General features: G+C 32.1%; 10 protein-coding genes and 1 long non-coding RNA gene across 22 annotated transcripts in view; 4 read left to right on the forward strand and 7 right to left on the reverse strand.

Annotated features, from left to right (window-relative positions):
* The window catches only part of LOC130892564 (perlucin-like), a 2,306-nt gene extending 2,066 nt beyond the window's left edge, over positions 1–240 (reverse strand). Inside the window, exon 1 of the mRNA XM_057798030.1 lies at positions 113–240. Within this exon, the coding sequence (XP_057654013.1) occupies positions 113–188 (76 nt within the window). The 5' untranslated portion in view covers positions 189–240. The remainder of the gene's footprint in view (positions 1–112) is intronic.
* A 27,390-nt stretch (positions 241–27,630) lies between these two features.
* Positions 27,631–382,503, forward strand: LOC130892203 (protein bric-a-brac 1-like). 4 transcript variants are annotated; one of them, XM_057797431.1, is made up of 9 exons: positions 27,631–27,775; positions 34,825–35,631; positions 337,683–337,772; positions 352,072–352,129; positions 377,368–377,634; positions 377,909–378,060; positions 378,152–378,418; positions 378,525–378,711; positions 378,819–382,503. In XM_057797431.1, the coding sequence occupies exons 2-9, from the start codon at positions 34,831–34,833 to the stop codon at positions 378,992–378,994; spliced, it is 1,998 nt and encodes a 665-aa protein (XP_057653414.1). In that variant the 5' UTR covers positions 27,631–27,775; positions 34,825–34,830; the 3' UTR covers positions 378,995–382,503. The 4 variants fall into 4 exon arrangements, with proteins under 4 accessions (XP_057653414.1, XP_057653417.1, XP_057653418.1 ...); XM_057797434.1 differs by lacking the exon at positions 337,683–337,772; XM_057797432.1 differs by lacking the exon at positions 27,631–27,775 and having other exon boundaries at positions 34,638–35,631; positions 377,371–377,634.
* A 6,807-nt stretch (positions 382,504–389,310) lies between these two features.
* Positions 389,311–401,071, forward strand: LOC130892758 (MAGUK p55 subfamily member 7). Of its 7 annotated transcripts, none has more exons than XM_057798344.1 (11): positions 389,311–389,499; positions 389,743–389,792; positions 390,039–390,319; positions 390,387–390,518; positions 391,102–391,131; positions 392,243–392,410; positions 394,019–394,215; positions 394,435–394,553; positions 395,860–396,150; positions 396,785–397,128; positions 397,601–401,071. In XM_057798344.1, exons 2-11 carry the CDS (start codon positions 389,759–389,761, stop codon positions 397,775–397,777), a joined length of 1,773 nt encoding a protein of 590 aa, XP_057654327.1. In that variant the 5' UTR covers positions 389,311–389,499; positions 389,743–389,758; the 3' UTR covers positions 397,778–401,071. The 7 variants fall into 7 exon arrangements, with proteins under 7 accessions (XP_057654327.1, XP_057654332.1, XP_057654333.1 ...); XM_057798349.1 differs by having other exon boundaries at positions 395,971–396,150; XM_057798345.1 differs by having other exon boundaries at positions 389,356–389,499; positions 395,884–396,150.
* On the reverse strand, positions 394,509–404,627 carry LOC130892759 (uncharacterized). Its single transcript, XR_009059096.1, has 3 exons — positions 404,500–404,627; positions 395,900–395,946; positions 394,509–394,617 (listed from the first exon to the last, which is right to left on the reverse strand). It is a non-coding gene; the product is annotated as an uncharacterized LOC130892759 (long non-coding RNA).
* Positions 404,628–411,221: 6,594 nt separating this feature from the next.
* On the forward strand, positions 411,222–431,528 carry LOC130892380 (uncharacterized). Its single transcript, XM_057797782.1, has 9 exons — positions 411,222–411,279; positions 417,631–417,813; positions 418,605–418,882; positions 422,448–422,799; positions 428,868–428,997; positions 429,052–429,195; positions 430,399–430,620; positions 430,676–430,823; positions 430,884–431,528. Exons 1-9 carry the CDS (start codon positions 411,253–411,255, stop codon positions 431,074–431,076), a joined length of 1,677 nt encoding a protein of 558 aa, XP_057653765.1. The 5' UTR covers positions 411,222–411,252; the 3' UTR covers positions 431,077–431,528.
* A 1,669-nt stretch (positions 431,529–433,197) lies between these two features.
* Positions 433,198–439,642, reverse strand: LOC130892382 (dnaJ homolog subfamily C member 22). Its single transcript, XM_057797786.1, has 5 exons — positions 438,990–439,642; positions 437,542–438,165; positions 435,616–435,766; positions 433,660–434,068; positions 433,198–433,581 (listed from the first exon to the last, which is right to left on the reverse strand). The coding sequence occupies exons 2-5, from the start codon at positions 437,881–437,883 to the stop codon at positions 433,305–433,307; spliced, it is 1,179 nt and encodes a 392-aa protein (XP_057653769.1). The 5' UTR covers positions 437,884–438,165; positions 438,990–439,642; the 3' UTR covers positions 433,198–433,304.
* Positions 439,619–444,751, forward strand: LOC130892381 (coiled-coil domain-containing protein 102A). Of its 3 annotated transcripts, XR_009059030.1 has the most exons (8): positions 439,637–439,864; positions 440,022–440,668; positions 441,079–441,304; positions 441,366–441,572; positions 441,634–441,908; positions 442,753–442,807; positions 443,675–443,778; positions 444,513–444,751. XR_009059030.1 is itself a non-coding variant. In XM_057797785.1 (7 exons), the coding sequence occupies exons 1-7, from the start codon at positions 439,748–439,750 to the stop codon at positions 444,519–444,521; spliced, it is 1,536 nt and encodes a 511-aa protein (XP_057653768.1). In that variant the 5' UTR covers positions 439,619–439,747; the 3' UTR covers positions 444,522–444,751. The 3 variants fall into 3 exon arrangements, 2 of the variants coding, with proteins under 2 accessions (XP_057653768.1, XP_057653766.1); XM_057797785.1 differs by lacking the exon at positions 443,675–443,778 and having other exon boundaries at positions 439,619–439,864; XM_057797783.1 differs by lacking the exons at positions 442,753–442,807; positions 443,675–443,778.
* Positions 444,752–445,099: 348 nt separating this feature from the next.
* LOC130892383 (hornerin) lies at positions 445,100–454,513 on the reverse strand. Its single transcript, XM_057797787.1, has 5 exons — positions 454,329–454,513; positions 449,569–449,643; positions 449,192–449,344; positions 448,839–449,106; positions 445,100–448,779 (listed from the first exon to the last, which is right to left on the reverse strand). Exons 1-5 carry the CDS (start codon positions 454,401–454,403, stop codon positions 445,184–445,186), a joined length of 4,167 nt encoding a protein of 1,388 aa, XP_057653770.1. The 5' UTR covers positions 454,404–454,513; the 3' UTR covers positions 445,100–445,183.
* Positions 454,514–455,908: 1,395 nt separating this feature from the next.
* Positions 455,909–467,110, reverse strand: LOC130893072 (zinc finger protein SNAI2-like). Its single transcript, XM_057798848.1, has 5 exons — positions 466,864–467,110; positions 462,553–462,806; positions 461,439–461,826; positions 460,948–461,272; positions 455,909–460,558 (listed from the first exon to the last, which is right to left on the reverse strand). Exons 1-5 carry the CDS (start codon positions 466,922–466,924, stop codon positions 460,351–460,353), a joined length of 1,236 nt encoding a protein of 411 aa, XP_057654831.1. The 5' UTR covers positions 466,925–467,110; the 3' UTR covers positions 455,909–460,350.
* A 19,135-nt stretch (positions 467,111–486,245) lies between these two features.
* On the reverse strand, positions 486,246–490,165 carry LOC130892486 (uncharacterized). Its single transcript, XM_057797924.1, has 5 exons — positions 489,828–490,165; positions 488,905–489,074; positions 488,028–488,300; positions 487,653–487,978; positions 486,246–486,503 (listed from the first exon to the last, which is right to left on the reverse strand). The coding sequence occupies exons 1-5, from the start codon at positions 489,955–489,957 to the stop codon at positions 486,395–486,397; spliced, it is 1,008 nt and encodes a 335-aa protein (XP_057653907.1). The 5' UTR covers positions 489,958–490,165; the 3' UTR covers positions 486,246–486,394.
* Positions 490,166–497,711: 7,546 nt separating this feature from the next.
* LOC130892536 (uncharacterized) lies at positions 497,712–506,755 on the reverse strand. Its single transcript, XM_057797991.1, has 4 exons — positions 506,262–506,755; positions 501,050–506,032; positions 498,104–498,270; positions 497,712–497,988 (listed from the first exon to the last, which is right to left on the reverse strand). The coding sequence occupies exons 2-4, from the start codon at positions 501,147–501,149 to the stop codon at positions 497,812–497,814; spliced, it is 444 nt and encodes a 147-aa protein (XP_057653974.1). The 5' UTR covers positions 501,150–506,032; positions 506,262–506,755; the 3' UTR covers positions 497,712–497,811.
* Positions 506,756–571,948: the final 65,193 nt, after the last annotated feature.

Raw genomic sequence — 571,948 nt, forward strand, 5'->3', positions numbered from 1 at the left:
TTTGAAAGAATATATAATATGGGAATCGCCTCCGCAGATAACGTGTTAACTCGATCAGTTATCAATTTATTTGTTTATGAAAAAGAATTTGAGTGAGAGAAGCTTTACATACCCATAGATACGACTTCGTCTTGTCCATAAACTATCACAAAAATTGTGCAGAATATTGCTAAAAATTTGACAAACATATTCAAATTTTATAGAAAACTGTCGTCCAGATCGGAAGTAACTGAAATAAATTTATGATTTCTAAAAGTTTTAGTGGTATTCCCAGCTGATATCATTATTCCACCCACTCAGTATATCATAAAATTTCAGATAATACAAAATTAGATTCAATAATAAGTATTATGTAGAAAATAAAAAAAATAGAAACTTTATCATTCACGTAGTGAAGTTAATTAAATCAAATTTATTTTGTTCTATAACATCCGTAATTATTGTGTTAAAACAATTAAATATATCTCAAGTAATAAAGCAGGATAATTAGATATATTTGCTCTACACAATATTAAATTAGATCAGACTAGCTAAGACGTGAAATCCGATGTACTTCGGACTGTTACCTATCTTAGGACTTTGCGGCCATTTCTTCTTGTTGTTGATGCTCTTCAATTGGTAATTCACCGAAGACTTTCCATCTAGCATATCAGTAATCCTCCTTAGCTCATATTTGCTCAATGAAAGAATTTTCTGTTTCCAGTTAGTAGAAAAATGAAGAAATCTCTTCGAACGTTTCAAACCTTGGGTATACTACATGTTTCTGATGTTCTTTTGATTTATTACTTTCTATGATCATGGTTTGATGACTTCTTGGTAAACCCATGAAAGGTTGTAGTCCTTATCTTCGCAAAATAATCAGCTTGATCATTCTCATACAGTTCGTAGTAGCTATACAAACTTTAACTGCTTGGAGATTTGCTTAGCTATCTGATAGAACGAATATGTTTGAATGACGTTTGTATGGAAGGTTTAGATCCCATTGGTAGAAAAAAATTAGTTGTCGGCCCATATAAGCATTATATTTACTGTCTGCTATATCATTTATGACTATTATTTTTTACTTGGATTGAGTTTCTTTGTGTTTATCTAAATATTAATTGAACAAAAAATATTTTTAAATCTTCAGAAGATGCTTTCAATAATCCTGTTATTTTATAAAAAATATACGATAGATAGTTGGAATCTTATTAATATAGTTGTCGGCGTCCTCCAACAAGAATCTGTTCAATAAATCTAATTCTGACTAGCACACAGCGCATATATTATTTATCAATGTTGGCGTTGGACAATTGGAGTTGACAAACACCGATACGGCCATTATTTGAATATAACATGATGATCCACCTATCGGCTGTATTATTAATTGATACAAAATACACAACATAGATGTCTGTGCCGCATAATTGCAACTAAATTTGTGGCACTTTCATAAATTAGCTAGATATTGATATTCGCTTATATTTTGTTTAAATTATCAAGCACAAATTCATTTTATGTTATATATTCTTCGAATTAATCAACTGCAAACATTTTTGATAACGGTTAATACATACGAACAAATTAAATGGTTTTAAACAAAGGAAATAATTTGGTTTATTAAATAATTATACAAAAAGAAAGTCTTTATATTCGAAATGTAGCCAATCGTATTCTTTGGTTTCAACCCAACCTTCTGATACCTTAGTAAAACCTTTGATACAAAAAATTGGGGTTGGAGTTCAATACCATACAGTTCTTCCATTTTATTCCGCGACGGGTTCCGATAATTGTGCTCTAACCACTAAGTTTCCATTTGCCATGGATTGTTTAGATAAATCGATGTTGAAAGCTGGAATGATGGAGTATGCGATGGTTGAAATTGAGCCTCTAAATGTTGTTCGCAATCTGGTAGATATTTGGCATGAGCTGATTCGCAGAATTGAAGCTAAATTGTCGTCATTCAGTCGATTTCTAAAGCTTCATAGTTGAAAACATCTGTAGGAAAATGCATCAGCTTTGGGAATTTGTAATTTTAGGAAATTATTTTCAATTCTGGTTTGACTGATTCTCATTAAAAGGCATTCTAACAATATCCAGGTGGTATTCGATAATTTAGAAGTTTTTGAATCTTCGTTCAAATTCTACATGAAGACATTTGACGTTTTTCTAATTGCTCTTAAATTTTTCATCGGTGCTTTCCTTCATTTCTCATCCTCTCTGTACCTACTAGTCGGCAAAATAATCGTGAACGGCAACCAGGCATTGTTTTTTTGAAGGTTTATTCAAAACCCTGTGCTGCGGGCCGAATTAGACTGGCCCGAGGGCCACATTTGGCCTATATTCCTTTGTATATTACTATTTTTAAATTTCTTTCGGGTACTACATACTAGAAAACATTACACCGATCGATTTATGGGTGTAGTATTCTAGAAATTCCAATTTGAATTATCATATACAGTAATTCTTGAAAAACTTTTCTAACACAGTGACAACTATGTTATTCTAGAATAAATGTGAAACTTTTATGTTACTTTTCGAACATTTTAAGTTTCGATTAGATGAGAAATAATTCAAGACTTCATTATTTTTAAATGATGACATTTTAAAACAAGCACTACTCCAATGTTGACGTCAATTTCTATTCGTTAAGTTAGGTGGTTCGTGTGTCGTCACTATAAATAAATAACGATTCACAAAAGCAAACTTTCTAGATAATAGGATTCATTTTATTCTTCCATTTCTTTGATGTTTGAACATTGTGAATTTTTTAACGCTCAATTTTCTTTTATTTATAAGTCTATTAGACAAATAAAAAGCCCTAATTACAACGAAACTCCATTTCATTCGACATATATAGTCTCAGTAAAACATCGAGTAACAGTAATTAATTAGACGTTGTCAAATCTACAATATGACAAGGCACTAATTAGACACATCGTCTTATGACGCCAGTATCGCAAATAACTATTGTATAGTAGTATAGTACATTCTTGTAAACGGCTACTAACGAAATTTCAGTTGAAACTGACTCGTTATCTTATTTTGAAACCTAACGTCACAAAAATCCACGATGTCGTATTGGTAGACCGCTAATTAAAGGTAGACGAGATAGTTGAAATAATAGGTATTTCGAAAAATTGCATAAGTCATATCCTGTATGAAATTTTAGGCATGCAGCGCAATTGAAAGAAGTTTCTGCTTCGTCGGATCTATTGACACCAGAGATCCAGATATAGTCGAAACAGTTGCCGAATGTGTTGCAACAAAGACGAAGACTACTCTAAGGAAAATTGAAAGGATGTTGGTAATCGTTTTCTAGGTTTAACTAGGCTTCTGAACTAACTGGAGAAGGGCAAAACGGTTACAGAGCTGTACTAAGGCGAGTTAATGTTCCGGTTTCGAAGAAAAGGTGTTTTACCACCATGATAACGAACGCCACGGCCGATTTGGTCGAATTCGTCTACGAATTGCTGTCATGTTCACCGTATTCTCCAGATTTGACTTTCTTTTCTTTATCACACATGAAAAAGACACTCAGCGGAAAAAAATTTGAATCGAATGTCGAGGTTACCACCAACATTATATTCTCTTTCGTAAACCTTTAAGAAACTCAATTTCAATATAGTTTGAAGAAGTTGGATCATCATTGGATCAAGTGTATCATACTAAAAATAAGCTATAGTGACATTTTCCAAACTATAGGGTAAGTTAGACACTTTTCGAGTGAAGAAGTTTCAAATTTCAATCCATTTATGCTTTTTTCTCTTTTCTTTTTCTATTCTCTTTCGGAACCACCAAGAAGGTCAAGAAATTTCAAATGAGGAGTCCCATTCAAAGCTTTTTATTTACGACAACTTATTTTTTTGTAGAGGTATAACATTCTGGCTGATATACCTGCAAAAGATATGAATTTGCGACATAAAACAGTTAATTTGAAAACAATTTGGGACTAAATAATACTTTCTGTAACTGAAATTCTGGAGAACCGTAATTTACGCTGTATTTGGGGAAAATATGGCTACAAAATGGAATTAATTAGCAAAAAAATTAACAAACGAAAAAAATACGTAGTTTAATACATTTCGCTTATCAAAAATTAATCGATTCAGACAGGGGTAGAAAATGTAATTATCCGTTTCACTCGTATATTCCTCAACAAAAGAATTCGAAAGCTCACACAAATTCAATTACGCCCTTATGCATAATTCTCTCGATGTTATTATACAGAGACATAAAATCTATAAAATATTACAAAATGAAGACCGAGCCTAACAAAAAATTACCGAGTTTAATATTAAATAATTAATTTTAATACAGTGCGCACTGCCTATAAATTTCTGATGGAGATGTGAATATTTCAGAAGGTAAGACTCTAGCTCTGTTTGTTGCTGATACTAAGAATTTCTCAAGTCTCTCATAGGTAATAACACTTCATTTTGTTTGCAAATCATTTGCAATCAAATGCAAGATAACGTCTAACAGTTAATCAATCGTTGATTAACTATTGACAAGCTATTTCTAAAAATCGCAATATTTCTAAAGGTAAATGGTATTTTCCAAAATAGGGACAGAAAGGGCCTACGTTCTATAATTTTTAAAACATTAGATACATTTTTACACGAGAAAATAAGAGTCAGTTTTGTTTTTGAAAAAATTAAAATTAAAAATCCTCTTCCTTCAATCGTTAAACACTTCTGGTAGGCCCCTGTGCCCACTAGAAACTATCAAATACCCATGAACTTTGAAAAGCCGATCAGACGTTTTGACTTGAATCTTTTGACATCACTAGGTAAGTTGTGAGGCTTAATCAGGTGTTTCAAGCGTGCCTATAAGAATATTGGGCCATCATAGATCACGTGGTCTGCAGTTTCTTCCTCCTCTATGCAGTAGGGATGCTGGCATCTAGGAGGCTAGCGGGGCATTAAATCAAATGGGAGCGATTAGACTAGGGATGCTAAAACAGCCACCCGGTGGCTCGATTTTGTGCATCCCGTCTGGGATGCTGAAATGCGAGCAGCCGGTCGCTTTTTGCATCCCGGGATGCACAACATCGGTTGTGGGGCATTATACTAGGCTGCTAGCATCCGAGCAGGCGTTCTATTTGACATATGCGCGCCCACACAGTTTGATCAGAGTTATGACTAGTTTCTCTTCGGGTGAAATTGGTCTGAGAGATCTTGTATTGCACTATTGCACAGTTCATCAAACAATGTAAAATACAGGCTTTTAACACGACGGACAGCTAAAAAAAGGTCTACACTGAACTTCCTTTTTGCGTGACGCCTTCTTTTCTCGATTACTAACATCAGCAACAACATCTCTGCATTCGTTGGGGCCATATTGACGACTGGCAAGTTACGAGGACTTATTTTCACAGTGGATACCGAAAGGGTACCGAGAATGTCGGAGAGTCACGTTGCTGTTCTGCCCTGATAAGTTAAAAAGCCCTAACTCCAACTTTTTTCTAAATACACCTTTTTATGACATTAGAAAGATCTGAATCCATTACAGTGATGAGTTATATTGAAATTTATATTGGCGCTAACTCCAGTTTGAGGTTCTTTTCAAGAAAAGAAGGCCCTATGTAACAAACAAATACTAAAAACACCCTAAATCCACAAAGAGTTGTACTTTGTGCCTTTACTCTTCAAGTTAACAGTGCTACTATGGAATTAGGGCCATCTTTCGTAAGACACAGTAGTTAGGGCCTTCTTTCATCAAAGATGTCAATGTGACTGACTGTTTTTACCACAACCTAGCGGCTGAGTCATCAAACAATTCCATTGTTTCTCTATATTGTACACACTAAGCGTAGCTGCAGCAGTTCAGTTCTATTTTGTTAAGTGTGTTCAACAATCAAACTCAGGAAAAGTAAACACCAAAGAACTTTGTGTTGGGGATCTTTTTGCATGGAAGGACTTCACATCAAAACCAAAAACTTAAGTGTCGAGATGACGTTGTCTCCATACCGTATCTCACAGATCTTGTTAAAGTATTTGCTAAAAGAGGAGATACAAGTCTTTTGTATTCTACCAAATATGAAGAATCTACTTCAAAAGTGTAGAACTTTTTGCAAGCTTGGCAAAGTACGAGGATTCAATGAAGCAAAGAAAAAAGAAATAGTTGAAAAACTGTGGCCCCTTATGCCATCTAACCGGCGTGGATTTTGGTTGAGCATCCAAGAGTCAGAAGTATTTGGTAAACGCTGACTCATGAAAGACTGAAAAGCACGATCTTCATATATGTAAACTGCAATAAAATTATTGCAAATCTTTTAACGTGTGTTCTTTTTATTTCATGGTATTATACGGTTTTTAAACGTTGTTTTATGTAAATCTATTATTTATTTTAGTGTTTGTAAACATTATAATTATGATCATAAAAGGCCCCAACTCCCATATGGGGAGTTAAGGCTTTTTGAGACTGTTTATTACTAGCAGCAAACTTTCATATAAAAAGCCCTAAATCCAGTTTTTCTTAATAACTTTTACACATCAAAACCCTTTTAAAGTATCCAAACTTTGATGCAGGTGAAGAGATTGGTTTTCCTTTTTTCCTGCAAAAATTTTGTTCTTCGGAGATAGGGCTTTCTTTCTTATCGGGGCAGTGTTCATGTTTGAACTTTTCTAAGAACTAAGAATTTGGCCAGGCGATATTTTTTTTCCACTGAAGGTCACGGTGCGGTCGTCACGTTCCGTCACGGCACGGATATGTGTGTATCAACCTTAACTTGGTTATCGAAAAGCGCGTCAGACAGTGTAATTCTGAGTGTTGGTGTAAACAATGTGTTCAGTATAAATATTACCAGAAATTCAAACTTAAATTTTTAGTTGTTTTATGAAACAATTTTTCTATGAAAAGACACCTAAAATCAAAACAATTCAGTAAGAGAAACATATAAAAAGGTCTAATGAGACAAAATTTGGAGATGATTTGATTCTATTTCTATTTTCTTCCTCTCCATAAAAAAATATAGAGTATATTATGAAAATAAATCTTGTTAGAGGAGAAACATTGAAAACATCAAAGGTTTCACAATCGTTTTCTCTTGTTGAAAATTCTCAATTTTGAAAATCGCATTTACTTATAATTCTATAACATAGAAATGCTGGACATATGTGGCTTTATAATTCGACAGAGCTCAAAGAACACAGAATAAATTGCCGTAAAAGCAAATAAAAGCTGGTACGTGTTAGTACGTGCGCAATTATACAAAAATTTTTCCCTCTTACTTAAAACAAAAAAGAAAGATTTAAAAACCAATCAAAAAAATGAGTATGAGTATGAATCTTAAATTTAGACAGTTATTCCTCGTTCAGCAACAAAAGGAAAAGGCAAACATTAATTAGGACCAACGTCAACCAATAAGGAATCGTTTTTTCAATAAGAATAAAATAATTTCTTTTTTCTTCTAAAACAATTAAAATTGATCTCAATTCTTGTAGAAGAATCGAAAAATGAAAGTATTGAAGATAATTTTCGATATATTAAGAATCATTAGAAACATTTGAAAGATCGTTTTAACTTTAGTTATTTTAGATACTTTGTCGCTTTATTTTTTTGTAACTTCTCAATTATTCAGTTCTAACACTACAAAAGCACATGATTAATACAATACATCAATACAATGATTGGTAATTTCGCTAAAATATATAATATAATCAAATTTCTTTTTAATGACGACGAGATAATAAAATTGTTTGAGTAATTTTATAACTTGTACCTGTGATAATAGGCTACAAGTATCTTTTTCAGATATTATTTCACTAGGGAGCCTTACTATATCTATTTTTTTAGTATTCTCAAAGAACTACAATTCTAATTCATCAGAAATCTTTTCAGTAAAAAACTATGCTTGTGACAATACTTAAAGTTGTTTCAGGCAAATTTTTTAGATACAAATAACGAAAACCAAAAAATTTATTTTATATTCAAAAATTTCACAGAGTTCTTGTTTTAGTACCACGACCAATCATGGTTAAAAAGTCTTGAGTCCAGTATAAATGAGCCATAATTAAATTCAATACGAGCACAAATATTATACTGACATCTTTTAGTAACTTTAAACATCTAAATGACAGCAGCCTTCTAGATTCCGACGTCTTTTGATAACTTTAAACAAACATCTAAATGACTTAATTTTCTCAGTTATGAATACACCAAATTTGAAAAGCTTCATATTGCTGAACAGAGGACTAAAATCCCTTTCCAACAAGGTGCCACAAGACTTGAATTTATTCCATACATATGAACGGCATTGGATAATATTAAAACAGCTTACGGACTAACCTAACCTAACCTAACCTAACCTAATCTAACCTAACCATACATATGAACCGCATTGGATAATATTAAATCAGCTTACGGACTATACGTACGTGGACCACATCCGAGAGTGTAAATATATAAAGAACTTAATATTTTATGCTCACATTTTTTTTTATTTACGAGAATAACTCGACTCAAAAGAGTTAACAAGAGTAAAATTCGTCTGTTTTTAATTGTATAAAATTTCTGTAATTCTTAAATTGACCATAGAAAATCATAATTGTGCCTATGGAAAATGATATAATACATACTAGATTATCTTTAGAGAGGGATTAAAGAGAATATTCGAAAATATGACGAGAACTTCTAAATAAACATTGAAAAAATGGAGCTTATATAGAAAGAAAGATACTTTTCCTTGGTTAGTGCAAGGTTACTAGAATACAGGGCCTGTGCACTGGAATAGAAGAAGTTCAGGACGATTTTCAACGCCATCTTTGTTACTGGCTCACATCTAAAAGCTTACTTTTTGGTGTTATTAATTTTTGAGTGTTTGTCAATCTGAATTCTGAAATTAGGTTGCAATCTGCATCGAGAAACAACCAAGATTATTGAATATTGAATATTATTTGTTGCGAATTATGCTGTCGTGTAATATTTACTATTTATCAACATAAAAATATTTAAATTGAAAACAAGTTCATATCTATACGAGAATAAGTCTTTTCTTCCCAACTTCATTAATTTGTATTTAAGAAATAATTTTGTTGAATGATTTTATCCTTATTCCACTTCATTCCATTCCTACGAATGAAGACGTTTGCAGAATTTGGTTGCAAAGAATAAATAACCCCAAGTTATTAATAATATCACATAGAATATGTGATATTCATTTTGAACCAATTTGTAGAAACCCCAATGGCAGACAAAAAAACTTTCAGTGCCAACTCTACATTTACCTGGTAAGTACTTATATTTATTGTGACAATAAACCTCTTATGAATCCTAGTGAAAAGTTATGCAAAGGAAAAGAATTGCTATTTCATCCAATAGTCAATGTCCCAATTTATAAACCATTCAATAGAAGCTTAAAATATACAGGATTAGATCTTTGTCACTCCTTATGTGGCAAGTTCAGTAGCGAATAAATTATTTGAAAGTCTCAAATGCCACTTGTGTAAAAATATAATATTGTCAAACGAATTAATTAAGGCAAATGCATTAATATATTCTATATTCATAAAAAAATGTTTTATAAAATTCTGTGATATTTTTAAAAGTTTTTCTGATAAAATTTCGTCCCAGTTAATCAATTTGTTAGGCATAAAGAAACAAATATTTCGTTTGGAGGATTTGACAGACATTTCCTCAATATTTTGTTCAAATCATAAAAATGATGTAAATATGTTTGTAAATATATTAGTTTTAACATATGTATCTTTCATTACATAGGTATTATTAATAAAATTTTGAAGGGCAAAGATCAACAATATAAAGACTATAATGTTGTGACGAATATGGCATATGTTAAATATAGGGAAAGCTGCAAGAAAGACAACGGTAATCATTAATTAACCATGGTTATAAAACCAGTTTTTTATATACCATTGTATGTACCGTGTACAAACAAAAACATTTTTTAAACACGCCAACATCTCACTGTTGACAGACCTATTAAACCTGCTAAAGTGTGGAGTCAAATTTTTTGTTTCTGGATATAGTTATAAAATGTCAAAAACAAAATAAAAATTATAATAACCATCATGTGTTTCAATATTCCATCTACCTATATCTTATATAAACCATTTAATTGTGTAATTTAGATGGTCGGACCTGGTTGTCACTTAAATTGTAAATGAAACCAAAATATTTTACAAAATACTCCATTTAAACAGCATTTTAATTTCAGGTATTTATATTTTATTGTAAACAACAATATTTGAATTTGAAATGTTAGCAAAATGAAAGTATTTTGCATAATCCTTTTATTTCATTCACAATTTGTTGAGACAACTACTCAAGTTATTTTCAAATTTCCCGCGATATTAGCATGGATATGAACCTTGGATCAAATCTCTGATTATAGAAATTTTTCTTGGTACACAGCCAGTCGGAGAGATGTCGCTAGGATCAAACTTTGTCGTCAAATTTTTATACAGAGTGGCAGATCTATCGAGTATATAATCTTTGCTAGAATAACGGAAGGTTTGTAACAATAACAAGATGCGCAGTAGACAAGTGACGTCACCGGTTCTTCACAGCTGTGAATTCGTTAGTTAGAAATATATTCGTTTGTATAGCCAGATCAGCAAGAGATAACACACATCCTCATAACTCGAACATAATGTTAGTGAGGTTCTGTTTGACATAAAAATAAAGGATCCGTCATGAGAAACGGACGTTTTTTGAGTTGGTATTACGCATCCGGTAGGAGTTTGAGAGGGGAACCGAGGCCAGCACGTTACTCGTCTGACCTTGCAATTTATAGTTGTTCATCGCAAAATGGTATTTCGGCTCGGTACGTCTCCATGCCGAGGAACGATAAACCTTCGCGATGCTCTACGTTCCACAAAGGCATGATGGCAACTGAAAAATAAACAAGCATAAATTGCAAGGTCAGACGAGTGACGTGCTGGCCTCGGCTCCCCTCCCCAACTCCTACCGGATGCGTAATACCAACTCAAAAAACGTCCGTTTCCCGTGACGGATCCTTTATTTTTATGTCAAACAGAACCTCACTAACATTACGTTCGAGTTATGAGGATGTGTGTTACCTCTTGCTGATCTGGCTATATTAACGAATATATTTCTAACTAACGAATTTACAGCTGTGAAGAATCGATGACGGCACTTGTCTACTGCGCATCTTGTTATTGTCACAAACCTTCCATTATTCTATAGTAACCTTGGATTAGTGTACATATTCGTGGTACTTGTAATAACCATTTATTGGGCAAAGCAAAGCGTACACTAGCTGTACACTAGGCGTAGCTAGTGCTGGTTTGAATCTAACAGCGTTTGTTGTTGTTTACAAATATTGTGGAACACTGAAGTCTTCCATTATTAATTTCGCAACATGAACCATTTTATTCATTGCTTCCTGGCGATTAAACCGAATAAAGAAATTTTATAGCAAAATTCCAAAATACGGTTGGTGGTCATGGATGATTTAATCCGAAATTTGGTTTGGTTTGGTTTCGTACTAAACATCTCTCGAAACACAAACCAAATTAAAACCGTGCAACTGAACTGATCCATCAAACTAGCAGCCAAATATTTGGAAACATTTAAAAAAATATATGATTCGAAAGGATTTTCAACGCTTGTTCTGAAAATCCATTCCACGGAGACTTTGCGATTTATCAAGTTCTGCGGATGCGTACAGCCAACTCACAGGGCTGTGCGTAAAAATTAGTTAATTTTTTTTTCAGGTTTCCCTGATACTTTAGACAAAAAGGAAAATATTTTTGAAAAGAGAAAATTAGAAGCATTTGATAGGTATTTTTATTTTTCCCAGAGGAAACTTTGAGCCGGAAATAAAAAATATTTTCTAATCTGAATTTGCAACTACGGTTTTAATTAATATCTTTTTATCGAATCAACGAGAAAATTCGGGGTTTGGATTTTCAGAGCGAGCATTGAAAATCCTTTCGAATCATATATTTTTTTATAATTTTTCCAAATATTTGGCTGCTGGCTTGATGGAGCTCAACGGAACCCGTTTGGCGATGAGTAAATTGATGGACATTGTGATTCACGCGACGATACTCAAAAGAAAATTCAAAGGTGAGGAAATTACTCATTCCGAGGATCTCGATGATCGCAATCGATGTGCCGTTTGAGTTTAAATTACTTCAATTTCCGAATTTGTTTTATTCACTGAAACGGCCCTGAATGTCATTTCATACACAAACTATTTGCACGTGTTCGAATGTTGTATTAGTATTTACGTTAGAATGTGCATCGTTGTACGTCGTCATCTGGAAACTATGTTTTGTTTAATTATAATGGTTAAACAGCATCGCTGTACTAGCCGTAAACGTAAACTGCATCGTCGCTACTTTGTCTATTTCTATTGTTACCAGTATTTATCGATCAAAACAATTATTGTACATTGTATTCATGCGATACAGTACCAGTTTTCTTACATCCATTTGTTCACCAAATCGAGTTATGCAATATTTTATATCATTTATTTGAGGTTCATGACTCCAAATAAATCATCGAAGGATTATCATCACTTTTGGCCCGAATTATAGCCTACGATCCTCAAGAGCAATGACCAGTATAAAGAGTTGCCTACCTCTATCCAAAGTATACGTTTCCTGGCCTCATTGTAGGCTTTTTCTCGCTAGAGAGGAAAAGTACAAGTGACGTCATTGTATAGCATCTATGAAATAATTACGATTTAAGCGATGTTTCGCTCAATCCTTTTCAAAATATCACCATTAAAGAGTTTTTATTTATAACAATAATAAATAATAGTGTATTAATTTATATATTTGAATAAATATCTACAACACAAGAAATTTTCTTAATAAAATTAGTGTGAATTGATTGGGTCTTGTGCTGTGAGTCACTATATATCACAGTTCAATCAATTGAAATTTGTTTAGTTTTTTTTTTCGTCGTTGAAACTCGCCACAACACAAATTGGTAATAATCTAGAAACATTTTTGAAATGGTCTTTGAAACAAAAAAGTTTGGAAGCCAATGGCCTAGTATATCCTCGAAATTTCAAAATCGTTGTATAAAAATGACAATGAAAGGCTGGAAAAGCGTTGAAAATTGTCTTAATTGATGTCAATGCAATTTGACAACTTAGAACTTTCAACTATTAGACCGAGGACATATTGATCGATGCGTTATTTATCTTAATTGAAACGAACTGGTTTTGTAACAGAACGTAATTTACAAATAACGACAGGAATCCTCGTTTGAACATTTTCACACTTCACCAGTCATGCGTAGATGACGGTTTACAGTATTAAATTCTATCTAAATAAATATGTAAATAGGGTTGGTTACTTCAGCCGTTGTAGATGTATACAATAACTTTAAAAGCTATTTTATTACTTTATTACTATTCTAATTTCGAATTTAAATACCTCTTCTATGTAAATTTCAATAACTCGAGATATATTTCTCGAAATGGTGTACATAAAATGTAACTATTATACCGGGAAAATACAACAATCTAGAGCTATTTGTATCTAATCTGATTATAATTCCATTGTCTGGAATATCACTGTTTTAAATAATAAACTCAGTACTAGAATTTCTGAATATTTACTCGAGAAAATTAGTTCTTTGTATAATATTTTACATTCGATGAATGAAATAGAACTACAGATAGTTATAATAAGGAGAATGATGATACAATATTTTTTTTATGTTATTTAAGTGACTTAAAACATGAGCTTGTGAAAAAAATTTACAATAAGACAGTGGGTTGAGGAGAATATCGAATTTAGAGAACGAAATTGGTGAATAAACACAAGAAAACCAACAGAAAATAACAATCGATGCTTCTAATCAGTCTCAAGAGATAATCGATTTAAATCACTAGATCTCAGATACTTGATGATACCACCTCATGGGACATGACTATACCATCTGAAAGGTTAGAAATTGTTCATAAAAATTTGCCACCATTAGACAAATTATACCCCGAGAAAAGCTATAAAGAAAGCGAAGGACCATCTGTTCCTAACTTATGCAGGGCTCCCTTTGAACCAGGTTTATTACGCTTAAAGAAACTAGATGAAGAGCAACTTCATTTCATGAGCTTAATTGATGACAATAGTGGGCGCAAACAAGTTTAGTTTAATTAATAAATATGAGTGATAAAGATTCATTGTTCATCTTCTTGAAAATCGTATTTTTAAATCAACTTAAAATCAATATTGGGTTAATTATTTCAACGTTTATGGGTAAAATAGCATCGACATCAAACTATAACGTAAATAATTTATCACACTGAGGTTTCAAGTTTACTTAAGAAATGGTGCAACCAACTATCCATGAAAAAGTAATACCACTAATCCCGTTCAGCGTCTCTTAGTACTCATTATATATTAATATATCGACGTAATAACAATTGTACTTTTATCCTTATACTAAATTTTGAACACAGTGTCGTTTCTTTATTAAATTGTTGAAAATAAAACATAGTAAACAAATCCCGAAAGAATTCTTTCAATGCTTTTTCTTGAACTTCGAATTCTGAGACGCAGGGTCTAAATACTCTAAATGATGATAGGTACTAAATCAACCGTCTGGTTCTCGAACTTTATTAATTGGGTGAGTACCACTCTCAGTTTCCTTTCCAATTGAACACTACTAAAATAAAATAAAATGGAACGCGCCTTAGACTTATAATATGGTTGATTGAATCGACTCTATGTCGATGACTGTCGTGGTTGAATCGATTATTAAAATCGAGATATTCCAGCTCTTCCAACAACGTGAAATTATCACAAAAATCTACGAAATAGTTTAGAGAACGTAAATAAAGCAAATAGTAGTTTACAAAATGATTATTCGGTTGATTCAAATCTCAATTAGGATGTTTTTCACACACTTATATCTATAAAAATCGATTCTAGTGTATTTTAAAGTACAAGTACAAAGTTGTCCAATTATATGCATATTTTTTATACAGTCAATAAATATTTAACCCCTACAGAATATAAAAATATAAGTGCAATGTCCTGTCGTTTCACAGTTTTATTTTTAGTTCGTCTGTAGACATTTTATTTATATATTTAAATAATTTACGATGGTGTATCGTTTTGGTGCAGCTTGTAATCCACATTCAATATAGTCGGTAAATATATTTTATAAGAATCTCTTTTAAACTGACTTTTGAATGTACATACAATATGAACCATGAAACAAGCACCATAATCAATTCATGAAGTACTAAAAGATCGAATTAAGTTGATGTTTAATACCTAATTGTGTATTGTAACAGGTTTTTGAAGATTGGTACGATCCTGACTGGTAAATGCTAAATTTTTAATGGCTTAAAACTGGTTAAAAAGATTTCTTTTTGAAGGAGATTGATTTTTAACGTATTTAAATTTCATTTGAGTAGTTGTTGAGCAGGTCAAAAGATTTACTTATCTTGACATGAACACAAGAAGAAAGATATAAATGGAGAAAAAATCAGGAATAAGATTGCAGTAGATAAAACAGAAGAGACAGAATATGGTAGAATCGAAATAGCAGTGGAAAAGGGAGCCAACAAACCTTAGATACACCTGAAATATTAGGATGGGATCAGTATTAACTAAAAATTCAAGCATCCAGGTAACCGGTATCTTCCAGACGCGCAATTATGTCGTTTGCTTATTCAAGGATTGGAATTTCATATAACAAAAATGTAGGAGCTTGATACACAGATGTTTCTATTTTTAAACTAACTGACCCGGCGAATTTAGTACCGCCCAACAGTAAATTCTTTACTTTTTTAGTTTTTTCAATACTTATTCTGTTATTCGAGACGCTGGGTCTGCTAGTAAAATGAAATCTGAAACACAATCCATTGGCTTCATTTTTATATTTCAATGCCTTTTAATATTGACAAACTGAGTTCATAGGTCCAATATCAACAGATTTGTAGGCACTGTAATCAATTGACATATCGTTATAGAAAACAGCTCGATTCAATCTTGCACCATGACGCGATTCACGGGTCTGTTTCCTCGAAATCTTTTATAGTTCTTCCAAAATCAATTGCATAAATACGCACGGCACTCATACCAAATTAAGAAATGAAAAATAATGTTTAAACGTTTTAAAAGTATTTATAGAAAAAATAGATTTATAAAATGAGGTATCTACGTCTATGGTAGATCAAACCAAATTGTCGGCAAGGGTTTTTACAATCTGCGATTGATAATGGAAGAACTATTGTGAGGATTATAACATATGACTAGGACCTAATTAGTCAGTTTCCGAACACCAATGAACGTGATGCGGGTTAGGTTCAGAAAAGTTGTATGGCGAAAAAATTTTCCGTTATAAACCCGAGGTTTATTGGAAAAGTTAACACGCCCTCGTATTTCTCAGTTTTTCCGTAATATTCCAATATATAAAGTGTCACGAAATCACTATGAATATGAGTTGTATAAATTCCTTACAACTTTTAAAAATTACTTGTACACAAATGTTGCATGTCCTTCAATTTAATGTCAGTAATTTTCAAAGCATTAATAAAAGTTTCAGTAGATTTTTTTTAAAAATTGTTCGTACAACCTCATATTTGTATGGCAGAAAAATCCTCTTGTCAGTTTATACGTTTACGATTTCATTAAAAATTCATAAACCTTTAACATTTCGATTTTTCCAACTACTAAAATATTATTTATTTATTACGTATAATCAATATTATGTAGATGAAACAATATCAGTTTCTTTAGTTACTTATTTCTCAGACCCTTTTATATGTTTTCATTGCTAAATTGTCTTGATTTTAGGTATCTTCTCGTGAAGAGAAAAACAAAAACATGAATGGTCATATATGGAATGAAAAACTAGTAAAAATAATCATAAATGTCAAAGTTGCCGTCCAATAATATTAATTATGACAGATCTACTTAAATTATATCCTTACACATCAATAAAAAACGGTCATTGAATAAAACTTATGAGTCTAGATTTTCCCGATAACAGATTTTGCGTGGCTTCCTCAAACTTTTTATTTGTCTGCAATTACGAACTCGGTAATTTTATACTTTCGCAGTCCCCTAATTTTTTTGCTGTAGAAAATTGAAAAATCATCCGATTTCGATGATTTTTTTTTTAAGGCGGATTTATGAAAAAAAAATATTAAGATTTCATAGTTTTATGATTTTAAATGTGATAATAAACGCAGTTCTTCGCACATAATCGTTCATAACTTTTTTACAAAGCATCAAACGCAGTTCATATATTTTTTTTGTTAAAATACACAAAAAAAATTGAGAAATGTTTGTTTATTCATTTTTTATCTCTAACAGTCAACCTTAGTGAGATACCATTTTCTTAATGGTAAAAATTTTACTATAAAAAAATGTACAAAAGATTAAATGTGAGAAACGGTCAATTTTTAGAAAAATTGTTATTATTTTTTTATTGTTAAACCATGATAAATCACCATTTTTTTATAATTCTTTTTCCAATTTGTTCGTTTTTTTGTGGAGATTATGAAAAAAAATATAACAACTTCCTTTGAATATTTGGAAAAATGTTATCAACAATTATACGTGAATTAGTGCATTTTCATGAACATTTAAAGCCCCGAAACCAATATAACTCTTCATTTTTTTTTATTCCTATATTTTTTTTCGTAAATCCGCCATAAAAAACGAAGATTTAAAAAAAAATTCGTCGAAATCAAAAGATTTTTCGATTTTCTAGAGCCAAAAAAAACGAGGGGATCGCGAAATCTGTTTCATTTTTAATTTTACTTGTACACACACTTCAATATTCATCTTCTTAATAACGTAAACGTAGATAATAATAATGTAAAGGTAATTAAAACTTCGGTAAATCAAAATGAATTTATTTGTAAATAGAAATTTAGAAAATTGCCTTAAAAAATCTAAAAATAACATTTTTCTATTTTCTATAATAGAAAAAAGTATTAGTATCAATGTCAATGTCAATGTCAATGTCAATGTCAATGTCAATGTCAATGTCAATGTCAATGTCAATGTCAATGTCAATGTCAATGTCAATGTCAATGTCAATGTCAATGTCAATGTCAATGTCAATGTCAATGTCGATGTCAATGTCGATGTCAATGTCAATGTCAATGTCAATGTCAATGTCAATGTCAATGTCAATGTCAATGTCAATGTCAATGTCAATGTCAATGTCAATGTCAATGTCAATGTCAATGTCAATGTCAATGTCAATGTCAATGTCAATGTCAATGTCAATGTCAATGTCAATGTCAATGTCAATGTCAATGTCAATGTCAATGTCAATGTCAATGTCAATGTCAATGTCAATGTCAATGTCAATGTCAATGTCAATGTCAATGTCAATGTCAATGTCAATGTCAATGTCAATGTCAATGTCAATGTCAATGTCAATGTCAATGTCAATGTCAATGTCAATGTCAATGTCAATGTCAATGTCAATGTCAATGTCAATGTCAATGTCAATGTCAATGTCAATGTCAATGTCAATGTCAATGTCAATGTCAATGTCAATATTTATACGATGATGTCATTAGTCAAACACGACAATTATTGTCTGTGGTAAAATGTCACTTGAAATGTAAACGACTTTTTGAAGTGCATCAATGATATTACTAAATTTGAAAACCACAAATTTCTATAAAATTAAAAAAGTGTGTTTGTGACTCATTTATACTCGACGTGTCTCCTATAAGGCGGCGGACAAATTTTAGGTAGAAGAATGCAACGAATCAAATTAATTATCAATCTAATCGTACCGCCCAGGAACGTGAAGATCGCAATGCACGTATATGAATTGCAAATTATAAAAACTTATGTAAAAACCCTTGCCGACAATTTTGATTGATCTACCATAGGCGTAGCTACTTCATTTTATAAATTTATTATTTTCAAAAATACTTTTAAAAATGTTTTATATCTTATATAATATCATAATTTTAGCTGAATTCTTTGTGCCAATCAAATACTTGCGTTCGATTTCTCAATATTTTCGTTGGAAACAAAAAAATTGAAACAAACTCGCTGCTCTACTTTGTTTTTCCCAAACAGCTGACAATCATACGATAGTTGAGATATTATGGCCTTCAAACTTTACGCGGGAGATCAAAAAAGTACCAATTTAAGAAACAAATGTTACCGATGCCGATTATGTGCACAATTTGAATGTAACAACCCGAAACAACCGGGATCAAATTGGATTATATAGTCTCCTTTAACCTCTATATACTTTTTCCAACCTTTCCCCATCTCTTAGTCCCATTTAAAAAATAAAAGCTTACGAGGTTTTTGTTTGTGTGTGTTGATTTTATTGTTGAATTTAAAGTCGACAATTTCTACAAACAACTGTCAATTTAAATGATTATGTTATAGAAAATATAAAAACTGATAATTCCGTCTGTCTAATATCACTGTTAACAAGAAATTTGTAATGTTATCGATCTTAGAAGAAAATAAATAATTTTCCGCTGTTCCTGAACCGTTATATTATCGAAAATCTTATATTCTCTAATTTAAATACGGATACTGAAAAAATAATAAGAGCCGTTGTAAAGATCCATAGGACGATATAAAATTAGCGTCTTTAGAGTGTACTTTGAGGAGCTGTGTTAATATTAAACAATACATTCAAGGCACCATTTCTCAGGCCATTCTCAAACAATTGAATTATTTACTGAACGGATTGGCATAGAAGAGCGAACTCTATTCAAATTGCATCTTTAATATTGCATAAATGAAGTGAAATAATTCATAAGTTTGTAGTCTGCGCGTTTAGGGTTATTTACAATGCACAAGGAAATATTTATAGGTCTCTATCTTCTTGAGGAAGTATTGCCCAGTTGTCTTATTCAAGAAATTTGATTCGCCTGTTTAAATTTTAGAAACAGATCCGAACAATTACTTGTTAATTGAAAGGATTCGCAATAGTCGGGAAATGAATTATTTTTTTTTTTAAATCTGGTGTTCGCCGGTTGACAGTGTTGACAGTTCATATGTGGCAGTCGTGAGGTAGAGACGTGGAAAAATAATCGGTAAACCGACGTGTTTTAATCGTTAAAACATTTTATCAAAATCAATCATCGATTACTGTGACGATAAGAAAGTTTTACGCTATTTAGTGTTCGAAACAATCCATCAACCTCAATTCGAGACGCCGTGCTCAGGAGCTTGGTCTTCAAAGAACAACTTTGGCCAAAATTTTGGACAATGTTTCCATTTAAGATTCAGTTGACACAAGAACTTCTTTCAGAAGCTGCCGTACAAATGCCAATGATACAGCTCGCCCATGACAACCCCGATTTTCATTAAAAAAATCATATCATGAGGGAATAGGCACATTTTCATTTGAATGGATATGTGAATAAACAGAATAGTCGGTTCTGGGCAATGGAAAACCCTCAAATTTATTCGCCAGTCACCTTTGCGTCCATTAAAAGTGACAATCTGGTGTGCAATTTGGTCAGGAGGAATCATTGGACCTTACTTCTTTAAAACTGAACGGTAACTGTCAATGGGGAGCGATATCGTGATTTGATTGAAAACTTTTTAACGCCACGACTAAATGCTTTGAGCTTGATTAACATGTGGTATTAATAAGACGGTGCCACATCGTATACAACCAGGATTACAACGGAATTACTGCGAGACCTCTTCCCACAACAACTTATTTCAAGAAATGATGTCGATTGGCTTCACGGTCGCCTGATTTTACTGCTCCGGACTTCTTTTTGTGGCGATATCTGGGAAGCAAAGTTTATGCAAACAAACCAGAAACGCTGGAGCAACTCAAACAAAATATTCGTGATGAAATTAATGAAATATCGCAGGAAATGTGTGAAAATGTAACGAAAAATGTGCTCAAATGGACTCGTATTTGTGAGGTTAACGGAGGCGGAATTTTTATCTGATATTGTATTCCATACTTAATAGCCGACGTTAAATAAAACATTTATCAATATAAAATCCATTTTCTTTCATTTAATCAAAAATTATAAACAAACATTATTATAAACCATCAGATTTCTTGGTTAGGATGTAATTCAGGAACCACACTTATTACAATTTTTTTTCTGTAGTGCAATCTACCTAAATCCAGCTAAGGGAGCGTTCCAAGTATTACTTAACGCAATTTTTCAAGATTTTCGATTATATATACGTTACTTGTGTAAAATAACTAAGCATCGTTGCTTACTTCTTCGTGCACTTCACCTTCAACTCTTGTATAACCTCGTTTATATGTTCAACAAACTTTTCTTTGTTTTTTAGTTGTTCTTTAGCCTTTTTCCAAATTTCGTTGCAATTTTTTTGACACAATTGAGCTGGCAAGTTAGTATAACAACTTTTATATGCCAAGAACTAATCAATTGTTTTCGAGGACATTACAATATTCATTTACCATTTAACAACACTGAGAACAGTACTTCTATGTAAAGTTTAATGAATACTGACATCGATCGTCGATAATAAAATGAAAATTACGTACACACAGTCGAGGGATTCCCCGAAAAATAAACGAAAGCGTCACCAACTCAAAAAATATAAGTAACATATAATACAATCCAGGGATTTTCCGTAAAACATATACGAAAAGGGTTACCAATTTCCGAGGATTCTACCTGCCTAATTTTTTATTAAAATAAAAAAATGTTACGAAATTGCATTACGTAATGCTTGAACGCTCCTTAAAACTCTCTTGAGGACATACCTTAAGCGTATTGAATTACGTTAGGTGAACCACCAGGACGTTCGAGTACTTTTATTCTTCTGAATTATGACAAATGGCAAAGTCATGTTTAATGAAAAAGTCGTACAATCTATATGAAAGAATTCAGCAAGAAAATCCGTTTTATTCAATCGTCAATAGTACAAATTTTCCATCCAATTGAGCTACTCATTCAAAATCCCTTCAAAGGTCTATGCTTCTCTTTTTTAGGTTTAGATTGCTACATGTTATTAAAATCTTATCAGTTCATGGAGTTGTCTTCCATTGGAGTTTTATTTTCTTTATCGAGAGTTTCGAAATGTTGGGAACATTTGATTTTCCCACACCATTTGTCATAGCATCTTTAACAGTCATAAAAGCGTTGAAAGCAATTGTTAAAGCACGCTTCTTAAGAAGATGATCCTTGAGCAAGCTAAAGGAATACCAGCTACATGGAAACCAATATACAAATGAACAAATGACAATTCTGCACACACCTCTGGGCAGATATAACCGGTTAGGGACTTCACCAGCAATCGCATTATAATACGAAATTTTTGATCGATAGAATAATAGAATTACCTTCAAAAATTATTTATTAATGGTAAAGTGAATCATTTTGTTTTGAATGTTGGATATTATAATTTTCGTAACTACGCTATATATACTTTAACCAAAAAGTGGATAATTTAGGACTTTCTGGAAAGGAAGAAATTAGTTGTAATTTACACCCAGAAAAATCAAAATGTCTAACATTCAACACTGTGGGCAGCAATAAAAAAGAAAGTTTCCGTGCTAATGGCGAATGTAGCCCCATTCTTTATAACCCATCATAAATTTTATAGTTTAATATTGTAAGAAACGCAACGCCGTTTGTTATTGTTTCGAGTATTCGCAAGTGATGTATATTTTAATTTTGAAACTAATGGCCGGCTGAATACGTACGAGGTATAGATAAAAATTTGTCTCTTGATATCGAAATACTGAATATTGGTGCACAATTATGATTAATTATTAAATGACATAACTAAATGCAATAAAAAATATGTTGCTTTCTTTAAAATAAATTTGAATATATGCTACACCGCAATTATTAAATAATTAACTCCTAGACGATGAAGTATTGGAAAGCCCGGAAATATATTAGAGTTAGTACACTTGTTGTTTAATTTTGCCACAATCTCACTACGAAAACGCTCATAATCTAGTGAATGGGAAATAAATTTTTATTTAGAACACCCTTTGTAGAAAAGAATGTTTACTTCCTTTCTGTACTTATTTCGATACCTTGATTTTGAGAGAAATTACAGAGCTCTATATGGTTTAGTTCTTTTTCCATCTTTCCATGCTTACAAACTATTGGTTGTATCACTATAAATAATGGAATAAAATTTTTTGTTTATCGAACATTCTCTTTTCAATTCCCCGTACGTAATTTCGATCCTAATAGCCAGCCGCTCTAAGATAAATAAAAACTGAAAATGCCCTGGTTTCACTAAATGCTAAATTACAAATGCAATAACTCAGATATGTATTTCTCTCGGTCTCTTATTCTGTTTCAGTCTAATTTTGAAGGGCCCTTGCCAAATGAGAACCAGTCGGAAAATGCAACCTCATTATTTATAGCTTATCGGAAATCAGAAAATACTGCAGTGAATGTAATTTGTTAGTTAGTTTGAAAAACGGATTTTAGTTTAGTTTCTCATCTTTTTTAGTCTCGTAATTTGGCAAATTTTCCTTACACAGTGTCCCAAAGAGAATTTCTTTAAAAATTAGTGAATTGAGTTGATTCTCATATCAAGAGGGGCATTTCTGTGTTGATACATTTTTGATTATTTTTGAATTGTAATAAATTGTAATCAAATTCAAAAACGAAACACTGGGAAGAATAGAATATACATATAAACTATATAAAAGAGGTAATGAAGATATTTGCAGAAATAGGAAGAATTAATCAACAAGACTGTACTACACAAGACAACAAAACCACCTATGGACATAAAGATATTTACTTAGAAGTGAAGTAATTTGATTCATTTCAACGCAGAAAAGACCCAGGCTGCTATTGTTGCAAAGAAGATTGGAACTGTAATTGCCAATTTGGTACATCATCGCAAATTAGCTGAGGCAGCTTCACTAAAACTTCAAGAAACATCAAGAAACTCTAATGCTCTACATAGCCCAGATTCGTTCATCTTTGGAGTATTGCTCGCACATCTTGGTTCTCAAACATATCCTGAGGATGCTGGACTCTATAGAGCTGACTTCATCCGAATCCTCCATAGCTTAGGACATAGAAAAAATGTTCCTGAGTTGACTCTGTTTTATCTACACTACCACGTCAGATGTTTATCTAAGTTATCCAACATAATCCCGATGAGAACAAAAATCCTTCTTTTGGAGGAGTGCAAGCTTGTGGAATCAGATACCAAAGAACTTCTACAGAAATTCAAGATCAACAGCCATCCTTTTATTGCAAACACCTCTCGAGCAACTCGAATGTAATAGGGTTTAACCTGTTATTCTCGATCTTTAGATAAAATTGGACATTGAGGAAGAAGGAGGAGGCCAAATGAAACAAAATTGAAATGGAATGAAAGGAAATGATATGGACCAATCTTCAGAGAGGAATTAGACTTAAATAAATATAGAAATAAGCAAATAGGGGATGAAAAGATATGCAGGAATATAGTAAAAAATTGAAACATTGGATACAGAAGGTAGAAGGGACAAGAAAAATCCTCGTTCGAAATTATTTGTAGAAGACTGTTAATAATGAAATAAAATTCTTCACGTGATCGATTGACCTTAAAAATCATCAGATTTGCCCCCAAGTTGTATAAAATTTCAAAGGAGTTGCAAATCTTCACGAATTAACTTTTTAATTGAATTAGAGCTTAATAATTGGATTATTTTTGACATGTCTTGTCACGTATAATCATTTTTGTGCAATGAATTATTGTTTAAAAAATGATCTTGTTTCTATACTGATCGAATCGATCTTAATAAGTACTAAGGTGGTCAAAGGGTGAAGTGGCAATCCAGTTAAGTATAGTATAATTTATCTCTATGGTTTGTGAGGCTCATACATAAATTAAGACAATTATTTGTACATGAAATAATTATATGTATGATCAAGTGTTTTTAATTAGAATCAAAAAGTCAACATCTTCGGTTAAAATATTAAATTTTGATACAGATGCTTATACCAAAGGAGTTTCCTAATTTTTTACGTGACGGCAAATATTTACCTGAAAAATCATGAAAAATACTGAAACATTACATTTTGTAACACTCCCCCGTGTCGTTCTTAAAACTTTATGATGAAACATAATATCAATGTAGTATGAAATAGGGAAAGTAGGTCTCTTTCATAAAATTGAAATAAGGAAAGTTTTTAAGATTATAATAAAAGTTTGCGAAACAAATTAGACGATGAAGTATCGTCAGTAAAATTGTTCAATAACGACATTTCTCTAAATAATACACAAGTAAAAATAATTCGAGCTTTAAGGTTATGTCATTCCCATATTAATACTCAAAATAAGACATGGGATTCTTTATACCGTGGAGTGACTTGATCTTATGATCTTAAAATCAGAATATAAACATTTTCACCAGCAAAATTTTCATATTCATCATCTTTTCGATCTTTTTCCTATCGCCGCTATTTATTTTCCTTTAATCAGTAAATTCTACTCACCAGTTCTGATTTCCTTCTAGCATTATACTCTTTTTTTGACACTAACTCAAAGGATTTCTTCTTACTAAGTCGTTGTTGTTCTGGAGCTGAATATCTTCAACATCCACATGACTTTTTCCTCATTTGGTAACATTCTGTTCATTTTTTAACCTCGCTGAATGTCTGCAGTGGCAACGTTAGGTTCGCGACTACCGATGAACGGTAGTTCGTCAAAAACATGGCCTAGTCTAGGTTTTTCTAGAGAAAAACGCACTCGAAAAACCTTGCTCACAGTTCCAGTCAGTACAGTTTCCACTGAAAGAAGCTTCTCAAAGTTAAAACAGATTGAACCCTTCTTGAAATACACAATGAGTCAACACAAATAATCTGCACTAAGCGTTCTCTCAGTTGAAGATGACCAATCATGAAATAAATCAGTGAGGCTACAAGTTTGTCATTTTGAGTGTTTTTTACTGGGAAATAAAAGAGGTTTCACAAACTAGATATCGCTGACGTCCACGTGTAGTGCCGCCACTGAGGATCGTTGAATATATTCATTAATACTTTGCTCTGAAGTCTGTATTATGAGTAAGTTACTTTGACCCGGCGCATCCCCAAAGCTAAATACCATATGTCCATGTTGGTTTCAAGATTTGCTGACATAACAGTATTACGTTGTATATCGACAAGATAGAATTTCTTACAAGCGGTCAATAATTTTTTTTTATTCTAACGGGATTCTAAATTTTCAAATAAAATATTTTAATGTGATGTTAATAATAAAAACAATGAAAGTTTATTGAAAATAATAAGTTTAAATTGAGGCACAGGAACTTTTACATATGAGACACATTGTGTATTTTAAATTTTCCAGCTAGATTTTGAATAAAAAAACATATTTTCTTATCAATAATTTTGGATACGAAACAAGTTTGGTGCCACGTATTTCCAATACTGCGGCATCTACCAAAGTCCCGAATTTTTTCCAGGTACATCTGACCTTTACAAACATCTATCTAGAAATTCAGCTCAATGCTCCTATAAATTTGGCGTGGCTGATTTTGTAACCATTCATATGTTTTTCATCAATATTTGAGCAAGTTTGGTGCCACGTATTTCCAATACTGTGGCATCTAGCAAAGTCCCGAATTTTTTCTAGATACCTCTCACCTTCACAAACATCTATCTAGAAATTCAGTTCAATGCTCCTATAATTAAGGCGTGGGCGATTTTATAAACATACATACGTTTTTCATCAATATTTGAGCAAGTTTGGTGCCACGTATTTCCAATAATGTGGGATCCAGCAAAGTCCGAAGACCTACCAACGTCCTATTCTTTTTCTCCATTCATCTAATTTCTGCATTATTATTTACTATTCTTTCGTATCTAAGACATCATACCTATAATGTTGAATTTCTAAGTCGTTATATTATGAATATATTAATATGTAGTTCAAGTGATACAGGAAGTACATAATTAATAAATTTTTGAAACTCATATTATGAAATACGTCTCATACTTGAATCAATCAAAGAACTACGCTGAGCCAAATACAACAAAGAAGACGCCTTAGCATGAACGACCACTTGTTGTCGACGATCGCTGTCGAGACGCTTCGGGCGTACCGACGAGCAAGATTCCGACGGGTGCAGCGTTGCCTAGTTTTCTATTATATACTCAACTTGACTGCATTGAATTATCACCAATATTTTCAATTTACAGAATCAGTAAAATCTTTATATTTTGTCACGTGATACTATTAAAAAATGTTTTTCAACATTATACGACAATGAAAATTAGCTTATTGCAGCAGCATAGTTTTTTATAATTTATCATCTGTATTCTATTATATGAAATGCCCTTAGCTATTCTTTCATAATCTGTATGTAATTGTTGTAATATATACAGTGATTTTTAAAAATTATATATGTTTGAAAGTTAAAATAAATCAATTAGCATATATACTTTCGTATCTATTTTTTTCTCGATTATACTTTTTTTAGAAGTTGTTCATTTTATTTGTGTTAATAAATTCGTTATAACTACATTTTGTAAAAAGTGCTAATTTCATTCTTTATTACCTCTTTTAGAATATATGTCATTGAGTACTTTGTCCACAAAAATTTATATTTGTATTTCTATAATACTCGGCCCAGTAAAATATTCGCAAACTCAATTATTAAATTTAATTTCAACTATTTCCGCATAAATGCGATTAATGAATAAAAAAATCTTGTTTAGAAAATTCAATGTAATAACCACCTTTGATTTAAATCCTACAACTGGCAACACCGCCTGAAACCGTCTCTCTATCATATAGTAACAGCACGTCTCGTTGATAATCTGTCATGTTTCGTCAAATAATTTCGTAAACAGAGTGAATAAATAAAAAAAAATTGTTAAATATCAAATTATATTTAGTGTTTTGTGAATACTATATAAAACTAGGTGAGTATTTAGTAAGTTTATGTTGTTTTTGTGAGTTGTATTTGCCATTTCTACCTAAGACTCGGCGGTACGGCATGAGCCTGTTGAGTTCGTGTGGCGTCTTGGCTCCTAGCGTCGCTGCGTGCGCAAACATCGGACAGTGGCGATAACTCTAGTATAATGTTATAAACGAGATGGGTGATGGCGTGATTTTATAACATGCGTTACGTTATTAAATAACATTAAGATAAATTTTTTATGTTTTATATCGTTACGAAATGGGTAGTTTTTGAAAATATTTTTCGTTTAGATTATCACAGATAACTCCAAAAACAATTTCTGTTTATAATTCAAAGATAAGTTCAATTTCTATATTTTATTTATGATCGTTATTTTCAATATAACCTCACTGTTTTATATTTCCGATTTATTTTTGTTTTAAGTCTGACATCGTTGCATGAATATGAAAAATAAGTAATAAAAATGTATACAAATGAGTAGATACTATATTTTTATTGGGTGAATGATTACAATAAGTAGATATATTCATAATGTTACTATACTTAAAAAATAACTTGGTTTCATTATACTTGTAATATCATCATAAAAGTGTAGTAAATTCATGAAATTTCAAGCGGGAAAATGTCTCATGACAGGTATTTATACATCTATGCAGACGTTGTCTTGCAAGTAGGCTCATTGGTGGATTTGTCGATTCCAATTTTTCTTACAGTCCAGCACAAGCCTAGGGCACGCCGTTGCAGACTTTATGACTCATATGGTGACACTGTTGCCATATTGTTTTGTAAAATATATCGCTCGCGAAAAAATAAATTTACATTTCTTTCTGTTTTTGGCAAATCTTAAATAAGGTTTGTCGTCAAAAATAGCAAACAATAAGGTACCGAGTAATCCAAAAGATAAATACACTTTGTTCGTAAAAGTACAGCAATTTCCAATAATATTCGAAGCTGTTGAATTCGTTTTCGTTATACAAATAATTAAGAAAGCATTTCTTTGATGAATATAGACTCAGTATTTCGAATATTCTTTCTAGTTAATTGTTTATTTCTATAGAAAATTATTAAATCATCTCGTATATTATAAAATAGTATTTAGAGGAATAATTTATTAGATAATTCGTTGAAATATGTCTTCAGACGTATCGAAAACTATTTCTCTTCATACAATGCTAAAATTACCGATGCCTGTAAATCTTGAAACTAATACCAAATGCTACTTGCTCTATCTAAAACTAATCCTGAACAAATTGAATTTGCTAGATTGCTTTGCTCGATAAAATATACATTTACCTAGTACTTGACTTCAAGTAATTCCGGGTTATCTCTACATTTTACTTCCACCTCGGTTGGGGTTGCGTTTTTAGCTAACATTTGCCAAATTTATTACCTTATAGTTTATTAAAGGAGAAAACTTTGAAAGCTGATATTAAATCCAATCTGATTTCATAATTTGACGCTGAATCAATAATTTATAGAGATTGTTCGTAAAGACATTTTTTAATCCGCTTGAAATTATCACGGGCAGATATTTCATAGACTAGAATGTTCTAAGATACCATAGTTTCAATACCCTGTTGATATGTTTCCTCATGTTTTTGTAAGAACACCCAGGCGACTGCGGTGGCTTCCACTAATTCTACAGATTCACAAAAATGGAATTTTGTGCAAGTTGAACTATTCAATAGCAAGCATAATAGTCAGAATCATTCATTGGTAAATTTAAACCACGATGATCAACTTTTGGTCTTGGATCATTTGAAGATAATCACTATTGATTCTGGAGCTTCGTTTCGGGGTCATATCTTGTATCACCTTGTTATAATGTGATTTACTAACGTAGGATCCTGTCTGTTCTATACATTCTTTCTGAAATAAATGAACTATTTATACACAAAACTTTCTTGTGGTAAAATCTACCGGAAAGTTTGCGCGTTTTGTATTTAATTCGAACCATTAATTGACGATCTTGGTGTATTAGGGTGGGTACATTCTGCTTGTTTGTGTAAGTGTGCACCTCGACTGATGGTCTCCCTCCTTGCGCTTAGTCTTCTTGCTTCTACAGATCTCCTTGAACGCCCTATATCAACGAAACACTCATACATGCCCGATATATACTATTCACATATTAGTAACGCCTTTTATACTCCGCTACTCAAATTCATACGACCCTTTTGCCCTTTAAACTTGAAGATATTGTGTCTCCAAATTTAATTGCAGCCAAAACCAAAGATATAGTCTCTAAAGACAAATGACGGTTTCTTTTTGATAAGGACTTTCTCCAAAGTTTCACTCTGTTTCCTTTATATGTGCAACTCGAAAAGTCATCAGATGAATGTACATTTTGGATCCTACTTATAGGCAACCCTATATTCGAGTCAAGGACATTATTATTGCTTGTAGTGAGGTTCGAGTTGGCAATCGTCTACCGAAGAACTTTGCAAGGAACAGTTACAAGTCCGCGTTTCCCTTCCCTGCGGGTATTTCTCATTGTATATTATATTTTTTCAAAATAGTTGTGCGTTGTGGCTGGATTAAGGAGTTTATTGAAACCGTTCTTGTAAACGAAGTTTTTGAGGTTCGATACCGTTGTTTGAGTGAAGATACAGTGCAGAATTAGTCAATAGCTACGAAATAACGAAATGACTTTCTTCCAGTCATGTAAGGTTTAATTAAATAAATAACCAACCCAAGTTTTTGTCAGTTTTTCCTACATAGCAATTCCGAAAATTGTTATTGGGTTAAATATGTAATTTGAAGAAGTTTTCTTTTAGTTTTTTGCATAAACATTGAAGATTTTTTGAAATATTCATTATATTCCTTACATTATATTTTACATTTTTTCCTGATTTAGCTAAACACAAAGTTATTGGTCAAAATCATGTGCACTACCTTACCACGTGGCACTACAGCCCCGTGTAGGTGTTGGCATTCTCAATAAAGAACCTCCATAACATTCTGTCCCTTGATTTGGATCCGTGATCCTATTCAACCGCCTCGTTTGTGGCCTCCCTATTGTATACTTTAACATTCCAACTTACTTACATTGAATTATTGTTTGAGCTCCGATGATACAAACAATGCCTTGGTTTTCTAGGATGTCACTTATCTCAAAGTTCTATGGTATTCTCGATTCATCTGCCTCTATTAATAATAAAATTTATAGCGAACCAAACACTTGTTCACTGAAAGTTGGACGGTGCCAAAGATTACCACCAAATAGCCGAAAAAAACAGGTTTCTGTCGTTTGTTTCCGTAAAAGATAGTCCATAAAGACAAACGACGATTTGCTTTTGTTAAATACAGTCTCTGCAGACAAGTGACCGTCTGTCAGACAACTTTATCTTTGAGTATCAAATCAATGTAAACAGGATCACAAAGAATTCCAATGTAACAGTTAGAACCAAAAACTAGTTAAATTGATCTACTACACGGTGTGGCAAATATTTAAATCGAATTAGTTTGATTGAAAACCTGGATTACTGTGTAGTATGCTGGAAATAATTAACAAAATGGAGGATAATTACGCTGAAAATATACCCACAGCTGCTGGTTTAGTAGTAATGTCCTGCGCCAAGTTATTACTTCAAAATTTAACTGTAAAAACCCACTAAAACATTTTATCTGTTGATCAGATTCAGATTTGGTGATTTAGAAGGCTTAATCGGTTCCAATGTAACAGTTAGAACCAAAAGCTAGTTAAATTGATCTACTACACGGTGTGGCAAATATTTAAATCGAATTAGTTTGATTCAAAACCTGGATTACTGTGTAGTATGCTGGAAATAATTAACAAAATGGAGGATAATTACGCTGAAAATATACCCACAGCTGCTGGTTTAGTAGTAATGTCCTGCGCCAAGTTATTACTTCAAAATTTAACTGTAAAAACCCACTAAAACATTTTATCTGTTGATCAGATTCAGATTTGGTGATTTAGGAGGCTTAATCGGTTCCAATGTAACAGTTAGAACCAAAAACTAGTTAAATTGATCTACAACACGGTGTGGCAAATATTTAAATCGAATTAGTTTGATTCAAACCCTGGATTGCTATGTAGTATGCTGGAAATAATTAACAAAATGGAGGATAATTACGCTGAAAATATACCCACAGCTGCAAATTTAGTGATTTAGGAGGCTTAATCTGTTCCAATGTAACAGTTAGAACCAAAAACTAGTTAAATTGATCTACAACACGGTGTGGCAAATATTTAAATCGAATTAGTTTGATTCAAAACCTGGATTGCCGTGTAGTATGCTGGGAATAATTAACAAAATGGAGGATAATTACGCTGAAAATATACCCACAGCTGCAGATTTGGTGATTTAGGAGGCTTAATCTGTTCCAATGTAACAGCTAGAAACAAAAACTCATTTTAGTTGTTAATGGAACTTGATCGAGTGATTGTAGTGATAAATTATCATTTTAATAAGTAGATGTATCGCTGAATTGATTTTGACAGACAGTATCTTCGGAAAAAGTGTTTTATTATTCAATAAATCGTCATACAAAGAGGTCATCTAGGCCCATATTATTCGATAGTCTTTTATTTTCATCAATTATTGTCTTCTGTGGAATCAAACTTTTATTAATACATCCATGTTTGGCGGATTCTCCTCTTCTGCCAATAGCTGCTTCTAATCTCCTCCTTATCCTGCCTCACTCAAGGACTTTTCGGAAACTATAATCTGGATTTAGATAGATCACATATCAGCTGATTGCGGATCCTAACTCAGAATCAGTTTTAGATCACAGTTCCCGAACGTCGCGTTCAATTTTCGACGGAAATTTTAGGGCAAATAAAATTTAACTAATTTAAATATTTTTCCTTAATTTATTGATAGGTAATTTGGAGATTTCGCGAGAATTACCCACAACCAATTAGCTGATCGCAATTAACCGCTGGTCTAGCGGGGTAGAAAGGATCATATCATATGATTACGATCCGATTAACTCGATCAGTTTCCGAACAACAATGAACGTGATCGGGATTAGTTTTCAATCTTTCAGATCATGATCGGATTAATAATAGTTAACGAAAAGTTTTACAGATTAGAGTCGCTTATTTACTGTACGTCACTTGACTAGAATGTCTGTTTAACACTTTGTGTTTACAAATATAAATTATAATTTTTGGCGGGCGCGCCGGGCGCGCACTATCCAAGTTTTTAACAAGAGATAACTAAATAGAATTCTTCTAAAGCGGGCAATATTAGATGAGAAGATTAGCTCCAAAGTTTACTCGAACGTTTGATTTAACTAGATAGGATAGTTGATTAGGTAAATTGATATACTACACGGTGTGGCAAATATTTAAATCGAATTAGGTTGATTCAAAACCTGGTTTGCTGAGTAGTATGTTGGGAATAATTAACAAAATGGAGGATAATTACGCTGAAAACATACCCACAGCTGATGGTTTAGTAATAATGCCCTGTGCCAAGTTACTACTTCAAAATTTAACTGTAAAAATGCATGATCTGTTGCTCCAGATCAATACGTTGCCATCACCGACTGTTTTTTCTTCTTTGATTTCGTAGTAGTGACTAAATTCATCATCATTTGGATTCGATAGTACAGCATGCTTTTCAAGTTGATAAATTCCTTTTTTGAATCGGGTCTGAACTATCAATTTATGAAGTATTCGAAGCATCGTGTGGATCGTGTGGCTTAATTTTATTTTAGAAGCTTTCTTATTTCGCTGTTTTTTAGGTAGTGTGAATCTCGATATTCAAAAGCGTGTCCTTATCGACTATTGTTTAATGCTTACCAATATTATTTGAATTCTTGTACCAATTCTCAACTTTAAATTATGACTTTTGTAACTTTATTTGGCGCGCCTTGGTCTTCATTCCTCTACCCCATAGACGCGCGTTTACACTCCGGAATATACTGGTGTACCCAGGTCTCGTCTGTGGTGAATATTCCAATAAATGCAAACTTCCCAGCGTGTGAATTTCTGCTTAAAATTCAGGAATCTTGGCATCCATTTGGTTGAAATTTTGCGGTTGCTAATCATAAATTATTTGCTCAATACTACCCCTACGCCGATGCCCAATTCTTCAGCCATATCGCTTCTGTCTCCCAAAATGATTTTTTCAACAACGCTGACGTTCCCATCGGTAAAATTTGTTCTCGGACGTCGCGCATGTAGCATGTTGATTTTTTTAATAATTTTCAAAATATAGATAAAAATTGTCATTGTCAATATCATATTTTGATAAAGACCGAAAGAAAACGTCAATTTTTAGAAGGGACCTAAAATAAGGAACATTTAGAAACATAAACATATCAAAAGGTCTCAGAAATAAGAAATTAAAGATATTTATAATTATTTGTCTTAGAAGCAACGAAAATTGGTTCAAACGAAAACGACAGCAAAAAAAAATTTTTATTAGGTCGTTAGATAATTATTTTTCTTATTGTCATGATTGCGTGATTTTGACGTATCGACCTTTTTAAACAATTGTTTTTGTAGCTTAATCATGATCTCGCGTTTAAATAAAAGTGACAAGCAGAAATATTAATTAATGTAATAGACTAATAGTCGAGGACAAAACGTTCGTTACCAATAATCGAAATTGTTTTTAAGTAGTAATGGCCGCAATAATATTTTAACGTGTGGTAAGTAAGTAAAAGTAACGAGCCTAGATTGTGGCAGGGGTTCAGGTGTCGAATGTGTTTTGCCTGTAATTAGGGTACCGCGGCGGAGATTGCCGCACGGTGGCCACGAGGTATTGTGGGTGGATGGGTGGGGTGAGGGCGGTCTTGCGCTTCGGTGGGGGTAAGGCGTGCGCGACAGAGGCCGCCCAGACCCTCCTGTCAGTTGGGATACTCGATCGTCAGTTTTGCCGCTACAGTAGTCGCGATAACAGCCGTTGTTTACGTCGACCGTTGTTGTTGAATTTTCGTCGTTTTATCGGTGTGTATACAAATACACACACGTGCTCTTTTTTTCTGTTCTGCTCGCTCTTTTTGGACGTTTCGTGTGCTCTCAGGACTGCGATGTGCGTGTATTTATTGTGAACTGTGTTTTAAAACTTCCAGGTGACAATGCAGCATACAACCAATTCTCCCCAGCAGTTTTGTCTTCGTTGGAACAATTATCAATCCAACTTGACCAACGTCTTCGATCAATTACTTCAAAGTGAATCGTTTGTGGATGTTACGTTGGCCTGCGATGGACATTCCGTCAAAGCCCACAAAATGGTATTGTCGGCTTGCAGCCCTTATTTCCAATCGTTATTTTTCGAGAATCCCTGTCAACATCCCATCGTTATAATGAGGGATATTAAATGGCCGGAATTGAAGGCCGCTGTCGAATTTATGTACAAGGGTGAAATTAATGTTTCGCAAGAACAGATTGGTCCTCTACTGAAAGTAGCGGAATCATTAAAAATTCGTGGTCTCGCCGATGTAAATGGCGAACAAGACGTTGTAGCTCCCGCAGGGGAACTCACCACCAGACCATCTTCGATCAAACCATCGCCTACAACATCTATAAATAGACCACCGATAGATTGGGATAATAGGCCGCAGGATTTGGAAAGTGACGTTTCTAGAGCAAAAAGAAGACGCAGACCATCAGGTGAACGAAGCAGCCTGAGTAGCCCAGCTGAAAGTGCGAGCGCTGAAGTACCGGAACCTCCACCATCAGTGGAGATGTCACCGGCACCTTCAGCCGCGACTCCGTTACCGACGCCTTCAGCGTCGTCCGCCGCTTCTGCCGCCGCCGCCGCCGCCGCCGAACCACTACAACTTACTTTGCCGCTTCCACCTCAACCAACTTCTTCGGCAGTCGATGATATGGAGATCAAGCCAGGCATAGCAGAGATGATACGCGAGGAGGAAAGGGTAAGTCATTATATTTGTTTCGTTCTTCGTTTCCCGTCGAGATGTGGCAACGTTGCGCTCGACGCCGGCGGCTCTCCATTCACGTGCTGAGGGTTTATTTTTACTTTGAACACGTGTTTCGCATGTGTAAGAGATGATTCTCTCGGTGCATCATATTTAATAAGGATCCTTTTCTATGTACGCATTACAGGGTGAAACTCGTTCATATAATTTATCGTAAATTGAAAATTGAAAGATGATTACATTCGTTATTTTTTTTTTTTGGTAAAAATGTCAAATTTCAAAAGTAGTGAATTGGAAGAAAAGTCAAATTACTCGAATATGACGATGAATTTAATGTTTTGCTTGAAAAAAAGTAGTTTTTTTCTCGAATACAATGTAAAAGAGCAATAAGTCTATATTTCGAGGGCCGGAAAAATGAAAAATAGTCATTAGGCTATGACATTTTGCTAAAATTCAATAACAAATCTGGAATAAACCAAATAAAAACAAACATCTTCGTATTTCTAGTACTAGCATCTTATAAATAAACTAAAGTATCAACTAATAATTGTACAATTACATACAACTTTCACGCGAATTCTATATATAAATCATTCTTGTTGAAATTTTAAGAGAAGTTGTTTCTCTGTGTACAGAATATGGGTGATTCCGTTCTAACTGTGATATTCAATGTCCTGTATTGTTTTTTTGTACTAGTCATTAATTAATAATCAATTAATAAAAATTTTGTGTTAATTGAATAATTATTAAGATATTTAAACATTATTTTTATACAATATAACTTGCCACTTAAAGAAAACTTATACTACATCACTTGAATGTCAGTACCGTGTCATGTCCATTCCTAGAATTTACCGATAAATTATTAATTTTTTTTGTCATAACAAATGATTTAAACTAATTACCTTATAAATTCTAATGTTCTAATGTTCTAAATTGATGCACTTGTTGTTTAATATCTTAAGTTACCATGTCAGTACCGTGGATAAATGAGTCAGTACCGTGGAACTCAAAATCCGACATTTGTGTCTTGCTCGTGATACTTTGAAGTTGTAGTAAATTCCTCTTAGAGTTTTATTTTTACAGTAAAATAGATGAATAATATGCATAAAAAAGTTAGAAAAGTTAAATTTTGAAATCTTGAAATTTTGAATACAAAAAATCACAGTTAGAACGGAATCACCCATATCAACTGAACGGACAAAAAAATACTTTGGAAATGCCCTAAATTACGTTTATTCATTCCAAAAGAATTGAAGTTTTTTTAGAGCTCTCAAAACAACTGCTTGTTGAGACAACGTGTTGATGACCAAACAAAATAAAAACTGTACATACGACGAACACCCAGTGTTCCCAACTCTTAAAAATTTATCTCCCTAAAGCTCTAATCAAAAATCCCCACGATCACTAAATATTCCTCCCGAAAAACATTTAATATTTAGAAAATAAATGATTAAATATTTTTAAATAATTAACATTAGACATAATAAAATATTGAATAGATAAAAAATTTCAAACAATCAATAAATAATTTCTTTCGACAACATAATTTTTTAAAATTCTTTATTCAGAAATTATCGAAGACTTTTTCTGATTCTGATTTTTTTAAAATCACAAATATTGACATCGATTATATAGGAAGTTATGTATAGGATTTATATATTTTATCTTGAAATAAATACTCGGTGATTGATTTTCATATATATATGTATATTGATTCACTATGAATCTTTTATTTTTGTAATCACTTTGCGAAAAGAGTCGTCACAGGACAGAGTTTAGTCGCGGACTAACTATTTAAAAATATATTTCATTTCAAGGTCCAACTTTAGAATCTATACTAAGAAAAACACATGTTTTCTTGAACAAAGACCATAGTGCTTGGTTGTACTTTTGGTATAAGGAAACAACTAAAGTACCTGAGGTCATAAAATCAAGCCTATACGGGCCTTTTATTCAAACTGCACCAATGTGTCTTAAATGTGTTTTCTAAAAACTTAAAAGCAAGAAATTAAAATATAATAGTCCTTTTAAATGAATATTTCTAAGAACCAAAAATATATATAAAATAAAGGTTTAAAAACTAGAATTCATTTTTGCTCAGAGTCCAACAGATTAATTGAACATTTGAACGTTGCAGCGTGGATCCAACCATAATCATATTTTGTAACTTATCAATCGATATTCTGTATCGCAACTTATTCTTTACAATGTTATATATCAAATACAATCCCTAAATTTAGGGGGAAGTTGGGAACCCTGCAGAATTCTTAAACAATTCGTTTTTTTTTCTGTTATTCGAAGGCAGTACCAACGCAGTGTGCTGGACAATAACATGTCTTGAAATATTCTTTCACTACCTCTCCAAATGCACTGTTTATACCATCACTCGCAATTATACTGTTTGACGAAGGTAACTAAAGACGATAACTTAGAGTGTTCAGTATGAATATCATCAACAGTTCCTGAAATCCCATCTTAATCCTCACAAATCTGTTGGATTCTATTTTTGTGAATGAGCGAGTAATAAAATAATAGTATTTTCGTATGAAATAACATTTGTGTAAATATAATAGATATATAGGGTGTACACTTAAATTTTCACCCGATCAACCCGCTTATAACTTTTAAACATCTGAAAAATTTTCGACATTATATCATACATATCAAAATCATATTCGGAATCAAAAGATTAACTGTTGCAACAAATAATCATTCACAATGTCCAACTTCCCTATATTTTCTTCTTCTTTAATGGTATAATTAACTGCCTTTTTCCAGAATTATTTTTTCTTGAAACTTCTCCCTTCACTGGATTGTATTAGCAATAATATGGTGGAGATCTAAGCGCCGGAATTTGACTATTTTCTGCAGTTTAATATTTTTGAAATTTCTCTTCGTACAAAGATAACAGTTATTTTTTCACAGAACCGGGATGGAAATTGATATTTTTTGAATTTAGTTAATGTAAATATGTTTTTAAACAGTTGCTTGTGAGCAATTATTTTAAATTTTGAAGAACATCTATCATTTGTTCGAACCATTCAAAAAAAACATCAGCATTTCACGTTGGTGGATTTAAACCGGTTTTCGACTAGTTACAGTCCCATATTGCCCAAACTTATTTATTGTATATCCCATTTTCCATCGAAATAAAATATATTTTTTCTTTGGTTTGTTATTTATTTTCCATAGAATGCTTCGACTCAGGCTGTAGATGCCAATCCAATCATATTCTCAGTAATTCCTATAAAAATTTGTATTGAGTAAAATATATCTCAGGAAAATGTTGATTCTGTAAATATACTGAATGAACCAAGTAGAAAAGACTCAGTATATTATAAACTTTCCATTATTGAACGTTAATAATATGTTATTGCGATTATTGTTATTATTGATTCGTTATATTAAAATAAGTTGCATCTGATTTGGCATTGATTCAATGATGATAAATTCATATTAGGGTCAGGGAACTTGAAAAATAAAACTCTATTCAGACAATATAAATATATATGAATGCGAATTGCAGATGTCGGCAATTAATAATTTCGGAACATTGCCGAGAAAAACACCAAGAGATAAAAATCTAAATTTACGATTGTAAAAAATAAAAATGTACCAAACAGAGTGGCGGCTCGAGTTTTTTATTTTTTCAATTAAATATGCGTTTTTTTTCAATAAGCCCTAAAGAATTTTCACAAGATATTTTAATGGAAGCAATAACTTCACAAAACATTCTTTGTTTGACTTTATTTTATTTGTAGATTCGAAAATTTGAAGTTGAAAGAACTTTAAGTAATAAAAATCATTTGCATCCTCGAGTGTATAAACTTCGAATAGAATACAGGAGAAACTCAAAAAACATTATATTTCTCGACTCGCGTTTCAAAAGCCAGAAAATCATTCTACAATAAAAAAATATTAGGAATTCCGATAACCAGTAAACAGAAACACCGAAAATCAAAATGTAAAACATATACGAAGTTGTCAATGTCAGTAATATAAGACAAACATCACTGTATCGGGTAATAAGATTGAAAAGTCATTAATAATAAAAAACATCGATTATAAACCAACAAAATAAGGAAGTTTCATCCTTTAGGCGTGAGATTTAGACTCAATGTCTTGTTCATACCATATTCCACAAACTTCTTCTTTCCTGGTTGAGTACTTTCATTACCGCCATTCACTTTTATTTCCTCTATATGGTCAATACATTTTCTTGAGTCTTTATTTTTGCTTCTCTTCTTTTTTTGTTGGTTACTTCTCAACAAATGTCAGTTTTTTCTCATTTTATCATATTATTTACCTCATTCTCTTCGTCTTCGTTTAATTACGTAAATCGTGAAACAGATTCTGTTCTATTTTATTAATAGAATCTAGAATTTGGCGGATGCGGAGGGTACAATTTACGGCGTGAATTTCAATTTTCAATGAAAAATTATCGGCAGAAATATCGCTTTTCATGTTCGAAATATCGCCGTTCGTGGTGGAAATATGATTCTTGACAGTTAAAATGGACGAGTTGAAGGTGGAAACCACGTATTTGAAAAGAAATGTTCCTGGATCAAAACCATCATTTACCAGAGCCACTTTTAGTCTTTCTACCAATTCACTCTACTTACCGGACGTTTCCAATTCGGAATTCTCCGATTCTGCTTCTAGTTCTGTTATTTCCAGGTCACCTAGTCTCCCACAAGGTATTTCTTACTTAATTTATTTATACACTTACACTTAATTATCGATTCGTTCACAATGATACAATTATTCATTGACTCGTTGCTGATAAACTAGCGCCTATTTATGTACAGCGGATTTCTCGATAATTCGGTTTTTAAAATGTAAAAAAAACAAAAAAGTCTCCATAGAAATTGATTCTGTGAAAACTGCTACAACATTCTATAAATATAAAGAAATTGCCGTGGTATTTAAAGAAAATAATGTAAATTGTACACTCGCAACCGCCAAACTTTAGATTTTAGAGACCTGGTTCGCACCAATTCTTACATCAATATTCAATAATTATTGAAAAAATAATGAATTGAAGAAAACCTAAGTAATTAGGCTGTTGATTAGCGAGTTCATGGCAACTTAAAGTCTCTGTGTTTATCAACGTCCACCTTCCTCACCGTATTCAGCACTATGCGACTTCTACGTTTTGATATTATTTGTGATACTTCGTAAGAAATGATTATAAATCGTCGAAATAACGCATCTATTTGCTATTTATTCTTCCACTCAATCACTTAATTTTGAATTGAGATTATTCTCGATACAGTCAGTATTGACCAGAACGATTACTGCATAAACATATAAGCAAAGGTTTAGTTTAAAGGGAAAGCAGAATAACCTACTTAATATCATCGAAATATTATTTATATTATGTAGACTGTAATTTTGAAAAAACTAACAACTTATGCGTCACAATGGTAAATACTGATATTAGAGATAATCTTGTAAATACAATAAGTTGTAAACATAACTTGTATTTTAAGTGAGTAGTGAAAATATATAATTATCGTTGGGTATGTACATGGAAACTGGTATGAAGTTAAATAATAAAAAAAAACGTAAAAGTAATTACCAAACTAAATAATGTAAATAATTATATATCTCCAGTTTGTCATAATGAAGGTTAAATTGAATTGTTGGGTCTAATAAGATTTCTTTCAGTGTAATGAGATGGATATTTACAAAAAATTCATCGCTATTTTTTACGTATGATTTATTTTTAAATATTTCCATTTTGTTCAAGGTATTCACAATAAAAGATTATTTTTGAATGGCTTGTACTGCATATTTCTAAGATTCTTGTATGATAGATAATCGTCTGGAATCTGTCAGTGGTACGCCTAATTAATTTTCACATCAAAATTTATCGATAATCCGCAACGAATTTTGGTAATTATACACTTTCGCGGTCACCTGGTTTTTTGGCTCTAGAAAATCGAAAAATGTTCCATTTTACGGCGGATTTATAAAAAAAATTAGTAGAAATAGCTGGAATGAAAATTTCTCATAGTTTTACTGTTTTAAATCGTAAAAAAACGGTTTTCCAAAATAATCCTTTACAAAAAATTATGGTAATTATACACTTTCGCGGTCACCTGGTTTTTTGGTTAGGTTAGGTTAGGTTAGGTTAGGTTAGGTTAGGTTAGGTTGGCTCTAGAAAGTCGAAAAATGGATGGATTTTAATGATCTTGGTCTCAAAATGTTCCATTTTACGGCGGATTTATAAAAAAAATTAGTAGAAATAGCTGGAATGAAAATTTCTCATAGTTTTACTGTTTTAAATCGTAAAAAAAACGGTTTTCCAAAATAATCCTTTACAAAAAATTATGGTAATTATACACTTTCGCGGTCACCTGGTTTTTTGGTTAGGTTAGGTTAGGTTAGGTTAGGTTAGGTTAGGTTAGGTTAGGTTGGCTCTAGAAAGTCGAAAAATGGATGGATTTTAATGATCTTGGTCTCAAAATGTTCCATTTTACGGCGGATTTATAAAAAAAATTAGTAGAAATAGCTGGAATGAAAATTTCTCATAGTTTTACTGTTTTAAATCGTAAAAAAAACGGTTTTCCAAAATAATCCTTTACAAAAAATTATGGTAATTATACACTTTCGCGGTCACCTGGTTTTTTGGTTAGGTTAGGTTAGGTTAGGTTAGGTTAGGTTGGCTCTAGAAAATCGAAAAATGGATGGATTTTAATGATCTTGGTCTCAAAATGTTCCATTTTACGGCGGATTTATAAAAAAAATTAGTAGAAATAGCTGGAATGAAAATTTCTCATAGTTTTACTGTTTTAAATCGTAAAAAAACGGTTTTCCAAAATAATCCTTTACAAAAAATTATGGTAATTATACACTTTCGCGGTCACCTGGTTTTTTGGTTAGGTTAGGTTAGGTTAGGTTAGGTTAGGTTAGGTTAGGTTAGGTTGGCTCTAGAAAATCGAAAAATGGATGGATTTTAATGATCTTGGTCTCAAAATGTTCCATTTTACGGCGGATTTATAAAAAAAATTAGTAGAAATAGCTGGAATGAAAATTTCTCATAGTTTTACTGTTTTAAATCGTAAAAAAAAACGGTTTTCCAAAATAATCCTTTACAAAAAATTATGGTAATTATACACTTTCGCGGTCACCTGGTTTTTTGGTTAGGTTAGGTTAGGTTAGGTTAGGTTGGCTCTAGAAAATCGAAAAATGGATGGATTTTAATGATCTTGGTCTCAAAATGTTCCATTTTACGGCGGATTTATAAAAAAAATTAGTAGAAATAGCTGGAATGAAAATTTCTCATAGTTTTACTGTTTTAAATCGTAAAAAAAACGGTTTTCCAAAATAATCCTTTACAAAAAATTATGGTAATTATACACTTTCGCGGTCACCTGGTTTTTTGGTTAGGTTAGGTTAGGTTAGGTTAGGTTGGCTCTAGAAAATCGAAAAATGGATGGATTTTAATGATCTTGGTCTCAAAATGTTCCATTTTACGGCGGATTTATAAAAAAAATTAGTAGAAATAGCTGGAATGAAAATTTCTCATAGTTTTACTGTTTTAAATCGTAAAAAAAAACGGTTTTCCAAAATAATCCTTTACAAAAAATTATGGTAATTATACACTTTCGCGGTCACCTGGTTTTTTGGTTAGGTTAGGTTAGGTTAGGTTAGGTTAGGTTGGCTCTAGAAAATCGAAAAATGGATGGATTTTAATGATCTTGGTCTCAAAATGTTCCATTTTACGGCGGATTTATAAAAAAAATTAGTAGAAATAGCTGGAATGAAAATTTCTCATAGTTTTACTGTTTTAAATCGTAAAAAAAACGGTTTTCCAAAATAATCCTTTACAAAAAATTATGGTAATTATACACTTTCGCGGTCACCTGGTTTTTTGGTTAGGTTAGGTTAGGTTAGGTTAGGTTGGCTCTAGAAAATCGAAAAATGGATGGATTTTAATGATCTTGGTCTCAAAATGTTCCATTTTACGGCGGATTTATAAAAAAAATTAGTAGAAATAGCTGGAATGAAAATTTCTCATAGTTTTACTGTTTTAAATCGTAAAAAAAACGGTTTTCCAAAATAATCCTTTACAAAAAATTATGGTAATTATACACTTTCGCGGTCACCTGGTTTTTTGGTTAGGTTAGGTTAGGTTAGGTTAGGTTAGGTTAGGTTAGGTTGGCTCTAGAAAATCGAAAAATGGATGGATTTTAATGATCTTGGTCTCAAAATGTTCCATTTTACGGCGGATTTATAAAAAAAATTAGTAGAAATAGCTGGAATGAAAATTTCTCATAGTTTCACTGTTTTAAATCGTAAAAAAAACGGTTTTGCAAAATAATCCTTTACAAAAAATTATCTCATTATCAGATAAGGTTCTTATATTTTTTTTGTATTCTACATAAATTAATAAACAATTTTAAAAAAAATCAAAAAGAATGATTTTTTCAGTTTTTATAGCTTAAAATGAAATCGATGAAAAACAATCAATTTTCGTGAATAGTTTCGTACTATATTCTTCAATTTTAATAGTTTTTGGACCATTAAAAATCGAAAAATAGATAAATTTTATAATTTTGGTCTCAAAATGTTCCATTTTACGACGAATTTATGAAAAACACGGGGGTAGTGGCTGAATTTGCGGTTTTTAATAATTTTAAACCTTAAATAGTAGAAAAACTAACCTAACCTAACCTAACCAAAAAACCAGGTGACCGCGAAAGTGTATAATTACCCGAATTTTCTAGTGTCTCAATATTGTAATTTGAGTTTTGGAAATAAAAACCGACTTCCGGACCTAATGCGAGTTTTCCCGTTCTTTATTGTCTTTTGCCTTTGATTTCTTATATCTGCTAATTGTTCCTTCCATGTTTCTCTTGGTCTGTTCCTTCTTCTTCTTCCTATAATTCCATATTTGTTTTGTTAATGTATTTTGTTGTTAGATGTACAAACCAGTTTAAAATTCCCTTATCTTTTATTTCTCTGATTGTTTCTTGTTGTAAGTTGTTTCTTATAATTTCAGTTCTTATTCTACCCATCCTATTTTTCGAAAGTATTTCATCTCCCACGATTTACTTCTATATATCAGTATTGTAATATTTGTTGCTTTTTTTTATTCTGTTTGTGACCTCAGCTTCTATTTTATCGTTTTCTGTTATTACTATTTCGTTCATTATTGTTTTGAATTTTCTATGTTTCCATTTGCGGTTTTCCTATCATTTCTATTCAAATTTTCATGTTTCCATCTGTGATTTTCTGTAATAATTACGATGTCTCTTCCGTTTCTTTATATGTTTCATTATTTCATCCATGGTTAGTATGGACAATAGCATAAATCCTTCTGAGCTTTGCACATTCAGTTGTACTTTCCCTTTTTTTGCTATTCATTGTCTTCAACACGTTTCTTTGGATTAAGTCAAATGCTGCTCTCAGGTCTATGGGCGTTGAGTGCAGTGTTTCTTCTTTTTCTCGTGATAAAATTTCCGTTAAATATTTGTTGTAAATGATCAGTTGATTTTCTTCTTCCATATAATGATTCATTATCCGGCTGAAACTCTAAATTGCTAATTTAAGTTATTTATTGAATTTTCATGTTTTCTATTCCATTTTTGAATCTTCAATAATGTAAGAATCCGCATGATGGTATAAAGTTTCTTCAAAACCATCAATTTATTTTATATATCTCATTCTCAAATTTGGATTATGTTGAAATTAGTTTTAGTTCTCAGAGAGGAGCCTTCGTCGTTTTTTCTTTAAAAAATCTTCTACAATTTTGATAAAAAGAAAATACATCTAAGGAAATGAGAACATAAATAATTTACTAGTCCTTATATTTGAGGGGATATGGCATCATGAATTTTGAATAATTTTGCATGCCTTCTAGCCAAAATTTTGTTTTTGATAGGAATTCGAAAAGTACTGCTACAAGTATCCTCATCATTTTCTCGAAATATAATTAACAGTTTTATTGGATTGGTTGCTTAAAAATTTATTTTTTTCAATCTTAAATATTCATTATACATTATACGGTTTTCTACTTTGTATTTGTTTTAGAGCTCTTAGAATTTTGTTCACTTTATTGAAGTCTGTCTCTTCTTGGAATTCTGGGCAACGGTCAGTCTGAATACGGGTCTGAGTCTCGATATTTTAATTTGCTCTAGACATCTAGTCGATCTACGAATTGTGGATTCAGTTATTTGATGTTATTTAGGATCTTTTTCTTAATTAACTTATAGATAAAGCTGTAATTATCACTGTAGATATATATTGGAGTTATTTCGATATCCAGTGATGTTAATTTCACTCCTAGCGTAGATAGTTGTTGGAAAAATTATTGGATTTGTTTTGCTATATCTTTGTATAGTTTTGATTACATAACTCATTATGTAAATTAGATCCTACACTCTTCTGGTAGCCTGAACTTTGGTGTGTCAGTTACCCCAAGCACTGACGAGCCTACTGAATGATTATCATCATTTTTTGATGCGTCAGTAAATAGAACTAATGATTATGTATGGATTTTGGGATATCGTATACACTACGATCTATTGTGTCCCCTTTTCTTGCCGCAAGATTTGAGAACCCAGTGTTTACAGCTTATACGTTAATCCCACTCCTTTTAAAAGTCTAGAATGTGGGATGGTTTTAATTGCTAGATATCTTCGGAGTCTATTTCATATGCACCCAGGTCTAGTGCTCTGGATTTCATTACTGTTTCACACTTCGAAAGAATGTGGATAGAAGTTTCGTCCTCTAAGCAACATTATCTGGTAGGTCTAGCGTCTTCAGATGTTTGTTGAGGCTACAGGACTCCTGTTTGTTTTCGTGGATTGTTCTTACTTGTGATGTTTTGTATATTTCTCATATCCTTTTGAACTAATTTTCTTTTTTTATTAAAATTTTTGGTTATATATTGTAATACATAATATTTCTCTGTTTTTTGTACCATTTCGGACATTATTTCGTCAATTTTGTCAAAAATAATTATATCAACTGTCTCCAAATCCTTATATTTACATAATTTAATATATTTATTTCCGGTTTGGCATCGTTATTTTCAACATTTCCCAAAAATTTAATGAAGTTAATTCCGTTTTTAATTCTAATAATACATCTAGGGTTTATATAATACATTAAATATTTCTTTCGGGTTAAATTATATATAATATTGCATCGCTACTAATTAATATGTATACAACACATGTTCTCCTTGTAGTTTTTTTTAATATAAATATGTATAAATTAACTAGCACATCATTTTCGGAGTAACCCAACACGCAATTTCGATCAATAGTTCAAACATCTGGCAAACTGACAACTGTATCTAATCATTAAAGAGATGTAGTTGATGCTATTATATCTAATAAACAAAATATTGATGAAAAAAAGAAAGCCTCATAGATTTTCTTTTATATATTTTATGTATCTTTTAAAACGTCTTTCCATTTCTTTCAAAGTACTGCTGTGACTTTTGCGAAAATTAACTGGTTACGAAAAAGAGCTGTATTATAAAATTATTCTACATTCCCCTTCAATATATTTGATCGAAGCAGTGCTGGAAGTCTTCTTTGGTGAGTGCCTTTAGGACTCAAATCAGCTCCCTTTTAGAGCAGATCTTTTTCTAACCTTTCAAGGAAATCTGAGCAAACGTGTTGACGTTAGAGCTTCTGGTCAGGAGTCAGATTTTTCGCACAGACTTTGTCATGTGTAATTCCTCGTGTAAAAATTTTTTAACCGTTTCTTTATCGGCGTTTACAGCCTCGGCAATCATCCGGATGCTCAATCGACTATCTGCACGCACAATTTGGTTGATTTTGGTCATTATTGAAACAGTGACAGGGCGACCTGGGTGCTGGTCATCTTCAGTGCTCTCTCGGCTGGCAATAAAACGCTTACACCGCTCAAAAACACGCGCACGAGATAGAGAATTGTCCCCATAGATCTCTTGCAACAATTTGTAGCACTCAATCGGAGTTTTTTTCAATTAAACCAGAAATTTGAGATTGATACGTTGGTCCTGATTTTCGTATAGATATCCAACGCACTACTCGTTTTTTACCGCACCCGTCCAGTCTCGTGATTTAATAGTCAGACCTCGTATCATCGTGGTTAAAAAATATTCGTTAATGCTTCGGGAAATCGACAATTCAGTTATGATAGTCAAAATGAAATCGATCGATAATAGTCACGGCAAACGAAGAAGAAGTTTGACAAGGGGTTTTATAGAACCACGACTGAATATTTAAAAAAAATTAATACCATTTATCCCAACATTGTTTGTAATATGGGGTGATAAAGGGTGTAAAAGAAATGAACTCCAACACGACCGACAACGCTCTAGCACAGAGAGATCTCAATAAATGATTACCACCGCTGGTTAAATTTATATTGGTCACCAAATTTGTAACAAAGGCGTTCTTGATTTATGGCAAATTTTTGATTTTGATCTAAAATTTTGAATACCAACTAGGCCCCTTAAGGGTTCGTATTCCTATATCAAAATGAATCAGTTATCGAGGTCTTTCTGTGGTAGAGCGTTGTCGGTCGAATATAGAAACACCCTGTACGAGATTTTTTATTTGAATTTTTTATCTCAATGTTGTAATGTCTTTGAAACGATCCAATCATGAGCAGTATCCCTGAAAATATGTGTACGTCACTGTTTAGATGGATGATAGTCATTGTCACCATAACCATTAGAGCGCCACTATAGTGCAGTCGAGCAGCGTTCGCGATTTACTTTATGTGTATATTAAACAGTTTTAATGTAACAAAGTTTATATTTTGCAGCTCGAATGCTAGGAATATAAATGCAACATTTTTTCCTAGACAAGATAATGTGTATAGCCGCGAATGAAACAATGTTACAAACAATTATCATTATTGCTATTCCGTCTGAAAACTTTCAAATATTTTTCGTAGTTGTTTTAAATAAAATAATGCCGTACTATAAAATAGAGTTTTTATGGCACAGCAATTGCAATTACTTAGATTCATTACGCATACGTTAAAATCATTTTATATTTAACGTATTCATAGTTTCACCGTGTAGGTTATGGCATTTATAAAATCGTCTTGTCGATGGACTTAAGCCTCTTTCCTTCGACCGTGAACCTAACACATTATTACTCCCAAAAACCAGCTAGACTGGGCCATCACTCAACGAAAACAGAGCCAACTGTATAATCAATGAAATAAGTGACAGAAATATCGAGCCACAGCGGGAGGAGTAGCTCCGTAGATTCTTTGTATTAGTATGGCGCCTTCGAACACAAAACGTGAATGTATATTGTATAAGTTACAAGATGTACTTAAATATAAATTCTGTTCCCACAACTTTTAATTCTCATAACTCAGAAACGTATGAGACATTTTTATTTCATGTCATCTACTCATTTCCGAATTTTTGGCTTCTAGTCCTGGAAATATATTTTGAAAACAACATATTTAATGGATTAGCTATAAAATGAAAAAAAAAATAATTTAAATAAGGTCTAGTGGTAGAATTTTATGGTTAACAATTCGTAACTTTTACAGGGACAACCTGTACAATCTAAAAATAGCAAAAATGAATTTTTCAATCGATTTTTCAACAAAAAGATACTATATGTTTAACTCGATAAAATTTATGGTTTAGGAGGTATGTAGATTTTCAGATCGTTGTACATAAAGAGACATTCTGATGAAAATTATCACAAATTGTCATTATTTATTGAAAATACTTACAGCAGGTATTAAAACACAATCAAACCTTTCTAATTGAACTGCATACTGTCGAACATCGTGTTATATAAAGAAAAAATGGAAATGTAGAAAAATTTCGTTGGTTAGATTACAAATTATCAAATAAAAACACAGAAAACTAATAAATTTTCGAAGTAGGCACCTTGCACTAGTTTATTCTATCGATCATTTCGTACCTTTTGTTTACCAAGCTTTTAAGATATCCCCAAGAAATGAATCCACTGCGATATTTATACTGAATACACTGTTTTACCGTCAGTCTCTGACGACGATAACTTGGTTATCGAAACGCGCGTCAGACAGTATAATTGTGAGTGGAAATTGTTACCAAGATGATTTTTCACATCATTTAGGAAATGGGAAGGGCCCCATTAAGCATGAACCACATGTATCTGGTAGCGTTTAGAGGATTATCACATAACATGGGTGGGAAATTTGGAGAATTTCTGAGTATAACTGACCAGTCAGTTTATCATTAAAAAATTTGGACCTTCTAAATTATGATCCACTATTCTTGCCCACACATCAACATAAAATCAATGTTGAATTGTTTGTTTGTTTGTTTGAATTATGTGATGATTTCCATCTTTTCTGCATTTCAATTTTTTCCTTAAGTAAATATCACGATGTTTGACAGTATGCAGTTCAGTTAGACATTTTTAATTGGGTTCTAATACCTCCTATAAGTAATTTCAATAGATAATTACAATTTATGATAATTTTCTTGAGAATATCTCTTTATTTCGAACGCATTTCTTATCATGTACAACTATCTTAAAGTCTACATATTTCGTAAACCATAAATTTTATCGAATTAGACAAAAAGTACCTTTTTGTTAAAAAATCGATTGAAAAATTGTACAAGTTTTCCCTGTAAAAGTTCCGGATTGTTAACCTTTGTACATGAGCCGCCCCTGCCCTTCAGATAGTAGTGTAGAATTATTTATTTCGTCCAAACACACTACATAGACATACGAAATAATCCATAAAAAATTTGTAATGCTCGAAGGTATAATTTAGAATTTACACTTAAATATAGGTTTTGATTACTCAACTTTAAACGCCTATAACTCAGAAACGAAGAGTCGTATGAGAATTTTTTTACATCATAGCAGTATTTTCACGTCTTCTACTCACTCCCGAATTTTTTGAATCAAGTCCTAAACACCCTATATTTTTCACCCTTCAGTACTTATTTGGATTTTATTATTTTGTGTTTAACATTTTAAATGTTTAAATTTCGGTGTTTGATAGTGTGTCATCTGAAGAAAGCGACTCATTTTCTTAGTCACTGTCATAGCTTCTAGTTAGAATTCTTTTCAACCCTGAAAGGATTAACAAAAACCATCATTTTATGCTAATAGATCCTGGTGGTAATGATCAAGATCATAGCATGGATTTATCAAATTATTATATTGTTGTCGGTCCTTATAAGCGTGTCAAATTTCAAATTGTTGTGCTCAAAAATCGTCTGATAAAAGCGTGTTGAATTTTTTTTATTTGATTCTGTTTTAATCATGTTTGTTTCTGTATCAATAAAGTAAATTGATTTCTATTATTTTGATTATGATATTACATTACCTCATAAAAGTTGTATACAATGATAAAAGTCATAAATAGTATGTAACTATTTGATCCTTTATAAATGTCCGCGAAGCGTCCGTACTAAAAATTTGTGAACTTTGATCTAGACACAGAGCCAGACGACGACACTGACCTGCCTAACTTGAGTTCGTTTAGTTTAGAATCTCAACTAGAAGCTTTCACTAGCACATTCTGTTATGCGTTGTATGTCATGTGGGAAGTGATCCTTTCATAAATTTCTACACGCTGGCTTTTGCTTTTATATCCGTATTTTATAGTTCTACTCGAATTGTCAAAAGAACCTAATTCAAAATTATTTGCACAAAGTTATCATGCTTGTTAATATTAAAACTACAATTTCTTAAAGTATATTTACGTAACTCGCAGTAACATAATCATTTATAAATATATAGATATTGATTAATATATTTTTTTGAATGTTGTTCGAAGTAGAGAAAAAATAAAAAAACATATACAGGGACTTGACGTAATCATCCATTAAAAATTCATGATGGTCGAATGTATAAATCGAATATAAGTTCTGATTTTTTGTTTTATCTTCATCAGTATAGATTTTTCTAACCAAAAACTTGTGAAAAATGAAAATGGCCGTTGAAATCTACAATATTCAACATACTTTAGACAAAACAAATTTTCATAAGTTAATTTTCTATGAAAGGATCAAGATCAATATCAAAAATCAATGTTTATAACTGAATACGTTGAAATCTATCAATAGTGTGATAAAATTGTTTAAAAGTAAAAATTAGTTAATTAAGGACGAGGTACGGTCCGGGTACGAAAAGATTCAAAAAGTGCCAACGGTTTTCTTCGTTTTGTACCGCAAACATAACTTGCAGAAATACAAATCAAATTTCTAAAATCTGTAAACTGCAAATATTCAAGCAAACCTTATATGTAATATTCCTATATGGACAGTATTCATTTTCCATCTCGTCCGGGACACTTTATCAATACTGCGCATGCTTCATGCGCGCCTAAGATGCGCAGAACTGACTGAAGCACTCAGAGGAAAGAGAGAACGATACACTATTTGTTTCACTTAGTCGGAACTGCCCATATAGGAGTATTACAGTACCAGGGTCGTACTTAATTCAATATAATAGAAAATCATTATTAAATGTGTTTTTATTAACAATAGTTAAATTATAGATAGTAATGATAATTACTAATAACAAAAATAAAACACGAAATGTATGTGATTCGTCAAATTAATAGCCTTTACTTTAAACTTATGGAATTTATCGATAGTAATAAATAAATCAATGGATTATAAAAGCATAAAGTGATTGTTTTTAACGGTTTAACCGGCCCGCTTATTTAAATTGTTTAGTTAATTGGCGCATATTTCCCAATTAAATGTATATTATTATTTTTGGAGTTCACTCCATTGCTTGCATTGAATTATGCATCATTTTATATATCAATGGTCAATCGCTGTCGATTATTTTAAATGTGTGTATTTGGACGAAATGAATAAAGATTAATATGCAATTCATTATTTCGAAAGTGACATTAATTTTGCAGATATTTTGATCAGTTGTCGTTGGATTTCCAACTTTTTTTCCTAACAATCCTTTATTAATAACTTTTTGAATGCAACAGTTGGATAAAATTATCAGTGCCCAAAGCTCTGGCTCAGATAATACATAAATTATTTTACAGCTATCGAACAAATCATATGAGTTTTAAATATTTAAATATTAATTTAGTCTTCTGCTAAATCATCTATAAATGTCTATATTTCTAATATTTTATTACGAGGATTGTCTCAAAAGTATTTGGCCTGACCTAGAGATGGCTTAGTTGCTTGAAAAAAACCACTGTAGCAGAAAGTACACAATCTATAAAGCATATGTTTCAAGTTTGAAGACATTAGCCCAACCAACATAAAAGCTAAACTAGATTCTACTTTTGCTCAGACTGCTCCTTCGTTATCATCAGTAAAATATTGTCAAGCAGAGTTTAAACGAGGCCGTACGAACACCAGCGTCGCAGTGATCGACCAAATGAGGTGACGACTCCAGTAACATTGAGGAAAATCCACAAAGCGGTACTGGACTGGAAGTGCGCGAGCTAGCAAACCTAGTAGGCTTTTCAATAAGTGCGGTACATATTAACTGAAAAAGCTGTGTGCAAGATGGGTATCGCTTTTGCTCACAATGGACCAAAAACAGCGTCGTGAAGATGTTTCTATCGAGTGAAAAGGGAGAATCGGCTCTAAAGAAGGCAAAGGCCATTCCATCTGCAGGCAAGGTCATGGCTCCGTTTTTTGGGATGCGCGTGGGATAAGTTTCATTGAAAAAGGAACGAATTGCAACGTTTGAGCGAAGAAATTGTTGTTTGATCAAAACAATGCACCAGCTCACATCTAGCTCTAAAATTAATGCATTAAACTTTGAATTGCTACCTCATGCACTCTATTCGCCAGATTTAGCACCTTTGGACTATTTTCTGTTCCAAGACTTGAAAAAATGGCTCGACGATCAAATATTTACCAATAATGAAGAGGTGATGTCTGCAGTTAATGGCTATTTTGAGGATCTTGACGATTCGGGTGTCGAACTTATTCATCATCGTTGTGATTTTTCTAGTGACATGAAAAGCTTGTGTTTTGGTCCACAAATGCCCAACTAGAAGATGATTGACGGTTATTGATCACCAATTCGAATAGGTTGTCCGTATTCAACATGCTATCAATTTGATCCATTGGTTTGTCATTGCTTTCTAGATTTATCAATTCTAAAATCTTTCGGATCTTTTCATATTCTTCAATTTTTCTGTCTGTATTAGTTGCTAAATGCATCTTTGTTCACTATAAGATCAACAGGAGGCATGTTTAGTAGCAGTTTAAGGCTGTAGTAGTTTTGTTAAGAAATTAATTTATTTTTTTCGTAACCATTTTCAGTTTATTAATGTAAAATTAGTTTGGATATGATTTTTAAACAGCATTAGTCATTTGGACTCCACATTATATTCTATACAGACTAAATACTTCGGCATATATCCAAAGAATTCCTATCCGTGAACAGAATTATCTTCGGCAAATTGTTTCGTACTGTATTATTTGGATGAGTAGTTATATCTAGTGTCTTTTTTATTATTGGGTTTGTTTATCGACATCAATAATGAAAGATGAACTAGAATTATTAGTCTGAATATAAAGTGAAATAAGAGGAACGTTGTGGTGAACCTTATACTTTCAGAGGCAACGAAGAGACAAAACAACAACACAATGGGGATCGTAAAACCGCTAATCAAACCCACCCTCGAGCAACAACGTTGTATTCTAAACACTTCACTCCACACCTGCTTAATGTTTGTTTCCAACGCTGCCACGTTTATTTTCGCTTGCGGGCCCACGTTGACAGAAGCTTAATTTTTACGTATAATTATTTAAATGGTTTAAAGAGAAAATTTCCGAGTTGGTTATTTTTAACTAAAGTAATTATAGTCGTTGTGAGTTGAAAATGAAATTTCCTTCATAACATGTTAACAATTTAATGGATTATTAAGTAGAAATCTGTTTGAAGATTTCAAGTAGGGTGAAATCATAGCTTTAAGATTTTGCCAAAAACTTGATGAAAGCACTCACTACAATTATTATTTCACATCAACTCAAACCAACGTAAACGTGCGTTTAACATTCAAAATAAATCGATAAATATGTACATTAACTTCATTCTAATCAGTAATATCTTCATTTAGATTCAAAATTACGAGTCAGATATATTCCTCATAGTACTACTGAACTTTTATGACTTCTATACTGTCCGTTGCTAATGGTATTAAGCCTCTATCGCACGATATATTTACATTCACGACTCCTCACTATATTTAGTAACTAATTTCCAAACTAAGTTGGAATTTCTGGAACCGTTGGCGATATTAATACTGAACACACTGTTTACACCACCACTACACGCAATTACACTGTCTGACGCGCGTTTTGATAACCAAGTTATCGTCTTCAGATACTGAAAGTAAAACTGTTTCACATTAAAATGTTAAAAAGATTATCTGAAAACTATCCTAATGATTTGTATCTACTTTCTCGTATCTTTTTTGTTCAGTCGCTCTCAATATGGCTTAATTTCTTTAAACTTTGTAGGGGTCTCACTAGAATATAATTTTTAGTTCGAAACTAATGCATTTCTTTCATTGTTATAGACCAAATTAAGGGGCAGAAAACATTTTTTAATAATTTTGTCAATATTTTCCAGTCTTAACCAATTATCAATTTTAATAGTCGCTTAAAAATTGTAAAACTTAATTATGGTAAAATAAAAATAGTAATAGACTTTGGTCTCGACTTGGCTCCACTATTAATAAAATTAGTTGTATAAAAACAAGTTATTTTATATCGTTATTCAAATTTATATGTAATCAAAAATAATTATAAATATATTAACGTTATAAATATCAAAAGACTGGTAATATTTCCACTTCTACAATTATGATCTAAACCATTTTCAAATTAGACTCCGATGAGGACATGACACACCAAACTGTTAACTTGGCGTAATGTAGAGGTTGTTGATGAGGGCTTTGATCACTCCAGTACACTCATCAGATCCTTCGGACAGATCTATCGGAATTTTCTCTGCCGTCGAGCTGACCTTCGCGAACTTCTTACAACAACTCTCAAGCGGTCAGGATTCCCAGAACTTTGAACTGATCTCTGATCGTTGTTTCCATTCACCAAAATGTTTACAACTTTATTGGTTTTACACTACGCACTAGTTGATTGCGATTAACTTTAAAATCAGTACGAAAACGACGTTGAGCTGCTCAGTGTTGTTTTGACCTCTGTTCTACTGTCGTCTATAAGAGGTACAGTAATTCTAGGAGGAGCAAAAAATGCGGTAAAAGCAAATGATAACAAAGGATTCTGTCACCTCCAGCAGCGTGCAATTGTTAAAATAACTTAGCTGCTCTATAATAGACACTAGACAGTTATTTAATAAATAATATACAAAACAGTAACACGCTTTTATTAGCTTCACCTGTATCTGGGTTTGTGAACTTGTTTGTAACTCTACTTTAGACTAAGAGTATTATTACTGTTAGTATATCCCACTACATTAATTGCGTTCGTTAGATTAGCGGGCCGAGTGCCAATCTCCGGATTGGCCGGTTCAAATCCCGTTTTTTTTGTTATGTTGTTCGAGAAGAATTTTATAATAATTGTTTTAAGCATATTGAAGTTTTTAGTTTGATGTGCTTTTAAACTGCTTAAATTTTTGTTGGCGTTATAAGCCCTGACAGTGAACTATTATAAAAATATCATAAATATAATTTTTTTGGTGGTTTAATAATCTCAACCTAAAGTTAATTATTTATGACAAATGGTAATATCGATATATATATATATATATATACATCGGTTCATTAAATCTTTTAACAAATGCAGGTACAAAATTCCTCTTATAATGACTTTCATTTATCGAACCATTGTCGAGGAGATGGAGGTTGAAAATTTATTTAAATATAAATTAACACATTTAAATATTTTAATACGTTTTAATATAGTATTTGGGAGCGGAAAGGGGCAGGGCAATATATTATGATTTTTGATAGTCTGTGTTAATCAATTTATATTAACGTGAAATATTTTTTATTTAAAAGTAAATTATAGATAAATATAATTAAAATAAGAGGATCGTTTTAATTAAAAAGAAACTAAAAATGCGTTCCACATCGAAGAAAAAACTTATTCGAAAACGAAAAATATATACAGTATTATACAAACTTCATTAAAAAAACGCAAAAATACGCCACACTGGATTTTCATATACAACAAAAAAACATTTACATAACTAATGAATTAAAACATTTTAAGAACATCTGTTTTAACCATTTTTTTCAATTAATTCAATAAAACAACTGCTTGTCAGTAGTAGTTTTATGATTGGCGTCACACCAATTTTAGTGTAATCACTCTTTTAACAAAAAGAAAAAGGATAGAAATTATAATGATGGTAGGTTTCGTAGGTAGACTTGATAGTCATAATTGAATGTGTAGTGCACATGGAATTTAATAATGGATGTGCCAAAATCTGGAAGATCAGGAACAAGCAATGCAAAGCTAGATATTTTGCTATGTTTAGAAAGAAACCCTCAAGCAACTAAACCAGAAATTGCCTTACAACAAAACGGTAGTTAGTCGTTTGTAATAAAGTTTTTAAATAAAGAAAATGTTTGGGTACAAATCGTCAATGACGAATTTATTGGTCCTCGTTTCTTTCACGGGAATTCCACATCCAAGCGATATCTGGATCATCTTCATATAAATGGACCCTTGGCGATTCACCTGGATCACTTTGGGAATTACGTGGTTAGTCGTGTGATAATCAACGGTAAGACTTAGGAGGAGCTGAATGAGTAGCAAAAATGAAGAAATCAATGATGGAGAAGGCATCAGAAGACGTTATTTAGATATATATGTTAGAAGTATTTCGATTAATCAACAAACAAAACAGAGGCAGCTAAAACTTTGTTAAATATTTGAATAATTGCCTGTCGTCAAAAATAGTTTCGTTCACAATAAAAAACGTGTAGTTGATGGACGTCACTGTAATGCATTTTTCGAACCCGTCCACAGTGGCATCGGCACGAAAATAATAGTTATTAAATCCATTATAAAAATTTACCTGACTCCACTCACGAATGTTGATTATTTTATAGTCTCTTTTAGGTGGTAATAAACGTGGACCTGTCTCTCGAAAAAAATACGATTTAATATATTCTATGTCTAATGAGATATTTTTCGAGTGTAGACTTTTAACTTGTAACATTTTTATGATTATACAGGTTGTGAAACAAAAAGCGTACACTTTTCCTAACCTAACCTAACCTAACCTAAACATTTTCCTGCGTAAATCAGCGTTGACACCTAATGTCATTGTCAGTGACATAGAATTCAATAATTAATTTGAGTTCAACTGAAGTAAAAGTGTACCTTGTTAGTTAACTGAACTTTAGACAGCTGCCAAATTGGAAGATAGCTGGTCTGAAGGGTCAATAATTATGGTATAATGAATTTTTTTGTAAATACGTAATAACTTAATATTCTTCTTCTTTTTTTCGTTGTTATCAGATTAGTATGAAAACAAGTATCGTTCATTACGCGTGTAGCAATTCTACATATGAAAATACAAATCGTATGTTGTTTGACAATTGGATAGTTTTTTTGGGTATTTTGTGACACACTGTATATTATTACACTCCGTAATTCCAATTTTAATTCGACCTTATTTGACCTCGGGAGACGATTGAATGTTTATACACATACATGAACGTCTAGAGAAAAAAAAGAATAAAATGCACGTCATTATGTTGTATTTCATCTGCAAATGTAAGATTGAGTTTATTAAAGTCGAATGGTGCATATACCCGCCGACAACGGCGATGTCGAAAAGTTTCGCTGATGGTTGGCGAAATAAGTTACCAAGACCGAGCAAGGCGAGGTCGTTATATATATTATATTGTACATTGTAGTACATACTAACATTCGACAGGATGGTACTTGTTATATTTTATTTATATTAATATATTTACCGTAGGCGGATTATTACTTCAATTACAACGAGCAAATCGACATTCTAGCCTTATTATGAGTTTTATTAATATATACGGGGCATTAAGATGGAACTTAAACTCGAAATTTTTGTTTTTCTTTTAGTTTAATTGCAAATTTACAATCTACTCAGAAAAATGGGTCTCCGTAGATCACTGTATGAGCTCTTCTGGCCAGCGTCTTTTCAATCTTTTCTGTTCCATTCGATCAGTGTAGAGCTTGGATATTAGTAGATTTTGATGGTTTTCGTTGCGGTTTTTGTTTCTTATCGCCGAATAACTTCATTGATGGTTGGAATCCCGAGGTCTGTGTGTAATATATAGTTGCTCATAAACCATAGAGCATTAGCTATTATGCGAAGTATTTTATATTGAAAAGTATGCAATATCTTGGTGTTCGATGAATTACTGCAACCCCATAGCTCTATGCCATATGTCCATAATGGTTTTATGATGATTTTGTACATAATTATCTTATTTTCCATTATTAACTGCGATCGTCTGCTGATTAGCCAGTTCTTATTTTGAAGTTTTAGCTTTAGTTGCGTTTTTTTAAACTTGTATGTGTTTCTTTTGGTCTAAGTGTAGTCTGAGGTATTTGACTTCTGTTTTCACTGGAATCCTTAACGACACCTCGCTTTGTAATGATCTAGTCATTCTTATAGAACATTTAGGTAGTATTATAGCTTTTCTGATGCTCTCGTAGGGTCTGTATCTGAAGACATTATTGCAGTATAATCTGCGAAAGTAGCCATTAGAGTATCGTCTGTTGTTGGAAAATCAGCAGTATACAAAAGGTACATTTTATGGGTTGATAATTGGTTAAGAAGGTTTGGACTTTGATATACCTATTACATAGTTGAAATTTAAGTAAAAGGAGGATATGATAGGGTAATTTTTGTTTTATTTTGAACAGTAGTCCTTGTTGCCATACTTTGTCGAAAGCCTGTTGTATGTCTAAAAATGCTGAAACACATAATTCCTCTTGTTTTATTGCTTGCTTGATATTGTTTACGAATCTATGACACTGTCGGATTGTGTTGTTCTCTGAATCCAAATTGATGTCTTGGAAACAGTACATCTTTAGGTATAATTTCGATATTTTGCATTCTAGTAGCTTTAGAATGTCTTGCATAAGAACCGACTTAGAGAAGAGCATTATCAGAGATCCCATAATATTATGATTGGGGTCGGTTCACCCCAATACAAAGTTGTAATCCAAAGGAGTTACACGGCTTGAAATTCCGAAAAAATTTTCATTTGTTTGTAAAATACCAATTTTGGTACACTGCATGAGACTGTTTAGAGCATTGAGTAATGGTAAATAGAAGATGATCGAACCTTTCTGAGGGTGATCCAACCTTAACATTTCACACAAGTTGTTAAGAATCTCTTTTACGACTTCTACTCGTTGGCACTCAACACATCAATCAAAATTTGTTGAGTCGATCCATAGGAGATCTTGATAGCATCTGATATCTTCTGGATGCAGACATGACGATTTTGAAACACGATTTTTGACCTTCATTGTGTTACTCAAATACTTGATCTAGTGAAAAACACTGTAACGATTCCATGGCTCTAAACCGTCAAATGTGAGAGAGCTCGAATATAAAGCTTCAAAAGTATGTATAGCACTCAATTTAATTGATAATTGGGGCCAAGGTGAAATTTTCTAATCAAATAGATTATTTTATCTAATTGTTTCAAGTTGGAACCGGATTTAAGGCGCAAAATAGTATTACGAGATTACAGATTCACCTACAAACAAGCAACGAAGCTAAATGATTAAAATAATGTAAATGTCGATGTACACGTGTTTTTTCTTCACATATCAACACGAGAAGGATACGAGGACTAATCAAAAAGTTTTGGAATTGAACTGATTCTCAGTCATCATTAATCTTCTTAGCGAAATATGTGAAAAGTCATATTTCCGTAAAACTCTCCTTGTACAATCGAGTTCAGTAAATAAAATCTGCAAAAAAATTGAAAAAATTACATAAAGTGTTCTCCACTCTGGAAATATTCAATTTGGACAAAATTGAATGCAGTTTTTTTATATTTATTACGCTTTATAACAAAATTCATGAGGGTGTTCGCATTATGAATTATTTTGAATAAAAATCTAGTAGTATCCGATTTTTGTTTAAAGCGAATGTTTATATTGAAGGAGTGAAAGATCACAAAACAACTCATTTGAACGTCATCGGTTTCTCATGTCTAGCAAGATGTCTTCTGTTTGCCCAAAATAAATATATAAACATGAATTTTTTTTTCAGTTCCGTGAACCCTTTATTTTATAAGGAATGCGTACAATTTAAACATTAAGACGACTGGTTGTGTGTGGGCTGGCAACAAATGAGATATGTCAACACTGTCCATAAATAAGAAACGCGTATCTTGTCTGTAATAACATATATTTATATATGCGACCAAGGCAAACAGTGAATGCTGACACCAAGCTACACTTGCACCGAAAAAATAAATAATAAAAACCTAAATATATATTTTTGTTTTCCGAGAAGGTGTATGATTAGAAATAACAATCAACTTTTCCAATGTCGCACTCTCGTAACTTTTTTAGGGTTCAATAAAACAGACAAATTTCGAAATACCCTGTATATAGAACAAGACATAAAAGAAAAGAACAATCAAAGATAGTGTTATAAAGGTAACTCTTCACACAAGCATTTAATTAGTTAATAGTTAATAATAAAAAGTTAAAGTTAAATCTAGACAAAATCAGGATTATAGGTTGGCGATTCTTACTCAAAATTGAAGGAGAGTTGAAACTGGAGTTTCTATAATGGAATAACGAACAGAATTGAATTCTGAAATGAAATCAGAAATACAAAAATGGAAAACATTCAGAAGCAGTCGAGTTTCTTGACAAAACTATGTTTTTTGTTCTCCAGGTAGATAGACACATTATAAAATGGTAATAAATTTCTCTTACTATTCTAGAAAAAATATGGTATCCACCATTTTTTAACATTTAACTTGCTTTACTCTTTAGAATCGTTAGGTAGCACCCAACGAGTAAAAATTTTTTCTTATAAATATTTTACTGTTAGGATCCAACACCAAAAGTTGTTTCTTAAGGTTAGCGATATTTGAAAATGCAGTGTTGTCATATCTTCTAGCTCTAGGCATCTCAAATTATACAGAATGACTCTCGTATCAGCCACATCTACATCTTCTATACGCCGAAAATCAAGCTAGAGAAATATCTGCGACGAATCAAGTATATTTACAATTTAAAATTCCGGGACCTAGCAAGGTACCAAATAAGCGTTACCAAAAGGAATAAAGGCTATAAAGATCAATAAAAATAAAGACCTCGTCGTCTTGTAGATTAAATTTCATGGGCAAACCTTACACATTACCTAGTGACGTTAAAAGGTTCAAACTGTCAACCTTTATAAGTCTAAAAAAGTTACGAATCTAATATTGATGGGGTTCTTATGATCTAGTCGACGGGAGGAGGAAATTGCTAAGCATATGTCACTACAAATGGAATTAGTTATAATTTAAACTCTATATAAATTTTCTGTCCATTGTTTAATACAAAAAACGACATACTTGAGAAACACATCCCCACTGATTATGGGGATGAATAGAATCAACATTCTGGTGACTTCTTCAGTAATTTTAATAAATCCTTCTGTATTGGTACGTCTTTGAATTCTATCATCCTTTGTAGGTGTGTCAGTCAAAATACATCTTTTCAATGAAAAAGTAAATAGCTAACTAGAATACGCCTTCAATTTTTCGTCGGTTATTTGTTTTATAAATACATAAAACAGAATATTTGTTACCCCAAGCTATTAACTTATGTACCGAAACCTGTTTGAGAAAATATTAAAGATTATTTTTCTATTCTACTAAATGGACGACCAAATACGAAGCCCGAAGTTTTTTTTTTCTAAAATGTGTTTTATTTTATGGGTTAACATACTGGCTCCTGTAGGTAAAACAACTGATTTTATTATTACCAAATAATAACTACCTATTATTATTTTTAATAGCAGTTGTTCTTAACAAGTTAACTGATAAGAAAATAATGGAAGTTTCGATAAAATCAGTTTGAATGAAATAGAAAGTTCGTGTAATTCATAACAACGAAACCGATTTATGTAAGCAACACCATACTATGTTTTGTGGGGGTTTAAATATTTATTTTTAACAAATTTTTATCAGTTTCTTTGTTGTTTCTGTTTCTTTGTAACTAACGAAACGGCTTCGATTTTGCACTATCGAGAGGTATCAAATTTAGTTTACTTGTTAAAGACTAAAGATAATTTTAGAATCGCCACGATCGTTGAAATTTCTGCTAGAGAGTAAGAAAATGGACGAACTACTAAGTACCTGACTGACCTAGAGATGGTGGTAGTTAGATTCTGCTCTGTGTGAGACTGCTCAAACTGTAAACTATGAGGTAGCACAGTTTATACGAGGTCGTACGACCTGCGAAGACCAGCATCGCAGTGGTCGATTAAATGAGGTGACGATTCCAGAAATGTTGAAGGGAATCCACAAAACGGTACTGGATAATCATCGATCGAAAGTGCACGAGCTTGCAGACATAGTAATAGCGTCGTGAAGATGTTTCGATCATGTGATTGGCAATGTTTCAAAGAAATAAAGCCGTTTCAAAACCACCAAAACCTTTCCACCTGCAGGCAAAGTCATGCGGTTTATCAGATGAGCGTGGGATAATTTTCATGTTGAAAAAGGAAAAACTATCAACGGCGAGTATTACACGAACCTATTGCAGCGTTAGAGCGAAGAAATCAAGCAAAAGGTCGCATATGGCTAGGAATAAAGGCAAGACAATGCACCCACTCTCATATCTGTTATTGTATTGGCCAAAATTACGAATTAAAGCTACCTCATGCACCCTATTCGCCAGTTTTAGCCCCCTCGAATTATTTTCTGTTCCCAGACTCGGTGGTCGAAGATTTTCCAACAATGAAGAGGTGATGGTAGCTAATGGCTATTTTGAGCTTGACGCTTCTCAAAAAAGTATGGATGTAAAAGTAGATTACGTTGAAAAATGATTTTTTTCAAAATTTTTATATTAGGTCCATCCTCCTATGCTAGCGCGCAGACCCAGACTCAACTATCAAAGTATCTGTACATTTAAGACGGATAAATAGCAAATTGAAGTTAACAGCATTTCAAAATCACTGATAAACAAGTTTTTAGAGTTAGTTATACAGATCATATAATCAGTTTATCTTCAGTATCTGAAGACGATAACTTTCTATATCAAAACGCGCTTTAGGCATTGCAATTGCAACTGTTGGTATAGCTGATCAGTGTGTATGTCACCAACGGTCCCAGAAATTCCAACTTTAGCATGCAAAACAGTTTTGCCTCGACCAAAAAAAAACTTAACGTAATAATTTCTTGTATAAGCTTTATAATGCTCGAATTTCCCTTAATTGATGTTTTCAACACCTCAAAGAAGAGTTTTGGATTACTCTTATTGTCGGCTTTTATCTTTTTTGTCGATTTCATTCCATATTTCTTTATCCACATAATCTTTTGAATATTAGAATTTTTCTTGCCTCAGTTTGTTGTGTCAGTTTATTATTTAGTGACCTAATAAAGAGAACGGAAAGATCCATGTAGTTATTATTCTGTTTTGAATAAGAAATTTTTTTCTAAAACTACATTTCATGAGATTGTAGCATAATAGTCTAGTTTACTGTCATTTCAGAGATCTTTTTGTTATTGCTTTCAGTCAGTTATTTCGTTTCGTTTGCTAATAGAATGGACTATACAAAGTTTCAAAAAATCACCAACAATTCATTTATTGCAATCCAAAAAAAATATGATTTTAATTATGTTGAAACATAGTTTAGAAAAGATGAGGATTTTATGTGCATACGCGTATTCCTGCTACATTTTTGACTAAATTAATTCACGTTTCCCATCAGAATAATTGAATTTTTTTCAAACGGATTTTAAACTCTTTCCCTTTTTATTTTCATAATGCTCTAGCCCGATTTCATCGTAATTTTTTTCAAGTAATATACAGTTTTTATAGTTTTTTTCACTGTACAGTCAGTCAAAAGAAGTTTTTACCACAAGTTCAGTGATTACTGAACAGAAACAATTTGAATACTTCGAACGGTTACATTTCTTCTGGGGAAGGTTAATTCGATCGTTAAATTGGGACTAACAAAACCATCAATGGGATAAAAACCCATTCTTCTTTGAATAGTCTGCGCGTAAAATAGACTTAACGGAGATGGATGGAAACACCTGGCATTAGGCAAGCTTAGTCACGGACTGCATATCTTGGTCTTTTTTCTGGATCCGGATATCTAAAAGACGCAATTTCCATTCAATAGCAAGGGAAGAAGGAACAAACCAAGAACATCAACCTTTGTAGTTCTAAAACAGTCACAAATCTAAAATGATAGGATTGTAATGATTCTGTTTATGAGAGGAAGAAATTGCGAAGCATATGTCATTACAAAATATGCAGTTCTCAGTACTAGGCAACTAAGAATTTACAGAAGAAGTTGGAGAATGTAATCTGTAATATAGAGGACACCAATAAATTTAGAAAGGTTGCATTGGAATAGGCCAAATGTTATTTTCGTGAATTCTAAATCATTCTACTTGCTATCGCTCCTCCATTCCTGCTAATGCGTTGTGTTGTCAAGCAACTTGAGACCAGTCTTCTTTCCTACTGCTCCAGGAAACGTTAGATTACTGGAAGAAATTGTTTTAAGAGCTTTGTCGCGAAACTAAGGACACTTACTGTGATATAACATCCAAAAGAGATTCCATGGAGTGGTATCCAATCACTACTTATGTGGTAATTATTTATTCACGTTATTTCGATTTTTTTTTCATGAATATGTGAGTATCTAATTTGTAAGATAATTTTATTATAAATGTGACTCTGCGCCTACCCCTAACTGGTAAATTGTAAGAAAATTAAAGTGTTTAAACACCCTTAGTAGCTTTTAACATTTTTCGACTACGTCCCTTAAATAATAAATGGTTTCTCTCGTTCTGTCCACGAACAATGAATTCGATTATAAATAATGTATCAACCACTCCGAAAAAAAAAAATACTTTCTCTTCAATATTTTATAAAGTCGAATAAAAAATAATAGAATATTTTATTAGTTGATACCCCCGCGCCTCCGGCTCGAACATCACGGGGCTTTTATATTTATTTGAAATTACTTATTCATATTAAATTAGTTTTTCTTGGCGTTGAATTTTAAATGAGTCACGCAGATATATAGCAGCCCTGAAATAACTCATTCCCCGAAAGGAATTTATATCATAAAGTCTTATTATACTTCATCGCCGGTGAAAAATTTAGATTTATTTGACAACTTCAGATGGTGGCATATTAAAGTTGTGTAGGTATGATATTATTGTTATTTCGCTACGAAAATGGCAGTGTTCATCTAGGGAATAACGTTTTACTTAAACTGTAGTTTTTCTTTAAATAAAGCTCTCGAATATTATAGCTCAGTTGAATCAGATCTCGTAAAAAGTCCTCGCTCCTCCAAATAACCCCAAAACAACCTCAATACGTTTTTAACTTCCTTCAATTATAATTATTATGCAAATATTTAGGCCACGATTAATGTTGAAAGAAATTATTCGAGACAATAAATTTAAACCAAAAAATTATATAATTTGATAGAATCAATGACGTACAGTGAATATCTAGACTCCTATCGAATGAATCGATTCTTCATGAAACGAATTCAAATATATATCGAATCTATGTTAAACGAATATACTTTAATCGATTTTTCATGAAATGAATCTTTACGAATCGAATTTACTTAGAAGATCCCACCATTTTGACCCATATGAGACAAAAGTTATATAATTTGATAGAATCAATGACGTACAGTGAATATCTAGACTACTATCGAATGAATCGATTCTTTTTTTAGTGAATTTAAATATATATCGAATCTATGATAGACGAATTTGTTTGAAACAGATCTATGTGAATGAAGTCTTAATCAGACAAATCTATTTGCACTCTATATGAATATATTTGGATCGAATCAATTATAAACGAATATGTTTTAATCGATTTTTCATGAAATGGACCTTTACGAATCGAATTTACTTAAAAGATCCCACCATTTTGATCCATATGAATATGATCCAGTTAATATCTAGACTCCTATCGAATGAATCGATTCTTCATGAAACGAATTCAAATATATATCGAATCTATGATAAACGAATCTGTTTGAAACAGATCTATGTGAATGAAGTCTTAATGAGACAAATCTATTTGCATTCTATATGAATATATTTGGATCGAATCAATTATAAACGAATATGTTTTAATCGATTTTTCATGAAATGGACCTTTACGAATCGAATTTACTTAGAAGATCCCACCATTTTGATCCATATGAATATGATCCAGTTAATATCTAGACTCCTATCGAATGAATCGATTCTTCATGAAACGAATTCAAATATATATCGAATCTATGATAAACGAATCTGTTTTAATCGATTTTTCATGAAATGAATCTTTACGAATCGAATTTACTTAGAAGATCCCACCATTTTGATCCATATGAGACAAAAGTTATATAATTTGATAGAATCAATGACGTACAGTGAATATCTAGACTACTATCGAATAAATCGATTCTTTATTTAGCGAATTCAAGTATATATCGAATCTATGATAAACGAATCTGTTTGAAACAGATCTATGTGAATGAAGTCTTAATGAGACAAATCTATTTGCATTCTATATGAATATATTTGGATCGAATCAATTATAAACGAATATGTTTTAATCGATTTTTCATGAAATGAATCTTTACGAATCGAATTTACTTAGAAGATCCCACCATTTTGATCCATATGAATATGATCCAGTTAATATCTAGACTCCTATCGAATGAATCGATTCTTCATGAAACGAATTCAAATATATATCGAATCTATGATAAACGAATCTGTTTGAAACAGATCTATGTGAATGAAGTCTTAATGAGACAAATCTATTTGCATTCTATATGAATATATTTGGATCGAATCAATTATAAACGAATATGTTTTAATCGATTTTTCATGAAATGGACCTTTACGAATCGAATTTACTTAGAAGATCCCACCATTTTGATCCATATGAATATGATCCAGTTAATATCTAGACTCCTATCGAATGAATCGATTCTTCATGAAACGAATTCAAATATATATCGAATCTATGATAAACGAATCTGTTTGAAACAGATCTATGTGAATGAAGTCTTAATCAGACAAATCTATTTGCACTCTATATGAATATATTTGGATCGAATCAATTATAAACGAATATGTTTTAATCGATTTTTCATGAAATGGACCTTTACGAATCGAATTTACTTAAAAGATCCCACCATTTTGATCCATATGAATATGATCCAGTTAATATCTAGACTCCTATCGAATGAATCGATTCTTCATGAAACGAATTCAAATATATATCGAATCTATGATAAACGAATCTGTTTGAAACAGATCTATGTGAATGAAGTCTTAATGAGACAAATCTATTTGCATTCTATATGAATATATTTGGATCGAATCAATTATAAACGAATATGTTTTAATCGATTTTTCATGAAATGGACCTTTACGAATCGAATTTACTTAGAAGATCCCACCATTTTGATCCATATGAATATGATCCAGTTAATATCTAGACTCCTATCGAATGAATCGATTCTTCATGAAACGAATTCAAATATATATCGAATCTATGATAAACGAATCTGTTTTAATCGATTTTTCATGAAATGAATCTTTACGAATCGAATTTACTTAGAAGATCCCACCATTTTGATCCATATGAGACAAAAGTTATATAATTTGATAGAATCAATGACGTACAGTGAATATCTAGACTACTATCGAATAAATCGATTCTTTATTTAGCGAATTCAAGTATATATCGAATCTATGATAAACGAATCTGTTTGAAACAGATCTATGTGAATGAAGTCTTAATGAGACAAATCTATTTGCATTCTATATGAATATATTTGGATCGAATCAATTATAAACGAATATGTTTTAATCGATTTTTCATGAAATGAATCTTTACGAATCGAATTTACTTAGAAGATCCCACCATTTTGATCCATATGAATATGATCCAGTTAATATCTAGACTCCTATCGAATGAATCGATTCTTCATGAAACGAATTCAAATATATATCGAATCTATGATAAACGAATCTGTTTGAAACAGATCTATGTGAATGAAGTCTTAATGAGACAAATCTATTTGCATTCTATATGAATATATTTGGATCGAATCAATTATAAACGAATATGTTTTAATCGATTTTTCATGAAATGGACCTTTACGAATCGAATTTACTTAGAAGATCCCACCATTTTGATCCATATGAATATGATCCAGTTAATATCTAGACTCCTATCGAATGAATCGATTCTTCATGAAACGAATTCAAATATATATCGAATCTATGATAAACGAATCTGTTTGAAACAGATCTATGTGAATGAAGTCTTAATCAGACAAATCTATTTGCACTCTATATGAATATATTTGGATCGAATCAATTATAAACGAATATGTTTTAATCGATTTTTCATGAAATGGACCTTTACGAATCGAATTTACTTAGAAGATCCCACCATTTTGATCCATATGAATATGATCCAGTTAATATCTAGACTCCTATCGAATGAATCGATTCTTCATGAAACGAATTCAAATATATATCGAATCTATGATAAACGAATCTGTTCTAATCGATTTTTCATGAAATGAATCTTTACGAATCGAATTTACTTAGAAGATCCCACCATTTTGATCCATATGAGACAAAAGTTATATAATTTGATAGAATCAATGACGTACAGTGAATATCTAGACTACTATCGAATAAATCGATTCTTTATTTAGCGAATTCAAGTATATATCGAATCTATGATAAACGAATCTGTTTGAAACAGATCTATGTGAATGAAGTCTTAATGAGACAAATCTATTTGCATTCTATATGAATATATTTGGATCGAATCAATTATAAACGAATATGTTTTAATCGATTTTTCATGAAATGAATCTTTACGAATCGAATTTACTTAGAAGATCCCACCATTTTGATCCATATGAATATGATCCAGTTAATATCTAGACTCTTATCGAATGAATCGATTCTTCATGAAACGAATTCAAATATATATCGAATCTATGATAAACGAATCTGTTTGAAACAGATCTATGTGAATGAAGTCTTAATCAGACAAATCTATTTGCACTCTATATGAATATATTTGGATCGAATCAATTATAAACGAATATGTTTTAATCGATTTTTCATGAAATGGACCTTTACGAATCGAATTTACTTAAAAGATCCCACCATTTTGATCCATATGAATATGATCCAGTGAATATCTAGACTCCTATCGAATGAATCGATTCTTCATGAAACGAATTCAAATATATATCGAATCTATGATAAACGAATTTGTTTTAATCGATTTTTCATGAAATGAATCTTTACGAATCGAATTTACTTAGAAGATCCCACCATTTTGATCCATATGAATATGATCCAGTTAATATCTAGACTCCTATCGAATGAATCGATTCTTCATGAAACGAATTCAAATATATATCGAATCTATGATAAACGAATCTGTTTGAAACAGATCTATGTGAATGAAGTCTTAATGAGACAAATCTATTTGCATTCTATATGAATATATTTGGATCGAATCAATTATAAACGAATATGTTTTAATCGATTTTTCATGAAATGAATCTTTACGAATCGAATTTACTTAGAAGATCCCACCATTTTGATCCATATGAATATGATCCAGTTAATATCTAGACTCCTATCGAATGAATCGATTCTTCATGAAACGAATTCAAATATATATCGAATCTATGATAAACGAATCTGTTTGAAACAGATCTATGTGAATGAAGTCTTAATGAGACAAATCTATTTGCACTCTATATGAATATATTTGGATCGAATCAATTATAAACGAATATGTTTTAATCGATTTTTCATGAAATGGACCTTTACGAATCGAATTTACTTAGAAGATCCCACCATTTTGATCCATATGAGACAAAAGTTATATAATTTGATAGAATCAATGACGTACAGTGAATATCTAGACTACTATCGAATAAATCGATTCTTTATTTAGCGAATTCAAGTATATATCGAATCTATGATAAACGAATCTGTTTAAAACAGATCTATGTGAATGAAGTCTCTTAAATTTCTTAAGAAAGTATGTCTGTTAAATATTTAATATCAAAAAATCCTTGTTTCTTATCTTAGAATTCTGAAAATTAAATAAAATACTGATACAATAATGAAATGAAATATTTTAGAACTCGATACAAAAACACCTCATTGAAAAGTTGTTAATCCCAAGTATCGATTATGAATGGCGATTGTTCCTCTGGGTCCTCCAGTTCGACGTCTATCCTTGAATTGAGATTATGGAACACATTCAGTCGATTTGCGACATTCGTCTGCGTTGAGCCTGCTTTGAGTAATCCAACAACCGGTAGTAAATTTTTTATTAGCATCTTAAATTCTTGAAAATAAGCAATTCTGACCTCAGCTTCTATGGTCAATAAGCCATGTGGTTATCCTTGTTTACAAATGAATGAAGTTGATGTAATTATTCACATTCACTCGGAGCTCCCACAATCATATTCAAAATTGCAGAATATCAATTTAAGAACCAATTTCGAAGTTGGTTCATTAATTGCAGTTGGTACAAAAAGTTTCCCATGTTTGCTTCATCTTCAAGTCGTAGAATCGAATTAATTTCTCAACTATTTTATTGTCTCCTTTACCCAATGAAGACTCCAAGTACGTTGACGAAATATTGATAGCATAGAGCCAGGGAGATCATAAATCGATTTCTTTGAGCTGGTATCGATTTTGTCTTTCAATAGTAAATCGAGAACGGACATTTCGATGCCTGCTGGTTGTTTCTTCAAAATATTTAATGTTCTAAATAAGAAATTATCGTTACTGATAAATTTTTCGTCCTTTTTTTGTAGCGTTTGCTTAAAAAATAAAAATACCAGGGAGGTACAAGACTTTTAATAGTATCTGTATCTTGTTTTAACAGTACGATTTTAATTTCTCACACACGAAGTAAAAAAAAACAACTTTTACTTTGTAGATGATTTATAACAAAATTCTCTAATATAATAATATAATGATAGGAATATGTTGAAACTGACTGGACATAAATCGCGTATGTAGGCATTATTTTGTCAAGACCAGACAAATATAATAAGCGATTCGAAAAAAAGATCGAAACAGCTAAGCCTCGAGCGAACTTGAATGATTAATAGTTCCATAATTCTTGACCAGGTGAGCAGTGGTTTAATAATAGTTGCGCTTTTATACGGGGAGAACTAGTTGTAAAGTTTAAACCAAACGTAGATCAATCAAATAAAAATAGAAGCAATGAATATCACACCAATTGTAATCAACTAGAAGTACTTTCTTTTTATAGTAATATAATGTTTGATTCCAAATTTATACTCCTGAGTTCTTTGAATAGAGTAGAGCTGAACTCTGTTGTATCTCGGTCATAATCTGTATTTATATTAAAACTTTCGTTCTGGTTTTGTTGTAGTCCCAGAAGTAACTGGCCTGACCAAGAGATGGCGGTAGTTGTTTATGTAGTCTATACAGTATAAAATTCAAGTTTGAAGACGTCACGTTGTTTGTTATTCTGTAGGCGTCGGTTCTTTTCACTGACTACCTTGAGGAAGGAAAAACTGTCAACGGCGAGTATTATGCAAACTTATAGCATCGTTTGAGCGAACAAATGAAGCAAAAATGGCCGCATTTGGCTAAGAATAAAATTGGTTCATCAAGACAATGCAATGTACTTACCAAAATTATGAATTAAAGTTTGAATTGCTACCAAGTCGTGAATGTAAATTGACAATGGCTTTTGGCAGCTTCATACCACCAATTAGATGCGTTGTTTTTGTAAATTTCAATATAGAAATCTACATGAATGTAATATACAATTTAATAGATATAACTATTTATTTGGAATACACCTTCTTCGAATCAGATCCATTCTATACAATATTTTACTGATTTATTTAAGATTTCGAGAATCCATTTTTCAAAAATAGATATCTATCGGTACGACGTATAATATTTCTCCTTGGCTTTCGCCAATTTATTGTCAGGTACAGTTGAAATATAGAATTCATTTATATTTATGTCGTTGATAATTCATTTCTTGCCGATAGACTTATACACACGGCTTTCGGATCATAAGCGAACGCATAAATTGTATAGCTGAGTTCGGAACGGCGTGCAAGCCGCAATGCATTGCAACATACACACATACATACACATAAATAGAATTGGGTAAATTAATAAATTATATCGACCGACGCTACATTGGCATGGATCAGTATTGCTCGTACGAATTTTTATACCGCGAATAATCCGGATTTGTCGTTCGGTGAACCTAGTTTAGTATCACACCATTTCCTAGTTATCCTGCTTTATGGAAAGGCTCAAATTTACATTTCAAGACGAAAATATTCGAGAAGTTGAAAATTCGTAGCATATTTGTAAATTAATTGCCAGCTGGAACATCTACGATGATGCAAAAACATTTTCAAACGTTACAGATCTTATTACTGAAAACATAAAGTTATGATGAAGCAGCGGCCAACAAGCAGGTGTCCAAGCATTAATTAAAAAAATTTCGTTCATTGGTATGCCCACCAATTTGATTATGTCTAAAGCCTCTTCTACAATCTAGCAAGTGCGTATATTCTTTTGAAATCCACTAAATATTCTTGGCGTTTTCAATATTTGGCCCCAACGCCAACATCAGGACATAGAAAAACATTCCTCCAACAACAGAATGTGTAGTGCAGACTTCTTTAAACATCTAATGCCCCAGGTAGATATCAAATTGAATCAACTACAACAGAAAAAATTTGAATCCACCCTAATAAAAGATGACAAATGACAAATACCTATCAGAAATCAGAAGAAATAGTCCAAATTGTGTAAAATATTGATTCAATTTCGAATAACATCTAGTAGCTTCATCAGTTTTCTATTCGGAAAACTTTTGGAAGTATTAAAGCCGATTTCCTGAAACTAAACACACTTGCGCGTGTTTTATCCCATACTTAATAAAGAATACACTATATTTTCATCAATTGCGGATAATACCCACTTTCGGACACTAAGCTTATTGCTTCCTTTCACGATTTGTCTTCAGCTCCTCACCCCAACCGATGTAGTATCCTGCATAACTATTAATCTTTGGTTCGACTTCTTGACTGGCTTCCACTCTGTTACCTTTCGTAATTAAACCATTTGATCCATAGGATCTTTATCATTGTCACTTTTTCACCTTGTTATTAATCTCGAGATTTTTTAACCTTCTTAAGTATCCCTCATCGGTCTGGATAGATTCTGGTATCTTTATTAAGATTTTTCTCTTTAATATTCGTCCTTCAACGACAGGCACATGGTTTTGGCTACTCAACTGATTACTCCTCAGAAACTTTACACTCTATTTTCCGCACTGATTATCTCCGGTACTTCCATGCTTTTATTATTTGTCTTGCTTGTCTTGATAATTGAAATCTTCTTCTTTCCGTCTACTGCGATGTTGAACAGAGTCTTTGAGAGAGTATCCTCCTGCCTAATACCTCTTTCTATCTAATTATCTTTGTTAGCCCGTCCTCCCTCAAAATTTTAGCCTTAGCTGTTCATGTCATTTTGGCCAATTCAATGAGATTTGTGGAGACGCCGTTTTTTCCGCGTTGCCTGCTTTATACGTTTTTTGTTTGCCTCTTCAATGTATCCAATCCAATGTCATCTAGTCCTGGAGGTCCTTTTTCTTAGTTGACCAATTACTTCAAGATATTTTTCATGGTGCCTTGACTGCTCTAGTTGGTAGATTGTAAAAAAATGTTATTTTCACTTATTTTTTATGTACGGTAAACTTTTTTCTGGATGTCAATTTAGATTTCCATTAATACATTTTTGATGAAGTATTTTTTCGCTCTATATCATTTGCATCGTCCATGTGAAAGAAAAAAACCCATATTACAATAAACTACTATGTACGAGGAGGTAAAACTGCGCATGTCCTGAATTTTTAACTCAAAAATTATGCGGGTAATTGATTATTATACGAGAAAACAAATACGGTCGTATCAAGAGTATATACTTGATTTCGCATGTTATATTCATAAACTCGAATTTCATTGGCAATTTTTAAAAACGCAATAAAAAGCGGTATTATTATATGGAAGTTGTTAAGATCTGATGCAAATTATGTTTAATACATAATATTACAAAAGGCCGCACCGTTTATTTGGAGTTAGCGAACCAAGTACAACGTTTTATTTAGACCAGTCAAATGTCAATAATATTAGTTTCATCAATAAATATTTACGAGAAATAATAATGCAGGAACGATCATAGACAAACTGGAAATTGATCGTTTGGTTCAAGTAGCAATAATCATGTGTGATCAGCCAAAAATTAAAAGCCACAGAAGAAGAGTTAGACCTAGAAGAAAGCTATACTAATGTTATCATCTATCTCGCGAGATTGTGAACTATAGAAAAATTATGAACATAATCTATCGAAGTGGAACAGTCAAATTGTGAAACGGAACACACCTAGCACGTTAGTTAATTCGTTTGTTGTCGAATGTAATCAGTGTTTTGGTGATTGTAAATTGATTTCGAAAATAACTCACAGAATTAGTTATACGATTAGGTTAGGTTAGGTTAGGTAAGGCCGACCAATCAGAGACAGCCTAACGATAATTGTCATGTAATAAATGACATGAGAAAAAAAAATGTGAAAAAATAAACAAACTTCTTCTCAGTTGTTGGTATACATATGAATTGCTGAACTGCAATTGTTCCTCCATCAAGTGTCATGATTACCACTGTCAGTTTTGATTGAAACAATTCTTAGTTGAAAAAGCGTCGCGAAAAATTGAACATGCGTATTAGCAGTAGATGGACTACGCTTTCCACTTCTTGATTTTTTTGTATTTTTGTCAGAAATATGCAAAGGAAGAATAAAATTTTGTTATCACGTATTAAACTTCATTGACTGGTCTATAGAATTTTGAATTTGTGTTTTTCTCACATTAAGCCAATATCGCAAGTAATGTACCTTCTTTTTTGCCTGCACGAACGTTGAACTTTATTACATTTGAAGCCATTACTAGGCGCCATTCCACTTCTCACCGTTAACGATTGCATGATGATGATTTATATATTTCGATGAAAAGACATTGAATTAATTTAATTACGCAACCGTTGCTTTCATAAAATATAAATATTAAATAAACGCTACAACGATTATTCATAAAAATGTACCGATACGGCCGTAATCTTTGTTTAATGTATGGTATTTAGAATAGCCATTAAAAACAAAGCAAAAATTTTACCGTCTTTCCTATAAACTAATATACCACACAATGGGAAAAGAATTATAAAGTTTTGTGTTTATTTGTTAAGGTTAAAAGCCTTTTTTAAATCGATGAATATCTAATGTTTTTCATTACTTGTTATATTTAGACTTTTTGTTGTTGATACGGTTTGAAAAATTAACATTCGAGACTTTTTGTTCATTTGAAGCTGTCTGTTGTAAATTTATAAAAAAATATGCTAATATAACCTAGGTTTTCTCAGGTTTTGTAAACCACGGCATTGTATTCATACCCACGGGTAACTTATCGTCAAATACAGTTCGGTACTGAATTTCAATAAATATAGCTTAAAATAACTAAAAAAACATACTTTTAAAGTATACCAAACAAAAAAAAACAATTTTTTATACGACCCCATCTGAAAGTTGTTTTACATACCGAAAGTTGCGTTTTGAACGTCCCATGTAGTGAAAGTGACAGTTCCGTACTGCAAAACACTTTCGGGACGCTCTGGAGTACACAACTTTAACTTCCTGTGACTCTAGCCACTTCATTGTTGACAGTTGACATATTTACTTCGATGATTTTGCATAACCTTAAAGCTTATATAGATGACTCAATAACAAACAAGATTGAAATTGCTAACAGAATACTTTTTTCCACCACAATTACGAATCAATCAACAAATTGTATCGAAATCACCAACACATCTACAGAAATTCCATCAACATCTAGTAGAGATATACATATTCCATCTGCATCCATCCAATAAATATTAATAATTGTCCTGGACGTGCAATCAACATTACTTTTTGCAAATGATTAATAAATTAATATTGACATTGCAAATACCATTTAGTACATTATATTGTTCAATAAATAAAATTCTCTATTATTTATTTTCTTTTTCTCAGTGTAATTGAAAAAGTTTTGGATCTTATATGTCGTATAAAAAATGTTGTGTACGCCGCGGTTAGAATACTACTTTGTTGTAGCACTTTCAGTCCTTGTCATACAAATAACTATTTAATTGTGACGTGAAGAGGATTTGAACCCGCGACCGACGAATCTGGATGTTGACGCCTTAACGCAACAAAAGTGGTGGGATATATCAAAGCGTGTTGAAAAGAATTTACCAACAGCGGCGTACTCAAATAGCTTGGCCATGTAAATAGTTAGCAGCTACCATAAATTGAAGCTCTTTTGGAGCTGGAGAGTGAATACCAATTTTCACTAAGGAATATATTTTTAAATTAATTTCTAACGACACTAATCTCATTGTAATGTTGTTAAGGTTATGTTACGATAGACATATCAATGATAGTAAATCACATACAGTGTTGCCAAGACTGAAAATATACGAATCTGTTCGTTTTTGTATGAATTTTTGATTCGATTTGATTGTTTGTCAAGTCCATCTCTGCCCACCAGACTTATCCTCTGATGAATTATGATTCTGCAGTTCTTGTAATATTCTCTTCGCTACAAAGAAACATTTCTATATAAATATATGTATATGTTTATATTATTCAAAAATAAATAACGTCCATGGTGTCTGAGATAAAACCTGTTCTTAACAAAAATATTCACAACCCCGCTCGGTATTATATTGCGCTCTCACTCTGTCTCATTCTCTCGCCTCCGCGCCTTCAGTTATATATAACCATTGTTGCCATTTGAATTTATGACACATAATTTAATACTTAATGTGTATTAAAATAATCCTGTAGTTAATTTTATGGAATTAAAGCTGCACGTCATCCATAGGATTTTATTTAGCATTTATAAGCAGCGTACTCCAATTTGTACGAAAAAATAAAATTGTATAGATTGAATAGACTCATACTACACGACAGTATTTATCTATCTATAAATAAAAAAGAAAAGGATGGTCTATTCGGAATGAGAATTGGACACGAGCTGTTTGTTGATCCCAATAATATCGTTCTACCCACTTTCCACATCAAATTGGGAAAAATTTCGACAAAAACAGTGATACTTTCCAGTATTTACAAAAATTACAGATGGAAAACTGGAAGAGGGTATATTTTAGCTGGCCCACAAATCCGTAAAATTATGAATGATTATTAGTTTGAAAACCTTCTTTCTGTTGATGAAAATCTGCTTGGAAGGCATGGTTGTGAAAAATTGTGCGTGAAGGTCAACGTTTTCACCAAGATTTAAAGTTTTTCGAGGATTTTGGTTGGTCTATTATAAGGAATAGCTATATAAATAAAGCAAAAATCAGTCATTTTCATTTTTTTTTATTATTAATACCAAAATTATGTATTATTGGTTGGTGACAAAGTAATTTCGGTTTTGTAGTTAATGTTAGTTAATGAAATAAAAGAAAGAATCAATTATATATTTTCTATTTAGCTCAATGACCTTTTACCATCTTTCTTTCAACTCCATGATTCCGCGCTCATAAAATTGAAGGTCATCATCATTTGTTTGGTAATGGTAATCAGATGGTTCCAGATCACGGCTGCCTAACCCAACCAAGCTTCAATAATTTTCCACGAATTGCCAAAGATGTGTGAGGCCTTGCATTATCATGGTGGAACACTAAACCTTTCCTATTTGATAATTCTGTACGTTTTTCTTTGATTACTTCATCCAGTTTCATCAATTATTGACAGTTAACATCAGAATTGGTTCCTTGGAAACGCCTAAAAAAATTTTCAATCACCAGTGAAGATTCTTTTCATGAAAGGGTCGGATTCAATTCGATTAAGGTGCATATGGCATTTGTGCTAAATGAATTTCTTTCAATTCGTGACGTACCCAAATACCAAGCTTTTTAACGAACCCAAGACACTTTAAGAGTTTTTCAATTTATGTGTGCGATACATGTAGCCTCTTCGCAACCTCTCGAACAGTTATATAACTTCAATTATGACTTTGATTTGGTCATCATCAACTTCAGTAGGCCGACGTCTCCATAACGGATTGTTTATATCAAATTCTAACACGTGCTTTCTGTTAAGCAATCAGCACCATAAACTTCACATAGTTGTCAGTTTTGTTGAACCGTGGAAAATCTATAATCACAAATAAATTTTTTTTTTAGTTTATTTTGTCGGTATTCAGGAAAAATGTCTAATTTCTGTTTGATACGAAACAGTTTTTATATCATTGTCTATGTTCAAGAATTATGAGAGCGCAACTTTACTCTTTATATATAATTAGTCAATTATTCTAAAAAAGGATGTAGTCTTGTATAATTTAAGACAATATTCTATTTTATATAACCTTCGTCAGTGTAATACAAAAATTACATCACTGGATAATTTAAAATTAAGTCATTAATTGCGTATGAAATACATTATATCAATTATGTTTTTATTAATTCATTTTCCATTATGTTCACAGCTTATGATTTAGCTCTGGTCCTTTTTTATCATATAAAACATCAATTATGACGTGAGTTTTGTGAAAGTTTTTTTCGACTACATAAAAAAGTAGAAATAACACTTAAAAAATCAAGAAATTTGAAGAATGATTAGATGAAAAGTGAAAGAAAATGAATTTTGTAGATTCTGGATAGTATTTATTAAAACTGATCACGTTTTTTATTTTGGTTTACGAAAAATAAGTAAAGGTAAACATTCTTTCTAATTTTAAGGAAGTAATTACGTCCAATTAACTACAATTTAATGAGGACTTATCAATCTTGTCCCAAGGATGCAAAAAATCATATCGAAATGAATGTTTCTATCATTAACTTTCAATATTTATGTGAAACTAGGAATATATTTAAGTGTTAAACAAACCTCTTAGTGCGTACGCCACTGCCTAGCTATTATCTTAGCTCAAAAGCGTAAAACAGAAATCAGTTTTCATAAAATTAAATTCTCACCTCCTAGAATATAAAATTTTTGTAGATACCTTCTCTAGTTTTTACTTTAGACAAATATAAAATAATGTAAAAGCCAAAACTTTCGAATCCTCATAGAGAAGCAGTAGCTTGACATTAAATAAAACTGACAAATGTCTGTTTTAGACATATTCCAATACTCTCGATACAACGTTAAAGCTATTTCCGCAATAACTCGAAAATTGATCATTTCACTCATGTTATTTCAACCTCTGCAAATATTATAATTTTATCTGTTCTCATTTTTTTTTTAAATTTATGGTAAACTCAGTAGCAAGACACTTTTTACAGCCGACATAAAATCTTAAAATAGCAATTTCATTCCATCAAAATATTTAATCAAGTATGCCAGACAACATTTTAAAAAATAATTCTGCTGATATCTGTAGATTGTTTATTTTTTGGTACCCTAGAATTAACAATAATAAATTACCTAAAAACATTGTATTAGATTAGATTAGATCAAGATGGAATGACTAATATGTGCATTGAAACCTTGACAGACCAATTGTGGTGTCCTCTATTTCATTCTCTTAATAACCACAAATTGGCTCCTACATGTTGAATTCCAATATGGGTTTTTCCACGCCTAAATTTGCTGTCTTACCATGAGGGTGGTTCAAATATAAACCCTAATTTTGTAAAATTTACAGAGCCAAAATTTTTTACAGTTTTTCTAAATAGTCTTCGTCTCAATGTACATACTTATGTCACCTCTCCAGAAGCTTTTGAATGCCTTGAGTGTCTTTGTATCTTCATTTAGTTATTTGTACGTTTGTTTCTTAGTTTTTACAAGCTTTTATCTATAACTTGTGACCAATTTTTCGACAATCCGCGCATGAATGATTCTACATCCGCATTTCTTCTGAATCGCAGTCCGCTAAGTACCTCTTTGAATGGACCGAATGAATGATAGTCGCATGACGTCAAATCGGGATTATAAGGAGGGCGTTTCCCATACTGAATACACTGTTTATATCACCACTACACCAACACAATTACATTGTCTGACGCGCGTTTCGATAACCAAGTTATCGTCTTCAGAGATTGTTTACCTTCAGTCTATGTTTCTCTAGATTAATTGCTTCAAAAAGTCTCGGGATATCAGTATAATAACAATATTCATCTTCTCTTCTGAAAAATTCTGAGTAAACTTTGTTTTATTTCTAAAAAACGTAACTTTTGTTGTATCTGGTAGTAATAAGTTCCATTGTTGTAAGCACAAACCAAGAAGCTCCGCTTTAGATCTTGATGTTTTTAAATCTGTTATAAGGTGATTCAATTCGGCTTGGTTAATTAAATGTGGTGTATTTTTTTTGAAGTGAAGAAGAATCACAAGAAATCGATTTGAATTCAATCACTTCCATTGTCATCTAATACATTTGCACTCGAATTACCGGCACACACCTAATGTGGTAGATCTTTCGAATGTAATATGGGCTCCATAGCAATGAAGAACGTTGTTTATACTTTCAACTCGACATTTTGAATCAATGTGGAACAAGATAATTGTCGTTTGAACCGAACGAATTAACAATAAACTATCGTCAGGCACATTTTAACTTAAGATTTCGCGATGAGAAAGCTCTGCACAAAAATGGTTTCAAAAAACATTTCAGAGCAAAAACAACATCGAATATGAATCGTTGAAGATTATTTGAAGCGGTCAGAAATTGATCCCAAGCATGGCCTTCTTACTGGTGATAAGAGTTGGTTTATTCAGACCTTGTAGATACCGCTTAAGTTTGGAGATTACCGCAATTCCATATTTTTAACGATTTTTTAGTTCTGTTCAATATCCGTCAGTTCCCTTGGAAATTTTCTAAAATTCAATAGCATTTACACGTTTACTGATTATATTTATTATTACATAATCCTTGGGTTAAAAAGTAGGATAGACATTATCAGTTTTCTAATTTGTATGAACTGAAAAAATTAAACAAATATGATCGAAAAAAATATTTATATACATTTAATTGGACTCGAATATTGTTTGTAATAATAAAACCCAATTTTTACGAGAGCTTTCATTAAACAAAGGCTTTCCAAATAAAATAAACATAATAAAGTAAAATAAATTATCATTCATCCAAATTTTGTTTTTATAAAGACAGCAAGAACAGTGTTTTAGATTGGATAAAAAAAAACCACGAATGTATCTCGCGTTCAGAAATATGTTTTATTGAATTTGTTCAGTATCCGTTTGAATTTTGTGCCAGAAAAAGCAATTGCTTTTTTTGTAAATAGACATGTTATTATTAAATGCTACACACTTTTCGAAACGGCAGCTCTTCAATAATGGATTCATCGCAAAAAATTGCATACGTATTTTTTATGATCTTTTTTGTATTTTTTAGCAATTATTCTCCCTGCGTTTGTTTAATTTCTATGGATGGAATGAATATTTCTCGAAAAAAACAAACAGGGAAATACGTGAAAGAATAGCAAAATATGTTTATGAACAGAATTTTCAAGGATCAATAATTTCATACTACCCTGTATTTATATGAGATGAACTGGATGGAGACATGAAATTAACTCTTTTAATGCATTAGAATCACTTCAAAATATGATTTCGCAAACCAAATCAACCGAAATTTTACTTAAAAAAAATAAAAAGTTTTTGTATTATAAATTAAAACACTTTCTTTAAACAAATAATAGTTTTAAATCAATTATATATTTTCCATTTTGCTCAATGGCCTTTCACCAACTTTCTTTTAGCTTCATGATTCCACGATCACAAAATATCTTGTACTTACAGGAAAATAATGAACCGAATGCAATTGAAGGTCATTTGTGAAAGTTTGAACATTCATAGAATTCTGGAAACTTTGAAATAAATGGGGGCTGTATGGGTGATGTGATATCAATTCCCAGCCAAGCTCCAGTAGTTTCCTACGAGTTGCCAAAGATGTGCGAGGCCTCGCATTATCATGGTGGAACATTAAACCTTTCCTATTTGACAATTCTGTACGTTTTTCTTTGATTGCTTCATCCAGTTTCGAACTGTTACGTTACAGGACCCATGTATCATCACCAAGGATTATTGTTTTCAAGAAAAGGTCGAATTAAGGTGTATATCGCAAATGTTGATCTTTGTGTTAAATGAATTCCTTTCAATCCGCAAGGTACCCAAATATCAAGCTTCATAACTAGCCCAAAACATTTCAAGTGTTTGTCTATTTATGTCTTAACCTCCTTTTGGTATGTCCGCTGCCATGTGATCGGAATCATGCTTCTTTTAATTAGGGTTTAGAGTAGCCGTCAATACGTGAGATTTGTTTCCTCCTGTCAGAGATTGAGGGGCTCCAAGCTCATTAACTACCTTGTAGCATTTAGAATCAACTTTAATAAATTACAATCAAGTTCTTTGTTGTATGTCATCAAAGTGAACAACCTCTTACTTGGAATATTTTGGTCATTCACTTAAACTATTGATGTTATGCTTTGAACATCTTTAGTACTTGGGTTTAAGGCTTCTTTTATTTGTCCTACATTTTTGACTGTGTCATTAGAAGTCGATAATGAGTTATTGGTGTTGAATTGCATTAAAAAATTAGTTTCTACTTAAATCATTATGGTTTTAGAAACTTTTAACTCACCCAATACGTGATTAAAAGTTGTTAAAAATTACTTCCAAACGGAGTTTTTTCTTTTAAAACAAAAAGTGGCGAAAGCGACACTGCAAAAACAGGGGGTAATAAAGATAATCTACTATATCTATATATAGAATCGGTGGTCTTTCACTATTACTGGCTTCGGAATGTTATTATGAACTATAATTTCACGTCTGGGAATTTGATATAGCCAAATTTTATAAGGATAAAATAACGAACTCCGATGTAATTATCTGGAGCAGCCATAAACTTAATACAATAATGACACGTCTGCGACTTTCACATAAAATGAGATTCGTTTCGTTTTTGTTCATTTTGAAAATTGAAAGTGCCGAAAAAATAAACTTATACTGATAAAGAGAGACGATACAAACAGTTAACAGTTTTTTAGTTATGACGAATCACTAAAAGAAACTGTTCAAATTTTCGTAACAAAGTTGAAACTTCTGAAACCGTTAATAACAATTATACTGTATGAACGCTCGTTTCGATCACCAGGTTAACCTCTTCAGAGACTGAAGGTAAACTGAAATTTGGCTGGAATTTTGTAATTTATTTCCTAACTAATAAATTCTGAGGAATAACCCCTTTTAAAACTATTTTTAACCTTTTCGCTGTGGCTATTTGTAGGAGCAACTCCAACTATTCTATTGAGCTCACAAGAATATATTATTAAATAATAAATAAAAATGTGTTTTCAACGAAATAAAATGAATTTCATTAAATTTTTTACAATAAAAAGATGAAAAAACATAAATAGGAAAGATCTGTAACATATATAAGTCTAGAGTTAGTTTTTCAGCTTTTCTCTTGTAAGTTTCGTTCCAACAAAAAGCTAATGGCGCCCAATTTAATATCAATTGATTACACCAGTTATATATCCTTGAACTTAGGTCGAAAACCACTTCATGAGAAAGAGCTCCATCTAGGTACTATAAGGTTACAATATTGGTTCTCCAGAATGGATACTAAGCGCTACTCGTTGAACAGCTAGTATATCGCTAGGTGGTCAAAGTTCGCAGATGAAGGTTTATGGTGAAGAAACAATACTTTTTACTTATATAGAAGATATTAGAAATCGAAATATGCTAGAGAAACAGCCGGTTAACATGATCAATTGGGATTATCTCCAGAGCTAGGACTGATGAAAATATTTGACGTGTCGTGGTTCAATTAGATCGATATTATAAAGGCTGGTTTCGATAAATGCCTAAAGAGATTTGGTAATTAAATCGAAAATCTATAGGCGCCACTTTTACATCTTAAACCGCTTCTTTATTCTTTTCTTCTCATTTATTTTACTTATAACATTTTTTTCATCCTTTGTGTTTTCTGCTTTTCGATTTCTAGTTTCTATGTATGTAGTTTCATATATTTATGTCCTTTTCCTATCCTCTATTCTATCCAAGTTTGTTTCGTACGTCGGCTATTATTATTTTTTCTGCAGCTACCTCTTTTCTGTCTGTTCCCGATTCGTTGCACTCTCGAAACATTCGCTTGTTTTACTAGGGAATCAATTTCCAACTATGGAAGTTATCTTTTTAACACTACACTTAATTTCTCTTTGAATCATAGTAATAAATTCACTGCATCGATACTATTTTACTTATCTCTTAATTCAACTTGATAAATCCTTGAACAACAAAACTTTTGTATACCTAGGAGTGCCCCAACTTAACCTCAAACATCAGCTTCACACTTTTACTACATCGCCATTCCTAAACGATGAAGTAACTGCATCACATTTTTCAAAACTTCATTCTTCTAAGGAGAGTCAAAATTAACTATATTAGTTTCTTTTTTCCACTCTATATCATTTGAAGTTTTGTTCTTGCATTTCACAAATTTGGTAACAAAGTTCTTCTTCTCTTTTTTCTTCTTCTTTTTAGCTGTCACCGAAGTTCCAAAGTAGTAAACTCATTCTATTTATTTTGTGTTTTATATTCTTATTTTGTCATGTGAATGTCATTCCACTTTAAAATTTCAAGGTTTCAAAACTTCGGTAAGAATTTTTTTTTTGAACACGATAGAAATAATCACATGAGTGTAGGAGAACAAACGCCGGATAACCCCATCTTCTTCTTATTTTTGTTGCGCTCGTGTGTTCCGTTTGAAATAATTACTAAAGTCATGACTTAATGAATATAAGTTCTGTATGCGATATAAAAGAAATTTACTTAATGTTTCAAATCGAAAGAGAGGCTGATTAATGTTTATATTTCTGGTTTTACAGTTCACAAAATAAAAACAAGTTGCTGCTATCTGTATAGTAAGTGTGTGGCTTTAATTTTATAACATTAAAAAACGAAGACGAGTAAATAAAAACAATATGTAATTTAGATACTTACATGTATTAAAATGTATATTATTACACAGCAATCATGAACAAATGGACTCGGTATAAAAGTTATCATATTTAATGATAACGACCGTGAACCCATTTTCTTCTCGGGATATTAAAATAATAAAAATAATTACTGTAGCAGCGTCTGTTGTCTCCACAGTGGCGTACTCAACATATTTATTTAAAATATGAATGAATTTGGTATGAAATTATCACTATCCCCAAAACAATCGTTCTAATATATTTCGGAAGGGAAAAATCGGTTGGAAATAAACACAATTGAACCAAAATAAATTTTGAATGAGTTGAATTATAAATAGTTTGAAAAAAGGGTAATTGTACACTTTTGCGGTCACCTGGTTTCTAGAAAATCGAAAAATGGATGGATTTTAATGATCTTGGTCTCAAAATGTTCCATTTTACGGCGGATTTATAAAAAAAATACGAAAATTAAAAAAAATAAATATTTTTTACAGTTTCATGACTTTAAATGCAAAAAAAATGACTTTCTACATATAATCCTTCGTAACTGTTTCTGACGTCGTGGAATCAAGTTCGTATATTTTTTTTTTCGCAATTTACATAAAAAAATGAATATTTTGAAAAAAAAAATTTCAAAAAAGTTAATTTTTCGGTATTTTACAGTTTAAAATGTATTCTATTAAAAAAAAAAGGGTAATTATACACTTTCGCGGTCACCTGGTTTTTTGGTTAGGTTAGGTTAGGTTAGGTTGGCTCTAGAAAGTCGAAAAATGGATGGATTTTAATGATCTTGGTCTCAAAATGTTCCATTTTACGGCGGATTTATAAAAAAAATACGAAAATTGAAAAAAATAAATATTTTTTACAGTTTCATGACTTTAAATGCAAAAAAAATGACTTTCTACATATAATCCTTCGTAACTGTTTCTGACGTCGTGGAATCAAGTTCGTATATTTTTTTTTTCGCAATTTACATAAAAAAATGAATATTTTGAAAAAAAAAATTTCAAAAAAGTTAATTTTTCGGTATTTTACAGTTTAAAATGTATTCTATTAAAAAAAAGGGTAATTATACACTTTCGCGGTCACCTGGTTTTTTGGTTAGGTTAGGTTAGGTTAGGTTAGGTTAGGTTGGCTCTAGAAAGTCGAAAAACGGATGGATTTTAATGATCTTGGTCTCAAAATGTTCCATTTTACGGCGGATTTATAAAAAAAATACGAAAATTGAAAAAAATAAATATTTTTTACAGTTTCATGACTTTAAATGCAAAAAAAATGACTTTCTACATATAATCCTTCGTAACTGTTTCTGACGTCGTGGAATCAAGTTCGTATATTTTTTTTTCGCAATTTACATAAAAAAATGAATATTTTGAAAAAAAAAATTTCAAAAAAGTTAATTTTTCGGTATTTTACAGCCTAAAATGTATTCTATTAAAAAAAAGGGTAATTATACACTTTCGCGGTCACCTGGTTTTTTGGTTAGGTTAGGTTAGGTTGGGTTGGCTCTAGAAAATCGAAAAACGGATGGATGTTAATGATCTTGGTCTCAAAATGTTCCATTTTACGGCGGATTTATAAAAAAAAATACGAAAATTAAAAAAAATAAATATTTTTTACAGTTTCATGACTATTAACATTAAGGAATGTAGTGCGAAACTATTCACGATAATTGATTGTTTTTCATCGATTTAATTTTAAGCTATAAAAACTGAAAAAATCATTCTTTTTGGATTTTTTTTTAAATTGGTTATTAATTTATGTAGAAAAAAAAATATAAGAACATTATCTGATAATGAGATAATTTTTTGTAAAGGATTATTTTGCAGAACCGTTTTTTTTTTACGATTTAAAACAGTAAAACTATTGAGAAATTTTCATTCCAGCTATTTCTACTAATTTTTTTTATAAATCCGCCGTAAAATGGAACATTTTGAGACCAAGATCATTAAAATCCATCCATTTTTCGATTTTCTAGAGCCAAAAAACCAGGTGACCGTGAAAGTGTATAATTACCGAAAAAAGTACGATGTTATCACAATTTTTACAATCTACGGAAAGTTTTAGACTGGAAATGAAAATAAAAACTTAATCGAAAATTTGCTCTATAAATGTTGAGATTTCAACAAAACCACTTTTACCAACGAAAATCTATTTAAAATATTTAATAATCAAATACATCCTAAATCTTCTAGTATCCTCAGTAATCAATAATAACTACATTACAAATTTTAGAACGATTTTCTTATGAATACGTAATTTCACTGTCCTTACTGTCATTTTTTTAAATTAATGTTTATGTTTTACGGCCTGTGATAATAAATATTGTATTTTTCATCCAATTATTCATCTGCATTAACAGTTTATCCAAGTTGCAGCACTTCAAAATGAGTAAATCATCTTATATTTCACCAAACACATTATGAGCCCTTCTTTGTGATGTAAACCTAACCTCGGGCTACTTCGTGGTGATATATTTGGAGAGATATAAAACCCTTTTCTGTCTACAAAGATCAAAAAGTTTCAGTTCCATGTTATTGATCAATTGGCTCTGTTATGAAGGACCCAAACGCTTAATACATTTGTCAGGATCAGCATCTATGAGGGATGTCTGTAAATTTTCTAACCTAACAAGACATTTTTCCATAATCATTGTCAGCAAATTCTCCGTTGAAATCTATGCACTTAGTTCATCGAGGCTTTAACCTCGTCTGATGAGAATCTCTCTCTCCATCTCCATCGTTTTCCCTACGAGCCGATTCAATTAAATTGTTTTGTCAAGGTCTTCAATTCTTCTAATGTAATCAATCTTTCAAATTTGTAATTGTGAAAATGGAGAAAGACAAATGGAATATTCTTTGTATATCCCTGAATTGTATCTACCGTATAACCCTTTCGATCGGCTGACATTTGATAATACACATACTAAATACGATCGGATTATCTGCTTTGGAATATAAATGGGGTGACCACAACGACGCACAATTATTTATAATGTATCACCGAAAGATATTTTAATTAATTAAATAATCAATATCAACTTCAATTATTTGAAGGAAGACTCGAATGAGTTGAAATTAAATCTATAATTCAGAATAAATAGAGAACATTGAATTCAATTCATTATAACCTCTCTTTAAGAGAAGCGGAAATAATTGATACAAATCAAACTGAAATGCTCATTAATACAGTAAGATTTATACTGAAATGCTTTGTTAATCTTCGTATAAATCGATTGGTCTTAACATACGGAGCGAAACTAAACGGAACATAACCTAAAAATTCACATATTGATAAATGATTCTTCTAATAAAACTTGTAGATTTCGTGTATCTCTATATAGCGTCACCAATGAACAACAATCACAATGAAGCTTAAGAAATAAGCTGTCAAACTGCTCAACCAGGATGTCCAATGCTTCCTAAGCTCACAGCCTACCTGCAGTTTGCTGGAGAACATCGTCGGTAAGCTGCAGATTTGCTGTACGCTACGAGCTCTGCCTTTCCAACCCCGTTTGGCGTTTCAGATGGGGTTGAGACGGTTACAAGACTCGCGTAGGCGAAAACCGGCACTTCAAAGATCACGTTCAAGTTGCTTAGATCTTAGAATATATACTTCCATTGTATTTATTTACTAGAACCAATGCATAATAAATTAAAAATAATAAATGCGAAACCTTTAGACTACTTTCAAACTGCAACGTTTTTTAACTTTGATTTCAAACTCCCCCTACGACATTTTTATATTTTTCGTATTGAGATTTTTTGTTAAAAGCGTTGAAAATCTCCGAAACATGTTATATTGTACAACAAGTGAGAAAAATTCTACTTTTCTCACTAATGAGGATGTTTGTGCTTAAATATACATGATGGCAATTGAACTTTGTTAGATATTCGTGTATCGCCGGTACGTTATCAATTATTCGTTACCGTATTAGCTAAGAAAGTACGTTTATTGGGCTCTCCTTCGAGAAAGTTTTGTATTTTCTCTTTGAAGTCATTATCAAGAGATTGGGAAATAGTTCATTAATCTTAGACATGATCGGTGACAATCTGCAAGGAATCATCTTTACCTAACAATTCCAAATGAAAATTATAAGAAAATGAAATGGAATAATCGTATCATCGAAGTCGTGTAGTCACTTCTGGCTTTAAGCCAACTGATGGGCTAGAAATTCCAGAAACACCTGGTCCAACAACGAAAACACAAAATATCGGAAAAGTATATACTTATTTTTTAACAAAATCTCGTTTTAGCTTCATACACTTTTCCCAGCGATGTTCAATTAGATCTATATCCTTTTTATGAAAAGATTTGTCGCGCTCCTCAAAAGTAACTGCCGACATTCATTAATTTTGGTTGACTTGATGAAACAGCACTTGATAGTTTTTACTTTTTCAAGATAGTCAATGAAAATTATCCCACGCGCTTCCCAAAAAACGAAGCCAACGCCTTGCTTGCAGATTAAACGATTTTTGCCTTCTTTGGAGCCGGTTCTCCCTTTTCAATCATCTGATTGTTCTTTTGTTTTGGGTACGGAGTGATGGACCCACGTTTTATCCATGGTTATGGAACGGCTTAATAATTTGGCTTTATTTCTGTGAAACATTGACAAACACTGGAAACATCTTCATAACGCAAAGCTTACTCATGTCCAAATTTTCAGTTAGTATGCGATGTAGTAACACACTTTTTGAAATGCCCACTAAGTCAGCTAGCCAGCGCACTTTCAGTTGACTATCATTAAGTAACGTTTTGTGGATTTTCTTCAACATTTCTGAAGTCGTCACTTCATTTGGTCGACCAATGCCATGCTGATCTTCGCAGGTTATCAGGCATTGTTTAAACTTTGCTACCCAATATTTTACTGTTGCTAATGAAGAAGAGTAGATATACAAATAAACACGAAACATTTTACAGATACAGATTTTTTTGTGAAGGCAAAATATTTAATCGAATTCGAATTAAATCAAGTATACCAATGAACACCAAAACTGAAGGTTCTGCGAACAAGCTAAGGGTCAGCAGAGCATCTACTTTGCGAATGTTCTGCCCAATTCAGCAAAGAGTTTGAAAGATTAGTGTGAACACCCTGAGGATTAGCAGCTGACAACATCATATTATTATTAATTGTGTGGTCAAAACTGAATACAAATTTAATGACAAAGAACAGTTGCTTCAAATAGTTTAATCTCATAAAATCATAAATTTTTCGTAAGTGATCGCGAAATTAGTTACAGAACGTTTCCAAAATTTGGAGAACCGCCGTATTGCGCTAGTTTCTCAATTTTTGTCATATTCTTTAAAGTTATAAATTGAAAATTACACTGATTTAACGGAAACCGTAAATTTATCTCGAAAATATTGGCATTCGATCTAAAGTATTATTTTACTCGAATCATAACAACTTCGAATATGTTTTAAAGTGACTTCTCAGTTCCACTAATGACACTGTAGTTGAATTGCGGCCAATTTAATGATCTCTTAGATGTCTTTTCAACGCGTCCACTAATAAAATTTGATTCATTCGCTCCTTTGGGCATGTCACAAACACGCAGTAATTATATGAATTCACATACATAAATTTTTTGCATTAAAATAACTTATGACTCGTCCTAATTTAATATCTAGTATAAATAGGTATATTCGAAAATTTCACTTGACCTGATTCAAAAGTTAAACGATCTCGACTGATACTTACCTGAGACATTGAAGTACGAAAAGTTTTAATAGGTTCGCTATTGAAACTATTGAAATCCAAAAGAAAATATTCGATGTCACTAGTTTACACGTTGAAATCTATTAATTATTCTTTATATACTTAATTGTTAGTCTTAAACAACAATAAGAATGTTCTTTCAAGACCGGAATGCATCAATTTCTTTAGCGCCTTTACAAAGTCCTAGTTTAATCTTTAAAGGGTGAAGAAAAAAAGTTTTTTTCCAAGTTACAACGACTTGTATTTGACTTTTCTCAAATAGACCAAACATATCTTACAAAATCATGCTTCCTAATTCCGTAGACCTACTTATAAAGGAAACAAGAGTATTTGATATATCCACCTAGTGCATCCAATAACAAACCTATGACTTTGAAGTCGCTGCACACTTTCCATTGATGTTCTCCGTACTTCATGAATTTCATTAACATACATTTTGATTCATAGCTCTATTTACACAGTTTCTTATTCTATTTGTGCAATGGAGCAGGTCTCAAATTGTACTTCGAGGAATCAACCAATTGAGCAAAATCCAATAAACACCTGAAGACGCTAGCAGATAATGCAGCGTGTAGATTCTATTGCAGAGAGTACCAAACATCTATCCACATGTGAGACACCTGGGTGCGTTGAAATAGAAGACGAAGAGATCTTTGGCAATTAAAGACATCCCACATAATTTTCAAAAGATGTGGGAGTAGCAAATCAACTATAAACACTGGGATACCCTCATCAAGAAAGGAGTTTTTGGGGTCACGGTGTACATGGTACTCAAATATTCACATTCACGTAACTTTCTTTGTATCTTGGTCCAATATTGGAAGACAAAATTCGTATAATAGACAGTCTAGTATTACTATGTCTAAGGTTCTTCATCGTGATGGTTTATGCGGAATGTTTTCTCCACAAACATCACTAATTTGGCGATTAATGTTAGCAGCTCAAAAGCTTTTAGTACCAAAAAAATACATTTAAAAGTCGGCGGGATTCTTAACAGGTAGATGAATTTCGACGACCTGATGTGATGGTGCCGTGATGGTATCTGTAGTTTACCAAAAGATGCAGCTACGTGGTAGGCATCTTCCAAACGATCACTCTTTTGTAAGGAATAGAACGGTCTATTTTCATCAACTTCACATAATCCAATTTTGTAAAGTTACAAATCACAGCAAGCGTACAACAATGGTCATATTAAGTTTAGTCTAGAACTAACTTTAACATCTTCTATGGAGCTTTTACTGCGAGATTTGGCGGCTTAGAAACGACAAATAGCGGGCAAATAAAAGAATATAACCAAAGCCTAAGTTTGCTTACATGGTTCACAGCATTGTACAGTCGGTGATTATCTACATTATCTATATATTGTAAAATATATGTTATCATTTTTCTTTTAGGTGTTTTAGTTTTTTTAATTCAGTTATATTTTAATTCAGCTACGTATTTGAAAAGTTTTCGCGATATAATTAACTAATTTTCAACGTCGTTTGTATCATTTTCCGACCTTGGTGCTGCCGGTTTAGATCGGATAATTGAGACTACAATCTACTATCAATTCATTGAACTAATGAAGTGAGGTTAACTTAGATAGACCGTCCTATTCCTCGTGGTAGAGTCTTTGCTGGACGGCGACCTCAAAGTTAACTCGAATTCTAACCTATAAAATAATGTATATGAACTCATTCTCGTCGAATCGTTGAGATTGACCGGACTATTAAACTTAATATAAATATGTGTATTAATTGAAGAAGATAATTAATAAATCAATATTAGATCGAAATTTCAACATATAAATATAGAAATATGATTACTAACCGCAATGATTAATATCCATCGCAGTGGTTGCGGTATTGCGGCCACATATACGTATATATGTATATATATACAAAACAGTGAACACATCTACACGACCCAAATGGAATGGCCAAACAAATATTACCAAACAACATTCTGATACACATATAGTGGGACATTCCATCGGCATATTTCTTGTGTTGGAATTGTACAAAAGCTCTCGGGCGGTGCAATGACAGAACACAATAATAACTGAAACAATGAGGAGAAATCCTCGCTAAGTCAATGGCTAATAATATCGTCGCTCTTCTCACTACAGAATTGTTATTAGGATACACATTATTGTTACATACACGTTATTGTTTCGACGTCCTGGAGTTTGGTTGGTTTACTGTTTATAATTTTAGTATATGTAGTTGCACATTAAATTTGAATAACGTATTGGAAACTTGTGGGATTAAAATCCGAAATTGGGATATTCATGTACCACTCTGGATAAATTTTGTTCATCGTCTTATTAAAGATAAATTGTTATAATTAATTTTAATTGAATATTACCGATTAACACAAAAGTTTATTGGAGACACAATAAGACTTAAAATACATTATTCAAATTAAAACAATTAGGAGCCGAATGTGGTAGTCCAAAGCGTTTTTGTCTACAAGGTTCGGCTATTAAATAACGAGACTCCTCCTCTCGCCACACTCCTTTCCATACGTTTTTTCCATTGATCGAAGCAGTGCTGGAAGTCTTCTTTGGTTAGTGCCTTTAGGAGTTCTGCCTTTTTATGCTTTACCGCTTCCATCGACTCAAATCGGGTCCATTTCAATGCAGATCTTTTCCTAACCTTTCTCACCTTCCAAGGAAATCTGAGCAGACCCGTTAAGGCAAGAGCTTTTGATCAGGAGTCAGATTTTTTGGCATCAACTTCTTACAGACTTTTGTCATGTGTAAAATTTTTCTAATCGTTTCCTTATCGACGTTTACAGACTCAGCAATCATCCGGATTCTCATTCGACGATCTGCATAATTTGGTTGATTTTGGTCACTGTTTCCGGAGTTGAAACAGTCAAAGGGCGCTGGTCATCTTCAGTGGTCTCTCGGCACTTACTAAAGCGCTTATACCACTCAAAAACACGCGCACGAGATAGAGAATTGTCCCCATAGGCCTTTTGCAACAATTTATAGTACACATTCGGAGTTTTTTTCAATTAAACGAGAAATTTGAGATTGATACGTTGCTTCTGTTTTTCGTGACACTTAGTTTTCGGTACGAGAAAAAAACACGTTCGTTTCAAACCGCTACCGCACAAATATTATAATAGTGACGGAAACGTCTTTTGGGACTTGCATAGACAAGATATCAAGATACCCACGAGTATTATCATTTAAAAGAAGGAAAGTTCGTTCAAGAATGCATGGAAGAAACGTATAATATTGTAACTTTTACGTAAATCTGCTCAGTAATATTTCCATTGAACACAATGTCCGACGTTTGAAGGATTGTTCTTCGATTTCTGGGAATTCAAATACACAAAACCAAACTGAGCTGATCTAGGCTTACCTATAAAGATTACTAATGAAATTCCTCTTAAAGGCCTGTAGTCTCCGACGTAGGATGTTAGTTTAAATAAAAAGACGCTATTTAATGATCTAAGTCTTCCAGATCTTTCTTTCGTCTAACCAGTAAGACGAAGATGGTCCTAATTTGACCTAGAAAAGACAGTGGTTGCTTGAAAAATGCCACTGTATTAGAAAGTACAAAATCTATACAACATGTGTTTCAAGTTTGAAGACTCCACGTTTGTAAACATGGAAAAAATTGGTCTTTGTTATGTGATTCAATACTTTTATTCGATAAGCCTCGGTCCAATCAATACAAAAGCTGAACTAGATTCTACTCTGGAAGAGACTGCTCCTACTTTGTCAACAGTAAAATATTGGATGGCGTTGGTTTCTTGGGATGCGCGTGGGATAATTTCGATTGACTATCTTGAAAAAGGAAAAACTATCAACGACGAATATTATTGCAACGTGTAATTGAAGAAATTAAGCAAAAACGGTCGCATTTGGCTGAGCAGAAAGTGTTGTTTTATCAACTTAATGCACTTAATGCTCACATATTCGTTATTGCAATGGTCAATTTTAACTGAAATAAAGTTCCAATGGCTATTTTGAGGTTCACGATTCTTTTCATATCGAAAGGATATCGAACTTATTGAACATCACTGGGAAAAGTGTTTGTTGAAAAAATAAATATTTTTTTCCCAAAATTTTTGTGTTTTCTTTGTTGGACCAGGTACTTTTGGAACCATCCTCGCACCCACATTCTCTAACTAGCAACTTGACCTGAAGAATTGAAAATACAGACGAAAACAACTAAACTTGACTACTTGAATGAGGTTATGAACAGTTTAACAGTATTTTGATCATTAAATTGATTTTTTGCTAAAAAAATTGAGACTTATGTCCAATAAAAAATTAATTTTATACAATTATCGCTTAATTATGAATATTATCTTTACATTGTATTGCTGTGGATACAATACGCTGTTTTTTTTATATTTCAAATTTACTATATAATTTTATCAACGTTCTTGGTACCATTCAAAATAAAATACTATTATTTCACGAGCCGCTGACCTAGACAAAAGTCCACTTGACAGAATGGTTTATTTCATATATAATTCAGTAGTGGTACATTTTATAGAAACGAATGTTTTTTTCTCTACAGGGTGTCTCAGACTACTCCAATATGAATCATGTTTCTCGAAACTTTTAAACTCTCAAAATCGTTTCGATAACCACCTTATCGTCTTCAGAGACTGAAAAATATCTTGTGTTATTGTTATGCTTTTGAGAATACGGAAAGCAGCATTGATTTAGCTTATTTAGGTACAATCTACTTCATTTTCGTTTATTTATTCATTTTACACATAGTAGTACAGGCAAATTAGGCGATTTTGAACTAAAACCTCAAATTAAATTGAGCGGTTTTGATTTTTTAGTTTTGGAATACTCAATTCAAAGTCTAGCAACTTTTTGCTATTATGAGCAGGGATTTTCGAAATTTTGGCACTTGAAACTCGATAAACTAACGAATAACTCGAAAACTATGAGGATTTCGATACAAAAATATTTTGAACCACGTAGAAATCGTGTCGGATCCACATTTTTGTGAAAGAGAAACTATTAAGAAGTCTGTCAACCGAGATAGTGTTCATGTTAGCGTGATTGCGCGATTGAAATCACGAATGACAAATCTCTCGTTGGATTTGCTTGTTTATATGGCGCGTGATGAAATATATCCATTGAAATTTCAAGTGATTATGTGGTCAATACATCTCTTCATTTCGCAAGATTTTCGAAAATTTCCCAAATCGAAAATGATGCTAGTTTATCCGAGTAGAAAATAGAGATCTTAACCATCATGATGCATTTTGATTTTTTGAAAAAGACGTAGTTTTCCAAGAGTTACGGCAATTTCCATGTGCGCCTGGAACGAAAATGCCCCGGCTTTGAGCGTTGAGGGAGATTTACTCATAAATAGTAACTCCAACGAAAAAATAACTGTAGAGCTTTTTTGTAGAAAATTGTGTTCTCTACATTTTTTGATTGGTCAGTATTTTCGAACTCCTCTTAGTTTTCGAGTTATTCGCGTTTAAAAATTTTTTATAAAATTTCGAAAACTGCCGGTAATTTTGTTAAAACGGAAAATCTGTGAGCGCCAAATTTAATTTCGGTCTTAATCCTATTTTACCTGTACTATACACTTAACTCAAGTAAAGATACAAATTCATTTTTTTTTCAAACACAGATTTATTGATTTATACTATTAGGTAGGGATAAATTGTATTTATCTCTGCTTTTGTTATCCAAATCGAGCAGTAAAGTGTGTCGCTACGCAAAATTAAGTCATAAAACGGCACAACTATATCTAAATATAACAAATGTAAATGTTCACGTTGAAACCGGCATAGGTTTTGCGTTAAAATGTGTATTTACGATTGAATGTCATGCGAACTGCCCCAGTAAAACCGATGATTTCGCAGCTCGCTGATCAGTTTACTGATAGTTGATGGTTGTTTTATCACTAACACTGATTGTGCTGATATTTCCCGGTCATAAAGCTCTAAACCACGAAAATATTCAAAACGTTTCGCTAATAAGCGTTATCGCGAACGTTTGATTGCCGAATTCGAATATCGAATATTTCGACTAGAACGACATTATCGGTGCCAAAGCGAAAGATACATTTCTACATTTACACTGCCGAGTATAAAATTTGTAAAGTTATTTTTAATATAATTCATTAATTTATAAACCATTTTATATTATAATATTGATTAACAAAACACTTATCACACGATTGAACTATGACTCGGGGCTTTCATCTCCTTTATCTTGGCCTTTTTTATATCAGGAATGGTATGAGTACATTTTTTTTATTTTCAATAAAAGCACTTGTATTAGATCTGGTGAGAAAAGGGTATGCGTTGAGACAAAAACAGTTTAGGCGTTCTAAAATAACAGATAATAGATAGAATTTGGCGTTCCAATATGGCAAAAATGATTATTTTTGGTCTCTGGTACGTCATTTTTCAAAGTCTACACTCCTGAATACTTCCTCTATATAAGAACTGATAAAAGCAGCTGAAATTTCTTTGGCAATAGATATGTTGTAAACCAATGTTATCTGGGTCCATTTAGAACCAAATTTGTTAATTAATTTGGTTGACAGTATATCTTCTAGAGCTTCTAAGTTATTTTGAAGAGATGTATGTGTAAGATACAATTTCTTTATTTTGGTTTTAATTTTAATTACCTTGAACAACATTCGAAGAAGATACAATATTTTTGTAAAATTGGAAAAAACTCTGCTGGGGCTATGGACTATACACATAGGAAATCAAGATAATTTATCAGCAGAATCAAAGAGGTTTAAGAAATTAAAGAAATATATTGAAGAACATCATAGAAGACATTGTGATAGTAGTGCTGATCAGGCAATTGAATTTTCAACCAACCAGATGGTCAAATTGATAACCCATTCACCGTACAGCACTGATTTAAGATGCAATAATATTCAGAAGAAGATAATTTATAGCTAGAGACCTAAAATCCAGACGATATAGAAATATATGTACGTATCAAAAGGTTGAAGATATAATAAATACAATTATTGATAACAGATTCTGTTTCCTACTTTCATTTGCTTCTTCTACATTTATCTATAATAGGTCTAACGCCTGTTTCTTCATCGATATCTCTTCTTATATTAACCTCTTTTGTGGTCGACCTCTTCTCCGTGCTCCAAATGGAGATTTATCCCTTTCTATTTTTACCAGTCGTTCGACTTGGTTCCATTGTCAGATATTTTCGCTTCTTTCTCGGTCTAATAGTGTTTTTTCCGAGGTCCGCCTGAGAATTTTCATATCTCTGATCTTCTTTCTGATGTATAGGTCTGATTGTCACTTCGTAAATCGTGCCTTTGTTTTTTGTCTCATGTGTTTGTTCCGCTATAGTACATTTTGAAGTCATACTGTGACTTTATTTGCTCTAGCTACTTGTCCTCTTACCTCGTCTCCATAACTAGTTATCACAATTCCAAGGTACTTGTATATCATTATCTATTATTTTTTTTAACTTCTAATTTCAATTTGCGTCTGCCTGTACCAGTACTTTGAGCAGACTGAATAGCCTAACTGCGCTATTGCCGATCTCAAGTCCGGAGGTTTGAGATGCCAGTTTAGCAGCTCAAAGTACCGATAGAAGGCCTCGGATATTCAACTTTAATTCGAAACTTTTGAAATGACGTTTTTTAAAATTATTACTTTCTTTAGTCAAATAAAAAAACGTCCGAATCGCATATCTAGTGATAATATCTGTCCATGAAGAGATGATAAATTTTTGTCTTATCATATTTTATAATCTCATTTATATACAGATTTTTACAGCAATTTTCATCGGTTCACGACACGTGATTTAAGATAAACATATATTTATTCTATTGTAAACATGCTGAAATATTATTTAAATGAGTTACCAATTTTCTGCATGCAACTTTTTGAATAAAATTACTGGCAACGAAAAGTGTGAATGCTTGGGTGTTGAGTTGTTTAGGTGCAAGAAGGAAATATCGATTTTCGTTTTCATAGCTTATGCAATACATACCAAGTGACTAATAAAACAATTTAGAAGTTTTAAAGAAATGATTAATATTATAGAGCTAGAAATAAAAGGCTCAGTTTACCACAAGTGATCAGCGATGTACCGGAGACTCATATTTCATATTGAAAAATTGTTTCTTCACTTTCCCCAGTGAGTTTCTTGAAGACTAAATACCGACAATTGCTGCGAACGAGATTTTTATTAATGAAGTTTTATTGTTGCATTGGATGAATTTAACACACGGTATGCTGTTCTTTCCAACCCTAGCAGGGTTCCCAGCGACCTGGAAAGTCAGGGAATTACAAAATGGTCAGGGAAAGTCAGGGAAATTTGGAAATATTCTCAAAAAGTCAGGGAAATTTACAAAAAATTTCAAAAAGTCAGGGAAAATCCTAAAATAAAGTAAAATCTGGAGAAATATTTTGCTGTACTTCTCACTAGATTCATACTAGACTAGTATGAATCTACATCAACGCAATCCGCTGGTTTTCTTTTCGTTTTCTGCGGTTTTTCCGTAACTTGGTGAACCAAATAACCGACAAACTTTCGATTTTCATCACTTCTTTGAGCGAATTTTGCATTTTAGTTCAATGCTAATAAAGTATTTTAATGCTGAAATGTCTAATGATATAAAAATTTATCAATTACGCTGCTCATGAGAATTAAAAGTAGACAACCATGTATGGGGTACGTAATAGAGTAGACTACGAACAATCAGATCATGATCGAGTAGACCAATTCATAGTTTCCGAAAGCTTCTTCTGTTAACTACAGTATTTAGTTTTATCCTTTTATCCAGTCAACAGTTCGTTCTGGTTTCGATTTAAAATCATGCTTCCTTCTCAAAAAACAAAAAATTAAAAAGGTTTATTAGTATTATCTTACATATTTCACATAGCACGGCTAGAAACTACCACTATGATTAATACTATTAACATTGAATCATTTTTTCGAATACTGTACCGCACATTTCTTTTCAACCGAGTTATAATTTAAATATTACAAACAGTATAATTATAGGATTGCGAAATACTTGAATTTAGATATACATTTACCAAAAGACACGCCGGTTGCTTTCCATTACAATTAATCTTCCAGCTGCCATAACCGTGTCATGGGCATAATTAACGGTTTCATTGATTATTACACCCACTGGGTGTACCGCGCCTTGGTCTCTGCGTCTACCGAATTCATTTTACAACAAATAATGCCTATGAATCATTATTAACAACTCGAAATCTACTTAATTGTATCAACATTTCAATGTTATATTGAATTTATATTGTGATTAAATTTTAAACAATATAACAAGTAAAATTTAATAATTGAATAGTAAAAATTACTAACAGATGCTGCATGTTAAAATAAAATTGTGGACAACAAAGATTGTGATGAAAACTATAGTATACAAGATGAAGAATATGTAGACCAAGATCTGAAAGATTCAATATGCAAAAAAATTGAATAAGTTCGCAATAACTGACGGTATTATTGAATCTACCCCCGACATACAACAAACATGTTTCAATAATTAATTTCACAACTTGGCTGCCAAATATTTATGTCATATTTTTCGTCTACATATTCAAATAGGGTTTTTGTGTATCTTATTGTATACTACGACATCTTCATCAATCAAATAATAGGAACCAATCCTAACAACTTCCTGACTGTAGATCTAGCAATTGGAAGGTGTTTACAATTTACTTTGGAAAGAAACTATTGGAAAAATAATCATAAGAGCAAGTAGTTCGAAGATAATCAAGTTAAAGGTCGTTACGGAATGTCTTAATGAACTTTTTATTGTACCTTGTTAGATCCCCTTGACGTTGGAAATCACAATAACGGACTGTTTCCTGTTTTCGACAACTCAACGCTATGTATGCCTTTCCATTCTCGCATATTCCTCAACCAGAAGTTTTTCTCCTTTATTCCCTTTATTCTGACAATCATTATAAGTTGTAGAATCCGTTAACGATTTCCTCTGAAGACATTAACGAGTTTATGGCATTCAATTGTAGTTAAAATGTCACGACCGTCATTACTCTGTTTAAGACACTGCCTATTTTCCTTGTATTGTTTTCTTTGCCTTCATCTATGTAATTACTCTTATGTAACATGTAGAAATTGAAAATTTTATAGACTAAACACCATAAACTTTATCTTAGCAACCTTTGTGCTCAGTACTTCTCGCATTAACACAGTTTATGAGATAATTGGAGACCCAGGAGATCATCGTGGTATTAATTTTGACCTTGATTTCTTTTGCATATAAAGCTTCTTAGATCTAAAAATGAACTATGAAAAGAAAATAACGTTCTCCAAGTGCCAGTAGACAAAAGCATACAACGAAATAACAAACAATTTGGAGAACCGAGCACTTGGATGGAGGAGTCTATATCCAGGACTGTTCTTCGAAGTTATAAACGCAAAATAGGGTATTGGGTTGACCGAGATCGAATGTGCAGAACTAACATTCTCGAATAACATCATTTAATAACACTTTGAGGACTACATGAAGTATATACGTTCACTCTGTCGCGTGCAAAGGCGGGACACAACAGATTTTGCAGGTTGCATTGCATGCGTAATCTCTATATCTTCTAACTCTAAAGAATGTGAAGAATAAATACCCAAGGAGATGAGAGGTTGATACCTTAAGCCTTTTGAACAAAACTTGGAAGAATATATGGTGGTTTGAGACCTGTTACAATGTTTTTGGGATCTTTAATATGGATTCTTCTCATCTTCGACAAAAACTAGAAAAATATATTTAACATAATTGGACGAACATTATTTCGTCTTCTTGAGAAATAATTAGGCTTATTATTTCGCAACTTTTTGGTAAATTGAGTCCTTTTTGATGATTTTTTTCTTATTTTTTATGTATCTTTCTAGATCTTCATCACTTAGTTTTATCGTTTCTATTTTCAATGATGGATATATTAGGTACTCTATTTTGGTTATTCTTTCGATCGCTCACCCTGTATTGTCTTTGTCACGAACAATTACTAATAACAGGTATCACATATAAATTTGGGACATACCGTTACGGACTGGTGTTACTGATAATTGCATAAAATGATGTAGTTATGTTATTTGTAATAACAATGATAATGAGCTCGATAATGATTTTATTATAATGTTTTATTATATTTGCACACTGTTGTTATTATCCAGGGATTATTTAGTATTAATTAGCCGGATGTGGTTTTTCTCCTTCCGCAACAATTGTGTATTATTTATATGATAATTTATTAATTAAACCGAACAACACATTATTTGTTATTATTGTATTAGGTAAACGGACAAGTGGTCACGAGAACCCACGGTCGTCACAGTTTACCGTGAATCATATTAAAATAGAAATAATAAACGTAAATGACAATCATATTATATTGTCCGAAGGTATTTCATTCATTTTCTTCATTAATGATTGAAGCTATCAACTAGTCTCCGGATTAACGCGTAGAGACCACTACAAATCACTTTTTTGTAGTATTATCGACGTTAAATTCGTTGAGAAAAACTTATCCTAGATAGAAAAATGTTAAATCTCTATGGCCAGTTGCTAATACAATGATAGACCAGTTTCGTGAAGAATAAATTTAAAAATAATCGATAGAAGGATAGTAATTTTACTCCAAGTCTCACTTGGAGTAAATCTAGTTCGGCTTTTATGTTGGTTGGGCTAATGCCTTTCAAATAAAAGTATTGATGGCTGCCAAACAAATACTAAACAACGTGGCCTCTTCAAATTTGAAACATATGCTCTACAGATTTCTACTTTCTAATACAGTGATATTTTTCAAGCAACTACCTCCAGGTACTTCTGGGACTATCCTCGTAGAGTTATATCACGCTTTTTAAAGATTCTGTCATTATTTTAACTATTTACTTCATTTTTCTGCCTTTATAATATATATTATTTTGTCAAACATGATATTTGATACTTCATCTTGAAGTACAAACGAGCTTTAGGCAGAAGATACTTATATTTATTGTTAAGATGTCTTCCTTCTTGAGAATTGTTCTTGAAAAGGCAAAAAACTGAAGGCGAAATGTCGGCTACTTCAAAATGCTACTAAAACTCTTAAGGTAGAACTCCAGCGACTGTAGCGACTGCAGCCTCGCGGTTCTGGCGGCTAGAATCGTCGCGGCTGTAGCCGACAGGCACATTCCTTAGCAGCGACTAGAGCAGTTAAATGTTGGACCTCATGGCAGACGCATCAGTGTTGATTTATATTCTATTGCAAGAGGAGGATGAAGAAGAAATTTTGTTATTACATTTAAAGCAGAACGAAAAGCCAAATCCACTCTATCTTTCAAGATTCGAAGAGGGCTTTCAGAGCATTTTAATTAAGAGACATCTTTTACAGGACGATTCAATGTTTAGGAAGTTTTTTCGTTTAAATAGAGGCCAGTTCTATTATATATTATCGTTGATCCAAAGTGATTTAACGAAAATCTCCTGCAATAAAGTGAAGCAGCCTATCAGCCCTGCAGAAAAACTGGGAGCAGTCCAGCCGTACGGCTCGAGGCGCCTCCGTCGCGCGGCCCCAGTCGCGTCATAGGAATAGTTTCCATTCATTTACATGAAGACTACTACCTTTAGACATACGGTGGTTAGGTTGCTTTAAACGATTTAACGATTAGTTTCGTCGATTTATCGAAAAATTGTTCAAAAAGTGTTTCAGAAATTAGCCACAAATAACATTTGACTCTTGAAAACATAAAACGCAACAATAAACATTTCTAGAGCCTGTCCTTGCCTCGGACGTCACCAGAGATAAAACTAATTAGAAATTATAGGTTAGGTTACCCTTCACTTTCCACTTTCCTTCATTAGTTAAGTAAATAACTACCTTCCCATCTTTTTATAGCTTATTTTTAAGCATTTCCGAAACAGCATAAAGTTTCTTACTTTTTGACGTCGTTTTCCCATTAAGACAAATCACCAGCATAGCATATGCTTCATCATCTCTTTTTCTTTTCTTTGTAGTTTAGTGTCTTCTAGATTCATTGTTTCGTATTTATTTCCATCTTTGTTTGTTTTTTTTTCTCATTAATCCGCGGCCATATAGCTGATGATATCTTTTTCTGTTTGACCTTGTCTTGTCTCAAGCTGATTTGCTTTGAAGCTCCCTTCTACGTCCAGGTGTCCAGGTATACATCGGAGTCATATTTTAGTTCTAGTCATTACCAGTTTTGATTTTGTTGCTTTGCTATTATTTCTAAGGTTCCTGGCTACTAACTGTGCAGATTGTTGTGATTCTGGTTGTTTCCTCAACACACTGGTGGCTTCTATTGCTTGAAGGTTATTACATTCAGTTTTTAGTCCGTACGACTTTTAGATATTCAGTTCTTTTAAATACCCACCTGATCCTGTTGCATTCTTTGTTACCATTTGTGAGGATTGAGCATGGAATTTGAAACACAAAATAGTTAATTTATAAAAACGTTAATAACTCGATATTTTTTGATAAGTTTGATTACGATTTTCCTGTTAATGTGACCACTAAAGTGCTTTCCGATAACCATCCAGAGTAGCGTGCCCTTTAATACAGTCGATTTATGAAATTTAACAATAACCGCCCTACCGAAAATAATTCCCCAACTATTGAATCGGAATACTTTTCAAAAGAATTACCACAAATGTCACTACTAAATAGAGTGCGCCGCATAGTCATTATATTGAAGGGTTTCCCCAAACATTTTTATTATATTTTGAAGTACCCATTTTGGTACAGTCTACTGCAAAAATTAAGAGTGAACCTCGAAATGAAAGATATTTACCGGTAAACTCATATAGATCTTCACTTTCAAAGCTTTTTGAAAAGAATGATAGTATCTCGTATACAATAAAATCATTTTTACTCCTCGTATTATAATTCTGTAAACATCTAACAAACCGTCAGTCCACGTGGACTCATCATCTCCACTGTTTACACATTAAAACATCGAATCGTAAACATAAATGCATTTCTATTGGTCGAAGTCGTATGTACACAATTTCTTCGAAATATTCCTGCCAGAAAGTCTGCGATAAGCATTGGCGTGGCTTTTGGTGATTTTAATTAAAATATGATCATATTTCGATAAAAACTCCAGCGTGTAGAAAAACAAAAACGTCTAGTAGTCCAGTGAGTATAGGCCAATTAGAGCCAAAACCCGCGAAAATTAGTTATGTCGCTGATTTTCTGGATTTAGGTAGTTCTGAGGGTGCTCTTTGGCGCTTTTGCAAATAACTCGGAATCTATGCCGAATTTGGAAAAAAGTGAAGGGATCAAAAATGTAGTTCAAAAAATTTCCTACAATTTTCCTGTGATTTTTTTTACTAATCTCAAAGTTATTCTTACAAAAAGCGAATGTCGTGTTACTGTACTGTACTTACTACTTGAATTCCTTCCATGCTATGGAAGGTATTTTTTCCATCTAAAGTGTTTGTGTTGACATTTTTTTTCACAATTTTCATTCAATACTTAACGTTTAAACTTTACACGTGCACTAATAAGATATCTGTCTGTCTGTTTTGCTCCGACTCTACACCTGTAGAATCTTCGGCTGATGTGTTGAAGAAACTCTCCCAGTAGAAAGAGGTTTCTTTTTTGTAATGGATATCTATATATCACGATTATCTTTAGTTTCCTCCCGTATGATGCGTTAAAACCAAACCCTCGAAAATCACAAAAAGATTTAAGAAAAAAATTCGTTTTGGAGCTCTTGGAAAGTTTTCAAATTTTTGATGGAAAACCGAAGACTTTACGAACTTATTTGAGGAGAAAATTGAAACTCGACAGCTCAGCTACAAAATGTATGCTTTAGTTTTCTCATTACTTTGCGAAAATGGCTGGTATTCAACAACATTAGTAAAAGTAGTTTTTTTCCAATCACAGAGTGAGTTCAAAGGTATAATTGGTCGCATTGACGACCTCAAGTAAGGGTTCGCTGCTGGGTGAAGCAGAGTCACAGACACATGTGCTTTAAGTTCACCGGACAACCGTTCGTGTTGTTTGAAGTTTGAATTTTTTGCAGATGCTGTTGAAAAGTAAGGACTCTAACGAGTAACATGCACTTTTCTTTCGTCCCGAAATGTTGAGTTTTCGAAGAGGTATAGCAGTTTCTTCTTCAGCTTCAGAATCTACGTGGCGCGAAAATTTTTTAGTAAGATGCGACCCGGAAGTTTGAGCGCATTTTACAAAGAAATTACAGCTCTTAGGGAAAAATCACAGGGAATCTTTTTTGTAGAAAATTTCTTAGACTACAATTTTGGTCCCTTCACTTTTACCGAAATTTGGCATAGATTTTGAGTTATTTGCAATATTCGGAATTTTGAAAATTTAATTTTCGTGGGTCATGAGCTATGATCACTGGACTACAGGAATAAATTAAAAGCCATAAGAGTTGAAACTGTACGGAATCAATGAGAAATTATTTAAAAAATTCGTACAATTTTGGAAACTGTGATTAGCGCATATGTTCGTACAGTTTATACAGGATTTATGCTCGCAATTATTGCGTTAATCTGAAATGTTAATTTAAAAAAAAGCCTGTTCTGGCGAAATGAAAGAGAAGCGTTTTTAAAAATTACAAGAGAAAAAAATACGATATGATATTTTGCATATTTGATGGGTTCGTTTTGTTTCATTAAATTTAAAAATCACATCGAATTTTCGTCTGCAACTGAAACAATGGCGGTCCGCCGAGAATATAAATATATGATGGCCGGTTCTCGTTTGGACACATTTTTTAAATGAAATATCGGCGATATAGATGTGCTTGCCCACATTTCTCGATATGAAACGCAAAAATAATTAAACATTTTTCAGGCATGCGGAAAAAGTTTGACAGACAAATAAAAATGGCCATTTGAAATATGAGTATAGGAAAATGTGTACAGTCGCGTTTTTTTCTCTTTGTATGTTCGTACCCCAGTGGACGACGAGCTTTTTAGTTATTTTTGTATGAAATTTCGGAGCCTCTGATTGGCAAAACGACTCTACAATGTGCTTATTTTTATACTTTTTGTTGCCTTTTAATGTATAATCAATAAATAACATATTGTACTGCATTTCGCTTCGGTAGAGACCAATTCTGTGAAGTCGTTTGCATCCGCCCGATCGTTCGTTGGTTGCAACGCTATTTTTCCTGCTTATTGAATTATAAATCATTATTTAATTTGCATTGCTATTTCCAATCGAAAACATTACCTATACTCTCGAGATTTCTTCGAAATTACACATCATTACTTCTTAAATTATAGTATGGCGACTTCTTCAGAAACTTTCTTCATACCTACTGCCATTACTTCTGCCTGAAGTTTTCTGTATTCAATCTAATAACCAAACAACTTATAGATAGAAATACAACATGAAAAAAAAACGCTTTTATAATTAATAAAACTAAAAGTAAAAAATAATTGTTGATTAATTAAAACCAAATTGGGAACGACCAGGAGCGGGGACGAAGCGGTGGGCTTGCCACTACCACCGATCAAATTGCTGAGAGACGCGATAGATGGAATATTAGAGGGAGAGCACGGCAAGAGATGGAGTAATAGAGATGACTGTGCCATCTCACGCTCCTTGTGGCCGGTGCTACAGAAGAGGACGACAACAGAACTGTTATGCTATGGGAAATAGCCTCATGAGGAGTGAAGCATTGGAATGTCTGGAAGAAGCAGCGGAGCTGGTTGATAAGGACCTGAATCACTTCATTGCAAACTGGAAAAGCTTGGGAAAGGGGCAAGGACCTGGCAACGGAAGAGATAGGGAAGGGGAGTGAAATGGGGCAAGGGCATCACAATGGGCCTAACGCCTCCGAGTGGATCTCGCCTGAAAAGTGGAGATCAACCCGTTAACCTAACCTAACCTAATTTCTACACTTTCCTAAAAAGTCCAGGGAATACCCATGTAACAAAAGAGTTTGCGTCAGATAATAGTTTACGTTTCCTTTGTTCACAGTTCCCCATGCTCCTGATTATCCTGTAGGTTCATCGTCCTGCTACATCTATTCTGTCACTCTTAGAGAGTTTTTCGTTTTTCCCTTTTCTTCTTTGTTGTCGTTTCCTCTTCGGCGATAAATCCTTGTCCTGAGACAGATACAGTGCAACCATGCATCCTTCGGCGTAAGACGTTTCTTTGCTCTTTTTTCTTCTTCTGCACGAGAGTGGAAGTTTCTCAATATGAATTATTTGCAAAATTAGAAGAGGACTTGAAACAAGACACGTTATACAGAATATATAACAATTTCTGTAATTTCAACTCGAATTCATTAATACGATGGTGATTGAAGGATTAGATTACTACATCCTGTATACACAAAATAAGACGTTATAAGAAATAATCGTCTCGACTATATCTCTCCAGTTCAAAGATTCATCTTAATTAACATTTTTCATTTATTTTACTGTATAACATCCTACTTTAACCAGCAGACGAATGTTTTTAGCTATTTTCACTAAAACGACATGTATGACATAAAAGTTTTATTTTGAAATAAGACAAATCTATATGTTGAGTAGGTTATGGTATTATTTTTGATAGAATTCCAAGGGATTGTTTTGGAATCAGGTTTCCTCATACTGTAATCTATTTCTTTGATATTATTACCTCTTCTTCCAAGTGCGTTTTCCGCTCTCTCCGCTCTACATTCCTCTACCGAGCGAAAAAGTTCACCCTATCCAGTCTGAATGTAAGTCACGAATGTTGCTTCTTACAGTCCTCTAGATTTGCTCTTCGTTGTGTCTCCAGTTGGTTCATCGTCTGGACCTTTAGAATTCACCATCTAAATTTTTTCCGTGTTTTCGGTTACCAATTTTCTGTAATTTTTTGAACCACCACTACTTTTTTTATGTAATGATTTATTATATGTCAAATTTTTTTTCACATACTACTATTTAGGAAATTTTTCGATAACCCTGTTTGAATTTTGGAAAATAGGAAAGATTTTTAGTTCTCGCGTTGACCTAGAAAGTTTAAAAAGATAGGTTCGTGTTCGTACTCGATCCCGAAATAATTTATTTTCCCATGCTTGAATATGTATGTTAATCAAACATTATTCTATAGGGAATTGCTTAGATTAATCAGTATCCATTTTTAAACGAATCGAACAATGACTTCAAATAAAAATAAAAGGGGTCCGTTGTTCAAAAAGGGATATATGGTGAGCTGATATTAATAAAATTAATGATTCGCAGTCCCTTCTAAAACTAACCCTTTTGTTATCGATTATTATATAAAAATGAATCGGCAACGCCGCCATTTCTCCCTTATATTTTTATGAATAGGAATTAATGGTTGCATGGCGGTGATCAAACATTTTGTTAACATCATTCTCCTTTTTGAAACGAGTTTTATTTTTAACTTTATTAACGAGGACATTTTTATCGCGATGTTTTTTAGTATATTATTTCAAGAATATAATCTATTTCAACTTCTTATAAGTCAAAGACTGATATTTTTTCAAAATACTACCAAGATATACTAACAATTTTCAACGAACTTGTAATCAGCATTAAGCAATTGCATCCCTAACTTATTGACAGCTTTTTCATATGTACTTTTATACACAATCACGAGTTTTATTAAACATAGAATACATATAATAAATAACGGTTCTGACATTGGACAGAGCACTTTCTAAATAATATTCTTCAGTTACTTTTCCTCGGTTTCTTTAATTATTTTTTCACCTAACGTATAATGTTAAAACGCTGCTGAGATTTTCTATAAGGTAAAGTATAATTGTATATTAATAATTATAATATGAATAAGTCAACGTTTTGAAATGCTAGAAAGACTTAGATTAAAGCTTCTTATTTTTTCTGTTCAAGTCGACGTCACATTAACTATGGATCTTTGTACATTGAGTCTAGTGTGACAAACACGAGTAAAAAATCCCATGATGAAAGCAAACGTAATTCTTCAGGGTCTGCTTCAGGCACTTCTCTACATATAAATGATGTATATATGTAGAATATTGAATGAAAAACACTTTATAATAACACTAAACTAATCGATGTCAATGTTATTTTCCTAATAATTTCTTGAAAATAAGACGATAATTAAATATTGTTTGAGGTACCTTCTAAAACATGAGAAGTGAGGCACTATCTACAGATTAGATGCTACACCTTGTATACGAAAGTATAGAGTAGGCCTTCGGATATCCCAAAGCAACAATAAAAGCCCCAAGTGGTGAACCATATACAGAAACTTTCGCTAGCAAATACGAGGAACCCATATAGGATTTTACGATGGGTGCAGTCTAGGTACAGACTTGGGCCAAGTATGTACAACTCTGATCCTAGCTTGGAAGCCTTTATTGGCTCAGACTTGGTGGGAATCTGGGATGATAACAATGTCCCTCGCTTGGTTTGCAAGCCTGGACCAGACCTGGTTGCCTAGATAAATTCAAAAGTGGTCTCCAACCCTGGGTCAACAACTCTAATGTTAAGATATCTATTATGGATATTAGAACAAAACTTTATATAGTTATTCAGAGTTTTGCTAAGCCTGGCTGACTATAGGATGGCCGAGGTCGGGTTACCCAGAGTTCAGCCCGGCTTGGGTGACAATTTGAATTGCTATACGGATACGAGACTTGGATACTCAACACCGAAATTGCAAAGAAACCATAGGCTGCACAAAGATCAATGGAACGCAATATGTTAGGTATAACAAAAAAAGATAGTAAGAGATTAGAATGGATACGGATGAAGACCCAGATAAAATATGTCAACTGCATAATCAGTTCTTAAATGGCAATGAGCATTCAACAAGAAGGACTGGAAATAGATGGACCACAAAACTTACAACATGTTAAACGTCGAAAGACCAAGAAAAGAAACTAAACTAAGAAGGAACCGTGATATACGGAATTTAGCAGGAACAACTTGGGCCCGAGTAATCAACGTTGAACAACAGAGCAAATTAAGAAATATAAATATGTGAGGGAGTCCATTTCTTGAAAAATCGTAAAAATACATTGATGTAACTGAGTTCCCCATCTCTCCAAATGAATAGTTTTTACCTATGTCAATTTTCTAGAATACCATTCGTATTTCATTATACTAATTGGTTATTTATTTGTTTCAGGTATGTACCATAATTTATACATTTTACTTAGGGTAAGTTCTTCGGTATATAAATTGCAATGAAAATCCACAATTACAAATTATTTTTTGAATAAATCATCAATACTTTCTAGTGTCAAATTACTTTGTTATTCATAATCTGAAAACTTCGTATTTGATTTCTTTGATTTTTTAAAATTATATTTAATCCTTTTCCGATGTTATAAATCTTCTTCTATGATATTTTCCTAATATCTCATACTTTAAGATCGTACATAATAATATTATCAAGATATTAGAGTAATTTTAATGTGAAAAAGCTAATAAAATTACCAATTAGCTGATATATAATTGAACAGTATTAATTATTGTTAGATGTGTTTCGCCTTTTGAGCTGAACCATCTCTGTGTACTTTCATCGTCGGTGGTGATGACGGCGGCAGGTTCAGAGTATGCGTTGACGACAACAATCAAAGTGTTCGCGAGAACATGTAGAGTACAAGGGGTAAAAACGGCAGTTGTTTGTCACTGTACGTACCGAGGGGTTGGGCGCGAGGGGGCAATGTCAGAGAAACGATGAGAAAGATCCGCTCGCCACTCTTCCCTTCTACCACCCTCACTTTTCACCACTCGAGGGTCGTTGGTTGTTTTTATATTTTGCGTACACCCTCTCCTATTGATCCATCTCGTTCATATATATATATATATATATGTATTTTCATACGTGTAATACATTTATATTTTCGTTTCGAATCGGTGCCACTACCACCTCTCCTGATAAATTATTCGGCAGTGATATCGCATTTTTCTTTCATTTCGTTCAAATTACTTCAAGTTTTCGAACTTCCCATGTTGTTTAACTTGTCTTTCCAATACGAGGGAAACTCCTAAAATTATATTAAAGTAAAGACAATAACTTGGTTATGGCGATCTGATTGGTGTTCGCAGTCACTTGATAATGTAGACTTAATCACGTTAATAAAACTCAAAACCACCGAATGTGATGTCAGTTTTTTTTTAAATGCTCAAAAGTAAATCATAATTTGTAACATTCTTATTAGAAACCGATACTTCGAAGCTTGCAGTTGAAAATATTTATGAATAAAACATCGACAAGAAAAATATTATAAAAAGGGGCGCAGAATACTTTTCGGATCTGAAAACGTATTATTTACTAAATTTCGTATGTATCGAATGAAAATACTTGATTCAATACATCTCTATCTTTCTTTAATTTCTTATTTCTTAGATCTCTTTTTTACGATTTTTTTGATAAATTATCTTGATTTTAGCTTCGTGAATCATGAATATCAAAATCAAAATGTTTTAACACGAAAAATTAATTTTTCTTTGCTTTTTCACATCTCAAAAATATTTAGCAGCCATCTATTAAATTGTTCGTAGTTGTATTTATTATATACATAGAACTACAATTATTTAGGTCTTTTTTATCATTTATAGCTTTCTCGTTTTTATGAATATAATCCATTTCTCAAAAATCTCTTTTCCGTGTATTTAATTTCACTTAAAGAATTTTTCAATCTCTAGAACTGAATTTTGCTTTTTTTTTGATATTTCGTGGTTACTTAAAGCAGCTTTATTTTTTGATCGTGTTCTTTCAGTCTATTTTCCAAATACTGAGATGTCTGCCCTATGTAAACAGCGTAACAATCATTTTGTGAATATTATATGATTTTAACCGAAGTTTTAATAGATAGAGACCTAAAAGCAAGATAATTTATAAACAAAATCTATCTTTATCTCGATGAACGTTTACAATTATGCAATTTCGCATATTTGCTTGATGTCAATATCAAATCAAATCAAATAAATCATCTTTTAGTGGCTCAATCTAGTACAGTTTTTACAGTTCATTTTCAGATGACGCGGTAGTATTTTATATAAACATTTACTGCTTAGTTTTAAAAAAGCGTGAGGGTCTTCCAACCTTGAGGGGGTAAAAGCAATTTACTTTCTTCAATGGGGTGTCTTGTCGATACATTGTAAACTTACCATTTATCTACATTGAAATATTTTTTATTACAATTTTACTTACTTCTTCGTTATCTTAATATTCATGATCTTTAAATTCTTCAAATAACTAGTTTTCTTTTTAATGTTTGGTCATCCTTTTATTCTTTTTTTTTTCGATTTTCTTTGTGTTCGTAGCATCCCAATGTTATTATCTCTTCTATATTCCTTGATATTATCGTTATTGTCTGCATGAGCAAGCAATTTTCATCCTTCTTCGTTCCCCGTTCAATTCTTTCCTTCCAGGTCCTTGGAGGACTTCCTCGTCTTCTTTTATTTTGCGTTTGATACATCAATGCTTCTTTCGACCGCATGTTGTCCTCCAATTTCGTCACAAGTCCGTACCAGAGCAGTTATTTAGTCTGTATTCTCTTCGAAATCGTGTATACTCGACCTGCTCTTCGTCGTATATCTTCATTTCGTAGAAACTCTGTTCTAGATATCCTAGATCCTTCTCCACAACCTCTACTATTATCTCCTCCAGCACTCGTATCCATTCGTTAAAATGGGCACCAATATGATTTTTTATTTTGTCATTTTTCAGACTTTGTGTATTTTTTGTTCCTTGTGGCACTCTATTTCTTATATATTCTTTTGTTGTTCCATCTCCAACTCTATTCATATTCAAACCCCAGAAAATTTAACAATACGAAAATTATACCCTTTTTTAGAGGGTGGCCAAATAATAATGCGAAATTGATTTTGTAAACTATTAGAGGCTTAGCGATGGGAAATTTCTTATTAAAGTAGCGAAAAAACAGTGGAAAATATTTAGAGATTTCCAAAATGGTCGCTATGGAGCGAGTAATTGTTGACCAATTGTGATATGTATGAATCTTGTTGTATTGCTTATTATAGGGCGCATTTTTTGGTTAAATGATAGAAAAAACTTTTCAAATCTTCTGAAACATTATAAAATGTAATCATATGATTTATTTTCATCAAAATAATACACAACAAACTAGTAAAAATCATATATCAATATTTTATTCGTAGAACTAAAATTTGAAAAAAATTATATCGTTATTTATATGGAATTCAAATATCATTAATTATCAGTTGAAAATAATTGTAATTCAAGCTCTCTCTAGGGAGATTATAAGTGAAAACTTCTTCAATTGTTGGAGGTCATAAGTGCATATTTAATAGTTGAATTATGTGAAGTAATATTGAAACGGAAACACTAGAAATATAGATTCCTCGTATATGATCCTTTGAAATAATAATTACTTAATAAAATTCCACCTTTTTACTGTATTAGAATGACCGTACCTCGTATAGAATGTCAATTTAATGCTGAATCATTTATAAATGAAAAATGAGTTCTAAGTGACGTTTACATTTTTGCTAATATTTATAACATTGCGTCTTTTTTTTTTTCGTATATCCCTATAATTATTCTTTGGTGGCATTAAAAAAATTCATATATAGGACATGACATATGAGATAGATTTATTATTAAATTCCATTTCTATACACGCAGTATGAGCTAATTTAAAAAAAAAAGCCGAAACCTCGAGCGGGAAAATAATGCCCCGTAAATTTATTTCAACGGATGTGTTCAGTGTATTGGATGCGCGATTTTTAAATGTTTTATTCCTTTTTTTTAATAATATAAAATCGATACAAAAAGTATGCAGCGCAACGAAATGCTCGCAAACATGAAAAAATGTAAAGACCTTTTAAAATGTGCCGTCCCATTTTCCCTGTGATTTATTGCTTCGATTGTTATGGAAAGGGTATTTTATAATTCCTTTCATCATTCTAAAAAATGATTTACTGTGCGTACATGCGCCATACACTTGTACCAAAATTTACCACTCTCGTATAGGTATTATGGATATGGATGCTGTTAAATTGATGGACGTCATGTAGCTTTATGAAAGAGTTCACAATCGTAAAATATACGTTTCAGCTCGTACAACAAAAAAATTTTATTCAAAGAATCAACCAACCAAAAGGCTACTTTTTCGAAATATTTCAAGTAGATAAAAAAGATATGAAAAAAATTGTTCAACGAACAATGTGATGAATTGATTATACTGTAGTGTACAATTGGCAACAATGGATTTGACGTTCTTACTATCGAAATTGATATAACTGCAAACAATATTACGAGGATATATTGAAAAATTCTTAGCCTACTATAGAACCAAACAACATTTCAATGTCAAAATATTTTATTACTCAACATATTCTCCTCTTAATTGGATACATTTATTACAGCCAACTTGCAACGTCTCTGGACCTTCCAAAAAAAATGTTTTTTCTTGCTTTGCAAACCAGAGCTCCACAGCTTTTATTTCCTCCTCGTTGGAAGAAAATTTACGACCTTTTAAACTTTTCTAAGCCAAATCTGATGAAGTAATTCAAACCCTAAATCACGAATTTTTTGCATGGCACAATAAGATTTGTGTGCAGGGACGTTGTCCTGCAAAAACAAAACACCTTTGGATAGCTTTCCGCGTCTTTTCTCTTCAATTTTTCCCCGTAGAGTAGTCAGTAATATCGAATAGTAATCTCCAGTTATTGTTCTACCCTTGTTCAAAAAAAAAATCATGATTACTTCATGGCAATCCCAAAAAACTGAAGCAAGAACTTTTCCAGCAGATTTTTGGACACAAAACTTCTTAGGTCTTGAGGAACCAGAGTGTCGCTATTCCATCGATTGTTGCTTTGTTTCTGGATCGTCGAAATGTACCCAAGTCTCATCCATAGTAACAATTCGGTTTAAGAAGTCTACATCGTTTTCAAATCGAGCACAGATCGAACGCGATGTTTCTATCCTTGCATGCTTTTGGTCTACATTCAAATATTTGGGGATCCATTTTGCAGCAATTTTTTTCACGTCCATATTGACGTGAATTATATGATGAACGCGTTTGTATGAAATATTCAGTGCTTCAGATTTACTTGTTTGACGTCAAATTTTACACTGACACTTCTAATAAGTTATTGTTCGATTCTATGGTAACGCAATATTTTGTTTATGCATGGAACTGGTCTAGGTTAACTAGATATCAATACATCCTCGTATAATTATGAAAAAATCATAAGTTTTTCAATATTTACAAACAATAATAAGTAACACTGTACTGCATTTTGAAAAAATTCATGTTTAAACGAAATTTTTTCGGATTTTTTGGTTCTATTGAGCTGTACCGGATCTTAATATCTACTTGGTTCCTTCCTACCAACCACAACTTTTAAGAAAAGGAAGAATTTAAAACTTCTAATTTATAATATGAACGATCTAGGGGTGGGTTTTCAAAAAACTCTTTCAAGGGTCCAATAATAGTCCGCTAGAATAGTCGGAACAAAATTCTCAATGGGAATATGGAAGTTTTTCAACACACATATTTGCAGGACCTTTGCTCTTTTCTCCATTCTTCAAAGTGTAGTATCAAAATTATGGCTTTGAAAAATGTTATCGTATTTGAAACCCAACGATAAACGTTCAACAAAATTTTTTATATACCCCAGGAGAGTAAATAAACTTTATGTTGATCTACTAAAGGTTCATTAAGTCTTCTCTATTTTATTTTTTATATTTCCAATTACCAACAATTTCTTTCTTCTTGTGTCAATTACTTTGTACTCTCCTTCATTCAAAGGTTTCCATATGTTGTAATATTAGCAAAAACTCCTTCAGCCATTACGATTCTTTCCAGTGATTCCCAAGATTAAAACCAGAGAGTACACGGGAGAATTTTCATCGTTAGATCTGATCTCCACATTTTCTTACAAATTTGATTGGAAACTTCGGTTCCAGGCTTTTGTTAACTTCTCTTAAAGGTGAATATTTTCAAAACCATTTTATTATCTATCTTCTCAGACCCATACTTTCTTTCTATGGACTGTGTCAAACGCTCCTTTAAAATTTTCCTGAATGTTAAATAATTATAAAGATATAATCTTGAGACCTTTTTTTAGTGTAGTTATATCAATTTTTTTGATTTCCTTTCTTGTATGTAGTGGTTATTAATTCAATTTCCTATTCAAGTTCTTAATAATCATGTTGTAATTTCATCGTTGTCATTCTTTATTTTAACAAAGTTTTTAACTTTTATTTCTCATTTTCATGATTCATATATCCATAGTTAAATTTATTTCAAGTTTTTGGTTTTTCTTCGGTCTTGAATGGTCTAACAACACCAAATTTGTAACTGTAATAATATTTTGTAGTTTTTCATCCTCTCCGTTTACTTTCTTTTTAATATAACAAGTATTGTAACTATTGATGATTGATTCTCTTGATGTTACTTAGTTCCAATGTGGTTTTTATTTAATACCCTGTATAAAATTAACTGGGCTTGTCGAACGAATTCAGACTTGACCGCATCGACTGACGATATTACGTGACATGAAAATGGTGTATTAGGAATAAACACTAGCCCGATGTTAATGACTTGGGATTTCAATTAAAACTAATTATTCCTACCCAGCAAACCAATCAATTGATTAATCATATAATTAATCAACTAATTAACAAAGCTACGTAGATAATGCATTCATATTATTTAAGTAATTAGATATTTTGGTTTCCGTGTTTTGATGCTTTTCACATGTGGTATGTATGACATTAGAAAACTTCAACATTATATTATGATTCTGTCGAAAGGGACTGTTTATAAGAAATCAGATAGCGGTATGACATTAATTTTCTAAAAAGGACAAACGGAAGAATGATTAATATTAATGAGTATTCCGTATCCGTACACTGGCGAGGAGGCATTTTATTAAAATGAAACATACGTATGTAGCTTTCTTAATTTATAAGACACTTGGGTTTGTTCAAACTCTTTGTCATTAACATAAAAGGCTGAATTAAGGGAATAGCAAATATGACAAATGAACTCCCACTCTTAATATTTTCAATTGTGCCATGTTTTATTCATGAACGTTACTCATTTTGTGTATTGTGCATTTGCACATTTCGAACATTACGTAACTATGTCTTTAATATAAACAAAATTAAATAACAAAAACGACTGCAGGCGTAGGAGTAGATATAATAAATGTCTCTACACATCTAAATTAATCGTTTCAACACATGAAAACATCTACAAAAACCTTTTCCTTACATCAGTTCACATTACCTTAAACACACTTCGGTTGGTTCCAATCAAGGAAGAAGTTGTCTAAGGACAAGACAAGAATATAATCTTTTCCATCAAAGCCAGTGAACCTTGGACGTGTTTGACGTTATCGAAAGTCTTGGAGAAGTCGATAAAGCACAGGTGTACGTCTTTGTTCGCATCTCTGGATAAAAACCTGTTGGCTGAAGATGACTTCGAATCGATCTCTCTTTCCGACGAGTTCTGGTAATTTTTCTTCGAATAATTACTGATTTTCCATGTTTGGTTTGTTTACATAAATTATTTTTTCATTGCAAGTGACAATACGTCATCTTTTAACAAGTTACATGTTCAGAAAAGGGACGCAGGAGTTTTCACGTATCAAAATCAATATTTCTTATGAGCTACCCCCTGTGATAACGAAAATTTGGAAAGGGAGCGATTTATTTTTCAATATAAATTCTTTTTAGTTTGATACAGTTAATCCAGCGACGTCCCACTTTCTTTCAATCTATCCGAAAAATACGTCTTCTTGTGATTGACAAAGAAGGCCTCTAGGTGGCGATGATCTTCTCATTCGATTCAAACAGAAATTAGGAAACGTTTTTCAAGTTCGAATACTGAAAGAAGTCGTACAAATCTGGAGAATATGATGAACGGAATACCTATTCATGACTAATTTGTATCCGCCAAATGGGGTCGCAAATCGTCTAGATAAACGATGTAGATTACACTTTGTGAATTTCAGAAAACATTGGTCATAATCTTCGCCTTCTTTGGAACTGTCTCGCCGGTGCAATCCCACTGTTTAGATTTTTTCCTGATTTCTGCTATGTACTGGTTGATAAATATTTCGTCGACTATTACGAAAAGACGTAGCAACTCATTTGGATTAAGCTCAAACTGCTTTGATGTGGTCTCGCAGTTTTCCCAAAACTTCATGCTTCTTGCTTACCTTCAATAGGCGATATGATATTACGAGATTGTTGGCTTTTGACACGTTATCCTCCTTCTACGGACACGTAGACGTGGCTCATCAAAAACCGACTACTTTGAAACTCTTCGTGTGACGCGATTTCTTTTTTAAAAACTAAATTCAATAATTGATATTGGTATTTATATTTATGTAACAAAACCACAAGTCGAATCCTACTAAAATTTGGACAGTAGCCGTCTAGAAGAATGTACTACAAGATAGTGAATTGTTCTTGCTATATCTAACTCATTTGAATCTCTATTTTATGGTAATTACCATGAACCAAGTATTTTTTTCGGTGGAATCATCTAATACTTCGTTGTTAATAACCCCATTGTTTATTTTCAAATAGATATACATATGATTGCTGCTCCGAAACATATCTCTCTGTTTTTGTCTACAACCATAACCGTTTTTTACGAATTACGTAAAAAATGAAACTCAATGTCAAACATAACCATAAGAAATGGTTTTGTTTTTGTATGTAAAGTGAAATATTCAATTCAAAAATCCCTATTTCTATATACTTTATATAATTCCATAAAATTTATAGTCACGTAACATTAACAAAGACATTTAACAGTATTTCAAGCTGTATTGGAGAAGTACGAAACTGGAGAAACAAAATTACTGGCCTTTTTAGAGACTAGAGCTGTTTTTTTCGCGGTTAAATTGGTTTAATCCTCGTTTTTAAATAGAGACATGCGCTTTATATCGAAAAAAAATGCAAATAAAATGTTTAGATTATGTAGATTTGTTATTATTTATTCCAATTCCTTGACTTCAATGAAAAAAATTATTTTATTTTTATATTAATATGGAGCAAATCGAGCCATTATTACTGTTAATAATTAACAGGCCTTCAATAATTGTAAAGAATAGTTTGCTACGACGTTTTATTGAAGAAAAGGATAATCTGACTCCAAATTTGTTGGTACTTCTAAGCCCCCATATTATTCGAGAAAGCCACATTAGACCAATAGACTAATATAAAAACTGTATTCCACGATACCTTAAGGATGACTTTATCTGTATAAAATGAGGAGTAGGTACAGATCTACCAACCAACCAACCTTTGTCATTAAAAACTTCACACTGAATTTCACCCTTATCATTTTGGACGATATCACCACTTCCATCAACCACTATTTTGGTGAAAACGATATTTTCCATATTTTTTGTGTGCACAACCTCAAGAAAGCAAAAAGGGGCAAAAGCAAAAGTCATAAAGCTTTGATTTGGAATTGAGGTTATGTCTATTTCGATGACGTTTTGACGTTGACGGATCGGTTTAAAAAATTATATTCTCACGTAAACAAATAGTGACGTCACATTGAAATAATTTCCAAGTTTTTCGAAACATTTTTTAAAACTAATAATAAACATGAAACAGAGATGATATGTAATGAGATACCCCATGAGAATAACGGTGATCTGATTACAAGTTTATAGAGACGCATTTAAAAAAAATTAATCGTGAATCTTCAACGCAATATTAAAATTTATCATTTCATCATATCACAAACTCCCTAATTTGTATGTCAAATATTCAGGTTACTATGACATTGGGTATGAGTATCAATAGAATCATTTTCTCATAATTTTTTTATCTATCGGAGATTTTCATCATTTTTTATAGTAATGTCTACTCGAAGACAATGAGGATTGTCTAAAAAAAAAAGAGATTTTCCATTGTACCTTTTGCAATTCTAAATATTTTGGTGAAATTTAAGAAAAACTTTGTCGGATTAGACCATGTAATAGCTCTCATTTGCTCTCCTTAGATAACTCCTGAAATAGAGCAAATGTTTGTTGTGATTCTATCGAGAAATAAAAGAAAGTATACCAGGCACATCACGATCGAAGCTTGTGAAATTGTAGAGAAAACAGTAGTAATGAAGAGTTATGGAAAGGGGAATGATTTTATGCCCCTCTATCGCTTCCTAGTTATCTGTAACCACACCAAACCCTGCATATATGTGGAACAATCCAGACACAGCCTACTAATGTAATAAATGTGCTGCATTGCATATTAGCCCGAGAATGTATGTATAATAATATTAGAGAGCATTGCGTGTTTCGAGCACTTCTCTTCATCTCTTGCTACTTCACACCACTGGCGTTCTAACTACGAATTTCGAAAGGGTACAGAAAAATAATTAGAAATTGATTTGTGGTTTTTCAGACTAGACGTTGATTCACGAGAAAATACGTTTCATGCAAATCTTGACAACGTTATTATTGGAATCAGCGATAGAGTTACTTTCGGAATTTGACTCTGGATCATGTTAATCTATAGAAAATATGTTGACAGATCAAAGTTTCAAAATTTGACTTTTTATACATATGCTTTCCAAATAATTATTTTATACAAGAACCTGAGAGATATTAAATTCAAGCAGACAAATTTATTTACTTCGCTTTTCCTCGATTTTGTACTTTTGGTAGAATTTAACTATTCATATAAACCCAATTTTGTTAAACTCCAATACGTACATTCATAGACGTAACTAATGGTCTCATTATTTGAAATCTGCAGTTTAATTAAACATACGAGGTGTATGAGAAAAGAAATTTGCCGTATACCAAAGATTTTTTTTAAAACATAAATCTGATACCCTCCGAGATACTGCCCTTTGTTAACTTTGTTCCTATTTTTGGTCCTCCACAGTTTGGTGTTTAATTAGTCATAGTTTCAAGATTGTTTTCCAAAAATAACGTTAAATTATAACTAGCAAACTTGACCTATATCAAACTAGAGAACAAGCAGATTCCTGGTGATAAAATCATTAATAGAAAAACGTGTAGAGACCCAATTTATGACAAATTTCATAACCCAATGTTAAAAGGAAAAGAAAATCGAAACCGTAACCTTCCAGAAGTATCTAGGATATGAGATTCGAGTGGAAAGAGACAATCGTACCTGTGAATTTAACGGTGTGAAAGGTGTTTAGCCAAAACGTCCTCGAAACATTTACGAAGATAATACTAGAATGGCGTTCCAGTGATGAAGCGTGCAGAAGCGGGATGATCTCAGATGCGATAAAAGAACGATGGATGTCTTCTAACTGGATCCAAGATGTCCAAGATAGGACATATTTTTCTAGGATAAGAGAGGCTTATGTCTAGCACTGGATGAAACATGATACTAAATGATGATGATAATAATGACGCCTTAATTACGGGAGAAATGAAACGTAACAAAAATTAACTAATGCAAATGTCCGGTCTCATACAAACTACACTTAACAGTTTGTTCTGATCGAACAAATTCGTCAAGGAGAATACATTTTGTCTCAGAAGCACACTAATTCGTCACCTGCGATTACTGAGGAATTCCTGGTCATTGGCAGTCCTCTACACAATATCAAAATACACTTTTTTTCAATTGTACTTCTGTTTATTTGAGATTCGTAGGCAACATTTTTGTTTGTCAGAATTTGATGTACGCCGGAATGGTTTAATTTTAAATTGTTAGTAATCTTTTATTGTGAAGCCCTCAAACATTCATTTTTTTCATCATTTTTTACATTGCTTCGAAAATTGGTTTAGAATAGCGGAAACTTATGCTCCTGGTTAGCAATTTTTGTCTTAGAACTGTTTAAATATCTCTAAAACACTTCTTCAATATAAAAATTAATGGCTCAACTTTGCTCCAAATTCCGATGTTTGTAACCCACAATTTTACTGTTGACAATGTCAAGAATCATGTGAGAAAGTGAGAAAGTGGAAGGAAAGACACAACGTTGCCAAACCGTCTCCAAGTTTACCAGTATTAATAATTTTTTCTTATGTCTATCACATAATTTCTGTCATTTTACACTTGATAGATCACATCGATACGAAAGCTTCAATGTTCTCAAGAATCAATAACAGTGAAATTATTCGTAATCGTAATCGTAAAAACTATAAAAAAATATTGAGGTAGGAGGAAAATATCATTCTCCCGAATGATTTTATATGATAGCTGAGGTGGTCTTTGATTTAGATATTCGTTGTGATGGATATTGATGAAAGCAACATATCGCAGTATTTTTTTCTGTACATACCAGCTTTTCAATCGGACTTTTTTTATGTGTTTGAAGTATAAAATAACCCTGAAAGGTTAGGTCATCAAATTGAATAATTTAACATAACCATCAATATTTCAAAGTGACTCCGGCGGCCAAATTTTTAGAGAGTGGGAGCGTGAGAGATGGAACCGAAGTTAATTCAATCTGTATGTGTGTGTGTGTATATATATATAGATGTATGTGTGTGAGTTTTAAAAAGAGAACGGGATATTTTTTAGAATTGCGTTTGTGACGAGTAGGGAACTACGATAAATCCTGAAATATTTATGAAAATACGGGAATTATTTACACACATTGCTTTTTTTCGAAACGTATTGCGTTTCCTGATTGATCCGTCGTTGCTTTTTTTGCCCCTTTTCTGTCTGGAAATGAATCGATGTAAATATTTCAGTTTAACATCGGTGCTTTAATAAGTTTTTCCGCGAAAAAAACGGGGATACAAAAAAAATGTGTCAATAACATCAGTATTAAAATTTTCCATGAAAAAAGAACATAAAGAGGAAAATTATATCTCAAAAATCTAGTTCATGTACCCATCGTCGCACTCCTGAAATCATGTCATTAGATTTTCAAAAACAAGTTTTTTTATTCTAATTGAAGATTTTGGTTTATTCTTTACGTACATTCGACTTTTTAGGAAACTCCAAAAAAGAAATCAGTTGGAGATTGGTCTGTGCTGCGGGGAGGCCACACGCAAGATCAATGGAAAGATTTCTTTAACCACGTATAAACTCTCCTTGTTGAGAAACCTTCAAAATGAAGTAAATGTGGTAGAAAAATCTTTTAGTATTTTCATAATCATTCTGCAGAGTAAATAATCATTGAATCGCCGTGTACACTCCATTTATACATTTTGAAGATTCTGTCGCCCTAAATCGTCACTTTTGGGGAATGTTAAGCTGTTTCAAGGTTTTCCCTACTTCAAAGTGTGCAATTTTGTTTACTTAGATACTTTACCCTAAAACGCTAATCTATAGAATCAACAAATATTTTTAATCAAATTTTAAACCAATTCCAAATCTCCTAAAAGTTTTCCGAATCTCCTAAATTTAAAAATATAATTACAAAGTGATGATGACACGATGTGGAATCCGCATATATACAAATGTAGTTTAATTATGTTGAAAACGAGTACGGCCCTCGAACTATAAGAGCCTCGTTCGTTCTATACGTTGTAATGTTATTGTCGATGGGTGGCTATTGCAATAGATGAGATGTGAGTGAGAGAACCGAAAGAGAAGAGCTCTTGGGTGTAGTGCCCCAAGCGGAGTCGTGGTTCTGTAGACGAGGCGGCGCCATCATCGTTCGACATGGGTCTCCATGGGGGCCAGCATCTACCTATTTGCATAGCGTATTCAATACCTATTGATCACGAGCGTTTACTCTCATGATGCTGTGAATTATGGTCGGCCGCTATCTATTTGTTTAGCTGATTAGTTAGTAACATTATTAGATCACAACGATACCTGCTAATCAATTAATTATTTATGTATGATCCGCCATTGCTGAAGCGGCTATAACGGTCGCATGTGTTCTCCCGTTACATTCTATATGTATGTGTTTGTTGGCTCGGTTCGTTAATTTCAAGATATTGACTATTGCGTTGTGATTAGTTCGGATTTACTATAGTCTGGTTTTGTCAACTTTATGGCCCGATGTGTGTCGGAGGGAAATGGCGATACCCATTGCCCTGCTTCAAATAATAAATATCTGGTAGCGTTATTGGTTATTCCTTGTTAAATCTGATTGGGTTATCGGTTTTCCGACAACGTAATTCAAATGACGCCGAAACTTTTATTATAACGTTTCGTAATTTCAATATGGATTCAAATAACTATTAATCTTAATTACTGTTACCTCACAAAAATTAGTTTTAATTAAAATGACACCATATAAGAATCAATTTCTAAACATTCCATTTCCAATAAATACAAGACAAGGATATAATCTTCATACATCTTCGTAAATAACAAAAACGACTGCAGGCGTAGGAGTAGATATAATAAATGTCTCTACACATCTAAATTAATCGTTTCAACTCATGAAAACATCTACAAAAACCTTTTCCTTACATCAGTTCACATTACCTTAAACACACTTCGGTTGATTCCAATCAAGGAAGAAGTTGTCTAAGGACATAATCTTTTCCATCAATGCCACTATTTCCGAGAACCTTGGACGTGTTTGACGTTATCGAAAGCTTTGGAGAAGTCGATAAAGCACAGGTGTACGTCTTTGTTCGTATCTCTGCATCTCCGGATAAAAATCTTTTGGCTGAAGATGGCTTTCCTTGTACCTAGTGTGCTACGAAAACCAAATTGCGTTTCAAAGATGTTGGTTTATTCAATAATACTTAGAATTCGAATTGAAACCAATCATCTTCTATGGTTTCAACACAACGCAACTCAAGCTCTTTGAAACCCCCTTTGGGTAACTGAATCTAGATATTTTTTCGATAAAATCTCATACAGTCGCATCAGTTATCCATTAAATACGTCGGCATGATAGGAATGTTTTCGTAGATCACTAAAACTTCATAATTCCAATAGATAGTTCTGGTAATTTTTCTTCGAATTACTAAATGTCCGAAATCAATAAAAGATGTAAATCCAGGTGCTTGTTTGAATTGAAAATATCATATAAAACAGTTTGAACAATTGGAATTTTTATAAGAAACTGAAGTAAGAACCGTAATTTTAAAAAAATTGGTTTATTGTACGAAGCATATACATCAATTCTCGGGTTTTCTTTGTTCATTCCTATTCGTGCTTCCATTACTAGTCACCGATGACACGGTGTCCCTTTTCTCATATTTAGCTCCTCTTCAACTGGAGCAGATTGGTAAGATGGACGTTGTGTTATGCCAGCTGTTGTATTAGTTCTACCATATTACCACGAATAGACTATGAAGTGGTGATTCGTGGTCTTCGATTTACTATATTAGAAACTTTCAATGGATCAAGAATAACATATTAAACATTTAACTCACTTCTTTGGGTAAAGAATTGTCCAAATCAAGACCTAAAGTAATACTTCGAAACCACGGGACGCATACAAAACGCCAGTTGACCTTCACACCGAAAAAACATTAAAAGAGTTCGGGACTTTTCTTTCTCGTTACTCTGATTTTGTCATATGGACGGATAATCAAAGACCTTGAAAACGGTTGAACTCGAAACTCCCGAGAGTGGAGAAAAGGATATAGAGAGTCGGCAGAGAGTGAGTTGTAGGATATATAACAATTGAAAATCGTCAGTTTGCTTGTGCTTGCTCTCTCTCCCAGAAATTGATTTATATAATTCGGCAAGAAGCGACGGGCAACTGGGACGATGAAGAGTTGGGAGTTTCTGAATGTAAAACGTTACTTAAATATGAAATTATTCCAAATTAAACGTATTTATATGAATTAAATTGTTGAATATTTGTTTATCCACTTTCCAAGGTACTTTATTAAAGAAAAATTATCAACATCAAGTAGTTAATTTTGTAATATGTAAAATTATTGAAATCGCTTAGAAACTGAAAAATAACCAAATGGAATTGCTGCAGGTATGGTCTGGTATCAATAAAAAACGTATCTTATTCTTTTATTATTTATATTTTAATTATTATAGTCAAATATAATGAGCTTTAAATTTGTTGAATTGTTGAATTTCGTGTTGGGGTTGGAAATAATTGAAAACTACCACGAAAATATCTTTAAAACATAAAAAGATATACAAAAAGCTTCATTCGAAAAACTTTTTCTAAATTAGAACAAATTAACAATAAATGTATGTTAAAATCAACTTCAGTTTGCCTGTCTTTCGGATGGTAAATCCTCATTTTTACTCAATGTGATTATTTAATTCATTTGTGGCTTTTTCACCTACAAATCACACTTTTTTTTTTTTGAAGTAACTTTCGTACCTTCAGGTCGAATTCACGCGGACGAAACCAAAATAAATATCTTGAAGTTTCTGATATATACGTTCCGAAAAAGAACGTAAAATGATGAAGTTCCCAACTCTCTAAGTTTGCGGCGGGCAATGCCTCCAAGAATCTGGCGGCGGTGAAGTTGAGGCGAATAACGTCCCTCTCCCTTCAGCCTACGTCCTGTCCTGCAGCACAATGAACTTTCCTCTATTTTGATCATGACAATAAAGAATGGTGTTTGTCTATATAATTTCCATTTTTTTTCAAATGAGCATATACAGCACAAAATTGAATAAAAAAATTGAAATTGCAACTCGATCTGTTTTGAAAAAATATACGTGATTGGTGTAGAAGAAAAATTGTGACTGTAAATATAGTGCGTTCAAAAAAAAATGCAAAAAATGAAATTGATATAAGAGTGAATGACCTTGGATACGGTTTCCACCGATAGTCGCTTGAAATTATATTAACTAACAAGTTACAAGCAACGTCACTTTAACAGCATGAATGATGAATGAATAAAATAGAAACTAGGGGTTATACATAAACCATAGATGTGCAAACAATACCTACTCAGAGGTATTGTATAGTGGAGAATGCACAGTGCCACGGGGAGAGCCCTAGTGCAAAGCAATCGGCGTATACAATTGTTAATTTGCTATGGTGAATAATTTAAACCAACACATTTACCTACATACAGCTTTAGAAATTTAGTTCGAATATTGGATTCAAAATTTGAAAAACAAAAATAGTAACATTCTCGTCAGTTTTAACGTATACTAAATTCAAATAACAGTACACAAAAAAACACAAAATATTTGAGAAGCATGATGAAACAGAAATAGTAATATTGATATATCAATAATATAATATACAAACAATATTTGTTCGCAAATTATTAAATTACTTGGTAGTTCAATCCAAAACAAAATAATACAAATTATAGTTTAATCAATAAATAAAGTAGTTAAATTTTTTTTAATCAAGCTGCAACTTCTTTCGAGGTTAGATTTCTCTGCTTCTTATTTAAATCAACAACTGTTGACACGCTGTCAAAATGAAAACAATATGGCTGCTGGGAGGCAAACAAAGAATACTGTTGTATGGTTTTGTTAATTGTTTCAATTTTTTCGATGGAATAAGAAATTGTATTGAACCGTTCATCAAAAATCATCAAAATACTGTTTTCTCACCAAGTAACTAAATATATAGTATCCCACCCTACTCAGCTTCCACTTATTTTAAACTTAAGAAGATGGTCTCAGAAATACCTGGTCCAACAAAGAAAACACAAAAATTAGCCATTAATTACGGACATCACCTCTTCATTGTTGGAAAATCTTTGACCACCGAGCCATTTTTTCAAATCTACGTCCAGAAATTAATCCGAGAGAGCCAGGTCTGGCGAATATTGTTCGTCTGAAGCGTCGGAATAGTTTTTGGATTTTTGGTATTGCTAAAAATTTCTTTTATAGCTAAACACCATCATTTAGAACCGACTACATAACGTGGAAGCTTTCTCGGCTGTTCCCACAGAATAATCTAGAAGAATGTCATCACCTACAGTTCTAATTTTTTTGAGATCTCGCCATTTCTTAAAAAGTTCATCTTCAATAACTTCGATACCCTTTTTATAATCAGAATCGTCAAGCTTCTCAAATGTGGACATGACTTCTTCATTGTCGGAAAATCAATTACCTTCAAGTCATTTTCTCAAGTTTGGGAACATAAAATAATCCAAGGGGGCTCAATTTGGCGTATAACAACACTTTCTTTTTAGCCAAATGCGGCCGTTTTTGCTTGACTTCTTCGCTCAAACGTTGCAATAAATTCGCCGCTAACTTATTCTTTTAAAACCTTCTACCCACTTAATATTTTATTCAAATTTATTTTCTATTTTTATATATTTTTTTTCTAGAATAACTTTACTAATTTGTGGTTTCTGTGAACAGTTTCGTACTTTAAACTGCTTCTCATTCTCCACATTCCTCACTATTACATAATCTCAACTACAAACATTTCCTGAATTTCCAACTAACAATCAATGAATAAGATATTCGTCAAACAAATAATCAAATTTCATAAATTTATCTCTTGCGAATTCTACTGGCATAAAAATCAAAAGCTGTTGTGATCAAACAAGCATGGCCAACTCGTTTTGCATTGGGGTATTGGAAGTTTGTCGTCTAGAATGCCTTGGCGGTTACGACGACGATATGGCGACAGCGACTACGAGTACGACGCAACAAGGTCAGATCTCGCCTCCCACGATTTATTTTAGCTGTAGAGAATAGACAGGAGAAAACTCACAGCTGATCATCGTAACGTTAGAAGCGGGGTTGCCGAGTGTGTTTATTTTGGTTGTGATACTGGTTGTTAGAATAGTAGTGTATCTAAAACGTTTTGATTCAAGTTGTTCGCGTTATTCATTGATATATTTGAAGAATTCTAATTACAAATTATGAAATATTACGAAATAGGACAAACTATTATGACAGATCTGCTTCCATGAAGACAAAAAAATACTTGAAGAAAATTTTTGATTATTGATTAATGAAAGCCTTTTATTATTTTTTCTAAACCGTCCCTTAGAAGTTATAATAACAAAAAAAATATATTTCTATCGTATACCTATACAGGGTGTCCCACGACGAGTTAGTTAATATCTGTACATGAGAAGTTTGTCACATTCACCATGTATTAAAAGCGAATTTACATAATCTTTCGAAAGAATCAACAATTGACTAATAAAAGTTAAATAAGTGTCATTTATTAAGAAGCCTACTAAAAGTATACATAAAAAATTTAAACCTGTTAAAAAATACAATAATAATTTAAAACATCAAATATCTTGGAAACGACTAAAAGTTGAAATGGGATTAGTAAATACAATTTAATTTGATAAAATAATTTTTCATTACTCGGTGCTTATATCAACGGGTTAAAATAAAATTTAGACCACACCTGCATCTCTAAAAATGTTCACATGAATTTTCCTTATTTTTTACCCATGAATGCATTAAAATAGAAAAAACCGGGTGGTTCTATTTAAAAAAATGAAGAAATTTGATATTTATGATGTTAAACTTTGAACACTTTTTATACACACCCTGTATAGAATTGAAAATTTTTCAACATAGATTCAAATACGTCAGACCTTGCTAAAAACAACCGAAACGAAACCATTTTCATATCGTTGAGGGTATACTGATAAAAAAATAATTTATAAGGGTCTGCAAGGGTCAAATTTTTTACAGAAAAAATAATAATAACTCAAAAAGTATGCATTTTTCGAAAAAAGTTTTCAGACAAAAGTATACTAAAATTTTACGTAGATTTCAAAGATGTATTAATATACAGGGTGCTACATTTAAAATAACAAACATCCGGTTCTATCATCTTTGAAAATAATTTAATCAAAAAGATCGTATCCGAAAATCCAAACGTAGAAGTTTTTATGATTTTACTATAAGTATTTTGCCATATAAAGATAATTTCAACTAGTAGTGGTACACCCTGTATAATATTCCAAGAATCAACACTGTAAATCATATTTTTCGTATTTTTTTAGAAATATATCATTTGCTCAAATATTTTTTATATTTCTGGAACCCTAAATTCCTCTCAATGTTCATCTACAAAAAAATGAACGCTAAACGTATTATGATGATGATTTTTTTTCATCTTCGAGGTTTGTGAAAGGAAATTGCCAAAAAAGCGTTTCGCAATCATCCGGTGGTCGAAACATAAGATATTTACAAAAGTTGAAATATATTTTTATAAAGATTCAAAACATTGAATATAGATTGTGGATGGCTTCGCGCTATTCACAAATGGAAGAGAACATTTGAGAAACCTTAGGAATATATAGTGAAATTATCTTGTGATATTGAAGTTGTATTGATTCACATCAGGGTTATTAAAGATTAATTTATACATCCGTAGCAGATTTCGAATCGCGTCTAAGACGTTTTAGATTCAGGATAGTTTTCAGATTGTTTATAAAATTTATTATCTTCCGTCCACCAACGATATTAGGGGATGGCAATCAAACTGATTGATTCAATCACTAGTTTGTGGCCCAAACAAGATAATATATGGAATATCAAATCAAATTGGATGCCAAAAAGGTCGCACGTATAGAATTAAATCAATTTTACACTATTAATTAGATTATATTAATCTATTTGATTTAAAAAAAATGTGTAGGTGGTGGCCTGACACTAGCATTTAGTCAGTGGTTCAGGGGAGGTCCACTAATACTTATGATTTTAACCGTTGGACACAGATATTTGACTAGAATCTTGAAGAACCAAATAGGTTAGTTTTAACCAACAGAATAATATGATTATGATGTTGAAGATGATGTTCAGTAATGTACATCATTTTATATCATTTCGCTTGGTATCTGTACTTTTCGGATTCATTCGTATACTAAATTATATATTAGATCAATAAACGAGTTGTTTATACATGTAACTTCCTCTTTATGCAGATTTCATTACTTCATCTATTCTCACTGTTATTATTTATAATTAGAACACATTCAGCAGAATTATAAGTGTTGGTAATTTCTTCAAAGTATTATTTGATATGAAATAAAATTAATCATGAACGATAGATTATATAATAAGGACGACGTAACACTAATATTAATTACAGTCGGTTTGGTATCTTGGGGAAGTATCTTGTATCAAGTAATTTACTAAAATGGATCTAACTTTTGTTCTTGTTTCACGCCGTCGGCGCCCTAACGGCAGCAAATTATGAAACGTCCAAAAGGATTTTGACAAATTGATCTAATTTAATACAAACTCGGGTGCAATCAATAAAAGCAAGTTTGGCCGTCGGTGTTGTTGGTAAATGTGTATATATACTATATTTGTAACCCAACACCATTAAACTTGTTCAATACTATCCTAGGCGATTCAGCTATTATTATTTTCAGTCTTCGACTTTCACCAAAATGAAGAAATTGAAATATTTGCCGTAAGATTTAACATCACTCTATAAATCGTGTGACTGACCCACAGATGGCGCTGCCATTGTCAAATCCATATGACGTTTGTGAAGTACCAACTTTCGAAAGAATATGTGGAGCTACTTTTGTTATTTTAAAAACTATGAATTCAAAAAAAAATTTGTGTGTTGATTTATCATTGCTTCTTGATAAAAAAAAAATAAATCGTGTGACTGACACACAGATGGCGCTGCCATTGCCAAATCCATATGACGTTTGTGAAGTACCAACTTTCGAAAGAATATGTGGAGCTACTTTTGTTATTTTCAAAACTATGAATTCAAAAAAATTTCGTGTGTTGATTTATCATTGCTTCTTGATGAAAAAAACATAAATCGTGTGACTGACACACAGATGGCGCTGCCATTGCCAAATCCATATGACGTTTGTGAAGTACCAACTTTCGAAAGAATATGTGGAGCTACTTTTGTTATTTTCAAAATTATGAATTCAAAAAAATTTCGTGTGTTGATTTATCATTGCTTCTTGATGAAAAAAACATAAATCGTGTGACTGACACACAGATGGCGCTGCCATTGCCAAATCCATATGACGTTTGTGAAGTACCAACTTTCGAAAGAATATGTGGAGCTACTTTTGTTATTTTCAAAACTATGAATTCAAAAAAATTTCGTGTGTTGATTTATCATTGCTTCTTGATGAAAAAAACATAAATCGTGTGACTGACACACAGATGGCGCTGCCATTGCCAAATCCATATGACGTTTGTGAAGTACCAACTTTCGAAAGAATATGTGGAGCTACTTTTGTTATTTTCAAAATTATGAATTCAAAAAAATTTCGTGTGTTGATTTATCATTGCTTCTTGATGAAAAAAACATAAATCGTGTGACTGACACACAGATGGCGCTGCCATTGCCAAATCCATATGACGTTTGTGAAGTACCAACTTTCGAAAGAATATGTGGAGCTACTTTTGTTATTTTCAAAATTATGAATTCAAAAAAATTTCGTGTGTTGATTTATCATTGCTTCTTGATGAAAAAAACTGTGCAAGCTCAGCAATAGCTTCCAAAGTGGTCGTCCAATTGAGGTGGTTACTCCAGAGAACCTCAAAAAGTCCACAAATTGATTATATCTAATGAGAGAGAGCTTTTTTCAAAGTAGGTGCCGCGTTTATTCACAGTCGATCAAATACAACATCGTGTTGGCTATGTTTACACGTAATAAAACAGGTTTTTTGCGTCGATTTGTGACAATGGATGAAACATGGATCCATCACTTCACTCCAGAATCAAAACGACCATCATCTGAGTGGACTGCAGCCACGTTCAGAGGCATAACAGTCAGCTGGGAAGGTTATGGCTTCAGTATTTTTGGATGTGTACGGAATATTATTCATCCAAAAGGAAGAGACAATCAATAGCGAATACTAAATAGAGTTGTTGGATAGTTTGAATGCAAAAATTAAGTAAAAAGGGCCTCATATGTCGAAGAAACAACCACAGCGGTTGACAAGTTATTGGCACTGGCGGTTAAATTGAACGAATTGCACTTTGAATTGCTTCCTCATCCACCGTATAGTCCAGATCTGGTCTACAGTGATTACTGGCTATCAGCTGATCTCAAAAAAATGCTCGCCGGTAAGACATTTCAGCTCAAATGGAGAAGCAAGGACTGACACTGAAAAATGTGTTTTTCTTAGTTAGTCACACGGCTTATTGAGTGATGTGCGGCACAGAGTATTTTGCAATATCGTAAATTAGACAATTTTTCCCATAATTTTACAATTCAAAAGCACGACTATAGTGAAAACACAATCATGGCGCGTTCATAGTCACGAAATATTTAGAAAATTTTCTCAAGCTTCACCCGTTAAATATCAAAATTAATTTGATTTTTTTCTGACAATCCCATTTCGTAATAATTTCGATTTTTGATCTGAATATAATTGTATAATTAACATAATGATTTTATATTAAATCCTACTGATTCACACTATTGAAATGGTGTTTTATTTACATAAAATTGATTGGGATTCCAACGAATTCTCACTATTAATTTTGACAGTTTTACATTCACAACCGATGAAAACAAAGCATGAACACATTCAAGCGTCAAAATTTTCAAGTGATGCGAGTAAAGTAGAAAAGTAAAACAAACATTAAGTGAAATTTTACATTCAATTTTCGAATTTTATATTCAATTTACGACAATTAGTTGATTGGGGGGATCGAAATTGCATACATGTGACGAGTACTCCATAATATAATTAAACAGTTTTAATTTATATTCGACAGCAGTCATCGTCTCTATAACATACGAATATTAGTACACAATCAAGAAAATAACGAGTTTGTACATAAGTTTTTTATAAATTTACAAAATCCTTATATTTCTTTGGTAAGCTCGAATTGGATATGATGTTTTACCACTTACCAATTTTCCATATTAATAATGGATAGTAATATTCAATTGATATATCGAAAATATTTAAAAAATTAAGTCTCGTGGATGCGCCACAGAGAACAAATACAGACAACTGTTTATTATCCACCATCTCCCTTCTATTTTCATTACCCCATCTCAAAACTTTCAAAGACAACACAAACAATACAGTAACGAAACTTTATATCCTCTGAACTGTAAGTCTTCTTTGAACCATTTGGTTGTGGGCAAGTCTAAAAGCATCAAGAAACTTTTGAAAAAGAGAATCTATCGAACCATTCTTTAAAGACATCAGCACTCATGTCATCATGGTAATCACCGGTACGAGTAGTCAAAAGTCAGTACATCATCTTTAACTACCGATGTATCCAACCAGTAGATCAATTATAAAAGTTTATCTTCGACAATTTCATCTTGTCAAAATTTATTTGATCCCTCGTTGATCGATGTTTCATTTAAATTAAATATTTCTTCTTTGATTTTTCTTTTCTTTTATAGTTTTTTGTCTTGTTGTAAAAAATTCTTTTCAAAAAAAGAACGCGTGCTCTTTTCTTCGAAGTCTTTCTTTCAAATAATTCTTTATTTGTTGGGGAGAGATTCTTGGAATTTAAATACCTAAAATACCAATTTATTGATAAGAATTTTATGATATTACTTTGAAATATAGAACTTTTGGCTTCTCTAAACCATTTTCTATGGTTATCAAAGACAAAATATTTACGCTTAAACTGACATACAATATAATTTTCGCAAAAAATATGGGACTTTATCTTTTTATTGATTTTAAACAGGCTTACGACTCAATACACAGAAAACTATATACAGTACTAGAAAAAGCAAGATGGTTAGTGCACATTAACAAATTTCCACGGTAGAGATTTGTGAAAATGGTGCTGAAGAGAAGAAGAAGAAGGAGAACGTCCAAAAATGGAATAAAGTGAGATACAGATGAGGTAGAAAATATCGAATGTAGAACAGTAGCAAGTAGGATTGGGATTCAGCACATAAAAATCTTTTACAGAGAAAACGTTTTCAATAATATATTTTTTGCTGATCCGTACAACTTGACATTTATATTGTTAATTATTTCAGTGTTTTCGTAAATGAAGAAACCATTGAAATTTCACATTGTTTCGATTTATCAGAAAGGCATTTCCTATGCAGCTGAAATTCCAATTTCGTTCGGGAAACGGAAAAAGTTTTCTTGGCCAAGTAATGCTCGTAAAATGGGAACTTTTTATTCGACAAAGAAGAAGAGAATTAACCTTTAGACGATAATAAGATTCTCCAATTATCAAACCGTCTATACTAAGAAAAATGTTGGTAAAATGGACTGGTAGTTGTTATTGGAAATTGGATCTAAATTTAGTACTTCGTATTTTTACCAAACGTCAAATGCAGTTATATACAAATTAATATTTTATTTATGTTTGTAAAAGTTTTCTGCATTCGATTTATTTCTTTGGCAAACGACAACTCAACATCAATATTTAAGAATGTCGTCCGCTGTTTTTGTTTAGACTTTGGACTTAAAAATCTTACATTCTAGAAGCGCTTTCTGCAATTTGTCGTGAAACAAGGGCATTAAGGCAATTTGACAATAAATAAATCGAGTTAGAAACATTAAATTGAGGGCGTTCTGGGAGGAGATACCTAAAAAAGGCCGCAGCAGCCGCCGCCATTGCCGCTGCTATGCACAACAGGATATGGATGCATTTCCGTTCTCAAAGGGGTTAGTAATTATGGTCGTTAATGTGATTACTTCGTTTCTGAACATAGTCCATTAGGCTCTTGTGCCGAGCAATAATTCCATATCGGCCATGTCAACCTCATGTGCCTCGACTAACAGTTAACGATGGTAGGAGCGATCCGAAAGTCTCCGGATCGTTTTGTCGTTAGATTCGCTCGTTTGTATAAAATCTTTTTTTTTGTGTCGTTCGTTCGTTAGTTACAGAGAAATTTCAAAAAGCGCATTTCCAATATTCGAATATTATGGAGCGAGCACCGAAAGGCTAATCAATATTCAGGTTTTTTTTGTAAACAAAGCAAAACAGTCCGGTCTATATCGGGTGTATCCACCAAAATTTTCTCTGTTCAAATTTCGGAATGTCGGGTAGAGTGTTTTAGCAATTGGTCCTTAAGAAACGCGTTATTACAATTTCTTAAAAGTGGAAAATGTATGCTGACAATTTGTTTTTCAAAATGATTTTGTCATGATTAATATACTTATTTTTCTATGTTTATGACTGTATATATGTATCTGAGACTTGTATTTAATTTCAGCGTCATGCAGGGATATCTCTCGAGTTCGCATTAAACTATAAAATATAGGCTATGCAACGTTAAACGAAATTTAATTAAACAACTTTTATATCCTTCTGGTAATAAAAACCGACGCTATGATTACAATGTAACACACCAACGACATAAATTCTACACGTTTAAGCGACATTATACTGCTTGGAATTGGCAAGTAAATGTTTTTCTACTCATAGCGCATTATCGTACAAAAAGCTTTTGCTACAATATTATATGGGCGTATTAACTTTTCGAATTTCGCGCCCCATAACTGTCAATAGACATCTGACTGCTGTCAAAATCGTCGTGAGCGGTGACATTCAGCTACCAATGATTCTTGCAGAAAATGAAGAAAACCTTTAATTCTTTGTTCATTGTTTTTTTGCGAGAAGTAATCATCATTATAATAAGAGCTTAATATTTTTTATTAATCTCAACGGTATAGATAATGTATAATTGAGCAATCTAACGAATTGTTAAAATCAGCTGATGTCCATTTAAAAATGACCGCCGTGTGGTAAACAAATGCTTTTAGTGTGTGATTCTGCGTGGTTGGTGGATTTTAGACTTTATTCTCCTGAAAAGTATCTCTGGAGTATTGTTAATACCATAAAACAAAAAAAAAACCAATACAAAACTACCAAAATACCGGAAAAAATCAAAGAAAGCTAACATGGATAAATATGAGTCGATTGTTTACCCCACGGCCGTCATTTTAACACAGATCATCTGTTTTCTTAGTTCGTCTAATTTGGCGGTGGCTTAAAAAATACCGTTAGTTCTAGTCATCGAAGGCAGTTGAGGTTTCATTCCTTTTATAGTCCAGGAAGTAATTACTGGCAAAACTAAGATAATAGTGATAAATAAAATAGTAGTCCAAGAGGTCAACATCAAAGCTAATTCTGATTACTCTATGAGTTTTCTGGCGAAAGGGTGGTTAACCAAGTAACTCAACTCTTACAAAAATCAAACATACTATGAGAATCCGTTACTTAAGATGTCGAAATGGCGGAAAATAGCACGGGGTACAGATTCGCATTTTTTGGGAAAAGGAAAAAGAAAATACAATTAATATTTACACCAGCTACCTAATGTTGAATCCAAACAAGGTGCTTTAAGCTTTTTAGATATTTATTTATTCACTTTGTTTTTAATAAATGCCTGTCAAAATGTGGGAAACAATACTATTAGTCGTCCAAAGTGAACTAGCAGAAGTTATAGCCGTGTGAACTGTGTCAATCAATCTAAAAAACCAATAAAAAATCTCAAACTATACTCATAACCAAACCCGACACGCAAAGATACTTTTATTACCCAAATAGCGTCAGTCAAAATTATTACGACTCACTGTATAATTACTTAAAATCTGATATCGCTTAATGTCTGACTCGAATACCGCGAACAACACTCTTCATTATTCGAATCGTGTATTTCTGAAATTTGAATATTAAATATACCATTATGTCAATCTGCTCAATAATTTCTGCGATTCAACATTCGGAATCCAGTTGGTGGTCAGCAATTATTTGTCGAGTCACTAGGGCGCCGAGAACGCCGCATGTGAACCAACCATTATCCAATTCCATGAGCAACTACGACGGGAATCTATCATTTTAGAAATAAGATGTCATTTCCAAACAAATACCAGGTAGTTGTAGACACTAAACGTGACGGTGTGGTAGCAATCCCGTTTAATGTAATAGATAAAATTCTAGTGAAAGAACTATCTAAATGTGACACTTTAAAACTGACAATTATTGGGTAACGAAAATTCAAAAACGCCAAAGTCGGGCGCTGTTTAAAAATATCTAATACTGATATACAGTATCGGGTAAACATCTTATTCCAATCTTATCAGTGAAAATTTCAATAGAACGACACCATCAAATTATAAAAACTGTTCCAATGGTTTCCCACTTCTCTTTTTGAGTACTCTGATTATTAGAATGGAATGCCATCAGTATTAAAACAAGAACGTGGAGATATATACATTTCGAAAGGAAAAGGTTAACGTTCAGCCTCGAACTGGAAACATTTGATTTGATTAGAAAAACACATATTTTAAAAAATCCTGTATATTTACAATGTTATCATAAATTAATAGATCTCAATCGACTTCTTCACTACATCTGTCTCCATAGTCCTCAGTAGACTTTATTCTTGAGCATTATCTCCAGGACTCTGTGGGAAATGTTTTGAGTTTCAAGATAGAGTTAAACTTTTTGAAATCTAGCCCAAAGCAATGCTGTTTGCGCAAGATCTTTAGCTGAATTTACGGTCTCTATTAATGGAAAATTCTTCATGAACGTGTGATTAAAGAGCCTTTGGAGACCCTCCTCGATCGTGGACCTGCGTACCTGGCAAGTCTACCGTTTCAAGTCATATTATTTGTGATATGGCTGTCACAATTAACAAATAATCGTTAAAAATTATATTGATATACATTTCTTGTTTTAATACTGATAGATTTTAATTTTAATAAGCAGGAATGGAAACCCAATAGAACGATTTATAATAAGTTATCGTAAAATGAGAATTTAAACTGATGGTTAGAAATAAATTGTTTATATTAAACACAAGTTTCGGAAAATTTTATTGGGAAGCTCGATGCACGTATACTAGGAAGCTTGTAGCCTTGTACGATGCAATATTCATATCTCTTTACGCTGTATATAGTGGTTTATAATAATTTATATTTAATTAGTATTTTACAACGGCAATGTTTAACCAAAGGAATCGTTTAGCTTATGTTTGTTGTCTTCAATAAAGAATGGCTTGTTCAATAACTTTGTAGTATGATTTATGAATATTATCGATCTCCTAAATGTTTACCCAACTACAACATGGTTAGTTCGATATTCCGAGAAGATATTTTATATCCCTTCTTTAAACTACAACATCAATTAAATTTTATAATGTCGATTATATGTGATCGCTTATGGGTATCATAATGCTCAATATGGTTATTAAAAGCGATAGGAATTGCATTTAATATATATATCATTGCGATGACGAAACACTACAAAACGAGAACGGGAAACCTATAGAAAGTGTTATAACTTCAAAAATGCATCAATATATTTCCAAAAATAACTGTTCTGTAACTCACTTCACGATGGCCATTCCAAAATATGGATATCTACTTCTTAGAGAAACTTTACTACGTGGATCACTAGATAGACAATCCTCTCTGCAATTTTGATGTTGAAGGTTAATTACCTGTGATAGTTCATGATTTAGAGAGGGCTCTATATGGAGTAATACTCGACCAGAAAGTTTTTAGTAGAACAAATTGAGATCACTCTGTACCACTGATTGGGAAATCCCACAAATACCTAACCGACTCTAATTGGACAATACCGATTCGGCACAAATCACTATTTCCTACATCTATATGAAGTACAGGATGTTTCTAAATTCATGAGACAAAATTCAGGTGATTGGATCGGACTCGAATCCCTTATAAGGTGATGACTAAAATTGAGTTTTTATTTTTTTTTTCTACTCTTGCATTCTTAAATGAATAGCCACGGGTATTGCAATTAGCAACAACTTTTTCTCAAAATAAAGTTTTATGAAATGAAATTATATACCATTTACCATAATTCATAATTTTTTTAATAAATTGAGTGGAAAATCATGTAAAATATAATGCGATTCATAATATATGCTGGAAATGTCCACCTCTAAACAAAATACATAAAAGTAGCCTACCACCTTTTAAGGGTGACCCTGTATGTGGGCAATAATATACGTAAATCAAATTAAGAACAAGAGTGGGCTCTTCCCAAGAGAGAGAGAGAGATTCGTTGTGAAAATTTAGGAAGGAGGGTTTTTTTTTTTTTTGGAAATTTGATATGTTTTGCTTAGGCCCTGATATAGGAATTTTTTCCTCTGCAGGGGGCTCTTCCCAAGGAAATAACTGTTTACTCAACCGAATCTGTCGGACCGTCTTCTAAACTCACTTTATAAGGTAAATAAATTGTGAGTGGCTTTTGAATTCGAAAATAATTACAACCCAAAAATGAGAAACGAGCCCAAAACAATAAAACGGAATCGGGAAAAACGAAAAATCGGGATTTACTATGACCATTGTTCTCGTCAATATCATCAATATGAAATCTACAAGCTTGCTGTAATTTGTAACGTTACAAAATTGGATTGTATGGAATTAATCAAAGTTACCACGTCATTGTGGAAGATTTCTTGGGCTCCTCCAAGTCGCCAACGCTACCAATACAATGTACGTATACGTATAAACCCAGATTTTTCAATTTCCAAGAGATGTACCTCACAGAATATACTGTTTGAATCGATTGCAATTCATTTTTTGATATCTCATTAGAGATATTGGTAGTTCTTTCTTCTTTTAGGTATGCTTTGTTAAGATTGGGCTTTCCTAATTGGGATCAACGAGGATCCTGATCATGACGAACGTTTTCTTCGTTGGGAATTTTCGAATGAAGTTCTCTTAAGGTCCTAATTGGAGTTATCCTTTGGGGCGGATCCAACTTCGACTTAATGAATTTTAGATGTATTATTTCGAATTTCTATCCGGGTATTGCTTTCGATCAGCGATTGTATTTATACACCTTGGACATGGTAGATTTGGTTTTGCCATAGCGACGCGCCCCTTGGTCTTATTACAATTTTGACGAGACCTTGCACAAGCACGTTGTTTCTCATTACACTTTTCAACACTTTTGGTGACGTTATATCATAGTAGATGAAAGAAGGTCCACTATTATATATCAGAAACAAAAATACAGTCGAACGACGTGCCTCCAAGTGATCAAAAACCGTTTTTTAGGTTATGTCAACATTCAAAACTCGATGAACTACGTATGTGAAGTTAAAATTATAAAATATTTATTTAAAAAACTATTTTATAGATTTCTATTGAATGATTGGTATAATTATTTTCAAAATTATTGATACCTTACATAAATAATATAATATGTTTCAATTGAATATTTTAATTGATTAATAATAACGAAGGATGTTAACTGGATTTTATACGTTTTATTTTACATAAATTCAAATGTTAAACTACTAGCGTTGTCCATTATTATTAATTTTCTAGAGATAATTACAAAAAGCAGCTTTATGGCGATGACGTTATCGTAATATTTTATAAACGACATTAACTCGTCCCTAATTAGGACGTAAATTAACAATGAAGGCAACACTGATATTCGTATCATATTTTTATTGCAATCGAACTTTCTCGCAACGCCGGAAGAAAATACAATACTTAATAATTTTGTCATCGTAAATTATTTATTCTTGGCCTTTACCACGATTTTTAAAATAGTTATTTATACAACAAATTAGTAAAGTAATACCAAGCAATTCCTACCTGTGGAAAAAAGTTACTTTGCTCACGAGATTCATACAAAATTTTTTCTATGTCCATAGTTTTAAAAAAATTTGACAAAACTTTTCAATTTTTATTTTGTAATAGGCTTGCAACTAGCGTAACGTACTATACTTATTCTACGCCCATTTATAGCTTGCTACTTAAGAAAACGTGTCCTATTTTTAAAGAAATTGCATAATGTGTTGCCTATATTTAGGGGCATCACTCTTTTTATGTTTTTTAATTGGCTAAATTTGTGTAAATAGACCAAATAAAGTCTTACGTGAATAAAAATTTTATTGCAATTTAATTGAACCTAAAAGTTTAAGTTTTCTTTTCAAAACGCACGTGTATGTTTTGAGATCTCATTACGTGAATGTCATTGTTAAATGTCATTTACAAGGAATGTTGACAGTGCGATTTTTGACGTTGACAGACATGGGCGTAAAAAAATTTTTTGGAGCTTGCAACAAAAACTTCTTCACGGGCAAATGTTTTAGATTTTTTTGGGTCTATAGCCAACTGATTTATTTTTCAAATATGCAATGAGTTTCGAATATTGTCTACATCGTTATTTATCATAGGGTGCTTTTCAATTTTGAATAAGTCCATCAAAGTATCGAAGACTTCCACATTTTGGATTTAGTTTCAAAGCTAGTTACACTCTTTCTATGAAGTTGTTTATGGCTTTTTTAGGACGCCACTTCATAAAAGAATTATACTCCTTTAAAAACTGTTCTCTGGGTTTCTCAGGGAGAAGATTCATAGCGCCGCAGTTGCCGATTTAACAAAATCGGTGTGCAGTTTAAACTTTCATCACTATTACTAATAATAATGCGACATTCCTTTTAATTAGACACAAAACGGATTTTCTTGAACGAATATCAAGAAATAAAAGTGGGATAGTTTATCGGGGAATCGAATTGACATGAGAAAGAAGGCGGTTTACAGCTCACTGTTTTGATAATACAATTTAATAATTGCGTGAAAAAATTACACGTTCCGGCAATTTTTTTAATGCAAAAGCGTGAAATTCAGAAATTACATTCTTTAAGAATGCAAATGAATGTATATGTTCCATTGAAGACTTGTCTTATTGTTATCGAAGATATAGATATCCAAGATGGTACAAAATTAATTTTGGAAATATTCGCGAAAATAGTTGATTTCCATACAAAATGAAACATGCTGGAAATATGATTTCTGTGACGGCTGCCGACAAAAAATTCCCCCTTTTTTGTTTGTAGAAAATTCTAATTTTTGATAATTGTACGTATGTAAATCAAACGATTTTTATTTCCACTTTTATACCGCATATCGACCACCCCTCGTTCGCTTTGGCTTCAACTTGAACTGGAAGCGCAATATGTGTCCTCTGTGTCGCTACATTTTGCATTTTTTCCAGCATTTTTATCGAATAAAAACGTCGATACAGTTTCAGGGCACAATGCGATGTTTCGAATTTGTTTTTCTTCTGAAAAAAAAAAAAAAAAAGATAAAAACACCTAAATGGCTTTTATGAAATGAACGTTTACAATAACAAAATTTGAACACATGATTGGATTAACGGTGCTAGCGACTTGCATGCCATATTCCATAAAATAACTAAGAGCCGAACAAAAATCCGACAGGACGTGTAGAAAGCACTTCATTATAAAAACCTTTTTACGTTTTGCCCGTTCAAACAAATCGGATTTGATTAGTATTCCCACACAGAGAAACCAGCATTTCATCCGGCCCTTCACATGCACATAACAATGAAGAAATGCAATTCTCGAATGCACTCGAGAATTATGCATCATCGTATATATATATAAAGCGACGCTGATATTTGACTCTTCTATATACTTTATCCAACTTTAACTTTTTTTCTGTGTGAATCCATGCAAACTTAACACCGTCCTACTTTTTTATGGACATATAAGACGAGTTTATTCACTTTTCGAATATTAGATGTTATTTTATTGCCCTAGAAATCCCATCACTTCAGAATCTTTGTGGTAGGATTGACTTTTATATCTATTCCATTTCGTATAAGAAATATCTAATCTTTTATTTCAACAATCTCAACCTAACAATGGTTTATAAAAATTATGTTAGTATTAAGTTGTATGAAAATTACAAGTACTTAGGATTATGAACGTTATTTACAAAATTTGATTGTTTTCTTGTTTTTTTCCTAATTAGCATGAAATGTTCTGACCCCCCAAGTTTGCTTTTACTTTTGGAGTACTGTAGAAGACGTTATATTGTATAAAATTCATTTTACAACTTCCTTTTTATCCGCTACTTAAGCCTCCGCAACAGTTACAGATTTTTAACCGCCATGTTTACTGAGAGCTAAGACATCAACTTCAGTATTCGTTAATAAAGTGATTCTTCCAACGGAGTGCCCAGTATTCACATAAAGCTTCCAATGTTGAGACATTTTTCAATTTTCCTTTCTATAGGCTGGTTTAAGCACCTTCCATTTGGATATCGCATGTAATTTGGAACTATTTTGTAATCAAAAAAACTTCTCATCGTCAATTTCACCCACAGTAAATTTACGTGTCATTCAGCACGCTCCAGCAATTCCCACTATCATCATTAAATATGTATCATCGGGACTTGCAAGGTGGAATTTATTCACAACTCCGCTGTCAATCAGATTAAATTTTTTGGGACTAAATCCGTCATTTTTTCTTTTAGTTTAGGATATTTGGAAATATCTGGCATCATCTTCAGCAAGGAAAGTAAGATTACACAGTGTTGAGCAGATTATTCGTGAAAATAGTCCAAAAGTACGGTGGAAAATACGTAATAAAACGATTAGAGAAAGCTGACTTTTCCGGCATTATATCTGATTGACTAGCATTTATTTCTTTGTCGTCTCTATTATGTTTTACTATCTGTTATTATCTTATTACATTTCTTTTGGTTCTTTTGACTTCTAATCCACATGACTTCTTCCCATCTCTTCTCATTTAAGTGTATCATTTGTACCCAGTCAGTAAATACAAGTGAGCTTTCACTTCTATGATAATTACCACAAAGAAAAGGGACTCCAAATTTACAACGAAACCCAACAACTTTCTCAACAGGCTTTACAATTCTCACTTAATCGGTTTGGTTGGTGTAATTCCCCAGTATAGAGAATTGTCAGACTAATATATCGGACATGCACTCAAATAGTGTCACAAGTCGAAAAAAAAACTATCGAGAAATCAATTTTAACTTTTTTTTGCACTTTTCGGACGATGATTCAAAAACTTACAAAAAGTATCTACATGACATTATTTGAGATAAGTTTTTTAGTATAATAAAAGAGATTTTCGAATTTTTCGACTTACGACACTGTTTGAGCGAAGGCTTTTTTCATTTCTAGAGTTATGTATGGTATTTCGTTTTCTTTATCTACATATATTTTCAAATAAAAAGTACGTAGATCTTTCAGTTAGATATTACGTGACACAGCACGTCATCTGGAAATGAATCAGCACATTTCTCACTATTATTGGTCCTATGAAAACCAAAGAATGTCTTAAGGTTTTTTACTGATCTGAAATTCGTTAACAGGACCGTTGACATGAAGTGTTTATTTTCGTGTTTTATTTCTTATTGTTATTTCCATCGCTGTTTCTATGGTTCCTATTTTTTTTAAAGGAATTTCGAATAACTTCTATACGGGTAAGTCGTTGAGAGAAATAAGTATGAAAGAAATTGAAAAAGCAAAACACCCGAGAATGATGAATTCAAAATTTGGAACAAAACTGTTTTAAAAAATTCTATTCCATGACATATGTGCGAAGACAGTCTTACTAAGGCGGTTCTAGAAGACTCACAAACCAAAACGAGCTCAAACTTGTGACTGCTTGTCTTACTACAAACGAATATGACTTGGAATTAAACATTAAGAGGCGACAGCGACATAAAGAAGAGTTTAACCAATACAAATATGAAATGAAAATTGCTTAAATCGTAAATCGTTTTCAAATAAATTACGGTAAAATATTTATTATTCCAACAATACAAAAACGATATTTATTTTCGTATAATTTTCCATTTAAATTTATCATCTATTATATGAGAGATTTTATGTACATAGAAATTAATTAGTTACAGCAATTTACACAACTATAATGTGAAATTAAAATCTAGCTGCGATAAATTATCACTACATCTACAAATCTCTCGCGTACTATTGTCACTATAATTTCACACCTTTTTAGTAGGTAGTTTGTGGTGCGAAATCCTGGAAGCCACGATATGACAGCGATTCGGGTTGGTTTGATATTTTCGGTTTTACTGATATTAAACGTTAGCGACGCCGGCGACGGTGCTCGTTAAACGCGTTCAAATATTCGAAATAAATTGTCGGTAATACTTGTTGCAAATATGGAATCGCTAAATTGTTTTTACAGATAAATTGAATAGATTGTTCTATATGGATCGTTTTGGGACACTGAGATTATTTGGAAAATTTATTCCTTCTTCTATTCAAGTGAAAACTCTCCGACTTTCAAGAAACATATCCTCAATTTGCTTTCTTCTATACCTCGCTGGTCCCACAAGTATCCTGACGTTGTTAAGTATTTCCTTCACTAGCAATCAATAATTGAATTTTTCAAAATTAGGTAAAGATGATCATAAACGGTATTAAACGATACTAAATGATTTTTAACTGAAAGAGTATTAAGCTAGCTTGTAGTAGGTATTTCAAAAAGTGGAATACATCGTGATAATTTGTAAATAAAAAACGGTGAAGATGTTGTACAAGAAATAATTAGATTTCGCTCAATTCTATCACTATTGGTCCTCATTTCACAACTGGAACAGAGGAACAATTGAAAGAGTTGACTTGAAAGCTTGGAGCGGATCCAAAAAAGCTAAAGATCGTTTCATCTGTGAGCAAAAACGTTTTATTCACTATCTTCAAACTATTAGGCAAACTTATTATTTTAATAAATGAATTGTGCTACTTCATGCACCGCGATCTCCAGATTTGGTCTTATCCGAGAATTTTCTCGTTCAAAACTTGACAAAAAATGGCTCAGTTGGCCAAATTTTTGGGTATTGTTTCGCATACTTATGAGTCCACCCTTGTATCTTCTCTCCAACTAACCGGAAATTTATAAATAATTTCAGTGTCATTGGAACTGTACGTTTTTTGTTTAGGACAAGTTATTACCCGCTCAGAGCGTTAGTTATACTAGAAACAAAGGTATTTGACTTACATATTTAGTTCTTGTTTATTTTTTTACTTGTTTCAGCTTTGTTTATAATAAATTTCCAACTCGCTCTTTGTATAGTCGTTAACAGTCTGTCGATCTGTTAATTCTGAAGCTGCCTCTGCATCTTTTCCTGAGAGGTAGATTGCCAACTATATATCCACCTTTTAGGTGGTCTCCCGGGAGGTCTTGAGCCGGGCGGGTTGTTTTCTAGGACTATTCTCGGAAATCTGTTCTTGTCCATCCGTCTTACATGGTTGTACCACTGCCTCTTACGCTGTCTTTCCCATCTCACAATGTCTTGTATCCCGCATTGCTCTTTGACATCTGTATTTCTTACTCTGTCTCTTGTTGTTAATTACTTCCAAGAATTGCTCTTCCTCGTTCTAACTTGTTAATTATGTTATCGTCGATGTAGCCCGCGATAACTACCCTTCTAGTTTCTTCGCCGCATCCGCTTACACAAATTGTTGCAGCTGATCAACGACATGAATGATCCAAGTAAAGGTCAGAATCTTTGAGACTTGAGAACATAACAATTTGTTTGGTCGTAGCATTCATAATTAAAAAATAAGAAGAGTTATGTGGCATGAGGTAGTCAAGGTAAAAAATATTTCGTTTAAACTTCGAAAAATGTATTTATTGATGACTGGTACATTTATTCAATCGTATTCTTCTACATCTTCAAATTTCGTGGAATTAACTTTGAAAAATTCATGTTGAATATTTTGTCATTTGATGACTTACTTTGGTGGGAAGAAATTAATAATAGCCTGTAAGGTTTTGGCATTTTTTGGTTGATGTTTCTTAGGAATTCTTTTAACAAAAGAAAATGCGATTACTCATCAATTTCCTCTCAGTAACCCATAGATTAAATGATAGTTTTAAATAAAGATATTCTCCTAATAAAATTATTAATATTTGAAACAATTGAGCAAAATCAATTGATGCGTTATAAGCGATGAGAACGTGCTTTAACATTTTTAATGAGATAAATTACTGGTATGTATAACAACCGATAATAAAATGTATGATGGCACCTATAATGTCTGCTAAACGTTTTCCTCGTACGGTTGATGGCTGCAAATTTATGCCCCTTCTCTCATTCACCGTTATTTAAATTATCTTTAGATGCAATAGGGGCGCGTATTCAGGTCTAGTGACGGATCATAATGAAATTTTGTTTAACTGATTGCTGTGTATTTCATCGCCAATAGGTTATTAATTAATTTGGCGATTGTTCTTTGTGCTTAATGTATATCAAACGTTCTGCAATGTTGGTTCCGAATTCTACCAATAATCAATCGTTAGTGAATTCCTGTGAGACATCAATAACGATTCATTGTGCTAATTACAATTAGCTGATTTAGTTGGCGGCGACCGACCCATCGTGTGACCCCTCCTTTAATTTCCATCGTTATGTTTAATGGCGTAAACTTTAGTAAAGAAAAACTTGCCGTTCCGGAATTGATTTAGTTAAATTATTGTTGTGACAAGCAACTGGAGCGCCGCATATTTCACTGGAATTGGGCATAGTTGCAACCAATAACTACAATTAGTCTACTGACAAGGCAGGATAGATGATCGGTCGATGGCCATTAGTTATCGGGAAAGTCTCCAATTAACATTATCGGCACCGTCGCAAAACTTACTTCCCTTACTACCAGGGATCGCACAACTCGGAAACTGCCGTTTTAACACAAATTTGCAAAACTAAGAACTTCACTATCTACACAGATATATAGTTTGATCATAAAATATGCCCACAAAAAAGTTTATAACATCTCTAATTGTAAATATATTAATAATTTACTGAAAAACGTTTTATTCGACAAAAAAAAATCAGAGAAACTTCGAATCGAAATTGGCTTCCTGCAAGAATGTTGACATTTTATGCTACTTGTTTCATTAATTGAGTAAACGATTTAAAAGTACATAGGTACGTCTAGCTCAGTAATCAGTTGTCAAATATTGTCATATAACTATGTATCATCTCTCAACAGCCTTATTGCAAGGCGTGTTTGGCAGAGATGGATAAAGACGCCTGACATGAGACAAGCGAAGGCCCTTATGGACATCACGGATGATCCGGAGTGCCGCTGGTGCATGGAGGAGGACGAAACTGCAGACCACGTTATCTGTGAGTGCCCTGCGCGAGGTTTAAATACCTGGCCAAACCCCACAAATTACCTAACGACATAAAAGGGTTCAAGCCAAAGCGCCCGATCGGCTTCTCAAAGGAAATCTCACTTTGGTAACGTCAAGTGAGGCACGACGGGCCTATCCGAAGGCCTAAGTGCTCAACGGCTACACGGCCATCTAGCTAGAGCAGTGTTTTCCAACGTGGGGCTCCGCAGGGGGAAATTCAAATGTTATGGTGGGATAATTCGAAAATTGGACTCTGCACGAGCTTAACTCACTTGCGTTTCGAAACATTTAAATGCAATGCTGAATTTTGGTACTAAATTCAATCATAACGTATAATTTGGCTTGACGAAATAAAAAATTCCTGTCCTGCGACATTTGTTAGGCTCTACGGGAAACCCCGGACGCCTTAGAATTTCGCTAAACAACCTGATTGACAAATCGTAACTTCTGCAGTGTTTCACAGCATTCAGTATGTGTCATTTTTCTTCTTCTTCATTAGACAATTTGTAATAGTCGTCCATTATCACTCCCCATTTCAGAAGTCTTGGGTCAACAGTACAATGTCCAGTGATTTTCTGGATTGATTGAATCTTGTTTTATTTTTTGTCGTCCGATCTTTACCTTTGCCTGATCTATTGATTATGTCCAAACTTTATGCTTTCTATAATCCTCCGGCAACCAAGTGGCCCACTGTAGGTATCTGGTGCTGCGAAGATGGGTTCTCTCTAGAATACGATTGGAACTTCCATAGAAGCTCAATTTATTAACCGGCAATGTTTTAACAAGTCACTCTTAAGAACGAATTCCTTCTCTGTACTTCCACTATCCACAACTTGTGGTAGCGCTCTTATCTCCAAATGGAGGGTCTCAGGTATTATTTTCTATCAGAATTAACAGTAAATATATTTTCTAAAAATCCGGGACATGAGAATTCCTTATTTTTTAATGGTATTTTGGATATATTAAGCTGTCGTGTCTCACCTTATAAATTTCGTAATTCCATAAAGGGTAACAGTCGTCAAGTTTTCCAACTATGGAAAATATTTACCGTGTTTTTTCGCCTCTTCACTAAATCATCTATACTACCGTTTACTAAATTTTGGAGTGATTGCAGTTAGTTTTAGCTCTTTTCCTTTCAGTCTAATAAGACCGTCTGCATCATAAAAATCATATTGTATACTACAAACCACTGAGCAACATTTTATATAATAATTATGGATATTATACTAGTTATACACCTAAACTCTGCACGATGTTAATTTCTTGAACACTTCGGAATTCCGTAAGATCGTTTACTCAACGCTTAGAACTTCGTACATGAAATGGATGTTTTTAATCTGCTGCAACGTATATATTTAGTCCGAAATCGTTTTAGTTTGTATCACGATTATGGATTGATGCGTTTATTTGTACTAAAACAATTTGATGTCCAATCAACAACAGACACCTTTCTGATCATCCAACATCACCAATACGAATAACAACGATAAACTATGAAACTCAATTAAAAATAGAACATTTCCTTCAAGATATAAACACAAAAAGGTCTCAAGCTAAACTATAAGATTTTTTTCTAAGAAAACGAAATCTTTCAAATAGGGGATTAGAGGACAAACTGTATAAGAGAAAATAAGAATAAAATATTGTTGAGATCGAGTCTCTAGATATAAATCAAATCGAGAAAATGTAGATAACATGAAATAAAATTAAATAGACGATAATATACGGGGGAACAACACGAAATTTTCCAGTAATAAATAGTGAGCACTTAAGACGTCATATTCAGTGAAAGGAGGCGTGGTTACAGCCGAGATTGCCGATACGTAACGAAATCTGACAGCTTAAGTCACTAATTAGTCATGATATATCACTATATAAACAGCGACTGCGGGCAGGTCGACGCTTAAAGTGTTAAAACACTAAAATATATTAGTTCCCGGGTTGGGGTATAATTTACATGACGGCCGCACAGACGCCCATATTTATAATAGTTATCTAGCAACACATAGGTAAGAATTATTCATAGATTTGCATACAGCAGTCGTTCATCATGCACGCTTTTGTGTCTTTCATCGTACTCTAAGCGATTTTTTTAATCTTTGTAATTAAAATGAGTTTCCTTCGTTCGCACCAGGATGTGCAGACAGTACACGCGGCGTTAGTTTATGATATAACGTCGAAAATTTGAATATAATTCAAATCAACGAAACTGTTTAGTAGTTGGAAAAATTTATTAACGATGTTGGAAAAAATTAAACATTGATTCATCTGCTGAATCTTTTTGTATTACCCTTGTATACAAATATCGCCAGAATAAACTACAAAATGTGAATTAAAATAGAGTAGGTAGTTACACTATTCCTTGGAATGGAAATTATCTTAGACTCCACTGCACATTCTTATAAAAATCGTACCTAAAATGTCACGAGTCCAATAGTCGAAACGTTAGCTTGGGACATAGATTTGTCACTCTTTTGTACATAAAGCAATATTAATCTGAAGATTTTCTAACCTCAAACGAAACTAACCAAAACTTGGAATGAATACAGTCCCAAACGATGGTTCTGAACATCTGGATGGTTCAAAATTTTCGATTAGATTGTGGTTGTAGAGCTCCCGCCCGCACTGGTTCGTCGTCCTTCCCCCTTCCTCTTTTGCTATAACTCATATACTACGGAAATGCATGTCAAAAGAAAACGAAGCGATATTAGTCTACATAAAAGATTAATTCCTTACGCTTACGTGTTAACGTTTGTATAAATACATCTTTAATTACATTATGTGGAATACATCATTGATGAGGATCGATAACAGTTTTCCTTGTATTTGTTAGTCAATTTGAATTATGAATAAGTTTTTCTTCGCTTCAAAAATCAAAAGTAGAACGAGGTTAATTAATTATAATACTTACGAACGCCCTTTTTATGAAACACTCATCCTTTTTTGAATCACGAACGATAATGATCCAGAAATAGAACGAATTTAATTATAACTAACCAGAACTAAAAAGCACAGTCAAATTGATCAATTTATTATATTATGTATATTTTAATTAATAAAAGGTTTTATTGGACACGGTCTGGAATCTCTAGAAATATAAAGGCACGATGTCCTTAATGTGGAATTTAGAACTTTGAGCTCTTTTCAAGGAATTTTAGACTACATCTTCTTACACGTTCACCTTATTTCTGCCTCTCCATAATTCTTTTTTCCAGTTTTTCACCTCCAAGAAGCTTCAAATAACTCCATCGTATCCAACTATCTTGACCTCGGTCTTCATCGCGTTCACTCCACCATCATTTTTCTCGCAGCTTCCGATCTAGCTCTCTAGTCTAGTCTTCTGATTTTTCATTATCTTTCCTACATTTCTTTCCATCAGCGCTTTCTCTATTCTCAATCTCAGTATCGTTTTTATCCCTTTCTTTGTCTCCTCATTGTCTCTACATCATAAGTCTTGATGGGCCTTGTTGTTGTTTAATATGTAAGTTTTGTTCGTTTGTGTGTTAATTTATCATTGCTTCTTGATGAAAAAAAATACTATACAAGCTCTGCAATTGCTTTAAAAGAGTTATCCGGACTTTGCCCCATCGAAAAGAACCATTTGTTATTGGTTTGCTGAATGTAAACGTGTTCGTACAGACACCGATGATGGTGGACATTCTGGTCGTCCAATTGAGGAGGTTACTTCAAAAAACAACAAGAAAGTCCACAAATTGGTTAAATTTGATCATAAATTGAAATTGTGTGGGGTAGCTGAGGCCGTGAAGATACCAGAAGGCTGCGTGTTTAAAATTATGACTGAACATTTGTCGATGAGAAAGCTGTGTTCAAGTAGTTGCCACGTTTACTCACAGTCGATCAATACAAACAACGTGTTGATGATCTAGATTTTAGAGCAATCTTTAGCCATGTTCCTACTTAATAAATTATGATCCATTAAAACGATGGTCATCTGAGTGGAATGCAGCCGGTGAACTACTTCCGAAGGCACAACAGTCAGCTACATAGATTTGTTGGATCGTTTGAACGCAAAAATCAAGTAAAAACGGCCGCATATGTCGAAGAAACAACTACTGTTTCACCAAGACAATGCACCGATTCACAAGTTGATGGCAACTATGGTTAAATTGAACGAATTACTCTTTGAATTGCTTCCTCATCCACCGTACAGTCCAGATCTAACCCTCAGTGACTACTGATCCTAAAAAATGCTCGCCAGTAAGAAATTAAGCTTAAATGAAGAATCTGTTGCTGAAACTGAAACCCATTTCGAGACAAAAGACATCGAGCGTCGAAAAGTTAGAGAATCGTTGGAATGTTTGTATTTCTTCTGAAGGAGTGATGTGTTAGATAATTTTTATTAAGCGAACTGTCTTTGACTATCTATTCCAATATTTTATTGAACCAAAATTTGTAGTTATGTATAGTATATATTTAATATAGTTAGAGAAAAGGAAATAGTTCTCTTATAAACAATGAGGTGCAAAAACCATAAATATTCATTACAATTTCTTTCTATTCGAAAGTCTTTATACTCAACCCGACTCACGTTATTTATTAACAACGAACATATAATTAGAAGTTCATCACATTTCTTTAATAACAGTCGAGCAACCCCCTTGCATGTATGTTATACCGGTAAATTTGCATTAAATTCATATTTCAAGTCGTTAATTATTATTTTTAATATTACTAACGTGTAATATATTTACGTCGATATGATACTGAATAACGTGGTAGTTTAAAAAGCAACATATTTAATTAAAAAAAAAATAATAATAATATACTAGAAATGGATATAATAGCGTTTTATGTAGAAAGAAAAGAAATCGATGTTAGAAATATTGAAATTATTAAATATAATAGAATAAGTCAATTGTTAAGTACAAGCAAAGAGTAGATAACCAGAGTAGATCTGCTGAAGTGCAGGTTTTATTGCACAGAGGACGAAAACTCTGTCACATTCTTTTGAAGCACAAATTGAGTCGCACCACACGCAAGGAAGATTGTATCGGAGATGCTACTCAATAAGGACATAATAGACTGTTAAGGAGGTGGATAAATTCAATTCTTTGGAAACTGATCTCAGGAGGAACTTAATTTATCAGATAGGACGATTATATGTAACTCCCATTTCAAGGAATTGTCCACAACAAGAATTTTACAGATTCAACAGTGTCAGCGGTGGTGTTATTTTTATATGATAAAACTTTGACTTTAGAAACGTTGAGACAGAGAAAATTAGAATCGCACCAAGATTTAAGGGTGATTAGGTTGCTAGATATGGTCCTATGAAGGGCTGTGAGATCAGGGTTGCTCCTAGTGTCGTTTGCAAATAGACAGATTTTACGACTGATGTCTAGATAAACAGACATAGAAGGACGAAGATTTGTGGCAATGAAAAAAGAAGTGGGATTGATGGATCAGCTGTAAACACTGGGTCTCGAATATCGCAGCAACAAAAGGATACACACAAACACACATACAAGTGTGTCCTTTAAATAATGATCCAAATACATGGTGAAAACTGATATACTGTTGACGAGATCAGAATTATTGTTAAAACTCGAACAAATCAATTTAGATCAATGCATTATTATATATTTCAATTCCTATATTATTTTGGACACTACGAAAAGATTACAAATATTATAGATTAACGGAAAGTGGAAAAAATTTACTATTTTTAAGAATTGTTCTTCGAAAAATAAAGCAGACCCAAAATTATACCATAATTTGAAAGCATTAACATCTAACAGGATTAAATAATAACGACGACGCGACATAGGCCCAATTACTAAAAAGAGACACCTTATGGAACGTATGTTGAAAAAACTGACCATAGAAGGAGAAAAAATGAGGTTAAGATTATAGATTGTATGAAAATTATGAGGTACGGCAAGCAGTTCAAAAAGGAACAATGAAGAAACAGGATAACGAATTTGAAGTACAAAACTGAAATATCTCGAATGATAAATGATAATGTGGTATAGTAAAATGAAAAAATAATTAGAATAATAGAATATTTAATACAATTAGGTGTCGAAATGGTTTTGAAAAGCAGAATCCTAAATAAGAAGATCAAAATGAATATTGATAGACCTATACTAATGGAGGATTGGAATGAAGGATAATATTAACAATATGATTGATTAAAATGAATGCAGATAACGCGTGAAATTTGAAATAAATGAGGAACTCAAAGGGAAAGATATAATCAAAAGAATGAAAACAGCAGGATCCAGGAGATAGAAGATAAAGAAGGTCCAGATCAAAGTGATTGAAAGAAATAAATGAGGAAATAAGTAGAAGGATCTAAAAAGGAATATGGCAAAGACAAAAGCTTGAATTGTGTTGCATTTAACAAACTCAGTTTTGAATAATCACACAATAATGTATCATCTGAAAACTGGTTCCCAAATAATTCTCATTGGGTTACGATTGATGTGGAATATAAGGAACTAAATTTAGAATCGGAAAAACTTGGCCACGTCGACTTCAAAAGGTATTTTTGAACTATTGAATTATAAAAAGTCCATTTAAAATAATTTTCTGTTTCAATGATTATTTTCTCTTTTTTTCCGATAAGACAAACTCAATTTTGATCCCTCGAGATGAACCTTAAACTTCATTTATCAATATTATACGTTTTCAATCGAGATTTGACCAAAGTACTTCAGTTTATTGACTTGGATCTCTACAAGAATATTCCGTTCTAAAAATCAGTCTCATTTCATTTGGAAATTCAAATACCGATCTTTTTCTTTCGGTTCAAGCTGTTACTTTTCCCCTGATTATTCCATATGAAATCCTCACACAGGACATATTCTTATATTTGATGATTCCTTATTTATATTAAAAAAAAAATACAGTGGGTTCGTTGGAATATTGTGCTCTAACACGTGAACATTGAAATTAGATTTTATTAAAATTTGTTTGGTTAGGTTAGGTTAGGTTAGGTTGGGTTTACATATAAAATTTTTAACGATATTTCCAATAAACTTAATAAAGTATGTCATTTCATTGTTCGTGAATAATTTCTAATGAGCTTTTAGCATTTATTTGAATCGACTCAAATATCTGTAGTCTGTAATTAAAAATAAATAAATTATTACGGGTTTGGTGCAAATTCAATGAAAACCAACTTTTAAACGACAACTAGTCATTATCCGTTTAACCTCTTTATGAAGAATTTATTACTTATAAATGAAGTAAATTTGAACGGAACTGTATCATTTTTCATGTAAAAAAATTATTAATTCTCGTGATGTTTCATGGAATATATAAAATGATAAATATTCCGTTTCACAAGAATATATTCTATGAGACAATAATATAAATAAAGAAAAAATTATGTCCTCATCAATATTTGAATGTTTAAAGTTCTTTTTGACAATAATAAATTTGTTTGTCACATTATGTGACACTTATTTAATATTAAAATGAAAACTTTTTATGTAAAATTAGAATTGAATTATCCGTGGTATGAATTTATTTTAAATAACTGACAGATAAAAAACTTCTATGAAAATTTGAGTTTAGTTTATTCCTAATTAACCATCCAGAATTGTTTGATCGCCTTCTAGTTACCATTACATAACAATTTCATACCAAATTTTGTACTTTTAACTTTAAAAGTTGCAAAGGAATCAATTTTTTATAAAATTTTCGGCCCCTACTTTGAGACCCTATAACTTGGAACAGAAGTAAATTTTTCGCAACCTGAATATGAAGTTTTGACGTTTCTTCCCAATCAAAACATTCAGGAGACAATCAAATTTGAATCTTGTATATATTTCGAATTCATCAGGTTATTTTTTTAGTTTCAGTGTATTTCACTTATTTCAAAATGTCCTCCACTCAATTTAGCTCATTCATTCCATATTGAGTCACGACGATTATATCAATTGTTTAATATTTACATTTTACACGGCCACACAACGATAGACCAGCGTTTGGTTGATTAATATAACGTTTATAAAATTTGTCTGTATAAAAGATTAATTAAATTCACTGTGAAATATTTGTTTTCAATTGAAATAAATACCATTTAAACGTTGTTGCTTTTGTATCAGCTTCGGTACCACTTGAAATTTAATATGTTGTAGTAGGTAAAATGAACTTTGTACTGAAGTTTGCAACAATGGAAATTCAGAATGGTTTAGAAAAAAATAGCAAATTATTCAACTACTACTGAAAATTGAAAGAAACTAATTTCAAGTACTTTTTAACATAAAATGCGATTGTAAATATTATAGAATTACCTCGTTAGCATACTGAACACACTGTTAACACTAAAACTACACTAACACAATTACAATGTCCGACGCGCGTTTCGATAACCAAGTTATCGTCTTCAGAAACTGAAGGTAAAGGTTATCGAAACGCTCGTTAAACAGTGTAAATATGAGTCTTGGTGTAGTGTAAACAGTGTGTTCATTACGTTGTTATAACAAAACAGAAGGGAAAAAACAATAATTTACCCAACAGAAACCTAAGGAATTCAAAAGTTTATAATATAACCAACATAGCTTCTTTGGAATAGGAGAAGATATCACAGAATATGAGGAAAATTAACGAAAAATAGATCATGATCGACAACAAGCTAGTTTTGAAAAAATAGAAATGACTACAGTTTGAGAAAAAGATATAGAAGCGCAAGCTTTAAGTAGGGAGAATGATTTGTTAGAAGTATTTGGCATAAAGTGGAAAAACTGAAACTTAAAACTCTCCAATTAATATATGGATGATGCTGGAAAAACTGCTAGAAATAAGAGTAGTGACGTTTCAATTACTCTTTTGAGAAACACCATCTCTTTTGAAGACAAACAAAAAAATTAAGTCATTGTAGCCTTTGAACAAACCATTGGAGAAAACAAGATTCCACTTACAAATTTGAGTCTTCAGATAATGTCTTTTATCAACATCTAGAACAACTTTCTATTCTTTTTCAAGTATATAAAATTTATGTACTAGAAAAGTGCTGGTGTATATCTGAGTTACCATTGAAATATTTGTAGAAATGTGGAAATCAGCTCATTCCGTTAGTCAACCGGCAATAAAACCACCAAATCTCCTTCCTCAGGAAGCGACTGAAATTTGGTAAAGCATAAGAAGAAGTTGAGGGAAAGAGCAAGAATTCCAGTTCACCAAGCTCGATTACGACCAAAGGGCGTCTAGTTTTCGAAAGTTAGCGTCTACGAGTCATTATCGTAGAGCCACTAATCCACTGACACGGTCACATCACACCTTAGATACGGGTTTTGTAAAACCTAGCTATGGTGTCTTGGGATTACTACACCCGTACTTTGCCAAGAATGCTAAGCCCTTCTGAGGAGAAGTCTTAACATATCAAAGTTCAGTAGATCTATTAGAGCCACAGCGTTGTATGTAGTACCAGAGCAAACAATGAACATTTGTTGGAATTAGGTCTTCATACAAAATACTCAATACTTTCATGAGTGTAGTTTAGATATTTTGCATTTTTGCAGTCGAAAGTCTTGTTTCCAAGAAATTCAATCAAAACTTTTCATTTATACCAATGAATTTTTATAAAAAGAAAAGTATTATATTCTTATAATATATTTCGTGCTCAACGACTGTCCTACAAGATATAATATGGAATAAATTGCAATGATCTAACCTAAATTTAATCCATTGTTAACTACCCACATGTTTTAATTGAGTGTTGTTTTATGTTTCACGCTGGATTTTGATATGGTTGTGTCAGAGAGACATTTAAACAATTTGTAAATTACTCCATTGAATAACAATAATTTGTTAACTGAAGAATTCAACGAATTTCTTTATTCGCTTGCTTATTATAGTTGTTTCTGAAGGAGTTGTATTTGTCACGTTATTTTTCAGTTGATTCGAGGAGCTTCATTCGTTTTATTAATGTCCTTAGGATTCAATTAATATCAAATTAGTTATTATTGGAAGATCTATCCACATATAAAGTCTTACAATAATTTTGGTTATTTATATTTGTTGTACATAAAGCCCGTGCATACTCTTAAGAACCTGAAGGTAACTTTTAGAACTACTTACCCAGTCGTTTTAGACAAAATGTTCTATTCTGTTCTAGAAATACCAAAGGTGTGGCCACATTTGCTTTTTTAGATGCAATACAAAGTCTTTAATAAACCATTATAACTTCCTGGGTTATATTTTCATATTTCTTGTTAACTTTGATGTTTTTCTCCATGTCCTATCGCAAAGTGGAGAATATCGAAGATCTCCTCGATATTTACAAATACCTTATATTTGTTTCGCCATCAGTCACATAAAATTTTCAATACCACCGACTACACAAATATCAAAACTTCTTAATCGTCGATAATGTAGTGCCGATTTAGATTTACTTCCTTTTGTTACTACTACTTACTCCAGAAATTCACTATGTTGTGCAGAATTCATACAGCAAGAATTTGGGTATTTATGCTTTTCGTTAAAACTAGAACGTTTATCTAAATCAGCTGTCATCTTGTCACCTCAAGCTGCTGAACTGCACTGACTACTGAATGTGAATAAACGAATGGTTTTATCTAAACAACGTTGGAATATTCTAGTTTTAACCGGTTAATTCCCGAAAAGAATGTTTTTTTGAGATACGCGTGGGATAATTTTCATTTAGTATCTCGAAAAAGGAAAACCTATCATGCAAAAACGGCCGCATTTGGTTTAGATAAAGTGTTGTTTCTTCAAGACGATGCACCAGCTCACATATCCGTTATTGCAATCGCCAAAATTAATGAATTAAAATTTGAATTGCTACCTCATGCACCCTATTCGCCAGATTTAGTCCTTTCGAATCATTTTCTGTTCCTAGACTTGATTGAAATGTGGTTAAAGATTTTACAATAACGAACAGATGTTGTCGACAGTTATTGGCTATTTTGAGATTGAATAAATCGCTAGGAAAAGTGTATGGAGCTAAAAGGAGATTACGTTGAAAAATAAATATATTTTTTCCCTAAAATTTTCGTGTTTTCTTTGTTGGGCCGGATACTTCCTGGACCAAAGTGGTAACTAACTTCTGATTGGAATTTCATTCAAGATCTACTCAGAGTAGATGAAACAGAGATAGGGAACGGTAAACTGATGTTTTTCTTCTCTATATTAGCAATTCGGGCTCACTTGAACCATCTCCTACACCTCGCTCTTTCTATCTCAAATATTAAAGTTTGTCGTCGTGACCACTGTCCGTGAAATTAGTAGTGGTTCTTTTGAATGTTACTAATATTAAATAGCATTCATTTTGAAAATCACTTAGATATAGTGGTAAATTAATCAATTCCTATTACTCATGACGATGATTTCCGAATGAGTAACACTCATTAATCTAATAGTGATTCGAAATGAAAAAGATAAGTCCTCTTATTAACTAGATGAAGAATATATATTATAAAATAACTGAGATAAGAACGTTGCGTTTTGCAGGCCCGTAATTTCGCTAATTTTATTCACGGAAAAAACACAAATTTCGTATAACTCACTCGGTATGACAAGAGACAAAGTTTAATGACCTAAGGTATATTAATGAAGATCCTAATGTTTTCACACCTACTGAGTTATTACTGGAACGATTTATATCTACCTATCTGATTGTAATAATACATATTTACTATTATTGTATGAATAATTTGACGTTCGTTGTATATTTAGCCTTGAACTGTGATCAAAATGAGGGCATATTATGAATACGTTTTTTCTTTATATAGAATCTTTGAAATGGAAAGACGCCACGTATTATTAATGTATTTTGCATTATATCAACGATGTGTGTACAATAGTAGATTAGATCTTACATACCCCTGTTATTTAAAAAAAAAAAAAAACAGAATAATCGAAACGATGAAATAACCGCCTTAAGTCATTATAAAAAGTCATTATTTATGTGTCAAATTGTTAATTGGTCTCGACGATAATGTGTAGATAAAATATAAAATAATCAAACGAGAAATGACAGCATCGTCTAAACAGTTTCCCTTTCCAATAACGTATTTTCCTCAAATAATCTTTTGGAAACAGAAAATACTTGTAATAGGCCAATTAAAAAAAATAATTTATTTGTGGAATTATCAATTGGATCTTCTGTAGTCATATAGAATAAAAAAACCAAATGAAGAATAGAAACGCATTATTAAATCAGACATTTCATCTCGAAATAGCCGTTTGGAAAAAGAAAATAGTTGCATAAGGCTAAATCTGGGAATATCGCAGTCGTTTATATGTCCAAAGTTATTTTAACTTTCTTTGGTATTCGTTAACTCAAAGAAATGCACTGATCAAAGCCTGATCTTTGTCTATGAATGAATCCATTCATCCACGGGCACGAAAAATTCTTCTTAAGCTTTGTGCTATCACAACAAAATTCGTTTTCAAACTATTCATGTTCCTCATACTGACTGCTATACTACAAGAGTAGTAAATGCTATGTTGTGGAGGAGACCCTAATATAATTATGTTAATCATCATAAATCACATTTTTTCTTCTCCTTAAAAACAAGAATTGTCAAATTTTGAGGTCATTTCCGCTATCTATCCGCTTCAAGACATTAGTACAAACACGTTAGTTAAGTATTTTCGAATCCATTTATCGAGGTCCCAGATATTGGAAAGTTATCGAGAAATTTCACTTTGGAGGGGCTGTTTTAAGGTAAGGAGTAAGAGAAAAAATTGATGTTGACGTTTTTTTATTTACTGAACTTTTAGTTACATTCGAATCGGAAATTATCTTCAAGTTATTAAGCAAATCAAGGAACAAATCCTGTTCCTTTTTAAGTTAGGTAATAATTCTAATTTCTAATAATGTTTTCCTATAAAATTTGTGATATATTCAAATGGAACTACCGTTATTTTTTCAATACAATTCTGAAATCAACCATTTCCGACATCGAGTACCTAAATGGATTCTGCGACCTTGAAAACGTCAAATTAGAGTGTTATTATCATGATTCTCAACCGGGCAGATACAGAATTATTTCCATTTCCATGTATTCTGGTTACTTTTGTTAATAAAGGAAAACCGTCATTGTGTTTTTGACCCATGAAAGTCCCAAAACTCATAATGGAAAACGTCAAGTTGAATGTGGTGCTAATTGAAACAGCATACACTTTAGACTATGCATAGATACCTTTATTGTCCCTTTCTAGATCTCTTTATGCCCATTAGAATATTGGAATTCTCTATTTATTCATTTAGCAATACCATACCCATTTCCCGATTTCTTTTTTCCATCTTTTTTAATGTTTAATGCTTCTGTCACTTTTCTTGTGGTGATCTTCTATCCATGCTGGTCTTTCTTCTTTTTTCCTTAGTTGTTTCATCAGCTCCGATACTATTCAACGCTGTATCTTTTTCTTCATTATCAAGGTTTCACTTGTGTTTATTGTCCTTTAAAAAATATATTTTGATTACTCTGTAGATAATATTTATGAGTGAATGTAGTCCCATCTCAATAGTTTTGCTGTATTCCGGTGAATTCGTTCATCACCAATATCTTGCACCAACAATATCTTTAGAACAAACAACAACGAAATGGATAACATAAATATCAAATACGCGAAGTGTGAGAATTGCTGAAAGTTGCCCCCTTACATGAGTATAAGATAAATAACCTGTTCCGTTGTTATTGCATGGTATAGGTGCACATTGTTTATTTAACAAACGTTAAACTTTACTAAACTTGGTTGTTTCTATTGATTGGATAAACTTGGAAAGTGAGCGAAAGAGAAGGATGTGGAACGTTAGAGAGGGAGCTGGAAATTCTGAAATCGAGGAAACCTACAAACTTATGAACTAATTAAACTATCCTAGTCTTGCTATCCTATGACAATAGAGATATGTAAATGTAGATTAGATACAATTTATTAGTAGCACGCCCGTCGTCTTCTTAGTTAATATTCAATTACCTTCGAGGTACGTTTCGAACATGCTGGAGAAATATCCGTTACCAGTTCTAGTCTAACGGGATTTCTATTTTGTATAATTTCCAAAATATAAACGCATACGCTGCCGTCGTAATTTCCAAAAATTACAGAATAACATATTAAATAAAAAAAAAGCGTTCCATCAAAGTGGGGATTTTTTCTTTTTTGGTTTTAAACTATATCCACAAAATATCAGGTAATACCTACAATATCTCTTTAATGGTTATCTTCATCACAGATGTAATTAACTTTAAATTTCAAGTAAACTGACGTGTAGTACTTCATTGGAGAACTTTCCAACACAACCCTAATTATGTAAGATTTCCGTGGCCATCGTTCATCGCCCTCGAATTTGTCTTGTGCCATTAGACCGTCGTCGAATTGACGTTTAAATTTTCGGAAGTTGATTGTTGCTCCGACTGATTCTAACAGTCAGAATCGTACCATCAGGTTGCAATACTTGAAAAGTTTTCCAATATATCTTCCCATAAACAAATCGTCATATTATCTTTTTCAATGCACTAAATTAAAACAACACAATAAACCAAAACCCTACATGACATCCACCATAATATCTTTGCTTATGATGTAACAGTCACATTTGTCTTTCATTTCATGTTGAAATTAACTGCAGATTACCATGCCAAAGAAGCCGCTAACAATATTTCAGAAATCAATCTGTTTTTTTGTTTTGTAATATTTTTTTTTATTTATTTATAATTTTTGTATCGGCGGGGTGAATTTATAAATACTTGAAACTTGAAGAATCGTTTTGTTGTAGAAATTAGATCATTACAAAGTTTCTTAACGATATTCTACTAGATGAGACAATAATTTAAGATATACTCAAGTTTCGTGATATTTCGTCTCTTATCAAGATCTAATAATTAATTCTAAAATATTTTTAAAATGTTCATAGTTTCATAGCTGGAATAAGTAACTTGGGTGAATTGAAAATTCTTTTTCGTGATGATTTAAAATTGGCGACAATCCCATTTGTAATAAACTATTATTTACACGCAATTTTTCCGATAGATATCACGAAAAAGAAAAAATAATGAGTTGATTAACACATACATCCCATCTTAATTAAATTATAGAATCCAATCCACTTACCTAATGTCGTGTTAATAAATCAAATTAAATATTTAATGTGTTATTTATGCGTTGTAATAATTTGATTATACCCCTTTTGGAATCCGCAGGGAGGGAAAATTGTATTCTCCTTTACTGGGTGGAAATTTTGGTTGGTTTGTTCAATTCATATTTCATTCGAAATAATAGTTGTATTGATTTACTAATTTATTAAAAACGAAAAAGAGAAATTGAGAATTGTTTGAAGAAATATGTATAATAAAAAATTATCTGCGGTCAGTTCTATTTTCTAATAACACATATTCGGAAGTTTATTCGACTTCCACGAGTTATAATAGAAAAATCCAAACTACTCGAAAAATTAAACAGTGAAAAACTTATATTTCATAATTACTTAATCAGCTTTTATTTCAATGTGACATTTATAATTCAGGCATCCTTTTTTCGGATTACTTTTATCAGGTAATTGAATAGTGACTTTGGATCTAGATTCTAGAATTTTTAATGAAATATATAGTTACAAAATTATAATTTGTTACAATATACTTACGAACTTTTAATGGAACGCCAAAAAAATGTCATCAAGACTCTTAGAAGCATCGATTCAACCGAAATTCATGCATAAAAATTAAAAACCATAATTCACTTAAGTTAATAAACTTTTTTAACTTAGAAATAGGCGGCTACCTGTTTATAAATTAGTTTATTAATTCTAAGGTAAACCCACAGATCTGCGTGATACACAGAATCCTGATCGAGTATCAAGTATCAATATGGGCTACAAAAAACCCATACAACTACTAGGAAAGAAACATAATCTATTTGTGAATAGTATGTTTGAAGAAAAATCAACAACAGTAAATTATTTCACTTCATTTTCGTTGAAATATAATGGATATATATTATTGAATGAATTTTGAGATAATTCAGTCTCGAAGCTTGTATTCTAGTTGGTTTATTTGGGTATGTTTTGAATTTAGAAACAAAGCCCCAGAAAAGCTACAGATGAGACTGTTTTTGAGACTAGTGGGCTCAGCCATATAACAGCGAAACATTATACAAGTCATGAATGAAAGGGATTGAATAACGTTATCAAATTTAGCAAAATTTCTTGGGAACTTGTCTCTAAAATGCTCCATCCGAAACTCTGGAACCATTTCCAAAGATTAAAATCTTGTTTCTATTGTTTTCAACCATGATTAGTCTCGTATCATTATCCCTCTCAATAAGCTTAGACCCTTCACGAATAGAATTCAAGATATCAGAATTCAGAAAATTTGATTCCAATTTCTTGAAAATAGAATCATCTAGGATGTCTTCTCGGCCATCTTGGCGTTTAAACCACGTGCACGCGCTAATTATTACATGCCTTACATTTCTTCTAATAAATTATTAGTTTCGATTGATATTTGTCGAAGTTTCATGTGGAGTTTCACAACAATTAGTTGTTCCATCGTTATACTCAACATTTTTCCTGTGAAACAAGACGCTAGTAAATGTTACGGCTATACAGATTTGTTTACAGTAACGAGAGGCTGTGTAAGAGATGACGCGTTCTTCTGTAGTATCGTTAGTGTCGTTATCTAAACTAACAAGTAAAATACTTGCCACCGAAGTGAGATTTTTCTATTTACAATTTATAACGTCACTAATATAAATTTCGCTTCTCTTGAATTGAAAAAAAAACATAAAGCAACCCTTCCATCCATCCATACAGAATTTATATTCACAATAAATACAGCGCAAGAGTTATTTCGTTAACGAGATTTTTAAATTTACGCATGGACCAGTTTGATTAATGAGAGATGGAATAATGGATCTTTTCGATCTGTATTTGCGATTACGCCTTTTTTTTTTTTAGTAACGGACTGTGTGGTCGCCGACACGTAACAAAATACTATCTGCGAGAAGTAATTCGTAATCTGTCTTTTCGATAACGTTCAAATCGTACATGAAATATGGCATCGATTTTTCGTAATTATTTATTAGAGATAAAAAAATCCATGTCAAATATCCACGAGGATAACAAAATTTTATTTCTAGATTTTTTCCATACATACGAGTTTTTAAAGTATAAATTATTTTTTTTTATATTGTGGTCATTAATCAGATTTACGAGGGTTGTTTGAAAAGTTTCCGATTCAACGAAGGCATTTCTTCCACAATCATTTTTCTTTTTCAACATAGCCATCCTCTCACGTCGCCGAGGCCTGCCGAATTAATAAGATTATCGAAAATTCAGGTATTCCTAAATTTACTAATCACCTTTGTACATAGATTGAATTAAATAGTTTTGGAGTGGATTTAATCAATACCACCTAATATTTTCCCAAATATGATATCTTCCTAGTGAGATAATATTATGATTCAAAGCCTGAAGTTTATATGCTACAACAGTTTTTTCATTTTCATTTGAACAACTTTTACAATAATTATTAGATCAATAGATAAATCGATTTCTTGTTTCTTCTCAGGTTCCATGGAAACGTTTTTTACAAAACTAGCGTGTTCAATAACAAAACAACTTAAAGGCCTGAAAGATCTATTATGCTCTTTCCTACAGTAACTTTTTGAGGAATGTTTCTGTTCCTTTATCATGGAAAATCGAAGGGTTCAGTTAGAGTAGGTATCGAGTTCTGAGATTTTGTATTTAGCAAGTATGTGAATTAGAATCTACCAAGTCAAGTTTCTCGAGGTGTCCGTTAAAATTCTCTTCTAAAATTATCTTCCCTTCATCAATTTCTATTGTAGTCCATTTTGCCTTCCATCACTTAGTGGTGTAAGGTTATGTTTGCGCAAATTTCCTTCATTCATTCCTATTATCAGCTAGGTCATTTGCTTCTTTCCAGTTTATTCCTCGTTCATTCAATATTTCTGTTATAACTTTATCCCACGTTTTTCTTGGTCTACCTGTTTTTCTTTTCACCATTTTAGTTGTCGTCGCTTCTCAGTGTCTAGCTAAGATCTTGTTCATATTCTATCGGTCCAGCGTATACAACGAGAAATTTTCTTTTTATTCAAAAGGTGGTAAAGGCTTTATCCAATCACTCAGGGTATTTGTTGTGAAACCTATATACTATACTCCTGGTTAATATTTTGCTTTCCAAAAATTTGTATATAGAAGTTTCTGTCCATTTATCGAAATTTTGGTGTAAGTTTTTACATTATTGTCTGCAGGTAACAATGAATCCTGACTTTACTACTTGATAACTGGTATATTTATTAAGAGCTAGAAATTAATGATACTTAAGATTGTGTAACTGCTTATAGATTAGAGAATCATTGTGGTAAATATACAAGATCTATCTATGAAACCGGTGTGTTCGTTTATATTTGGCATAAAATAGTTTGTTGGGGTGTTTCGCGTGTCTGTTAGTACGATTCGTAATCAATAGTAATGTAACATGCCCTTCGCTCGCTAAGACTTGACTAATAACTATTAATATGTCTTACTGCCATCACGATATATCAAACGCACCCTTTCCTTGACTGTTTCCAATCAAACTCTGATATAATTCTCAACTTGAATACTGACAGCCCCCGATTTGCAATTAAAACTCGGCTTGGGTTTGTGTTTGCGCAATTCCGCAGACACTTTTTTATACAGTGGGCAAATTAATCATCGACGAATTGGATTACGATGATACGAGAGGGATTGGTGATGTACGGAAGTTTCTAGCCTCTTTTTTTTTTTGACAAGCAGAACTCCTCTAGTAACAAAACTTATTTTCATAAGGCAATTGGTGGTTGTCAACAGCAAAGATCGGTTCCTCATTAAAAGAGATGACGATATTGCGTTCTAGATTGTAGTATTATACCTGCCGCTTAACCATTTTTCTCTGAGTTTCCCCTTCGATATTCAGACACTTTAATGTGTTGAGATTTTGGTTTATTTTTATTGCACCCAAATGTCTTTAACGTAGCATCTTCTAAAGTAGATGATGAATTCCTAACTTAAACATTATCCGGTAAAATCGGAATGTATAATTTTTGATGGAATATGAAATCCATATTCGGGGGTGAAATATTGGTTAATATCATAGTGTAAATGATAATAATTAACAATTGAATATTGTATTTATATATAGAATAGAAAAGTGTTAACAACAAAATCAAATTAGACTCATTTTCACTTGATTCATCGTATAGTTTAGTTGCCACATCACATTTGGATTGCACCAAATGTATTTTTTGATATATTTGAAATTTTACTCCTGTATGAAATTACAAATACTTTCCTAGAATTATTTGAGATATATTTTGATTTGTCGTTAATTGTATTTCCTGGATTCGTCAGTGTCGACCGAAAAGATGAGAGCGAGACAGACAAACAATGCCACAAGGGAGAAGGGATGATGAAAAGGGTCGGGGTATACATAGTACACAAAGTTAAGCAGTAAAATACACCGTAAAAGCCGGGAGCAGTTGTCGAGAGAGCGGCATCAGGCGCTTTGTCCTGATCGCCTCAGCAAACGCTCAGACAAAAGCACGGAAAGCATCGCCTCGGATTATGTTATATCGATGGCAACGGTGGACAAGTGTTTGACGTTAATATTAACAAGTAACGGTTTTTCATATCGGCTAAAACCCCCGATATTGGTCGTGACAAATAAGCCGACAAATTGACGTGATTTATGGAACCTTCTTGTAATTAGTCTATAGAAAATATAAAGGAAAAGGGAAATTCCTTCACTTGATATTGTAATTACAACGAACGATATACTTATTTTTCATAAAATTTACTATCAATGATTTCGTAAAATTCACACTCGTTTGCATTAGAAACGTTAAAAAACATGAATGAAAATAACTAATATGTTTTTAATATCGGAAAAATGATGATAAATCGAAGTAAATAGAGAGAAAAATCTCGAAAGCAAATGCTATATTTCAATAAAATGCCTTTTATTAGCTTTTCTTTTATAAATTTTTGGTAGACAATCTCTTTTTCAAAACCAACATTGATCTAATATTATTTGACGATCCACCGACCCTGATATATTTTACTCATCACTTTTAAATAATGTTGAAAGAGCAGCCCTTATTCTTCACTATAATTTCTCACATTATCTTGAATGATTGCGAAGATATTCCTCTTAGAATTGGAAAGTTTCCCAGCCTATTACTTAGCAAATTTTCGGCTACACCAACATTGACATTCTAAGTTTTTTCCAATTTTGGCCATTGTAATAACGGATGTGTGAGCTGGTTCTTGATGAAACAACAACAAATGTGGCCGTTTTTACTTGATTTCTTCGTCCAAACGTTGCAACGAGTTCGCATAATACTCGCCGTTATTAGTTTTTCCCAACTCCATGACCTTGATGCAGATGGAATGGTATTTGCCTTCTTTGTAGCCGGTTCTCCCTTTCCAGTCCGTTGTTTTGATTGTTCTTTTATTTCGGATGTGAAGTGATGGACCCACGTTCCCTCCATGATTATGAAACGGTGCAAACACTCGATCTTCACGACGCTGTTTTTGGTTCATTGTGAGCAAACTCGACACCCATCTTGCGCACAGCTTTCTCATGTCCAAATTTTCAGTTAATAAGCGACGTACGCACTTTTTGAAGTCTTACTAAGTCTGCAATCTCGGGCACTTTCATAATTTTGATAACGAAGAAGCAGTCCCAATCTAGTTCAGTTTTTTATTGGTTGGAGTCTTCAAACTTGAAACATATGCTGTATAGATTGTATATTATGTAATTATCTTCTATATTTTGTGCAATAAATAATAATCAAATTAGATACAAAAGATGCGTAAGGCAATATATTTATCATATGATCCAAAATTCAAGACGACAGGACTACATTCTGTTGTTTCTCAAGAATTTTCTAAGAATAGTTCGAATGATGAAGACAAGGTGGTTATCCAGACGGTCGAGGTGTGTTTGGACGTTTCTATTTTAGAATCATGTCTACATGATCTTCCCGCTCTCTTCTTGTGTAATTGAACTAATTGTTTCCATATTTTTGTTGTTGTTAGGAGCCTTATAGATGCTTTTGTTTATTACAATGTATCGCAGATGAAATGGCGGTGAATAATTAAAAAAAAAACAGAATAATTACATCAACAGAAAACGAAAAAAAAAATCTGCCATGTGTTTGTTATTTACATATAGAGCTTGGTTGTATTTACATTTATATTGTGTTATGGCCATTTGCGTTGTAATCTAAAGTTGTAGGATAGATTTTTTTTAATCGAGTCCTTTTTTACTGCAGGAAATGAAAGCTGTGTTTGATAAACAAATTTCGATATAGACTAAATAATATATACAAAAATTAATGATATTTATTTAAGGCAATGAATATATCGATCAAAGGAGAAGCGTTCATTACTCAATTTTGTAACAAAATGATTTACAAGGAGGCATTTGAATGGATTTCAACTATGAGAAATTTAAAAATATTTTCTTCGTGGGTAAACTATAAATAAAGAGAGGACATTGCTTTTAGTCGTAATTAAGTGCTTTCTTTTATTTATATGAATTTATATGAATATAATAAATTATGCCCCATAGAAATTACTAGTCTGGGATCGGAATTTGAGCCTTTTACATTGATACGAGGGCTGCTAGTTAAGTTTTGAAATAGACAAATAGAAACAAATATTTATAATTGAATATGGCTTTATTGTTTTTCAAAATATTCTCCATTCTGATTTAAGTACCTCCAGAATATGTGATTTCAACGCATCTAACCGCTTCTTCCGCTGTAGATTTTTGATCCATTGGCTTCCAAACAAGGAATTACGGCGAATAATCCTAAAATTCGTTGTTTTTACTATTAAAAAACGTTTTCGTTTGAATGGTCGTGGTGGAGAATGATTCATCTTCTACGATTGGCTTTTCAAATTTTTTCAAACACTTCTGGCAAATAAATACCTTGTCGATAGTTATGTACATGTAAAAAATATTGAATATTACACAAAATTTCATTCTTTTCTGCGCGCAATAATATTATTTAATGCTTTATCTCAACATTTGATACCTAGAAAATTGATTAATTTGATTCATTCATTTTTATTAGTGTAGAAAAGATTTTCCATCGCAAAATATTGGGTGTTTTTCATCGGCTAACCTCCTTTAAGCTCAAATAAAAAAAATAAACGAAAAATAGTAACAGTGGGAATATTTTAGAGATTAATTGAGGTCATTTATTACGAAGTGAAAAGAGTAGGTATATAATTTGCGTTTATTTTTGTTTTATTTACAAGTTAACATATCGGAATGATTGATTGCTCATAATAACATTATTATTACACGGAGAGAGAAATATATATCTATTGCACAATAATTTGTACGAAGGGGAGCAAATATAACAAAATCAACCATTGAGTGATGGTCAGTAATAACTATGTGGATGTTAAATAATTGTTGTTGAACCTGACTGTAATCTTTTATAGAGTTGAATTTTATCAATTAAGCTCCTCATTCGTACTCTAATGGTGCCCCTATAGCATGCAATCTAAAAGTCTGTCGGATGAACCAATATACAATTATTTCCACGTCGGGATACAATTAAACATATAATTTTGTTATTTTCTAGCAATCATTTATATTACTTTTATTTTTTATCATAATAAGTATATCAATAATTTATATTTTGACTTTTAATCTACGTCTGTCGTCTTTGTTATATTTTATACGATATATTTTGTCTGAACCTAACCTCTCATTATCCATACAAATTCATGTATTTGACCGTTCTCAACTCCATCACCTGGTCTTATTACCATAATTTAATGTTGACGACTGCCAATACATCCATAAAAACGATCAATGGGTAGATATATATCTTTGAAGAAACGATCGCTGTAACTTGAAGCATTAGAACCTAGTTTAGGATATTTTGTGATGCTTTACGACCTGATATTGTGTTTCATACATTGACCCTAACAAAGAAGATCGTAAATAACATGAAGAAACGTAAGAGATAAAAGCACGAACGCTAAGAACTGGATCATCACAATAATCTTAATTCTTAAATAGGAAAGTCAACGAAAGCAGATTGTACATATTCTAACTTTATGGTATAATAAAAAAAAAACCGATTTTAATTGCAAGAAAACTTTTGAATATACTGGGTAATATACGCAAATCTACCTCTCAAATTTTAATGATGATTCGCCAAAGTATAGTGATCATAAATGTCAAAAAGTATACGGTAGTAAGTTCCTTCAAGTTTGAAAAAAAAACACTAGTATCAATATTCTGTTTTGATATTGAGGTGAAACTATTTTGGAAGTTTTTAAATACTTTGTACAAGTTTCTAAAGCATAATAGACAAACTACAAAAAATAGGGTCGATAAGTTGCGCGCCGTTTGAGCTTGTGAACCTAAAGAACATCATGAAACAGTTCTTAAGGTCAGCGTAGGTGAGATATGAAAATACCAGCCGGTTTACCTGGACGAAAAATGGGCGGAAAAACCACAGTCAAATCTTTTGTAACTTGAAGTTTGAACTTCAAATGAGAGCGTGTAATAGCGCAAGAAGTTTTACAGACAGGAAAAACCTCGCAAGAAGTGATCGAATGTGCTGGAAAATTCATGTGAAAATCCCATAAAAGTGGTTAGGTTAGGTTAGCTTAGATGGTGGTGTACTGGTGTTTTGTAAGCTGGAAAACCCATGAAAAAAATTAAAGAAAATCGACGAATATTTGAAATGAAAATTTCCGCATTTGGCTTAGTGGACAATTATTTTTGATAACTCCATTCAAAATGTATCTTTGCGCTTTTATAGCGTTTACTTATTTTCGTTTTTCTAAAATTCATTTATTGCGCCAATTATCAGCCGATTATAATCAAAGTATTTAAAAAATTTCTGGCAAAAATTGTACATTTTGATAAAATTGACAATAATGATTATCGACTTATGGTACCTCAAGAAACGTTGAGGCAAGGTGATGATTTCGGCGCTCACTTCTCTCAGTGTAAAAATGCATTTACGTATTTACTCACCTAAAACACGCATTTCATTCTTAATCGATTGTGATACTTCGTAGATGCAATTTTTAAATCGAAGAGGTATGATTGAGCTTTATGATCAGCAAATAAAAATTCATTTTATGCATTTCATTTTTAGCGTCCACCAATAAGAAGATCGAATCAAATAACATCTTATTATAACGTAATACCATTTTGCGATAAAAAATTTTCACGACCGCACCTGTAAGGGTTTTCCACGCGAATTTTACGGCACTTTTTCGGCCTGCAAAACTTATTTGAGGCTCAAACTCCAAGTTTTGACGCGCGTACCACTTGAAGTTTTTCCGCCTGGAAAAACCGGCTGGTATTTTCATATCCGATCTGCGCTGACCTTAGAACTGTCGTTTCCTGATGTACTAAGGCTATATACTATTCAATTCTTACAAAATTGTGAGGTATCAGGAATGAAATATTGTTGATATCTGTTGTTTATCCTTTCTTTGTGGATTGCAAGGCTAAATCTGTGCGTTGCATGAATCAAACACAAAATTTAGAAAATGTATCCACTGAAATATGAACAAAAACCAATGATAATGAAATTGGTGATAATTTTTGAATATCATCTCGATATTTATAAACAAATTTTCAATTTATCGAATGTTTTCAACAACTGTAATGTTGTTTATTCTCCAACCAATTTATATTCCGTAAACGAAGGATATTATGCAGGTACAAATTTATTTTCACGTCCTCCTTGTTACTTTAAATCTCATTTGCATGATAACATCAACATTTATTAATTATACAATATGTAATTGGAATGAAGATATAAGATATTGTTTGCTAGCGGCGAAGAACTTAACCTAAATTTTCTCAATTTCATGCATAATTAAACACTAGAATAAATCGCAGTACGTTTCACGAAACTGATTTCTTTATACAAGAAAAGTAAGATACTAGTTTTTCATATGAATGTTTTCGTTGATAGTTTTTGTTATTAATACAAGATTGATAAACGTTTCTAGTTTAAAAAATAGCAGTCGTTGTAGATCTTATTGGTAATAGCATATACTACATTTTTGTGTAAACAGTGGATAATTATAATACGATAAATGTAAAACGTTTGAACCCACCCTCGTACTGTATTTTATCAGGGTAACTAAAAAGAACGTACAGAAGCCGTAGCGAGATCCGAAAAGTACAAAAACAAGTTTCATGAACAAATAAACCACCCGCTATAAAAAAAAGTTCTAAAAGGAAACATCAAAGGCGCTTTCGCCATTTAAAAAAAAAGAAAGACGTCGCGCGAATTCGCCGAATTTTTAAAATTCCATAGCTCGAGAGGACCGGCCAGGGAACCATTTTGCGAAAGTTTTATATATAATGAAAATTGAATTTTAATTACATTGTAGTAATCCTCTAGTTTCAAACTTATTTATTCGTGGAAATTATTGTAACTGAAATCGTTCGTATCTACCTACAAATTGTGAGCTTTGAGAGCTTCGTATTAATTGGACCGCAAATATAACTAGAAATATATAATTTTATTGCATGACCGATCATGACCAAGTTAATTAATTTCCGTGTAACGACGAGTTATTCTCCCGAATTTAATTAATTTTAAGTTAAAATTTCTAATTAATTAAACATATGTTCGTATCGCAGACACTAGAATTTCATTTCGATATATATTTGTTCCAAGATTTCGTTTGATTTATTCTCATATACTATGTGTCGATGGTATCGCTCACCACCGAATAAATTTTTAGTTTAAAAAACTATGAATGATAAAAGTAACGAGAAATCAATGTTATAGTTGAGTGCTGAGTCATCTGAACAAATCTTGAACAATGCAAATATGCATTTCAATCAATCATTCAAGTTCTTGCCGAAAGTATTGATAAACGGTCGGACAATGAAATACTAAAGCAATTGATAAACTTAAAACTTGAAGCTTTGGAGCCGGGGGAATTGCTCTTTTACGGTTAATTGAAATGCAAATAAATTAAATACCTACGTAAAACTCGAAAATTTGAATGCTACTAAAAGACTTTTAATATGTATTAATACAAAAGAACGTTATCTTATTTTAAAAGAATAGTCGAGTTTTCTGAAACTTTTAGCTCCATATTCTTGAAATGAGTAGTTTGCTGATTGTTTTATTGATAAATTGATGGTGTTGAAAATGAATTCTTTTTGCAAAACTACGTTTTGCTTATATTAACGAAATTATCAAGCAATATTTTCCTATCGAGTTTGACCTACTGGAGTTTTCTCAGGTTTGTTCTTTATTGGTTACTACAGAACACGCACTATGCTCTGTCTTTTAACGACTACCCTAGTTCAAAAGGTTCCACTCTTTTTAATCTATCCAGCAGCTAGTTTAAAGTACTCGGAGTCTCCATTACCTTGTTTCAGAATCTTTAAATTATTTCGACATTGAATGAACTGGTATAGCCCACAAAGTTGTATGCTGCACGTCCATGTGGCTTAAGACTAGCTTCGCCTCTATGTGTAAATTATTGGTTCTTGAAAGCTCAAGGACAATTGAGGATTTGAGGTCACTTTCAACTCAAAATTTTCTTATAGAAACCTTATATCGAATCATTTTTTGTCTGCTAACAAAATGTATGAACAAATTTCCAAATATATGATTTTTTCATTTGTTTTTAAAGCACAGTTCTTTATTTGATGATATTATTTAATAATAATACTTAAAATAATATTCCGTGGTTGATGTTGTTCTGTTTGAGCAGTGTATTTGCAGAAGTTATTAAAATGATAAATTATATATAAAGAACTATCCAAGTTCTGCGGCAGAACTTAACCCAGCAGCTTTTAAATATCTATAAAGACGACGTTCATACATATTCATTAATTACTATTTATAAAATAATCATTGCATATATATGCCAAATAAATGCATTCACTTCGTAGTAGAGTAGTTTACCTGTCCAAAGCAAACGTACATTCTTGGAAAGCAATAAATTGAAGGAAAGGGTTAGTTGTTAGGGTGGAAGCAACAACAATTAGTAATTATTAGTTAAATTGCGTGCTGGTTGTAATTATTTCTTGTTGTGAAAAATCGGGTTATTCTAGTTTCGTCATTAGACCAGGCAATAATGAAAAACTAAAATTATTTCGTTCTTATTTTTATAATCATATATTCTGCAAAATTTATTCTCCGTGGATTACTGTTCTTGGTCTATTCTTCTTCTTCTCATAGACCAATGACATATATTTTTTATCACCAGTCGTTTTTGATTTCTGTGCGTCCAAATCTTTCTTTATCGCCAGATTTACCACCATGCGACTTCTGGTTTTTCCAAATGATATAAAATGTGCTAAAAGAAAAATGTTTTGAGTTTTTCTTGACATTGAGAAAACCGGTCGAAGTAAACAGACAGAAATCCACTGAAGAACTGCATCCATGGGCATTATATTCTTATTAGCATAAAATTCACTGCATTTTCGAATCGAATCGAAAATTTGAAACCCAACTTATAGTTTGTTCCCTGGACTATTTTCTCTATCAGTGATCACGTATGTTACGTTTATATATCTGGAATTCCGTTAGTTTGGATTATTTCTGTTAAGAAGATTCCTTATCTGAGTTTTTTATTGGGATGGGTAATGTTAAAAACATGCGAAATGTTTGTATTGCGTGAAGTTTCATTAACAAGCGGTAATCAAAAATATTTTTCTACCATTCCACATAATATTCCCAAATTACTCATACACACAACGTTTTTTATTATTATTTCTACTACTTTTTAGATAGTTTTGATTATATGTTAATTACATATAGTTAATTATATCTACATCTGCAAGGAAAAGTAGTAATTACCTTTTCCCACTATATTCAGTGATTTTTATTTGATTACGAATTTGTTTTTTTCTATAAGTGTATCGATAGCGTCTGTATTTATGAGAATGGTCCCAGAAGTACCCGGCCTGACTTAGAGATGGCGGTAGTTACTTGAAAAATACCCTGAATTAGAAAGTACACAATCTATAGAGCAAATTTTTCAAATTTGATGACGCCACGTTGTTTATTTGATAAGGTTTCAGGGACACACCTAGTGTGACAGCCTAGAAAAGGCAATTTTTGGGAATTAAAATAAAACTAGTGAATAAATCGTTTCAAAAATTTTGAGGGTATATTTATACATGATTTAAGAATATATATAGAAAAATTTTTGAAGTAAAATATTGAATATTTTTGAAGTGACACGTCATCTCCTGCGGCGCCAAAAAAAGGTCCTCCACTGCTGGAGTGATTGCAGCCTTCTCCGTTGATAAAGCGTAACAAAAAATAATTCTCGTTAAACTAAAACATATTGTCTGTACGATGACCCTCGGGCGAACAAAAAAATAAAAAATTGACAAAATGGCGGCATGTTGAAAAAAAAGTTGAATTTTACCCAAAATTTTGGTCGTTTTTGGCCTTCCAAAATTCGATTTTTAATCAGATCAAAAAACTGGAGGATCATCGTATGGAGAACTATATAGAGAAGATGCAGAAAAATTTGATAGCGATCGCATCATTTAATTTTTTAAATGACTGTAACTCAAAGAATATTTAAGATATCGATTTAAAATTTTAGTATGTTATTTTTCTGGAAAATTTCACACTATGTGTGCCCCTTTAGTAAATTTGTAAACACGGATAAAATTGGTCATCAATACTTTTGTTTGAAAGGCATTAGCCCAAACAATATAAAAGCTCAATTAGATTCTACTTTGGGTGAGACCAAATGAGGTGACAACTCCGGAAATGTTGAAGGAAATCCACAAAACGGTACTGGAAGATATTAAGCATAAAAAAATGTGGTATATCGCATATTACCTGAAAATTTGGATATGAGAAAGCTGTACACAAGATGGGTACCGCTCACAATGGAACAAAAACAGCGACGTGAAGATTGACTTGAACCTGGGACCTGAGAGACTTGGAATCTAGCCAACACGAAGACCTTAATAACAATTTTTTTTGCGCGCTACTGCTTGAAGTATATTTATTTAGGCACTAGTGTATAAAGTACAGATTTACGAACTCGAAAGTGTGTCTTAAGTACGTAAGGTAGTATGAAATAACTATTTTCGAGGATTTCGGCTACAATATAGCATTTTTGTGCAGTTGTAAACAAAATATACCATTTTCCAGCGGTTCTAAATATAATAATGTGTTTCTACAGCAGTTTTGTTTATAATACAATCTTCTTCCAGTGATTTTGAGTACAATCCTAAGTTTTTTCTTTAAAATTGTCTTTTTTCGGAAAGATAAAATGAGAAAGCTGAACTTTCCAATGTAGTCTATTGAATGACTTGCATCCAAATCAAAAGAAAAAATCTACTTTATACAGATGATAATATGCTGAACTAAAAACGGATCTGAAAGACTAGAATTAATTGGATGCATATATTTTTTGTTGCTTTTTGATTATGGACATTTGCGAGCTTCGCTGATCTCTGATTATTATAAACTAATGTAGATGTTCGTTTCATGTTTCCCCCTCGTTATTTTTTCGCCCATCACATCTCTTGTGAAAATAATCAAGTAAAGTAAATATTGGTTTCATAAATAAAACATGAATTTATCCAAGATCTATTATTTGCATATTTGATTCATTTCGAAATTATCGTTGAAACGCGCACGACCAACTTCGTCGATTGTGCATAATTTTACAGAAATCGAAAAAGCAGCTTCACTATTACTGTTATACATACGTTGTAATAAAATTAATGAATGCTCATTTAGAATTTTGCATGTAAATTAAAGCCGTTGCTATTGGCGAACGAGGAAATCCGCAATCTAATTGAAAATTGAAAGATAAAACTGGATAATAAGTATCAACTGAAGTCTTCAATCTATATCTCAAACTACAATGTGATCCACTAAATATCTTTCATTTTAAATTTTCTTTTCATAATTGTCCAAGACATTTATTTCAGTTCAATACTGAAAAAAAAAACGATTCAATACGGAAGATACCTATTATACCGATATTAGGAGGACTCACAAGATTTTCTGCGCATAGATAGCGCTACTAATATTAAATTCATCCCTTTTCCAGTTAGACCTAACCTTCAAAAGACACGCGTATCAATTAGTTTTTGAGTTATAGTGTTTTGATTACAACAATCTGTGTTTGAAAAAATTGATAAAAAGGAATTTAATGTGTTCTCCTGTACCGAGACCTCAAGAGAAAGAAAGTTTGTATGATTATTATTAGAAGGGTTTGTTTAGTAGCGCTCAAAAAAGAGTAGAAATCTGAGCTTAAATGACTGGAAATCATCTTAGTTAGTAAGGTTATCTACCAGATTATAGTTTAATATAAAATTCAATCCGTATCATTAGTTAAACCATCATAAAATGATTATTGGAACGTAAACTGTATTTCGTGATATAAAAAAATCAATGTATACATATGGTAGTGAGATTTTCGGTATATACAATGTTGCTTGAATAATATTTAGAGACGCCGCTGTTGCGCAATCCTCATTGAGTCAGTTTGCAGTAGACCCTCTACTCTGATTGCTAATTTAATAATATGCACACCGCCAACTCTTGTTTAATATGCGAAATCAGATTTGTATAAGTTCGGTTATCATTGAGTATGCGGGGATTTCGACATATTATTTGGTACGAATAGAATACGCCAGTCAGCAGCATAACATGCGGTCCAGATTAAATTTTCATGTTCATTTTTTCTGTAACATTTCATCCAGATTTTTGACAATTACGTCAAAAAGGCGCAGCGGGGTGAATATCGGTGGCGTTTTTTTATTATTATTTTCATTTATTTTTATTCGCGTTTCGTTTTAAAAATCAACGATCCGAATTAACCATCAAACTTTCACTCTATTTTACAACCTAGGGTAAAACTGGAGATAAAACTTGAGTTTAAACTACGCTTTGAACTCTAGTTTGATCCAAGATTAAACAATATTATACAGGTCACAGTTAAACAGACATTTTCCTGCCAGTTGTCACAAATTAACCGATTTTTTTCCGATATTTGTTTTATACTTGAATTGTTTAAGAAAGCATAAACAAAAATGAACAAAGAACAAAAAAATCGTGAAATTTCTATGAATTAGTGCTTTTGGTTTAAAAAATATTCAAAGAAACAGTCCAATTCAAAAAAGTGATAAGGCAACTCGAAAGTCGAGCTCATCAAATCTGCAATCATTCTACCAAAACTCTTTGTAATATTGTGAAAATGTAAACAATTTGAGAAAGTTAGATTCGGATCCTCCGTTTCATCTTAAACTGAAGTTTAAACTACCCCCAGATCGCTGGTAACGTTTTACCGAAGTTTGTCAGTAAACGCCATCTATAAAACTCAAAGTCAATCCCAAAAAATTCCTATCTAGTTATGTAATTAGTTAGAGCTTCTCCATTTGAGTAGAATGAGGATGTTATCATCATTATCTCTTCCACTTTTCTTTCTATTCAGATTTTGGTTTGCCTCTTGGAGTTTTTACTTGTCTTTCCACGTTCGTTCCATTGTCTAGTCCTTAAATTGATCAATTTTATGTGGTAGTCCTTCATCAATTCTTTTTGGCTATATTTTTTTCTTATCTAATTCTTTTTGGAACCGTTGTTCGATAACCAAGTTATCGTCTCCAGATACTGAAGATAAAAACTCTTTTCTGTCAAAAGTCTGAGAAGAAATATTTCAACAATGTTGATAGGCTCCAAAAAAATTGGTTTAGGATGAGGTTTATTTTTTACCTCCTGTCTCTGAAGACGATAACTTGGTTATCCAGACGCGCGTCTGTGTGTGATAGTGGTAGTGTTCACCATTTCAACTTTATTCATTTTATATGCTTTCATTTTGTCTTTTTACGAACATATACATCTTCTAGAGTTGCTTTCCTCGTTGAATTAAAGTTCTTCATTGTTAGAATCTTCAGCTTTGTGGTTCGTTGTCATTAATTCTTTGTATTTCTTTTCTATATCTGCTTAAACATCAGATGTTTATACAATAATCACTATAAATTTAGTTTACACCTATATAATATTTTCTAATTTTTTGGTGTTTTTATGTGAAAATACGCCGATAATTTAGAAAGTTTTGCGTGGATTAATTAGTAGATATAATTTTTTTCTAATCAAATTTGCGTACGACGCCAATGTGAGTGGTTTATGTGTTGCGTTGTGTAACCCCTCTCGAATCAACCCTCTGAAGTCCTCTCACGAGAGCAGGTCACCCTCTGTATCTCTCTTTCCCTCCCCTGGCCACCCTCCTTCTCATATCAATATCAAATGTATTTTTTAGATTTATATTTGCAATTGGAAAAATCCATCAGCCCGATATTTTTACATCCATCTGAAAAATTAATTACACTTTCCGAATTCCGCCCTTCGAAAATCTCTCCGTCCTCGGCGCCATGACGCCGACGACGCCAACAAACGCTGACGTCGAAAAAACTTTTAATTTTTATAATTAATGCCTATAATCCGATATATACCAGGGGGATTTTTAATCCGGAGACTAACACTGAAACTTCAAATAAATGCAGTCGCTTCCACTCAACTCATTTTTTTAAATCTCGACTGTAAACAAAAGCACATAATAAACATTAAACGAATGCAAAGAGAAAATCCTAAAATCCTAGCATACTGTTTAACATTATTTGATGCGGTTTTATGCTTGCCAAAAATAGACATAGTAAGTAGTAGTAGCTTGAGTATATAAACCTCTCAGTTGAAGAAAGTTTAAATAAATCTCACTAAAAACGAAGTTAAACTTATATTAAATTATCTTCTAATCATTCCATTCCAGTCATTTGACATCTGAAGTATTTATTTCGTGCCAAATAGATTGTAGATTGTATTCAGCTACTCTGCACCTATACCTAGAAGATATTTTGTACAAGATTCCTCATCTCATTATTCTATTTCCAAAATACATAAACTCTTCCCAAAAGAAGCTATTTTCCTGGGGTTTTTATGTCCCAATTTATAAGGTGGTAGTACTTTTTCTTCAAGGTACTTAAACCTTTTAATGCATGCCAAGTACGTTGTGTTTTCTGTATAGTTTTTTTGTATCCATGTTTTATTATTTTCACCCTTTATTACCAATTATTAATTCGCTTCGGTGTTTGCTATTTTACCATTTGTTAATTTTTTTTTAAACGGTTGTTATCAAAATGATAAGAAAGTTTCTGAGCTTCCAAGTAGTGTGATTCTAATAAAAAACGATCGTTCTGGCAACACCCAGAACAAAAAAGTGTAAACATGTGGTTCGAGTGAGTGCTTAAGGCAACAATAAAGGAATATTGCTTTTTGACATGTTTGTATTTGGTTTTTATACTTCAGTTAAACCGCCGAAAACTAGTTTTATTAGTAGTAGATATCCCTTACTTGATTAATCCTTTTCTTTTGTTATAAATAATGCTCTCGGATTAGATCAAAATCAATTTCAATATTCTCCATGTATAAATAACATTTGCAAAATTAGACTGCCCTATGTAGATATTGCAAAAGGAAACTCGGCAAAGTCCATATTTTTTTATATAATTAACGGTTATAATTCAATATAGCGCTCGCAATATTTTTTATGGCTGTCTTTAATTTAATTTAATATTTTTATCGCTAACTATAAATCAACTGTAATTAACTTAATTAAAAATAATTTTTAGCAAAGTCTTTGTGCTCCGAACGGAAAGAACGGAGCGCAATCAATTTAGTTTATTAGAATTTTTAATTTCTTTTCTATAGGAAGGTCTACAAAAACTTATATCTAAAATGCCTCCACAGCTTTCCATAAAAACAATCACACAATGGATCAAATTTCAAAATCAAAATCGTACCTAGAGTGAAATTCCTGACATTTATCCCAAAATATGAAATGAATCAGACTCGAGAAGATATAAAACAGACAAAAGTTATTCTCAATCTAACCAAAGCAAGTATTTCTCATCCATTGCTTTTTGCAGCTTCATTGTATCTAATCTATATCTATATGTGAGGTTCATCTAGTCTAATTCAATATCTCTGATTTCTTTATCATCCAGTTAGTGCCATCCTCCAAGTCCTGGAAGTCATTTCCGGAATTGCCTTTAGTGCATCGTTCGCATTTATTTCAAGCATCTCTTTTCCATCGAACCGATGTTTCTTGAGTAGTATAGTTGCAGGGAGCTACTACAACTTGTTGCTCTGTTGAATATTGCTGCAAAAGATTCGAAAATGACACTGCTTGCCCAAAGATATAACAGTTTCTGACTATGTCTTGCAATGGTTTCAATATGTAACTATTCTTATTAAAAAATCAATGAACGCAGTCAATATTTGCCCCCAACTGTGTGTAAAATGCTTCTACTATAAAATCTGTTGGTTTGTTATCTGAAACAGATAACGAACTTACAAAGTATTCTTCTCGAACGGGAAATGTTACAATAAATAATAAAAAATATTAGTACGCCAATGCAAGTTTCAATCTGTGAAAACAATTTTAGAAACAAGGTAGTCATCACGGTGAAGGAATGACAAATTGATACGAAAGGACTACCTACAAGCTACCGTTGCATCTTTAAGATAAGCAGGCTAGTAACTTGACCGTTCCATTATCATCTCTCGATGCTGATTGTGCTCGTTGACCATTTTATCCCGTCATCGAAGAAAACATCTCTTGGTATCACATTCTTGTCTACGAATCATCATCATTCAATTCTTTAAGTAACTGAATTTGATATGGATGATATTTTTCTTTTTTCAAAATTTTCAATACAGATGTTACTTACTTCAATAGATCTCTTAATAATCGTTTATGTTCTATTCTATTCGATGTAGACAGGGAAATGAAAGAAGTTGCAATATGCAGGGTCAAAATTTTATCAAAATTGAGTAATCAAAGTCTAGATACTAAAGAAAACTGCTTCTACAGCATTTGGAGCGAAGTTTCTTGGAATATAGTTTTCTACATCTATATATGCGGTGGATTCGTCAACATAAATATAAAATCGTTAATCCCATCGTCATCTTTATGCTTTCCAACAAATCATCATAAATTGCTACTTTTAAAAGCTGGTTTATTAGTTTTAGTTCTAGCAAATGCAAATAAGTTTTTCTTAATCATCCAAAACTAAACAGAAGACTAGAGGGGTTCAGGACAAAATTTATTAGGTTTTAGTTTGGTATTCCACCGTACTTGGGCAGATCTCTATATCAATAAGATTATGGGAAATCAAGTTCAACTACCAAAATGCTAATTCTTGAAGTTTTATCTTTATCTTTAGTAGTACCACCAGTAGGTATTTAAGTATGATTGACGTGGATTCTCAAACAATATAATCACACACATTTTTTTCTTTCCATCAAATTAATTTGTGTAACAAATGTATAAAAAGAAAGTGTTTCATGTACATTGAAAACGACTCACGGCAATATGCATATTAAAAAAGTTTAAGCGTTGAAAATTTCAATGCAATTTGCATATTTGATGAGTGCTTTGTATTTTAATTACAGTATAATATAACTCAAATTTTCCGTACAATTAAATACACCTAACAACGTATACGGACAACACAGAAAGTTGTGACAGCGTTTTATTTGTGGAAAACGTGCTCTAGAATTAACGCTTTTATATTATCAACATTACATTATGGAGGCGACGCCTTTTATTATTTTTCTGATTTGACGAGACGGTTTTATTGACGATTTTTTTTTTAATTATAAAAATTTTAGTTAGTCTCTTGTGGTTTGTATTGTTCAATCTAGGAATAAATTTTATATGATTTGAAGATTTTTGATACGATAACTTATAAATTAGAGAAATCGTACATCGTTGAAAATCAGATTAAAATTGATTGTATGTGAAATACACAGGATGTTTTTAATATTCATTAGCATTGTCAAGTACTCATTAGAGGTTCATAATCATCCTCAATTAGAAAAATTATATCAAAATGAATCAATTTAGTTAAAGCAGGGCACTCACTTTCTTTCAGATAGTTGGAAAGCTATCACTAGAAACAATAATGGACGTCTAAATATTCAACTATGTTTCAATTGTTTAAAATAACTTTTCAACTACATGACACTGATATTTGCCAGCTAAGATCCATCCATAAAAGACTTATAATTTTATTTCTTAGCAAAAGGGTTCACTGATTTATTTTCAAATACTACTTTTTCAACTTATACGTGATGAATACTACTCAGATCCTTTCCTAACTTTATAAATTAAGCTATAACAACAAACAGTCGATAAACAAGACAGGTGACAGCGAGTAGTTGGCATCATTGTCAAATGATTCACTAAAATCTAAGCACGGACTGAGATAAGTTGACATCTTTAATCCGTTTCCTCACCAACGTTGCAATTCCGTTAGAAAAGAAAAGGCTGTCACCTAGATCGCGCTACTAGTATTAATCCATTTGATTTTCATTTAATCCTAACCTCTAAAATACGAGTGTATACATTTGGCAGCCGTCTGACTATTAGTTTGTACGTTATAGCATTTTGAGGCAAACATGGATTGTAATTCATTGCTTTTTGGTAAAAAATACTATTGAAGCCAGAGCTTGGCTTCATAAACGTAAAGTAAAGCCAATTGAGATGGCAGATGTCCTAAAGGAACGTATTGGATATATCGTGAGGAAATATTTCGGGACGCGAAAGCTCTGAGCCTGGAAATATCAATTAATATTTGTCAAATGTGATAATGAATGTAACATGGATCTATTATTTCACACCTGAGTGCAATAGGCAGTAAACCTATTTAACGGCAACTCCAAAGCGTATAGAGACACACAAGTCGCGTTGGGGATATACCATGAACAGCGATTACACGTAACACGTTCAAAGGACGAAATGGCAGAAAAATTATCTCATTTTGAGAAGAAGAAAGTGCTGTTTCATTTAGACAATATACCGTAACATAAATCAATCTAAAGGATTGCAAAATTTCATGAATATAGTTTCCAATTGCTTCCGTATCCATCGTATTTTCCAGATCTAGCACCTAGAGACTTTTTTCTAATCTCCTACATCAAGAGGATGCTCGCTGGATAGAAATTTTGTGCAGCTGAAGGGGTTATCGCCGATACTTTAGCCTATGCCGAGGCTAAAGACAAATCGACACCTTCTCCATAAAATTTTCAAAATCCATCCGCGATATTATTGATTGACCAACAAGTAGTTTTTAAGCGGTGCACAGAATGAACGCGAACATGACGCTGGTTCGCTCGTTGACATAACCTTGAAATTGCATGTACATAAGGAAATTTTGACAGTGACACTAGAATAGTGCGGTTATGTTTTTGACTTTCAGCGACGATCAGCGCGTGAAAAGTAGAAACTTCGACGTCAAGAACGCGTATAAACGCGTGTGCGTTATCACAGTTTCTCAAATTGACATTTGACATTTATGAACGTCTAGGGCGTTTATTTTGTTTACCGCTTTATATCACAATCAACACAGACATGGACGTGAAGTAATGAGAGACTAGAAAATAGTGGCTGATCTTGAATCAACGTTTCTCAACATCCCCTAACTAATGTATGGTGAGTTTTAACTCAATATTTATTTGTAGAAATGGTTTTATCAATAGTGTATCATCTCGAAACAGAATTTTCCGCAGACTTTTTCTTTTCAATGACAAATTCGCTAACGAGACGTAGAAGTAATAATCTGAATAGGTATCTAAATTACCTTTCAAAATGCTAAACCAAATAACGGCCTAACTACTATAAATTTTCATATAAAAGGCAAAAGGATTCCAAGTTGAGTAAAACCATACCGGCAAAATGAAGTAATGACCTTCATCTTGTACGGAAATGTTGTCTATAAAAAGACGACGACATCGGACGTCGAGGTCGTCGCGGCGCGCAATATTTCATCCAATATATTACAATATACTTAAGCTTTAAAGTCTTCTTTTACATAATTTATAAATAAACATTCATAATGCATGTTTTATTCTAGGCGGAGAATAATAGCATGCAAATTATAATGGCGAAGAATGAAAATTTAAATTTCAATGTTTATTCGTCTCGTTTGTAACAAAGCAATAAAAATCTTGTAAGTACAATAAGATAGGTAATATTTCAACTTAATTTCGTGAGGCGAACATTATCCTAGAATTCTGATTTAACTTTTACGTATCAAGGAATCTCTCGAAAAATAATTGCGTTTTCATAAACTCGACCAAAACAAGACGAAGGTGAATTTTCAGAAGATAATGATGCTACTATCATTAGTTTCTGCCATGATTCGTGAATCTCTGGTTTTGAAACTGTTCATAAGAACATCGATAACACTAAATACCCGAGACGCATCTATGGAAAAACCAATCCATTACGTTTCCTAGCTTGTTATGAACTAAAATAGAATTTTATGGTGACGAACTGGCGTGGAGTGTCGAACGCTATAAAACGGAAACCTTGCTTCAAATAGCTTCCTACTGAATATATGAAATATGGAAACATCCAATTTGTCAATTGTATATTTTCCATTTTTTTATAAGCTAGAAATCTTTGAAGCTTTGGGAGGAGTGTTTACGAGGCTTTACGAACTGAAACAACTAATGAACGATTTAGAGACAGGATATAGTAGAGTTTCAGCAACTACTCCAAAAATGTTCAATTAAATCCGTGTCCTTCTTCTTCATCGATTAAAAGTATCTGCAAGGCGGGTGTTGCGATTGTTTAATGCTGATTAAAAGCTTGCCCGCTTTAGAAATTCAATTAAATGTTTGGATATAAGTATTCAAACATAATTCAACTGAGTTTTTTCGCCGAAATATCACAAAAGATGAAACAGTTCAAAATAGCAATACAGTCGTAACGTTCTATCTAAAGAAAAAGCTCCCAAGAAAGTGCATAAAGTTTTCGTGTTACGAGATTATTGATTATTTAGACATTTTCGGTCATTGTTGCACAAAAATTAAGGATTTATTGCTTCATCCATTACACACACCTGATCTGATTCTCTCCGATCAAATTGTGATTCAAACACTTTATTTTTCATGCCTATGCCTAAAGATACAAGAAAATCTATGAAGATTTTAACGATGAGGAACAAATTTTTACACATAATCTTTGGACAATTTCTTTGTTCACGTATAGTGGCACAGTAGTCACTTCTGATTCATTTATTCTAACATTCGAATCAGAAGTGGCTACTGTGCCACAATACGTGAAAAAAGGAATTCCGAATGGCATGTTACATCCTTTTTAATGTTGATAATCGAACGTGGTTTTTCAGCAATACATTCAGTAATCGGTATACAATAATTGAATCGAGCAATTTCAAATTTTGTGTTAGTATTAACAATATTTTCACCTATTTTATTGTTATTAGTTGGAAAATAGTGAAAACCGCGAAACGGGAGCTAACTGAACGAACCGATAAAATGTAATTATTGAAAAACGCTTATTGGAAATCACTAATTGTTTCAAATATAACACAAAAAGAGGAAAAACGATGAATCAAATAAAAATTTCAAAAGATTTTCCTGAGAAATAATGAATCATCTGTGTAAATTTAGATCGAATGCATTCGCACGGAATGCATGTGTAATTTATTTCTATTTGTTATATATGCCCGATAGAAAATTGTTTTCGGTATTTTTAGTTGACTCGTTTATTGGAAAGGTAATAACAGTAAATAATTTTAATCAAATTGAAAACATGAAAGTGCATGACTAAATCGATAATTCAAAGGCGTTCTATTTATATTATTAAAACAAAGAGGAACGGCGTTTCTAGCGTCTACCCAATACATTTGAAATGAAAATATTTTAAATATATTGCCAGGATGATTACAGCTTTAGCTGAAAGCTTTTTCAGTAGTCGTTACAGGGTCCGACTTTGTGGTAAACACGCAATCTACGGATATGACGTGGGGTCGAGTGGTGCCAGAAACAGTACTATGTGATCATTTGAAATTGGAAAATTAAGACGACATTCTATTTCATATGAACTAAAATTTTCTAAATAAATATCACCGAAATTAGTAACACCGTTTGCACATTTCCTAGTTAGATTTGAACCAACGAATTTCTATAAAATTTTGTTCCATATTAACATTGAATCGATTGATTCTGGTAATAATAATTGATATTTGACCAATTTTTTTATTAAATCATGTATTATAATCTTAGGTGAGAAAAATGCGTACTTTTCAAGTCAAAAAATTGATAAGAATTTAGTCAAAATTGATTAGAACGTTCCATTTAAATAGACGAACTAAAAAAATAAAGTGCGTTAAAAAATTAATTATAGAAAATGATAAATTGGTACTTTTCACTAATACATTTCATTCAAAGTATACTTGACTTCAAAAATTTTACAATAAAAATGTATTGTCACTGATCTACGTACTCAAAACGTATCTTATTAGTTTCTTTGCGTTCACTTTTGAAGACATTCGAATTTGTCTTTTCGAGAATACTATCTTGTGGCGCTCAAGGATATCTGACTCTCTCCTCTTCCTGCCATTTGCTGCTCAGTGCTCACCGGGTATTCCTTTAGTAGCAAACATGGTGATGTTTATCTTCCAGATCCTATCGCACTTGATTTATGAGTTGAGCACTGAACACTTAACGTACCAATCAGTCACTATAGATATCCAATTATTGTTATCATCGTAAAACTTTCTTTTGGAAAAACTGACTTACCTCAAAGTCGTGTAAACCTCCTAAATATGCCATATTAACTTTACCTCTACCTCTACCTCTAACTCTAACTCTATCTCTACCTCTTCTTCTACCTCTAACTCTCATTTGCTTATTGTCTTTCGAAAGCAAACATTTAACACGTTGAGCCCTAACCAAAATTGATAAACCCAAATTTTTTTTGTGTTTTTATATTTCATATTGGGTGTAGATCGTAGGAAAAATAAAGTAAAAATTTATTTGAAATAGAGAGTGCGAAAAAATATTTTTTGTGTGCGGTCCATTCTGTGCCCGAGGGAAAGTTTATTATTAAAACTTTTCCCAATGGCCCGCACACAAAAAACATGATTTTTTGAACTTTTTATTGTAAATATATCTTTTTATTATGTTTCTTTGAATGTACACTCCAGCTGCAGTATGGGAAAACAAAATTTTGTTTGCTTATATGGATTAGTAAGAGTAGTTTGATTTATGACCAATCCGAATTGTGGATATCCCTCGCAACAGATGTGGACCAAGTGTAGAGTAATGTTTCAAAGACTCAGGACTGTTCAATCAAACTGTTAAACACATGTTTTTTCTTGGGATCTGAAGATTTGAAATAAAATACGCCGAGTGGTCTGATCTGAGCTATGAGGAAAGTTGCGGCCCTATGGATCGCACCGGGGGTCAACGTGTTAACGACAGCTGGAGTCACAATTTTTTCCGTCTTCAGAAAAATTTCCAGAACGACTCACTTATACGATTTTAAACACAAACTAAAGGTCCAAAATGGCTGAAGTTTTAGCCAGAATCTCTGCACATAAGCAAAGATATTTCTCGATTTATATTAAAAGGTGATATATTTAGATTGAGATCAGAAACTTTTCACTTATAGTTAATAGAAGACATTCCTTGTAATTTAGGTGACAGTTAACACTGTCATAGCCAATATGAGTATTGCGAACGTGTCGTTTTTCTGCTGATATAATCAACTTTTCCATAATCGTGAAATTTTGTTCAAGCAAATTTTGAGGTTAGAACTTTGATTCATTTATCTCTAGATACAATTATGTAGTATAGCAAAGAGTAATTTCCTACTCAGAAACGTTCTTCGATATTTTTACTTTTTTATTTTTCTTATTGTCGGTCGAACTAACTAATATTTCTTCGGAGATTAAATTAAATCAAAAAGCTCTCTAGCTCGGCTTGTTGCTCATCCAAAAAAATATAATATAATTTAACCCATCCTACCCAGCCTCCTCTAAAAGATACTTTTCCTCAATTTCAAACGAATTAAAGTAAATTGAAATGCTCAGATATTTATTTATTAGATTTTATTCCTACGTCTACGTTGGCCGCAATAACATTTTCCCTCAGGAACCGTTTTAATTATTTTCTCCTATTGAAATGATAAAATTAAAATCCAAATGCAAAAATGTATTATTTCAGATTCTAGATAAGAACTTTAGTCGAGTTTGAGAAGCGTGGCATCTCGGTGAAATTATTAAAATGCCATTTATACCAAGTTATCTAGATATTGCTAAATTCACATGGAGTATTTTACTTAAGTACCTTATAAATCTGTATTTTTGACGTATTTCAATGGACTTTGTACTAAATATAAAGCATCGTCTTTCTACGAGGGTTGTGCAACATACTCTACGAATGATGATTTTCAAAGAAACTTGTAGTTGAACAGGCAAAATCCTTTTCGCCAGAGCAACTTGATAATATCGTGAACGAAACTATACATGCAATTTTCTGTGTCGTTTTTCACAATCTCTAACACTCTACGTACTAACAAAACTTGGTTTATGAAGTTGTGCGGTGTTCGCAGTACACCCATTCACGTATATTACCTTAGACATTTTGTTCAATGCACTTTCGTATTTTCGTTTCCTCATCTTACTTTCCACGTTCTAAGAGTTCTTTCTCTGGCTATGCTTTTTCCTTTCTTTTGTTTGTAATTATTAGATTGACGCTACATTCAAAAATATGTTGCTTTGGAATCTCTTGGTTCTTGGTGCACCATACAAAATCAGGTTGTGGATAACGCTGCAAATGATCGCCTCTTTGCAGCTGTTTGGGCCACCCACCTTCCGGAGAATTCTCATTAGCTTTCTCTTCTTTGTGTGCCTTATATACTCAATATGTTTGAATCTCCTCCATTTATGCTTTCTCCTTGACTTCGTCGACGAATGCAATGCAGAATTTCTTATCAGTTTCAAGCTAAGGAAATTGTTTTAGAAGATATTCCACTGAGTTGGGCCTAATACGGAACCATGAGGAACTTATGAGCCCACTTGGAGTGTTTTCTTGTTTTTTAGAACTATCTTTCTTGACCCGAAGGACCTGGATACTAAATTGACCAGGTATTTAGAGTTGTTTCTTTGTCAAAAAACTTATGGTTATGACCAATTTATGACAAGCGTTTTTCATTATCTACATACCCGTACTCCAAATTATTAATGCAACTCCTTGGAAGATAAAAATTTAGTTGTGTCACGCGATATATGAAAAATTGCACTTTTGGTAATAATATTCTTTGTGTTTTTATTTTTTTATGACTTATTAGATTGGGTAATAATAACCAAAGTAGCATATCAAAATAAATTTCATGGATACTTCGTCTTGGAACATGAAACGTTGAACTAATAATAATAAAATTCCATGCAACTTCGTACACTAGTAGAATCTCGCTACTTTCAACAAGTGTTTGAATTTTCACACAAGTTGTAGCTAGGTGGAAATAGTAACATAAAGTTTTATATTTGATATTGGTATCATCTTTTAGGTTGGTAATACATGGAAGGGCTGGAAATTTGTTTTTAAAACATGAATGTCAATAATATAAAACGTACAAACGTTTGTATTAGAGCCAATTGTAGAAAATTACAGTCAGATTGATATGTACTGTTTTAACTTTATATAATTATCTCAAATTCCTGTCTTTAATCACCACTATAATTAAAAGAATACTTTGTGTAAAGTAACTTAGGTAGTTAATGAAATGAATGAAACTCAAATATCTTGGAATTGACGTAACCAGTGATGGAAACGTAGAAGACGAGGTAAGAAATAAGTAGTATGGAGATAAAAACACCTAAGAAAAAAAACACGAATTCACAAAGCATACAATCAGATCTATAATGATCTATGAATCAGAAACCAAGCCAGTAACATCGAAAACGAAAGAGCTCTTGAAGACGATAGAAAGAAAATTCCCAGGTGGATCTAGGGGAAAACACTTCTAGACCGAGAAAGACATTAGACGATCGTGTTAGGTGAAGTGACAACCTAGAGCCAGGATTAAGAACAAATCCAAGTTTGAGGAAGCGATTTACTGATATTCTGTTATTTTTGAGGATTGGAAATATTTTGTTCATACTAGAAATTTTAAACGATACCTTCTCACAGTTGAATCACAAACAGAATAAGTTTAAGAGATGCATTTTGACTCTTCATCGTTGTACCTTCCGTCACGTTTCCGTTGTTCACTAAAAAAAGTCGAAAAATTTTTAATATTCAGCAAAGAGTATTTAAGAAATCAAATATAATTGGTAACTTATTCGTTTAAACCAAAATACCTTAAAAAGAAGACTCGAGATAAACGATTTCAGTTATTATCAAAATCAGTCCATTATCAATCATTAAATTTTTAACTATTCGGCTGCCACGAAATGATCAGCCGCGTTCGTGACTGGGAATTTTCTATAAAAAATTCACACGATATGAAATACTTTTTTGATACTTCGTAGTCGCACCTCGAAACCTTTTTAATAATTTTCTATTAATTCCAGTTCATCAATTCGATCACGAAACATATTTTTCTCTTTAATGAATCCATACCGAAACGATTTTAATTCTTTTTATTTTTTAATTTCATTTTTTCTCCCTCATCAGCCATTCTGATTATTGGCGACCTAAATTAATTTCAATACGTCAATTTAAGTGATACACTCGTATCTAACTAATATGTTGCATAGTTGTAACATTGATTTAGACGTTTGTTTTACTTGTTATTCATTCGTCGGTTTTATATCTGGGTAAATATAATCCAATTTAGTGTGACATAACCTAACCTTCTTGTTATCCTTATCCTATCTATCATATTACATGTTTTAATATCTTCGGCAAGTATTTTCATTTTTTTAAAGAGTTGGCTTTCTATTTTCTCTACCTGTACTATCCATTCTTTTTTTGCTTAATCTACTTTTTATTATATCAAGTCGTTTTTCTTTTCTTTAACTCTGGTCACATCTTATCCATGACCAAAATAGCTTAAACTGTTTTTGTACTTCAATATTTTCTTAACTTTTACCTACATTTTTATCTATAGTTTCAATAGTCACTTTAAATCTATATACATAGTTGATAACAACGTCCCAACTGCAGTTTGAATATACTTTTATTAATTCCTCTAGATTTGCTAGATCTAATTTCTGTTCTACCTGAATTTTCTTTTCTATGACTTTTGCATCTTGTTCATCTCCCAATCTTCCACATTCTTTGATAATTTACGTACTTAAACTAAAGCCTTTCTACAATTTAAGAAGTAAGGCTTGTTTGAGTTGAGTCATTGTTTCCATTATTTCCTTTCTTGTGGCTTTTGTTTCTTTTCCTACTTTCCCATTTCTTCTATCCAGTTCTTCCTTGGTCTCTCTTCGTATTAATCGTATTAATTGTGCCTTAATTGCGTTGTATAATTCCAGTCGTTTATCTCTTGTATCTCCAGTATTTCATCTTATGTTAGTACCTTGCCAAGATATTTGAAACTTTGGACTGCTCTATTTTTGATTTTTCTAATTTGATTTTTTCCATTCCATTTCCATTTTTATCATCATCGTCTATTCCATCTTATGTTAGTACAATGCAAAGGCAGTTGAAACTTTGGACTGCTCCATTTTTGATTTTTCTAATTTGATTTTTTCCATTCCATTTCCATTTTTATCATCATCGTCTATTCCATCTTATGTTAGTACAATGCAAAGGCAGTTGAAACTTTGGACCGTTCTATTTTTGATTTTTCTAATTTGATTTTTTCCATTCCATTTCCATTTTTATCATCATCGTCCATTCCATCTTATGTTAGTACAATGCAAAGGCAGTTGAAACTTTGGACCGTTCTATTTTTGATTTTTCTAATTTGATTTTTTCCATTCCATTTTCACTTTTATCATCATCGTCTATTTTATCTTATGCTAGTACCTTGCCAAGATATTTGAAACTTTGGACTGCTCCATTTTTGATTCTTCCAATTTAATTTTTTCCATTCCATTTTCACTTTTATCATCATCGTCTATTCCATCTTATGTTAGTACAATGCAAAGGCAGTTGAAACTTTGGACCGTTCTATTTTTGATATTTCTAATTTGACTTTTTCCATTCCATTTTCACTTTTATCATCATCGTCTATTTTATCTTATGTTAGTACCTTGCCAAGGTATTTGAAACTTTGGACTGCTCTATTTTTGATTTTTCTAATTTGATTTTTTCCATTCCATTTCCATTTTTATCATCATCGTCTATTCCATCTTATGTTAGTACAATGCAAAGGCAGTTGAAACTTTGGACTGCTCTATTTTTGATTTTTCTAATTTGATTTTTTCCATTCCATTTCCATTTTTATCATCATCGTCCATTCCATCTTATGTTAGTACAATGCAAAGGCAGTTGAAACTTTGGACCGTTCTATTTTTGATTTTTCTAATTTGATTTTTTCCATTCCATTTTCACTTTTATCATCATCGTCTATTCCATCTTATGTTAGTACAATGCAAAGGCAGTTGAAACTTTGGACCGTTCTATTTTTGATATTTCTAATTTGACTTTTTCCATTCCATTTTCACTTTTATCATCATCGTCTATTTTATCTTATGTTAGTACCTTGCCAAGATATTTGAAACTTTGGACTGCTCCATTTTTGATTCTTCCAATTTAATTTTTTCCATTCCATTTTCACTTTTATCATCATCGTCTATTCCATCTTATGTTAGTACAATGCAAAGGCAGTTGAAACTTCGGACCGTTCTATTTTTGATATTTCTAATTTGACTTTTTCCATTCCATTTTCACTTTTATCATCATCGTCTATTTTATCTTATGTTAGTACCTTGCCAAGGTATTTGAAACTTTGGACTGCTCTATTTTTGATTTTTCATATTTAACGTTTTTCATTCGTTTTATCATCATCGTTTATTTTCATATTATCTGTAGACTGTTGTTTATTGTTAAGTTTGAATTAAGATATTGCCATCTTCTTCGATCATTCCTGTTTCATCTGCATATAGTATCTCCGATATTTGTAAGTCTTCCTTTTTTCTGTGTCGGATTTCTGTGTTCTGTCGTTTTTTTCAAATATATTTGATACTTCTTGAATAACTTTTTGTTGTTTATATAAAGTTGTAGCTTATTATATATTTTCTTCGCAAGTACTACGTTTGTAAATTTAGGATGAAAGTACTTAAAATTCCGAGGTGTAGTCCCTAACGTGACTGGACTAATAGATGAATAATCAGATATCTGAAAATGAATATATAATTAAGCAATATCAGTATAATAAATATAATGAAATTGACCTTAAGATATCGATTGTAGTATTTAATCAATACGTCGATGCACCAATAGTACGGAATTTATTTTTGTTTCACTTAGCTCTCTCTCTCTCTCTCTATCTTTTATTCTCTTTTTTTCTCTCTCGTTTATACTCTCTCGGGCGATAAGTTTCTATTAATTTCAATTGATTAGCGCGATATCGTGATAATAGTCAAAGTTGAAAGTAACTCTGTTGATGATATTGTGCCGTTTGTGAATATTTCCGTCTCACTCTCATCTACTATTTCTTGTTCATTCTCTCTAATTAGTTTCAAATTAAATATGGATGGAACGTTTCATAATTTTCATTAAAGATTGGTATCACATTAATAATAGGTCGACGAAGGGAGTGCCGACGCCGCTTCTAACTCTGGTATAAATATATAAATACATTTGATAAATGGTGAGATACGGTATAGACATTGAAGTTGTAAATGATCGTTTTCATTCTGAAATGTGTAATGGCATTTCTCTAACCTTCCGGTTATACAGAATGATCCCATAAATAGGTTATATATCAGCAAGTTTCGATGATGATATTATTAGTTTCCGCTTTGTTTCTGATGTCATTTGACGAAATTTTCCTTAAAACCGATAGATAGATTATTTTAATACTCTTATCATTAGAAAAAACGTGAAAAAGTTAAGTATATATCATCCTGAAAGTACTGAACAATAAATGAAATCGTTATATGGATAGAAAAACTAAGTACGAGGATCAGTTCTTCCAGAAATTATTCTAGGTACAATCTAGCAAGGATTTCCAGCTTTTGTACATCTACTGTATATAATAGGCACTCTATAACCTTTACCTAAATGTGTATTATAGGTGCGTATGCTTTTGTACGCATGTCTCCATCAATTGAGAGTCTCGGCGACTTTGAAGTAAATCCTATTATTTTATTTTTCGTACTTAAGGCATAATAATGTTCTATGTTCATCGCAGTAGAATTCCTTCCCGTTGACAGAAGTAAAAAACTAAACGAATTGCCGTCGGGCGCAATAATCTCCATTTTTTGCTTTGACCTACGCACAAACGTCCTTTTCTTAGATCCAAAAACCTCAAACTTGCACTCCAAAAAACTCTCTTCCACTCTTCATTGGTCCAATTTGGTTTTTAGCTCACTGCAACCATTTGATTTAATCTTAAAAGAGGTTTCTGCACTGGTACCATCCAAGAAGCCGTCTTTTCTCAATCTTCTTTTCACTGTAGATGTACTGAAAGGAAGAGGTTTATCATCCTGAGCGATTTCAGGACGAGCTCGACGTTCAGTGCTAAACTTTGCAATGTTTTTGAAGAGAAAAGGCGCGACGTCAGATAGACCTTCATCATACCAACGACGATAATCTCGAAACAATTATATTGGAATAGTTTTCAAGATAGACAGCTAAAATCCTTGAATAATATGGTGGAAATTATCTTGAAAAGTAGATTGGAGTACAGCCTTTATGTTATTTTAGGGTTTGTCCTTACCCTGATAATATTTCTAATTTGTATGTCTTTTCGAGATAATAACTTTGAAACGTCCATTCTTCATTTAACTTTTCTCGAATTCGTTACAAAAATATTTCCAGTTTTTCACTATTTGAAATCCCAACCCAGCCAACAACCTAGGATTTATTAGATGTCGAAACCAACCAAATAGATCTAGTGAAATTTGGACATATTTTAGGTTATAAGATAATTTTCTTGATATTATGGAAAAGCTCTTTGTGTTTTATTTCCTTTTTCAAATAAAATGAATTTCAATTTTAAAATGTTTCAAAAATAAAAAAATAAATATCTTGAAATAATATCCGTACTGCAACTTTTATGGAAAGCATTCAAGTTTATTTGATATTAGCAAAATTCGAAGTTATAAAACTTTCCAAAATGTGAGCTAGCGGCAGACGAAGCAGCCACCGCTATTAGAAGCAATATAAAATGGAAAAAGATTATAAACTTGTATCTTTAATAGCTCAACTTTATGTGCGGATAGGTTGTTGAACGACGAATATCGAATATAAAATAAAAATACACGAAAAGGCGGTGTGTGTACCACACTCTTTTAACTTTAATATCATATATTTATTATGAGCTCTCATCCTACAAAATAATTCTCCATAAGGACGAAAAAATTGTCATGGGTCTTCCATTCAGTTAGCTTCCCATAAATTTACCAATCAATAATTGGAAAAAATATTTTTGAGTGTTACTATCAAATACAAATTTCCAATAACAGAATCCACACTAATTTTTGATGCAAAGAGTAAGAAAAGTTTGTTTTACTTTGATTTAAACTCTTTTCGAATGTAGATAGATAGAGGACGATTCAGTAACGAAACTGAAGTTTATTTATTTTCTGTGTCAGAATACGTGATTAAAGATTTTTCAAAGAGATGATAGTCAACTTGATAAATCAATTTTAATTGATTCTCAATCCCAGGGCAAAATTTTTAAGGTTAGGAACACATTTTTAGAAAGAAAAAATCTATTATCTATTACATTACTGGTAAAGTATTATTTTTATAAATCTCTGAGAGATAAACGTAATAAAAGTGATTGTAGTAACATCGAAAAACACAAATAACACTTTCAACATTTAAGCTCGATAATCCGTGAAAACCGTCTAGCATTGAAAGTAAAACTCGATCTAAAGCGTAGTGGATTTTCTAACAGCGTTGTCATATTTCAACCAGCACATACAATAGTCTAACTGTGCTGTTATTCAAGGATGAAAAATAATTTTTTCTCAATAGATGTACATTCCAAACAATCGAGAATATGTTGATCATTAAAACTCCTTTTCGTTTACTTAAACTCTGTAATATTTCATAATCAATTTAAATAATAAATGCTAGTATTAGCAAATTAAATGTAATCTCAAATCAAACTCTTGTTTTTGCGTCTACTTTTATACAAATTTGAAAAAAAAAACATTTTTGGAATTGTGTTAGGCTTGCATTCATCAAATAAATTAGTATCGTTAGAATAATGGCAACGTGGTAAAACGAAGGAAGTAACTACAATGCTTTGCTTGTCCTGTGGTCCTGAATCGTGATTCGAGCTAGAATACGGTATCCCGAAAGCGAAGAAACGTTGCTTTCTCGTAACTGGTCCATCCTCTTTAAACATCTGTCGCGAATAGTAGAGACGATTTATGTGTAATTGTAGAGTTATTTCACTTTCCTTGAGGTATGAAAATGAACATACGAGGATGGTCGCATAAGTACCGGATCCAACAAAGAAAACAAAAAAATTGCGATGTTCAATAAGTTCGATACCGTTTTTGTAATAAGAATCGTCAAGCTCCTCAAAATAGCCATTAACTGCCCTCTTCATTTTTGGAAAATCTTTAATCACAGAGTCTCGAAAAAGAAATCTGAAGGGGTTAAATCTGAGTGCATGAGGTAGCAATTTAAACTTTAATTCATTAATTTTGGCAAATGCAAATCGAAATGCGGCCGTTTCTGCTCGAGTTATGACTTTGCCTGTTGATGAAAAGGTCTTTGCCTTCTTTGGAACCGATTCTCCCTCTTCGGATCCATTGTTTTGACTGTTCTTTTGTTTCGGATGTGAAGTTATGGGCCCACTTTCATCCATGGTTATTTCGAAACCATTTGAGCATAACCAAACTAATAATACAATAAAAATATTGGTCGTGGAATAAATAGTGAATGCAACTCGCATTTAATGGCTATTCGTTGCGATACTTCGTATCTATCATAGCTATATACGATGTATTTTTTTGATTGTTTGAGTGAGGGAGCGAGAGAGATCGAGTATTTTTGGATGGGATAAGAAAAATTTTTTTATAGAAGGAAAGTTTGTTGGAGTTGGCCCTGATATAGGAGTTACTCCTCTGCAGAGCTGGGACACAATTTTTATTTGAGATCGAGGTACTTAAACCCCTCAAATTCTCTCTATACTTGAAAGACTTTGCTGTTAATTCAAATATTACATTTAAATTTAGTTTTTAGTGAATGATATTTTTGTACAAGCACTTTAAAGTTACTGATTTGTTCGAGATACTTTGGCTAAATGCTTCGGCAGGCGTGAATAACGAAACAGACTGATAATATTTATATAGCATGCGCAATTAATTATATAATTACATACGTATTACCAGATATTGCAGTTTAGATAGAAAGAAAAAGAATTACATTTACTTAACTGACGTATTAGAAGAAAAGAATGTTAAAAAATTCATTTTTATATGGTGTTTTATATGGGTAATTATCTACAATATGAGTCATTCTTCACATCATTGAGAAATTGTTAAATAGAAAAGTTCCATTGTTGTTGACATAATTTGGTATAAACTAACTTATTATTTGAAAATGTACTAAGAAACGGACTAGTAATGTCAATAAAATACATCTAAACACACCAGCCTTGCGAATTTTTAAATTACGTATCAATCCCCCGTACTATTTGTCTTCCACGGAATATGAACTCGATAAAATTTTCCGATAATTCGCACTGTGAAAGCGAGATTCCCCTTTAAACTATAGAAAATAACCTTATTTGATTCTCCCTTTATGTAACAAGAAATTCGGTGTTGTCAACTAAAGCTTTTCGCAGTTTTCTGTTTCATTTGTTCTTAATATTATTAGAAATTTCGAAATTTTCATTCGATATTTCTTTAAACCATTTAGAACATTTTTTCGTGAAATAATCTACTCTAATCGTTTAATGATTTAATTTTCCAATACATCTCTATTTCCGAAAAAATAATTTTTCAAATATCAAAGTTTTCATTTTATCCTGTGAGTTCAAGAATAAATTTTCAGTATTTTTTTAATTGTTCATTATCAATACTACAACATTTATGAGACTTTTTATCGAAACTACTTATTGAAAAACATTTTTTGAATTAATGTATTAAATAAATACATATAATTTCAACATAAATCAAGCTTTCTCTACATTTCAGATTATCAGTTGCTCAATATAAGTTTATAACAAAATAAAAGTCAGTATATTTGTTGAAAACATTTATTTCAAGCTCAATCTACATTACCATTGCCAGACCAAGAAATAGAAAAAAGTATTTATGAACTTAATACAAACTAATAAAACCTCATAATTCCGAGGACAGTCCCAGAAGTACCTGGCGTGACCTAGAGATGGCGGTAGTTGCTTGAAGAATACCACTGAATTGGAAAGTACATAATCTATTGGCATATATTTCAAATTTGAAGACCCACGTTGTTTAATATTTATTTGGCAGCCATCAATAGTGAACGTTTTCAGTGAATTTGTAAACATGAAAAAAGACCAGCATCGCAGTGGTCCAGAAATGTTGCAAAAATGCACCAAGTGGTACTGGAATATCGTTGACTGAAAGTGAGTGAGCTAGCAGACTTAGTAAGCATTTCAAAAAGTGCGTACATCGCAAATTACCTGAAAATTTAGATATGAGAAAGCTGTGCACAAGATGGGTGCCGCTCACAATGGAACAAAAACAGCGTCGTGAAAATGTTTCATAACCATGGATGAAACGTGGGTCCAAATAAATAAAAATAGATAGTGAAAGGAGGATGGACTGAATAAGAAATAAGATAATACCAAAAAAGGTCAAACAATACAATTTTTGAAAGATGTTTGAACTAATATGGCTGCCCAAAGCCTAATGAGCAAATTTATAGAAGCGAAAATACTTAAGAAAAGAAAGAAAATTTGATAGAAGATGTAGGAAGGAGGAAGCAAAGGAAGTTACAGGACTGAAAAGAGTGGAAAAATGAATAAAAGAAGAATAAAAATTTCAATATTCTGACAGTCGAGAGGGGATGAAAGGTTCAAGAAAAGAAGAAGATATACCACTTCATTTTTTAGTCGAGAAATCAACATAATGACTAGTACTTCTCTGTACTGGTGCAAGTTTACCAAGTACAGTAAGACAAAATCTCATGTTCGATATCAGTGAAGCACTTTCTGATTTTTCTTTAATTTGTTTTCCAGCATAAACAACACTTTCGCACATACACTTGTAGAGATATGTAAAGCAGTTTATGAAAACAAGAAAAACCTTAGGAAAACGTTGTTCAAAAACCAGTTTCCACGGACCACACATTTTTCATTCTGGTAGAATGAGTGTGGCTTCAATATCTTCAACATCCATGAGTTTTTTGATATCCGTTTTCATTCCATGAAACTTATTCTTTCGACTAATGACAATTTGAGGAATATCAAATAAGAATCGCTAACAAAAATAAGCAGATAGACCGCGGGTTGGAACAGTGCTAGATCTACTGTCTTTACTTAGTCACATGTAATGTGAAAACAGTCACCAAGCTATTAACAAATTTAGAGAACAAATAGAAATGTTTCTAAGCAATTTTTTAGTTTCACATACTTTGTACTATTTTCCATTTGATAAAGCAACGATGACTCAAGAAAAAATAATGCAAATGTTGTGTCAGAATGTAATACATTTGTCATGAATAAAACACCTAACTAATTCCATTTTTTTTTGCAGGTACGTATACAATGTTTTTTTTTGACTGACGGCAACCGCTTTGCCAGCCGACGGCCTGGTATGTAAATTAGTTTATTACTATTGATTGCGTATCTTGATTCATTTTAATAGGGCCGGTGTCGTAAGTCTAGAAGAATTAGTTTTGCTCAATGTAGTAGAGTCACGCTTAATATAATATGAAAATTAATTGAACTTACTTAGAGGCCATCAGTTTTCGTCAGGGTCTCGAAAATTTGGTAATTAATTTGATAATATTGCTATGAATACAATTATTGTAAAATATACTAGACATAACTGACAGAGTTATTGGGTCTTTGCTAAAAAAAAACGGTTTTTCTTTAAATAATATCAAAATCAACCCTAAAACTTGAGAGAAATTAATAAAAGCGTCCAAGAACTCACCTTCTCACCCTTCGGTGATCAGCATGGTTAAATTTAACGAAGTGATCTGAATTGGTTGATCATCTACCGTATTCAGCAGATCTCATCCCCCGCGACTTTTTCCTCTTTTCTAACCTCACTTAGATTCTTAGACGAGAACTATTAAGTGTGTGGATTCCTAAAGAAACTGTGAGAGAGGGAAAAAATGATTGGGGAACAAAATGTCTTCTCTTTTTATAGGCCGAAAAGAAAAATTTGTTGTAGTTTTCAAGAAAAACTGACTTTCTGTTAAATGCACAACTTCTATTAGTGCTGAATAAATTATAGTCTACAATAAACGCTGGAGGGCAATCTTTAAAACAAAAAAAAAACTTTAAAACAAAAAAAAACTTCAAGACAAAATTTTTAAATCAATGTAATGTCATCAGTCTTTACCAAATATACAAAATTTGCACTTTTTCGATCATTTAAAGTGATGAAAAGTTTAGAGTTATCCCGTTTCATACTATCTGGCAACAAAATGATGAAAATTCATGAAATTATCGTATTGTCATCTGACCTTGAAAACGGATTTTTTTTTTACATTATCTGATCGTTGAAAAAAGGAAGTTATATGCTATCCTGATAATCCTGGAAAGTATGCGATAAATAATGTCCTAGGCCCTTGATTCGTGTCAAAATTTTCGAATTAGTCCCCATTTGGAGGTGAGGGAAAATCGAGTTCTCAAAAAATTCCAACATTGTTTGTTTTTTTGTGGCTATTTCAGACAATTCTTATTAGCCAAAGAGTCAAAATCTGAAAATTTCAAGAGAGAACAATCTGATTGTATCCTTGGAAAGTTTGAGCAAGTGAGGTTTGTAAGTTGTTGTTTTTAATAGCATGATTCCAAATTCAATACGACGATTTCTCAGTTCACTGTTGATAATGTTTATGCTTGAAAATGATTTATTGCATTTATATAAAGAACAAAAAGGTGAAGAACAGCAAACGCGAGTTTTATCAGCTTATCACAAGAGTCAGGAATAATATTCCAAGCGTTTTAAATGATCATGTCTTCCTCCTCCAGATCATTCAAAACAAATCATTTGTGTTGTGAACTAAGATCTCATTTTATCTTCTCCAATATTTCCAATTCAACACAAAGACGGTCGTATGCCATATCTTCTTGTTTTAAAATCTACCAATTGTATTTCAAAGCCACCAATGTCAATTTTAAATAGAGAAAACAACTTGCAGCTCTGCTGATTTCATATTCTTCAAACCTGCTGAAAAATGCTTCCCTCGTATGCACAATTTTTGTTTTAAAATGTTGGTTATCAATAGAGAAAGTGAACAATGTTTTCTTTAAAGATCCTGAGCAAAATGAATAGTTTCTTCTCGAATGTTATTACTTTTTCTAACTTCCTCTTCCTAAACTATCTTTTAACTTTTAGAAAAACTTTCTTAATTTTAATTTGCCGACCACTGGCCTAACGGTCTGAAGAAGACCTCTCAAATTATTGAAACACGAACTAATATAAAAATAATTATATTAGATTTTCCAAATTAAATAAAATTTCAATAAATCACCGTTTTAAATAAAAAAAAAAATAATGAAAACCCAAATTCAGTATCGATATTTCCACCTTCAACTACGCGGGTAATATTTGATTTTGTTAACTTTGGGAAAAGGAAAACGAAAGTTCTCAAGTAAATATTTCTTTCGAAAGCGGCCAATGCCCTCAAGGCTGATTCTCTCACTATTCTTCTCCCTCGTATTTCTGTCTCAGTCTCTTCTCTTCTAACTCCGCAACTCTTTCGGAGCTTTTGTACTTTTTATATTGTTACAGCTTTTCGATAAAAGAACTGAAATAATCTAATTTACACATTTGAATTTCTTGCTCGAGACTTTACATTTATATAACCAAAATGGATGGAAATGTTCTTTTGTCGTTTCTCTTTTTTTAAATTTTATTTTATCTCGGAAGAGGGGTTCTTTTTATTATTCGATTTTATTTCTTATTCATTGGAAGCCTCTCTATTCATCGGAGCTATTTTGAATCAATTTCGATGCTGAATCTCACTAATTTTTTTTTTAATTTTATCGATTACATTTTCTTTATTAATTTATATTTCTTCGATGTATATTTATACATAAAATATTTCACTATATTCACCTCAGATTTGATTTCCGTTTTATCGATAAAAATTCCTGAAATAAGTGAATTGCAAATATTGAAACGAATATTAACTAGTTCGTAAGTGAAAATTGAAAATATTCCATTTTTCTGATGTATCCATTGATATCATAATTAATATAAAATCGTTTCATATATAAAAATATTTTATTGATTATTTCGGTATTAGTGTCGTTGTTATTTAGATTAATAACTCTAGGAATCTCCAATTTTAGTTGAAATATTAATCATCGTAGTTTTTACCAATTCTACCATGATTAACGTTGGTAAAATATTTCCACATTTAACTCTAGATTTCAACTGATAACTCTTGTGCTTAATTGGTTGATAATACAATAGTAAGGAGGCAGTTGTAGTACTATATTTGACCTACAATATCAAAGACATTCTCCTTTTCAATATTAAACGATCTTAATAAGCTTTACGGGTTTCTTTGCACAAAACTTGTTTTCCACATTTTTTGTGTTTTACTCAATTGGCAGTGGGTAGGTCATACTGGAAAGCAAAACAAAGAAAAATGGACCACATGGACAACATGTTGTATGAGAGAAGAAATGAGAAGATTCCAGACGATAGCAGGGCTATACTGGATGCAAACAACACAATAAAGAATAATGTGGAAAACATCTGGAGAAGCCCAGCATAACGGCTATTAAATAACTACTTTATTGAATAGATAAAAGAAGGATTTTCCTTTATATACTTTCTTACCTGGCCCAACAAAATTTTTGACAAAAATGTATTCCCTCCTTTTAGCTACATACAGTTTTCAGATCTTCAATAAGTTCGTTACCCTTTTTACAATAAGAATCGTCAAGTTCCTCAAAATAGCCATCAATTGCATACATTACCTCTTCATTGTTAGAAAATGTGTGACCACCGAGTCTTGAAATGGAAAATAATCCGAGGGGGCTAAATCTAGCTAATTCACGCTTTAATTAATTAATTTTGGCCATTGCAATAACGGATGTGGGAGCTGGTGCATTGTCTTGGCGAAACGCGTATCCTAAAAAACCGATACCATGACCTTGCCTGCAGCTGGAACGTTCTTTGCCTTCTTTGGAGCTGTTTCTCCTTTTTCAGTCCATTTGTTTTGATTGTTTTTTTGAAACATTGCCAAACAGTCGATGGAAACATCTTCGCAACGCTGTTTTTGTTCCATTATGAGCAAAAGCGGTACCCATCTTGCACACAGCTTTTTCAGTTAATATGTTTTTGAAATGCCTACTAAGTCTGCTAGCTCCTGCACTTTCAGTCAATGATCATCCAGTACTGTTTTGTGATGATAACATCTATAACCAAATACAAACGTATCTGTATCAGTATCTGATACAACTTTTAGAGCAGAAGGAGCTTTCCAGTGAAATTTTTGAGAATTGCGCCACATAAAGATATATTATTGATAAAATTATCAAAGTATTTCATGGAACTTTCATGAAATGCTCGATGTTTATAGGAATCTTGTAACAAACCAATCAAATTTATCATTAACAATAGAAACTTCACTCCTGGTAATGTATAATATATAGGAATGGCTCGTTTTCATTTAGAATGTATATTCTTGGTATATATTGCTGATATTAGTTCGCATTATAACTAAATTAATATTAATACGAGTACAAACAACACAGTAGTAGTAGTAGTAGTGGGAATAATTTAACGCGGAGCCGCTCTGAGTGGGTCCTACAGAATTGTTCAATAATATAATAGAAACACATAATGCTAATCGCATACCTGAGCATTGTAGATAGCAAAACATGTCAGCAACACAAAAGGACAGAATACTCACATTGAATATATGGCACGGATTGTCAGTTCTATTCTATCGGAACCGTTATAACAATATTTGATTTATTTTTAATCCCAGTATTATTTTCTATTGTAAATTGATATGCTTTTTGAATAATTCCTATAATTATCATCGAATTATTGGTTGTTATTACTAATTATTACTATACGGCACGAATTTTAATTAACAAATAAAAAACAATAAAAGAAAATTGAATACTTGAGACTATAATTCTAATAAGATCACTTCTTTTATTATTTAGAAAATGCGGTATGTAACTATAACTAAATCTTGAATTGGAAATTTTAAAAATCGATGCATTTGCAAACTATATAATGAACAGAATTGTTTTCCTTCAAAGTGAATGGTAACTTGCCACAGAGCTGCATAGATTTGGAACGATATAAATAGTAACATGTTGAAAAAAATTAGTCTAGTGTGATCATGGTCAAAAAATGTGATCTAATATTCACAATAGAATCGTCTCCATTACGTAAATCAAAAAAATAACGTCAAAAATCTTCACAGAACGAGTTGAAGAAATTAATCAAAATGATCGATAAATCTAGTTAGATTAGGTTATGGTTAGGTTGGGTTGTAAATCTGGTTGAAACCTATTCATACTCCAAGGTGTGTATCCGCTGAGTTCCACGTCCATTACACATAGCCACACGAACTATGTGCAGTCTTACATTTCCTTTCGTCCCCATAGGTGAGAAAGTAATTGTGGATTGGCTTACAAAGAAATGTAAGTTTACTCTCTTGACGGATATATTATGATAATATGCCAAAGAATCAATGCAAACAATTACTGAAATTGTCTACAGGAAAAAAATCTAAGTAAGAACAATTAACAAATATTAACGGGATGCTTGTCGAGGTATTGACGCCTCAGAGGACATCTAAAGACGATAGGCATAGCAAAATAGGCAGATCCTGCTACGTACAGAAACTTGTTCCGAAGAAATGATGAAGATCTTTGGTAGCTATTCATTTCACATCCTTACTCAGGGATTAATAAATCGGATATAAACATTGAGTATCCACAGTGCCCCAGCAGGAAATGGGGACAAAGAAGATCTTGGGGTCGTAGTGTATGTACATCATACGAGGCGGTATCCAAAAGTAATCGGAATAGCATTGCCATGGGTGGAGCTTTTGTAGCACTGATTTCTGCCTAGCGCAACTCGTAGCCAGTTCAGTGCCGCGCGGGCCGTTGACCTGCCACGTTCTGTTCGTCACTAGTGACCGTTTTTGCTAGTGCTGTTTCACTGCTGCTTCGTTTTTTTCTGATGGCAAATTTAAGTGCGCAACGTGCCGCTGTGAAATTTTGTTTTCTACTCGGTAAAAACGCTGCTGAAACTGTTTTAATGTTGATTGATGACAAATCTCGCCCAGGACGTTCATCAACTGCCCGAATCGATGAAAATGTTGAAAGAATTCGAGAATTTGTGCGCACAGACAATTGATCAACTGTCTGAAATCAGTGGAATATCTTGGAGCTTGGTTCAGCAAACACTCAGCCAGTTTTTGGTTAAAAATAACATGGTTCCGCTGCCCCACGCACCTTACTCGCTTCACCTGGCTCCGTGCGACTTTTTTTTTGTTTCCACGCATGAAAAGGGGCATGAAAGGACGGCGATTTGAAGACATCAAGAAAAGAACGAGACAGGAGCTTGCAACCATCTTCAAAGATGAGTTCAAACAATGTTTCGAACAGTGGAAACACCGCTGGGACAAATGAATTACTTGTAATGGAGAGTATTTTGAAGGCGATAAGGTTGTTTTGTAAATATATAACATTTAAAAAATAATTCCGGTTATTTTTGGATATCCCATCGTACATCAACGTAAACAAAATCAAGCTAGGTTGGGTCTTTACGAATTTATTTACTTGTTTTTTTTTCACAAATACTAGGATGGTCCCAGATGTATCTAACCCAACAAAGAAAACAAAAAAATATTATTTATTTTTCAACGTAATCTCCTTTTAGCTCCAAACACTCTTCCCAGCGATGTTCAATAAGTTCCGATTACTTCAGGTGTTCCAGCGATGTACCGCACTTTTTTAAATGCCTACTATGTCTGGTAGCACGCGCACTTCAAGTACCAGATCATCCAGTACCGCTTTGTGGATTTTTTTCAACATTTCTGAAGTCGATGGTCAATCACTACGATGCTGGTCTTCGCAGATCGTACAGTAATACGTTCACTATTAATGGCTGCCAAACAAATACTAAACAACGTGGCGTCTTCAATTTGGAAAAATTTTTTAAGCAACTACCGCCGGCTCTAGGTCAGGCCAGGTACTTCTGGGATCACCCTAGTACATTGGTAGACTAGTCTGAGGTCATTAAACATTAAACAGAAAAATTTTGAAGTTATTCAAACGATTCGTAGCAACAATTCGTAGTATTAATAGCTAAAAATACTGATTGTGATTTTTTGAATTATTATTGGAAGCTATATTGTACACAAATAAACTTTTTGTATAAAAATAAATCTGAATATTAGTATTCTTGAATAAGTTACGCTTCTGGAATGGAGAAAACGACAGATAGAGCTCGTAAAACGTGAAAATTCAAGCTAGAGCTCCATATTAGATATCTTGTATGAGATAAGACTATTCGAGAGTGAAAATATATCCACTCTCCCCCAAATTATACCCTATTCACCACGACCGTAAAAAAATACAATTAAAGAGTTATTTGGTTCATAATTGTTGAAACATTAAGGCATTTAATCTGATAAGTAACTTCATTTAATACTTTTTGAACAGTACTCGTATGCGATATAGTAATTGTTTATCTTATCCTATTTCTATTAGAGCAAATTAGACCGTTTGAATTGTTTTGATCTATAAAAAAATTGTTTTATTGTATAATTAACAATAAGTTTGCATTTCCTTTGTTATTTGATTAATATCCGTAATTAACATTGTAGTGGGTGTGTGTATATCACAATTGCCGTTATAAAAAACCTTGATGTTAAGAAAAAAATGCATCAAATGCATTTTATAATTTGAGATATCAATTGTGATTATAACAAATTAAATTACAGCTTCCTCTTTGTACTAAACAGTGGCGTATGATGATAACCTTGCTAATATTTCTATAAAAAACTATATAATGAAACTGTAATCTATATAATTTCACGAGTAGTTGATTAAATAAAGAACGTAATGGTTATGTACGGAATTCGATGTTTGTTTTTTTTGTTTAATATTGATCTATCGTAACTAACCGTAGGAAATGGAAAATACTATAACTTTTGCTGAATAAAATCGAGGGAAAAACATGAAATGAAATTCGTTACGTGTAGGCATTACAAAATTCGTTAAATTAATAATGAAAACCATTTTCGGGGGGTTCCTATTGCCGTTTCGAAATTTTCACACATGTTTTGTACAAAAATTACCGCATTTCGATTAAAATGGGAAAACAAGAAATTTTACAAAATAATCTGTTAGTTTAAGTACCGTGGGGTTACTTTGACACCTGTTTCGCAAGTTCTTATTGAAGTATTATTTTTCAAATTCATCACAAGAATTTGAACTTATTGTATTGTCATTATGCCTCTTCAGACATCATTCTTTTCCACCTAATTTTCTGTACAGCCTCTAAAAAGTCCCAAAATCTAGCTTATTAACGTTTGTTGTAATTCAATAAAGTATAGTTCAAAAGCCGCTTCACATAATGCAAGATAATAGGCAAGAAATTGCATGTAATGCCTTGCAAGATGAATTACATAGACGAATATACAATTCTCTTACCATTGCATTCTGGTTGCCACTAATCTAAATTAAATCTAAAGTAAACGTGTAAACAATTTACTTACCTTAGACTTTATTTAATATTTTGTGGACAGTTTAAACATGAAAATAACAAAGCTAAGTAAAGTAAACAAGAAAGAAGTGGTCGGTGCATCACTGGCAATAATTTTATCTACTGATGCTTTGCTTTTGGAGTCTGATAGACACTTTAGCTAGAGAATTAGACGAGAAAAAGTAATTGAAAATAGATGATATTTAAAAAAACGTAATATCAGCAGATTAAAAACTCATCTCTTTCTAAAATTTGAAATCGGCACAAAATCGATAAAATTTGCATCAATGTATATTGCGTCTTGCATTGCATTGCATAATGTCAAGCGGCCTTAAGTTTTTGGAACTACATTGCATGTAGTAATATTTAAACATTGATAATCCCAACCAAACAATAAAATATAGTTATCACATCGATTTATTTATTTCGTTATGATCTCTGATACTTTTTCAATGGCTTCAATGCGAGTAAAATAAACCGTGTTATGTAGTACATAAATTATAACAGCCGTCTCTTGTCAAATATAGTGACTTATGCGAAGTGTTAATACTATTTATGTTGAAAAATCAGTACCAACTACTTACCAAATATATATAAACAACATACATACATTCCAAGCATTATATAGTTGATGGTTGGTAATTTTTGAGGGTTATCTGACATCAATTCGTAGCTTATTGTACTAACCGTATTGAACAACGCGTTTTTAGCTGTATCAATCATAGCTGTTTCACTAGTAGAGATTACCAGTCTTTTTAGCACTCTCTATAATACGATCATCAGACCCACAATCGCTTGATCAATCGATATAATGCAATCATTGTGCGTTAATTATGAAATACTACCGCGAAGTGTTGACCGCTGTTTGATTTTCGACGATGTTTTAGTTGAAAAGGCCATTTTAATATTGTACGGTTGCCAATTTTGACGGCTCGCTGTTTGTAATATGATTATTTGTTACAATTGTCGGTTTTATTGAGAAATTAAGCTCTATTTAAATCGGACAAAATTTAGTGACACGTCTCATTCGATAATCACTATTCAGAAATAAATTCCAGATATTTATAGATTTGGTTTTGAATGATCAGAATTTTATTAACACCGAAGTTAAAATATTGAAGATTTTCTAAGAATAATTGTACATGAATCGTTTATGGTCAATATAAACTATTTTCAAACAACGTATGAAACAAATTCAAGTTTAAATGCAGCTTGAATTAATTTCAATATTCAATTAAATATCATCTAAAGTAGAATGTAGAGGGATGCCTGTCTTAATAATAAGTTGTAATAAAACAAAAATTTATTCATGTGGAATCTTCTAACAAAACAAATTGAGTGCCACTCATACAAGTTTTCTATAGTAGTTTTATTCTTATAAACCCAATCTTTCACAGCAAACCTCATCGCCTGATGAATATTGTGGAAACTGATTGTCTTCTATAGATTTATCAACGTGTTGAACAATTTCTTTTGTTGTTTGAAATTGTGTATCGAGGAGGCTTGGACCAGTGAATGTCCACGATCTTCTGATTCTTGTATTTGGAGATACTGAAAGAGTATAGAAAGTACTTACGATTCCTGTAAAAATCCTTGGAAGAATCTTTCCTAGCAAGCCTCATCGCTTGATGGATATTGTGGACATCGATTGTCTTCTATACATTTATCAACTTGTTAAACAACTTCTTTTGTTGTTTGAAATTGTGTACCGAGAAGGCTTGGACCAGTGAATGTCCACGATCTTCTGATTCTTGTATTTGGAGATACTGAAAGAGTATAGAAAGTACTTACGATTCCTGTAAAAATCCTTGGAAGAATCTTTCCTAGCAAGCCTCATCGCTTGATGGATATTGTGGACATCGATTGTCTTCTATAGATTTATCAACTTGTTAAACAACTTCTTTTGTTGTTTGAAATTGTGTATCGAGGAGGCTTGGACCAGTGAATGTCCACGATCTTCTGATTCTTGTATTTGGAGATACTGAAAGAGTATAAAAAGTACTTACGATTCCTGTAAAAATCCTTGGAAGAATCTTTCCTAGCAAGCCTTATCGCCTGATGAATATTGTGGACATCGATTGTCTTCTATACATTTATCAACATGTTGAACAACTTTTTTTGTTGTTTGAAATTGTGTATCGAGGAGGCTTGGACCAGTGAATGTCCACGATCTTCTGATTCTTGTATTTGGAGATACTGAAAGAGTATAGAAAGTACTTACGATTCCTGTAAAAATCCTTGGAAGAATCTTTCCTAGCAAGCCTCATCGCTTGATGGATATTGTGGACATCGATTGTCTTCTATAGATTTATCAACTTGTTAAACAACTTCTTTTGTTGTTTGAAATTGTGTACCGAGAAGGCTTGGACCAGTGAATGTCCACGATCTTCTGATTCTTGTATTTGGAGATACTGAAAGAGTATAGAAAGTACTTACGATTCCTGTAAAAATCCTTGGAAGAATCTTTTCTAGCAAGCCTCATCGCCTGATGAATATTGTGGACATCGATTGTCTTCTATACATTTATCAACATGTTGAACAACTTTTTTTGTTGTTTGAAATTGTGTATCGAGGAGGCTTGGACCAGTGAATGTCCACGATCTTCTGATTCTTGTATTTGGAGATACTGAAAGAGTATAGAAAGTACTTACGATTCCTGTAAAAATCCTTGGAAGAATCTTTCCTAGCAAGCCTCATCGCCTGATGGATATTGTGGACATCGATTGTCTTCTATAGATTTATCAACTTGTTAAACAACTTCTTTTGTTGTTTGAAATTGTGTACCGAGAAGGCTTGGACCAGTGAATGTCCACGATCTTCTGATTCTTGTATTTGGAGATACTGAAAGAGTATAAAAAGTACTTACGATTCCTGTAAAAATCCTTGGAAGAATCTTTCCTAGCAAGCCTCATCGCCTGATGAATATTGTGGACATCGATTGTCTTCTATACATTTATCAACATGTTGAACAACTTTTTTTGTTGTTTGAAATTGTGTATCGAGGAGGCTTGGACCAGTGATTTTCCGCGATTTGCTGATTCTTGCATTTACGATTCCTAGAAAAATCATTTGGTTTCCATTGACATTTTCCTGGAAGAATAAGGTTTCCTTTGCAAGACACGCGTTTTTTATTAACTTTTTCGCCATTGCAGGTAAAAGTTTAATCGGGTAGACACTTACAAAATAAAACTGCTTCGTCTGCTTTGAAAATATTATCAACAGAATAATCGCGTAAAAGAACTGGAAGTCTTCAATCAATGGACTACATTTGTTAACATCAACGGCGGTATTTTCTTCACAAATTTCTTTAAAAACTATACGGTTTCTTCATTTAAACCCTCCCATCTTGTGTTCTTTTTTTAAATAATAGTTTTCGTCCAACTAACAGAGGTAATTCAGTGCCAAAGTGTTGCAACCTCAGCATGAATCCAGATTATGGAGGTTTCTCACTTATCCAGGTCCCAAGTTTGAATGTAATATGTAGTTGAAAACACTAACAATATTGCTGACATCACTAATTGAGTCTTAGAAGTTTATATTCAATAGTTATTTTTGTTTAACATGATTATTATAAGTAAATAAATACCTGTGACTAATATTTGATTTAAAATGATGAAAATTCCAAAACAATTTCAGTTTATATATAGCTTGTATATTTTAATAAATTATAAAATGTACGAAAAGTGAAAAATTGATTGAAATATATGATTCATTGATAAAATTACGCAAAAATTCATTGTTTGATTGGCGGTTAATAATAATAAATTATTTGTTTTTAATTGTGCTTTGTACAACACGAATGGAAACCGTGTTGTGGTTGTTAGTATAACACTTTGAAATACTCGCAATTATTGTCCAGTTGTAATCTGAAATTATCGCCAATGTTGAATGAATAATTATTTTCCAATTTGAGAATTATTCACACTACCACTTATGACTTATCGCTTTCCTATATTGATTTTCGTATAATAAAATTTAGAATGAAAAAGTTATTTTGAATTAACGCAATTTATTATATGCTTTTCAATCAAATTTGAATCGAATTCTTCCAGTTTTGATTTATCTTCTTTAATTTGTAATAAATCACTTTTTATTAAATGTTTTTCTCATTTTTAATCTCGAATATTTCATGTTATACCCTCTACATTTAGATTTTCACTTAGTTTCTATATAGGGTTGTTTTTTTTTAAATATAAGTTCAAAAATTATAAAAAATATACTATTTCTTATACCATTCAAACGGGCTTTACGATTTCGAACAAGTGGCACAATCTGCAAAACAAAAATTCACCAATTTTCAAAATCTTTCTACAACATAGATATATATCTATAGTATATCGATGTATACAAGTGACTTTGCTGATTCTCCTGATTGGCGCTACAAACTTTCCGACTTACTAAGTACGGTAAAGAATTCATTGATTCAGATCTTTTGGAACTGCTACAACTATTTCAGTGCGCACTGCTCGGCCTATCACGGGCCCCACTTTATCACTAAGGGCCATTCTTTACTACGGATATAATGAACAAACTGTGACTTGCATTTTAGTGAGGATTAGCTCTAAGAGTAAACTTAAACTGATACCAAATCTTCAATCAGTATAGCGTTGATAATACTGTGCATGCATTTGAAGAAGATCAATCAAGATCAACTGATCTGCTTCTACCATACACTCAAAGAGAATTATAGGCAGCATCATCATAATTGTATTTGAAGAAGATTTAGTTTTATCCTAACGGTTAGCTCCAGTTTTTTGTGCTCTTGTGTGAATTTGGATAATGACTTTCATAAATACCAAGCAGACTTCGTCATGTTTTGCGAGCGACAAACTTTATTAGCAAGCAATTTTTATGGTAGTTCGGTTCACTCTTATTAGTTACTTGGTCATATTAACTACAAACAGCTAATTTTCGACTTGGTCATATCTACGATTTAATCACAAATGTAGAGTATTCAATTCAATTCCAATGCTGGTAATTTTGTTCCCGTTGACAAAATATTTGCGTCATAAACGGTCGTATCTTTTTTCAAGGTAACGGATTAACAACAAATTTTATAATTTTTATCGCAATATCTTTAAAAATATTGAAAAAAACTTTATGTATAACGACTACTAAATAGGTATATACAGAAAGAAAAGAGGAAACCGATTTGATTATTCGTTTTAATTTGGCAATTACCAGTTTTCAACTTGTAATTAATTTACGTTCTACACTTCTATGGAGTCACTTTCGAGAATCTTTAGCGCATATCTTGATCCAAACTCTACCAAAGAAATCTAATATGTAAGCCCTTCGGCGTTAAAAGTTTTAATTGCGTTTGACAAGCAAATTTTAGTGAAGAAAAGATCAATATATAAAACAATCAGTTTTTATTAACCAATTGTATTGATATCTCAATAAAATTATTTTTTGTTATTTACTAATATTTACCAAATTGTTTGTCAAAAAAACGTTCTTTGATATCTAAAACTGATCCATGAGATATTGTGTAATCAGTGAAAATACTAGGAGGCAAAATTTCAGCTCTTCTATTTTGAATTTCGTTACTTTAGCAAATATTAAAACTATTGCCATTAGAAAACATGCGGCCCTTCCAAAATCACCCCTAAAAGGATATTTTATTCCTATAAGAGCTTTGATAAGGTCTTCCATATTGCCGACTTTTATTTCTACTTCTACGAGCTTAATGGAAAACCATCTTCTTGTTACTCTGACTCTAGATAGTGCTTCAGTTATTGCCTTAGTATTGGTATAATCATTTCCTGAGCTTGATATTTTCCTGGTCCAACTCTCGGTAGATCTGCTGTACCAAGGCACATGCACAGCTTGTAAAGACTAATATTCCGCTTTGAGTATTTTCCATAATTCTTGACAATAGATACTTCCAATCTTGCCTTTCTTGTGTTGCCCACTAAGCACTCTGCATGTTTTTTCAATTTTAGTATAGACTTGATGCTATTTTCCTGACGAACGTTGTTGTAGAGTTAACAATGTCGTGTGATCAATTCCCGGTCGTCTTCACTCTGATTATTTTTCATCTATCATATTTTACGCTTTATATCCGTATCTGAAAACTTTTTTCCATCATCTCGTTCTGCTGCTCTGTTGACATTCAATAAGTTATCCATCTTTATATTATAATCTTAATTAAATATTGTTTCCTCTCCATCTCTGCCGTGTCCTACTACTCTCTAGTTTTTACTTTCGGACTCTCCCATCTCTTGGTAAAGATTTATCTTAGCTTTTTTGTCCGTTCTAAACATTTTTGCATGGTTTCCATCAGTAGTGATTAATTTGTTTCCATTCCTCCTCAACATCATCCATTTCTGGTTTGTCATTCAACTTCTCTGTGTTTCGATTTCTTGAAAACTCGTTAAGGAGTAAAGCTTCAAGAATTGTTGAAAAAGTAAGCAGTTACAATGAACCCATACAATGTGGAACAAGAAAATCAGCAGTTTCAATGAACCCGTACAATGTGGAACAAGAAAATCAGCAGTTTCAATGAACCCACACAATGTGGAACAAGGAAGTCAGTAGTTTCAATAAACCCATACAATGTGGAAAAAGAAAGTCAGCAGTTTCAATGAACTCACACAATATGGAACAAAAAAGTCAGCAATTACAATGAACCCATACAATGTGGAACAAGCAAGTCAGCAATTACAATGAACCCACACAATGTGGAACAAGGAAGTCAGTAGTTTCAATAAACCCATACAATGTGGAAAAAGAAAGTCAGCAGTTTCAATGAACTCACACAATATGGAACAAAAAAGTCAGCAATTACAATGAACCCATACAATGTGGAACAAGCAAGTCAGCAATTACAATGAACCCACACAATGTGGAACGAGGAAGTCAGTAGTTTCAATGAATCCATACAATGTGGAAAAAGAAAGTCAGCAGTTTCAATGAACTCACACAATATGGAACAAAAAAGTCAGCAATTACAATGAACCCATACAATGTGGAACAAGCAAGTCAGCAATTACAATGAACCCACACAATGTGGAACAAGGAAGTCAGTAGTTTCAATAAACCCATACAATGTGGAAAAAGAAAGTCAGCAGTTTCAATGAACTCACACAATATGGAACAAAAAAGTCAGCAATTACAATGAACCCATACAATGTGGAACAAGCAAGTCAGCAATTACAATGAACCCACACAATGTGGAACGAGGAAGTCAGTAGTTTCAATGAATCCATACAATGTGGAAAAAGAAAGTCAGCAGTTTCAATGAACTCACACAATATGGAACAAAAAAGTCAGCAATTACAATGAACCCATACAATGTGGAACAAGCAAGTCAGCAATTACAATGAACCCACACAATGTGGAACAAGGAAGTCAGTAGTTTCAATAAACCCATACAATGTGGAAAAAGAAAGTCAGCAGTTTCAATGAACCCACACAATATGGAACAAAAAAGTCAGCAGTTACAATGAACCCATACAATGTGGAACAAGCAAGTCAGCAATTACAATGAACCCACACAATGTGGAACGAGGAAGTCAGTAGTTTCAATGAACCCATACAATGTGGAAGAAGAAAGTCAGCAATTACAATGAACCCACACAATGTGGAACGAGGAAGTCAGTAGTTTCAATGAATCCATACAATGTGGAAAAAGAAAGTCAGCAGTTTCAATGAACTCACACAATATGGAACAAAAAAGTCAGCAATTACAATGAACCCATACAATGTGGAACAAGCAAGTCAGCAATTACAATGAACCCACACAATGTGGAACGAGGAAGTCAGTAGTTTCAATGAACCCATACAATGTGGAAGAAGAAAGTCAGCAATTACAATGAACCCACACAATGTGGAACGAGGAAGTCAGTAGTTTCAATGAATCCATAAAATATGGAACAAGAAAGTCAGCAGTTTGAACCCAGTTTGAACCCATACAATGTGTTGTGGAAAACACTGATACTTATATAAATACTTATGGATGATAGGAAGTCAGCGCAGATAGGAAATATATTTGAAAGATCTGGATAATACAAATAAACATTTTTTGTGTTATTCAAAAATAATCTAATAATAAGATTTTTCTATTCTTTAGAGAATATTGGTTTTTTCTCTCCGTACATGAAGTAGTCGATCGGGTTTTTTTTTGTTTTAAGTTGGATAAAATCCCCGTGGAAAGCAATTCAAAATATTTCTTTGATTTTTCATGCAGACTTCGTTAACGTATAAATTCCCGTTTTTCGATCGGTATCCGGTAATAAACTATAAACCTTAAATTAGATAGATGGAGTGTAGCGATTTGAAATCGGAATCGCAGCGAGCTGTGGGGACAAATCCCAAAGCGCGAACGGTTATTGCAGATTAACATCCTGTGCATTGTATTAATGCTGGAAATTATAAACCTACACATGATAGATAGAGAAAATTTGATTTTAAAACTGTCCTATCTATATTGGATGTTGCTTAATATACGACGCAATCTAGCGTTGTTATTACATAGCGCGAGAGAGCGGGGTCTACCTGTACTACTCTCTCCACACCACACCGCCATACACATACATATGCATGGAAACATTGATTGCCAATTTACAGCTCTAATATATTAGTCCCTGATTGAGTTTTGCTGTAAAATAGGAATAATGCTGACGTACAGCCAGTATGCACATTATTATGGAGCTTAAACTTTGATTAATTCGACGGACGAATTGCGACGCCGCCGCCATTTCTGTTTCCCTTCAACCACTTCGTCTTCATTTGGCATCGAATATCATTTGTGTCTATATATATATATATATACATACGCGAATGTGTACAACAGTCAGTTGGTATCTATGACTGATGTGTTTTTGTCATGGAGATGTATCGATATGTACATTGATGCTATTCTATAGGATTTTTTGGTTAGTTTATGACAAAGAAAAAATACAATTGCTGCAACATATTTCTCACGTATAATCAATAAACACACACTTTACTTCATGAAACTTGAATTTCCGAAATTACTGAAGCAGAATGGATTCTATAAAAAATCAAAGTCGAGTATAGGATCAATTTCTCCGACAAAAAGAAGCAACACAAAATCTGGAACATTCGTCCAGCTTATAAAGATACAGATTAATATGAAGATGATAAATTTTACTTATGACTTGTAAGAGCTACTCAACTCCCTTACACACTGACAGAAATAAGTAGCTGGAGAAGAAAATAACAAGATCTTAGATCTCACTAAAGAAAGTTCGAACTTCCTCCTCTGAAAGATAGAAAGAAAAGTAGATTAAATAGTTCAGAATCGATCAGTAATGAATGTTCTTAATAGGAACAGTTTGTAAGTTAAAAAAAGAAGTTTCTGAAAAAGATAGAAAAGAAAGACTGAAGAAGATTGATAGAGTTTTTATAACAATGAAGAGGTTAACTTAGAAAAAAAAAAAAGAACAGTGATAATTTTGATTGTTTAGTACCATTTCTCATGGAGCAGTATGTCCTGATCACCGGTATATGGAGATAAAGCTCTTCTAATAGATTATTAGGAAGTGGTTTTGGTTTAACAACCACTTCACACTTCTCATTCTGTCTATAAAATACGTTGACTCCTCTTAAAGGAAACTATTTTAATGTAGATTTTTTGTCCTACTTCCCAACTACTACTCCTTCGAGGTACCTAAGTCTTTTGCTGAAATGGGCAAGACATTCGCAGAGTAGGTGCTTTGCTTTCTCTATTTCTTGATTGCAGAATCTGCAGCAGCCATTCTCTGTCTGTCAGAAGTTCGACCACCATTTTAATGTCGTTTCTGAACCAACTTATAGACAAATTTGGTGTCATTTCTGTTGGCTGAACGTTTCTGAAAACAAATTAACAACCAATCAAATGTCAATCGCATCACTTGACTGATTCGAGAATTTTTGTAAAACTATCCAACTTCTGTAGTAAACTTTTTGGTCGATACGTTATATATGATGTAGATTCTAGGAAATTTATCATTCGAAATCCGTTTGAAACGATTATTTAAGATGTTCAGTTGGTAAATTAACACAACGTAGAATCACGAATAGTTTGAACAATGTTCATTATTTATATTATTTATTGTAATACTTTTTGTGTTAAAGTTATGAGTCACACATGTTACGTAATTTGTCTAAAATACTGAACCACGAATACGCATCTTGAGCTATTTAAACCTCTCTACAAAAATGTTTTCAAAATTTAACAAGATTTTTACCTGGACCCACGTTATGCTAGGCTGTCTATTTTATAAAATATTATAGAATATTTCTGAAATTTACTCTATTGACGTCCCTTTTCTATGGTTATTTTTCAAAATTACCACCATCGGGTGGCGGTATTCGTATTAAGTAATATCAATCGATTTCCACTAGTATTTTAATAGTTTGACCTTGAAATTATCCATTTAAGAGTATCAGTTGATTGCAACACTGTTAGAAAACGACATTTATATTTTTATTTTAACACATTTTATTATCAAATAAATTTTTTTATTGATACCGAACGTATTTTACAATATAGGTGTTTCTAGACGTCATTATTGGAGTTATAGGGAGTTTTATTGCTTTCAAGTAATAAAATCCACTACGTGTGTATGTCTATGTAAGGCGTTTACGTATACAAAATGTAACTGAACGCATTGCGAGATAACGTTTCAATGTAATTATATTGAAATGTAACATATGTAGCCTAGAAAACGGTACATTGAGTCTACCTGAACCCCTGGTGAACGTTAGAATGAGCTGCCTCATCTCGTACACTCCTATAAATACAGAAAAGTGTTTCAAATATAAACATGCAAAGCAATGGCATGATATTCCATACCCTTTGGACTCTGCTAAAGTTGCCACATAGAGAGATACCATAAGTCACATAACTGTGGATCAAATCTTCCGCATAACTCAATATTGCCAATAGAGGAGCGCAATTGTTTAATTGGAAAAGGTTATGATGAAATTTTTAAATCATAGTGAATTGATACCAGGATCTTATGTGATTTCTAACAATTTCCAGATTCCCCTTTGGTATTCGTTGTACAGTTTTTGTGTTATTTTTTGCTTCAAACTGTTTGAATCAAATCAAGATTTAGCTACCTTCAGATTCTCGATCAGAGCATCTTCATCCTCTTTTGTTAGGAATGTTGTGTTGTGATTTGCAGCAGTTGATGTTGAACAGGGTCTACAACGAAAAGGTTCAGTTTTTAGATGATTATTTTCTATTTTTTTCATTGCTTTAAGTAACAACTCTTTTAATATTTACTCATATCTGATAATTTTCGTTTTTAAATATATTTTTTTAAGTAGAACTTCCACTTATTTCCATCCTCTTGACTTCCACCATAATGTATCTTCATCGTGGTCGCGATTTTGTTTGTATTTTAATTAATTTTTAAATTTTGAAATATGAACAACTGTTTTTTGTTTAATTTCAATTGTAAATTTAAAAGTTGTCTCTTATTAGCATCGATAGAAATAATGTTTCATCATTACGTTCACATAATTTCTCACGCTACTCGAAATCCCATTATTCATTTATACACGAGTCGAACAACTGGTTCGCCGACACTAGGTACACAAAACTCGTTGAAAAACTGTGGTCTGTTAAATCGCATCAAAAATAAACCCGTGTCGGCGTTAAACACCCCAAATTACCCAAACTAGTGTGAACATTAACATGAACAAGTAACTAGATAAAATCGCAGTAGCGAACACCGATGAATGGACGCATGAGTGGAGTACATTTCACGCACGGGCCCACCGACTGGCCGACACAGAGATGCCTGATTTCTGCTGTTCGTGATTTTGTTCATACCACGCGAATATGTTCGATTATACCATGAGGTGTTCAATCGACATCTGCCATATCAGCAACTCCTAAGATTTCATTATTTCACGGATCAAATTATTTATATAAATATACCAAAAAAATTACCATACTTAACAAATAGTGACAACTGTTATCATGAAAAATTTGGAAATCAGAAACTCCACTTTGAAAAATGTCTATTCTTGGCCATCCACAGATGGGAACGAAAAAGTTGTACAACGGTTCCGAGTAATCAAATGATTCTAGTTGATCTTGATCAAAATCTTCTTAGCCCAGCAATTGTTTCAACGTATTTGGGCAATCGTCTCCCAAAGCGAGAAAATATGAAACCAGAGCAAATTAAAATTTTAAAAAAATCCTGTCAAGGGCTGGATCTAATGACAACCACCTAGTTGTTACATATTTGACAACTCTTGTCATCGTATTTCGGCTGATGACAGATTGTTCAAAGTGATTCCGATTTGGTAGTAAAGCATCAATTTTCCTGTTATATTATTAATTCCCAACCCGGTATAATCCGTATCCCGGGAGCTGACAAGACGGGATACGGAACAAGCGAATGGAAATCGGGACTGTCCCGGGAAATACGGGACGGTTAGCAACTGTGCCCGATACCCACAAAGGATAATGGAGTATTATATCCTACTACGACTTACTATTTTCCATTTTAAACTTGACCTAACCTAACCTAACCTTTTATAAGTTTTCCAGGAGGAAGTTTTTCCTTTCTTTCTCTCTTCTACGTTAATAAATGAAAATATTAAGAAAAGTGGGAATGCAAAATAGAAATGCAAAAACATTTGAATATAAAACGGGAAAGAACGGATGATTGAGCAGCTTCTGGGATGGAAATTCTTAAACAATAAGTTATAAGAGAAAAAAGATGGGAGGGAGATTAGTTAGCTTCCAAATTATAGAAAATAAAGGGTTACACAATGAGCTATAGGCTTCCGAATGAATCACAACCAATCAGTCGATGTTGCCTTGAGAAACCTAACCTCAACTTTTTATCCCGGTTACCTAGCGATTTCATAACTTAAAATTGACCTATATGGCCTTTTTATTTCTGAAAATATCGAGTAATGTATTTATCATCAAGAGGGTTATGAAATTTAGGTTGAAATTCGACGCACACGTTTTTTGAAATGTTTCTGTTTTTTATTAGAATAATAAAATCGATCTGTAAGGTTAGGCAGAAGCCGGAATCTATTCTAGCGATGTTTTTTATACGCTTGCATATAGAATGTTTGCTATTATTGGTCGGTAATCAGAATAGTAGTATACCGAATTTATGATCACGGTTTCTGTTTGTATATTACACCAGGATACATTATAAAATGAAAAACTACCAACAATGTATTATTTTTTTTGTTGACTGATAGACTGACGCCACAGCCAGAAAGTTTTATAGGAGCATAACAAAAGCAATAAAATATTTCTATGAAATGTTTCGCGAGCACAATAAAGGTAGATTTCTAATTTCCAGAATTATTCTTTTCTGATACTAACCGGGAAAATATTTCGTTGCGGAGATATTAAACTTTTATTATGTTTAATATTTTATTCACGATATTCGCCCAGACTCGTTGTATAACTTTCTGAATAAATGTTTCTTTACAGACATAAATTAAAATACTTTTCAACTGTTTTCTTATATTTCATGGATGTATTAGTCTGACCAAACTAGATTTCCAACTTGAATTACCGAATTACCACAAAACTATGTAATTCATTCATAAATTCATGATCTTTATTTCAACATCAAAATAAGAAGGTATTTAAAGTATAGATAAATGTTTTTCATCGTTCAAAGTTTCGTTTGTTAATTGATATGATCAGAATTTTTATATTAATTATAATTTTTTTAATTTCCCAGTGTTTGGTACTGCAATAATGCAATGATCCACATTTCCGTGAAAAACATGCTTAGTTTTCTCAGGACTGAAGGTAAACAGTTTACCTTCATTCTCTGAAGACGATAAGTTGGTTATCGAAACGCGCGCCGGACAGTGTAATTGTGAGTGTTGGTATACACAGTGTGTTCAGTATGAATATCACCAACGGTTCCAGAATTTCCAACTTAAAAAGACAATCTGTTGAAATACCTTTTGATAATTCAGTTTCTGTCACAATTTAGAAATTGTCTTCAAGCTGTAAATCTATTATTCACATATTAACCGACCTCAACGTTTTTATTCTAACCTCTATATCATAATTCTCGTTTTAAACTGTGTTTACTACACCATCAAATTCTGAGTTAACTAAAACTTTAACGCCCGCATTTATTATGACGTATATATATAGTTGACTCGTTTATTACAGTTTCGGTATTGTTCGTTAATTCATCTGGTCGTAAGCGGCAATGTCATATTATTAAAGTGATGATATAAAGCAACTTTGTCACTAGATATCAAATTTAATATTTAATACCATGAAATTTAATACTCGAACGAAAATGTTCCAATCTCGGTATGCATTTCTGTATTTATTAGAATCCTTGTTTCGTGTATTACCCTCAAAACTATCTCAAAACATTTACGTAACTTTATAATACAGTTGAATCATAGATTTGGAATTTAATATCTGAAATGTAGCTAATCGAAAAAGTAATATGAAAATAGTTTAAGAACTGAAATAGCCATTTTAGGTCGTATTGATTTAGATTTTGCAACAATACAAGAAAATTAACAATCGTACATTTCATCCTCATAAAACAGATATATTTGGTAAAGAAAATAAATGAAGATGACCTAGATAAGTTACAGTTTTGTGAAATTATGATTGTTATATTAAATACTAATACAAACGTTTTTTAATTTTTGTTTTTCGGTCAAAAGCTCCTTTTTTAAAAATGCTGTGGACTCAATTGCCATTACTCAACTGACGAGCTCACAAAATATATTTATGGGCAGGAATTTATATCATTTTTTTCCCTTAAAATTTGGAACATCTCGGATTATTAGAAAACGTCTCGCTCCAACAAAATCCGCACCTCCACGCTGGAGAAAGGCCACTACTACTATGGTCTAGAGTCTAGAGGATCTACTGTAAATGTATGAAGTTTGATAGGCTTGAAAATATTCATCTACTCAGTCTCAGACGTTCTTTTCTTTCTAAACACTTCTCTAACTTGGGAGAGCTGCATCCAGTTTGGACTAGCGAGATATTTCTCATTTCTCGTGTATTTCCACGATTTCCACGATTCCACATTAATCGCATTATCAAAATTTGATTATCTAATGGCTAATATTTTCTTTCAAGTTCAATTCAAATACACTCTCCCAAATCATCTCCACCGGATTCTAGTAAATATTAAAGGCTCAGAACGCGTTACGACACAACATGGATGGATGTCTTCGGTTATCAAGAGATTGATGAGGATAGGGTGGTTATTCGTTCATTGGTCTTAGTGATCATATTCCGTGATCTCAATTTGCCTAATCTACACAACGAATCACCCATTTTCTTGGTTGATTCCAAGGTCTGCTCTTGGAATTGCACCGAGAAAATGAAAATTGTAATTATAGAAGACCTATTGGCGGGTTTTGGGTTTTTATCGCCGATGGGAAATATATTATTAGCGAGAGGGGTAATAAATATCTGGAGATCGGTTTTAGATGAAATGTTATTGTTTTCCGGAGTGGTATTGGGACAAACTGAATGAAGAAGATGTTTGCAAGCTGCTGGTAATCTCTGAATGACACACACAATGAATCATTTCTAAAAATTTATGTTTTTTTTTTTGATAATTTGTTGTTCGCAAATGCAGTTCAATTTCTATGCAGACATTACATTAACTGTCTTTAAAAAATGAAAATAAAAAATTAATTTCCATGTCTGTATTGTGAAAATACTATAGATCCAGGTGAATGGTTTTCTGTAGCTCATTCTGTATGTTAAATTCAACTGATCCCATTCCCAAATCAAATTATTTCATATGAATAAATTCAAAAGTATCCAAAAACTTTATCTTTCAGTTGCAATAACTTATGAATGTTGCTATTAATTCCCAAAATGTGATATCTATAACCATCATATTTCAATGATCATTCGGAGATAAACTAACAAATTCATGAATTGTGTTAGGTTCTATTTGGTTTTGACAAGATTCAATATGCATTATGCAATGGTGGATTCTCGTGATGGCCGCATAAAATATTCAGAATTTACTACATTATTTACTTTTAACTGTTGTAGTTCAAATCGAGTGCTTGTTTGCGTTTCTGATATGTCACAATATATTGTTTTTTCCCCTTCATTTTAACAATGATACACGTGTCGCTCATGAATTACCAGGTTTTTTCATTACAAATTTATCTTATCTTTCGAAAAATTTTGAAAATGATGACCATTTAATATATATCATTTTCTTATGGTTGTTTTTAATACTCTTGAGATATTATCAATTAATTGCTCCAAGAACGGCCATAAGAATGTATCCAATCGGGTTTAATATGGATGAAAATAGTACATCATATCCAGGTCAATTATCAAATCCAACATCCTAAACGTCTTATTGCTACAATTATTCAGCAGACATCTGAGTACCTCTAGTAGGATATTTTCTTTGCGTTCATTGCTGTTATAAATGATACCGCGGCAAACGTTAACAAACAAACGTTAATTTAAATACTTTTTCTTGTCATCGGTTGATGTCTACTTTTTATATTGACATGTTCTGCCGCGGGAACCTATGATTTGCGAATGCTCAAACAAACAGACAGATTTAAAACAAATGTGGGAGGAAACGGGAAGATCTTCTATTTACACAACGGAAATGCTAAAAACGAAAACAATACAGCTGCTAGTTTATCTAGATAATATGGAAAATGACGTGCAGAGCTTTTATAGAAATAGCAAAAGCAGCAAAGCTAAGATTGAATGAGGAAAAGACTAAGCGGAAGCTCCAAGTTGTAACTAGATATGAAATATGCCTTATAAGAAAAAATAAGATTGTTACTTTCGGTTGGAAAAGTCGGATGAAATTAAAAATATTGAGAAAGCTTTCTATTTGATCGATCGATGTTAACATATTTTTAAAAAACCGTCTCGTGTACTTATCTTGAAATACACAACAGGGCCGTTCCTGTTTGAGTGAAGCGGAACTCACTTGGACTAGTAGACGGGAGAAAAGGGCTCTTTCGCTGTACATACGCACTTCAACCCGTAAGCAAAATATCCTGCTATATTACTCTCACAATGCATTTGAGGTTTTTCCGGGGGAAATTGGGGTAACATTCAATTGGGCTTATTAATAATGATATTTTATTACTTTCAATATTTATTAATACAGAATAGAATGAGATTATTGATAATTGTTTATATTACCGCGATCATTTGTTTTATAAAAATAATTTCTCACATTTGTTGAGTTTATAATTATTTTTCAATCTTTTTTTGTTTCTCTACCCACTCAAAGAACTACTAAGTACGATATTTGGTAGTCTGTCTATTCTCTTTTTTATATAGTATTTAATCTCAACACCGTTGTGTCGTTTCATGATAATATTATTCTTCTAGCTTTGAAAATTCCTGGTTTCCTTCCACAGATTTCAAAATGCATTCAAAAATAAGTAAATATCTATTTTACAATTTTACAACACTCATGTGTCAGATCATCAGCTCCTTTTTATTCAAATCATCTATTCTACCTACTCGTTCCTTCTTTATTTTCTAATTTTTTTCACCTTCGTCCTTCTTATGGTTCCGAAAATAAGTTGCCACCCATTAAAACACAAATCTTTGTGAATACTCCCAAAATATCACCTTATTGGTCAATTTATGATAAAAGGTTGTTAATCATGTTTTTAATGACCAGTTAACTATTTCAATTTTTTATAAACACAATATCGGATGTGCGGAATTGATATCCATTAATTGATTTAAACGCCTGGCTGCTCTTTGACAACCTAATAATAACTTAATGGATATTATTTATTCAATAATTCAACGTTCGTTTATTTAAACGGCCGATTGACATTGCAAATAGCATCCGATAAAATTTTATATTATCCGGCACCCCATCAAAATGTTTTCATCGACCAATCAAGGTTTACGCGCTCTTTACAAATACACGGATTTATCGGTGTTTATTGGTTAATTGTTAACGCTTGTTTGCCGACTTCTATCTAAATAGTTTACTACCCAGATATGCTGAAATAATAAATTACTAATTTTATAAACACGAAATTTTATTTTTTACTATATCAGTCGCTTAGAATTAAAATGAAAGCTATATTAATATTCCGCTTTTTTTTTTCTTACACAACAATAAAAATAGAAAGGAACATGACCAGCAATACGCCCATATCTTGATCCATCTGGTGGGCGTACAACTCATCTTGATTCAAATAGTTCCTTCAATCAAAATGTAATGATTTTCTTCGATTAAAGTTCTTTCCATATGGAAGGCTTGCGAAACTATATGGGAATGAAGGGACTTGATAAACTGGCTAATTCTTACTTCTACGATTTATCTATGTTTGACATCATCCCTTAAATTGAAAAATCATCGAGAAATCAAATAAAAGCAATTCCGAAATAATTCTTCGAGAAATGTTTCCAGTCGTGAAATTATAATAAGAGCAATTACAGTTGAGGGCAGTAATTTTATGTTGGCTCAGTAATTTTATAATAAATTTGAATAACTTCAAGTTCAATGTAACTCATACTTAAAATCTACATATCGGACGGAACGTTTACATCTAATTTGCCAAAAATTTAATAGTGGATTAATATGAGCTGGGTAGTTTGAAGTCGTTTGAATTCGTCTTCTAAATTCTTCAGGTGCTCATCAAATGTCTTTTGTCGTTAAATTTTCAAGAACACTACACTATTTTCAAATAAGAGCTATTTCTAAATCAATTCTACCTTATCCTCACCTTCAATTTTCAAGTATACTGTCCCAAAATTAGTATATTTTGAAGGCATTAATTACATTTAAAAAACATTTTTACTACTATCACAGATATTTTTTACATAAACCCACTGCCTATCTTTAAACCTCACTTATTTCAAATCACACACATTTAAGATTTGGAATTTGGTAATAAGATTATTAAAAAAATTCTGTGGATAACGGCTTGATTTCAAGCCTTTTTCTCTCACACACAGAGTAAGAGATCGTTCGATTTCATTCAAGGTTTTGACTCATTTTATTTGATTGATCGCTACAGTACAATCCTAGATTGTTTGGTGGTAGACGATGTCTTTTCTTCGCCATCTTCCCCTCGGCTTCTACAGCTTTCACATCCAATAACCAACTGGGTCTCAATCTGGAGTTGTAGATGTATATTTCAGTTTTAAATAGCTTTCAACCATATAAACAACCAAATACTGATCACTACAGTATAACCCTAGATTGTTTGGTGGTTGACGATGTCTTTTCTTCGCTATCTTCCCCTCGGCTTCTACAGCTTTCACATCCAATAACCAACTGGGTCTCAATCTGGAGTTGTAGATGTATATTTCCGTTTTAAACAGCTTTCAACCATATAAACAACCAATTACTGATCGCTACAGTATAATCCTAGAGTTTTGTGGTTGACGATGTCTTTTCTTCGCCATCTTCCTCTCGGCTTCTACAGCTTTCACATCCAATAACCACCTGGGTCTCAATCTGGAATTGTAGTTGTACAGTTCAGTTTTAAATAGCTTCCAACCATACAAACAAACAAATACTGATCGCTACAGTATAATCCTAGATTGTTCGGTGGTTGACGATGTCTTTTCTTCGCCATCTTCCTCTCGGCTTCTACAGCTTTCACATCCAATAACCACCTGGGTCTCAATCTGGAATTGTAGTTGTACAGTTCAGTTTTAAATAGCTTTCAACCATACAAACAAACAAATACTGATCGCTACAGTATAATCCTAGATTGTTCGGTGGTTGACGATGTCTTTTCTTCGCTATCTTCCCCTCGGCTTCTACAGCTTTCACATCCAATAAACACCTGGGTCTTAATCTGGAGTTGTAGTTCTATATTTCAGTTTTAAATAGTTTTCAATCATATAAACAACCAAATACTGATCGCTACAGTATAATCCTAGAGTTTGGTGGTTGACGATGTCTTTTCTTCGCCATCTACCTCTCGGCTTCTACAGCTTCCACATCCAATAACCACCTGGGTCTTAATCTGGAATTGTAGTTGTATATTTTAGTTCAACCATACAAACAAACAACTATTATTTAGTATAGTTAAAAAGAAAGTGGCATTGTAGTATTTAACTTCTTCTGATATAATCTTCACATCAAAATATTATAATAGATTCGTTGATAAATCAAATAAAACGTTATCGTACTGTTGATGTCTAGTTACATGAACAATAAAAAAATATCAATGTTATTTTGTTGCGTGAGTAGTTCACGAAATAATTACACATTAATTAAGTTGTAAAAGGTAAAAAAATACATTAAAATGGAATAGCATTTATATAAAAAACTTTCCTTCAAATTATATACGTCAAATGAAAAGATATTTACTCATATTCGTAAATAAAAATGTTTAGTACGATTAATAACACAACGAACAGAATTTATCTCGACCATCTACGATCAGATAAATGGAATACGTGATAAATAACTTCAACAATAAATCAACTAGATCAAGAAAAGTTTATTTATTATATTAACATACTTATTATTGATTAAACAATAGATGAAATATTCTTAACGCGAAAACGTGTGAACTAGATTTCAAGACAAATATTTCTTGTAGAGGGTCTTCCAGAAGGTACCCAAGGAAACATTATTTTCAAATTTATACGTTTTTTCAAGATAACGCTCTTCCCAAATAAAACGACTGCAGATGGTCTTGTCTTTGAAGCTGATTCACCTTATTCAATGCCCTATTTTCATTTTTTTACCTTTGTTTATTATAGTCATGGGGTATTTTTACTTGGAAAGTTTTCAGAGAGTTTTGAAAACTGTCAATTTTATAGATTTTGACGTGCTCTTACCGAATTTCAACTTTAACACCACGTATTTTTGCCGCTCGCGTCGCCATATTCGAAAGATGACGATGATGAAGAAGTTTTTTTGATAATAACTCCTTTCCGACGCATTTTACAGAAAAAACATATCTATACAAAATGATTGTAGAAAAAATTTCCTACAATTTATATCATAACATTTTCTTTCCTAAAATCAATAGTTTTGGCGTACGAGCGACGTAAAGTATAGTCCAAACCTCGGCAAAAATACTCTTTTCTATTTCACCATGAGGTATAGAAAGAGACAAGTTTTTTATTGTGATATCCACATCTTGTTGGTATTTTTTTGGTAACTTCCAGCAACGCCTTGCGGATTTTTTCCGATGGTATTATGACAGCTCGCATGGTCTCGTTCAAACTCTGCTACCCAATATTTTATTGTTATATATGGAGAAGTAGAATCAAGTTTTATATTAGTTGGACTAACATTTTTCATATTGTACTATGACCAATTTTCTCTCCACTATTCATAGCTGCCAATCAAATACTAAACAATGTGCTATTCACCGATTTGAAACACACGTTTCACAAATTGTATTCCAGTCAAATCTGATGCTTATTGGACCACCAAGTTTCCTTTAATACTGAAATTTTTAGTACCACATTTTACAGATTACCACTGTTCTTTCCTTGAATCAATAATTTTGATCTAAATCTACCACAAATGCGATTTTTCAGTTCGTCCGTGTGAAGTTCAAATACACTTTCCAATAAATTTATTCATTAAATTTATGTCCCACTTTCCCCTGCAATTCTTGAGTTGACGAGGCTAATTTAGAGCAATCGTGTACTGCTCGGTAAAAACCGTGCAATATACTAAAAGAAACAATATAATATAGCATAATAATTGTCTTCAAAGCTTTGAAACAGGCTTTTACACTTTACGGAAAACACTTAGATTTTTATGATGTATTGCGAAAATAATAAGCAAAAAAACTCGAGAAGAAATTATATATAGTATATGCGTTGTATTTCATTTTAAGAACATCCAATAACATAATAAAAGAATCAGATATTTTCAATATACATATAACCAGCGTCACATTCTAATTTACCTTAAAGGCTGCGGCTGTTATGGATTTTTATGGTTGAAAAAAAATAACAAAATCAGTAGCAGGCAACGCCCGGTTGGAATATATAGTTAAGGTCATTAACAATGAGAAAAAAACTTTGGAACTTTGGAGATGCAGGGAAGTAGTGTAATGGGGTGCTATTTAAGGGATGAAAACCGTTCTTCGTTATTTGTGGCGAAACGACACCTTCTAAAGAAAAGTGTTTCATACAAAAGCTGTAGGCAATAAAATCTAAAACTTCTATTTTATATATTTTTTGACATAACCTCAAACTTTGCGAGAAAATGATGAAAAAACGATTTTTTTTAAACTTGATTGGTTTTCTGTTTATTTAGCAGCTTGAAGTTGTTAAAAACCGAAAAAACAATTCGAATCTCGATGGTTTTTTTCATTACTCTCAATTTTTCAGTATATTTATGTTAATATTTATAACATTTTGATGAAAAAACTTACTTTGGTATAAAATAAATAAAGTTGGCAGCAACGCTAAATTTGATTGTTACGTATTGGAACAAATTTTGAAATTTTGGATCTCAAATTACAGCTAGTGTTAAAAAAAGTAAGAAAATGTAAAATTTATTAAATCAATTACTATTTGAGCTGTATCAGCCAGCTACAAACAAATCCACTTTTAAAGTGGAGAACCTCCCTCCAACTGAAGAAGCAGCTGCACAACACTCCTACTAATTGCAAACTTGGCTGGGCAATTTTAATAAAGATCAGGACAACAGCAAAGAAAAGGACTGGGGCTGAAACGAAAATGTATGAAAACTCGTGCCGAAATACATCTCTGACAGTTCCGAATTCTTTTTTCAAGGACCTCTCCTCCCCAAAAGTCGTTAAAAAGCTTTAGCTATACTTCGAAATGAAGATGCGATAACCAAAGGCTTAAAATGTACCAATGCACTGAGAAATATTCAAATGGCTCAAACAGAAGATATTGATGAAGAGCCAGCAGAGAAAAATAACAACGAAGTTGATGTACCTAAAAATACCAACGAATTTGAGGATAATACACAATTTGAGAGTTCAATTTATAAAGAAAACGAAGCACAACAAAAAAGGCATAAAATTAATAGATAGATTTTAACAATTATTTCTTTTTATAAGCTACATAGAACCAATATTAATAAAGTGAATATTTGTGAATGAAGTAAAGAATTCTTAGCCAATATAAATAAATTTTATGTTGTGTTGTATTTTATGTTATCATATGTGTTTAGAATAATTTGATAGGATTGTAAAGTTTTCGAAATTTAACTGTGTCTCATGAAAATTAATAAAGTTCTTTTAATATCCACGTAAATGTTAAGTTTCATGAAGTTTTCCTTACCTTGCCGTGATGACCTTCATTCAACGTCATTTATTTTATTCATTTATGAAAATATTATAAACTGTCTAACATAAATGTTGTTCGACAAAGATATGAGTGTTTTTTCGGAAAAATTGTAAAAAAATATTCATAAAAAACAGAAAAATCGGTTTTTCGTTATGTTCTCGAAAACTTTGAGGTTATGTCGAAAAATGTATTAAATGAGAGTTTTAGATTTTTTCATTTCTCTCTAGAAAGTCTCGTTTCGCGACAAATAACGAAAAACGTATTTCATCCCTTGAATAACACCCCATTTCACTACTTCCTTCAAACTCATTTTCTAATTTTTTTCATTGTCTATGACCACAATTTTATATTCCAGCCGGCGGTTGTCTGCTACTAATTTTTTCATCTCAAAAAGGTAACGGCCCCAGCCTATTAGTACTGAACGTAATTTCTTCTTCATTTTTTTGTCTCAACCGTATTTGCCGTTTAAAATATTTCCAAAACAACTGATTTATCAACACACTGGTTGTTTATTGAGTCTTACCACAAGTTATGGACCATGTATAATTAATTATGGCAAAAAACAAAAAGGAAGTCATTGAAACGTTGCCCCGGAGAAATAGTAATTATTATAAATTAATATGTTACAGTTACTGGCCTACAGTATCCAAAATTGATGTGACTAAATTGTATAGAACAGTCTAGATCTTATCACGGCAATCATAATGGTAATTACAGGCAATACTTTATGTATTATTCTTGATTAATTGCATCAAATCTCCATAATAGAAATGTCAGGTGAAACTTCAAGACACGGTTTTAATATTATTACTGACGAGACTTTTAGTATTAATTTACATAAGAGATTTATAGTAATAAGTCATGAAATTATTGCACGTAAGTCTTAATTTGCAAATATAACATCATATTGAAAAACAAAAAGAATGAATTGGTTATTATCTTGTTCAATATAGCAGTTAGAAAGTTTTCATGGACGAAATCGTTGAGATTTTACACATTAAATTACCTTTTTAACAGAAGATACCATAATAGATTATATTCTTTGCATATTGGTACGCGAAATATGGAAGATAGTCTCGGAAATACCTGGCCCAACAACAAAAATATTGGAAAAAAATATATTCATCTCAAAACTGGTGTATTGTCTTGATGAAACAACACTTTCTTCTTAGCCGTTTTTGCTTGATATCATCGCTCAAAAGTTGCAATAAGTTCGCATGATACTCGCCGTTGGTAGTTTTTCCTTTTTCAAGATAATCAATTAAAATTATCCCACGTGCATCCCTAAAAACCGAAGCCATGATCTTGCTTGTAGATAAAACAGTTTATGCCTTCTTTGAAGCCGTCTTTCCCTTTTCTGGACATTGTTTGATTCTCTATGAACTAACAGCCTTCTGAACAAGTCTACTGAAACATAATACACTTTCATTTTGAATAAAAACTAATGAATCTCAATTAAATCCGTAGATCTCAGAATTTCAGTGAGCTAGGAAGCTCGCCAAATATTGACTTTGTTGAATAAACATTCTTCTGAAATTTTTACTACGTATCCAATTTTCAAAATTGAGGACAATTGAAATGTTAAATAAGTATGCGATTGAAAAAGTTAAAAAGCTTCTAGCTTAGTGCATTTTTTTCAATTTACTCGTAGATGACAGCTCAACAATAGATTTTCTTTAGTTCACAACCCCATGAAAAATTGTAACAAAACAGTATATCTGATAACAGAAATTTCATCTTGCATCAGCAGATTCTCGCGGTCGACAATACAATTAGCATTCTCCCTTTTGCATGCACGATTCTCCACACATTTCCACGCTTTCATCTCCATCTATCAACGAACAGAGGTGGATCGAATGATAATTTCCGAGGTAACTTGTGCGTTTGTAAAAAAAGTTTTTATCGCGATTTCATCCACGATTTATATTTGCATTATGATTATTACATATTTCGAAATATTAAGAACGATAAATTTCCTGATCTCTCTCATAGGATGTTTAATCCGATTTGCCAAACGTTTATCAAAGTGCGACCTTTATTATTTAATTGTTTTTAAATGGAGTATTCGTTTTCCATTTGAAAATTCCGTAGTTCTGTTCGTAACAAACTATCTTTTCTTTTTTTATCAATGCTGATCTTCCAAACCCGATTCTCTCAAAAATTAATTCATCCATCCATCTTTAAAGGCTGTGATCGGTTCTACTGTTAGCGAACAGCTCAAAAACCGCAAATATATATTGGATGAACTTTATTTTTAATAACAAGTAATACTATAAGTTTTCTTCATTTCATAAATAAACCGTGCTTAAGGACTTGGTCCATTTTAGGAGCTACAAGTCATACCATCACTTGGATTGTCTAGCTTGAGGTCCACCTATAATCATCTTTTCTGTCCACATGACCTCTTCTTCTGCTTTTGACACATCTAACAATATCTTCCATTCCGTAAATTTTTTTTCTTACTTTGATCTTGAATTCATTAGTTTATTTCTCCCGATGATGTCTCATAAGGCACCCTATAGTTTAGTTGCCTTTGTCACCTGGCTCTTCAATTTTTCTGTCGAGTTTCTAATGGTAAAGTGCTTGAAGCTCGTGACTGTCTTAGCCTATTTACAACGCTTTCATTTCTTGGTTACCATCAGTTTTCCCACTAATCCGTTCTTATTCTCAGCTAGGAAAATAGCCTCGTCGTCGGAGAAGATATTTTTAACAGCTTGCTTATCTATAGGGTATTCTCTAGCTCTAATTTGAGGATAATTGAGCAAAGGATACCATATTATCCGGTATTGGTATTTCCGAAATTTAATTATCTATTTTTATTATTGTCATTGGTGTTTTTAGCTCCAGAATGTCTTTCAGTCGTATCCAGTTGAGCATGAGTTTCACAAAGTACATTTGTTGGTGTTAATATAAATATTTGTGAAATTTTCTATTGATTAAAATATTTTCTCTCATGCTATTGTATTTTTTTCAACATGAATACTAATAACATCAGTATTTGTTTTCCGTCTCTGTTAGAAACTTTATTACTTCCATATTAACAACAAAAAATGTGAAAAATTGAAATTAGGATTACCAAGTGAAATGTGAAAAATCGATGACTATAGCATATTAAAAAGTGTCCATTTTTATTTTCGCTCGCATCGAAATAGTTTTTTTTTGTTCTTTGACAAGAATATACGTTTTTATTTCAGTTTGAGTTTGTTGGTTGTTGCATATTGCTGTTTTTGATCAGAATTTATTAATCCTTTCTGTATAAGTGGATTACGGTACAATATTTTCGAATAAAAATTTTTCTACCTTATCAAACTTAAAATTGAATTTCCCATTCGAACTTTTTATTTCGAGTAGATATGACAGCGCTTTTGTAATAATCACCATAAAAGATTAGGTTTCCAAAACAAATACTGTCTAACGCGCGTTTCGATAACCAAGTTATCGTCTTCAGAGACTGTTTACATTCAGTAGAAACTGAAGCGTTAGACAGTGTAATTGTGAGTGTAATACTTACAAAAATTCCAACTTACCTTTGGAATCCAAAATATTAAGCTGAACACTAAAGGCAACTACAAGTATCCCCTTTTTGACTAGTTGATCTAAACGCAAATCATCGTAACTACTTAGGTACATAAAGTAGCTTAAATCATGTCTATTTTATAGCGAGCAACTAGATAAATGGAGAGTGTGGATGGTTAGCACTCCTGCCGCTTCCATTCGCATCGAAAGCGTATGATGGAAAACAATGTTAGGAGTCCTCTAGTGTGGGAATGGTAAAAAATCAAGAAATAGTCCGTGTAGTATCATTCGAAATTTTCCTAAAGGAAAAATGTTGGTTAGTTAAATTAAGTGATGTATATGTAAAGTTTCGTATAATTTTAAAAGTGCACTTTTCCTAAACTAACGCAAAACACATTACGTATTGCCGTTCAAAACTTTCTACTAATATTTAAAGATATATTCCGAAGTTTCACCATAATATGCAAATTTCTCAAATACCAGTACATCTTTCTAACTTTCCAAGATACGTTTTTACATGAAATATGTGCCCTCGTCTGCGTATATATTCTAATTTAAAATATAGAATACAAATTTATACGGAGCGCACCGAACGAAGTTCAATTCCCTGTGGAAACCTTCAATTTGATAAATGTGAAATAAATATTAAACGGAATTCACCTCTTTGGTAGAATAACTTCGCTCATCCGATCTAATACTTTTAATATTCGCTAAAAGTATTATTTACTTTTTAATAATTCAGTGTTATTTGCCCCGGTAATCTGCGGTTACACTTTAGGTTATTAAAATATTAAAATTGACGCTCCATTCGCACGTTTTGACCCGGGATTAGAGGGATTTTTCAGGAAAATGGCTTTCCCGAATCGAACAACCATTTCTCTTTGTATATTATTAAAAATTTGATAACATTTTGATGAAATATCCGCATAAATTAAATCATTGGATATATCTATACAAGTTGTTTGTTAACGGACTTATTTTCAATTTTAAATGTCTCGTACCCCTCGTAAACAGTTTCCGAAGTTACTATATTATCTCAATTATCTCCGTGGATAGTTTTTTTTTGAGATAGTCAATGAAAATTATCCCAGACGCATCCCAAAAAACCGAAAAACCTTGCTTGCAGATGCTCATGTCCAAATTTTCAGTTAAAATGCGATGCACTGCACTTTTTGAAATGCTTACAACGAGTACGTCTGCTAGCTTGCCCTCGTATAACTTTTACACTGGAAAAAACTTTCGAACGGCAATATATAATGTGTATTGCATTAGTTTTAATAAAGTGCAGTAAGAAAATTACCCAAACTAGTACTCTGAGTATTATAAATCTACTTAGTATCTACGAGTGCAAGCGGCATCTGCAACGACTTCGGATCGCTCAACGAAACAATTAAAACGTTAACGAGCTCCTAACCGAGAGTTTAATGACTCGTTTAAACGTGTCCCATGTTCTACAGATAAGTAAAGTGTCATTTTGTCTGATATTATATAGATCTTGGGCGAAACTTTAACACTTAATGTTTGCCTCCGTCGACGTAATTTATTATTACTTTGTAATGTATTATTAACACCCACCCGTTCTAGTCGCGAAAGTTTTGGGGTAAATATTCTACACTTAATTGATTATCAAAATTGAAGTTGATGTTAATGCAAAGATCGCTTTTAATAATGAAATAGTTTGTCGCGCTTCCTTAAGTCTATACCAGGGACGTTCACAAAATTAACGATTTATTGGGGTAAAATAAATGACAGACAAATATCGTTGTTATAAACAAATAAATAGTCTTTCTTATGTAACTATTTCACCTCCTCTTGACGACTGCAGTCACATTCTCAGACGACACCGCCATATTACCATCGTACAGAGATCCCTTGATTAGGGGATGATATTTATATTATCAATTTTGAATCTGTTCAGTATATCACTTGGTTTTCGACTTTTTATTTATATTAATCAGAGTGATTTCATTTAATTTAGATTTTAAATTGAACTATTAACTCAGTAATGCAATAATCTATATTATGGTTGTCACCTGCCACCAAATCTGACCTTGACCTTTTAAACTAGGTGCAAAATAAAGCTTAACGTCTTTGTCTAGGTACTTTTCGATCTAGCCCTATAGTAAGCCTTAACTAAGAAGATAATGAGCCTCCACTTTGGATCCGACGATAGCAATTACTTCTTTCTTATGCTGCATCTGTATCATATAAACTCTTCACCTTCTATTCATAACCACCACTAAAAATTTATATCAACCATCAATGCCCATTTATTTTATCACAACTTGTCGACGTCACAGATCTCCTACTACCCCACTTGACCTTCCTAAATTCAATATATCTCATACGATATAATACAAACACTCAACAACCAAACAATAAATCGAAAATGCTTTCAAAGAAATAACAACTAGTAGCAACTATGATTTAATTTTATATACGGATGCTTCCAAGAATGAAACAGGAGTAGGTTGCGCAGTTATAACGTCACAATTTCCAATCAAATCATCTCGAATTCCACCAACTTGCAGCATTCATACAGGTGAACTTCCCTCCTTATAAGCAGATTGCAATTGGTACAGACTCAACCGCTTCAATTTCATCTGTTAAAAATATATTTACCGATAACCCTACTGTCCAATCTATACATGACACCTACCAATCTCTCACGTCCCAAAAAATAACAGTTACTATCATCTGGTGCTTTAACTCACACCAAAACCAGAATAACAAGGCAGCAGAGTTTGAGCACTACCTTACACTTTATACATCACCATCGACCAAATAACTTCGCAGGCCTCTACAAACAACCTTGCAAAAGGATACGGATAAGACCCGCCTATGGTTACCTAATATGTTCTACAGCCAGACCCATTTGCACCAGCTGTAATTTAATAATGGCTTCAGCTCCTGGTTTGGTATCTCAAAGTTATAAATTGGTGCCAAATCCAGTGATTAATACGAATAAACATAGACATGAAGACTTTTAGTGGCTAAAACGTCAAATCAAAAACGACTTGTGACAATAACATGTTTAAAAACAAAGCCGTTGGCTCATTTTTAAATTTTTATCTTTCGCATCATCAATGGTAGTTTGAACAAAAAAATTTGTCCAGTTTCTCTTGTTTTTGAGGTCGGGGACGCTCCTATGGTTCCTCGTCCTCAACTAACTAACAATTTTTAAAATTACTATAAAGAAAGATTTTACAATGTGTTTTTTTTTTGTTGAACTAGAAATAAAACTTAATCTACATGTTTTCTTCAAGATCCATGTGCCAATCTCATATCTTTGAAGCGAATATAGTAGCCGGAAAAGGTTCAGGCTTGTCATTGCTTTCATATTTTTTAGTCATACCTCGTACATTTATCAAATCGAGAAATTAGTGTGAATTCAATTAACAATCGAACTCATCTGACTTTCATATCCTAAAATCGTATTGAAGATATTTCATATCTTGAGCGGCACTAGGTGGTCTAACACGTCATTAAAATTCTTATCGAGATTATTTCCAAGAAGAAAGAATGCCATTGCTTCTAATTACTAGAGGATCTAAGGAATATGGTGTAAACTCAATGATAGATCGTTGGGATTCCAAAAGGAGGCGCCGGAAAACCCCACCCCACTTAATTACTGCCCGTCTTGGATTACGGAGAAATTAATTTCTCTGGAGATATAGAGAAAGACGGAGACGGCAATAGAGAGGCCTTCAGTATTTCTCTTATATAATATATTAAATATTGCATTATATTAAATTTTCGATCTCCTAGTAATAGTATGGGCGATTATATCTATGATTTCCCAAATATTCTTATCAGCAACAACAAAAATCTATTTACCCAAAATAAGACTCAAATTTTCGAGATGTGTGAGAAACGTTTTAACACTGGCAACACTGTGGACGATCTAAGAATGTTGGGACGTTGTAAGATCGGTTTTTCTCTTACTTTCTTTATCTAAATGCCAAATCCGTACAGCTAAAATAAGCTAAAAAAAACAGTGGTTATTAAAATCAAACATTTTTTGATGGCACACATCATTTTCATTAGAAAAAACGCCGAAATTCCAAAACCGCCGAAAATGTGGAACATCCAACATCACACCAGAACAATATACATCAAATTTTTACCGAAGATTTGTGCGTTAACATTTCAAACCTGAACAAATGGACAATCGAGAGATTTTGAGTTTGTTGAAAGGATTACCAACGACCAAGAATTCTAATTTGAGATCTTGTGATTTTGTCGTTTACTAACAAAAATAGGAGCGACTTCGCCATTGTATAATTGCCATATCTTTGTTATTTTATTGCATATCTTGTATATCATTTTCTAAATAATAACGCGGTAGAAGCCGCTTAACTATTTTCACCCAAGTTTCACCATTTTGTAAACTATAGTTCGCTGAAATCTATTTAGCACAAATTGTTCGAACAAACATTTTAGGATAATGCATTTCATTTAATCAACCTCGTATCTTATAGTTTGCTACGTTAGAACCGTCCACTAATGGTGGACCAATTTAGGATTCACGTTGGAACTTCGAGAGTATTCTGTACATAATGGAGCATTAGTGCATTCATAACCTCAGAGAACTAAAATATTACCATATCCATTTTAAATGACATTAATATTCGAAATAATCGTACTAAAGTTAGTCCAGACGAACAGACCGGTCCTTCTTCTTCTCTTTCTTCGTCTTGCTCAATTTGTGTTAACTACGAAGAAACATATCTGTTAGATCTTCAAGAAACTTCAATTCTTGCATTAGGTTCAGTATAAATGCAACTGCAGCTGTACCCGCGGTTTGTTTATTCTATTCGAGTGTACATTACTATACTTTCATAAATCATGTCCTCATCCAAAACAAAAGAACCCAACAAACCTTTCCCTCTCTCTAGGTTATGTTAGGATAGGTTAGGTTGGGCTGCTTTGGGCTGGTTAGTTTGATTTATGTTAGGGTAGGACAGGTTAGATTGAATGCATATACCCCTTCTACCACTCCGTAAAGTACCATATCAGTTTCTCGCATCGTCTTTAGCAAAGAAAATCCCATTTCTATATTGGACCTTCTCGCAATTTAGGCCCATCGTCCTCTTCCCTCAATGAAAGACTACAAATTCGAACTTATCTTTCTAATGTAAACGTTTCCGCCACACGTTAATTGGTCAATACCTCCTCCATGTGATATTTCATCAGAATCAGAGATGGGTCTTTACATACTTATGTAATTCCAGAATCTATTGTTGCTTCCAATGGATTTCGATTTCTCTGATTTAGTAATTAATATTGGTTCCTCATTATAAAACATAATTTCTATGGCTATTTATAGATGTTACCATGGAGGAATAATAAAAGATGGACCCAGAATTATAACGCATAATACCCGGAGCACGAAGAAGCCAACTTGGGACAGTTTGTTTATGTTATCCCGCACACACGACATTATTCGAACATAGGCGTAGCACACGAAATGTAAAAAATTAAATTTAAAAAAAATAATTCAAACCCAAGAATGCAATATAGTTAGTTTCAAAGAAAATATTTCAAAATATATGTATTAAGGTAGTTTTAAAAATAATATCTAATAATAATCTATTTTCTCAAGGCAAATGGATAATATTGGATGTCTGACAATAGTTTAATTTAAAATTAAAAGTAACAAATATTTGTAGGCGATTGTAATATGGAATAGCTATAAACAAAATTGAAATACAAAGTTAAACAAGCAAACGTTACTAATGTTGACGAATTCGTGGAATTTTTCCTATTTTTTTATTCGTTTCGTGATGAATTCGCACCTTGAAGTACTTTTTAAAGATAAGCTTAATCAATTTAATTTCGTGATTTTCTATGGGATCTTCATCATATAGATGATCATTAAATTCATTTGAAATGGTACTAGGCAAGTTAGCTACTGTTATCGAAATTAAAATCAATTCCAAATTCTTTATATTTTTGTTGAAAAATCGAAAAACCTTCTTCTTACATACCTTCTTTTTGCACTTGCAATGTAGGTGAAGGTTTCTCTGATTCTAGCAAAGATAAGCAGTGTTTGCAATTAATAATTTGTCTTAAAGATTTTACAACAAATCCTGAAATATATAACTAACTACATTTAAAACGTAATCGGTCAAATTCCATGATTCCGAGTTTGAATACTGAAATTCTTCAATATTTTGCTTCAATTGGTTTTCAAATTCTACATCTTTTTGAATATTATCTTTCTCACTAGATCCTTGGCTATTACAATGTAATATGCCAGTAAAATCCAATCTAATAATATTTCCTGAATCTCCTGCTGTTACTTTTTGGTGAATTAGAAGTCTCTTTTCAAATTAACGTGCAGTAGGATTATTGTTGAATCCACCTCTACTTCTAATAGCACCGAAAAACAGTTCCAAGTGGTCTTGTGAAAAATTTATAAGTATCCGGTTTAATATCCAAAGTTAACATAACTTTTTGCCTGAAAACAAATAAGATAATTTGCTAATCAATTACTTAAATCAATACCTCTTACTGGAGGATACCTCATCATCTGTACTGCTATCTGATTGAAAGTATGGTAAAGGTATTACATTCTTTTTCAAAAAAATCTTCTCAGGATTTCCTTTCCATTAAAAATCCTCTGCTTTGAAATGAGAGCAACAATGGAATGAAACAATCACCTATGGAATGAAAGGTTTGGATTTAAATAATCCACTTTTTTACATACATAACTCGATTTACCCATTGTCTCAGCACTAATCACTTAAACAATATTTAAACACTCAAATATATTTCACTTCGACAAATCTATTCAAAATTCTTTAGTAATATTCATTATTCACCAAACTTAGTGAGGTCTAAAGCCAGATTCTTATTGGTTTTTAAAAAAATTAAGCTGTATAAATAATTATTTGTGACACGTACAATGCATTCAGATAATAATTGTTAACTGTGAAATTTTGACAATACTGAAGTCAACTGTAAGTTGTTACTTAGGTAGTCGTTGAGTTGAAAGTATTTTTGTAAAATTTTGAGTTGAGATATTTGGGAGCGTAGTGGAATCATGATATTGTGTGTCCAATCTAGAAGAATCAGTTCAAAAAAATAGTAAAACCTCCAAAACGATCTCTAATCCCTAGAAATACGTTTCGTTAGTTTTCGAACTGATTTTTCCCATATTATCACGTTTCCTAGAATTATAAAAACGAGAGAAATATTCTTTCCTGAAAATTGTGAAAAATAGCAAAGTAGATGTTCAACACACGTGCTTTTTTTTATTCATACATTCATAAGTGAAAATTAATGGAACGCGTGATAACGAATGAATTACTATGCTTTCAGCTTTTTTTTTAGTATTGCAAAGATGGTGTCTGAAAATGTTTGTCCATGCATTGGACTGTATCATATACGTGAGCATAAATCGTTATACATCTAGAATAAATATACAAAAATACATGTACATACATATGTAAACGTATTACTATAGTCGACGATGATAAAAATGGAGCACATGTCGAATCGCAGGAAAAAAACGTCGCTTCATTATCAAAGTGTCGAACCGTATTGAACGTGCATGATTCATGTTTGAAAACGACAACTTCAATGCAAAAATATGCACTTCTCTTGTCATAAACAGGACATATATTGCACTGTTCATTATTAATATGCTATGAAAAATGAATCAAAAGATCCATACATTTCAAGTTCTTTGTATATGCATTCACACGTTCAGAGAATATTAACGACAGAACCTATATTACAAATATTTGATACTCGCGGATGATTGAACGTAATTGAAACAATTATCGACAATTTATTAAATAATAAACGGTATTTTTCATATCCAAATTCAATTAAATACAAGGTAATTACCTATTAGTTCAACTACAAATGACATATTTGTTATAGGAATTAATAAAAGTATATGAAAAAATGATTATATTGATAGTATCCCAAAATTTATCATTTTTTGTTCCAATATTTTTATCTCTTTATTACAAAATATCTGGTAGTGGTGACTGAAAATGTTGGAACGGTTACCACACAAGAAAAAATATTTTACAAAAATGGTTTTTACACCTTAAACAGATTTAACACTTGACCGTCGTTAGATAAAGTTTACTAAGGTATATACCCTATTCATGAATTCAAGAAATGCTGCTCAAGAATTTTGCGTGTTTTTTCCTAATGAATCTTCATCATTCTCCAAGCCTTATAGCCACCAACAAGTAAGCAGAGACAACAATGTAATGTATTTTTTGGATACAACTATAAATCCTGTGGGTAAGGAATCTTCTTCTTCTTCTTCTTACGTTAGGACTAGGTCCTGTATTTTCATCAAGGGTTTGCCAGGAGTAGTTGGGATGCTGACGACCAGCTTTCATACCACCTTATAGGTCCAGGAGGTCGAGTTGTGTCTGGTTTCTTTTCCTTTGCAATTGGTCTCTCCATTCTCTTCTGCGGCTCCTTGCCTCTGCCTATGATATCGCTGGGTGGACTGAGTAGCTCAGTGATTTCATAGCCGGTCCCAAGCCCGGGTAAAAGAGGAGGGTTCCAAGTGAGGCTAGCGACCTGCTTGGGTAAAAAAAACAAAGTGCTCAGAGATCCAACGGTTTAGCCTCGGATAAGGAATCTGTAAGTTCGAAAATCTAACCTCCTTGAATACAGCAAAGATAAAGGAATTAGTTTCGGTTTTATTTCTATAAAACATTGCCACACAATCGATGGAATTATCTGTTGTTAATCCTCCGTGAAGCTGAAGAAGTATTATATAACTATTACCAATTTTTTTCATGTTTACAAATTTACTGAAAACGTTCACTATTAATAGCTACGAAACAAATACTAAACAACGTGGCATCTTCAAATTTGAAACATATGTAGTATAGATTGTGTACTTTCTAATATAGTGCTATTTTTCAAGCAACCACTGTCTTCCCTAGGTCAGGCCGGATACTTCTGGGATCATCCTCTTATATGCTAAACTGCTTCGCATTGCGTTGCACTCCAAATTGGGCTCTACCTCTTTAATATCCAAATATCCGCTTCTCCCTTCTCCTTTAATTTCCTTTCTCTTCATCTATGAACCTTTTTGTATTTCAAATTTTTCTCGCCACGTAATCACTTCCATTTTTGTTTTTCTATATTACTATCGATGGTATTATTGTTTTTGGATGCTCTAGATCTTATTAACCAAATAAATGATATCACGTTTTTACTTCATTTCGCTATTCTCTTGTTTATTGCAGTCCATTCTTCGTTTTTCTTTGTTTTGAACTTAAGAACGTAAGCGTATTAAACATAAATATTTATGAACATTTTTGTGTATACGCCGTGGATCTCATTTATTTTGTCTTAAGCAGTAACAAAAATAAGGCATTTATTCCGTCCCTAGAATAAGTAATTAAATTTTATGAGAACAGTACAAAATCTCTGGAGAAATAGGACGGGCTATCATCGTGCTGAAGTGCTTAGGTTAGGTTGTGCTTGGGGTACTGTTAGAGGTTTAAAAATATTAGGTAGATTTCTGCTGATGTAACAAAAAGGTGTGTAATAATAATCAGAGTAATTAGAAAAAACGTTACTATAGCATTTTCTGATTAAATTAACTAAAAAACAAAGGAAATCAATGTAAGCCCGAATGAAAGATGGATATATAGCTGCAGCGCTTTTCAAATTAATTAAGAGCATTTGGAAATTTTCCTATTGTAAGGTATTAATAAAATTACAATACAATAAAAATATATCCCGACTAGTGCTCTTTTTAATTCGTCGTTATGGATCCATTTTGTAATGAACTTCTATATATTTGAGTTAATTAGTAGGGATTGTGAGTGAAAATGGATTGTTACGCAAATAAGAAAAAATATAAGAACAAAACAAAGAGGCGAGAAACGAACTATATTATTTATTATTTTGTAAGATTACTTTTTTAATTAGATTTCATTTAGTACGAGACGTAAAGAACGTTTGAAATGAGAAAAATATTTTTTATTTTTAAGCGTAACGAAATGAATATTTTTAGTAAAGCAGTAAACATAATTTATTCTTGCAAAAATCTCCAGTTCTTGGCGTAAAATTATGGTGTAGATTAAAATGGGGATATTAGATGAGGAAACTTTTTTTAATTGTAAAGTTTCAAATATTGAGCTCATTTTTTATAAGCATTCTTATTGATTTTTAAATAAAAACGACAAAAATGTTCATATTTTGATTTCATTATATCAACTTCACCTTCTTCTTTTTAGATTTATTTTCATAACTAAATTTTTCCTTTGTCAGTTTTATGTTATTCTATAATCCTCCTACATTAATAACTCACCAGGTTTAAATAAAAAAAAATGTTCATAGTAGCATCTATGTCAACTGAACTTGAATCCCTCAAAGTTTGTAAGTTTGCTACTGAAGCTTTTTTTAGTGAGATTTGTTTAAACTTTCTTGGGACATAGATTTTGAATAACGTATTAACAGTAATTGTTTTAAGTTCAGTACTAAAGAAGCCAATCTTATAATCAGTTTATGGGAATACTTTTGAAAAGTATTCATGAATGTTATGAGGTTTTTAAAAGTAAAATTAATCAGTTCAGGAGGTCTTTCGACCTACAAAATAAATGAAAATGGGTAAAAACTGGACAAACTTGTTCGTTCTAACAGGCGCTTCAGTAGTCGAGAGCTTGGAGAAGACCGTACAGGTCATTACAAATTATTTTAACAAATGATTTACAATTGAATATTCCCAGTCATAGATTGAACGTTTGGATAACCAACGGGCTGTTATTCATCCAAATTTTAGGTTTCTTTGATAAGAACTCGTTCCAACTGGTGAATAGACATATCTTCCAATATTAGCTCTACTTTGATTAGTTTCTAGATTCTACTACTAATTCTGAAGTTTCTGATTGTTTTCCTCGGTATTGGCAGTTTTTATTTGTCTACTACTGACTCCACTTTTCACAAAAATCCTTTGTCGTCCCTTGCTTGCTGACGAATTTATTTAATTGTACCTGCAATCTCATAGTATCAATTTTTACTTCTGACTCATGTAACTTATGCTATTTTCCAATACTCAGTTGAGTATATTTTTCTTTTAAACTCTCTCTCAGGATAGTCATATTACATAGATAATCGTTGCTAAGAAAATTACTAGACTTGAGCAAACTAACATATTGGCAGAATCGAGTGATAGACATTTACAAATGGCCGCCGTGGGATAAACAAATGCTTTTGCCGTAAGTTATGACTTCTTAAATATCTGCTACTTGATGAAGTACAAAATTTTCTCCCTGAAACGATTGTGCCGTATTGTGAATATAATGGAAAATGATGGAAACGGATTAAATTCGCCTAAAGAATTTTGTCTTTGTAACTTTCAGCTGTCACTGATTCAATGGTGGAAGTTAAAGTGTAAAAAACTCCCGTAAATTAAATAAAAAATAAATAAAAGTGTTCTAAATTTTGTAAATTGCTTGAAAGCTGAAAAATATATTCAGTTTCAGTTGTATTAGTTCAACAGAAACAGATATTAACATTCCCTTTTAGAAAACTCAAAAAGAAGAAAACATCTACCCATAAAAAAAGCTAATACGGGAACATACGAGAAAATCGATTGTTGCCCCACGGCCACCATTTCGACATGGATCAGGTGTTTTTGACGTTTCTGGGTGAAATTACAGTTAGATCTGTGTGCAACAAAGTGTATTTTGTATTGCCTAATCGCTATTTTAAAAGTGAAAACTTGACTTTTTGTTTAAATGAATATTCGTAGAAAAAGCATTGTAACACACAACAAACATTTGTAAAACAAATGACTTTTCCAATTTGGATCCACCTGCTGTCTTTTGATTAAATTTATGTGTAATAACCTTTTCTATAGCTTTCAAATGATAAGGAAACTAATTTTTGTTGTTCATTTTTCCCAAATACGATTTGATTCTTTCTTATTCGAAAATTAAACATCAGAAATTCACGGTACCGGACTTATTTTTGCTATACAGCGTTCAAAATGATTTGAAATAGCCTCTAAAATGACTCTTCGAACGACTTGATTTGAATTTTACTCGATTATTTTAACCGGAATTATCTTCCCGTCGACATATTGCGACGTGTTATGGCGCTAAAGTGAAATCGACCGAAAATCGAATCGACGGACATCAATTTTCCAGACTATATCACTTTAGTTGGAAAATACGCCTAGCATTTCAGAAGTTTATTAGAATTTCTCAATATAGAAATTTTTTTTCTAACGAAATTTTCGGTTATTACTATCAAAACGTCATATTTGATTAATAGTAAAAGGACTTACTCGGTTGTGAAGGTTTCTTTAGGTTATTTATTAGGTAGGGAATGTGAGTAGACAGCTATTTTTTTCAATTAATATCATATTTTTATTAATTAAAAACGAAAAAATTGTTTCTCTCTTTAAGTCTTGTATTTTAAATTTGAAATCATCGACTTTGGCGCTTCAACATGGAACAATAACTGTCCTCGACAGCTATGATGTTTTGTCTTTGACAACTGTCACGTTCTGTGTTCTCTGACCTAATTAAAGTTATCACAGAACATGATAGCTGTCATCAACAGTGTTTCTATGTTTTTGAAGTCAAAATAAAAGAATTTACATTAGTATGAAATAACTCTACATGTGTCTGATATCTAAATGGTATATTGAGTTTTAGAAAGAGGTACATTTTTAGATTATAATATAAATGACAACTTTTATCGAAACTTTGCATTAGTCAAGAGGGCGTTTTTGCCATTCTCTTTAAGCAGATTTGTCCAATTCACTATTTGACTTTATATAGTACAAAAAATGTTTTCTTTGCCTTCAGTTCTTCACTTTATGTTTTCCAAATTTAAAAATATAGCCCTTAGTGCTGTGACATGGAACAACAACTAACTGTCTTCTGCAGCTATCAACTATTCTGACTTTGGCAACTGCCATATTTTGTGTTCGTAATAGAAGTTGGTAGTGAGTAGGTTGCTAGTAGTGTTTGATGTGTGTCGTTGTAGTTATGTCTTAGTTTCAATTCTAATTTATTATTTTTATTTAAATGTAGTTGGGATGATGATAATTTAGGTAGAAAAAAAATTATCAACCTAGTTGAAATAGACTAGTAAAAACTGTTTTTATTCATTATATTAGTTTAATAAACAGAAAAAAGTACTTTTGTTTTAAGAAAGATATCAATAGTTTGACGTGTTAAATTAGTCACTTAAATTTATTGTTTCAAGATAGGTATTTTGAATAACCATAAAATGAAGCAAGAATATTGTTAATTGGATGTCAACAGATGACGTCACGCGTAGATCGAACAAGTTACTAGGCAACCTATCCTCTACTAACCTTGGACTTCAATAACAGTTCTCATATAATATGACAGCTGTCAACAACAGTGGTTCTATGATTTCGAAAACAAAATTAAAGAATTTACATCATAATCAGGTCTGTGTACATGTGTTTTGGTCTAGAAATGGTATTTTGAGTTTTTGGAAAGAGGGAAAAGTTGTTTACACAGAAACTTGTTATATAAATTTTCAAATACAAATGGTAATTTCATTCAATTACTTTCGATTTGATTATTTTATTTATTTAAAAGAACTAAATATAGCTTCAGTTGACCAGCCAATAATAATCAAGAATTTTAAATCACTATAATAGTGACAATAATAATCAATACTATTAACTACCTATAATCCCATTAAGCAACTACTGATTCCGTTCCAGTGATCTAATCACTTTACGACCGTATATAACTGACATAGATGAATAACGATCGTGATATTCACCTCCTCCTTTTAAAAGAAATGTTTGCCTTGGCAAGCGCCGAACGGAAAGGCATAATCGTGTTTAATTTCGATGAAACCGTTTAGATGAAATTTGCAATTAAATGCAACATTGTATACTATAAGTATTGTTTACGAAGTTATCGGTTATTAATAATAAATTGAACGAAATCTTGAGTGTTTTTTATTATATATTTTCTGTATTCTATTCACAATCTGAACTCGATCGGAATAAAAAGTGTCTTGCAATAATAATTTCTTTCCAATAAACCTATTCGATAAATTTCATCAATCGAATTTTTAATAGTGTTTATCAAAATATTATTTATCGACATACTCACTAAATATACGAGGTTGGTTCATTAAATAACGAACTGGTGATGAAACATTTTCGTTTTTGCGAATTAAAGTTACAGCTGTCGATTGCTGGCGTTTGACGCATGCTCATATTTTTTGTAACACGATCAATCTCGTTATACCTCATACGTCATTTGACATGTCGGCCATATTGTCGTGGTGGACAAACATTTCATTTTCTTTGTGTATAGAGAATTGGTTGTTTTGAGCGCTTTTTTTTTGTTAAAATCAATATCCGTAGCCAAAGAAACAACTACTAATAATAATTTTAATGTAAATAACGCAATATTTGTCCCCCAAAGGAAAATGGCGACTGGTTGTGCCGTTAGACATATTTGTATTAGTGTGGTATAATTCTTTCTTATAATACTTGTGTGAAAAGTGTCCTACTTGATAATCTCTTTACACAAATAGTCTTAGTTTTACAAGTCTTCCAAATATTAGTTGCCGTATTTCTCTTCAAAATGCGCGTTTCTTTTCGCGACAACGTCCTCGTTTGATGAAAATCTCTCTTCTGCAAGTGAATCTTTTGGGTGTAGTTTCGGAGAATACACTTGGTGGTTAACTAATTCGAAGTGCAAATCGTGAATCGTAGCCATGACGATCACTGAAATGTGAGTAGGTGCATTTTCCTGATGGAATCTTTTTACAATTTCTCCCTTGATGGTCAAGCAATGACGCAGAATATTCTCCCGTTTTCACTTGACTACTCCAAACAACGGTACTCATCATTCATTCAGGAATATAGTGGAGTGGGAAATGTTCATTCGAATGCGCTTTTCGTCCAAAGTGAGAAAACGCGGCACCCAAAACGAGATTAGCTTACGGATGGATAATTCTCCAATCAGTATATGGGAAATGTGCCCTTTTAATATGCCCATAGCAGCTTCTATCTCTCTAACCTTAATTCCCTGAGCGTCTAGTAGAATTTTGTGAGCTGAAAGTTATCGCTAGTCATCGTAGGCCGTCACTAGTGCTAAAAGAAATGATTATCATTGAGCAGTCTAAAGTAGTTCGCTTATACAAACTGGTGAATCATTTAATAAAATAAATGATAATATAAGAAACTTAGAAAACTATGAGGTTGTTTATAAGAAAACTAAAGTGACCCTTAGATTGCGTGATTTGTCTGATGAGTGTAAAATAATTTAGACAGCTAGAGCTTTAATCTTTTCGTCCTTATAACAACATAAATCCCTATGTATACTCACATATATCTATCCATGTAGTCTTATATCTCGCAAATCTATTGGTGGTCCGTTTAAAGCGTTTGCTGCGTTAATCAATAAGTTTGAAAACAATAACGAAACTGCACGTGGGTTTTATCTTGCTTTTTTGCAGTTATTGTGTTTTGTAGAATATTGGATGAACTAAAATGGACCGCCATCAAACCAGACCAAACTTATGAGCACTTGCCAAAGAAGACGTTGTAGCCGTTGCGCTCAACTAAAAATAGAGCGCAAACCTCGAATATTTATTTATTCAATGTGCGATGTGGGATTAAGTAAATTTTGTTTTGGCCTCCATTGTACTTTCTAATTGATTGGAACAAGATGTAATTATAAGTGGTGTATCCAATTTGAATTAATTTCTTCTATGTAATTTAAGAAAAATTAGGTTCTTAGAATGTTTAAGTGTCGTAAAATTGTTTTTATGTTGTGAATCATAACATATATGTCAACATCCCCATTTTCCAACTTGTATCGCAAGATAAGGGACATACATGTCGCATTTAAACTGTTAAATTTATAACGGTAGTTACAGACAAAAGCGATCTCGCAAGAGCGAAACGAACCAAACCGTAAACAATTCAAGATACACTTATTTTCCTTATGTAGTCCATCTCAAGACTTGTTTATTATTTTAAATATCATAAATATTTATGGCATCCGTTTCGTATATATATCGGCGTTATTTAGTTTTATTTATTATCAAATTTGCTTCATGCACTATGCATGGTGGCTTATCACGAATTCATGTATTCAATTATTTAAATTGGAGAGGCAGAAGTGCTCCCTGCTCTTCCCAGGGCCGTTACCTTATATTTTATGTAGAAATTTTCCGTGTATAGATAGATAAATTTTTGCAACTTTCAAAATATGTAATCTTGAATCACGTTTTTATAATCTACTCGTATAAAAAGATTAATGCCGAATCTACCAATGAACCATCTCTCTCTTCTACTGCCAATATTAGTAACAACATTTATGTCGATATTGGATCACAATTAGACGGCCCTTTTTCTTATAGTCCAAGAGAAAATTTCCCTGAAGACTACCTTGCTTTCTTTTTCATTATTTTTGTTTTTTCTAAATCCTTCTTTGTCGATCGTCGGTTTTGCTGGTCATCTGCAGTTTTCCTGTAACTTGGTGAACCATCCAAATGGCCGTCAGCCTCAGCTGTTTGTTTTTCCAAGTCTGTTTTTGATCTTTCCATTCTATTTTAGTCCATATCCTCCTAATTCTATCATAACTCTAGCCCTGCAGAGAGAAATTTTTCCTGTATAAGAGTGAAACCTGAAAAATTCCTCACTTCACATGAAAAATTTTCTTTATTCCATTCACAAATAATTCAATGAATCTCTCTCTCTTCATGATTGAGAGGAGATGCAGTATAGATCGAAAAAAATCTTTATAAAATGGCTTTATAAAAATGTTATCGCAATATTTTGAATGCTTAATAAGATTGCTATTTTCAATTTCATTCCAAAGGCTTTGTTGGCATTGGTTTTTTTAAGGTAATCTTCAAGATGTCATGTTTGAAAAGATCCAAATTATAATATATAATTTTTAATAACTCAATTAACAATAAAATATAATACTTAATCAAAATTAGGTAACGTCAAAAATTGTTTTTTACTTTACTTCGTGACAACCATCTAGATAAGCTTCCTAATTTGCACATAAAACTGCAGAACATTCTGGATTTTATTTTATTGTTCATGAAAATGATAACTACTTAGTCCAGGAATCAGCTGGTGAACTGTTTTCTCAAAAAATTCGTTGTATCTTCACTTTTAAACAAACATTGAGAATTTTCTTTTCTATCTGTTCCAAGTCTAAAAAATACGAAATTCAGATGTGTTTGTCTGTATTTTTTTTGTTCTAAATATCCTGATCTCAAGGTTTTATTTTCGATTTTGATTCATACCACAACTATTCACGTTTGATGATAGTAGAAAAGAGATCGAAAGATTTTAATGATCTTCAAGATCTTTTTTTTGGTTTTTTGTTTGGACAGATCTGTATGCATGGTTTTTACTGCAACGTACATATGTTGTTCATTTGAGAAAAGCTCGTTCTGCACTGAAATTTGTCATCCTTGTTGGATCAAAAAGGAAGAGTTGCTAGTACAATTACGGCTGGAATCGAGTTGAGAGGTGATTAATGGGAAGAGTTTAATAAACAATTTCTTCTTAGATTTTGAGGATAATTTATACAAATTTCAATGGAGGTTAAGTGTAAATGACATGAGGGAAGCTGAATTTAGAGTATTTGATAATAGAACCGAAGGTGAAGTACTGATACATAGAGGTGAGAATATCCAAATGTATGTCGAGAGATCAACTCTGTTCATATTGTTAACCACTTCAGTTTCTCAATTAGTGTGAATGAATTATTTTCCTGAATCGGATCTCGAGACACTCTCCTCTATTTAAAATCGATTTCGATTAATTCACACATTTGGATGACGGTCAGAAAGCCTGGATACCTTGCGCGAAATTCTCGACAGCGTCCTAGACTAGACGGTGCTTATTCGAACTTCTTCGTCCATGGATTAGGAAAGTGGAATAAAACAAGTGAATCAAACTAATAGCTGAATACTTTTTGGTATTTGCAACGAACAGAAACATGATTTTTTTGAAGAAACCAACAAATTTTTGAAATAAGACTTTGCAACGACAATACCAAAATTCTGCAGATTTTGAGATTAAGAAACTATTAACTTTGTGTAGTCTCACAATATATTATTTGGTATAAAAAGAGAGAAAGATGCTGGAATTGTGTGAGATTCAAGAATCTTCTTTAACAACAAATTTTCTGATTATAGACGATCAATATATATTTGATAAATGTGTTATTTCCATTGGCGCACAATTTAAAACAAAGTGTGTATAGCGGATCGTATTTTTAAAGTTCGACATTACATATTTTTCTATAAACATTGTACAAGGGGAACGTTTATATCTCCCGTATTTAACTATCAATAAAGTATAATATGACATTAAATTTTACTGACGGATTTAAACTAAATTACCAGTAGTAAATGTGAGAGTTTCAAATATACAAAGTATTTTATACAAACAGCAGGTACGATATCTATATATAACATTTATAACATTGAAGGAAATCGACTGAGTTTGTTTTTATAGAGATTTTATTGGTTGACTGAAATCTGCTATCAAAATATATCGGTAGTAATAGACCACTTCCATATAAATGGGTAAATGTTTGTATTACGCTTTTCTTTTCATATGCGAATTAAATAAATTAGCATCATAATATCATGGACAGAATAATTGAAATGTTCCATAAGGTCATAGCAAGTTATAGAATGAGGGATTGATTAAAATGGAAGATAATGAAGATGTATGAATTTATACGTTGAAGACAACGGTAGAAAAATGTAGTTTGAGCTACTCAACAAGTCTCAAATACTGATCATAGCCAAAGCTGTAGGCAATAATATAATACAACTAAAAATGAAATTCAATGATCTGGAAGTAGCAATATCAAGTAGAATACAGTACAAATAAGAGCTGAAACACCTCAATAACTTAAAGAGTAATAAGAAAAACGGGAATGGAAAGGTTTAAAACAATTGAGGAAATTAGAAATATTAGTGTTAAGTATTTTGAATGTGGTGAGATGTGTTAGAGAACATCAACAAGGTTGGAGAGATCATCTCGATGGAATGCCTGAAAACCTATGAGCAAAAAGTGCAAGAAACCAAATACCACCCATTAATGCCCAAAACTTTTTTTAATTGATATTGTTTTAACATATTATTGAACAAACAAATCATAATCTCTTAAAGTTACGCCCAAGCAACTAAAGTTGCTTTTGATCAGTTAAGGATTAATTTCTATCAAATAATTCAGGATTTAAATTAGGATAATGACATCAATATACACTGGCGAGCAAAAACTTGAGGTCACTTCAAAATTTCCATTTTCTTTGAAATTTTACGTTTTCAGATAGAATTCGCAAACTGTACATCATTACATGTGCTTTTGTAAACTGATGTGATATACTCTATACTAAAGAAGAGATTTAATGATTTATTCTGAAAAAGCAAAGAATTGACATTTTGGGCGAAATTCAACATTTTGTTGTTAGAGAAGATATGTAACGAACAAAATAAAAAAAACTTGACACTAATAACGTGTATTCCCTCCTCTTGCATTGATGACTGCTTAAAGACGGCGCGGCATACTTTGAATTAAGGTCATTCTGGTCGATGTTATCCCTTTCCTGCAACAGCAATCTTCTCAGCTCCTGGGCAGTTCTTGGTGCTGGTGTGTGTCTGCGGATCAGTCGTCCCAGACATGTTCTATGGGATTCAATGCTGGGCTGCGGACTGGCCAGTCAAACCGTCTAATTTCTACCTCATTCAGATACTCCCTGACAATTCTGGCTGTATATGGTCTCGCATTATCTCCCCCATAGTCACCTTGAAAGGCATAATATTGTCTTCTAGCACCTCCATAATGTACCTGTGAGAGGTTAGGGAGCCATTTTCTATGAAGACCAACTATGTACGAGCTTGTGCAGTGATTCCTGCCCAAACCATAACTGACCCACCGCCAAATGGAAGACGCTCATCAATGCATTCAGCATATCTTTCCCCAGGTCTTCTTCACACTCGTCGATGTCCATCTGACCCAGTGAGGCAAAAACGCGACTCATCTGAGAACAATACCCAGCTCCAGTCATCATCATTCCAACGAACGTGATCTCTGGCAAATGTCAATCTTGCAGTCCGATGCTGGCGTTGCAACGGGGGACCTGTAGCCATTCTTCTGCATGACAGTCCAGCAGCATGATGTCTTCTTTCGCAGTGAAACCGCAGTAGCTTTCCTATTCCGCAAACTTGTGGACACCAATAAACGGTTGAGTGGTAACTCTTTTTCGCCCAGACCCCTTTCTTTTACTGACCAGGTCAGTCTCCAGAAAGCGCTGGTACCCCCTTTACACACCGCAAATGCTAGCACCAACGATTCTTGCAGTTTCGCGTTGACCCCGACCATCTTGTAACAGCGCAACAATTCTTGCCACAACAATCGGATCTAAAGGTATTATGGGCCTGTTAAATCACTACACTTTGCAATCGTTAGGTTTTCACAAAGAAAACAGGCAAGGGAAATTTGAATTTTCAATTATCGTAAAGGCACATTTTTCATCAAAGTCGTACTCTAATACATCGAATCCTTATCAATATTGACGTTAAAATTATTCGCAATTTCTTAAGTAACCTCAATTTTTTCCAAATGTCAAACATTTATATTTTATAGTTGATGGTACACAAAAAAAATTTGGGTGAAGTGAAACATTACATTTTTCGAATAAGTAAATTAATAGATTTTCACGTGATACACACAATTTACTTCTCACAAATAAACTCATCTTTCCCTGTGGTTCATGACCATCATTTTGAAGAATGTACAGAATATATTATCTCTGGAATTGTGAAAGGAAAGGCTAGAACCTAACCGCTTATGCAATGCTCATTCTTGGAAAGATTTATCCTTCAGAAATACCGAGACCACCTTTTTTTTGGACTTCGTTCCAATTCTATATGCGGGTATGAATCGATCAAATCGATTCCTTCCGTATAATAAGTCAATTGAATCGAGATTCTATTTGTAATATCGATTCGCGGATTTTAGGACAATAGAACACAATTTATCGAAACTGAAACGACTTTATTGTCATTTCTTCAGTTCATATTCAGTTTCTTATTATAATTTTTTATAATTTACTTTATTTCCACGTAATGTTTTTGTTTTTTCAAGTTATATTGTAAAATTGAATTCGACTGTAAATAATAAAGAAATGGTAAAATACGAAAAAGTTTTCCAGTTATTCACATTTCAACATAACTCTATTTTTTAACCATAGTGAAAAAAAGGATTCATGAATATGAAAATAATAGTTGTTAGAAAGAAAATAACTTTTTTCTCATAATGGAATCAAGAAGGTAGATGACAAAAAAAGCGAGGTTACTCAAAACTGTCACCATCAGTTACTAAACCACCTGTCCATTGTTTGCTTTCAACCTTTCAACATTAAAATTTCTCTGAAAACTGAAAAATTTTCAACTTTAGTTGCAGTTGGTCACTAAAATGTTAGCTAGAGCTCAGCAATCCTAGATTTGTCGTATTTGATATTCGGCAAAGCTGCCGACGTTTCATCCAATAATAATCTGTGCTACTTCAGTTTCAGAATGATCAGTTTTACTAACAAGGATCTAAATCGTTGAGTATTAAACAAATGAACGTTTCGTTTTAAGTCAAACCTAGTTTGTGCAGAAACCTTCGACTAAATATTGAAAAAAAGTTCAATCTGTTGAGGGCGATAAAGCTCTATATCTAAACCACATAATATCTTGACTGGTTAAATAGTACCACTGTTTAAAGTTGCTGTTTCCAGTAGTAAAAAAAATAAATATCGAGGGACATTAACTAAAAACATCAATAAGAAAAAATTTTAAGCACCTCATAAAACTAACATTAAATAGATTTACGTTACCGTCATAAAATGACAGTCTAAGTTATTTAACTCAATACTTCATTCTAATAAAGTTGACAGTGTCCGAGGACGTTTCGCAACTTTTTGTCTGTCCAAAGAGTGAACGTGAAAGTGCAGGATGTAACTCAAGGGATGAAGGGCGCACTTTCCCGGGTTGTAATATTACATTCTTTAGGGTAGCGCAATTTTTCAGTTTCAGGAGTTTTTGATATAATAATATTTACAAAGTTAATATATTTAGGGGTATACAGACAAAAGAAGGGACTTTACATCAAAGAAAATGTATGCAAAATAAAAATTATTAATTATTTAATCGATGCAATCTTCGAATTATCGTTCTAACGAAACTTACACTATTATGGAAATGTTTTTGCTTGATTAATAATGGTTTTATGTGTTTTTCAAAGTATAGCTTTGTCCAAAGCTAATGAACATCTAGAAGTAGTACTAACTGAAATCTGGATGCAATATCCTCCACGTAGAAATGAACGAAATAAATAAGACTGCCTGTGCAGAAAAACAACAATTTGAACAAATAGATAGGCAGAAGTGATAGCTTGATATCCAGAAAGATTTGACCAAGGAAAAATGCTTTTAAAATAAACTATAAAATGAAAGAGATGAAAGGGTGGTTAAATTGTCTGTACCAACCTTACCTAATCTAGGCTTAGCGTTAGTTCAATGTAATTTTGTAATTTCTGTAGAAGATTAAAGTTTTAAAAGGCTGTTGATAAAAGTATTCAAGACATTTTATATATTGCTACAGCGTGTTTTTGTTTTTTATCCAACAATCAAACCAGTGAATCTAGATTATAGAAAATTTACCGTAGATTTAAATTTTCATAATTTTGCGCAACCTTATGATTGAAAAAACTCCGGATTAAAGTAAAGTGAAAAGCTTACAGCAGCGGTGAACGAAGCTAAGTGGATAAATAAATATTTCAACGTTGGTTTGCTTCATTTTCAAGCAAATGGAAATGCTTGTTTTCACACCTGCAGATATATATTGTCCGTTGTTTCCTCTAAATTGAAAAGCTGTTTCCATATACAATAGATGAAAATAAAGTGAAAAAAATGAAAATACACAATTCGAGGTAAAAATGCAGTGTATCTGAAATATGGTTTCGGTTTATCTCTCGTAGTTGAAATAAATATTTTTCTTTTGTTTTTTTCTACGTGAAAACTCTCGATGCACTGGGACTGTAGGATTATTATGACGGAAATTTTATACTAACTTATTCAACGACAAACTTTCAACTTCATAGATTAAACCAAAACCTCTTCATCACCAGCAACATTTATGCTTTTATAGACAGTTAAATACATCATCACATCTGTATTTTTTTTATAAAATTAAAGCAGGTTTGGAGATATAACTGAGTGGTTTAAGCAAGTTAAGCTAAAATGAAAAAAAATATATATAATTCGCAGGGTTCTTTCCATTCTGTCATTTGATAGTGCTGCTGACGTAGTTTAATCTATCTCTCAAATATTGTGATGTTTGTCCAATATAACATATTGCTAATTTTGTTGTTCTGGATTGTAGATTAGTATTTCTTTCTGTGTAATTTTGTTAGGTTAGAAATCCCCAAAGCAAAACTGGGTAATCGTCGACTGACAGTGCGCGAGCTGGCAGACATAGTAGGCATTTCATAGATGTTTCCATAGAGTGTTTCACAGAAATAAAGCCGAATTTTTGTGCCGCTTCATAACCATGGATGAAACGTTGCTCTATCATTTCAGACCCGAAAAAAAAAACAATCAAAACAATGGAATGAACCGGATCTAAAGAAGGCAAAGACCGTTCCATCTGCATGCAACGTCATGGCGTCGATTTTTTGGGATACGCGTGGGATAAATTGCATTGACTATCTTGAAAAACGAAAAACTACCAACGGCGAACTTATTGTAATGAAATCAAGCAAAATCGGCCGCATTTGGTTAAGACGAAAGTGTTGTTTTATCAGCTCACATATCCGTTAGTGCAATAGCCAAAATTAATGAATTGAAGTTTGAATAGCTACCTCAAACACCCTATTCGCCAGATTCAACCCCCTCGGATTATATTCTGTTCCCAAACTTTAAAAAATTGCTTGGGGATCAAAGATTTTCCAACAATGAAGAGTTAATGTAGGCAGTTAATGGGTATTTTGAGGAGCTTGACGATTTTTATTATAAAAAGAGTATCTAACATCGCTTTGAAAACTATAAGGAGATAACGTTGAAAAATAAATATATTTTTTTCCAAAATTTTTAGTTTTAGTTACTTCTGGTACCATCCTCGTAGATTGAGATTACCTTGGGCTTTGTGACAGATTTCCAATTCTATTCTCTCGTAGGATTGTTTTATCCTGAAAATCCGATTCAGTAATCATTTAGTCCTTGTTGATGAACTGTCAAATTCTCTATTCTTTTACTCTATAATCTACCAATTTTTTGCTGGACATCATTTTGATAATGTTTATAGAAATATGAGTTTTATATATCGATTCTTAGATTAAACTTTTTACAAAATTACAGTAATTGTTGATGCCGAATTTCGGTTAGGATATAAATTATTGAAGATATTATACGTTTCCTATTGGTTTCTACGTTTGAAAAATCGAGTCGTTTACTTAAAGCTTTGTATATCTATCAGATATTGTCGTCATTCGTCGATTTAACTCGTACGATTGGTATTCGTTGGTGACTAAACACCATACGACTTTTCTTACACCTGGACATTCATCACGTCCAGACAATGAATAATTCAAAATGAATCAATATTAAAAGTGACTAATTTATTTCTTCTATACAAAATTTTTCATTATTATGCTTTAATTAATATATTTACATTAGTAAATTATAAGATTGAATATATCATATGCTTTACCAAAAGGTTCACACAAAGATAAGAAATTCTTGACAATATTATTGATGGCAGCCAAAAAACTATCTGGTTCTTTGTTAGAAGAAAAAAATTTTTCATTGAGTCCGAGAAAATGAGAACTTTCATAATAATATAATAATAGCTCATGAATTTTTTGAACGTGTCCTACGGCACTGTCATATTGTAGTAACGGCTTTAAGATTGAAGCTAAGTTATTAAAGGATTGTTTTCGACTATATAAGAGAGAGCTTTGAAGTAAGAAGTAAGAGGGATCAAAACTTTCAACTCTTTTTATCACTTCCTGCATTAAAGTTTTTAGTTGTTAAACGGAATGACAAAGTAGCTGTTGTATACAAACACGAACGCTCACAATAAATGGGACGATACACTATGAAATTCTAACATTTATTTGAAAAAAAAAGCATAATTTCGAGATGTTAATCTATTGCTCAAGATAGGAAATACTGGGAGCTTTTGACGTTTCCCAATAAGTACATCTGTTCCGTTATATGGGGACGAAATATAATAGAAAGATGTTCTAGAAAACTCAAACATTCATTAACAGATGCCTTCAAGTTATGAAAGAACTGAAACAGATAAACTTAACATGGACAAAGGCGACAGAAATAACAAAAAACAGAAGGGAATGGAGATCCTTTGTCAATAAAATTGGGCGGACCATGATCATGATAATAGAACGTACATATTGTTTCCAATTCTCGAGAAACTCACAAGTCATCTTGAAAGTTTTTATTGTCTTTCGAATATCGAATGACTATTCTTTGTGAAATTTCATTGTATATTGTCAGTGACCATCATTAGACATTTTTTGATTACGTGATTTAATCTATCTCATAAATATTGTGATGTTTGTCCAATATAAACTATTGCAAATTTTTTTTTTCTGGATTGTAGATTAGTGGAATATTCTAAAAAATGTTTCTTTTTGTGTAATTTGATAAGTTAGATTGGTACGCGCAACCTCATTTTATATTGTCAGTGACCATCATTACACATTTTTTGAATACGTGATATTGGTATTCCCTTAGAGACTTATTGGTCCGAAACCACTCCAAATTTCATTTTGCGGATTAATTCGTTTGCCCTCGAATAATTTTCTGATGTATGGTAAGCTTCAATCATTTACATGAACAGTTGTGCATAGTACGATCGAGATCTTACATCATATTTTGGTTTTAGTGGCACAGAACAATTAATATTAATATGCGCCTTGCGCTGAGGGAAAAGATACATGTGAAAGAATGTATATAACAATATAAAAAAATAGGGTTTTGTTAACTTACGTTTTTGAATCTGAGCTAATCATTCATCAAACACAAAGTTACTAAAAGTCAAACGGAAATTCGCTGTTTACAACATCAGACAAAAAGACGAAAGTTGGAACAAAATTATCAAAAAATGGATATTTTAAGATTATAATAGAAGCGAAGAATGATCACGATGAAATAATCAGACGTTATAATGGGTCAAAATGGATGAATACGTAGTAAAACAGAAAATATTTGATCTGGGAAGGACCAACAAACTTCGTAACTTTTTGCTATAGAAATTTACAATTAAAAATAACTAAAACAAAAACTTTCTCTGTGAAGATTCTTTGATATTTTGATATTGATTGTGTCCCAGTAAAAGTAAATTTATCATTTCTTATAATCAGTTATAGTAAGTGATGTTTTTGTTAATGTTGATATTAATGGAAATTTTCGTAGTTTCCTTATTTTTCCATTAATTATTAATGAAACACATGGGGCATAAGGAAGATTAATAATTATGAATGTAAATTAATTTCGAATTATTAAAGGATTTCTATACATGGATGTTTACCCTAAAGTTGGTTTCACTTGATACAATTAATTCAGTCGTAAAAGCAAATATCATTTTTATAAACGAAACAGAAATAATCCAATTGTATGAATTCGAAACCAATTACAAAACATAATATATTAGTTCGAATCGAATATAGTGGCTATAAAGTCTAATTTAATTAACAATAAGTTTTCATTTGGACTTTCTCATTAAATTCTGTTTAATATTTTCCATTGGCGGACAATATCTCTATCAAATATCTGTCGTTTCCTAAAACATCAATTATAAACAAAATAATTAGGGAATATAATAAACAATGTGTTGAAACTTCTAGCTAAAATCGTAGTTATGAGAATCCAACGTCGGGAAAACAACACGGATGCAGACAGAAGATATCAATATTTATATCAACAAGCCCATGATGATAAGTTTTCTTGACCATTGATAAAACATAAATATTGAAATATTATTAAAGAACTGAACATCGAAATTATATAACAAGAATTGAAACTGTCCAAGAAAGCACTGATGATGACTATGATAAAACAGGGAGACACTACACTATTCCATAGTATCATGAAAAGAAACAAAAACGTCAACACAGGTTGTATAACATGATATCAATCATTAAAAGTGTTTTGTAGTTGCTGGACTAGTGCCAGAGGATGAAGATATCTATAGCACCTACTAGACAGAAGATGGAACAAACACGATAAAAGCATCAAGGACCAAAAAAACATTGATCATTTATCTAGTTAGTAGATGGGTTGGAGAACGTTTGAGAACAGAAAACATATAGGTAAAAAAAACTGAGACTATTAGGCAAACCACCAAACAGATGGTATGTGAGCTGGAGCTCAGAGACTCAAGAAGATGTTAAATATTCGAAATACAACACCACGACAGAATCCTATTAAAAGGTTTAGAATAGTTACTAGCATAAATAGTGGGGTGATTCCGTTCTAACTGTGATTTTTTGTATTCAAAATTTCAAGATTTTAAAATTTAACTTTTCTAACTTTTTTATGCATATTATTCATCTATTTTACTGTAAAAATAAAACTCTAAGAGGAATTTACTACAACTTCAAAGTATCACGAGCAAGACACAAATGTCGGATTTTGAGTTCCACGGTACTGACTCATTTATCCACGGTACTGACATGGTAACTTAAGATATTAAACAACAAGTGCATCAATTTTCCTCAGTTTGATCATAAACATTAGAATTTATAAGGTAATTAGTTTAAATCATTTGTTACGACAAAAAAAATTAATAATTTATCGGTAAATTCTAGGAATGGACATGACACGGTACTGACATTCAAGTGATGTAGTATAAGTTTTCTTTAAGTGGCAAGTTATATTGTATAAAAATAATGTTTAAATATCTTAAGAATTATTCAATTAACACAAAATTTTTATTAATTGATTATTAATTAATGACTAGTACAAAAAAACAATACAGGACATTGAATATCACAGTTAGAACGGAATCACCCAGTGATAAACATAGATGAAAATGCGTCGAATTGATTAAGCAGCAAAAAAATATGTGAATTTGGGAGAAACTCTAGTAGAGTTTTTAACTTATATAAAAAATACAGCGAATAAATTGTCATTCTAGCAGCATCTACCAAGATCATAATCTACAAAACATCATACGACATATTTTCGCGTATGCAACGGAATTAAAAGCCAAAAAAAAAATAAAGACAACAACGTAAATGAAAACGCTAAAAACAATATTAGGAGGGTGATTTTAAGAGATAGAATGAGAAATCTGGATATTAAAGAAGAACTAGGAACTCAGGTAGAATACTAGAAAGCAGATGAGCAAAAAGGGTACCAGGTACCACTAGGAAAACTATGAAAAAGATATGAAAGTAGCAATCGTTATTGTGAATACCCCAGAACACACAGTTGCCTCCTGGCATATCACCAAAAAGATGTTATCAATATAAAAAAATTGGTGAAGATACAGAAAATTTATTGTACGAAGATCTACAACTGTTGAACTAATTTTCTACATAGCTTCCAGAATTTTGTAGGCACTTGTCATAGCGTGGCACAAGTAGAAGGTTGTCGGTTGAGTTTTCAATCGTGGTGTTGACCACAAAGGAAAGATTTTATATGTAAGAAGAGATGAAGGTCGCTAAGAGAGAGGCCCGGGCTATCTGAAGGATGATCCAATACGTTCCAAAGTCCTGTAGGAGTTCTTTTCCCACATTTGCAGTGAGGGCATTATGAAAAATTGATGCTTATTCTGTATAGCGTGACGCAATTTCTTAATGGTCTCTCAGTAAAAATGTGCATTGATTGTTTGGCCTTGTAGTCAGAAATAAATAAGCAAAATGTCTCCAAAAACGGTGCACTAAAGTTTTCGTGACGTCAAGATTTTCTTGGTGTCGAGAAGTGTGAAACCATTCCATTGAATTCCATTTAGTTTTTCATCCAACAAAGAAACTCATCACCGTCTTCATTGCAGTGTATAAAAACCTGAAATACACTATCCATCCTTTGTTTTTTGTTCTCCATGTTGTTAAGAAGTTTTCAACAATTTCATGAATTGTAAATTTAAAATTTTGCTAAAACTTCTCTTCAATTGCGTGAACCAGTTCATCATTAACTAAAGACAGGCGTCCACATCGTGTACTTGTCACGTCAAAAATTGAACTGATTGATCCATATTCTAATCATTGAATGACTCATGGCATTTTGTCTGTAAACAGTGCAGAGATCTGATTTCACAAGTGGCAGAATTTTCAATCGAGGCTAACTGTAAAGTGCATATCGGCAGCAGATCTGATGAATCAGAACGGAATTTACATTGTGTAGGAGAAAATACTTGAAATAATTTTTAAAAGAAAGGGTGGATTTAGTTAAATATTTGTACCCACGTAAAAAGATAATTTCAAATTACTAAACGGATTTTAATCTCGTGTAGAAGACATTTTACCTAAACGAGTCCGTACTGCACTGTAATTTTCTATTTAACGCTTCACGCATATTCTCGTTTCTGTTCTGTCGAGCCTCGTAACTTTTGAAATCAGTAATTAAAACCAAAAGCACAGGTGTTTGTAGAATACAACAACAGAACCTGCAAACTTCGTCATAAAATTGATTTTATTTCCCGGCTACCGATAAATAAATTCCACAGATCGAATCTGCAATCGTAGTTATCACAATTCATACATTTATGACTGATTTAATCTCTAATAGACGGAGTCTTAAACTTTAATAGTTTATTTATTATTTATTTGGACCGTAATGGAAATTGGATTATTAATTTGATATTCTCTGTTGTACTGAACGAACTAGCCTGGTAACCATTTACAATTTATTTTGTCGTTAATGGTTATAACGATTCATTTATATTCAGCTTTTATCAAATTGTATTATCTGCCTTCGAAATATTATTGCGTCTTATTGCAAATGAAGTACCTTCAATGGTACGTGTAATGAGAATATCGATTGGAAAAGTAATGAATATCAGTGCTTCTGGTCGAGCATCGCATATTATTCGTTCAGAGAGTATCACTTTGAAACAATTAGTCGCGCTAACCGGATCTCAACAGCATCAAATCAATAAATAATATATAGATTTGTAGGTAAAAATTTTGTTTAAGATGCTTATTTCGCCTCTTTATTATATTATATATCTCTGATGAAACAAAAACATCATACGTCGTTACTTGTTGAAGTCAAGTCTAATCGTTTTGAGCAATTCCCACCATTTTTTTCTAATTTAAAGTTCTTTCTTCAATTTCACTACTATGTACTAAGTTTTTGATTGATTCATACTATCAATTTTTTCGATACTACAGTTTCCATTGTCCTCTGTACTAGTTTGAGTTAAATATTAGGCCGGGCGCAAGTTAAGACACGTGAAGAGCAGCAAAATGGAATCTCGTGAAGAAAATAGTCAGTTTTTCTGTAGTTCCAATTGCTGGTTGACCATTGCATTCCTCGGAGTAAATTATAGGTTGAATCATAGTGTGAACTTCATCGAACTCAGCTCGGCTAAGACGGAAACAATCATTAAAATGTTCATTCGAGAGTTCCCTCGTCAGCGCAAATTCTCCGTGAGTTTGTCTTCATAAATTTACTTCTGGACCGCTTCGAACTTGCCTTCTGGTACAGTAGAAGTATTGTTAAGAACTCGTCATCAGAATTCGACTCACATGTTAGGAAAAAATTAAAAAGGAGAAAACACGTCCAGCAGTGAACTGGTAACGAAAACTGTGTCTCAATATGCGGAGGCAACTGCGCCACACAGTTACCTTTCTTTGCGTAATTCCCTGAACGTGTTCACTGCGTCTCAACTTGCGCCCGGCCTTATCTTCTGATCTATCTGATTGGATCTAAAACTAAAGAAGTTGAGGATTCATTATTGATATTAGTAAATTAAGCAGACTAAGGCTTTTCTGGGTGTGTTTGCTTCTGATAGTTTTGACTTTAGTGTAATTTGTACCAGCTTCGCCGAAATTGGTCGAAACGTCAAATTTTGTACCCGTCAAAAAACTAATTTCAATATTTATAGAGCTACAGGTGTTTAAGGCACATTTTTCTGCGTCTTCAACCGCTTTCACATTCTTTTCTACAGGTTGTGATCCAATACTTTTGCACTGCAATTCACTGTATCTACTTCTTCATCATCAATTATCCTTTTTGCTAATCTATTCTCCGGCATATTTTTAGTATACCAAAACCACCCCAATCTTTGAAGGTTCCTGTAACTTTTTACCGAAGGGTATTTTCGAAGATGTTTCAGTTCTTCTTTAGATTCTTCATTTTTATTTTATTTATTTATGTAAGTTTTGTTGATAGTCTATGGATTAATCTAATCAATTTCTATATTTCGTTGATGAGAGTATTTTGGATATTTTGACTCTCCAATTATTAGTGTAGTAATAAGAGTAAATGTATGAATGTGACGGCAGTAACCGAGCAATCACTTCTATCATATTCAAACCACTGAAATAAGTTCAATTAGTGAAAACTCATTAAACGCCGCATGATATATCAAACAGCATGTGTTATTACAGTCGAATGTTTTGAGATATAATCTTTATATAAGTTGGTACGTATTGGTACTGAAATAAAGGGTTAACACTCATTTACCATTATGAACAAAAACATTAATCAATATATTTGCATGTTAGTTGATACAAGTTGAAATTATGTTTTCCCTAGCTGTGAAATTTCAAATTACGACATTCATTACATAAAATGAAGGGCGAATAAGTTTCTTTATCGTGGATTTAAATATGGAAAATTCTCAATATATTATAATATTCAATAATAAGAAGTTTTGTATCTGGAGGTGCAATTTCAATAAGCACGTTATTTGTTTTTGAATCTAAGAATAGCAAAATGAATGGGATACCTTTCCACAAAACTCAAAATTATTTTCTCGGTTCCATTGAAAAGATGATGTAAATGAGTGTTTTCTCTTCTCGAAATTCAGATTACACCCTCGTAGGACATATTTTCAGTTTATAAAGTATATAAAGAGAACAGCTGCCACAGAACTTATACTACCACCTTGAAACGTCCGTTTTTGAGATTGCCTTTGTCTTTTCTTGTCAAAACTCAAATTACCACCTCACAGCAGCACTTTATTGTGGAAAGAAAACATAAAGAAGTTGTCTGATTTCGACAAAACTCAAAATTATTACCTCTAAGCATTCGATTTCATTGAAAAGATTATATAAACGATCACGTCTCTCCAAAACACAAAATCTCGTACTAATTTTCTTAGCAGACAAAAAACAATCGACGTGTACGCGTTTTTAGTTAACTAGATGAAAAAAAAGAGCACGACAATTATTTTTTCTTTTTTCTTTTTTCAAAAATCAAACTATTTTATTATTAAAAACAACTGTTTCAAGTTGACTGGTTATCGACTGGTTTTTCTTTTCAAAACTCACAACCTTATCTCATTTCTAATGAATGAAGAAGCAGATTATTTACAAATCTAAGAATGAGTATCTTTGAGCACCTATTTTCAGTGTACAGACGATATAAATGAGCCTGTCGACTATGTCTTGTTCTTAAAACTGAAATTAGTGCTTTGTAGTTGTCATTTTCAATGTATGAAAAGCTTTAAAAAGACGACTGATATCTATTTCTTAAAATTTTACACCTCTAAGCACAGGTTTTTAGTAAACGGATGTCATAATTGAGCATATCAACTGTTTTTCTTCTCAAAACTGAAATTACAAACTCTAATTAATTATTTTCAATTGAGAGAACTGATATTTTTTAATGAAACTCAAAATTAGCACATCTAAGCAAAGGTAGATGATATAAATGTGTCTGTTGAGTAGTTTCTCTTCTCAAAACTCAAACTACCACTTCACATTACCCATTTGTAGTTAATTGAATACAGAAATTAGAATAAATATTTTTATCCATTGACCTATTTCTTTATATAGCGTCATTGTTTCTAATAATATACATATTCGGTAAATACACATTCTAATTACATTATAAGGAGGTCAAACATCTGCAAATATGCCTATTCGTTAATAGCTTTCATATAAATAATTAATGTCAGATAGTTATAATAATAGCTGTGTATTTTCCATTACGTTTCCAAGAACATTTGAATTCAACATTTTAAATATGAATGTTAAAACAAATATAGACCGTAATTCACGTGTAAAATGTTATCTTGATCTTTTATTTCACCTTATAATTCTAAATGTTCCGAACACGTCACAAATTGTTCATAGTAAAGGCATAATTATTTATATTATGTTAAAATTCCATTCATATATTAGTTCTATATTGTACACATCTAAAATGAAGAAGTCAGAAATAGAAAATAGAAGGAACTTGCATCATCACAACGCGGCAAAGCTACAAATCTTCTCCACCCTTTAAAAACCAAATTTTAAAATTTTGATACGACTTCGACGTATACAATCAGCTGAAAAATTATGATCAAAATAGACAGGCGTCGAACCGGCACGTTATATTTAAAATAATCAAAAGTTCACAAGAAAATTAGTGAAGAATTCAATGGCACACCTCCAGAATTACATAACGTGACAGACGCCATGGTTCTTTTACTTGACATTTAACATTGACAGGTCATTATTGCCAACATTAAAACTTCAAATTTTGCATATCGTATTGGGGCTCAGTATGACACTTGTTGTTGTATCATACTGACTATGGTATAGGTACAAAATAGAAAAATAAATGTTGTGAATATTTAAATTTATTTTCTATGATTTTCTATAGTTTCTGTTTGTCAAATTCTGATGATTTGTCATATTATTAGAATTAAAAAAGATTTCTTGACGATTAATACGCTCGTTCCTTATAAATATATCAAGTATTGTACGGATGTTACGCCATTTTGTTATTTATCCTGTAAGTTGAGATTTAAAAAAAATGATAAAAAAAAATAGAAAAATCAATTTCGGAATCCAAAAAGTGCATTAATGTCAATACGGAAACAATTTTGTCAAGTCTTAAATTTATACTGCAAAAAAAATATTCCACTTCCAAGGAATTCCTTGAGGCGACAAATATTTCTATCAATAATTTGGCTGGAATTATAAAATTTGGTAAAATCGCTCGACATGTTTTTTTCTGTTGATAAAAATATTCACAATTTATAAAAATTATACGTATACTTATTCTTATTTTTTTTTCTTTTCTAGGTAAGTTCAGTACTTCACTTTTTACAAAATTAGTAAGTACATTTTATTTATCCACAGGACTGATTTTTTAACTCAGGAAACAAGTAGATTATATTACTCACAAATATAATTCAAAATGAAATTTTGGAGTTTTCATTTTGTAGTAGTTAATAAAAAGGTTTTCGGAAAATATTTTTAGTCGAACTTAAATTTAATATTTACAATTGTGAAACGTTTGCTAACGCAATACTTGAATTATGAAAAAATAATTAAATATTTCTAATACAATATTTAACCAGTGTAAACATTACAATCTTAATTTCAAGATGATCTCATTATCCAAATAATTAGTAATCTAATAATTGTATGTCTTTGAGATTTTATTTTTATTCAACAGTTCCAAAATAAAATTTGACATTTTCGAATCAACAATGAAAATAGTTGTTTTTTTTTTATTGGAACCTCTATTAACATTTGGAAAAAGAGTATTCCAAACAATTGAAGATTCTTATTTATCCATGCTCTAAAGAAAAACCAATATTCTTGTCACTTATTCTCAGACTTATATTTAGTGACTACTTCTTTATCACTCGCTCTCCATTCAACTGTTTTTGTTTTTCTTGTTTTCTAATCAAATTCTCGCCAATTTTCAATATTTATGTGAAAAATTTTGAATAAAACGATTGTTGTGACAACTGCTTTATCAACAGCGAATTTCATTTTATTTTTGGGTTGCGTTTAAGATGGTTAAATGGCTAATAATTGCATTATTCTTAGAACCGATTATATATTCATTATTTACTTTGTAATATTCTTCCCGTTAATTGCCGAACTGAAATCTAGACCTAGAGCCCAGTCATGTGAGCTTATCTTAACGATAAAGAAATTGTTTTCACGTCCTTCTTGGTCCAAAAAATCTATGCCTATGAATCTGTGTAATCCATTTGAAGTTCACACCAATCATCGATTTCTTCGGCCACACAATAATGGAGTTGATTTATTGGACCAACCAAAAGTTTTTATTCTGTAACAAAATTACCTTGCGATGGTCTGTATCAACTATTTTCTCCCTTCTCAATGTTGCTCGTTTCTTATTTTCCAATCAAACATTATCTTTTTGGCTATGTAACTATATAAAATCTTTAGCGAATACAAAACAAACGTTTTGATTATCATCTGAATGCATTGCAGCTGGTGAACTACGTCCAGAGGCATAACAGTCAGCGGAAGGTTATGGCGGATGGTTATGGTTATGGAAAGTTATAGTATTTTTGGATGCGTTCGGAATATTGTTCATCCAAAAGGAAGAGACAATTAATAGCGAATACTAAATAGAGTTGTTGGATAGTTTGAATGCAAAAATTAAGTAAAGTAAAAGTAAAAAAAAGGGCCTCATATGTCGAAGAAACAACCACTGTTTCACTAAGACAACGCTTCGATTCACAAATTGATGACAACGATGGTTAACTTGAACGAATTACACCTCGAATATCTTCTTCATCCACCTTATAGTCCAGATCTGCCCCAGTGACTACTGGCTATTCGCTTATCTCAAAAAAAAAATGGTTGTCGATAAGAAATTCTGCTCAAATGAAGAAGAAATCGCTGAAACTGAAGCTTATTTTGAGGCAAAAGACAAATCTTTTTACAAGCACGGCATCGAGAAGTTAGAGAAACGTTAGAATGATTGTATTGCTCTTGAAGAGAAAGTTTGGACACAATTTCAGACGTTAGTAATAAATTCTTTAAGAAATGATTCCTGTCGTGCAATCAATGTTATGTTGTGCAATAGTTTTCATCGCCGAATTGTTGTTACCAATCAATAACTGAAATTAGGACGAGGTGGCTGATAACAGTTTGGCATTGATATAGACAGAGATTGAACAGAAAGAAATCCATTAACTCTCACAGAATGAAATAAACTTGTAAGTTATAGTGAAGCCAAACCATACAAAAAAGTCAAAAATTATCGTGAAGGCATTGCAAAGAATACTCTCATTGCATTAATTTGATTCATTCTTATCTCATATTTGTACATTGTTTTTAATAAGATAATTCATCGTAATTTTCTATTCTAATCGATTGCAAAATAAAGGAATATCCAGTTTTCCAAAAATAAGTGCACAAAATATATTAAATGCACTTTATTTTATGTTATATACTCAATTCTTGGGATGACTTTTGATTGAAGTTTTTCGGCTAAACAATTATGGTGGTAATGGTCGATTTGCCACACCTCCTCCCCATAATTCTTCCATAACAGAAAACACTGCCATTACCGTATTTGCATGAAATCGAATATATATTGCCTTAATTAAATTATGATGGTCGTGTATGGTCGAGTACCAAGCCGAGTACAATATAATAATTATATAAATACACACATAGTGTCGCCATAACTAATTAACGTCAATGGTATATAATTAATGCGCGTTGACCGGGTTTACTCAGACCGAAGAGAGGTTGAACGAGCTACCGTTTTCATATTATCTAGATTTACTACACTCTATACAAATTGTCAACGTCTAGTGTTTGGTCAGAAGTTTCATGTAAATATTTGAAGCGTATAAACTCCATTTTTAGCTTGGTCTATACCAAAAATCTCTTATTTCTATTATTTTATTCTTTAAATAAACTATTTCAATATCATTAATATACAAATAGCCAATATTCTAACTTTCATTTCGAGTATTTGTATGACTTTATTGTTTATTTTTGTTAGAATACATCTTGAATCTCTCATACGACTATACCTCGTTTCTGTGACACCCTGTATACATAATGGTCTGAAAATGTTTTTCAAAAAGAAATCAATCCATTGATCGGACTCTTACCGTGTTTTTGCAGTAGATACAACTAGTTGATGTAATAAAAATTAGTAATTTTGTACTAAATGATATTGGTAAAAATTTTTTGCAACTTTTGGTTTGAAATTTTGGAATGTATGCATAATGAAGCAAGACTTTTTTAAACATTAGGCACTAGCAGACGTTCCTGCCCAAATTTTAGTGAAAATTCGCTTTTTTTGATCAGAATCAATCGAATCAATGTTAGATTCTATTGAAATTATCAATAGTAAACGGGATTGAAATAAACCATATCAAATTGTTATATCAGGGGCTTTGCAGTGTGATTTTTCATCTTTATGGTATGAACTACACACATCAGTGGTTAGGTACACCCAGGTATGTGAAATCTGATACTCTTTCCAGATTATAATCTCCTTGTAATGTTCTGGATCATTCTGTTCGTATGGAATCCGGTTAATACTTCCGTTATATACCAGATATATTATTGTCTTCCTTAATGTGGATTTCACTAAACGTATGAACTGTCTAAAATCCACGAATATTTGGTGAATATCTACGTCATATTTAGGCCAATCATTTGGAAAAATGTTGGGGCAGTTCCATCATAGATTCATAATTCAACAGATACCTTTTGAAGGATATTTAATATATTTCTAGTGTTTGCGTAGTTATTACGAACAGAAATATTTTCGACCATTTTATTAACGCATGAAATTTAATCCGAATTTATTACATAAATTTTTGTAACAATTTTGACTTTTTAATTTTGATAATTAGTTAAATATCGAACAAAAAACCAACAAAACGAACTAGTACGAACACGTTTGTCTTCCAAAGGACGGTACATTTACTTAAATTCAGAATCTTCAACACCAAATGCTTAAAAAAATACTTTTAAAGTGGATAACGAAAAAGTTTGATTGTGAATATTTTCTCAATATTTCCCTCAATTTACGAGAAAAATCTCCAAGCTGGCATCAGTGCACATGGCCCGTAGATTACTGTGATGGAAGAGTGCGAAATTGTGCAAAATATTTGAAATTGTTCATTATAGGATATAATTGTATCACGGTTGAATTTTTTAATTACGACAAAATAAAATTTCTGGTAGTACCGTATCCTACATAAAAATAACGTATTAAAATAGATTATTAAATTTAACTTTTAATGACACGCCGTTTCAAACTCGACGTATATTCGATTACATGCATTAAACAATATTCCCCCATAGTATTTTTATGATCAATTTCGTTATCTACCGTTCATGTTTTTGTTGTCTCGATTTTATGACAATATCATTTCCATATAATTCGATAGAAAGTTTACCGATTCGAAGTATTGAATCACGATTACTGCTAAATCATGATTTGTACGATCTATTCAAACATGACTAGTTGGACGAGAACATCGTCAACTGCTTGTACCCACAACAGTATAATAATGAAAGATATTTTTAGATTGTTCATTGTTATATATCAAACTATGGTTTATTTGTGATAAAACAATATTATTTGCTACGTTAAGAATGCGGATTATATGGAGATTATTGAGAAATACGAACGGAAACGGTTCACTTGTGTGATATAAATATTCATTAATCGAAGTTTGTTAAGATTTTAATACACGTCTATTGTGTATTATTTTGGTACTAAAACGTATCAATCTTCATCAATTCTGAAAAGGTTTCTCGATGTGTTTTAATTAATGGAAAATAATCAACACGTTCATTGCCATATTATTCTTACTTTTCTTTGTATACCAGGACAAAATCTTGTGTTTCAAGGAAACAGATGGGTTTGATGGAGAACTAATATTAGGCCCTTTTCACACATAAACGGTTCTGTGACGGTTCACTAATAAATAGTAGATTATCTGTTCAACAATGTTTGAATGTAATGTAATATTTTATTTGTGACTTTATTTGGTTATTTGCGTAGTTTTTTACAAGTTTTATCTACAATTATTTGACAATGAATCATTTCTCTCTCTCTCTTTACACAAAAATTATGTATGTGTGAGAAGGACCTTAGGAATTTTCATCAACTGATCTGTTCGAATTCACTACATCCTATATCCTCAATCCTTTTATCGAAATAAGGTATATCTTGTAATTGATTCAAATATTCGCTTTTTTTTTCTTAATAACCTGCTTGTTATTATATTTTATCGCTTTCCTCATAATCGGATGTAAGACTTGTACGTAATTCACCACAAAAGACGAAAAGATTAATTTTCCACACTCTAATCAATCTGATAATTTATCTAACGTTTATTTGGTTATTAATACTTAAGTAATTAAATTTCTTCCTAGGAGTGCAACTGACGTGCAGTAAAAATGACACCAAATCGATAAAGTTCTGAAATCTTTTTTTTTATGTAAAAACGAATCACTCGAGTAGTGCTTGCTATGTGGGTAGCCTGTGGATATTGATCTTCAACTTCTGTAGATTGTAGTGTTTGATAAACACGTGCCTTGGTAACTGTTTTCACAGGCTTGCACTTCTCCAAAGAAAGGAGTCGCTATAAATTGACGTTCTGGGCAGTGTATGAGCTACGTCTACCCGTCGAGTAGATCTTGCAAATACTGTTCTAGATGTGATTATATTGGACAGCTCAGAAAAGCAGAGTGATCCCAATCTCATTTCTTTTCTATGCTCTAAGCTGTCCGAGTTTCTGGTCAACTCTGGATCGTCTATAAGTCGAATTGATCTTTACTGTATTGGGTCGAGCATCCTCAGGGTATACTTTGGAGCCGAGCACCAAATCTATGAGCAATTTCCCAAAAATGAACGAATCTGAGCTGGGTCTTTGCTGCATTAAACTCAACCAGATTGCTTTTATTCCACTCCAGAATGTTTTCAAGTTCGGTGTTGATGATGGATTTGGGTGTTAACCGACACGATTGTTCTATCGGGGGCGAAACTATAGATCAGGTTTTCAGTTTTTTCGCCTAGATCGTTAATGTACAGAAGAAAAAGAGTTGGTTGGCATGCTAAATTCATTAAAAGCGATATGGTGCAGTGCGATTGCTCTGGATTCCCCATATTTTTCTGTAGCTTCAGTCCATCGTTGGTGACATAGACGATGATAGACTCGAAATATTTCAAGATTTTGAGGTTAAAGGTAGTTTATACGTCTATAGTTATTGGAAAGTCCTTTATTACCGTTTTTAAACAGAGTATGATGTATTTCAAAAATAATTTTGAGTTATTAATTTTTTTTTCTAATATTTTACACAACTTATCTCTAAATCTACTATAATAAATTATGTTTCCGCAGGTCACCTGGTTAGTTTTTATTTACCTATCCGTAATCTTCAATCTACATCTATTAAATACACGTTTCGCTTTTACTGATAGACAAACTCTCGTACTCCGCCACCTGATCTTATCAAAAACACACGCTGCAATTAAATTTAATTATAATTAGTAATAGGATGCCAGAAAATCTAGTTTATACAAAGTAACAACTCAGCATATGTAATTAAATAATACTTAGGTATCTAATTTATTGTGTTCCATATAATTTGCGTTCCAATTAACCGGAATAAATGTTGGGATTTGATCACTTGCTTTGTACGCCTTTTATATTTTATCTTTGGAAGGAGGCGTTCCCTCTCCGGATCTCGTTTTACCGAAGATTTCTTTAAATTTTATTGTGCAGCTACTATAAGACAGTATTTTAATGATTTAATTGCAAACTACCATCTGCATTTCTGCTCCATTATGTTTTTGCATATATTCATCATCGATACTGATGTTTGAAATTAAAATAAGTCACAGCACAAATATCTATTATCCTCGACAAAAGTAAAAATTAATAAAACAGAAGACAGAAGTGTTAATGAGAGATTTATCATCTGTTTTACATAATTGTGTAGAGTTATTTCGATTGTTTCAATCGATTCTATGTCTAAAATTCCAGCTCTGGATTTTCTGCATCGATGTCATTGTATTCTCCAGATTTGGCCCCGCGAGACTTTTTCTTGTTTCATACGTCGAAAAAATGTTCAGACAAGTATATCGAATTAATATAAAAATATTGCATGCTAAGTACTTAACCTGAGACAAGCCTTGGGATGTTGTATCGAAAAAATTTAGCTTCGAGAAGAAATTTACCTCAATACTAATCTTTAGAAGTAAAGGGCCCAAAAATAACTGAAAGCCTGAGTAACACAAGCAATTTTCAAGCAGAAATTTAGTCCAGTTCAATCTAGAAGATTCGAGCATAAAATTCAAACTCGCTTGGGATTAAATGAGCTAGGCAAGAAAAATAAACCCTGCTATGGATTCCGAGGCACATCGGGAGCAGAAAAGCCCTTCATGGGGCCTGAACCCTTCTGTGGTATCAGCTACAGAACAATAGAATTATTGAAACAAGCTAGAGGAGCTGAGATTTTTCTAGGAAACTATAACTAGAGAAGGTCTGCTGAATTATCAACCTAAGTGTCGGACCATTTTCAAATTTCATCGGTTTCAATTAACCTAATTATTTATTTAAAACAGTAACATATACTGGTGCCCTATAATTAATATAGGAAATGAAATTTCAACGTACTGTCACTAAAATAAAGCCAGTAGTAGATGAAGAAGAGATAAATATTCCCAGTAGAAACAAAGAACAATGTATTTTCAACCGATAGTAGTTGGTTATTATAGTGAATTAGAGAGTGTTATTAATAATTATATCAACATCCTTTATCGGGGAAAAAAAACGATTCGTTATACTCCCACGAACAATACCTAATAAATACCAGTGATATACACACAACGTTTATTATTTTTTTCCGTATATATAAAATGGCGCGACCACCTGACTCAGAACAAATAATACTTCCCATTGTTTTATATTTCAGCAACAGCACTTAAATATGTTATTAAATTGTTTTATAGTTTCCTGTATCGTACTTCTTGTACCTTTCTGTTTTGAAGTTAATTTATGCAACGATTCGTATTTGAGAACAGTTTAAATATATAAACGGTATCGCTTATCTCTATTTTCTGATCTTTTGAAGATGCTTCTTCCGGTTTCGGTTCGATCGGTCATTGTTACGCCAATTTCGCATCTTGATAAAAACAGATTTACAAGATAATTTTTTGTTTATTTCTCGGTTGATATCGCGTTCTATTCGATTCGATTTTATTTTAGAAGATCGTTTATCTTCAGTTTCATCGAAAAATATTCAAATTATTTCATTTCAAATTCGTTATATATTCAGATGATATGTATTAATAAATAATGACGGAGTATATCGATATTTGTTGATACGTATTTTCGATAATGGTTGAGCCAGCGAGTTGCTGATTTTTTTCCAGTTGAATCTTATCTAAATTAAGCCTTTTCTAGAATTTCAACTCAATGCACCTATTATTTTGGTAGATATGATTTTTTGAAAATGGGTATGCTTCATATCGATATTTGTTGATACGTATTTTCGATAATGGTTGAGCCAGCGAGTTGCTGATTTTTTTCCAGTTGAATCTTATCTAAATTAAGCCTTTTCTAGAATTTCAACTCAATGCACCTATTATTTTGGTAGATATGATTTTTTGAAAATGGGTATGCTTCATATCGATATTTGTTGATACGTATTTTCGATAATGGTTGAGCCAGCGAGTTGCTGATTTTTTTCCAGTTGAATCTTATCTAAATTAAGCCTTTTCTAGAATTTCAACTCAATGCACCCATTATTTTGGTAGATATGATTTTTTGAAAATGCGTATGTTTCATATCGATATTTGTTGATACGTATTTTCGGTAATGATTGAGCCAGCGAGTTGCTGATTTTTTTCCAGTTGATTCTTATCTAAATTAAGCCTTTTCTAGAATTTCAACTCAATGCACCCATTATTTTGGTAGATATGATTTTTTGAAAATGCGTATGTTTCATATCGATATTTGTTGATACGTATTTTCGGTAATGATTGAGCCAGCGAGTTGCTGATTTTTTTCCAGTTGATTCTTATCTAAATTAAGACTTCTCTAGATTTTCAACTCAATGCACCCATTATTTTGGTAGATATGATTTTTTGGAAATGGGTATGTTTCATATCGATATTTGTTGATACGTATTATCGATAATGGTTGAGCCAGCGAGTTGCTGATTTTTTTCCAGTTGAATCTTATCTAAATTAAGCCTTTTCTAGAATTTCAACTCAATGCACCCATTATTTTGGTAGATATGATTTTTTGAAAATGGGTATGCTTCATATCGATATTTGTTGATACGTATTCTCGATAATGGTTGAGCCAGCGAGTTGCTGATTTTTTTCCAGTTGATTCTTATCTAAATTAAGCCTTTTCTAGAATTTCAACTCAATGCACCCATTATTTTGGTAGATATGATTTTTTGAAAATGCGTATGTTTCATATCGATATTTGTTGATACGTATTATCGATAATGGTTGAGCCAGCGAGTTGCTGATTTTTTTCCAGTTGATTCTTATCTAAATTAAGCCTTCTCTAGAATTTCAAATCAATGCACCCATTATTTTGGTAGATATGATTTTTTGGAAATGGATATGCTTCATATCGATATTTGTTGATACGTATTTTCTATAATGGTTGAGCCAGCGAGTTGCTGATTTTTTTCCAGTTGAATCTTATCTAAATTAAGCCTTTTCTAGAATTTCAACTCAATGCACCTATTATTTTGGTAGATATGATTTTTTGAAAATGGGTATGCTTCATATCGATATTTGTTGATACGTATTTTCGATAATGGTTGAGCCAGCGAGTTGCTGATTTTTTTCCAGTTGATTCTTATCTAAATTAAGCCTTTTCTAGAATTTCAACTCAATGCACCCATTATTTTGGTAGATATGATTTTTTGAAAATACGTATGTTTCATATCGATATTTGTTGATACGTATTATCGATAATGGTTGAGCCAGCGAGTTGCTGATTTTTTTCCAGTTGAATCTTATCCAAATTAAGCCTTTTCTAGAATTTCAACTCAATGCACCTATTATTTTGGTAGATATGATTTTTTGAAAATGCGTATGTTTCATATCGATATTTTTTGATACGTATTTTCGATAATGGTTGAGCTAGCGAGTTGCTGATTTTTTTCCAGTTGAATCTTATCTAAATTAAGCCTTCTCTAGAATTTTAACTCAATGCACCCATTATTTTGGTAGATATGATTTTTTGAAAATGGGTATGCTTCATATCGATATTTGTTGATACGTATTTTCGATAATGGTTGAGCTAGCGAGTTGCTGATTTTTTTCCAGTTGAATCTTATCTAAATTAAGCCTTCTCTAGAATTTCAACTCAATGCACCCATTATTTTGGTAGATATGATTTTTTGAAAATGCGTATGTTTCATATCGATATTTGTTGATACGTATTATCGATAATGGTTGAGCCAGCGAGTTGCTGATTTTTTTCCAGTTAATTCTTATCTAAATTAAGACTTCTCTAGAATTTCAACTCAATGCACCCATTATTTTGGTAGATATGATTTTTTGAAAATGCGTATGTTTCATATCGATATTTGTTGATACGTATTTTCGGTAATGATTGAGCCAGCGAGTTGCTGATTTTTTTCCAGTTGATTCTTATCTAAATTAAGCCTTTTCTAGAATTTCAACTCAATGCACCCATTATTTTGGTAGATATGATTTTTTGAAAATGCGTATGTTTCATATCGATATTTGTTGATACGTATTTTCGGTAATGATTGAGCCAGCGAGTTGCTGATTTTTTTCCAGTTGATTCTTATCTAAATTAAGACTTCTCTAGATTTTCAACTCAATGCACCCATTATTTTGGTAGATATGATTTTTTGGAAATGGGTATGTTTCATATCGATATTTGTTGATACGTATTATCGATAATGGTTGAGCCAGCGAGTTGCTGATTTTTTTCCAGTTGATTCTTATCTAAATTAAGCCTTTTCTAGAATTTCAACTCAATGCACCCATTATTTTGGTAGATATGATTTTTTGAAAATGCGTATGTTTCATATCGATATTTGTTGATACGTATTATCGATAATGGTTGAGCCAGCGAGTTGCTGATTTTTTTCCAGTTGATTCTTATCTAAATTAAGCCTTCTCTAGAATTTCAACTCAATGCACCCATTATTTTGGTAGATATGATTTTTTGAAAATGCGTATGTTTCATATCGATATTTGTTGATACGTATTTTCGGTAATGATTGAGCCAGCGAGTTGCTGATTTTTTTCCAGTTGATTCTTATCTAAATTAAGCCTTTTCTAGAATTTCAACTCAATGCACCCATTATTTTGGTAGATATGATTTTTTGAAAATGGGTATGCTTCATATCGATATTTGTTGATACGTATTCTCGATAATGGTTGAGCCAGCGAGTTGCTGATTTTTTTCCAGTTGAATCTTATCTAAATTAAGCCTTTTCTAGAATTTCAACTCAATGCACCCATTATTTTGGTAGATATGATTTTTTGAAAATGGGTATGCTTCATATCGATATTTGTTGATACGTATTCTCGATAATGGTTGAGCCAGCGAGTTGCTGATTTTTTTCCAGTTGATTCTTATCTAAATTAAGCCTTTTCTAGAATTTCAACTCAATGCACCCATTATTTTGGTAGATATGATTTTTTGAAAATGCGTATGTTTCATATCGATATTTGTTGATACGTATTCTCGATAATGGTTGAGCCAGCGAGTTGCTGATTTTTTTCCAGTTGATTCTTATCTAAATTAAGCCTTTTCTAGAATTTCAACTCAATGCACCCATTATTTTGGTAGATATGATTTTTTGAAAATGCGTATGTTTCATATCGATATTTGTTGATACGTATTATCGATAATGGTTGAGCCAGCGAGTTGCTGATTTTTTTCCAGTTGATTCTTATCTAAATTAAGCCTTCTCTAGAATTTCAAATCAATGCACCCATTATTTTGGTAGATATGATTTTTTGGAAATGGATATGCTTCATATCGATATTTGTTGATACGTATTTTCTATAATGGTTGAGCCAGCGAGTTGCTGATTTTTTTCCAGTTGAATCTTATCTAAATTAAGCCTTTTCTAGAATTTCAACTCAATGCACCTATTATTTTGGTAGATATGATTTTTTGAAAATGGGTATGCTTCATATCGATATTTGTTGATACGTATTTTCGATAATGGTTGAGCCAGCGAGTTGCTGATTTTTTTCCAGTTGATTCTTATCTAAATTAAGCCTTTTCTAGAATTTCAACTCAATGCACCCATTATTTTGGTAGATATGATTTTTTGAAAATACGTATGTTTCATATCGATATTTGTTGATACGTATTATCGATAATGGTTGAGCCAGCGAGTTGCTGATTTTTTTCCAGTTGATTCTTATCTAAATTAAGACTTCTCTAGAATTTCAACTCAATGCACCCATTATTTTGGTAGATATGATTTTTTGAAAATGGGTATGCTTCATATCGATATTTGTTGATACGTATTTTCGATAATGGTTGAGCCAGCGAGTTGCTGATTTTTTTCCAGTTGAATCTTATCTAAATTAATCCTTTTCTAGAATTTCAACTCAATGCACCCATTATTTTGGTAGATATGATTTTTTGAAAATGCGTATGTTTCATATCGATATTTGTTGATACGTATTTTCGATAATGGTTGAGTTAGCGAGTTGCTGATTTTTTTCCAGTTGAATCTTATCTAAATTAATCCTTTTCTAGAATTTCAACTCAATGCACCCATTATTTTGGTAGATATGATTTTTTGAAAATGCGTATGTTTCATATCGATATTTGTTGATACGTATTATCGATAATGGTTGAGCTAGCGAGTTGCTGATTTTTTTCTAGTTGAATCTTATCTAAATTAAGAATTATCTATAACTTCAACTCAATGCACCCATTATTTTGGTAGATATGATTTTTTGAATATGCATATTTTCCATAATATGTGAGATATTAATGGATGAATACTTATAGTGTGTGAACAATCCGTAACTTTTACACGGACAACCTGTACAATATACAAATAAGAAAAATAAATTTTCAATCGATTTTTCAACAAAAAGGTACTCTTTGTTTAATTCTATTAAATTTATGGTTTAGGAAATATGTAGATAGTTCTGATTTCGCCTATAACTCAGAAACGAATTTTTTGCATCGAGTCCTGGAACACTCTGTATAAAAACGTAGAAAGTTTGTCACTTGAAAGAATTTTCTCCTCAGATGAGAAGCAGGTTAAATCGTTGATCCAAATACTTATTTCTACCATAGGTAGAGCCTCTAAGGGTGACTACTAAAAAGGGTTAACTCCTCTTCTTTATTAATTTACAGGGCGATTTGTGAAATTGACCATAAATTATAATTTGATCAATTGAATTCTTGAATATATTCATGTTGCAGTACACATCAAACATTCGACCGAATTTATTATTTTCCGAACATAATCGCCCAATTGATTCTGCCCTTAGAGATAATACAAAGTGACAGTAAAGATGTAAAATTTATGTTTAACTTAACTTTAACTTGACGCTTTTTAGTTGATCTTAACACTTTTGGGTTAGGTTAGATTAGGTAGGGTATTTTTGATTTCAAAATAAGGTTTGAAGTTAGACAATTTTTTTAGAACTTATTTCTGGCACGAGTACGATTTCCGTGGCGCCTGGATTTGACTATTCATTTTGTAAATAAGTCGAAAATGAAAATTTTTTAGATATCTCGCTTCGTTTTCGAGATATCGATATTGAGGTTGGAAAAATTTATTTTTATTTGATATTTGTATATATCAACCTAACCTAACCTAACCTAACCTAACCTTCTCGTGATGCACTTTAAGTGTAAAAAGTTAAATAAATAAAAAATAAATTTAGTTTTGATTTTTATGTGTTATGAACCTGTTAGTTCGTTCTACCGTATTACTCATAATCTATCGTTAACATCTCCTTTTGCGGTTCGCTTAGACCGCAGCGCCGAGAAGAATCATATACGGATAGCGCACGTCTCAATATTTACTATACAAGGGGCACTATATTTACGATCGAATGGTAGTCGATGATTACACCATCGAAATATATTCTTTCAACATGTCGTTATTGTCAATTTAGACATAAATGACCGAGCGTCTCGTCAGATTATCCTTGATAAATGCGTATCCACGCTAAATACGTGCCACTGTCGGACTTAACGGCAGACCGATGCTACGTAGACATTTGGATTGTTGCATTCGTGGTGGGTGGTATCGCTCACGATTTCCAACCTACCAACTATTCGAGAATTGAAAAAGTACCTACTGAAATGTAGCAGTATGTTGTTTATTGAGAGAACAATCATATTTCATTGTTAATAGTTTTATTTATTGTAGTAGCTATTTGAATAGTATTTTATTTATACAAGAATGTTTGTACTTGCTCTCCAGACAAAAATTTAGATATTTGTTTTTGTTATAAAAACAACGCATGCCAACAAAATAAAAACAAATTTGTTGCCGGAATCCCACAAGTGATTTCGAAAGTAGTGATTTCAAAAATGCCACGAGATGCTTTCGGCACTTGATACTAGCTAAAAATAGAAATTTCCTACTCATTATACAGCGTATTGCCAAATATAAATGTATAAATAATTCATTGTGAGCTGGTGGTTGTTCATAATATTAATTACATTTTGCGCAACAAAAGTGTACGAAAGTAAAATATAGAGCAACAAAAGTCTAATAAAATCACAGTTTTTCGAAACCTTGCAAGTTGTTGGAGCTCCATTCTTTGAAGGGACCTTCAATCAATTATCGCTCTATCGTCATCATCGTCCATCAGCTCCAAGTGGATCAGCAGCTGTGGTGATTCGATAAAGTCACTATCCTCTAAGTCTATCTGTAACAGTTGTTTCTTGATAGTTCTTCTTCATGTTCGTACAGGTCTTTCTCATTTTCTTTTGCCTAGTGCATTATTAATAGATACTTGACTGGTTATGTTTGTTTCTGTGTCGTAATATTTTTGCTATTTGTGTTTAGTCTAACTGATGTTGACTGTTGCATATGATTTATATTTATTTCAAGGTTGTCCAGTTTTTTTAAATAGGTTTCAATTGATTCTGGACACTTTATTCTCCGTTTTCCTTCGATTTTGATTTGCTGGCATAATTGTCTTTTGTGCCGTACCCTGGATGTTTCATTGTAATAAAAAGTTATATTATTCTGATGTACTTATATGTATGTACTGAACCTCATAATCCAGCTAGGTTTTTGCGCTTCTTTTCAGAATAATTTCAGCTATGATCTTACTCATCTGATTCAGTAACCAGTTGAATCATCAGTTATCACATTTAGATAAGTTCCTTCCAGCTGTCGCTTGATGGTGATCAATTCCATGGCGATATCCCGTTTAGTAAGCTACTTCGTGTCAGAGAAATATATTTTTTGCTTACTGGTAGACTGTCGAATCGTGAATTAAGATGTATTTTACTTTATCAGAGAATAATTCTTTGATTTATGGCAATGAACGAGCTTCTAGTACTTGCTCTGTCTCATGGTCCCTTCCACAATATATAGGTGCTCCATGCCTTCATATATAAATTAATATTGAGTTAATAGTTCAATAATTATAATTATAATGATAGTTCGGAATATTTAACTTTAAAGGTATTGCATATATCACTTAAAGAACTTTATAGTTGACGAAGACTGACTCGAGGTTATTAAATAATGGTTACAAACGATGAGTTCCCAGAAAGAAATTAAAAAGGCCTGAGCAGAATTGCAGAATTTGAATTGCATAGGAATCTGCACAAATGCTTTACAATGTGTTGACCACTATACGGTACGAAAAAATGTTTATTTAAAATACTTTAGTTATGCGGGTATTATAAACTCGATTCGTAAGTAAAACTTTCTAAAATAAAATAAAACTATAACTTAATGTGAACTTCACAACAATCATGATACTGATATGATATATAAGTCTCTTTATAAGGCAGTCTAGATGGAATTGTTCAATAGGGCACCGTAGAACCAGCTTTTTTCTACCAAAATTTAAACCTTGAATCACTATAGTAATATTGATTTACTCAATTTTGCATAATTGTACTTTATTTTCGTCTCCAGTCATTTTTTAGTGTAGTTTAGCTCGTTGAAGTCACTTTTTCCCCATGGTTTCGATAAAACGTGGTTTGTTGATAGGATAGTTCTTTCGGAAATGATAACTCCTTCATTATTTATCAACTAACTTACTTTTTATGCCAAAGAGATGTTACTTGGTTCCCTATCCTGTAATTTTTCTAAATCGGGTTCGCTTCAAAAGGTTAGTTTCTTCCCATTTCCGTTTCGAAAATAACCATCACGTGAATCGCATAGCTTCAGCTAAATCACTAGTAACTATAGTTTATATATATTCGTATGTTAGTATACTATATCGAGACGTATCTATTGTGTCTTTGTAATATCCTATTGCAACAAATTTTCGTGAATACGTAGTTATATTTCATCCCTTTCAACGGTTTACCGCAAATCAAACAAATACAACAATTTGACCGTAGTATTATCATTCTAACTGTAGGCATTGATACTGACATTATGGAACAGAGATATGCTTCATCGTAGCCCGTCTTCCGAAATAATATGATTATTACATGCCCGTTGTAGTTCCAGCGCCAGGGCCAGATTTAGCTCCAAATTTGCGGTTCAATTATAAATATATTAATGAATTCTGAAATCGTCAATACACATCAATGATTTGACATGAAATTATCAATTTTTATTTACATTATTTATTAGAAATTTCGAGGATGATTTCTCTTTTCATTGTTAACTTTTGATGGTTGCTCTTTGGGGCGTTAGTACGCAAAAAAATTGGGATATCCGGTTGTTTTTTATATCTTCCTTCAATGTTTCAAATAAGCTTTGATAATGGAAAAAATAGGAATTGATTTTAAGGAAATTTCCAATTTCTACAGAACAAAAAAATGTTAATGTTTCTAGCAGTTTCTGTCAAAATACACATATTTGCTTATTTCTTAGTGTGGATATCTAATTTTCGCATAATTAATGACTGTTTTCACAAATTGAATCACTTGTATTAGTAAAGAACTGCGTGCTGTTTTAGGAAAAAAAAATTCTAATATATGAGGAAGGACAACGAAATAAATGGAAAATTATTCAAAAATTTTGAATAACGTACCCGAAGAGACATTTATTTAAATACACTGTTTAGATAACTTGTCACAATGACGTCAAATTGTTGACCGACTCTCACGGCTACTATAGCCTCGTTTAATATAGTATCATCACATTCTAGAATGTTAGTGTTCTTGAAATCCTGGGAATCTATATTTTGCCGTAAACAAACAAAAAAAAACAGATCAAAAAAACATAAACGCCACAAAAAAACGAATAACCGGCGTACTCACTACATTTTATCTTAGATTAACATATCAGAATAGGACAGACTTCATGGTTTATATCAGTGGACGAGTTCGTAATAGTAAAAACGGGATACAAAAATACAAGAATTGGGTATAACATCATAAAACCGTATAAAATCTTCAAGAGTGATATTTCTTATATTTTTTTTTTTCGCGATAATATAAAAACGCCGAGGAAAAAGAAGAAGTAGTTGGGAAAGAAGCTCCTAAAAAGATGTGAAACAAGGAAAAAATTCGTCGAATTCTCGGCGCGAGGTAATATACCGTTGAATTAGGTTTTTAAATAAACAAATATTACAATTTAATCAGCTTTCACAGGATTTAATTTGTTTTTTCTTAGATTTCTTATTTCTTAGGCATTTTTGTCAATGTCAAATAATGTTTTTATGAAGATAGCAATAGGTGGAAACGTCAAATTTTCCCTGGTCTAATTTTTTCCTATTGATGTCCAAAATTTCTGTCGCTTCGTCACATCTACAGCTACAGGAATCAAATGCAAAAAACCCAGAGATATCGTCACTTCAGACAGACGAACAAACGGAAAAAACGAGAGAAAGAAGAAAACGAAATTCGAAAAATCGGGAGATATTTAGACTATATGTATCGTTGATATTTGATCAATAAACAATTGTTAAATAGTCTTAGAATAATAATAATTATTACAACATCATGAATAAGTTCTGTCTTTAGGATTATAAGGGTTTACGTATTTCATTGTATTCTCACTTACACGTAGGTTCCGTGTCCCTTAAATACTGCCCTGAACACACACGCAAGCTTCATGAAAACCGACAGGAATCAGGAGTTTGGTGTAGCTGCATGTCGATAACGGAACAATGTCATAGCTTCCTGCAATGGCTGATCTATGTTTCCTGAAATTGGTTGTCTCGTCTTCCGGAATGACCGAACCATTGTCAAATTTATGTCGAGAAGATTAATTGTTTCTCTTTCGATCTAATAACAAATCTTTGCATCGTTCAGTTATGTATCATTTTTATCTGATATGCATTTTATTTAAACATATATTTACTAAATTTATATTTGATTGTGTTCACTGATTATCGTAGATTTTTATGAGTTTTTAACTTTTTAAAAAAGTAATAGAATACAAATTTTGAGTGCAGATTGGTTAAATTTTGACAAAAAATGAGGTTCTGAGCAATAAAAATGTTTGCAAAACTTCTAGTTTCAATTTACTTCTCCTATAATTATGCAGAAAAAATTTCAGGCTATGAGAAAACAAAGTTGAAATAAATATTATGAAAATTTCGCCTAGAAAGAATCTTGGACCATATATTAAATAAAAAAAAATATTAGACAAAACCAATTCAAACTGTGAGTCAGTTCTACAAGCAATTTATATTCAAGCAAAAGTTGATACTTATTATAATCATCAAGGATTTGATTCAATATTAGAAAAATTGTCTCCAAATTTAATGTAGATGTTACAGTCTAATTTAAAAAAGGTCGCTACGTAATGTCAGTGTTCATATTTGAAAATTCCTACGCCTCAATTTAAACAAGTGGTCCGTTTTTATCAAGACATTCTTCTTCTTTTTCTTCTCCAATCCATTAATAGATGTTTGCGATGACTTTTGCCCATTTAATCCTGTCTCTTGCGTTATGAATTAATTCTCGTGTGATTCTTCTCCCCGTTCTATTTTCAATATTGTGGAAGCTCGAAATTCTCGTTTTGTCCAATCTCCTTCCCTCTATATTTTCTTCCATCAAGTGTTGAAGCACCACGCTCCACCTCCTCTCCTCAGAATTTCTTCGTTGGTTTCTCTTACCGTCCATGGAACTCAGAAAATTCTTCAATAGATCCACATCTCAAATGCCTCCAATCTGTTCATGGTGTTAACCATCAGTGTCCAGCCTTCCATACCGTACAGTAGCACGGATCATCATTCGTTAATCTTATTTTGAGGTTTAGCTCCATGTCTTTTCTGTCCGGCCAAGTTTCCAGATAGTTGAACTTTGTTCAACCTCTTCGCTATTGTATGAAAGATTTATATTTTGGAATTCATCTAATTTGCGGTTGATTACTAGGAATCTTACCTTTTTTATGTTGAATTGATTCCCATTAGCCGACTCTGTAGTCCAACTATGTCCGGGAGTCTTTGGAGGTCATTTATGTTATCTGCTATTATCAGCATATCGTCTATTGTTGATCCATGTGCCATTTACTTTAGATTTCTTGAAATATGTCTTTCTAATAAAGGTTGAATAGGAGTGAGGAGATGACACATCCCTGCCTAACATCTGTAAGGATTATCTGGACCTTTGAAAGTTTGTTATCAATTATAACTGCGGCTGATTGGTCCAATACAAGTTTTCAATAAATATGATCGAGATATCAATGCCGAGGTATATAGTGGAATTTTTAGCATCTAAGCTCAAAGAATTGTGTTACCAGGTCTCAAAGAGCTTGCCGAACCTTGGATTACAAGCATAGAATACGATGGGCTATATTTCGGATATTGAGAGATATCCCCTATATTTTGATCAGTCTACAGTTTTCTCTTTGTTAAGGATTGAGTGAAACCTTTGTTCTAGTTTTCCAAAACTCCTATTTTTCATCACAGCTCTTCAACATTTTCTAGTGCTTAATTTCTATCGCATACTGAACAAAAATTCAACAAATGCATAGATCTTGAATTCACCACTAGATTTCATGGATTTTTCAATATCTAGAATGATGTTTTCTTTTCAGTACATCTTTCAAAACCAATTTCAAGGTTGAAAATTTGGTGGGTAAGTGGACAGATAGAAAGCGATAGACTCGAACAAGTTTTTGAGGTTGAAGGACTTCTCGACGTTGCCCTTCCTCAACTCAATCATTCTTTCCTTCAAATCGTTTCTAAACAGTCTTCAAAGAACGATATTATCACCCTAAACAAATTTTTTGCAATTTACTAAATTAAATCCTTGTTGTCTAAACGTAACGAAAAATTTTATTATTCATTATTTTCTTAGATTGTTATGAAAGTCGTGATTGTAACGCTACTGGGGTTGTTAAAAAAACAACGGAAGGGTTACAAATTCCAAAGGCTTTAATTAACCTTTTAATTATACAGCGTGTACTCGATATGCGTGTGCGAGTATGTCGTCTAATTTTCACCTGTTGTGATTAACGGGGCTTATCAATTAGGCTTGCAATTGATTTGTGTAGGTATTTTCAATGATTGATAAATTCAGAACTCTACATGATTAAGTACTTATATGTTGCTAATTGGTATCTCTCAAATATCATCCATTCGTTTTTCTATTGAGAGAATGAATGAAATAATAATATTTAATACAACTAATAATTAACCAATCGCTAAATGTCTGTTTAAAAGTAGACATATTTGTACATTCATGTGGATGATCCTATCGACACCTGTTATTTTCAATTTTCCCTGTTATTTTGGCCTCCGATTGCGGAATAGCAAATAACATTAATGGTTTGATTAATTGCTTTTGTTTATCGACGAAATTACTCCTCTTTGTAATATTTCCAATTATTTTCAACGATCGTTCCAGTGTTATTTAGGTTACCTCATGATTTTCAAATACGTTGTAAGCGATGTGAATATCGGCATTAAAATAATAACAAACAATATAACAGATATATTTGTGTGAACCTTTTATACGACTATTTTGATTCTACATTTTTTCAAATTACAATAACGAATTAATTGAGATGATATATATGATAGATAATAGAGATAAGCTAGCATTCAGATGACACTGTCCTCAAAATTAAATTTAAGAACCCTAAGGAAGCGGTGTTTAAATACTTTTAAGCACAGGCCAAAATGGAACTCTTAAAATGAAGGTAGTAAACAGTATGTCTCTTGAATCTTTAGTAATTTTTGAATATTTGACAATTCACAATAAAAGGAAAGTTATTTGTAGTTCAAAGCCTAATTTCTATTCCTCATTCCTCTTCCTATAAAACCCCCTCACAAAAAATATTTGTATTTAATTATGGACAATGGTAATGTGAATACATTTTTCGCTGGGTTTTACCTTGATCCGTAAAACAAGAACATCACATCTGTCTTAGACCTACGCTTGCATCTTCAACTAGCAAATAATTCTGCACCACTGATATAAGTGTTGAAGTGAAGCCTATTATTAGCTAGATATGCCGGTAAAATTTAGTTGTATCCGAAAGAGTTAGATAAAGTTGACCCGAATGATGAATTTTTGGCTTTAACGGGCTCATACTATTATTCACCAAGCACAACTGGTTAAATTTGTGAAGTCGGTAGTTGACTTTAACGATTTTTATGGCGTGACCATGTCCTTTAGTTAACAAAAACATTAAACAAGAGGTTTGAGGTGACATGAAGTCAAAGGTATACGAAATGTAGCTGCAACCAAGGCTGCAATACAACGAGGTAATTCGCCTCAACAGCTGGTTTATGTATCTGCATGTACAAAAGTATACATACATCTGGACTTTGGGAATTTGGAGAAGATGCTGATCGAAATTCATTTTTGACAGTGTTATTGAAAATGTTGTTGTAGTGGTAGCGACGATGTTGTGTTGGTTATTTTTCAGTGGATTCCAGAAATTATCCAATGATTGGAAGATTAGACGTTGCCAACTGTATTCTACTATTGAAAATGGGAAGAAAAAACTTTACCCGACCTTCTAACAGCCATTCTTTACTAGAAGTTTACTCTGATTTTGTTAGCTAACTCAATTCACTTTAGATCATGAATAACACAATTTTTTGATGGTTATACATTGTAAACTTTTTTCCATTGGATAGTCAGTAATTGGTAGTCCGTCTCAGATAAAGTTTATATTTAACTATGTGTATGTATGAGTGTGGATATTGGGGTATCGTGTAGACTACGACCCAAAGAATCTATTGTGACCCTATTTCTTGGTGTAATACTGGAGTGTTTACATCGTCTTCTATTTCATACGCTTCGAGGTGTAGTGCTCTGGAGTTCCTTCGAGAGAATGTGGATAGAGATGCAACAAAACCTGCGCGCCGCATTATCTGCTAAATCTAGCGTCTTCAGGTGTTTGTTGAGGTGACAGTGTCCCGATAGTACTCCTGTTAGTATTCCTAGATTGTTCTTACTTAGATTGATGCAATCAGCAGATCTTCTTTGGTTATAGTTTTCCAGGAAAGTCTTTTTCTGTCTCTGTAGTTGGTCCCAATAATAATTGGTTTTGCCATTGTTCCGTAACTGATATCACTTAAGGAATCTGGTATTTAGATGGGGGGAACAATTAATATCAAATTGAATACCAGCAGCTTTTTAACGAATTAAGTTAAAAGTACACTAAAAATTGAAAAAAAAAGTGCAGGGAATAATGAATTTAATGAAGAAGTAATTTTGTATCGGATTTTGAATTTAACACTTTTCACAGTAATTATACTTCTTGATAGTTTATTATTCTCCATTATCCGGCATTTGTTTAAATATAAAATCTCTCTGGTAAGTGGTCGCGATGGAAGCGCAACTCCCGGCACGTGATTAAACTAATGAAATTCTCCAGAGTCGTATATACATGTCTTACGAATGGTTATTGTTATGATTATTGTTATTCGTCGCGGCGTTTACGACTATTGTTATTATTATAGAATATAATAATACTCGAGACGTACCATTGCGAAGTTTTAAATGCCGATGAATGAAAACGATACATATATCTACAGAGGAAAACTAAAGTTTTGTTTCAACACGAAAAAAAAAACGATTATTATGGTTATATCAGTTAATCTGACTAATCCTCATGGTTTTTAACACCTAGATATTTAGCATAACAAGCAGGGGGATTCACCGAGCATTTTTTCAATTTAGAGAGATAATTTAGTCACAGTTTAGTAGTGGAGTTGGTATTATATTTTAAAAAAATACCTGACAATATCTATTGATATTTCTCTGTTACAATGAATTGAAAAATGTCACTCAATCAGGCGCAGAAAAAAATTTCATTAGGACCCTTCATATACATAGGAATAATCAAGTGCAGCTGATTAATTCCTCCATATCATGGCTGATAATTAACGAGGTTAATGGTACTGTTATTACGAAATGTTATGTTAAGATTGCAGTGCTTCTATTACTATAAACAAATCAGTATAGCCGTGCTTTTATCCGTTTCTACGTTAGTAATTTCAATTACAAAAAATCCTTTACATATAAATAAACAATTATCTCAAGGAAGTTATTAAATACTACAAATCAAAGGTAATTCACACCGTAGGTTAGTTGAAGGGTGAATTATATTTCTGATTGTATAATGTTGAGTCTTCCTTCGTACTCCTCTGGAAAAAGTAGGTATTTCCAAAATTCTTAAGGTTGATTTGAATTTTCGAAGAATTTTTTCTGGTTTAACGGCGGTTCTTTCTCAGATATCGATCTGCAAATATTATTTAGAAGATAATGATTCCAAATACCGAACACATCTGTAAATTTATTTCAACTAAAAGCACTATTTTGGCATAAACAGTATCACTTGAAAATTTTCCAATATTAATATTAGAAGCCGAGGTAACGAAAGTCAAAATCCACTAGGTATTGACAGAATAATTCGTTGGGTTGTTGAATCCATTTTCGTTCCGTTGTTGTCCTCACCATGACGCTTTAGTTCCGTTATTCACTGTAATATTAACTGCCTTTTCCGTATATATCCAGTAGTGCAAGGATAATGGAAAAAAGAATTAATCTAAAGATTGAAATTCACAATCTAAAATATTTTTAACGGACTCAAAATTCTTTATAGTATTCTGTCGATTCGAGGCGGACATTCATTTAGCTATTTCGGATTCTAATTTAAAAATTTTTTTTTCAAAATATTTGGTTTGTGATGGGTCATTAAGGTTTAAATAATATTTATTGCATCGATGTTGAGGATCCTAGAGGATCTGATAGTTTGTTATTTATATTTTGATGAAGACTGAAGTGAGTCGAAACGTCAATTTTTATCTATCTTTCGAAAATATTAAAAAAAAACTAATTTTAAAACAGAGAGCTCGAAAATCAAAAACATTTAGAAACAATCATATATCAAAAGGTCTATGAAATAAGAAATTGAAGAAATTTTTCAAACAGTACTCCGACTAACTAAAGTTGAGTGTTATCACTAACGCACATCGATTCATCAACTAGATTTCTTCGACATTTTAGTCCAAAATATCCAGCCTCTATTCCTAGACTTCTGTAAAGGTAGCTATGTTTTACATATCCTCAATGACTTCAAGGTCTGTTCGTCTGTCATCGGCAATAGTTATTTGTGTGCCAAGGACTGAAAGTGATTATTTGTTGGACAACAAAGTCCAACAAAGTAGTATTTCAGCCGTGGCGTACACAACATTTTTTAGACGACTCATAAGATCCAAAACTTTTTCAATTACACTGAGGAAAGAAAATTAATAATAGAGAATTATAAACCTTTTATTTATGGAACAGTATAATGTACTTGATGATATTTGCAATGTCAATATTAATTCATTAATTATTTGCAAAAAGTAATGTTGATTGTACTTCCGGACAATTATTAATATTTATTGGAATCTCTAGATTTGTTTGTGTCTTCGATATAATGTGTTCATTGATTCGTATTTGTGGTGAAAGAAAGTTATGCAAAATCATCGAAGTGAAACTGTCAACTGTCAACATTGAAGTTGTCTACTCCAGAGCGTCTCGAAAGTGTTTTGCAGTACGGAACTGTCACTTTCACTACGTGGAACACTCAAAACGCGACTTTCGGTATGTAAATGAATACAGAACGAACAACTTTTAGATGACGTCGTCTAAAAGTCATTTGAATCAAAGTAGTGTAAGACAGTTGAAAAATTAGAATCGTTAGTTTGTGCGCGAATGTGCGCTCTCGAATATCATACGAGCACACAAAATAAACATCACTTAATAAAGATGTATAATCCCGAAACGAAAATTCGTATTTATATATTTACAAGAATTCTCTGAGTTTAATAGGAAAATGTATCGGTATTTTGACCCTACGTTACGAGGCGCCAGTCAGATTTCATAAACAAGTTTATTTTGCTCATAAATATAATGCCTAGTGTAATTAGAATGAAATATTATTTTTGGGGAATAATATAAGCAGAAAACCCATTAAATTGTAGCTTATATTACGCGTTATTAATATACCACATTATTTAAAGTGATTTACTCCCTTCGCTGATTAAAATTATATACATATAATATAATCGGGTTGTATCAAAATTAATTGATGGATTATTAGAGCTGCTGCTGTTGCTGACGATGATGTAGGAAATTTAATAATGCGGGCAATTTATCATTAAATACTGAAAATCACGTTCTGTATTAGTAAATCGCTAATTATTCTTATGTTGACGATTGTACAATGTTATTTATAATGAATTTATCTACTTGAACAATCCATTCGAATCCATATGTACTAACATAACTGAAATTGGTAATAAATAATAATGACATCCACTTTTCCCAGCAAATCCTACCTCATTTCAAACTTGAGTGTTTTCCTTGTATACAATGAGGTAGATAAAACAAAAATGCCTTACATCAATTGATTATTATCAAAAAAAGTTTGTCTGCCTTCGAGTACTTCTCCAGTGAAACAGAAATTGGGACAAGCTGGCTTTTTGGAAGGGTGTCAGTGAAAAAACCTCATTTAAGACATCATAGTTGCATAGGGTTGAAAATATAAAAATTGGACTCGTGCAGAATGGGAGTGATATGTGAAAGTTTGGAGTTTTTGGAAATCAAATGAAATATCTATGAAATAAAGTGTTTTAATACGCATAAACAAAAAGATATTGAGTGCCAATCATAACGTTTCACGACTAATAAAAGTTTTTCTTATTTTCTAATTTATTTAAACTGTTTTTCAACGGATACTTTTCTATTTCGTTCCGTTCACTATTTATTATAAACTAACTCCGCGAAACAAACTCGATTATATACCCAAAACGAATTTCTTAAAAATTCTAGAAAACAAAAAGACTTTCCTAAAAATTAGTTCTGAAAAAACAAACATCAAATGTGTCGTGGACGAGTTCCTATAACAATAATTACTTTTTAAACCTAACAGGAACCCGAATTGAAATATTAATGCATGTTTGCTTACTTTCCTTAACTTGGAAAAGTTAGAAAAAATCAACACATACAACGTTTTTCAGGTTTTTCTTGTCCACTAAAATCGCCAGCATGGCAAACATTTCGAAAATACAGTTTTTCCAGGGAGGTCTTCAATTGTTGTTATTCTGATTGATGGCATACAATGAAGGAATAAAAAGGACTATCGGTATATTTATACTTCTAATTTTTCTACCCTTTTTTGAAGTCTTTTGCTTTTATTTATGCTTTAGTTACGAAACTTGCAATGTTTCGGCACTATATAATATATTAAAGAGGAGAATGAAAATATATTTTTTTTTTGGTGATGCTGCATTAAAACATACTTATAATTGGATTAAGTGCTATATCACATGCTCTATCTTCGTCTTGTAATTAGGTCGAGAGTGTAGAAGAGACGTGCTTTTTGTGCTAACTAAGAAGCTTTATAGGTTATAAAATTTACTTTGATTATATAAGAGATTGATGAGAGAACCATACGTATTTGTATTTCATGAATATGATGATGAATGATTGAATGAATTTACTACAAATTTCGATGATTAGTTTTATCAAAAACGAGAGTTGAAATACCAGACCCATCTAATAATCACTGAATAAGTTGAGTGACTAACTAAGAAAAATCGATTTCTTTCTCTAACTTCTAGATGCCTAGGTAGTCACTGGGGGCTATACGGTGGATGAGGAAGCTGTTCGAAGTATAATTCGTTCAGTTTAACCATCGACTTGTGAATCGGTGCATTGTCTTGGTGAAACAGTGGTTTCTTCTTCGATACGAGGTCGTTTTTCCTTGATTTTCGCATTCAAACGATCCAACAACTCTACGTAGAATTCGCTATTGATTATCTTTCCCTTTTGGAGAGAGTCAATGAACAATATACCATGCGCATTCCAAAATACTGAAGCCATAACCTTCCCAGCTGACTGTTGTGCCTTGTGTCATGATTTAATACGTGAAACATGGCAGAATACTGCTTAGGATCATCAACACGTTGTTGTTTTTGAACGCCAGAGAGTAAACGTAGCACCTACTTTAAAAAAGCTTTCTAATGATGCATGGTCATGTATAATTGTAAAAACACTGCATTCTGATATCTTCACGGCCTCAACTATCTCACGCAATTCCAATTTACGATTAGAGTCAACCACTTAGTGGACTTTTTTGATGTTTTCTGGAGTAACCACCTCAATTGGACTACTAGAACGTTCACCACAATCGGTGTTTGTGCGACCACGTTGAAATTCAGCAAATTATTCGATAGAGGAGAGTCCGGATAACTCTTTTAAAGCCATTGCAGAGCTTGTATAGTACTTTTTTCATCAAGAAGCAATGAAAAATTAACAAACGAAATTGTTTTGAATCCATTGTTTTGGAAATAACAAAAGTAGCATCTCTTAAATGGCTATAACTTTTTTCTGTCTTATCGAAATGTCAAGAAATTTGATACGTAGTCTTTTGACATCTTGTACTTCATAAACGTCATATGGATTTGACGATAGCAACGCCATCTGTGTGTCAGTCACACGACTTATTTGTGGTAATATCTTTTCAGATATGACCCTGAAAATAAAAACCAATTTCCGCATGGAGAAATAGGAAATAGAAATGTCATTATTAATTTAGATAATTTGTTTCATCGATTTCTGTAATATAATGCTTCTCTTGGACATGGAAATAATTCATTAGATTGTAATTTGTTTATATAATTACTTGATCAAACATTGACATCATTAAATTATATTAACCAATAACAAGAATTTTTTTGTTCGATCGTCTTGTTTATCTAATGAAGTCAATTAATTACTTCTCGTATAGATATCAAAATATTTGGGTAACATTCGTATAACATGGTTGGTTTAGTTATGTCAAATTATGGTGACAATTTATGAACATATGTAAACATCTGTTATATCACTAACTGATCATTTATATAAATTATTATAGTTGAAAAAATCGGAAATTACCTCATATTTCATAAGAATATATAACTAGAGAGTTATTATTAGGAAAAAAATACCCTTAAAAAGTTGAAAAACCAACTTAGGGCCACTCTACAGGGCGTTCCGAGACTTGAGCAGTGCGTAGAAGACGTGAAAATAAAGCTCTGACATAAAATAGTTAGATATGTATCTAACAAGTGTATGAAGTAGCCCATTTTGCCTATAAGGATTAGTTAAAAGTGGTAGGAGTCGGGGGCGTAAGTGTTAAAACTTTAGACCAACTTGAGACTCACATGAGAATAATAATATGTATATATGCAATTTAATAGTTTGTGAAAATATCGATTCATTATTTCAAATAATCATCAATTTCGATAGGATACATCTGAGACATTTGATGAAAAAACTCATCAATTCTTTGTTAGGTTAGGCTAGGTTAGTTTAGGTTTAGTAGTTAAATATTACAATCACTAAAAATCATTACAATTATTTGATTCTTTAAACGCAAAAAAGTACCTAAAGGGATGATATCCGCGCCCATTCTTCAATTTCTTATTTCTTAGACCTTTTGATATATTAATGCATCTAAATGTTCTTGACTTTAGGTAGCTTCTGTTTCAAAATTAGTTTTTTTGATAATTTTTAAAAGAATGATAAAATTGGACGTTTCGACTTTTGACTTTTGACTCTTTATCAAAATATGATATTGACACTGACAAGTTTATATTGATCTATAGATCAACTTCATCATGAATATGAGAAAAAGGATAAAATCAACTTAGAACTTTGTTCCAATAAGAAAAATTAATTTTTCTTTGGTTTCCACATCTCAAATATATTAAATTTATTAGAATGTACAAAATAGAGCTATAATTTTACTTAAATTATTTAGATTTATAGCATTTTCGTTCTTATGAATGTGAACCATTTCTAAAAATTCTCTTTTTCGTGTATTAGATTCCGTTTTTTTTGATATTTCATGGTTCGTTAATGCAGTTTTATTTTTTATCGTATTGATGACCTCTTAGTCTATTTTCTAAATTCTGAGATGTTTACCAGATGAGATAAAAGAAGTTTTATCTTTAGGTCTCAATTTTGCACAAAATATTTCTAGTGACAAAGAATTACCTGTGACAAATATCTTATGTAATATCGAATGCAACATCAATCATCTAAATAACGAAATTCAAAATAAAATAAGATCTGATATTTGTAATATTATCACGAATTTCAAAAATAAATTGAAAAACAAAAAACAATATCAAACATTAAAATATAACTAAAACCAAAGAATTCATAAATAAAAATAGAAATCTCAAAATTTTGAAAACAGATAAATCTAATAAAACTCTTATCACGAAATCAGAAGATTATAATAATAAAATGATGAAATTATTAAACGATAAGACAACTTACAAAAAAATTAAACAAGACCCTACGCATTCTTATCAAAAACAAAATAATGATATAATCCGATCTTGGGAAGAACAACTTTTTATTTCGCCGTCAGACGCAAAAAAATTGAAAATTCACAATGCCTTACCCCCTAAAATATATGGTTTACCAAAACTCCACAAACCTGACATTCCCCTTCGACCGATTGTTTCAAGTATTCAAACTCCTCTCACCCCATTATCTAATTATTTGAAAAATATTTTGAAAAAAATTTTATATCAAAACAAATACTATATCTAAAACACATAGGATTTCAATAAAAAAAATTAAAAGTATCAAAATTCCTAATGAATATGTATGTATTTCGTTAGATGTGGTTTCTTTATATACAAATATTCCTATTATCATTGTGAAAAATGTATTTATGAAAAAATGGGACAAAATTGAAGAATATATAGAAATACCTCAGGACGAATTTATAAAAGTTATAGAACTAACACTCACAACAATAAATTTCAAATATGAAAATGAAATATACAAACAAATTGACGGTTGTGCTATGGGAGCTTCTATTTTAAGTGTTATAGCACAATTGGTAATGGAAGATCTTGAGGAAACGGTTCTAAGCAAACTTGATATAAATATTCCATTCTTTTTTTGACATATAGATGATTGGATTAGTGCCTTATCAAAGAATCAAATTGAAAACATAAGTAAAAAATTCAATTCTTATCATGAAAAACTTCACTTCACAATCAAGGTAGAGCAAAATAATAGAATCAATTTTCTTGATGTCACATTATATAAACCAACTTGGTCTTCAAGATATTTAAACTTCAATTCGTGTCACAAAAAAGATCAGCGATAATAAGTTTGGCCGATAGATCTATCCAACTATCAGATCCTGAATTTAGATGCTTAGTTATTCAAATAGCAAAAACTGCAGTGAAAGAAAATAATTATCCGGAAAAAATGATAAATGACATATTCAAGAAAAGGATGAACAGATACTGCAATCAATTAAAAACCAAAACTGAAACGAAACATCAAAACATAAAACATGTTTCCTTATCATATGTACAAGGACTTACCTATCGAATTATTTCAATAAATATGATATTAGTATAAGTCATAGAGGACATAATACATTATCCAAAATTGAAATATCAAAAAAACATAAATTCAATTATAAAGATTCAAAAAGTTTTGAAACGGAATCTAATACACAAAAAAGAGAATTTTTAGAAATGGTTCACATTCATAAGAATGTGAAAATGCTATAAAAAGATCTAAATAATTTAAGTGAAACGTAAATTACAATAAAACTACAAATAGTTTAATTGATTACTGCTATATATTCTTTTAAAAACTACCAAAAAAATAAACATTTAGATGCATTTATATAATATATATACTTGTTCACAGTAATTTTCTTTATAACATACTAAAATTTTAACGAAATCGGAGGGGTGTAATCTAGATAATTACCTTCTATCCTTTTCGAAATTGGAAAGGATGTTTTTTTGGTTCAATTATGATTCAAAATCTCACTTTAAGGTTTAATGTTCCTTAAATATCTTTCTTTGACATTCAATCAATTTTTGTTTAACTACGAAAAGAATGGTTCACATTAAATAATAATACTGACTATCAAAAATGTTGATATTAGATATGAATCTGTTTTTTAGTGAACAACAATCGAAACCTTACAAACTCACTCGATTTATTACATGCAAAATCGCAAAGTCAGGTAGATTAGCAAACGTAGCAATCGTATACAAAAAAAATCAGTTTATAATTTAATCAACGAATGGAGGTACACATTATTGAGAATTAATGAAACTTTGTACAATTTCGATAATAAAAAATCATCGATAAATTTTCTAACAATGCAAAAAACAGATTCAATTTATTTAACTTGACATGAAATTTTAAAAATTTATTCATTCAATGATATTTATACATAATTTGCATTTATAAAGATATGATTGAAAAAGTAAGTATTGCCATCAGAAAATCTCGCTTATTATTGGTTTTATAAATGAATTTGAAGTGCAAGTCAATGAACCGTGAGTCATCTCCATCACATCATCGAAAAACATATCGGAATAAACTTTAATTAAACCGTTCGAGAACAGTGTTCTTTCGTGACGTCACTCTACAACACGGTTTTTTTTCTCTGTAGCCTTTTCAAGTAGTATCTCGGTGGTAAAAATCCAATATTAAAGCTGTACGCGATTTTTGCATCTAAAAGTGAGTAAATTCCATCGTAACCGGTTGAATCTTTGATAAAGAGAAGCCCTAGGAGTCGATAGCTCTATAAGTTAATTAATCTATCAATCAGTCAGGGATCAGGAGTGCACTCTAATGCATTTCTGTTTGTAGCGTGTACGGTATTCTCTCTCTCTCTCTCTGAATAATTTACTAAACATTAGCACTCAGCTACCGGTCGTAACCGTAAATGCTCTCCAGCGATTCCGTTTATACACGACAATCGGTCCGCCAGACGTTGGCACGTACCCGACCGATCCTTTGGCTTTGCTTTAGCCATTCTTCCTTTGATCTCTTCAAAGTGTAAATAGCTGCACATATCTAAAAATCCCTCAATAAACACGGGCTCCCGATTTAAAATTCGAAACATCGTCTTTCACACTTTGTCATTTATTTTTTCATTTTCTGTTGTCATTCTTTTGAATTTACAAGGGCTGTTAATTATTTTAAATGAATCGTTTATATTATATTGACCAGGAACCTGATCGACATCTTCATTTGTTGCAACAGAATCTTCTGCAATATCCGTTTTGATTTTTATTTGCTCTCATCAACTTTATCAAAAATGCAGAAAATGAATGCATCATTTGAGGTGTTATAAATGATTTGAAGGAATTTACATTATAATGGTGAATCCCGAAGATGTCCTTTTTCCACCTGTACATATTTGAGTTAAAGCCATAATCCGGTAAAGACTAACCGTCGTAGAAATTGAAGAAATTTTTCTACTGAAGGCTTTTCAATCAACTCAGTTCCAAAAAGACTTGAAAAAGGAAGCTCTGGAAGGAGTTATTTGTGTTGAATTGTCAATCACAACATTGGAAGGTCGTTGAATTTTGTCGCTCAAATCTCAGTATAAAGTGATGACGAATTTTGTTTGCCAGAAAAAATATTATTATCATAATTGATTTGAGGTTGATGCCAGTTTATATAACGGTAAGTTGAGTGATTCCTAGGAACAATAACAAGACAAAGACACCTAGATTTCCGCCCAAATACTTGACCAGAATCACAGATATTCTTTTGAAACCAAACAATGAGATATTTGGAAAGTTATTGAAAATTTGTATAATAGTTGTCCTGGGGAACGGGACTATAACCACCACGTTAACTTTAGATTTTGTTTTCTATGGTTACTTAAATTATATAGTTTATAACACATTCTCGAATGTCTAAAAAGGCTTTAATATAATTGTCATCACCATTGACCTCTTCTTTTTCTAAACTTTTTACGATAATGTTGTAAACAAAGAACGTGAAGGAAACATGAGAAAGTGCTGGAACTAGATTCTACAGTAGCTTCAAATTTATAGATCACTGGGAGCTAAATCTGGTGAATACGCTAGGTGTTCAATCACTTCGAGATACAATTCGCTGATCTCAGTTTTGACTATCACCGATGTGGGAGAATTTACGTTTGTCTGAAGGAAAAGTACTTTTGTTGTCAAGTAAGGATGCATTTAGTCATTTTTCTACCTGTCGATGATTACAATCCCAAGACAGTCCTAAAAAACGGTCGCCAATACTTTTCCCGCCGATTAAACAGTCTTTGCTTCTACCTTTGCAACCTATTGGCTTGGTAGTTTTTCCACGTAAGGGATGTTTAAACATCGTTAATCCAACGGTCGAGATGAAAAAAATCCAACTCATTTCGCAAAAAAAAGGCATGGAAAATATTCATTTGAATACACTCGTGAATCAAGCTGAAACGGGTACAATTGAATTCAGCACATTTATATGATTATAAAATAAAAATTAAACGTTCAAAATATATGAAATTGGCATATAATGTCTTATTCCCCCAAGAATTTTCATATTTCCCACTATATTTTGATTATTGTTTATGTTTCTAGATGTTCTTGATTATAGTAGCTGTTTATTTTATTAGTTTTCCCAATTTAATGTTTGTTCCTTCATCATTTATAGTTTATTGAATGAATTCTATTCTGAATATTAATTTTTTATTTATAAAAAACATAATAATATAAATTCAAGTCTGATCTCTTGTAAAAACAATTTTTAATTTTGTTTCACAATTTATAAAGAACATTTCAAAAGTGCTTTTCTTTCATAAACTCGCTAGCTGGGTATTATATTGTTTAATGTTTTTCATTACCCTGTTAATGAACACCCAATAAACCATTCCTCCAATAAACGAGCAGGAGTTTCGAAACAAAAAAAGTATTATATTGCAGCAATGAAAAAAGTTAGTTAATTTAATTAACAAAGACCGGCTGCGTGTTTGGAAACGTGCACTACAAGTAAATTAAATCTCTGAATCGATAACGGAAAAGATATATTTCAATAAAAAAAATGTACTAAAATATTTAGATTTTCTGTCTACCTTGGAGGACGCCAATGATTTTGAAAGAAATCGAAAATTGACTGCATCGGAAAAAGAAGTTTGTTGTTTTAAGTTGAATTAGTTTATCGATCGGCTGAATTGAGTATACACAAGCCATAAACACGGCAAATATGTTTAAAAGCAGTATAATTAAAATTAATTCGTAATTTCCGAATTGAATGGCATCATTGGCGGTTAGTTGTCGGTGTAATTAACGGATTAAAGAAGGCTTTGAGTAATTCCGCTCTGCGGATATTTTCTATTGTCATTATCGTTGGAAAGCTACAATGTACAATATCATAATCGCTTGAAAAGGGATATTAATTCATATAAAAAAATTATACTTTACCATTTGCAACTATACTTTTCATATGGTTATCATTTTGTAATAAAATCGATACAAAATATAATAATTCCGTAAAGTTTGACGATTATCCTTACAAGGAACATCAGGAGATTTTTACCCACTTCAAATCTTCGGTTTGATTTGAAATTTTGCACACAGATTAATGAGCAATCACAAAACAGTAATTTTATTTATCCTTCAGAGATATAATGGACTCTTTGAACTCGATTTTTTTCAACTAAATTTGGCGCACTCGTCAATATAAAATTAAGACGGATATCCTTGCTTAGATAACATACAACTTAGTCTTTGGACTAATTTTTATACACTTTCAATGACGAGATAAATCAGCCGTTTATTTCTGTGAAAATTTTCCTACCTAGTCCAAAGACCCTCTAATTTTTTAATCCCTTTCAAATTAAAGGTACCATTTTTTTTCTCAAAATTTGCATGAATGTTTTGTTTGGGATTCCCTTCCAAAACATTGCAGTTTAGTCTGCACTTAATACTTGCTCAGGTTTCTATTCTCTATCAAGCACTAGGTTTGTAAATTCTTCTGGATATCGTTGAGGTTGCGGTTTTCCAGAAGTGTCCTCATGCTGTTCAGAGTTCTCCGCGCTTTCTCAATTCTTGATCTCATTTCGAGTTTTGGGTCGTATTGCTGGTTAACGAGCGTGCCCAGGTATCTTAGAGATTACACCTTGTTCAATGATCTCTCCATCTTAGGGTTACGTTTCTTTGTATTTTTGAGAATACCAATAGTTTCGTCTTGGACGTATTCATTCATAATTGCTGGCTGTATTCTACAATAACGTCCATAAGAGATTGAAGTTCTGGTAGGCTATTGGCCATTACCACGGTATCATCTGCGTAACGAAGATTGTTTATAATGTTTCCGTTGATCTTTGTGCCTGCAGTTGTAGTTAGAGAGGTTAAACAGTAGGGGAGAATGAATAGACATACTTATCGCACGCCTTTTCTTATTTCTATCTCTTCTGATGTGGACCCTTCGATTTTGATTGTTGCTGTTTGGTGTCAATAAAGTCCGGTTATGATCTTTACATCTTGTGCATAGATCCCGGTTGATTTTAGGATGTTGACCATTTTTTTGGTGTGACACGCTGTCAAAAGCTTTTTTATACTTAATAAAGCATGCAAATACATCAGCATTCATGTCTCTTTCATCCGGAAAGAGTGAAAACGCGAATAAGGAGTTTTTACTGTAAAAACAAGTGGTCTATACTATCAAAATTAACGGCTTAAAATCAAATTTCACATACTTCTCAAAAACATCAGGATAAATCAAATTTTTCGGGAGATATCACAACTGAAAACAGAAATTATCTCTTCGGGCGTTTCACCCTCTTCTTTGTCGTACTAAAATTGAAATTGTTTGGGACTATTTCTTCTATTCTGTTTTCAATTACCTCGATTTACAACCAAATACTTTTATTTTTTGAATTGTATTTTTGATTATTCAAGGGGATCAAACTTAGAGGAATGATTGATAGATGGAAAAGGCAGAGGTCAGATAAAAAGTATAATATACCTTTAGTATAATTTTTTTCTTTAATATTCAATAGAGGATTATTCTTTAACAACAACGTATAGAAGAAGGGTATGAATTACCATTATTAATATTAATTAAAATCACTAACGTCATTGTATGTTAATAATAACGAAATATAAAACCGGCCATTGTTTCTTTCATTTATTATAATTTATTGATATGTTAATGCTTTGAGAATTTAATTACAATAATGTTAATAGTGTTTATTCTGGATTGAAATAGTATTTATTCCGTTTGAAATTGTGACGAATTTACATTTTTATAAATATTTAATGAAATGTAACTAAACACAAACAAAAAACTTGATAAAAATCGCTCAACATTTCAAATGGAAAATCAAATTGTATTGCTAAACACTTATTATTAAGCGGTGATGAATTTATGTAAAACGTTGATGTTTATTTGAAATGAAAACACCTTGAAATTCACACAAACAATCAACAAAATATACGCAATTAGTCCACTATCTCGTAAATTATCACCATTTCTATGTAAAAAATAGAACAGAAACAAAAAATAAGTTACTTTGGCGATATTATACTTCTTAAGACACAAACTCATCAGTTTGTCATAATTTTGTCAACTTTATTTATTTATATAAACATAATAATTTGAGATGAAAAGATTCAAACAAACAGAAAGACGAAATCAGTGGAACTAGACCTTGGGGATAAGAGGAAAATGGAATAAAGCCTTATTATTGACACCAATTCCAGGGCAACGTACAAGAAATTGCAGGCATTTTTCCCAAAATAAAAATATTTCATAGATCAGTAATGCATGTCGTTTGACATTAAGCAAGTCTCTTACCACTGTATTCTGGCTGTCCCTGAATCTAAAGGTATGATCCAATATAATGCAAGAAGTAATATCAAAAGCCTTCATCAAAAGCCTGTGCAGATTATGTTTAGTTTGTTATTGTTTCCTGCCTGATCTCGCACTTGCAACAAATCCGTTTCTAATCTGCTGATATTACGTCTCCCGGCAACGATTTCTTAGTTATCTTATATTTTCGCAAATGTTTCTTCATCCATTACAGGGTTTGTCCCACCATCACCTCTGTGCTCTTTTCTCTCCATGAGACTGAAAAATCTAAGTATCAGCAGATGTGATTATCGCGTGTAATGCATGGTTGAGTGATATAAACAAGAAAAAAGTGATTAGTGAATAATTGGAAATAATGATATCTGGTGCTACCTTGCTTTTGGAGCCCGATGGGCAGAATTGCAGCTTGCACGCAATAAAAATGGAACCAAATCGATAATTTTGCAAGTGCGGCAATTAAATAACGAGACTGGTTACGGAAAAGGGTTTTATTATAAAAATTATTCTACATTCGAATGCTCTCCTTCAACATACTTCCTTCCCCTCGCCACACACATTTCCATACGTTTTTTTCCATTTATCGAAGCAGTGCTGTCTTCTTTGGTTAGTGCCTTTAGGAGCTCTGCCGTTTTTTGTTTTATCGCTTCCCATCGACCCAAATCGAGCTCCTGTCATAGCGGATCTTTTTATAACATCTCTAACCTTTCAAGGAAATCTGAGCAAACCCGTTAAGGCAAGAGCTTTTGGTCAGGGGTCAGATTTTTAGGCACCAGCATCGCACAGACTTTTGTCTCGTGTACATTTTTTTCTAACCATTTCTGTATCGGCTTTTACAGCCTCGACAATCATTCGGATGCTGATTCGACGATCTGCACGCACGATTTCGTTGATTTTGGTCAATGTTTCGAAAGTTGAAACAGTCACAGGGTGACCTGAGCGCTGGTCATCTTCAGTGCTCTTTTTAGCCTTACTAAAGCGCTTACACCGCTCAAAAACACGCGCACGAGATAGAGAATTGTCTCCATAGGCCTCTTGCAACAATTTATAGCACTCAGGCGGAGTTTTTTTCAATTTAACGAGAAATTTGTTCCTGTTTCTCGTCACACATGGTTTTCGGCTACTGCACAAATTACATTGCATAATGAATACCTCCACAGTATGTTGAATTTTGAAATTAGCAGATTAAAAACGCTGAAAATTTAAACAAATAACCTTTTTCATTGACGCTAATTTTTCTTCTCAGTTTCCTTTTCTCTTTCTACGAGTTTATTTATATAAGAAGCACGAAATCTCAACTTATTATTTAAATTACCATCATGAATTCAGAATAGTTACGAGCTTACAATAAATTTACAGTGACATTTACGTTAAACGGTAGCTACTTCGGCTATTCATTCAGACGATATATTATGTGTATTGCTTGTCATTACGAAAGCCTTTACTACCTAAGACCACTACACTAAAAATACCATTCAAACTTTTGTTATGAAAACTTTCCGGTATTGTTTAGTTTATTTCAATATTTCACTTCTATTAATACCTTACATTTTCTATGCTGTTGTATATCTGGTATACGATTTATATTTTATTAATAAATACTTTTCATTGAACATTTTCTGACGCATCCAAATATGTCTTAATTATTCTCAGTTTTCAGTATCACTGATTTCGCGACATTTTATCATACGATGAGGTTATTTTTATTGTCAATCCAGTAATTTACATGTCAAATGTCGCTCGTTGTACGAGAAGAAGCGAGAGCTTTTGGAAACTTTGGAGAAACTGTCTAGACATAAAACAACTGGGTTGGAGTTCGGTGTATTTCGAAACTATGGCATAAGTTTTGTCCGTTGCTGTCACTGTTATTATAATGTTATTGTCGTTTATAAGTGTTTGTACCGAATTTTTGATTTAGATGACGAAAATAGTAGCTCTACACTTGTTTAGAAAAAGAATATGAATAGGAAATTTATGTTTAGAGATTTTGTAATAATAATATCATTAATAATAGTATCAAAGTTATGTATATCTTGGAATTGTTAACCAGGACGACGGTGACGAAGGAGGAGAGCTAGAAGCAACGATGACGAAGATGAAGACGGTTGCGAAACATTGATTCTTAAAAAAGCAAAGGAAGGGAAGCTAGATATATAGAAAATACTCAGGAGGATTCTGGGGGGTAAAAAGAAGGGAAAATTATAGTTGAGAAGAACAAATAACGAAATACGAAAAGCTGGGCCATATACAGATAATGCCAGATTTTAGAGCCATTTCTTAAGAAGCATTCCAGAAATTATTAATTCAAATTTTGCGTCACCTTCTCACTTTGAAAAAATAATCGTTTTTAAGCCAAGCTACGAAAGCTGTATTGAAAAAATAAAGTTATAATGAGAAAATAGATTCATACGTGAAAAATCTACAATCTAAAAAGGCTTATCAAACATACAGGGAGAAGTCTGCATTGATTAGTTTGCTGTTTCGTTTTTAAAGTTGCCAAGTTCAAACGAACGACATGCAGCAGTAAAATTTTGTTTTCTACTCAATAAAAATGCTCCCGAATCTTGAAAAGAGCTTACATATTTCACGTTCAGGAAATAACTCAAATGCATGCTTTCAAAAATTGTGAAATATGGATAGATGACAAACCTTGTTGGTGTTGGAAGCTCGTCGACTATTCGAATCGACAAAACCGTTAAAAAAATAACGTACTCAAATACTGTAGAGGTACAAGTAATGAGTAATGAGTTTTCTTGGAATGAAGAGGATTTCTCTTTAGTTTGTTTATCTTGCTTTGACTAAGAATGAAAAATAAATCAGGTTGAATCATGTCTTGCTCTTAAACAACAGCTTTCAAGTGATTGATATTTCATGTCAAAGGTTAATACTGCTGTTGACCCAGAAGACGTTAGATGTCATCAAGTCACATTATACATCAAAACAATGCCGATTTACTTTGATGATGCTAAAAGCAAAGTTCATGGATGTTAGATTGTTAATAAAACCTTTCATTTGGGAATGCTAAGAAACTTTTGTCAAAAAAACACCCGACTGGTGGTAGACACAAGACTGACATACAACCATCTCCGTTAAACAGTTTTTGGCTATGAATAGCATGGTTACATTGCTCCATGCTCTTTTTTATTTTATTTCATCATCTAGAGGCAAAAGATAATATCAATTCCATAATATTGAATAAAAAATTAATTTATTATTATTATTACAGAGTAGAAAGCACTTTCCAGTAAATATGCCCTCAAATTACTGCCAAATACCGAAAAAGATGATATCGATTTGATTTCAATTGGCAAGTGATTGTGCATTTTTTTGCATTGTAAAATATTGAGCCCTTAACTAATTCTGAGCGTGGGAACGCCATATCGTAGATGCGACTCAATCAGGCCATATTAGACTGTTAATATGGTGGATAAGTTCAGTTCTTTGGAAACTGATCTCAGCGCAAAACAGGAGGAACTCAATTTTTTAGATAAGACAGCAAGATGTAACACTCATTTCAAGGAATTGTCCACAACAAGCTCTAAAGATATCATTAATTGTACTGCGAAGGTCTTCTAAAACTACGGGGATAAAGAAGAAACTGTGAGAAGTTAAAATTAGCATCAGGGAGATATGAAAGCGGATCATGAGAAGGAGTTATTGAATATTATAAATTTTTGGCTACATTCACTAAGTAATTATTGAGGTTATCAATTAAAGTAGACATTGTTTCTTCAGAAACATTACGAGAATTAGCCAGTTTCCTATTATAATAAATATTTTTGACAGCTTTTTATTGTTGTTATCGCTTGTTCGTTGGGTTTATTTTTCTTATTTTGAATACGCCTGAAGGGAAAATATGCCAGACTAGTTAGTGGTTTTATGAATCTAGAAAATTCAAAGTCCACATCACCAGAACGGTCCAGTCGGTTGTTTGACAACTGTGCTTGAAGTTTTGAAACTTTTTTCCGAAAAGATACGGCAAAATTTGAACATTTTAAATTACTGGTTGGACGAATGTAATATTAGCGACGGGATTATGAAGGAAACTTTGTATTTTGAAAATATTTTTCCAGTTATTTTCGGATCCACTCTTTTACTTTATCTATTACATAAACATGTTTTGTGAAAAAAACTTATCGAATAATAATAATGATGAATGAAATTTATCGATAAAGTTAAAGCACTTCAAAAATCTGTTTCATTTATAATGAAACGGTTTCTCTGGATAATCTCTCGGGCTTTACTATCAAATAATATTTGTTCTAAAAATTATTAAACGTCGTTTATTACTTACTACCGATAAATTAAAAATAAAGTAAATATATATTAATATATTTTGATTATAAAATTTTAAGAAAACCAATTTTGAAATTAGACAATGTAAACAAACACCATTCGAAAATTATGTTCGTGCCAAGTTTCATTTTCGGCGGTATGTAATTAAATTTATCCAATTTTATATAAGTAGGATTGTTTATTTTTCATCAAAATTGTAAAAACTATAATTAACGTACTAAATATAAAACAAATTATACGGAATGGCATTTGTTAATGTTTTAGACTTATTTCTAGAATAAATAAACACTGTTTATTAGGTTTATTTTTAACACTTTGAGATCAAATGTGTAATATATATGAGAAACAAATATTTAGGGTATTATGTATATATAATGTGGTGTATTCACATCCGCCGTGTTGTTGCCAGACTGCTTCATTCGATTCTTCGCTTGTTCTTTAGCCGACGAAATTCTTTTTGTCACATATATCAGATATCTAAATGAAAAAATACATAAAAACATTTGGTTTCTGTTTTAACAAGGATTTAACTTTCTTCGCTTGGCTTCCTTTAATAATTCCCAGAACTGTTGGTTTCAATTGTTTAGGTACGTTATTTTTTTTGTCACGTCTCAATAACATAACATAATTTATATGAAAAGCTCTAAATATGCCAACACTTCTATTTTAATGTTGCAAATTTGAAATAATATGCTGACTCCTTCATCTCTACATCGATACCATTCCATCTTAACAAATTGTAACAAGATTTCACTCAACTTTCTGCAACTTTATTTGAAAAAAATATCTACTACAGACAGTGTTGAAAATGATAACGGAATTTCTAACCTCAATCTGAAAGAGGACAAACAATAATAGTAAAGTGAAAAAAAGTTACTTTGCTCACGAGTTTGATACAAAAATGTTTCTATTCGACAAAACTTTTATCAATTTTTATTTCGTAATAGTAATATTAGAAGTACAACTGTGAGCATTAATAATTTGAAATGAAGAAGAAGTTACATTACTATTGGTACTTGAATTGGCAACATTTAACGAGTTCAAAGAAATAACATCTTCTATAGTTGTATTAGCACTTATTGGATTGTTGGTAGGTTGAAATTTTCACTGCGAAATCCATTTTGTTTTTTATTTAGTCGTCTAAGTAACCCTCCGCAACTGTGTTGGATTTCCACCCACCGTACTTCTTTAGTTGAATTAAATCACTACCGAAGAGCGTCGAAATGTATGCCCAGTGTAGTTTTTCGGATTAGGTAAATTCAAATATGTTGCCATAAGCGAGGGAATTTTTGAAAATGTATATTGATAACTACAACTTGGGTTTTGCATTTTCCATTTCTATACATCAAAAAGAAATAATCTGTTTAGACATTTGTGGGTCGTGGGTTTTTATATTTTCTATAAATGTTCATCATCTATTGTCAGATATTTTACCACTAACAGTAAATCGACGTTGAACATGAGTTTTTGTATCAGGTACTGTGATAATTAAAACATTTCAGGTATTATTAAAATCGTTACACTTCATTTTATATAATTCCACCCTTCGCAGAGCTCCTGCGATTCCGAATATTAAAGCAACTTTCGTCCCTTGTAGTATATAGTAATTTGTTAGAAATTAATTATCGGGAGGCCTTATCGACACGGGATATTTGTCTTCAATAGCTTCATAAGAAGTATGTCGTTTTTATTAGTTGTCATCATCTACTTTTTTGCCATTTTCACTCCCATTTCGTTGCATTTTTATAATTCCCAAGCCACTGCTGTCGCTGGTGGTATCATCGAAACAATTTTCAACTTATTGTTAATAATTAACTTCTATTATTATTATGAAGAAATATAAACAAATATCATTTTTTGTCAAGATGAATAATTGATTAAACCATTAGATAAAAATAAACAATTTTAGTTAGAAACGATTTTGCTAGGTCATCATAATGACTTCCCTAAATCGAAAAAAGAGTTTTCATCCTATGTCATTTTGAAGTTACTAATTTCAGATTTCAGTAAGCGCACGATCGAGCGATTTGCGTAACTTTTCTATAAGCCATTTTTCATAGCTTCAAAACTAATAAAAGCAATACAATTCTTGTGAAGCAATTGAAGTATAGTTTTATAAAAAAAGCTCTACCCCGTGTTAACATGACTTCCCATTTCTGTAGTGTGTGTAATTTTAAAGAAAAACTGTTTTTAGTTGTAAAATAGATTTCTGCCATAGATAATTTAGCTAGCGCAAATGTCAAATACATAATTTTATTTGTCGTGAAAAGAATTATTGGAATTTGTAAAGTTTTGATTATTAACCATAATAAACAATTTTTATTGCATGAAAACCAAAATTATGAGCTTCTTCCATACATTGAAGTTCATCCGAGCACTAATTTTTTCACATATTTTCCTTTCTTATTTGACTGGGCTATAACTGAATAATAGAGACGTAGAGGATGTTTTTAAAATTTGTATTGAATAACACAAAGTCGATGTTTAGAAAATTATCTTTTTCAACAATTTTAACAAAACTTTCCAGGATATATTCACAAGGCAGTGATGCCAAATAGAATTTAAATACTACAACTTTTAACGTGATAAATTTTGCTGAACAAAAGATAAGGTATTGGATGTATATTATAAAATATTATTTCGAAATGATATGATAATCGTGAATAATAATAACCAATAAAGAAAATTTCTTATATTCGTACTACCTGAGTAAAATCGAATAGTAGAATCGTCGTTTAAGTATTATTATTCATCTGTACGCTGCAATCAAATTTTTTGACGACAGTTTGAACTGTCTAACTCTTTAACAATATGCTATAAGAATGTGTAATTTTGTACACTATAGAATTTTTTTTTTGTTTAACAAGTGATTTTGTGACTGTTCTTACAAAGGAAAGTTAGAATAAGGTACACCATTGCCAAATATTATTATAGAAAAAACTGTTGTAAGTTGTGGGAAAAACTATACAAGAAGATTTATATTGTTTTTAGTGCTTACTTTTTGGTAGTGATAGAGCTTGGACATAATTAGAGGTCTAGATCACTTAAGTTTAACATATAAAGGTACGAAAACTCCAAAAACCATTTCTATAATTGATAAGATTTTTCTTACTGATTGAATATGAAGAGGCATTATGAATATTTATCGAATAATAGATATATTGTCAATACTAATTAGTTGTATTAAAAAGTGTGGCGCATTTGAACTAACTTTCCGCAAATATGATGATAACGATACTTTTTCATAATTGTGGCATAGTTGTATTTATAATAAATTAGCGAGTCCTGAAGCATTCCTTAGTTTAGAAAACAATCTCTCAACATGGTTAAGTTACTGTCAGTCTTAAATATAAGTTTAAGGTATTCACAACATTTTTAAACATTGACACATTGTAAATTTTCTTCAGACAAAAGACGGTCGTGGTGTTTTGTGATTCATACTTATCTTACGTAGAAACTGTTCCAACAATCATCGAAGAAGCCGTTAGACAAGACACCTACAATTTTTTTACGACGAGCCGCCACTGCTTGTAGGAAAATAATATACAGAATCTTCATAGTGGCATTATTGAGACACTTGTTTCGATTAGCAATATATTTCATAAAAAAATAAAATTCCGTCCCAGATTCCATAAATTTTAATCAAATATAAGCAGGAACCGATACACCTCAACTAGGCTGAACAAACAAAAGCATCTGTAATAGACACGGGGTAGAATAGAGAGAGAACGGCAAGGTTAATAATCTGGCTGTACTAGAGAACTTAATTCTATTACATTGGAGTTGACTGCAGTGGCTACATCTCCGTCGGCTGGTCGATATCCTACATAATTAACAATGTGATATCGACCTGCGGGTCCCCCGAGGCAACAGACGTTGGCTGTTTTACCCCCTATTCTCACTCCTTCAACTGCTGATTGACCAGATTCTGTCGCATGTAAACAAACAATACCAAAATTTCTGATGTAGCGGAGAATGAGGGGTCAATAATTAGAGGCATGCATCGATCGATTGATTATTCGAAGCTATTTGAGGATATCAACAGGAATACGTTGAGGAAATTTAGAAGGAGTAACATTAATTCTTTTTCTTTTGTACACATTACTACAAGGATAGTTTGGAAAAAATGTACATTTCACTGGAAATGAAAAGCTCAACAATTTTTTTAATTTTTTCTGCGCTGTCTAAAATGTTGTAGTCTAGACGCTTTACATATTCTCATTTTTTCATTACAGTACACCATATAAATTAAAGAAATTGATACAGGTCAAGGTTATAAAGAACGGAATCAAAAATCCATTGATTAAATTACGAGGTATATCCACAATGTAAGTTTCTATTTCTATCAGCGGTATTTTGCTCAATAATTTTTCACCTCTGGTCCAAACAACTGATGCATATGCCTACTTCGAGACCATTGCATCGCTTACACCTAAAATCCGTCCTTGGTGGTTAACACCGATGATGACAAGCTCAAAGAACATACGGACAAACTTCTACGAAGAAGCCATACAAAAACTTTTTAAAAAATTTGTTTGACTGTTGTAGATTTTTATACTAAAAACATTTTTTCTGTATCTATACACGTTCTTTTATAGAACCGAACGGAACTTACTTTATTGATATACCGAATAGTTTTTCTGCTTAAAATTTTCGTAAACAAACAAAAAATGTTATTTTTGATGTAAATATTATTGAAAATAGGTTTTAATTTGATGCCGACAACATATATCGGTTTATTCTCTAATAAATAAGAATGCACTTCATTATTCTGTCTAAATTTTTGATTTTCCAAAAACTCTCTACGGTTAGCAAATTGACGCTCTTTACAATGTTCAAAAGACCGAGATTCTTAATTGTAAAGCACACCTTTTGCCAAATAGCACCCTCTTAAATTTAATACAAGTGATTATTGAATAAGAATACGTAAACTACCTACCCCAAATGTTTAAATGGAACACCAAACGTTAATCGAATCTTTTTTGTATCAGATTTTTTTCTGGAAAACGAAATGTCGAAGTAAAAACATCAAATATAACAAGCAATCTACCATAAATGAAATTCTTTTGATTTTACATATTGTCGTCTCAACTTTAACCACCATTTTTACCCTGTGATAATGACCCCTTTTAACTTAATCAGATACACCGTTTAATTAACTTGTTACTGTTGTGATGAATTAATTTCTGACTGACTATGGATGCTGGACACTCGCTTTATATATACAAAAGTACATTCTAGATTTTTCGACTTCTGGAAGTTTTTAGCTTTCCCTATATAAACAAAAAAGCTTATTAGAAATTGTTTCTATGAAGACATAATCTAAATAGATCACAAAAATGAAAATAGTCGGTTCCTCTGTCGAACTGAAGCTTCGATAACATATTAGAGAATGACTGGATTCTCAGTCTATACCAAAGGACCACACTATTTATTCAGTTTTTGAAATTTATTACTTTTTTTGATTTTTTTTACTGCACCCTTCACAATCTCTTCGCACCTTGTGACTTGGACCTTCTTTCTTCACTAAGCAATGGGTTTTTTGTTTTGTTTTGGCGTCTCTCGACCGGCATCATCCGTATTTTCTTTCGTCAGTAACTTCTTTGCTACACTCAGTATTTCTGTACCAAATAACAGTTCAATAGAAACTTTCCTATACCACTTCAAAGTCCTTCTCAAAGAAGTGTTGTAATTTGATCATTTGTTCAAGACAGGTCTATAGAAGATTCGCCTTTGTTATAGTCGACTACGGCTTAAGGCTTTGCAACCATTCCTGATCGTCTGTCAATGCTTATTGTCTCATCAGAAAACATCAACACGCTTATACTTCCATTTTAATATTTTTATTCCTTTTCGCCCTCTTTGCTAGTAATTTCATTTCATTTTTGCACCTTTTATTATTTTTTTCCTCGGATCCACACCCTGGAGAAAGTTTATCAATTCTGGTTGAGTTTCAACGTGTTAAATTCCGAAAAAAAATCTGTTGAACGCCTTGTAAATCTCAAATCAGTTGAAACATGCACGGAAGATTAAAAAAATCTACATCAAATATACATTTGAAATTATTAATACGATTTTAATATTTCCTTAATGTGAATTGAAAAAAATTTGATCCGAATTACAAACACAACAAATTTGAACAAAAAACTTTTTAGGATGAAATTAATAAAAAATTGTTACAAGTTAAAGCGAAGTTGAAATTCAATGTAATGAGGTCGTAAAAGAGTTACAAAAACTTGGTAGTAAATTGAAATGAGAGATGAAAAAACTCATGTACACTGTAAAAAATCATTCGTCACATAAGCTTCATAACTCTTTCCATTATATTCCATTTTATGTGATCGAATTTTAAGTTTTTTATTCATAAATTTGGTAAAGAATTGAATTATATCTAAAAGTCGAAGGATACCTTAAGATTCAAGCTGGAATTCCATAACATATCCTCTTTATGTTGTATCTATACTGGTCAATTTTTCGCTATCCTACAAGGCTTTAAAGTTGCGTCACAGCATACAAATTCACTCATGGCAATATGCACATCTTTATAATGCACTTCGAAGTGTCTGGAAATGTAAAAGCTCTTGTGAGAAATCTAAATTGAAGTGCTTGGCAAATCATCGAGTTACCTCGAGCCGTTTGTTCTTTTCGGGCTAAATATGACTAACGTATCGACCACACTATACTTCCATATTGTTCACTTTGGACCTTAAGAACATTCGATTAATATTTTACAAGCCTTATTGACACGGTTCAAGCAAAATGAATCGAATTCATAATTATAAATGTAACCTGGATGTAACCACTACAATGAAGACAGCGTAGGGATTACGTGCATCTTCAAAAAAGTAAAACAATACCAGTATGATAAGGTAAAGTGTGAAACTGCAAAAAAGCGCACTATTTGAAGAATAAAAAAGTGTATTTCCATCAGGTCAACGCACCTTCTCACACTTCGGTAATCAGCATAACAAAAACTCACGAATTCGTTAACCACCTATCGTATCCACCAGATCTGGCACCCAGAGACTTTTTCTTGTTTCATAACCGCAAGTTTTACTTGCAGGGGAGATATTTTCATCAGACAAGGACGTTATCGTTTGAAAAAGTGTATAGAAATGTTGAAACAATGAAACTTTCAGGTTTGAGTATATTCATATTTCAAAATAAAATGTCTACTTGAAGATTTTATGTTTTTCCAAGAATTTTTACTGTGTGGGAATGTAGAGTGTATGTATACAGAAGAGTATAGAGGAGTATAAAAAGATGTAAAATCATGCACGTAAGCGAGTCGAGTGCCAATAACGTATGACGTTGCCCTTACCCCGTGAATTCTCGTACGTTATGCAATAAATAAGGCTTAAAATTTGTTGCATTGCTGGTAGAAAGCCGAATAGCGATTATTCAGAATGGAAAAACGCTAAATGAAATTCTCGCAACATAATATAAAATTAATATAGCCATATTTATGACGGCAATTTTTGGCTCGCCGGGCGTAAAGTCGACGTATTTTACTGCGTTTATTCTAGATTAAAACAGTTTATTTTAGATATTTATAATGGGAACGTGGTTCATAATGCAGATCACTTGTCGGCAACAAAAATAATAAAAATACGGAATGTGACGTTGCTGCGAATTTATTGTTTTAATAATGGTAAATAAAGCAGATCGGGAGCGATATAGAGTCAGGCTCTGGACCGATTATTTTACGTATACATACTCTTGGTTATTGTTGCAGTTCAAATGGGATTTTTATGTTGAGTTTCTGAATAATGCGCTCCTGTAATATGTAGATTGTAAATTGGAAACGTCACAACTCGTAACCGAAAAACTATACAATAACATATGCTGCACTTCTACGGTCACCGTGTTAAAATTTTTATAGCAACCCTTATCTTAGTTACACAAACATTGTCTCATAAGTCAACCTCAATAGATATTCAAAAACATGATCGCAAAAATAAGTTTTTGAAACATATCTCTGGATCTCAAGTTGTACAGCGTCAAATTCTCTACAATTTCATTCATGTTCTTTTTTTTATATATCAAACCATTTTGAAAATAGAGGGCGTACAATTTGAGACGCCAATTACAATCTTGTATCTTATTGATTCTTATAATGTAACATACCATTCGACTTTTTACATTTTTCTTCAAATATTTTGAATATTTCTTTGTTCACGTCTTGTAGCCCAGTAGTCACTTCTATTTTAATTCTAACAATCCAGTTTTTGAAGAAATTAATTTGTTATCGACCTCGCACTCAATTCGAGAAATTCAATTAAACCTCCGAATATATTCGAAATCATCCTCTACCTATCTAAACTCAAGTGTTTAAATCAAAGTAAATTTTAGTTAATTTATGGTGGTAATATTATTTATATCCGCTGGTTTTTCAAATATCTTTTTAGCTTTTTGATTATTGTGCTCTCATTATTAATTTACTTTTGTTTTAAGCAAATTTTGTATAATAGTTTTCATATAAATGAAAATTTATTTGGAGAATAGAACTATTATACAAAGTTTGCTTAAAACAAAATTAAATTAATAAAAACTGGAATTTTTATGACCACAATAATATAAAAGGAAAGTTAAAGAGATATTCCAGCGAATATAAACAATAATACCACCACAAATTAACTAAAACTGACTTTAATTGTAGATGATTTCGGAGGGAGGTCGATAACAAATTAATTTTTTGAAAAACTGGAATGTTAGAATGAAAATAGAAGTGACTACTGAGCTACAATACGTGAACATTGGAATATTTCACATATTTAAAAAAACGCCCAATGGCATGTTACAATATTTCTTTTAAATCGAATAATTATCAAATTTAACTCACCTTCTATATATAAAAAATTGTGTGTGTCAGCTCCGACGCACGACTGGAGTTTACTCCTTAAGTTCGATAGTCTAACCAGACGCAAAAAGAGTTTATTTAACTTAAAAAACATTGATACTGTATAAAAGGGTAAATTTGTTAATTGATAAAAATAATATACATATATAAATATATATTTATTCAATTTATTCATTTCATATACATTTATTATAACTAATCGAAGAAATATTTTACATTAAACTTTTTACAATAGTCAATAATCTCGATAATTCATATTGAGTTGATTATCTAATTTTATGTGTTGTTTTCAAATATATATTTATACGAACTACATCGATAATTATTAAAATATTTAATAAATACAAATTGCACATGCTCATACATATAATACATGAATTATAACGTACCTTGCAACCACGTGTTTGTTAGATGTTCCGGCAATATCATCTACACCTCTTTCTGCCATAGTTATTTGAAAATATTTTCAGTTCACTTTAGCGGAACACAATGATAAAAATTAAAACGTCACAATAACAATATTAATTATTGATATTTATAATAAAAACAGCAATATAGGGATGTCGACACTGACAAATTAGAAAGTTGTGCATCATAGGTCATTCATCGATAGATTTTACTCCTCACATTTTTCTCATACCGGGCCCCTTATATATGCAAATCGATTCTTAAGGAGTAAACTCCAATAATTAAATAATGACGTGTGATAAATTGTAATCCTTTTAATTTTTGTAATAGCTGTATAGATTGTATAGTCATTAGTATCATTAGGTTTTTAAGAATTCACGGCATCATACGAATTTCCAAATTATTAAATTTCTTTCCAAAATTAATTTTTAATGAAGCTAAATACCTAGTAAGAGGCTGGTCTACTGATAAGAAAACTTTCCAATAGTACGGATAATTCTTGATATACTATATTTCAGTAACTATGGGCGTGAGAAAAAAAAGTCTTGTTTACCATAGTACATACTAGTTATTGCCCCTTACCACCGAATGTTAAGCTCTAGATGTAGTGAAGTCAAATGTCAATCCATTCAAATACGTTATGATTTTTAGCTATATCGTATACAAGCCGTTCAATTTACAGATTTTAGCAATGCTTTGTCATTAAATTGACGTAGATCAATCAGTTTATCAGGACCCAATCTAAGCGAAACATTTGTTGTATCTACTATTTTCTCGATTAAAGTATGGTCTATGTCATTTGAGAAACGATAATTTAAACCAATAATCAATCGATAAACAAAAAAACTGATTTCAGTATGTTATACACCTACCTTTATTATATGTACCAGAGAAACTCAATTTATTTCATTGAGTATGAAGTTAGAATAAGTAATGAAAAGAAAAATACATCAAAAAATTATGATTTACTATATTCTTCCGTTTTTTCCGTTAGTAATATTTATGGTGGTTGAATCGGTTTTCTCTTCAACACCACCTTCGATATTCTTTCAAATTCCAAAAAACTATTCGTATCAACGAATAGATTTTTGCCTTATGCAAATATTGCTAGTTTCCGAGATACGGGATGTTCAAAGCTTAAATTTAAATTGTGATTTGCTCAATAATTTTTTATGTTTTCACAATTTCTCTTTGAAAATTAGCAATTTTACGTTTTTTGGCATGAGAAATCATAATTTGCACTCTAATTTAACATTGCTAATAGAGGGCGCTAGTGAATGCTCAAAATGTCCACCATTCACTGAAAGCGGATCATAAAGTGTATTGAAGTAAATGATAGGCATTTTGAGCATTTGCTCTGAAGTTTTCTATTTTTATTTACAAATTTATTATTGTTACATATTTAAGGAAAAATTTTTTTATGAAAAAATTAAAATTTATTGAACTTTTTAGAAGCAAATAACTCGATAACCGATTGAGTTACACGAATCAAAGATGAGTAACTTTTTTTGTAGAATTTAACGCTTTTTAATATTTTTTTATTATTTTAGTTGTAAGTTTAACCCAATAAAAGTTTACTTTGATTTAATTAACACAAAAAGGTGTAACTACCGCCCTCTATGCCCAAAAACAAAAAATTGTCAATTTTTAAAGAGAAATGGTGAAAACATAAAAAATTATTGCGAAAATCAAAATTAAAAATTTAAATTTTGAACACCCCGCATCTCGGAAACTACCAATATTTGCTTAAGGCATGTTGAGCAGAATCATCATATTTTGAGGTCTAGAATCTACATTTCAGAGATTGGACATTCTTAATGAATCACCCTGTATAAACTTTAGTATGTTCTAAATTTTTTAGCATGAACTTAGAAAGACCCTTTACCATCCAATTCTTTTTTGGCCATTTTTTCCCTTCCTTGTTCTGTGTTAATTTGATAGTTATAAGTTATTTCGGATCTGCAGTCTCGAGATATTTCGTATACTTCCTTATGTTTTATTACTATTTGCTGTCTAAATTTCATATTATTTTTTTGTCATTTCTATAAAATAATTCAATGGTACAGTACATTCAAGTAGATAAGGACTTTAATCGCCTCCTTAGAACAAAGTCTTTACCAACTAGACTATAAGAGTTTTCGTAGTGGAATTGTAGCAAAATTAAACATCAAAGTGTACTAACCTAAATATATCTCCGAGCTTTCGAATATTTATGTATTCACCGTCTGGGAATTAAGTAGTTAAGAATAACGGCGTTTTAAATTTCGTTTTTTCTTTTAAAATGCATCAAATTAACCGGTTTCAAAAATCAATATTAAAATATAATGCCTTTTAAGAGGAAAAACGAAAATAAAAACGCCGTTATTCGTAACTAATTAATACTGAAACAATGATTACATCAGTATTCTATAGCTTGGAAATATATTAAAGTTAGTACACTACCTATATAATCGTCTCAATTTTAGGTCTCTTTTGATATAAAATCAGTTTCAAATATTGATTTTCTATCAAAATCAAGATGATTTGTCACGGAAAACGTATAAAAAGTTCAAGAAGTAAAAAGTTATAAATTATATCCGTATTTATACATATTATTTTGGTATTGTAATGAGATATCATGTCAAGGTAAAAATACACTTTTTAATATATGAAACCTTATATTTAAAACGTCAAGCGTCATAAATTGTCTTTCGTAAACTATGTCGTTTATCTTATTGTAAAAAATCCATTTCTCTAGAGAATATCATTACATACAATGTTAATTTGTACGGTTTACAAAGACGACAGCTTAATAATACCGTTCCATTTTATTTTATTACATATAAGGCATGTTGAACAAAATAAAATACTATTAGAAATTCTCATTATAAATGGATTTTAATTCGAAATTCAACTGAATGGCGTCACAACTTCAAGTTGTCTTTCACAAAACTCATTTGTGTGATAATTCGACTTGTTATGTATTGCGTCTTAAAACGTACATCATTTCAACGTTCTTGTAAGAATTTTTATACGAAAAATTATATTAGAGAGAGTAAGTGCAGTTGGTACAATCAAATATTAATAAAAAAGTTGATCTTGAAGCTTAAACATTGAAATGTAATAGACAAATAATACAAAGTTCAAGCATCATCGGACAAAAGAATAAAGAGAAGATTAATAAAAAAGAAGACGAACTACAAACGTAATAAGGATCTTGAGTTAGACATACTTGTAGTACAATTTATTTTATTATAATAATATATTAACCTAGTTATTAATTAATACATATTTACTTTATGTACTAATTTTGTGTCACATCTATTTTATTATAACAAAATTGTTGTTATTACTTATCAATAACTGAAACGAAGAAGTTGGATGGTAACAATTCAACTCTGTTTAACACACATACGTCGAGAAATCAATGAAGACGTGTATGATTACCTTTCCTAGAAGATATTATAATGATTTTTATCTTTATCTTTAATATCGTTGTTAGTAGTAGTAAGTCTGTTTCAAATTTACTCCTAGGAACTGCTAGAAACACATCAACATAAACGACTAAACAGAAAAATTGCATGGCACTGGGCTACATAAAGAAAAGAAGAAGCCGGACAGCCGGAATGATAACTGGCAAGTCCATCGTGTACGATGAAGACGTAGCAGTACCGGTTTCTTGAGAAATCCATTCTGGATTAAGTTTATTATACAATATAGAATATTATCCTGCTATTGGTACATTTTTTTTTTGGTTAGGACAATGAATATTCCATCACAGCTGATCAAATTATAAAAATATTGCTTTATAATTGTTAAAAGTAAAAACACAAGCAGTTTTTATATTCTTTCCAGAACTAGTTCCAAAATATCATATTTTCGATACAACAAGAATGTTTTAAGTATTTACAGATTTACTTCTATTGAATTTTGAGCAATCAAAGACCTTTGACCTATCCGGGAACACAGTATATATAAGTTTATTTAAACAAGAGAAAAAAAAATATCTGTATTAATATTTAGCCAGTCAGGCATACAATTAAAAAAAGGGCATTTCCATCGACTGTCAATATCAAAAGATTAACTGATTTGTTGTCGAACGAAGAATGATAGAACGAATAATTTTTTATTTATCGTTTGCTATCAGATTAGTAGAGTGAAGTTTTATAAATGAAATAATGAAAAAAAGTACCAGTTCTGATCAATATTCAGTCTGGAATTGAAATTTTTGCATATAACAAATGTGCCAATTTAGTTTTTATTTCTGTCTGGTAAAATGCGCTCGACTTACTTTTTTTTTTTAATTCTGTCCTATGGTTATCTATACGAAATGATTTTTCTGTCGTGTATAGAACGTTTTTTGTCAAATAATACAAATTTAAATGAAATCTTCAATTGGCGCACAAATTTGAACAGGATATTAATAGAATGACAGACTTTATTATTTTTTTAAATTGATGTTCGAGAAGCAATTGAAACATCATCAACAATAATATAATAAAAATTTCTAAATTGATAGCATTATTAAGAGAATGATGATTTTGATTGATTTCCATATTCAAAACTTCTAAAACTAGGACTGGTTACATACGTAGATTTTTTATAGGAGGAATTGATTGAGATAACTAATGTCAGCATAAAAGATGACCGAAATATGAGTCATATATCAAATGAATTTGATGACCTTCGGGTTAATTAAAAAAATAATCGAAGCAATTAGATATTTAACACCATGAAAACATAGAAACAGTTTTCGGCATTACGAGCTATGAATTTCTTGAGGAGAATTTGAACGAATAATAGGAAGCGAACGATTCTGTAGTATTTTCAAGATTTCAATCAGAAAAAAGACATATAGAGACATCACTAAGTTGTAATTTATGGAACCGTTGATGATATTCACATTGAAGACACTTTTTACAATACCACTACACCAAAACCCACAATTACACTGTCTAACGTGCCTTTCGATAATCTAGTAAACTTCAGTTTATGTTCAGTCTCTGAAGATGATAACTTGGTGTTGTTATAATATGAACAGTCTACATTTATGATTAATTTTGGATACCATACCTACATATGACGCAGAAAACAAATAAATCCCAAAAAAATAATAGTCGAAATTAGTTTATCAATATATTTCGTTTTGGTTATGGTTCTAATGAAGAAATTGAAGTTTTTATATCAGAAACTTTTACAAAAACATTTCAGTTTGCTTCTAAACGTAATTTTGTGAATATTATGTACTAACTATCTTATACTAAGTTTTTCATTCGACTTAACTCGAAATATATATCAAATTTTGCGTAATAATGAAAATTTTTGTGAAATTACATTGGTAATTTCCTCGCAGGAATCGAAAATTGCACCAGAAAACGTTAAAAGAGATATAGTTGCTGGTAAACATCGAAAAATATGAAATTCGTGCAGAAAAAGCAAATTATGAAATGCGAGCGACTGTTTTCTGGCCGTTATACCGATTTGACGAAATTTAGCGAAAGAATGGTAAAGCTTCGTTTAAGAACCACCACCTAATTAAAATTTATAAATACAGTGCAAACCGAGCACCTTTTTTAGATTTTTAGCTCAATTTTCTTTATCAAACTCCTCCATTTTATCTTGTCTTGTGATTCTTCTCTCATCTTTCCATACCAATTTTTTTATATCTTCCTCAATCTATTCTATCCATTTCTTCTTTAGTTTTCCTCCTTTGTTTTCCATAATAATCTTGCTCTTAACAACTTTTTTCTGTATTCTATAATTGTTCATTTGGGAGACATACTCCGTCTAACTCTATGTCAGTCCAATACCTGGTCAATTAATAGTTCCTCTTTCATCAGAAGAAATCTCACCAAAAATGTTTTCCTTTCCTATATTCCACTGAATTTGCAACTTCTTCCGATAATATTCATAGCTCAGGTTAGTATGAGGACTGATGGACGAATACCTGTTTTATAAACTGCAGTTTTTGCTGATCTTGATAATAGTTTGGAATTTAACTCTACTTCTATGGCTTCTGCTGCATTGATTCCCTTTACAAGTCTTTTTTATACCTCTTGGTTTTCTGTTTTTTACTTGTTTACTTGTTATTAGTTTCCCCAAACATTCAAATTGGTTTAACTATTCTTTTATATTGTCCAGTTTTATTGCTTGATGGTATTTGCGAGTTCCTTTCTATTACCATACATTTCTTCTTCTACACTTACTAAGACACTTGTATTTTTATTTCTTGTCTAGTTAATATCGTCTGCATAAGCACCACATTGGTATTTCTGTTGATAATTAGTATTAATATGTTAAACAATGTTAAACCAAATGTAGAATTGCAGATTCTGCTCTTAAAATAACACACACTTGTGGTATATCTACTTGGGGAAGATTTTTTTGTAATTTCCAACGATAGTTCTGTCGCATTTTTTATATATCGAGTAGTCAACTGTACTGATCTATTTACTTCTCGTGTATACATGTTGCTTCTATTAATTGTATAATTTATTTAATATCTTGATAATCTAATGAGAAAAAATAAGAAGTATTTTTTGGTTTACTGTTTAACTAAAAAAAAAAAACCGTACGTTCATTTTATAAATAATTCATATTTACACACACACATAGAGCGATCGAATTAGTAATATGTCATTCACATCGACATTTATATCGAATGAATTCGATAAACTCGAACATTTTACCACCGCCATAAATTAATGTAAGGCTGTCATTATTATACCAAACAATTATCTCAACTTGCGATAATTTACATAATCTTAGGCGGGTACTTAATCGCAGTAGGTGCGGTACGCACCTTAAGAAGGGTAGGGATACGTACGGCGAGGTGGGGAACATCGTCTGAACGTTTATTTCAACTCACATATCACGTGACTTTGACACCCAATAGCTGTACCGACCGGTAATTACCGTAATAAACTGTAATTATAAACGACAACGTAAATATGTAATGAACGACATGACTTCGGAATAAAGCACACGTTACGAACGTCGAATTACGTCAATAGTGAATGGACTGAATTTTTCTGGTATTAATTTTAGAAAAAAAGTTTTGTCTGCTTCAAAATTTACAATACAACCAACAGAGATGAAATTTTTCAGTCGTATACAAGGATGGTAAAAAAATATGAATCCTACTTAAAGATGAAGTAGCTTATCATAATAAAAAAATTCCGTTCAAACGAATGCTATTAGAATCAAAATGTATCTAACGTTACGTTTTGACCTAATTCGGTCTTTATTTGTTATTATTAGGAAATAGTCAGAATACAGAAAGATGGTAGGTTTGAATCCTTGTGAATAATTCCATCTATCACACAAGAAAATAAGAAAAGAATCCATTTTTCTACTCGAACTAAAAGTGTTCGTTGGCTTACTTTGAACTAGAATCCATAATACAGATTTTCTATGAAAATATGGCTTTATATGATCGATTTATAGATGTTCTGAGACTTTTGATCTTGAAATTGCCTCCGGTTTTTTTAGAAAATACTAAAATCGAGCTGATCAAATTCAAACTTGATTTGGAGCGAATTTGATTGCTGCTACAAACAAAGTCATTCCCTGGTAAATTATTTTGACATATAACAACGTTGGATCCCCAAATACTGTCTCAAATCCATTGTATTCAGTCTCCACACAGATCTGCTGCAGAAATAAATACCGTTTCTTCGTTGATTGAAAAACATTGCAAATCATATTAATTAGTTTTTGTATTTTATAGCCAGGGCCGGATTAGACTAGGGGCTTGGGTGGGATAAAGCCCCGGGCCCCAGGTCCAATAGGGCCCCATCATTTGGAAATCATTTTTTAATGTGTTGATGCCACAAATCTAAAGTATTGATACTATTTTGTGAATTTTCTCGGGTTTCCGAATTCCTTAAGGGGCCCCGTTATTATTTTAGCCCCGGGCCTTATAAATCTCAATCCGGCCCTGTTTCTAGCACTCAGTTTCCTTTTAAATACTTGTATCATTTGTGATCAGTCCTAAAGAAGAGAAAGATCAAAATTAAATCACATGCCGATCAATTTAGCCCCCAAATTATCATTATATTTCACTTACCAGTGAAAGTTTGTAGAGGTACTGAATCTTTGATATTATAAATTTATCTTGAATTTTGTCTATACATATTCTATAATTGTTTTTAGATTTTTAGGGTCATACATTATTATGTGATAACATAAGTTAGTTCATTATTTCTAGAGATGTTCATATTCACGGTCTGAATTCATTAACGCCAACAATTTCATAGCTCAGTCATTTTAGGTAAATTTAGGCAAGAATTTCGGATAAATCGAGATACCCAGCTATAAAGTCGTTTAAACTAGTTCATTTGACATCCTAAATCACCTTTCAAAACTCATATATAATTCGATGTGAGCAATTTTAAAAATCGGTCAAAAAATCGATATTTTGCACGTTTTTTGCAAATATTGGTGTTTGTATTTATTATCAATATTGTACAACATTAAATTCTCTACAACTTTTGTTTCAAAAATTTTTACATGCGGTGAATCGTTTCTGAGATAGAAGGCGCGGTTAGAATCCCGTTTGAAATATAAACTTCCCATTTTTTATCTAAATTACATTATATTTAAATATTTTTAGCTAAATTATTTATTTCAAATCAAGTATAAATTCATTTAATAGCACTTACCTGCCCGTGTAGTTTCAAAATCGTAGATAGAAAAATTTTAATGTAATTCAAATCTTATTTATAATAATTATTTTTAAATAAATAAAAAATAATAGGAAGGAAATTAAAATGTAATTAAAGTATGTCACTTTGTGATTGTTCAATGACAGAAATAAATTACAAGTATTTTTGAATTCATAGATAAGTTCATTACTGAAAAAAATATTTAAATATAATGTAATTGTTGATAAATAATGAAAATTATTAATTTTAGATATTTTGATCGGGACTACCTGTTGATTTCAAATGAGATTCTGCCCTCTAGCTCAGAAACGATTCACCGTTTGAAAAAATTTTTACAACAAAAGTTGTAGAGAATTTAATGCTCTACAATATTGAAAAAAAATCCAAATAGCGTAAAACCCATAGGAAACGAGTTATTTGCAAAAAATGTGGAAAAAATCGATTTTTTTTTACTTTTGACCCTCGATTTTTAAAGTTGCTCACATCGAATTATATGTGAGTTTTGAGAGGAGTTTTAGTATATCAAATGAACAAGTTTAAACAACTGGTTATCTCGATTTTCCTAGATGAACTATCTTAAATGACTGGACTATCAAAATCATAGTATGAATAAATATTTTCATTCGTTTTTTCTTAATACAAAATAACATTTAGGAAATTTTATATCAATTCAACAGTCCTTTCGTGAAATTTCTTAATAAGTAAAGCACCCAATTCATTTTCATATAGGGTGATATACATTTTTTTGAATGAACAAAACTAACTTTTATTCCATGTTTTGTTAAACGTAATTATGAATGAATATAAGTGTTAAATATGTTTCTTATTCTCTTAGAAGGTTTGATATTTCCATTAGTTCGATTTGATCAAATATTCACATCTTGTCGTAAAGTACAACGTACATTGCCACACCCGTCTACATTTCCATTCCATTCCGCTAAATCCGCTCCATTTTCTATCTACGTGCACTTAGAACTTCAATTACAAATGCTCTATATTATTTAAATTACAATTACTAAACTTCCCATTATAATTAACTTATTATATTACAAAGACTGAAGCTTTAATGCTGGTAATAATTTTATTAAAAGTTTAAATAGAACACACGTGCATTCAATTACAATAAAACATTTATAAATCTATTTCATTTTGTACTATTTCCAGTCTTTTGCAATCGTGATAAATATTTCACGAAGTTACTTGATTCACGTGCAACCAGAAAGTAAAATATGTAATAAATGTTCAACGTATGTTCATTTAATTTTGGTTTTTCTGGACGTAAATTTTCAACGGTTTTCAAAAAATATACAAATACTTCACATCCTATCAAAAGAATATCGCATTGATATTAGAAATGCGAATAATATCACAAACCCTTTGAAAATAATCGATTATTTTAGATGAATCGAGTAGTATCAGTAAACACGATGATGAAAATTACTTCAAAGGCGTCCTCAGCGTGTCCAGATGCGTTAAAGAATCAATTCCTTTGCTTATTTATGATTTTGAAATTTTGAATCCATTCCGAAATTATTTAGACGTTTACTAAAATCCAATGGTTATTATCGCAACAAACCGAACAAACGAAATGATTCAACCACGTTTTCAGGTGTATAATCGCCATGACTATGACCAATTCGTAATTTTTGACTAATTTTATCGTGAATTTTATGATTATAATTCAAATTTCAGTTACTTCGCATCTTATCAACGGTATAATAATTATTAATAAAAAATAATACACAGAATATACAAGAGCTTTTACTTTCTTGATCTAAATTATATCATTCTATAGTTACAGGGGTTGCAGGTTAAGTAGTGGTTCATTTTAAGATTAAGATATCATTTATAAAGAATCTCAAACATATTCTACAATTTTTTATTCTGGACTACGTACTGGTCTGTTCAAACGATAATTTTCACTTCTGAAAGTACTTTCAAAGAAATTTATTTGTTATCCACTTCCTATATAACTCGAAGAGTTTTATAAAATATCAGTCCCGTGATCTTAATGGTCAACGCTTATATCTACACTTTAAAAGAAAAATATTTCATTGAATTCAATGGATTCCGAGACACACCGAAGCGAAGGGAAAGCTACAGGTATCAGCTACAGAACAATGGGAAAAGGACTGGAAAAGAAGGTAGATAGAATTATTGGAACAACCTACAAAGGCTGAGACAGGCAAAGATTCTTCTTGGAAACTATAACCAGAAAAGATCTGCAGAATGTATCTACGAATACCAACAGAAGTTCTATCGGGGCACTGTCGCTTCAACAAACACCTGAAGACCTTGGTTCTAGCAGATAATGCGGCGTGTAGATTTTGTTGCATCTCTATCGACATTCTCTCGAAGTGTGAAACATTGAGGAACTCCAGAGCACTGCACCTCGAAGCGTATGAAATAGAAGACGAAAATCTCTGGCAATTAAAGTCATCCCACATTCTAGACTTGCGAAAAGGAGTGGAATTGATGTATCAGCTGTAAACACTGGGTTCTTCTCCAGTATCGCTGCAAGAAAGTGGGACACAATAGATCCTTTGGGTCGCAGTATATACGAGACCCCAAATCCCTACATACATACACCACAATCAATGGAAACATCCCGGCAACTTAGACCACAGTTGTGGACCTTTTTCGGATTTCTTTAGACCAGTTTCATTTTTTATCTCTAGAATATATTTCAACTTTCGACATTATTTTTTCAAGGATATCGCAAGGATACAAAACGTACGAATTAAGATTTGCGAATAGTTGCTAATTCCAGATCTATCACCAGAGTGTCTCAAGACATATATGGAGCAATGTTCTAAACGGTGCGGTGGAGCAAATACAAGCGCTAATTTTTTTTAAAATCAAAGAAGGGGTAAAGAGAAGTCTTCATCTTCAGTAAAAGACACGATATTAAGAAATTGTGAAGACATTGGCTAATTTTTGTAAACATACATTCTCTTAAGTGAGAAACATTTTGTAAAATAATAAAAAAAGTATATCTGTACAGTATTGAGTATTGACCGGTGGTGTCGAATAGAAAAGTCTATTAAACTAACTAAAATAGAATGTCAAACCTTGTTTTAAAGTTAATAAATTTATTAATGTTTAGAGAAACCAGCAGTTAGTTCAGGTATTATTAAACGTACGTGATTTATTTAATAAATATCCGAAGAGAAAATTTTGATGTTACAATAAAAATTCTTTAAAATAATCAAAGGAAAACATAATAAATTTTATTATGTTTCATATAATGTATTACACGTAAATATTTATACGGTCTGATTAACGATATTCAAATGTTCTATTTATTAAAGAAATAAAAGTTATTTTTGGAATTTGGATGCAGTTGCGGTTACAGTTGGATCGTTGTTAAAGAAAAATCATAAAGCTTGCTATTGTTTAATTTAATTTGTTACATGTGTACATTAATCGGTAAGCTTGTTTTTCCAAGTTATCCGCATTAATTACATTTAAAAAAATCCGTTTGTCTATTCATCTATTTTGTTTCATTGTTCAGTTTTATTATACCATTTAAAAATCACTTTCTAAAAACCGATATAGCGTGTTTGTTACATTAAGAAGAAGAGTAATTTGAGCATGAACCAAACCTTTATCATCTTCAGTCTTCCCTTTAACAAAAAATGGTAATAATGCCAAATCCAGAGTATTCCAGATCAATTTGTAGTCTCGCCGTAATTTTCTCTCGCTCAACCGTTTAAAAACCAGTAGAAATCGAAAAAATAAATACATCTAATATTCGTGCCCAGTCGAAAATTGTGATTCAGATTAGTATAGTAGATTTTGAAACAATCATCAATACTTCCGAAAAATTTGCCGTTTGAGAAATAATATTCTGTCTTCGCGTCAGATATGTTTAAGAAAATCTATGCAACAGACAAATATAAACACTGGTCTCACTGATAAAATAAAACTTACTGTTTTGACTAGCCAAAGAGTTTTAATGGTATATTAACCAGACGCAAAGCTACGGCTATATTATTACTTGGTTTTTGAAGGAAGGAGTCATCTAATAGTCCATGGGATGCAAAAGATGTTGCTTGATTCTCTCTGGCTTATAGAACATTTAGATGGCTCGCAATTGGCATAAACGATGTTGCTGGAGCTGAATCAGCGCTTGTATTCGCAGTACCCAACTTTTATGCTTTCAAGCAATTTCCAAAATAAATTTGAAACACGTTTAAGTTTGTCAAACATAAAAAGTACTTTTTAAAGTTTTAAAGTAACGAACCAGTAACATTTAAAAAGTACAAGGACTATTTTACAGCTTACCTACACTGTATACTCGAAAAAAAATCATAATTATAGTAGGTACGTTCGTTCTAAGTAACAATTCTTTAAGAAACTGGAAATAATAACGTTCAAATTCAAACAAACCACGTAGAAATTTACAACAAAAGCATTTGATTACTTCACGGTCGACATTTTAAAATAGACAACAGCTGATTTTGAGTTTGCTGCTTCTACTCCTCAAACAAAATCAAAGATAGGAAAGAATGAGATTGGGAGAGGGATGCTTATAGAATTTGGAAAACAGTTGTTTGCTCAAACGAAACTGACATGTCGTCTCATACAAATAATCTGTTTGTCATATAAATTTTGTTTCGTCTGCTCTTAATTAAATTGTTAAGGTGAAGAATAGAGCGCCGAAACGTCGAAATGTGTTTAGACACGTGAATAGCGAGTCGAAGTTATTACAAAAAGGTGTGAAAATCGTGTGGGTGAAACGCGACCAAGTCGTGTGATTTGTGAACGTTTTAATTCACGTATGATTTATTATTTGGTGGTTATGCAACATTTTTTTTATGATTTATTTTAGGCATCTGTAACTGCAAAATCTCTATTAAATTCAATTAACCATTAAGAATAACTTACTCGGATGTTGAGTTATAAATATAATTTAATTTATTCTGTTTTTGAAAGATGAATTTCTGCTTGTCTCATTATAATGAGAAATGTGGAATTTCAACTATGCTTGATAAGCCTTAGTCACTATTTTCGATGCATAAGAAAATTTTTCTGATTCGAAATAGGTACCAGAGTTTTGAGTCAAATAGAGGGGGTGAAATGCTTTTTTGTCAAAAAATTGTTACAATTTTTAGATAAAAACTTGTAAAAACTAAAAAACAAACATAAAAATAACTAAAAAAAAGATACAAATAAAATAAAATTTCAATATACAGAAAAAAGATACAATTAGTAACAAAATTATAGGTAATAGTAATAGGCAATAGAAAAATTAAACTAGTATGCAGCATGCTTGAAATTAAATATTATTATTAGAATAGAAATCGTTCTTTCCAGTAAATATGACCTCAAATTATAGCGAAATGCGGGAAAATATGATATCGATTTAATTTCAATTGGCAAGTGATTGGGCATTTTTTGCATTGTGAAATATTGAGCTCTTAACTGAACGTGGAATAGGTAAGTAAAGGTCGTGTTCCGCGTTTCCGCGTGGATAGCAGTGCAACTTCCTTTCCTAAAAGCTTTATGCTTACGCTTTTAAAACATTTTGAACTCGGGTATCATTTTTGGTAACTTTTGCAACTGTTGTTTTGAATATTAATGAAAAACATACATACAAATTATATTTTTTTATTGTTACAGGTAAGAGAAGATTTTAATGGTTGTAAACAGTTCCCAACTAATGTTAAGCACGAATCAAATTCAAGAAATGTTTTTTCGGAAAATAATCCGGTAGGTTTTCTCTTGATACCTAATACAAAGTTAGGAATAAAAAAATACAAATAAACAAACTAATTAAGTAGTACAAATAGCTTGTAAATGTGGAAAAATATTCAGCATAACCAATACAATCAATATTTGTACAAAAATTAATGTTTTAGGTAGTAAGTTTTATCGCTGTTAGAAAAATTGTTCAATTTCATAATTACGGAACTTCCACAATGCTCTTTCTCTTCCGGACCCAATACTTTCTTATTAAACCTAGTAAACCTAATCCCTAATTCATTGCGCTGCAATTTAAACCCTATTATAACCCTATTGAAACTGATTCAAATATCTACACCTCACTAATCAGTTCCAGGATTTTATAAACTCCAGTGTCTGTGTTATACTCAAGAAAGCTACATGCTTCTATAACTTTTCCCCCAACCTATGGCTACCATGACGAGGCGTACTAGAACTTGATGATGACTTGGTGAATTTCATTCCCATAGAAGCTTCTCGTCAAGTTCTGCTAGACCTAATCTCATCAGATACTTTTTACTTGTAGTGATTCTTTCAGTTTTTCCCTTCTTACGAAACTTTTCTTCGGAACTCGTATGTCAAAAAACATGGAGGTCTAGTGCTTTGTTGATTATTTCCTTACATCCAATCACTAAGACACTGATTGGACGTACTCGTTTAGGTAGTACCGCGTTCCCTGATTTCAACACCGATTGCCTGTTCTTTCCTTATTTAGAACGAGTCCGATATTTCCTTTTTCTATCTATAATAATTTCCATACAATATAAATTCATGAAGCTAATGCAATAAATTCACAGAGTATTGCGATTGTGATTTCTACAACGACCTGTTTTTGTTCTCTTATTTTATTTTGAAAAACTGTTGGCCAATTTCTTTTAGTCTTCTATCACTGTGATCTAAAGATCTAAAGTATGACGGTTATTTTTGCTTAAAAGCTGAGTTAGGTTTAAAGGTAATGAGCAGCTCTGTTTAACAAGTGACTGTAATTGCTGCATCCAAAGAAAATTTGATTAAGATCACCATAAGAATAATCATCACAGGTACAGACTGGTGATTGTAAGATACCCAACTTGGCAAGATGGTCGGGATATCTCCCATGACTAGTCTTCATTCTAAATATACTTGCTGAATAAAATTTCGGAGTTGTGTAATTAAAAATATAGTTTGGAGGTGAGGATAAGGTAGGATGAACTTGAAGATCGTTAAGCGTTCCTGCCAGGATACGTATATTTTATCTTTTATTGAATTAACTTGTAGTTTTGATGTGACATAAAATGGAACATTTCATTCTTACGAGATGAATCTCTTTTATAGCACACAATGCTGATCTGGAGTCAGTTAAATCACACCCCCATCTTTATTTGACCTCATCAGGAAAGACCCTGTAGGGTAGTTTACAGCTCTACGATATATATATACTGGATATCTGATTGGTTTATGTGACTTGAATTTGTCTACAGAATCACTGAAGCTACAATTTTGATGGTGGAACTTGAGGTCCAGTTGTTGGTTTTACTATTTGCTGCATAATAGATTTTGGTTGTTTTGTCAACTAATCAATCAATGATTGGTTATTATTTATTGATTGGTTCTTTTTCATAGTTGAATGCGTCAATATTTTCATCTTTATAATACTTTTCTTTCTGTAACGTTAATCAGGATTTGTTTCATATCAGTCTTGACATGATGTAACAATGTTTGTTTGAGATTCATTATCTTTTTTACCAAACTCTTTTAGATATAAACTGTCATTTCATGCATAGCGAGAAATGGAAATATCAAGGTTGATCAACGTAGAAAAAATTCCTACTTACAGCATGAAATACCATGCTAATCGTGTAGATGCACACAGTCGCTCGGATGGGCCTTTTTGTTATTATAATTGGATCAGGAACGGAGCTAGGGAGTCAGCCCTCGTAGAAAGCGCCCCGAAAAAATATGTTCAAACAATTACCCAAACAATAGTTTAAGAATATCCTTATAAATATCTGAAAAGTACGTTACACCAGGCCTGCATATGTAATTAATGCCCTGAAAACGAGAAACATTCAAATTACATGGAAACGATGAATTAGTAAGCAGATACACGTACGTGGTATACATAATAAAAACATTGTTAGTGGACGTTTCTATAATGCATGGGAACAAATATAATCAAATATTAATAGAAATTAATATTTGATGGAGTAAGAAGGGTGTATGTGACGTCACCGGCTGCGCCGCGCGGTACGGGGGCGAAAAATAAATAAGGGGTGGCAGATCCTTTGAAGATATTCTATGTAGAACGTTGAATTTTTAAACTTGTCCCCGGATAAGTGTTGCAACTATGGTATATTCTTGCAGACCTTCGGACATTATTTATGGAGCTTTTTTTTGAAAATGAGAAGATACTAAGAAAATGCTAATGGTTTTGTTAAATAAATAACGATACTGGAAAATTAACTTGATTGTTGATGAATTTTTTATAAATTAGAGCTGATTTCGTGTAACTCGTGAAATTCACCGACCATTTTCCGTAAAGTTCGGTTTTGATTTGATCTTATATTTGACTCTTCTTCTTTTCGTATTTTTCATTTTATTTGAACTACTATACTGAAAATATATAGATGGTCTCATAAAGAATGTCGGTTATTTAACAATCATACATCAAAAGCCTTAATATTGGAAGTACACTCCATCATATTCTATGGTTTCCAGTCTAACGTTACATTTTTAACATTTTTGTATTTAAATTCTACCATGTGACGGTGTAAAGTCTGGACTAAATGCAGGAGTTGATAGGAGTTCAATACCACCAAGTTCCTCCACACTGGAGCAACATGTGGCAACTTGTAGCAATTTTACATTACAACAAGTTCCTGAATGTTTAAATTCATTAAACATTGACATAAAACAAACTGTCCTCACTAGTGACAAATCTCAAATTCATAGAAGTACAACATTCTGTCTACACACTCGCGTTTTATTAGATTTTTTGCTGCAAAAAATTGCACCAGTGATTAGAAAAGCAGATACAAACTGTAGAAAGGCTGCGATATTTTTTTCGCTCACTATAAAACCGAGTCACCATGTTACGGATTCTTCTTTTTGCCTCTTCCTGAGATAAGCACCCTACAGCTAAACAAACTGCATTCCATGCATCATTTTTTGATTCTCTGTATTTATATTCAACATTTTCAGTATTCCAAATACACGGATGTTGTCTATAATTGTCAATTCAATTTAAACAATTCTCCTAAGTCCAATGTTTCACTTTGTTTCATATTATCCTTCGATCTTTACCGCTGAAAACGGATTTATGCAACATACTATAACTAATGTTGAATCGCAACACCAATTTTATGCAACGCAACATATTCCAACAAATATAAACATTTTATGTTGCAACAAGTTTTTGTTGTATCTTAGAAAATGTTGCTTCAGTGTGGACGCGCCTTTAGGATTGTCTTGTTATAATAAAACTTATATATATACACATAGATTACATTACATTATAAATTAATTTATTTTTTTAATTGATAGATTATAAAAAAAGTCACATTATGCGACGGGCTCCGACAATTGTCCTTTGTCTAACGTACCAAGTAGTCACGGCAATAATATCTCAACAAAAGACGAATTTCGTATTTATTATTTATTTATTATAAATACAAAACAAAAGGTGAATCTTCATAGAATTAGAGACTATGTACTTCTAGTTTTAACATGTTTAAATTGAGAAAACCGAAATTACTAATGTAGAAACTATTTTTTCTTTTATTTCTTTCTTTATTTTACAATAAAGAAACGCAAAATAACGGATCGGTTTCGAATCGGAGATAACGATGCCCCTGTACATTTGTAAGAATAACGAGATCACGGTTTTCTGTTCATCGGATGCAATACAAGCGCAATCATGGAGGAAACCGTCATAAAGGTCGTAAATTATACAGAGCCACCCAGAAGTCATGCAACATTCAACAAGTGCATTACTACGAACTTTTTTTGCGACATATCTACATTCGATTGGTCGAAGCGGTCGGCCAATATCCTTCTCGGGTAATTACGCTTTTATATTATTTTTAATAAGACAGCCGTACCGTGTACATTGCAAAAGCCATGACTCAATACCTCACGAACGATTATTGTGTAGTTTCAAATGGACGTATGTCATATTAAACTCGATTTACTTTATTGTCGTTGAAAAATTATAGAAATTATTCGTATAAAAAGGGTTTTTAGCACTCTTTATTGTTATTTATATGATAATATTTGTGAAACAACCATTTTCTTTCAATGTAAACATCGGAATCTGATATTTGAAAATATTGGAGATTCCTCGGGATAATAGAAAATATGAAAAAAGAAAAGAAACATATAGATAAATACTAAAGATAAAACCAGTTAGAGATAAAATATATGAAGTCCAAGCAAATCAAAGATATGAAGTCATGAAGAACTCCCATCAAACAGCCATACACCTCATAATCTGGCTCGGGATTAAATAAGAAATAAATTAAAACGTGTGGTTTGATAAAAAACAAATTACAAAAGCAAAAGAAAATAAAAGAAAGTAAATAGGAAGAGGTAGCTTTTCATGCAAGTATGGAAAAGAAAGTTTCAGAAGCTGAAAGTGTAATTTAAGGAATTAGCCATCCAGGAGGATGATTCTTGCACTATGAACGTAGCGTTCTACATTGATAAATGAATTTTCTGGGCCCGTCGATATATAATTTGTAATTCCTTTGGTATTTTTGTTAATTACGTCCATTCTAACTTGTTATTCATGTTTTTGTCGATGTAATCATCGCTGACGTTGATTTTCACCATCACCACTAACACGAATTGTTCAGGATTTTTCAGTTTTAAAAACATACAAAGTAACTAACTCATTTACGCGAATTTTTTGTATGATGCATTGAATATTCGTTGGGCAAGCTCCCTTTAAACCCATCATTAAGTCAATCAGTGTAAAAAACTAATGAAATGTTTGTAAATTTTAGTGAAACGTCATCATCTGTGCATACTTGTTAGATCTTTCCGATCCAGGATTAATCGAGGCTCATTTTTACATATTAATCGCAGATATTTATTGTTAAAGTGATTATAGTGATAGCAACCGGCAATCTGATCATATTTACCCACTAATATACTGAGATAGAAAGGCGGAATCACCATTTATAGAGTTGATCATCGAAGTAGAATTAAAATAAAAACCAAATGCTTGTTTACCTTGTTCAATATCCGTGAACGGGATCAGGATTACTTTCCGAACAATCAGATCTTGATCATGGTTTCCATACAACTACTATCATTATATTATTCCATTCTTTTATTTAAACAAATGTTTTTCAATACGAAACAATGAAAATTGAAACGAAACGTGTGGTGCATTGTGTGTTTTAAAACGGTGGGAATTAGTAACCATCAAGTATATCTTGTGTCAGTTGAAATGTATTTTTTTAAATGGATGCGCTCCGCGGAAAGAGAACAGAAGTTATTATAAAAGAGTGGTGGTGGGTTTCCTATATGTGTGTCTTTCAGCCTGGAAAGTATTTGCAAAGCAAGAATGTAATCGTTAAAAAATGCAGGAAAGCGGATAACATTAGAATGTACAAGAGTTGTCCGAAAAATATTTAAACCGCACGTATTTGTCAACTCCTCTTATACAAGGAGTACAAATTTTAAGACAAACTTCGAGATATTGAGATTACTTTGACTTTTTTGAAGAAAGAAAGTTATTTTGTAAAATTTATTGTATTGTTTTACACATTTCCTAGTAATAAGAATAATAAACTAAATAGTGAAAGTATCTAGAGTTATAATAACATTCTAATTAGTTCACAAGATGGATCCAAATTACGCACAGATATTTTTTGGATCAGTGCGTTGTCGAGTATAGTAAATTCTTAATATTCGTATCGATTTTTACCATTGCAATTTTAAAAAATTGTCATTTTGATAGATCTTTTAGTAAAAATAAAAAGATAGTTGATGATAATTTACATCGCAAAAAAAGATTCTTAACTTTAAACACTTTCTATGTAAATATTTAATTTCTTTGTAGCAAGTTTGTCATTAGCCTTCGAGATACTCGAAGTTAAACTCACTTTTTTTTGTTTATAACACACCTGAGCATGATAATATGCAACAGGTGTGTAAAGTCATCAGATATTAACAACATACGTGGATGGTCTAAGAAGTTCACAGTCTATACAGCGTATGCTTCAAGTTCGAAGATGCCACGTTGTTTAGTATTTGTTTCGTATCCATCAATAGTGAACGTTTTCAGTGAATTTGTAAACATGGAAAAAGTTGGTCATCGAAGACCAGCGGTATGGATTAGACATGTCAAAAAGTGTGGTACATCGCATATTAACTGGAAATTTGGACATTAGAAAGCTGTGCGCAAGATGGGTGCCGCGTTTGCTCAGAATGGAACAAAAATTAAGTCGTGAAGATGTTTCATGGATGAATCGTGAGTTTATCACTCGAACCCGAAACAAAAGATCAATCAAAACAATGGACTGAAAAGGAAGAACCGGCTCCAAAGAAGGCAAAGACCGTTTCATCTCCAGGCGAGGTCATGGCGTCGGTTTCTTGGGATGTGCGTGAGATAATTCTCATTAACTCTCTGGAAAATGAAAATCTATTAACGGCGAACTTATTGCAACGTTTGAACGAAGGAATCGAGTGAAAACAACCGCGTTTGACAAAGAAGAAAGTGTTGTTTCATCAAGACAACGCACCAACTCACATATCCGTTATTGCAATGGCCAAAATTAATTAGTTAACGTTTGAATTGCACCTTATTCGCCAGATTTAGCTTCTTGGTATTATTTTTTGTTTACAGACTAGAAAAATTGAGTGGGTAGTCAAGATAATGGCTATTTTGAGGAACTTAACGATTCTTATTATAAAACAGGTATCAAGCTTATTGAACATCGCTGGGAAAAGTCTTTGAAACTAAAAGATTACGCTGAAAAATAATTTCTGTGTTTTCTTTGTTGACATATATGTGAAGCAATAGATCACTTGAAAATCAACACGTTTCATCAACATTCTTATTTTATATTTTACTAAGAATTTCTGAACTGTTGAGAAAGTTCTTTTTTACACACATTAAAGAAATGGAACAAATAAACTAATTGGCTATTTTCTTAAATACATCGAACATATTCATATCAAAATAATTGCTACTATTTGAAAAATTAATTCTTGTTCATTTAACTCGACAGGAAGAAAGAATTTTCCTGAAGAGAAATATCACATATTAGCAAGTATTGAATCTACGTTTTAAATGTAATTAAGATATTCCAACTTTGTGTTTAAGGTATAATAATCTTTGTAGCCGTCAGGCATCTCTGTATTACTGTCAGCTACAACCAGTAGTCGTGAATCTATTTTCGTAATGATACATTTTGTCATAATATAATATGTTAGTCGACATGCACAGAAATTCACTATTATAATTTACTTTTATATCGAGATTATAACTTCTATAAATCAAGTCGCTGCCACAAAAGGTGTATATATATATATATATATATATATATATATATATATATATATATATATATATATATATATATATTATAATGATTTTCTGCTACTTCGGAAGTAAAAGCACTTTAGAAATGAATAGTTCTTCCACAGGCCAGATAGATAAGAAGAAAAAATATCGCTTCATTTGAAATAAAGGAGTTTAATGTATGATTCTGATAAATTCAGAAAGGCTCGTGATTTCCTAGTATTTTCCACGTTCATTTTCCTTTTTCCACGTAAAGAAAACTACGATACGGGGGAAGGTAAACGCAAACGACTTTTCTACGATCTACAAACAAAAATCTTCGTTTTTTGTTTGGTTTTTTTCAAATGTTACACTTTAATATGAAAAAGAGATAATCACCAAAACCAAGAAAGGGGTTGTAGAGATCGTACTGGGGATCTACAGTAGTTTGGGGTACTAGAACTAGTCTGAATACCACAAGGAACAATCTCTCAAAGGTACAAAGACTGGTTTGCTTATGTGCAACTGGGGCCATGAAAACTTGCTCAACAGCTGCACTAGAAGCTATTCTAAATCTCCCACCTCTCCACATAGTTCTGGAAAGCGTGGCAGTGAAAACATCACTTAGAATGTCCAAAAAAAAACCCGTTCTTAAATAATGACCAACTCTGGGACATGCCTCAGGACTTTGCATCGAAAAAGTTTAGCTTTAAGAAAAACACTCTAAAAGTCTGGGCAACGCAACAAGTATTTTTCAAGCAAAAATTTGTGCAATTGAAAAATGTGTTCGGCTCAATATAGAGAGGAACTATCGCAAACAGGAGATCATCATTCAGTTCGATGCTCAAGCAGCCATTAGAGCTCTAAGCTCCAATATCATAAAATTCAAACTGGGATTGCCTTAAACGAACTAGATAAGAAAAATAAATGGATTCCGGGACACACCGGAGCGAAGGGAAATGAAATAGCTGACAAGCTCGCTAAAGAAGGGGTAGACAAGCCTTTCATAGGACCCGAACCCTTCAGTGGTATCAGCTACAGAACAATACAAGAATCATTGGAAAAGAAGTTGGATAGGAGTAAATCCAAATATTGGGACAACATACGAGTGCTGAGGAAGGCAAATACTCTCCTGACCTAATCAGAGAAGATCTGCTGAATGTATTAATCTAAGTAAGAACAACCTACGAATAGTAACAGGAGCTCTATCAGGGCCTTAACAAACACCTGAAGACTCTAGAAACCTCTATCCACATTCTCTCGAAGTGTGGAACACTAATAAACTCCAGAACACTACACCTGGGATCGTATGGAATAGAAGTCTAAGATCTCTGGCAATTAATGCGTTTTTTATTCTTTCTTGGTTTGATGATGAAATCATATCAAGCGAGCTGTACAACCCCAACCGGAAATAGATGGAAATAACCACGGAGTAGATACTAGTCTCTATAATAACTTTTTGATGGCGATGAATACGAATTTTTTGTTTTCCAAAAAAAATTAAGAAAAACGAGTAAAATGATTGCAAAATTTCTAAAAATGATAATAAAATAATTATTAAATGAGTAGTGAATGTTTAGATATGTGCCGCATCGAATTCTAAGTATTTTCAATCGTAAAAATTTAGTATCAAAATTTAGTATGTGAGGAAGTTTCAGATTTTAATTTCCAATAAGAAAACTAAGATTTCATAATTGAGCTCCAAGACCGACTGCGCTGCTATTAAGTTCTATAATCAGTTGAATTACTTAAAAAAAAAATAAATCATGATTACTTAAGCTTAATATCAAAAATTATAAAATCCATTTTTAAGAATTTTTCGTTCAATTTCCATTTAACCTTCTAGAAAAACAGAATTTAAAATTCGTCTTCAGCGACCTCGTAAATGAATTGATGATTTCCCAATCTATTTTTCAAGTATTGTGATATCTGTCCTATGTTAGCGAAATGCAGCAGACAAGAAGGATGCTCAGTTTCATTAGTGCAATAAAACATAAATTCCGAATCAGGATAACTAAAATTAAATGTGATTTCAACACTAAATTACTCACTTTGTTACTTTAGATAATTATGTTTCTTTTATATATTATTTTATATGTTAAATATCTTCACTATAGGCAGACAATTTCTCAACTATACACTAATTCTGTACTTTGTTTTTTCACTTACACAACATTAAAACATTTATTTCTCTCGAGATTTCTAGTTTCCGAAAAGTAATATTTCTTGATTTTTTTCACTTAAATTAATATTGTAAGGAGAAAATTTTGAAGAATGCATTTAATGGTATCTGAATACTACTAATTTTAAGTTGAGCCTTCAGTATGTTGCTAAACTACATCAATATTAATACTAAACCTGAAAATGTTAATTTATCCTATCAAATAAATGGTAATATATTTTTGTTTTGTCACATCTTATCGTTTGTTCCTCGTATCGGCATTTTCAACAAAATAACATAGTTTATGAAGGCTCCCACATAAAGGCCATTCACAAACGGTGGCCTGTCTAGCTTGTTAAAAATACTTTATTATCATCTGTGATGTATTTATTTATTGAAAGGCTGTGTTACATAGATGTCAAATTTAAGGGATTGTCTTCATCAATATCAGACCGAACGATCGTAAACAACACTCGGAATGTCGGTTACAATTTCATCGTTTACAACAAACAACAATAAATGTTAATATGAAGATGGAAGGCGGTTCGCAAACTGATATTTATATCTTCGTTTGAGGAGTTTTTTTTATGAGAATCTTTATGTCAACATTATCTGATTTTGTTTGCTGAATGCATTATGTTAATGTAACGATAAAAATATTTAATAAACTTTTTAAAAGGTATGCGGTTTATTATACGGGACGTCGTTATAAAAATGATGATTTCGAAACGTGTTGAATATATTTATAAAACTGGTGTCCCGAAGCATTGAGGCGATGCATTTATTTTAGAGTTTCCAATAATAACGATAACAGAATGGATTTATATCATTTTTCTTTTTACTGTAATAATATATCATCTGAAAAATCTCACGATCCTTTTTTCGACATAATGTAGTTCAAAAAATAACGATCAGTTTGATTAAATCTTCGCAGGAAAAATAATTACAATATTTAGTATATCGAGTTAAACCCAACGGCACTTACCGGAAATCCTTAAGGCTACGGATAGTACGAATTCAAATATTATTAAAATAAATTATCAGTTCGGCGAAAATGAAGGGTATTCAGTCTCGCTTCGCATATTTCATTAAACTACGCCCCACAGTTCACTTTTATTCGCCTTGTTGACTCAATGAAACCAAAAATTATGTGTCATGTGTCACCATATGTCTCGACAAAAGAGGATATACCAAATTCATTTCTCCATAACTAGGTACTTCCTATTAACCATCTTACCTCTAGGGAATTTATAAATTCGCTACCCTCCACTTATTGTGGGGATTTTTATACAAAGTATCGTAGTAAAGGGTTTGAAAAATTGACAAAATCGTTAAAGAAGAAGTCATATGTCGTTTAATGACAATAACAGCATATAATGGCGGTTAATTATCATCAAAAATTACTGTCGACAACTAAATGTCTAATGGAGACCGCGAAAGCAAGTAACAGACCCCTGAAGGATGTGCCAAATGAACAATAAGGGAAGACCAAAATGAGTAAGTTATAAAGAAACGTTTTTAACGGCGGCGTTCATAATTTAATTTAGAGGAAACCATAGTGAGACATAACCGCACGTCGTCAGATGAAAGTTGACATTCAGGCGTCAGTCGGCGTTGTGCCACCGCCACGTAAACCCTCTCTCCATTATTGATGCTCCCGCATTGTGAATTGCTGAAGGCCATAGTGCTGCAGAAATCCATCGGAGAATTAGTCGTGTGTATGGGGAAAACTTCATGAGTGATGGTTGCGAAAGTTTGAAGATGGCCGTAATGATGTGCATGGTGGAAGGGGCCAAGGACGCAAATCTCTAGTTTCAGGAGACCTGATTCAACGAGTTGACGAAATGGTTGAGGAAACTGCAGATTTACCATTACTGCTTTGCCTAGGGAAGTTCCAGAAGATGCAAGGTCTGTAGTAGTGTACCAATCTTTTAGTAATAAAATTATTGTTTTATATGAACTTGTCTTTTATTTATAACCTATCGGAGGTTGAAAAAAAACGGCACTCGTATATAGTGAATACTATAATTTGTAATAAGTTGCTCCATCTAATATGTATGAGAGAACTATTGTTCTAGATGTTTATAGAACCTGTATCAAAGCTTCAAGGTTCTGAAATTAGAGCATACATGCAAAAATTAGTTAAAAATCCGATTGATTAACAAAGAAAATACTCTTAGAATGAATGTACAGAATTAATGCAGTCATTAGAAGGCAGTTTAGTAGCTTTAAGTAACTCAGGGCAGTTTCTAAATGACAATCGATTATGAAAAAGGTAATAAAGATAATAATTACAAATAAGAAAATTTATTGCAACGCTAAACTCAATCCTAAGAATCAAAGGATCATGAAGCGTTATCAAGCAAACTGAAACTAGATTAGTAATTTGAAGTAGAAGTAAATATTAAGTGTCTCGATACTTTGTGATATTAAGTAATAATAAAAACTGAAGTATAGACCGTAAGGAGGAAAAAAAGGAGACATTGGAATATGAGAAAAAAGAGTTTCAAAATCTCCAAAAGAAAAATAGAATTATTCGCGAAATACAGTTAAAGAAGTATTTACCATAAATGATATATATGATAAAATACCATGGAAGTTAGTAAACGAGGTGGATGATGTCAAGATAGAAAAAAGAAGTGAATAGAGATGAATTTGATTATACTAAAAAAACAGTATATAGTAAATAAACACCTTCTGAATAAATAATAATGAGAAACTAACGATACACAGAGAAAAGTTGTTTCTCGTGTCCCTTTTTTATAATTGCAAAATATCCATTGAAGATGTATTAAATTTATCTATCAGATAATTACGGTTATTGACAATTACTCCTAGTGTATCTATGCCGTTTTAAAAACGTTCAATAAGTTTTTTATTTTAGAAATTGTACAATATAATGTAAACGCGTATATTTGAATATTCATTCGAGAGGTAAAGTGTCAAGTATTATTCAGATTTGAAAACAATACCTATTTATAGTTTTATAATGATATATATTATACTTTTTATTTCTTTACGCAACTTGTGATGTCAAGAAAGGTGAATCATTTGCATATCTGATAATCTAATTGCAGGAAAACAAAATAAATTTAAATAAATTTTATATGCGAATATAATAACACAAAGAAAAAAAAATTTAACGGTAATTGTGTTTTTAAACAGCATTTCGTATTGATCGGTATTTATTTGAGTCCGGCTTTCTCTCATAGTTCCTTGTTATCAAGCTTTAAAAAAAATTGATTTTCTGTAGACAACATTTGCCATATTTTGAGCTTGTGAAACATAAGTAGCATTGATGTTTAAGATGTCGAAGATATCGTAAGCATCTAAACAACGATAACTTTGGTACACAACATTCTTTCCACTATTTTTTTCGCATATCATTTTCTCTTTTAACTCATATAAAAGTCGTTTATTTTTCGAGTCCCTCAGCTTCATTTTTCTAGTAACAATTACATATAATGTTCCACGATAACCTATTTGACATTGGTCAAAAATAAATTCATAATCCCAGTCACAAAAATTCCCAATACAAACATTTTTTCATTATTTCTTAGAAACATGACTATTTTAATAATAGAAATTCATTAAATTCATCACGTGATCAGAAACAGACGATGTGCCAATCAGCTGCGAGTGACGACACTAAATAGTAAATACACTATTTGGTCCGATTGACACCATTTAATATACTTTAGCTAGCACTGCAACAGTAATTTTATTTTGTTGTGATAAACAGATTAATTTACTGATTTATGCCAGAATTTAGTATCGTGTTGTGTATTTTCAATTCACATTTATACAATAGAAAACTAATACTTTTAATATCGTAACATACTTACTTGGAGAATCAGTAACAGATACAATTATTGGTTTCTGCTGAGTAGCAATAGCTTCTTCTGCTTGCAGTAAGAGAAAAAGATTTCTCTATACTTAATAAGCTCCATTTTTCTCTTTTGATAGTGAGAGGTCTACTTATTATGCTGGTATCAGTGCGCAGTAAAATATTGAGTAGCAGATTTCAAACGAGACTGTACGACCTGCGAAGACATGAAAAAGTTGTGCGTAAGATGGGTGATGCGTTGAAGCTGGGTGAAGACGTTTCAATCGAGTGTTTGGCAATGTTTCACAGAAATAATACCGAATATTTGCCGTTCCATAACCATGGATAAAAGAAGAAAGTGTTCTTTCATAAAGACAAAGCACCAGCTCACACATTCTTTATTGCGATGGCCAAAATTAATTATTTAAAGTTTGAATTGCTACCTCATGCATTCTATTTGCCAGATTTATCCCCCTCGGATTATTTTCTGTTCCCAGACTTGAAAAAAATGGTTCGGTAGTCGAAGATTTTCCAACAATGAAGTGGTTATGTGGGGGGTTAATGGCTATTTTGAGGAGCTTGACGATTCTTCGCTGGGAAAAGTGTATGAAGATGAAAGGAGATTAAGTTGGGTCATTTTCTTCCCTTAATTCGTTTTAAATAACAACAAAATTGTTTAGAAATAATTTGATTTAGGAGGCCATGTAAAGAAATAATTTTATTGATGGATACAAATACTTCTGAAGAAATAATTATGTCACTATTTTAGTTATTTTTTATAAATTTTTTAATATTGAATTTTCTATTTCAGGCAAAGTTATTGGAATCCTCGCATGCTTGGCTTGGTGCTTCCACATCATCTATCGCCGGTAAGTTTCATTGCAACTGATAATACAGTTGTGATTTGTCAGGTACTCGTTAAGTTTGGTTGGATAATTCACCATTACTATGATGTTTAAATAAAGTTTTCCGTGAAACTATATCAATATAATATACCTACAAGGTGATACATTTATTAATAAGTGTGAAGATGTTGCAAAGAATATACTAATCCTAAATTTTCAGGATTTAAACCGAAATACTTGAATAATATATTATACTTGTTGTAGAATTTAGGCATATAAAAATTAATTGAAGTTAATTAAGATGTTACTAAAAAAGTACGAAAGGGCTTTGTTTGAATCCTAGATTTTGCGCCACATTTAAATAGAATTCAAAAAATTTTGAAAATATGGCAGATGAATCTCTTTTTAGATGAAAGAATAAAGAGAATAAACTGACCGATAAAACCGTCGGAAACAACATAAAAGAATATGAGAAAATAAACACAACAGATGAAAACATTAATAGGAAACGCTTTAATGAATTGAATTAGCATATAAAGAAACAGAAGAAACAACCAAAAAGAAAGTTGAAATGTAATAGAAAAAAAATAGAAAAGGTTGAGGGAGGATGAAACAACAACGGAAATGATAAAATTGATAGGTATATAAGGAAAAAAAGATGGGAAATAGTAGGAAAAATGTAATTTCATCCACACACGGAATGTTTGAATATCCCCAGATTTTGATCCGAATAGACAACATTCATGTTTATTCATGATTTATTAGTTGTCTAGGGTTTTAGTTTTCGTAAAAAGCTGGATAAAGGAATAACACTTCATTGGAATAAAATTTTAACAAAGAAAATCAGTTCACAAGTGCTTACAATAATTGAAAAGGAAACATGAGCTTGGTACGTAGGCATAAATTTGGTCGTTTCGCGTCTTATTATTGACTGATCCCGCCCTCATTGGGACTTTAAGATTAAGTTGAAATTTCTGGAACCGTTGGTGATATTCATACTGAACACACTGTTTACACTACCACTACACCAACACTGAAGACGATAACTTGGTTATAGAAACGCGCGTCAGACAATTTAATTGTGAGTGTTGGTGTAGTGGTAGTGTAAACAGTTTCTTCAGTACTGTAAAATTGATTCAATCCTTCATACATCTACTCAGTAAGAACATCCATGAAGAAAAACAATGGTTTATAACAGACATAGATCCGAGAAGGAATTTTCCAAGGAAAAGAAAAACCAACAGTACTAGTGAAAGGTATAAGCACAATCCAAATAATGAAATGCAGATAAAAGAAGAAGAGGATAAAATTAATTCTGATGAAGAAAGGATGGAAACGGCAGGATACTAAATACATAAATTGTGCGCAAAACGAAAGTTATGGGACGAAGAATCAAAAAATGTAAATAAATCAAATTAAACGCATGAAATAGGAAAATAGCCGCAGAATTCAGTCAAAATGAACAAAAATATATTTAGATTTCGTAAGTATGGAAGAACTTGCCATGGAGAAAAAAAGCATAGAAAAAAAAAAGTGGAAGAGGATACGTAATTTTTAAAATTTTCTATTTCACATTACAATTATAATAATTTCTGTATGTTATATAGAAATAATTCAGTTTTGAAAGAAATAGCTTCAGTTCTTTCCATACAACAAAGAACGCGATGATATTAATTAATTTAATAACATGGATTAAGCAAACTGAGCAAATAAAAATTATTTGAATACAAAATATTGCATGCCTATATGAACCACGTAATTTGTTAGAGTAAATATAGGATGAGACTCGTTTTGTTTTCATATTTAATAAGTAAATATTAAATTTTTATCATATGGCAATAGTTTGAAACGTAGTGCGGGAGCTTAATTACAAAATTCATTTAAGAACAAATTGATTTTTATCAATTATTATTATAATAAAGATTCGAAATAAGGACGAGTGTTTTAATCGATGATAATAACTTTATAATTCATATTATTCAATCCAAAACCAATAACCTTTTTCTCACGATTTAAACATGCTTGAAGTATTGATAAGATAGCCGAGAAAAAACAAAAACGACAACGACAACGACAATCTTTGACTGGAATCTCCGATGTCTCAGCGCTCAATCATTTCTATTGCCACGTTTTTTATCTTGGGTACGATAGATCTGGCGTATAGGGTAAACGAGTGGGCCTCGGAATATTTCTGAAAGTTGAAATGTGCGTTACAAACAACGCGCAATGACGGGTCGCATTGCCGTGATGTAGAAACCAATTGTAAGGGGTGTCTGAGCGCAATCTGTTAACCCTTTTTGAAATCAATCCAGTCTATCTAGAACGAACTCCTTATGAACCACTCTGCGGCTGCCAGATAGGCAGATAAGTATCTTTTTCACTGTCGATTTGCCTAAGCGAGCTTTAGTACCTAATAGCCATTGTTGACTCTAGAGGTTCGTTTCGGAATCGTACTACAAGAAAAACAACTTCCTTTACTTCAAATAATGCGTTCGAAAGTTTTCCGTTTCTAACAGTCTTCTGAGATTGATTTTAGACATGTTTTTGTTTTCGGAATCATTATTTGTGTGGATAGAGCAATTTCATTTTGCTCTATTTGCGAAAATAATTCTGTTTATCGCTTCAATTATGATTAAAAATATTAAGAGGCATCTGAATCATTCAAAGCTCCATATTCTTTAATTCACAGGAGTTTAGTCTTTGTTTCGTTTGCCTTATTATCTGTTTACATTATCCAAAGCTCATGAGGTTTGCAAAACTGAGAAATTTTTCCAAATTTATCTAATTATTACCATTCAAGTTGTACAATTTTTATTTACAATATGACACATTCGAAACCCCAAGTATACAATGATGGTGAGGATTTATTGGAACTTTTATGTTACATCATCTAAAACTATTTATAATCAAATACAGTTTTTCGTTGCCAAAGTGATTGATTAAATATAAAGTTGAGGAATTGAATTTTAATTTAAAATATGACATATTCAAACCCTTAAGTGTACAGATCAACTTTATATACTAGGCGCTTGTTCATATTGTTTAGAAATTTAGCTGTAAAAATTTTCAATTCTTTATTCTAAAGTCTTCACTATGAACATCTTCTTCTTATAGTTAAAAACTGTAACTGTGTTTTGAAATTGTTTCTTTAGCTGCTATACTGATATAATTAATAAACGAGTTAACTAAATAAATAACGGCAACTTATAATATTTCCTTTCATGAAGCCTGATTACAACGACATTATTATAAATAATAATATATAATTATATTTACGATGAGTACAAAGAGCTTAAATTATACGTCATAGATAAAAAAATAAGTATTAATTAGTAATCTTCTTAATTTTTATAAATATATTTATACTTCATATACATTTAATACAATTTATTAACCATTTTATTCTGTAAAAACCTTTGATATACAAAAACAAACTAATATATGTCTTAGGAGACTGATTTTTACTACAAATCACTGTAATTTGTCATTAGACAAATCGTCCTTTGTCGGTCGAGACATTTTTTTTCAAAAACAAACTAGTCTAGTTGTTAAAAACTGTCTTTTCAAGTTAATTTGTGATCCCAGAGATAACACCAAAGTTTTTCCCGTGTCTCTGACAATTTTCAGGAGAAAATTACCTCAATAATCCCATCCCAAAATCTTTGAGTCATTTGCCGTATTGGTGCAAGAAATGGAGGGTGAATTCTCAAAAAACCCATGCTATCGTCCTCAAGCATCCCAATACCCGGAGCGTGTTGAGATGCACAAGAAATCCGTTTATTTGGAAGTGACATTCATTCATATTCTCAATTAGACGGCCGATCTGAACGGTACTCTGGGCAGAGTGTAAAAACCTCTTGTCTACTGAGTAGTATATTTTCAGGTACTGCTCATACAAGTGCCAGATCAGCTCCAGTAATACTGTTAATGTTTATATTGACATCACTCCCATTCCGAGCCGTCTAAATGAGCTATAAGCCTATTATGTGATTCGTACTAGCTACATCATATGAAGACCTTCCCAAAATCTACCTCGCATTCGTCGACAATTCTCCATTAAGTAGACAAATCCCACCAAATCGGTTCACCAGTCAAATGGCAGAAAATACAGCTGTAGCTGTACCCGCTGCCAAACTAGCTGCATTTTCCGAAGATCCGTTTGTTTATCGTGCGTTTCTATCTTTTTATTTCTTCTTAACATAATACACTTCAAGTCCAGCTCTGCAGAGGAATCTTTTCTATCAGGACGAAGCCTAGTATATCCCTTTCCTCGCATAAATAATGTCATCATTTAAACAACAATCAACTTTCTTCCTCTCTCTCTCTCCTTTTGGAGAAAATTTTTCGTAATTTCCTAATTTAAAAGGGAGATTTGTTCAATTTTTTTGAGAAAACTATATAGATAAATAAATATTTCAAACAACCCTCGTAGCCAATAGAAACCAATATAATAGTGTTGACATGTAACAGAGGATGTCTAAAAGTTGGAAGGTAAGGATCAACCAAAAAAACAAGGTTATGAAACGGGAAATTAGGAAAATTATCTCAAGCAACATTTAAAAGAGTATGAGGGGACGAAAAAGTCGAAAAATAGTACAAAAGTACTAATAAGAATTCATCAAATTGCATTCAATTGTATTGTTATCATTGGAATGAAAAACATTAATCATTCTTGAGATGATCAAAAAAAAAATTATTATATACCGATAGGGAGTGGGTACTAATGATATTTTTTCAATAGTTAATTGAATTAGTATTATTATAATAAATATAATTAATATAAAGTACCAGCATCGCATCAGGCACCCATTTTTATTCGATTATCTCCATTCTAGACCTCATCGATCTCTATTGTTATAAACACGTTATTTTCTAGTATTAATTGATCCGCGGGAGGTCAATTTAGAAATCTATGTAGGTGGTTACTACAGTTTTAATAAAATTTTTAGAAAAATACATCATTTAGTAATGTCGAAATTTTAACAGTATTTTTTATAAAAAATGATCAAAAATAAAAATCCTTCATTCAGTAAAATGACAATATAGGTAAATACATGTCAAAACATTTCAAGAAAGAACCTTTTCGTGTGGTAAATTCGGCCAGAAAAATTTGGGATCCAATATTTGTTCATGTGAATTCGGCCAGATTTTCAAGTTGATATTTAAAAACAAAAATACTTCATTAGATATTATGAATATATTCCAATTGAGTGAGAAAGATTGTATAAAAAAGTATACCACCGGTAGCTAGGTATATGTAAACTTATATTTTCAAAAATATACAAATTCAACAAGTTTAAATAGCACCGAAGTCACAAAATAAAACCTAACCCAACCTAACTCAATCTAACCTAATCAGTGACACTTTTTGGCCGAATTTTCCAGAGATTTTCTTAAATAATTTTGGTTTGAAAAATTAAGTATTTGAAATTTTTTTAAAAAACTATTTTTCTCTATAGAAAAGTGTCTTTTATATGTCAATTATGACAAAAATTATCGAGTTAGTTTTAAGGGGTAAAATCAAGAAATTATCGGTTGAAATTCTTGCATTAATCGCGAGTCTTCATTATCTAGGCCAAAGTAACTTCGACGTGTGACGATAGAAAACGTTCAGCTAGGCTTCGAAAAAGTACAACTGCTAAAGATAAACGCATTTTATCGATCAGTAAACGTGACCGACGACTCACGGGTCAAGAGGTAGCAGCTCAGATCAATGAATCTAAGAGTACTTCTTTGAGTACTTCTACTATGAAAAAGATATTGAAACAAGCTGATCTTTTCGGAAAAGACCTCTTTTAACACGTGAAAATAAAATTAAAAGGTTGCATTAGCCTACAGAACACGAAATGTTGACGCATGAAGAGTGGGAGAGATGTTTATGTCATCGGGTCTAAGAAAAGAGATATTAGATCCATGGTAATCCCGACTCTAAAACACGCAAAGGCTCGGTGAAGGTTTAGGGATGTTTTGGAGAAAAAGCGATTGGAGACTTGGTAATAATTGGAGGAATTTTGAAGAAAGAAGATTATATAGGGTCTGATTGCCAGAAAATTTATCATCTAGTAAGACAGCGATCCTAAGCATTCCTCGAAGCTATGCAAAGAGTATTGGAAAGGAAGAATGTACCGAAAATAATGATTTTGCCGTCACAGTCGCCCAACCTCAACCCGTTTGAGTTATTGTGGGACAAATTGGACAGGGAAGTCAGAAAGCAGTGTCCTACTTCAGCTTCATATCTTGAGAATATCTTGAGAACCGAATGGAATCAAATAGACGCCGATTATTTTTCGAAATCTGTAAATGTTCTTGTGTGTATTGTTTTTGTTTGATGTGTACCGCGCAAATTATAGGATGGATAAAAATTTATGACCGGTGGTGCATATGATATTGATCAAATTCTCTAAATTCGCCCTTGATTTTCAAATATAAAAATATCTTTTTCCTGGTATAATTGAATTATACAACCACATTATATTGCTCGCTACTAAATACGATTTTTCACCTTAAAACAGATACACTCGTAAATAATTTATATTACTTTGAATAATTGATAAGTTAAGGTTGATTTTGTTTCCCAATGATTTATAAATATTCCAACATTTAATCATGCATTCGAAATGAAGCCCGGCGCATTTTCCTGTTAAATAATTTATATACCTTTTGTATTGTTATTTATTTAATTGAGTTTTATTCTTTGTGCTCACTTATACCATCATTCGATAAGTCCCCGGTCTAGAAGATAAAGGTCTCCACAAATCACGTTTTCCATGTCCTTTCCTAAAAGTACCATCCGTCGAACAATAGCTGTTAAATTTTGAGTACATTCCTTCCAATAGATTGTTAATTAGAATTACTCATAGTAATTAATAATGTATTCTGAATGTTTTAAGCATTGTTTTTAAGCCAAGATAAAATACAGTTGTGATAAAGGCTGTATCTCTAATCTTAGTTTACTAGACCTGGCGACAACACATATATTACAATCAAAACTTAAAATTACTTTTATTCGATTCGAATACTCAATCTAAGTAGTAAAAGAAAATGATTTGTATTGTTTTATAATATAGTCTAAATGAAACTCAAACAAATATCGGGGAATCCCCAATTCATAGATAAACACACTCACTCAAGTTAGACGCGCCAAATTTAAATTAGTGAAACGCTACCATTTCTTTATTAAACTTGAAATTGAGACTTATGTCTTGTATTACCAATATCCAGGTTTAAGGAAAATTATTTTATTATATTATACAATTCGTAGATTGTTATTTTATTTAAAAATAAACGGGGATTCACTGAGAACGTATATTTTCCTCCCTTAAAATAGTTTCTCGTCACCAAAAATCACATCTAATAGTTATATATCGATCAACACTTTATGGTTTGTTGGTATTTTTAAAATAAGAATTAATTTTTCCTCGAACCTGTATAGTTATTGCGAACAGAAATTGAGAAATTAGTTATTAGATAACTTTTCTCGTTTGCTTTATGGATGTTTCCTCGTTGTTAATAGTTTTTATTCTGCTGTTTTCCTCGAGATGCCAGAGTTTCTGCAATAAATAACTCTGTGATATTTTCAACAAACTATACTACTATATTTTAGGTATATGACGTAACTCTTGATTGTTGAAAACATAAAATACTGCATAGTATGAGTGAAGGTTTAAAATGTACGTAGAGTGAACTAAAATAGAAAAAAAACATGAATTTTAAAGTATAAGATGTAGAAACTCAATTCAACATCCAACCGAAGACGGATAATCGTTAATCAGCAACAAGGTCTACCAGAGATACGGTTAATGAATGCCTTAGATACGTTTACACGTCTGCCCAAGCTTGGCTAACAAACAAAATCTCCAAAACTTCATAAACGCATCTGGCTTGACATTTTTTGATACAAAAACAAAGCGAAAATGTTTACTAAACGTTGTCATTAATATTTCTTTGTTTGCTGTAGCTCTTTAACTGACGTTTTTTAAGCTTGACCAAGTCGAGACCAAGCGTCCGCTACTTTCTTTTTATCTTTGTGGTTCACTTTGATATGACTCGTAAGCGACACAACATGAAAATACGTCGCAAGCTCTTCCTTTGAAATGAAAGACAAAAGTAGCCTGGATTGTCCACAAGTTTATGTAAGCCAAGCTAAACACGCCGCTTACATGTTTTGTGGATATTTATCGAGGCTTGCCAAGCATGTAAACGTAGTTTTATGTGTTAAGACAAGTTTGATGCATTCCACGTTGTCGGTTTGCTACTATAATCGCTTTAGTGAGATAGTCTTAACAGTGAAACAGTTCCTAAAAGTTTTGTTTCAACTTGAAAAAACTACCAAATATATCTTCGTGACTGTCACAGTTCTGGTACGAAAAGAGACCTCAAAAACGTGCCTCACTCATCACCAGATTTAACACCATGCGATCACAGGCTCTTTATTTGAATTTCTTGTTTGAATTACTGATATTTAGAATATTGAACAGATAAAATCCATTCCGGAAGGATTCGGAACTATACAGTATTATTTTTAATAAAATATTTCGCTCTTTTTTCGTTTAATGGTATGTTTAATTTGAATGAAATAGTTTTTTTTTCGCCATTATGTTTTATCTCGATTAAGAACAGACAAGAATGTTAACAAGTAAATTTGAAATTAATATTGTTTCTTAATTACTTACTTTTATATTATAAATATTATCTCCAACTTATTGTTGAAAATTCTTTTTGGAAACTATTATATTGATACATTTCCAAATATGTTTATATGCATTGTCGTTCGTAGTACGAAGTCTACGGTGTCGAAATGGCTGAAAAATCGCATCTTCTTCAAATTATTACACATCAGTAAGTGGTTTATTGCCCAATTGTTGAAGCATGAGAAAAGCTTACGTTTTAAAAATATATAAGACATGTTTACGTTGGTGAAAGCTTGAGTTTCGTACTGAATATAGAATAGGTAAGACTACAATCCATTACGAATTGGCAAAAAAATATTTTTCTTAGTTGCATGAAACTAATTTTTCGATATTAAAATATAAACAAAACAATATACAATATAGTTAAATAGTAAATTTCGAAATGAAAAGAACGGTTTGCCCAACATTTACTAATCACCCAATGTCTATAAAATAATTGTTAACATTTTTGTTAGTTAACAAACACTGTAAATATTTCATCTACCATCTAATGAAGCGATTGTAAAGTACACAATGACGCTAATAATAGTCGAAAGATCTAACAATACTGAACAATTATGAAGAATGTTTCAAATGGAGAAGAAAATACAAGTACGGGACGTGCAGTTTCACATCCTGTGTTAAGAATAATTCTCTCTGGTTTGTCACTAGCTTTGTTTCAAGTTCAAAGAAAGTGTCAATGTTACGAAATGATGGAATCTGTCAAATCTCAAATATATAAGATTGTTTACGAGTGATATAAGCAATTAAAAAGTGGAAATAAGTCAGTTAAGGACGAGGAATGGCCCAGAAATTCTTCTGAAAAACATACAAGAATGTGCAAAAACCGAACTCACGAACTACATTTTTAACACAGAACAGAAATTAAGTGACATCAACTAAGAAGTGTTTCGTGATTATAGGTTATGTTCGTGTCGTCACTGAGTCCGAAGTGTTTCGTGATTATAGGTTATGTTCGTGTCGTCACTGAGTCCGAAGTGTTCTGTTTACATTTTGTTTTTTTAATAGTTTTCGATAGAAAATGTGGGATAGTGACTTTATTCATACAATTTGCACAAAACAATATTAAAATGAGTAGGAAATTTTCCGTATTTTCTCTCTATTTCTAAAGCTGATTTTCTTTTTGTTTCTAAACACAATTTTATGGTTTAAAATGGCACTAGCAAACGCCTATCAATATGTAAGATAGTTTAGAAGACATTGGACTGGTTTATAGAAAAAAATGGAATGTTTAAACAAACAGAGGGAAACACAAAAAGAGCGTAAAACTTAAAAAGCAAATAGAAACTGTGAAACTTTTTCATGAGCATTCGTGAGTTGATGGACTGCATCTTCACGAAGCCCGGTGTGGCTATTCTGATTCCGACATGGGTAACTTTTTCTTTACTTCTTCCGTTGCTATTATTCTTCAAAATATTATATTCTGGCCATTTAATATCGTAGTTTTCGTAGTATTCAAGGCTTCTAATTTCAGTTGGAGTAGTCCAGAATGGTATGGGTCCATTAATGGTTCAGTAAAGGCTTTGTAAATTGTTTAATATGTGCAATAAAACGGTTTGCTTCGAAATTTGGTTCTTTTTGAATATAATTAAAGCTAAATAATATCAATTTATCTTCAAACTATTAAGTTCAACAGCGTCTCTAGTAGATTCTTTACAAAACTCAAGCTTTTACTACATTTTAATCAATGTTTGTGATATTTGTGAATTATTCATATAGTTTTTATAATTTTTTATTTCAATTTACACGCATTTTTGATTTTTTTTTTATTAATTTTTCGTGTTATAGTTTCTTCCTAACTGTTTTTGTTTTTCGAAACCTGATGTTATCGTAATTATTGAAACAACTATTTTTGTTATTATTTGCGACTTTTAACTTCAAAAGTATGTCATAATGATGTAATAGTAGTTACTGTAACATCAGACGAAAACACAAATTTAGTTTTTAATGTAGCACGTTTTATTTTTGTTAATCAGATTATCCGACTTTGCTAAAGTTAAAAACACCAACATGGACTCAAGATCAACTAAAAGAAGCCATAGACGCTGTGGTTACTCAAAAAATGCGTTTTACTCAAGCTTCGTCAAGGTACGGTATCCCTAAAGGTACACTTTACGACAACATTTTAGGTAAGTCCAAGAGAATGGCAGTCCTCGAAGAAGCAGGTCTTACTCATCACGAAGAAATGGCGGTACTAGAATTTTGTTGCGATGTTTCAGTTTCGCCTTACAACAGAAGAACTAAGAAGTCCTTGAAGAATGTTTTGGATTTTGTACAACGTTTGAGGCGCATTAGAGATCCAGAATTTCTATTCACAGGTCTTTCTGGATTTAGGTGGTGGTGGGCTTTTTGTAAAAAGCACAGTATAGTTTCGCTATACTACGAAAATAATGGAATGCCGGGAATAAATAGCTCAATGTAGATATTAACCATCAATCCATGTAATAATTGTTAATGATTTCGTATTAAACGTTTCTCAAAAATTTACCAGAATCAAACTTGTATCAGTTTGAGCAGCTAAATATCAAATCACAGAATATTTAATTAATAATAGTTAATACCCAGTGTAGTGTATCTGTATTTGTACTGTGGATGGAATAATTCTGCAAAAAAGAAACCTTCTTAATCCTATGAATCATACTATAGAAAATAGTTTCTGATAATAATACCAAAACTGGGCACTTAATTTGGATTTATATGTCCAAACCACAAAGACAAAAACAGCAAAGTTGATTGAATTATCGTTATCCAAAATATATTGACATTTTACAACATTCTGCATTATTTGTTTTTCTATCGTATCCGTTTTTCATAATCCAGTTTCGATATCATGAATGGTATGGAATGTTTTTACACCTATTACAAACGAAATAAGAGAAAACATTATTAAAGCAACGATGGAATCTGAGGAAAACACACAATCTAATGAGTATTTATATCATATGATCATTAAGAAAGAGTCCGGTGGAGGATCTACTGCAATTGAAGCTTTGCTGCTTTATCAGATATCACCTTCAATAAGTTTCGATAAAGAAGTTTAAATTCGTGGTTTTGCTAAAAGTTTTGACTTGCAGTAGTTGAAAATCACTGTTTTTAGAATGAGGTTTACCAACTAAACTTTATTCACATGTGTTTTTTTTCTCTTATTTCGTATACCAGAAGCAACATTACCACAATTAGATACACATCCAATTATTTCCATTCCGATAGTGCCTTATGGAATACAAGAACTTTTATACTGATTTGACTGTGATGAATCTGATTAACCTAAGTTTGATTTTGGTGGGTTCAAAGTTTCGTCGACCAATATATACATTCCTGTTTTTTAAGATATCAATGAATTTGGATTTGATTATCAATATTTTTTAGAAACGTTTATTCGGAATAATTTGTTCCGATGAATAAGTGATATTCTCAATGCTTTTTGCTCTTATTTTAGCGAGTTTTCCGAATGTTTTGTTGTGTTATTATATATTTAAACATGGGATATCATTTATCAACAATCCAACTTACAATTAGTTGTGTGTTGAAAATTTTTTAACTAAAGGCAAACTTTCATAAAAGAAGTTTTGTGGTTAGAACTGATTTTCAATGAAATTATCAAAATAATTTACGGAAAATTTAGTATATTGAGTTTTCTGCAATCAAAATAAAAAGGAATAATGAACGATAGAGAAAAAAGTGTTCCTTGTAGCTTGGTTTTTTCATTAGGTTTTAAAATTTCAATGTAGGATTCCTTTTTAATAAGGTTATTTCCCAAGGACACGTATAATTTCTATATTATTAGATTATATAGAATGGCGAATACAGCTGCAGCAGTACTCTTCTCTATCGTCGGCCTTTCGACTGCTAAACGATCTCACCAGGACCTGGGGAAACTAATAACGATGTGAGTTTTCCATATAGCGTAGGAGGTAAAGAAGATTTTGTTAGACTATTAGTGGCACTGACAGGGATAGTGCAGTTTCTTTTTGGATTTCCAGAAAAAGGACATTAGACTAAAATGCTATTTTTGGAAAGGTGTTCAATAGTACGAAACACATATCAGGTTTGCAGTTGTTTAGACGCTGGTATTTCTTTCTACATTAACATAATCGGTATTGCTGGGGCAGAATCAGGAGTTGTATTGGCCATTCCAAAGATTTGACTACTCACAAGATAAGATCTGTATTGGAAGATGGAATTATGCGCTTTCGTAGATTTAACCTTCTCCTGAGCTCTTCATTACACGCTGAGCTCCAGTTCTCATACGATCTTTTTGATAATCTACTCAATGATATCTCTGTGTATGGTTTCTGTTTTTTAGTCAATTTTGCCCATCTGTTTTCTGGGATTCTTTTGATATATTCTCTCCAACCTCTCTTACGTTCTACCACATGAAATCCTAGTTCTTTTATAATATGATTTCTCATCCTATCTATCTAGATGATTAGTATTAGCTATTAGCTTTTAGATTCAGTACATTCTTTGATAAAAATTATAGTTTCCAAACGTTTCCATTTTGCCGTTAACTTCTCTGTATGTAGCGTTATTCCAATACAATGTTGGAAACCTATATTTTTGATTTAACTTTTAATGTTGGTCAAATTTCGAATAACTGACATCCGCACACTACTTTTCTAGCGTTTTATCAAATGTCAGTTCTCGCCATATAATTTTTTTAATGTCTGAAGATAATAACAATAAATTCAAAAGTAATCACTCTGTATATTATAGTGTTGCTACTTTGATATGTACATTCCTTGAATAGCAATTGCCTATAGTCTGGTAATTTGCTTTTCGAATATTTAGTAGATTACAATAATTACAAGTACAATTAATTTTATGACAATCATACTTATTATTCATGATATTATTTTTAAATTTATAGTTCCAAAATACTTTCAAGCAGCGAACTCTATACCATGATAATGTTAAATGGTGATCAGAAGACAAAAAAAGATTATAATAACGAAAATGAATAGAAATATCTTTTTATTTAAAAGTATTTGAAACGCCTACAGTATCGATGTAAAGAAAACAAAGTACAAGAAAATTAAATGTAGTATTAATAGAACGAGACTAAATTGAATCGGTGGTGATAATTGTAGAAAAAATGCATAGTTCCTGCGAATTGATCCTACTGACTGCGCCAGTTAGCTAATTTACAAATGTGAATTTATCACCCATTCTTATGATACAGACAACGCTTGATTTGTCCTCTGACCACCATATTGAATTCAATTAGTTGTTTTCTAGTTACTAGTAGATGTAGATTGTAAGGTTATGTTCCTTTTATGTAACAAGGACTTAACTATCGCGCTTCAATTTGATTTGAATGTCAATTCAAATTAAAATGAAAATATCTGTACAAACGTCAAAGCACAATAAAAATGAAAAATAGGTTATTATGTAAATAAAATTCCATTTCTATTTTGTTACGTTTTCATTCGCTAATATTATAATTGTTACTTTTTTGGGGGATTCTTCCGCCAACTCAAAAATCATAAACTTATGATTGAGGGTTATAAATAGGAATAAATGAATATTATGTACCGAGTGGCGAAATGAATTAGAGTTATACGCTATATCATACGTATTAGACTATGTCTTGCATTCTGCTGTTTAGTCAGTTGAATTTTCCAAGGATCCAGGTAAAAGTCATTATTACAGATGTTTACGACAGATCTTCCCTTTCGTCCAGGTATTGATGATTGATTACTGAACCAATGGACTCAAATTCAACAACCGAAGTCTTTTGGTAGGACGATTACAAAAAAAAAGGTAATTATACACTTTCACGGTCATCTGGTTTTTTGGCTCTAGAAAATCGAAAAATGGATGGATTTTAATGATCTTGTCTCAAAATGTTCCATTTTACGGCGGATTTATAAAAAAAAATTAGTAGAAATAGCTGGAATGAAAATTTCTCATAGTTTTACTGTTTTAAATCGTAAAAAAAACGGTTTTGCAAAATAATCCTTTACAAAAAATTATCTCATTATCAGATAAAGTTCTTATATTTTTTTTTGTATTCTACATAAATTAATAAACAATTTAAAAAAATCCAAAAAGAATGATTTTTTCAGTTTTTATAGCTTAAAATGAAATCGATGAAAAACAATCAATTTTCGTGAATAGTTTCGTACTATGTTCTTCAATGTTTATAGTTTTTGAACCATCAAAAATCGAAAAATAGATAAATTTTATAATTTTGGTCTCAAAATGTTCCATTTTACGACGAATTTATGAAAAACACGGGGGTAGTGGCTGAATTTGCGGTTTTTAATAGTTTTAAACCTTAAATAGTAAAAAAATTTTTTTTCAAAATATTCATTTTTTTATGTAAATTGCGAAAAAAAAATATACGAACTTGATTCCACGACGTCAGAAACAGTTACGAAGGATTATGTGTAAAAAGTCTTTTTTTTGCATTTAAAGTCATGAAACTGTGAAAAATATTTATTTTTTTCAATTTTCGTATTTTTTTTTATAAATCCGCCGTAAAATGGAACATTTTGAGACCAAGATCATTAAAATCCATCCATTTTTCGATTTTCTACAGCCAACCTAACTTAACCTAACCTAACCTAACCTAAACTAAACTAACCTAACCAAAAAACCAGGTGACCGCGAAAGTGTATAATTACCATAATTTTTTGTAAAGGATTATTTTGCAAAACCGTTTTTTTTACGATTTAAAACAGTAAAACTATGAGAAATTTTCATTCCAGCTATTTCTACTAATTTTTTTTTATAAATCCGCCGTAAAGTGGAACATTTTGAGACCAAGATCATTAAAATCCATCCATTTTTCGATTTTCTACAGCCAACCTAACCTAACCTAACCTAACCTAACCTAACCTAACCTAACCTAACCTAACCTAACCTAAACTAAACTAACCTAACCAAAAAACCAGGTGACCGCGAAAGTGTATAATTACCATAATTTTTTGTAAAGGATTATTTTGCAAAACCGTTTTTTTTACGATTTAAAACAGTAAAACTATGAGAAATTTTCATTCTAGCTATTTCTACTAATTTTTTTTATAAATCCGCCGTAAAATGGAACATTTTGAGACCAAGATCATTAAAGTCCATCCATTCAACCAACCAGGTGACCGTGAAAGTGTATAATTACCCAAAAAAATCTTTTCCCAATCAGATTTTAATCTAATAATTTTATTATTTGTACGTGTTGTTTAAAGGTATATCGATACATCGTGATTTGATGAAACATATTGAATAAATGATAGTCTATTTAATAAATGTAGATGCATTAATATGTCCGGTATTATCTATCAAAGATACGTTACATAAGAAACGCGTGATAATGTTGCATTACCCTTAATATTTCTAAGAAGATTCAGATCTATATGTCATCTTTGAATTTATTTTCACAGCTCTTTATGCTTTCCCTACTAACTACTCACGTTAATGTAAGAAATTGTCTCAAGTTTGTCTATTTGCCATAAAAATTAACCGCCCGACAAAGGTATCTAAATAGTTTTTATAAACAATGGGATCAACGGTTCAGAATTTAAGCTTTCAAACAACATTTTCTATTGTTCTTTTTACGATTCCATGATTATCAGGAAATCTTTTTACAAATAATGTACAAATTCGAAGAATTTTGTACATTTGTCATAAATCAAAAAGAAACTCTCATAATCTCTTGATTTTTTTTTGACGAACGAGTAATTTGAATTGTGACTATTAAAGTTATCAAAAACTGGTTGCAAATGAAACAATATTTAGTAGAAGTTTTTTAAAAAATGGTTTATATTGTATATTTTATTCAAAATATTAATATTTTAGTAACGTACATTCAGTTTATTTCACATTTTATTCAATATAAACGACTAAAACGAATATATTTCGCATGGTGTCTCAAATAACGACGAAATTAGCGAAATCAACGAGCTGAAATTTGTTTTGTTTTGCAGAATAATCCTTGCTTTCATCACGTGACTAATATAAACACAATTCTTCTTCATCTCAATATACCAAATTGATCTTCCATAGTAGAAATAGTTGTACCTAATTAATGAAAAGTTTGTTCCAGCAGTACGCTGGGATATTTCGAAATCCGGTACATGTCTATCTAGTGATAAGGTTCCAAAAGTATGAGTGATATCTCCTTGGATTCGGAAACACCTCTAGAAATATATTTTGGTACAGGTAAACATTGCAATTGTTATTAATAAAATAAGATGAAAGAAATGTTTTATGTTAATAACTTTTTTGAAAAAATCTCGTTGTAGAGAAGGAAATTTCCGATAAAAAAGTCCCAAATCCCGGATCTCTATTTCCATTACTTATTTTAAATTGATGCTGAAAAGATTCATCAGATAAAATAATTTTTCGATGTCATTTTAAAAATTCTAGTATCTTCTTAACACTTGAAACAATCGAGCCCCGTTGAAAAAAAATTTTATCACCATCTTTCAAAAAGTTATTCAATTGTTAACTAACAAATTTTTCCTAATCTCCCTTGGCATAAATATTGAGATAAATTGGTCCATAAATTTAAAACTTCGTGGACCCCTTTGATATATATACAGTCTTCTGGAACAAACCTAAAGAATACTAAAAATATTTTTCTCAGCATGTCATTATATTAATAAAACGTGATATAGTTACATATTAGGAGAAATTGTGGACTATACTCATTCAAAAAACGTAATTGTTGATAATATTTTTGAGTAATAATTAGCCACAAGCCAAAACATCTCACAAATATGGACGATTACCACAATATATTACTGTGGCGCAGCACATAAAGCCACGTTTTCGGAAAGAAATTTCTCACTCTTTAACAATCCACAATAAAACTGAAAATAATCAGGTCGAAAAACCACATAGTTAATAAATCTGGACATAAATGCTACCCTTAAAAGCATTTTGTTACCCCAATGTGACTACGATTTAAATGGACATCAGCTCATTATGAAAATTTGATAAGATTCCTCAATTAGTATACGTAGCAGCTTGATTAAACACTTCTCCTTATTGAATATTTGTTTGTTAAGTTTTCGTAGTGGGATTGTGGCAAAATTTAACACCAAAGTGTACTAACTCTAATATATTTCCGAGCTTCCGAATACTTATGTATTCATCGTCTGCGACTAAAATTGTAGTCAAGCGATGTGTGTTATTTTTATATTGTACTTGACCATAATTTCAGTCCCAGACGATATTTGTATTCAGTTAGAAAAATAAAATTTTACTAAATGAAATTTGCTCGTAGTACAACCTGTTTACATTTGATTTTACTAGAGTTGATTTGGCCTTTTTCTAATGTTTGATCCACACTATAAAATACCTATGAAAGTATTTTGTTTCACACGGTATATATCGTGAATATTTTCAATAATACAATAGTTGTGCATATCTGAAACTGTATTTATAATAATTATTATATTACTACTGTTGTTATTGCATGCATGTTATGTTATTTTACTTTTCGTCATGCGACATTTTATTTTTATTGTTAGATTTTAATATCATCAACTGTCATTATCTTCGTAGTAATTTTTATGAATAATGACAATATGACCAACACGTGATATATTGTGAATATTTGTATTAAAACGGCTGTTAAAATCATCGTATTTTGTGAAGGACCCAGGTATATCATGCGTCCATAAACTTTTTCTTCCTTTTCATATTTTTCAACCGAATCATAATAGACAAATAAATATATTAAAAGAAAGTAAATGTTATTTCTCGATAAAGGTTGAAAATTTTGAATGGTTTAGTTGGTAAATACATTTCCGTTATTCGTTTATTCACGTTCAGGATAAGGTTATGTTTTAATAATATAATAATAACCTATCATCAAGCGTAATTAACTTCGCTCCATATCCTTCATATCGATCATATATATGATACTTCCATATGGACAGTTTAAACGTGAAGGTATGTCCCACGAATTTCATGATTTTTTGCCCCTCCCTCGTATTTATCACAGCTCGTCACATTTGTGAGACTCCACCCCTCACTAGTTTGACGTGTCACCTATTTTGCAAATTACATGTAATGTAATAGTTAAAAGTTCGTGTTGCAAAATTTAGATTATACTAGATATTGAAATGTAACGACACGAAATTTAGTCCCACTCCTATCCCCTTGTCACACTTCCTGATATCTCGTTCATGCTGCGCATGCTTGAGAATGCGCAGAACCGAGCTGAAACCTCGGAGGATAGAGAAAGCGTTATCATTCTGTCTTCATTAGTAGGAACATTTTCCACTTATAGAAACTGTCCATATAGAAGTATATGTTCTTAATAGACTAAAACTGTGAAAAGTATGATTTGATTTTTCAAGATTTGAGGTTATGTACTCAAAAAATACGTTATGTATAGAATATTTTTTACAGATTGTACAAAGTGGAACCAGAAAGTAATGTCGTTTTCTTAAATTGAATCCAAACCTACTCAATACCTTGAAACAATAAGCTCAATAAAATAACTTAAGTTTAAAAGGTTCTGTATAAACCAAGAGTTTTAAAAGAAAATAGATATTACGTTGAGATGGCATTACAACAAGAAAAATGACTTGCTGTACAATATAACCTCGATTATAACAAAAAATGGTAATTGTATCGTTTAACCCTCACAGCTCAGATTACCTTGAAAATTTGGGCGAAGAAACGATATTTAATGTCACCAGTGTTAAAAATTTTGACCAAATTTGAAAGCTGGTTTCAAATTTTTAACACACCCTTCCCCGCCACTGCCCCTAACAATATTTTCACGAATATGAATTAATTATTGAATAGTAAGGTTTAGATATAATAAAAAAGCATATTTAATTATTACTTTTTTTAATTATTGCCAACTTTTCGTTATAAAATGCATTTATTCTTTCTGAATACGAAAAACCTAACCTAACCTAACCTAAAATCTTCTCCGCCCCGACCCCAACAATATTTTCACATTGTTTGTTTGCAAGATATCAAAATTTCAATTTTCAAACCTATGAATCTATGTGTCATCGGAGCTGTGGGGATTAAAAGAAATAATTACCCAAGAAATTGTGTTTTTGCACAATTATGAAGCATAGGAGAAATCCCAAACAATATTTTACATTAGAATTTTCTCTTCGGCAAAAATTCGTTCAGAACTTAGTAATTGAGGTTATGTCCATGCTCTCCAAGCAATACATTTCAACGCTTCAACTGAGCTAAATATTTATATTGGAATATTATCAATAATCTAATAGCAATAATATTGCCATAAAACACGATATTTTCAATAACGAATGATCATTTTCATTTAAGGAACTGATATAGTTAAGTTTATTTTTAAGATATTTTCCATGTTTTGTTTATAAGAACTTTTGCGTTGTTTATAAAAGTTACTTAATAAAGAACTATTAACTTTAATTGTCTCATATTATTTAATCCCACCCAATTGGAATTAATTAATCATTTTTAATTGATTAATTAACAAAATGTATAACGTTTGATGTGCGTCATAGATTATAATAATTTTCGAAAACGTTATTATATCATTTAATGAAACTATAAATATATTTAATAAACATACCATTTTCAAATCACAATTGATCGTAAAGTTTTTTTTTTCTAATTTCATGCGTATTATTTGTTAACAATGGTTAGATTATTATAACAATAGGACTTATAAATAAAAAAAAGTAGTTTTAAACAAGGTCGGTGCTACTATTTATGTATCCCTCAACAAGATATCAGAAGAATTATCTACATACAACATCAAAGATAAACAAACACTATAAATAAAAAAGAAAAAATCGATACTAAATAAGTTTTAAAAGGAATAAAAGTCGATAATAACAAAAAAGAGATGAATAAACTAGACAAGAAATGAAAAAAAGAAAAGACCCGTGTTTCCCAACGTGGGGCTCACGCCACACAGGGGGGCAATTCGAAAATGGACTCGACACCAGTTTGAATCTCTTAAATGCAATGCTAGACATCAAAATTAAAATAAAAAAGCTCATTTTGAAATAATTGCGGTCAATAAATATTCTAAGTTCGTTTGACGGGATCAATTGGGTTTTTTCAACCCTGTGGTTGACGGTAGACTCTGAGTGGACCCCCGAATGCTCAAAAATCTCGCTAAACAACGCAGTTGTTTTCTGAATTCCAGAGCTTCAATTGAAGAAGAAGGAAAGTTGAGGCGACTCGTGAAGAATTTGAGGTCCGATGATGCCTAGCAAAAAAATAAATTCACAGGGATGTTGCAGCCAATATTATATATCAATATGCAGTATCAAGAAGACCTCATATTAGTGTAAAATAATTAATATTTATCTGAATGTGGATTTAGGGCTGTAAATGATTTAATGATAAAAAAAAACAAATCGTCTGGATATAACAGAACGAGGAGACTTGAGACTGAAGTAAACCAAATTGGAATCCAGCATAAAATCCCTGCGCAGCATCAATCGCAAGGATCTCACTAAATTTAAAATATTAAATGATTATAGAAAAAATCATCAGTAAAATAATTTACTTACTGTGTTTCGTTAACAATTTCTTCCTAAAACTTTTATTTCCAGTTTCTTGATAGGGGGACAGTTTTAGAAGGACTTGAGAGTGGCTTGGCACAAAAAAGGTTGGAAAATACTGCATTAGACCAATAGAAGAAACAATTAAGGCCGATTCATGAATTGGACTCGGTCTGTCGTTGGAGATTTTCAACATAAACGAATTTTATCTTTTCCCGTCGGTCCTTCGTAGCAACTTTCGTAGCAGTAGAAAAGAGCCAATCACATCTGTTTGCTTTTGTCACGTGCTTTTGACATATGACGTTTATGACGTTAGAGCGTAATGTTGGGGTTATTTCTCTTTCTGTTTGTTTATTTATGGTGGTCTTTTGGTTTTCCATAATATCGTCCAAAAATACCGGATTACAAACAAAAACAGTAAGCAATATACACGTCAAAAAATAAGAAAATATTTAGGTTAACGCGAGCAACGACAAGTTTATGAATAGGGTGTAGAATTTGTTAAGAACGTCAACTGGCAAACGTCACCAGCGAACGGCAACGGCAAACGGAAAGTCAAGCTTATGAATCGGCCTTTAATTAATACAATTATTTTAAATAAAAATATAAAAGTAGAAGTCTAGATCAAAACTGAGATTAAAGCAATGAAAGCGATAGCGGGAAAGAGAAATGAACGGAGATCTAGAGTATTATATCATAAACTACTAAATATCTATACAGGATAAAGCGATGGAGCGAGTGATAAAATTCAAGAAATTGAAACACCAATTGAACAATCTTATACTGTGTGTGTTTGAAAAATAGTGATTTGGAAGTCAGCTCTTTTTCCACGGAATTTTTCAATGACAACTCAAATATTTTTTTACTTTCTGAATTTTCTCGATTATAGGTATTTTCCGATTGAAAATTTTCAACGGTTATCTGCGCTATAAAAGTTTAAAAGTATGGCTTAGACTGTATCAGACTGTTCTATGAGTGTAATAATTCCTTCGGTTCAGATCAGCTTAAGATTGAACGATACCTAACTTTGTAAAATCCTTATTCTGAACATACCTGTTTACTGATAGTATCTATAGTTTGAAACTAACAGTGAGGTAGTGGGAATGAGCAAAATTAAGCAACCAAAGTGTACTAATTCTAATATATTCCGATCCTTCGAATACTTACGTATTCATCGATTGGGAATCAATTAGTTAACAATTTCAGTGTGATAAATTTTGTAAAATCTTTCAAAAAACATTAATTTCATCTAATTCAAAATTCGAAATATTTAAATTAACGCTTGATAGAAATTTTAATTGATTGAAATATTGAAAAAAAATCTCTCGCTCGAAATATATTAGAGTTAGTAAACTTTGGTGTTTCAAGTTTTTCATAATATATCAGATTATAAATGAGAAGAAATAATTACTACAATTATTTGCAAGGTTCCTTTCATTAAGATTTCTACTTGTTGAAAATGAAGGCATTCAAATATGAACTCAAAACTTACCTATAAATAATATCTTGTATCTCATAGTATTTCGATATTATTTCTTATAAAAATTTTTTTGATACAGTACAACATTGAAAATCCGCAATCGCTGGGAAAGGATTGGTTCCGGATTTTGGATTTTTCCGTATTTTAGACCATACGAACAAATGAATGAATTTATGGTGGCGCCATCTATCGTGCTAACGAGAAATCATATCGCATTACGTCATAATACAAACAGAGATTTATGCAATTGTAAGACTGGTTTGTTTTGTTTTCTTACATCTCGAATTAGTATTTTTCTTAACGAAATGACGATTATCTAGTCACAAAAAAAGCAAATTTTAAACTAACTGTAACCGCACGTGCACAACAAGCAACGAACCATAGAATAATCACACTCTCGGATCTTCGCGCACTGCGCATGCGTCAACTATTTACAAACTACGTCAGAGATACGATACGAACGGATTTTAGATATTCCGCGTTTTAGAAGTCCGTATTTACGATGTTTAACTGTATTACTTATATCTAGATCAAATTTTAAAACTATCTCTATCCTAAGATTAACAAATTTAGAAAATAAATTAACTGTATAAAATTCTTGTATAGAACAAGGGGGGTTGGATTTCCCAAACATTGTTAATAGATGGCGGTAGCTACGCCGTTTGCATTAATACTTGAGCCAACACCACTTAATCCTCTCATTTTTCAAGCTAACATCAGTAGTTTTGATTAGTAGATGCAAAAATGTAGGAGCAAGTATTGCATAATATGGAAAAACATGCAAATTGTATAATAGCCAAAAAGCGAGAAATTTCAAGTGATCGCTATCCAACTATGACTTGAATAACATCGAAATTCCAAAAATAAATTTGCGACTCGCTAAATTCGAGTTTTCAGATAAAAGTGTGGCTAGCTAGAAGAGATATATGTTGAATCAGTAACAAAACTTTCTAAATACATCCTTTTGTATACTGTTTCATTAACACTTTCAGCAAATATTGAAATAGTTTTATCTTCGCGTCATTGACCTTTATTTGATTGTTTATGTCAATACTTAAGTATTATTTACAAATGAAACAATGCCGTGTGAATATTTATAAATCACGTGGATCTAATAACAAATTGTAAGTCTAGAGAATTAGTTTTATATTTATAATATTTTCAATCCACGAGAAGAAATCTAATAACGATATGTCGAGGGATTGTGTTGACCATTTCTATACACCAATTTGAAACGAATTTGTTGAAATTATATTATTGTGAAATGAAGAAGGTACATCAGTCTCCGTTCCAACGGTAACTTCTTGCTCAATAGATAGTTACAATTTATGATAATTTTCTTCAGAATGTCTCTTTATGGCGAACATAATAATTTAAATTGATGTCTTACTTTACTTTCTAATAATCAGCTGCAAAATCCGCTATTGAGTAAAGTTTTGCATCCCCAGAGCGAACTTAATCACAGAATATAATAAAAAGGTTCAAATATAAGTCCGGGTGTACGAGGTGTGAACACAAAGTACTATTACATCCAATACATTCATGTGTTGAGGCAATTTTATCTTGTTAGTTTAGAATTACTTCGGGCTCAAAAACAGTCGATTGCCTAGTCGAGAAAGAACGAAATCTACCAATTAAATTCATTCTATGGAAAGTTTTTTGATTTGTGAGTTGTCAACCTCTAAAAGTTATCCTGGTATTAAAAATGGTCCTTACCAGATTTAGCGCTGTGCAACTTCAATTAAAACCGTGCTTGAAGGGAAACATTTTGGCATCGACAGATCAGGTGGTAGCCAATCTGAAAAATGACGGATTTAACGTTGTATCACACCTTGTAGTCGTAAAATAAACGTTTTTCTCACAACTTCAAGTTTCAAAATACGTTTTTCTAGTATTCGAACGGACTTTCCTTTTACATTTTAAACATAAAACAAATCAAACCATAGTAATTTCATCGAAAATTGGACTAAATAATGATTTAACTATAACATGTGACTGATTTTAACAAAAATACACATAATTTTTCATAGATTTATGTGTGAATTATGAAAATCGAATAAAACATGGACTATAGATTCGTTCAATAGTCAAATATGACATAAAATCGTGCGAAGCTTACGCCAAAAATGTTTCAACAAATATTTTACCTTATTACGATTTTTTTATTTTAGTTTTGTACCTCGTCAGAGCTGGTCTTGACATAAGAACAAAACATTACATAATAAATTTCATGAGAAAACTCTTGATCCGTGTAGGGCAATTGACATTCCTGAGTTGAGTGTTTCTTTTAGGTTAGGTTTCTTGGTATTTTAGTAGTATATGCAGCTGGTGAATTTGTACCATACTATTAAACAATTATGAATCAAATCCACTGATAATTATTTATTTATTTATAATTAATTTTAACATCAAAATACTTTTTTGAATAAATATTTAACCGACATAAAATTGTTAATATAGAAATGAACAACTGTTGATATTTTCATATTTAAAATACTGAAAATCATTTGAGGGAAATATTTTCACGGAAAACTATGTCTTACTATGTAAATATTATGTAAAAATATTCGTGGCAGTATTCAAAATCTAATATTCCGATTTTCTTTTATCTTTCAGCAGATAGTTACCAATACCAGTTGCAATCCATGTGGCAAAAATGCTGGAATACCAATCAAAGTCTTGTACATAATTTGCGCTTCCGTGAACGAGGACCATTGAAGTCGTGGAGACCTGAAACGATGGCAGAAGCCATATTTTCCGTGCTTAAAGAAGGATTATCGCTATCGCAAGCAGCTAGAAAGTACGACATCCCATATCCCACATTTGTTCTGTATGCTAATCGAGTACATAATATGTTAGGACCTTCCGCTGATGGTGGATCAGGTAAGTAAAGTTATCCTTTTTGATAATGTTCAATTTAAAGCTATTATTTGAAATCGACTTATTAAACCGATCAATAATCACTATGGATTGGTCTTGGACCTAGACCAAGACCAAGCCAGTCTTGGTCTTGGTCTTGCATTTGCTCATTAATACCTAAATATAATTTATCAATTTACTTCTTCAGATTTAGTCCGCCAAAAATATAATCATATATTTACCCCCCAAACGTATGTTTTCATTTTGTATTCATTTCAAAAAATTGTTGGTTTTCTAGATTTAAGACCGAAAGGTAGAGGACGACCCCAACGAATATTGTTAGGAGTTTGGCCCGATGAACACATACGCGGAGTTATCAGAGCTGTAGTTTTTAGAGATTCACATCAAATCAAAGAAGAACCACATATGACAACATATCCTAGGTTACATGTAAGTTCGCTAATCATTTTTTTCTAATTTTTATATCAGGATATATTCGACTATAAAAGTAGTAGCCTAATGTATGAAATTGTCTTTTCAGGATGGTGTGACCATTTCCAGCTACCCAAATCAGAATTCTTGTAGTAATGGTTCTGATCCTAACGTTTCGCCTGGAGCAGCAGCGGCAGCAGCTGTTGCGGCCGTAGCTCAAGGCTTGAGACAACAAATGTGTAGCATGGTAGCAGCAGCACATAGTCAGAGTACGGCACATGACACAAATCCCGTAGCTAGTCTGGTTAATTCACTTGCATTGGCCGGTCATTGTGGTAGCATGTCAATGCCTCCTAGTAACGGTGCTCCACCGATGGTAAGTGATAACAAATACTTGTTATTAGTTTTTTCTTCAATTTTGCTAAATACTCCTGCCTAATCTTAATTATAACAAGTTAATTTATTTGTGGTTTACATTTCAGAGTCTAAGTCATTTAGCGTCGATGAGAAATATGAGTAGTCCAGCAGGTAGCATTCAAGATTTGCGGATAAGTCCTGCAGAATCGGCAATGGAAAGTCCTATTTCATCACCATTGGGTTTAACGGTATCCAGTTCGATGGAACCATCAATTAATATGAATATAGGAAGTAATATGGACGTTGGTATAGGTTAGTATATCTAAATATTTTCTAGCACAGATGCCACATTATTGAAAGTAGTATCGGTCGATCAAAGTATTACTCTGTATGATCTAAGTAGTTATTTTCTTTTGCAGGTGTCTCCGGTATGACATATAAACCAACTAGATCATTTACTTCACCTCGACCGGAAAATCTCTTCCAAGAAGATATTGACGATTTGGTCAAGCCAATGCATTCTTCCACATCACATCCTAAAGATACTATGACGACGATCAAAATGGAACCCTTAGCAGAATGTCGGGGCGAATGAATCAACACAATATTACAATTGTAATGTGATAAATTATTATTAGTTCTGAAGGGACTTAAAGAACCCATCGATTTATTTATATTGTTAAAAAAATGAAAATTTTAGTATGTAGTATATTTTGGACAATTTTATATAATTTATCTAGAAGCCAAAGTTTCGGCCAGTTTCTATACAAAAAGACTGTTGTGTATATGTATACTATTGTTCTAAATTCAAAATTAGAATAAATTTATTTTAATACGTTGGAATAATCATAGTACCCACTTTGTTATGTTGTTTTTTGATAAATTTTTTATTCGAAATCGGCGATATGATACACATTTTTCAAAATTAATGATTTTTTGAACCCTCTCGATATTTATTTTGTTTATGAATTCGATGTATATCCCTAGCTATATCAAATAACACACGTTGCGTTAAATACAAATGGCACATGCTGTGGTATAATAGTTTGCTTTAATACACATGTCACGAATTACACTAGAACGCCATCTGGAATCTAAATGTCAAATATCCAACCTAAATATTTTTTAGCTTCACTCATTATTCCACCAATCACAGCACAGTGGAACAACGGTAGCTCTACCTTACAGCAGCATTCCATTTTACAATTTTTTTCACATATTTTGACATACTCAACATATGTTATGCTTATGTTGTAATTTGAAGATAGAATGATCTAGAAACTTTTTATGTAGGTTGATTTACTAATTTAAGGTTTGGTGAATCAATTAATGATACTAATTAATCCACTTTTGATATTTATCAGTTCCAGTCATTCTGAATGAAAATGTATTAACAATTTATTTTTACACAACTTATTATTATTGATTATGTACAGAAAATGAATGAGAAATATATCATATACATCAACAAGCTAAACTGATCACTTTATATAATTTTTTCTTTGAGACTTGAGGACGTTTTCATGTTACCCTACATCTATTTAAGATGGCGTTATACTATAATCGTACCACGTGATCGCGTCGAGCGTCATAATTAAATTTCGTCTACCTCACGCCCAACCGGATTATCTTAGCGATACGTTCTACAAAGCATCTTCTAAGATTTAGGTTTATCTTTAGCAAGAATTAATTAGTTTGAGAAGTAATTCTTTTTCATCCTATAACTAGTTTTGGTATATCATAACTCATAAAATTTCAGAAACAAATATTTTCTACATCAAAACTCCATGATTTCTTAAGCTGGAGGTTCTGAAACTTCTTTTCTCATTCAAAATTTTGGTTTTGCTACCATACTTTTTCCCATGATTGAACAAGAGAAAGTTCCTTCCTCCCCAAAATATCAGTAAGAACAAGGCTGGAGTCGGGAAACAATGAATTAGAGATAGAGCCCTTATTAGAGCTAGTTTTTGCTACGCTCTCATTGGCTTATAGCGTTCACATGAGTTGACCAGAGGTACTCATTGTTTTGATATTTGTTTAGTGCAAATACACTGGTTTTATTTTTCAATGCCAATACTTTACACTTTTCATTATCTCTCATCATCTATCCTCATTTTTTCCTGTAAAAATACTATAAACTATACTACTACTATATGAATTGTGTTAAATCCATGGTCTGTTTTGCTAGCTTTCCAACTATTATATGATATAGCTGTGGTTTATACAAAATGATAACTTGCAATACAATAGATAGACATACTTTTAAACAGTACTGTATACTATTGAGACAATATGAAATCTCTTTCTCTAAATATATCTGTATCGAAAAACGTCCCTTTTATTAATAATTTTCAAACCCTCCAACTTATATTACTGCTACTTTATCTGGATCTTTCAATATTTTCAGTTTCTACATTTTATTGTTTTTACATATTTCTTTGACATAGATTTGTTCATACATCTACCAAACTTTCAATTCCTACTACTCATTAAATTTCTAATATTTTTTATGATCCCACATTAATAATTTTATTGAATAACTTTCATTCAATCCAAATACTTTTTGTTTTATAAATTTATAATATTATGAATAAATAAATTTATTTTTTTAAGACCATATCCATCTACCAATACTTTTATTAGTCCTATTCTTAAATTATTTTTTCTCTGTCAAAAATAACCTATTAGTTTTTTCTTATTTTTTTAACTATATTAAAGAATATTGAAAGGTGTATACTAGCAATACTCAAAGATTTTATAACATTCGTAAATACCATTTTTGTGGCATCCATCAATACCAACGTGCCTTTTCATAGTAAAATCCTTAGTAATCTTATAAAATTAATTTTTGAAAAGTTGGGCTTGCACGAATTTAATGTTCAATCTAATTACATGTTACTATTTTCACTTATATTGTTTTCAATTTAATCATTTTTTACCAATTTCTTACATTCAAGATTAATCAGTGTTTTGGTTAGGTTAGGTTAGGTATCTCCAATTCAGTTGAGTACACTTAATAAAATAGGGGTTCAAAAGTCGTTTCGATTTCATTTATACGTAAAATATCAAATTCGTATTTAATTATTTGTTTTATTAAACAGAAACTCAACCTTTTTAGAATTCTTTCTAATATAAAATTCGAATAGCAAGAAAAATAGAATCAACAAAATAAAGTGGAATTTCTCTAAATTACATTAATTGGGAAAGTAATTTTATCAAGACATTCCCTCATTCGCTTCACGACAATCTGTTTTTTGGGATTCATGCACGATGTTTATTGTTCATATCCTAACAAAAAGATTAATAACCATTACGTGTGCTTCAAGATAACTACCAAATCGACCTTGATGTACTTTAATGTTAATTCATAAGATATGATCCATTTCATCTGTATACACTGTTAAAAATAATATGTATATTTATTCTCAAGGACAGATTTTTTACATTTGATTATATTTGGGTGTGTAACAAAAACTAAATCAAATTATCAGTGCTAGATATTTTTAGAAAACTAGCCAAATAACGAGTGTCGGTAATGGTTTTAAGGTGCATGTTGTTGCTCTTACGTTACTTATCATAGACACTTTGTGATATATGAGGTATGAAAAATTATATCACCCACCAGTTAGGCAACACATAATACTACCACACGTTACATAAAAATTTATTTCACTAGGCTCAATCATTAAGTTTGCTCTTGATAGCTGCACTGGCAGAACTAGTTCAGGAAGTGTACACTAAAGCGTTCTTTGTAGCAGAACCAGCGCTAGTGTCGCTGTTCTTAGTAGCATAATAACCTCAAATACAACAAACAACAAATGCTCCACTGCTCTTGCACTACTCTGCACTATGTCGTTCTTTGTATCCGATCGAACTAATTCTATACACTCATGAACTGTACAGTTCCAGTGCAACTACCAATTACTAATTTCTAGTCGCCACAAATGAGAAAAAGTAAAAAAAAAAAGTATTAATATCAATTTTGATAAAGTAATATGAGAAAAGATACAGTGAAATAAAAGATATTTGTCTAATTATCATTATTTGTATTTAGATGTCAATTATTTTCTTTCAATCTCAAATTTTGGACGAAAAAAAAAGAAACTTAAGGATTGGTGTAAGATACATAAGGGAATACATCTATAATTATCAAAATCAAAAGAGGTTAATGATAACCAGTCAAAACAATCCATCTCATAACATTTTCATAAAGTATATTTATAAATTGAAAGAAGCGGTATTCTCCAATATTTTGTAACGTAAAAATTCTTTTTCAATTAGTTCCTATTGTTTAGATTCAATGACTACATAGATCCTGAATTTATTATAAAGATTTTAATCCCTAATTTGATTGGTTTGTGTAGTGAAATCAAGTTCTACAATGAATTAAATGTCATGAAACACCAAGTGATTATCGTTTTTACAATGTTAGTGTTTATGCCATGACTTACATATAATTACCTTTTACAAATAATGTACATCAAAGCCGATTCGTAGTCATTTAAATAAAGTATGTACAAAACTAAGTAAATAATGAATAGTAAATATAAAATATCTGTGTATTAATTACATAAATCCATATATGGAGAGTATACTAAGTTATATTTCCCTTCAAAACATAACTAATCCCATAGAACAGTCACTGTATTTTCTCAGTGCAATAATAAATCCTAATTTTTTGGATGCTTAGAGTTATTTAAATATTAATTTTTTACAATACATTCATTTAAAAAAAATAAAAGGTCAGTGATTATCAGTATTTCATAATTCAACTGGTCTCCTTAAATTATTTTTATTTATTTAGTAAATATTGTAATTACTACAACTGTATAGATATTTAAGCCATATAATAATAATAAGGAATGTACCTACCGCTTTGTTAATTTATCGCCATTTTAGCTTCTAATCAACCGAATGACCAGAATTATATTTTACTACTAACTTCACATTTTCAACAGATACAAATTTTCGGCAGCTGTTTTCAAAAATCTCTTTATCTGTCGATCAAACTATCAAATCTACCTAAACTAAATTTAAATTTCTGGAACCGTTGGTGATAGTCATATTGAAACACACTGTTTACATTACCTATAACAACAATTATTGTCTGACTCGCGTTTCGATAACCGAGCTATCGTCTTCAGAGACAGAATGTAAACTCAGTAATTGTGAGTGTTAGCTACGATTATGTTTGTTGTTGGGGCTTTGGAACAATAAATAACATGATGTATTTCAACTTATAACTTATAGACTTTATTAGAACTAGCAAATAGAAAAGTAATAAAACGTGCTTTCTTATTTATTATTCACCACTTGGCAACTGAGAGTTAGGTTAAGTATACTAAGCTGAACTCTTCTTAAGCTTGGTTTAAGCAGTCAAAATTTAAAACTAAATTTTCTTGTTAATTTTTTGGTTTATCCAGTAAATTAAGGATAATTATAAATAACTGGTAAACCGATGGAAATTACAGACATGTGTCCTTTTTGTCAGCTTTTTGAAAGCTCCTAATATTATTAATGTTCCATTATCTACCTACTTTTTGGATATCAATTTTAAAAATAAAAAACTACGGCGAAAATCGGCTCATAAACGTGATATTTTCTTAACCAAAACATAAAGATATTGTAAACAAAACAATACCACCAATACAGATTGACCTAACGTGCTCATAACCTCACAAAATTAAGGAATTAAACTAAGAAGTTGAAAGTTTAATTTTAATTTTGGCTGCAACTACAATATCTTAATAAGTGTAGTGGTAGTGTGAACAGTATGTGGAGAATTGGAAAATGAATCAAATAATTTAAGTATTACCCCGATTTCAAGTACTGTTGGAGGTTAGGTAGATACTAAGCTATTTAGATTTGTTCTATAAAAGTTTTGTTTGGGAATTACGCCCCAGAAAACAAGATAGCATTCACTCCTTTCAAAAACGGCGAGAGCAAAGCTGCTATCGGGTTTCAAAGCCTTTTAATTACCACCATATTAGGTTTCCAAGCAAAGTTTTTACAGACGTAACAGTTTTTCAACTTTCTTTAATTCAATTTTGCTCTGAACTGATTAAATTACTTAAAAAATGTTTATATGTACTATACTATTTACTAAAGATCTGTTATTTACATCTCTTACTTACTGTTTCCACAAATTTGCTATCACAAAATCTGCTAAAATGAAAGTTAGTAGTAAAATTTTTAGCTATTTGTATAGTATAGCTAATACAGCGACAAAATCAAAATTTTATATTATAAACTACAATACAGATATATAAAAAGATCTAAATATTGAGTCATTCGAGTATTCTGTAAATATAAGGAAATATTCAGAAAATGTTTTGCAAATTCTACAAAAATTATCTTTTATATTTGTGTAATTTATTTTTTAAAAACAAAATCCATTACTTTTTAGAGAAATGTTATATGAGATTTGAAAACATTTACCAACGTTGATTTCAACAATAGGTAATTGCGCCAGTGATCGGCCATGTAACGCTGTTCTGCATATTAGCATATTAGAAAAAAATCAAGTCAAACTCAAAAACTAACCATTTCAGTAGGTTAAATATTGATAAATTGACTACTTGCATCGTTTTTTGTATTTGGCATAAACAAATTTTGAGAAAAAAATTTTAAATTATAATTAGAGAAATTTCTAGAAGTATCTATAGCAGCAGAAGTGTTTTCATACACTTTTTATACAACAGCGACAGGATTAAATAGATACTTCCTAAAACCATTGTTGATGAAATTTAGCAGTGAGTTGCTTTCCAATTTAATTTATAGTTTAAATTTTTCGAACATGTAAAATTATTTGTTGTACTTTGATCAATTTATATAATATCATATTTTTTCATAGTTATTAGCGTTTACCATGGCTTTTATTTTCTTTTGTATATCAAAAGTAGACACCTACGTTATTAGGATATTCTAAGTTTTTCATGTTTCCATTTCACACTTTAGATAGATCACAACTTTAAAACTAAATCAACTCAAATTAATCATTAGTTAGTTAACTAATAATTAACAAAGATATTCCTTATGTGTACTGAATATAGTTTGGAAATGGTAAGAAGCTATTATTTGAACTGTAGCAATGCCAAATGTATTATATATGTTACGATGTAGTAACAAAAAGTAGAAAAACTAGGTGTTGTGTATGTACAAAATGTAGTGCAAAACTGAATTTAAAAAGTGCTGCGCCACAAAAAGTTCACTTTAAGTAGCACATACATTATGGTATACCAGTGTTTCTACATTAACCTCATTTTTTTTATTCACTCAAGGTTTTAGTTCAATGGAAATGTATAGAAATATGAAACGTTTAATATTGATATTTAAAAAATATTTCTTACCTTCCAAATGTAGTTTTTTAAAACAATTTTACCACAATGTTACCGTTCGTACCTCATATACTTTTTTCTATAACATTTTATTTTATCTTCAAAAAATATATTTCCATTGTACAGGTTTATTTTATTCTGTTTATTTGAATCAAAAGGTTTCTTCAATCTCTATTCCAAAGTTTTCTTTTGATAATCACCTAAGTTAATCATTCTTTTCTATTACATCCCTTTGTTTCTGTTCATTCTCGGCATTTCTTCTTCTTATCTTTCATTGTTAATGTATTCATCAATTGTGTGCTGCTTCTTATTGTAATCCTTTCTTCTCCCTTCATCTCAATGTTTGCAGAATTGCTTCATTATATAACCTTGTAGACTTTCACTTTTATTTTTTGACTTTGTTTGTTCCTCCTAGTATAGATTATGGTCCAATAGATTGAGATTCTTGTTTCTTCTTCAATGTAAAAATGTTTCAGTGAAATTCATTTTTTGTAAGAAATTTTTAAACGGATTTTGTCTTTTAACTTATTCATTTAGGCTGATGCAAATTGTGAAGCAGAAAGATGTAGAAATGCTGGTTTAGAAAGAAAATCACAAACTTTTATTCCTTCATATTAGTTCTTAGAAAGTTCACAAGCCAACAAAAATATTTTTGTGATTTGTTTAGAGATAGGACATAGATTAAATAATGTACAAAATTTATATAAATCTATATATGTAAAAAAATATTACGATTTAAATGAAAAATTATAATGCCTTCCTGCCATTTGAGGGTCTACCACACTTATTTGACTTTATGCATCTTGAGACGTGATAATATTTTCAAAAAGTGGCCTTTGACATATTTATTCCTTTTGGATATTGCGGAGTCTTTTGGATCTATTGAATATTTATTTTAACTTTTAAGTGTAATCCAAACTTTGATGATGTTATCTATGCAAAATATCTCATTTAATACATTCGAATTTTTAATCACAAACATAAACGAAATAAACATATTATGATTGATTGAAAATATTCAAAAAAAAAGTAGAGGACAGACAAAATATCAGAAAACTAGTATGCACAGTATACAATAGAAGTACTTTGCTCTAACTCAAATAAATTAAGGAACTAAATATTAATATCTAGTAAAAGATACATTTCATTTAATAATTCTGAATATTTATTCCAAGGACTAAACGTGATAGAATAATTTCTACCATCAGGTTAAAGAAGTTTCTGGCAGAGTTTGGTCCTTATGATGAGGTCAGACCAGATGATTAACACCAAGGTTACTAGAATAATAGAAGGTTTATGACAATAACAAGATGCGCAGTAGACAAGTGACGTCACCGATTCTTCACAGCTGTGAATTCGTTAGTTAGAAATATATTCGTTTGTATAGCCAGATCAGCAAAAGGTAACACACATCCTCATAACTCGAACATAATGACGTTGCTGATCGTTTGTTTACAAAAACATGCGCATGTCACAAACCTTCTATTATTCTAGTAACCTTGATTAACACTACTTATATATAGAATGCCTTGTATAGTTTCTGAGGTGGCCTCAGACTTAACTATAAATTGGTTTTTCATCGCTAATAACGTTCACATTAGTATATCCATCTAGTAATGTGGAGCCCTACTGATATATAGATAAAAATCGGCTATATAAATGTTTATATTCTGCAAAGTAACATTATTAATGGTTTGTAATATTTTGGTAGTGAGATATTTGTTTAAAACTAGGCTTAATGTGTTCTAAAAAAAATGTAGTAAGTGCCTTCCAAATCTTGACCACTTATGTCATCCGAGATATTAAATTGATAACAAAATTATGCATTTTGATATTTTTGGTATGGTATAACCCTAAATGGCATGTTCTTTTTTCATATCTCTGTAAAAATTACATTTATATGAATATTATAAGCCGGAAAATAAAACGTGAGATTGGCATATTTAGACATGTATTCACCCAAAATTCAGCTTTATTTTAATGTATACTATAATATAGTTCGATGTTAGGTCAGATATAACATAGCATAACAAATAAAGATATGGAGAATAGTCTCTTTTAATTAGTACGCAATACTTATTCAATGACGTTGTGCTACTTGTAGAACAGTCTGAGATTACATGCAATGGTTCAGTTTATACACTGTTAAGTTGTTATGTTGGTGATTCAACTTACAGTTTACTTTGTATTACAATTTTATTTATTGATTGTCTAATTTTTAATTATTTACATCATTGCACATCATTATTTCATGTCTGTATGGTGAATTAAAATAAAATTTTAAATGAATGTAGTTTTTTATTTAAATAAAATGATTTCCTCCCTCAACCATTTACATAATATTTTCCACTAATCAAATAATGGTTACCTTTAGCATTCTATTTCACGAAATAATGGAAAAGATTCTGCGTAAAAGATATTTTCAAAATTGGACAATTGAATTCAAAACTAATTAGAAGAATAAAATGTATATAATTAACTGGTCGAAGGTTCATTCTTGATATTTGTAAGTTTAAAGTCAACTACCACGTTGTTTAAATACAATTACGTAGAAAACCAAAGAGGTTAGAGGTTATTTCGTGGTAAATATCACAAAAAGGATGAATGCACATGCGCCAGATTAAAAATCCTCACCCATGTCCGAGGATATATTGTATATAATCAGAACACTTTCGGAATTAGAAATCTGTGATCCACGAACACAGGATTTTAAATCCTGAACATGCTTTATATATATACCGCTAACGCATAATTTCAAACTGCACATAAATCTGGTGACAGAACATGTTCAGGATATCTACCGCGAACAAAGCTTAACTATATACGGATTTACAGATTTGCCATCTGTAGCATATGAATCTTCTGATACCTAAACGATATAGATATACAATTTTTATAAAACCCATTTTTATCGACAATTGTCAACAAAACTGTTTAAAAATGTTTTCCAGCTCACGACATTGATTTCGAATATATAGAATGTTGTTGAAACCTTATGAAAAGTGAAAATTGATCTTGCAGAATATCAAAGTGTTATATATAATAAGACAATATAATATTCTCAACTCAATTTGTGTTGTAGGTAATATACAATTTCACCAATCCCTTAAGCCTGTAGTGAATTTCGTGTCTCTTAATTTTTTTAAAAGCAACTAAAACTGCTACTATAACTATAATTTTTTGTTAATCCATTTGACTAGTATTTTCATACATCTAATTTTCTTAAGGTGGATTTATACGTATCCTGTAACTGGTGTCAGTTTCACTCACATACCCTACTAATCATTTGAAAGCAAACGGTTAGAATGATGCTACTCGCATGAGTCTTTAAATTCAACATTCTTCTTTTTCTGAACTTTTTGTAGAGCTGAACTGCGCTCTTAATTGTTTTTAAATGGGTCGCACCTAAGATTCAAGAGTTTTTTGCTCTATATTTGAGCTTAGAAGCTTCCCTTTCGATTAGTGCTCAAATGGGCTATTGGCATCAACGTGTTCATACGTTGCTTCAACTTTAGTGTGTTACAGAATGTCAATATACCAATGAGACTTGCGCCAGTTACTACATGCGTGTAAATCGACCTTAATGTCAAATGTCATTAATGAAGTTGAAGTTGTCAATATTTGTTAATACCGTAAATTGTTGTAAATAGTTTTACAATGGTTTATTAATATAAGTATAGTTTTGAATTAAACTATAATAATTATTGATTAATATTATAAGTTTGTTTAGTTATGCTTCAAATAAAGTCAACAGTGTGTGTAGGTGAGACCTAAATAATCTACTAAATAGAGTTTTAATTTACGAGTCATGAATATTGTTAAAATATCATCACAGTATTTGCTGAATTAACAAATTTGTATCATAAAATTTATACCGTATAAAAAATAATAGAAATAATTCTCAATCGGTCATTTGATTGATTAGTGAGTGCATTCACCTTAAAGAGAGCTATAATTAGATCTATATCAATTTTCTGCAAATTCAAATTTCTAAATTTATTTATAGAGTAATTACTGGTGTAATGGCAAATGGTACAAAAGAAAAATGGGATCCAGGTATTGTATAACTATTTTTAAATATTTTTAGATTAATTGAATTTAGAACATTATATTGTTAAACCTCTAAATCATTTTGAATTAAGAATTAAATCATAATTGTACCACTTATGTAGAATATTTGTTTTGTTTCTAACTTATTCAAATAACTTTGTAACCATAATTTATTATATAGAGGTGTGTTATCTAATTGTATTAAGAATATAAACTACAATAAAATTTTTTTTTATTATTACTAATTTGCAGCACTCACTCGTTTATTAACATCCCTCCAACAAGCGACAAATTTACCTTCAACAGAAGAAGAACTGGGATTCCTGAGTAATTTGTTACAGTCAAAGGAACTACATGCTTTGGTGAATGTACATAATACAATAATCAGCAATGGTTCTAGTGATAGATTTTTTCCTTTGTTGTCAACATCTTTGGATATTCTTACTGAGATATTAGAGGAAATAGCCCAGAGACCATACATGTCCCCTGATTGCAAGGAACTATTTTATCTGTTACAAAAACCACATATTCAGGTATATATTATAGACTAAATGATTTAAATCAAAATATTCACTGAGTACAAAACATTTCAATTTATAGGGAGTTCTATATTCTCATGATTCTGTTGCTCAAAAAGACTATTATCCTCATTTACCAGAAATACCTCGAGAAGTTGAAGATGATGAAGAAACTATCAAAATTGTACAGTTGGTTAAAAGTAGTGAACCTTTGGTAAGCAATAGAATTGTTTTAAACAGATAAGATGCTTTTTTGCTTTTCGTTAAATATTAAAAACTGAAATTATATTTATAAAAGTCGAATTAGTTTCTAAATGGAAATAATTTGTGGTAATTTATTAAAAATTCCTTTTATATACTTTGTTCCAGTTAGAAAACTTTATTTTCATAGGTAAAAAGACATGGTTAAATTTTTTATGTATTAACAAACAAGCTAAAAAATAAATCTAATATAAAATTATTAATTTTCTTCATGTGTTTAAGAAAACTGTCCATTTGGAAACTACCTCATTATTATCAAAAACAAAGCTCGAAAATATTGAATAATTATAAATAATTTTCAACAATTATACAACAACTTTAAGTTGGACTCATAATTTATTACATATCATCTGAAAAAAATGTGGAGTACTAGTTACAATTGATAAATTTCACAAATTACTACTATATTTTAAATAATGTTTATGATAGTTTTTTCACATTATATGCAATGAATCATTCTCAACTAAAAGTTGTTAAAATTTAGTTGAAATTATGCGATTAAATGGATATGAAAATTTTCTTTCTTTCTTGCAAAGGCCGGGGCACAAAGTGCTGAACCTGTTGTTGTAAGTATCACTGAGTAGCTATTTCTCCCCCTTCCTCTTAATGCACTTTATCTCAAGCACAATTTAATCCCAATACACTGATATTGAACTAAAGTTCTTATATATTGATCTTTCCATACAATATGATGTGTGCAAAAAAACACGGAAAATGAAACTTTACTCATATTATTTCGCAACATCAAACGACAAATGAATTGACATCAATCAGCATCAGTTGTCAATCGACTTCAAAGATAGACACAATTTGACCTCAATTGACATAAATTTACGCCAATAGGAAATCAATTGACAGTCAACAACAATGGACATCGATCGACATCAATCAAAATCAATTGACATTCAACAATAATGGACATCGATCGACATCAATTGACAAACATAGATATGAATTGACATCTATCAGCTTCGGATGACAATCGATTTCAATGGACATTAATCGATATTAATTGACTAAAATATACATAATTTGAAATAAATTGTCATCAATCAACATGAATTGATAATCGATTTCAATAGACGACACAATAGACTTCTATTGATATAAATTGGCGCCAACTGGTATCAATCGATGTTAATAGATATCAAAAGACATCAATTGACAATCAACATCAACCGACCAATGTCATAAAAATTCAGATTTATTTTAACTTGTTTTATACAAATAACTGTTAGTAATAATCATTAGATAACTTGAGCAACTTTGAAATATTACTTTCATTTTCTTTTTCTATAACTTTTGGTGGAAACTAGTTTTTCACAGGAGCTTAGAATTTTCATATAAAATGAAGTTGCGATGGAGCCCTAGTTTCTATTCCTATTTTTTTATAAAAAGATGGATGTTTAGAAACGAAACATTTTCCAAATCAGTACTGGTTATACTGTTTGATTTAATATATTTTGAATCGCATATAAACAAAAAAATATTACAAAAGAAATCGTTCAGTGATAATCTGATCTAGATTTCAACTCTACTTCTTGTGCCATCCACGTGTATGTATATAATTGTAAAAAAATGTAAATCTAATTGAATGTTCTGCTTTTCTGTCACTTTTCTTTAAAACTGTTGGGCCTCCTTTTTTTCGTTTTGATTACATACAAGTTTTTAATTTAGGGAGCTACTATTAAAACTGACGAGTCTACAGGAAAAATTGTGATAGCAAGAGTTATGCATGGTGGAGCAGCCGATAGATCAGGATTAATTCATCCGGGAGATGAAGTTGTTGAAGTTAATAATATTAGTGTCGAAGGGAAAACTCCAAATGATGTTTTGCAAATTTTGGTAAGCAAATATATGATAAATGCATGGCCGGTTACAATTACATAAATTTGGTCATTTCCAATTAGAGTTCCTGGTCTTCAGATAAACTGTAAACTTCTTTACGAATAATATTATTCTTTAACGAAGCCTTATATTCAATCAATTAAGATATTAAATTGTAAATTTTTAAGGCTTAGACAAAATCTATGTCCAATTTTGAAGGTTGATAGTTTAGCATAACTTAAATCCTCAAATGTCTGTTACCACCATATAAATATTTAGCAAAAACCATATTGTAAAAAGTTTTGAGCGCTATAATTAAAAAACTATGCGTTATACAAAAAAAGTTTTAAATGAAAAAGATGGCAAAAAATTATTATCTATAAAAATGGTCTCCGCTATTTTTGTCGGAGGCGCGGTTTGCGAGATATTCGATAAAACGTGTTTTTCAAGATGGCAGCTGGCGCGGGCGCCCCCCATAACACCTACTTGGATTTACATTCAGGAGACACCCCTAAACATATTCCAAAAAAAATCCGTTTTTTAGAATTTTTTTGCTCTGGCGCTTGGCTTATACTGTTTAGATTTTGTTTTAAAACCAGTTGTTAGTTTTGCTTTCTTGGATATATACAGGACACTACATAAATAAATACAATTTCAGAATAATGCAACTGATTATTTATATATAATTCCTTATTAGAAAGGATTAGTATGGTTCTTACAAATTCAAGTATCTCAATTAATTTGAAGGTTATAATATTTCAATTAGAAGCTCCCAATAACCTCAAAGTTATAATATAAATATATATTTCATTAATTCCCTTATATATTTTGTGTTCCTATTGGTTCCATGGTTTAAGTGCTATTAGTTTTTTAAACTTGTAGACTAATATGTTTTTTATAAACTCCAGTTATAATTGCAATCTAACCAAAGTAGGATTTTAAATAATTCAGTTGATTTCAATAGACATGCAGGAGTATCTTGCAGTGAAGATACCCCTTTAAGATATATATTAATGTACTATATCTAAGGACTCTAACTTTCTAATACAACAGAAATTACAATTAATTAACACTATAGATTTTGATAAACTTTATGTAAATCTGTTTACCAAGTCATCAGGTTTAAAGCGGTTTTAGTCTTTAGCTTCTTTACTGAAGGTACTTGAAGGTCCTTCTCTATAGATGCTGATGTAACATACCACGGGGCATTTACTGTAGCTCGTAACACTTTATTTTAAAACTGCTGCAGTATTTCTAAGTTGGAATTGCTTGGTCTAAGTATAAACTTGTACAACAGCAGTTTGGTTTCCAAAGTCAATTCAGATTTACGGCCAATAATCCAATAAATTTGTTTAAATTTAATGCCAAGGCTACTATAATTCGTATGAGTTTTAAATTGGCCTATCACATCCTACCAATAGTCAAAAACAAAGTTTTAAAAGTGAAAAGTATAGCAACTTGACAAAAGTGATTTATGTATGTGTAAAAATGCATTATGCTCTTTGTATTTCTCATTTTATTTATAATTTTGAGAATCAATCGATATAAAAGGTCCATTTTATTGTTATTTATCAAAATATTTCCTATTTTCAATTACATAATTTGAAAACATTTTTCAATTTCCAGCAAAACTCAGAAGGTACAATTACTTTCAAATTAATACCTGCAGATTCAAAATCTGGAATTAGGGAAAGTAAAGTTCGAGTTCGAGCTCATTTTAACTACGACTCATCAACCGATCCATATATTCCTTGTAAAGAAGCAGGTTTGGATTTTGTTAAAGGTGATGTTTTGCATATTGTCTCTCAAGACGATGCCTACTGGTAAGTAATAAACAACATTCAAATTTTTCATAAAAAATCTTGGTAATTTTAAAAACATCTATTAAAAATTACATAATTATCTTTTTGGTAACTCTGATACATCTATTACCACAAACTTTTATCAAATTAATTATTAATAGTTTCTCAAACAAAAATTATTTGTAATGTATCTTGAAATAGTTTTGAAAATCCTTAAAGAATTTTTGTTTCCAATTTTAGGTGGCAAGCTAGAAAAGAAGGCGACAGAAATATGAGAGCCGGTCTTATACCCAGTAGAGCTCTTCAGGAACGTCGAATAATCCATGTCCGTACTCAAGCTGTTAAAAATGGCGAAGATGGTTAGTAACGAGAACCTTGAAAACTTGTGTTTGTTGCTTTTACTGTTCTCTTCGCTTATTAATGCTTGTAAAAAAAATTATTTCAATCATTTGGGATATTAATGACTTGATAAAGAGACATCAATATGGAACAACAATAGTAACCTTCAACGATGTGCGAAAATGAACAATCAAGAACAAATGGCTTGAATGGTTCTTTCAATTAACGAACAAATACCATTAACATTTCTATCCAAACAAAAACGTTTCCTAGTGAATGGTACTGGTACCTAAAATTACTAACCTTAAAAATTTATCACATCCCAGACTAGTGAATTTACTCTAACCAAGGGAATTATTTTTGTTTAAATGGAGAATTTTTTTATAATTAGGTTCCTGTTAACGAATCTGTCCTAGGGATCAACTAAAGGGGGTGTAACTATGATTTTAAATTAGATAAGTAAAGTAAAGCCTAATTCGTTTAAAATTTGTGGATTCGTTCATATTTCTTCCAAAATCAATGGATAAACTAAATGAAACGTTAGAATGCAAACAATCCTCCGAAGTGCGGAAAATGTTTCTCGATGACCTAACCTAACCTAAACAAAAAGGGGTTATTCCATACATTTATGTAGATTACTTTGAAAAATTAGAAATTCAGCTGCCTAAAACTTTACAATTATCTCGCCAATGAGCATATTTCTATGAAAATTATTATCTTAGAGCATCTGCAGTGTGGACTCCATTTAATTTTAAGACCAGGGAAACCAATGATAAGTTGTTCGACATGACATTTGTAGAAAATAGAGTCCCACGAGGTTTTTGATCTTTTAAATGAATTTATTATAAATAAAATGAAATACACACAAAAATGACAAAGCTTCCGAAGTATTGCATGCAAATTTCAAATTGCTTTTATCTCATAGCACGTCTCATTCATATTTCCAGTTACATTCAAGCTTGCATGAACTTGTCGTTTACCGTTAGGAATTTTGTGCACCCTTCCAATTACATACAAGACAAAATTATATTAGAGTGGTATATTTTACATATATACAATTCTATATAGATTTTGAATAGTATCACAATTTTGAAAATACTCAAAACTAATCCCAGAAACAACAATATGTACCTATACTTATTGATAATCTTGAATTTCTTCGATTACTGTTAGTTCAGTTCAATTTAATAAATAAAATTGTATATTAAAAAACTGTTTAGTGCAAATATTTTCAATTATCCATTTCTAAACGGTAATCGGTGGTGCTAACCTTCCATGCATGCTACATCATTCATAAACATTACTAACCATTCTCATTTTTGGTAGCCGTAGGGCTTTGCTCTGTTTCAGCTTTGCCTGTACTAACCTGCAGTCAGTTTCCGAAATCCCCTCGTTGTACATCTAAACCTAAAACTAAAAAGATTATATATGATATAGCTGAAAACGACGATTTCGATCGAGAAGAGATTGCTACATACGAAGAAGTAGCTAAATTGTATCCCAGACCTGGGATGTACAGACCTATAGTACTTATCGGAGCTCCGGGTATAGGAAGAAATGAATTGAAAAGACGACTCATTGATACAAATGTTAACAAATACAGAACGCCGACGCCTTGTAAGTTACTTCGATTATTGTCAATAAATTAGTTAATAATGTAGAATAAACTAAAGTGTTGGTGAAGAAAAATATAATACTACCGTTTTGTCTGTCTTATTCTTGTTGAATTAGCATAAAATAATAAGAAATTGTTAAACCGATAATAATTTCATTTCCTTATTTTTTTATCTGTCTCTTAAAGGGCAATAAGTTGACAAAAAGGCACCGCCAAAAATAAAGAAAGGTAACGCAAAATTTAAGTACCGGACCTGAACACCTACAAAAATAAGAAAAAACAGTACAATAGATTTAATCTTCTAAAATAATGCTACAACAGGTCCATTTCAATCATCCCAACGAGTATTTCCTCATAAAGTTGAACAAAGGGTCTATTTATATTCATCAATAAAGGGTTTATACTTATAATTTGGCTCTGTAGATTTCTTACTGATTAAAATCTAAATTTTTTCGAAACGAAAAGATATCGCGAAATAAAAAAAGGTAGCGCAAAATTTAAAAACCGGTCACGAACACCGACAAAAATAAGTAAAAATAGTTCAATAGAGTGGAGTGATTGAAAAAATCTATATTATTGTTGATATTATTTAAGCCTCGTATCAAAATTCGAATTTTTAACTAATTTTTTTACCAGTTACCACAAGAACGATGAGACCCGGCGAAGAAGACGGTAAGGAGTATTTCTTCGTATCCAGAGAAGTAATGGAAAAAGATATCGAAGAAGGTAAATTCATCGAATTCGGTGAATATAAAGGTAACCTCTACGGCACTTCGACGGAAAGCGTCAAAGCAATTATTAACGCTGGAAAAGTGTGTATATTAAATCCTCATTACCAAGCACTGAAAATGTTGAGAACACCTCAATTGAAACCGTACATAATTTATATAAAACCACCGAACTTGGAAACTCTGAAAGAAACGAGGAGTGCTTTTCGTGCTAGATCAACATTTGATATTAATAATTCGAGAGGTTTTACGGTGAGTTTATTTTGCTTATTTGTGAGATATATACAGGGTTAACCTATTACTTCAGAAGTAATCGGCGCATGAGTACCGAAAACTATTTCACCTCAATTTTTTCATGCGATCCTCTTCAAAATACAATACTGATGATATATAAATATATCAAAATAAATGATTCCTATTATTCATCTCTGAATTAATTTCGAAAATATATTCTTCAAAGGAGAAAACAACAACTTTCCTGGCTAATACCTCGACGAATATTATGTCAATCGATCTTTTTGTACCTTCCCAAACGCTCGCAGTTGTAAAGAGTTTGTAACCACTGACTAGTTTCGACGTTATTACATCTCAACAGAGTAGTTCAACAACCCTCGTTCGGGCTTGAGATTATATATATATATATATATATATATATATATATATATATATATATAAATGTGTGTGTTGAAATATGTAGTACTATGAAAATTTTAATGCGTTTCAGGATGATGAATTTAATGATATAATAAAATCAGCCGCAAGAATAGAATTTTTATACGATCATTTTTTCGATGAAACCATCGTTAACGCCGATTTAGCCGTTGCGTTTAGTCAACTAGTAAGTGCAGCAAATCGGTTAGAATCAGAACCATTATGGGTACCGGCTTCGTGGGTTCAATGATTTGTTATAATTATATTGTTATGTTACTGTTAACTCATTTAAAACGATTTTTTATTTCTAGATTGTAGATTTAATAAGAATGTTATGAGATTTTTAAAGGGATTTATACGCTCAACAGTTGCAGTACACTTCATTACATACATTTTGTTACAGTAAGGTACAAATGAGAGTTCCCTGACACTTTTTCGCATACCCCCCACTCTTCTCCAACCTCTCACCACAACTCACCCATACCCTCTACCACACTCCCACTGATTTTGATCTAATGGAATTCAAAGATTTCAATTTTTCGTTTTACCACTTAAGCTTCGATAATAGATTGCAATGGATACAGATTTTCTTCTGTATGTGGGTATAAATCCCCATGTTTTTACTTTCCATTAGTATATAAATTATGCAAATTGTTTCAAACGGTTTCTACATCAAAATATTTGAAGATTTTATTTTCTTCGGCTGTCTGGTGGCAACCTTAGACTCCGGTTAGCTTACAGTGAAGACAGTCTAAAGTCTAACTTTATATTTACTTATCCATGCAGATCAGAAAATAGGGGAAAAGAAAGACCTTCTTCTTCTAATCGTACGTTAGGACTGCAGTTGGGATGATGAAGATCAGCTTTCATACCATCTTGTAGGTGGTCGGGATGTATTCGGACATCTGACATTCTGTCCACGTGGTTTCTCCATTACGTTCGCCAATGATAATCGTTAGTGAGGATAAGAAAGGGAAAGAAAAATTAGTTTTATATAAAAACGATTTAAATTTATTGTGCAAAGTTGGATCCATTTGTGTGAAGTTGACCCCTGATGCCAGTTCCTTAAACGATTAAAAAAATTAAACAGGTTTGTTCCTGATACGATATAGTGCAGAGAACATTGGTTGATTGTTGTATTTGAGGTTTTTTACGTGTAGTATTAACAATAATGGAAAATGATTTAGTACTTTCAGATTTCACTTATTGCACTGCACTGGCTGAACTGACTCTTAGACCCAGTGCAAGCCATACAGTAAACTGGGTGAACTAGTTTTCTTGCACTGCTACTAAGAACAGCGGCACTAGCGGTGGTTCTGCTATAAAGAATGCTTTAGTGTACACTACTGAACTAGTTCTACTAGTGCAGATCCCAAGAACAAACCTCACGTCTAAGTTCATTTTTATGGCATCAGAAGGCCAACTTCATACAATAAAAGATGGCACCTTTGAACCAATAAATTCAAATATAATTGCTATTTAAAAATTCTTCTTTTCTCTCTCACTCTCTCTAACGATTACCATTATGACATTAAAAAAAAAGAATCAGGGAGATATTTTGGTTGACCTGTGATCCCCTAAGTTGTATAAAAGGTTGCCTATAAGTAGGATCTAAAGTTATCGACGAACTTTGTTTCCAAGTTGCCTATACAACGGAAACATTGTTAATAATTTTGTTCTTTATCGAAATTTGTTTTATTTTCTTTAATTTTCTACTCCTAAGAACTTTTTTATATATTTTCGTGATGATTTATCTGGATTTTAGGTCTCTTTTTAAAAAAATCATTTTAAAGTAACAAGTAAAACTTGACGTTTCGACCTTCTACGGTCTTTATAAAAATATGACTTGACAAGACGAAGTAAGTCAATTTTTACTTGTTATTTTCTTGATTTTCCTAGAAAAGAGACTTAAAATCAAGATAAATCATCACGAAAATCCATTTAATTTGACTATATAGGCAGTTTTTAGCTTCTTTTTTGATTCTACAAAGAAAAAATAATTATAACTTCCAGATTTTGATGTAGACGGGTTTGAAATAATTTTTTAATAAATAATTGTTAACATTTAAAATATTCTAAATGATTTTATAGTACGATTGACTAGTTATTTTGGAAGTTGTAGAAGAATCCATTTTATTTGCGGACCAATGTAGTAAAAAAATATTTGGTTTGAATATTTTAGCGTGATAAGCTAGAATATATACGCTATTGTTGTTGTCGATTTTTTAACACGTCTAGAGTGTCTTATTAATATTGCTTCTCAGAGTATTCGTTAGAGACTTCTCCACTGTCGAATTTGACAGATATATTAGGACCTATGATAATAAGAGTGCCATTTTCTATATGACAAACTGCGTTTCTTCATCCAAAACATTTTTGAAAAAATTGTGCCTCATTGATCATATTCTAGAGTTTTAATTTGATAAGTAAATAAATGATTAAAAACAAGATATATCACGATGAAGTAGGTCGACATGTTTTTTAGAAAGTATTTTTATGAAAATTTGTATACTGAAGTTTTCAGAAAAATTAATTTAATATAAATCTATTTTTCACTTACCTTTTTAAATGTTGAAATGATGATTTTATTTAAAAGGGAAAGAAGATTTTTTATAAAAAGAGACCCAAAGTCAAGTTTAATCACGAAAAAAAAAATAGTTCTCCGAGTTGTTATTATACTGTTACTTTAATTGTTTTAAAAATTTTAATAAACGCAAAAAATCTTGACTGAAAACACATAAATATTTGGAAATATTTTAAAAAACTGATTAGGAACGAGTTTTAGTTTTCTCAAAATTTTACAAAAACTTGATTTAGACATACAAAAATTGTAAGCACGAAGCCAAAAAATAGAATCGTCATTTGAATTTTCAAAATTATTTTTACAGTTTGTGACTTGACTCTTTGTATACAAGAAATTTTTGTTAAGGGAAAGTTTGAAATAACTGAAAAGTGGAACCTTCTAGACATATGATACTTCAAATAAAGTTATGATTTTGGAAAAATGTTTTACAGGGTTTTCAAAGAAACAGATTCATTTCCACTGGAAATGAATTGGAAATATTTTAACTGTAACGAGGTTTTGGAAAACTCCCTTATACAAATTTTTGAAAAAATATTACCTATAGATACAGCTAATTGTGATTTACCCTATACAAAATTATTAATAAATAGTTGTAGAATTTTTGTCAAAATTTTTGATTCAATTTTCATAAACTCGAAAAAAATTACATTATAAATATTTAAATTAACTTTAAAAGCTTTTGTTAGGATTTTTAGTTCCTATTGTTGTGATTTAAAGTTACCTTTATTATTATCATCCCATTTATTTTGATTTTTTTATTTAAAGACAATATTTTTTACCATACAGGATGTACAAAAATCGAAGTTTCAAATAATGACATGCAATTAAATCTCTGAATCCTACAACTAAAATTTTTGTTAAGCTAATACATTTTTATACATCCTGTATAGATAAAAAATTAGATTTTAGAGAATATGTTATTTTTTTTCTATGTAAACGATAATAAACAATCGAAGTATTTTTTTTATTTTGTTTTAATCCCAATCAAATTTTTAGTAGAAATTATGTTTTAAAAAAATTATATTTCAATATATGCAGAAGAACTTTTATCAATAGGGTGTTGAATGGTGAATATGTGCTTGGAATTATAGCAAACTAACAATTATACTTTCTGGCCCTTCGAACTGAATATAAATGAAAGAATGAAACTCTAGAACAAAGAAGATATCCAAATGCATCTCCCTAACTTAACATTAGCGTTTTACAAAAAAAATGTTTATAATAATATCGATTATAAACTATCATTCCATGACAGAAATCAGAAAATTGCGGCAGAACTTATTGCAAAAAAAAATCTCCCAGGAAAATATTAATAAAAATTCAAGGAGATATTCCCAGGAATCTTAATTTCATTCTTTCAGTACTCCAAAAGGCAGGAAACAGATAATCGGACAAATACTAGTCCAATCCCTCCCAGTTAAATATTCAAAAAGAAATTGTTGCATGGTGAAGATCATTTTTTCATTTTCATCATTAATTGCCAAATTTTTTCTATTGGTACAATTAAAATTTCTGGAAAATGACTATTGAGAATTCTATTTTATTTGAATACCAAATATTTCTTGAAAACCATGTACTACTTTTTGATTTCTTCTACAGCTTCGCTTTGGAAATTAGCACATAAGTATACGGTATATGCAGGATATCACAATTTTCGTGTTACAAACTACTAAAAGTAAAAATATATTGTGAAAAAAAAACAATCTCTTTAGGTTAATGTGTTGACATGATTAGGTCTGACGGATATTTCTGTGGCTTTTTTCTTTAATTACATCCTTAATTTTAGTACATTTAGATATTCACGTATAGTTTGGTTTGATATATACTAAGGTGCAGATTTGGACTCATTGATCTTGATTTTCCATTTGTGCAGCCGCCAAACTTTCAATTGATCTAGGTGATTCTGTTGTGTGTTAAATGTCTCCACAGGATTTTCATGAGTTGCTAGGATGTCTGTGTCAACTGCAAATAGCGATGTTTCTGCTGTAATAAGCGAATCCCTTTGTTTACATGAACTTCTTCTCATTAAGCTAGGATCTCAGCAACTTGAAATAAGATAAAGGAAGATACTTTTTAATTTTCTATAATAGCTTTGGTTGCAGACCTTGTCAGACCCCTTTTGTATCCCTTGACAAGTTTCCAATTTGCACAGTTTTGAAAAACGGAAAAATTGAAGATATTCTTCAATCCATATATTTTTACAACCTCTTGTAATTTATTTCCAGTGAGCTTCATTAGTGAGATTTCACATATTTTTAGGAATTTACTATTATAAATCTATTAGTCATTGACTCATTCAAATTATCAGAACATTACATGTCTATGTTCTAATACTACCTAATATATTATGCAGAATTAAAATTGCGACGTTTCCAGGATATCCAGAATATCGATGACCAAAATTCCAGGTCAAATCGTGTTCTAAATTCTATATATGTATCTAGGAAAATATTAATCCATGTTTCATCATCTAATTACAAAAACTTATTTTGTTAGGTTAAGATTATGCGAAACTCATATGACAATAAATCTGAAAACATATTTGGTAGGTTCATTATTTTATAGACATTTAAATAATTTTTAATCGTAATATCCTGCAAACAATTTAATAGAGTTTATAAAAAAATTCAGTCTGTTTTAATATAACGAGCTTATTACGAATAGTTTTTCGTTTTTTATATATGAGATTAAACATATTTTACCAATTTAAACTAGAATATTATCGGCATATGGTATATATCATACATGTACATTTTAGTAAAAAAGTCTCAAGTCAAAATATGTATATCTTTCTAACTTTTGACTTTCTTTCAATAGTACAATTCCAATTACTACTTTAATATTAATTCTGTTTACACGTACAACTGTCAATTAAGTGATTGACGTTATATTTCAAGTAAATAGGTAATGAGCTTAACCTCACTTTTGCGCATAATGTAGTTTAGTGTTGGTTTATGGCATCAAATGATGTCACATGGTACAATTTTGACTTGAGCGTCATCTCTCCCTCATTAATTCAACGTCAAAACTAAGCATCTTTAGGTTTTTAAATCGTGTATTTAACTTAAAAATGTAGAATGTTCATAGAAGTTTTTTAAATGATAATTTATATTTGAACACATTATGTTTATAGTTTAACCAACTATTAACAAGGTGTTTTAGAGGTTGACGTTTTTAAATTTGACATTGCATTAATTCAAGATGGTGCTCTAGTCGGAATTATATCACGTGACTACATTTTGACGCTTTAATTCAGCATCGTGCGTAAACATGAAACTGGAACTTAAGATATTAAAACGAAATTTTATATTTTATATAAATTTGGGTCCCTCAAATTTTAAAACAAATGTGGTTGTTCATTCTGGGAAGGAAATAAACGTTTTCACCAAATTCATGCACTTTTTTTACTAAAATGTACTACTTTTTGACACCGAAACAGGTCAATAATATCCAAGTAAAGACGTTGCTGGGCTTTTTTTGCTTTTATGTATCATTAAATGCAATAACAATTTGAAATTCTAATTTAAGTTGGTAATTAAAACAAGATCGTTAATTTAAGTGAATATAGTTTATGCCTTAATATTAGCACTTCCAGTGTAAGATATGCTACAGATTAAACATTTTGCAAAACCATCAGCTCCTTTTCTAGTTATTGAAAGAATTTGGAGATACAAAGAAGTTGTTTGTGAATTTTCCAATGGAAATAGATTAAATCTCAAATGAATTTCTATTAGAAAATCACCGTGGAAGCCATTGAATATACTGTAAAAATATTTTAACATTAACATTGTGAACAGGAATTGATGGGACTTTGCTGCCTTTGATAATTGTTACCAATCCTTTGAGTAATTAAAATACGTATGTATATATACATATTAGGATAATATTATAGCCGAAATTGATTCTAAAAATTTATTTAAAGAATAGATATATTGGTATAGAAGATATATTAAAATTTTGGTCATTTATTTTGTGGAATAAGCAGATTGGTTCATATTTGAACCAATGGATCTCATTTGGAACAGATTCATTCGAAAATTAAAAGTTATTTTTCTAATAAAAATGTAGTGTATAATGTTTTGAATTCATCTTCAACACGTAATTAAATAAATACAGATTATAAAAGAAAATCTCTTCACAATAAATTTTTTTGGATATGTGAAAGAAAACCCAGTTAATTCAAATGAAATTGTTTTAGTAATGAAAACTGTGACCGAAATTTTATAAAAACAATAACCTCGTAGTTTACAGCAAGAAAAGAATAATCAAAAATTATTTGCAGTTAATAATAATTCTACAGAGGATATATTACCATTACTGAATAAGAGATTAAAGTAGCAAATTATTTTATTCACTTAATTACTCCCTTAATTCTTATATTTATTTACCCTTACGAGTGTAAGACCTGGGGTTGATTTCTTTTTTCATCGAGACTTTCTCAATCGATTTGTTGATTTCGTCCATCCATATCATCCTTGGGTTTCCTCTGTTTCTCACTCTTACTGTTCTGAATTTTATTTATAAGACTTGATTAAATTGTGTAATGGATTTCTATTTATATTCCTACTAAAACATTTTTACAAGTGATGACCAAGATTGCCATGGATTTATTTCTACAAACTAATACACACGTTATTGAATTCTAGGATCTACTAAACTCAAAAACAAAAGTCAAATTCTTCTTTTTCTGTTGACCACAGAATTATATTTAATAAGAGAATCATTACACTTAGTAAACAAATTGAAACTCATAACATTTATTAATTTTTTTTTGTAATCTTTGCCTCACTCATCACATATCCGAACCATTTTAGCTTCGGAAGAAAATCATTTCTGTTGTTTGTATCTTTTTTCTGTGTCTTGTAATTCTCTCTTCAATGGTACCTTGATTTACTATTTTTAATTAACAGTTTAAGAAAAGAGAGGAACTGTATAACCTCCAGTATAGCCAATCCAAAATATGACTAAAAGTAAATCATGTTATTTTATCTATATTCTGTCTTTCGCTGAGCTAATTTATATTTCTAGTTTCTTTACTCGCTTATCAAACATATTTAGTGGTTAGGTTAGTTTCATCGCTTCCATTCGAGATCAAATTTGTGTATCCCCAATTATCTTTTCTCGCTGTATAAATTTATTTACCACGCTTAACGATTAAGACTTTTACTATATGTACTGAATAAATTGTTATACAAAATAACGTCGAGTTTCGGTGATATGTTTGGGGTCACGAATTTTTATTTTATTTTGATTATAAGTTAATAACAAAATTATTTCAATTTTTTTCAACTCTAAACTTGTCACCGAACGATTTTAATCAAACACTGCCATGTCGATATTTAATATAAGCAGAAAATTCATCAACTGGTTCTTTGCTAATTATAAAAAAATACAGAGCAAAGACAATTTATTTAAAGGTGCAAAGAACAATTAAAAAAGTTAACTGAAGATCCAGACGTGTTAGTTTCTATAACTGATTAAGCTGTATTTCCAATACCCATGCTGATAATAATTTGATTAAAATGTTCTTCGTCAATATTAAGTAGGGTTTTATTGTTTTGTCATTGTTGTGACCCCTTGTACACTACTTTTGGCCAATCGACTAACTGCAGATTGGAGTGATTAGTATTTTTTTTCCCTTAGTATTCAAGTCAATCGTTTCGGTAAACGATTTTGTCCAATTCTGAATCGTATTCCAGTGATCATTTTTGGATTAACAATAACGATTTATTAAGTATAATCTGTTGATTTTAATATTTAAGTCCCTTTTGACATCAATTTTTTTAAAAATCTGACAGGACAAACGTTGCTGTTGTCGTTTTGTATTGAAAATTTTCTTTCAATCCACTTTAAACAACTTTGGCAAGTCTTGCTGAATACAGGGTAGGGATGGCGATTCTAAGAAAGATCGATTTGTAAATTCATTCGAATCGCAACTTAATGAATCGATTCATAAGAAAATCGATGTCTAAAAGATAGATTTTTTCCTAAGTTTGTATTTACAATGTAAATATGAATTCATTTTATGAAAAACAAGAAAAACACCATGATAAACAATGTCTGCGATCTCTTTTTAGTAAAATCAGGGCTTTTATAGTTTTCTACTGGGATCCGAGTTCTGCTCATCACTTGCGATGTTCCTGGCAATGGAAACGAGGAACAGAAAACTAAACACAGCGAATTTGTGAATAATTAGCCCTTCAACTGGCAACACATAATATTGCGTTACGAGTACCTTCAGCTTATTGTTAATAATTTGATGGTTTTTACCAAAAGTGAAAAAATCAAAAGTTGATTTTCAATCGATTTACTGAATCGATTTAGTACAACATATCGATTTAAATATATTCATTTCGATTTGTTATATACCCATCGTTGTTTGATTCGACTAAAAAAAGTCAGTCGAGCAAGCAGCAGCTTCCCCTCCTCGCCAAGATATGTGATAGAATTTCCGTTGCAGCCCTTCAGGGGTATTTTCATTCCATAATGTCGAACTTTGTTTCCTTTTACAGGAATCTGATTGCAATTTTCGTCGGATAGAAACGCGGGCAGCTCGCGCTTGCTGAAATACAACATTTTTGAATGGGTTTATAATAACTTCCATTTCTTCATAACCTTTTTAACATTTTCTTCAAACTCTGTACCATCTTTTTTCTCAACCCAATCCTTTATCATAAACGTCAATTCTTCGGCCGTTCTATTTTCATCTAATTGATATTTTCTATCATTGCCCATAAACATTTTCCATACACATTTTTTACTGTTTGATACGATAATTTCATTAATATTATCGTCGGCGTTACAATCAAATCGTGACATTTTGAAATATCAAATATTTCAAACGTCAAAATTAAAATTAATCAAATATGTATCCATGGCAACGAGATAAACATCCCGTGGGATCTGTTGTCTTCAATCATATGACTTAAAATCAATTGATTTCATTGGATTTTTACTTTTGAGGTTAGGTTCTGAAATAACTAATATAAATCACACGAGATTTTTAGATGTGGGTAGTTTTTGGAAATTATGTGATAGTTATAGCGGTTAATATTGGGGTTTACATTTGTTATAAAAACTGTAATTGAACGTTTACTGTTTTATATAATTAAATATAATATAAATCAGTTATAATCAAATAAGATACTGGATTTTATCGTGTATTGTAATAAGACACGTAATGGATTTTCTGCTTTTGTATGTACAGGTATTCCAGTATTTTCCATAAAATTTTTCAATATTATATGGTAATTTCGGTTTTATGAAATTTTTCTTATAGTGTGAATACCATTATAAAGATAAAGGAGATCTGAAAACAGGTTTGATTGTTTTACGAATTGGAAGCGACTGGTCTTCAGAGTGCAATATTTACATGACTTAGTGTTTACCACAATTCAAAATTACCGTCCAAAGATTTCGATAAAATACGAGGTCTGGCGATTAAATAACAGACTTTTGTCATGTGTAATTCCTCGTGTACAATTTTTCTACCGATTCTTTATCGGCGTTTACAACCTTGGAAATCATCCGGATGATCATTCGACGATCTGCACGCAAAATTTGGTTGATTCCGTTCACTGTTTCGGGAGTTGAAATAGTTAAAGGGCGACCTGGGCGCTGGTCATCTTCAGTGCTCTTTCGAGCCTCACTAAAGTGCTTACATCATTCAAAAACACGCGCACGAGATAGGGAATTGTCCCCATAGGCCTTTTGCAGCAATTTATAGCACTCAGTCGGAGTTTTTTTCAATTTAAGGAGTTATTTGAGATTGATACGTCACTCCTGTTCTTAGTCGCACATGGTTTTCGCTACGAGGAAAAAATTTTGTTTCAAACACAAATATTATAATAGTGACGGAAACGTGCTTTGTGACATGGATAGACAAGATATCTAGATACTCGTTTTTTAGGGCGCCATCTAGACGCGCAGTCTCGTTATTTAATATCCAGTCCTCGTATATTATTATTCATTTATTTTATTATGGTGGAAAATCTTGATTACCTGTTTTTTTATGTAGATATACCTAATTTGTTTGTCTATTGATAGTGTTAAATAGTTTCATTGTGTATAAAACCAATAAAAAATGATAAAGTGTTTTTATAAAGAGTTTTATTTACCATTCAAAGAGTGAAACTATACTAGACATTGAACAACCAAAGCCAAGACAGATTACAATCAGCAACTAACGGTACAATAAATAGTTCGCGAAACTAAACATTTTGGTTTAGAATTTGATCAGAAGTTAGATTATCGATGTCATCTTAATTTAGAAAAAAATTAAATTGCAATATGAAGCTTTAATAATAATTCTCTGGTACTCGAGGTAGATAGAACATTGTCGGATGCGTCGTTTTTTTCTCAGAATTCGAAGAAATATTTTAGCATACAAACACGATTTTGCGGTATTTTTTGAGACCAACGAGAACTTTGATCGCAAATTGTGAATATGAATAAGTTGTATTCAAAACTCTACAATAAACATTTTTGTTATTATACACGAAAAATTATGTGTTTTGATTATCCACCAACGGAAGTGTGGTAATTAAATAAATTGTAATCGACTTCAGGCCTGATATAGAACTGAAGAGAGAATCTTTTGGTAAACAACTGAACTTAGAGCTAAACTTCCTATACGTAACCTCAAATCTTTTTTGGAAGGTGCTTCTAACTCTTCTTATATGGAATAACAAGATTCATATAATTTTGTTTATTAGTTTTGGATGTTGATTACCGATGGTTGTTAAAAATAACGGTAATTATCTAGATTAGGTTACACCCCTCCGATTTCGTTAGTATTTTAGTATGTTATAGAGAAAATTATGCTAAAAAATTTGATATATATATGTAGGGCGTGGAAATCAATCCCTTCACATAGTTTTTCAACTTTGAAGTTTTTGAAAAAGAATAATAATTTATATATAGTTTAGCTTCGCATGTCTTTATTACCTAATGATGATGTATCACAAAATGTATCATAAAATTTGCAGAGAATTTAGTCTAGTTTGTTTAGATCAGGGATGGGGAAACTTTTTTCTTCGCGTGCCAATTTTTGCTAACGAAATATATGGCGGGCCAAGTTGAGGCAATACATTATTTACTAAAATCAAAATAAGGCCATAATTTTTCTGAAATACTAATTTATTATGCAATATTAAATAATAACATTCTTAATAACATTTAATTAGCTGCGAAGTAGAAGGTTGAGGAGCGCTGGTCTGTGTGGGAACATGTGACATGTGGAACTGTTTTTGTTTCAGCATGACTTCATCATAATCCGGCTCATCAGCAGCAAAAAGGAGGTCATCTGAAAGCCTATTACGAAGACAATTTTTTCATTATTGAAAACGTTTGTTCGCACAAATAGCTTGTACCAAACATAGCCATTATTTTCTGGGCGTGGGAAACTATATTTGGGTATTGTGTCCTAGATACAAGATACTTATAAAATTCCAATTTTCTGGTGTTCAAAATAGTTGCCACAAATGGGTAATGCGTTCAACGATAGTCGGACATACGGGTTTTATGCCCGACGTGTAATGCCCTATTTTTGTTTGCTGGTCGCGGGCCGGATTTCAACGCTTTGCGGGCCGGAGATGGTCCGCGGGCCGTAGTTTTCCCATCCCTGGTTTAGATAATACTATCGTTAGTAAATCTATCAATATTTGTTTTTTTTTATTCGTGTTTAACCATGAAAAAGATAAAATTTTATGAATTTTTGTGTGTTGCTGTTTATTGATTGATTTCTATCAATATTCTTAGTTAAAATTAGTGGTTTGGTTAGATTAAGTTAGGTTAGACATGCGAAGCAAAACTATGATGTTTAAATTATTCTTTTTCTGGAACTTCAAAGATGAAAAACTATGTGGAGGGATGATTTCCGCGCCCGATATACATAACAAATTTTTCAGCATAATTTTCTCTATAACATACTAAATTTTTAAGTAAATCGGAGGGATGTAACCTAATCTAGATAATTACCAAAATAACTGCTGCTATTCCACAATTAAATACAATTCAATAAATGCATCACTTCATCAAATATAGTTCAAAGATATTATCGAACTTATAATGGGACTACTGGTTTGAAACAAGGGTTCTTATAATTTCCTTAGCCGAGAAAACAATTCAAATCGTTTTATTTGTATGAGTAAATATAATTTTTTGGATAAACTTCCGAAAAACGCCAAGAGGAATTGGAAGGTAAAAATGATAGGAAATGGTCACAATTGAATAAGGACTAAGAAAAGTGAATTAAAAAAGGCCTATTCGTGCCATGAAAAAAGGAAAGAAAAATAGAAAAACGATAGTAAACGCACCGGACCTAACCTAACCTAACCTAACCTAATTTAACCTAACCGAATCGATAGCATCGACGTATTTCCCGATCCCGAAAGTGCAATAAAAGCAATGGAAATGAATGAAAAGCAATTTTATTCCACAAAAATTTAGTCACTTTCCTCATCCTCTTCCATTGGAAGTCGATCATTCTTCCCAGGATACAAAAATTTTATATCTTACAATGATTGTATCGAATGGATCCATATCTTTTTGCCGGACTTCTCCAGAGAAGTTCACAAAGATGCAGATCCAAGTTATTTCTGATTCCGCCCCTCGATATTCTTCTTCTCATGTGCCTCCAGCTGGATTCAATATTTTGGGTGTAGGTCGCGAGAATTTCAAAAATATCGACATCACATGTAAAATTTCATTGGCGTTTTTCGGAAGTTCAGCCAAATAACTTCAACTTCTGCGCAATTAATTAATAAGTTATTTTTTCTTGACTAATCATTCTTGTCAAATCGCTTCAAATTATGTGAAAAAATTAATATAATAACCCGAATTATTGCTAGTTTATATTAGAATATTTCGAGATTGATAACAGTTTCATCACACAATAAAATCCGTAACTGTTATTACCTTCAACTACACCACTCTTTCTCGTAAGTTAAATCCACGTATCCAATTTAATATCTCTTAAAAATGATAACAGCGTGAGAACAAGCACGAAGTTGCGAAGTTTCGCTAATAAACAAATTTGAAATGCGCACGTAATTTCTGGAGTTTAGCCGCCCGCCCATTTGCCTACTTTTAATGGTTTGAGCTTAACAGTTTACCACCATTCGCGAGTTGTTACAGAACCTATGAATGTGTTAGATTTTAGAGTCAAGGTCAGTTTTATTATTATTATTATTACTTTTAATATAACTTGTCTTGAGGATAATCTACAACAACCGTATCAAATACTATGAGGTCTTGAAATAAAATGAAACAGTTTAATTAATAATATAATCGCTGTTGTTTTTAAATACTTACATGTATGGAGGATACCGAGAAGAAGGACAATCTGTATATATGAAAAGGGACCGTTAAAATAAAATAAAGAGTAAATAATGAACAGCTCGAGTCAAAAATTATATTGAATTGTTTATTTCACACTTCAATTAATTGCTTACGTTCATACCATATTATTTGCCTACACCAGCGCCATTTAAGTGGCAGAGAGAGAAAGAACATCGTTATACCGCTTTCCATTTCTCTCTATTCTATTCTGATTGGATCGCCTTGACGTTGAAGTTTCGAGCGTCAAAAGAGGAGATTAAGAAGCTTCCACTTATATGTCGCTTTTTCTATCTTTAAAATTATTTCTTTGATACAGCTGGACATTTTTCCAAGTTTTCTGCTTTCTTTTTCTACTCTTCATGATGTATATTTTACAAAATTTATTGCCGGCATTATATGATTGACATATGACACAATAGTTACGAAAACATAATCGATTCTATATGAATCGAATACCAATGTATTGAAAGTAGATAAATCGAATCATGGATCGTATTTATATATTTAAATCCGGAAAATGATTATGGTTTATGAAGATTAACGTTATTTTTGTTTCTATTTACTCCAAACGAATGGACTATAGGCAACGTATTGGAAGAAGAGGTTTTACTTAATGACCTCCAAGATTCGACGATTTAAAACTTCCGGATTTCTTTTCGAAACGATTGTTTATCATCCAAATGCCTTTTATAATTATGCAGCACGTATGGTATTTTGAATAAGAAGCCAGAGAAACGTAAGAAAGTGGATTAAGAAATGTCAGATATGATAAAATTGACTTGTTTCATCATTTAATTAAAGTATTTTTGTAATTTACTATTAGTTAACTTGGAATTAATATAGAAATACATTATGTACATAAAAATCATATTTTACGTGGTTATTCATTATCTAGATAAGTTTTCGATGAATTAATTAAATGGTCTACGCAAATTACCAAGGGATATGATGAATATTACAAAATAGGCGTTGTCGCCACGCACTTAATTAGACTAAAAATATAGTCAGTACTTTATAACTCTCGAAACAGATCATTTTCGAATTGAACTGACAGATGATATTGAAGATACATTAGTTTTATTTAAACCGTTTTCTTCCAAAATGAATATTAGGGTGAGTTATCGAATTTATTGATAATTTTAGAAAGCAGAACAATGATTCCATATCTTTCTAGTGATTTCTTCCCATTCATATTTTATTTTTTGATTACTTAAATAGTCAATTACGTAACAAGTGTGTAAAGTAGCTTTTTTTTGACGAATGCGACAATCACATGACTCGAAAAAAGACTTTAACACACGAAATACATACAACATTTTTTCTACTACCAAAAATTTTATCAAAATACATAAGTTCAATGGTAATTTTCCTTATAAAATATTTTATATTTTTATTAATATTTAGAATATTCTAATCAAGATTAGAACTGACGAATTTGTGTTATTAAATGTGTGAACCCTTCGGCATCAGCGAGACTTGAACCTGGGACCTGCCGCCTGTGAGTCTCGTTGCCTAGCCGCTACACTACGGAGACCTTAATAATACATTTTTTACGTACTACTGTTTCTTCACGCACGAGTTTTTTCGAATTCGAGTTATTTTGAGAAAACTTACCATAGTTATGTATATTTTTCATACCATCAGAAAGTAGAGATTATGACAAATAAAAAGTCCACCGACTTTTTTTAAAAAGTCAATACTTTGATGTGAAAATTTTCAATTGAAAGTACTTTTTCGATATTACTCCAAAATAAGGTGGAAGCTAAATATTTTGAATAATAAAACAGCGTGCGGGACATAAAAAGGTAAGTTTTCACCGAATTTCGTAAAAGTTATGTGAAAAAAGTGTATATACAAAAGTTATAATCTATAAATTTGTTTTTAAACTGTTTGTAGTTTTACCCCAAATCGGTATAAACCGTTTTTTACCCTTAAAAACCCACCATTTTCCACTTCTCGAAATCTAATCGCTCGTAAATCATTTTTGTTATATTATCTTCTTTTTCCAATGGGTTTTATCCTACTACTATTCTTTTCTGATTTTAAACCCGGTCTAGACGAAGAAGTTATTTTTTAATTCATTCTAAAATGTTGAGGTTTGTAATAAAATATCAAACACCACGAACATTCTGATCGTTTCTGAAGCATTTATAATTTGTCAACAATAAACACTAGATAGAGTTCGTTGTTTTATACTCGAAGTAAACAATCTTCAACATATTTCGATAAAGAAAACGATTTTCTATAGTTCGAAGAACTGCGGCAATCAGACTTGAAGTTTAAAATCACTAAATGGTGGTAATTACTTGTCTATTCCGATAGATCATGAAGTGAATACCAAAGAAATAAACGATTCTAATACTAACTTAAACAAATATTACATTTAGAACCGCGATTCCCAAATCGTCCAAGTGGACCACCGGGGGTCCACGGGAGATTCGACGGGGGTGTGACAATTTTGATAGTGAAGTCAAGCCAACTAAAATGTTGGCTTGACTTCTCCTATCAATATAGGCAGATAATATTTTAATAAGCTCAGCGACTGTAACTTGTGAAAACTAGCTTATTCCAAATTCAATTCAAGGCGTCGCGAATTGCCGCGCCGGCCGCCGTCCCGTCCGCAACGCTTGTACAGACGTCCAAATTAATACGGCTTGTGGTGTATGTGCTTGCAATCTTGCATGAACTTGTTCGATTCTTAATCAAAGTACAGGATAAACGTTACTCATTTGATTCCGGAATTTCATAAAGAAAAGTGAATTGATATTAGTAATTGCCAGTGCCAGAAAAGTAAATACCTACCTGCCTATTTCTTATATTTCATATAGTATGAGGGTACATGAATCAAAAAAGTTTTGGAAACCAATGATTTAGAAAGATAGTTGGACTGTACGAAGAACTGCAACGATTAGATTAGTTTGAAAGTAGTACTTCTTCATAGTGGTAACTATCCGATGTCTATTCCGTAAATACCAAAGAAAAAAACAATTTCTACTTTAATTTAAAAAAAAATCATATTTAGAATGTTTTTGTTGATTTAAAAGTATTTGTATTTCTGTTGGTTTTGTAAAGAGGCTATAAAAGAATTCGAACCAAAAGCACGAATGTTTGAAATTGTAAAATTTGAAATTCATATTTCTATTTCTAAATATAATCTGTTAAATATTTTATAAAATTATTTTAATATTCAATTAATACATTTATCACTTACTTTAAATAAAATTTAATCGTGTTAACGACGTGCTGAAAATTATATGATTACAACTTAACTTTCGTAAAACTTGACGTGACTCTGAAATTTATTATTTCGAAAATTATATTTTATTTACATGACAGTAATAAATGTAACTCCATAAATATTTCTATATAAGAGTCATATGTTATTTTGGATATTATATAATACTTTTGCAGAATAATTATATTGATAAAAGTTGCATGTAATAAACTGCATGCTTTTAAGATTATAATTATGCATTTTTCTACTAAAATTAGATAATAGTTTAAAGAAAACTAAAAAACACGCTTTTAAAGTCCGTCAATTTATATTTATTTTCCATTTTTTACTTTAATTTATTGTCAAAAATAAAATTTTTTTTCGAGTTCTAGTCATTAGTTTTGTAAATCTACAACAGATGATGCACGTATCTAAAATTCTTCTAGAACAACACAATAAAATTTAAGGTGTTAAATTCTAAAGTAAAGACCAATTCATAAACTTGACTTTCCGTTGCCGTTTGCTGTTACAAAATAAAAAAAAATTGAAACGTATAAGACCATTCATAGTTGCCGTTTGCTGATCTGTCTGTCACGAATTTCGTAGCAATAGAAAAGAACCAATTACATCCGTTTGCGTTTGTCACGTGATTTTGACGTATGACATGTTAGAGCGCTAGATTTTCGACCTCTATTGGTCTCACATTGAACTTTGTCGTATTCTTTTTCTTTTTAAGTTTGGTTATCTCCATTGTACACACTGTAAAGCCTTCTAGTACTCCCAATAAAGAAACTCTTCGTTATTTTCCATATCGTCCATAACTACCGTATTACAAACAAAAACACAAACGTATCACGAAAAGAAAAAGCAGTACACACGTCAAAAAGAATGATAATTTTTTTAGGTTAACGGTACCAACTTTAAGTTTATGAATAGGCTCTAAAATTTGCTACAAACGTCTAACGGTAAACGTCACTCGCGAACGGCAACGACAAACGGAAAGTCAAGCTAATAAATCGGCTTTAATACTGATGCAGGTAGTATAGTAAAGTTTGCAGTGATAACTTCTAAAAAAATTGCAAAAAAAACAGCGTGAACGGGATTTGAGCCCTCGGCCAACGAATCTGGAGGTTGACTACTTAGTCCGCTCGGCTAACGAACACAATCAAAGTGGTGGGATATACTAACAGTAAGTTAAGTGCAAGACGCCACAATGACATCCAGTGATAAAAGTTTTGCTGGGTGGCCGTGGAACTCCACATTTTTGGACTTTTGGAGTTAGAGAAACTGGAAGAAAGTCTATTTGATACAAAAGAAAAAGTCAACTACTAGGGTGTGGTATCTTCTTGAGGTTAAACAAGATCAAGTGCGTCTACAGCCAAAACTACATCATTTCCTGTCTTCAGATTTGGCTGTATTGATATGATATTCCACAATTGATTAAAAAGAAATGTTTGTTATTGTTTAGATAAGTGAAAGTGGATATTGAAATGATTCTAATTCGTTCATCGTATCAAATTGAATATTTAATTATGTATATAGGTGCTTGTAAAACGATTTAATGATTTTTTGTCATGAAAAAATTGAACAGTAATCTTTCGACAATATCATGAAGATAAATTACAGGACCGTCGTTTCTTTATAAGTTTATATTTCTCGTTATCGTTTATTTTGTGTTTTTAACCTTTACATTTATACGAAAATCGTTTAGAAACTAAATATATGATTATATTTTCTTGAATTAAAGTAATACACCTTTAAAAATAAGCAATATTATTATGTTTTCTACTTTAAAGCCAGCTCTGAGTATGCTGAAAAAAAAAGAAAATGCAGGTGAATTTCTAACAACAAGATTCTTGTACCAGGCGCTGCTTTTAACGCGCTTCAAGAGCCATTTTCACTTTTTCATACTATTATTTCGTTTTACGTGTTCCATTGTCATTTCCTTCGTTATATACACAGCCAAAAGTGCCTCCTATTATTAATTATTGTGTTTGCGAGACGCTATAATATAAAGGTCAAACATTAATACATTTCGCATTAATTTGAGAGGTTAATATAAAAAGTTTGATTTTTAGATTATTTGAAATTATTATTATTGAAATTAAACAAAATACAACATTAAATTACTTACCACTTGAGTTTTTTAGGGTTGAAAATCATATGAATTGTGAAACACACTTGAGATATTTAAATAGAAATATTATTGAGAAATTATAACAATTAAAAGCAACCACAAAAGTAGGCGATAAATATGACACAGTATCTCCATAAAAAGAAATCAAGATGAATCAAATCAGGTGACCTATCCACCGATTTGGAAAGACGTTGTTCAAGTACTTGCGCACCAAGACCGCATAGTGTGGAACCAACCGGTTCATTTCGGGGAGCAAGAAGTTTTGAAGAAAGAAATTCTAAATATCGAGAACCTTTCTCTTCGAAAAAGTTATCTATTATTCCCTTCCAAACAATAACTTCGTCTGGGAATTGATCACAGTACTCTTGCATCCAATGTGGATTTTCCGTAGCCCAGTAACGAAAAGTTTGACGATTAACATGATATATAGCTTCATAAAAAATTAAATTCGTCTATCAAAATCATCTTCCATAAGTTCCTGTACTAAATTTACTTTGTAGGGACGCCAATTTTTCTTCTTCAGCTTTCTAAGAACAGTTGAATGGTCCATGTCATTATCTAATACAATTCGCTGTGATTTTTATCATTTGCTACTTACTGATGCAAAATTTTTTGGTCTAGAATTTGGTAATAGTCACTATTAACTCTGGATCTCGTTTCGGTTTCGGATTAGAAAATACTTTCATCACCCATAACATTGCAATCAAGGGTGTACAATCATTTTCTCTTTGGTCTTCTGAATATTTTCGTGAAACAATTTACGCAAAGAGTTTTTTCTCAGTAACCATTATAAAAAATTCATCACATTTATAAATAATATTTTTATAGACAGATATAGAGTCAAAAGGAGCGCACAAAAAAGTTTCGGAACTTCAATTTAAGTCGACTGATGTGAAGATTGAAGGTAACGTCACTCATAATCGTAAAGTTGATACTTCCAAGATAACGAAAACAACTTCATTAAAGAAAAGCAAAAACGATAATGGTAGTACTAATCCAAATCACAAATCGGTAAGTTTGGTCGATTTTACTCCTTTAAACAAAATTCTTTTGAATTACTAAATTGTCATATCATTTTCTAGCGATTCAATTCTGTCACTGCCAATTTGAATTGGCAGTAAAAAAATGATTTTCAAACATTAAAAAGTTTCATTGTTACTTGAGATCTTAAAAATACACATCCATTTAAAGTGAGTTTTAAATTTGAAAAGGATTTGACGTGTTTTAATACTTCAAAATTAAAATCAAAATTTCGGTTTATTTTCTGTTGATATCAAGTGATATAGATTCGTGATTATTTGTGTAACCACCTTGTATATCAAGTAATCATGACAATTATTATAAATTGCATTGAATTGAAGCGTTAAGTAAATATTAAGCAATTATTGCCCCCTCAATAATAGTTAGTTTATCTATTCATCCCTGTTATTTTGAAAAATCGAGTATTTTCACTTAAAATCAATCAATCCGGAATGTTTAATACACTCGCATTTCGAGGTTATGTTTCTATCGTTCCAATTGTATAGTTTTCTTTAGTTTTAGTTCATTTTTTCAAATTTAGTGGTTTCTCATGTGATTATTATTGTGTTAGGTTAGGTTAGGTTTACACAAAGACTGTCAATCTCATTTATAATTCAAATTTCAAACCATTTAAGACACCGACTGAAAAAGTTCTTTAAAATTGATATAGCACTTAACAGTATCTTATATGGATTACTTGGAATTTCGATAGCACGTAAAATCTAAATATGAAGTTATTTCTATCTTTTAACTAGATTTTTATGATTCCAAATGATTTACAGACCCGACGAGTCACATTTGGCGCGGCATCAATGGCTAAACCAACCCTTTCCAGGACACAAAGCGTTACGGAATCTCTTCGCAGAAAGGGTCATGGAGTTCTATCTTATGAAAACACAGATGGAATAGTAACATCTTCTTGTAAGGCAATTCATAATGTGGTCGGTGAAAAAAACAAACAAGAATTTTATGCTAGATACGAAACTTGTTTGAAAAATTGTACTTCCGTTCTTGTGACCGGTTCTCCGGGTGTCAGAAAAAGGATCCATCCTACTGGAAGGTATTTATTTTTTAAAAAACCATAACTTAGATGAATTATGAATATTTATGCTGAAAAAGTATAAAACAAAATTTCGAGATAAACATTTAACATAAGCTATAACTGCCGCTAGGTTTTTAAAATTTCGATTAGCTATGAGACCAATCCAATCAAGGGATATATGTCTAAAACACAAAAAACCGTTGAAAAATTTCAATTAATCATTTAAAATGATAAAAAAGGATAATTACTCCTCCCAAAGTTGAATTCTTTACAGGAGACATTTTTTGGAACGTTTCTTTCGGAATTATCTCCAAAACGTGCTTATTTTCGAATATTTTTTTTATCAGGAATTGCCAGGATGTGGCCCGTTTTTCATCTGCTGGTTTTTCGTAAATGTTCCAATTGCACAATCTATACAAAAATTGCAAAAAAAAACAGAAATACATACATTTTAAGAAAATGAAATATAAAGGGAGAGGGTGTTGGGATTTAAAAACGTATTGTTGATGCGAATTCGAGAGCCCTTTTTGTACCTTGTACCGTACATTGAACTTCACAGTACATGACACTTCTAACTCGTCGTATCCTACAATAAACTGTTTTATTCTGATGCGAGAGTTATATATGTAATTTTTTCCGTCATCCACAAAAAGGTGAGATGTTGTAAGAAAAAAGTCCCCGGGTTAAGATTAAAGCCTCTAAATGAGACAGGATGGTCCAGCAAAATTGATGCAATAAAGCCCCATAAACTGTATTTAATTAAGGTTTATAAAAGTAGCTGAAGATAATTAATTCCTTTCACATTGATGCAAAACATAAAGCGAGTTCCTTCTTAACGTCTGAACGTTTTAAATTTATTTGGTATGACGTTTTATTTCATATAAATATTGTCATCGAACAAATGCAGATTACTACAACTACCTAAAAAAAATTTGTTGATAATTTCCAGCAATATAGATCTCACCAATCATTTCAAGAAATACTTGTATAAGCGAAAGACTTTCCACGGTTACCAACGGTGAGGAGAAAATTTAAACCAAAACTGTTAGACTATGAACACCGAGTTGAAATCCCTAATTATCCAAAAACCGCGTTTAAAATTAGTTTTTTCTTAAAAATTATTGAGAAAAAAAACTCTCTATTTGACTTATTCGCCTGTAGCTTCTTGCGATATTTTTCAAAGCTAAAAATTATTGAAGATCGACAATGCTTCAAGGAAGATTGTCTGGGCTAGCAATATCAGTAATTGAACAAGAAATTTGCTACACCAAAGTCTCAGAAAATATCTCTACTACAATAGCACCTACCTGCTTTAAAAAAAATTGAAAAAACATGATGCAAAATGCCTCAAGGAGCGCCAAAACTTTTTTGCACACAGTCGCCAGTAGCCCTTACGGGGGCGCTGAATATTGGCAATGAAATTTGATTTGAAGATGATCTCTCAACTGTACACAATTTCGAACATAATTTTCTTTTTATCGGAGAAAATTTTGCATTCGCACTCGCTCCTCATTTACTAATTAAATGTTGCTGCTGCAGAATGACAAGCAGGAAAATAATTATTCAAAGTACTTTTTGATTATACATCGTATTTAATCCGCGTATATTTAATTATATATTCTTTTCTATAATTGAATACTGTCCAGATATGCAGAACTCCATTTCTCTAAAGCACAGAAAACAAAACATTAAGTCGCTTCACTAATCCTCATTTCAGTATACGAACGGTCTATAGAGGGAAAGGTCGAGACGTTATGTGGAACAAATTCAACCGTCAATTTTCGAAAAGTTCTCGGTTTCTTAAGCAAACTTACGGAGGTGCTCCGGTGACCCAATTTTTGAGTCGGAAAAGTGTTTCTACTTGGTCCTAAAATATTTTGTCAAAACAATTTTCGTAAGACACATATTTCAAGTACCGCGCAAAAAATGTATAGTGAATTTTGTACCTATCTTTGAAATTAAGGTTTGAATGAAGGTTAGTATTGAAAAATAAGACTAATAGATACTTTAATACAATTTATAATAATTGAACAATATCAATGTTGTTTTCTTTTGGATTTGTTATTCTCTGATTGTCTAGATTACATTCATAGCAAATAAACTTTGTTATACATCGAAAAATAATGGTTTTTAATAGTGTTTAGATCAGAAATATTATCAGGTTCTCCTTAAATAATCATTTTTTCGGAAGTTACTTTAGTTATTTCAATTGTTTTTCCTTCATTGTATCTTGATAAACATGCACTCTGAGTTTTGCGTATGAATTCTTGAGATTTGAGGTTCTTCTACTAGGCTGAACTTTATTTTTCTAATGCTAAATGATTGAATCATTCGATCACAATACGAAACCCTTACAAGCTGTTTCGAATATAATAATCGTGACGTCCTATCTTCTCCTTCAGGCTCCATCTCCATTTAATGAAGGCTGGCGACAATTTCGGCATACTTATTCCTAAGTGGTGCGAATTAAAGATCATGTGTTCATACCGGTCCAATCCGTGAATGTTTTCTGCGACCAGGTCCACGTTTTCCTTCGATTTTTCCTTCTATTATTAATTTCAGTATATCACACGGTGTATGTAGCCCAAATAAGCGGCCTTTCTTCTCTTTATTGTTGTAAGTACCTCTCTCCCCTTTCCCATACGTCTAAGCCCTTCATCGTTTGGTATATGCTGAGTCCACGATATTTTTAAAAGTCTACGGAAGATCCACTTTCTCGAGTCTGTTCATGGTATCCACTTTTAATGTCCTCGTTTCTGCTCCATACAAGACAACTGAGTACAGGTACGCTTTTAAAAAACGGTATCTTAAGTTTAAGTTCAAGGTTTTTCACCTTTAGGAATATGAATCTAGCTTGTCCTATACGCGATTTTACTTCGACGTCAGGGTCTACATTTGCGGTTATCCAGCTACCAAGATATGTTAATGTTGAGTTGTGGGTTTGAAAGTCTTGTTATGGCCATTCTATAGCTTTGTTGATTAGGCGTTGAAGGGCTTCTGGATTGTCTGCAATGATAACCGTGTCGTCTGGTTAAGTATGTGCACAGATTACATATTAAACAGTATTGGCGACAAAACACAACCTTGTTGTACCTCCTTTTCTATACACACCGGTTCTGATGTCGTTTGTCCACATCTAACTGTTGCTTCTTGGTTCCGATTTCTAATAAACTCGTCCTATACCTAAATAAAATTCATTTTGTATATGAAAAGAATTATAAGTATCATATTTTGTCAACTGTGAGAAGTATTTAAGTCAATAATTCAACTGCAACAGCAATTTTTAATCCCCTGTGTGAATAAATATCATGTCTTCTTCTTAAATTATACATTTTTGTTTTTAAACCTCCCATACTATTTGGAAATAGTATTTAAAACTATTATATTGGTACTATAGACATTTTATATAAGTTTTTCTCAACCAGGTATCAAATTTGTAGCTTTAAAAATGAATTCGCCGTATATTTTGATCATACCTCGTATTCATTCACTCTTTAAACTTATAATGAATATAAAATAATTGTTTAGAATGGATTAATATTAAAATTAACGTAGTTCGAAATTTTATACAAATTTTATATAGTTATTTCAGTGGAACGCTGAATTCATCATCAATGAGAAGAACCCACGAAACAGATCGTCTTCTTCTAACAGATCATTCTAATCTTCACGAGACAGAACGACAAAAGAACGATGATGGTATTGTGAAAGAACGACGTATAAATAAACACACCAACGAAACCATTATAAAAGATGATTATCCTGAGATTTGTTGTCATATTTCGGATAGTTCACCTCAGACGTGTCGTCCTATAAAAACTTCAGTTTTATTAAACGCGGCTCGTGTCGGCAATATTTCTTGGTTAAGAGAACTCATAGATTACAATTTGAAATTTGGTTTCCGTGATGTGAATGCCGTGGATCGGAATGGCAGGGTGAGTTGTACATTTTTATTATCAAAATATTCTGATTTCGATTATAAGAAAATATGTTTCAAATGATATAAAAGGCATTCTCCAACGTGAAATAAAATATTTCTTCACGGAATAAGTTTTTATTTAAAATAACCGATGCGTTTTGTACAAAAATGTATCTAGTCTAGACCATTGGTTTCTAAAGCTGAGATCCAGGGGTTTAAGTGAATGTCCATTGTTAGATCTTCACATTGCTCGACGGGTTTGGTTCATTAAAGTCGGTATTAATTTGAAAATGGTCCAGGAAGAAGAAAGTTTGAGAATCTTTGGTCTAGATTATCATTTGTGTATGTTAATATTTAATCGGGAAATAAACTGTTTGTGCACATATAAAACATGGTATATTATATCATTCAAATGTGTGGCTTTTTTGAAAAGTGCGCATTCGAAATTCAGTGACTTTAGTACCTAAGGTGAATTTGATCAATGGCACGGTTATTGTTTGCTTTCAAGGCTGCTAAGATATTTGTCGCTTATTGGCTAAGATCTCGTCAGTAACTGAGATGGTCTGTCCAACATCGTTCTCAAAATAATAGAACTCGAATCTACATCAAACGTTTTTAGTTTTGAGACAATACCAATTCATATAAAAACTACTGCATTTGAAAAAAGTCACTGTTACCATTGGCTCTGACGTTAAAGATGGATTTCGATAAAAATAAGTGTCAATTTGAACTGCTCCTGAGCTCATTTTTAGAGCGTGGAAGCAAATTCCGATGAAGAACTCTCCAAATTGTGGTTTACGGATTCTGCTGAAGACTGTAGTGCCTCAGACAGCGACTAATCTTACATTCCGTTGACGTACAACGAATAGACAACAACGCACAATGTCCTTTGCATTCAATTCAAACGAATACTTTGGCATGCTCCTGGTTTATAATAAATAAAAAAAATTCTGGACCTACGTCTAATTTATACTAAGTTTTATTCAACGTCGTCAGGGGATCATTAGTATGTCTTACATTCCACTAGCTTTCATTCATAAGTCAAACAACCTGGATATGAAATCGAAAAATCTCTCCTGTCTTTTTACATATATTTTGGGCCCAGGAACTGGAATTTCGGGATGGTCAGGCGTGATTTATCTAGCGAAATTTCAAAAAAAATTGTCGATCATCAATTTCTACACAGAAATATGAGTTACATACAAGTTCCCAGAAATGTTGTACTAAATACTTCCCAGGAATATCGGTATCTGAATATTGAATTCTGGTTAACCATTTTCTTATCTAGAAATTAATTATAATACATATTACCAATTTATTAATTATAAAACACCCTCTAATACAACCTATCCTAACCTAACTTTAGCTTGTAGATAAGAAAATGGTCAACCCGGACGTAACCTAACCTTTACAAGTTGACTGGGTCGAGCTTGAAGGAAGAGACAAGGCCTGGTGATTCACAGAACGTAGCGTTGGGCCTGCGTAATGCGCTACTCCGAAACTCGTTCTCTTCTTCTCTTTTTTTTCACTTCTTCGAGCAGCATTTTATGAACAAGACACAGAACAATTGGTTTCTCGAATGGCGTCATGAATTTTTAGACGAAATTCCTACTTTTTTGGGCTGTAGTTCCGTTTGCTTAATTATTAAACTTAACCTGGATTAGAAAAGATAATACCCCAGCTCGCTCAAAGTTATAACAATTTTACTAAATATATCCGAAAACATCGATCTTAGAGTAAAGAGGTTTAAACAAAAAATGAAGCTCATAAAAAGCTCTACAAAAACTATTATATACATTTTTTACCTAAAACTATTTTTTTGGCTGTTATAACCCGATTTTTTCGTAAAAATCGAGAGCTTTATATGAGTTTTATTTTGTTTTAACTTTTAGGGAGACGTGAGGGCAAACAAAGCTTTTAGGGATTATTTTCTCTAATCGAGAACAAGCTTTTGCAGAATTTTATCAAAATCATATTTTTCTGTTATCAATAAAAAAATACTGAGTATGTGTTATCGTAATTTTCAATGACAATATACCGGTGGCGCCAGTGGATGGCATTAATACCATTTTTTTTTAATTATCCCATCAAATTAGCAAGATAATGCTCGTATATAATAATAAAGAGCAAACTGTTCAATATTAATTACTCGCGCTTGCCTGGACGTGACATTAGAAGTCTTGTTATTCACAAAATGTATAGCAATAACTTTTTATTGCTAATCAAAACTGATTTTATCAGTAATGGAAAGATTTAATAATAAATTTAGCATTGATAGATTCTAATTTGAATATCCTTCATTATCATGTGCTTTTTCAATAATATAATCATTCGATACGATAAGTTTTTGCAATAAGTGGCTTTTAGTATTCAAATGAACAGCTACAATTTCTATCTTTTTTCAAAATGAACTACTTTATATCTACATGTATAATTATTAGACTTGGATATATACAATCAACGAATGTGATTTTATTTTTAGGTTTTTTATTTATTTGTCTTATCAGACGAAAAGCATGCATCTTATACAGTGCCTCTTAGTGAAATTTCATATGTAATATATTCTATTTTTAGAAAAACTTTGTGAAAAGCGGAGAATGTGTGGATGGTTTTAAATATTTTTAAAACTTTTACGTTGTAAATATTTTTATATTAGATACTTACAATCCAGTACATTAAAATCTATTTGACATTCAGAGTGTTTCTAAGACCCAAAAAAAACAATAATTTATGGAAAATATCATCGACAAAAGTATCTATATAATTCAGTGTTATCAGCAAAAACAGGAAAAGAAGGATTAAAAAGATCGAGATTACTTCGGATTGATGAGTGAAATTATTCAAAATAGTTTGTGTTTGAATGAATAACATGCTTTCACCAGGGTTTATACTTCCTGTAGAAATCTTTAAATTACTCATCATCTAACTGATGTCCTTAGAGCCTGGAAACTATTCAAAAGTCGCAAGGAACTACACCTGGATTGCACCGATAAAGTTGAGACAACTATTCACCAATAGGGTCCTTGAATATTTTTTTTATTCCCCAACTACGTTTAGTATATCGTTCTTAATCACACATTATTTTCTAATTTTTTTTAAACGGTATATTAGTTCATAAAAAAATGAATCTAAATACTTAAATGACGCGCCCAAAACGTTGACACATGACTGAGTGTGACGTAGAAAGTAAGTAAACAGCGATGAAAGATGATACAAATGTTTTAAAATCGAAAGTTTTAATCAAAACATAACCTTCAAAACTATCATTTTTATGACTACGTTTTAATAAAGTTCTAGCAAACAAAAGTGAGAATGATGTTACTATAAGAAATTCTAATTAGTAGCATCTACGAATCTGTTTTTACTGCACGTATTTCAGCTTAAGTAAATAATTGATTATTAGCAAAGAAGGTAGCAACCATGAATGCATCTACCTTAGATTGTCCGATCTGGATTCGATAAATCGGTTATAGAAAATATTGTCTTTATTTTGCTCGGACATTGATATACTTTTTTCGTTTCAGAGATTCCGAATCTCATAACCAAAAATTCATTACTTATGAGACCCCCTTTGTCATTAATCTTACGATATCTTGGTTCTGCACTACGAGGAATGAAGCTCAAGATTATATACAAGGGCATCGACTGAAACGAGCTTTCTATTAGTGCAAGTCGGCCGGGTTTGATTATACCTTCGTCGGTTAAGTAGGGGCATATTAGCACGTTCTTAGTAGTAGATATACATTTTAATATATATGAAATGAGCTTATTCCACTTTCATTTCATTGGCCTGCCTCATATTCCCATGATATCATAAGTCAAAAATAGTGGTCAACTCGATTTAAGACATAATAAACTGCAAACTCGTACAGACCTAAAGTTGTTTTTAAACTCCGCGTCTTCAAGGTCAAAAGTTATAAAAATCGTTTGTTTTTTGCAAATATATCGTTTCCCATATGGGTGATTCCATTATAACTGTGATATTCAATGTCCTGTATTGTTTTTTTGTACTAGTCATTAATTAATAATCAATTAATAAAAATTTTGTGTTAATTGAATAATTCTTAAGATATTTAAACATTATTTTTATACAATATAACTTGCCACTTAAAGAAAACTTATACTACATCACTTGAATGTCAGTACCGTGTCATGTCCATTCCTAGAATTTACCGATAAATTATTAATTTTTTTTGTCGTAACAAATGATTTAAACTAATTACCTTATAAATTCTAATGTTTATGATCAAACTGAGGAAAATTGATGCACTTGTTGTTTAATATCTTAAGTTACCATGTCAGTACCGTGGATAAATGAGTCAGTACCGTGGAACTCAAAATCCGACATTTGTGTCTTGCTCGTGATACTTTGAAGTTGTAGTAAATTCCTCTTAGAGTTTTATTTTTACAGTAAAATAGATGAATAATATGCATAAAAAAGTTAGAAAAGTTAAATTTTAAAATCTTGAAATTTTGAATACAAAAAATCACAGTTAGAACGGAATCACCCATATTTCCTCTGATTTCAGCGGTTTTGAAATTTATTATAAATTTTATAAAAAAGGAAATTGTTCATATTTACATCAAATTTTTACTTACCTATATTATATTACTCAGTACTATATTTTTCAATGAAAAGAGAGGTTCAGTTAACATTGCAAATATAGAAAATTCTTCTTCAGCTAGTGACCTAACCTCAATGCTGGAATTTTAACCTTTAGGTTTGCAAATAAATAATCTTGACGACGAAAATAATGATGATGAATTAAATGACGACGATAAAAAAGAAATTTTACTTCAAGACGTACATTTGTATTTAGAAATCATAAATTAGTTTGAAAGTAGTTGTTTTTTGTTGACGGTGATTTTGTGTTTCATTGGCCGATTTAATCAGTAATTTTTTGACATAGAAATATATTAAAAATCGTATGTAGTTCGATTTCACTAATCTGTTTATAGAGAGTACGAAATGTACTAAATAAAGTAATAATAACCATTACATCATCTCGATACAAATTTATTACAATCAAGTACGAACAACATTAATATTCAATAAACATATTTCACCTGCTAAAACCGACGTACACTTCTTTGTTTTACATACTTACACTGACCTACTTCTGTATTATGTCGTATGTATTTGAAATAAATGATCAATTAAATCTGAATTTATGATTTGTTTCTTTAGATCAGTACTGATGTAAATAAATAACATATCGGGGCTTGGCGCTTTCAAATCAATATCAATATTAAGTTCCACTCCAAATAAATCTGTATATTTTCATTGTACTATTCTTAACCGACGTCCTCTTCTACTTTTCGGAGTCGGTCAGATACTCTCTCTTCGTTTTGGCAGGCCTCAATTGGCCAACAACATAAGAAATGTTCGTTTCCACACGTCGAGCGAAGATACCTTTTCTTTGTTGTCTTATATTTATTATTATAATTTGATTAAGCTCCGTCATTGGCCTTATTGTAGTATTCTATCACGTTCTGGGTCAATCATGGTTGACTATTTGTATAACGGTATACACAACTTTTATTTTAAATCCAATCGGTGGAAATATATGACGTTAACTAATAAATGTTTCTTGTAGTTTCTTATTGATTTTATTTCGTAGGTAATTAATTCTAGTTCATTATAAAGCCACGATTTGTTTAATTAAACATTAACTATTTTAATTTACCAAGTCTACTATTGTTTGATTTACTTTTTCTGCGTTATTTTGGCTTCTACTAAGATGGATATTTATCTTAACAAGCGTGCTAAAATTAACACACAATAATCGCTCGTCGAAGTTAACTTAAGTTCGAAGTGTTCGTCCGCGCACTCGTGCAATCATGTGATGAACTGCGAGGCAAAAAAAAACGAGCAATTTGATGAAGTAGTGTAGTGGATGCTTTAGAGATTTAACTGCATCAGTCGGTGTTTCAAAAGTTTCAGCAATACTTCAAAATTCCGAATCATTGTCTCCAATGAAAAAAGGAAAATGACGATGATAATTGATGAATTAGATTTAAAACAAAATAATTCAACCGTATTCTCAGTATTGAAGTCCAATTGGTTTGTTCTTTTTATTTCAGACTTTACTTACTTGGCTAGCCTCGCGTGGAATAGCTGATGTTTTGAATCAATTAAGTCGAATAAAAAATATCAATCCTAATTTGGGTGATAACGAAGGAAACACACCCTTACATTTTGCTGTTCGTTATGGTGAGTTTAGGGTTTAGTATTTGTTTTCTCGTTTCATTTCTATTCTCATTACAGAGAGAACGGAGTTCCTGAACTTGTTCTTGGTTTATTTTAGAGGTAGACTCACTATTGATCGAAGAAATGTATTGGGTTTCACACCGTTGATGTGTGCAGCTATAGATGGAAGAAGCAGATCTGCCCAACTATTATTATTATCAGGTAAAATAACAAAAGCACTATAATAAAGAGACATATATGTATCGACGATTGATTTTTCACACAACGCTGTCTCCTACTTTCCTTTATTATCAATTAGAGGGTTCTAGAGGATTCGGTCCCGGGATCCCAATCATATTTTAGATTAAATTCAATGAATCCTGAATCCCGCGATTTTCGGGACTAATATATTTTTTATATAAGTCAATAAAAATGTGCGTGAAACGAAACGCACTTACTTTTATTTGACGTTAAACGTCAAAATTTGCCGGCCATCTTGTTTACACAGCTGATTGCGTTTGTTTCTGCTAACGACCGGTGTCAGATTAAGTATGTTTGTAAAATAGTGTAAAAATTACGCTTCAGATCGTGTAAGTAATGATATTTATATTGTTAATTGGTGATAAACAATTAATTTATTGAAAAAACAACAATGCATTAATATCTATGAGTAAATATAGATGAAAAACTGCGAATGTTTTTTCTATTGATCTAAGAGGTTATGTTTATGTTGTACATAGATTTAAATGTTCTTTTCTTTTTTGTTTACGGTCAAGAAGTAAACAATGTCATTCTCCAAGGAAAGTTTTTATATCAAACATAAAAAAGATGAAGACGTTACGTCAGTGTGGAGTGATTTTTTTAGTCGACAAAACGGGTAGCTTAGCACAATGTACCTAAGCGTTGTTTAGATACTTTTAGCTACTTTAGAACTTAGATTCTGCTAAGGCATCTTCCTCAACGAGCCGAAATAATGCAGGACCACCTTCGAAAAGAAAAATGACGTCAGTCGCCGACTATTTTGTGAAATCTGATACTCTTGACGATGTTTTGGCCCGTATGACTGCGTCAGATGGTTTTCCTTTTAGCGTATTTGTGACATCAAACGATTATTTAGAGTTTTTTTTTACATTCCCACACTAATTTGGATGTGTAGTTGATAGAATACTCGTGAGCATATTTGTTCATTCCTAGCAAGTCTACCTAAAAAATGATGAGTGATGTTCCTAGATGTATAGAGTCTTTCTTTTCATTATTCGTTGCTTCCTGATGAGAAACCCACAAAATTGTATTAAACAAAGAAAACTGAGTAGTGAATGAAAAATGTTTATTTTATTCCTCAAAATCAATCGAAATTATAAGATTTCATCATGTTTTATGCAGTTTTTATTGTGATTATAAAGTAGAAATGATTTATTGTCTAAGGTGCTGATCCGACTTTGCGCGATTTTGGTCGCAATTTGAGAGCTGATCAATGGGCATTGCACTGTAGTAGATTAGTGTGTGCCGAAGTAATACTTCGTCAAATAAGAGAGTTACTTAAATTTCCCGATTCTTCTCGTAACTGGGATAGTCAAATTAATATGGAAGTGGTTTTTTGTAGAGGAAGCGCGAGGAAAATATCGTGTGATTCGTCGAGAGAAGAAGGTTAGTACATTTCTGTAATAATATATCATAAGTTTATGTTTGTATATATTTTCAGGTTTTGGAATGAAATTTAGACAAATTTTTCGAAGAACTTCGACTCTACCCCATGACAAAAATTTACGTGCCAAATTGATGAAACAATTAACAGCGGCAGCTTTTTGTGCTACATCACCGGCTCTTCCATCTAGAGAATATTTACCACCGTTAGTAAAATCAATTTTACGTCCATTGAACGTTCCTTTAATAAAAATTACTTTCGTCAGAAATGATGGGAATACGAGTACCGAAATAATTGACTACAACGTGAGAAATGGTATTCCCTCTACATCTGATAACTCATCAAGATCTTATATGTCTTCATCTTCATCGATATCTAACATTTCGACATCATCGAAATCTAGTGCGAATAATGACAAAAAATCCATTAATCATAGGAGGGCTTCGAATAAAAAATAATATTTTCTCCATTAACTCCATTTACTTTGTTAATACTGATAGTTTTTATATCATTTTCTAAAGAGACTGTATTATCCTTAATTATTTTGTCAATGTTCAATCGATGACATGGAATCTCGGTACTAGCTACATTTCTGACAGTTACTTTGTTTCTTCCCTTGGTATGTTCTGTGCCTATACATATTTATATCTCTCGGTATTTTCGCAAAAACCTAACCTAATCACGTCTAATTGCACCAACAAAGGCAGTCAAAAGACTCTAAAGAATGTAGTTACATTCATTCAACACTTCATTTCGAAAGATGTTAAAAATTTAGTTTGGCAGTGCAAGACACTGATTTCAAGGGTCACTGTAACTCCTGGAATTTCGCGAAAATACCGAGACGTCATATTTGTAAGGTTAAGTTCATATAAGCCAATTATGTAAATAAAATACTTCTACTAAATCACTATTTGTACTTTTCCTCTTTTTTCTTTCAATTATGCAAACAGTTTAGTTGTAATTTTTTGAAACTTTTAAACATCGAAATATACAGTGAGTGTGAGAAACAAAGCTCTAATCAATATCCAACTTGAAGTTCTTCACAGCTGTGCATCGAGAATGTGTTAGTTAACCTGTAGGATTGGAATTATACTCATAAGGTATTCATAAAATAAAAAAAATAATAATAGTAAATCCTCTATTTGTAATAAAATATATAAATAAGTATTGGTCAAACAATAATTGAAATAAAACAATATATGAAAATCAATAAATGAATATAAATTTGAGCAAAGTTAGTATCCTCCAATTAAAATGAATTTATATAGACTCAAGTGTCTTTTCTATGAAATTAAATCGTTTAAGTACGTGTTTTAGTAAATCACCAATATAAAATAATATCTGATTGTAAATAGTACTTCAGTAATTTTCAAAAATATACACTTGAACAAAAAATAAAAAAACCGAACACGAAATTATATTTTTGTTAGTGAAATCTTGAAAACTTATGGCATTAGCTTCAAAATGATGATAAAATATGTTTTTTCCTTTCACAGTCCAACAATATATTATGATCGATAAACACCATTTTTATGTTTGTTTAATGTTTAGAATAGTGCTAGTTAGGGGTAATTGAACCTTATAAAAGGAAGAAAAAGGTGCACATACGAGAGAAGGAAGACCAATTCATAGTTAGAACATAGTTGAGAAATCTGGCACTCACTATTGTTCAGAGAAACCAAAAACTCAAAATTAACTCCTAAGATTTGCCAGAGATTACTTTGGACTAACAAACAATGGAGCCTGTTATCTTCTCAGCAAAGTGTACCTGCTGGTAGCTATAGAAGAGGATGCGTCTACAGAAGACCTGGAGAAAGATTCGCGTAGTGATGAAAGAAAACTTGGCTTTTGGAAGAGGTTTCTGGATGGTTTGGGCGGGTATTTCAATGGAAGCAAAAACAGTGTTTTTTTATTGTAATAGGCGGAGGAGCAGTGGATTAACGAGTACATAGAAGAAATTTTGGGGGATAACGTCGTTTTCTACGCCATTTTCATTGGCGAACACTTCTAATGCAGTATAGTTTGAAGAGAACTTAAGAGAAAAGTTCGGGGCAAACAGCCACCAAATCTTGACTTCAAAACGGCGTTCACTAAAAAGAATGGAATAGCATTGAACAAGATCGAGTAAAGAAACTTATTAGATCCATGAAAAAACGATTAGAAGCTGTTATTAGGACCAGGGGAGGTAATACTACATATTGATAGGTTAATTTCAAATAATTTATTTTTTAAAAGGATTTGAGCTGGTATTTTCTTTACTAGGTACTTGCTTATGATTTGTGACCGCGAAGTGCGACTTGAATCGATCTTTCTGCTCAGAATTCTATTTCTTGGAATTTGAAAAATGTCATGATACATTTAAAGAAATCACCTATAATCGAATTTGAAATTACACTACTTCTGCCTGTTGCGTTTAAGTGATTAAAATTGTAGTAGTTCTCGAATTATATGTACTACAAAACGAAAGAAATTTGAGCCGAAAAATCTGTTAATAAAGACAGAAAAAGAATAAAAAATATCCCCCTCGAATAGGTGGGTTTTGGCCTAGCCATGGGGAAGATCTAATCCTATATCACTCATTCACTAATAACTTGTGCAGATTTTATTAATTCGTTAAAATATTTGAAGAAAATACAAACATATCATAAAAAAAATAAACCTAAAAACGCCATACCAAAAATATATTCTATGTATCATCAACTGATTTTTTATTTCTTCTTTTCCTTTTATTTTTGATGTTAGATAAAATTTCATATGCTTGTTGTATATCCATGAATTTTTCTTGTGCTTCTTTTTGTTTTTGGGGATCTTTTACTTTATCTGGATGAAACTCCCTGCTTAAAGCTCTCCATCTCAAAGTTATTTCTGATTGACTAGAAGTTGGACCTACACCTAACACTTTGTAGGCGTTTTGTTCTCCCTGCGGATCGGAAAGATCAATTATTTGTCTCCATATTTCGTACCTACAAAAATCATTTTCTTACAATATCCTATAAATTAGTTTTTGAAATCACACACAAAACACAAATCATTAAACTTACCATCCATGATGTTGCGCGTAAACATATATATCATGTAAAGATTGTTTTAAATCTGTCCACCAAGGCGAAGTGAAAAAATGATGTAACGCTTCATGAACTGGAATCTCGTCTCCATTGGAATCAGTTATCTTTCCATTAAAATAAAAATATGAGCTCCAAAGTGCACAATATACAACTGCACATAGAAACAAAACAGTAACTCTTCTAGCAAATGATCTTTTCTTTTTTGGCGTCCTTCTCCATTCTTTCGAGAATTGGTCGAAAGCCAAACCAGAACAAAATACCATTATGCTAAGCCATGTGCTTTCATCCATAAAATACCACCTGCTTATGTAAGTCGCGTAAGATACCCCTATAGTAATCCAAGGTTTACCTTGTTCCCTGCCTATGTTTCCAACCACCCAAACACCTGAAACATTTTAAATACAGAGAAGGTCTAATGTATAATACATCATCTCAATACTAATTTTTTTCAAAGACTTTGCATCAATTTAAAGATTTACGATCCTACTCTAGAAGCCATTCGACTTTGACTTTGGTATGGGGGCCCAGCGACCGCCCTGCTTGAACGTACCTACGTGGGCATGAGATTGGAGACCGGTGCAAAGGATTTTTATGGGCTTAATCCAACGTGGAAGCGTGTCAAAGGATGAATGGTACCTGAGCCCTAATCACGTACCGCGAACAATGCCTGCGGGAAACTGCGTATTTTCAAAGGCTCCGCAAGAGCACTGACCATGATAATTCATTCTTTTCTCCCCCTTGGCATCTGAGCAAACAAGAACCTTGGAACCCGCCACCCCCAAAGCAACGGTTTCTACCGATATCGAAGCTCAGAACGGTACTTTTTATAATGTCAGTCTTGAACGTTTCGTCGTCAGGGGGGCTGAGAAAAAAATTAGAAGAAAGACCAAGACTACCGAGACGTTCAAGCCTTAACGGCTACACAAACTAAGGTTGCTTCGACCTCCAACCCTCCTCTATCCATGGCTTCCAACCGGAGGTCCAGGTAAAGCCTGTTAAGAGGCCAAGGATCCCTGGTACTACGCCGTAGAACAACGAGTTGACTCATAAAGCCGATTGATTGTGCAGCTCTCTCTCAATTGTTCAATAACTGCCATATTTGGGCATAGCTTTACGCAACAGTGGTAAAAGTATGTCGTGAGAAGGATCTTGTAAATCTCTTTCATATCAGAATCATGGGCAACGAGCACTGAAGGACATTTGTTTCCGTTGTATAGCAACACTGCTCTCAAGCTAATTTTGTATGAGTCAATGAACAATCGCCAGTTACTTGGATCGTATTAAAAATTCAATAAATTTACCATTATAGAAATTTCATTATAATACGCTAAATCATCTGCTTTAGAAAAGTGAGGTTATTTTTCATCATAAACGTTGTCGGAAATAAGAAATTTTCGTACTAGGGGAAAGTAAATTCCGGTCGTTTAATCTAGACCCCAAAAGCTCAGCTTGTTTTCTAAACAAATTCAAAGTTTTTTTGAAGTTCATTAAATAGTCTAAACAGCACTTTTCAATTAATGGTGTAAATTTTCGACGCTGAGTTGTAAAATTTAATTCTTCACACACATAACAAAAACTGTCCGGGTTATTAGAACATTTTCGCGGCATATTTACAATGTGATAAACGTAAATTAGTTAAATGCAATCGTTATACAGTGGTCTAAATCAAGTTATTCAAACAAAAACACATAAATGAGGTCCAAAAAGAATATATAGCTGCAACAAAAATAACTGGATGTGAATTTTCTTGAATGTGAGTAAGTACATCAAAACAAATAAAAATCGTCACCAAGTTCGTGTGACAAAAACAGTGTTTACCAGTGTTATTATTAGTCAAATTTGTTAAAAAGTTAACCCGATTAAAATAAGCAAATATACAGGGTGAATAAAGAAAGAAACAAAAAAATTTCCTTTTATATTAGTTAGTGATACCTAATGCAACTCCTAATGGAATAAACCAATGGAAGAGTGGTTTCCAGTTAATCCCTCCAGCTTCATCTTCAGGAATGGCTAATAGAACTAATTGTCCCCAAAGATAACCAACCATAACAGCAGATATGAATCTACTTGTCGAGAATGGTGGCTGAAATAAAAAACTCTCGTTATTCTAAATCATAAATATTTTGAAAAATGTTGATTACTTGTTAAGTAATTAGGTAATGAGGTTTTGAAAAAAAGTCCATTTAACTATAACATCATTTGATTATACAAAAAAAAATTGTTGGTAGAGATTAACAACCAAATTAAAAAACGTTTTTTATAATGTATCGAAGCTGAAGGACATCATTTTGAACAATTAATGAAATAACAACGTTTGTTGATTTATTTAACTACTACATACAAAGTAGATTAGATAATAGGTAGGTTTATTAACGAATTTATCTGCTTTTCGTTTTCCATATTCTATATTTAGTTTCAATTAAATATATTGAATTAAGAAAAAATATGAATTATAAACTCGCAAGAAATATAATCACATTCATTACAGAATAATTTGCATCAATATTAGAAGGAAGACTGTCAGAAGCATATAATGCAATTTATAAATTATCCTAATGATAAATTTAAGAAAGGAAAATTGGTAATTGATCAACTTCATGTGAAATAGGAATATAGTTCGATAAAAAATAAAAAAGAAGAAGAAACAAATCTATTAAAGTCATCTAGTTACAACTGCATCTTATATTTCCGCTAATGTGCATTGAAAATAAACCAGCAGTCTTCTTCTATTCATTAATTTACAACTACTGTTCAAAACTATATCAAAATTACACACTTTTAGAAAAGTTAAGTATATAGTGACCCATACAGAATAATACAGTGTTTCTTCTTCATCCTTGATCAATTTGTATCTCAAAAACAAACAAGTTTAAAGAAGATTTAATTGCAAAAATTTAGAGCTATAAAGACTATAATACTATTTCTACATCAAACTTGTATGGATATAATTTGGAACTCTAAATGTCAATTAAGATAATATAAATAATATTCTCCAAATTTAGCCTTGAATATCTTCAATATTGTTAAACCCGCTGGACGAATCTGACAATATTGAAATTTTTATTCCTGGATAATGTCCTGTAGAGAAATTATGTAAAAGTGGATTTATGTAATATAAATATGAAAACAAAAGTTTTCATCATTTTTATTTCTTTTAGCCTCCTATAAATCAAAGCGCCAAACACTAAGAATAATATGATCCAAAAATTATAGACAATGAATTCTCAAAATTGTGTTCTAATGCTACGGCTTCGTTGTCATCAATATTCTTTTTAATAAATCTGAAAGTACAATAATAATTTTATACGTGGCAACGTTGCATATATTCAAGTGGAAGAAAGTTTGACGTGAGATTAAAAAAATCGCCACTGTTATGTCTAAGGCCTTATCTTAATTGACACCTGCAAAACTTCTGTATCATCATATTTTATGTAATATATTTGAAATTATTTTTATCAATGCAGTTCTTCAGGTTTCTATTTTTTTGTAATAAAAAAAAATATTTCTATGAATAAATTAAATGTTCAGCAATTTTCTCACGCCAAATTAACATTTATTATTATATCACTAATGCTTTTGTCGATTTTTCGTAAAAGGTTTGATATTTTCTAATTAGTATTAACTTTGATTCCACTGGAGACAAATCATTATCAGAATAAAGAATATTTCAAGTTTTGAAAGTACTAAATGTATAAATGTTTTTTAAACTCATCGAAGTAATTATCACAACAAATATTTCTAGTGAAACTGGTTGGTGTTTACTGTATAATTAACTATTATATTTATTTCTAAGAAAATTGTAAATCTTAACATACACTTATATCATTTTTAAAAAAGGATGAAGTGCATATTTTTTACCTTTCGATTCTTTCTCATCCTGTCCCCGAGTTCGCCCAAGAATTTCGGGTCATCATTGCAATCTCTGACATATCTTGGTATTTTCGTGATGTCTGCTAACCACCCCAGTCCGTATCCTCCAAAAGTACTCCACGTAAGAAAGGCATGGGCGTCCCTTTCCAAATAAAACAGATGGAGTCCTAGAATTCCACCAAAAAACCAACACACGTAAGCCCACGCCACACTTTTCTTCGCCCTATTTACCTCATTGTTTCTCATATTCAAATACGAACTAAGTTTATTTGCAAATCCACGTAATGTTTGATAAGAAACAATGCCACAGTCGTTATCGGTATATCGCATATTTAACTACACTTTTTAATTACAGACGAATTACAACAAAATCTTCCTTTTTATTATTTTTTTATATTTAGTTTATTTAGTTTTTACTACCGTTCTGCAACATTATTTTTACTTAACGTAATTTAGTAAGTTCATTGAACGTGAAACCAAACCGACTGAGTCAAGAAATTGGAGGTTTCCACGTAACGAACGTTAAGGAACTTTAAAACGGAGAAGATACCTGTTGAAGACAACATAGGCGTAGTGACAGCATGGTAAGGTGAAGGCCAAATACACGTTCATCTAAAATATTAATAAAACTGTGACAGTCAATTTATAGACTATCGTTACTGCGAAGTTCCTTGTTTTATTATCTCCTGACAGTTGGGTCGCGATTATGGAGTAGTTTTATTTATATAATACTCATAATTATCTGTGGTAACAGTTTAAAGGAAGAAATAAAAACAGAGATATAAGATAGTACTTTTATATTGAGGAGGTGAACTTATAAATATAATTTGTTTTTTATAATTCAATATTTATTTTTGATTTCTGGGAAACGAAATGGTTAAAAGTATAATAATAGTAAAAGCACCTAATATGTTCATAATACCCATTATTATATCTAAAGTAGGGCAGTTAATGGAATGAATATGACAGGAAATTATAACAAAAGTATCGACAGAAATAATAATATCAAATTAATTGCAATAATAATTAGTAATTTGTTACTGTATTCAAGAGGAAGTAACGTAAAAATAGAAAAAGAATAAATATAAAGCAACAACACTTTTCAGTATATAAGACAACGAAGACAAAAGAAGAAAGCTTGAGAAAAGTAGGTCGAAGTTAAACAAGAAAGATCAATACTTAATTTCATTTATTTTATAATTTTGTCTTCATTATTTTGTGACAATTTTCATAATAATTGGTTCATGAAATGAAAAATGACTTCAAATGACATAAAATGACGTCCATTAAAGCCAATTGACGTCTATTGTCATTTGATGTTTATCGATGTCTTATGATGTGTATTGACATCGATTAATGTCGATGCACGTCAATTCATTTCATTTGAAGCCATTTGGCCAATGGGATCAAATTTTGGTTAATTCAATTCTTTTTACCTAATAATGCCCAAAGTTTTTTTTCATTTCGGTACATCTGCAGCTGTAGAGGAATTAAATACAAAATGTCCGAGCTCGCCATGCTTCATGTGAAAAGATATCGCATAGATAGCAAATTTTTCGTAAAAATGCGGTAAAAATGAGTAGTGTATTCATAATTAACATTAGTTTATGGAATGTATTTAAATTTTATAAATTTGAATATATTTCACAAACACTACAACAATCTGTTTATTTTTTTAATGAAACTGTAACGTAGAATTTATCTTTGTTGAAAATAAATAACAATAAAATATTTTATGATGTATTGTGTTTAAAAAAGAGATTAAAACTTATATACTACCCATAAAATAGCAAAAACTAAAAGTTTCAATAATTCTATAAATCAAAAAAAGTCCATAATACTTTTTAAATAATGTCTAATGTTAATGAAGCATAAACTATTTCTTGGTAGATATTTATACATATCTTTACCATTTTCGGTCACTACAGTATTCTATATTAAATTAGTACAAATAATCTGTTATTTTTGTCCTTAAATTATTCAAATTTCTAAAATGATTACATAAAAAATTCATACTAGATATGCAGAGAAAATAGTCCCTAGAATGTTTTACAAGTTGACAGCTGTCAATAGAATACTTTTCACTACTATTTAGTGTCAACTGCAAGACGCTGTGTTAAAAGTAAACAAATAAATTATTAAAATCACGTCAAAGTCTAATTAAGCGTTAATAGAATAATGAAAATTTATTGAAATGGCTCAAACTAACACAACTGGGACATCATCTAGGCGTCAGCACCCAAGAGATCATGATGCCGCCTCCATTACTTCTTCCAGAATTGCCGATATTTCCGAATGGGAAGCTAATGAGGTACATTTTATTTCAAATTATTTAATTCTATATGATTTAATGAAACTACAATTCTATAAATTAATTTGTTCTGTTACCTTAATTGATCTACAAGGTGTATATAAAATTTTTAATGTAGGTTGGTATAAGTTATATGGAATTATTTATTGTCTAATAGGCACTACGACAAAGAGAGCTTGAAGAAGCTAAAGGTAGAGCCGCACAAATGGAAAAAACCATGAGATGGTGGTCTGATTGCACCGCAAATTGGAGAGAAAAATGGAGTAAAGTTCGCAATGAACGAAATAAAGCAAGAGAAGAATGTAAACAAATGCGTGCAAAACTAGAAGCAGTATTAAAAGAAACAAATAGTTGCAAAAGAGATAAAGAAGAATTGGAAAAACAAAATGATCAGCTCAAAAAAGAAATTGAAAAAGTCCATATTTTATTATTGAAACATGCAGGTCAATTCGATTCTCAGATCCTTGAAGCTTTGAGTGATGATCCACTTAAAGATTTTGTGTTTAGTAACAATTCACCCATGAAAGAGAGAGAAAACGGCGTCACTTCATCACAATCAAATCCGGAATGTGATAGTACAGTTGAACAAAATTTAGATAGTTCCGTTTTTGAAGAATATATTTTACAAGGAGCTGTACCTAGATATAAAGAACTTAATAAGAAATTAAATTCCGTCGAACCAGAAGCTCCTAACGGAATAGAAAAACTTTCCAATGATTATGAAGAAGATTATATTTTACAAAAATTATCCATGCTGCAATTGAGGTTGGAAGAAGCTACAAAAACTTTACAGATAGAAAGAGAGTGAGTAAAATCATGTTATATCATATTTTTTTATAATTTATTGATTTTTGAATAAATAATGAAACAAATAGTAACAAAATGAACAGGTAAATAACAATACTATGGATCGTTTGATTATTTGAAATTTCATTCTAAATTAACTTTATTAAACTAAAAGAATTGACAATAGGAGATACTCAATATAATTATAATATAACCCTTGTATACAAAGACTAGAAGATTTAGTTGAAACATTTTTTCACCAAACTATTTTTTTCCATTAGAACTAATGATTTCAACTCAATAAAATTTGCTGCCCCATGAAATCTGCCGCCCCTAAGTTATAGCCCACTTAGCCTACTAGTAAATCCACCACTGTACATGTACTTTATTTTCTATTTTTTGATTAGTTTTTTCATGTGTTTTTGTAGAGAAAAATCTCATCTACATAAAAGTATTGAGCGGCTTCATTGCGAACTACAGGAAGCAAAAGACAAATGTGATGAAATTAGAGAAGCCAAACAAGATACAATGCGAGAAATTTTATTACTCCAAGATCAGCATCAAAAAGAATTGCAATTAATTAAAGCTGATTTACAAGATGAGGCAAGCTCCAGGGAGGGAATGGATAAAAGACTGAATGATTTGAGAGCAGAGGTGAATAAAGATATTATGTTTAATTTTAAAGACACATTGTTAATTGATTTTTATTTTATAGTTGGAACGGTTACAAGCAGAAAATGCAGCAGAATGGGGTAAAAGAGAAAGATTAGAAACAGAAAAACTAGCAATAGAAAGAGATAATAAAAAACTTCGGAGTGAATTAAGGGACATGCAAGAAAGATTAGAACGAAAAGGACGGCCTATCACTAATTCTGATGTTGAAATTAGACACTTACAACAAGAATTACTAGATAAAAACAAAGTATGTCAGGCTAATTCATATTATTTACTTATTCACCTAAATATCTTTTTTTTTTTTTTAGGAAATAACCGAATTGAAACATTCCCAAATCAAATTGAAAAAGATGGTTCAAGATAAGATGACTGAGCTAGCTCATGCTGTTCGAAGAGCTGAACAATACGAGAATGAAGTTAAAAAACTTCGAACTAGAGTAGAAGAACTGAAAAGAGATTTAGCAGTAGCCGAAGATGAATTAGACAGTGCCACGAATAATATTAGGAAAATCCAAAGAACTAATGATGAATTACAAGAACAAGTGGATAATTTTCAATTACAGCTTCAACATCTTCATTCAAGGTTAGTATTAATTTTAAGTATTAAGATGTTTTAACCACTTATTAAGTATAGAATGATATAAATTTAGTCATCTACAGTTGCTTCTAGAAATTTTGGTGATGGTTTAGGAAAAACTCACTTTGCAATGAATTGTACGGATAGGTATCAGTTAAACCATATCGCTCACTCCACAGGTTCCTGACCTATTCTTTGAAGTTTATTAACTTAATGTAAATTGGTTCTCAAAAAATGTCACAACTTCCAATATTTTGAAATTAAATTTGTGAAAAAACTCACTTTGTCAATTATTTGTACAATTCATAAGCTTTTATCAATCAACAAACTTATTCATTTCATTTGTTAACAATGGTTAAGGTATAGGGAAAGTGTCCCTAATTGGGGATTCACTCTGATGTTATTACTGGTTATAGGTACTAATTAAAAACTTATGGGTCACTTCACATGTTTCTGTACTAGTTTGTAGGATATTAACCTATTTTGAAATGAAATTTCTTTCAGAAACAGATAATCTGCTTTTTTCAATATTTTGTTAATGTTAATAGTACAAGTCAAATGTACCCTTAGATTTTTTTTGATAAAATCATGGACGTTGAAACCAGTGTGAAATAAAGTTGATAAGTAAGGACTACTGGGAAATGTGAGTTCAGGAATTGAACATTATTTTCATGAGACATTTCTGACCAAGCAAACAAAAATAATATCATTAAATAATTAACATTTGGGATTAGGATATTTATTAAAAATACCTTATGGTAGATTTTTAAAATGTATGTAGCTATATATATGGGATTTATTTTATTAATGCTTGGTAGAATATTAATACTTTCCTGTACTGATTTTGTAGTATGGAAAAGGAAGATGGTGGTGAGGAAATGGCTCAATACGATGAAAATGATTGTGTAAGTATTAGGGTTTTATCAAATTTTATAAAAAAAAATAAATGTTGTGTTTTAATTTTGACTTTAACTTCATTCAAGTTGATTTCAATATTCCAAACTATATTTATTCGGCTCATTAAAAAGATAAATTCTAGTTTTTTATAGTGAAAGTTATTTCCATATAATAAAATGTATATGTCGATATTTAAAAACCGCATTTAATTAAACAGAATTTGAAAAATAATTTCTTATTTCTTAGATGTTTTGATATGTTTTATGCTTCTAAATGATCTTGGTTTTAGGTCTCTTCTGATTGAAAATTAGTTTTTTTATAATTTTTTAAAAACAGATGAAAAAAATTTTCTATTTTAATTTCCAACATAATGATTCAATTTAACAAAATGAAACAAACCAATTTATTCAGTTCTTCTAACATCCATGGAAAACGCTCTTAAACGAAAATTGGCAATACCAAGGTTATCCAGAAAATCCGGTTCAAGCTCAAGCAGATTTTGGATATAAGCACCTCATAATCATGTTGTTATATTGTCATTATCATGTTGTTAAATTGAATCACTTTGTCTGAAATTGAAGTACAAAGAAATTTAAAAAATTTTAAATCAGAAGAAATCTAAACCCAAGAACATTTAGAGGTAAAAACATTCTTTTATAATTTCATAATTAACATCAAACATTTTATATATTTTTTCAAATTTCTCATTTCTTAAATTTTTTTCATATAACTTTTAATTACAATGGCTTTTTTGAATAGAAATTAATTGTGATTGAATGCAACCTAAAATCAATAAGATTTATCAACAAATCATTCCATAACTTGAAAACTATTTTTATGTCTTGTGAAAGTTTAATTTTATTTTTAATATCTAGTTGCATGGCTGTAGTTTTTCTTATGTCAAGTAAAGGATGGAAACCATCAAGCTTTCTAATCTTATCATGCTTAATTAAGTTGCATGAAAATATTATACATGAAGGTGAGTAACAAGTTTGCAGAAATATCTAATAAGGAATTTATTATGAATAATTTTTTCTAACATATTTATTAAATAACAAACAGAATTAGTAATTCCAAAAATTATTTTTATGGCTTTTATGATGTTTGGATAATATTTTTACAGTAAGAAGTTGCCCCCAATAAATAAATAGACCTTCCTAGAAATTAGTTCAAAAGAAACAGTGTACATAAACTGCTTGCTGTAAAAACGGAGATCAAACAAATTTGGGTATTTCATCGAAGGCGGTGCCTTTGCCGAATTTTAGAATTCTACTATATCCAAACAGGACTGGCTCCAGGGCGGAAATGACTTCATAACAGTATTATAGAGTCGCATTCTATTTTATAAAACTATATTTGTATGTTGGACAAATGAACTTTTGTGAATATTTGTATTTATTTATTTGACATTGACATGCAAACTCAAAAAATAATTTCTATAGATTTTTTTCGCTGAGTAGATGAGAATTATATGTATTTATATATCAAATGTATATAATATTTTTAGATATGTCTATTAAATAATGAATATTAACATGTAATGTATAGAGGAAAGTATTCGGTAACTCAGGAATAACATTTTATAAAACGGAAACTAAATTTGTTATCATCTAAAAGAATTGATATTTAATATCAATCCCGCTGATTGGTTACTGTATTATTTAATTACCTGTTGGATATTCATAATTTGTAATTTGGTTTTATTCCTTTTAGGTTACGTAACTGCAGTTCATCCAGTTTGTTGATTCATCGAAGTACGAATTTAGAAGAAGGTAGCGACGATGACATTCATGAGTTTTTGTAGGATATTCCGAATTCAAACTATTATATTAAACTATTGAGCAACAAGATTTGTACAATGTTCATTTAAGTTATTTATTATTTTTTTATCCTATCTAAATATGGAAAATAATTATGTAAATTTGAAAATATATATTTTATTTTCTATAAAATGTTATTCTCATACCATGTTACAAACTTGAGATCTGATACTACCCGATAACATTAATTATGTCGTCACCCAACATATTTTCCCATAAGAAGAAGCTGACAGCGCATAATATCCCATAGTTAGTTTTTCCTAAATCAACATTTGAACTCCCAAAATAAACCAAATTTTCTCTTTTTGGAAAAATGGACGGACGATACTCAACAGATGTCATAGAAACAGAGTAATCTCAATCTGCTCAAACAGCAGAGCTGCCATTCAAGCCGAAACGAAGAAGCACTCGACATTGTTGCGCAACAAAATAAGGAAACAAATATGAAATGAGGTTTGATGCAAAGGATAAATAAGTAAATTTGAAGAAAAAAAAACGTTATTAATATTATTCGTGTATGTACATTTGATTGTTACAGTAACTTAATCTAGATATAAATAGATTCTAGCAGCCCATAATTGTGCCATCGGGATTTGTCTTAGCTTTAGGAAAACATAATTTTCGACCGGCGTTAAATATACATTGATTTGTGAAAATTCCACAACTGGAAGATTGACTGTAATAAACGCTTGGAGTTTTCTTTCCAGTATCCAAATTCTTAGAACCCGTTTCTGATTTGGAAACTGATATGAAATTTGGTAAAATTTTTCCACTTTTCAGTTGGTAGCTGACTGGAGAATATGCGGGTTGATATGTGTAACCGCTACCGTAACTGTACTGACCGTTCGTTGAATGAGTATTTGATGTGACTGCGTAGAAAGGCTTTTTATAAATGATTTTCCCAGTTCCCGGAGAGAGAGTGGCACTTTGAGCTTGCGAATGTTTACCTATGGCGTATGTATTTGGACCGTTTGCAATTGATTTCAATGTGCCTCTGAATCCCAAAGGTATTTTGTATCCAGGATAACCCGGAACGGTTTCTCCTGGTTGGATGATTGTATCTGCACTTGGAATGACTCCCTTGCTTTGGTGTACGGTAAGATCTAGGTCTTCTAAGGGATCCAATACAATGTGCTGTCTTTGGTTGAGATCTGATTGCGTTATTATGCTTCTAGTCTTCGGTTTCTCGGTTTCGTCGTCGTAATCTTCATAATAATCATCATCCTCATCTTTGTAATCCTTGTTATTTGTTTGTTTATGCGACGATTTTTTCGTGGATATTGGTTTCATTGTTGTAGTTTCTATTTCGATAGGTGTCACAGCTGTTTTGTTATTTTCATGTTTTTTCGATGTAACGACTTGTTCGGTCTGTTTCTGAGAGAGTTTTTCTTTAGCTATATTAAAATCTATTTCTGTAGGATTGAAAGGTCCAGATCTTGTGTAATTTTTCCCGAAACCAGTCCCACCAGTAGCGGCTTGAGCAGCGCCACTGTATTTGACTCCATATCTAAATTTCCCTTGAACTTGAGATTGAGACATTCCTGAAAATGTTCCACTCCGGGCACCAGCCACTCCGCCGCCTCTAAAAGGTTCAGTGTCGTCCGACTCCTGTTCTTCATATGGTATAAAACCAATTTGAGCTTGAGAAGATGTGCTTCCCGGTCCATTCGATTGAGCGTCAGCCAGACCTCCTTTTTCAGAAGCTAATACTTGAGATTGCGTTCCGTGGTTCATTCCACCACTCTGAGCACTTGAACTAGTTTGTCCTGTTTCAAGTGATAGACTTACTTGTGACTGAGATTGTCCTAAGCCACCTTTTCCCTGCGCAGTACTTTGAGCGCCCTCTTTACTCCCAGAAACTTGTGTTTGAGCTCCTCTCTTACCATCATCAGATCCTGCCGATGCGCTAAATGATCCAGATCCCGAATAAGTTCCTGATACCTGAGATTGTGCAGTTCCCCCACCGAATGTACCTTGTGCTTGGGCTTGTGCGGTTGTTCCATTATCAGTTTGTTGAACAGAAGTTTGAACCTGCGAGTCCGAATCATCTATCGGATTAGATATTTGTCCTCCAACAGCTCCATTTGAGGTACCCAGTAAACCCGGAATATTTTGACCAATTCCTCCTGCCTCTCCAACCTGTCCTGTACTTCCACTCTGACTTGGCCAAACCCCTTGATTAGTTCTTCCATTTTGTATGGGTCCTTGCTCCTGATAAGGTCCGTTGCGAGATTGATCATATCCTACTTGTCCAGGCCAATCTCCACCTTGAGTAGATCCCTGTCCTTGTACAGGAATATTGGATTGTCCAGGTCCTCCAACTTGCGTTCTACCTTCCATCTGACCAGGCCAACCCCCACCTCGATTAAATTCATATTGTCCTGGCCTCCCCATTTGTCCTGGCCCACTCCCAATTTGATCAGATGTTCCACCCCGTCCAGTAGCTCCAGTTTGATCAGGTCCTCTAACTTGACCTGTACCTCCTGTCGAACCCGGCCAAACTCCAACAGAACCAGCTCCTGGCTGCATATAACTGGGCCAACCACCAACTGGATTAGGCCCTCCACCTTGCCCTGTTTGAGTTGGTCCAATACTTTGACTTGTATCTACAATCTGACCGGGCCAGCTTCCCGCTTGGCCAGTTCCCCCTACACCAGGTCCTCCTACTCTACCAGGCCAATCACCAACTTGTCCAGTTTCTCCAGCTTGTCCTACTTGACTCTGCATTGGAATTTGCGCGGTACCTCCAATTTCACTCGGCCAATATCCGGTTTGGCTTGTACCTCTGGTTTGTTGAGGACCTGTAATTTGACCAAGTCCTGTATCCTGACCTGGACGACTATTCATTTGTTCGGGCCAGCCTCCGACCCGATCAGTCCAACTTCCAACTTGTCCAGGGATAATTTGTCCATTTACTCCAGGCCAATTCACGTTCTGACTAGGTTCGACAACGTGTTCCGTGCTTGGCCAACCTGGGTACTGTCCAGTAGCTCCTGGATACTGGCTGGTACCTCCAACTTGCCTTGTATTTTCGCCAGGTGCACCAAACTGCCCCGTACCAGACCAACCTTGTGAAGGTGTTTCGGAGCGTCCAGACCACACATTAGTTTGTCCAACTGGAGGTCCACGTGGTCCGTATGATTCGTATTGCCCAGAGAATTGACCTGAAAATCTTCCATAATTACGTTGATTACTTTGGTAGTCACCGGCTAATTTTCCGCCAAAAGAACCTCTGTTCGTTGGAATTTGACCTGTAATTTGTCCTGGTAAACTAGTTTGACTTGGCCATCCAACTTGTTGTGGTAATCTACTTGTTTGTACACTAATAGGTTGTTGTTCCTGCCATGAACCTGTTAGTACAGGATAAGTACCTTGTCCTGTATTTTGTACAGGACCCTGTGGTATTTGACTTTGTCCAGGCCAGTTTTCTGATTGACCGGGGCTACGCATTTGAGTAGGTAAGTTACCTGTTTGACTTGGTCTTTGAATTTGTCCAGGCCAATTTCCTACTTGTCCAGGTGGTTGAATTTGTCCAGGCCAACCTCCTACTTGTCCCGGTGATTGAATTTGTCCAGGCCACTGGGTAATTGGTCTTTGATTTTGCTCAGGCCATCCCCCAGTTTGAATAACACCGCCCAATGGTTCTTGAACGTTGGAATTTGGTTGCTGTTGCCCCGTCCAACCTCCTCTGTGGTCTGTAGGAGTGATTCCTCCTGTTTGCCCGGGCCAACTTGTTACTTGATTTGAAGCTTGGCTTGGTTGTTTTGACCATCCTTCTGTCTGACCTGGTCTACCACCTAGGCTTTGATCGAACTTAGATAATCCTGCCGTTGGTCCAGTACTACTAATTTGGGGCGTGGAAATTTGTTCTGATCCGGGTGTAGACCATTGTCCCGTTTGAGTAGATCCTTGAGTTCGATCTGGACTAGAAACTTTTTCAGTTGTTGCAACATGACCTGAACTAGGAATTTGTCCAGATATTGGTATATGACCAGGAAAACTGACACCAGAATTATCTGGTTTTTGATTAATTGGTTCAGGGTACTGCCTAGATGGATAACCTGATATTTTAAGCGCCTGTTCTTGATCTTTATCATAGCAGTCACCACAATCAAAAGGAAGACTTTGACTTTGAGCTTGTCCCATTCCGTTATTTCCACCTGGGGATAAAAAGTTTTTATCAATTTTAATTAAATGTTTATAGGAAAAATATACTTACTAACAACAGCTTTAGACCCTTCCAATGATGTTTCAGCTTCCGCTTTTCCAGGTTGATCCGATTTTCCAAAATTAAGATACTGTGATTGCGTTTGACCTCTAACACGTCCTTGGAAATAATGACTTGTAGCTCTTTTCGCTCTAGATTTTTCTATATAATTTGGTATATCATTTAGAATATCTTGATTTCCGTCTGCTCTGTTTTTTATAAGATACGTTGGGAATCCTCTACAAAATTCGGTGATTCTGTCACCAGCCAAACGCCATATCTAAAAAAAAAACATCTCTAATTGAGTTTCTTCTAATTTGATGTTTTTTAAATAATAATAGTTGTTTGAAATATGTAAAATTCACCTGACGTTTCGACAATAGTTCGTTGTCCAGGAAATCTTTTGATATGCTCCCTCTTCTTCCGCTGGAATTCCATTTGCTGATAACACTTTCGCTTCCCGTTAATATTTCCAAAATGCATTTCGACTCTATAAGATCTTTGTATGCGACCGCATGCTAAAAACATAACGTTATAGTTCAACTCTGAAGATGATAAATTAATTATCGAAACGCGCGCAAAAAAACTGTCAAATGATGGTGTTTGATGTAAAAAAATTAACAAGAAGTCGAAATTTATCTTATACAAAACTTCAGCAGTTGTCAACATTTTGTTGTAATGGTTAGTTGTTTCCATATTTGGCGATTTTGATGGTATTCCTTCAAATTTCATTCACACTTACCGTTTGATAGTCGTATAATAATCTAGATTTGTTTGACGTTTCGGCTGTTGATCCATTTTGTTTCACGATTGTATTCTGCAACAAAAGGAATTTATAACAAACTAAACATGAAATTAATCAGTTTGTTACATAATTATAATCGAATTCCAGCACAAGCAGCCGAGGAATACAAATTATTAGGGTGTGTGTAGGGTTTTCAGGTCGTCAAATCTAATAGCCGGACAGACCAACCAGTTTAGCCGGACATTTGGTTAGAAAGACCGAACAATCTACATTATTGACGATTTTATATCAGTATAAATAGATACGAGGAAAAAATTGTATGAAAAATCAATTTTTTTTATTATTTTCATACATCTTGGTAAATTCTAGTGGAATAATGAAAAAAATCGAATATATGCTTTCTAATACAGTGTTTTCTAGGAACTACCGCCATCTCTAGGTCGGTACGCTCTTATTTTTCCAAACCGAAAACATGGAAAAGATATTTGTCAAAAACGTTATGACACAAGATTCTACATTTGTCGTATCACTTTCATCTACCACTGTATCATTTAAAAACATTTGTCGACGAGACTCCTTTTATTTTTTACCATTTATTTTCTATGGGATATTGAATTACTCAACAAAATAATTCGATATACGTTTTATAGCTAATTATATTTTTATCTAATTTGAACGACTTTTTCATTCATGGTATACAATTGTGTACATAGTTTGATGATTGTAAAATAGAACGCGACTGTATCATTGAACCGTCAACTAGTCGTAAAAACATCATGTAGATATCCGATAAGACATTTTTTGTACTGAATTCGAAAAAGCGGTTACAATAATAATAATAATAATAATAATAATAATAAATATATGCGTTTCTTGTATCGATATTATTCTTTGATGCAAAAATCTATCGTTTTAGACCCAATCAGCACTCCGATTTTTCACCGCGCGAATTTTATTCTCGCAATTTATAATAAGTTATCGGAGTGAATCCTAAGGCCCAGTCCGCACTGCGATTTTTCACCGAGCGATTTTTAATCTCCCAATTTATATTCCGTCATCGGAGTGACTCCTAAGGCCCAGTCCGCACTGCGATTTTTCACCGAGCGATTTTTAATCTCCCAATTTATATTCCGTCATCGGAGTGACTCCTAAGGCCCAGTCCGCACTGCGATTTTTCACCGAGCGATTTTTAATCTCCCAATTTATATTCCGTCATCGGAGTGACTCCTAAGGCCCAGTCCGCACTGCGATTTTTCACCGAGCGATTTTTAATCTCCCAATTTATATTCCGTCATCGGAGTGACTCCTAAGGCCCAGTCCGCACTGCGATTTTTCACCGAGCGATTTTTAATCTCCCAATTTATATTCCGTCATCGGAGTGACTCCTAAGGCCCAGTCCGCACTGCGATTTTTCACCGAGCGATTTTTAATCTCCCAATTTATATTCCGTCATCGGAGTGAATCCTAAGGCCCAGTCCGCACTGCGATTTTTCACCGAGCGATTTTTAATCTCCCAATTTATATTCCGTCATCGGAGTGACTCCTAAGGCCCAGTCCGCACTGCGATTTTTCACCGAGCGATTTTTAATCTCCCAATTTATATTCCGTCATCGGAGTGACTCCTAAGGCCCAGTCCGCACTGCGATTTTTCACCGAGCGATTTTTAATCTCCCAATTTATATTCCGTCATCGGAGTGACTCCTAAGGCCCAGTCCGCACTGCGATTTTTCACCGAGCGATTTTTAATCTCCCAATTTATATTCCGTCATCGGAGTGAATCCTAAGGCCCAGTCCGCACTGCGATTTTTCACCGAGCGATTTTTAATCTCCCAATTTATATTCCGTCATCGGAGTGAATCCTAAGGCCCAGTCCGCACTGCGATTTTTCACCGAGCGATTTTTAATCTCCCAATTTATATTCCGTCATCGGAGTGACTCCTAAGGCCCAGTCCGCACTGCGATTTTTCACCGAGCGATTTTTAATCTCCCAATTTATATTCCGTCATCGGAGTGAATCCTAAGGCCCAGTCCGCACTGCGATTTTTCACCGAGCGATTTTTAATCTCCCAATTTATATTCCGTCATCGGAGTGACTCCTAAGGCCCAGTCCGCACTGCGATTTTTCACCGAGCGATTTTTAATCTCCCAATTTATATTCCGTCATCGGAGTGACTCCTAAGGCCCAGTCCGCACTGCGATTTTTCACCGAGCGATTTTTAATCTCCCAATTTATATTCCGTCATCGGAGTGACTCCTAAGGCCCAGTCCGCACTGCGATTTTTCACCGAGCGATTTTTAATCTCCCAATTTATATTCCGTCATCGGAGTGAATCCTAAGGCCCAGTCCGCACTGCGATTTTTCACCGAGCGATTTTTAATCTCCCAATTTATATTCCGTCATCGGAGTGACTCCTAAGGCCCAGTCCGCACTGCGATTTTTCACCGAGCGATTTTTAATCTCCCAATTTATATTCCGTCATCGGAGTGACTCCTAAGGCCCAGTCCGCACTGCGATTTTTCACCGAGCGATTTTTAATCTCCCAATTTATATTCCGTCATCGGAGTGACTCCTAAGGCCCAGTCCGCACTGCGATTTTTCACCGAGCGATTTTTAATCTCCCAATTTATATTTCGTCATCGGAGTGACTCCTAAGGCCCAGTCCGCACTGCGATTTTTCACCGAGCGATTTTTAATCTCCCAATTTATATTTCGTCATCGTAGTGACTTCTAATACGCACTACGAATAAAATCGCAGTGCAGACAGGGCTTTAGAAGTCACTTTGGTAATTTACGGTCCAACAGATATATCAAAGCGGTGTTGTTAACTAGATAAATAGAAATGAAAAACCCCATAGCGAGACCAGGTTAAACGCAATACAAAAAATATGAAAAATAATCCGCACACAACACGAAAGAAAAAATTGGTGATCGGAGAGTAATTGAAACATAATCAAACTACGAAAAATATAAAAAAGAAAGAATAGAAGAGGAAAGTTAAGCTAAGAAACTTAAGAAACCTAAATTAAATAGGATTAAATAGGACGTTAGAAAAATAAGTAATAATAATAACAAGAAACCGCTGATAAACATATTATAACGAACGAAGATGATATCATAAAAAAGTGAGGATCTTTTACAAGTGAAGGATATAAACGAGACAACTGAAGGACGAGTAGGAATAGCAAAAACCTAGATGATATGTGTACAAAATAAATACAATAAGTAACTTAAGTTAAGAAAAGCACCAGTGATTGACCAAATGACGACAGAGATGGTAAAAGCAGCGGCGTAAATAACGAAGGCACTAATGACACAGGAGAAGCGTCGGAAGATTTGAAAATTTCTATAATTATACCAATATATGAGAAGAAACTGCAACAATTGTAAAGGAATGATACTCTTGAGTACAGTCAATAATATAAATACGAGAAAAAAAGAAAAGAAGCGAACTAAAGAAAATTCACAAGGATTTAGAGGAGAACAGATGCAAAGCTCATACTTAGACAAAAAAAAACAAAAATACAGAGATTTACCGATAGATTGATTGTTGTGTTGGGAAAAAACGAGAACATTTGTTGGATGAAATATTCCTTCACGACAACGGACTTGATCCGCTACTACTTTGCCGAACTGCGTTGGTTGAAGACCAGAACTATATTGGAATAGTTGAATGATAGAGTTTATCAGATTTTCTCTAATAAATTGAAGGTGAAAAAGATCTGTACGACGTCAATAACCGGGTCTTTGGTAAATAAAAACTTTCCAGCAACTCCTCAATCTACTTACTCATCTGAGTCATCCTGAGTTTTTCTATTTTGCCTAAATACAGTAGAAAAATCCGTAAAATAACTAATAGTCCGAGAGCCGGCTGTATAAAAATCCTTTAGATCAGATACATGAATCATTTTTAGGGTATGAACTATAAAGCCATAGATCTAGAAGCTGCTTGATTTTGTCCACATACAAAATTATGAAGTCACTTCCGGTTTTTATTTTAGGTGTATTTATGAAATACATCAAGAAAATTTATGTCGAACGAAAGCTTCTGATGAGTAGAATAGAAATATCAAGGATCTACAAGCTCCATTTATTCTCTACTCTAATGTATCTGATCCGTAGGACTTCTGTACAGCCGGCTCTCCGACTATAAAGAAGCAATAAGACGGAGAGACACACTTATGATTTACCGACAAGTTACGATATCGAAATTTGAAAAAAAAAAACATTGCACCTGACCGTTTAACTGCTATTTTGCCGAACTGCTCCGATTGAAAATTAGAATTGTAGGGAAACAGTTGATTTTGAGGTTATATCAGATTTTCTCCGATGAACTGAAGATCTGCACGATATCATTAACCGAGTCTTTGTCTAATAGCCTCTTTACTCATCTAACGTGGTCATTCTGACATTTCCTATTTCCTAAATTGAAAATCCATCTGAACGGATGTTATTTGAGGACATTAAAGAAATCAAACGGTTGTTATTGACCATTTGAAAACTATCCAAGTACCAGCAATATTACGACGAAAGAAAAAACCGTCTCCATCTAATCGAGAGAAATTTTTTTGAAAATAATAATAATCATAACCTATATTGACAATATTTATGTATATATACACTTACGAATAAACACGAGGTATCTTATATATATACATTTATAAATTACAAAATTTGCTAGATTAGAATAAATTTATAAAATTAAATAAAAATATAATCGGAGTTTATCGTTAAATGAAAATAAATTAAACATATTTACCTCAAGAATTAGTTGATGGTAGAGAGGAATATTGAAAAAAGTCACTAAAATCGCACAAAAATACTTCATAATCATTATAGCGTAGCGACCGCGTTAGCGGTCTATCAACAAATGTGTTGAATCTATTCCTGTTTACGAATGACCCTTGACATGGTGTCCCCTGTAGAAGATATCAAAGTGTTAACATACTTGGATTATTTTATTTTGTTTATGTTGGATTTTATTATATAAAAACGAATTTATTTCGAAATGCCTTGCAAGTATGTCGATATGATGATATTTCAATTTTTCTTCAACTTTTCATTTCTTTAAATTTTTTTTTCTACAGTAAGGTCCCATTGAAATTGTTTAGTATGTAATTACGAGGTTCATCAGAAACGTTTTCGACTTCAACCTGAACATTTCAGCAGCTTAGTTTTTGTTTGACAATGAACAATTTCTACGGCGCCCCTTAACTGATATTCAAATCAAGACGAGAAAAGGCAAAAAATATAATGAAATATCCATATTTTCACATAACCATTTATTAAAAAAATGATAAAATTGGACTTTTCTAGCCTTTCTATAGGCGAACTTTTTATCAAGTAATCAAATTCGAAGTTTTCAGCCATTTCATTTTAGATTTACAAAGTTTAATATTCTAAAAGAACGTTTTTCCAATGTAATTGAAAAGGGAAATGGAAATTTGCGATTCGGTACCTTTTAAAATTAATTTTGAGAGTCGTATTCCCGTCTTTCCTGCCCAACTCTTTTTTCGAAAGTTTTTCTATATAGTAGGATATACAAATTAAAATGAACTGTATGCAGTGCAGTGATTGGACACTGTCTTCCGTTGTTTACGAATTTTTCGCAAAGTTTTGGGAATTTTCGCTCAAATATCTACCATTGAATGAATGGCCATTAAATATTTGTTTTTGAAAAGCGATATTCTTGTACAAAGGAACGAGGAATTAGACACTGTATACGGAGACTCTGCTCCTTAATTTGGGATCGTAAAATTTTCGGCAGCTGAAATCAAAGCTTGACCGTCGACGAGCCTTCAGGACGGCCAAAAATTGAAACAACCAGCGAAATCATCGAAACAGTTCATTAGTTATTGATCACGTAAACGCCTAATTTGAGGTGAAGGACGGAAACACTAATTTGGAAGAGTTGAAAAGGTTAGATCATCCCTGGACGCAGTGTATAGACTTTAAAGAATACAACGTTCCCAAGTATAATTTCATAACTTATTATCATTATCTCTGCCTGGATCATTAGGATAATGAAATCTTTGGATTCGATTATCGAAAATTTTTCTCACTTGCACTGATGACAATAAACTAATTTCATAAATTCTAATATTGTTCCACGGTTCATCAAGTGAGTTTTTAAACACTATTTTCATCCATTTTAAACTATGGAATAAATCTAAAATACCGCAGAGTTTATAGGGTCCATTGAAAATATGAATATTTTCTAATTTTGTCCGATTCTTTTTATAAAATTATTTAATTTTGGTTAAGTGCAGTGGTAACATAAAACAGTGTGTTCAGCAAGACATTTTTGAAATTACATATTTAGGTTGTATTAAAACAAAATTTGTCAAAAAGATATATTGTATAAAAGTACACAAATCTACAAAATACGTTTCTGAGATTAAATCTACAACATGAAACACCATAAGATCAAAAATAGGAATGAATACAAATATAATCAGACATGATAACGCCCAAAAATCTAATCTAATAATACATTTTTCACACATATAAACTTCTTAAAATTAATATTGCAACATTCGGCCTCAAACTAGAAATAAATTAGCAAAATTAAAATAATCATCACTTGGTGATTTCAACTAAAAAATAATGACTAGGCATTTTATATCATTAGCCGATACAAATAAAAGATCGTTCAAATTTTTTTCTATTTCTTTGTGGCAATAAAAATCATAAATTGCCGGAAAATAATTTTGACCACTATCCCAGATTACAAATAGTGAAGTAGGGAGATGAAATTCGCATTATGAAGTGTGAAAACCTGTACAGAAACATTAAAGTTACAATTTACTTAGAACATACAACAAGTAGAATCAAATCAGCAAAAATTGGAGTGGATCTGTTGACAACAAAACATTAGATCGTTTACAACAATGATGAAAAACGAACACAGCACGAAGAGGTAGACGCTTGGAAAAGTTGAAAGTTAATTAAGCGGCTAGAGTGTTCACAAACTTTGCTAGATGCGTAAAAACCTACATTCCGAAAAAGTCACTGTTTGGTGTGGATTATGGGCCGGTGGCATCATCGGGCCGTACTTCTTCAAAACCGACGATGGCCGGAACGTTACTGTGAATAGCGAGCGCTACCGTGTGAAGATTGACGATTTTTTTTTTGCCCAAAATGGAAGAATTGGACATGCCTGACATGTGGTTTCAACAAGACGGTGCCACATGCCAAACGGCACGCGTAACATTCGTCGTCGGTGAACAGTTCATCTCACGTTTGGAGCCCGTCAATCGGCCGCCTAGATCGTGTGATTTAAAGCCATTAGACTATTTCTTGTGAGGACATGTTGAGGCTAATGTCTACAAGGATAAACCAGAAACGATTGACGCACTGAAAGCCAATATTAAAGCATTTATTCGTGAAATACCGGCCGATATGTTGAAGAGAGTTTACCTTGCGCGTGAGCTATCTAAAGCGGAGCCGCGGCCAACAATTGCGTGAAATCATCTTCAAACATTAAATTATTAAACAAGATACACCTTCTTTAACTTATTATAATCATATCTTCATCATTTGTATTGAAAACCTTGAAATAATTGAAAAATTTGAACGACTTTCGACAACTAAACTCTAAAATTATTGTTTCAGTTATTTCTGTTCGGTTAGATGAAAAAAAAAATAAATTAATAATAAACTTAACTTTTAGTGACTTAACGCGCTTCCACTGAACCCTAAAAGTTTTTTAGTGAAAACGCTCAAAAGACTAGTTTCACTCTCGTCTACCGCTTAATATGCCCGGTACATATTTTCAACATGATTCCAGACATTTTTTCGCGTATATTTCGGTAAAAAACGATTATCGGCTAATAGTATTACGAAAAATATAAATAACTTGATCAAAATATAATATTTTTGTAGAGAACTCATCATATTACAGTGTAATTGTATTTTTTTTAAAGAAATTATTAGTAAAATTGTTTGCTAGAGCTCAAGACTCATTACAGAGCGCTAGTTAAATTGAAAATTCATCAAGCTCATACGCTTATTGACAAATTTATTTTAAATTACAAGATTGGATTGCAGAATATCCAGCGTCTTCAACCCACGCCTCTTTAATCACCGGATTTGAATCCATCAATAATTTTTCTCTAGATTTTTTTTGTGATGACGTGCAGGTATTTATTGGCAGGTGAGTTAATTAATTGCTTTCAATACAAGTTATTTAGAAGATTTCGAGAACTTCTAATGATGAATTGTCTACAAATTTAAAAAAAAATACACAAATAAATAATGTTATAATGAATATAAATAATTATAAATAAATGTCAATTTCAAAAAATTGCCACGCAATAAGGGTTTAAAATAGTAAATAAATTCATTTTCCTCGAGGTTATTCAAAAGAAAACGTCCTGGAACAGATCAAACTTGGAATACATTTTTTTTTAAATAAAATCATTCGTCCGAAGTTTCAATATCCTATTTTCTAGAAATTGAAGTTTATTCTCTCTTTTTATTTGACATTTTTATTACTAATTATTTGTTGAAGAAAGACACGAATGATTTTATATAAAAACTGATCTATTTCAGAAATTCGCAGAATAGTTTGCGCATTTTTTTTATAAATTTCTTTTGGATTATATTGCTCAGGTTTTCCAAACTAAGAAACTACCTCAATATTTCACATTAAAACTATTGAAATAATGTTAAAGTAAAAAATTAAGTACAGCTGCCAAAAAGGGCAAAATAACAAAAGTAGCACCACTTAAAACAGCTCTAACTATGTACATATTTTAAATATTGGCACATAAAATTCACGGTAGAATTTTCGAAATAATCATCATAAGAAAACATTAGTGAGTATCTAACATTAGGTTACCGGTTTTTCTAAATTCTTTCGTTCAATGAGGGCTAGTGCTATTAGATTAATCGTTTCAATTTCCTCTTTATGAGTACATGTTAACTCGTTCCCATATATCGTTTTTCTACGATAGAAAACCTGGGATATTATGGATTATAAGGAATTTTCACCTTCAATTTGATTTATTTTGGAAGGAATTATCGTAAAGAGGAGGATATCATCTTGTCCAGCAGCCAGTTCCTGGCCTAATATACAGAAGTTGAGTCAGACAAAGATATTCTTGTGAGTCTTCAACCAAAGAATATTTAATGAATGTATCTGCTGCATTAGATGCAATCCACATGGAGGAAATTCCAAAAGTACATCAATACTAGGCAACATAACAAAACTATAGCTATAAGAAGCTCTAGGCATCTGACTAGGCAGTATGAGTGATATTTTGGTTACAGTCTTGGGTTACAGGAAGATCTGTACGAAATGAGTTTTCTCATGAGCACATTTTAAAGCTGATAAAATAATTTTGTGCCTAGTTATTCAACTGCAAACGATATTTGAGTGATTCGAAACCATAAATTTTGCTCCGAAGCGGATTAGGTTGCAGAAATCGGTCAAGAAGGTATTTGGAGAAATCTTTACACTGCCTCGCCTTCACAGCTCGAAAGAGCATTTCAAAAAGTAAAGAAACTGAGTAACAGAATTGGTACACGCCTTATTCATGTGTGGGAAACGATTTACATTCAGCTGACGTACAAAATAAAATATCGAACTACTAAATCAATAAATCTACTACTAAACTTACGTTTTTTTCCACTATAGTTCCACTGAGTTCTCTCTGTAGTCGATTGAAATATTATTTAGGCATTACCTTGCGTTTTTAGTAGGACGTAATTTTATTATTGGGATGTGTTGGGGGAGTGACTATGAGCAAGTTTGTGGGACTGCAACCCTTGTTTCGCGGTCGTTATCTTGGAAAAAGGGGTGTAAACACATTTTAAGCTATATCTCTATAACTAACAATCACACTGGATTGTTATGAATATTGATAAATACGGTCAACTTTGGAGCGCTCCAAAACCATCATGAATGCATAAAAACGAGTAAAAATATTCGTTGAACCACCATTTACAAAATTAGTCTGAAGTCATTCTTTTGTAGAGTGATAAAATAATAATTTATATAAAGATATTGTTGAGAAATTTTTAGTATTTTTGTTAAAAAATTATGTCAACAAAATTGTACATAATGCACTTTGCTACAAATTGATCTTCAGGAGGTTCGATAGTTGAGGAAAGATTGCAACCACGGCATGCATCTCAACAATAAAATTGCCTGCTCTGAGAAACGAAAGGGGTGAAATGTATTTTTTCAATGAACTACTAGCACTTTATATGAATTGTTGATTATCTGTTTCTATATTCATAACAAATGAATTGGTACCGAATGGCCAAATAAGCAATAAAAGAGTTTGTTTATCTGTATCTCTATTCTATACAAAATATTATGTGAAAATTGACAAGAAAAGATAGTGAAAATAGTACTTGAGGTGTTAAAATGTAAAAGAAACATTTCTTAATCAATATTTGATTCAATAACTTCTTATAACTTGTAAGTATAATAGTGGGAGTTGATTTCCAAAATATGCTTTTTTTGGTGAACACCTTAACGTAGAACCTTGAACTAAGTTTTGTTTAAAGAAAGTTTTCTATTGGTCACTGTCATGACGAAACTACCTAAATAAATGTCTTAATTTAAGCCACTCACGTCTCATATTCGGTAACCCGGTAAACAGTCACCGTTTACAAATCTGACTCACACAAAATTACAATTTTATTGCAAACGTATTAAAATTATCCAAAAATACAAGCATTTTTGGTCTATTATAGCTAGTGTAGATATATATTTCACTGGAATATCTATGGTCCCTCAAAAACAAAAAGGAATTGAACGAAACATTAATTTAAACAGCGATCGCTAGACCTAACGCGTAACTTGCTCTGTCACCGCTCGATCCGAAAGATTTATCTTTGTTGGATGACGCCGAAAAGTCCATTGGTTGATCTTGAAGACCTAAATTTGCCCCAAACCTTGTTGTATTCAAAATAACCGAAGGGTGCTTGATTGTAGAGTATAGGATCCGTTCCGGATTCGGAGATATTACCGTTGACCTACAATTATAATTCAGAATTTAATTTATTATCAACAAGAAAAAGAAAAATATCATTGCTTAGTCTACGACATAACTATAAATCTCCATAATATCAAAGTTTGGTAGGACCAATTTTTTCGCGAAGTTAATTCATTTTCCCAGGAAAATGTCGATGGAATTCCAAGGATTTTTCCAAAAACCATGAGTACTTTCTATCAGTACTCCAAAAGGCTGGGATCAGAAAATCGCGGATAATCAATGGTCCGATCCCTCCGGTACTAATACAAAGTAACATCCGACAGATAATTAATTAAATCTTTCTGATATCTTTCCATCAAAGTGATATTATAAACTGAGTTTTGAAAGGTTATCAAAATCTACTAGTATTAATTTGTAATAAAACTTTACCTGTATAACATCGGTGAACGTATAATATTATCAGACCCTTTGATAACGGAATCGGAAATTCTTTGCGTTAGAGAAACTATTACGGGCGTTGGGGAAGCAGCAACATTTTTATCTGGTGTAGCTTCTCTCGAATTGTGTCGAACTCCATTAACCCTCATACAAGATGATTCTTCGTGTTTGTAAAGGTAGGATTTTAGAGCGAAGGCTTTACCGCATCGTCCGCAAATGTGAGGTTTGGTATTGGAATGAGTTTGGATGTGAGCCCTTAGATTAGATTTGTCTGCGAACGCCTTGTTGCAAATAGTACATTTAAACGGCTTCTCACCTGAAAACAAAAAACATAAAATTTATTATACGAATATCTACTATTATTTTTTTTATGATATCATCATCGCCGTTGTTATTATCATCACCATAAAATTGATTATGATTTTAAACCAAATTAAACGGAATCTATATTCATGATGGAATTTATTGGATCTAGGTAATACCTGTATGGGTTCGAATATGTCCTTGTAGTAACCAAGGTCTCGAGAAACATTTTCCACAGTACTGGCACTTACATCCTTGGTTATGAGTTCTGACGTGCATAGAAAAAGCGGGCATACTGACATAAATTTTATCACAATGTGGACACCTGCGTGCTTTTTTATCGGCCGGACTCCTATGGGTCTGTCGATGCCTCGCTAAATTACTCGAGGTGCTATATTTTTTACCGCATTCTGCACACTCGTGTTCGTGGTGGTCTGTCGAAGAAGTAGAGGAAGTTGAAGAATATGATACTGAAGGTGGTGGAGTTTCAGTAGAAACAGGACTGTCGTACTGTTGAGGTTTGGAAGAAAGATCGAATATTGTTGGGGCGGATGATTCTTCTTGATTCTGAAAATGAAATAAGTACACAGTGAAGTTATTCGTAATTTTCTAAAAGAAAATTATGAAAAAATCATTTCAAGGGGATCACATAATGCTAATCGCATAACTTTGAAACAGATTTTTAAAATATGATGACGGAAAAAACAACAGTAAGAGTAATGTCTGAAGACTAGCAGAAAAGATTAAATTGAATAGCGATTAAATAGGGGAGTACAACATCTACAAATTCTTTTTTTAGATTGCTGGAAGGAAAACAATGCAAACAATGTATCCTGATATATATAGAGTTCTATAAGGAAAAATTAGTAAGTAAATAGGTTTTATCTTGAGATAATACAACGGCATGATTTGATAATAACATAATTAAAACATGAGAAAAGGAAGCGAGATGGTTATTGATACCTAATGCACCCTATCCGCCAGATCTAGCCCCCTCGGATTATTTTCTGTTCCCAGACTTGAAAAAATGTCTCTTTGGTTAAAGATTTTCCATCAATGAAAAGGTTATGTCGGCAGTTAATTGCTATTTTGAGGAACTTGACCATTCTTATTGAAAAAAATGTGTCGACCTTATTAAACATCGCTGGGAAAAATGTATGGAACTAAAAGGAGATTACGCTGGAAAAGAAATATATTTTATTCCAAAATTTTTGTTTCTCATTTGTTGGGCAAAGTGATTCTTGGACAATCCTCGTAAAGGACCAATTGGTACAAGTACAAGTACAAAATTACCTTAGGTAAATGTGGTCTTGGTATTCTTGAAGATTTATCAAATAATTTATGTGTGTATACATAGGACGGTGATTCATCTTCGGCACCAGAAGGGGGATTGAGTCTTCTTTGTTCGAGTATCTGACCAGTAGCCACCGCCACCTCGGCCAATTTCGTTAAATTGTACAATTCATCTGGACATTCTGAACTATTTTCTGTTGAATGTATATCGGTCATCGGTTCGGCAGTACTGACATTGTGCTCTGGGCTTTGTCCTGATAACAAATAGACAAATAAAAATACAAACAAATTACAGAATGTATGTAAACTAAGGGTCTCACTCAGTAGAAGCTCCTTCAATTATTATAACTACAATTATTATTATTTATCAAACAAGAATAAGTGAAATTATGGACTTTGCTCTGCTTTCGCATGAAGTACTTAGATAAGTAATTTTAAAGGTTTCGTTGTCTTCAATCTTCTTTCTAAGTTGGTGTAGTCGAGGAGTTGGATTGCCTCGATGTTCATATGTTTCAAGAACCGCTGTTCGTGATTCTTTGCAAATTCGGTGGATAACTCCCTTAATGTGCCTATATCTAGGTCCCGATGAAGATCGTTATTTCAACGATGCTCCTTAGCACTTTATTTTGAAATCTTTGAATTATTTAGGCGTTTCTTTCGCTGGCGTATCCCCATAGTTGAATCCCGGTTTCAGGATTTCTTCATATACAAGTATTTTACTAAAAATTGATAGAGTGGATCGACTTTCCACCAACCAATACATTTTCTTGTATCTAATACCTAGTTTTTATCATTTCTTTTTTATGTGAGGTTTCCAGCGGAACTAGTGTTAGATATTATACTGTATGGGACCAGTTCATCATCTATTTTTACTTATACATATTGCTCCTTTGATCTGCAATACAGTATTTCAAAGAGAGAGGTAATAGTGATCCGCTGACCGGTTTAGATCTTTTTGGATCTCTTCAGAGCGTTCTAATACCCTCTTTCTTGAAACACAGTATCAGCCAGTACTCATGTTTCATTTGTTTTGTTATGATATGGAAGATTAAAGATATTACATGTTCTAAAGTGATTTCCAAAACTATTGAGGTCCAATTTGTAATAAATAGGACTACATGTTATTTTGTTTGGGGAACGCAGAGCAGATTCGTGGAAGTAGCGATGATTATAGTTACATGTTTATTGAAGATAATAATAAATTCTATTTGAAAATTATAAGGTCATGGAGAATGGAAAACTGTCTATATTTCATAGTAAGAAAATTCAGGGCGTCAATGGCTTCGTAATACATTGTGTTGGTAACGAATATGGAGGATTGCATACAGTGGTATCGGCAAATTGCCAAAATCGCAACAAGTAGTTATTTTCGCGTAACGACGATTTTATGAACCGAATGTATTCGAATTGCCAAAATTTCCGACAAGTAGTTGTGCTCTAAATCTCAAAACTTGGCAGACATTGTTCGTGCTTCCTTATAATCTACATGTGGTCGATAAATGTGCCAAATTTCTACCGTGGATAAACAATTTTACACAAGATGCCTAAGAAATTGGTCATTCTACGAAGAATAATCATTAGTACGAAATTTAACACATACAAAATGATATATGAAATCAATTTACTGACCAGAACAGTTCGGACAATAAATTGTTTATCGATCGCGGTTGAATATTTTTGGAATTAATTTTACAAAATTTTATTTTAATTCAATTCCCACTTGAGACGTAGTTCAATCCCAACTTTTGAAGTTATCCAAAAACATGTTATAAACGCCATTAATCTCTTCGGAATAGCTACAAGCAAAGAAATAAGCAAAGCAGTTGGATTTTTAACACCTCTGAACACGCTGAAATGGAAGCATCTTTTAACGTGGTTCTTGTAAAACCTTTAGTTAATCGTAGAATAATTATTTTCGAAGTTATTACGATATCAAAGAAATATGTGCATTTCTTAAAGTTATTATCTGTTGATAAGTGAATATCTTGTTGATGTTGAATAATTTTCCGTCAAAATGTGAACATTGTCATTCATATAAAAATAACAGTGAAATTTCGCTGAATTTTTAAATGTGTAGGGATTAAATTAGAGATCTAGTGTTGGAATAGAGAAAATGCGACACTAGGAAATTTCAAATTCTGCGCTGAAATTTTGAATGAAAAACGAGCAATGTACTAAATAATTTAGCGTTCAGCATGAAACGTGTAGACAGGATTTTATTAAAATGCAGTGAAAAAAATAACTAAAAAAAATGAAAAAAATTAGTTATAAAAATAAGCTCGGTCGCTCTTAATGAAAAAAATCAATATTGTTACAAAAATAGATTACAGAGTTTGCAAAAAGAATTTAGCAAATTTGTGTTTTGAAAATGAGGAAGTTTTTGCTCGAATATTTTAACATGTAAAAATTAAAATCCCTTGATTTTGAAAATATTGCGGTAGGAAATTGTTGGTACTGAATAAAAAGTACATCAGTGCCCTGTATACTAGTTGAAAGGCAAGTTCTTTTACTGATAGAGGTACAATGATAAACCTGTAGGTGGAAACTAAAATTGATGACAAGACATGACAATACAATTTTCTTTATAGGATTTTCCGTGACTACTTTTCTTATAATAATCGTTCCTTCCTTCCTAAGATTTATAAAAAATTTTTATCGGCACTATGTACTGAAACAGATCATTCGTTCTTATTTCTATTATTTTCAGTAATTGACGTTTTACGATCGAAATGTCAACATACTGTAACGCATTCGCCAAAATTCGAATAATACTTTGGTGGATGCTCTTACACATATATAAAATGGTGAATGTTAGAGTGTTTGTTTCTTTTTATGACAGACAAGTTCTTTTTTATGACAGTTGGCTTATTTCCAACTTATGGGTTGGATATAAGAAAAAGTATTTTCAATTTTGTTTCAAATTTAATTCGAAAATCAAAGGTGGTTTTTATATGAACAAGAGGGATTTCTAGATCTTATGTGGGTTTAATAAGGAAAAAGTTGTAGATTCTAAAACAATTTCCTCACTAAATTGGTTAATTTGGTACGTCAAAATCACGTTAGGGGCCGAACTTAGATATTTGTATGATGGAGGGCGGTAAACCGAAACAATTATAGCTTAGAATAGATTATAGATATTTGCAGAAACTTATGCCTAGCTGAGGAGCCCGGGCCACTACATTTAGTTCAAGTTGTTAGTTACTACGCCGTGAACTATTTCAAATAAGAAAAAATTTATTCAATATTATAAAAATATATCGTTGAATATTTTAAACGAAACTATTGGGATATACGTTAAAATACGATTTTAATTTCAACAAAAATTCAACAGATTTGTTCCGAACATTATATTCTTACCCCCTAATTTATTATTTTATACATTTCATTTCTGTCCAATATGTTCAACATAAGGAAATAGAAACTAATTTGGATCATTTATTCGTTTTATTGATCTCCCAATAACGTTCTTTTAATTATTTTCGTTTTCTAAATTATTTCAAGTCATAAGGTCTCATAATTAAGTAACTACATATTATCCATTATACAATAATTCCGTGATTACAAAGTAATTCTCTTTCTTACACTGTCTGACGCATGTTTCGAGAACCAAATTCACGTCCTCAGAGACTGAAGTTAAACAGTTTAACTTCAGTCTCTGAAGACGATAACTTGGTTATAAAAACGCGCGTCAGGCAGTGTAATCGTGAGAGTTGGTGTAGTGGCAATGGGTACAGGTTCACTATGAATATCATCAACGGTTCCGGAAATTCCAGCTTAAGGACAGAGTATATTGAATAACCTGATAATACTGTTGATTGAGGTTGATGAGATTGAAGGTTTCATAGAAAATATTTGGCATATTTCTGATTTTTCATTTGTAAAAGATTGATCCAAGTCAAAATACGTTGAAGTAATTTCAATCCCAATATAGAGACAATACTTTACAATGTAAAAGTTAATAAAACAATGAATTTTATGGAAACTTATGCTAATCCACTGTTTAAATTTTTCTTTTTGGCGCAGATTCACATCCGTATCTGGTTCATTTACTTGAGACGTCATTTTCTCGTTGTTTAAACAATTACTAAAAAAAGTAACGGGCCAAAATATGAGTCCCATAAAAGTTTTTTGTTTTTGAATATAAGAATTGTTCATTTGAAAAAATATCTATTTTTAGAATGATATACAACATATATGACCGCCAATTTTCGATAAGAATATAGTTTGCCATTCATAATTAAACTAAAAATTATCGTTTTACGGAGAATAATCACATTTATCAGATTTTTAATGAAATATTCATATTCCTACCTTTTTGTTCATCTTCTTCGTAATTATACCTCCGATGACTCATCAGAAAAGCTCGCGGCATCTTCAGAAGATAATCACCTGGATTCGAATTTTCCAAAAGTTCAAATTTACACACCAAACTTACAAATAGTACCTCACGCTAGGACAACAGGTAGTCCTCAATTTTGACAATTGTTGTTTGTCATTTGACACGCGCACACTTGACGTGACGACGCTTTTGGGTGCTTGCGATGGTGGTTAAGGACTTACTGGTTTTCAGTGAACTAAGTAGCTGTTCTATATTTACTTATGTTGACGCGTGCCAAGTTTCAGGTAGTAGGGGAGGGATACGCCGAGAGTCTGAAAAGCTCTCCCGGCTGCAGGAGCGTTTCCCAACCGACCCGATGCGACTTTGGCACGAGCTGGCGTAATTTTATTACAGCGTTGCGGGAGTTTGAGGTTAATTGATTTATTTTAATTATAAAAACGATTATCCAGAAAAAAGTACCCGTGACAGAAGTACATTTTAAGATAACCTATCAACATATATTTTTAAACATTATTCAATGCATATTTTTTTCACTCACAAATACAAATGCCAAAGCCTTGAACATTAAATAGCAAGATTTATTAGATATTCCATCATTTTGAATCTTCGTTGGTTTCAAATTGAAAATAAAAGTTCGATGTGGCATATAGAGGTTGTAGTGAAAGATTTTGTATGTAAATTTCGTACCTTATCAAGTTTTTATATAAATGTACACTATAAGCAAATCATGATGTATTTGTAATGCAATAATAGCAACTGATTTTAACAAAAAATTCAAATATATCTTCCCTGTACGTCAATTTCCGTCTTGTAGAATCAGTTTTATTATTTTGTTTTAATAAATTAATTGTTTAATTGTATAAATTTCAATATCGAATTCTATTTTCAATATATTTCTAATAACCAACGTCGTATAAATCAAATGAAGATTTCCCGAAAAATATTTTTCAAGTGAGTTTATATACCATCTAAAAATATACACATTTGAACTCGTTTCCTGCCAGAATCAATGACGCCTCTGGCAATGATCGCTTTAAGTATCGTTCAAAGATCCCAACAGAGAATAACGTCAAGGAAAACCTGTTGGAAATTTTGGCAAAAATACAAGAATTGTGAATTATTGTTGACCACCGTCTCCGAAATGATTCAAGGAAAACGTTTCCATGAAGTATAGATTGTGCTAGGTTAGAATATTTATTTTGGAAAACTTTAATGACTCACGAAAAATATTTGCCAACAACAAAACGTTGGAATGTTTTTCTTATTCGTTGGTGGTACTTTTCCAAAAAAAAAAACTCATAAAACATCTTTTCTATATTTCAGTTATTAACTGTCATGTGCAGATTAAGAAATCTGATGTTGTAGACAGACTCAAACCATACATCAAAGTGGTCTCAAACATGTCATCCTTCCCGTTTTTCCTACGACATAACGAAAATATAATAATTATTATTATTTCTTCAATATTTGAACTTAACTAAGTATTTTCTGATAGCAGGAGCCGATACGATTATAGAATAGAATAATAAAAGAAAAAGAGAAGATGATAGACTAGAAAACATTTCCAAAGGAATAAAAGAGAAAACGTAAGAAGTAAAAATGGATGAAATTAAAGATATTTTTGTAGAATTATTGGGATATATAAAGCAAATAAAAAAGAACTAAAGGAAACAAACGAGAAAATGGAAAATGAGGAACTATAGAAAGAATTGAAACATATGAAAAAACAAATAGATAAACTTGATACAAAAGTTGAAAATCTAGGAAGAGAAAAAAAAGATAAATGATATAGTAATAAGTGTAGGATATGAACCACAAATACGAGTTAAAACACGAATTAGAAAAATTCGAGAGAGACGTACTAAGAGTAGAATCGAAAATCATACAAGCCAAATAATTGAGCAATAAGACATATATGCTTAAAATTGGAAATTGAAAATGAAATGTTAAGATACTGAGATCAAAAAGCAAACTGCGATTACCGAAAGAATATATATCTCACAGACAAAGAAAAAGAAACGCAAAAACAGCTAAAAAAATTGAAATAAAAGAAAGAGGCTACGAAACACAACAAAGCAGGGGCATGAGGAATTAATAATGAATGGAGTGTCTTGGAAATAGGACGAGAGCAAACAGGAGATAAAACAAACGCTGCAATATTATTCGAAAAACTGATAAAGAGAAAAAATAGATTGGAGAATAAAGATAAAGACCGGGCTATGGAAAAGAATATAGCGAATATTGAAATCACTGTAGAACAAGATAATGGAAATGAAAAAGAGAAAAAATAGTAAACAAAAGCCTTGTTTCACTCGACGTGACATTGTTATTTCTATCGTCATTCCATTCCCCTTTCTAATTTGTAGAGCTAGTAAAGATAGTGTACACCATTCGGGAATCTTTGTCATCTAGGCGAATAGACTGTATTATTGATATTAGCTTATCGCGTTTGACTTTATCGAATGCTTCATTATAGTCAATGAAGACTTCTCTTGTACCTGCGAGTCACAGAATCCTAATCACGTACAGGTTATTTCTGTATCTGTTAAGTATATCTGTTCAGATCGATCAGAAGATCGTGTTAATGGTTACCAACATCAGAAAAAGAAACACATATTTAGGAACAAATAATTTGAAAGACCACGAATTTAGCTTTGATCATGAGCATTTGTTTTTTCAACAAACAACCCTCGTATAATGTACACACCGTTCTATGAATCATAACAAAAAAGTAAGCAGTCGAAAATCATGTGTAAACCGCACTTTTTATGACCTAATACTCGGTTATAATTTTTAAGAAACATATGAATGAACTCTAGGTATTATGAATGAACATGTGCTGAGCAAAAAAAGTGTATTTTATTTAATATATACATATACATCCTGTCCTACGTTCTTGCTTCAACAGGACCACAACACGTGCTTGCGTTTTGTTTTTTTTAAGCTTCCGCCATTCATTGAAGTCAATTTCCAGCAGTCGAGTTTTCGTATATGAAAGTTGAGTAACCGCGAAAAAAATTTTATATACTTAACCCACTCAACTAGATAATTTGGAAAGCAACTATAATCAATTTTATCAAAGATTTAATCACTGCTTATTGAATTTTCGTTTCATTAAACGCTAAAAATAATCCGAAGTCTTCTTGTACTGCTAATCAATCGTAAACTTATCCAAAGCTAGGCCAATACACCAATACACCCCCAGGTTGAGTCAGTTGAATGTTTCTAGACACCTGCAGATACAGTACTACTAAATCTAGTCTTTCAATTCTCTCTTCTTCATTGATTCAATAACTAATGTTTTGAGATTGTGAATTACAAGTTAATTTCAAGTATTAAGGTTCGTGATTTTTCAAGGTTTATTTAAATAAATTTTTACCCCCGTATACAAAATAGTGTACATGCACAAAAGCCATAACAGCATCAAATCTTAACAAAGAAAAGCTGGAAATGGCTTTCACGTTCAATGCTAGACTGGTACAAAAATAGATCGAAAATGTTTGCTGCAACGGATGTGGAGGTGGTTACCGAAATAGAAATTAAGTTTTTCTTTTACTGCAAACGCAAATGTAAGAAATCGAATTCTAGTTATGTGAATATATAAATTTAATGTTATTTATTTCGTTTTTCGGAATAAATAGTTTCAAATACCCTCAACTCAACTTGCACGAACTCAACTTTTTCGAAATAATTTCACCTAAAAAAATATTAAGGGCGTTTCCAAAGGCGTCCGATAGATTCGCTTTTCAATTATAAAACGGCACGTTCTTAGTGTGATAAGTATTGTCCTTGAAGAGTTACAGGGAGTTTAAATATTTCTTATAAACGAAATTTGACTGTAAGCGTTCGAAAACGCCTGAATTGTTACGAATAACAATCAGTACAGGTAGAATTGGAAGCATTCGCCATTCCATATAAAAAGTCCATTCAGCAATAGTTATTTCAGACATGACATGACGAAAGAAGCTACATCGAAATCAATCTGATAATAGGTATCTATATCTATTAGTGTCCGTGGTTCATACAAACTTTTATATCATACCAGTTTCTCGTTTTTGTTTTATTTTTTCCTACTATTTGATTCATCAATTTCAAGTCATAACTTGTGACATAAAATGACGACCTCAACAAGTTCGTAACTTATAAGAAATTATGTTTCTTTGCAGTTACAGGGACGCTCAGAAAAGAGTCTTTTCAACCTACAGACAAGGCCGCTATACTATGCCACCTGTACACATTTGGGAAAATTCTATGGATATATGGGAGAAATATCTGTTTGAGCATAAGCTGGATTCAGTATGACTATGTTGAAGCGCCATGGTGGATAAAACTGTTGCCGAAGGATATTAGAATACAGCGTTTGCTTCAAAAACGAGTTTTCAAGGAATTGGCAGGCGCAAGCGTCATGAATTTATACAGAATTTTGTTGCCTCGGCATTAGACCATGAGGTAATCAGTTCTTCCAGATTTTCTATCGCAGATGATGGTCTAGATACTTAAATAGAAAAAAATCAATAAGAGAAAACTTGGAGCTGTATGGAGAAGGCTCTGTAGGAGTTATTCACGTTTCTTTAAAGCTTCCATACCATTGAATAATATGATACGTTACAGATTTTCTATGATTTTAACTTGTATTAATGTTTATCAAATTATATATCGACTTTTACAGCGATGACGTCTCTAATAAACTTTCGAGATATGTGCAAACAACAAACAGCGAGTACATAAGGTTAGAAAGATATTTTATTAATAGAGAAAGTAATGAAAGTCTTGCATCTCGTACTTTTGTATTACAAAATGCACGGAATAGGGGGTCAAATTATAATGAAAATTTGGTACAATTATAATGCAAATGTTATCTTCTTGAATAGACGTTTAAAAAATAATTATTTCTATTTATATTTTCGAAGCATCCCCATTTTAAATGTTACAGATGTACCACCTTTAATCCACCCCGTAATAGCGAGCTCAACCAGGTGAAACTTGCTTCATATCCCTTCCAGACACCCACATAAGCCGGTAGCCATTAGTGGAATATAAATACGGGATTCCCCAATTATGGAATTTCGCAAGGCATGGGGCGAGAGTTCAAAATATTAAGGGAAGATACAGATATCTACTCAAATAAGAATATCGACAGCTTATTCTACTCGAGAAGAATTAAAAACAAATATCCAATCCGAGATTTGATTATTCAAATTGAAATATGTTAAAGAATATTCGTAAATTCGTTTTTCATATTTGTTTCTATTTATTTTAATCGTTTCAATTATCGTATCGTATTTAATCATAATTACTGTATAAAAACTGATGTGATAGTAACAGAATACTACAGAAACTAGAAGTAGAAAAATGAAAATAACGTTACCGATTAATGAGAAGATTGATGAATATAGAAAGAGGATTATATGTATTGACATTTTTTATCATCATGTCTTTTGGTATATGGGAAATAGCGGCCTCTACAGGGATAGAAAAATGGAAATGGTAGCAAACGATGATTTGTAAAGAAGCATGAAGAACTTCTTCGGAACCAGTATAATATGGAACCAATCCAGCTGCTGTATTAACGTGGAATATAATTGAAAGGATTCAAGCCCTTTCGAGCTAGTATATTGATGAAAAATCAGATTATAGTATGAATAGAACAAAACTGAGAAAACCCAAATGGGTCAAACTCGATAGAACAATTCGATATTTAAAATTTGGAATAGAAAAATATTACATGATATTGATAAGTTTTGATGATAGAATAAGTATTTTGAATCATATTTCTGACGTCTTTACAATAATTAGGAAGCTATAATACTTGGAAGAAGTTTGTATTGCTAACAAAAATATTAAATTCTCTACCGAAATGAGGTACGTTGTTATCGATTAGATTGATAACCAAGAAGCTAACGGCAATAATTTATTTATTTTTGACTATGACAAAGCTTTCATAAATGCCGAGGCCGATCCGATATTCTTTATTTGCTTTTGTACTTTATTTACCTAGTCGGATAATTTTGAAACTGATTTTTGAAATAGTAATTCAGAGTATGTTAGTCCAAACTTGAATCTTCAATGTTTTATCAATTCAAGGTAAGTGAACTTTTACAAAATACGATCAAAATACAAGACTTGACACCTGATTTTATAATCTCATAGCCTATTATGCAAAAATGGAAATTGTAGAATATTACGTCCACTTTTACCCATAATATTGTACCAGATGCGCTAAACGATCATTAATATGTATTTAGTGGCATGTTTGACACATTGCTCGCGTGTATGGAACCGGAAAAGGGCAAAGCTCGTGCCCTTAGGACGACTTCTGGCCTACACGTTCCTTTTAAAATATTTGACATTTTTGTTTCGTCTCATAATTTCGCAGTCAAAACATTTAATGTCTTAACTGAAATATTTGAGCAAAATGTATAACTTTGTTTTTAAAATTTCATGTACAATAACATCTGCGAATAATTTGAATTATTGATATCTTCTTCTAAACATTTATTGGCCTAGGATCTCGAATTTGTTTGAGGGAAAACAATGCTGTAAAATTATACTATAATTTATTCATTAGAAGAGGTTAAAAAACTAAAAATTATCTTTTTTTAATATGAAACGTGAAATTCGGCAACGTCGCATAAGAATGAAACGTGCTTGAAAAAGTTTATTTTGAGTTCTTCAACCTCATGCTCTTTAACCTCATCTAATAAATAGTGTAATTCAAAAAAAGTGCCAATTTTTAACTTTTCTCTAAACGAAAATCAGTAAAGTTTCTGAACTTTTATTTTCAAAAATTTGCAAGGGTAAAAGTATTATTAAAATTTTACTTTAGCATACGTAATGAATTGAACTATTATAAGAAACATTATTTGCGTCTTAATCCACCATAATTTATTTTCCATTGGTGACGAATGAACTTCTTCAAAGTAAAATTGTACTCCAAAAATTTTGTTTCGTATTTTTAGGGCATTTAAAACTGATTTTCAATTTTATAGTCACGTTATTATTTTATTGCTATTGGAGTTTTCAAAATGGTGATAAAATGAATCCAAACCTCCGCAGGTGCAAGCATAATATTTTCACGAAGGTTCGGAATGCCCAGAACAGTTACTAAGTCGGTCTAATTTTATCCTAGGAATGCGTCGAGACGCTATCGACGGCGTCGGAGACGTTTTGGCCGACGGCCACGACCACCTCTTGCTCTGCGATCGCCGCCTTCCTACCAACTTTTCCCGATGCAGCCACTGACTCATAGGATTCTGATTTTCTTTTCGTTTCAATAACAATGATAATTTGATATCATGGCGACAGATTTTTAAAGATATTTTATTGTAACGATTTCATTGATATTATTGTATATTTTTTTTCTCTATTGAATGTTATGTTTCTAAAAACAAATCTAAAATTCACTACTTTATGTTATTTGAAAGTATTAACGACATGGTTACATACATTTAACAATTTTATATGCGTTTCTAAATAGTAACGGTGTAACAAAATTTACCATAATGTTTATGATATTTCAAAGTATCGAATCTTCTTTTGAAGTACGAGAAAAATAAAGAAATTCAAAGAAACCCACGAACCGCGTAAGCTTTATGTCTTTTCCGATATATACAATAACTATTTTAATAAAAGTTAGAGCGACAGACCGTTAAATATCTTGAAAACATAAAATGTTGTTACTGAAAATATACTACTAGAAAATGAAGTCTTCGATTGGTGAATGTATAATATGAAATTGATGTTTCACCAGAAACTATTCAAAAGCGCAAGGAGCGTAAAAGCGTAAAAGAAATATGTGGAAAGTTAAAACAACAAATGTTTTCATCGGTATGAATACTGAATCATAGCAATGATTGTTATTGATCAGAAAAAGGCACTCGAAAAGTTAAATTTCAAGACAAAATATGTTTGGTAACTTCCAAAAGTGATTAACAAACAAAAGAATCTAGAAACACACTTCCCAAAGGCAGAATTTCGAGCCCACAAGCTCCGACCTGGCACCAATGAATTTTTGGTGCCACACACGGATAGTAAAAAAGAAATTAGGGCACAAAAAGGCTCCGTAGCTATCATATTTTCACTGGACAAGGTGCTTTGAAAATGCAGAGCTGAGGCTTATAGACATCAAAAGCAAATATTTTTAAAAGTAACAATTTTAAGAATTATTATCAAAATACCAAATAATTATCAATTTGAAATAATAATTATGCCAAAATTTTGTTTTTCATCGTTATAAAAGTCACATTAACAGTGTATAAATTGTCTTTGTTCTGTACAATTTAGTTTTCATTTGATTTGAAGAAAGAACCCATAATAAATCATGAATCTTAAATATACACCTTTGTTAGAACTCTATGATTAACTTTTAACTGCTTTTACACTAAATAGTACTAATTTCGTAAGCAATCTGATTTTCATAACAAAAATACGTAACAAACTTTTATTTTATTGCAAAACTTCATAGTCTTTTAGAATCTTTTCGATGAAGTGTGGATTATTTCATAGAAGTAATTTGTAGCCCTTCACAACCTATTCTTGAGTAGCTTCTCATTAAGAAAATCTTGAAAATTATTTGATACTGATAACTTATTTGATCATGTACTAAACTTTACATGGAATTTTGTCATTTTCACAGTTGACATCCCATAGTTTTAGGGACGGTTTCTGCACGTTCTAATAAAGTGCCAAATAATTATTAGCAACATAACTTTAGTAAGTACTTTTAATTGTCGAATAAATGTTAATCGTTTCTTCACCCTAGATGGTTTAAATCCTAAATAACTAATAAATATTTGTCAAGTTTGTGGTTCTGACAACGATCTGTGCGTAATTATATTTGCACGTGTTTTGTAAAGGTTTATGAGGAACCTAATAAGCTTGTTCTGAAATTTTCTGTAGTTCCTCAATAAATTCTTCATCAAACAAATCTTCTAAGGCCGGGTTTCTTCACTTCCTACTAACTATTATTTACCGAATAACGAAAAATTCGGTGTATTCACCTTCTAATAAAGTAAACCTCCGAGTAAATCGAGTTATTAGGCAGTCACAAGTGTCAATTAAAGAGTTTAGTAGAAACTTAACATTTAATAAATATGAAAAGTGGTTAGTTCATTTTTAGAAATATTCGTCATACAAATAATTAAATATTTAATACGGATGCTTTCCAAGATTTAGAAGATTTGTTTGATGAAGAATCGATCGAGGAAATACAGAAAAATTTAGAACGAGCTCATAAAATTGATCATTACAATTTTTTGACCGTTTTCTTTTTTCTTTCCTATCAATTATTTTCAATATAAACTATAATTTTCAGACCAACACACAAATAGCAATAACCTAGACGTAGATTATATAAGAACAGTGCTGCCTTATTTATCCACGCAAAATTTTTTAGATACATTAAAGATTGTCTTCATTTAATCTAAAAGCTTGGAAAAAGTGAAGTAGTACTAGAAATCTGCCTTTCCAGTACGATCCATTTGACCAGCCGACGATTTTTGAACGTATGCTTGCGCAGCATTTGATTTTATAATCACCCTCACAGGATTTTGATTGAAAAGCTATTTCAGGCTTATGTCGTAGGTTGATACACTAGAAGACAGAAAACAAATCAAACTTTTTGCTCCTTCTCTTACCAAAAACAAAGTTTTGTAACAAAACATGGGAACGATTGGAATCTACCTCTATTATGTTGTGGAGCTGATATTATATGATGATGTGATCGATGTTTTAACTGATCCGCGTACAACACTTCACGTTTATTTAGATCATTTTGAAGTACATAATAAATTTCCATAACAAACATCAAACCAAACGTTAACTGCAAATAAAATTGCCAACAAATTTGTTTGTTTTAAAACAAAATATGAAGACGTTTAAAGTTACATAGTTAAAAGTCTTTACAACCAAGTTTAAATACCATGGTGATGAATTATATGTTTTAATATTTTTTTGCATTCGCTTTCGAACTGCATTTGTCTGTGTTTTGATAATTATTAGGTATATACTGTTTTATATTTATAGAAATAGGTAATGTTTAGAAGAAAAAAACTAAATTCCCCGCTCAAATTCGATTCTATTCATCCAATCCTTTTTTGGGGTTCTAAATAATTCTCTAACCAAATATAAATGTGTTCATATACTTGTTTTGAAAAATATTTACAACAAAAGTAAATTTTAGACTTGAATTTAGGATCATAAATGTTATTCCAGCGGTTTCGAGATTGTAGAATCCATTTTATGAGATCCCAGACGGAAATTAGTACTTCAATTATATCAATCATTGGATTAGTTCAAAGTGAACTAAACGAAAACAGTAAAAGTGATAAATCATGGTGATTCACGTCTTTATTTATTCAATTTTCATTTAGATTCGAGTTAAAAACTGTCTCCTGATGTTGTTATGAAGACCGAGAAACGAATCCATTTTTTGTTTAGGTTAAGTTTACTTCTGCTTCGATTAGGTTTCTTTTAGTTTAGGTTAGGTTATAATAATTTTCCGATAACACGACAAAAAAAGATATTTTTCTATGAAATATGATATGTTTTTGTCAAAAGGAACAGCCGTTTCGTGTAATTATTAAATCCATTCAAACATTCGAACTAGAAGTCAACTAATCCAATTATTTATTAATAATTTCCGATTTCTGGAATCTCGATAAATGGATTCTGCTATCACGAAAACGGTAAACTAACGTACTCTAATTGAATCAGAATTATACCCAAATTTTATTCTCTACACTATGATAGATGTTAATGGAATTAAAACCGTAGGAAATCCAATATTTGCAAAAGTGGACGATTTTTGAGATCTTCCATTTTGACCTAGACATTGAATTTGATAAATTTTGACAAAAACTCGACTTTTTTCAAAACGTCTCGGTTTTCTGAAACGATATTGAGTCTTGTTTCGAAACACTGGGCATGAGTTTTAAAATTTCATATCTCATTTCACTACAATTTTTAGTTTTGCTAATAATTTCGTGATTTGAAATTCAAAAACTTTGTTGACACAGTCACATATTCTTATGAGAAATTTATGAATATTTTTATGCGTATGGACCGAGTGGTTGATTATTTTTTTAATTAGATTTATAAACAATACTTTACCAACATGCGCGTTCGCAGAAAAATGATTGAATTACGTTTTTTTATGGCGGACAACAAACCTTTGGGACGATTTTCCATGCTTTTCGATACATTTGCAAAAGCAGGTGAAGTGTGCTCTATTGTAAGTAATAAATATACCGACAACTTCAAGACGCCACAGCAACATTAAAATGTTTTTTACGAGGTTGTTGCTATGTACACGATCAAAATGGGAATTTGGTGAAAGTACATTATCAGTTAATATATTTATTATATTAAAGAATCGACTATATTAACTTTAGGGTTTGCTTGAATTATCTGGAAAGTTTACATATGCAAGGTTACAGTTGAAATAACAACATATTTTTTTCCAATTGATTTATTGATGATTCTCTTCCATTAAATAAGTACAATTGGAATCAATGTCTATTCCAAATAAAAAAAATCAGGTTCAAAGGATGCAATTACTTAATGGAAATTCTATATAAAAACCATTAGTTTACTTAATTATTTGTCTATTGAAGCATCTAGTGCTTTAACGGATCAGACTGATGCTGGTTTTACATAGGGTACAATTAAATTTGGTTAAAATAAGGGTATCTAAGTAACGTTGAAACTAAACAAATGATGCTTATCTTTACCAAGTCACTTTGACAAGGTTACTGGAGGCCATTGGACGCAAACAACCCGGCAAGTTGTGTGCCTTCCCACACGATAACGCCGAAATTAATGCGATGGTTCAATCAAGTCAACTCCCATACTCTCCAGATATGGCACCTAGTGAATATTCATTGTTTCCAAAGTTATGACAAGAATATGAAAGCATTCTTCGAAATCTGGTTGTATTAAAAAGGAAGCTATTTCTACTAAGACGAGTTGCAGTTGTTTTCGATCATCCCTCGTACGTAGAATTGTCTTGTAAATGTTATGGTAGATTTACAATTCCACTGCACTTTGATATTCAGAGGGACAGAGGTTCAAATTTGACAGTTCTTGCTGTCAAGAAATTAGTTTTTGCTTTTTTTTTAAAGACGCTGTAAATCTAACCAAACTTTTTGTTTATTCGCCTCAGAACGCGTTATGTTTGCTCTTATAGGTATAAAACATTGAATTACAATATTTTTATTTTATATATTTATTATTAAAACTGTACTGCGACTCCTGCGCTGCGAATATAGGAAATCTCTGCTATATGCATAAAAAAGAGGTTATGTTGCAAATTTTTTAGTAGAAAAGAAGAAAATGGGCGATATAAACAAGCCACTTCTTTTTTATATTTTTCCAAATGTTAACGGTAAGAAGTGAAACGTAATGTCGTTCAAAAATACGAAAGTAATCAATAATTTGTATGACATAAATCTTGTAGAAATATTTGTTAAATTTATTTACCATGAAAAAAGAACCGTTAAGCATGATGCTATTTGTTTGAATCGATCCACAAAAAGAAGTAATGAAAACGTTGAGAGAAATACAGGATATGTTGAAAATACATGCTATAATATTTTCCAATTAAATAGAGCAATTTTTGAGCACATATACCTCAATCTAAAATGAACAGTTTCTTGTCAATTTGCTTTCATTTATTGCTGTTTTTACCTTCGAGCGAAGTGAATCATAATGAAAATTGCCGTTGTTAGTTATAGAAAGTGAACGTGGGAGAATTTTAATTGCGAAAATTTCAAATATGATGTCTTGAATGAGAAACATCATTAAGGTGTTGTTAACAGCATTGTGAAGCGAGGTTTCACACTAATGAAACAGAGAACCTGATATCCAGGAGAGAAGATGAGGACAATCACGAAGCCTTCGAAAAGGAAGTGAGCAGAAAAGCTGTTGCAAGTGCATGAAAGAAAAAATATCAGTGAAAGGTATTCAAACATATGTAGAGCTTTAGCAACAAATTTGCCACTGTCCCTTACAACTACTAATGTTGTCTGCATTCGAAGAAATATTTATAACCATTGCCGATTCGTAAAGACATAGATAAAGTTATCAGAAAAGTCAGTTATTTCGGGCATGTAATGCGGGATATCAAATATTACATCCTTCCCCCTGATCATTCACGAAAAGGTTGAAGGGAGAAGATGAATAGATTACAAAAAGCTATCGTAGCTACGAAATACTAGAAATTCGACCAGACTGGAACTAGAACAACTATTCTTAGTAGCAACAGATGAAGACCAATTCAACCAAATGGCCATGGAGTTAGCTCACGCTCGAATTCAGGCTTGGTACCAAAAGAAGATGATATGAATGTAGCCCTTAAATAATAAACTATTCAAAGTAAAATGTACGATTTAACTAAATTAATTAAATGAAGGTGGAGCAGGTAATCTTGGTGACGAGCTTACCAACGCTTAAATTTTTTCTTGGATTTGGCGATGAATCTAGAAAATGAGTTAAATACTGAATTCGTTGATATTTTGTAATATCATTTTAGTCATAATCAAAGTAAACTCAAAAATGGCATCCATAAAAAGAAGCTCAGATCCTTTTTGTTATTGATTTATAATTAAAATCATCCTTTATATGTTTTATTTTTACTTATGTTGTTGGTTCCATTTGACCTAACCATTTCTATGTGTATAAAACGCCGGTCCTTCCAGGATTTTCCTTGCTATTACGTCATCGCCTGTTTGTCTATTCATTCGAAAGTCTGCTTACTAAAACACTTAAACCAGAGGTGTCAAACTCAATTTTGCAGAGGGCAATATATTGAATTTTGAATTCGTACTTGGACCAGATTGAAAATAAAAAAAAGAACTGAATTATTAAAACTTTCCTGCTGCTAAGAGCTGCTCTCTCGCTTGTCTATGCATGCGCTGCCCTTGAATTACTTATAAACATCCGTAGACTTGAGAGTACGAGTATTTAAAACATCGAATGAAGTCTAAAAAGTCTAAAAAACATGATTCTTCTTTCTGTGACACATTGCGATCGCGGGCCTTATTGATACGGCCCAGGGGCCGGAAGCGGCCCGCGGGCCGTATCTTTGACATAACTGGCTTAGACTTTATATGAAGTTAGATCCAAAATATGCCAATATTTTGACATATTTGGATTATATCTCAACTAGACATTTCATTTCCATGTAATTCATTTCTTGTTTTCTCGAAACGGAGGTTTAGTATCGAAAATAAGCTCGAGAGTTTTCTTAAATACGCTAATCTTATTATTTTATTACTAAAGGAAGAGGAAAATATTAATTGCAAAGTTTATCGATTTGTCATCAATGAGTTAAACCAGTAGCAACTAGTGTTAATGTACCTGTATCTAAATCGTCTCATCTCTGCAACTTCTCATTGCTCTTTTCAGTCTAACTGTTTACAATACTTTTTGTAAACTGAAAACACCAGAAAACATCTGTTACTCTTTTGTAAATAAATTGATTTACTTTAATTATTTCCTTTTTTTAAATTATGTCGATCGTGTTTCCAATTCCACGAAATATTTGTATACGTTAAAAAGTATCTATGAATTTGAAAACTATCGAATACCAATATTTTTACTAAAAGAATTTAAGAAGCTTTAAGAATCAACAATTCCCTCTCTTTACCAAGAAAATAACATTTCGCCATCAGTTTTTAATTAAAACTTAACATACTTCTATAATTATCACTGCTATTATCTGTAGTGTCAAATATTTCGCTTTGTGATTCAATTTATATGTTTTTGTATAATCCTGTATTATATATATATATAATATCCTATAGATATTATGTTATCTCTAAAGATAATCTAGGAAGTGAATGATGTTTGGAAAAAAAAATCTACGAGTTTTCCTGTCGAATTAATTAACTACTTCAGAAATGCTGAGAGTCGACGCACCCACCTTAGGCGACAATGAACTCGAAAGTGTCTTGTTTACGTATCTGCGGTGGTTCTCCCCTTTTAAAGGGAGTTATTTTGGGACAAAGGGTGTTCACACCGGAAATAGTCTAAAAGTGCAGATTACCGACTACGACTACGGTATGGAAATGCATCGTTTTTTTTCTATCTATACCCTTCCTAACCTAACTTTTCTTTGGAAAATTATTTTGTAATATTGAAAGAAGATTTAGTAATTTACTAATAATAATATATTGAATGAATTTAATTAACGGAACATCGCCATTTTGTCGAAAAGGCTTGCATGTTTCTATAAATTTTTATTTTTAAGTCATTTCAAAATAAGGTGATATACGTAGAAATAACAAAAAATATGTAATATTTTTAATAATTCATATCCTAACCGAAATCTAATATCATAATCTACTATGATTAAGCTTAGGGCTCTTTTTTAATAAATGTAAATCGGCAAAATCAATGAGAGAAAATCACACGGAATATCCACGATTAACTTATGATAAACGATAACACTTTACAGGTGCTTTAGGTGTGTGGGATTCCATGAAGAAGTAGCTCACACCGTGCGACCAGCCACAATTAGTAAAACTGCGTGTGGAAATCTGAGATGAAGCAATTACTAAATAATGTGTTCTCTGATGATGTATAAAGAAGAGTAGTTTCATTAAATGGCCTCCTTAATTACCCGACATGAATCCTTCTAACTATTTACTATAGGATCATTTATTTGTTTATGAAACATAGCTAGACAATAATCAGAAATTGAAAGATAGAGTAATATAAATATTTTATGAAATAGAGAATCGCATGGCTTGTGATAATACTCGATTTGGTTTTCTTCAGTTCTCACAGGTTTTTTTCGACATGACTTGAAAAAATATATTATAACAATAGTTTTTTTGAACTTTTTCACTTACGTATTGCAATAAACTTTGTTATAGATTTTCTACTACGAAAAAAAGCCATATCAATATATTATTTCAACTTCAATGGAGTAGTTGCAAAAGATAATATAATTATATTAAAAATATGAAGCGTTTTTAGGTACTTATATCAAATTTAAAAACAGATAGTGATCAATTTGATATAACATTACATTTGGAAGAATAGTTATTTTCCTAACAAGTGCGGAAAGTGATACTTTCCCGCACGCGACTGCATTTGTCCCGGGCAAGCGGTCAAGTGCGGGAAAGAAACTTTACGCATGAGTTAGGAACATTATTTTTTCTACGGCCGTATATACAAAAAAGTATACCAACCCATTTTTCTAAAATTATTTTATTCCAACAAACATAATAATATACAAAATTAAAACTAAAAACTACTAATTATTATATATATTAATATTGAAAACACAATTTGTTGTATTCTGTAGACTAGTAAGAATTGCCGGTCCAGTGGAGTTATTTGGTTTCAACTGGGAGGTAGATGACGTCGATGAGGATGGCATCGGTTGCAGGTCGCATAAAGATGACGATGACGGCAACGTTTTAAGTCATTTGGCAGGTAACAGCTCGGAATTAGTTTCATTTGCAGCCTTCAAAATGGCTTCGGGAAGTTCTTCGTCGGATCAAACCATTAATATTATTGTATCGGATTCGGTTTAATGTGGTTTAATTTAGAAGAAGATTGCACTTATTCGGTCACTTCCAAGACGTTTTGAACAGCTTTGACGTTTTAGTAACAATTACATGGTTATATAAAAAATATCTGTATTATTTTATATTTTTAAAAAATTAAACATGCTACAAAAAGCTAGAAATGGTTTAAATTTTATTTGATGGACTATTTAGTAAATATTTATTTAACTGTAGTAACAATAATTATAATCTCAGAAGTAAAAAACTATCTAATAAGGTCAAAATTTGCATAATTTTACTTTCCCGCACATTCAAAACTAAAATGCGTGCGGGAAAGTGCGTTAAAACGCACGGTTGTAGAAAAAAAGAATAATTCGACAACAATGTAAATATTAACAAGAAAATCGTGCTATCCATTAAAACACAGAGTGTAACTAATATTTACAACGATTATTTGTCAAATTTTGAATTGCTGTCGTTTAATTTTATATAATTGTTAATTTTATGCTATAAGTTTCAGATGATTTTGAAAACTTTACACAAATATCATTATCTGAATATTTTATAGTAAAAACGATTCGAATAATTTAAAACAAGTAATAAAAGAATGAAGATATGAAAGTTTCTATAAACCCTGTAGAAATAACTCCCTTGGTACATGACACAATTGATAGCCTACTCATTATCACCCACTTGAGACCACTTCAGTGTTTATAAACAAAAAATTAAAGTCAACTTGTTAGCAGGAGAGTTTAAAATCATATCTCTTGTTTTTTTTGTCTGTATTCAAAGATGTTTTACAAAAATATGGAATTTAATGGCCTTTTATTAACACGTGCAGTGAAAGTGGTTGATAAAAAAATGTTTCAGTTGGCAAGTAACTGAATATATATATATATCATAGCATGTGGTTTTCTTGAACATATGTGGGAAAAAATTAGATTTCCAAATACCGATATATTTGATTCTAATTTAGTTAACTTACTATGTCTTATTTTCTTTAAAAAAACTATTTTATATGCAATTGTAAATAATGTAAATTATATATAGATGCCGATGATGACAAGTACTTTTTAATAATTGACTAAAAAATCCGCAGTTAAGTAAATTTGGAATTCATCATCATTAAAACTAACATAAATTTATTATTAATGACTATTAATAATTAATAAATAAATAAATTAATCATTATTGCTTTATTCACTGCTGTGCTGTTGATTTCACAAACTATTTACATTTTGCCTTGCAATTTACGTTTCTATTTAGTGTTGACTATTTCTAAAGTGGTGTTTGTATCTCCATTCCCCAACTCATCTTTAAAATATAGAAAGAAACCTACATCTCAAACGCTTCCAAAAGTTTGAGCAGATTTTCTGGGAGCGTCCATACCTTTGCGCCGTATAAGAGTACAGGAAAAACATAACATCACGCCATTTTCATAAGCAGATCAAGGTAAGTTCAAGGCTGTAAAGGAGTTTTATAAAACTTGTTTTCGCTTTGGCTATTCTTTGTCGCTTCTCCACGCTTTCTAAAGTTATTGTACACGAATCACCCACCATATAGTTCTGATCTGGCCCCTTCCGGGAAATTAGGAATGGGAATTTGAATGAATTTCAACAGATTTGTACATAAATTTAAGTAATTCCCTTTAGAGAATTGTTCTATAATAATATTGTTGTATAATAATATATAATAAATAAAAATTTGGATGAAGACCGTTTAATTACTTTTCAAAACGTATCAATTTATTGCAATCAACCTATATTTAGTTTCTCCATCATCTCCATAAGTTTTTGAGAACAAATCTTGAAGTATCTGGATTTGAGTGGGTTGTATATTGGTTTTTTTTAGTGACTGCTATTAAAATGGCTAAAAGAATCGAAATTACAATAAAAGAAGTAATCCAATTGTGGCAGTTGTTCAATGGGTTCAGCTTATCCATATATTATTTCGTAGTTCAGATGTAGGTTGATTAGGACTACTTTCTAGTTTTTCAAAATAAGAATTTTGATAAAGCAAATCAATTCCTCTCTTTAAAACTAATAATAATTAATTCGCAAATCAATGTAATCAACATATATGCGATCCATGTTTAGGAAATCATAGAAATATTGTTTATTGCTATTTGAATATGGATCTCCCGAACAAATTCGGATAAAACGATAATCCATCCATTCCTGACTGACCAATACCTGACCTAGGAAATTTCAGTGAAATTGCGCCGTTTCTGGAGGCTTTAGTTCGCTCGACGAAGTTTAATCATTTGTTGTATAAAGTTTTGTGTTTAGGGCACACACGTATATATTTTGCATTGCAATATTCTCAGTTGCATTGGTATAATCATTTGTGTATTTTGTTGTCAACATATATACGAGAAAAGTAGAAATTTCAAGAGAAGTGAATTTGTAGAAATAAATTTTTTCTTGCTCCGACTCTGCTGACTTCAATAAATCTACGCAGTGTGTGTATGTATATACATATATATACGTTAAAAGGAAGTACACGAACCTTTGTATATATTATTTTATCCCATCACTAACTCTTCTGACACCGATTTTGTGAAATAAACATAAATACGGTTTCCAGGTCGGCGGATACCAAAAAAAAACACAATCTAATTATTAGGATGTTGTTGTATATCCAGGATATCACACTTCTGTGAAACAGGTGTAGGTACGAAAATAATTTAAATTTTTGTTATAAAACAGTGAATAATTTCAACACTTTCGTAAACATTGTACAGAGACATATAAAAACGAAGTAAGGACTTTCAATTCGACTAATTTCTTGCAAACAAAACGTTGATATACATGTCAAGAATTTAAGGAGACAACTTGGAAAACCTGTTAGTTTTTTATTTATTTAAACGTGTATATAAAAACTTCTATTAGAGATAGTTGCACTAAAATTGTAATTTTGATGTAAGTTTTCGATTCCTTTTCACTTAAGATAACAATAAAAACTGTTTTTTCGTTTTGATTTCATTTAATCAATCCTCAAGTAAATCCAAATATCTCCACAATTTTTTTGGTAGATTTAACATTCTTATTCCATCAGGAAGTTGGTAGTTCTTCCAAAGTATGTCTCTTACTACGCACCTAAAAACATATCTTGTAGTTCCAGTCGATTTTTATTATAATAGGGAAGAAAAAAGTACTGAATTGATTTTCCCTGAGATATTCAAACATATTTTAGCATACCATACATTATTGGCTTAATAAAAGATCCTCAACTCTATTCTTTATTAGAGGAGATTCCCAAATAAAAACTTTTCAAATATTATGAGTTATTCACTCCGTTGATAGTTTAATTTAAGTTTAAGTGATCAATTATACTTAAACAGCTGTTTAACTACGAGGCATATTTTTTAAGTAAGTACCGTTTTGCGATTCCGCCGCCGCAACCCCAAGGTCGGAGTTCCGCACATGCGCGCTGGTTACCTACATCTCTTGTCCACGCACTGACACTATTACAGTCTGATTCTTCATTGTGTACGTTGTTTACTGAGTGTTTAAGATGCCTCCGACAATCGTGAGGTCCGCCGATTGTGAAGTATACGATTTCTTAGTGCTAAAGGCGTAAAACCGATCAATATTCATCGTGAGATTTGTGAAGTTTACGGACAAAACATTATGAGTGATGGAATGGTAAGGAAATGGGTGAGTGCAGGGCATCGTTTTGCTGCATGACAATGCCCGCCCACATGTGGCTAATCGGATCAAAGATCTCATCAAATCTTTTCAATGAGAAACTCTAGATCATCCTACCTACAGCCCTGATCTGGCGCCCAGCGACTACCATTTGTTCCTGCACTTGAAGAAACACCTGGGCGGTCAGCGTCTTCAAGACGATAACGAAGTCAAAACAGTTGTGATATCCGGTGGTTAACAAGTCAGGCGGCAGAATTTTATGAGGAGGGTATTCAAAAACTGGTGCCACGTTATGACAAGTGCCTCAATATTCAAGGAAATTATGTAGAAAAGTAGATTAAGGTACAGGCTTTCATGTAAAAATAAAATTATTGCGATATCTTTGCACTTTGCACTTAATTCCGGTACTTACTTAAAAAATTGGAAAATATTCAATTAGAAACATCTCGTACATAACAAAGTTTCCTATCGATAAAAAATTACGATTTTATTGAAAACTATATTAGTAAACTGAACGAAATATTCACATCATGGTAATTAATAAAGGTACTAGGTGATATATGGATCATTTTTTTTATAAAGAACCTAAATACGTACCTACAAAGATGCTTTAGCTCGGGCGGAATAAGACTGCATCTTTGAGGTGGTAAAATACCGTCTTCGATCAAATCCGCATATCTTTCATATATTCTTACAAGCAATATTTTATCACTGTAATGATCATTATCAATCCTGATACAATCTATGGCCCGTAAGAGAAGTTGCAAACAAGATACTAAGTTGTAAGGATAGACGTGATTAAATTCCAACAAACGATTCATAACGTGTTCTAAAACTGTTATATCTTCATTTTGTGTATAAACTTGGGCTCCAAATCGTAGAAAAATCAATAGTTTATCTGGTAAGCCCAATTGTACACAAACCTAAAATTAATATCATGTATGAATAAATTATTTGTATTAAATTACATACCTTCAATGCAGACGCTTTACCACAACTCTCTATAGGTAAATCGATAAACCTAAACGTTGTCATTTGATTACCGCTGTTCAAATTGAATTCAAGTTTGGATTTATTCGCTTTATCTAGGAAATAAACAACAGCTCTCAAATTTTCCTCTTCACTATCAAAATCGCTTTTCCAACCGGCTATATAATGAGGCGCTTTATTTCCAAATATAGCTCCGATTAGAATTCTTTCAAACGTTGTTTCACATTTATAAATTTCTTTTAATAATAAACCGATCTGCAAGACAAATTGTGCATATGTTATTACTGACGTATAGTAAGAAAATACTGCACTACACTCTGATGACAATGCATATTTGAGTCTCTAGAATAGGGGTTCCCAAATTGGTCGATGTCCAGGAAGTCGACATAATCGCAAACTGACGAGGTCTAACTCACTCCACACTGAAGGTTTTCAACAATTTTCAATTCTCTAATGTTGGTTGATGTTATCGGCCTTGGTGAATTAATTTATCATTTATTAACAAAATTTAAATATAGAAGAATATCCAGAAGATTTGCCAAGAAATGCTTCACGAGTATTTTACGAAGATATTTGAGAGGATGTCAAGGTAATATTGGAAGAAGAGAATAAGTTAGCCCTTCACGTCGAACTACGCTTATTTTATTTGAAATTGAATTGCTCACAAATAATTAGAATGTAGTATTCAAATTACTCAATTAGTTGGAATGTAATAAACAGAAAATCAGAACTGCAATTGATTCGATTAATGACAAAAATAACTAATAAGATGCCTACAATCGATGTTCTACTATAGATTATACTTTATTACAATAAATAATAAAGAAAAAATTAATTGAATCTCTTAGTTTATATTTACCGTTTCAGCATCTTTAATTTGCCACACATAACACAGTTTGACAGCCACATATAATATATTATGATATTTTCCCATAATACAAACTTTTCCGTTGTTATCTTTCTGCTCGTCGTGATATTTGATAATTGTTTTTATTGCTTCTACTGCACTCCCATCTTCATCTATTTTCACTATAAAAGAAATGAGTTCAAAACTTCCTATTATAATAATTCAGTCACAAAAGTATGATAGTAACCACCTTTTTCAAAAGGTTGGAAAACGTCTTGGCATCGCAATGAATTGCTTCGAAATAGCTTCAAGTTCAAAAGTAAGCGTGACAATGAGAAAACCTCAAATTTTTTTGAAGAGCTGAAAAACCTGGAAAGCAGTTGCTGAGTAGCGTTTCATTAACAATAATAGTCTCTAGAAATAAAGACTTCCCTTGCTACAATCTGCTGCTTAATTCGGGCTTCATAATTTTTAGAGAAATTAGTAACCTCTTACCTAAAACCTTTTGTGGTATCAGATACAGAATAATATAGAAAACACTGGAAAAGAAGATAGATAGGGGTAAAATCTGTTACTGGAATAACCTGCAGGAATTGGAACAGGTAAAGATACTCCTGAGAAACTATAACTGGATCAGCAATAATCTACGAATACTAACAGGAGACTTGTTGGGGTAATGGTGCCTTAAAGGACACCTGCAGTCGGTAGGTTTATGAAATAGAAGACGAAGATATCTGGCTACTAAAGCCATCCCATCTTTTGAACTTTCTAAGAGTGGGATTAATAGATTGGTTGTAAACATTGAGTGCCACAACAAGAAAAAGAAAAATAATAGATCCTTTGGTCGATGCAAACGATTTTTAAATACTTTAGAAATAATTATAATAAAAATAATCTGAATTAATATTTTAATTTTAGAATAAATCCTTAATTACCTTCCGATAGACCTTGTATTAAAACACTGATATAATCAACAACATCTTGACGTCTCCTCCTGTCATGCAAACTATTTCTGGGTATATTTTTTAAATAACAATCCAAATAACAGCGTACAAAACCATCCATATTTCTGTTTCAATTTCAATACATTTTCAGTATTTAAAATATTTTGTATACAATAGTTCAGAAGCCAAAGCTCAGATGATATGGTCAATTCCGTCGTCTAGGTATCTAATAGTTTTTTCATCAACAATCATCTTATGATTGAAGTTCTATCCAATCTTACGAATCCTATTAGATTATGTGAGTATTATTTTTGAAGTACTCTATTCCACTAGTGAAATAATGAAAGATAGAGGGTTTTCCAATAAGAGGTGTTATTTTGATATTCATAGAAAAATGCCATTTTTTGAGATAAATGATCGGATGTTTATTTCATTATAAAGAGGAAGGTATGCCGTTAATAATGGAACACAACATCAGCCAAATGGCCGCCACGACTGCGCTTACAGGACCATATCCTTTTCATGAAATTTTCCGTAACCAAATTGCAAAGCGGCTGCCTTATGTCCTCGATATCCTCACGAATTCCATCTTTGAGGTCTTGAATCGATGCTGGACTGTTGGCGTAGACCTTATCTTTCACGAGGCCCTACAGGAAAAAGTCGCAAGGAGTTAAATCACAAGATCTCGGTGTTCAATTGTGATCAACTCTTCGAGAGATAACACGGTCCGGAAATTTTTCCCTTAAAAGATCGATGGTTTTGTTGCTTGTGTGGCACGTAGCGCCATCTTGTTGAAAGTAAACGTTGTCCAAATCAATACCATCCAATTCCGGCCATAAAAAATCATTAATCATCTCTCGCCAGACCATAAACCGCACCAAACAGTCACTCGTTGAGGATGGAGAGGATTTTCAATAATAATTCTTGGGTTTTCCGAGCCCCAGATTCGACAATTTTGTTTATTGACGTAACCACCAAGGTGTAAATGGGCCTTATCAGTTAAGATGATTTTTCGATGAAATTCCGGATCATTTTCATGCATTTCAAGGACCCAATCAGCAAAGACACGACGTTGTTGATGATCGGCCGGCTTGAGTTCTTGTGTTAACTGAACTTTATAGGCATTAAGATCCAAGTCTTTATGCAAAATACGGTGTAATGACGTTTGTGGAACGGCTAATTCCAAAGAACGACGAGGAATGGACAAACCTGGATTTTCTTCAACACTTTGGGCTACAGCAGCAATATTCTCAGTTGTTCTTGAGCGACGTGCATGGGTTTTATTCTTCACATCACTAACTTGTCCCAACAGCTCAAATTTTTCCACCAATTTCTGTATTGCGGTCCGAGAAGGTGCTTCACGTCGACCCAAAAATGTTTTAGTTTTACGAACCGTCTCTGCCAAACTTTCACCATTTTTATAGTGAATTTTAATAATTTGAATGCGTTGTTGAAGCGTGTATCGTTCAATTTTCATTAATGGCGTAGTTTCTACTTGTCAAATGTCAAAAAATGACAGCTACAAAAGTAACATTTACCGAAATAGCGGGCTGTTCAAAATAGCACCTCTTATTGGAAAACCCTTTATAATAATAAATCAATTAAACTTTAATTATTTATTATTAATGTTTATATTAATAGATATTTTGGTATTTGTTTTATCATATTTCACATCGTTTCCATTGATAACAAGCTTGTGGTTATTATCAATTTCTTCTTTTAGATAAACGGACATTTTTTTTCCTTTTTAGAAGTGCATCATACCACGATTCCTGTTGAACGCCCATTCTTTCAGGATATCGGAATTTAATTGAAAATTTCAGCGAAAAGATTGTTATTTTCATGCTCAGGGAACTTCACTAAAGAAATAAGATTGATAAGAAGCAAAGCGTCTTCTTTCTTCTTCTTCTTTTTGCTACAGCCGAGCTTCTCCATTCAACCACCAGTAGAAGGAGGTGACAGGAGTTGGGAAATGTCACATCATTTTTTTTTAAATCAAATTTGTTTGATTCTGATTTTTAAAGAATCTGATTGCGAATAGAACATGATGGGATCATCCACGTACCAAAGTGAGAAAAAAATTATACTATAAATGAAAATTGCACCTTAGTTTTTAATGTGACTTAATAAAGAGTAAAAAAATGGTTAGACTTCGCACTATAAATATTTCGCGGATAATTGGTTTGAGATTTTTTCAGGCTTCCCATTATTAGGTTATCTACAAATCAGGTGGATTATGAATTAGAAATCAATATTTAAACTAGTTCTATATTAAGTTACTCCATTACATTTTTTCAGCTACTTCAACACGTAAATTCAAGAAATTTTCTATGTTTCTTCATTGATTAGAATCACAAGGACTCGAATTTACAGTGAATCTATATTTAGATTGTCTACAAGAATTCAAAAACCAATAACTAAGGGATGAAGATGGTTCGTCCTTCTCGTCGCTAACTAAAATATTGAAGAGAGAGTGGTATTTAAATGAAATTGTACTATTGGACGAGGGAGAAATAGCACCTATCACCCTCTACTTCGATCAGAATAGAGTTGAGAGAATTTGTATCTTATGTAAAATCGTTTTCCTCGAAATTATTTTCAAAATAGAAAACACCATCCGGCTCAACTTAATTCTGTCATTAACACACGATTCTCTTGGACGAAACTATTTAACCATCACAGAACAACGTTTCGAAATAAACATTGAATCAGAATAGTTACCACAAACCACTATTATCATTATCATATTTTGGAAAAATATTTTCTCCAAGTTAATCATCTTGTACTAAAATTATCATTGGTCTGTTTCATGAACATTTATGAATTTAGTTTAGTTCCAACATATTATTTTGTGATTTATTATAACATCTAATGAGTGAAAGAAACGTGATTCATGTGTCCTTTACGTTTTCCAAATATAAAGGTACTTTCGCAGCTGGTACTTGTTTCCAAAGTTATGGCTCTTTTATAGGTAAATAGTAATATGAATCGTAGTAAGTGCACGGGAACACCTTTCTTTAATTTTTAAGAGATTCACGGGAGGCGACACGTGCCGGATATACAGGATACTTTAACATTATTACTAATAATAACTTTTTATTCAAATTGTACAGTATATTCAGATATGTTTATAAAAAGATATTGCAGTACTAAATGCTGCTACTAAATACATTTTATTATTTTAATAAAAAGTATAATGGGTCGTTGTTCACATATCATACAATTTCTATTTTTGAGGATGACACTTTTTCTGTTTTAAATCGCTTATACCACTAGTAATCTTCAGAGGTACTACCTTATCAACATACAGAAATTTTAACATTCCGTGTTACTTTTTACAACTTAAAACAAAACTTAATGCATTGTTCAAGTACCACTAAGGCTGGTTCTAGAATATGTCACTTGTCAGCTTCGTATATCTGTTGTCGTTGGTCAGTTGTCAATCGATCGCAGAGTCCTCTACAATTCCCTAGCGACTCGCGCATGTCTTAACCTAAGTGAAATAGTGTGTGACAGTGAATAATGAACTAAGTACTGTAAAATATTATTAGCATTACTACAAATTACGGGGGTGAATCAAATAATAAATTCAATTATATTCTTATGTGACAAGTGTTCATTTCGAAAACGTTTCAAAATGTTATCAAGTCGTTTAACTTTAGTTGGAGTTGGACAACGTCTTACGACAGTAACAGACCGTGATCACAAACGACAACGTGAAAGAACACGACATAAGACACCAAAAACGACTAATTGTAGAACGAGTATTGAAATAGATGTAAGATAATCAAATGCAAATGACTGCGTTCAATATTCTAAAATAGTTATTCGATGTATCGTTTTCCTCCCAATCACTTTTATTAATAATCAGAATCGCCGATATTCCATCTGATGTTATCAGAAAACGATTTGACATTACATCTTAAGCGGCTATTCTCTTTAGCAAAAGTAAATGGCAAAACATCCAGGTGTTCGATTCTGATTTCCATTATTAGGTCTATATTCTGATTTTTCCAAAAGAATCAACAGTATACTACATTCAGAGCTCTAATGGGCAGGTTCAGCAATGCACCGATGCCTCAAAGTACTTTTGACCGAGGCCCAATTCTTCTTTTATAATTTTTGAACCACGAAAACATGAAAAATGTTCCTTTGGAGGCAATAAAAACAGGCAATGGAATATAGAATGGTACATAGTCGTACAAGATCGTTTGGACGTTAATTCTTTCAGTCTATAAAGATCGAGGTAGATCGAAACGTCAAATTTTTACCTATGATTTTAATTGAAAAGAGATGTAAAATCAAGAAAAATAATCACGAATATTATCACATATATAAATGAAATTCCACATCCACAAAACAACATTGATTTTGAATCGATTATTTCCCCAAATTTAAATCAATAACTGTAGAAATCGAAGATCATTTCAACTCCGATGTGAATTTTTTTCCTTCCTTGTGAATGTATGATGAAATAAGATATGCATTTGTTCGTTCTAAACATTTTATATCAGATATTTTCATAACTTTTAACTTTATATTTGTCCTATTTTATTTATTGCAACCCTGGGTCAAAACTGTATGTTTATAAATAGATGTTCTTTACACCACAAGTACCTTTTGAGGTTATGCCTAGTCAATGTCAGTATTTTATAATGTTACAAACTCGTCCCCGACATGGGCCGTGAAACCTCTTCGATTATTATGAGTCTAAAATTTGGCAAAAGCGGGATTCGTTTGAGGTTTTCTTTTGACCTAATTTATCGAAAGATGTTTCTGTTTATTTGTTTTCTTTGTTTATTTTCTAGAATTTGTGAGAAATACGTTTTGGGTGTATAAACGAGTTTGTTTAATAGGTCAATTTAAATTAATTATATAAATTGGTTAAGTCTAATTTAAGTGTTTAAATGAATTGAATACGCAGAAGACAGTGCTTATAAATTTCCTCCACGATAGAAATAGTATAATGAACAATAAGAGCATTACAATATTCCACATTTTCATATCAATATTATAATATGGAATTTTTGAAGTAACCCCCGTATATCAATAAAGATTCTCCGTACATTATTTTAATAGGTTAGGATCCAAGTAAGAGTGCTTTTTTTAAATACACACGCGTACAAACAGCTGTTACATCGGGATTGCTGTGTGGCGGTCGCGATAGTTCTGTCTTGGTGTCGAATGGCAAGTGGTACAACGAACAACACATGCTGCACATATGAATCAGTGTAATGGCTCATCTACATAGATTCCCGACGAATCATCATCAAGGTGTTTTATAAAAATAAAACGGAAATACTCGGGGAATAATGGTTCGAGATATTTTTGGGTTAAGAGGGTGATCATAAAATTACATTTGTGTATTACAGTACTGTAGTATTGTTGAAAATATTATTAATGTAGTAACATAATTTTTTATGAGTTTTCTTACAATAAGGCCCAATTTCACAAGTTTAAGCCCTCAAAAGTTTAAACTACAGATATCGACTATTTCACGTTTTATGACAGCTACGGTTTAAACGTTACCAGCGGTCTGGGAGTAGTTTAAACTTCAGTTTAACGTGAAATTATGATTCTAACCTAACATTTCGAAATTGTTCACATTTTTTCAATATTATAAGGGATTTTGGTAAAATGATTTAAGATTTACACTTTATATTTGATGAACATTAACGATGATGCGCCGAGAAATCAAAAAATTGTTCGTTCTAGAATCTTTTTTTTGTTTTACATTTCTTCGTGTTTCTTCAAAAGGTTAAACAAAAGTACTACTTCATTGTCAGAGAAATTCAATTACAAATTATTTTTTGTTCACACAACTTTCTCAACTAATTCAACTTTGAAACAAATATCAGAAAAGTTTTGTTTATATTTCTGCGTTAGTGACAACTGGCAGAAAAATGTCTCCTTAACTGTGACCTGTATCTACTACCACCAGTTCCAACAAAAAAGGTGTATAAGAGTTTTATTGGCCACTAGAATGGGATTTTAACGCACAGTACATTACTTCCAAAACGCCGAATATCAAAACTCCGGACCGATTCGTTCGTATTGTAATTTCTAGCTTCTGTATTCGACACTAGATGGCGTCACAGTTTTTTATTCATTGTTTCTCTACTATTACTTTTACTGATGTAATTTCAACTTCTGTTCATAAAGTATTTAATCTTTTTAATATAAAAATTTTATAAATGTGTTTTTGTGCCCTATTAAACACGATTTTATTATAATTTATGCATACCACTCCCTCTGCTTACATTATTATGTAATGCGATATGATTTCTCGTTAGCGCGATAGGTGGCGCCATTATATAACAATATAACTTTTACCACTTTTTTATTATTTTCGAAGTGCATCTTATGGATGTGTTGTTGTTTTTATTTCAAAAAAGCACTTTAAATAAACAGATATTTTATTATTCAGACTAAAATTTCAAATAATATTTACTATTTTTAATAAAACAACAAACCTAGTTCGTATTCTAGCTTTATTATTTAAAATTGAAACAACATTTCGTACGTTTTGCGAATTGATAATCCAGGAACATTACATATTTGTTATTTCGTACAACAATTAACAATTTCAAATATAATAATTAGGTTTATAATACTAAATTTAATATACTTGTTATAGCATATGTTCGCCATCTATACACTGGTATCAGAATCAACTTTTTATAAGTATAGTTTCCTTCAAACTAGTTGATACACTTCAATGAATAAATACGATGTGGATTTTTCACGAAATATATGCAACACACAATACAAGAATTACAATCTTTTAGTTGTGAAAGTGTGATTTATTATAGCAAAAAATCTTCTATTGACTTCATAAATAATTAATTTAATGTTTTTTCTTATATTTAATCTGTTTATTTTATTAATATCCTTGTTATTTTCAGTTCTTGTATAATCTATGTATTAAAAAATTATAAACATCCAATTGAAATCCGCCGTGCCGTTCTATCCTTCATTTTTTTGATGCTACGATATGAAACTATTTTGGGGATGTCGATCACACATTGTCTCTGTTATATAGTAAAAATTATTGATTATGTAATAGATTCTAAGTGTTTAATTTTTGTTATTGAGGACTCTCACGGAATGTGCACCTCAGTAACTTATCAATAATGTTACTCGTGGGGATTGTTGTTATACAATCTAAAATTAGGTTGGTATTCACCTTTTTTATTTAAGTTGTCAGTACTCACAGAACATCAGAACAACGAAGAAGGTCAACTTGTATGTAGATCTCGGCAAAACACACAATCGTGTCATTACTGTCAATTGTCAATATGTCATTCGTCATCAATGTCTAAATTCCCGATACATTTCCTTCATATTTCGGAGCAAAGTTGTCAGTACTGCTGCGAGTGGATGTGTCAAGTAGGTGTTACATCGACATGGAATAATGTTCTGGTTGTTTTAATTAATTTTATCCTGTTCTATACTAAAAATAAATTGGATATTTACGATCCCTACTTTTATTTCATTACTATTAATAAAACTAAACAACATAGAAAGCCATTTAAGGGGAATAAATAACTTTATAAGTTCAAAAAACCATAGACAAATAAAAAAATCCACTAGCTGATTGCATTTACCCACTGATATACCAGGGTAGGTCATAAGATATGACTACGATCAGATTGACTTCATCAGAACAACAATGAACTTGATCTGGGTTAGTTTAGGAACATTTAGATCATGATCGTGTTAACAAGATCATAGTTTTGGAAAAGTCCTATAAGTATTGATTGATTTATGACGGAGATATAATAATTATCCTTATAGTCATTGATTTTTTACTCTCCTGTAAAAGTTTTCGCATTTAGTTCGTACGGAACTTGTTTTTAATCATTATTTGCAGGAAGGAAATTACTTAGCAGTAAAAAAATAGAATCGTGTATAAAAACTATTTATATTACAATTAAAATATAATTTTTTTGGAAGATCCGCGATCACGATTTGCTTATTGTTTCCAGTTGGAATCAAATCCAGCTGCAGTATCAGAATCTGAATCATAGTTAAGCGATCTGAAGCTCTTCGTTGGAGTTTTCGGTGTACTAGGCGTGCTGCTACCTCCAGATTCAAAACCTTTTTTATACTTCTTCTTCGAAGTGTAAGCTTTTGGCGCTGCCATGACTTCCTAAATATAAGTCAATGAGAAAAACGAGAACGGATGCATAGCAAATTTCTTCAAAAATAAATGTTTTTTGATCATTTTATCAGGAAAATTTAGTTAAAGTATCCATTTAAATTACCTTATTAACATTATCTGCCGAAACCCAACCTTTAAGTACTTTTTCGTTAACAGAATCCAAAGGAGTTACACTTCCACTACCGACTCCAAGAAAATTGCTAAAAGCTTCTGTCGTTTTCTTCACACGAACATTAAGAGATCCAATACGAAGAAACCCCAAATCTTTATCTAAAAAATATAACAATAACTATTATTGATAGTTGCATCGTTTGACTATGGCAAGATCAGCGATCAGCACGAAAACAACGGAAATCCGTCTAGTTGATGCTCTTATCTTCCCCATTGCAACGTACGCAGCGGAAACATGGACTTTAAACAAAGCAGATAAAAACCTTATAGAGGCTTTCGACAGATCTCCGTACTACAAGAAATTGGTCCACGTACAAGGCTGCTAAACAGAATAAACCGCATCTATCTGCAGTATCTGGGACATATAACTAGAAGATCAGGAACAATGGAATGATTAATCGGAAAAGAAGGCAAACGCCCAAGAGGTAGATCTCCAACTAGATGGGTAGACTAAACAAAACCCTTGATAAATATGAGACTGCATCATGCCGAAAAGATTGCACAGGATAGGCAAGCAGGGAAACAACTGCTGAATCAAATATAAGTGGTGTTACTTTATCCTTTGGAGGATAATGGAAAGAGGAGGACGCCACTTTTTAAACCGTCTTTAGAATACCAAAGTATATAAACATATATAAATAAACATCCACATAAATACTGAAAACAAGTGATTCAACTACAGATGATTCCAATTATCACAATAATATTTAAAACATAGTGAAGATGTAAGCAACCTTCACTATAAGAAGAGAAGTCAAACATAACCTCAATAGAAGAATCATAATTTGAGTACACTGATTTTGTAAGTTGTTGAGAAAACAACACTGGCAACAAATTAAATTTTGAATGTCTACACCACAGAAAATTCAAGTTACCACTCAATATCAAGTTTTTGGTTGGTTGTACCAACATCCAGCGAAGCCAATCTTTAACTGTATGTGAAAAACCAAACACTATGATCTCAAAGTTCCATAGATGCAAGAATGTGTTACAATATGAAATGTAAAAATAGACTTGCACGTCATGTCAATACCACATTCTAAAATTTCAAAAAATTGAATACGAAGTGACCGGTTGGTCCAAGGAATGATTCTCCAGTTAAAATAAATAAACTGATTTCAAACAGCATGTTCTAAATCTTTTCATGATTGGTAATGATTAAATAATCGTGATATTTCCTTCAAGCAGCCTTTACAGAAGCTTGCAGAAAATTTACATAACCCAAAGTGTCGCAATTTTAAGCAGCAATGCTTTATAATAAATATGGTGACAAAATAACCGTTTTCACAATGGGAACCACCCTAATAATACTTACCAAGCAATATATATTAAGTAAAAGTGAGATACTAAACTGCTGAAATGGTTACTCACTAAATTTCATAGATTTTTAGGGATGAGTGAAGTAGTGGTGAATACTAGGTATGGCTATTAAATAACGAGACTACATAAAAAGTACTGTCAGCTATTTAGCTTGAAGCCAACCCTTCCGAATGCGATGTCTACCGTGTCTGTAGGCAAACCAGTGTAGCCGTTGTCTTCATTTGTATAGGGGGCATCTTTTTCGACATAAAAATGATTGTCGTAAAAATAAAATAACGAATTGTTGTGAAATTTCTCATGAAACTTGTGAAAACTGCAACTGAAACTTATAATTTAATAAACAAGTGTATGGCGATGAATGTTTGTCGCGTCCACGTATTTTTTGAGTGGTATAAGTGTTTTCAAAATGGCTGAGAAGATATTGAAGATGATTCACGTTCGGGTCGCCCGAACATTAAAATTTTAACATTCCAAACAGTGTGTGTAAAACTAGAATCCTCACGTTTGAACAACAAGCTCTTAATGACGCGCGAGGTCGAAAATTCAACTTTCGGTCCGTGTAGTGTATACGATTTTTCTTCATACCATTCGAAGGTACGTATTTTATTAGTAGCTACGTACTTTCGACCGAAGTGTAAGGAAAAAATATTTTATATTGACAATTTGAATATTCAAAATGACCCAAACGTATTAGAAAAGGTGATAACGTGTGACGAATCAAATCTGCATTAAAAGGACTATTTCGAACAATGGAAGTCTGTTTTTAATAGCCACACCTCGTATAGCAAGCCATAAACTATGTTTAAGTCTGAATTTTAAACAGAATTTTCTTGAACCAAATGGTGAGGTGATGTTTCCAAAACCATTTGAATGTTATATTTAGCATTACACTTTTTCCTGCGATGTTGAATAGGTTTGATACCCTTCTTATAATAAGAATCGTCAAGCTCTTCAAAATAGCCATTAACTACCGACATCACTTCGTTATTGTTGAAAATCTTTGACCAGCGAGCCATTTTTCAAGTCTGGGAACAGAATATAATCCGAGGGGGTTGATTCTGGCGAATAGGGTGTTTGAGGTAGCTATTCAAACTTCAATTCATTAATTTTGGCTATTGCACTAACGGATATGTGAGCTGATAAAACAACACTTTCGTCTTAACCAAATGCGGCCGATTTTGCTTGATTTATTCGCTCAAATGTTGCAATAAGTTGATAGTTTTTCCTTTTTCAAGATAGACAACTTTGTGGATTTTCTTCAACATTTCTGGAATCGTCACCTCATTTGGTCGACCACTGCGACGCTGATTTAGGTAGGACATACGGCCTCGTTTAATCTCGTCTACCCAATATTTTATAGTTGATAAAGGAGAAGTCTCAACCAGAGTTCTCTAGTTCAAACTAGGTTCTTCTAGGACCATCCTCGTACACAGGTTTATAGTAAATAAGTAATATAGTAAATATTCTTTTGTGATATTATTTATAATAGAAATAATTATTTATGGTATTTTGGGTTGACTGTTAATTTTGAATGTTGCTAGTTGCAGTTATAACTTACCAGATTGTTTTTTTCTTCCTTTTATTTCTGCAAAAAACAAAAAAACGAATGGATTTAGTAACAATTTATTTAATCGATTATCGACCGTAACTACATGCATCTAGATGGAAATTACTACAAACTACCCATTCTCCAAATGTAATAAGGATTACAACAAGTGCCTGTGTAATATTAAATTGTACACTACTGTTGTAGGTAACCCGTAACCATGTAAAGTATACAAAAGTGGCTGCAGTAGTTTTTAAGTTACAAATAAAACTTTGAAGCAACAAATTCATCTTTGTATTTAATTTTACTGAAATTATCTTCGCTTGTTATATTAAGTAAAACTTATGAGAACATCTGTGATAACATTTTCTCTATTCGGTGATCACAAAGATTTAGAAAAGTGAAAGCTGGAAAAAACTCGCGGTTATAGTAGGTAGGGAGTCCCGTGAAAGCTGTAACTTATGTAAGATTTCGAGTTAAAGTTATCAAATCGGATCAAGACCTTGTATTGTATTTCTTCATTTAGAAATCAAAAAAATTAATAAAAACGTAATCAAAGACAAAATGTTATTCTAAGCCAAGACGAAACGAAATTGTGCGATGACCAAAAAATTAATTGAATTAAATAATGAAACATGACAAAGGATTAAATTTAGACGATTTATTTTTGAATCGAGATTTCGTTTTTGTTTCTAAGCAATTCTGCGTTTTGTTTTAATAGTTCAAGTTTCAATAATCGCCAAAATATTTTAAATGAAATTGATTTTTATTATATTCTTAAAATCTTTTGGATCAAAATTATGGAATTTGGCTTATGGTTAAGGATGGAAACTACTTGCCACTTCTTCATCAGTAAGAGCGTATTTCCTATAATTGGTCATTCCAGTGAACACCCTATTTACTAATATATATCAAAACTCACCAACTGGTCCTTCGAGCCTTCCAAATGTGTATAACCGGCTTAAAGGACTTGAAAGTGTAATTGCTAGTAAATTGTGTGTTCCATATTAATTAATACTCTCAAGTAAATACCTTTACCTATTTTTCATCACGACGTTTAGTCACTATCTAATTGATAACAAGCATTAAATACATTTCAATTCAAAATAAAATATATTTCCACCACCTAGTAAATACGAAGGAAAATCATTGTGAATGAAACTAGTATAAGCTAAGAAATAAGCGTTAAAAATGAAATGTGATGATCAGATTTGTGTATGAAATGATATAACAAATCATTTGAGAAAAATAATACAAAGTGGTAAGATGAATAAACTACCCCACAAAGGTTGGAAAAATTCGATAATCCGAACTAATTGGCACCAGCCATAATCCAAGAAATTGAACGGCATAATGATGATAATGATCGAGTACTAGAAGTATCATACGATGAGGTTTTCGTAATACCTCTGGTGTTTCAGTTCCGATCTATGAATTACGGGTTAAGGGTGAATTAGTTTAACTCAAATTTGATTTTCTATTCTCATGGATTTAATAAACATATGAATGGAAGTCCTTATTGTTAACATATGACTCAAGATATGAGCTTGATGAACATATTACTGCAATTATCCCATTAACTAACCACACATAAAGCCCAAGAACGTTTTACCATCAGGCTTTGGAGATAAAATGTTTAGTTATTTTGTAGATATTATTAATGTTGCAATAAAATCCTTTTTTTTAACTTTTGTGGAGCAGTTTAATTTAAATATAGTCAAATTTGTTGGGTAATAGCTTGCCAAAGCAATAGCCGAGATTTTTATAAGAAAATGGTTACTAGATATTATTTTATACAGTCAAAATGTGAAGTTGCTGGTTTTTCAAAAAAAAAACAGTACTTAATAATAATTTTCTTTCTCCATATAACTGATACGACGATTTTGATTGTATTGTGAAAGACATCGAAAAAGTTATAGTGGTATTAAGTCAGTGATTAAGTAGATCCTCATCTACTGCCGAACGAAGCCCCCTTAATTGCAGTACCTCCACTATGTACTCGTAACTATCTTCAAAGACCACGATGTTGGGAAAGAAAGAAAAGAAGCTTCGCTGGTACATATTTTATGGTGGTCCACAGAATTGTTTTTTCGAGTCTCGTACCGAAATATGAGGTTTTATAATGTTTTGAGAGTCCCTTCCAAACGGCAGTTCAAAAAAAAATGTTTTAAGGGTCACTCCAAATTTTTAAAATCTTTAAGAAGCAATTTTTTTTCAATTATTTTTATGTAATAATGTACTTGTCTTTGAAACTTTGAAAAATTTACAGCGTCCTTCAAATATTAAAATTTCGACTTGAGTTTTTCAGGATATTCATCATTTTTCTTGAAAAAAATTAAATAATGTGAAACATTTGACCATTTTAGAAATTTTAAATAATTTGGGAAATATTTTTTCGACCTCCCGTTTGGAGGGAGCTCTTAAAACATTATAAACCCTCATATTTCGGTACGAGACTCGTTTTTCTTGAGCCACCTTTGGGTATATAATGGAGAAGAAATAAATAATCGGTAAAGAGTATAAAATTTTCCAAAAAGGTAGTGAAAATGACTAGCAAAAATACCTGTTTAGAAGACACAAGTTGTATCAGAAATGACAACAATTTCTTCATCAATTTATATAAAGTTTATTAACAAAAACAAAAAGAAAATCAGTATAAAATGTTACCGTATTTATCGGTATTTGTAAGTTTTTCTTGGAAAAAAAATCAAGAGTCGCTGAATCGATTAATTAACAACTCATGCACTGTTTACTACCACTACACCTACACTCACTGGTCTTTCAAGTCGTGTATGAACCAAAAAACTAGATTATGTAATTGTGAGTGATAGTAAACAGTATGAATACCATTAACCGTTCCAGAAATTCCCATTCGATTATACACACACATAATTCAAAAATGTACCAAAGAGAAATTGTTATGTTTCCTTGTGGAACAAAAAAAAAATCATTCCAAATACGCTGAACACAATGTACCATTACAGCATTCGCATTGCATTACCTGAAGTGCGTTTTGATAACAAAGTTATCGTCTTCAGAGCACACAATTTAATTGTAAAGATCTCTGAAGATGATAACCTAGTAATCGAAACGCGTATCAGTTGAATAGTGAATGATGGTTTTATGACATTTTCACTATGTTTATCATTAACAGTTCTAGAAATTTCTATTTAAATATGATACAGAACTACAATGGTTTTTCTTTCCAAAAATGTACTAAAGAGAAATTGTTGTTAATTCTACTTGTGTTTTCTTTCATTTCAACTATACTGAACATACTTTGCTCTACCACTACACTAGCATTCACTTTCTACTATTTGGAGTGCGTTTTGTTAATAAAGTTAGATCTCTGAAGATGATAATTTGGTAAACGAAACGTGCGTCAGTTTGATTTGGAGTGTTGGTGTAGTGGTAGCAATAAAAATGAATATCACGAACGGTTCCAGAAATTCTAACTCAATTTGATCTACAATTCGAATTGATTTAAGGGAATTTTAATTTCAATTAATATGAAAACCATATAGAAAATGGAATACGCAAAAAAAAATTATTACGATTAATTATATTATAAAAAGTTGATAGCAGAACAAATTTTAGTTTATATATTTACAAATTTGTGTTTTTGAAAATAGTTCGTGATAGAAAATAAAAAAAAAGCTGGGGGGAATCAGAAAATGTTTAGTTTCCCTATTGAAGCAAAAAATTTGATTCAGTTAGAAAAAATAATGAATGTATTAGAGAAAACCGAGCTTTATTTTATTATTTTTATTTTTGTTTGTTCTGCTGAAATAAAATGTTCCAATTTATTTGTAATTCAAAGTTAAATACAAAGGGTTTTCCTTTTTTAATTAGTTAAGCCTTGAGTAATTATTCGATACCTAGTTGCTTATTATATCTTGTTTAATTCGTGGCTTAGTACGACTCTGTACATGGAACTTCGTCTTAGGGCCCTTTCACACCAAACGAATCCGAATCAATCAGAATCACTCCGAATCAAGTTGAATCTGATTGACCAAGATTCGGCTTCGAGCGCTCCGTTTAAATGCGAAGAGCCTCTGGTTTAATCAGGTTTGATTCGAGGTCGCACTTGATTCAACCTGTCAGATTCCTCGTCCGGTCAGTCTTGATTCAACAACCATACGAGATGGACGTGGAGTTATTAATTTTAAAAGTTAAAGAAAATAGTGCGATTTATGACGCCACTGATAAAAATCACAGCAACAGAAATCTCATATCTTCTGTGTGGACGAAAATTGGCGAAGAATTAAACATATTCCAGATAAGAATTATTCAGGTTGATTCAGCTGGTGTGAAAGAGTGGAGATGACGAATCAGATTCAACTTGATTCGGAGTGATCCAAATTGATTCGGATTCGTTTGGTGTGAAAGGGGCCTTAGAGATCACGTCAACTATGAGCACTCCGTTTCTTGGATGGACAAAGCTATTTAAAGAAGAGCTTGTGTCTCAACAACATCATGATTATCAAACTAAATCTCATCTAAATATAGTACAGGTCTCCTTAACTTTAATTTTACGCACACACTTTTATCATTTGGTAGAATTGTCAACCATAGAAACATTAAGTGTATCATTTATTGTCATTTCATTGTATAAGTGCCATGTCAAGAATACAATAATCAGAAAGCATTTATTTTCGTTCCTCATCCTATATGGTCTCCATATTAATGGTGAAAATTTTCAAATATTCAAATGGTAACATTAAAATGAAATTAAATGCAATTAACATAAATTAAACTAGAACGTGTTGTTTTCTACTTTAATAAAATCGACGATAGATGGTACTGAAACAGCAATGCTTGTTGGTGCAGAAATGATTTTGTTGCGAAAGCTTTTACTTCTAGATTTACCATGCCTGGACTTTTGTGTGCCATACTCACTGCGCAATGTAACACCTTGTCCTTCTTTTTGATCTTTCACGAAAAAATAATAATCCGCAGTTTTACCACTGTAATCGCGAATATTAGGATCGGCTTCTAAAATGAAAAATGTGGGTCAAACAAAAGAAGGACTTTAAACAAGTTTCAATGAGCATCTTGACGATTTATCATCGATTAACTACATCTTAAATGTTGTAATATGGAAATAAAATTGGTTTTATTATTATCTAACAATAATATGTATCGATTTTTCTAAATATTAATCGATTAATTGGTGAAGAAAAATTCCTAACAGCAGTTTAACTTTAATGTAATTTTTACTTACTATATACTTCAATAAGAAGTTTGAAGACGTCTTTGTGGCCGAATTGGGCGGAAATATGTAACGGTGTATATCCCTATGAAAAGAAAGTACAGAATATACAGAATGTCTCATTAATAATTGAACATAATTATATACAGTACTTGAAAATTGTTTTATGCATACTTTTTACAGCGTTGGTTCTATACAAACTAAATGCTTTTAGCTACAACCAGTGACGTACTAAGAAGCAAATTGTCTCTTCTCAAATTCTCTTTTCACTATAAATATATACGAGACGAGTGGAAAGTCACTTTAAATATTCGTAAATAGTAAATATACATTAGTGATTAGTGTATTAAAACTATAAATTAATTTTGTAGTGAGGAGTGTATATAACTGAAGGCAGGATTCCTAAGCCACAATTGTAGTGATTGCAGCCGTACGACTGCAGTCGCGCGACTACGGCTCATAGTCCTTCGCATATAACTAACTGAATTTCTATCCAATCCAATAATATCAAATTTAATTTATATGATTTTCTGATCAAATCACTTTAGATAAACGATAATATGTAGCCAAACTGGACTTTATTCAAACGAAAAAACCGTCTAAACTTTGAATTATCCCGTAGAAGGCGATTCTTATATAAAATATTTTGAAACTCCTTCGTTCCTGTCAATTTAGCCAACAACACATCTTCTTCTTCAACTTTTTGCAATTATGCTTTTGCCACAACGTCCAATACTACAGCTCTAGTCGCTGCAAGGGAGTGTATCTCGCGACTATAGCTGTAGCGGCCGCAGCCGTTATGTCCGCAGTCGCTAGTCGTCGATAAGAGGTAAAATGGTAAAAAATATACTGTGTGTTTGAATTTATTCCAGTCAACAGGATACGTGGCAAGTGTATAAATAAGAAAAAGATGTTTTCGACTTTTTTATCGTTAAAAATGATCGAACACTTTTTCCTGTAACAAAAGTTATATTTTTAAATTAATGATATAGACGTAAGCTTGAGAAAGTAATTAATATGAAATTTTATAATCATAAATTTTACACTCCGTTATCGTCAACATGTTTTTATTTGGCAGATACAATTAGTAGGTATCTTTACATCTATTATAATTAGTGTTGTTCGTAAACTGAAAATTCTCAAAGATCGGCGAAACGCAAGCAGGTGCATCATCGCCAATTATGGGAGCCCATATTTTTATCTGATCGCTGCCAAATATAAAAATTACAATTTATATTTAGTTTCCTCGTGTTAAAATCTGCGATAAGATTTTTTAAAGCGCTCTTTATCCATAATACATCCTGGAAATGAGACCGAGTATAAACGATCTACTTTTGAAAACATTGCGGGTCAATAAAATGTTTTTTTTTTTACCTTACTCCTATAGTGTGACCAAATTTATTTTACTGCTTCTATACTTAAATTATTTCTCGTACGTACTGGTACCATTTTAATGATATTCGTTAAGATACAAAAAATAATACAACTATTGCCATGATCACTTGCCGCAAGAGGCACAAATAATTTATTGTCAGTAATATCAGCTGAAGTATACGAAAAATTTGACTCTCAATTTACGAGGTAGGACCCAGAAGTACGTGGCCTGACCTAGATATGGCGGTAGTTGATTGAAAAACATCACTGTCTTAGAAAGTACACCATCTATACAGCAAATGTTTAATTTTCATTTGACAACCATTGATGTGACAACCAGTGAACGTTTTAAGTGAATTTGTAAACGTAGAAAAAACTGGTCATCGTTATTTGAAAGGCTTTAGCCTAACTAATGCAAAAGCTGAATAAGATTCTACTCTACTTAAGAAGTATAGCGTCGCGAAGATGTTTCCATCGAGTGTTTGGTTCCAAAGAAGGCAATGACCGTTCTATCTGCAAGCAAGGTCATGGCGTTGGTTTTTTGGGTTGAGCGTGTGATAATTTTCATTGACTATCTTGAAAAATGAAAATCTATTAACGGCGAGTATTATCCGAACTCATTGTAACATTTGAGCGAATAAATCAAGTGAAAACAGCCGCGTTTGATAAAGAAGAAAGTGTTGTTTCATCAAGACAATTCATCATTGCAATGGCCAAAGTTAATGAGAATGTTTGAATTGCTACCTCATGCACCCTCGGAGCATTTTATCGAACTTATTCAACATCGCTGGGAAAAATGTATGGACTCAAAGGAGATTACGATGAAAAATAAATATATTTTTCTCCAAAATTTTTGTGTTTTCTTTGTTGGGCAGTTACTTCTAGGGGCCATCCTCGTATGGACTGGAAAAACGAAAATAAAACTTGCAGGTTTCCAGAAAACGAGGTTATTCTTTATTTTGATGAGTTATCCAAAAAATCGAAACCCCCGAGTCTATGGACACATTATTCAATTTTGAATTTTACACTATTTATCAAGTGGACATATCCAAATATCCTAAATCAAATGCCTTACTTAAAACAAAATTTTAAAGTATATGAGCCCAAAAAAAGCTAAAACATTTGAAATGAAGCAATTTATTGGAGAAGCCCTAGATGTTGAATATTCAGATTCCAAAGTAAATCTTTGTTTTTAATGTACCGTGTATGTTATATTGATTTTTTTTCGTAGGTAGCTTGTAGAAGACTTCAGCTGCACAAATTGGAACGATGTTTATGACTTGGAAACTAGCATCTAAGTAACAATTATTGAAGATTCATGAATATTCACTGTTACTTGAAAATATTATAAAATCTCCAAGGAGTACTTGAATGTTTGTCTAAAAAATTGTATAACTTCTTCTTTTATAAATATAATTATAAAAAACTAATTTTTTTATTAATTTTTTTTTCAATTATAACTCAATTTCTTTATTAATAAATTTTGAATATGAATTGATTGATATACTTTCGAAAATATTGCTGATCAATAAAATGTTTTCCTAGTTTCTCGTATACGGTGAAAAAATTTATTTCACCGAGAAGCGGCATAACACACTGTATATACAAATCTAAATTTTGATCTCGTGTTTCTGTCCCGTATTTACAAATTTAACATCCTATTTTCTAGTGTGTCGGAAGCCGATGGAAATCCTTTCACACAAAATAAAATAAAATAAAAACAAAAGGAACTCTTTCCATATTCATCATTACTTAGAAGTTTACTACCTACATAGAAGATGTTTCACGGCTTGAATACAACAGGTGGTTTTATGTTTACATAATAACATTTTCAAATAATCTCCGGTGACATCTGGACAATAAATTCGTTGAATCATCAAGCTTTTGTTGTTTTACTGAATATTTCATCAGTTACGAGGAACAGTACTAATATTATCCGAAAAATGGAGCACCATTTTCATAACTTTGCTACAGGCCAGAAAACTTTCTAAACCCTTTTATCAGGATCACAATATTGGTGTTACAGGATGATTAGAGTTTGCCATAAATTGTAGTAAACAGTTTAAACACGATTTTCCCAAAACCAAAATTTGCGATATTCAAACGATTTGGTTTGAAGCTTGTGATGTAATGTATGCCCATATCAATTTATATTTTGTTTCCTTAGTCAGTGATGATGTCGTTTTTATAAAACAAGTTTACTTTGGTCACAAAATAAGCACTTCTTTCAGCGATTATTTCATAATTTCATTGATATTACTTTCCTAGCAGGTTTTCTTCCTAGTCTGGAAACATCCATTAATGGCTGGGGAGCCCCGTCATGTTTTCGGAGAGATGCGGATCAACTCCTTCCAAAAGACCTCAACCTCAACCGAAACAGTGGTAAAACAGAGCAGCCCTTTAAACACTTGACTTTCATGAAATCGAATCAAAGCTAGTAAGGGAATGTACACAGTTTTGAACTCACCGGGAGCAAATAACAATGTTACTCTAATGTGGGTACGCAAGGTGTACCATAACGAACAAGCGAAGAAAAACTTCTTTCATAGGATCACAATCTTTGATAAGTTTCCCAAAAAGCTATTAAATCATCATCATACAAAAGTGAGGAAACAAGAAGATATTAGAAACATGGAGTATGACCCTAGGTCGGAAACAGTTTCTTTCTCATTCAACCATTTGGTTTCAGATGCCTTTATGAAAAATGACACTATCAGAGAAATACCTGACAGCTTTCGTCGTTTCGGCAATTAGTTCAAAGATAAAGCCTACAGTACTAAATTCAATGTTGTTCAAGGTAGAAGAGACAAATGATTCACTTAGTAAAGTCGTTGCGTCTTGATTAATAAACAGTTAGAGATACATAATAGACTAATAGATCAAATTGTTAGTGAGGTAGATTCAAAGTCTTTTCGCCCTAATCTAAAGCAGGGTCCACACCATGCCGGGGTAGGCCGGGCGGGCTGACCCGGGCGGCCAAAGCCGCCTTGATGTAGACGCCCCGGGCGGCTTTGCCGGGTTAGAAAATGCCGGCCCGGGCCGTGCCGATCCCAACCCGCATAAAGTAGGTACAGATCAAAGGAAGCCGAGCCGAGCCAAACAAAAATATAGAGTGGGGACGTGCCGAGCGGCCCCGAGTTACAATTAAACTATAATGTTGAAACTACAATGTAGGTAGAAATAACCCGGTTGGCTTCGTTTTCGGTGTGGACGTCGTGCCGGCCCGAACGTACCCGCCCGGCTTAGCCCATCCGGGTCAACCCGCCCGGCCTACCGCGGTATAGTGTGGACCCTGCTTAAGGGCGAATCGATAAGACGTATATAGTACATTACCAATAACTCTTTTTTTTTCACAAGACCTCTATTAACATGAACCACGACTGGATCGAATTAGCCGATTATTTTTGATATTTTCTTTTTTAAGGTGGTTATACACGTATGATAATCATGCATTGGTGAAAGAATTTTAATTAAAGGGCATTTTACAAGCTCAGCTTACTCCAAGGAAATTGAACAAGTATATAAATATAAAAAATAAAATCAAAGAAGGGTTTGAACGAAACTTTGTGCTTGTCAAATATGTTTATCGTTCTTGTGAATGACGGTTCTTAATCGATAAATTCAACTTTTCCTTTAATTTCACCTTATTCTTATGATTGTTTGTGAAATTAATTTCTTGTCTATCAATTTTTCATAACAAAAAGGCTCATTGGATAATTATAAACGGTACCTAGTGATTTTTGATGGTTTATTAATTCGGTATCACGTCAAATTACAACATGTTTTACACGCAAAACCATAATTTATATGATCCTAACCTATCATTATTAGACAGAAATCTTAAAAATTGCCTGTTGGCCGTAAAGCTAATTTTAACAAGTCGTTGGGACGGCCGGCCGCAGGTATATACAAATGTTAAATGTCATAAACAAGCTGTTATCTATTGTATTAAAGTATAATCTCGGGTGACATCCCAAGACATGAAGAATGCTCGGCATGCGTTCGTCTTTGCAACTTATGTAATGTCCTTTAAGGTCCAAGGGCTACCGAATTTATCTACAGAGATGGACCAAATATATACCATGAGATTCTAGAATAAATCTAAAATATAATTTAATGTGTTATGACGCGATAAAATAGTTTGTAATTAACGCAAGATTTGAATTTGCCTAATTTTGAAGTGAATTCGTGACAAATCTGGCAAAGGGGACTGGTTACGAAAAAGGGTTTTATTATAAAAATTATTTAACATTCGATTGCTCCCCTTCAATATACTCCCCTCAATATACATCTTTCTATACGTTTTTTCCATTGATCGAAGCAGTGCTGGAAGTCTTCTTTGGTGAGTGCTTTTAGGAGCTCAGCCGTTTTTTGCTTTAACGTTTTCATCGATTCAAATCGTATCCATTTCAAAGGAGATAGTTTTCTAACCTTTCTAACCTTTCAAGAAAATCTAAGCAGACCCGTTGAGGCAAGAGCTTTTGGTTAGGAGTCAGATGTTTTGGCACCAACTTTTGTCATGTGGAATTCCTCGTGTCAAATTTTTCTATCCGTTTCTTTATCGACTTTTACAGCCTCGGCAATCATCCGGATACTCATTGGACGATCTGTACGCACAATTTAGTTGATTTTGGTCACTGTTTCCGCAGTAAATGTGTTTGAATTTTTGAAAGTAAATTTTTCAATTGACTCTGGACAGAACCATTGAATGTTAAATAATAAATGTTGTTCTCGATGAATAATATAACTAATTCCGGTTCTGTTAATCCGAATAAAGAAATTCTTTTAAAAAAAAACGGGTCTCGTATGAAAAGAATTTTTATAAAAACGTTCTCACGGATTTGTATTATATATATGTAAGTTGATGTATTATTCTAAAAAGTTGTAGTTTCACAAAGTCAAGTAAACAATAATATATGTTAATAAAACTTAAATTAATTGCGTATATAAAAATCTATAAACTAATATAAAAAAATCGACTTACCCCGTTCTATGTTATGTCGATGAATTATAACAAAATTTGGTAATTGAAAATCGTTTGGGCATGAAAAGAACCAAAAAAAAAAAATTAGTTAATTCAAACAAACCTTGATTGCTATTTATATTTCTAGTCTAGTTTTTTCATTAAGAACTTGGAGTATTTTCTCACATTGATTGAGATCATTAGGTGTTAAATCAAATGCTTCAGTTCGTATTATATTAATATTCGCTGGTTGTGAACGTTTTACGAATTTTCCCAATATCTTTCGGGGTATAAAAAATTGTGTACCATTCAGAATTGACCTCACATTGATCTTACGTCATAAAATCGGTGGTGCCGAAGAAACAGCTAACCATATGCTTCGATATATATCTTCGAAAAAGTTAATTTGGACTTAAAATACTCAAATAGTTGAACGCTATTTTATTTGGAAGACATATTGCAAATTGGTCGACTAGTATGTTGTTGATAATGCTTAATTTCAATCAGTTAGAGGCAAGAATTAATGTTTTCGGGCACGTTTATATTTATAATATCAGTTTTTTAGATGATTACGAGAAGGTGCTTGATCACTCAAAAAACGAAGTAGTGTGGTTGAAATTAAGTTAAACTCTAAGTACATTTTACACCAAAGATATCATCAGTCAAGATTAAAAATATAAATAGCATTCCTTGTATGAGATGAGAAATTTTTGAAAGTGATGCAATAATTTTAATCATAATCCTGTATATGAATGAATTTCTTACCGTTTTTCCATTCACATCGACATTGTATTTTCCGGCAAAAATTTTAATGATATCCGGATTACCATATTTAGCTCCCCAATGTAATACCGTCTGAAATACATTTTTTTTTACTGAAAAATTCTGTAATACATTCACGATATGATCAAGATTTGAATTCCTATACCAAATTTCAAATTCATATCTTAGAATTAGAAAATACATAAACAAAAAAACATTCATACTTACATACTAGGTTCGATGTTACCATACAATGAAGGGAAACATGAAACAAAGAAAAAAACGGAATCAATTTAATAGTTAATAACAAATAAGCATATAAATTACCAGATTTTAATCAGTGTTTACCTGTTAAACACAATGGCAGATTTATAGCTAAGCAGAGTCGTTTTAAAAATGATTTTTATATTATACCTGCAATCATTGTTTTACACACATTGTCCAAAGTACATAAATCATATTTTTTATATGAAGCAATGAAAAATGTTAATAAAACAAATCAGAATTGATGATAATATATGATCTTTAATTGCTATCTCTTTCTTTCTTTTTTCCTATAGTTCTGTTAGAGCTTTATTTACGTTGCGAGTTAAATAATAATTTTTTATCGGTTATAACTAGTTTAAAGCACTTCCTTGGTGGAAAAGAACTAGTATCTGGTGACAAAAAGTTTCGTCTTTCAGCTCCTATTACTTCCATACCATATTTTCCTCCTTGTTCGGGAACCATTATATTTCTGTTCTTTTTACTAAAATCTGCTTCTCCAAATAAATACCGTAATTAGTTTCTTCATTTCAGTTCCGTAGCTTACAGTTGTTTTTGATGTTTTTTCGCAGATATACAGCTTTGAGGAAAATTCATTATTTCATTTAATACCCATAGCTCTTTGTTTCTTTTATCATTAGATTTATTTTAAATTTAATACTTTTTGTTCTTTCAGTTCTACTGAAAGAAAAACTAGCGGAAAAATTAGAAGAAAGACCAATGAATACAGAGGAAGATATAAACGAGGGCTGGGACAAAATAAGGAAGAACGGTTCTGTTGAGAAGTTGAAGACACATGTCGATGCCGATGACGCTATGATATGTGCCGAAAATGAAGATGATCTCGACAGAAAAAACCGTATGACAACATAAAAAGTGTCCGTTAGATGCAAATTACAACTAGAAGTTAAAATAATGAAACAGGGAATGAAATTTAACTATCTTGGAATAGACATAACCAGTTATGGAAACGTAGAACACGGAGTAAGAGGACAGGTAGCTAAAGCAAATAAGGTCGCCGGATGTCTTCAGGATGTAGTCTTGCGAAACAAACAAAAGACAAGAAACAAAGGCACTAAAGCGACATTTAGATGTATAATGATCTAAACATCAGAAAGAAGACCAGAAACATCAAGAACGGAGCAACTCTTGGAAACCACAAAAATGAAAATTCTCAGGCGGATATCGGAAAAAAAAAACAACAGAAGTAGATAATATTAACGAATGGGATCATAGAGTAAAAACAATGGAACCAACCTAGAAGAGCGATGACGATATATTGGTTAAAATAGCAAGGTGCTAATCTCCAATGGGAACAAGGAGTAGAGGTCGACCACGAAAGAAGTGGAGTGATAATCTAGAACAAGAATGAGGAAAGATATCGAAGAAGGAACAGGCTTTAGACCTATTATGGAAGAAATAAGAACTTCTACTAGAAGATTCTTTGATTTTCTTTACCATTGTTATATTTTATTTCTATAGATTTCGTTTTATCTTCGTGGCTCTGTTTTTTCTGTAAAAGTCCAGTATATTCTTATTGCTTTTTCAAGTATACAGTGACATTGTATTAATAAGGACGTTTTCTGATACTTTTTGGACACATTGTAATGATCATTTTCGAATTTTTGAATCATTCAATTCCATATAAATAATTTCTATTAAGCTTTACGTACGTCTTTTGAAAATCTATATAAAAAAATGACTCCGACTCTAAAAACAAAACAAAAGCTCGCAAATGGCCCAAACTTAAGTAAATATACTTTAAGTTTCCGAATTAATAAACAAAATTTCAGTTTTTTAACCATATTATGTTTTATTCATCCAAATAGTTTCCTTGTAGAGTGATAAATCAGTACGATGCCTACCCAAAATTTGTTTGTGGGATAACTTTTCTTTGGAGTGTTATTTTAGGTCGGAAATAACCAGAAGTCATTGGGGACGAAATTTGGAGAATATGTTCAAGCAATTGCATGAATTTGACATTTTTGTCGACTCAGGAAAACGGCACGTTACTTGGTGAAAGACATTTTTTGCGTTTGTTCCATTTTCCAAATAATTTTTATCTAATATTCGCTATTCTCATAGAATTGAAAGAATGATAATTTGTAAGCAAATTATCACGTTAAGGCAATCGAAAACGACTATATGGATATTAAAAGATTAAAATGTTAGTTTGCGTGCAAAAGATACATTCCCGTACTATTTCAACCCCACATTAAACAACCTAGTAGTCAGTATCGCGAGTATTTATAAATACATCTTGACTAATTACTGTCAAAATACTTTTTTTTTAATTAGAATGATTTATTTGCGTTTTTTTATCTTTACTGCATCTAACATATGTTTTTAGGTTGGTGTTTATTAAGTCGTTTATTTTAAAATATGTATAAATTATATTTTCATACTAGTCCGTTCACAGAAAAATTTATTTACATTTGTAACTTGAACATAATAATATTTTGTTGGTTTATAACACAATTTTAAAATTTGAAATTGAAGAATGGCATACGGCGATATAAAATTCATTTTCATACGGTCCGAGTTTGATTTGACTTGAAAGATTTTTTCTCTCAGTAATTTTGGTAATGATCGCGCCGTTCTGAAACCTTTCCTCATCTATTTCATTTTCTTATAGATTTGAGATAATCAAATTTATAAACTTTTTCTTTGCCACTTGCTATCTAATTAGTATATTTGCTTTCTTCAGTGCGTATCTCTTTGTATTTCGTTTACTCTTTTTGTTAATCCACAAATTAGCTTCAACGGATTATTTTTAATCGATAATGCCAATAAAGCTCAGTGATGTGTAGGAATTGAAAGGTTCTTGCAATGCGAAGTGTTTATAGACTTTTCCCATACCGATTTCAGTTGATTGTCATCTTTAACTTTGAGATATCTAAGATGGTATAACCACCTTTGGTCTTCATAAAGAACCATATGAATGCAATGATATATTAAAGATTTATTGCACTTCTATCCGACCTCAGAATATTTCTGCAAGATAACCTTCGGCTTCATATAGTCAGACAAATTTTAGATTTCTTCCACCAGGATTTATAGCGATGGTAAGGAATTAAAGAATATGAATCATCTGGTGTTGGGGTTGTATCTAATAAGATGCATTCTCATCTATGATGATTTTTTATTAATTATATAGGTACAATTTAGATCACAGCTGATCGAATATTATATCAATTGATGTTTAAAATTAAAACCCAACGATTTGTTCGTTTTATTCTGTGATTTGTAACCCAATAATTTAGTATGTACTTTTTGGTTATATATCTAGTTGTTTCAACTATAAACTGGGTTTGTTGGGGTGATATGTCACATAACTTTTCACCTCCCTGCCCTTTGTCACATTTTAGTGATATCTTTCATCAAAGTCCTTGTCCTCTCTCTCATGCCACGTAAGGATCTGGTTGCGAATCCCAACTGCAAACAGTCATTTTTCGTTCTTTCGAAGTCAATACTTTTTCCAATAAACTTTATTTGTATTTGATTTTTTTACATTTCGGTGTAGTCCCAGATACATGAAAATACATTAATCATTTCTCTATAAAAAGAGTGTTGAAGAAGTTTTTCCTCTTGATATTTCCATGTTTCGTACTCATGTATATGGGTGTTTTTGAGCGGGATTCAGTTTATCCATTAATTCTTCAAATGTTACCAGCAGCTAGAAGGTTTCCTCATTTCTCAATCCACATGATTCAGGTTTGCTTTACTAGATTTTTATGAACGTTTTATTTTTTAAATTTATAGTAAATGGATGTGTCTATTTGTAACAATTCATCATTGAATTTTTTCTTAAAAAGTTTGATTCTTAATCCCAAGGTTCAAAAATTATTTCTATCCATAATAAATTCCTGAAACTGACATCTGTAAGTACTGTTTAAATTCATTATTCTGGTCATATTAATAACTAATAATAATAGGGAGGCTTTATAATTACTTACAGACGCGCATACGAAATTGTTGGGTAGAGTTTCTTACTCACACATAGAGATGGCATCATTTATTTTTTCACACATGCCGATAACTATGATCGTCGCGATCGTCAAAGACTATCATTATTGTTGCATTGAATTCTTTTTTACTACAGAGGGTGCCTGAAGGTCGCTACTGCACAGTTTTCGGTAGTGACTACCCAAACAAAGCTTAATAGCTCTTGATATGTACTTAAAAAATTGTGGGAAATAGTAAATTGAGGTAGATTTCAGGGAAGTCTTCTTATGCTGTTGGCAGCAACCGGAGGGGTGTTTCCCTTTGTGCCTTGAGCATGTCGGGGAGCCAGGGGATAAGAAGGGATTCTTTAACCGCGGAGTTGTTTGATTCGATGGTCTGAATCACATAGCGGGCTTGGAGGTCATTTAGACGGCTTGGGATGGTACTGACAAACGATGTTACTGGAGCTGAATCTACTGCAGTACCTAAGAATGAACTGCTCGCAGGTCAGGAGTTTTTTAAGAAGATATTTTGATGGATAATGAAAACTCATTGTTTACAGATGAATCTGAACACAAGAGTAGTCCCTGAAAGGAATTATCTTTGATAAACAGTTGGATTGAGGGAATGTATTTGAGTTTTGTATGGAAAGTGATTGTATAGAAAAGGAATATCGGGGAATCGAGCTCCAGTTGGCAAATAAAAAAGTATGAATATGAGATGTATTTCGATACGAATATGACTTGTACTAATAACGTGAATAGTCGTTTACCAAATAAGATAATCCCAAATTAATGGGAATGAAATGATAGGCATCTAGTGGATTAGATAAACTTTAATAGGAAACTATTAAACTGTTAACAATAAGCGTTAGGTGGGAAATTCTTGAGAAAATACTTCTTTCCCTTCAGATCACCAGATTTATATCAAAATGATTTGCTTCTTTTAGTGGGAGTTGTTAAGAATAAGAGCTACAAATCTCAACGAGAAAGGGAAAAAATAATCCAACTTTTTAGTAGAAATATAGATGATCTATCGAGACTACTGATAATGTCTCATAGGAGGTGTGTTTATTAAGTAACGAAACCTAGCGCTGCAGCTGTTCAGCTTGAAGCCTATACTCTTTCGAATACATCTACCGTGTTTTTAGACAAACCAGTGTAGCCGTTGTCCTGGTTTGTATAAAGACTGTTGTTTATTTTTGTAAAATTCCACGTGAAACTTTTGTTGCGTCACGTGATGGCCGAGACAATGTTGAAGATGATTCACGTTCGGGTCGCCCTTTCACGTCAAACACTGATGGAAAAATCTTGTTCGATATGACCGTTCGTTAAGTATTCGTGCGATTGCTAATTCCATAAGAGTTGACAAAGAATGTGTGCCACATATGCGAAAAGTGTATGCAAAACTGGTACCTATAGTCCTTACAATTGAACGGCAAGAACTACAAAAATATTTGACACTTTGAACTCGAGTAAATCTTGGATTTTGCACCGTGGTCAAAACTGCATCAAAAGGAACAAGATTTGAGTCTATTGAAGCTGTGATAGAAGAAGCGGCGTGCGTCCTAAAGGAACTAACAGGAAAATACTGGAAGATTCGCATGAAGCGATGTATGGTTAAAGTTATAATAAATAAATATCCATAATATCAAAATAAATTATGTTTTCCACAACCGTGCGTAAAATACGTAATTTAGACACACTTTTGAGTGCGAAAAGCTTCAGTTTACGCACTTGTTGACTACTTTACACACTTGTTGCATAAATAATTATTATATCACCAGTTTTATTATTTTTAATAGCCACACCTCGTATTTATTGAATTTAGTAATTTATTGACGGTATGTAAAGGAGTAGACACTACCTTTTGAATTGGTGCATCTCGATTAAGGTACCATGTGATCAAGTATCATTTGCATAATGACGATCATATCACAGGAAATGTCTCAGCTGCACCTATCGGCCAGAGGCAATTAGTACATCGCGACTCTTGTCAAGATCCTTTTTTGGATAAAAAAAATGTATTGTCAAAGACTATTATCAAAATTAGAAACGATCAGAATAAGACGGAAATTTGAAAATGAATTATTCTACAGACAGTTAACGTTTATAGTGTAGTGCTTATTAATATTAATTATAAATAAATAAGAAAATAATAAAAAAATTATTGTTATCTAAGAAACGATTATCCGAGGGGCATCTCGTGATCTTTGATTTGAATAAAAAGTGTTATCAGTTATTTAATTTAAACATTTTAGGATGCAAGCTCGAAAAAAAAAACAAAATATCAAAACTTTTAACAAATTGTTTCAAATTTTTCAGTCTACTTAACTTTCAAATATTTATATAGACAATAATAAAAAGGATGGCGAGACAGTGAGAAAAAGAAAAATATAAGAACTATGATTGGATTAACTTCATCATCTGAATATTCGGATGCTTTCGAGCGGTATAATCGAATAAGTTTTTGTTTGGTTTAGTTGTAAATTTGTATTATTCGCCGAAAACGGAACTCGAATGAAAAATCTCGATCTGCGTTAGGATTCCCAATCATCTAATAGGTGATCTATCTGAATAAGGATCATAGTTTCGGCAAAGCCTTATCGACATTATAGGAAGGGATGTGTTCTCACTATTATAAAAAGATAGCTTGTGGTGATGTTAAGAATCGAGTGAAAATTGACTTAAGGATGTTGTTGTATGGAAATTTTATTAATATTCATAAACATTCTCATACGCGTCAAAATCACATATTACCTTGAATTTTATTCACTTTCAAACTCACAATCTTATACAACATTTTTTTTTATACATTCAGTTCTCACATTTATTATTTATTTTAATATATTAACAGTTTGTCGAGTGCTTAAGTGTTCGTGTTTAAGCTGACAGGTGCCTTTTTAGTTAGTAAGGGCCGGTGTTTGGTGTCTACCGGCCTGCTGGACGTATACCTTACCCACCGATGCAAGACCAGGTGACAGAAACCAGTGTTGATTACACCACGATTCATATTCATACTACCTACATAATGATCGAAAAATTTTTATTTGAAAATGTTGTTAAAGCAAAAAATGATAATCAACACACGACAAAGAGTGTAAAATTCCCGTCCAAACGCTGCCCATTTCTAATAAATATAGAGAGTGTCTGATAAATAATGTCGGCTTCCAATGTTTACTTTGTTTGTTGTTACCATTGTGAAGACATAAAGGGTTGTTGGTGATTATTTCTTGTATGTTTGCTAGTTGTTTGTTGGGTGTTTAGCGTTTTACATTTTCGTTAATAGGCCATCAGGTTGCATTGTTCCGATAGTAGATCCTAAGGGTTTCCGAAGTCCTGCTATATAGAGATTCATTGGGACCGTAACGCAGATTTACCAAGTCTTTTCTGAGATGGTTCTGTTGCTTTGGTCGGCGAAGTTTGTAGGTGTAGGTGCTCATTGGGTGTATCTATAGATTCTTCAGCTATGACTGTTAGTTTATTCGAGAATCCTTGGAATAGAGGATGATTTTGGAAGTTTTGGGTGTTGTTACTGTCCCAGAAATAACTTAGCTCAAAGGTGGATGTAATTATGAGATTGTAAAGCTCGTTGGAATTTCCATAGTAAGGGGAAAAGATTCAGAAGGTTCAATTACGATTCTAAGTGCGTCAAAATTTAGGATAGGCGATCCTAGTATCGATTGAAGGAGTAGGTTAACTTCAGCTTGCGTTAATTTCGCAGTATGATAAGACTTCCTGCTCCTTGCGACGGATTCTAGTAATCGTCTTTTGTCTAACCACCGATTTTTCATGTTGGGATTATTTTGATAAATCAAGTAAAAGTGCATCTAATAAAACTTCTACTAGACAATTTTTATAGATTTTACCTAAAGATTTTAGATGGCGATGTATGGTGACTTTAGAAGGTCCAAGGAAGACAGATAATCGGAGAATGATGATACTAGGTTCTCAAATACTATATATTATAAAAAAAAGTATGAGGCAAAAAAGATTCAAAAGAATAAGGTGGTTAACAGATTAGGAAAATAATGGGCCCAGAACAAGCTATATGGTATATAGAAGTTATAGGACTAAGAGAAAGGCCCAAAAAGATATAATTCATGAAACATCCTTTGTGCTTATAGTAAATAAATATGAAAAATACACGATACAATCTGTTTCGTTTTGATTTTTCATCATAATTTAATGAAAATCCATTTGTTTGATATTTTCACTGGAAACTATTTTCCAAGATACAATTTATTAGTATTAGTTTAAGCCCTTGTTTTGATACTGATCGATTCTCGTACTAATAGGATGTGCAAAGCGTGGAGAGCTTCTAGTGAAAGTAAAAGAAAGCACGAACTTGAATCAAATGCGCCCTCTACTATCGAAAATATAAAAATTATAATATGGTTTAGCTAATTTTATCGAAACTAAAATATTCTAACCATTCAGAAATAAAAAAAAATTCATACAAAAATCGAACGCCCAGTAGGAAATCCTTCACGAAGAGTCATAACGGTGGGACATGCTGTTTGTTTTAGGACGCCCCGTGGCCGTATGCGGAGGCCCCCGTAGGGTGCCAGTCCCCCCCTAAAAGCAGTTCGCCTTATCAGATCTCGGCATGATGACAATTCCAATTCCGTCTGACGCCGAACGCAAAACTAATTCATGTTTGAACAACAATAATTTTCAACATCTCGTTGTCCACGCAATGAATATAAAAAATGGTATTTTTTTTGCTTCAATATAGTCGTTAATTTGTTAGAATTTGTTAATCACTTTCTATGCTTCATTGATTTCGAGAGAGGCTTTGACTGAGTGCTGTATAAAGGGAAAAAAATTAAGGACAGTTGTGACTACAGTTAGGGAGGGAAAATTGGATCTAGAAAAACGACTCCATACTTTTCCAGATCAGCATTACCAGAATCAAATGGAGGGACAGAAATTAACGAAATATATTTGAGTTTTAGTGTTTTTATAGGAGGTTGATGTTTAAAAAGATTTTTTAATGATGAAAAAGAACAGAGAGGAAGAAAATTTTTCAAAATATTCTTCTATAAGTATTTAAAAATTGATCTTCGTAGCTAACAATATTTGTACTAATATTTTCTCGTGTAGAAAATTTTGTCAATATCATTTGGGGTCGTTAGATCCTTAGGGTTAGCGCCCTTGTAATAATTTCACCACATGTTTTAATATATGTTTCTCATATTCTACTTGTCATGATCAAGTACCTGCATATAACTAAGTGTCACCTTGTGATAAAGAACAAAAATTAAATATTTTAAAATTTTATTTTTATCGAAGCCGCATTATTTACCAACAGCAGCGGCTCGTCATAAAGAATTAATCTGTGTGTAAAACATCGTAAATTCCAACAAATTGCGAGATTAATTTTTTTTAGATTCGAAGGTGGGGTGGTAAAATCATTCATTTCTTGGAATCTCTTGAATTTTTCTATAAAAGAATTTGCTTTTTTTACATCTCTGATAAGTACGATCAATACTATAAGAAGGTATCAAATAGTTATCAATACCGGTTCTAAATATAAATATAATGTTTATATACTACGGGTGTGCAGTTGGAGTTTAACACAATACCAAAACCTAGGTAAATCTTGAAACTTCTGTATTAGCAGGTTTTAGAATAAACTTAAGCGACTTAGGATATTTTTTGTTTTCGAAACAACATCATCAAGGCTAAAAATGTTGATAATAACTTTAATAATAACATAAATAATATTTGTCTACTTCATTGTTAACTCAATGTTTGTCCCATGAAAAGCAGCCATTCCCTTACAACATTACCAACAGTCGATAAGTAGATATATTTTTAGGGACTTTGGTAATACTCCCATTAGTTTTTGACTGTTGGTAGTACTGTTACTTGTTGGGAATGGCGAATTGACTTCAAGTTTGTTGGAGTAAGTGTTGAAAGAAGTTTTCATTGTAATTTTTTGAAGATTACATTCTATTAAATATCAATTTAGGTATCGCAGTTGAATATGTTTTAAGAAGTGGTAATGTGGAATTGATACAAATATTCATTATTTCATCAATTTTTCATAAATTCGAAATGATTCTTCAAAAACTGAGAGTATACGCGATTTTTTCCAAGTTTCACGGTATACGAATTCACATATTGTACATTATTATTGCAAACATAAATTTCAACGAATCTTGAAGTTGTCAAAAGCCTACATTTGAAATTTTACGCTTACACACATTCATCAAGATCATCATAATAGTAGAAACGTACTCCCACTGGACGCCACTGAGACTCAAGCTCCCACATTAAAAAGAACTAATGTCAAAATGTTTTATTATCTTCAACTTTTTCTCCATACGAGACCACTGTGAACATTTATTATGTTGTCCTGTGCAGTACGTCATAGAAAACACACATAAATTGATAAATAACTAAATTTTTGATCAACGAATTAATTTTTTTCCGATAAAAAGTTTAGGTTTTGTAAGGAATATCAATGGATGAAGAAGTTGACAAAATAATGATTATACTAAAAACAAAACAAAAGACATTCAAAACATTTAGAAGACAAAAGAGAATACAGAATAAAAGTACAATTAAAGATGCACTCCAAAACAATGAAATCAAAAATTCAATTTAGGTCAAGGTCAGACCGAAAAAAACAGTAGTAGTAGCAAACAGAAAATGGAGAAATGAAATTATAGAAAAATCTGGTATTCATAAATATAGAATATACCAAGCTACAAGTGATTTGAAACTACCACAAAATTATTAGAAGAAACTGATATTAAAATCGACCATAGAACCAGATATAACAGATTTGTGGAGTTTCAGTGATCCAAAACGGAAGGTCTTCTTCATTCTTCCGCCGCCTGCGCCGGTTGGTTTGTTAATAAATTTCTTTAATGCATAAAGTATCAAAGAATTTATCAGTGCACCTCTGTCTATGATTAACATCGCAATGAGCCACGTTCCTCATCAATGAAAAGCTTGTGCAGCAGCGCGTGATGAAGAACCGTCGCGTCGTTTCACGATTTCGGAACCGACCAGCCATTTTCCACAGATATCGCGATCCTTATTGCACGAAACTGTCACCAAATACCAGTTGTTTTAAAAACTGTGTACGAGGTGGGTGCCAAAAAACCTAATACCAAAACAATTTAAGATACTGCGGAAGATACTCCTCCATGACAATTCTCAGCTCGACGTACAGCAGTTGTTTATACAGAATTTGACGGGGAGCTGTTTAGTCATCCACCAGATTCTGCCTCGGTAAGAGTTTTGATTCAATACAAAATAATATTCTAGAAGAGCAGTGGATACTGTTTGAAATATGGTTGAACTATTTAAAATATATTTATATTGTTCAACGTATCGTCAAGTAAATAAGATGAAAGTAATTTCAAAATAACAATTATGATGATGATGGTTATGATGATTATCTGGTTTGTGAAGAGTCAAGATCTAAAATTGATACATCTGTTTTTAAATCATTCTTATGTTGCCTAGTTGCCAACTCTACATATAAATTTCTAATAAGTGTTGAGATTTGAATCTGCTTGATTTATTGATAAAATAATTTATACGTTTTATAGTAAAATGGCCAATAAATAACAACTAAATACATTGGATATAATAGAAATGATTTAGTATACTTAATAATGATCACTTTATTAATCCCATTACGTTGGTATCAAAATAACAATAAAAAATACTTACGGCCTGGGTATTCCGGTATATGGTGAGAGGTACATGAAACAACAAAAAATACAATTAGTAAAAATGTAAGAACAATGATCAAAATAAGGAAGAAGAGATTTCCGAATGAATACGAGGATGATCCCAGAAGTAACTGGCCCAACAAAGAGTAGTAGTCTCCTTTTAGCTCCATAAATTTCTTCTAGCGATGTTCAATACTCTAAATAGCCATATCACCTCTTTATTCTTGGAAAATCTTTGACCACCGACCTATTTTTTCAAGTCTGAAAACAGAAAATGATCTGAGGAGCCTAAATCTGACGAATAGAGTGCATGAGGTAGCAATTCAAACTTGTCTTGATGAAACAACACTTTCTTCTTAGCCTTTTTGCTTGATTTCTTCACTCAAACGTTGATAGTTTTTCATTTTTCAAGATATTCAATGAAATTTATCCCACGCGCATCCCAAAAAAATTACGCCATGACCTTTCCTGCAAATGGAACGGTCTTTGCCTTCTTTGGAACCGGTTCTCCCTTTTCAGCACATTGTTTCGATTATTCTTCTCTTTCGGGCGTGAAGTAATGAACCCGCGTTTCATTCATGGTTATGTCAGTCGACAATAATCCAAATTCTTCAACTTTTCTGAAGTCGTCACCTCATTTGGTCGACCACTGCGATGCAGGTCTTCGCAGGTTGTACGGACTCCTTTAAACTTTGCTACCTAATAATTTACTGTTAATAACGAAGGAGCAGTCTTAGCCAGAGTAGAATCTAGTTCACTTTTATATTGGTTGGTCCACGGCCTTTCGAACTAAAGTATTGTATCAAATAATCAATTCAAATTCACCGTCAAAGAAAGAGTAAACAACGTGATGTCTTCAAATTTGAAGCATACGCTGTATAAATTGTATACTTTCTAATACAGCGGTATTTTTCGAGCAACTACCGCCATCTCTGGGTCAGGCCAGGTACTTCTGGGACTATCCTCGATAAAGAAATAAGTATATTTATTATCAGGTAGTTATCAATTCAATTTCTTGAACCGAAACACTCGAGGAATAACTTAGTGTCTGCAAAACTTTATTATCAATTTCAAGCTATTCATACATATTTAGAGAGAAATGAGAAGAAGGGTGTAATTTCTTTCTGCATTCGTATAGAAACAGAGTTAAAAAGCAGATAAATTAAAAGAAGGGATGATCGAGAAAATTAATCCATTTTCCTAACTGATCACATCATTTGTATCGTACTTTCTACTAAGTCTGTTGACTGTGGTTGTTAAATTCTTTAAATTTACTACAGATTATAATCCGATAGGCTTTCAATATCTGGTGTCAATAATAAGTAACATAACCTAAAACACTGAAATGAATCTGGTCCGAATGTTGATCTTTCCAATATTGTCTTACGGCTTAAAGAATCGTGGATACTTAGGAAATAAGCAAGACAAAAGCATTTATTCATTTGAAATGTGGTGCTACTAATTAAAATTCCTTGGATTGCGGAGATAACTGTAGATACTGGTAGATTTAAGAGTAACCACCAGACTATCATTATGCACGAAGAAAGTGTTGCAATATTTTGATTTTGCAGTTAGAAGACGAGGTGACAATATAGACAAGCTTATGGTGATCATAGAATAATAGGGAAAAAGAAATAGAAGCCTACTCCCAATGAGATGTTCTTATAAAATGAAATAAAGCACAGGAAAGCACTTTCACGTCTCGTTACACCAGCACCAGGTTGAAGAACGAGAATTATGGAAGGAGAATATAAAAATGAGGGTAGAGACATTCCAAAGAGGTCACCAACCTCATGAAGAAACGGATATGAAGAGTCCAGTAAATTGAAAGATAATTTTGTTCAAATATGATAGTCGAATGGTCCTAAATAATCGTAATAAGGTATAATGCATACCTGAAGAAAGAAGTTTTGATTGTACTATGTGGGGGACTATGTTTTTGGAATGGTTCCTATTCGTCCGGTTATTCGTGCTTATCATGCAAGGTTAAACATCGCAAAGACTTCGCTACAGCGAAGCTTTGAATTGAAGTCGGATGTCTGTTAGGTAAACTGTTTCTGTTCCAATAAATCTGGGAGAGTTAGAATGTATTTTCTTTAAAAACTCATGCAATGACCCGAAATTCATCTTGACGAATATAAGCGGTTATTAGAATTCGAGGAAGTACTGGACGTTCTTGAAGTTTGTTTTTGAAAAATTGAAAATAACCTTTATGAACTTAAGTATAAATAATATTTGTTGTGTTTAAATCTAGTGTGAATGAAGAGGGTTACCAAAAAGACATAATTTTGATTGTACTGTGGCAAATAGTAGTTTATCCTATGTACTTCTAGAAAATATACATCCCTTGTAAAGAACAACTTTACAAACATCAATTTGACTCTCATAAAAACAGAACAAATACAAACAATATCAGCGAGTGTCATCTTACATCAAATATATCATTTTTTTAATGGCTCGACCCATAAATACTGTCCTATTAATGATGAATGTCATTAGGAAGGACCAGTAACAATTCATTTGAAACTGAAATGTTATTTTTAACGTCGATTTGACGTGCTAACAAGACAACATGATGAATGACTTTCCTCGACGTCGAATACCTCTTTGTGTCATTTATTAAGTTGCGAATTGTAAACATATTATTATCCTAATCTTGTAGATATAGGAAGGAAGTTCTGCAAATATTTTCATCATTTTAATGACTGTAATAAAATATAGATTGAAACGGGAAAAGTTTGCCTCAATTAAAATCATATTAACAAATCACAATGAATGCGCAGATTATTAGATTTGCTTCACTAAAGTCATCTATGAAATAAGGATACATAAATTGTTAATCTCTACACGTGCACATATAAATTATTCTCATTGGTCACTCTGTTTCAAAGACTTTCATTCCTTGATTGCTAAATTTTATGATACTAAGAAGAAACTTTAAATAATTCAAGTGCACCCTCCAGCGCGGGATTTGAACCCACGACCGGCGAATCCGAAGGTTGACGCCTTAACCTGTTTGGATAACTAGTGGTATTAATGTGGTGGGATATACTAACAGTAAGGCGCCACAAACAAACACACAGCACAGCCGATTTTGGACGACCAATATTTTGACATATTCACGTCAGTGTTGTCATATCTCAAAACTTAAATAGCAATCCTCGTAATACCATGTTTAGATAGTATTAAGTGATTTTCGTTTTTGTTTCTGTGGGATTTGATCGAAATCGTAAATACAATTACATCACTAAACTATAAATTAAATCTCCATTATATCACAGTCCGTACAATTCACCGTTGTGTAAACCGCATTCTATTCGAAAGGCGGCCATTTTAGAACAATAACAGTTTAGTGGTGCATAAAGAAACACTTTACTATTAACAAATAAAATAACGGCAATTAAGGCTATTCAACCAACCTGAAAACACGATTCGACGTTCTTGAAATAGGAAGTGATAAATCTTTTCCTCCGGTTTGTTTTGAATTAGTTTTTATTATTAATGGATTTTTTATGCAATATAAATGAAAAATATTGATGTGAAATTGTTAATTTGTCTAAAAAAATGATAAAACTATATCATATTCTCATTAAAATGAATTTTTGTTTCTTGTGTTTTTAGTAGAATTATTCATAAAGCACAGTCAGTTTGAAGAATACCCAATATGAAAATGTTACTATTACTATTTACTTTATTATTTGCAGTTTCCTGCTTTCAGAAATAATTTTCCGTTTGCAAATAATAGGTAAAGATTAAAAGTACTTATATATTGGAACGAATTTTCCTAAACCTTTAAAAGATTAGCATGAAAATTTTACAATGAACTGTTTTATTTCTAACTATGAGAAAAAATGCCTAAAACATTGTTATTTGACTAGTTTGTTAAATTTTTCGAGCTTCCAATAACAACCCACATTGTGGTGTCTCAAAAAAAATTTAAAACGAGAAAATATATGTTCAAATCCAAGATGTAAAGTTATAGAAGATACTTCAATTACATCAAAGATACGGACTTATTCTGCATTCAAAACGCACTTTCTTTCTTTCTTATTGCGAAATGCTGGAAAATATTTTATAGATTTTATTTCAATTAGCAAGTGATTGTGCATTTTTTTGCATTGTACAATATTGAGCCGCGTCCCTAAGTAGATAGCCGTGCAAAGACCTTTACGAATTAGGCAAACGGATTCAAAGATGAATAAGGAAGGAATAGTCAGAATTTTTAATCTTTTGAAGAAGTCCCGGCTGTATAGTCCGCTCTCTTTTGTAGTTTAAAGATTCGCTCAAATTGAGTCGCACCTTACGTACACACGTAGTAGAAGGCAGCTAAAGAATTTGTTCGGAGTGGAACCGTAACGATTCTTCTAAAGGGATGGTAAAATTGTACAAATCCTCTCTGACAAGAATAGTTTTCTTCAGATCAGGACATTTATTTGTTCGTTAATATGTAAAATAAACCTCAACTTACAGAGAATGAGCGCGAATGAGTAATTAAGTTATATTTAAATGACGAAAACGAATTATTCTTTACTAAAAACTTCAAGGGAGATATTAACTGCGAAAATTTGGGAAATGTACAATATTAGATTCAATATTTTATTATGGCCAATTCTAAATAACCTGTCATTTATTGCCAATTAAGGAGACATAATTTTAAATTTAATTAAGTAATTAAACTTACCATGTTTGGAAATAACTTAATATAGGTAAACTAAGTTAAGAGGTTTCTTACCGTAAATGGATCCTGAAACAAAAAAAAATGCGATAAAATAGTTAAAGTTTTGGCGATTATAATTAATTGTTCGTCCGCCAATTTTTGAACAGTTAGAAATGAATATAAATAAAAGTTTTAGGTTACAATGGTGAAGTAACATCAATTTAAGTGATAGCTGTGACCATGGCAATAGTAGAGTTTCAAAATTTAGTTAATCATAAATTTTATCATTTTTTTTAAATATCTACGAGTCCAAATTCCAAATGTTTATCACAATTTTCAAAACCTAGAATGATTTGCAGTCAAAAATAAAATTGTTATTTGTGTTTGAAGATTAGAAAATAAGTAAAAACGACAACAATTACTAAGAAAACAATGATGGGACACAAAAATTTGGAAATGGAAGTGGAAAAGTAGATAAGAATATTAGTCGATAGCAGTATTAACCAAAATTTACGAAACCGAACATCAGAAACTAAAAGAAAAGGAAAACTATCCAAATTCATGCAATGGTCATTAAATACCGGCGAAAATCAAGTGGAAAAACGAAAAAATTGAAGCTAACTAGAAAAAATAGATAAAAATAAAATAAAATTAATAAAATAAATGAGAAATATACTAAAAGTTGAAAACATTGAAAAACGAAAGTAGAGACCAAAACGAAAATCTATCTGAAGGTAAAAAGAGGCAGAAATTTAGAGGAACTGATAAGGAAGACGAGAAAACTAAAAAGAAAACACCTGCATTCAAGAATGTTTTTATTTATTTATTTATTTATAAACTGATAGTGCCAAAGAAAGAGTGCTCACATGGAATTTTTGCCAGCCGTTATCGCCTCGCTTTCCTGAATGAATGCATTTAATGCAACAAATCAGTATAGCCGTCGCGTATTAGTAAGGCAACGAATTGTGAAATTTGACATAAAAACCTCAATTGAAACGTGTATAACAGTGAATTTTTATCGCGTGTTTTTGAATGTGTTACGTGTTTTAAGAAGGTTGTTTAAGTATTTTCATGATTGTACAATTACAAGTGTTTATCAAATTGGTGCCATTGAAAAACAAGAAGCAAAAATATTTGTCACGAAATACTTTTGAAAACTTATTAGTAGGTGAAAATTCCAAATGAAATATTTAACAGCGTTAATTTTCTAACAGGCACACCTCCCGAAATAATATACTAAAATAGGTTCTTGACATTATCGAGCCCACCGTAATGGATATTAAGCCGATCGATAGAACCAAAACGGTTCGTGACTTATCCTTTGTTTAGGTTGGAAAATTAAGTTTTTATTTTAGACCATTTTATTATAAATAAATTAGCAATGAGAAGAAATGATGTGTTCATTATTATGGACACCATGCGACCACAGCTTCCGCCGCCGTGCCTTGTAATCAGCGCAAATTGACTCATTATTGGCAATCAATGATCCGATCATAAACGTCGTGCCCGTCTCGATTCATCGCCCTGTCCATCATTTGCCTGCCGCATTAGATCGTTTATGCATCGCACGGTTACCACCACAGCGTTCAATCTACGATTAACTTAATCAACCATTCGATTTACCAACACGTAATCTATGGTTCATGTATAACCGTATATTAATTCATTTTAGCATAAATACATTAATTTTTTACGTTGTACGAGTCTAGGCGCGCATTTGATTTTCCTTAATTTAAATATAACACTTAAAGTATCATCCTTGTTTAATAAATTTTCAAAAATTTAGTGTTAATTCACAGCAAAATTTAATAGTTCTAAAATACGTATAAAATATTGATACAAAATGAATTTTCTCCATTTTTTGTAAATTCAGAAGTACACTAATGCAAATAGGAAACAACCCCCTGTTAACAACCCCTTAGTGATTAAAAACACTTATAAAATAAAATTCAAATTTCAGTCTCTCTCTCTCTCTCTCTCTCTGTATTTATAGTGGTGAATTGCGAATTGGGAATGAGCCAAAAGTAATTCTAATAAAATTTTTAATCGACCAACAAGTAGAAACATCGAAAAGGACTAACTGTGTGACAAGATGATCCTAGCCGTTGCCTCTCTGAGCACAGCTGCTCAGTTTTATTTCAGTAGGCCACTTTGTCAATGACACTATTCGACGAGATAAAGCGTCGCTTTTCGATAACTCTAGCAGTGGATTTATTTCAACGTTCGTTTTCTGAAAATATAAGGTGTCGACTCGCAGCTTACACATGTTTGTTTACGTGGGTATTTAAAAAGATAAGGACGTCGAAAGTGTTTGATTCATTACCGCTTAAACGGATTCGAAATTTCTAAATTATGAGGTCATTTGGTAGAAGTGATAATTCACTACATGTCAACACTATCGATTAAGGTTAATTTTGGATAATCTACGGTAGTACAGTAGTACAAAATAAAACAGGAATCTACTACGAACTTTTTTTATTTCTAGAAAATACGTTTGATGTACTACACTTCCTTTCAGGTGTTGAACAGTCTAATGAATTAACGGAAATCGTTCAATAAAAGACAAATATGTATTATTCATTGTATTACTCAGAAAACGAACTCGTAATTCATTAAAACGTCCTCTAAAGAATTTACAGCCATTATACAATTATTAATTTATAATATATGTGCTCAACTGTGAATATTGAACACACTGTTTACACTACCACTACACCAACACTCACAATTAAACTGTCTAAAAGGCGTTTCGATAACCGAGTCATCATCTTCAGAGAATGGATATAAAATAAAACCTTGATCTACTTATTTTATCTACCGCGAAAAATAATTCCAGCGGGAAATAATCTTCGGCTGGAAACTTCACATTTAATCCTTAACTACTAGACTATAGAGTTGGCGGTAAGGAGTATCAAAACTATTTTTATAATTAACAATATTAATGCTTTAAAATACATTCTACAATTTTACATTATTTAGATTTTTTTCATGATTATTCAACTAAGCTAAATGTTCTTTAAATCGCGTATCAGCAGATCTCTTAGTTTGCCCGATGTAGTAACCCAACTGTGAGTGTTATTTTGCAGAGCTTACATTTGGGAAAATCAAACGCGGCGATTAAGTATCATATCCATGAGTCATTGCAGTATGCCCAATACGTATTCTTAGTTTTATGTGACCATTGATGGCGTTTGGAATGCCAATTATCCATTGTGTATTTATATTGAATCACTCAGGAGGCTAGTCGTCGAAGCTTCTTTTGCAGAAGTTCATTCCCATGTAATCCAGCTTGAGAATATCCTGTATCATAAGATAGATTTGTCTAATGGAGTTTATTGATATGACAGAGTCTGTGCATACAGTTGATTGTCGTTAAGGGATGGAGAGTTTAGAGCTTGGAGGATTGTATAAATTGTCTAGCCAAAGATGGTCGATGTTGTTTAATCATTTTATAGGACAGAAAAGATGCCATCAGTGAACCATCACGGCAATCGTCGCTCATACAACTCTGGTTGCCATAGCTCCAATTGCCGTTTCGTGTCAAAGTGTCCGAACTAATAGCATCAGCAAATCCTTACATGGAAGTACAGATACGGATGGTAAACATGAGCTTTACGGTAATGTCTATATATAAAAGTAAATTGACTCATCATATCTAAACTTATTGAAAATATTTTTTTCCAAAATTTTTGTGTTTCTTTTGTTGGGCCAGGTACTTCTGGTACCATCCTCGAATATTAGATGTCTGTTTATCTTTCAGAGAGATATTCAATTTGTACACTCTTCGGTGTTCCCGATGCTTATTTTTTATTATACAGGTGCTTAAACATACATAAATCATTAATAATTTTCTTTATTTTCCTGAAAAACACATGTTAAACCATATTGTGTAATATCTGAATTCTTGTCGAATTTGAAACTTTCTCACTCAAATAATCTTTCAATCTGTCATCGAGATATTATTTCCGGATATATTTTGGCAAACGGTCGTTTGAGAACTGTCACAAGTGGCGCCATAGTTGGTATAAAAGCACTTATTGGATAATTTATAGTTTTTTCGAGAAGGTCCTACTGATATAATGAAAAATGTGTCACAGGTAACGCCCTCTTGGCCATGTGGGTTGTAAAAACCTTTGTACGGTCCATTTCAACTTTAATCTCATATAAAGATTTCAAATGATTTGGTCGATTTTCATATTTTTATATATCCCAAAGTAATCATTATATTTCGGTATTTTTAAAAATAATTTAGAAGGAAATATGTATGAGTTTTGATGAAATTAGGCCTCAACTAAAATATTTTATAATGAAAATGAAAAAACAAAATAGTGTTATAGCCTTTATTTAAAAGGATGTGAGAAAGGATCTAGAAAAGATTAGAACCATATTTTCAAAATTTGATCAAATACAGATATAATTGAAATGAATTTGTATTACACACAAACAATATTTTTTTTAACTTAAATAATAAAAATAGACGTTTCTACCTAGTAGATAGTAGATAAAACATATTTTTAGCTGCGGGAACCCCAAAAAAAACAACGGAAAGTGATAATGCGCATTGTAATAAACTTCCCACTGTGATCTGAAGCTTTCCACGAAAAGCGAAGTGATGAAGTCCTAAGAAAATCAGTGACTTGATTCAAATTCATGCTTCGCGTGATAAAACTAAGTACACAAACAATCAATGCACATGCTTACATTAAAAAATAGAGAGCAAGCATCGAGGATCATTGTTAAAAGGCGTTGTCCCCAAGATAATGCCCTATCTCAACCTGTGAACGTGGTAATGAAACTTCTACAGGAGTTTGGTTGATCATCCTGCGCACAACCCGTATCTCGCTCCTAGCAACTTTCTTGTGTGAAAGAATGTATGCCTTCTTGTGCCAACAAAATTTCTGGAGCTATGTAGAAAATAAGTTCTAGAACAAAACGAAACTTACTTTGAGGATAAACCTCGTTAAATTGTGATAGAATACCAATTAGATGGTCCAACCAAGTACTGAATGTTCTATCTACATGTGCCAATGTTTTGATGGAAAACTATTCAATTTTTGTCACCAATACTCAAAATAATTGATTTATTTTTGGTGATATAGGTAGTTTATAAAAATTATTTTATTATATTTTTCTTTAACAGTATCGTCAATAAAATATTTTCTAATTACCACTATAATTTCTGAAAAATTTGGTATAGTGTGAATATCAGTAGTAAATGGGCGGCCAAAGGAACTAATAAATCAGGATGAAGGTGCGCGATGCTAATTAGGTGTCGTCTGAGGAGATGGCGCCATAGATGGTGACCACCATACCCTGGGATTGTTTACGTCATCTGGATTAGAAATCGATACGTTTAAAAAAAAGGGATTTTTTGCCTGACACAACCATTTACCCCCATTAACGAAATAAGACACTGACAAATCTACTAAAAAGGGACCACAAATAAGTTGGCAGTTTATCGATAGATTTTATGTGAAGTTTCCATAACTGACATATTGCAATAATAGTTGAAGTGAGCGTAAATCTAATCAGTAACATTTTTCTTGTAAAAAATGCGCGGTTTGTCCTTTCGTCCGTCTATCTGTAGCAGCGATATCTCCTCACGGGAAGTTTGTAGCGACTACAGTTTCTCGTGGCGAGATTACGACGACTTTTTTAATTACATTGAATTGTTTCCACTTTTTATGAAGTTTGAGCGTAATATCTCCATTAGTGTATGTTTGTATTCTATAAAAGTTATCGCATGGAACTGTCCACCAATTCTTGACCAATGTTACAGACAACAAATTTTCAATTTTGGTTTCATTAAGGGGCTGGATCAGAATTTAAAAACAGGTCAACCTAACCTAACTATCAAACAATTCAAAGAGTAATTACCGTAGAGGTTATTGATTTGAGCCTAATTTTCATGTCAATGTTAATCATATTGATATTTATTATGAATTAGACGTTTGATAAATAACTAAAAATGATATATAATGATTAAACTAAATTACCAGCTTTTTCCGTTTTTTTTTTGCATTTTCTGAGAAAATTGACCATGGAGATGGTAATATTTTTTCACACCATCATAAAGTGGAGATTTCAACGCACAAAAAACTCTGCGACTTTTAAAAGAAACTGATATTTTGACCGTAGAATTTTCGATTGAAAATTAGAATGCTTTTGCGATGTTAAGTCAAAATTAGGTGAAAAAATAAATATTTCAAATCAAATCAATTACAGTGTATTTGGGACATAAATAGGTAAGTTTGCACAAAATATTGTGAAAAAAGAATGTTTTTTGTGATTGATAAAATCAAAAAATCGGTTTTGTCAATTTTCCACATAGATTTTCAGGTTATTTGGAAAAAATTGTAGATCTTTTTGTTACCCACAACTTTTCTATTAATTTTTTTTTCAAAGGATTTGTACTTTTGCCGGAAATTTGGTGAAAAAAATATTTTTTGTAAAATAAAAAACCAAGAACTTCCGTTTTTTGAATTTTCCACATAAATTTTCAGATTATGTGGGAAAAGTGTGAATATAAAAGTTGTAGATCTTTTTGTTACCTACAACTTTGCTATTCAACCCTTAAAAACTCTCCCCTTTCTCTTCCCGACCACAGATCGCCCGTAAATTATTTTTTCTTCCATTTTTATCATCTTCTTCTTTTCCATCCTACTATTATTTATTTTTTTCCAAACTTATTATTTAAAATGATTCTAAACCTTGGTCTATTTAGTTGTAAACATTCTTCATGATATTTTTCAGACAAAATACTTTAATCCAGAAGAATCAGTACAAGCATACGGGGACAATGGATTTCAGAATTCTCTATAGATTTATATTAATCATGAATCAATAAAAGCTGTCGAAGTTTTTTTCTTTTCTTCTCTCACGTCCGACGTGCTGGTTTAACAAGTCGAAAATTCTTTCAATGAGAACAAAATCATCAAGTGATTTCATTCAATGATAATTGTGTTGATAGAATGATTGATCATTATTGATGGTTGATTTTTTTTAGTAGATATTGCAGTTTAACTAATGGCGAATGATGACATGTGAAGCATCGCTATTTTTCAAATAAAAATATCCATAATTTGATATTATTCAACTTGAAGGTACAAATGTCTTCCTAAGTCATTTTTATGCAAGTAAATCGAAGTAACTTGTTGATAAGACAACTTTCACCTAACTATTTGTTTTAAATCTTTATTATTGGTGGGCGTATTTGAAAAAATTGTTCGAAAACATCATGAAGTACATTAAGAGCTTCTCGCACCAACTCATCCGTCATCGTTTTGATTAATGTTCTTCGTCCTTTCCCATTTCGAAAAAAATATGTAAAAAACACTTCAATGTACACTCAATTAAGATGTAAATAGTTAATAAAAGACTTTTTGATGATCCACTAACACGTGTTAATTGTGAGCAAGACGTGACCATAAGATTAAGAGAAAAATAATGAATTTTTTGTAAAACCAAGACCGCAAGATCAAGATCAGTCTCGATCATCACTAATTGGGGGAAATTGCTAAAAGGTTTGATATATTACAACATAATTGTAATAATAATAAGCTTTGGTGATATTCATTTGATTTGCTTGATCAACGAGTTGCTTTTAAATAATAACTCTCCAATATCATTGAGTAAAAATATTCACGTGGCCGTAAATTATGAAGATCAGTACGATTTAAGTCAGTTAACAACTCGACTATCAATAACGCTTCTTTAATGAATAATAAATGATCTGAAACAAAATATGGAACACATGTAGTTAATTAGGCGTACAGTATCCGTCTACATCGTCTTCGATTTCTATAAAAAGTGAAAAAATCTGTCATCCTTTACGTTACATTTGACGCCTGCAGGTGCCGTTATCTTACGATACATTTAAGAGCAAACATCCGTTGCGGGAGACCATTTATCTAACAAAAAATTTAAATCGTATTTTTATGTGTTTTTTTTTAATAGAATAAACGATTTAATACGAAAAAAAAGTCAAAATATTTCTATTAAACGGTAAAGACAATCATTATTTAATTGTAATTAGAAACACAATCTATTCTTCTGTAAGAGATTGGGTTAATAAATAATAAGAAAACATTTCCTTCAATAAGTTTTACTGTAAATATTGATACTTTGGTACTTGTGATATATATTAGGGGTGGTATTGCCGCTTATGTTCAAAATATTTTAATGTATGGGTCAAACCACTGACAAAATAAAATTATAGTGGAATATCTTCGATGAAAATCAAGACTAAAACAACTTTATATTCATTTAAATGTATATTTCTGAATAATTTTTATAGATATTTCTCTAACAAATCGCTGGATCAATCTTAGAATTAAAAAAAAAACGTTATTTTCAATTTTTGTGATAACCAAACTTATTAAAAATAACAAGCGATCCAAGTGAGGGAAATTGTTACCGTGCGTCGATGCAACTTAATTGAATTTCTTTTAATTGCTTCTTGACAAACCACTCATTTGTACCAGTTAATTTATAGTTATATTATACTCGTTATGTTCCAAGTAAATTACATTATAAATTATTCAATCGCAAATTTGCAAAAAATGTTAATAAGTTGTCGGTTAGAATAAGCGGTTCTCGTGAACAAAGTTTTTCCCTTTCGCATGGTTTTAATAATCTCTTGTATATTAAATTTAAATTGGAATAAGCAGACTTCTTGCACGACAATTTAGAACATATCAAATGCATTTTTTAAATATAACGAATACGTCAATTATGTTGAAATATAAAAAAATAACGACACGATCTTATAAGACGGGACCGGGCCGTTGTTTTGGGGACTGATCGGTTTGCTAGTTCAAATTGGAAAAAAAATCTAACTGAACAAAGTGTTTTTCAATTCTTTCTTTCCAAAAACAGAGTCATATAATTTTTGATCTTGCTCTAATAATCGATGCTTTCTGTAGTACTATTTTTAGCTTTGGATCTTTCAACAATAATATGTTTATCCTCTAATGGAAACAGTCTTCTTCGTTCTCTTCTGTGCTTTTACCTCCATATATCTTTTGCTTAATTATCTTCATCCAATTTCCATTTAATGCGGTGTCTTATTAACGATTTACACGAATTAGTTAGCAGCGCAGAAAAGAAAACTTTATGTTGGATAGCGTCAACTATAGCGCATTTTTAAACGTAAATGCGTCTTTGCAGGTGATCATAGAAGACCAGAAAGATCCACAAGAAAATTTAAGCAACTTGAACCGAATATTGACAAAAAATGAAATAAGAATCAACAAAAAGAAAACCAATGTTATGGTTGTGGCAGATGTAAAAGAAACTATTGAAATCAAGATTGAGAAAGAGCTTATGGAACCTAGGAATTTCTTACACTCGAAAATGGAAATGTACAAAGCAATTTCCACACCAATTCTCACATATGACATCAACAGTTTTCGGAGAAAACTGAGAAAGCGACTAGAATGCACTCATATACCGTATTGCTGTACTCTAAGGCATAAACTGTATTGCTTATCCAAATGACCTTCACAACTAAAGGCTCGTTCAGACAATGACATTTTATGTCGTGACGTGAATGCCGCAACAATGCATTAGATCAATTCGAGGAACATACAATAATGAATTTCAAAAGGTGAAAAAATCAATGACAACTGGTTCTGGTGTTGATGAAATTTATAAGCCCAAGCACCACTGGTATAATTTTGCTCACACCTTCCTTTCCAAAAACGAAGAATTTGAACCTGAGTCTGAGACAAATTTAGTTAGAAAAAAATCATTAGTTTAGAGTAATTCAAGTAATGTTTCCTTTGCATTGTTAATTTGAAGTTGAAGGAGTTATGATAAAGAAAAAGGAAAATGCACATTTTTCTGGAATTTCATCAGCTATCACCCCCGGTGACTTGTAGATTCACCATCCTGTATTGCCATTCTACTTCGCCTTCGCCCATAAAGTAATCAGCTAACTGTGCACGCTTTTGACGCGCAGCATTATTGAAATTTCAGGTATTTGTTGGAGCCCTACTTATCAGTGCTAGAGAAGGAAATTGTGGTCTCCATGTTCCTGTATCTTCAACATCAGGTGTTAATCCATAATTTGACTTAGCTGTTTTCCTAATCCAATTATGTAAAGCACAGCACGTCTTCACGATTCTAACAACTTTTTCTGGTTCATCTATTGCCCTTAAAAATATCCGGAAACGATTTTTTAAAACTCCGAATCCATTCTCGCCTATTCTTCTTGCTCGACACAATCTATAGTCAAAAACACGTTCCGTAATACTTTGGTTGGACAGTCTAGGATAAGGTTTCATTAGAATACTCTTTTAAAGGAAAGGATTCGTTTCCTATTATCTCCAATTCCCTCAGCAGTGTTCCTACGTCTAATCCACTTTCTTACCCACACTCGCCTTTTTAATTTTTGCCTCAACTTCAAATTAATTAGTTCCTCTATTACATCCGCTACTGCAGTTACGAGTTCCGCCATTTCTGATAATATTATGTCGCAACACAAGTGTTGGTACGTGTGAACGCCTAGTGTCATAACGTCGAATGTCAAACGCTGTCACAGCATTTGATGCCATGACATGAATGTCACTGTCACCTTAAAACGAACCACTGTCGTTTCTAAAACTTGTGAAATGCACTTCAATGAATTAATTGAAGTTCAATATCGATTTAATAAAAGAAAATTCATTGAAATGCTGATGCTTAATAGTTGAAACAGCGATTGAAGAATCAATAAATAATACTACAATTATCGTTGGCGAAGACATAGATCTATTGGTACTTTAGCACGCAAACAAATATTTGATCCATCTACATCAGGATAAAACAATGTTGAAACAGAAATATAATTGACTGATAGTCTCAACAAGTATTCACATTACAAGAAAAATAAGTCATGAAGATGTTTGAGTCAGAGAATCGATAGATAATTAGAGATGCTGTAGATTTGCTAAACTAACAACAAGACAAAGTACAGCTGTGTTTATAATCGACCGCAAACTTGGCTAGGAAAAAAATTTGATCCAGAAGAGTTGGGTTGGGAGTTGAAAAATAATATACTATAGTAAATAATGAATTTATTAGCACCAGCATGTGATCATTTACTGAACACCATCTTTTGTAATTGTACGAAAGGTTGTGGCGGCAAATGTGGATGCAAAAAAATGGATTGAGGTGTTCAAAAGTTTATGGACATTGCCGTGACCAGTCATGCTTCAACGTAGGTTCAACAAATGATATATAGAAATAAGTCCACTCGACGATTTGTCAGCAACTATTACTGATAGAGAAGCTGAAGATGTCGACGATGAATAAAAAATATATATACTAAGTACTGAAAATTGTTTATTCTTGAATAAGAAAATCTTTAATTGAATATTGTGGATTATGTCTACGGGGAAAACCATGTAAAAAAACACGCAACGCATTTTACCTATCTACCTCGTAGAAGTGGTGAGGAAACGAGTGCATCGTCATTAATTTTTTTAGCCTACTTAAACTGGAGGAGCATATACATCGCCCCTTTCTACTTAAAAGTAGTTGTTTATTTTTTTGTTTCTTGAGAAAAGGATATTTTTCTTTTCATTTGTGTCTTCGCTTCGTTATGCATCGAGAGTTTTATCTAAAGTAAACTAAACTTCGCAATTAAAAGTATTTTAAGTTTCGTTAATTTCTTTGTGAAAATATTTTAAAAAGCCATTTCCCAACATAAGTGTAATCTGTACTTATGTCGTTGTTGATTCCGGGAAGCGATATTTCAATTAGTAAATTATTAGGCTCTTTACTGAAGTTCCCGAAATATTACTTTCTTGGATAATTTGTCTGGTTGTTGCGTAGGAATTAAGTGGTTGATTGAGAGGAGAGTGTGTTGAGCGTGACGTGTGATTCACAAATAACTCTCTGGATGTATGATGAACACGAACGCCTCGACTTGTCGACAGTGCTATTTCAAATTGATTCTTAAAAAAAAAACCAGATTCCTAGTCACGATTCCACAATAATTTTATTGAATTAATCAGGAGTTTTTTGGAAATCACCACGTTTACTAAACCCATTCATCTATGAACTAATCTTGAAATATTATTTATTGATTCCATGAACTAAACGGAGTGCATTTTCAACCTAATTTACTAACCACAAAATGAAACACATTCTCTTTTTTTTGCAGCAAGCTCACTATAAATCTCTTGTCGATTTCTCAGTTTATTAAATCTTCGAACAGTGTATAATTGCAGTACACATGGTCGTATAAATCATTGGTGGGACACACTGACATTTATCAAGGACCGTTTCTGTTAAATGTAAGTTGCTAATGAATAGACGCAGGATTTTTTAAATCGCAAGGCAGTATCGGACTTTTGATACACATTAGTGTAAAAATTTGTATCTCGCGAAAACAAATTTTTCTATATTATGATGTATATGGACGAAATCTGCGGAGGAATGTTGGAAAAGAAAAAACCGCAAATTTTCAATGTTTCATCAAGTTGAAATGAAGATATTCAAAACAAGGAATGAAGAAATAAATGAAATTATATAAATAGAGTGTTTATTTGAGATTGTTATTTAGAATACTGGTTGAAGCAGTTGAAAATAAATTAGACTAATGAGGAAAATAACGATGCCATGGATATGGTACTGTGAAAGCTTGGTAAAATCAATATGAGGATCATTAATTGATGAACAGAACAGGGAGACGGTTAAAAATCGAAATCGAAGATTCTATAAAAAAAAACGGAGTTGTGTATTAAAACATGGACTACATGTGGAAGACGGATGCCGAAAAATGTTCATCTTTTATTTTCATCGGGATATTAACAACTCATTCATTCGAATGGGCGATTAATTTATTGACAAACTAATAGAACATCAGAGGTGTGCGTAAAAAAGAAACCTGAAAAACAGTTTTCTTTTTGATCATAAAAATGGGCTGTGTCATAAATTGAAATCGAATTTTTCTATCCATGCACCTCCGATTTACTCAGCAGATTTAGTACCATGCTATTTTAAATAGTTTAGAGTGAACAAAAACTAAAAATATATCCATCATCGTATATTATTAATTGATTTAAATAAAATAGTGATAAGATATTCAAAATACATTCAATTCAAAACAATATTATTTTTATTACCTCATTGATAATTTTTAATGAATTACATAAGGTATCAAAATTAAATGATTGTGTACAGTAGACATCAGAGTTTCAGATCTTTTTTTTTACTTCATGTTCAAGGAAATTATTTACAGTATTTATCACAAATCCTTTATATGAAGCCAATATTTATAAATCACTAAATTAACAAAGTTTGTATGAGACGTATCATTGAAAAAAATGTCTTAAACTTAATTTGTAAAAGTTTCCATGAAATTTTCTAATAAAAAAATCAGTAATTTCATGAATTCAATAATTTTGTCACAATAATTATGTATATACAGCGTATATACGGGAGAAACATAGATTACCATCAGACTAAAAAAAGGTGTTACGAGGGTTAGAGCTTAACGTCTCAATAAAGAGGAGGCCAAACATTCGTAGCTAAACAGGATGATTCCAAGTTTAAAATGGACACGATAAAATCATTTTATAAATAAATGTAAACTCGGTAATCGCTTTGGGCGAGTTGTATCCTGTTCTAAAGTGACCGAGGAATACTAGAGAATTCAGTACACGGTGGCTGTATATTGGTTGCTAATGAACCGAATGGGTTTTAGTTAGAATCGACGTTTTACCTATCACGGGTATAATACTACCATGTCGATAGAAAATCTCAATTGAAATTGCTAGGCGACCGATATCTATCGACGAATTTGTCAAGAAAATTTATTGCCGATAGTAATTACATTAATAGAGAGGTAAATTATTAGACATTGTTAATCGAACATTCACTATTCAACAATTTATTATGTAACTTCTAGGAATACATGAAATTTATACGAGGGCCGTTTTTTTTCCAACATCCGATAGGCAATACATAAAAAAACAAGTTCATATAAAACATAATCACATAATCACCAAAGAGATTGAGATATTTGTTCAAAGAAAGTTGCCGCCAATGCGCAGACCTTGAAACTTCTGGAAATTCCGTAGACAAAGAAGTAATGGTGAATCTGCAGTTTTCTTTAACCATTCTGTCAACTCGTTGAACCAGAAATGTTGAAAAGACAGATCATTACTCATGAACACATATTTACGCGGCTGTAGCACACCGCCGACTGACGCCTGAATATCAACAATGGCGGAGTGTGTAGTGCGAGAGCTTCGCAGTCGCCTACAGCCCATGCCCAGTTCCTTCTGCCCGTAAGGCGTCTGCACGGAGCGATCGGAGGTTGAAAAAAAAACAGACCTTGTATGTAGAATGTACGGCAATAATCTTTTTATCAAACTAACAGGTATGTATAGATCGTAAATGTTTGAATTTCCAGCATGTGAAGCTCCTTTTCTGAAAGCTCGAGCTTTTGCTGTTGAAGTGTCGCAGTAAATCGGCATATTCATTCCCGACATCTGTTTTTATTTCATTTGCAAAGAAGATCCTGATTGCATCAAGTCCTCCGGTTCTTCGTGGTTCTTCTGCTGAAGCAGTCTTTGGGATAAACAATTATATCCTAGTTGAGACCGGCGCGAACAAGACCAAATACGAGCTCGGGGCAGCCAATTGTTTAGAATAATTACTTATAGCACGACCGCTTTTCGACTTGACTTTGGCCTGCGACGCGCATTTACATAGAACTTTGTCATTGCCCATTTTACTAAACCGATCATTGGCATCGACACTTGGGTCAGGTATTGGTCAGGAAATTTGCTTGGAGAAATGTTCATTTTCAAATACGAGGTCACATGGCGTGATCGCCACATTCTTAAGATCATCCAGAGAGAAAAATAGTTTTATAATTCCATCTAAACCATGTTAGCAAGAAGTCTATCATCTGAGTGGAGTTATACCCCGCGAAAGGTTCGAATCGAACATTATTCGACTGGGCAGTTTATGAACTCCGTATTTAGATATTCACACGCCATATTGGTCATAGATCAGTTACATAAATTTGGAAAATTGTAGTCACATCTTAAGGGAATGTCTAACGATCAATCTATCATAGAGAAAAAATTGCCTCAGATGCAGCAGGAAACACTTATCTTGGAAACAACACAAATCGAATTGATTCTAGACGCACCATATCATCCAGATCTAGCTACCAGCGACTGCTGATCACTTTGAGGAATAAAATAAATACTCCAAAGTGATGAATATCAATCAAATGAGGACGTGGATTCTAAATAAGCCTATTTTGATGCCACACAGAAATAATTCTAAATTCTAAATAAATTTGTGAACTTCTGATAGATATATTTATGAATAGATCATTCATTTTGCAAAATATGAAATCAGCTGTTTCAGTAATGAAAAATGACGATACATCTGTGTTCCATTAGAGAAATCTTTCAACTTAAATTCCGACAAAATGATTGCTAGTTTTCGCAATGTACAAGAACTAAAGTACTCAATTAGTTGTTGTCTAATTTCGTCAAACAACATTTGAGTGCACTCTATATCGTTTAGCGTCTCATTCATTTTCCATATAGACCAGTCGAAAGCATTAATTAATTCCATTTTCGAATTTACAATGAAATAAAATGAACAATTCAGAAATAGAAAGCTTAGAAAATTCACTAAGAAGGTACCAACTAAGATAGAAAGGAGGGAAATGGAAATATATCATGTAGAAGTTGTGTGAAGTGAATAATGAAGAGAAAAAAACGATAAACGACTTGAAAATTACTAAGCAAATACAAAAGTTTTTTAATTGTTTCTTGAATAAAACTAGAAAGTCATAGAAACGAATTTTTGGTGTAGATTTCAAAAAAATACAACGATAAAGAAAAAAACTAAATAATTTACTTGGAATCAAGTATCAATTAAAACATAGAAGAGTTTTGTGAATACATAGAACAAATGTTGAAGAAACCTGAACAAAATGGAAGGGTAGAAACAGGCATTCGAATATATCTCAGAAGAGTTGTGTGACTAACTATAAAACACATTTTTTTCCAAAAATCAATTTTATGCATCAAAGTAATATCTTTCAAGAGAAATACAATCATTCCAACGCTACTCCAACTTCCAACTTTTCGATGCGAGCATTTTTTTGAGATCAGCGAATAGCCAGTAGTCACTGGCTGGGTCAGATCTGGACTATACGGAGGATGAGGAAGCAATTCGAAGATTAATTCGTTAAATTTAACAATAGTTGCCATCAACTTGTGAATCGGTGCATTGTTTGGTGAAGCAGTGGGTTTGGCCGATTGTCTCTCCATTTTGGAGATAGTTGATGAACAATATTCCATGCGCATCCCAAAATACTAATGCCATAACCTTCCCAGCTGACTGTTGTGCCTTTGGACGCTTCGGATGTAGTTCACCGGCTGCAGTCCATCCAGAATTTTACCGTTTTGATTCCGGAGTGAGGTGATGGCTCCATGTTTCATCCATTGTCACATATCGACGCAATTTATTACGCCCCGAATTATCAATACGTTGTTGTTTTTGATCGACTGCGAGTAAACGCGGCACCCACTTTGAAAAAAGCTTTCTCGTGGTCAAATATGCATGCCTAACAGTGCAATTTCAATTTACGAGTAATTATAACCAATTTATGGACTTTTTCGATGTTTTCTGGAGTAACTACCTCAATTTGACGACCAGAACGTTCACCATCATCGGTGACTGTACGATCACGTTTAAATTCAGCAAACCATAAACAAATGGTTCTTTTTTGAGAAGCAGGGTTCAGATAACAGTTTATAATGATCTTGGAATAAATTTAAATGGGGACAAAGAGGAGGAATACCACCAAAGTACAGAGAGGTTAAACAAAAGTGAATCAGTAATTATTCTAGTACCTAAATAAGGATTAGATAGTTAATTTTGAATATGAACTAGTTGTTTGGTTACTGTTTATAATTGATATACGATAAAATATAAAATTGAGAAAGAAAATGTTATTTTTTTTTATTTAAAAATGTTAAAAAAACCGTATGCGTCGGTTTATTAGGTACCTAATTTATTTTCCTCGCGACTTCACCGTATATTTTCTCGAGAACAACAATATTTTGAATGCCAACCGCACTCCTGAAATTCATTGAGGAACACAAGTAGTTTATCTTAACGCGGCATATTTTCTGGCTTCATGAGGTTATTTATTCGGTTATTTATTCATGGCATTAAAGCTTGGCAAGGTGCCACTTTTTTTTGAACCCCAGCTGATGTTTGATTACGAGTGTTAGTAATCGGAATGAAAATAAAGAAAAAAATAAATACATTATTCGATCAGATATGTGAAAGAAACGCGTAAGTGAATTTTTGAAACGAATGAAGATCAAAGATTGGAAATAGGATTGTGGTATGATGCAATCTCACTTTCTAATTGTCAACATAGGATTTGTATCACGAAAAAGATACATTTTGATCAGCTCAATATTGTATTGAGCATACTCGTGCACCAAAATCACGTGGAAGAAGCTCCCGCACCACAATAACGGTAAAAAGTTTTTGTCCACCCCATAATCCTTTCATTAAATTCCAAAATAATACATGACAACTAATTTCTCTTTAATATTTTGAGGCGAAAGTCAAAATTGTGTCTTACAAACGCAAAGTAACAGTCAAATAATAAATTTATACGAGTGAATGTTTAGTTGCAAGCTGCAATGATTTGTTTATTATCCTTTAACTGTAAATTATTTCTTAAGTGTTTATGATTGAAGTTTAGTCCCAATTAGTCTTGTGAATCGCGTGGTTTATACTTTTTGAACCAAGATATCTTGTTATGAATATTTCGATGTACCCTGGACAACAACGTAAAAAATATGCGTCCACAAGGAGCTTTGGCGATAGAAAACGTTCAATGTGGTCTCGAAAAAACTGAAAATAAACGTATTGTATTGATCAGTGAACGTGATCCACGACAAACGGGTCCAGAGATAGCAGCTCAGATCAATGAATCCAGGGATCCGCCTTTGAGTACTTTTACAGTGAAAAGGAGATTCCGAACAAACGGGATTTGGAAAGTTGAGAATTTTGTTTGAAAAACTCATATTTATATATTGTTGGACGTAGGAATGTAGGCTCATCTTTCCGATGGTTTTCACATCAACATAACCTCGAAGAATCGCATATATAATAATAGTAATAAAATATACATACAAAAAGAACCAGAAATTCTCAGATTGAGTCATAATTTTTGTTATTTGCATACAATTTGTATTCTTATAAAAAATGCACAGGTAGAATTGTATCAATATTGAGATAATATTCATTACGAAATTAATAGTGCTGAAATTAACTTCCGGAAATTATTTCATGGTAATTTCAATTAAAATCTGAATTCATAGTCGTACTTCTATTTCTTGGCAAAGTCTTTCGCTAGGATATGTTAAACAGTGATATAAAATGATGTGTCGATGAGCTTGGGTCAGTAATATTAGTAATACACGGCAGTATTTTCTCCACGATGTTGAGATGGTGTTTAGGTAAATCTTGAGAGAATCAGTCGAAGAATCACGATTTAATTTGCTCCAGATTTGTAATATTGCTTAAAATAGAGAAGTGATTAGAATTATAGATTATATAGATATAGACGTGTCCGTTTACTGAGCTATTTTTGTACTAACTTTTTATTTTCTTCCAATCCGGATTGAGATGTAGATATTCGGCGTTCTTTTGCTTAACCCGATCTTGGATTCCGAAAATCTCTAACATTTCCCGTATAATTGTGGACGCTACTGAAAATTTATGAGAAAATGGAGATCCCAAGGTAAAAGGTAGATATCAACCGACAAAAGATATCGACGGATCCTTCAAACAATGGTTCGGCAGATTTTTCATCTGATATAAAACCCGCCATCGACCGACGAGATTGCGTTCATTTAAGTTAGAGATAAGTGAATGAGAGTTTGATAATACTAAAAAGAAGAAATTGTGAATTAATATTGCGCAAATGTTTGATACAGTAAGTAGAGGTGTTAATTAATTTTAACAATACAAAACAATTTGAGTAATTATATAAAGGTAATGAAGCTGCCTCAAGGAATGTCAATTGGATCTTATACCGCTTCAAACCTGTATTTACCAAATTTGGGTTTTTTCTTTAAAAAATTTAAATTGTAGGTACAAAATAATACAAAAGTTTGTACAAAATAGTTTGGTTATAATAATCAAATTGTATTTTTTATTCCCATTGTAGTACATTGTTCACCAAATGATACTGAACGAGAGAACGATTTTGCCATATATTGACTGAAGAAGTTTGCATGAAGATGAAGCCTGCATCCACCACCATACTACTGAAGTGAAGACAGTGCATTGCAGATCTGCTCCGAAAAAAGCAAAGACGGTCTTGTCGACCGCAAAAGTGATTGCTACTGTTTTTGAAGCAGTTGAAAAGACAAGACAAAACAAAAGTTGAAGGAGGAAATTGCAAAGAAGAGACCGCATTTGAAGGAAATTGCTTCTCCATAAGGACAACGTACCTCCTCATTTTTCAGTGATCACCATGGGTGAAATTCATGAATTGGTTGACTACCCATCCTTTCCATCAGATCCGGCCTCCACCGAATTTTTCTGGTTTCCTAACCTAAAGAACTGCGGCACATGCCAACGCCTATTTTGAAAAAAATATTTTTCTTCATTAGGATGGAAACTTTTCTAATAATCGTCGTATTATATAAAGTAAGTTTGTCAAATGTATACGAGTTGCAAGACGAATTTCAAGATATCGGAGCCATAGAAAATCTCGTAAACTTCGATATGGGACTACTACGTGAGTTTATAATAATAAAAATAATAAAAAACTTATTGAAAATTGACAATATTGATAAAAATTAACGAAGAATCATAATTAATGGCAAAAGAAATGGGACGCAATACAATTAAGTGACAAAGGCCGATTCGAAGTTTGTGCTGATGATAGCAAATCTTGACTTAATCGCATAAAACATAGAAAATTTTTTTCCAAACCGCATCGATCATAGTCTGGGGTAGGATATTATCAAAAAGGCTAAAAAAATGAATTTTTTAGAAATATTTCAATGGAATAAAGCAGGGTTTCACACGTCTAAAAAATCCCTAAAATCAAACGTATTTTTGAATTGTGTAAAGTACCCGAATTTAAACAAAAATGCCTCATTTCTTGTAAGGCATTATTTTTTATTACTTTATCATTTATTATTATTTATTTCAACGATTTAATATTCATCTTCTCGCCTTATATTTATTCATGCTATTTTTTAGAACGTTGCAGAAGAACTTGATAGAGGATCTAGTAATAATAAACACCTTCCAGAAACATCTAGAACATAGTTCAATGGTTACCCAATAGATGGAAATACGCACCAATAAAAAACTGAGCACTTAATTAAATTAAATTTTCGATCTACAAACACAAGTTTCCAAAATTTTAATAGGTGGGTCAACTGAAATGGGAAGCGGGTCGTATTCAACTTTTTAAACCTTTCAAATTATTCAATGTTACGTTCCTGAATATAGATTTCAATGTTTGAGTCTTATTTTTATTTCATGAATGAACCCAAGAAGTTACAAATTTATGCAAGTGTATAAATTAAAATACCAAAAATTACTTGGTAATTAGATTCGCCAGTTGAACTAATGAATCATAATAATTAATACTACAAAAAAATACTGTGGATAGTCTAAGGATAATAACCGCAAGATATTCACATAACAGGATGAAATATTTTCTTCTTCTTGCATTTCAGTCGATACTTTTGACTATGTCACCTTTTTAGAAAACGCCATCTCGGCGATTTCGAATTTACACGTTCAAGCGAATAAGAAACTAGTCTACTGGTAACGCCTTTTTGAAATACGAAAAAGGTGTATTTCAGTATAAATGGCAGTTGTAGAATTTGTTATAATCTAAGCTCTAGGTATCTAGAACGACGTTATTGTGACAATTCTATTCCTGATGCATTCACAGATTAAAATATCATCAAGTCACATCGTGTAATCTATTATTTAGTAATCTGAAATCTGTTCAAGAGTAATCGCATTTCAGTATCGAAATATATCATTTGGTCTGTTACGTTTTCCTTCAAATATTTTAATATTCCTCAGTTCGATTCGAATTTGTTATCATCCTCCCACTTCATTCAAAAAATTAAATAAAATCCCGCTTTCGATGCTGAAACGTCCTCTATATATCTACATTCTTTAGTTGTAGAACGTAGAGAGATAGAGGACGTTTTAGCAACGAAACCGGGTTTTTATTGAATTCCTCGAATGGGGTTGTACGTTGATACAAAATTAATTTCATTAAAAACTCTCACGTTAGAATTAATAAATCAGAAGTGGCATATCACAATCCTTAACGCAATCTGCTTATCATACAGGGTTTGTCCGGAAAGTAATAGGACTGATTTTCTTCCGCCGCGATTGTACTTCAGAGCGTGCGCGCACCGACTGGATTCGGTAGAGGGCGTTCCTAGCTAACAAACGAGCGGCTGGTCAGTTGTCTCCGAGCACCTGGAGAGTCAAGACAGGCATTTTAGCGCGACGTGTTTCTGTGAGTTGTGCAAGCCGAAAATGCAGCGTTCGTTAGAGCAGAGGTACGCGATTAAATTCTGTGTGAAACTCGGTAAATCTGCGACAGAGACGTTTGATATGATCAAGTAGGCTTACCCAGATGTTGCTTTAGCCAGAAGTGGTGTGTTTCGGTGGCACCAGGCCTTTTTGGAGGACCGGGAAGAGGTCGCCGATGAAGACCGTGCTGGAAGACCTTCGACTTCGACAAACACCGACAATGTAACTCGTGTGCGCAAAGTTTTGAACACAGACCGTCGACTGTGTCGAAGTGCTCAAGAGACTCAAACGAAGGGTCAATCGGGTCCGACAAGACATCGCAGCAGACTGGAAGTTGCACCACGACAACGCCCCGGCTCACACCGCCTTTCTTGTGAACAGCTACCTGACTAAGGCCGGCATTCCAACGCTTCCGCAGCCGCCCTACAGCCCAGATGTGGCCCCCCGGACTTTTTTGTTTCCTCTCCTGAAAAGGCCGATGAAAGGCAAGCATTTCGAGACGACAGAGGGGATCCAAGCAGCATGCACCGCGGCTCTCAAGGCTATTCCGGAGAATGCCTTCCGTGACGCCTTCAATGCTTGGAAATCGCGCTGGCAGCGCTGCATCGACGCAGAAGGAGCCTATTTTGAAAGTTTTTAAAGAATTGTAACGATTAGCTCAATAAATTTTTTTAAATCGACTCAGTCCTATTACTTTCCGGACAAACCCTGTATGACATGTTGAAAACGTGGTGTCTTTAGTTCAAATGTGGTATACAGTTGATTATGCAGGTGGAGCTTAAACAAGAAAAAGTTGGTCCAAAAGTCCATGAATATTAGCAAATTCGAAAAGACATCTGTATTAGTTTTTTAAAGAATTAAAGAATGGAAAAAGATCATTGGAAGCTTGACTAAAACGACAAAAATGCTGCAAAGTTTTTTTGGAAATTACCACGAGCTAATTCTCAATGGATTGAGTCATCACTAAGATATAAAGATCAAAATACAGAGTAAGGAATCTATGAGATGATTCGTAGAAAATGAAAATATTTACAAGATGAATTGTTGAATGTTTCATTTGTAGGTGTCGATGAAATTAAGATAAATGGAGTAATATATAGTTGGAAGTAAAAAATATACGAAATTTTTTTCGCCCACATACTAATTAAGAAAATGATAATTAGGATTCACAACAATGAAATTTCCTTTATGAACATCATAAAAAATATACGTACATATTGGTATTCTCTACACCCTTTTGTATTACCAAAATACATTGTTGGTTTAGATTCACATTTTAGTCAACTCACGAAATAAAAATTTAAATAATAGTCAATCACCTGAGGGTTACAGCTACCATTCGGCGGGCTTCAAAAAGCTTTAAAGGGAAGTTCGCGTATTGTTGCTACTTCGGTTTGTCATTATTTCATTGTTTTCAGAGGTCGGTCGACATGTACGGCCCTGGGCCGTTTTGATGTTCTCTGTTTTTCGGTATTTTCTTCTTTGTCTCTCCCCAATTCAGTTTTGATATAGGAAAGACTTTCAAGTTTTTTCGTAATTGATATAAAACGTCTCCGATTATTTAATTCCTTTCAATCATTTTTTTTTTCGACTCGATAGTGTTAGAATACTTTGGAGTTTTTTTAGTAACATTGCAAGTTAATTGATCTTTTTGATAACGGATTTCCATCTGACCACCCCATTCTAAAACCTTTTTTTAATTAATTAAGTGTAATCAATTTTCATCTTGAAATTCAAATAACTAAATTTTGAAAGTTAGCAAATAGGAAATCTTCACCGTTCGACATTCTGTTGAATTGATTTAATTAATATATGAAAATCGATAAATTAAGAAACTTGATTCGACCTTGAACTAGTGGAAAGGAAGTATTCAAAATTGATAACAGATGTCAGAAGCTACAGAGGAGCGAACACGGATTCAGACAACATATTAGGATATAGGAAAGCCTCAGGATGTCGTAAAATATGACAAAAGGGCAATTTGAAACTGCAAATCTGAAATACAAAAAGAGGGTATCGAGATTTGTTGACAGAGATTGAGAAAAAAAGGAAGAATGTGACCCAGCAAAAGCTAGGAACATTGGAGAATAAGATGATTTGATTAAAACTGCAAACTGGAATTACAAAGAAGAAACCAAGCAAGACAGAAACTGTTTAAAGACCCAAAGGACAAAATAAACAGGAGTACGCATAGGAAAGGAAGAAAACAGAGAACGAAAGCATCTGGAGGAAAAACTGAAAAAGGATTGTGAATAATACAGCATTATAGAGAGTTTTTATATATATTTTAATCATTTTGATGCATCTCAATGATAAAGAAAGTACTTTTCTAATCATATAGCTGCTTTCGGAGCTTATTTAATGGTCGGCGGATATATATTTATTGTTTGTCTTCCCTTTTCCGAATGCTGCTTGTTCTTCTTCCAGTTTCTTGTCTACATCCTCTTTGAGCTTCCTTCTATCATCTTAGTGTATATTATGTAGTTTGTTCTCCTTTTTTGTAGATTGGAACTAGCATCCTTGTGACATTGTTTCTAACCTTCATGCTTCCTTCATCATCTCCCGTATCCATTTCTTTTCCTAGATATTTGACCACTTCTGGATCTATGTTTTCATTATTGGGAGTGATATTATAGAGAGTATCATTATATAACAAGTTAAAATAACCAAAATAAAGTGACTGAGACTCTTCAAATGTTCTCGTTAGTTCGAGTGACGTTACATGGAGATTGCACTGTGTTTATAAATATTTCTATTCTCAATAATTGATGGAGTATTGCGTGTGTCCCGGTGATAACCATCACACTTGTCTCTTGGGTTTGTTTACAACTGATCGGAAAGTAGGATGGACCGAAATCCCCGGCTACGAACATATAAAATAAATCTAAAATAAATCACGAATTGCCCCCTCCTTCCGGATGCTCCTCCTCGAAAACGCTCTGCCACGGGAGACGTTTAATTACAATAAATGAAAACCAATTATAAGATATGTAATTTATGAGAAAGGACAGTAGCGGGTTAGTTTGTAACCGTTTTGAATCAATTAAAACTAAAATTTAGTTTGGGCTTTCCAGAGGAAAGATTGGACAGATATAAATTTGCATATCCACAGATATGGTTCTTCAGATTTAAATATATAAATAATATAGTAAAGAGTTGGTGATATAATTTCGGTACAAACACTCCAATTTCCCACAACATATAACAGTTGCGACCAAAACAAATGCATTAGACTTTCGATTATGCCGAAGATGGTTTTCTAAGTTCAGACCTCTTCGACTCCTATCGATCAGGAAGACCAACTAAATTAGAGAACGACATTCTAAGGGCAAAAATAGAAGGGAATCCGTACCATTTACTCAAACACCCTTAAGCAACCTTGGCCGACAATCTACTAACATTCAGGCGTCAGTCGGCGTTGTGCTACAGGCCACGTAAACATGTCCGCCGTTATTGATGCTACCGCCAAGTGTGAATTGTGGTTTCTATAGGCTGAAGGCCATAAAGCTGCAGAAATCCATCGGAGAATGAGTCGTGTGTATGGGAAAAACTTGTGATGGTGTGAGTGATGGTATCGTTTCCGATGACCTGGTTGAACGAGTTGACAGAATGATTAAAGAAAACAATAGATTCACCATTACTGCATTGTCTAGGGAATTTCCGGAAGTTTCAAGGTCTGTAGTAGTGTACCAGTCTTTTAGTAATAAAATTGTTGTTTTAAATAAACTTGTCTTTTATTTATAGCCTATCGGAAGTTGAAAAAAAAAACGGTCCTCGTATTAGTTTCAAAAAGAGACCCAATAGTCGATGAATGAGAGATGGGACGTTGAAAATGAAATTAATCTGTGTAAGATCGTCAACACCAACTAAACACTAAAATCACAAAACAGAAATTGAATTATTTAACCTCTTATACATAAAATTGAACCCTCGTACATATGAATTCGAAGTAACGATAATGAATTTCATAAATAAATAAAACCCAATAACTTCAATACATTATATCATCTTCGTTCACTCGGTATAATGCTGTTTGTATCAGATCAGGTAGTTAAAACATACCACTTAATCATGTTGGTTTTTAGTAAATAATAGCGTAACCGCCTTCTCATTGATTATCATTGATAAAAAGACTAAACCCGGTCGGAGGAGTCTCACGAATCCGCTTCGGGCAAACAGAAGCTCAATAGCTTGTTACTAACCACCAACAAAAATATTTTTTAATCTCTATTTTGGTTGTGTTACCCTAAATGGTAATTGGTTCAGCGTCTTATTTTTTATATGTTTTTCTTGCCAAATGGTATCTTTTCAATGAAAATTGGATTTTAAAACAGGAAGACGTTTCGAACTATATATATAACATGAATATCAAAAAAGAGATCTGTTAACTACAAAAAAAAATTTTATTAGTTGTTAAATTAAATTTTTGTGATTGAATATTTTGATATTTCATGCTTTGTTTAACGAATTACATTTTTCATCGTATTGATGATCTTTTAATCTTTTTTCCAAACACCGAGATGTCTGTCCTATGTAATATGTAATTTCGTGTTCAAAACTTCCTACCACGTCCGATGCCTAATTGAAACTCTTTCCTGTCGGTGCAGAATAGATGTTCTTGTTCCATGCTCCATCCTTCACAATCTCGGTATTCCTTTCTCTATGTTCTCCAGTAGGATCCACTTCATTTTTTTACTTTGCCATCTTCAGCACGTGCCAGTACCAAATCAACTGCTTTTTCTCAATATGTTCTAGCTTTGCTTGTTTCAGGTTTATTTGAACTTTAATTGTGTCGTTTCTGACCGGTAGTCCGTACTCTAAGTTTCCGATTTATACTAACGCCTCCTAATTATTGCATAGTAGATCCTCAGTTTTCCTTATTTTCCTAATTCAGTATTCCATTTATTGATTTAGTAATTATTTTTGTTCTGTTTATCCTACATTTGATTTCGGAGTAATCTATCCCTTCTTGACATTTCGTTATAATTTCGTGGGTTTTATCCTCTCCTACACACAAGTATTCTGTCTTTGCTACGTTCACTTGCAAGCACGATTTTTCGTATTCTAAATTTGCACATATTATCTAATCATCTGCAAACTGGAGAGTGTATAGCCAGGTGTTATAGTCGATTTGGATCCCCATTCCTTTACATTTCTCCTTCGAAGTTGCTAGTGTTTTCGAAACACATGTTTTGAAAAATCTTAGCGAGATCTAGCAGCATTGTTTCGGCCCTTTGTTACTTGCGAAGGATTCCGATACAAATATATACATTTTAATGATTTTCGATCAACAGCATTCATTTATAGGATCATTTGATGTATTTAGAGCATCTTCATGTAACATCGGAGCTGGTGGATACATAGTTTCTTTCTACTACTACAAGAATTCTTTAGAATGTCATAAAAACTCTTTCAGATTTCCTTTCCATATTTGATTGATCTTTATTTATTTATACTTCTTGGACTCCCAAATGCACCGTACTTCTTTCTATATTCTTCTTCAATATTCTGTTGTCTTTTCTTGTAACCTTTCTTGCTTTACTACTGCAAAGATATATTTCTGCTTTTTTCTTTATTACTTTATTGTCTATAATAATTTTTTCATTCTCCATTATAACGATTTCATTGTTATCTGTTTCTTCTCCTTCGATTCCCTCTTGTTAATATTTCATTTGCTTATTAAATTAAGAAATTTACGAACATACATCATAATTATTATACTTTTTCCCTAATTTGCAATCCTTTAATTAATCAACCGATTTGATTATTAGCAACAAGTACCGCAAAAAGTATTTTTATCCAGTTTTGCAATTAAAAAAAAACACGTGTCGGTACTCACAGAGCTTTTCTTTCGTTAATGGTAGAGCTTTATCGACTTGACTTATGAATACACATGTCTTCACATCAAGTTATTCAATCTCGATTCAAATTATTATAATCCTTTTACCGCACACGAAGACAGATCTTTACAAGGACGAATTACTCCAGAGAGAAACTATGATTCATTAGAAGATATCATTCAAAAGCATACTCTGGAGTTGAATATTTTCGCAGAAATAATTGTTTATTATCAATTTTTTTATGTTAATTTCAATTCCAAGTTTTTCTATCTCTTCTAATGAAATTTTTGCTAGTGCTTATATAGTATAAGCCTTCTAAGTTTATTTTCTCCTTTAATCTTGTTATAGTTATTATTTTTTTTTTTTGGTATTTCTACTTTGTTTGATATCTATCACACGCTGTTTCTTTGGATTAAATCGAATGCTGTTCTCAGGTCTACGAATGTTAAGTTACGTTCAGCATTTCTCATTTTTCACAACATTTTTCTATTATATTTCTTAGTGTGAAAATAATATCTATTGATAATCTTCCTTGTTATTATTTTTCCTATTAAATGGTATTTTTAGCGATCGTATTTTTAGAATCGATATTATTTAAAAAAATCTTCAACAGCTGCTACATCGAAAATTATTTTACACATAAGCTATAGTGCCAACTTGTCAAAAGTTAGATATGATAATCCCGATAATAAGTAACTGTCCGGGTAGAGAATATGATACAAATGTTAGCAGCAGCAGTTATCTTTCATATGTAATAACTCATATTAAAAGATATCCAAGAAAGTTGTCAGCCGAAGTTGAAATGATAACGAACTTATGGAATTAATGAAATGGAGACAAGAAAGAAAGGGTGGTTCAGAAAATCGCGTATAGATGGAAGACGTACAGGATTTAAAGCGTCCACTAGAAGTTGATCGATGCTAACCGAATAAGATAGTGTAAACTTCTCGCCACAAGCAACTTCCGTTGTCCGTTTTTGCGTCCGAATCGAACAGGACTCGAACTTCGAACAAAAGCTGCTAGTGAGGTTGCATGAGTGTGTTGACTTTCCGCCAATGAGACGATGCGTGGTTTATAACTACTCCTGACTTTGGTAGAATATTAAGTAGTAGCTGTTCTTTGAGTCAATGTTCAAATCAACCTGCTGTCATCTAACGATAAGTTAAAATTTCTGAAACCGTTGGATATATTCAAGAGACTGAAGTTGAACTCTTTCGGGTATGAAGATGAACTTGCCAATCGAAGCTCGCATCAGAAAATGTAATTGTGAGTTTTGGTGTGGTGGTAGGTTGATGGTTGTCTTCATGATAATCATCCAAGCGTAGTTCTATAATGAAAAAATACAAAATCATTCCATTTAGAGTAGATCCCATTATACCAGCGGTTTCTGTTATTTTCTATTCAATCGTAATTTACTACATCATTTTTGGTCACAAACATAAATGATTAATAGACGCCATTTTGTATTGTCATGCATGGCGTCTCCAATGTTGCTTTTAATCTTTTAGAGGTCGGGTTATGTCTTAGTTAATGGAATTTCCTGAATACTATTAAGGTTATGATCCCATAATTCAATTAATTTTTATTTTACAATTTTGACTAACTGGCCTTTTTTTTAAACACCGTGTAGACCGAAATTTTGACACAGAGTTGGTAACATTATGGAGAGGCATTTTCTGTCATCGTTGGTTCGCCTTACTGTTAATAAAGTTAGGTTAGGTTGAGTTCAACCAACTATAAGGTCATCAGTCTATAAGTACTATGCAGTCAGTACTAATATAACCTGAGTTTTAAATGGTTTCAATGTTCTCTTTACTGGGTAGGGTCTCGCAGCTCTTTCCGGGGGGAAGGGGCACTTGTCGCAGCTCCTTACGGAGGCGCGGAGAACTTCTAAATACGTTTACAAATTATACTGGTCAGTACCTACTGATTTATACTCGACATAACCTCAAACATTACCTCTCAATTAAAAAAAACTGGAGGGTTTCGCAACCCCCTTCAGAGTAGGACCTTTCCCCGCCCTCAAATCACTATAATGAACAGTGTACAGCATATATCACATAATTATTCAAGAAATCATTCCGTTTCTCATTTAAACGTCTCCAATTTACGACGACATTTATCAAAAGGACGTTTGTCAAACCCAACTCATGCTACTATATTTTGATGTCAATTTTTTCGTATATCAAAATATCCTTTAGGTATAACGTCATGTTGTATTGAGCATATTTTTTAATATGACGCGACGTGACAAGGAAGCTCCGGATGATTAAAATTCTCAGTCGAAACGATACGACATGAGATTAATCTGCTGCTAAATATATAAATTGCTCTGGAATTCGACTATTTACAAACATAGTACCTACAACCTATTTCAACATTAAATTTCAATGCCCGTCCCAGGTTTGGTTGGGACGTCATATGTTTCTCATAGTCGTCCGTGTCTATTGCAAGAGGAAATGGATAAGTAGCCTATTGAAATTTTTATAATAATCGATAATTTGTTTATATTATAATCTAATCTTATCATTTGATCAAATTATCACGTTTGAGGATTAGATTCTACTCACTTGTGCAACTGAGGTTCAGATAATTTTCGATACTTAACGAGTATGGACACAACGAGGACCATCGACCTTTGATCATAGCTGCCCTACCCTGAGCGCAGTGATAGGCCTGAATCACTTGCAAGGATAAAAGAAGCTTGAATTATTGAACCTTGATTCACTTAATTGGTACAAAAGTGTGATGATCCGAGCTTCAAGATGACCACCAGTGCGTGTATTCAGACCTTAAGGGATACGCGTAATATTTATTCTGTTCTCGTTATTTTTGTTAATATAATTAACATGTACTGATTGAATTCCATTCTAATTCTATTTAGTGATGTTTGTATGTTTGTTTCGTCCCGCATTTTCCCTGATGTCCTAATAACTGTGTCGTCTGCAAAGGTGTTCTAATTTAGGAATATCACAAGGTGAGAAGATATAGGGTAATACATTTCCTTGTGGTACTTCATTCCCTGATATTCAAAGTGTGCTTTTTGCTTCATCACCAAGCATTTTTTTATGAATATATGATTCTAATAATTGGGCCTACAGTCTTTTCATTTTCTATTCGAGTATTTCGAATCAGAGATTCGTGGCTACATCGTGGAAATCCGTAGACCTAAACTTCTTTTCTTTCAAATATTGGTAATATCCGTATTTATGGATTGTGAATACTACAATAGGAAGATGAAATTAATAAGAAAATGATTAGAAATCAAGAACTTATTGAAAAAAAAAGTATCAACAGAAAAACTAGAAGCCATATGATAATTTGTTGGCACTAAATTCGTTAAAAGAAGTTTACTTTTGATTGACTCATGTTATCTTTTTCGCAATGAATGAATTCTTCTACAGATGGATGAAGTTTTTACTATATCAGTATATATAATTAGATGACTATATATTACATCCGATTCTTCTTTGTAGAGACAGTAAACAATTTACGAGGGCCGTTTTTATCCAACCTCCGACACACTCCACATGCCATTATTGACGTTCAGGCGTCAGTCGGCGTTGCGCTACAGCCACGTAAACATGTCCGCCTTTATTGATGCTCCCGCCAAGTGTGAATTGCGAAGTGTGTTTAGTTTTCTAAAGGCTGAAGGCCATAGTGCTGCAGAAATCCATCGGAGAATGAGTCGTGTTTATGGGGAAAGCTTCATGAGTGATGGTGTTGTGCGTGAATGGTGTCGAAAGTTTATAGATGGCCGTAATGATGTGCATGATGAAGGGGCCAAGGACGCAAATCTCTAGTTTCAGGAGACCTGGTTCAACGAGTTGACAGAATGGTTGAGGAAACCGCAGATTTACCATTACTTCTTTATCTACGGAATTTCCAGAAGTTTCAAGGTCTGTTCATTGGTGGCAACTTTATTTAAAGAGGGTATTGAAAAGTTTGTCCACAGATATGATAAATGTATTGATATTTTCGGTGATTATGTTAAAACTTGTCTGTCTGTGAATTTTTGATATAAAATAAAGAAAAACTTAATCTCCGCCTCTGTACGTGATTTCAACAGCATGTGTTCTCTTACAAACCAGACATTAGGAACATTTTTGTGTATAATAGTGTTATACAGTGACAAATAGATGCTTTTTACAAGACATTTTACTAGCGATACTCTAATTGGCAAAAGTTTAACACAGATTTTACATTTTGAATTATGAATGTTCCAATTAGTTTTTCCAAATTTGAAACCAACTAGAGAGCGCATCGTTTTAAGAGCGTTGTCATGTAACTCTGGAAGGGACAGTTTTTTCTTTTATTTTCAAATATGAACCTAGAAAAAATTTATTTGAGTAGTCATGCAAGGAACATAGTACATAATAGGCCAATCAAATTAATATATTGTTAGGAATAAATTACTAGCAAGCTGGAAATAGTTTTAGAACCTTTATTTGATCCTAAATGCGTTTAATCTTAGTCTGCACCATCCCAGGTGGTGAGCTTAACATTTGGTAGCCAAAAAAAAAGGTTAAGAATTCCTGGCCTAAGACATTCCTCGAAACCGTCAGGATATCTGATAATCTAATTTAAATAAATTGAAAACTTCGTTTAAATAGAAAAATATACGTAAATGTGAAACTTTGTGTATGTAAACTAATAAATTAGCAAAGTATTAATAAGTCGCCAGTTGCCATTATAAAAACTAACCTGCATACTCTGAAATGGCAGGTGTAGCAAATGATTGCTCACACATTATTACTATCAAATAACTTGCGTCTAATTTGAAAACAAAAAATAGACAAAATGGCACATACAATGCTATTGAAAAACCTTTTGCAATATTTATTTAAGACATAAATGACAAACAAAAATTTAATATACATTATACAGTAGAAAATGGAAGAAATGCACGTAGAAGACACTCACTACAGAGGAAAACTTTTAATAGTATCCGAAGATAGTCCTTGAAGTACCTAGCCTGATCTAGAGCCGGCGGTAGTTGCTTAAAAAATTTATTAAGATTAAAGACGCCACGTTGTTTAGTATTTGTTTGGCAGCCTTCAATAGTAAAGATTTTCAGTGAATTTGGAACTCCAGAAATGTTGAAGTAAATCTAAAAAACATAAAATATTTACTCGGCGTCTAACCAACGTATTACGCCTTACGCTGGACTGGATAAAGAGTACCTCTCTAGTTAAATTATATGTACTATAACGTGATTCATTGTAAGTCATAGAAAAAACGCGCAGACCACGTTAGTGTATTCCAGATGAATAATAATACTGCAAGGACGTGAATTGCTAATTGCAGCTATAATTTCATCTGTGTTATTGATCTCAGCTAGCATCAACAAACTATAAACCAAATAAAATTTCATCATGAAGATTTAGTAAAAGAGGTCTTCGACATTCTACTTAACGAAAAGCAAACGGTTTTTTATTTGGGAAAAAAAACTGATGGGTTAAGTAACTATTGAGATTAAAAATACCAATAAATGATTGGTTGAAGGCACATATATGTATTGGTTTGAATCATAAGCTCTGTGATTGAGATTGCTACAACTACCGCCTTTAAACAAAACTGGAAAAGATGAATATTGCATTGCCCAACAGAAAATAACTTTACCAGCATAATGATAATATTATGAACATTGATAAAATGGATTACACACCGATTGACATTTCTAAGGTTGACGAAAAAATATTGCAAAAAATTATATGTGACATGATTTTTTTGAATTTTTAATTTAAACGTATAAACCGCCACTGATGCTTATAATTATGTAATACCTGAAAAATAACCGTCCATTTTCCCACAAAACAGTTCGCTGGTATCCGTTAATAGAAGAGTTCCCGAATGCGGGTCACACGTGCAGGTATTATATTCACCTGCTCTTAATTATTTAATAATTAATAAATGTTTTAAGGACGTTTATTACGAACAGTACTTACTTTGTATGGAAGGTACTTTTTTAGTTAGGAATTATTCCTCAGATAAAATAGGGTTTCAATATATAGGGTGATTCGGGACTCATACGACCCCTCTCTGAATTATAGGCATTTGAAATTCAGAAATGGGAACTTATATTTGAATATATATTTTCTAAATTATACATTGGAACAGACAGTAGAGCAAAAGCAACAAGAAATCCAAAAGAATGGAAATAGCGAAAATCATACACAGCTTTAAATCTATGGGAAAAAGATCTCAAAAACTGGTGATATTATTGATGATAAAATTGAGGGATTTACTTGCTAAAATCGTTGTCGTTCAGAAAAATCTCGCACGGAAGAATTTTTCTTGTATTATTAGAATTTAGATTCACTGCAAAGGCAACATGGCGTCTTGTACTGAAACACTGCAACTGAATTTCGCTGCATTTGTACTGTATTTAGAGTGAAGTTTAATAGAGAAAATCGCGAAAAGTGGAAAAATGGAATAGAGTTTTGGTAAAAGAAATCTAAGAAATCTTATTTGCAGATCAAACTACGTACTTATTACAAATTTTTGTTTTATTTCAATAGGTATGGAACGTAAAGATGAAGGAAGCTTAAAACGTTTTTATTACTTCTAGAGAAAGAAATTAGATCAATTTCCTTAACTATCAAAAATTGGAAAAAATAACATTACAAAAATCAAAAAACAAACAGTTTACTTAGACTTGAGATGATCTTTGAATAAAAATTTACAAATTTTTATTTAATATTTAATAATAAAAGAAAATCAAGTCAACCAATACAGATGAAATATCCCTAAGTGAAATAGGAAAATTCTAATAGATTTCCAAATTATTATATTTAGGAAACTTTTCGAATTACCAATTTCTTGGCAAAAATAAGCACGCAGCCGCTGAGACGCTGTCGGCGTTGTCTGTACGATGTTTGTCGTGTTAATTAGTGGGTGCTCAACGAGTACACTAATTGCGACTTTAATTAAAGACCTTCCGAGCCCTTATCTGATAAACCAAAAAGAAGAATATGTTATTTTTGCGAAGACGACGGCAAAACTGCACAGCGTCGCGTAGCCGACGATTTTTTTCAAATAAAAGTAGTCAACAACTGCACTACTCGTATACAATATAATTCTGATATCAATGAGTAAAGTGCAGTTAATGAAAAGTTAAAACGTATTAAGGGGGTAGTTCAAACTTTAATGTGAAACTGATAATTCCAACATAGATTTTTCAAATTGTTTCACGTTTTCACGATTTTTTCTCATTATTTCCCGTACGAAAAACACAAAATTTTCTCTATGACTAAAGATATTCACTTCATATTTGATGATGAAGAAATTATCAACATTGTCGATTTAGAAAAAAAATTAAAACCAAGGCAAACGGATTTTTATTTTCTCGGAAAAGTCGGGTTATATTTCAACCGAGGAAAAAATGTAAAAATAAAACATTTTTGCTTATTTATGGGTTGTCAGTTAACGCTATCTATAGAACGTGAAAAAAAAAACGGTTTCTGTAGTTTAAACCGACGTTTGAGGTTTAAAATTTACTAGTCCGTAATCTGACCCACAAATCCATTTTGTGTCATATTTCGAACACTACCTCTGATATTTTAATAAAAACTAATAGTCATCTAGTATTTTTTCAATCCAAAAATTACAAGAGATAAATGATTTGTTTGAAAAATATCATGGTCTTGGAAAATGAACCAATTGACTGGAATGAGCGGAGTTCAAACATGATCTATGATGCTCAATGATCAGTATGTCCAAAAAAAGTGGTTACACCAGAAAAACTTCTTGAAAATCGTGAAGGGAAAAATTTTAGAGGATCATAATGTATCATATAGAAGTATTTAATTGCTTCTACGAGAGTGACCATAGATGAAACCTAAATTCATCGAACACAAGTATTCGAGTGAACTGGCAAAAGCCGTCCTATGTGATCAAAAACGCAACATTACTATTTTCTTCAACCAAGATGTTCTCATTGACATCTTGGTCAAATTGACCTCCGAATTGCTTATGCACCCACCATATCCTGCAAACTTGATTCTTAACTACTACCAGCTGTTTCCAGATCTCAAAAATATGGTCAAATGTGAAAATATCGATGGAATGAAGTAGTAATCGCTGAAGCAGACATCTATTTTGAGGCCAAAGATGGATCGTTCTATAAAAATGTGATACAATACTTAGCTGGTATGTGTATTATCACAAAAACTAAAGTTTCTATCGTTTTTTTGTTAAAATTAAGTTTCTGGGTGTATTAATCATGGTTTAAACTATTTGTAGTGAGTAATGACCAATTTGCTGATTAACAGATCCAAGTATTTTGCACTATCTTCCTTCCCACCCCCCAAAACATACTTCAATCATTAGCATTTCTACAATTTCTAAATTCTTACATCCTTTTATTTGTTTTTATTGCTAAGTCGTCTTGATTTTAGGTCTGATTGAAATAGTCAATGAAAAAGATCGAAAAATCAATGAAGCATGACAAATGATTCGAGTTTAAATCAACAAAGATGGAAATCGGTGAAATATCATTAATTGAATGTCATAGTTTGTATTTTTTTGGTTATTTCTATATTTAACAATATTTTTTGGATTAAACTAATTGCGTAGTTATTACGTGCAGTTATCCGAGCTTACATTTCGATATTTTAAACTGGTCGAATCGACTCAAGACTCAATGGAAAACGCCACGGTACACGCGTTCCCATCTTATATTGTCTCCTTAATTTACTCGAGATACCGCACACGATGCCGACTTTACTGCTAACGATAAGACAGTCGATAAGGGGAATTAATATCTATTTTATTAAATCTCTTTCCACGCAATTTAAATAAAAAAAAGCTGGGGAGCTGGGATACATTTCATTTTCGGTTTATTTATTTTATTTTTATGAATTTTTCTTTCTTTTTTTTTCAGAAATATTTAATGACTATCTTCAAAAAGAAAAAAACTATCAACGGTGAGTACTTATTGCAACGTTTGAATAAAAAAATCAAGCAAAAACCGCCGCATTTGGCTAAGAAGAAAGAGTTGTTTCATCAAGACAATGTTCTAGCCAAAATTAAAGAATTAAAGTTTGAATTGCTAGCTCATACACCCTATTCGCGAGATTTAGCACCCTCGGATTATTTTCTGTTCCCAGACTTGAAACAATTGCTGGGTGGTTAAAGATTTTCGTACCAAACTTATTGAACATCGTTGGGAAAAATATATGGTGCTAATAGGAGATTACGTCAAAAAATTTTTTCCAAAATTTTTGTGTTTTCTCCGTTAAGCCATGTACTTTTGGAACCATCCTCGTAGATATTTTTTTATAGAAAAATTATTCACATCATTCATCATATTTTCAATTTAGAGATCATTATATACGTTTTTTTTAATGTATTCCGTTTAATTTAAATTAAATATATAAAATAAGACGCCAGGGAGGTCGTTTCAATATTCTCAAGAATATGTTAATAGAAAGATAACGACAGCTGAACTGGGTCCATCCAGTCCCCGCCTTATGTATATATCATGGTCTACTAATTGCATACAAATCAAAGAGCAAGAGCGACCGCAGAATTTACGTTCGATATACCAAAAGATGCGATCTTAATCTGCGACCGTCTACTACAAGGAGCAAGCCGAATACAGAATACAAAAAACTTTAAATAAAAGAGAACAGTTTTTCCGCAAGAAAGTATTTTATATGGGGATGTCTCATAAGTAATGAAAATTGCTGGGCTTCAATTAAAACGTGTCGTAACTTGCTGAGACAATTGTTTTAATTGCTTTTTATCATCCTCTTTTTGATCATGGATGGAAACAGTAAGTTTTTATAACAAATAGTATGGAATACAATCAATATGATGTTCATAGTTGAGACATTATTGTAAGCAAAAGCAGATGTGGCAGCAAGGTAAATCTGTTGAAGAGGAAGACACAGTTAATGAGCGAAGCGTTGATTTAATCATCAATGAAGATGGAAATTTGGAAAAAAAATCCAACTATAGGGATAGATTAATAGTATGTTGGATCTACACGATATCTGCTGCATTCAGAAACACATCGATCAAACTGATATTAGATGATGAATTTTTTCTCAATGCATGTCATTACAGACAACTTATACTTTATGTCGAAGCGCCGCTACAGTCTGTGGAAGGGTGACTCGAACGTGAATCGTCTTTAACATCTTGGAAATATTTAAACCAATAAACATTCGTTAGCATACAATTGTTTCAATATTTTATAAATTTCAGGTTCAGTTTTTTCAAGTTCTATGTGAAATTTCACAACAATTCATTCATTATTTTCACGTCAAAACAAAAAACGGGCCAAGGTCAAAGCCAAGGCTAAACTGATTAGTCTACAGACACGGTATAGATCGCATTTGAAAGAGTAGGCTTCGGGCTAAATAGTTGACAGTTGTTACCATTTGCAGCATGCGTTTCTTTCCTGTAGAAGCGCTAGTTTCGTTATTTAATAGCCACACCTCGTATACAGAACAAGCGTATAAAACAAGCGACGAGAAAAACAAAAATAAAAATCTAAACGTTTAAATGTTTACATGCATTTAAGGTCGTACGTTGTCGATTTGACGTCACCTGAATGTTTTCAAGAACTAATCGTCACGTGTTTTTAAAACGTTATGTTTATCGTACCGCTAACATCAAAGCTACCCGATTCCCAAAGGAGCAAAAACTTGAACTCCACAGGAAATCGATTCCTTACGCAATAGTACTAAACCTCAGGATGCGTCCCATTGAAAACGACAAAACAAGTTTACGTTTCTGCAAAAAATGTGACAGTATTAGGAAATGTGTTAATACATTACAGATTTGGAGTTTAGGGCCGTAAAAGTTTGAAAACGACAAGTCATAATATCCCATTCAATTTGAGCCCTCAGCCACGTTATTTATTTTTCCTGATACTACATAATACTGAGAATATATAGTACATATAGTTCCACTGGATTTCCCTCTCTACCGCCATTTATTAGGATCGAAATAGATCAGTATAAATACAAGAATGAAAAGTTAATAGAAAAACTACGAATTTGATAACAAAGTGTTGAGTCATGAAAACTTTGACAATTATATGAAAAACATGACAATTAGGAGCAATTTAAGAATTTCTATTTTATCTAATGTAACTAATTATGGAGTCAATAACAGATAAAATGAGAAAATAATGAGTCAGTTCACATATCTACTAAAAATATTAATGACTAATTGATTATTACATAAAAATCTGTTTGCCTTTCGAAAAACCTTGTACATAGGGTTACTTTTATATACTCGTAAATATCTTGTGATAAATATTGACGAAAACAGTAACAGAACCACAAATTACCCATAACTTAAACCATTTGTCTTCTCTAAACGAGTATATCAAATAAATTTAAGACTAAAATTTTTCGAGTGTCGTTAATTGCTTAGTTGTTTCCAGATGTCTGTTGGTACGCATCTCACACATCAAAGACTAGCAACAGTAAACGAGGAAATAATTTAGCCAACAGTAAATTATTTACCGAGCCATTATCGTAAAACAAAATCTCACTAATGTCACTGGATCATTAAAAGTGAATCTGGCAAACATAAAGAGCTGGAAAGATTCACATTTCCGTAGACGTTTTTCGCAGTACAGAAAGAAATTCACTGATTTCTTAAAAAGTTCAAACATTCCACAGATTCTAGTAGGTTCAGATGCTGGGTCAATGAAAAGTATCAATATAATAGTAAACTGAGAATTGAGTCTCAAAAAAAAATTATGAGATTCCTTGATATGATTGGGGATAGGACAGACATCTTATCATTTAGAGAAAAGAATAATAAATCATTGAAACACTTTAGAAATATAAAGAATTAGAAAAATTATTATATTGTTAAGGCATAAATAGCTGAAATATCCATTATTGAGTAAAGTTGGAATTATTAAGAAATGATTGTATGAAAAAATGGCAAATATCTTCGGGGTTTTAATGAGATTTGATCTACACGATCACAAAGATAAGCGGCCAATTAGCGAGTACATAAATATTTCACGTCTTCATTCTTGTTAGGAAAAGTATATGTCTTAATGGTGAAAGTCAGATGAAGAGATTTGGAGGTATTCATTCTGATCCTCTAGGTCAACATCTGGAGGTAGTGTCGACGTTTTTGTTTGAATCTAGAGCCGCTGTGTCCACTACAATCGTGGCTATAGTAGTGAGGCTTGTTTTAGAAGCACTCTCTGCCTTTTGGTACCCCAAATTTTATCGGTATTAAACGATTCCTTTTATTTCACGTTTTTCTGTATCTTGTGAACGTATTTTTTTCTTGTAGCGCCATTTATCAATGATATATTAATTTTAAAAGTTCTATAATATTCTGTTCATAAAAAAATAAATAAATCAAGCGTTATCATTAATTTTATGAGAGTAAGAACAATTTCAACTCATTTTTTAATAATTGTTAATAATTTTTTGTATAATGAAATTTTTATTTTGATAGTTGAAAATATAAAAGTGTCGTAGATCAGGTTATTTCAGGTAATAAGTCGAAATGTAGAAAATCTATAAAATAACACGAGTTTTATTGAAAATTAAATACATTGTTGTATCAATTTTTGGAGTTCCCGAAATGTTCCAAGTCAAAAGTCTGTAAAAACGTCAGTTTTTTATATAGAAAGTTGATTATATTCATTATTTGATAAGAAATATGACTCAAACGACCAAATTATTATCGAAACATTTTTTCTAGTGTAGTTAAAGAGTTCATGTGAGAAAAGACAACGTAAAAACCTTCAGTTACATTACGTGGCGGTTTCAAGTTCATTAATCTGATGTATCACATCAGATTTCAAATAATCAAGAATGAATTGAACTAGGGATTACAGAACTAAGGTTTCGAATATTTTTCGTTTTGACTGATTCCATGCAAAGTGAATACATAGAATTGCCACCCAAATTGCAATCTAACCCAAATATATTGAATTGATATCCGTAAAATATCTTTAAATCCCGATGGTAGCTTAATATGGCACGGAATTTGATATTTCTACACATTGTAAATGTGAGATAAAATCCATAGGTTGATTTTTCCGTGATACTAGAACAGGTATGGATAATACGAGGGTTGATGTATTAGTTTTCTATATAGGAATTTAGAGAAAGCAAATCAACTTCAATTCAGCCCAGACCAAAATTTTCTTGCCAGATATTCGATATCAACAGTTAAGAAATACAATATACTAGTTAGTTATTAGACAAAAACTGTCTATCATGGACGAATTACGTCATTTGAGATGCCATAGACACCATGACTGAAAACAATCGTTTTAGGGATCGTATTCTAGACAGATATAAGAGTTTTTCAACACATCTGACGATGTACTCGTGTTAGATATTTCAGTATTTCATATATCAAGCTATTTTTTTAAACAATGCTATCTACTTCGAAGCGATTCCCTTGGGCAGATATAGACCTCTCCCTGTCGTTATTCCCCTTATTGAAAGCAGTGCTAGACAACTTTAACTGGTATTAGGTTCTAACTGGCTGATTTCGTCTCCCATTTTCCAAAATAAAATCATTCCAGGTTTTGTTTTATTTCGAGAAAAGTGCTAGGATTGGAATAATGTCTAATCGATTTTCTTTTGTTTAGTTGAAAGGTTCCTCAGCATAAACCGTCTGTCAAAATTTTATGTTAAATTAAATTCAAGTATTTATTCAATAACTGCCAATCAAAACGTTTATCGGCGGACAGAACATACTTAATCGCCCAAAGACACTTCATCTATCTACCAATCCTCACTTGGTTGATCAGTGTCAGCTATAAATTATATTACCCTCAACAGATGTCACAGATGTTAAAACTAATATGTAAACTTCACGGAACGATAGAGTGATAAAAAAACCAGTGTAGCACAAAATGGTAGCTGCAACGTTGTCAGTCAGTTGCCAATCATATTACTTTTCTCACAAACCTCGTATAAATTGATGTAAATCGCTTAAAACGCTTTTAGAAACGATTAATAGAGAATACATACCATAAAATAACATAATTACTTGAAAAGAATCCCTTAAAGATGGTGAAATATTGAATTTCGTGCCATGGGAAACTATCATGCCATGACACTTTAAATGATCCAACATTCAATATACTTGGGCGAGATCCATAATACGGGTTTGCAAATTTATGTATTCCCTTAATATGACACCATTCAAAATGTAAAATATTTGGATTGAAACCCTAGTTCTGTTATTCTCAGTTCATTTGATCGATATTTGATTCTTGAAATTTGATGTGGCATCAAAAGGTTAATACGTTCATTAACTTCACAACGATACTCGATATTTCAGTTTTACGAGTTATTTGGGTTTTTAACATGAACTTTCGATACACTGAGAAAACTAATATAGAATTATATTTCTCAACTTTGTATCAGCGGTTTGTAAATATTTTAGAAATATAACGAAATTTATTGATCAAAAACATGTTTCTAATAGGAAGTAGCATAGAAAATATGTTCAGAACTTATTCAATGAACACATAAGGGGAATATAGGAGACGATATACTTCAATTCTGTTTTATTTTGTTCACATATCTGTCTTCCACTTAACCTTTTTTATAAAACTTTTTCGACCATTATATGAACCGAATTTTCAACAATTTCATAATAAAATAAAAATTT

This window comes from Diorhabda carinulata, chromosome 4 (assembly GCF_026250575.1).
Source record: "Diorhabda carinulata isolate Delta chromosome 4, icDioCari1.1, whole genome shotgun sequence".
Classification (NCBI taxonomy): Eukaryota; Metazoa; Arthropoda; class Insecta; order Coleoptera; family Chrysomelidae; genus Diorhabda; species Diorhabda carinulata.

Coding starts and splice junctions, on each gene's coding strand:
- LOC130892536 (XM_057797991.1), bottom strand. CDS start 501,149: ATGCATGTAGTTACGGTCGATAATCGATTAAATAAATTGTTACTAAAT. Junction 498,271..501,049: donor AGGAAGAAAAAAACAATCTG/GTAAGTTATAAC, acceptor TATATTTTTTAG/ATAAAGATTTGGGGTTTCTT. Junction 497,989..498,103: donor CGGCAGATAATGTTAATAAG/GTAATTTAAATG, acceptor ACTTATATTTAG/GAAGTCATGGCAGCGCCAAA.
- LOC130892758 (XM_057798344.1), top strand. CDS start 389,759: ATGGCAAATGGTACAAAAGAAAAATGGGATCCAG. Junction 392,411..394,018: donor ATGATGTTTTGCAAATTTTG/GTAAGCAAATAT, acceptor TTCAATTTCCAG/CAAAACTCAGAAGGTACAAT. Junction 396,151..396,784: donor ATACAGAACGCCGACGCCTT/GTAAGTTACTTC, acceptor TTTTTTTACCAG/TTACCACAAGAACGATGAGA.
- LOC130893072 (XM_057798848.1), bottom strand. CDS start 466,924: ATGCCGCGAGCTTTTCTGATGAGTCATCGGAGGTATAATTACGAAGAA. Junction 461,827..462,552: donor CAAGACCACATTTACCTAAG/GTAATTTTGTAC, acceptor TTTCATTTTCAG/AATCAAGAAGAATCATCCGC. Junction 461,273..461,438: donor ACATATTCGAACCCATACAG/GTATTACCTAGA, acceptor TTTTGTTTTCAG/GTGAGAAGCCGTTTAAATGT.
- LOC130892486 (XM_057797924.1), bottom strand. CDS start 489,957: ATGGATGGTTTTGTACGCTGTTATTTGGATTGTTATTTAAAAAATATA. Junction 488,301..488,904: donor AAATTAAAGATGCTGAAACG/GTAAATATAAAC, acceptor TTTGTCTTGCAG/ATCGGTTTATTATTAAAAGA. Junction 486,504..487,652: donor GAGCTAAAGCATCTTTGTAG/GTACGTATTTAG, acceptor ATATGTTTTTAG/GTGCGTAGTAAGAGACATAC.
- LOC130892382 (XM_057797786.1), bottom strand. CDS start 437,883: ATGCGATATACCGATAACGACTGTGGCATTGTTTCTTATCAAACATTA. Junction 434,069..435,615: donor TCCATTAGGAGTTGCATTAG/GTATCACTAACT, acceptor AAAATGTTTCAG/GTGTTTGGGTGGTTGGAAAC. Junction 433,582..433,659: donor TACGCGCAACATCATGGATG/GTAAGTTTAATG, acceptor TGATTTTTGTAG/GTACGAAATATGGAGACAAA.
- LOC130892383 (XM_057797787.1), bottom strand. CDS start 454,403: ATGATTATGAAGTATTTTTGTGCGATTTTAGTGACTTTTTTCAATATT. Junction 449,107..449,191: donor AACTATTGTCGAAACGTCAG/GTGAATTTTACA, acceptor TTTTTTTTTTAG/ATATGGCGTTTGGCTGGTGA. Junction 448,780..448,838: donor AGGGTCTAAAGCTGTTGTTA/GTAAGTATATTT, acceptor TTTTATCCCCAG/GTGGAAATAACGGAATGGGA.
- LOC130892381 (XM_057797783.1), top strand. CDS start 439,748: ATGGCTCAAACTAACACAACTGGGACATCATCTAGGCGTCAGCACCCA. Junction 440,669..441,078: donor ACTTTACAGATAGAAAGAGA/GTGAGTAAAATC, acceptor GTGTTTTTGTAG/AGAAAAATCTCATCTACATA. Junction 441,909..444,512: donor CTTCAACATCTTCATTCAAG/GTTAGTATTAAT, acceptor TATTCCTTTTAG/GTTACGTAACTGCAGTTCAT.
- LOC130892203 (XM_057797431.1), top strand. CDS start 34,831: ATGCAGCATACAACCAATTCTCCCCAGCAGTTTTGTCTTCGTTGGAAC. Junction 377,635..377,908: donor TTCCGCTGATGGTGGATCAG/GTAAGTAAAGTT, acceptor TTGGTTTTCTAG/ATTTAAGACCGAAAGGTAGA. Junction 378,061..378,151: donor CAACATATCCTAGGTTACAT/GTAAGTTCGCTA, acceptor TTGTCTTTTCAG/GATGGTGTGACCATTTCCAG.
- LOC130892380 (XM_057797782.1), top strand. CDS start 411,253: ATGAATGTGTTAGATTTTAGAGTCAAG. Junction 411,280..417,630: donor TGTTAGATTTTAGAGTCAAG/GTCAGTTTTATT, acceptor ATATTTTTATAG/ACAGATATAGAGTCAAAAGG. Junction 422,800..428,867: donor CCGTGGATCGGAATGGCAGG/GTGAGTTGTACA, acceptor TTTTTATTTCAG/ACTTTACTTACTTGGCTAGC.